At 35.9% G+C, this 576716-nt stretch overlaps 1 protein-coding gene and 1 long non-coding RNA gene across 14 annotated transcripts; one reads left to right on the top strand and one right to left on the bottom strand.

Moving 5' to 3' along the window:
- The first annotated feature begins 253300 nt into the window (after window positions 1-253300).
- ADGRL2 (adhesion G protein-coupled receptor L2) lies at window positions 253301-549633 on the top strand. Of its 13 annotated transcripts, none has more exons than XM_043460868.1 (22): window positions 349094-349205; window positions 351981-352111; window positions 383630-383802; window positions 464763-464976; window positions 493005-493114; window positions 499100-499900; window positions 506273-506566; window positions 507103-507206; window positions 508044-508229; window positions 511937-512120; window positions 523252-523377; window positions 523642-523847; window positions 524928-525101; window positions 526040-526249; window positions 527126-527346; window positions 528667-528733; window positions 537036-537127; window positions 538939-539107; window positions 541684-541812; window positions 542362-542458; window positions 544151-544279; window positions 547606-549633. In XM_043460868.1, exons 3-22 carry the CDS (start codon window positions 383730-383732, stop codon window positions 548358-548360), a joined length of 4341 nt encoding a protein of 1446 aa, XP_043316803.1. In that variant the 5' UTR covers window positions 349094-349205; window positions 351981-352111; window positions 383630-383729; the 3' UTR covers window positions 548361-549633. The 13 variants fall into 13 exon arrangements, with proteins under 13 accessions (XP_043316808.1, XP_043316810.1, XP_043316807.1 ...); XM_043460876.1 differs by lacking the exons at window positions 349094-349205; window positions 544151-544279 and adding exons at window positions 350224-350394; window positions 544517-544598 and having other exon boundaries at window positions 547606-547701; XM_043460865.1 differs by lacking the exon at window positions 349094-349205 and adding an exon at window positions 350259-350394.
- LOC122436783 lies at window positions 347456-349747 on the bottom strand. The gene is made up of 2 exons (XR_006268120.1): window positions 349638-349747; window positions 347456-348157 (listed from the first exon to the last, which is right to left on the bottom strand). It is a non-coding gene; the product is annotated as an uncharacterized LOC122436783 (long non-coding RNA).
- Window positions 549634-576716: the final 27083 nt, after the last annotated feature.

The raw sequence follows: 576716 nt of genomic DNA, 5'->3' as shown, positions 1-576716 counted from the left end.
CTATCCCTCGTGCTTTAGTTTTTTGCAAGACTTTTTTAAATAAGTATTTTATCATCTCTTTATCTATCTATCATCTTTCTAACAATTCATCTACCTATCTAAATATCCATACCTCTACCTATCTAGATATTTTCTAAAATAAGAGAAAGGAACTTTTCAGAAGCCTTACCCAAAAGTTTTCACACTAGTAAAAACAAATCAAAATTAAAGAAAATGAGTTTATTTTCCAGGTTTGAAACCAGGGACACCTTTACTCTTGCAATAGATTTCAGCTCAGCCTGATTTCTCCAAACTCTTTCTGAGTTTTCTCAATGTTGTTTTGATAATGAGACAAAGTGCATTGTTATGTTCTCCAACGTGGCAGAATGATATTGACACAAGGAGTTTTTTTCTTCTTTTTTTTTTTTTTAAATTTTGTTATTAGTTGGAGGCTAATTACTTCACAACATTTCAGTGGGTTTTGTCATACATTGATATGAATCAACCATAGATTTACACGTATTCCCCATCCCGATCCCCTCTCCCACCTCCCTCTCCACCCGATTCCTCTGGGTCTTCCCAGTGCACCAGGCCCGAGCACTTGTCTCATGCATCCAACCTGGGCTGGTGATCTGTTTCACCATAGATAGTATACATGCTGTTCTTTTGAAACATCCCACCCTCACCTTCTCCCACAGAGTTCAAAAGTCTGTTCTGTATTTCTGTGTCTCTTTTTCTGTCTTGCATATAGGGTTATCGTTACCATCTTTCTAAATCCATATATATGTGTTAGTATGCTGTAATGTTCTTTATCTTTCTGGCTTACTTCACTCTGTATAATGGGCTCCAGTTTCATCCATCTCATTAGGACTGATTCAAATGAATTCTTTTTAATGGCTGAGTAATATTCCATGGTGTATATGTACCACAGCTTCCTTATCCATTCATCTGCTGATGGGCATCTAGGTTGCTTCCATGTCCTGGCTATTATAAACAGTGCTGCGATGAACATTGGGGTGCACGTGTCTCTTTCAGATCTGGTTTCCTCGGTGTGTATGCCCAGAAGTGGGATTGCTGGGTCATATGGCAGTTCTATTTCCAGTTTTTTAAGGAATCTCCACACTGTTCTCCATAGTGGCTGTACTAGTTTGCATTCCCACCAACAGTGTAAGAGGGTTCCCTTTTCTCCACACCCTCTCCAGCATTTATTGCTTGTAGACTTTTGGATAGCAGCCATCCTGACTGGCGTGTAATGGCACCTCATTGTGGTTTTGATTTGCATTTCTCTGATAATGAGTGATGTTGAGCATCTTTTCGTGTGTTTGTTAGCCATCTGTATGTCTTCTTTGGAGAAATGTCTGTTTAGTTCTTTGGCCCATTTTTTGATTGAGTCATTTATTTTTCTGGAATTGAGTTGCAGGAGTTGCTTGTATATTTTTGAGATTAATCCTTTGTCTGTTTCTTCATTTGCTATTATTTTCTCCCAATCTGAGGGCTGTCTTTTCACCTTACTTATAGTTTCCTTTGTAGTGCAAAAGCTTTTAAGTTTCATTAGGTCCCATTTGTTTAGTTTTGCTTTTATTTCCAATATTCTGGGAGGTGGGTCATAGAGGATCTTGCTGTGATTTATGTCGGAGAGTGTTTTGCCTATGTTCTCCTCTAGGAGTTTTATAGTTTCTGGTCTTACATTTAGATCTTTAATCCATTTTGAGTTTATTTTTGTGTATGGTGTTAGAAGGTGTTCTAGTTTCATTCTTTTACAAGTGGTTGACCAGTTTTCCCAGCACCACTTGTTAAAGAGGTTGTCTTTTTTCCATTGAATATCCTTGCCTCCTTTGTCAAAGATAAGGTGTCCATAGGTTCGTGGATTTATCTCTGGGCTTTCTATTCTGTTCCATTGCTCTATATTTCTGTCTTTGTGCCAGTACCACAGTGTCTTGATGACTGTGGCTTTGTAGTAGAGTCTGACGTCAGGCAGGTTGATTCCTCCAGTTCCATTTTTTCTTATATTTTTTTTCCATTTATTTTTATTAGTTAGAGGCTAATTACTTTACAATATTGTAGTGGTTTTTGCCATACATTGACATGGACTCTGTGGGAGAAGGCGAGGGTGGGATGTTTCGAGAGAACACAAGGAGTTTTGATTTGAAAAGCTTCATGTGGCATAACTATACATTCCATGCAGGTCCCCATTGATGGGAAGTAAACTGTTTCTCTCCTTCAGTTGTCATGGTCAGGGGAAAGGCCAGATGGGTCTAATATCTGAAACTATAAAAGAATCTCTCCTAGGTCATTGGTGGGAAGTTCAATATTATTGCACCCCTAAAAGCAGCTGCTTCTCTTTGAACTCAGGGTTATGAAAAATGAACTACATTAAATGGTAAATCATTAAATATCAACTGAGTCCAAGCATGATGGTGTGTTTCCCTGCTTAAATCACCCACATCTGTCCTCTCACAAGCAAAGAGTTGCTCTTTACAATCACGCTGTGCAAATACTGACAGAAAGTCTGAAGCTGAAACCACACCAAAAACCTCAAATAGCATCTTTTGGGTTTTCAGTTGGTGAGTAAATGATCATCAGCAAATATTCAGCGGTGGAACTAAAGCACACCATTGCATTTAACCCAGCAATAAAATATTTAGGACTGTGTAATCCCTTGAGACCTTCATTTTTCCTCCTATTATGTGTTTATTCTTCAGGAAAATAAAAACAACTGTTTAAATTATGTCCACCTAATGCCTTAGATTTACTGCAAAGCCTACAATTTGCTGGTTTCCTTTCACTATTGATCCTCCTCTCACTTATGGGGCTGGGAACATCAAAACTAGAGATAAAGCTCACACTGATTCAAATCTAAAATTGTACAATAATGGATACCATAAAATAAGGCTTTAGAACCATTCAAAAAATTAGGCTCTTCCTCACCTACTTGAAGTAGGCAGCAGAAGAATCTCATATAGCACCTATAACTACAACGTCCCACGGCTGGCATGGCTTAGATTTATAATAATATATTCACAACCATAAGCAGTTACTGCAAGAAAATTATCTTTCTTTACCATTATGCTGCATGTGTTTTCATGGTGCTTTGCTGCACTGTGGGTATGTCCTGTCCACAAAAGTATTTGAGCTGTCATTCTGGGATCATAAGAGATGCTGATATTGTGGCAAAATACTGGAGGCAATCATAAACCATCTCAACTAATATATTTTTCCCCTCCCCAGATTATATAGTCCTGGAATAAAAGACAAATGAAAATCTAGGATTCACTTTTAGGTGTACAATTATTCGTCACTCTTTGGTGTAAAAAGACAGAGATTGCTCCTTTCAAAATTTGGAAAGAAAATATGAAGTTTAATTGCATAGATTATATTCTACCAATCATTTTTATGGCATGCTTATTTTGAAAATGTGTCTTGTTATGTCATTCACACACTTGTCTCAGCTGGAAACATTTTACTTTATATAGACAACTGAAAGAGGGTCCCTAAAATTTGGTTTGTATAGTAGTCCTACTAATAAACTTATTTTACTCAACAGATGAAAGGAAGAATGTTAATTTTTATTAATGGATATCATAAAATCATCTTTATATCAATCATAAAACAAATTTTGAGGACAAAAATTACTAATACTCAATTTATTATAAAAATACCTGGAAACCCTCTGGATATCCAGTGCTTAAGATTCAACACTTTCATTGCTATGGCCCAAGGTTCAATATTTGGTAGGGGAATAAGATCCTAAAAGCTGTGTGTCATGACCAAAAACAAAAAATCTGAATCCTTCAAAAGTTCAGAAGAACACACATTTGTATATTCATCCAACCTTTTTATAGGAATTGTATTAAAAGCCATATATATACATTTTATTATAAAAATAGATCTATTTTTCCATTGTTTTATTAAGTGCCACCTACATCCAGTAGGAATATCATGGAATATCTTATATGTGCAAAATTGTATTTTGTTTAGGAGAGAGAAAAATATATTCTTGCAAGAAATTTTATAAGGATCTGGAAGACCATCTTATTATGTGACCTTATGCCAATTATTTATCAACTCTATTCTACAATTTTCTCATTAGTATAATGGGAATAATACAGCCAATCTTGCATATGTGTGAGAATAAAATAAAATATATAAATTACTTAGCATAATACATGTGAGAATAAAATAAAACATAATATATAAAGTACTTATCATAATATCTGTCATATATTAAACTCTTAGAGTAAGTTAAATGTTGCTTTTGTTGCGAAACACATACTATGTGTTTCAAAGCTATACTATGCAGTTTATCATGTTTCCTACAACCTCTGCCCCTGTTCCCTGTTCTGCTATGCATTTACTAAAGGACTCCTTTCTATAGCTTTTCATTCCATGTATTTTATCCACTAGAAATCTTTCTGAGACCAAATAATAAGACCAAGTTGCAAATATATTAACAGAAAGCATATATGGCACGTGGTTACCTCTTCTGGGACATGAATAGACAGACAATGTCAGTGTCGTGTTTTAGGAGAAATATAACTGTGAACTGCTGGACATGATTTTGTAACACAAAAACAGAAGACAAAAATTTGGACAAAAATGAGCTTAATGCTGTGGAACATGGTTATCCCCATGCTGGCTGCTTTTAAGACTTTATTTGAGTCAAACCAAAGATGCTGGTAATCACTAAGTTGTGCTTGGACTCTTTTGTGAGCCCATGGACGGCAGCACACTAGCCTCCTTTGTCCTCACTGTCTTGGAATTTGCTCACATTCATGTCCATTGATCTGATGATGCTATCTAAGCCTCTCATCCTCTACTGCCCAGTTCTCTGGCTTCTCTGCCCATGGGATTTTCCAGGCAAGAATGCTGGAGTGGTTTGCATTTCCTTCTCCAGGGGGTCTTCCCAACCCAAGGGTCGAACCCATGTCTCCTGCATTGGCAGGTGGATTCTTTACCACTGAGTCACCAGGGAAACCCTCAGACTAACTATAGCTATATATTATTTAGCAGCTTTAGAGAGGGGATTGAGCAAGCAGACAGGATACTCTCTAGAACATAAAAGCAGAACATGTGCCTTTTATTCAACACTGTCTTGTCATTGTATTAAAATAAGTACATCCAGACAGCTCACATGTTCACTGGGCAGAAATAAGACTCTAGAACTTGAAAGGCTTTGCATAAACTTGAGAGGAAGAAACATGTCCATCATATGGTATTAGTAACTCAGATTCTGAATACTGAATAATCTAACACAATTACAAGCATCATTTGGCATGTAGGTCTGTGTTTTTGTTGATCAACTTCCTCTTATTTACTTATTCCCATAATAATGTTATACACTCATATGTATTGTATAAATAATAAAGATAGAAGTTTAAGTATTTCATGTTAAAATAGTACCTGAAATATAAAAAGAAACCATTTCATTAATTCTTAAACCACTTAATTTCATCTGCGACTATGTCATTCAATGAGTCATGTCATTACTGAAGCCAAGGCTAAATTGCTCTTTTTTTAAAAAAAATATAAAGCCAATCTTTAAAGAGCTGTACAAAAATGAAAGGACTGATTGATCTTACCTCACTGTCCTCCTGAAGAGACCTCTCTATCTACCAATGTCTCAGGCTCTCTTCATAGCCGTTCTTAACTGGAATAGTTGAAAAGTTTCCAAGAACAATACATTTTACTATTATATTGTACATTTCATTTCTTAAGGAAATTTCAATTTCTTTTCATTTTGCGGGGAAGATGAATTTTGTCACTGAACATTCCAGACCCACACTGCTTCCAAGGAGTCTGTTGTACACCATCATTTATGGAAGTCTCGCGCTCGGGTGAGTGTCAGAGAGCATCCCAAAAAAGGAGGAAGCATCACCTTGCAACTGCCATCTGTTGAGTATTTTCCCGACAACTGTATCTCTTGACCGTCACAAGTGTACAAATTCACGAGAGGCACAAAGGAAGTGCACAGCCATCAGACACGGAGGAAAATCCCATGTTTGTGTGTGAAACAACATTGCTTTTAATTGCACCATAATGATTTTCTAACAGACACAATGGTATGTAGTGTACTCTTAGAGCTGATTTAAAGCGCACAATAAACCACAGTGCAGCTGAAAAACCAATTGAGACTTCTTAGCGCCAGGAAGGTTTTTGTCCTAACATGAATACTTGAGAGCATTTTCACCAGCTACTCTGCCACAGTCCCCTTTGACCAAAAATAACTGCCTCTATGATTGTGCTGGGGCAGTTTTGAAAAGTAAATGAACATTTTTATTTCAAATAACGGTGTAGTTAAGCTTCGGTTTTAGTTTTAATCTTCATGATATACAATCTAAAATAAGACAAGTTTATCATCTTTATTTGTGATGGCCCAAATTCTCACTTTCCTGATTTTTTTAAAAAACCGCTTAGCATTTTTATTCTTCCCCTTTGCTGTAAAAGTCTGCACAATAGATGTCAGTTTTTACTTCTTACAAAATGTTCTCTGACATAACAGTTGAGATAGTATTGAGACATCGGGGCTGGCTGGTCAGACATTGAAATCCTTGGTTTCTTAATGGGGGCAATAAATAGAAACCACCCTAGAAGGTACCATTAACTGAAGACCCACCATAGGGGGTCCAACCTCAAAGGCGTGGACTTGAAAGATTGCAGTCAAAACGTCACTTTGTGTGAAAGTTTAAGACTCTATTTCTGGGAATTCAGTTGTCAAAATATGATGGATTAATAAGCAAAGACTTTCTAGATTCCCCCAGCTCCATTCCATTCCATAGCATAAAAGAATGAGAAAGAGAATGAAGGGAACTTCAAGTGATCTACATTTTTTCAGTTTCTATTGATTTCATCAACATCATTATAATAATATACATTCAGACTATCATATGCGTGCACCACACACACACGTCATTTTCTTCACCAATTTGCCAGATCTCACTTATTTGTATACAGTGTTATTCCTAGTTGTTAGTCCTACTCAAAAGTATGGCAGCAAGAACAGATATTGGGCCCAAATTAAAAAACAAAAGAAGTCTATGCAAAACTTGCATTAGGTATATTTGGGCTCATTCCCTGTTTTTTAAGGAGAAAAAAAAAAATAATCTGTGCCAAAATGAGCACTACATGCCTCTAAGTTATTTTTCAGGAAAAAAAATCTCAACCACCTACCCAGGACCACAGATGGCACAAAACTTTGGAACGTACACTTTTGAAACCTACTGTCTATGTTTGTGAACTACCCATGATCCTTTTCAAAAACAGCTTTTTAAATGGCGACCCACTCTTCTTGATAGTAAGATCTGTCTGTGAACCTGATTCTTGGTTCCGCTACTTCACAGTGAATAATTGTGAGAGATTATAGTTAAGCGTGCTTTTCACCTGGAGGCTGCTGCTTCTTTTCTTCCATTTTTTTTAAAAATCCAATAGATATTTGCACTCTTACAGTGTAAACATTCTCTTTTTGTTTTTTAAAGCATGTATGTATAGCTCAAGAGGTGCTAAGCAGCCATGCCTACTGTACACAATGCAGCAATTTGGGGAGGAAGAGGGTGCAGATACAGCCGAAGTCTCTTTTAGAAATATTCCTTATCCTTAAATCAGTAGTCTGGGAGATCTCAGCCTGTTGTCAGAGTTTGTTGCCAGTGCTAAGAAACATGACTCACTCCTGCTTCTCCAAATCAGTCTTGATAAACAGTGCCTGCACCCAAATGTCTTCTTCGTTCAGTTGTGCCCTGATCTATGCCTGAGGGACTCTTCAATCTCTTTCTTAAACACGGGCTTCCATACACCAAACAGTGCAGGCACTGCGGACTTTTTACTTGTCCACGTTAAATGAGAAATTGCACACAAATATAAGCAGAGCAAACCTGTCTTGAGTACCTCACATGTACCAGGCAATGTTTTGGGGGTGGAGAAAAAGAGGTGAAAAAAATATGAAGCCCATGACCTCATAGATTTTATACTTTAATGAGGGAGATAGATAACAAGCAAGTGAATAATATATAGTCAGGTAGTAAGGAGTACTGGAGCTAAATTACAGCCAAGTAAGGAAATGAATGGAGAGGAATGCAAGTGGGAAAAGGGAGGGTTTGCCGTCACTGGGTCTGGGAGAGGGGCTTTAAACCCTGTGGTTAGAGAAACCCTGCACCTCATGGTTGGATCTGAGTGGAGAGCTCTGCCAACGTCCCAGGGAATAGACTTCCAGTCAGCGGAGAGGCTGGCGTGAAGGCAGTGCAGTGGGAAGGGGCTTGGCTTGTTTCAGGAACTGGCTGCTTCTGAAGGCCTTTGTGGCATGTTGGTGTAGAGTTGCCAATTCTTCATTCTTGAAAAGCCTGTCTTGTTTTCTAAGATTATGGCTTTCCTCCTTCCTCCCACCCCCCACTGATGTTAACACGTTCTTTCTTTAAAGAAATGATGTCAGATTTCAATGTTAGCTGTTTTGTTTTTTTTTTTTTTTTAATAGCATAACTTGGCAATAGAAAATGTTGGCACCCTTATGTTCTCTTTTTTTCCCCCAAACTAATTCACGAAATACAAAACTGTTAAGCGCTGGCTTAAGAGGACACGGGCTGAAAGTGCCAAATCTCGCTGTGTCTGTGGAGAACTCCATCTTAACCCTCTCCTACGCATTTTTTATTTGACTAATTTTGGTACTTATGTCTCATTTCCCAGGTTTGTTCGAAAGGCCAAGAAGCACTGTGCTCCAAAAGTTCACATTTTATATGTTTGGTTGATTTTATTTTATTTTAACATGAAAAGGCAGTAGTAAAGTGTATCCCTGATCCTTGCATAAAGCAGCATGTCAGCAGAACAGGTACAGGAAATGGGGCCCTCCCAAGATCTTTTATAGTCTGACATCAAAATTAAATTGGGATGTGGAGAACATCTGTGTCTCTCCCTCTTTTCTGTCTGCCCCCACCCAGGATTTCCAAGGGATATCTGTGCTTGTTTTGTGTTTGTGTTTGGGGGGGGAAGATTTGGGAGTCTGGAGCCGCCTTTTTTTTCCCCCGCTCTCTTTAAGGAGAAAAGAGAAAACCAGATATTTTCAAGGGAATTGACTAGTAGTGGCCAGTATAACAAAGAAACCCCACTAAGCCTAACCACAACCTGACAGAATGAAAAGTGACTCCAGAGCTGCCACTCACCACAAATCCCCATGAAACATGCCAGGAAACCAGCTGAAAGCAGCGGAGAGACTGCTTCTCCAGGGCCACAAATGTGGCCCCCAGAGAGTCTTCTGGTCCTATTCAGATTCAAAGTTGCAAAGAGGGGGAGGGCTGGAAACTGGCGACTAAGAATTTACAGCCCTGTGATCACTTTCAGGGTTATGATGGAACTGATTTCAAATGCAAAACCGCATCCCATTGTAAACACAGAGGCAAACTGGAAGCCGAGAAGAAACAGGATTTCATTTGGTGATTTTCAATTTTAGGATTGAAATGAGGATGGAAAGCAAAACACTATTTATTTTTCCAGAACAGAGATTGCCAGTTCTTCTTCTTCTTTTCTTTTGTAGGATAAATGAATGTGGACTGATATATTATTTCTCTGGGCTTCAATGCTAATAAGGAATACTTCCCACAGAATCTGACAGAAAGGATGAATACCTTGCCCTGTTAATGGTTAATTTGCAGTGGCATGTGTATTTCTTGAATGTTCATGAAGTTTTCTAATTCATCAGCACACAATTGGGCTTTTTTTTCCTCCCTAAACACAGAATGAAATGCCGAGAGGGCAAGAGGTTCGGGAATTTTGTATTATTCCCTCAGCCAGTGTATTTACTACCCAAAAGTTATTGCTAATTTTTTTTTTCCTACCTCTGGAACAAAATTGTTCTTCAGCAAATAATTGAATACTGACCACACTCTAAAATGTTTATTGCTGTTGAATCTGTCGCAGATTGCATCAAGCCACAGAGATGCTAATCTATCTCATGTATTTGAAACTCCTCTGGGAAACATATATTTGGGCTTACTGCTGAGTGAACATGACTGTTAGGATTATAGAGACCATACAGGGTGAGGAAAAGCAGCATCGCTTTTCAGACTGGAAAGTAAACAATAGAGTGATTGTCGGCTTACACGATGGGGCCAGCAGCCCTACTGCTGAGGAGATGTATGTAAAAAACCCCCGATCAGCAAGCAGTCTTGATGTTTTCTTCTTGGAGTTGGATGTTGTCAAGGATTCAGATGAGCCACCCCAGTGAGTATGCAGGAAACAAAACAGGATATTCTTATTTGAGGACTGCTTTCTGTAATTATGTTGATTTTTTATGCAACACTTGAACTTTTAAAAACTCAAGGATGCATGAGAAGTACTCCGGAGGAGAATAAATGATTGCGATTTTGTCTTAAGTGAAATGTTAGTGTGTATTCTTAACAAAATTAACTTGTTTTTATTTGTGAGTAGGTCTAGGAATTAAGTATACTTAGACCTCAACTGTTTTGTCTCCTCACCTCTCCCTCCGCACCCTCCCCTCCCCACTCCATTTTCAAACAGGAAGTCAAGTTGTCTTTGGAACATCATATTTCCTGCTTGGAAAAGGCACTGGATTGTGTCATAGTCTGACAGGAAAGTTTCAAGAGTATCAGGAGTTTCCCTTGGAAGACTTGAGGGGGGAAATTTTACAGCAGCATCTATAAAATTCTTTCCTTTAAGCCGTCAAGAGCTGTTCCATTGTAGTGTATACAAAGCCTTCAGAATGGAAACAGCTAAACTAAAGTGTAAATACCCTAAGGAAAAATGTCTTTGGAAACATATACTGTGGGCTGGCTTGGCACATTGTACTTTCATCTGTCCTTCCTAGCTGAGGAGAGAACATCTGGCTCTGTGACTAGTTGGTTAATGCTATCATGCTACAGACATCCGCTTACTCCTTTCCCATCCAAATATCAGTTCTGTGTATTAGACAAGGGATGCAACATATTTGCATGCCAAGAAATTTGATTTGGCGACCATTATTTGCCTTTTAATTTACCTCACGCTTCTTTCCTTTAGTCAAAATACCATGCAATTTCTTATTTTTACTTGAATAATTCTCATAATTTTACAACACAATGAAAGGATTAGAGATTAGTGCAAGGTCAATATCTTCCATATCCTCTTTTTTTTCTTAAGATTCCAATCCACAAAAAGTCATAGACAACCTAATTCTTCTGGGACTAAAATCATCACAAGACTACCTTGCAAAAAAGCACCCGGGCTGGGCAATTATCTTCCAATGGCAGTGTGCCCTGAGTTTTAACCAGTGTAGTTCAATGGAGAAAATTAAATTTAAACTAACCGGCAACTATCATATTTTGTCAAGGGAGTACCCTGGGAATGCAGATCTCATTCTAGGGGTAAAGTTGTGAAGGGTAGAATTTAAAATGGTCCTTGGGGGTCAGTCTACCTGAATTTGAATTCAGATTCTACTAGTTGGCCAGAAAAATTTTTAACACATTTTTCCCTTGGTTACTCTTCCACGTTATGATCTTCTAACATAAGATCATAATTGTTCTAATTATTCATTGCTATGTAAAAAAGCACCCCAAAACTTAGTGGTTCAAAACAGCTACTTATTATTGTATCTCACTTTTCCACAAATGGGCCTGGGGTTTTCCCTCTGATGCAGTCAGATAGCGACTGGAGTCATTTGAAGGATTCAGGGACTGGCAATTCAACATGTTCCATTCCCATGCTGATTGCAGCCTGGGAGTTCTCATGGGGCTCAATTTACACCTGACCTCTCCTTGTGTCTCGAGCTTTGTCACAGCATGGAAGTCTTAGTCTGACTTCTTACATGGCAGAGCGGGGCTCCAAGAGAAAAAGGCAGAACTTGCCAGTTAACTTAAAAGCTAGGCTCAGACCCAGGCTCTTGTCTCTTCTGTCTCATTCTATTCATCAAGTAAGTTACTAAGGCCAGCTCCGATTCAAAGGGAGAGGAATGAAAGTCCACCTCTCAATTTGAGGAATAGTTAATAATTTGCTGCCATCTCCAAGCCCACTACAAACACAATATTGTGATATGTTTTCAGTAAAAGTTAGTTATTATTATTTTATAAGTTCTTACCCCCATTTTATTTTTTTTCCTTTGCATTTATCATTTGACCATCCTTGAAATTATGTTTGCATGCATGTGCTTATTTTCTCTCTCTCTCAACCAAATATAAACTTCACAACCATAGGGACTTCATGTTTGTTTCAGGCCCTAGAAAAATGTCTGGTATAATACAAAAGTACCATAAATATTTTTTCAGTGAAAGAATGAATAGGTGAATGAACCCCTGTTGAATATAGAACTGGAGGAAACAAACATTTCAGATATTTGGTTGTGAAAAATGGGAGTTCTGTTGAGGCTGGTGAAGGATCCTGAGCAGTTTGACATTCTGATTTATTTAAATATATTGCCAATTAGTATCAATATCACCTTTTATCTGTAACAGTTTTTAACTAAAACTATGGTAAAGAAGTACAAAATGCATAAACAAGGACAACTTTGCCTCGAGAATAGCTGTCCACAATTGGCACAATTAGAAAGCTGCGTTTTCCTACCCGTAGGTCTTAGAATCTGACAGCACTGGGTCTCAGTCCCCACTCTGCTGTTTGCCTGTTGCCTGACATGAAAAGCTTTTTTAACTTCTCTGAGTTGTAAAAATCTGTAAAATCAGTCAACAGGCATACCTCACGGGATTTCTGTGAAAATTATATAAAGCTGACAAAGTGTTTCAACAAAAAGCCTAGCTATAAACTGATAAAAAAAAACGGTAACAATTCCCCAAAATGATAAGGAAACCTTATTGACATGGATTTTATTATATTTTATATTAGAGTGGATAGATTTTTCTATTTTTATTTTTCAAAAATTCATGTTTCAAACACATTAAAAATATTAAAATAATATTAAGTTCACTTTCTACCAACTCAACATTCAATCTGTGAGCATATTGATCCATAAATTGACCTTTCTACTCCACCAGTATTTGATACAGAAATTGAAACAGAATATTGAATAAGTTTTAACAGCTATGCAACTATGTTAAAAATAAATGTTTACTTTTATCAAGAGAAATTGTGACATCAAAGGAAGTAAACATCATGTCCAAAGAACAACTTCCTAGAATTCAAGGGGAATTCCCCCAGCTCCAGCCCCCTTCTTCAGGATGTCCAAAAGTGAGTTACTTAGTCAACAGATGGTGATTGTTAAAGAATTCAGCAAATTCAAAACTCAGAACTTTGGGGAATTTTAAAGAAAAACCACACCTTGCTTTAGATAGCTCTCAATATTTCAGAATAAATTAATTGACCAAAATAAACTGATAAACATAAGAATGTATTCCTCAAAACACATATCTGTATATATAATCAATTCAAGATGGACAATTTACAGGTACACATATATATTTGTATAAATTCACAGTGGGTAAATAGGACAGAAATTTTGTCTGTTTTCTTGTTTTGGAGACGTTGTCAAATATTTCTTACATTGAAAGACTGCTCTAGGATGTGGAGGATGAAAGCTAGAGAAAAGAATGACACAATCGAGAATCGAGTCTTTAAAAGGAAAATATTCAGCACTAATGTTATAGACTGCTGGCAACTAAACAGTATGGCATATATTCTATTATCTAAGCATGAAAACACCAGAATGGGCACATGGCAGACACAGCTCAGGCCTCATCGTGAAAAATAAGTGTATTTGTGAAAGTCACACAGTATACCACAGTAAAACTAAATTGATTTTTGTTTGGGCTGGAGAGGACATATGAATACCAGACTTACTAACAGGTTTGATATCAGACAGTGGCAACCTTAAAATTACATATATTTAATGTACCAGACAAGTAATAGTATTTATACTAGTTTTCTTTCCTTCTTTCTTTTGAACTATGTTCCCTGCTTTTTTGTCAATTACCTTGTCAGAGCCCTGTTCCTAAGAGTATAGCCTCTTGTTCTGGGATCATCTCATGGTTCTCTGATCTCAGATGAACAAACCTAATCTGGTTAAGCATTAATCAGTGGCAAATGATTGGCTCTGTCAAGGACCAGCATGGGGAAAGCAGAAGCCAAATGAAATAAATACAAATTAAATTCTTCTGAGCATTTTCATCACTCCATATTTAGTTTCTTCATGATCCATATATTATGAAGATAAGCATGCCAGAGCTTATCTACTCTGTGGACTCCATTTAACATGAAAGGAGGAAACCCTTTGTGTTTCTTATCAGTATCTGATTGGATCAGATTATATAAGGCTTCATATAGACAGGTATTGACATTCATGCTACAGCTATTTTTATTATACAGATGTGCTGATAAAGTTTGTTTTTTTTTTCCTGCTTTCACACCTTACCCCTTCCAGGAATGTCTATAACTTTACTCTTTAGAATAGTAAATACAAACGGTAAGAATTCTACACAAAAGGTAATCATAAACATTTACCTGTTACTTCCATGTTTGTAGTAATGATAACTAATGCCTATAGACTGGATCATAATTTGTTCAATTTGTCTAACTAAACCAAAAGCCCTTTGCAGGAATGTCAATGTTCAGTCTATTATTTAACCTCATAAATGAAAATATCACGATGACTCACTTAAAAAGATTCATTGCAAGGGTTAAGAACAGATGAGATGGGTGTCTGCAGTCCCTGGAATCACAAATGTACAAACAAGAGAACTAATTTTTCTCTACTGTTTCTACAAAAAAAAGGAAAGCTTTTTTTCACACTAGGCAAACAGCAACTGGTTTAGTCTCATAAATTTACATATCATAAGTTATGTCAGTATTCAGGCAGATTAGATTAACAGGCCTTGTGTTAACATCCAAGGGGGAAAAAAGGGAAAATATACCCAAAGTTATCTGGTTAATTGGAGGAGGTGGGGAGAGATGAAGTTGCTTCCATTAAGTTCTTTTGGAACCATTGCAAGATCCACAAAATCTGTTTTTAGCTTGTCATTCATCCTATTGGATATGTGATGTGTTTTCAATTCAATGATAATTGCCCTTTCCATTTCTTTGATAACTGCCCTCTCTATTATCATTTATGGAGATTCAAATTATAAATCAAGAGAAGACAGTCAGAAAAATATTATGATTGTCCCTTCTGAGGCCACAGCAACTCAAGTAACAGTGCCAAAGTCTGGGAGCTTAAGCTATTTTCATTTGCACATTTCTGAACGTTTTATTTTAGGGACCAGTGGTTTTCCTAAAGAGGAGGCTGCACAACAATAATAGGACTGAATGATAATAGATAAGAAGAAGTAAGTTTAGCTTCAATTCAACAGTTACAAATTTGTATTTGAAAACAGAAACTTGTTCTCCTAATTTGAAAGCAAAGGTGAGGGGTCAGCCAGAAATATTTGCTATTTGTCGCTGGGTGTCCCCTTGAAGGGCTTCCCTTGTGGCTCAGCTGGTAAAGAATCTGCCTGCAATGCAGGAGACCTGGGTTCGATCCCTGGCTTGGGAAGATCCCCGGCGAAGGAAAAGGCTTCCCGCTCCAGTATTCTGGCTTGGAGAATTCCATGGACTGTTTAGTTCATGGGATCACAGAGAGTCAGACAAGAGGAACATGGCAAGCCCTGACCCCAGGAGCTAGCCTCTCCCCCTACTCTTGGCCTGTTTGTGAAAAGAAAACAAAACAAAACATTCTTTTCACTGAATATTCGCAAAGATCCACACAATGAAATAAGTGCAAAGACTTGAGTGAGTTTTTATCTAAGATGCCAGGAATCTAAGATCCCAAAACAAAAACAGGAAAAAAAAAAATACACCAAGAAATGGCTCTTTGAGGTGATAACTGTGGTGTGCTGGCACCAGCTTGTACCTGCTCAGGAGATCTTGTTATTAAATTTTCAGGAATTTGTCAAGCTGTTTCCCTAGAAAGCCACTGTTAATAATTAATTGTATAAATTTTGAATTAAATACATTACATTAAAAACAAAGGTAACAAATACACAGAACTCAGACTTCCTAATTATTGTAGTACACTGTATTATAATATTTTTTGTGTTCTTGAGGATAATTTGGTCCGTTGTCTCTGAATGTTAGACGTACCATATAATGATATGATATGGAGCATCTCTCCCCAACTCTGCTTCTGTAACTTCTGATTAGTAGCTGGAAATCAGCAATGGTGTTTATATCACTTTTATCAGAAAATGCTACAAATCACGAATATTCCCCAGAGGCCTGGTTCATAAACAGTTTGCAGCCCAGTTTGGACAATGATGCAGTTGTGAGGGAAGAAGAGCTTACCCCTGGAACTGGGGTGAGTTGGATTTCCTTTTGGCTCAGTCAATCAGTAGCTGTGATATTGGGCAGTTGACTTAAACTCTCTGTGCTTTCATTTAACACTTTCCTGCCTAATACCTTTCGATATCTTCCCATTACTCTTAGGATATAGTTCCAAATCTTTAGGGCCTTTTTTTCCATTTTCTCTGCCTTGAATTTCTTTACTCCTTGAATCCTGTAAGATTGCCCCCTGCCTGAGGGCGCTCAAATTTGGAGTGCCCTCCTTTTCCCTCTTTGTGCTAACTCCTGCCTGAGATTTAAGTCTTGGTTTAAATGTGCCTTTCTCAAGGTAGACTTCCCTGACAGCAACCCCTTGTACCTCCCATATAACAGTTTAGGACCCCTTACTATGGCCTCCCACTGAATCCCGTAACTTTCCTCCTGAGCACCTGTTAAAGTGTAACATTATTTTGCAAGTAGTCAATTTGCATCAAAATCCCTTTCACCTACCTTTCATGCTTGTTGCTCTCTCTCCCAAGTTTGACCTGATGCCTGTGGATGTCCTCTTAGCTAACCTAACCACTTAAGAGTTTCTATTTCAATAAGAATAACCTTCTTTTCAAAAATCACTTCTTCTACCTGAGAGGTGCCACAGGACAGTGGTTAGGGAAGAGGGCTCTGAGACTAAGCTCTCAAGAGTTGAGTCTTGACCCCGCTATCCATGCACTGTGCATCTTTACTAACCTCTCTCTAATTCCGTTCCCTAATTTATGAAGCAGGGTCAGTAACAAAATCTACTTCCTAGGGGTTGTTGTGAAAATGAAGTAACCTCTGCAAGTGCTTAGAACAGTATGGATCACAAAGGCATCAAAATTGAAGTGTTTGATATCATTCCTGCTTGCCTTAACTCTAGCTACACTTTCCCCTGATTATGTCATTTCCCTAGATGCCCATTTCTATGGAGACTCTTCTCTGTCTCTTTTGATAATTCTAGACAGTCCCACAGCTTTAACTCTCTCATCCATTTGAACAAGAACCAAACCCCTAGCTCTAGGATCTCCCCTAATTTTTCATGTAAGTATCTTCCAGCTACTTACTGTCATCTTTGTGAGACTTTTTCACACATCAAACACAATGCACCACACCCAAACTCATCATTACCCCATCAAACCCGTTCATTCTTTTGACATTTGTACGTCTGTTAATAGCATCCCAATTTCTTCAGAGAGGCTCCAACATTCTAATTTATCCAAGTCTCTTCCCTCTCTTTTACTGTACATCATAATAGTTGCCAATCTCTATTGATTGTCTCTGAAATACCTCTTGAATCTTTTTCTTCCTTTTAATTCCCACTGCTCCCATCTAGTCTAGGTTCTCATTAATCTCTTTCTTGTCTGGACTGTAACAACTGCCAGTCTTCACTGCTTTAGACTCAGTTTTAATATAACAAGAAGTGTTCTTGTAGAATTAGACACATTCATAACACAGGTTTCTCTCCTTCCCTCTCTCTTTCTCTCAGTTGTGTGATGCTATATATCTATCTGTCTTCTGTCCATGAAAGTGGAGACTATGACCAATTAGTTCACTTCTGGATCTTCAGTACCTAATAGTATGATAAATGATGATTCACTATTAAATTTAGTACTATTATTATTATTAAATATTATTAAGTATTTGCATGCAATATTATTAATACATTATTATTTAAAAGTATTGTTAAATGTTGCTTAAAATATTTCTTTGGTTAATTACTGAATAAATCCATTTTCTGTCCTTACTCTGATCAGATTTCTGGTTAATTCATGCCTCTTCTCATCAGCCCTTCCCAATTGATTGCCTCCTGCCTAATGTCCCCATCCTGGAATATGTGGCTTCAATTAAGAGGCCAGACTAAGCTCCATGAAAGCTCCATTCTGCTCAGAATATTCAAAGAGTTTCACTACTGTTGTTTTAATTAGGGAAACGGCAATATTAGTTGTGATTTCAAAAGCTTCCTTAGCCTGCATCATGCAGGACAGTAAATGGAATCACCAATCTCTCCTAATCAATTACACTTGCTTCTCAAACTGAAGGCTCAATTAGTTAGGCATTTCCCATTACAGTCCAGGCATGAGGACACCAGTCAGGGAAGAGATGAATATATTTAAATGACAAGAATATTGAAGCTGTATGGTTTCCTCTAAACTTTTCAAAATAAATTTTCCCTTTTTAGATGCAAAAAACAATGTAAGATGATTCTGGAATTTCCCTCTAATTTATTTAAATTCATTCACTTTAGTTTTTCTCTAGTTGAAATGTCAGTAGATGCACTTGTTCTCTAAACTGGATTCCTTTTATTCTTGAGTTTTTCTTTTTCATGTTGAATTATTCACTCTTTCTCAGTATGTATTCACACTTTTATTTTCTGCTTGATCATTAAAATGCTGCTTTTATATTACTTGTAACTTAATTTTTCTTGAGTCTTACAGGCTTTCACTGTAAACTACAGATTAAATAATACTTTATTGATTTTTAAAGTCTTGACCTTTCCTTTTTCAGTACTGATACTGTCATTAAGAGATGTGATCCCTTGGTCAGGAGGATCCCTTGAAGGAGGGCATGGCAACCCATTCCAGTATTCTTGCCTGGAGAACACCATGGACAGAGCAGCCTGGCAGGCTACAGTCCGTGGGGTCACACAGAGTTGGACATGACTGAACTGACTTAGCACACATGCACTCACTGTTACCCACCTTTTAGAGTTGGGCCCCAACAAGGACCTCCTGCCTGGTGTTGCTCCTGCAAATAGATGGAGATTGAGTTCAGCTCTGAAGCAAGGAAAGCTTTCAGTTCAGTTCAGTTCAGTCACACAGTCACATCCAACTCTTTGCGACCCCATGAACTGCAGCACACCAGGCCTCCCTGTCCATCACCAACTCCTGGAGTCTACCCAAACCCATGTCCATAGAATCGGTGATGCCATCCAGCCATCTCATCCTCTGTCGTCCCCTTCTCCTCCTGCCCCCAATCCCTCCTAGCATCAGGGTCTTTTCCAATGAGTCAACTCTTTGCATAGGTGGCCAAAGTATTGGAGTTTCAGCTTCAACATCAGTCCTTCCAATGAACACCCTGGACTGATCTCTTTTAGGATGAACTGATTGGATCTCCTTGCAGTCCAAGGGACTCTCAAACGTCTTTTCCAACACCACAGTTCAAAAGCATCAATTCTTCTGTGCTCAGCTTTCTTCACCGTCCAACTTTCACATCCATGCATGACTACTGAAAAAACCATAGCCTTGACTAGACGGACTTTTGTTGGCAAAGTAATGTCTCTGCTTTTTAATATGCTGTCTAGGTTGGTCATCACTTTCCTTCCAAGGAGTAAGCATCTTTTAATTTCATGGCTGCAGTCACCATCTGCAGTGATTTTGGAGCCCAAAAAAATAAAATCAGCCACTGTTTCCCCATCTATTTCCCGTGAAGTGATGGGATCAGATGCCAAGATCTTAGTTTTCTGAATGTTGATCTTTAAGCCAACTTTTCACTCTCCTCCTTCACTTTCATCAAGAGGCTTTTTAGTTCCTCTTCACTTTCTGCCATAAGGGTGGTGTCATCTGCATATCTGAGGTTATTGATATTTCTCTCAGCAATCTTGATTCCAGATTGTGCTTCTTCCAGCCCAGCATTTCTCATGATGTCCTCTGCATATAAGTTAAATAAGCAGGGTGACAATATACAGCTTTGATGTACTCCTTTTCCTATTTGGAACCAGTCTGTTGTTCCATGTCCGGTTCTAACTGTTGCTTCCTGACCTGCATACAGGTTTCTCAAGAGGCAGTTCAGGTGGTCTGGTATTCCCATCTCCTTCAGAATTTTCCACAGTTTATTGTGATCCACACAGTCAAACTCTTTGGCATAGTCAATAAAGCAGAAATAGATGTTTTTCTGGAACTCTCTGGCTTTTTCGATGATCCAGCAGATGTTGGCAAGATCTCTGGTTCCTCTGCCTTTTCTAAAACCAGCTTGAACATCTGGAATTTCACAGTTCTTGTATTGCTGAAGCCTGGCTTGGAGAATTTTGAGCATTACTTTACTAGCGTGTGAGATGAGTGCAATTGTGCAGTAGGTTAAGCATTCTTTGGCATTGCCTTTCTTTGGGATTGGAATGAAAACTGAGTATTTCCAGTCCTGTGGCCACTGTTGAGTTTTCCAAATGTGCTGGCATATTGAGGGCAGCACTGTAACAGCATCATATTTCAAGATTTGAAATAGCTCAACTGGAATTCCATCACCTCCGCTAGACTTGTTCGTAGTGATGCTTTGAAAGCTTTATCTTTGATCAAAAAATGGAGAGGCCCAAGCTGGATGCTCTGAATACACCTCTTCCCAACTGGCTGTGGGCAGAGCTCTTCTATAGGGCTCTGTCCTGGGGACGAGGCACAGCTTTGCCAGGAGGGGCAGGGCAGGTTGGGCTGTGCTACTCAGGCTTCACATGACAGTGCTGGGTGCAGCGTCTCTGCACATGCCCTGCCCCCACCGTGTTGAACTACCGAGTCCTGCCGGGCCTTTCTGCACATCGCCAGCTCAGCTGAGGTACTGGGCACTGAGGTTCTGCTCTGGGAACTCTAATCCAACATGTGAGGTTCACGGTCTCTGCACAAGGCCCCCTTCAGGCAAGTGAAATTAGACTAAGCCCAAAGAAGACGTTAGACTTTTATCTTATCAACTAGATTCCATATTATTTTTCCTGGGGACCCCAGTGGGCTTTGTGGTTGACAATACCACCTCTTCATAAGAAAGAGTTACTCAAATATCTAACTTGTTTATTTAGTTGCTATTATTTTGAACTTGGGAGTATTACCAGAGAAACTGACTTCAACATTTGAAGGTATTACTCTAAAACAACTCTCTTCAAAGAGGAGGGGAGTTTCTATTCATCAGTTTAAAAAAAGTAGTATTCAAAGGTGACTAGCAAGTCACATTCTGATAAACAAGGCATTCTCAAACCTTAGCAAAAATTACTTATTTGTATGAATATGTTTGACGGCTCTTGGTTAATGCTACCCTCATTAGGTTTATTCACAGAGTTAGTGTATGTTCTGTTTGTAAAAGATACATATAAGAATTGATTTCTCCATCTAATTTATCACCAATTTTATAACATCTAAATTACCATTTTGCTTGAAACTTTTACCATGTGCCTGAACTCTGAAGAAAATATTGAAAATTCCTCTAACCTTGCATTATCAAATATAAATGTCTGCCAAAAAATAGAGGTCTGGTTATCAGTTTAATAGCTATGCTCATTGCTACAAATATTAACAGTTACTCAATTACCTTTGTCCTCTTAAGATGGTATAGTTTGATGTGTGTGTGTGTGTGCTCAGTCATGTCCAATTTTTTTGCAACCCCATGGACTGTAGTCCATCAGGCTCCTCTCTCCATGGGATTTCCCAGGCAGGAATACTGGAGCAGGTTGCCATTTCCTCCCCCAGGGAAACTTCCCAACCCAGGGATTGAACGCACGTCTCCTGCATCTCCTGCATTGCAAGTGAGTTTTTTTACCACTAAACCAGCTTCCTTTTTATTACAGATGAAAATGTCCCTCTTTCACAAAATTTCACAAAATCAAATGTCCATCACATCTATGTTAATCTCATGTCTGTTAGTTATTTAGGAATTAAAGATATTGGCAAGAAAATCTCTTAAGCATTACAGAGGTGAGATGGGATTCCTCCTATCACATATCTGATACCTAGCTACATGTTGTATCAGGGGGTTAAAAAAATAATGTTGGGAGACCCATTTATAGCTAGAATTGCAGAAGTTGAGAAAAAAAGATAGTAGCTGCTAAAGAAAAAGATCCTATTACAAATTGAATAAAAAATAAAAGTTTCTTCCCTATCAGTGGTAAGCAGGTGCTTGCTTTGTTTTAGAAAATGTATAATGTTTTTTTTTGGACCTTTACACATAGGCAGCTGATACTTGAGTAAAATAGGTAAACCATCCCTTATGCTTTTGGAAAAGAATATTGACAAATGAAAAAGAGGCAGTGGTTCTCCCAGACCATGGAAGCAAACAAAAATTTGTATAATCAGTGTATTTCAAATATATGGTCAGTTCAGATCTAAGGGATATAATTACCTAAAGAAAGAAGAAGAAGGAAAATCCTCTGAATTATATTTTTTTAATTTTTTACACTAAAAATGTTACTTGAGTTCACAATAGTATTAACTTTATAAACTCCTCATGTTATGGTATATTCATCAAAGAGGAAGCCAGGCACTCTTCCGTCCTCTGGGGAAACACTTGCTTTCTGATTTGCCCTCACATCTGCATTTACCAGGGGGACAGATGCTTAGCTTCTAAGGGTCATAGTTTGGCCTTTTCCATCCTATCACCAGAGCAGAAAGAAACAGAGGTTCACAAGTAATGTGGCAGCTTTCCAATGGCTGACCTGTGTATTTACATGTCACATAAGCAGGTGGTATCAATGGGCTGTCTAATGACTAATAATATAGGAGTGCAATTGATCTTCTTATTGACCCATTTCCCCAGGTGGGTGACAACCTGCTCCTCTATCCTGGGTTCACATTGTATAGTTCCAGGAATCATTTTAGACCCTTTTCTATCTTCTCTGAACCTCTGAACTGATGTCTTTATAATCTGTCTTTATAATTTGAATCTGACTAAAACAATATTTAACACACATGTGAATCATCTTCAGTCCTATTGATATTCTTCTCATGCTGAATTTGAACTATGAATTTGTTTGTCTTCCTTCTAGGTCTAAACCTCCTAACTAGTTCTGAAGAGTATGGAGCTGACATAGATTTATAAGGTAAATGACTAACTTCAAAATAAGACATAATGGATCTAATTATAATATGAATTCCAGCCTTGTGTAAACGTATTGTCCTTTATTACTCTGTGGTGAGTTTCTGAGTTATGATACTGTGTAATCTTTTAGTAGAGGGTAGAATCATAATCCTGGGGGGTACTGAGGGAAGAATACAGTACATCTGTGAGTTCCCTCTCTTCAGAGTCAGACTTAACACTGGCTCCCTACCTCAATTTCATACAACAGTATCCTTGTGCTCTTCGGAGACTCTTGCCCTGGAGTATGCCAGGACATCACAAATCCCATAGTCAATTGGAGAACAATTAGATTTGTCATTTTCATAAATGAAGCTTGAAATTATTAGGATGCATTCCTCTCTAGAAGTAAGAAGAGGTACAAACATCTGATGAAGGCTGTTTCTACCATAAGAGGTGTCAAATGAGGATGTAAGGTATAAAGGGATTTATAGCAGATGGCCTCAGATTTCTGTTTCTCTGGATCACAACCATCATTTGCTTTCTTGCTTGTTGAATAATTGTATATTCCTAGAAGCTATCAATTCTATGCTAAGATAGACTGAAGAGGATCTTTGAATCACCTATAGCAAAATGACTAAAAACCTAGGCTTTAGATTCAGCCTAAATTCAAATAGTGGTTCTGCTATTTACTAGCTATGACACTGTGGTCTTCAATGTTCTCATCTACAAAGCAGGAGAAATAATAGTATTCACTCCCAAGAACTGTGACATAGTATAAACAAATGATTTGATGTAAAGCCTTAAAATATTTCCTGACACCTACAAAACACTAGATTTAAATACTTTTATTCTACCTCCTCATTTTACTTCAGTTTCTCAATTATCCTTTAGTCCAGAAATGCTGTGGTTATGGGAATTATTAAGGAAACCAAACTCCCAATTCTCTTCTAGCAGCCTCTCTCCTAAAGGAGATATAGTATACCTTTGGTGTAAATGCCAGGAAGGAGAATAATTGGCATTCCACTGCCCTTTGAATGGGTCCCTGGCCAGCCCTAGGTGGTGTAATGTGAAAGTGACCTGACAACAGGGTGCCTGCCAGCTCAGTGCAAGTGTAGTGAAAGGATCAATTAGAAGACTTGCCATTTCAGAAACATGCAAGCATCAGTTGGCATAGAGTGTCAGGATGCAGAATAAAAAGGAACCTACAGAACAAAAGCCTTTCGAGGGGATGGAGGCACCATTCTTCCAAATCACAAACTGATGATTATGATCACCATTAGAGCTTAATGAGCCTATATGTGGCTAATGACTTCATCTCTCCAGTAGATTTGCCAGTAGTCAGGGCTTCCACTCACATCCTTCCTTTTCTTCTAAGAAGCATAACACAGAGCTTGTTGGTCAGAACAAGTCATCGGGTTTCCCCCTCCTCCATTAGCAAAGGCAGTTTCTCAAACCTACCATTCCCCCTCTTTCCTTTCAGGACCGAAGGTAACAGTTTACAAAAAAGAAAACAACACCATTGCAGAGCTTGTGTGTGTGTGTGTGTGTGTATGTGCTTAGTCACTCAATCATGACTGATTTTTGTGACCCAATGAACTGTAGTCCGCCAAGATCCTCTGTCCATACGATTTCCCAAGTGAGAGTACTGGAGTGGGTTGTCATTTCCTATTCCAGGGGATCTTCCCAAGCAGGGATAGAACCCACATCTCTTGCTTATACAACCTTGGAAAACCTGGGTTCAATCTGAAAGTAGCCTTTAACTGCTGTCTGACCTAGTGTCTTCATTTCCAAAATGTACTTGATCAGTGTCCTATTTCCAATAATAACTTTAAAGATAAAAATTCATGAAATAGATCTTTTAACATACATGGGGCTTAGTTTATTTTATTTATTTGTTACTAATACATCATTGGTTATAGCTATATTTTTACTTTAATAACACAAATGCAGAAAATGGTATTATAAGTTTTAAGCAAGTTATCTGCTGAACCATTAAAGAGACGCTTAATTTTAATGAGAAGACTTAAACTAGAGTTAGATTTTTTTAAATTAACCACACTATTATAATACTTCCCAGGTGGTGCTAGCAGTATAAAACCCACCTCCCAATTCAGAAGACCTAAGAGACGTGGGTTCAATCCCTGAGTCAGCAGGATCCCTGGAGAAGGGAGTATCAACCCACTCCAGTATTTTTTTCCTGGAGAATCCCCATGGACAGAGGAGCCTGGTGGGCAACAGTCCATGAGTCACAAAGAGTCAGACACAACTGAAGCAGAAAACTCACCCATTATAATACTTAGTCAACAGTGACACTTAGGGTTAAAATCATTTAAAGAGGCAAACCAGACAAAGTTGAAATAATGATGTATCTTCTAAAGAATAGGTCTTAACAGTAGGTTATTCACTAGAAGGAAAAGTTTTTCATAAAAATAGATACTGGGGAATGCCCTTCCAGCTGCTAAGGGATGCTGCCCGATTCATGAATTGCCTAAGAATAAAGTTAATTAGCTCTTCAAATTTAAAAATAAATAAAATAGAAACAATTTACCATAATGATTCTTACTCAGATTTCACTGAATTTCTTTCATTTTCCTATTTTCAAAATACACCTAGTAAATATAGTAGATCTTAATATAAACCTGAATAGAATCGCATCAATATAGTATTGAAAATGAGACATGTATTAGTTGGAAGGGATAATGTTAGCTGTCAAGACAATTGCTTCAGTGTAATACTTCAGAAATTTAAAATTATTTTATGATAAATATTCCAGTATAATTTTTCTGGGGTCTCTATGCTGTAAGTAAACTTTGATTGCTATGGTAATATAAGAAACATGAATGGATAGTGTCTACAGATAATGTAACCAGCATTTCTGGGAAGTATCATTGTAAAAAATACATAGTTGTGACCCCATTTTTGAGTTCTAGTCCCAAATCTGCATCTGAATGTTCTGAGCGAGCTTGATCAATTAGCATATATCTGACTAAAAGTTTTTATCTATAATTTGAAGAAATAAATACAGACATTTCAAAATTAAAGTTCTAATTTTCAGCAAGAACTTCCAAGCAATGAAAATGTTTAGCAGATCTTAACATGCACCAAATCTACATTCTCCTGTCAATCTTTCTTTATACTTATCTGCCCACTCTTACCTCAGTGATCCCCTCATTTCAAGAATGGAAGGTTAGTTTAAAAAAGATCCTTTTCACATTCACTGAAAACTTCAAAATCACAATAAAGTATAAACTAAATTTACTTTTTAGTCTCACCAAGTAGATATTTGGCGAACTTCATAAAAAAATCTCCTATTTTTATTAGGAGTTTATAATATGTCTAAAATTATTCCACAAAAAAAGAAGTATAAAGAGAATTTAAAATGTGGCCCCTGCTCTGAAATTTATTTATAGAGGTAAAATCAACATTTGCAAAATAAATATTAACATCAGAAAAAAATACATGTATCTACTTATCTCAGTATTATAAATTATGAATTTTGTAGAATTCTGATGAAAGAGATGGGATCCAAGATAGGGGTTTAATAATGTTTAGAGTTTGGACATGTTGTGTTTCTCTGAGCTAAATAACCAGTGGTCCTATATTTATATTATCCAGGGTCTACGTAGTAAGCTATTTGACCACTAAGCGCAAAGCAAATGAGTAGTTGAAGGCACTGGTTAACTCACCATGAAAGCTGGTTAACTGCCAGCAAATAAACCTTTTACTCTTCTATGACCAGTGAAAGTGTAAATAGACCTATCATCAAATCACAGTCTCAGCTGGCATACAGCCTCTCCCCTCAGACTGCAGCATTGAAGATGCCGGGATGGATGGAAAGAATTCATCTCCCCCAGAGAGAAGCACAGCTATTGTTCTAAATTCAAGCCCTAAAGACCTAAATGTTGGTCTTGGGTATAAAGTTTACTAAGTAACCTTATATCATAAATAGAAATCCAAAGTCTCTGAGGTTTATCAGCTGCTTTTTTTGGGATTCTGACAAACCCTAATGGGAACTGAGAAAGAGAAAGCTAGTATCGTTGACCTTGGCAGAGAAAGATTTGAGAATGTGGAAGATGAGTCTGTTTCATTTCTAGTTCTATGAATTAACCCTTTACTATCTAAGCAAAAAATGAGAACATTCTCATACTAATAATCAGAAGTTTGGCTCATGAAAAAAAAAATTACAATTAGGTATTGTTCTTGAAGCTCAAAGTTGCATTGTATTGGGAAAGTAAAACATGAGTATACTGAAGACAATGACAATCATAGCTGCCATTTATGAGGGCTTGTTGTATGCCTGGAACGCTATGCTTTAATTTATGTATTTCCTTTAAGCCTCACAAAATTTGTATTAGAAAAATGTATTGACCCCAGTTTGAAAGTCAAATAAATGACTTTTTAAAATGTCAAAAATTTAATTTAACCAAATTTAACAAGCGGGAGGGCCAGGATTTGAACTTATGACTTTCTGAGGCCAAAGGCCATGCTCTTTCCATTATGTACACCACATCTCAGATAGTGCTGCCTCACTGTCTAATAATGCTTTTCTTATATACTCAGGTATACCAGGAAGACGACTGAGTTGACAGTTTTATTGCATGTATGTACATTAACATCAACCAATACTTATTATTTAGTCCCATGAAGTCAATGAGTGTTTTGGAGGCAGATGGACTACAGATTCAGAAAAATCAATGAATATTTGACTAAGCAAGTGAATTATGAAGAGTAAAGGCATTATATGTGCTTTTTCTTGGAAGTAAAGGAAAAGCTATAGTGTTAATAGAACAGATGCAATGCTAATAATTAGAGCCCACCCACCCCCAGAGTGGAAATCAGTCTTACTCTAAGATTCATTTCTCTTTCCATAAACTTATTTCCCAACAGAGTTTCTTAATTTTGACATTGAAAATACAGAATTTTGTCATTGCTCTTACTTTCGGATTCAAGGCCAGTTTACTTCCTAATCTCTTGTCATTTGTTATTCACTTTCATATAAGACTCACTTTACTTTGTTTTCACATCCTTCATATTCTTACATGCTCTCTTGGACTGGTCTCACTGTTTGGAAGATCTTCCATTGATCTTATCTTTTCTTCCTCCTGTCAATCAAATCTTAACTGCTTTTACTTTTGAGGATCTCTAGTTCTCATTTTGCCCAAAGCTTTCTCAGTTAACTAGATATAAAATATCTTTCAATGGAAATCATCTGCTCTCTATAGCTAAAAGCTTTACCAGTGGTAAAATGTATCCCTCTATATATAATAATAATTTCAATAGTTGGATTATACTTTTCATTGAACCACTTTTTCTGCTTAGAGTAGAAATGCTATTGTAGAAAAATTATAAATATCAAAATATACAAGGACTAAAAAGTAATTGTTTACGCCAACACCCTGAGAAAAGTATTGCTAACATTTTGTTATATTTCTTTTCATTCTTTTTTAAAGCACATTTACTTGTGTTATAATTTAATCTCTCCCTGCCTTACTATATTTTTTATCCTGCCTTATTTCTCCTAAAACTTTAAAAATTGGGTTCTTTAAAACCCTTTAAGAACTGGATTCACCCAGTTCCCTGGATTCCTAGGAGTCAAGTAGTCAGTAGGAAGGCCAACCATTAAGAGGTCTAGTGAAGCATTGACTCATAGAAGTCTAGAAGTATTCTTATTTCTGGGTTTCCAAAGATTTTACTCCAAAATGGTCTGATGTGCAACTCCTGGGTAATTCTCTTTGCCTCCATCTTGTGTTAATCTCCTATTAATTAAAACCACTCTTTCATTTCATAGAAGCTAGAAAAGTATACTATATTAGATTATATAAGACATGGCATTAAAAAATAATACGTCTTCTTGATTTATAAATTAAATTATGGATTTAAAAAACTATTTGTGTTCATATATTACTATAAATACTCTTTGTGGGTTTTCTTGCCTTTGTCAGTGCTATGCTGTGCTTGCTGCTGCTGCTAAGTCACTTCAGTCGTGTCCGACTCTGTGTGACCCCATAGACGGCAGCCCACCAGGCTCTGCCGTCCCTGGGATTCTCCAGGCAAGAACACTGGAGTGGGCTGCAATTTCCTTCTCCAATGCATGAAAGTGAAAAATGAATCTAGTCACGTCCAAATCTTTGTGACCACATTGACTGGAGACTGCCAGGCTCCACTGTCCATGGGGATTCTCCAGGCAAGAATACTGGAGTGGGTTGCTATGCCCTCCTCCAGGGGATCTTCCGAGGCCAGGGATTGAACCCAGGTCTCCTGCACTGCAGACAGATTCTTTACCATCTGAGCCACCAGGGCAACCCATGAATACTGGTGTGGGTAGCCTATCCCTTTTCCAGGGCATCTTCCCGACCCAGCGGTCTCCTGCATTGCAGGTGTATTCTTTACCAGCTGAGCTACCAGGGAAGCCCCCACCATTGTCAGGGCACACCTTAACTGTGTGGAAGGTGAAATGTTCTTGTTCACCCTGCCCTTTTTAGATATCAATATATTTTAGCCCCCCGGCTTATTTTATTAAGACTTCACCAGTTTTTATCTGGGAAACACACCTTGTCTGAAGCTTTAACTTTTTCCATGTGACTTAACCTGCCCAATTTTGGGTCGATTGTTTTTTATCATTTTGCCCATTAAGAAGGACTTTGCTCTTAGGTATTTGTTATGCGTCTCATTTCTTTCACCTATTAAGAATAATGTTTGATTACTTAATTCAGGTTTAGACATTTATCCAGTTTAAATTTGTTTGCTAACTAAACTTTTAAATACACTAACCATTTCCCCCAAAACTGTAAAGTGTGATCTCACAGGAGAAGCAGCTTCACAGTCTTACTGAATACCGCTTTCACAAGATTTACCTTACACAAAGTGTATCCCGAGCACTGGACACACAGCATGCCATCACTAGCTATTTGCAAATGAATAAATCGTATCTTTCAAAACATCAAAACCTATTCTCTAAGCAAACAGGACTACTGACTGACAAGGGCTAAAAGTTTTCATAACTTGGATAAGATGCAAAAACCTTTCCCTCTACAAAAATGTTTCCTTAAATGCTGTGAACCTCTTGCCTATGAGAATCGCATCTCTCAATTTTTTTTTTATATCACTTAAAAAAGACTATCCAAGTTAACCCCTGAGTCTAAAACTATTGGAAAACTGCTAAGTATACTCATGCATCTGTAGTGTAGATTTTACAGATAAAGATAAAGGAGCTAAAGTATCAGCACCATTGAGGATGAGTCTGAGAACTGAACAGCTGTGAATGTTGAGGTTCTCCAGCCAAAGAAGACTCAAGAGGACAATCTGAGATGTCAGGACAATCAAAAAATCACAATATTTCAAACTGCAGGCTCTCCGCATCAGGGCAGATACTGCCAGCTAGAGATCTGTGTTTTATTGACGTCTAAACTAATTCCTCTTGTTTTATGCTCCTGAGTTGACCATTTGCTTTGGGAGCCTCAGGGGATAAAGGGGAGAGAAACAAATTAAATCAAAACTACAAAGACTTGTTAAAACTACACAAGGTGTGTCCAGCTTTCTTATTGTTATCTGATACATTGGGAGAAAAGAAAAGTTATGGGAATTCCACGCTGACTTCATAATAACTCACAGCTGATTAAGTCAACCTTTGAAACAGGCAGTAAAAGCACAGAGCAAACCAAAGTTAAAATGCGAGAGCATAAACTAATCACTGTTTCACTTTTTGGAAATTGTGTTGGCCCCAGGATGAGAAGTAGATGGAAAAAAAAAAGTCCAAGAAAAACAAAGACATCTCTCTCTAAGCCAGTAAGTTTACTGATTAACGAAAAGCCAGACTTGGCTGTTAATGATCTGATGCAAAGTGATTATGAGCATATTCCTCCATAACGGCTGCCACTTAAAAGTTCCAAGGAGGAACTCAAATATGTTCCTAGAGAAAGAAGGAAATAGAAACATTTATAACTTTTGTACCACCCAACATACACAAAAACACACCCTCATCTAATCCCTGAGTATAAAACTTTACTTATGTAGCTGTAAATTGGGAGATCTCAGGTATAAAACTCTGTCTGATAAATATATAATGGTTTAGTGGACTACTGACTGTAGCAGACTTGGTTAGTTTTGCTTTGGCAGCCAACGAAACAGGATCATAGGGAATCCATACTCTAAAGCCAGAGAATAGCTCCCATTCATTTGTGGCATCATTAGCAATATCGTATACCCCTTAAGGACAAAACACATAAGTGTTCTTCTGTCACTTACAATTGTGTCAAGAAAAAAAAGCAAAATGAACTTGCAAAGTCACGCACCAGCTCAATTTTGGAAGGAAAAAAAATAAATCTTCCTTTGAAGGAAACGAAATCAATCCCCAGTTCAAATTAAATTTGGACTATTCTGTGAGGCTCCAATACACAGCTCCAATAACAATCAGTACTTACAGACTTAAGGTGCAGGCAAGTAATGTTTCATTTAAAAGAAATTGAATGAGGATTACTGACATAGAAAGTTTTGATGCTATTTTTTGTCATTAGTTAAAGTTAAATCATGCTATTATTGGCTCAGTCGTGAACATCTCAATCCTCACCTTTTTTTTTCTTTTTTATTTCAAATGCACTAGAAACCCTTTGTGTAGTTGGATTTGTGTCTTCATATTAAAACCCTGCTATGCAAATGTATCATAAGTGTAGCCTGAAGACTTCTGTCTCATACAAAATTTAGCTTAAATTCTACCGGCATGAAATACTTTGTTATGCACAAACCTTCTGTTTGGTTTGCTGACATTCTTCTTAGTCGGCTCTCATGGTGATTCATTATCTTGTGATATAGAAGTATCATCTTTGTATTGATTTTTATATCTTTAATAACCACTCCACAGAAGATGGCTCCACTGGTGTCATTGATCGCATCAAAAATTCAAGGCTTACAGAAATACTAGAGGGCTAATTGGTAGGAGAACTTTTCAGACTTAATCTTAATGCAGTCTTAATCTTCTGCATTAAACCTGCCTGAAGGTATCCTCTTGGAGTCTACAAGGGGAAGTTTAGTGCTTCATTGAAAAACCCCTGGTGAGAGCTTGCAACAACATTGCAATTAGTGGACTACAAACTCAAAAATGCCGCTTAACAAACATTCAGAAATTATGAACAATCCTTTCATCTGGAGCCTCCATCTCTAGAATGCTTCTTGCTTTCCCTTTCTCTCACCTCTGGCCCCACCAGAGCCAGATTTGCTTAATATTTTAGAACCAAACGTATGGTGTGGGGGGAAGGCCGCATAATTCTGAAGCATGTACCACCTGTGACTTGAAGATTTCCCAATTTAACAATAGAATTCTTCTGCAGAAACTCAGAGCAAACATCCTGTTTGTATAAATAACATTAAACTACAAATTTATGACTGCTGGTGTAGGGCTAGCAAGTCTAGAGGACCAGTACATGACCACATATACCACACTGTAACTTCCTTCCTCCCAGAACCCCATTCATGGAACATCCAGATCTGTTTTAAGTAATCAGAAACAGAACTGAAAGGGAGAAGCAGGTACTTTCTCCAAAGCTAAGTCATTTAATTATAAAGTTGAAACCTGGACTTATTATATCTTTTTCCAAAACTTTTTATCCATCTACTCTGTGCCAGTCACTGTATCAAAGCACAGATGAGTATAACTTGGTATCTTCCCTAGAAAACCTTACTTTCAGAAGCCTATGCATGGAAGGTGGAAAGTAGATAACTAACTAGAAGGCAGGATGTGCAAGGATGTGGGCTTTGTTTTTTCGTTTGTTTTTATTTTTTGGATGCAGCATCCAGTATTCTAGTTCTCTGAATAGGGATTGAACCTGTGCCCCCTGCAGTGGAAGCACAGAGTATGAAACACTGGATTGCCAAGGAAGTCCCAGGATATGGGCCTTGGAATTGGCCAAATCTGAATTCTATTCTACCTCCAACACTGTGCTTTGTGATACCTCCCTGAAAAATGGCAGTGGTTAAAAGTTTTTTCCTCACAATCATAATATGTGACAGTTCATGCAATGCTGAGTATCGGGCATGTTACTCATGCACCCATACATTCATTATAAAATGTGTGTTACCTATTAGAAGCTGATATAGGAGGAAGCCATGTGTCTTTTTCCCCTCCCTGTAAAATTTGAAAAATCCATTTAAGAGAACGTGGGCAAGATAGAATAATTTTTTTAAAAAATTTGTATTCTGTCTACAAACTTTTTTAAACAAAAAGTTAAGCATATGCTAGTTCAGCATTATAGATGTAGCATCAAAGACTAAAAGGAATTTTGAATTTTTAAGACACTTGGAACTAAAACGAAGACATTAGAAAGATTGGGAAGACAAAGGGGTGAATCAAAGATGAATGCCATAGAGAGATTTTATTAAGGTCATGGTGAGTATTTTGATGTTTATCCTTTAGGGACTTAAATCTTTAGATTCAAATAATATTTAAATTACCGGAAAATAGAGTTGAAAATTTCAGTTTCTCATTTAAAAAATGAGATGTAATAACCTCATAAATAAAGCAACAAATATGTAAGGGTCTAAGCAATTAAGTATCAATTCACTGTCAGAATTTATTGCTGAGATTATCTTGAAAGTGTTGTGTTTATAATATGTGTGGATTTAAAGTATTTTGCCTAGAATATGTGAAGAATATTCTAGAATAATTTACCTAGAATGCAAAGTCAAGTGGGCCTTAGGAAGCATCATTACAAACAAAGCTAGTGGAGGTGATGGAATTCCAGTCAAGCTATTTCAAATCCTGAAAGATGATGCTGTTACAGTGCTGCACTCAATATGCCAACACATTTGGAAAACTCAGCAGTGGCCACAGGACTGGGAAAGGTCAGTTTTCATTTCAACCCCAAAGAAAGGCAATGCCAAAGAATGCTCAAACTACCACACAATTGCACTCATCTCACACACTAGTAAAGTAATGCTCAAAATTCTCCAAGCCAGGCTTCAACAGTATGTGAACTGTGAACTTCCAAATGTTCAAGCTGGATTTAGAAAAGGCAGAGGAACCAGAGGTCAAATTGCCAACATCCATTGGATCATCAAAAAAGCAAAAGTGTTCCAGAAAAACATCTACTTCTGCTTTATTGACTATGCCAAAGCCTTTGACTGTGTGGACCACAACAAACTGTGGAAAAATCTTAAAGAGTTGGAAATATCAGATCACCTGACCTGCCTCTTGAGAAATCTGTATGCAGGTCAAGAACAACAGTTAGAACTGGACATGGAACAACAGCCTGGTTCCAAATTGGGAAAGGAGTATGGCAAGGCTGTATATTGTTACCCTGCTTTTTTAACTTATATGCAAAGTACAGCATGAGAAACACTGGACTGATGAAGCACAAGTTGGAATCAAGATTGCTGGGAGAAATATCAATAACCTCAGACATGCAGACGACACCACCCTTATAGAAAGTGAAGAGGAACTAAAAAGCCTCTTGATGAAAGCAATGGCAACCCACCCAGTACTCTTGCCTGGAAAATCCCATGGACAGAGGAGCCTGGTAGGCTGCTCTGACCCCATAGTCCATGGGGTCATGAAGAGTCAGACACAACTGAGCAACTTCACTTTCCCTTTTCACTTCCATGCATTGGAGAAGGAAATGGCAACCCATTCCAATGTTCTTGCCTGGAGAATCCCAGGGACAGTGAAGCCTGGTTGGCTGCCATCTATGGGGTCGCACAGGGTCGGACACGACTGAAGCGACTTAGCAGCAGCAGCTTGATGAAAGTGAAAGAGGAGAGTGAGAAAGTTGGGTTAAAACTCAACATTCAGAAAACTAAGATCATGGCATCTGGTCCCATCACTTCATGGCAAATAGATGGGGAAACTGGAAACAGTGACAGACTTTATTTTGGGGGGGCTCCAAAATCACTGCAGATAGTGATTGCAGCCATGAAATTAAAAGATGCTTACTCCTTGGGAGAAAAGTTATGACCTAGACAGCATATTAAAATCAGAGACATTACTTTGCCAACAAAGGTCCATCTATCAAGGCTATGGTTTTTCCAGTGGTCATGTGTGGATGTGAGAGTTGGACTGTGAAGAAAGCTGAGCACAGAAGAATTGATGCTTTTGAACTGTGGTGTTGGAGAAGACACTTGAGAGTCCCTTGGGCTACAAGGAGATCCAACCAGTCCATCCTAAAGGAGATCAGTCCTGGGTGTTCATTGGAAGGACTGATGTTGAAGCTGAAACTCCCAATACTTTGGCCATCTCATGCGAAGAGTTGACTCGTTGGAAAAGACCTGATGCTGGGAGGGATTGGGGACAGGAGGAGAAGGGGATGACAGAGGATGAGATGGCTGGATGGCATCACTGACTCAATGGACATGGGTTTGGGTAAACTGTGGGAGTTGGTGATGGACAGGGAGGCCTGGCGTGCTGCGGTCCATGGGGTCACAAAGAGTCAGACATGACTGAGCAACTGAACTTGACTGAACCTAGAATATGATATTTAAATAAATGGCAAATGCTTATATTATACAAATTATTTTTTTTATATTCTAGTCATTATTTTTGCTGCATATTTAGTTGCTTCACATAATTTAGTCATTTATCTGGCCCATAATTACCCATTTATTGATGAAATTCAGTTTGTGCTTTTATTGCATCCTCTTTCCGGACTGGTTACAGCTTTCAACTAAGACAGCAAAGCATTTTCAAGTGGCTTCATCACAGATGTTTTTATTCCATTGCCCTGTATCTGCATTATGAGTTGTCTTCCCACTAAATATCTGATTTTATATTTTCTCAAAGAACCCACCATCCCACTTTCTGGCCTCTTCCTTTTGCCTCTTATTTTCTTTCTCCTTTCTTCTTACCCTTTCTTTTTTTGCTATCTTTGGCCTTTTTTCTAAGTTTCTACTGCTTTTTCTCTATTTCACTTCCATGTCTCATCTCCTTTCCTGTCTTCCTCTTTCCCTAATTATGTTATTACCTAAACTAAAATACAACGCACAGAATTGTAACACTAATTCAAATTTTATATACCCTTTGGATATTTAAATAGCAATCCAAGGAGTCCCCCAATATAGTGCTACATTCATTTTCCATCTGTTACAAGAAAGCATTATGACATGAAAAGTAGCAAAAATCTTACCAAATTAAGAAGCCACGTAATACAGGAAGGATCGTTTTCCAAGTGTTAAGACTTTTTTTTTTCCTTAAGCTTTAACTTTCTTTTTTCTCCCTGCCATCTAACTGGAATTTCCCTGATTAAGGGCAAAAGGAGAAGGGGGTGACAGAGGATGAGAGTTGGATGACATCACTAACTCAATGGACATAAGTCTGAGCAAACCACAGGAGATAGTGAAGGACAGGGAAGCCTGGAATGCTGCAGTTCATGGTGTCGTGAAGTCAGACATTACACAGCAACTGAACAACAATAATATCTAACAGAAATTATTAAAGGTCTCTGTAGTCATCAATATAGAAAAAATACTTTTACTCAATAGTCAGTCAGTATGGAACATGAACATTAATTCCATTTTCTATTTTTAAAATGTTAAAATAATACTAAAAAAGAAAATAGATCTCTACTCTTAATACACTGGAAGAAAAGTTAAACATTCAATGCCAAGCAGCTATTGTTTATGAAAATGTTTCTTTTTAAAAATAGTATTATCTATTCTTTCAGGGAATGAAGTTTTAACTTACTAACATAACATATATGATAACTGACCAGTAACCAAAGGATTTTAGTAAAATTCCACTAAAAAATATATTTTAAAGTTTTCCCCTCTAAATTTCTATTTAATAAATATAAAAAGTACCAAATATCTGCAAAAGTGAAAGATAACAAAAAGTTCCAGCCAAATTAATTTTTTAATAATAGGTTAATATATAAAATGGCCCTGAGATGAAATCTGGAAGTTTTGACATTTTCAAAGTATTTCATTTTAGGGCTTTCTCTGATCATAGCTCACTTGGTATATTCTCCAAATGGAGGCCCACATCATTCCACAGTAGGACTCATCTTTGCAATTACTGGTCTCATTCTTGAAGCAAATCACACATGCCTTTTAATTTGCCACTACAAAATTTATGTAACTTCAAATTACAAATTGAAACCCAATGGATAAGACTGGCACCCTAACTTTCAGTCAAATAATGAGTCACCGCCATGCTTTAAGCAGCTATGATGCTTTTACTGGTATTATCTTGAATTCTTACAAAAGACCCATTACAAGAAAATAATAATATCAGATAAGTAAGCCAATGTTGCCCAAATGCACTAAGTTAATAGTTATTCAACACAGACTTTCTGTTCTGTTTGGCAAATAGCACCATTCTGTGAAATAAGTTTCCCAGTGGTTAGTAAGTGTTTTTGCTTCACATTGTTTTATTTATTGTACTATGAACATTTAATAACATGAGATCTAACTTTAAAATGTTTGTAAGTATACAATTCTATATAGTCAATTATAGGCATAGTGTTGAACAGTAGATTTCTAGAACTTCCTCATCTTGTATAAATGAAACTTAGCAGAATTGTACATTTAACATGTCTCCCCCCGCCACAGATTGGATATGCTTCTAGGGATTTGAAGAGTTACCCATTTTACTTTATACATGACAAGCAAAATGATCAGAAATAAGACTAGAAAATGTTGATCTCTTGATTCCTCTCAATTTGCCTCTGAATGTCATGCCTAACAAGGAGAAAGACAGGTCAGGACTGAGACAAGAAACTTCCATGGCCACTTCCTAGCAAAATTGCTGGTGTTTTCATCGCTTCAGGACCATCTATCTTGTAATGTCTGTTTCACATCCAGTTCAAAAGGGAAACAGCAGTACTTATGCAGATGTATGAGAGCATATGGTCAGGATTTAGATGAGTGAATACTTGCACCTGGAAATCAAATATCAGCCCAGCAGACCCCTCCTGCTTGCCCAGGGCAGCATCCACCTCCCCGGACATTGAGGGGGCTGCCAGATCAAACACAATCCAGATGTCTCTGCCTCCTCCTCTTCCCATACAACCTTCCATTGTTTTCTTTGTCCTTTGGGAATATTTTTGAGTATTTAAAGGAATAAAGGAGCGCTGAAAATCGAACAAAACATGCTTTTAAAGCAGAATAAACACAACACCCATTGAGAAGTTAAAGCTTTTTTGAAAAATGATTTTGTTTCAATCATTTAAAAAGTTTGATTTTCATTATCTTTTTCAAAAACATATCAAATTTTTCTCATAATCCTTGGTCAAAGGTTTAGAAGAGAGTCCCTCTTAATTTTCATATTGGCCAAGATGATTTTTGAGATAGTACCATATCAGATGTCAGAGTGTCAATAATGTCCCCAACACCTGCAGTGATTCTGACTTTTACATAGTGCTAACTGTCCATTTATTTCCATTTATTGCATTTTACAATGAAATCTAATGTTTTGCTTAGGGGGGTACCTCACTAGTAAAGGATCCTGTTTTATCTTTTCAAAACATTAGTTTTTTTTTAAGGTTTGTCATGTAACTTCTTTGTACTTTAGTATCTATATGTATACTTCAGAGAGATGAAAAGATAAAATGTTGTAAATGTGTTGAGAGCTTCTGATCACACTGAAGCAGTAATTAATCTTTCAAATCTCCCATATACAGATAGCTTCATAAAACATGCCAAAACAAGTATTGAGATCTGGGGGAGACATCTGCCCAGGAATGAAAGAATGAAATAAAATTTAAAAGTAGTGTGTAAATATGAATTCCTCAAAGCAGAAATGAATAGTTGGTAGCCCTACAAAAAAAGAAAAGAAAGAGGAAAAATGGGAGACAGGGGGAAGGAGAGAGAGGAAAAGATAGGGGAGGAAGGAGGAAAGGAAAGAAAGAGGGAAGGAAGGAAAGAAGGAAAGGTTAGCCTAATTATCTATGGTTGCCCTTCACAGTATGTTGACAAAATGCCCACTTAGAAGCAAACTTAAAGTAAAAAGAGATGGCAGCTTCTGGTGATTAATTATTTTCCTATGTGATCTACCAATGTGGCATTTGACTTAAAGATAACAGGTAGTCTGTCTAATTTTCACTCAATTATCTGTTTTAATGGAGAAGGCAATGGCAACCCTCTCCAGTACACTTGCCTGGAAAATCCCATAGACAGAGAAGCCTGGTAGGCTGCAGTCCATGGGGTCGCGAAGAGTCGGACACGACTGAGCGACTTCACTTTCACTTTTCACGCTCATGCATTGGAGAAGGAAACGGCAACCCACTCCAGTATTCTTGCCTGGAGAATCCCAGGGACAGAGGAGCCTCGTGGGCTGCTATCTATGGGGTCGCACAGGGTCAGACACGACTGAAGCGACTTAGCAGCAACAGCAGCATCTGTTATAAGAAATAGTACTTGCTCATATTAGCACCTTCCTCCTGTGTTATTGACCGTTTAAATATTTGACTTTTATGATTTTCTGGTTAGTTCAGATCTAAGAAAGTTTTCCATATTTTTAAAAAAAGCAGGCTGGTGTATTTATTTTGTGGAAAATCATTTATCAGTGGGAGGATAAAGAAAATTAACATAGAAAAATAATACAAGTTGTACAAACTTTATCTAAAAAATACTTATGTAATCACTGTCTTCAAATGTGTATGTAGCTGGGAAGAGTTGGTGTCAGGCAGACGTGACTGAATCTCACTCCCTTCATTATTAGCTACACTCTTCATCTCTCTGTAATCATTTATGTGCCATTTAAATCAAGCAGGAGAGCTTAGACAAATGGTTGGGTACTTGGTCAGCTTTTGTTACATGTAATTTCTCCTTACCATTTTTTTTCTCTTTAAAATATTTCTACTATTTGTTGTAAGTGATGGTTCCCCAAACTGAAAATTTTTGTTAGAAAGTTGTTCCAAAGGCAGCGCTGGAAACCCAAACTGCAGCTGTTGTCTGATTTCAAACTGAAGAGACACTCTTCTCTGCTCTCCCCAGCCCCCTGCCTCCCTGCTGATTGAACTCGAAAGGTGTTGGGCACAATTGAGTCTTGTTTTTATTTGTCATGGTTTCCCTTTTTTTGTGAAATAGTCACCTACATTTGTCAGTGAAATATGCAGACAGTAAATGAACCAGAAATGCAATAATCTCCTGTCCAGTCGGTCCTGAACTACTTAATTCATGACGTAGTGCTGAGGCTGAATCAGAAGACTGATGTGTGGGAAAACAGTTTAAATTCTTTACAGGAAAGTATTCTCAGTGTCATTATTTATTATTCATAAGAATGAAAATATCACCACTGTGTTTATTCAAGAAAGTTGTAAGGAAGATAGCTTTAAACCTGTTTCTCAGATTTGTCCGGATAATGTGGCAGAGAGGAAAAGTTTCTTTTGCCCTCTTTCCTTTCCCTTCCTTTTTTTTTCCCCAAAGCAAACCAAAATAAGCCCTATTAATGTTCCTATATCTGAAGGAAAAGAGTTGCTCATGCATACACTCATATTAGTAGTACGCCCCATTAGGAAATCTTGAAGTGATTGATATTTAAAGTGTTATCATCTCAGGTGGATTCTCCCATCAAGTACAGATTTAACAACAGTTGCACTTTTTCCTTCTTTCTCTCTCTTTTCTTTCTTTTTTTTCTGCACACAAAGACAAAATGTAAACCCAGAAGAATTCTGTTAGCTACTTTTTTTTTTTTTTCGGTCTATTCAGTGCCTTCCTCTTCACCTTCCTACCTCTCCTTGTTATGCAGCTCCAATCTGTACACACACTCCATTCTCCCCTACCCACCCCCATCTCTAGTGGTGTGAAAATAAAAAAGCATCTGAGTATCTGGGCAGCCTATCAGTTTGCTAAGGTTCATTTTAGCTAATCCAGACATCCCGCACAGCAGGGGGAAAACTGCTGTATCTAGTGAAACAAGAGCATGAATAATTAAAACTCTGTTATTAATGAACTTCCAGTCGTTATGTAAATGAAACTGATTTCAAGTCTAATTTGTCAGCCTGAATTCTTTCTCTGTTCTCCCTTTGTCTAGGACAAGAACTCATCATAATGGACTTGATAATAAAACACTAGTAGACATGCTGCGTGCAGTGCCCATCTGAGTTAGAGCTTTTAGTGTGGTTAATTGATACAGTTACTCCAGAACAAGTCTATAAGGCATTTTGTACGGCTCTAAGTTTTAAAAGCCGCTCTTTTCCCCTTTGACAGGGCTGCCTATTCTTCACACATATCTCATTATCATTTACCTTTACATGAGGGGTGGCATATAATTACTGCCTAGTAAATAGTTTCTTTTGCAATATCCATGATGTTCAAAGACAGCAGAGTTCAAAAAGGTCCAGGATAAGGAAAGCCTGTAGTCTTCTAAGAATGACGACTTTGACACTGGAGAGAGAAAAGAAAAGAAGAGAGAAAGGAACAGTTGACAAAGCACGAGACCACTAAGCACTGATCGCCCACTGTTCCACCATCAAGTGTCACTATGCTATTGCTGGCATTGTCCAATTGATACCCTGATGTCTGTGGTCACATATTTCAGCTACATTGTTTAGATCCACTGTATTGTTTGTGAAATCCTTCACTATTAAGGTGACAGCTTCAAATACTACAATCTGATTTCCTGGAGTTACAAATATTTTACACAACATAAAAGCAATAATTCTTTCAACAGAAAGCTTTTCGGCAGTGTCAACTTGTTGAGAGTTTACTGAGCTGAGATCTTTAGATTTGAATTTTGAGAAAGTCTCTTATTTTTAGAGAAATGTATACATTAGATATCAGAAGTTAACATTTTAAATGTTTGGCACATGATTTTATTTGTATAAGACATATATATAACAAAAATTGACTTAATTTTTTTTTATATCTGTTACATTAAAATTATTGTGTTCCATTTTTAGGAGAAAAAAAATGTTTTCCATTTGGAAAACTATTAAATATCCTAAGCTCCATATGCTAATAATGTGATTCTTGCTAATCTAGTAGATTTTTAATGGAGATATAGCTCACAGCAATATTAAGTACTAGAAAATCATTGCTAGTTCCCCTAAGTATGAGTGTACTAGTTATTAGAGGGTTTTAGATTTCTCTATCAGCGTTTGCAGTTCCTTTGTATATTGAAATTAGAGAAGGGTTGTAGGCATCCTTTAGCTCTGCTGCCTTTTGTTATTTTGTAACGTTGCTTTGTTTTTAGTACCAAAGAATAAATAGCATCCTAATCGCTTTTGTCCAAACAAAGCAAAATGTATATCTCAGCATCCATATGAATGATATAATCAATATTTCAGAGATCAGTCATTATAGACTCCTAACACACATTTTCAGTCACTTAAAATGTGCCAGACACTGGGATAAGAAATAGAAATAAAAATTTGAAAAGGAAGCAATCATTTTCAAAAAGGAGGTTAATAAAGGTCGATTAACCAATATTTATGACTTGATGTGAAAAGGTACTATAGATATAGGGTCTCTTGAGAGTCCCTTGGACTGCAAGGAGAGCAAACCAGTCAATACCAAAGGAAATCAACCCTGAATATTGGTTGGAAGGACTGATGCTAAAGTTAAAGCTCCATTACTTTGGCCACCTGATGCTAAGAGCTGATTCATTGGAAAAGACCCTGAAGCTAGGAAAGATTGAAGGCAAAAGAAGGCGGCGGCAGAGTATGAGACATTTAGATAGATAGCATCACTGACTCAATAGACATGGACTTGAACAAACTCTGGGAGATAGTAGAGGACAGGGAAGCCTGGTAGGCTGCAGTCCATGGGGTTGCAATCCAAAGATTCGGGACTGCAGCCTACCAGACTTCCCTGTCCTCTACTATCTCCTAGGTTGTTCAAGTTCATGTCTATAGAGTGTACAAAATGTGTAAAATGTCAGAGAAGCATTCAAAAATAATTTGCAGGAAGCCAAGAGACACAATGCTTCAGAGAATACCATCTTATGTACTTCATGCAATGGCAAAATGTTACCTAGACCACCCCACTGTCAGTGTTGTCAGGGCGAGGGTCTGGTTTTAATATGATTCATTTTCTCCAGGATGCACTATGTAACAACCTATGCCTCAATTTCCCAAGCAGGAAAAGGCATACTGCTATTCCAAAACATGTTTGATTTTCATGATGACAAAGTATAAGTTGAAAGTGTAGGTTAAATAAATTTAGTTCTCTGCAATTTCATAGGGATGTGACTGGACCCATGGCATCACAGCAGGGCCAGCACAATCTATGTATGATGGGGCCCAGCTTGACCCTGGTAAGGGACGGTACCATAAGTATCTGTCAGGCTTGCCTTGAGGAAGTTTCATCCCCATTATGTCTTTGCAAAACCTTGCTAAAATTACACTGGTCTCTCTCTCTCTCAAACTTGATAAATCTTGAATTCATTTAAAGCAATCTAAACCTAATAACTATTTACACTGGAAAGACAAAAGCAATCCAGCAAGATATGAGATGACGTACAATATATATCACACCTGCACACCTTGTCTACCTCCCTACTTTCTATTGATAATATGGCTCATGGGGCTAGCAGCTCTGTTCATTCTAATTCCTAGCCAACTCCAGAAGAAGTCATAAAAATACTTAATCTGAAATTAAAGTCAATTAAACTACATTGCTTCTTTGGAAAGTTAAAAGGAAAACACACATAAGTAATAGAAATCAATTATTGTATATTCCCAGGCCTGTTCTTATAAGCTGGAGAGGTAATCAATCACTCTAGAGATTTCTACAAGGTAATTACTGTTTATTCTTTAATGATAGTACCGTCTTCCTCTTTTTTCCTTCACATCAGCCCCTTGCAGCTGCCACCTCACGGAAAGCAAATAAGCAGCAGTTTTTAAAAAAAAAAAGACTGGAAGAAAGTCGTTGGTGTTCTGCATAATGTGGCCCTTCAGACTGCTGAACTGCATCTCTTTCTGTGACCTAAGACTACAATACTTTATGGTCCATGCTGTATATACACATCATAACTGATTTTCAGTAATAAATGTGGTCATGGCTTTGAGAGGGGGCACTGCAGCATAGGGAGAATTAATGGGAAATATCTTTCTCGTGGACATTTAGTCATTTAAAAGAATGAAGTTTAAAAATAATAAGCAGCTGAAAAAGAACATGGACCAATTAAGAATTTAAAACAACTAGTATCCAACCAAGTCTCTTTCTGCTCTTTAGAAAGAAGGGGAGAAAAATAGTAAAAATAAATACCACTACTATTATCGAGAGCCAAAAACATTAACCAAGAAATTGCACAGCGCTTCAGTCAGAGCTCAGCTAATGAATATATGTCACCTTAGCCGGTTTTAGCTGACTTTGAAATTAAAGTTCCAAACCCTGCATGCAGGGAAAGCTGGACTTGAGCAAAATGGACTTAATAAACTTCATTGTGTGCTCAGATCCCTAGTGAGATTTCCTGCCCATCCATGACCAATCGGTATTATTTTTTCAGTGACTGGTACTTTTGTGAGCAAGATTGGGGTTTCTGGGAGTGATTAGCACTTTTCACCATTGATTGACAGGTTCAAACAGAAATGAGACAATAGGAGGAGTCATTAGGAATTCAAATGTAAGGTTAGTGTTTGCAGGCGTTGCCATTGATTTTAATGGAAAGGAACTATATATAAGGAAAGGAACTAGTGTTTAAAATGCTAAATTATGAAGTAAAATTAATCTCTCCAACTTGAGCATTTTTTCAGAATTTAAATTAATCAAAAATAATAAGAGAATGAAATAGCAATAGTTTATCTTTCCTAGAAATTTCTCAAATTGGTCATGGATACATTTGGTTCCTTGCTTTAGATATTTAAGACTCAAACATTTAAAGTCTTAGAGAAATCCTTGGTAGTAAAGGTTTAGATTTGATTTTCTCATATATAAAAAATCTTGAAAAAAAAGAGACGTATTGTTTTTCTAAGGAAAGAAATATGATGAAGCTCTCCATTACATCTAGAGAAGATTCCTTAGGGAAATAATTATGGTGAGTGATTCTAGCATTGACCAGTAATTGATAATTGGCCACAAATAATTAGAGTAGAATATCTTTACTGGAGTAAATTATGCTAATAGTTCATCCTTGTCCCTAGGTGCTGAAGTTGGTTTCTTATAAGTAATTTTGTTTTAAATTCACATTATAAATTTAGAGTATTATACTTGAAAATTTAATCTTGTTTGGCATCAAAGTCAGAGCAGATAATACAGAATTAAACAAGCCTAATCAAAGAAGAAAAATAAAATGCATGCCATGATTTGTCATGATATTTTAATAAGTTGATTTCTTGTGGGAAAATAAGCTTTTTGTGACAACAATGCACACAAACTGTGTTTTTTTAAAAAGCAAACTCAAAGCAGAGCAAAATGCCTGATTGAAACCACCTCACACACTTGAATAGAAGCATTTTCTATACCTCATAAGTTGTTAATATTTAAAGGATGATAGCATAAATTCAATACCCTGTGCACAAAATAATCACCACGTCAGATTTTCATGCATATCCTGTGTCTAACTCAGCTTTCAAGCTGTATTTTTTTAATATGTTGTGACTAATTTATGCCAAGTTTTCATCAACCTAACATTTTTCATTTTTTCAATTGACGTACAAAGTTCTGTAATTTGTGTGCTCAGTATGTTAATATACTGAGATACTAAGGGAAAATCCAATGTATCACTATAACAAAAATAGACTGTCAGGGAGCCTCCATGGAAGTCAGAGGTCAAGAAGACAAGTACAATCCAGTGAGGAGCTAGTGTGAGGATTTGTGTGGGTCATTAATAATCCACGCTTCCATATCATGAGACAATTTCAGTCCTTCTTTTTTGACCAATTGACCCACCATCTGCTCCTCAATTTCCCTCCAAAATTTTAAGGCATGCTCTATGAGTGATTCTCACACTTTACAGCAAATTGGAATCACCTGGGGAAATTTTTAAAAATTCATGGTTTGGCTCCCACCCTACACATTCTGATTTCTTGGTAAAGGGTGCAACTCAGACATCAAAAGACTGTTCTAAGCTCTCCAGGAGATTCTAATGTGCAGCAAAAACTGGGAAACAGGACCGTATATGCTTTCTGCCTCCATTTTCTCTAACTTGATCTGAAAAAAACACCAGTATCTTCTCCCATAAATAGCTAAAAGAAATGTTTCTCTGTCTTGCAGTTGATCTCAGGCACAAGCCTCCTTGATCTGCTGTCTTTTTCTGAGAGGGATCACATCACCATACACAGTGCTTCTGCCAAACTCACTTACAGCCTCTCATCCACTCTCAACTTCTTTCTTATTTCCCTTTTATACTCTTTCATCCTCTAAATTACCACAGATCAACTGTTATCCTTCTCAGTTTTAGCTCTTATTCACTTTCCTATCTTTAGCTATCTTTGGTATCTCATTGCCAGTTTAAGCATGAAAAAGTTTCCTTTTCAGTGTTATCTATTTCTTTCCCTTTATCCAAAAACCTACAGGCAGCCTCTAGTCCTTTCTTCAATCTTCATCCAAGAGCTAAGGTAAGACTCTTAGCCATTTTTTATCTCATTATAGTGGACTTCTCTGTTTCAGACTCTAGTTTTCTACTGTGTCCTCCTAATAGACTCATTGCTTTCCTGTGCAAAATGCTACTGTCAGACTTGACATTTTGTCTTGTCATTTTACCTGTTCATTATGAATGTCTCAACAGTGTGTTTCTTAAATGTATCCTATCTAATTTACCTCCCTATTGACTTCTCCCAGGGTGTCTTTCAGTCCCCAACTAACCCCTGAATTATAGGTCTGGATGAGAATCTGCCTTGGGATCAACAGCAGTACTTAATGCTTTTGCACCAAAGGGACGCTATTTGGAGGGTTGTTCCACAGTGTGGATAACCAAGAGCCTCTCTAGATATCATGGAATTACTATAAGCCTTAGAAGCACATTTGTTCCTTATCCTTATTCTTTTTCACCAATTTATTTATTCAGACTCACACAGCTAACCCTGAGCCAGGATCACCATAGAGCCAGGAAAGAAAATATAGAACTAATAGTTACAAATATCTGTGTTTGTGCTCTATTCCTAGGCAAATTGCAGACTGACTGGAAAATTTTATACAATAAATAGATGTCCTTTTGCCTTCTACCTCACAGGCCTTTTGCTGCATAAACTGGGATTTGTAAAATCCATCATTATCCCTGTGTCTTTCAACCAGTGCTCCCACCCACCACTGCCCTTCTCATCAGATTCTACAATCAACTGCTCCTTGCTTTCCCTACTCCTTTTCTTGTCTCAATTACCCACTTTCAAGTTCTATATTCTTTTTACCAAGTCACCATCTTGTATTTTCTCAACTCTGTCTTGTAAATCTACTTCTTTCCATGACACTTTTCTATAATAGCTTTTCAAGTTAAGGCTTTTTTGTAAAGGAAAAGAAATAAACACAACCACCCCACACACACACATTTTTAAAATCCAATATATACCAGTGAAAGAAAACTAATTTCTTTCTTGATGCATTATATTTCTAAAGTATTTAATAAACATGTACCACATAATTATGTATGTCAGGTTCTGGATGTAAAAATAAAGTCATAATAACATGAGAAGAAATACTGCTTAAGAATCAAAAAGCAAGATTCGGTTGTCACAAGTTAAAATGTCACAAAGTGAGTTTTAATGAGTTTTAAAATGACTTATTTAATTAACTTAATTAATTGGTTAACATTAGATGAAGTCAGTAACACACAGTTACTTGTACATTTATAGAAAGAAAAGTGTTTTTTCAGCATTTGGACTTGAAACAGGACAAATTTGTTTCAAATCCTGAGTATGGTTTTGCTAGTTGTATATAACCCTCAGCATGTAACTCAGTCACTCACGGTCTGTTTCCTCACTGGTAACAAACAGGTGTACCCAATATCTTATTTGGAGGAAAATTTTAAGATCTAAAAGAGATGAGATCTGTTAAGCATATTGCAAGGCTGGGACATAGGAAGTACTGCATGAATGGCAGTTTGCACTAGTTCTATTGACATGTCTTAGTAAACCTGTAGGGCTTCCCTGGTAGCTCAACTAGTAAAGAATCTGCCTGCAATTCAAGAGACCCTGGTTCGATTCCTGGGTCGGGAAGATCCCCTGGAGAAGGGTTAGGCTACCCAATCCAGTATTCTTGGGCTTCCCTGGTGGCTCAGAGGGTAAAGAATCCACCTCAAAAGCAGGAGACCTGGGTTCTTTCCCTGGGTTGGGAAGATTCCCTGTAGAAAGGAAAGGCTACCCACTTCAGTACTCTTGCCTGGAGAATTCCATGGACAGAGGAGCCTGGTGGGCTATAGTCCATGGGGTCACAAAGAGTTGGACACAACCGAGCGACACAGCAGAGCACAGTAAGCCTATTACCAAGTGTATCGGTATTTTTCCTATAATTCTTGGGCAGCTCAGATACGATTCTTTTTTCAGATCACCCAAATCCATTCCCAGCATTTAACATATCAGTACAAACAGATTTTATACTTTCTTATCAATACATTAATTGTAGTCAGTATTATGTATACTTTGCCCGTTTTTCAGTTAAGAGAATGTTAAATGGAATTCACATTAAGATGCTCCATGTGCTTTTGAAATAGTGTATCTGTTATCAGCCTTTATAGCCACTAGATGTCAATACAATGTTTATCTGGAAGTTTTAATAAAGATTCATTAATATCCTATTTAATGATTAAATAATGTATTCCCTTTGCAAGGTATTTTAATATTAAAGGATTTCAGAGCATTTTACTGTAATACGCATGGAATTCACTCCCTTGAAAACTGAAGTGATTCAGCTCATCTAACTGTAAAGAGTTGTTGAATAGGAACAGAGATTTATTTAGTTATTTTTTCCATTTATTTTTATTAGTTGGAGGCTAATTACTTTACAATATTGTAGTGGTTTTTGCCATACGTTGACATGAATCAGCCATGGATTTACATGTATTCCCCATCCCGATCCCCCCTCCCACCTCCCTCACCACCTGATCCCTCTGGGTCTTCCCAGTGCACCAGGCCCAAGCACTTGTCTCATGCATCCAACCTGGGCTGGTAATCTGTTTCACCCTTGATAATATACATGTTTCGATGCTGTTCGCTCTAAACATCCCACCCTCGCCTTCTCCCACAGAGTCCAAAAGTCTGTTCTGTACATCTGTGTCTCTTTTTCTGTTTTGCATATAGGGTTATCGTTACCATCTTTCTAAATTCCATATATATGTGTTAGTATGCTGTAATGTTCTTTATCTTTCTGGCTTACTTCACTCTGTATAATGGGCTCCAATTTCATCCATCTCATTAGAACTGATTCAAATGAACTCTTTTTAATGGCTGAGTAATGTTCCATGGTGTATCTGTACCACAGCAGGAACAGAGATTTATGCCAAAATCAAATTATAATTGCTAAGAAAAGTTTATATAGGCATAATATAATTGCCTTAGTTGGATTTTCCCACATATTTAATTTGAGGAAACACAATTAGATCTTTATTATTCATAACTGAATGAAAACCTAAATTTTAAATATCATTCAATAAATGAAGTCTTTATTATTCATAACTTAATAAAACCAAATTTAAGATTGTAAGCATCTTTTTCATAGTTACACTAGGAATTCTGTGACAGTAAATATTGGAAGATCAAAGGTATTTCTGGAATGGTTTACTTTGGGATATTGGCTATCTTGTTATTGATTTGGCTAAATACAACAGAAATGTTTATCAAAACTCAGCTTTAGAAGGCTTGAGGATTTATTCTTCAATATTTAACCTCAAATTACAGTCAGTAATTTTTCCCTGAACATACTAAATAGCTTCATTTTTGAAGCCCATACTGATAGAAAGAAATGTACCTTTCCTTTGACATTAGAATAACATGACTGACATGTAAAATGGAGAGAAAAGAACTTTGAAGGAAACAAACAAACAAAAAAAAAAATCAAATAAATAAAAGAGAAAAGAAAAAGAGCCATATTATTTATATCTGAGGGAGGTACTACATATTTTTCCCAATTCAAACTTTACATGTTTTTTCTCTGAATACATGTCAAATAACTTATCTGTGCATTTTAGCCAAAAAGGTTAACAAGCAAACTTGGAAAAACCACTAGCCTAAAAAAAATCTTTAGTCTAAATATCTGTTATGTGTCCTGGTAGTATCCTACAATACTAACCCCCAATTCTAAACAAAATGGCCGTGAGGGTGGCTTCCCAGGTGGCGGTAGTGGTGAAGAACCCACCTACAAGTGCAGAGACCCAAGAGAGGTGGGCTCGATACCTGGACGGGGAAGAGCCCCTGGAATAGAAAATGGCCACCCACTCCATGTTCTTGCCTGGAGAATCTTATGGATAGAGGAGCCTGGCAGGCTACAGTCCATAGGGTCACAAAGAGTCAGACACAACTGAGGAATCAGACACAGCACAGTGAAATTTTAGGAAAGGAAATAAAATTTTAGGACAATATAAGTAAGCTTCTGGTTTTCTTTGCCTGCTTTCTCCAGCCACTCTTCAAGGTGGCAATATTTTATGTAAGATTATAATTTAGCATATTAAATACTTTAGGAAGAAAGAGTAAGTAAAAATATTTGGGGGAGTAGGAAAGAAACTGAGGGCAAGAAGTTCTATTTGAAGACCCACTTATTAATTTCCCAATTATTTTATGGAAACTTTCTTCAAAATTAAGACTCTAGAGACTGTTATGTGTCCTGGATGGATCACCATCCATCCAATGCAAACAAATCAGATGTGGGGGTGGGGATAGCAGTGATAGGACTGACAGAGAGAATGGGGGCATGCAAGAAAGATTTGTGCAGGTTCAGAGGTTGAATTGATTTATCTAATGCCCAAGTTTCAGTTAAGATCCAAAAAGTGCAAATAAAAAGTAATTATTACCTTACTTTCAAGAGAGGGACTAGCCCTGGGCATTCGAGGGTAGGTATCAGGTACCTGAGTCTATTGAACACATGGAATATGCCTAGTTGATCTGAGATATGCAGTAAGTGTATACCAGTTTTCAAAGACTTGATATGAAAAAAAGTATAAAATAACTTATTAATATTTTTGTTCATATGCATTGAAACAATAAAATGTTCAATTAATTTGGATGAATGAAATATATTATTAAAATTAATTTTGCTTCTTTCTTTTGACTTTTTAAATGTGACTGAAAGATGCTTTTATATTACATGTATGGATTGCATTATATTTCTATTGGACACACAGTAATGTAGTATTCAGGAGAGCCTTGTTTACAGATCTCAAAAATGATTTTGTGACCCTAATCCTATCACCCATTTCTAACTTAATATTGTAAAACAAGAGAGTGAAGAATGCTTTTAAAGGAAAAATATAGCCTTATCAAATGTAGCACTGTGGCATCTTCCTTCCATTCAACAAGGGATGTGCTTTCTCCCCACTTTAATCAAGCAAACAAGTTCAGAAGAGAATCCTTTTTTCAGATCGAGCTGCAGATCCAAAGGAGAGACTGACACCTCAGATTATATAGATGCCTACAGAAACCCTTAGGCAAATCTCTCCCCTGTTACATAGAGCTGAAGTTGGAAGAAAGCTTTTAGAAAAACCTAACCTGTGTTTCTTGCCAATAGAAGTCAGAGGTTGGAGTTGGTAAGGGGAAGAGAAGGGCAAGCAAAGAGGTAGAAGGAAGTGACCACTCACCCTCTCCCTATTGGAGGTTTTCTAATGTGAACAGGCTTAGCTGGAGAAAAGAAAGACTTTAATAGGATTTGAAATGAACATTTTGATTTGGATAGAACTGTACTGAAAGTGATACTTTTAATACATAAAAAAAGACCAGACAATATTAGAATATTTCCAAGTTCAGAGGCTTTAAAATATCTATAACGTTTATTGTTTGTCTCTTCCATTAGAATTTAAGCTCCAGGAAGTCAGATTTGTTTTGTCTATGTTGTTTTGTTTGCATTTGCATACTCTAAGTGGCCCAAGATAGTGCTTGGCACATAGTGGGTATAAAATAAAGGTTGGCTGAATGGATGAATAAATGAATCTGACATTGTAAGACTGAAAGCAGTAATTGGAGGGAAAGTGCTTCCTTTTGTATGTATGGAGTCTAGCATGTTCAACAAACTTAATTCTTCTGTTAGGAAAAGCAATGTCTATGTCATTTAATAAACATAAAGTGGCTGGTAGATAAGGTGAGGGATTGCTGGTCAGTTCAGCAAAAGCAGTCCATTTTAGAAATTATAGAGTATAGTCAAATCATTGTATGCTATTATACCATCAAGAACTCCTAAATTTTCCCATCCAATAGTCTCATATTAAGGCTTGTGGTACTTAAAATATTTCCAGCGTTTCAGAGTTATTGAACCTCTTTCCATTAGTAAGATCCACAGTAAAATTTCTTCCATAATTCATGGCCAATTACCTTTGTTTTCTCAATTACTGGTCATTTTGTTTGAGTTTTGAGTATTATGAGCACTTTTCATTATTTTATGTAGATTCAAGTAAAATTGACAAAGTCTGTAACTTTAACAGAAATATAAAGTCTAACCTTCTCCAGCAAAACACATTGTTAAATGGTTTGTGATCCCTGCACTGAGGACCCAGGGCCCGAGAGTCAACGTGATTAGTTATGTAGGTTTCTGTCAACAAGTCTTTGGTGTTCTACTTCTTTTCTGACATCAATATTTGTACTTCAAAGTCAACAAAGATATAATAAAATGTTAAATTTGCATTAACAGTTAAGAAAAAAATCTGTGGCTGAACGTTCTTGAAAAATGTATTCATGCATGCATGCATGCTAAGTTGCTTCAGTTGTATCCGGCTCTTTGCGACCCTATAGACTGTAGCACGCCAGGCTCCTGTCCATGGGATTCTCCAGGCAAGAACACTGGAATAGGTTGCCATTCCCTCCTCAAATATACTCACAGGCATAAAAATATATCCATAACATATTCATGATTACTGTATTTCAAAATATAAGATGGCACTAGTTCTTTCATCTGGGGATGGGAATTCAGCTGGATTGTGTGGATAAAAAGCCCTTCTCCTGAGCCCAGATTGACCCTCACGGCTTCCATTACTCTACCCCGTGTCCCTGCAGCTTTCTTTCTCTTTGCTGCCAAACATCTTCTTTCAAAGGTAACTGCTCACCTTTAAGCTAGATTCATGAGCTCTTTCTCAAAAAACTTTTATGGTGATCTAAACAGGAAGGAAATTCAAAAAAGAGGGGATATATGTATCTTTATAGTTGATTCACTTTGCTAGAGAGCTGAAACTCACACATTGTTGTAAAATAACTATTCTCCAATAAAAATAAATTAAAAAAAAAAGAATTTTGAACGTGCATGTTTTAGGATATTTTATGAAAAGGAGTTAGGAACCTCTATTTTTCTACTTCTTGAAATAAAAATGTGGCAAATTTTAATGTAATTTCCATTATTTAGTGGATGGTGAAAAAAGAATGTTGCAACCATTAATAATTTTATAAATGATTTCCTCTTCCTTAAGGAGAAAAACAACAATTTGAAGGGGTGATCTTTGAGAGGAAATGAGCAGAGAGGCATAAAAGACGAAGAAAGCAGTAGGGGTAAAGACTGGGACAAGTGGATCAATAGATAGAAAAGGAACAAAGTGTAAGGATATCAAATTGTTGTCAATTCAAGTGTCAACCTGAGTTAATAGTGGCTTCTTGGAGCAGGTTCTTTAGAAAAAGGCTACTACAACCTGTGTAGGAAAGAGTGTCATGATCATGGTGCAAGAATGGGGAAGTAAGATCACAAAACTGTATATTTCCATCTCTATTTTAGAAGGTGAATTTCTCTAACAAAAGAAAACAAAAAAGCAGTTGAGTGTTCAGAGGAAGAAAAGTCACCACCAATGTCAGAGAATTCTAGCTATGCCAGCATTGAGGAACTAGTTCTGAATTTATTTTTTAAACTGAGAAAAAAAATTCTTCCTACTAGACATTTAAATTTAAAACAAATATGTGGTTTGGAAAGAACATAAACCCAAAGAAGAAAAAGAAAAGGAGATGAATAAGATAATTTGACTATTTCATACTAATTCACATCTTTGAGGTCTTCATTATTATTCCTTAAACCACTGAGACAACTTGAATACATGATTGATGGGCTACTTTAAGTAAAAACAGAATTGTAGAGAGTACTTAATATTCTATAAATCTAGGTATTAGGCAAATTTTCTCCTAGTGCTCAGAAAGAAGAAAAAGATGAATTATCTTTACTATGGAAACAACAGCCTTCTTCCTTTCCAAAGTAAAAACCATCTACGATCTCTTCCCTCAAGCCAAGATCCTTCCTCCTTCTCTTGCACAAGTTTATTGAAAGAACAGTGTGCCCATTTACCTTCCATTTTTCTGTTTCCATTAACCTCTCAGCTTCTTACAATGGATGCCATTACATTCCGTTGAAATCTCACTAAGTTTCTACCTAAAGATTTGCTACATATCCAGTTTACAGCTCATGATTGCACACCTTTCACTGTATCTTCTTTTAGGTAACATTATGTTATTTTACAGTAAGAATCTTTGTGGATTTTTGGTAGTCATACTACATCTTTCTTAAGCTCCTCATCTGGTCCCTCCTATTCTGATAATATTTTCTTAGATTCTGTCCTCAGCTTTCTCATTCCAAATATTTGGCTTCAGATATGTTAATAACAACCATGGATTGCCATTACCATTTCCAACCATAGTTTTATATGATGCCCAAATCTATCTGCCTAGTCTAGAGAGCCTAAATGCTGGCCTGTGTTCTAGCTGCCGGTAGAAATACCCATGGTTGTCCTACACACACCTCAGTTCAACTTGCTTCAAATAAAATTGATTTACTCTGTTCATAGACCCACTTTCCCTTCTGTTCTCCAGACTGGTTGACAGTTCCTGGCAACTCTTGAACAAATACTCTATACCCACCATACATTTTGCTACAGTTTACATGTGTGTATCATACAAGGAGCACAACAACCCTCCAAGATGGATTATGATATCCATTTTAAAATGAGGAGTGGAGGTGTTAAAGAGGTTAAGTAACATGCCTAAAAGGACATTAGGCTAATACATTTAAAGCCAGGATTATTACTGATGTCTAAGTATTTTGAGAGGAAGTAACATTTTCATGTCAATCTGAGGGAAACATGTATAAGGAGAAGAGGGTTTATTATGTTTCTACAGAGGGAAGAACTGGAACAATGCATTGAAATTATGTGAATATAAAGTTTCTGTCAGTTTATTAAAAAATTCTTTAAAGGTGACATTATACAGCAAAGAAGTAAGTTTCCTAGCAAAGTAATGGCTTCAGACTCACAACTGCTATAGAAGTCTTTGGGTAGAGAAGAAATTTAGACTATACAAACTCCTAAACTTCACAACAGAATAATATTTCCTGGCACTGCCTCATTTGGATGATAGATTCAGTAGCCTGCTTACTAATCATATGAAAAACTGAAGTGTGTAAATATATTGCAGATTTGATAATCAACGCACCATGTATTAAATAGTGCAACATCAGGAAAACTTTGATAAAGTTATTTTAAATAGGAAAAAGAAGCATGTTTTCTGCATTTTAGTGGTTAGACTGCCTTAGGTCATGCCATGTGCTCTGTTTTGAAGGGCAGTTACCAGGTCTGTTGCAAACATTTCTAAATGATCTGTCACTAAATGTAGTTCTGGCTATAGCATCATTTGTGCAGTTTTAATAGGAAGAAGGGTGAAAATGTGATGGAAAAAAACTGACACTGTGTTGCAAAATTGAAGAGCACATATCTTGTATGTTTGGGTGTGATTTTTGCTTTTTTCCCATAGGTATAGTAATCTACGTTATATGCAGCTTGGGTTTTCATTTGTCTTTAATTTTTTTTAATCTAGTAGTTGTTGTCTATATCTCTGGTTTCATAAGAGGTCTGTGCTCAACACTTTGCATCATGTGGTTATTATTTCTTAAGAGGAGTGGTAAAGAAGTGCAATGAACAAGAGGAGTCATCATCTCTAACTAAAACCATAGTGGGGAAAATCTGAAAGGTATCAGACAAAAGATGCTGGAATTCATGCTTGGTTCCTGTGGCCAGAGAGGCTGGGCAATATTTCCAGGGTTCTAGCTGGTTCTGTGGAGGCCACTGGCAGGTGCCTACTACAAGACTCTGTTCATCCTCTGTAATAAGCACCTCGTCACTTTCAGCTTGGTGTCACCCAGCTGGCTAGAGCAAGACAACACCTCCAGCTTGAACTGGGCTCCATTCCATTTTCTTGGAGCTCGTGGAGACATGTGGTGCTTTTCTTTAAGTGCAGCTGGTGCTGGTGCTTTCATTGTAAATTTAAATCTCTGTTTAGAAAAAGGTGATAAAAACAGTTTGTTTCAAGTCCCTGGTGTTTAACCCTTAAGCAATTCCCAGCAAATACATTCAAGGCTCCTTCTAGTTTGATGTACTACAATTTGTAGTCTTATTAATAGAGGAAGTGTTCAGATTTTTCTTAATAATATGCACGCCAAACAAGTCTCTACATGGGCATCAGTGTTCCTCTGGGGTTCAAAGTTTGTGCTGATTGCTCTTAGCTTTTTTGGTGGCACTTGATCATTGCAAGCTATGAGAAAAATACTAGGATCTGCATGCATTTATCTGAGGATTTTTTTCCCTTGTTTCAATGGGACAAAAAATGGGATGTTTTTTAGATGCATTGTATTTCATTGCAGTTCTCCCTTAATAACATGAGTGTTATTACCTAAAACTGCACGGTGAATTACATGTAAGAGCTTAATGTATTCTGTTTTTCTATACAGTTTTTTTTTTTTGTTTGTTTGTTTGTTTATTTATTGGTTGCAGCATGCAGCATGTGGGATCTTAGTTCCCTGACCAGGGATCAAACTTGTGCCCCCTGCCTTGGAAGGTGGAGTCTTAACCACTAGACTGCCAGGGAAATCCCCTTCTATACAGTTTTTGCACCATCAGTATTTAACCTATTTCTTTAAAAATTATCTTGATATGTGTCGTGCTTTAAGGTAATTACATAAATAGCATTTTAATTTATTTTATAACCAAATTGTATGTATCTTGGCTTTTGCCCCCAAGATTAGAGTTTTTGACTAAAATATTTGCCTTTTTAAAAATTTCTTCTTCAGCCCCTTTATATACTCTCTAGGTATCAGATACCTAAGATTTGAAGACAAGGAATGTAATAGTGCAAATTAAAATTACTTCATGTTTTATAATACTCTATGCAACCTATTATATGTCTTTATTTATTCTCTCAACTTTAAGATTATTCTTTTAAAATTATCATTACATGTCATAGTTATATCTTAAATTGTTTGCAAACTATTTTCTGAACCTTGTCAAATTTTGTTCTCATGACGATTCTGAATTTTATAGGTAAGGAAACTGAAACCCAGAGAAGCTGAGTTATGGGCTGATGTCACCCAGCTGATGACAAAATAGGCAGATCCCAAGCCAAGTCCCTGGTATACAACACAAAGGCAGAAACCTGCTATCTGGTTCTAGACTGACCTACCTACCTTCCATCAGAATCTCTCACCTAGTAAACAACCAACAAGGGCAGTGAGGAGGCCTTAGGCATTAGTAAGGGCCTCAGACATTTATTAAGCATGGTACTTTGATCTTATAGCTAAACATTTCAGAGTCTAGTTTTATCATTTATAAAATAGACAAAATCATATTACACTTATGTGATTATTATGAAGACTAGAAAAGTGAAAGATCAGATATTTGGCACAGTAAATGTTAGTTATCTTCATTTCTCCTTTATATCAAAAATGTAGATGCTTAATCTAGTATTACCAGGCAAAACTGAAATATTCTTAGTTGGTCAGTTAGGAACTATTTGACAATTCACTCTGGAGTAGAGAAATATGTCAAATATAAGTTTTATTTCAGAACATACGAGGTAAACCTACCCTACCTCTATATAAAACAGTTGGGAAATATTTTATAAATAGCAGGAAGTATAGATAAACATATTGGGAAAAATCAGTACATATTTTTTTCAGCTTTATTTGTTTCTTGTTCTTCATCATCATCATCAAAAACCAAGAGTAATAGCTAGCATTCATTATTTAACTACTGATTGCCTTTTATATATTAATTCTATTCTCACAACAAAATTATCTGATGCATAGCTTTTATTAAACCCATTTTGCAGGTACAAAGAGGCTAGGTCAAGCAGTGCTGGAAGTTATGCTTGTCTGCCTGATAAAAGTGCCCACATCCAACCATCACAGTACACTGCCTTAAAATAAGTTAACGACTACTTATAATTTTATCAACATATCAATTATAGTAATGAGGAGATGCCCTAAACTTTTGTATTCCCATATTAGATCATATGCATATTTCAGCATTTATGTAATTTCTTTCCTTGCTAAAATCAATCATTATCAGTAAATCTACTCAAATAATGTTGACAATAGATACAAATCAGAAAAATTTATTTTGAACTTTGGGTAACACTCATAATATTTGTTCATTAAATATTTTTCAGTTATTTCTATCAGTGTCTAGTGACATTTATTTTAATCATATTACAAATAACTGTAGATATGGGAAAATTATTTGTGAAAATAATAGAGAAGCTAATTGCAGTTTTTGAAATAGGAAACCCAATAAACTGTCAACAGGGAAATAATTCAACAAAATTCAAGCCTTAGGAAACAAAACTTTCCTGTTCAAATGATCTCTGATGCAAAATCACATGGAAAGTATTTTTCCCACAAAGGTTATGCATGAATTCCATAAAGAGAGAGAAATGGATTAGAAGACAATATTCAACATCACTTTTAATGCTTTAGTCCTCCTTCTGAGGTTGTTTCCATGGTCTCCGGTAAGGTTGCAGGGAGGAGCTATGGCCTTAGCTCAGAAGCTCCTGGGCAAATGGGCAGTTGCCTGGGGCTCACCTGGCTTGGGCAGCCAACAGCCTTTGGCCTCTGTTTTGGAGGAGAACCAAGAGTTGTGTTTTGTTAATCTGGGTAACCTCATTTTCTTCTCATTTAACTAGTGGGAGTTAATTGAACTACCTGCTGAGATCTCTGGCACATAGCTAAATAAGGTGAAATGAGGTTACAGTGTTCCCTAACCCACTTTTGGCCCCATTTACAGTATGGTCTTGTTTTCAAGAGGGTCAGAAAATACTTTGAAAATGGCAGAGTACATCCAACTACTTTGTAGCTATCCCTATGCAGATTCCTTGGTTTCCTACTCCTATTTCTATCCTCCCTGAATAGTTAGCCCTTCCCTGCTTCTTCCCCTCTATCTCACCCAGATCCACTTCCCCCTTTTCAAGCCAATTACCAGCAAATCCTTAGAACCTTCCCACCCGGATCTATATATTCCATTGATGTTTCCAGACACATTGTGTCGGTGAGTTCTGTTTTCAACAGCTCTTTGTCTCCTAACAGACCTCACTAATCCCTGCTTCAGCATGAAAAGTCTGTAACTATACAAGGCTAAACATGGCCTTGAAAAAATAAAAGTCCAATATACCAGCTGCTTGTATTGTTTTAAAATATCAAAATGCAAAAAAAATAAATAAAATATCAAAATGCTTGCTATTTTAACACTGCTATGACTGCATTAAGCAATTATTTGGTCTTTAGTAGAAACACACTAATTATTTCTGACATAGAAAATAGAATACACTTTGTGGCCTCAAAAAAGTTTGAGTAAAGCATTGTATGTTTCTACATTGCTTTCCCCTGGAAAAGCGCTAGTGGAAGATTCATTTCAGTATCCTCTTTCAAAAATGCATATTATTAATTATCCTTCAATTAAAAATCAATAATTTTAAAATATGTTTATTATTTTTTACTACTCAAGTAAAATTGTGTGTATTAAAGAAAGTTTTTAAATTCAAAAATATAAAATTACTTTGTTTTACCTGAACTCACATATATAATTTATTATACAGAAATGATGCAAACAGCCATTTATACCTTGTTTTGTCTGTATGATTCTTAAGCCAAAACCAAAATATCTGAATTAGAGGTATGTACTGATTGCCTTAAGCATCATCTCTACTGTGAAATAATTCACTGAATATTTTTCTTTACTGTTAAGTTGTATTTCAATCACTACCAGTGCTTTGTGCTAGTGGAATAATAGTAAGTATAAAATTGATAAGATATACCACAGCAGTAATAAATCATTACTTTGTATTTATGAACACAACAGACCTTAGATAGGATTTTGTTTGTAGATATAAGTAATTCCTTCCTATAGGTTATCTTTTTAAGCCTTATACCTGTGTTATACACAATCTTACATTTTACATTAAGTACACAGAGACTTATTATACATCACTCTACTCTTATTTAAATTGGACACCATCTTCTCCTTGACTTCTCTTGCTTTCTCCAATATACTGATGTATGAATATACCTGAGCCTGGAGGATAATTTTTCTTATTTGGTTTTTCTTCAAATTTACTCTAGAAAGTTGACTACCATGTGACACCAAGAAGGGGAGCAAACTATAATCTCCAGAACAAGGACTTACCAATAAAACAATTCTTCATGAGCTGTTTTAGGAAACCTAAACCCAAACCTAACATGAACATCTTAGGATCATTTCTAAAAACTGTATCTGTCTTATGTAGCCTCTGGTGAAACCCTCTATTCAGACTTTTATGTTCAAGTTAGGAGTGATGAGTGCCTTTCATATCGAATCTTGTTTAACCCAGTTAAGAAAAGATACTTTGTTGTTATATCCTAACAGGATAGACGAATCAGTCAAGAATATGAAGCAGCCGTGGTGAATGCTCAAACATCTTTGTCCCTGTAGAAGCTTAGAAGTGTACTGACAAATTATAGAATATTCCTGGAGTAAATTTTTAAAAAGGAACAGAAAGGTACAAATTATTTTCTGATAATAAGCAACTACTCCAGGTTAATTTATCTGTTCAATGATATACTACATAGACCTCAAACTGGATGGGGATACATATTATTTTTCAGAAGAAAAAAAAAAAAGCAACATGTAAACAGAATCAAGAAACCAGACACAGGGAAGTCTTACCCATATCTCCACACATATCGTCAGCCAGAATGATTAGAGAATAAAAATAGGAGATATGTTGACCAGAGTGCTTTTTAGATTGGATGTGACTTGATGTTTGATTTTAAACAAGGTGTTTTCAACCATATTTCCTTTCATAAAGCTTTTAATAGACATATGGAAATGGAAGACACATGTTTAACAATTATAAAATAAGCTCATTTCAAACTCTCTGAAATAAGACTGAAATGTTCTCTAAATCAGGGTCTCTCTAATTTTCAAAAGACTAAATCAAATCCCCAAATGAAAGTAATTGTAATAGAGCTAACTAAGACAACTTTGTGGCTGTAATTGATCATTCTTAAAGGGTATACGTTTCCAAAGAGTATAGATTTTCATGTTTTAAATTGTGTAAGTCTTCAGCATGAAAAGACCAGCTCCCCTCACCAGATGCTTGTGTATACCTGCTGGGGGCTACTTTTATACACATATAAGGTAGGAGAATAAATCATCTATTGATTTGGTTTTTATAAATTTAACTTTAAGAAAAAAATTTGAAGATTAATCAAAATCACACAATGAAATAAAAAAATACCTCCATATTTTCTAATTAAACTTAATTATTTAAAAAGTACCTTCTTAAATCTTAATCTCTTTCCTAGTTCAAAAGGCTGATTGGACTATAGCAGAACAAAACAGATTGTGCGTGTCAACAGATCATTTTATTTGGGCTCCAGGTTTCTGAATGAACTTCCACACAGACTCTTGTAGACATCTGAACTCCATAAATCCACAGGTGTTTAAGAAGCCCTAAAGGCTGGGTCAGATACCAGTCATGTTCCACTATGACTTTACAAGGATTTTGTACTGTGTAAACAACACTTGCTAGGATTTGTCTTTACTGCTGAGTAAAACCAGTAGCAGGAAGAGCCACTTTTAGTTTTCTTCTCTAAAATATGATTCAGTTCAGTTTTGATTCAGTTACAAGTTGTGTATAGTAAGTTATCTTGTACACAGTGGAAGTGGGATTGTAGTTTTTTGCTTCATGAACAGGATGATGCGGCATAAAACGCAGCCTCGTAAAAGAAAAAAAAAGGCATTTTATAAAGGAAAATGTATTATTACAATAATTTTTCATCTTTCCATACACTGTATTAAAGCACAATTTTGAATGTCCAAATATTACTTGTTTCTCTTCAAAACCAGGTTTGCATATCTCACATACCCTCCCCCAATAAGGGAAATCTGTGTGAAATTAGTAGAAGCAAATGAAAGATTTTATCCATAAAATGTCTGGAAAATCTAGTTTTGTCTTCATTTTATTCCTTTTTCATTTTGTTTTAGTATTTGAGCCAGAATGCAGATTCAGAGGGCAATTCAGAAGAAAAACTAAAAAGCTTTATAGGATGATAAATATACCGTATGTCTTGAGAGCTATGACAAGCTATGATATTTAAATGTCCCTTGATAGAACATTGTTAGTTCAGCTAGATTGGGAAATTAAGTCTAAAGAAGAAAAGCAAGGAACTTTTTTTAAAGTACTTGAAGAATGAAAACAAGGTTACCCATCTGAGTGGTGTAAAGTAATTAGGAAGTGAGAAAAGAAATCAAAATCATAAGGATATTTTCAAGATCAGAAGAATTAGGAGAGAAAATGTAAAGGTCTATAAGGAAGATTGTCTGCCAAGGCAAAATTAGCTCAAATTAAAACCCTGGAATCCCCATTTTATTCCTGTTTTAAGATTTAAACTGATTTTAGGAATGTGTTTACGGTAAAAGCTATCTGTCACATACCAAAACGGTATACTTTGAAGTATATTTGGTAAAGAAGCAGAATAAAAAAATAAACAAGATGTTCCTTTATATCGTCTAAATGGTACTTCTGTGACTTGGTTTAAATACAATATTTCCTTTATTAAAAAACTGTTTCTAAGATACCTCAAAAACAATGAGCACATGTATCCTGGGGGAATAATAATTTCTTCAGTTCAGTTCAGTCACTCAGTCATGTCCAACTCTTTGTGACCCCATGGACTGCAGCACGGCAGGCCTCCCTGTCCATGACCAACTCCCAAGGTTTATTCAAACTCATGTCCATCTAGTCAGTGATGCTGTCCAACCATCTCATCCTCTGTCGTCCCCTTCTCCTCCCACCTTCAATCTTTCCCATCATCAGGGTGTTTTCAAATGAGTCAGTTCGCATCAGGTGGCCAAAGGATTGGAGTTTCAGCTTCAGCATCAGTCCTTCCAGTGAATATTCAGGACTGATTTCCTTTAGGATGGACTAGTTGGATCTCTTTGCAGTCCTAGGGACTCTCAAGAGTCTTCTCCAACACCACAGTTCAAAAGCATTAATTCTTTGGCACTCAGCTTTTCTTATAGTCCAACTCTCACATACATAAATGACTACTAGACTATCATCTAGCCTTGACTAGACAGACCTTTGCTGGCAATGTCTCTGCTTTTCAATACACTCTCTAGGTTGGACATAACTTTCCTTCCAGGGAGTAAGCATCTTTTAATTCCATGGCTGCAGTCACCACCTGCAGTGATTTTGGAGCCCCCCATAATAAAGTCTGTCACTGTTTCCACTGTTTCCCCATCTATTTGTCATGAAGTGATGGGACCAGATGCCATGATCTTAGTTTTCTGAATGTTGAGCTTTAAGCCAACTTTTCCACTCTCCTCTTTCACTTTCATCAAGGCTCTTTAGTTCTTCACTTTCTGCCATAAGGGTGGTGTCATCTGCATATCTGAGGTTACTGCTATTTCTCCCGGCAATCTTGATTCCAGCTTGTGCTTCATCCAGTCCAGTGTTTCTCGTGATGTATTCTGCATATAAGTTAAATAAGTAGGGAGACAATATTTAGCTTTGACAAACTTCTTTCCTCATTTGGAACCAAACTGTTGTTCCATGTCCAGTTCCAACTGTTGCTTCCTGACCTGCATACAGATTTCTCAAAAGGCAGGTCAGGTGTTCTGGTATTCTCATCTCTTTCAGAATTTGCCACAATTTTTTTGTGATTCACACAGTCAAAGGCTTTGGAATAGTCAATAAAGCAAAAATAGATGTTTTTCTGGAATTCTTATGCTTTTTCTATGAGCCAATGGATGTTGGCAATGTGATCTCTGGTTCCTCTGCCTTTTCTAAAACCAGTTTGAACATTTGGAAGTTCACAGTTCACGTACTGTTGAAGCCTGGCTTGGAGAATTTTGAGCATTACTTTACTAGTGTGTGAGATGAGTGCAACTGTGTGGTAGCTTGAGCATTCTTTGGCATTGCCTTTCTTTGGGGTTGAAATGAAAACTGACCTTTCCCAGTCCTGTGGCCACTGCTGAGTTTTCCAAATTTGCTGGTGAATTGAATGCAGCACTTTCACAGCATCATCTTTTAGGATTTGAAATAGTTCAACTGGAATTCCATCACCTCCACTAGCTTTGTTAATAGTGATGCTTCCTGAAACCCACTTGACTTCACATTCCAGGATATCAGGCTCTAGGTGAGTGATCACACTATCGTGACTATCTGAGTCATGAAGATCTTTTTGGTATAGTTCTTCTGTGTTTTGTTGTCACCTCTTATTATTTCCTTCTTCTGTTAGGTCTGTACCATTTCTGTCCTTTATTGTGACCATCTTTGCATGAAATGTTCCCTTGGTATCTCTAATTTTCTTGAAGAGATCTCTAGTCTTTCCCATTGTATTGTTTTCCTCTATTTCTTTGCACTGATCACTGATGAAGGCTTTCTTATCTCTCCTTGCTATTTTTTTGGAACTCTGCATTCAAATCATTATATTTTCCCTTTTCTCCTCTGCTTTTTGCTTCTCTTCTTTTCACAGCTATTTGTAAGGCCCCCTCAGACAGCCATTTTTCTTTTTTGGATTTCTTTTTCTTGGGGATGGTCTTGATCCCTGTCTCATGTTGAATATCATGAACCTGCATCCATAGTTCTTCAGGCAATCTATCAGACCTAGTCCCTTAAATCTATTTCTCACTTCCACTGTATAATCATAAGGGATTTGATTTAGGTCATACCTGAGTGGTCTAATGCTTTTCCCTACTTTCTTCAATTCAAGTCTGAATTTGGCAATGAGGAGTTCATGATCTGAGCCACAGTCAGCTCCTGGTCTTGTTTTTGCTGACTCTACAGAGCTTCTCCCTTTTTGGCTGCAAAGAATATAATCAAACTGATTTCGGTGTTGACCATCTGGTAATGTCCAAGTGTAGAGTCTTCTCTTGTGCTGGACAAGGGTGTTTGCTATAACCAGTGCGTTCTCTTGGCGAAACTCTATTAGCCTTTGCCCTGCTTCATTCTGTACTCCAAGGCCAAATTTGACTATTATTCCAGGAGTTTCTTGACTTCCTACTTTCGCATTCCAGTCCCCTATAATGAAAATATTTTTAAGGTGTTAGTTCTAGAAGGCCTTGTAGGTCATCATGGAGCTATTCAACTTCAGCTTCTTCAGCATTATTGGTCAGAGCATTGAACCTTGCTTCCATCACCAGTCACATCCACAACTGAGTGTTGTTTTTCTTTGGCTCCATCTCTTCTTTCTTTCTGGAGTTATTTGTCCACTGATCTCCAGTAGTATATTGGCCACCTACCTGTCTTTTTGCCTTTTCATACTGTTCAGGGGTTCTCAAGGCAAGAATACTGAAGTGGCTGGCCATTCCCTTCTCCAGTGGGCCATATTTTGTCAGAAATTTCCACCGTGACCCATACATCTTGGATGGCCCTACACGGCAGTGCTAGTAATTTCTTAGCACTGCTGTAAAGTACACACAAATATCAACAAATACCGAATAGCTGTGTAACCTTTCTACACTAGAAAGTTTGCTGAAGAACATGGCTCCTGACTCCGTAGAGAGTAAATAAGCATTTGGGAAAGAGAATACCAAACATACTCAAGTAAACATTGATTAGCAGTCCAGCCTGATTCACCTATCAATGAATCATGTATAAATGATGAATCAAGTGGACTGAAGATCAAAGACAATCAGCATGTAAAAGACAAAACTCGGAGTTAGCCTCCACAAGAGATTAGACATCAACAGAGCCAGCACCTCTGCCTTATGTACAACACTTTCCTCATGCTTTATGTGCATGTATAGCTCAATAATCTTTTTGATGCCTTCCACATACAAGTCACAGTGTTAGCTTTCTTGTGAAAGCATACCTAAATCTTTCCTTTAAACATCCTCAGCAGGAGGAGATTGTAATTTCTGAGAAGAGGTTGGTTTTGAAAACAGAAATAAGGTATTTGTAGTCGTGTTCAGTGTGTCAGATGAGTAAACAAGTCAGATAATGCACATGTGGTCAAAACCTGAATGTGTGCATCCTTCTCACTGGCCCTTCCACACTTTATTTACATCATTTGCCCATAAGGCTGATGTTGGAGATCAGGAACCAAGTTACTGTCATCTTTCTGTCTCAACTCCCAACACCTTACCCATTGGTTGAAAATATCTGACACTTTCGTGTAGTTCAAAAGTAGTCTCTGAAGGCAATCCAAAAGGAAATCATAAACATCAACATTTTTGTCAAAAGGTTAACTATTTGGGAGGAAAAAATACACACATTCTGAGATTTTAAAAGCTAAATCCAATTATTTATAGATTAATGATGAACATTTACTACAAATGGATAAAACCAGTAAAATGTATAGTGCTAATAAATAGAAGGGAATTACTGAAATGAATATCAAGTTACACATTTTTATTTCTGTTTTTCTCTCAGGAAAACATATAAGTTCTGGATTTATCTCTTGCCTCCAGAGTTAAAGATATTTCCCCCATGCCCTTTTTCTTTTGGACTGCACTTGGAGATTTATTTCTCATGCTTTGGATATATGAGGAGTTAGAAAACCTACCTCATGTTTGGTAGATTTCTAAATGACTGAATACTTTAATCTCTAATTCTAATCTTTAATCTCTAATTTTGTGCCTATTGATTGAACAGGGAAAAAGTTGCTTCAACAAAATGTGTACCTGTTCGACAGTGTTTGTGTGTATGTGTTTAGTCACTGAATTGTGTCCAATTTTTTGATCCTTAGGGCTGTAGCCTGCCAAACTCCTCTATCAGTGGGAATTTTCAGGAAAGAATACTGGAGTGGGTTGCAATTTCGTTCTCTAGGAGATCTTCCCGATCCAGGGATCAAACTCATATCTCCTATGTCCCCTGCATCTCTTGCATTGCAGGTAGATTCTTTACCCATTGAGCCCTCAGGGAAGACTTGACAGTGTCTAAGACCTTAGAAATGTAGCAGGAAGTGATGAGAGGACCAGATACAAATAACGGGCAGGCTAATTGCATGACTTTAAAAGAAAAGAAATATGAAAGGGACCTTGTCGTGCTTGAAGTTCAAGCAGTATAAATATATTTAAAGATACATTTTAAAATGGGCAATGTTGCTGAAGTATAAAAGAGCTAACGTTGTATATCCAATAATACTGTGAACCCACATAACCATTTCAAGTAAATACTCTAAAGTTACATTCAGATAACTTCTTACTTGAAAAATGGATAGGGTGAAGAGAGGATGTAGAAAAATGTACACATGTGTCAATCTAAAGTATGTTTTCCTCACAAACACTTAGAAGGTGCTGGTTTCTTAGTTACACATAGTAATATTTTTTAACTCAGTGAAATATTTTAATAAATAATATGCATTAATTATATTTTGTTTGTTTCTAATAGAAAATAAAACTACTGATCTTCAGTGATATTTTTTGCATCCTGCTTCTAATCTATTTTTATTGTCTTTATGTAACATATTTAAAACTCTTGTGACTCTGTATATTTGGTTTAAATTAATAAAAATGAAGGAAAAACAAATGGTAAATATTAACCATACAAACAATTTGTTTTTACATAACTGTCTTTGTAAAATGAAAAAAGAAGTGAACAGCACTTTAAATTCTATTAACTTTTTCAATATCAATTTTCAAGTAGATTTGTGTATGTTTCATAAGTTTAAAATTCAGTTAATATAAAGGAGTTTATTGTGATTATGATAGTCTATTGACCAAGGTAATATGGGAACAGGAAATGTAATAAAACCAAGTACTGAGATTATTGCTAGGTAAAAAAAAAAAAAAAATGGATTGTGAGAAATGTTTGGGCCTAGACATTCTGTGATACAAATGTGTTTCTAATCATTGAAAATCATCTCTGTGCAATTTTTAAATCTAGACTAAAAATGCTTCATTTCTAAACTTGGAAAAAATTGATTACATATGAATAAGATCATACTCAAAATTGGATATAATGTTTAATATTCTGAGTTCAGAAAGACGCTTTAAACAGTAAGACAGTTAGTACTGCCTTCCAGATACTGCTCTGATGTGGTGATGCAGGGTGGGCTACTGACGTTGATCGGAAATGTGCTGATGCAGAGATGGATGAATATACTTCCCTTCTGGATTTCTTCCTCATCCAGAAACAGAACAGAAAAGTCTTATGTTTCAGGAATAGAAGAATATGTGAGTAATACAAAATGACTTGAATTATGACCTCTTCTGACATCAACTATGTAACATATATTTTTTATCTAGAAAAAATACACAAGTGCATGCAAGTGTCGAGGGATAGACAAAAGCTGGGAAAAAAGAAATTACAAAATCCTTTTTTTAAAATATATAGTATCCTAGTAGTATTGAGAAATAATACCCTCATCCAAATGCTATACAGCTCTAACTATTACAAAAGGCAAAGCCTTTCAGTCTCAAGGAGATCTGTGAAATAAATATCAGAAGCAAACAAACAAAATCCTAAAAAACCAAATGTGATAGCATGATAGCTGAGTAGATACAATGCCAAGTTGCCCTGCAAGTCACAATTACAAGACAATGTATTACAGTAGACAAATGCTGAACTCCTAGTGAAAGAATATTTGTTATTCAGCAAACAGAGGCAAATGATTACAATAAATATTTTTCTCCATATATCATTGGCTACCTGCCTATCTTTAAGTTCAGGCCCTTGAAATTTATCTCATGAAATATTAAGATATACTTGCGCTGTCATATTTTTAGTTCTATTTCTCAAAAATGTTCTATTTGTATAATACATCAAAAAAAAACAGACAGAATGCCTGTATGTTTCTTCCCTTTGTTGGGATATGTGGAAGGAAGGGAGTGGAAGTTATTTTGAGCACAAGTTTGTCTCTGGTCAGCTGAAACACATCAGTGAAGTAATTTCTATTTAAGTTTTGGCTTTGCCACTGAGTTTGTAATAAGCCAGAACTATCAAAGCAGTAAACAGGACACAAATCCGTTATGGTTGGCAGGGAAAGTGCACAGAATCAGAATATTTACATTTGTAAGGTGAAGGGAGTGGCCAGTGGTCATTCATAGCACAAGCCAGCAGTCTCATAAGAAGATCAATAGATGTTATATACTTACTTAAAAATCCCATAACTATTTAAAACATGGGGGCAGCTGTGTTGTTCTCAATCTGATTCTTGACACAAATGAAAGAAGAGAAGTTGTTTAGTGAATAGGACAAGATCCAGGCACTTTCTGAAACAATTTTACGTTAACAACTCTGTTCACTTTTAAATGAGCTGAATACCAAGGGTGTCAAAATTCCCAAACTAGCATCTCTTTCATGTTTTGACAATGTTCACTGACCTAATAGCACCAAGTTTTGCAAACTCTCTTGCCTAAATGCCAATTCTGCATATTAAGTTAGCTCTGCCTTGCTAGGGGTGTCAGAATCTTACTGATTCTCACTCACTGAAGTGGAATACTTGCTGCTATCAATCAGCAACATCCTTAGCAATTTGTCTGTTCCATGTAAATTGAAGCAAGATATGGTGTCCCATTTTTAAAATTTCAACTGTACTCATCATTTTTAAAAGTATAATCAGAAGACTCCGAGTCCATTTTCTGAAGGTAAATAGCTATTTCTAAATGACTTTTCCCTGGGCACGATCAAACGCCCATGCTAAAACCAAATGATAAAGTAACTTTCCCAACATCTACAATGTGTTTCATGGAATAAATAATACAATCACACAATTTTGCTGGTGGAGAAAACCTTAAATATCACCTGTGGCATTCATTTCCTGCCACCACAGAGGAAACAGAAACACAGAGAAATTAAGTAATTTTTCTAAGAGTATGCAATATTTTGGTGGCAGGGTATGGGCTGGCACCCAGAAGTCTTGATTCTTAGTCCAAGATTAGATTCCTGTCAAAATGCCTGCAAATGTTACTCTAAAAAGGGTACATCAACACTTACATTTACACATAGTCTTTCTCTGTCTTGCTCTGTCTCTATCTCTGTCTCTCTTTACAGAGCTGCAGTTTTACTTTTTTCTTCACCTTGAGGGATTTAGAATCCACAATTCTTTTCTTGGAATACTTTGTTTTAATACATCACTTTTTTTTTTGCAACGTCTGTGCCCAAGGACATTAATAGCTAAAGTGCTCAGAGCTGACACATTCCATATAATGAAGCTGCTAACCTACATTTTTTACTCAACAAAATTAATTTGCCCATGTAAACCCTGGGTAGGTAAGTTTGCACCTAGAATGTACCAAGAACAACATATGTGACATAGATAGATAACGATTAACTCCTTTTAAAAGCTTTCAAATGTCTTAGAATGTCGGGAGTAAAGAATCTGAAAACTGCAGATCTTATTCAAATAAATCAGGAGAGAGCAGATGGTTGAAGAAGGCACACAAGCAAGAAGGAAATCTCCTGTTCTCCCTTTCTGATTGCTTTGCCCACAGAGGAATAACGATTCAAAGAAAATCAGTAATCATGGCGGATGTCATTAGCATATTCCCAATAAGGGAGCTTACATAAAATTCCCAGAGAAAATGAATGGCTGCTTGAAGATCAATGTGCAAAGAGTACATTTCCAGCTGCCTGTTTTCTCCCAAAATGTGAGCTATTTAAGACTCTTAAAAATTGAACTTTGTAAAAGATATAGGCAAATGCTGAAGGCTGTTTAAATTAATAATGATGATAACTATAAGCAAAATAAAGCAGATACATTTGCAAGTTTGTCAATGATTAGAATGCTTTAGCATCTCATGTTTCACATTTCTTAATTAAACTCCATTTGGGCTGTAACCAAGTCAAAAGACTTATTAAAATATTGAATACCCCTTTTCTTCTCACCCCTTTGTAATGGAGGATTAAGAAAGTTGTAAGAAGGCACCTTCATTGCTTTATCTTGAATCCATGTGGTAAAGTGTGTTTTTTTTCTTCGTAATTGATGAGTAGAAATCATTAAAATAACACATCTATTCTAAAGAAAAATGTGCATGAAGCATTTTTCATAGGGGAAAATTTCTAATTCAGGTAACTATGGATTTAATGTGCCCATTTTGAGAAAGTATTTTGGGAAATGTGCTTTTCGTTAAATGCTAAGCAAGAAAATAATATATGCTCACTGAAAATCATATGTCACACTTTTGATGAGTTTGTCATTGTATATGTTTCTCAGTGCTTCCTTGTACACTTTCTAGATTTCTAGTTATTGAGGGGATACAAAAATCCACTGGTTTTGTCAAGCTGAATATTTAATTTTCAAATATGAGAATAGAGAACTGAGAACTTCCTTCTTGTAGAAAGAACAGCAGTCCCCAAATATGCAAACACCTTTCTCAATAATAAATCTCCCTCATAAGTTAACCATGAGATACAATATTGGCAGTTTTCTTGTTAAGTAGAGAGGACCTAGGTAAAGTTATCACTGATTGAACCAGTAGGAGGCAGATGGTTAAATAACACAATGAGAAATGTCACAATAGTTTTATTATTGAAACCCAAACTTTCCATGGTGGTAGACAGATTGCCTTCATTTTTCATCCATAAAACAACCATCTTGAACATTTCATCAAAAAGAACTTTTCTTACACTGGCATTGCAACCAATAAAACCTTTTATGCATGGCAAGTTGGCAGAAACTATTAATAAAATGTCTGTCAACTACACATCTCGGTTTTTCTTTAGCAAAAAAAGAGGGGGGGTCATTAATTACAGTTTCTGTCACACACAAAAGGCACAATGATTATTCTGGTTTCTTAACAGCCTGAATTCACCTAATGACCACCTCTTCTGTTGAATTTGAAAAGGGATAGGTCCTTATCCATCTAAACAAAAAGCTACAGAGCAATCCGAACACATTGCCTGTGTCTGCCTGGGCAACAAATGTGTTATTTTAGGTTGACTCTGAAAGAGGATTATGAATATGGATAGAATGCAAATACTTCATCTATCTTAATCAGAATACAGGAATTCAAGCTGTTGAGGGGGAAAAAAAAAAAAAGACCTTAGAATTCCCATACAAGGAAAGAAATTTTATAGTGCTTATTGAATTTAGAAGACAGAGATTAGAAATGAACTTAATGGATCCGTTCATCAGAAGGCAAGAAACAGACTTAGCGACAAGTGTAGATCAATTACCCTGATGACAAATAAATATATGAACTTTCAGAGTGGGAAACAACTGTTTAACGCAATTAAAAAAGAAAGCATTTTTTTTCCCCTTTGGCCAATTTGCTTTGTCCTTGCCTTCTTACCTGATCAGTTTTTTTCTTCTATTAACTATTTTTAAAATCCTTTCTGCTCTCTTAATATGAGCTTTCCTCACACAAGTTTTGCAATGTTACACATGATAGGAAAAAAAAAGTACAACTACATTATTTTTTTTTTCATCAAACGTAAACAGAGTAAGAGGGGCAGGATTGACTTGTATAGGTTCCTTCTGAATTTGCAACAAGGTTTTAGCAACAACATTGTGTATAAAACTGCTGATTTTCCTTATTATTTCAATTTATCTTCTCAAAGTAAGTCAACAGCAAGGTCTAGGTAGCCAGGTGCCCTGGCCTGGATTCTCCATTTTTTTTTTTTTAATTTAATTTAATGGATGCATTAGCTCCAGGTAGTCAAGGGTTGAAGTGCAAGAGCATCCTTTGCTTTTTACTTTAAGAAACTTTTCAATTTAGAGTACTTCTTAATAAGAACACAAATAATCACTAGTCCGTCATGCTATAAGTTTTTAAATATATACTATAACTATTTCATAAAATTAATTCAAGGATTTCTTTATTCCGGATGGGAAATTTGAGGAGTAGCTCTCATCTTAAAGAGCAAAACAACTTTATAATCATTTATACACCCAAGAAAAGAAGAATAGCTTTAAGTGCAGGTTTATTACAAATTAATGTTGTGTTATATCTACATTCAAATTTAACTCCAGTTTTTATTTGGCTGTGTGACTTTAAGCAGGTTGCTTAATCTTTCTGTGCCTCACTTTCCTCATCTACAAAAGGATGGAAATACTAGTAGTTACTTCATATAAGAATTAAGTAATTTAAAGGATATTTAAAAATGCCTAAAACACTACTGGGGCACAGTAAGTGCTAGTAATGGTTTCCAATGATTATAAATGTGTCTATTTTTATTTGCTCTAAAGCCAAAAATAAAAAAAAACTGAGAGCTAAGCTTAACAATCCAAAGATTAATGCATACACTAAATCTGTACTCCTCCCTGACTACTGACAGAAAAGATGGGGTAAAAATTCTAGTAAGAGTGCTACAAAATGAAAGTAGGATCCACTCATTGTGAATGGGATACTGTGAAAGACTGAAGATAACAGAGGACAATAATATCGGTAGTGTTCAATATGTGTTGGTTTATTCTCAGCTAGGAAAAATGACTACAAAAATCTAGCCCGTATGAGAACTGATACTGTTTACAAAGTTAAATCCAAGATAAGAGGTTCCTGTGCTCTTTTTCACTCTGACACATGCCTATGCACATATTATGTATGTGTATATATGCCATCTTTATAATCTTTTTTTAAAGACTTCTACTGAATAGAACTTTTTATTACCACTGGTTAAAAATGTCATATCACAAGAATCTGGCAAGCATTCAGAACCATTTAATCTTTCATCGAGGTTTATTCAGAAGAGGTTTATATCTCTTTTGTGCATTGTGCATTGTCAAGTGCCCACCACAATTTGTCTCCCCCACACTGGACTGACAGATTGAGCGAATAAGCAAAGAGCCGGAACATTTGAGCATAATTGCAGTGTCAGCACTGTTAACTGTATTTATGAGAAGAGAGTTAACACTGTGACATTAATAATTTCATCAGATTACACATGTTTGCTTGACAAACAAGCAAGCTATTCTCTTTAAATTATCTGTGACTAGTGCTGTTTTCAGTTGGAGAACAGCCATGAATTCCAGTTTAAAAAGAAAAATAAACTCACCAAAACACTATTCAACTTATATTGCTATATTTTGGGGAAGGGAAAAAATTAAGTCTTTAAATATTTGCATTAAACCAGACTTTATAAATCCTGGTTTCCTGCCAATAAGAAAGAAAAAATGATTAGGAATGTACAATAAAAAGGAAAGGCCAGGAAGTATAATAATTGTGTCTAGCTGTACTGTAGTTCAAAAATAGCTTCAGGCAGAGACATGAAGTCTTTTAGTTTGCCTTGACTTTTTAAACCACTAGATGCTCACCTGCAGTGGTTTCTGTGATTTGTGGCAGCTTACCAAAGGCACAGGATAATAAAGACAGTTTGTTACCCTCTAATTTTGGAGGGGCATAACACATGAAGCTTGTGCAGCAATCTCTTACCTACATATTTCACTCCATAAGGGGAAACAATAAGAGAGAACATGACATGTATTAGAGAAGTAAATTACAATGTTATACTCTTTGGTCCAATAAACTATTGTGGGCTGTCATGGTCCTGACTACTGAAGTGTTGTTTTATGCTACAGCTTAATCAGCTGGGTCTAGGCTGTGCTTTCATATGCCAGGACCTGAGGCAGCATAAATGCGGTGATTCACACACATGATCACTGGAGCCTGTATGGTGAGGTCCACACAAACTGCCATGGAGGTTATTGGCCAGGGTGATAGATCTCCTTGCACTTAATTTAGAAGAGGCAATGGGACTTGAGCTTGATTGCTAAAATTATCGCAAAACATTGAGCCACTTGTTTGTCTTATTTAATAGGAGCATCTTGCTGTTGTTGATTCTAACAAAGGTAATGTTTCATCATTGAAGCCTTGAATCTATGCCCTTGTGAGACCCTCACTGACAGAAAGCATCTGTATTTATGAAGCTTATGCAAGGCAGCATAACCTCAGTGCAAAAAGTTAAAAAGAGATATATTGATTCCATCACTAGCAAACCCCAAAACAAAAACCTATCACTTCTGTAAATACATACAAAATATGTCAAAAGAAATATCTGACCTACATTTTCAGTATGCTTATGGCAGCAGGTATTGATAATACACCAAAACCAAATAGAATGATTGTAACAGATATATATATACATAGACATGCATATACACATAATCTGCAAGTATTACTTGCAGAGTAATTACTGTGCTCTCTTGAAAAATCTACTAGATCTGGTAAAAAAGAAAGAGTAATATATTCTTGTATGGAAAATAATCTCAACTCAATATCAGTAGCTTAGAAATCATATCACTAGAGTTTTATGCAGAATAGGGAAGAAAAAATGTTAATGAAACATAAAAGATAAAGCAAAGTTTCCCACTAGAGCAGCTATTATTTTTAAAAAATGCAAAATAGTGCTGAGGATGTGGAGAAGTTGGAATTCGTGCACATTTCTAGTGAGAATGTAAAATGGTACAGCCACCATGGAAACAGTGTGCATACGTGCGTGATAAGTCACTTTAGTCGTGTCCGACTCTTAGCGAGCCTATGGCCTGTAACCCGCCAGGTTCCTCTGTCCATGGGGATTCTCCAGGCAAGAATACTGGAGTGGGTTGTCATTCCCTTCTCCATGGGATCTTCCCAACCAGGGATTGAACCCATGTCTCTTACTTCTACCTGCACTGGCAAGCGGGTTCTTTACCATTAGCACCACCTGGGAAGGCTACATGGAAACAGTATAGTGGTTCTTAAAAAAGTAAACAGAGGATTATTATAGAAGCCAGTAGTTCCACTTCTTGGTATATGCCCAAAATAATTAAAAGCAGAGAAAGCTTTCAATTTGAACAGATATTTATATACCAATGTTTATAGTAGTATTATTCACAATAGCCAAAATGTAGAAACAGTCCAAATGTCCATCTGTGGATACATGGATGAATAAGATGTGGCATAACATGAAACAGAGGATTATTTAGCCTTCAAAAATAGTAAAATTCTGCCATATGCTACTACATAGATAAACCTTAAAGATACTATGCTAGTGAAATAAGGTATACCGAAAAACAAAAAAGACAGTTTTGTATGATTCCACTTATACAAGGTACCTGAAATAGTCAAATTCATAGAAACAGAAAGTAGAATAGTGGTTACTGGGGACTAGGGAAAGGCGTGAATGAAAAATTATTGTTTAATAGCTACAGAGCTTCGGTTTGGGATGATGAAAAAGTTCTGAAGGCTATTAGTGGTGAAAGTGAAAGTCAACCAGTCATGTCCGACTGTATAGTCCATGGAATTCTCCAGGCCAGAATACTGGGGTGAGTAGACATTCCCTTCTGCAGGGGATCTTCCCCAGAGATTAAACCCAGGTCTTCACGTTGCAGGCAGATTGTTTACCAGCTGAGTCATCAGGGAAGCCCAAGTTAGTGGTGATGGTTGTAAAACAACATGAATAGGACTTCCCTGGCAGTCCGGGGGTTAAGACTCCATGCTTCTCTGGTTGAGGAACTAAGATCCTGCATGCCATGCAGCCAAAACAAAAGAAAAAAGAAAAAAAAAATACAACATGAATGAATGAAAATGTCTAAAATGGTAAAATTTATGTTACAGTGTTTTGTTGTTGTTTAGCTGTTAAGTCATGTCTGATTCTTTGTGACCCCATGGACTGTAGTCTACCAGACCCCTCTCTTCATGGGATTTCCTGGACAAGAATACTGGAGTGGGTTGCATTTCTTTCTCCAGGGGATCTTCTGAACCTAGAGATCAAACACGTGACTCCTGTGTCTCCTGCATCTCCTGCTTTGGCAGGTGGATTCTTTACCAGGGAACCAACTGGAAAGCCCTGTTATATGTGTTTTACCACAACAAAAAAGCAAGTTTCTTAAGGAAAAAAAATAGGTCCCCTCACCCCCAGATAGATATATATATATATACATATTTGCTATGTAGGACGAATTACTTAATTATCAAAAGGGAACACATATAAAGTTAGAAACTTCAATTAGGATAAAATTTCGAGTTGTGGAAATCAAATTGGTGACAAGTTATTATGTGTTGGGTTCATATCCCTTTGTCCTAGACACTAGAGGTGCTCATTGGTATCCTTAAGATTACAGTTTTAGGGGAAAAATCCACTGATGCGATGTGGATTGCTTAAGGATAAATTTGATGCCTGTGTTAAACAAATACATGATTGAAAGTATTTTTATCTATGCAATTCACTCAATTCACTTTTCTATACAACCTAGCATTTTAACCCTCAAATTATAAGTAAATTTTTATAAGTTTTACTGAGGACATCTGAAGATTTATCTTGAAATAACCTCTCAATAACTTATTGGTACACTATTCTGCAATATTTCTGCTATGTGAATTTGCTAGATCTCTGGGGTAGCCCTTGTGTGTGCTGAGAGTTCAGTGCAAGTTATTTCTGCTCAGAGCTGCTGTAACTTGAAATCTTGTTTCAGTAATAGTTCACAACTGTTTTGTACTGTACACTTTATAATGTTTGTATTTTTGCTTCTTCGTCCAGGTACAGAGCCTTCCTTCCTCTCTATGTTAACGTCAGTCAAAACAATAGGACCCTAAAGCCTGGAATTGAGAAAATAACTGTTGTTTAGTTGATTAATTAATTATATATATGCATATGTATATATTATTATTATATATATGTACATGTTTAGTTTTGTCTGCTCTGGATCTTTGCTGCTGAGCTCAAGTTTTCTCTAGCCGCCGTGAGCAGAGGGCTGCTCTTTGTCGTGGTTCTCACTGCGGGGGCTTCTCACGGTGTGGAGCAAGGACTGTAGGTGCATGGGCTTCAGTAGTTGCCGCACTCAGCTCAGTATTTGTGACACACGGGCTTAGCTGCTCCATGGCTCGTGGGATCCTCCCATACCAGGGATTGAACCCACATCCCTTGCATTGGCAGGTAGATTCCCAACTGGAATCCTGGACCACTGGGGAAGTTCCGAGTAAACAAGTTTATAATTTTGTTTTGTGGCACTTTATGTCAGTTTTTTGTTCTTTAAAATGGGATGAATGTCATTATACCATTTTAATTAAATTCCTTTAGAAATCACCAAGCTATATATAAGATGGGCCTAAATATTCTGCAAAGATTATTAATTGTAGATCTGGTCCATTCGTTCTTCCTGGAGGAGTTTCTGATCTTATTCCGAGAAAGACAGACTGATGAGTATGCAGAATTAAAGGAATGCAGAGAACAAAAGGGCAGAGTAACCAAAACGGTGGCATTTTCTTCAAACACAGGTCAAGAGTAAACTTATTTTAATGTGAAACTCAAGAATATGATGAGACTAGAAAGAGTAGAACCTGGATTGGTAGTACCTTTCTAATTACCCCCAAAAAATCTACCTCATAAAATATTGAAAACCTGAAAGAAAGGAGTGGATTTACTGTGGTAAAAGGTTAATTTAAAATTCTTGAGGTCAATAAATTACCACTTAAGATGACATTGCCAAAACGTGTTCCAAAGTATACTTGTTCTAAATGGAAAAAAAAAAATTCCCACAGTCCAACTGGCTTGTACACAATATCTCTATTAGAGATGGACAATGAATATCAAAGGACCTTTTAAGTCTTGAAATAAAGATAGTTCAGTTTTATTTAACCCAGTGTTTCCCAAACTTGTTTGACCTTCAACCCTCCCTCTTTCCCTGACTCTCTTACATTCATCCATCTAACAAATGTCCATAGAGGGCCTACTCCAACTCAAGAACTATTCTAGGGTCTGGGGATATAGCAGTGAAAAAACAAAGACTTTGCTAGATAGACTATATAATTAGGAGACAGATAGTAAATAAATCAAGTGCTGCACATAACGTGCCAGCAATGGGGAAAAAAAAGCTTTTAAAAATAATGGTGGAAGGAAGAGTGGGCGGTTAGGGGTAAGATGACACTTGAGTCACAGGTAAGGTACATTGATTTGATCAATTGCTAGAGGACTAAAGGGACCCCAGGAGAGACCAACACTGTCTGATGAGGGAGCCCCTTAGCAGTCTCATTGTGACAGGAGACTTCTACATGGAGGCACTGGCATTAAACAATTCAAAGAAGGGACTGATTGTTCATCTTCTAAAAGCAAATGAAGTCTTTTGGGTCCCTAGGGTATGGTTCATTTACTAATTCATTTGCAAATGGTTTGTTCCTTGGCTTCTAATTAGTGACATTCTCCTTGTTGACCACAAATTATGAAAGTGTGTTACTCTCAAGTCCTCCATTGCACATTATGTGGCAGCCATTAATTTTGTTCCTCCGGAGGGAGGCAGCACGTGGAAGCTACTGGTCATTTACCATTTGTCATAACCAGAAACGTAGCCATCACATTGCTGAGCTGTGTTGAGTGGAACAATGACAGGAGACTGACATGTTTGCTGTCTGAGTTTATTCTTAATACCACAGGAAGGGGCTCCACTTACCATTTACCTGAATAACACTCCATCAAAAACTTCCCTGGTGGCTCAGATGGTAAAGAATCCACCAGCAACATAGGAGACCCAGATTCAGTCCCTGGGTCGGGAAGATCCCTGGTGAAGAGAATGGCTACCCACTTCAGGATTCTTGCCTGGAGAATCTCATATACAGAGGAGCCTGGCGGGCTACCATCCATGGGATCACAAAGAGGCAGACATGACCGAATGACTAAGCACACACAAATATAAGCTAATTTAGAAAGGTGGAAAGTTTACCTTATGCTGTCTGGGGACACAGCACATTTTCTATGTCTCTGGTAGAAATATTTCCTACTTTTAGAGCCAGCTACATGTTTGCGGAGTTCAGTACAAAATTAAAATATGGGGCCTGTTTTATCAAAAAAATGCTGTTAAAAGTTCTAAAATACACAGTTTTCTTTTCTTTTCCTCCAAAGTCTTTTTCTCTTGACTTGTGCTGTTGTTTATTTGCTACTTAATGTCATTTGTAAGTAGACTAAAATTTTAAATTATTAGCATGAATTTTATTATTCAATTTTGTATTAAACAATGCCCATTTTAAATGCAAATATAAGAGTGTTTAAGTCACAGGGAATTGCTGAAATTGCACAACTCATATTCCATAACTTAGAGATGTATTTGCATTTTATTCTTACCAGAACAGTGAAATTGCTACACGAAACTAACTTAAATATTTTCATTTCACCTCTCGATGCATGTATGTGCTATCATCACTCTCTACCTTACTGAAGGGTTAGGAAGGATTGAAAGGAAAAAGTCTATGTGTTGCCCTATATTTTAGTTCCTTCTATGTCTAATTATCACCACCACTTCATAACAGACATATCATGCTTACCTTGTACTCATTTTGAGACTCACTGAACTCCCACACATTATGGATCCACCACAATTTTGTGCTCATAAGGCATCACTGATGTTCTATGTGAACAAGGAGGCAAGAAACAATAGACATATACATTGAATGGATGTACATGTTTCATTGTCCCGTTAGACTTACTTATACAAATTCAAAGATAAAATTATTAAGAATTTCTTACATCAAACAAAAATGCTTCTGCACAGCAAAAGAAATAATTCACAGAATGAGGAGACAACTTGCAGAATGGGAAAAATATTTGCAAACCATATATCAGATAAGGGGCTAATATTGAAAATATATAAGGAATTCATATAACTCAATAGCAAATCATCATCAACATATGACTTAAAAAATGAGCTGAGGACCTGACCAGATAATATTCCAAAGAAGATATACAAATGGCCAACAGGTAGATGAAACTATGTTCAACATTACTAATGATCAGGAAAATGGAAATTAAAACCACAAGAGATGTTATCTCACAAATATTGGAATCAGTTCAGTTCAGTTGCTCAGTCATGTCCAACTCTTTGTGACTCCATAGACTGCAGCATGCCAGGCCTCCCTGTCCATCACCAACTCCAGGAGTTTACTCAAACTCATGTCTGTTGAGTCGGTGATGCCATCCAACCATCTCATCCTCTGTCATCCCCTTCTCCTCCTGCCTTCAGTCTTTCCCAGCATCAGGGTCTTTTCAAATGAGTCAGTTCTTTGCATCAGTTGGCCAAAGTATTAGAGTTTCAGCTTTAGCATCAGTCCTTCCAATGAATATTTAGGATTGATTTCCTTTAAGATGGACTGGTTGGAAACGTTGGAATGGCTACTGTCAAAAAGACAAGGGATAACAAGTTCTGGCAAGGATGTAAAGAAAAGAAATCCTTGTGCACTGTTGGTGAAAATGTAAATTGGTACAACCATTATAGAAAACAACAGTAGGTTCATTAAAAAATTAGAAATCATGGACAGATGAGCCTGGTGGGCTACCATCCACTGGGTCATAAAGAGTGGGACACAACTGAGCAACTAAGCACTAATGGCCATATGACTCAGCAATTTTACACCTGGGTTTATAGCCAGAAGTAAAGGAAACCACCATTTCAAAGTGATTTCTGCACCCCTCTATCCACTGCAGTATTATTCATAACAGCCAAGATATGGAAACAACCTAAACGTCCATGGATAAAGAGTAATAGAATGGTGTTGTTGTGTTGTTCAGTCGTCGTTCATGTCCAACCCTTCTTGATCCCATGAACTGCAGCACACAGGCTTCCCTGTCCCTCACCATCTCCTGGAACTTGCCCAAGTTCATGTCCTTTGAATCAGTGATACCATCCAACCATCTCATCCTCTGTTGCCCTCTTCTCCTTCTGCTATAAATAAAAGGAAACCCTGATATTTGTGACAACATAGATGAAACTTGAGGGTGTTATGCTAAGTGAAATTAAGTCAGGCAGAGAAAGGAATATACTACATGATCTAACCTATATGTTGAACTAAAAGGCCAAACTCATAATAATGAAGAGTAGAATAGTTGCTGCCAGGGGTTGGGGGTAGATGCAATGAGGAAGTGATGGTCAAAAGGTATAAGCTTCCACTTGTAAAATGAATAAGGTCTAGGTATCTAATATTCATCATGGTGACTACAGTTAATGACACTGTATATTTGAAAGTTGCTAAGAGAGTAGATCTTAAATTTTCTCACCACAAAAAAGTATAATTATGAGGTGATAGTTGTGTTAACTAACCTTATAGTGGTAATCATTTTACACTGTATATATGTATCAAAGCACCACATTGTACATCTTAAATTTATACAATGTTTTATGTCAATTATATCTCAAAAAATCTGGGAAAAATGAAATTTAAAGAAGGAGGCTAAAAAGAAAATCTCATTAATAGGAAACACATTCTGATAAATCAAATTGATTCCAATATTAATAGTCAGTTTAAATCATGGAATTGGTTAACAGCATCAAATTGGGATTAAAGAAAGGAATAAAAATCTATTCTTACAAGTTGTTTAAAAACAAGACATTCACTGGCTGATGCCATAGTCTAAAAATCTGATTATGCTGTACATAATAAAGCATACCCTATGAGAGAAAAAAAGGAATTCCGAGTCTATGCCAGTAGAACATTAAAGCAAGTGCCGGGCCCTACTGATCTGAGGCCTCTGTGCATGAGTTGTACACCCATGATGACTTTAAATAGAGCACACCAAGAAGCAAAGTGAAAAACACAAATGAGGGTATCGCCATCTCACAACAAATGCTGTTCCTTCATTTGTTCTCCAGATGTACCTCTGACATAACCTTTAGCATGTTAAATACTCACCAAGAATATATACTAAATATTAGTTTGAAAATAGCTTCAGGACTTAGTTTAAACAACTGAGCTTAAAACGTTCCCAGCCAATTTGTCATTTTCTTTAGGCTCAATGCTAGAAACTCTTGACCCACTAATGGAGCAGTTCATTCATCTTTTAATGTATGCAGTATCATAGCTCCTCTTCCTCCTTCTCATGCTTAAATCACATTTTGATTCAAGTCATTCTTTGTTGCCTTATTTCTTTCAACCACTGCCACATTCTTTGTGTATCAAATCCTTGTCTTTCAGAAAGATTAAAATCTAGAGTAATGGAGTACCCTGACTGCCAAAATCAATTGAAAACTAATGCACAAAAATGCACAAAGCCAACAAGTCTACTAGTAATTCTGACACCCCGTTAGCTGTATCTTAGGGTCCGGTTACCCCTACATAATTTCTTGTAGCCAATATAGTCCTTGTTCTGCTCAAGGTGTATTGTTTTCCTTTAGTGCAAAACCACTTAGGAAAAAAATTTTGGAAGTAACATGGCAAAAACGATGCTGCCTATAGCAGGACACACGCCAAAAAAGCTGCTTCCAGCACATTCCTTTTACCACCCTACCTATTTCATTGACTTTCTGCCCTATTCAGATACGTGCTTTGTAACTGATGTGGAATATGCAGCATTTTGACAGACAGATCATGTAAGTGTACTGTAAATCTGGTGCCTGCCTGCATTGTAGTAGAAATCGTATTACCAAATGCCTAACAAGAAGCATTATGATGCTGGAAAGTGTTAAAAAACATGAATGAAAAAAGACCCCTTTACACAGAGCCTGAAGAACTAGTTCAAGCAACAAAACCCTATTTTCCATCTTTTATGTAAAGCAAATGGATTAACGACTGGCACGAATCTGAACTGACACCCTGACTGGCTGTGCCAGGCAAGCTCTCTATTGAATTGTCTGCACCAGCCATTTCTTGTGTGCAAACAGGAGGAACTTGTTCAGGCAGCAGCCACTCTGAATGGTATGTGCGGATTTAGTGAAATACATGCTTAGGGCAGCTTTCTTAATCCTTGCAAGTCTGTCCAACAGAGGGAATTCCTGGGGAATAGATGAAGGAAGCCTGAGAGGCTTTCATTGCATACAGTCAAGTCCAGGGAAAAAAAAGTTTGTGGAGCTCTGTTCTATATTCACTTTCTTCTCACCCAACAAACATCACTGTTAGGAGAAAAAGTTCAATGAATGATGGTAGTAAACAGGCTAGTATTACCCACTGATTAAAGTGTCATGAGTCCTCTTTAGAAATCAAAGGAGTTATCCTGCTAATGAACTAAATCAGACTGAACTAATATTCATATTAATAATTATTACTTCCAGAGCTAGCTGTGTTAGGAGTTATAATGATCATGTGAGAACTGAATACAATATTTCTCAGGTGCATATCTTCCCATTTAAAGCAGATTCAACAGAAACATGCAAGTAACCTAGCAGCCCAATTTTGAAGACTGCAGTGAATTTTTTCAGAGTAAGGATGGTAGATTAGGTCCTAGGTGAGTAATGAAAAGAGGGGTGAAAACCAAAATTCCTTATTAGAACCAGAAGTGTTAACCTGACAAACGTACTCATTCAAACTCTTTAATACTATAAATGGAGTACATATGGTACTCATTTTCCCTTAAAATGAGCCATGATAAAACACAATTTTATATTCTCAAGGCTAGAACAAGAGAAGATATGCATTGGTGATAATATTGATTTTTTTAAAAAAATTGTACTGAAAGGCCATTATTAGACATAGGTTATAGTTACAGTGAAAACTGAGAGTTGCTTTTAATCCCCTGGGGGGAAAAGTTATGCTGGCTCCTTTCTGTCATTGTCAAGGTGTAGAAAGAATGAAAAATACTTTGGTGTATTTCATTATTAGTACACATGAACAGTTTGAACTCTCCATTATTGGATTGTCTTTTTTTCATAGTCAATGCCTTTTTCAGGCTCCTTTCAAAAAACTATTTGACAAGGAAAAAATAGCTTTCTTGGTTTGATATGTGAGTATATACAAGTTCACACAAGTTTTCAGAAGAAAGTAAATGAAGAGCATGCCCTGCAAGCTTAATCATATTAACTCTGAATAAAATCAAAGCTTCAAATTTTGACTGTATATTAGTGTTAAATGTGAATGGTATACAAAGACTGGAGATACTTCTTGATCTTGAACAAAAATATTCAATAAATAAAAATCTATCCCTACCCCTCAAGGTAAAATTTATATTGTATCTAAAACAATTTGAAACATCTCAGCTACAGCCAGATACTATCACTAGACCATTTTGAACATGGAATAAAACCATTCTGAAATAAGTAGTTATAGACAATCAAAATGCTACCACTACCTTGAGGATACTGTCTCTCTTTTCAACTAAGACCACAACAAAAGAAGATCACAGACTTTTTAATACACAGATGATTCAGAAGTTTTAAGATTGTTTCTTTAATATACCAGTTCTCTAAAATTATTGATGTTAATAATTATAGGTAGCTAGCATCTTTATTTTCTTTTAGGGAAAAGGAGGTGACCAAAGGGTTTTTTAAAAATTAATAATCTCACTTTTCCCACCAAAATTTAGTTATTTAAGCATGATTATACTTTCCATATGTTTCTTCTATGCTGCTTTGTATTGTAAGATAGGCAAGGTGAGCCAAAACAAAAACATACTTTATGTGAATATTTGACTTTAACACTATTTGGGCCAAATTAAAGAGAAAAAGATATCCTGGAAATGACTGTTTTTTGTTAAAATTATGAAGTGTCAGAATAGACCATAGCGAATCAAGCAATCGTATTTTTCTGATTATTTCAGAAAAGGATAGGGAGTTGGAAAAACTGCTTTTTAGATCTCCAAATTTCCTAATAGCTTTTTCCATTTTTTCATAGGTGAATACTATCTCTTTAATATGCAGGTGTTTGTTCATGATGTAAGCCTATGTGAACTTAGTGTGGATTTTGCTTCATCATGCTAAATGAGCAAACCAAGCGATTTTTAAAAACATCTACATTGTAATTCATGAGCCCATAGCTTGCTGTGTGTAGTCTTCAGTGCCTTATAGTGTGATGTTTCCACATCAATTAGAGATGAGAGAATGGGTTACTTGAAGAGTTTGTTTCCTAGTAATCAACTGTAAAGAGACCAAGGTCATGTAACAGATTTCTTCTTCTTTCTTTCTTAGCCAGGAGGACTATGTGAATGCAAATTGCTTTATTGGTGAAGGGAATTAAAATTATAAAAAGCCAGGCTGAAAGAAGTGCAAAATCAGGACTGTGTCAGAGCAGGGACAATATAATTGTGGTATGGATTCCCATATGGGACTAAATTATCTAGATTTTAGTAACATCAGCAGTTCTGTGTAGTTGCTGGAATGCAGCCAATGTGCCATATTTGCTTCATTTTTTACGATGGTTCTGATTCTACACAACTTTAAATATGTAGAAAGCTAAAATTGCTCTTGTATTTTGGTGGCACTCCTCAGATACATGTCTTCTCATGTCAGGAATTTTATTTGACTATTAAATAAGAAACACTAATGTGGCTTTATTTTTCTAAGTAAAATGCCATTTATTATCATTTCTGTCTAGGCTATAAAATCTTCCCACTAAGGAAAAAAATGTGAGTACATATCAAGGTTGTCTTCCTTTACAGTGTACCATTCGGTAATACTGTTTTGTAGCAACTCAATAAAGCTGATAGTTTTTCTGGGTTATTACCCACAGCCCCCTGCAGGACAAATTAGCATTCATGACCTGAATAATGCTTACTAGAAAGAGTTCAATGGAATTTACTTAATCAGAATCATTGCTTTCTCTTGGCTAATTTTTTTTTCTACATAGTCCCCAATGCCTACTAATAACACATATCTTTCAAGCCAGTGTTTAATACCTGATAGAGAAAAAAAAAATGAATCTTCAAGTTTTTAATGTCTCTGTGGTCTTGAACAAATATACTTTTATATATAATGAATGAAAATTAGGATGTCTATGTTCCTTAAGCTTTTCTAATTGTATTTATATGCTTTATCTTTTTTTAATGCTCATTGATTTTAAAAAGGAAAAGAGAGATTATTCATTTTTTAATTATTCCCCAGCAGTTTCTTAATTTGTTGAGGACAAACCTAAACAATTAGCCATGGTTTTGGAGTGGATGCTCTATAATATCTCTGCATTTCTGTACATCAGAAATTAGACAATTTTATAACAGACAATGGGTGCCCTTTTTGATAATTTGTTTTTGTTTGCTTTTGATGCTTTGTTTGATTATTTGAACCAAAATACCAAGCAATGTACTCATTAGGATATTAAAGAAATGAGGAGGAGAAAGTAACATTATTTAGTATGTACAAAACACTTTACCAAGCAAACTGTTTATTTTATTTCACTGATTCTTGAAATGGTGCAATGAGGGAGGTGCTAATGTCTCCATATTTACAGAAGAGGAAAATTAATAAAATTTAAAGTACTTACTCCAGTTTATATATCCACTAACCAAAATATAATACAAAGTCTGCCTGATAGAAAGCTTACACTTTTTTGTTTCTATGTAACGATTTTACATTTTTAGAAAGGCATGAAAAGGAAGTCCTAAACCAATTCCAATTATTGAATCTCTAATTTGGAAAAGACTTCTAACCTGGAAGAGGAAATGTTCCTAAAATGAAGTTGTTAATGAATGTCTCCAAGGAACCATTCAATAGATTATCAACCATCGTCTGATAGGAGAAGGAAATGGCAACCCACTCCAGCATTCTTGCCTGGGAAATCCCATGGACAGAGGAACCTGGTGGGCTACAGTCCATAGCGTTACAAAGAGTCAGACACAACTGAAATGACTAAGTATGCATAGTCTGATAAAAGTAGAGTAGCTCATAGCAATGAAATCTTTCTCTAAAAGGTGTTTTAGCCCATTTCTCTTCCTTCCTGTCATCTTTTGTAAATTCCCACAATCCAGCAGAGTAAAAGACAGGTGTGAACTGTTGGAACAAAGAGTTTTTGAATGGACCTTTAATGAAGGTTGGGAAGTAGTCCAGTCAAATGCAGCTAAAGGGCAAAGGTATACATAAGAGTTTACTTATTGTGTTTGCTTATTGTTTATTTATTGCATGTTTTTTGGAGGTGACTTGAGGGGAAGCTGATGGAGTTTATATAGGGTAGTTAGAAACCTCTTGGCTACTTCACTGATTAGATTCTATACTTACAATGTATTAAATTATTTTAATACAACTAAAAAAGGGGATTCACTCTTTCAGGCCCCTATGCATGCAGTGCTGAACTCAAATTCATACATAAATTAGGTTTTCTGGGGTGCAAAATGGTTATCTCATTTCTAAATCTAAATAAATCAAAATGTTTTTCCAACTTTGGGGGTTTCAGAAAACCCACACACATTTTTGCACAGATTTTCCTTCCAAACACTAGAATATTGCTAGGAAGATTCAATCCATATGTTTCAGATTTACTTAGAGTTGTATCAGAATCTTGTGTTACAATTGACATTTGATGTTCATGAAGTTTTCTGAACGCTTTTTATTTTCCTTTAACTCAAGAACAGAAAGTTGATTTGTCAAGCTTATATGTACCAAAACCCCAAAATATTAAATTTGGGTTGAAAACAACAAACTTAAAATTCTGCATCAGGCATAAAATTTAATAAAACATTTGTCTTGCCGTGTCTACAATGTTGTATACTTGAAGACATGCATATTCCTGGAAATATGGAATACATAGATATGGATTTTTTTTTATATTTACATGGTGAAGAGAAAATGGGACAATGAAAAGAAACAGTGTCAATTTTTTTAAATACTGGGGCTCCTTCCTGATTTAAATGTTAACAGTATATTGTTTATAATTCAATACAAAAGACATGTGAAGTGGCAGCCTATATTTAACTTTTTTCCATCCTTCAACAATCTCAGTTCAGTCTCTGATTGGCATTTGAGCTCTTCATCTCCTTCCAGCGTGCAGCAGATGATACATTTTCGGATCAGTGGTGTCCCTCCTCATCACAACCCAGACAGATAACACTAGGAAGGACAGCAGGAGTCAAGATAAATAATTTCAATTGCAGCATTAGTGTCTTAGGGGTGGAAGTATAAGGTGATATTCATTTGTTTCTGTTAGTGCTATCTTAAGGGGCTATAAAATGACTATTTCCCTTTATTAGTGGCTAATAATGTGGTTCTGCCCCTTCTTAGAACGTGACAATGGTGTCTTCCAACCAGAATCTGTTCCAAGAGAGGCGTTGCTTTTCCAAGGAGCCAAGAACCTTGGGGAGAAAAAAAGTATTTTCTGTTAGCACAAAATAACCAACAATCTTCTAGCATTTGTTTGTGGCAATGTCTGCAGACAGTGTAGGAGAGGGCCATTTACTTTGTTATGTGATTTTCGTGTTGCAGCCTCTTATGTAGTTTTCACTATTTTTACTTTCAAAGTCTCTTATTTAGAACAAAAATGATATGTAAAAAATAATATTCAATGTAGAAAAATAAGAAAATGTATGTAGCCAGGAGAAAATGAAAAATTCCTGAAACCTCCCTTTCCAAAGATAACTGTCATTTACATTTGTCATATATATGTCTCTCCACTGTATTTTCTATACATAAGCATGCATGTATTATATTTTTTACAAAAAAAGATGAGATCATACAGCACATACTACCTTATTCAGTGAAGAGCAGCAGAAGATTATGCTGGATTTTAAATGGCTGCGTGTCATTCCACTATTGGAATGAAATATTTTCTCATCCAAATACTAAAATATAACCTTTCAAATTTATAAATTCAGGATTTTAATTTTCAAGTTTTTCCAATATATTGACTACATAAACAATACTACAAATAATATCTTTTAAGCATTTTTCTTTGCTTCCTTAGGATAAGTGTCTAGAAATGAAATATTAGTCAAAATGTCTTTTCAGTCATATTAAAAAAACAGCATGCACTTTACTTTTTCTTTCAAAATGACAATGGATGCATGGCTCTGTCTCCATGACTTTAAAGAATCCTTGTCAGGACCAATCACCCACCTTTGTAAAAGGCCTGGTAGGTTGGGAATATATAGGATAGACCAAAAAGTTTGTTCAGGGTTTTTCATAAGATAAAACCCAAATGAACTTTAGGCCAACCCAATATAATGTGGTGGTAACCATGAAAGAAAAGTAAGCTGAAGTGTCCAAAGGGGTTAAAATGTATGTGTTTTTCCAGGATTTTTTCTTGATATTTAGATTCCTATATTTTCTTCCTGCATTGTCATTTTTCTGTACCATTTTCAAGACCCTTATCACCCCTCTAGAGTATCACCCCTCTAAAGACCTGAATTTTAAAGTCTATTTTAAGTCCACTCATGAGCCACATGTGTTTTCCCTGTGCATAGGTCATTTTTATAATAAACTCTAACCATTTGATAAAATTATATTAAAGTTAAAAATATGTAATGAATGAAAATTCTTATAAATTCAGCATTGATCAACTTCCATTTGGGGGCATAATTCTCCATTCTTGCTTGAGAGAAAAGACAAAATTGAGTGGGAATATACATGTATATATACCCTTCAGCAAAAGGCCCAGTTCTATACCAAATCATTCACTTTTTCACTGTGTGACTTTAAGCAAATGGCTCAAACTCTCTGGACTTGAGTGTCCTCTGTCAGACACTGATATTCATCCTTGTGCCATTATATAGAAGACAAAGGTGCAATGGATGCTTGATAAATAGTAAATTCTGTTGTCATTCAGTTGCTCAGTCATGTCCAACTCTTTGTGACCGCATGGACTCCAGCCCGCCAGGCTTCCTTATCCTTCACTATCTCTTGGAGTTTGCTCAAACTCATGTCCATTGAGTCAATGTTGCCATCCAAACATCTTGTCCTCTGTCATCCCCTTTCCCTCCTCCCCACAATCTTTCCTAGCATAAGGGTCTTTTCCAATGAGTCAACTCTTTATATCAGGTGGCCAAAGTATTGAAGCTTCAGCTTCAGCATCAGTCCTTCCAGTGAGTATTCAGGACTGATTTCCTTTAGGATGGACTGGTTGGATCTCCTTCCAGTCCAAGTGTTTCTCAAGAGTCTTCTCCAGCAAAACAGTTTGAAAGCATCAATTCTTAGGTGCTTAGACTTCTTTATGTTCAGCTCTCACATCCATACATGACTACTGGAAAAAACATAACTTTAACTATATGGACCTTTGCTGGTAAAATGATGTCTCTGCTTTTTAATTTGCTATCCAAGGTTGTCATAGCTTTTCTTCCAAGGAGCAGTCTTCTTTTAATTTCATGGCTGCAGTCACCATCTGCAGTGATTTCAGAGTCCAAGAAAATAAGGTCTGTCACTGTTTCCATTGTTTCCCCATTTGTCATGAAGTGATGGGACCAGATGCCATGATCTTTGTTTTTTGAATGTTGAGTTTTAAGCCAGTTTTTTCAGTCTCTTCTTTTAGCTTCATCAGGAGGCTCTTTAGTTCCTCTTCACTTTCTGCCATTAGGGTGGTATCATCTGCATATCTGAGGTTTTGATATTTCTCCCAGCAATCTTGATTCCAGCTTGTGATTCTATTTTAGACATATGTAGACAAGGAAGGTGCAAGGTACTGATTGAAGGCCATTCTAAACACCTTTAGCCCCTTTCAGCAAGATGTCATATCGATCAAGAATTGTGTTCTGCCACAAGTAACCAGAAAGAGTAATTTAATCAAATAAGGAAGCTTTTTTATTCCCACATAATTCCACACCCCGAGGTAGGCCTTGTTGGTGTTGATTAGTGGTTTAAGGATGTTAGAACCAAGCTCTTGTGATTAACCTAGCATTTTCCCTCCACCCATCAACATATGGCTGCCGTTGCTGCTTCAGCCGCATGTCCTCATTTCAGAAAAAAAGAAGGAGAAAGTGACAAGGAAGAGGTAAAGCACCCACATGAGAAATTCAGAATATACAGTGACCATCTCACTGGTCATTGCCACTCCTCACTGCAAATGAGGTTTGGAGAGCTGGCATTTGCTTTTCTAAGAACGCCAAAGTAATTGCCTGCCTGCCAAAGATGGCTTTCTCTTCTTACCATACCTCTTTCTCTTACGTGCTTCCTGTCTGAGACATAGTAGACTCAGTTGGTATGATTTGGATGGACAATGCTGCAAATGCCACCCCAAAATTCTTCCTCAACACCAGTTCCTATTAATGCCTAAAATTTCATGACCAGCAAGCTAAATTACCACCCATTTTATATTAAAATGCATTTAGCTTTGGAAAGAAAGCTAGCACATTGCTTCATTTCTGTTATCAACCTTAGGTAATCAATAAGTTAGTTGATTAGATCCCTTTAAAGAGGAAGTTAATTGAAAGTAGGTTTTCATCTAGGAAGGATGCAGAGCTGAATTCCAAGTAACAGACTCTAGCCAAGCAGGCACAGAAATGGGTGAGAGGAAATGAAGTGCAGAGGGTGACATGAAGGCACTGAGAGGGAACAGGAGCTATTATGAAATAGTAGGTAAGCACATCAAAAACAAATTCACCGTCTTCACAATTTGTCCTAGGAATAATTTGTTTGCTCTTTTCTCTTTAGAACTCAATACTAGTAAATATATCTAAAGTTCACACGTAGAACTTTATATTGATACACATCTCAACACATGAGACCACAAAAAAGAAAACTAGACCAACCTATGTCTGTTAGATCCTACTTCAGTTTTTCACATTAGGTGAAACCAGATGTGGCTACACTGAGGACGCACTATGCAGAGGAATGAGGTGTGTTCACTACCCAGGCTGCCACTCAAGTGGGAGTCTTCTGGCTTACTGTTCAAATCTTGGGAAAGAAGCATTCATCTGAACATTTTTTTAACACAACAGACACCTTGTTAAAAAAAAGAATCAAACTTCCCGGCTTCAAGTGTACAAAGACTATGCCCATGCTAAGTCTCTGCAGTCGTGTCTGATTCTTTGCAACTTCATGGACTGTAGCCCACCAGGCTCCTCTGTCCATGGGATTCTCCAGGCTAGAATAGTGGAGTGGGTTGCCATTTCTTCTCCAGGGGATCTTTCTGACACAGATATCTAACCCACATCTCTTGCGACATCCGCATTGGCAGGTGAGTTCTTTACCATTAGCTCCACCTGGGAAGCCCTATACTCTGAAAAAGGTATTTAACATCTCTGTGCCTCAGTTTATGCATCTGTAAAATGGTCATAATATTGTATTTATCTTTTCAGTTTACTAGGAAGATTAAGTGAGATAATATAATTTACGTACTAAGAACTATATCAAGATACAGAAATATTTGTTATATTAAACTGATAACATTCCCTTTTTTATATCTCAAATCTTTCATTAAATATTAATAATGATCTATATGCCTACAGTCTTTTACAGTTTCTAAGGTGTAGCCTTTTCTCTTTACTTGTTTCAGGGAAGTAGACCATGTTTATAATCCCCATTTTATAGATGAGTAAATGGAGTCAGAGTCATACCCAAGGTCACACAGATGGAGATAAAGCAGAAATTTCAACCCAGAAATTTGAAGACATGTTTAATGAACTTTCTATTAGGTCACTGATTTCTATTTAGAAGACAAAGATTTGTAATCATGGCAAAAGGAATATATCTCAGGATTGATTCCTTTTTCATGTATTCATGATCCCCAAAAGTTGTGTGTTCCTTTAAGCGTAGTCTGGTATACTTTCCTAGGAAGGAAGTATTTGACTTCCTGACTTCTATATAATTCCGTACTATCTCAGAAGGGCCACAAGCTATTCCACTAATATTGAATAACTCAGTAATTATACTTCCAGCAATATACCCAAGAAAAGAATGCTAAGCAGAGAGAGAAAAAAATGTATGGAGAAGGATTTTAACTTTAGAATTATATACAATAGCCAAACAAGCAAAAAAAATGACCTAATATTTTTGGGATGGGATCAGTTACATAAACTAAGATTCATCAACTCAAAGAGATAATGATAGTCATAATAACTACCAGATATTGCACATTCAGTATTAGCCCTGCATTTATTAGCTCCTTTCAAATAGTGTTTTTTTTTTAATTTCCTAAGAGTTGGGCATCATTGTCACCCCATTACGTAGCAATGACACAAAGCCAAGTTATATGGTTGGTATGACCATATGATTCATCCTTTAGCCATTCTTGTTTCTTTATTGCTAATGGAACCCTGATTTTGCTTGAGAAGAAAAGTAAACAACCCCAAGAGATGAATTGAGAATACTCTAAAATGATTAAAGTAGTCCCAATCTCCTTTGTAAATAGTTAAACTCAGGGATTGGGCAAGCAATATAATTCAGGTTAACAAGACTTAAGAATAAACTTGTGGGAGGGGTCTTCTTTAAATAGCTTGCTTCCTCCAACCTTTCTTTTTCTGCTCCCTTTCTTCATGCCTTTGAACATTTTTATGTAAGTAGACAATGCTTGGAGCTGAAGCAGCCATTTGGGGATCATAAATGGATAAGACTAAAATAATGAGAATGATGAGGCAAACAAGAAAAATAATCTAGGTCCCTGACATTTTCAGCAAACTGCCAAGCTACCCTGGTATTGCCTGCGTTTGAAGGCTTTTATTTGTTTGTTTTTTTTACAGAAACAAAACATATCCTTTTGGTGTAAACCACTGTTCATCTCTCAGTTTGGTACTGAAAGCAATTGTATTAGTTGGAATTAGATAAAGCTGTAGTGATTTAGAATTTCTCCAACCAAACTAAGACTTAAAAACATATAAAAGTCTCTTTCATTAAAGCCCATGATGTAGTCCGAGACAGATATGGCATTCCACAGAGTCCTCAGAGACCAAAACGTTTTCAGGTTTCCATTGCTCCAGAAGTGTGTTCCTATTGCTGGAATCAAGATGGCTGCTTGAACTCCAGCCTTCATATATGCATTCCAGATAGCAGAAAGGAGAAAGGGGTGAAGAAAAGAATATTCCTCCACCTTTTAAGTTCAGGCTAGTAGGTCTCATACACCATTTCACTCACATCACATTGGCTAGAACTGCTAGCTGCAAGAAGGCAAGGAAATGTCATTTTTATTCTCTGAGGTCATACGCTAAGCTGAAAATCAGCAATTCAATCAATTATGGAAAGTAAAGAACATAGAGGAAGACATATAAAGTAGATGAACCCACATCTGTCTCACTCCAAAGCCCTGCACTTACTGTTGTATTCCACTGTCTCTGGTAGCTAATTAGACTACATGATGATGGGAGTAATCTCTTATACTATTTTCTGTACTTTATTTTTAAACGTTCACAATTTAAATATAAAAAGGAGTTTTTACTATATTATGCAGAATAAAATTGTTTACAGATGAGTATGGGTAAAATTATGCTTTCAAAATATTTGAAGGACAGGATGCATTTGAATTTAGGAATGTAAATGAATCAGGGATTTGTTACTATATCTCTCTATTTTTAAAGGCTTTTTTAATAAGCAAGTAATAATTTTATAATACAATATCTTACACATATATAACCACGATTTTTGAACCACACAGAGAAGCTTTTAATGTATAGCCACTAGCAGAGTCTATAAGTAGTGGATTTTATGAAGAAGAAAAATGATAAATAGCATGTCATTTGATGCTTCATAATTTTTGGTTTGTAACTTTGTGGGTCACTGATTTCTCAAAGAGTTTTCATTCTTTCCGCACATTAGTTAGGTGATTGAGGAAGGTGTCAGGCTACTGAGACATGGGAAAAGATGATGTGGAGGAATTAAATTCTGCTTTTCTTTTGGCAGAGTATACAAAGCATGCAGCTTGATTTAGTAGTTCTTCCCCTGTGTGTTTGAACCTCTGTCTGCTGTGGGCAGTATTAAGAAGACATTATCCTTGGCATTTAAATGAGATTCATATTTTGTTTAAAATAAATTGTGTACTGATTTTATAAAATGAACGCTAAGAACTGGCGGAATGTTAAGGACCAAGAAACTTGAGAAAAGAATTGCTGGTTCATTGTGATTAAGTTGTATGTTGAGATAGGATTAGGAAGAAATGTTATTGGAGGAACATTATGAATATAAGATGTCAGTTCAAGAGAGCTCCATCACTGTTTACTGACAGCATTTGCAAATGTTGCTTTAGCGATAGGAGTGGTTAGTAGCACATGTCAAGGAGAAACAGAATCCCAGGATTGTCCCGTGATACATACCTTCAAAAATTTTAGGTGCATATAATTTGTTGTTGTTGTTGTTGTTTAGTCGCAAAGTCATGCCCAACTCTTTATGACCCCTTGGATTGTCACCTGCCAGGCTCTCTGTCTATGGAATTCTGTACTTACTGCTGTCTTTCCTGTGTACTTGCTTGCTGACTTTTTAAGGGGAAAAGGAACAAAATCTTGACATTTATACTGATTTAAACCAATGAACTAACCTAATAAAATTGATAAAATTTACATTTTATCTCTTAAAGGTAGAGAGCTATCTTTACCATATAAAAGAGTGATAAAGCTAACTCTTGTTTAGTTTATATCCATATTCTAGTCCAACAAAGTGAATATAACAAAGCTTATTCTTATTCAACAAGAAGTCTATGGTTCATTTCTAGTAATTTATTTACATTCAAAGGTTCAGTAGAAATTTCATCTCTGAATATGTTCTCAAGAAGATGTCCTACCTTCCTATTTCTTATGTCATTCAAGTACTGTAAATTGAAGTACAATAAAAGTTTGGCTTTTTAATAGCAACAGAAAAAATATGGAAAAAAATTAACCAAAAGGTTAGCAAACACCATATGAAGAATTTTGAAAATCTACTGAAGAACAGAAGTGACTAGATAAAGAGGCATACAATATTCTTGAATAAGAAGACATACATCATAAAGTTGTCCGTTATCCTAAGTTCATCTATAAAAACTGTGTGATCCTTTGTAAAATATCAATCCAAGTATATCTGGAAAGAGATAAGCTGATAACAATATTCATATGAGAAAACAATCAAGTAGAGCTATGGAAATCTTAAGAAGTGTTGAAACGAGACTTCTCTGCTGGCGTGGTGGGTAAGAATCTCCCACAGGCCATGCAGCAATTAAGGCCAGGAGCCACCACTACTGAGCCTGCACCCTAGAGCCCACAGGCCACAACAACCAAGCGCATGTTCTACATTTTCTGAAACCTGAGTGCCTAGAGCCTGTGCTCTGCAACTAGAGAAGTCACCACAATGAGAAACTCACACACCGCAGAGTAGCCTCTGCTTACCACAACTAAGGAAAACCCTCACAAAGCAGTGAAGACCTAGCACAGCCAAAAGAATAAATTAATTAAATAATAAAAAAGGGAAAGGAGAATGCAAATATTTTTAAAAAAATCATGAGGGGAAACTACCTTCCAGTTATTAAAACATCTTATAAATCATCAATAATTAAAAAACCTTATAATATTGGCATGCATGTATATATATACACAGACACAAACATGCACAAACAGGATCGTTTTAACAGTCCAGAAAGTACAAAAACATAGGGGAATTTAATATGTAAAGAGAGCATATCAAATAAGTAAAGAAGACATTAATTAGTTAATAAAGAATATTTCTTTATGTGGAAAAAAATTATTTGGATCCATAAAATATCCAAACTATATATTAAGATAAAAAGTTACCCAACAAAACATAGGTAAAGGAAATGTACAAAAATCACAAAGAAAAGCAAATATTTTTAAATAAATATCAAACTCACTCATAATTTGGGGAAATACAAATCAATATCACCTAGAGATTTTTGTTTTCATGTGTATGATTGGCAAAGACCCAAAATGTTGATAATACACTGTGTTGATGAAGGTGTGAAAAAACTGAATTTCTTCCACTTCAATGGAAGGCAATTTCGCAAAAGCTAAAGAAAAGAAAAGGAAAGAATACAAACATAAAAACCTTTTGAAATTGAAATTGCACTTCTATACATATACATGTGCAAAACCACACCTACGTATAATGCCATACTAGGAGCTTTGTGTGTGTTTATGTGTGTAAAAGCAAAAGACAGAAAATAACCTGAAAACATCTACATCAACAGAAAACAGTTAATAGATATAACAGAACAACCATACAATATAATATTTATGTAGGGGTAAAAAAGAATAAAGAAACTCTTCATATAAAAACATATAAAATATTTGTTATATATTTTAACTCAAAAAACAAAATATAAAACAGTTTGTAAAGCATGCCACCATTTATGTTTTTAAAAGGAAGGGATGGGATATACACATTTACATAGAATATTTTTGTATTTATACATGAGAAACTGACAGTGTTGTCTATCTCCATGGAGGAAAACTTGGTGACTAGGATACAGGAATGATAAAAACCTCTCACACATTTTTTATCTTTTAAATTATTTTTAATCTTTTAAAATATTATTATAAATATGTTTTATCTTTAAATATATATTTAAATATATGTATTATTACATTATTAATTAAATATATTATATCAATACATTCTATATTATAATTTAATATTTGTATATAAATATTTTATATTTTTAGAAAAATATATATTCTATAAACATGTAATTAATTAAATAGATTATTAAACAAACAATATGTTTATTTAAATATATTTTTAAAATTTATTTTATATTTAAATATATTTTAAAATAATATATATTTTATCTTTTGAAATATTTTGAGTGTATTAATAGTCAAAGAATAAATTAAAATGCAGCAAACTTTAATCACCTCAGTTTGTAGCAGTTGTATCCTGTAAGCATGACTGGTTTCAGACACCTATTTTCTATTCAAAGGGAGAGTGTTGAAGCCAGCTCCCTTTAAACAAGTAGGCTTGAAATCTAAGTACACGTCAGAGAGGCAGAGTGAATAAAAGCGTCCAAATAAGAACATAACATCCTCTGAGTGTGAGTGAAAGTCGCTCAGTTGTGTCCAAATCTTTGTGACCCCTTGGACTATAGCCTGCCGGGCTCCTCTGTCCATGGGATTTCCCAGGCAAGAACACTGGGGTGGGTTGTCATTCCCTTTTCCAGGGGATCTTCCTACCCCAGGGATCAAACCCAGGTCTCCTGCATTGCAGGCCATTTCTTTACCTTCTGAGCCACCAGGGAAGCCCATCAAAATGCCAAAATGGACATCCTGAATATACTTTCTGACACAGTTTGTAAAATATCTTCCCAACTCTGCATTCAGTGACATTGCTTTGGTAGCCTGTAATGGACTCTGGTGGGAGTATTTACCCCAAGGATATTAGCCAACACTATGAATCAGGATTTAATTAGAGTTGGTAAGAAGGAGAGCCAGTGGTTAGACATTCCCCAGCACAGCACTGGCTCAAATGATCTCGTAAACCATGATTTTCTTTGAAACCCTTAAATTACTTGACCTTTTTTCCCTGAAAGCTGGGTTAATATTAAATGACAGTAAAGCTAGTGAGAGATGCACAGTAAGAGAGGATAAACATAATGCAAATGGAGTGCTAACAATTAAAAATATGTCCTCATCTTGATGCACAATCAGTGGCACCTAATAAGGGGAATGAGAGCATGGAGACACCACTCACTGTATTTTCCCAGGTTAAATGTACAGAGAATTTTCTGTCTCATTTTTAGACAATTACACAAATACTAGATGAATAGAATTAAGCAGATTTGCAAGCTTATTTTGTTTCTTTGTATCATACAGTGCATCTCATTTAATATTTGCTTGTTTTATTAATAATTGAAAGCAATTTTGCAACATATAAGAATGCTTTTGACCCTATGGGAATTAATATCTACTGACAGTGATCCATAGATGATACAAGTTGTGATAATAAAAATCCTAGTCAGCTATTTTGCACTTTATGTACTGTAGATTGTTTCCTTACTAGTGTACCCCTCTTCATACAGAATTTGCATGACAAATACGTCTAGGTATTATAGCTTGATAAGCAGCAAACTTCTTATAAATACATGTATGACCTTAAATTTAACTTTATTTAATAAATATGATGAAAGAAAATAAAAACAGAATGTTATATGCATCTTCAAAGGAAAATTACTTTGAATGTGTTAAAAAAAAAGAGAGAATTGTAATTTTTGAAATCATAAGCCCAAATTAGGGCTCCCTTCTACAGAGTTTTTCCTCTAAAGTGAGTATATATTCAAGAAGACCTTTTTTCAGAAGTGTTTGTATTTATCCTGCTTCAGAAAACAGCTTCTGCTTATGTAAATACACTTTCCTTGTCATTACCTGTGTCAGTATTTCCCAAAGGGAAGTGTATTTCAAATATACAAACTCTCCGTATTCAGGAAATGGAAATTAAATCAGATATTTTTACGTATTTGTTTGTTATTAAAATTCTAGGTTAAGTTTGCCCAAGGACAGAGTTAATATAGGCGTACCTAACTGTACCATTCTAATGCACATATTTACTTCATTTGAAAGCGTTGTATTGATCATTTTGAGACACTTCTGGCTTCAACATTTCTCTGGCTATCAGGTTAATGGATATATTTTGACGGTATTGAAAATCAAAAGTCAATGACCTCTAAATCACCTCTAGCTATAAAATTACAAAAGCAAAAAATAAAATCAATATATGAAAATAAGAACATTTTATTCAATAAATCAAATTGAGCATTTAATTCAAACTGAGCGTGGGTGAGCATCACACACACACAAAGTTAACACAAACCTATCTCCTTTAGAAATTTCAGAACCAGTGCAGATTATTCATCAGCTATATGAATTTGAGCAAGTCAAATTAGCCTCCCTAAATTGTAGTTTCCTCAACTCAAAGTGATGTTAGTTGCATAAAATAAGCAATATGCATTGGGTGTCAAAATTAGTAATCCAATGAGTACTATAGGAGTTAGAAAGGGGGAAAATTAAATTTTTTGGAATAGAAAGCAACCCTTGTTTTATTGGTAATCTAAACACCTAGTATAGTACCTGGTAAAAAGTGAACACTCAGTCAACGTCTGTTGCAGAATTAGAGTGATCAGTAGTTCTTTGTTAGCTGTTATAGAAGGAAAACCTTATTAATAAAATAGAATTTTAACAACATCTTGAAGAATGGGCAGGATTTGTATTGATGAGGAGACTAGGAAAAGATATCATAAATGGGAAAAATAGCAGAAGCCAAACTCTGGAGAGGAAATGAGAAGAGTGTTTTAAGAGGACAATGAATAAGATTTCCAGACCAGAACTAAGAGCACATAAAACCAAAAGTAAAATCTAAATGTTACCAAGAAAGGTGAAAAGAGATTTATGAAGCGCCTTAAAATCCAAGTGGAGGAGTGTGGACTTTATTAGGTAAGTAAATGAGCAGTGGAGGAAAGACATGATGAAAAATGCTCTTTAAGGGAGTTAAGCTGTCAGTGAAGGGGGGGTAGATTCCAAGGAAGGAAGTTGGAGCTGCAGCCCCTCAAGGGGAGGTCGACATGCAGTAAAGCAGCGGGTGTAGAGGTGAGGGGCAGAGAAACAACAAGGGAGGAACAGATTAGGGAGAGATGCTCAAGTAAGAATCCAGAGCATTTAGTGACTCTTAATATGAAGCATGAAGACGAGGGGTCAGGAGAGTAGGATAAAGTTGGTGCTAATAGTGAATTTTCACAAGAATAAACCATGTTTCAGATGGGCCTTGTAGCATTCTTCTGAGAATAACTATATTGTTTGTTACATGAACTGCCAATATATACTGGGAAAAATTAAGTATGGATGGAATCCTTACTCTTTATCCAGTCTGTGCTAGGTGCTATAGGAAACAAGAGAGGAAATAAGTCAGTAACATAGATACCTTCAAGATACTGATTAAGATGAATATTGCGAATATTAAGAGCAGTGTGTATCAAGCACATAGAATGTCTCAAGGCACATTAAACAGACTGTCTTATTTAATCCTCACAATAAACTTATGAGGCAAGTACTATCATTTGTGTTCAATTTGCTTACATAGATATTTGAGCGCTATGGTGGTTAATTAACTGATTTCAGTATAACAAAGTGAGTGAACAGATTCAAGAATAAAGTCCCACCAGTCTGATCCCAAAGCATACAGTGTCACCACTAGTCTGTTATGACTAACATATATGAAGTCTTTAAATGATGACATAAGACTAAATGTTATCGAGGAACAACACCTGTGGTATCACAAATTTTGTTTTAGAGCAGGAAGAAGAGAAATAGGGTCTACTAGAGAAGTTGTATAAGCAACTACACAGAAAGGAATGGCATAATGTACCGAGCAACATTGGCTAGATCAGCCTGATGGCTGCATGAGAAGGAACATTGAGGGGGAAAGCGTTGAAGGCATAATCTGGGCCAGATGATGGCTACAGGGCTGAGTGCCTGGAACAGAGTTGAGACTAAATGCATACTGCAATCAATCCATTAATAAATATTTATTGATCACCAATCATTTTTCAGTAGTGGCAAACCCTGGAGTTCAGGATAAATGAATCATTCTCTCCCATTTATCAGGTGTCATCTTAGTTTTCATACCAGTACAGGCCTAGAATGCAATTCATCCAGGCAAACACCTCATTTTTTAAAATAAAAATGTATTGCAGTATAGTCAATTTACTATGTTGCCTTAGTTTCAGATATACATCAAAATGAATCAGTTATACTTATACATGTATCCACTCTTTTTTAGATTCTTTTCCTGTATAGGCCACTACAGAGTATTGAGTAGAGTTCCCTGAAGCACCTTATTCCAGTTCAGTTCAAGCTGATCTTTCTTCAGGAGGGCACAGACTCAAAAAATGTCTGTGATCTTCATTACACTCAGTTTCACCATTTTCCATCTTGTTACACTGGCACAAAACCCCTACAGGCTCTGTGTGACAGGAGGAGGGTAATATTTTAGTATACATAGTAGACTGGAGAGGAAAAAGAACAGAGTTTAGAAAGATACGTACCTAGCACTCTATGTGATACATACCTCCTATGCAATAAGTATTTGTTGAAAGAAGAAAGAAATTTTAAAGAAGATATTCTAGTATTTCAAGTTTGAGTCAAGAAGGATTTGTGTTAGTAGAAAAGGAGAATTACAAGTAAATCAAAAGACATTTCACAGGAAAATAATCAACATAATAAATTGAGTATGTGGGGAAGGAGAGAAAAAGTTATGGCCAATACCAAGTTTTTGAAGCTGTGCATTTGACAGAGGTAACTGAGAAATTCCAATAACTAGAAATTTTGTTACCATAGGAATTATCTTTCTGGTTCTCTGTTGTAATCCAGAAATTAGCAGCATACTAAAATAAATAGTAGGTATACAGTAAATAACTAGGGCATTGAGTAACATGTTCATTTTAAGAAGAAAACCAAACTCTCATATCCTGAAGCAATGAGTCTCAATTCAGAGTGATGATATTTACCTCTAAGGATCCATGGCTTAATGAACTATTCTGGAAGGGATTTTGTAATGTCCTTTAATAAGTTACAGTGAGAAATACACACACACTAACACAAATGCCTAGCGATATTCTTGATTTAAGGTTAGGGCTAGGCTCATGTCTACCATAGAAGATCTGGGTTTTATATTGGCTGGGTTCCTGAAATCACCTCCAAGATAGATTTATTTACCAGGAAGGGAATGGACCTCTCACCTGCATGGGCCTCATTATCAATTTTTCTTTAGTATCTTAAATTGTTAAAAGTTTCAGGCCCCACAAAACTTGGACCCACATCTGAACCACTAGCATACATTAGCTCCAGCTGGAACACACACAAAAAAAGAAATATTTGAATTTCTTATTGTCATTTCATCATGCCAGATAACTGAAGTTTGGATCCTAGACTTTGGGTTGAGTTAGAACTCCATTCCAATTATGCCATTTATAAGTTCCATGGCTTTGGTCCACTATTTTCAATTTCTTTATCTCAAAATGGGAATAATAATAACTATCCTTCAGAATTATTACACAGTTTAAATGTGCATGAGTTCAACAAATTCGAGTTTCATTATTATCACTAATTAGTCCAGTGATTCTGGACTAATCATTCATTTTTCCCATTTTGTATTTAAAATATACATAATTGATATTTTGTTATAAATATTCAGAAACCTGTTAAATAAGTTTATCATAACTTTTCCTTACTTTTCATGTTATCATGCTGAGAGAATTCCTGGATATGCTGATTTACAAGAGTTACGTAAAAAATTCAGAACATACATTTTCTTTTTAAAAATTTCTGCAATCTCAACATCCATTGAGTATAAGTCTAAAATTGAGCACTAAAACTTTATGAGTAATGCTTTTCCCTGTAGAGATTACCCTCTCACCAAATTATTCCAAGGAATTTTTTCAGGCTGAACAACAACAACAAAAAAAACCAAATTCAAAAAGTAACTTAGTGGCCATCCTTATTATTGTAAACCCCTAAAAAGGCCATGGAAATCAATAAATAAAAGCATAATTTGAAAAAAAAAAAAAAAGCATAATTTGTATTATAACAATCACCAAGTAGGGTGTGATTAGAATTTTAATTATTCTCATGATTATCTTTAAAAGAAAAGTGAACTCTTACTTTTTTTTTGAGGGGACAGGCTCTCCCACATACTTTTGCCCTTGAATCTGTCACCCTGAATTTATTCCCCGACTTCCCTACTCACTATATCCCTCCAGAATTGGACTAAATGAATTAGGCCAAAATTTTCCAGATTTTTAAAGTCTGAGAAGCCCTTTTTCTAGTAGTCATATATGTGCTTAAAAATTATAAAATACCAAAAGCAACTCTGAATTCCATAATGCTTTCAGATGAATTTTAGCTGAGTAATCTCAATAACAGCTATATACAGTGTAAGCATAGCAATGCAAATGTGTATAAGCTATATAGAATATTTTAATACAGAGATTGGTATACATTCTTCTGGGAGTAACTTCTTATCTGCTCCCTTCTGCAACCCTAATTTCGTCCTAGGAGTCTAAGCAACACCAACTGAGAATTATTGTTTCAGGCATTTCAGAGTCAGTTGGCAGAATATTGATGCTCATTCTGAGTCTTAATTCCTTTCCAATATAAGAGAAAATCATCACGTGAATTAAGAAAAGAAGGAATATATATGAGGCCACTTTCAGATTATGGGCTTTTCATGCAAAGCCTCACCATGAAAATCTTAAGAGATATCTCCTTTTACTGACTATGGTAAACCTAAATTCTAATTCTGGTTCTGCCATCCATTAAAATTGGGTGTCACCTAACCATAATGGGCTTCATTTACCTTGTCTGCCCATTAGAATTGTATTAGAAGATAATACTCTTTATCTGCAGCATGCTTTACCAGCATCAAAGCACTTTCACATATATTATCTCAGTTGATCTACACAACAACTTTTGAGCTAAGACAAATAATATTCCTACCATTCCCATTTTTCAGATAAGAGAATTGAGACTTATAGATTAAATACCTCATCAAGTTAGACTTAATTAGTGTTTGAGGCAGATGCCTAGGAAAGTCTTCTGATTCTTGAATTAGATTTCTGACTATACCCCACTGACTTTCTGCAAATCTAAGATTCTAAGACATGTCCCATCTTAGAGACATTTTACAAGGTTTATGCCTGAGATTCTTTGGTGTCTGATAAGGGCAGAAAAATACAACTATTTTTAAAAGTTTTTTCAAATGTTACAGAATCAAATGCAAGTTATTTTAAAAGATTTTTTACTAATTCAGATACTGGCTGAAAATTATGATTTTTAAAAATTTTGATGACAAAAGCATACATTTAAGAAGCTTTACATTTTCTCTCACCTTTCTTTCTTTAACATATTAATTGTGGGCTTGCTGATTCTATGTTTTTTGGCATTTATGAATGAATCTGTGATTTGAAAGGGCTGCTACTGAGTTGTTGCTGAGCACTTTAATACAAGTCTCCTCTAAGTGTATACAGTATAGAAAGTGTTCTTTTCTAAGGACTAAGATGCTAAGCTTCAAGGAAAGTTGAAGAGTTTTGTTTTCCAAGAGCTATCAAGTTTCTTTGAAAGAACTGAAAAGAATCAATAAAGGAAGATGTGAGAGTGATTTTAAAATATTTTAAATATCTCTTCGGTTTGCCAATCCTTTTCAAATTAAAGTTATCTTGTTAACCATTCCACAGTTGAATGCCTCTATCTTTAGAATTTTGCTCTAAAATGATATGACTCTTCTTTATGTGTGTGTGTTGAGTCTGTGTGTGAGTTCCTTTTTTTTTTTTTTTTGTCCTTTTCTTTTTCTTTCTTTCAGCTTTTTCTCTGAATGGCAAAGGTTTATCAGAGACTAAAAACTTCTTATATTTTCAGACAATTGAATTTGTAGTAAAAACAAAAAAAAAGATTTGATCTAGAAATAAAGATGAAGAGGACATAGAAATAAAGTAACATTGGAAGAATAAGGAGAGAAGAAACAGACAGGAGACTAAAAAGTACAGCAGGCCACATTTAAGCGATTTACTTGGGGTTATGTGTTTTTCAAAGCAACATATAGCAGAAATTTGGTGGAAGAAATTGTGTTGTGTTTACTTTAAGGCACTCAGAGCTGATAAACCGTCATTTAGTACAGGTAGGATACCCGATGGTGCACAGAACGCTGAATTAGATGTGGTTCCTGCAAAGTAGGTTTGAAATCTAAATATAAATTAGAGAGGCAGAGAATAAAACACCTAACATTCCACACATGTAAAAACTGTCATCGTGGGCTTTCTAAGTGTACTTTCAGGCATCATTTGCAAAATATTTCAACTGCACATATAAGCATTATAAATAGAGTCACATTTACCCAGATTTGATATATATACAGATGTAAAAATATGGCCCTCAGATGTGCAATTTAAGAGTGATACACTTAGCTGCTAAATACAGGCATCCACCTGAAAATTGCTATCTTTCTGCTCATCTCCCTTACAATTTAAGTTCTTTCTAATTCCTTTTGAAATTACAAGTTTGACTAAACATACAAACATTTGTTGTTTCTGACTAATGTGTGTCAAATATATATTTGGGTAAAATTCCCTCTAAATAATTTTAAATTTTGTGTTTCATCTCTGTAGTTTCTATTTTTTCACTTTATGAAAACATTTTTTTTAATTGGCAAAATGGAAAATTGAAGGGCTGTGGAGAAAAACAAACCAAACTCTTCATGTGAACAACTGTCTCACATTGATGTCTCAAAACAAGAAAGATTTCTGCTATTTATTTACCAGAGATGAGGACATATAATTTCATTGTGCATTGATTTTCTCTAAGAAGGGAGGAAGTGTGGTCTGCTAAAACAAAGCATTGAAACGGGGAATCAGCAGCCTCAGCTTCTATCCTCATCTGTATCTTTGGAATTTTCTTAGACTCTTAGAAACTCACTTGGTTACTGTGATTCAAGTTTTGTTTTTTTTTTTCTCATGGCTATTTTATTTTTATAATTGACACAATCAGACTTACAGATAAAAATTATTTCAGCTCTTTCATTAGGATATTTTAATTGGTTTGGTCTATAAAAACAACAGGGGTCTTCCCAGGTGGCTCAGCCGTAGAGACTGCCTGCCAATGCAGGAGCTGCCAGAGACACAGGTTGGATCCCTGGGTTGGAAAGATCTCCTGGAGAAGAAAATGACAACCCACTCCAGTATTCTTGCCAGGATCATCCCATGGATAAATGGTGGGCTCCATTCCATGGGATTACAAATAGACACGACTGAGCACACATGCACACATTAACACAATATATTAATAAAGCAGAAGCCAGTACAGTTGTACACCATTCAAGAATATAGTCATTCACCATGCATGTAGCCAAACATTTAGTGGGAGCCTACTGTATGCCAGGCAATGAGCTAGGCACTGCAGAAATATATTTGGTCCTTAAATCAAAATATACTGATAAAACTGTTGTTCTGTGAAAACATAAACTTCCCAGCAGGCCAATACTGAATGAATTAAGGATAATAATAATTTAAAAAAAAAAAAAGGTTGCTGTGCATTTAAAATACAAAAAATTCCTTTATTTTTGAAAAAAAAATACTGTTAAACACAAAAATTTCAAATCCCTTTAACTGTTTTTATTGCTTTCAAACTACTGTTTTTAAATTTGTGGAATATATCCCCATTCAATATATATAGCTGTACCTTAACACATATATTAGTTAGGACTCACAGTAGCACTATTACAAATTAAAATTATTTTAGCCCTGTTAAGAATGAACCTGCAATTCATTCTGTCCTCAAGTTTTTTATGCCAGTTCTGCCTTCTTGGTTACAGTGAAAGATTAAAAAACACATATAATGTCCTTTTCAAATTGTTGGTTTACATTCTTGCTGTTTCTTTTTTTCAATCTTTCAAAAATGTTTTTCAGGATTGGATACTTAACAAGAAATTTTGTGACTTGTACTATCTTTTATTTATATTTTTCTCTTCACATCTATATTAAATAGGAATCTAGTCAAGCTCCTAGAAATTCTGAAACAGAATCTCAAACAAGATATAAGTTTATTCTTTAACATAACAGTTTAGATGGACAGAACCATTGGTCTACAGCAGCTGCACAATGTCAGGGATGCAGGTTCCCTCTGTTTAATTGCTCTCCCATCCTCAACTGTGGCTTCCATCTCCTAATCCAATGTGGCTGTTCCAGCTTCAAGCATCATCTTTACTTTCATGCATGCATACTCAGTCACTCAGTCATGTCCGACTCTTTGCAACCCCATGGACTGTAGCCTGCCAGGCTACTCTCTTCATGGGATTTTACCTTCAGTTAGCAGGAATAGAGAAAGGGGTAAAGGAACCCATCCTTCTTTCTTTTGAGGCCATAATCTGAAATTTTTTGCACATAATTTCTGAAATGATTCAAAGCTTAACAGAAGACGTAATGAAGTACTGAGATTATTGCACTTATGCACAGAATCACTGTAAATTTAATAGTCACAAATGCAGCTTCATACCAGGATCCTGGGTTCTGTTGAGGCAGCATTATTTTAGGTGATTTTCTAAAATGGCATGCATACAACTCTTAGTAAAGTTTGGAAAAGACAACATAAAAGCCTCCCTCAATTTATATAATTTCTGCATTTTTGAAAAAAAATTGCTAAAACAGTGCAAAATAAACATAAAAAACTTAGTGTTGGATGTGAAATCAAATTAGGTCCTAGGCTTGGATAATTATAAGCAGGCTTTTCACCTGCAGAAATGTCTAGCAGGATGTTTAAAAGTCATGGGATATGGATCAATTAATATTGTGTGGGACTTTCTCTTACTTTATGGGACACTTACCATCCCTGGCACCATGAAATTCCTCCCTCTACTTACTATAACAACCAAAACAACTGCACAAATTTCCAAAATGTGCCCCCCACCCCAGGGACAATAAAATTAATATAGATAGCTCTAGAGCTACAAGGTATGTTGGCGCCTACTCTAATTTCCAATGTGTCACAGATAACAATTTAACCATATATTTTGCTATGGTGTAACGAAGGGTCATAAGATTTCTAACCATTAGTGTACACACACACATATACACACATATATATATACCATTGCCACCCATCACCCGGTGCTGCATGTCAAGGCTTCTTTTAGGAAAACACACCACTTACCAGTACCTAATCATGCAGTTGTGAGTTTAAACTGCTATATAAAGGAACCCTAACCTGGCCAGATGTTTACTTACTTTTTATGTAAATGTTTTTCTAGGCACTCCAGGACTGATATGCACAGAGTGATAATTTGGGGACCTTCTGTACACCTTTCATTTTACTCTACCATTCTCCAATATGTTTTCATTCCATGCATCTACTATAGCTGCTCTAGCTCTAACTATTCTATCTGTATTCCAACTCTGTAAAGATTTTTTTAAAGCTATAATCTCTCCTTTCCAAGGAAAATCTCAAAAGCTACACAGACAACTTTTGCTTGCATCTCTTTCTCCAGAAATTACTATTTTTATTTTTGAGATTCTAAACCTGGAGTTGGTAACTCCAAACATCTAGTAGACATTGTTATACCAGACAAATGGCATAGTAAAACGAACCACAAGCTAGAAATTCTAATTCTGACTATGCTGCTAACTAGCTGCTACATCCTAGGAAGATCATTTAACTTCTATGGTTCTCTTTCTCCATCTGTAAGAAAAGGGAAGTTCAATAGCTTATTTCAAATTTCCAAAATTCAGATTATACTATAGTGCCAGATCTTATGACTAGACTCAATCTTAAACCCTTTTACATTTTCCTAAAAAATTATTTTACCCAGTCTCTTCAGCCTAGTCATTATAAGTGATTGATTGTTATTTCTAGAAGTCCTTCCAGTGTTACAAAGTACATTAAAAATGCATAATTTAACGAATAAAATTTATTTTGTGTCTTTATAATAATTCTTTTAGACAAATATGTACTGAACACACATCAAATGTGAGACACTGAAATAGACACAAGATATAATTGTGAACAAGACAGGCACAATTTCTTCCCTTGTATAGATACAGAGACAGAAAGTAATTGTAGATTATAAAAAGTGCTATGAAAGAAAAGTATGAATGTCTGGAAAAGGGACTAATAGAGGTGACCAGCTTTAGATAGGGCTATCACAAAAGACCAAACAGACTTTTAAGAGAGAATGAACTGACTATGCAATGGAGGTGGGGGATGGGTGAGGGCGGGGGGCTTGGGAATTTGAGTGGAAAGTGTGACCAGGGTGGCTAGAGAATAGTGAGGGCTGAGAGATGAGGGAAAGGGAAAATGCCCCAAGAAGAGAGTGGGAAAATAAACAGGGATGAGATCATACAGATATTGATAGGCCCTGAGAATGAATTTGAATGTGCACCAGTTTATTTTCTAGGAAGGGTTAAAACACTGAAGGAGTTCAAACAGGGGAACTGCATAAATCAACTTTCAGTTTAATGTCATTTCTGCTTTTGGTGAAAGGAAATAAAAGAGAAATATGAGAAACCAGTAATCCAAGGAGAAACGATATCAAAGACAGAGGGGTGGCAATAGAGAGAGAAAAAAAATATTTACAAAGTACAATTTAAGAGGTTTAATTATACCTAATACCATAGAACCAAGAACCAGTCACATTTTGAGGTCCTACATTATGTCCTACATGGGAGTATAAAGATACATAGTTGTCCCTACCCACTGAGAACTTATAATTTATTAAAGGAGCAACTAATATATAAAAATATCAATAATCATATAGAACCTCCCCTGACACCTTATAAAAAGTCATTTAACAGGGAAAATATGTAGAAAATGAAGATAATACTTGTGCCTTATAAATACAATTGTTATGGCTTATTGTAATTATAGCCTGATTTTCCTGTGCCTGTAACCAGAATGTGAGTAAAGTTCAGAGAGGTACTTCATTCATTTCCACATATATATTTTTCTGTATTTAGGCCAGATCTTGGACATGGGGTGGATACCAGATTGAAGCAGGTGGTGGGAAGATTAGAAGAACACTCAAGTTAGATGTTACCAGTATACCAAGCTCTCACGTACATACCTGCCTACAGAGATCTGGAACTCTGGCTTCTCATGTAGCCACTCTTCTTAATTTAACTGTAGTTGATTTACAATATTGTATTAGTTTCAAATGTTCAGCTTCAGATTCCTTTCCATTATAAGTTCTTACAAAATATTGAATATAATTCCCTGTGCTTTATAGTAAATACTTGTTTATTTATCTTATTTAAATGATATATATCTGCTAATTTCATACTCCTAAGTTATCCCTCACATTCCCCTTTCCCCTTTGGTAACTATAAGTTTGTTTCATATGTCTGTGAATCTGTTTCTGTAAAAAAGCTGTTTGTATTATTTGTTTAGACTTCACATAAAAGTGATATCATATTATATTTGCCTTTCTCTGGCTTACTTCACTTAGTGTGAGAATATCTAGATCAATCCATATTACTGTGATGGCAATATTAATTATTTTCTATGAGTAATATTCTATTTTATATATATATATACATATATATATATATATTATATCTTCTTTATCCATTCATCCGTCGATGGACACCTAGGTTGCTCCCAAGGCTTGGTTATTATAAATAGTGCTTCTATGAATAATGGAGTGCATGTATTTCTTCAAATCTTTCCTGGATATATGTCCAGGAATGACATTACTGGATCATATGGTAACTCTATTATTAGTTTTTTAAGAAACCTCCATACTGTCTTCCATAGTGCCTTCAACAATTTACATTCCCACCAACAGTGTAGAAGCATTCCCTTTTCTCTACACTCTATTCAGTGTTTATTTGTAGATAGTTCACTGATGGCCATTCTGACTAGCATGAGATGATACTTCATTGTAGTTTTGATTTGAATTTCTCTAGTAATTAGTGAAATTTAATAGCTTTCCATGTGCCTGTTGGCCATCTATGTGTCTTCTTTGGAGAAATTTGTATTTAGACCTTCTGCCTATTTTTTGATTAGGTTGGTTTTTTGATATTGAGTGGTATGAGCTAATCCATATATTTTAGAAATCAAGCCCTTAATTAACTGAAGGGTGTAAATTTATCTCTGAGCATTCAATCCTGTTCCATTAATCTATATATCTGTTTTTGTGTCAATACCACACTGCTTTGATTACAGTAGCTTTGTAGTATTATCTAAAGTCTAAAAGATTATGCCTCCAGCTTTGTTATTTTTCCCTTTTCATGGTTCCCTATAAATTTTAAGATTATTTATTCTAACTCCTCACAGGTCTACTCTTGTAACTACTTTTGCCTATAAGAGAAAAACTCATAGATAACCAACATAGGCTATTTGCTTTCTAGAAATAATAAGAAACTGATTTAATTTCAAGTAACAAAAGAAGACCAATTGCAGCAAACAATCTCATTTAAAATGTACTATATTAGGAAAATCTTTTCAAAGCAATATCTTAGAATAAACTGACAGTAACTTGCCTCAGACTTAAAAGTCCTGGATGAAAAGCAGAATACTTTTGGTGCTTAAATTACACTTTGAGGCAAATTTTCAAAAAATATTGACACTGGAGAACTTCTTATGATAACCTCATGGCACAGCATTTGTACTCCATACCACAAGTCAAAAACTACCATCTTTCACATTCATAATAATAACCTCGGTTTTTGTGGATGGTAATGTGAATGGCTGTCTGAGTTTGCCAAGAACAACAGGGATAAGGAAAATTTAAAAAAGCTGGAGGCCTAATACTTATGACCATTCCCATTCCCATAATGCTTTTTTCAGGAGTAGGCAATGGTGATTCTGATATCCTGGACACAATTTAAACTGAGTAATAACACATTGCCTACTTAAATGCACCCTGTAGTTTCAATTAGCTGAGCATGCTTCTGAACATGATTTGGCTATTAGGCAAGGCATGTTAAAGCCAGCATGCATTGTTTCAGTGGTGAATAAAAGGGTATTCTCATCTAGAACCAACTGTGCAAGAGTAAGGATGTAATTGAAACATTTTTAATGTACAATATAGTGACAGTTATTAATACTGTATTTTGTAACTGAAAGTTGCTGGGAGAGTAAATCTGAAAAGTACCCAAGGAAAAAAAAAATTGTAACTGCTTGTGTGCCTGAGTGCATGCGTACTGAGTTGCTTCAGTCATGTCCGACTCTTTGTGATCCTATGGATGGTAGTCCACCAAGCTCCTCTGTCCATGAGATTCTCCAAGCAAGAATACTGGAGTGGATTGCTAAGCCCTCCCCCAGGGTGTTTTCCCTACCCACGGGTTGAACCCATATCTCTTGCCTATCTCCTGCATCAGCAGGTGGATTCTTTACGACTAACGCTACCTGGGAAGCCCACTGTAACTGCATATGTTGACAAATGTTAACTAAACTTGTTGTGATCATTTTGCAATTTACACAATAACAAGTCACACGTTATACATCTGAAATCAACATAATGTTGCTTGTCATTTATGCCTCAATAAAAAATAGAATATATGGACCCTAACTTTGCAAATGTTTTCTGAACACTAGGGTCAATAACACTTGTATAAAATTTCATGTGAAGTGAAGTGAAGTGGCTCAGTCGCGTCCAACTCTTTGAGACACCATGGACTGTAGCCTACCAGGCTCCTCCATCCATGGGATTTTCCAGACAAGAATACTGGAGTGGGTTGCTATTTCCTTCTCCAGGAGATCTTCCTGACCCAGGGATTGAATCCGGGTCTCCCGCATTGTAGGCAGATGCTTTAACGTCTGAGCCACCAGGGAAGATGGGCACAATAAAAGACAGAAACAGTATGGACCTAACAGAAGCAGAAAATATTAAGAAGTGGCAAGAATACACAAAAGAATTATAAAAACAAATCTTCATGACCCAGATAACCACAGTGGTGTGATCACTCTCCTAGAGCCAGACATCCTGGAATGTGAAGTCAAGTGGGCCTTAGGAAACATCATTACGAACAAAGCTAGTGGAGGTTATTCCAGTTGAGCTATTGCAAATCCTAAAAGATGATGCTGTGAAAAGTGCTGCACTCAATATGGCAGCAAATCTGGAAAACTCAGCAATGACCACAGGACTGGAAAAGCTCAGTTTTCATTCCAATCCCAAAGAAAGGCAATGCCAAAGAATGCTCAAACTACTGCACAGTTGCACTCATTTCACATGCTAGCAAAGTAATGCTCAAAATTCTCCAAGCCAGCCTTCAACAGTATGTGAACTGAGAACTTCCAGATATTCAGTGTGGACTTAGAAAGGCAGAGGAACCAGAGATCAAATTGTCAACATTCGTTAGATCATAGAAAAAGCAAAAGAATTCCAGAAAAACTTCTGCTTTGTTGACTATGCTCAAGCCTTTGACTGTGTGTATCACAACAAACTGTGAAAAATTCTTCAAGAGACTGGAATACCAGACCATCTTACCTGCCTTCTGTGAAACCTGTATCTAGGTCAAGAAGCAACAGTTAGAACTGGACATGGAACAACAGACTGGTTCTAAATTGGGAAAGAAGTATGTCAAGGCTGTATATTGTCACCCTGCTTATTTAACTTACAAGAAGAGTGCATCAAGTGAAATGCTGGGGTAGATGACGCACAAGCTGGAATCACGATTGCTGAGAGAAATACCAATAACCTCAGATATGCAGATGATGCCACCCTTGTGGGAGAAAGCAAAGAGGAACTAAAGAGCCTCTTGATAAAAATGAAAGAGGAGAGTGAAAAAGCTGGCTTAAAACTCAAATTTAAAAAAACTAAGATCATGGCATCCGGTCCCATCAGTACATGGCTAATGGGTGGGGAAACAGTGACAGACTTTATTTTCTTGGGCTGCAAGCTCACTATGGATGTTGACTGCAGCCATGAAGTCAAAAGACTCTTGCTCCTTGGAAGAAGAGCAATACAAACCTAGACAGCATATTAAGGAGTAGCGACGCTCCTTTGCCAGCGATGGCCTACATAGTCAATGCTACAGCTTTCCAGTGGCCATGTATGGACGTGAGTGACGTGAAAGTGAAAGTCGCTCAGTCATGTTCTGGCCCCATGTTCTCTGCGATCCCATGGACTATAGTCTCCAGGAATTCTCCAGGCCAGAATACTGAAGCGTGTAGCCTTTGCTTCTCCAGGGTGTCATCCCAGCCCAGAGATTGAACTCACGTCTCCCGCATTTTAGGCAGAATCCTTACCAGCTGAGGCACAATGGAAGTGAATTGGGCCATAAAGAAAGCTGAGCACCGAAGAACTGATCCTTTTGAACTGTGGTGTTAGAGAAGACTCTTGAGTCCCTTCGACTTCAAGGATATCAAACCAGTCAATTCTAAAGGAAATCAATTTGAATATTCATTGGAAGGACTGATGCTGAAGCTGAAGCTCCAATACTTTGGCCACCTGATGCAAAGAGCTGTCTCATTAGAAAATACCCTGATGCTGGAAGATTGAAGATGGGAGGAAAAGGGGATGACAGAGGACAAGATGGTTAGATGGCATCACTGGCTCAATGGACATGAGTTTGGGCAAACTCCTGGAGATAGTGAAGGACAGTGAACCCTGGCTTGCTGCAGTCCGTGGGGTTGCAAAGAGTCGAACACGACTGAGTGACTGAACAACATTTTCACTCCTAGGAGAAGCATAGCATCTGAGAATATAGTGTTCTACTATTTTGATTATCAATTCAATAAATAGAAGTTTGGTTTTATTGCCTAGTATGAATACCTAGTTAATAACCACATAATAACATTCCAAAGCTCAAAAAAATAAGGGATATTCATAACCCAGTAATGAATTAATCAGATTTTATAATAGATATGTCTCAGCAAATAATACTGATTAAAGAAATCCTATTCCTCTATTTCAACATTTCTTCCATTGTTCTACAAAAAACTGGTGTCCTTGGAGAGCTTAACAGAAGTTCATCAATAGTTTCTGTTATCTAACAAGTTTAGAATATACTGAGTTGAATAAAGTTAAAAACATTTTTTTTTTTCACAATGCCTTACTAATATGCTAATTCTTATTTTGAACTCCAAGAAAGAGGACACATATGTGGAACTATATTTTCCCAAGGCATGTGACTATAAGAACCCTGGAACATGTACTGTTATATGATATGTTTTTTCACTGGTTATTCTCTCTACTGGCCTTAAGGGTCTTGCTCTTTCACTTCCTTCAAGTCATTTGCCCAAATGGCACCTTCTCAGTGGGACCTACTGTCACTAAACTGTTTAAAATGTCAATCTCTACACTTATCCATTTGGCAATCCTGATTTACCGTATCTGTTTTATCTGTTATCCACTGCATTTATCATCTACATCATTAAGTAATTCATTCTGTTTATGTTCTGATTTCTTCCATTAGAAAGAGAGCTTCAAGAAGGCAGGAATTTTACTTTTCTTACTTTGTTGCATATCCACTTGTTAGAACAAGGCCTAGCATATATTATGTTTTCAATAAATATTTGTTGAATGAAGGAGAAAAGGGAATGGTTTTCAAATATTTTTAAACTAAAGATGTGTCATGTAAATAATATTTCCTTTTCTCTTGTTGTGGAACTTATGATGCATATTACAATCAGTTATGTCTTAGAATCTAGCAAATACTATCAGGGAACACTTGCATTTTTTTGCAACTCATTGCTGCCAGAGTTAATTTAGCATGTGTTAGGAAAGAAAGAATTTAATGTCATTCATGACTTTTCTTTCTCTAATTTTCATCACCCCCCTTCCTCCACCTGAAATTAATTTTTTGCCAAGTTGCCAAGCCCTGACAACTCTATTTCAATAATAACTTCCTTATTAATACCCTTGTCTCCTTTCCCACTAGGAAGAGCACATTTGGGGGGGGATAGCAGGCAATAATCCTGGGGAGGAGGCCAGAACTTATCACAGGTGGCCTTCAATGCAATTAGACTTTCTGTGGGAAGCAATTGTGAGCCCTGCATTGGTTTAAACAAGATTAGAATTTTTAGAAAGTTATCTCTGACAGTGATGTGTCAAATGGCCAGGACATCAGCGTGATCCTCATTTCTAATTCTACACTAACTCTTGATTTCCCTTCTTGTGATGCTCTTTCCATCAGTTTTTCATGAGTTCTCTCTTTGGTTACCTGCTCACATCTCAGACCTGCTAATTTTCCAAGAGTCTAGATATGCAATGTAACACAGGCTCAATGCTATCTGTGTCCCATCTCCTCTGAGATCTTGCAGCCTCCATGCATAGACTGATCAGAAGGAAAGGGTCAAAGGGAATGGGGGGTATGACATGTATTTCCTATTATAATCGCCAAAAATTCTCTATAATATAAATTAATGCTATTTTGCAAATGAAGGAACTTCAGTTCAAAAAAATTAAAGATTTGGGCATTCCCTGGCAGTCTAGTAGTTGGGAGTCAGTGCTTTCACTGCCCAGGCCCAGGTCCAATACCTCTTTGGGGAACTGAAGTCCCACAAGTCTTGTGGCACAGCCAAAGAAAAAAATAAGTAATTTTACTGAATTTCACATAGGTGGTGAGGTTCAAGCCTAAAGCATCCCAAAAGAATAAATGTATAATACTGACTGACTTCAAATGAACTCATCCTAAAGGGTACAATGTATATGTTACATGAATTATCGCATTTAAATTCCAAAAGCCTTAAGAGAAGCTGTATTTTTTATCCCCATTTTACAGATCAGGAGACTAAATTTAGAAAGATAGAGTAAATTGTCTAAACTTACACTGCTATGAAATGATGGTTCTAGGAGTAGAGCCCATTTTATCTAACTGAAGTAAGACACCCCAACCCCCATATCATCAATAAACTCCAGTGTTTTCCACCATGCCATCTTGCTTCCTATGGTGTGGACAAGGAAACATATTGGCCCTGCCCTGAGCATCACTACATGGTGGTCTGTAAGCCTTGGTATCAGTGAGCCCTCTGCTCCCCCTGCTGTGAACAAACCAGCAGTAGCCATCTATCTTGCCAGTGTTTGTAGGAAGGAAGGGACCACCCTGGACAGATCAGTGCCCTGAAAACTGAAAATCCCTTTTACCATGCCTTTTCCTATTTCACTTTAATAATTTACATCCCCTCCACCATTGCCTCTACCACCCTCCCCTACAATTGTTGGGTAAGACAAAGCTCTAAAGGATAAAATACAAAATTACAGTTAAATTTCAACTGTCAAAGCAAAAAAGTCCTATATAAATTTTAAACATTTACCCTTATTTTTCTACTCAGGACTGTGGGTTACATGGAAGCTTAGCAGCATTTCATTTGGAAACCCAGAGACTGGCTTCTCCTTTTTTCTTTCATATTCGTTTTTGGTTGGTTTTTTATAATTGAGGTTCAGGATATAGATATCTAAATTATTGATAGTTGTTGCATGCTTAGTATCTTTGTATCAAAGGAGTTACTACTCAAAACAGTCTATATAATACAAAGATTGGCACAAATAAAGACTTAGCAAATTTTAATTCCCATAGATGTGATGATAAGACACAATAAAAAAGAAAAGCCAGAAGCATCACAAATGTATTTACACTATGCTCAGATGTGAAGGAAATGGGGTTACTTTAAGATTCAGGCCTTACTCATAATCCCACACGCACCAGGTAGTTTAGAAAAAACATTTTAGTTAAATTCAAATTTTTGATTCACTCTTATTTGGTAATTCTTTCCATCTCTTTATGTAACCTATTTTCTGCCTAGATGAGTCAGGGAAATGCTTGTCAGAGTTCTGCCCTCTCCACCTGGATATACAAAGGATGGATGAGGTATCTGTAATCTTATGGGAGAATACTCTTTGAGTATACGAGGTGTCTTCTAAGCTCTTCTGGTTTGGCCTACTCCCAGAACTGGTAACATCCTAGGGTGACTTGTCCATACCCTGGGCAATCCAATGCCCCCATTGCTAGAAATTGTCTTTAATGATGATCACTCTTATTTACTAAACTCCGAGAGTGCTTTGGGGCACTTTATCATTGCTGATTGGAACCCTTCTCCACTTTTGATGATGAAGTGTAGTCCCTGCTATGTGACTGTGATCCCAATAGGACTTTAGTCTATACTGGATGACTCATTCCCTTTAGCAACCTCCTTCAGCCAAGTTGCTAGGCAGGTCCTTCAACTACTTTCAGTCAGCTTTTTCTGGTTCATTCCATAGGATGCTCAGAAACTTCTGGATAGCTACCATACCATACAGGAGCTGAGGGGGACTCTGAGGCACTTAATTCAGACCTTTGTGTGCAAAACCATATTAAGTCATTAAATTTAATTTGGTGTTACAGGCCACCCTGCCCCACACCCCCATTTAAGCAGAAGTTTGTGAGGTAACAGCTTCCAATATCCTTGTGGAGGGCAGAAATCACTCCTCAGTTATTCCCCCCAACCTTTCTATAAGATCTCTTCAGTTGTTCTCTCCCACTGAAAACCTTCCCACCCCCAGGGATTAGTGAAGAGAAGAAAAGCTGGAGTAGTGCTCACCTACCTTCCTATCTTTTTCTACCCAGGATCCAATAGGAACAGAGAAGCCAGGCATGTCCTGCCTTCTTCCTAACCTGTCCCATTCACCTCACATTTAAGACTCTCTAGTATTTTCTGGCCAGCTTCTTGATATGTTAAAGAAGAAATAAAGGAATTTAGAAAATCCTTTTCTTTCAAGCAACCAAAATTTCATGACTATTGTCTCAAAAGAGTAAGCTTATGAGATCCAAAACTGATCAATGGCTTCTTTGTTCCAACCCTGGGAATGCCCAGCACCTTCCCCGGGGCTACATGCTCAGGAAGTAGAAGGGGACTTGATTTGCAAGGGAATTCAATTTAAAGGAGAATATAAGTACTTTGATTTATTATTTCAAATGATTCAAATGTTATTTCAAATATGATTCCAAATAATTCTCATTATAACTCCCACTAAAATAACAACATTATGTTCTGACTATGTCAGATTCTACGCTCCAACATTATTTTATTTTTTTACTTAGCTCTTACAATAAACCTATTGTGAAAGACTGATTACACCTATTTTCAGAGAGGAAGACCAAGGCTCAGAATGGTTCACACAGTTGGTAGGGAGGTCTTAACTCTTATCTCCTGCAGTCTAGAATAGTGTTTCTCAGTATGACTACAAATCACAGTGAAAGTAAAAGAAAGAGTCTCTCAGTCATATTCGACTCTGCGATCCCAAGGACTGTAGCCTACCAGGTTCTTCTGTCCATGGGATTCTCCAGGCAAGAATATCAGAGTGGCTTGCCATTCCCTTCTCCAGGGGATCTTCCTGACCCAGGGACCAGGCCCAGGTCTCCTGCATTGCAGGCAGATTCTTTGCCATCTGAGCCTCCAGAGAAGCCCACAACTCCCAGATGAAATACAATTTATGTCACAATCCAAATATACGCATTAACAAAACAAGAGTTCCATATAACAATTTTAATTTCTACTCATTTTCTTATATTTTATGCAATATGTTCCCTTTTTTTTTTTTTTTTTAAATGCTGGCCACAACCAACTAAATAAACTTCACAACCTACTAAAGGGTCATAATTGACAGTTGAAAAATGCTGCTCCACCACCTATGGTATCACTACTACTGAATTACTTCAAACTATTTAGCCATTTGGGCTTCCCGGGTAGCTCAGTGGGTAAAGAATCTGCCTGTAATGCAGGAGACGCAGACTCAATCCTTGGTACAGGAAGATTCCCTGGAGGATGGCATGGCAACCCACTCTAACATTCTTGCCTGGAGAATTCCATGGACAGGGGAGCCTGGTAGGGGCTATAGTTCATGGGGTCACAAAGAGTCAGACACAGCTGAAGTGACTGAGCACATATGTAGCTATTTGGAAGTCAGACTAAGGTTATTTTTTGTGTACATGTTGTGACTGGGAGAGCTCAACTATGAAAGACTTGAAGCAAGTAAAATAGTAAAATGTCCATTTTTACTGTTGAGAATTAGCTGTAAAACTCCTTAGCAAGAGAAAATCCAAAAGCTGAATAAACAGAGATTTGTGGTTTAAACACTTACCATTGCACAAAGTCATCTTTTTAAATTAGGCCTTTCAGAACTTATATCTAGATATTTTCACCCTCCATTTTGATCTGCAGACTTAATTACATCTCAGGATTTTATTTTTTTCCCCAAGGATTTAGATTAAAATGCAGCATTGATTCCTTCAAAATTGTATTCCAAATCTGTAGTTTCAAAAGAGAAAGACTTCCCTGAGATCCAAACTCTTGGATGATAAAGGATTTGTCAGTGGACATTCTGCACTTAGAATATGCAAGATATACCTAGGGTTGATAACACCAATTAATAATTTTAGAATCAATGAGTGACATATCAGGAAACAGAAAGTAAAGAAAATGTTCAAAGATTGCAAGGTCATAAAACCTAGTAAAAGCCAACAAATGTCTGCTTTTTCAGCTCTAGAATCATTACAAGACTATGTGCTGGAGTACCTTGCTTTAGGCAAATTTCAAGCAAATTAAGAAATGGGCCTTCTCTTGTGTTTACTTTCTAGTTCTCACTAAATTATACCTCTGACCTCTGAAGCATTTGCAATATACCAGGATGTGGTTATAAATGAGATTACTATTACCAGGCAGATACTTTTGGTGTGCTGGAAGTACTAATCCATCAGGTACCTACTGAAGCCAAATGGATGACATTAGTACCTCTTAGTTGGGGTTAGGTTTTCAAGATGTACAACTGGATGCCAAACCAGATGCTTTTGAAAACAAGGGGAAAAGCTATTCAAAACATGGCAAAGAAAAGTGTACTTGAGTAAACGCTAGGAGACCTGATGGTTCTAATGCCACAACCAACCACCACCATAAATTAGTTTTAGAAGCCTTGCAAAGTTATTTAGCCTAGTTAAACTCAGAGATCTTACCTATAAATATCTCCTGTAGCTTATCATCTATCAATTGTTTCATAGCTACTAATATTATACCAAATATTCATTATTACCCTCAAATTGCATGAGATCAAAAATCACCTTTTAGAATCATTATTCTCAGCACTTCAGAGAATACTGTAACTTTTTTCTAGATTCTATTCCCACTTCGAAAAAGCTAGCAGTTGGGTTTTCAGGATAGGGTTAAAAAAAAAATGTATAAACAAGATTGTGGGAGGAGAAACTCATACAACCTGCAGGGGGCACTAAGGTACTTTTAGAGAAAGAATCAGATGAATGGGCACGAAAGGTACCTGTTACCCCAAATGTAAGGAGGCAAATGTGAAGAAAGGAATAGAGGTCTTCATTTATCATTCATCATATGATTCTGCTACTTGCTGCTTTCTCTCTCAAGTAGATAGCCTAGACAGCAATCAGTGATTATAAAAGATAAACTAGGATACGAGAGGGAAAAAAAATTCCAAAAAAGAAGCTTCTCTCTACAGATTTGATAAATGAACATTTGCCACCTAATAACTCCAGGATTTACTGTTTAGTCAGGATTAGGAAATCCAAGGAGAAATGTTCAGAGTTCATGACATTGATTATTGGCAGAACTGTGGTAAATTGCTGAAAGGAAGCTTAGTTATTCCTTTATAGGGTAGAGTCAAAAGGAGATCACAGATGGAAGACTCAAGTCAATGCCTTATTTTGCAGGAAGGAACAAATTGGACTAAGAATGATGTCCAGAATGCACTTACCTTTGTATAAACTCAACAGTTTGTAAAGCCCTTTTGTATAGATAGTATCTAATTTACTCCTCATGATGACCATTTTATATTTGAAGGCTTATGGAGGTTAAGTGGTTTGCCTAAAGTCACACAATAAATTTCAAGAGAGGAATTTTTAATGAAAATATTCATTTCTAGTAATTTTTAATAGGTCATTATGCTGCTCTACCTACCAAGTATGTTTGGAGGGACTTATTCATGATGAGAAAATTCTGTCCAAGAGAGGTCAGTTTATATTTTAAAGTGAAAATCAAATGGCAGATAGCCACAAAACAAAATAAGGAAAATTTCTCATCACATGCTTTGTAGTTCCAAGAAGCTAACTGAAGTTTCACAACATTGTCGAGCCAACACAAATGGCTAATCTTAACAGTACGCTGTATTGGCAGTCATGTCGTCTGCCTGATCAACAATGTGCCACGCTGCTTAAAATTTATCTCCTTACAACTCTCCTTGGTGAAAGTATCATCTCTAAGAGGTCTCTGTCAGAAAGTAAATAGAATTCTAGGAATAGAAGTTAATAGAAGTAGAACCATGTTTGCCTTCCTTCCACCTGGCCCTCCCTACCCGTTAACAAAATTCATTTAGTTCAAATGTTGATATTTCAAAGCCCCAAAGCCAAAGGAAATCTGGAGTCACAACAGGAAGAACAGGTTTGGGTGTGAACTCCAGCTGGAGGCCTCAGGTCTCAAGATGAGACACAGTGATGTCATGAGCTTGAGAAGGGTTTTGAATTCAGACACGGGTGGAAACCCAGCTCTGCCCCTTAGAAGTTCTTAGACTTATTGAGTCCTTTTTCATATTTGTCAAATACTGATAAAATACTGATCCTGAAAGTTGATGTAATGATCAGAAATAGTACATGCAAATGTATGATGCATAATAAATCCTCAGTAAATGGTAATTGGAATTTGGGATCTCTGATGGCTTGGTGGAAAATGTAGCACAGAGCAATGTTTAAAGCCCTGAAGAAGTTTGGCCTCTTTCCCAAGCCTGCCACAGCCAGCCCTGACCAGATCTTATTGTGGGTCTGCATATGCCAAGGCCAAGGACTCTGTCAGAAGACATCTTTTGTCTGAGTGTCACTTTAAGTTCCCAAGTGTAAGGATTTATTATACTTTGATTTGAACAAGTCCTCCAAGATCAAAGATGGATTCTGAATGTTAGTTGTCAAATGAACAAACGATTGTGGAAATATAAAAGCAAAGCAATTCATGTTGCCTTAGGAATAGCTCATTTGCAAAATCTAATATGCTATTACATTGACATATTTTCTCATTTCATCTATTAAATCCTCCATGTTAGTAAAACTAATTTGTCACAACCAAATACTACAATTATGTATATTTATGTTCACATTCTATGTGTATAGTCTGCCTATAGTGTCTAACAAAACCTCAGTCTGATTTGAAAAAATCAAGAAATGAAGGTCCAAATATGAATAACAGCCTCTGTATTTCAAATATCTTTGAGTGTGGCTATATTTTTTTTTAATCTTCTGAAATTCATACCTTTCTAAAACTTTAGTCCTTCTAACATGTCAGTGATTTAGAAGTTGTTCTTAAGGAAAAAAAACAACCTCAAATTGAAACACCTCTGGATATAACACCATGAATTGAAACACACACAAGTGAACAGTAGTGTGTAAGTAGGACTGCTCATGAGATACCGACCTAGAGGGGGATTCACTTTCCTGTTCCCTGATTTTTTGCTCTAATCTTCCATCCAGGACATGGCCTATTTTACTTGAATTTGCCTGCAGTTGGCCTGGGAAAAATGTTTATATAAAGACCGACCTCTCTTTTTTGTGGTATAGATGAATGCACTAGTTTAAACTCCTCTTTAATTGTTGACTAAGATCTTGAAGAGTTCTTCAGGCTCTACCAGGTCCTAGAAGAGTCTATTGAGAGTCTCAATCTTTTTCTTCCTGCTAAGTTCTTTTTTTCTGTTAGGCTGATAAACTCCTAAATTATTGAAAAGCAGTTCTTTGAGAGGGATTTAACATATTCTCATTGGGTTTCTAGATGTAGGGGAAATGTATTTGGGCCTAGGATTAATTGGTCTCTAGCACAATAAGACCTTGTTGACTTCTATTTCTAGTTCTAAAAAGGTTGCTGGAATGTGATAGAAACGCTGAGCTACTTTTCAGAGAATCCCGTTGCCATTCAGTACCCTGTTCCCTCTAATTCCCCTCCCAATACGGATATCTCTCTATAAATTTTAGTCTTTAAAATTAAGATTTCAGGTAATTTGATGTTCATTTTGTTGCTGTTGTTCAGTTGCTAAGTCATATCCAACTCTTTTGCAAACCCATGGACTGTAGCCCTCCAGGCTCCTCTGTCTATGGAATTTCCCAGGGAAGAACACTGGAATATGGAATAGGTTACCATTTCCTTTTCCAGGAGGTTTTCCCAACCCAGGAATTGAATCTGGATCTCCTGCGTTGCAGGCAAATTCTTTACCACTGAGTCACTGGGGAAACCCTCGATGTTCACCAGGTAAATGCTAGCTGCTGCTGCTGCTAAGTCACTTCAGTCGTGTCCGATTCTGTGCGACCCCATAGATGGCAGCCCACCAGGCTCCACAGTCCCTGCGATTCTCCAGGCAAGAACACTGGAGTGGGTTTCCATTTCCTTCTCCAATGCATGAAAGTGAAGTCACTCAGTCATGTCTGACTCTTAGCAACCCCATGGATGGCAGCCTACCAGGCTCCTCCGTCCATGGGATTTTCCAGGCAAGAGTACTGGAGTGGGGTGCCATTGCCTTCTCTGAAATGCTAGCTAGATAAGGTAAAAATGAAGAGAAGAAAAAGAGAAGGGAAAGGAAGGACAGGAAAGGGGAGGGAAGGGGAGAGGAGGGAGGAAGAGGAAAAGAAAGAAGAAACAAAGCCAAGTCAGGACACCACGCGGTCTGACGAAGGCGAAAGTCTGATCAGGCTCCTGAAAGGGTTTAAACTGTTAATTTTCACATATTGCTCAAGTAAGCAAAACTAAAGGCATTTAATTTTTCTAATAATCTCAGACATGGTTTCCTTGTAATGTACTACACAATCTGTATTGATTACTCTGTGAGGGAGATACGCATTTAATAAACATGTAGTCCAAAGTGAAGCGTAAAATCAAAATTTAAATTACTATATTTGAAAGCCCAGTGTATCAAAACAAAATGTCGACTGGGGAGGAAAAAAAAGACTTACATTTCAAATGTTTGTTGAGAAACTAATTCATAATAGGCATTAAGATGAACAGGGCAAAAACAGGCAGCAGAGGACCAGAGAAATAAATTCTATACTTTTTCAGACAGGATCAGGCATGTTCAGGGTGGTATGGCTGTAGACTGTACTTTTTCAAAACAAATTAGATGTAAGGATGTCTTCCATGAGATCATTTAGGGACAGGAAAAAAAAATAAAGCTTGGCTGTGAGTTATGAAAGAAGAATAAATTTTTATGCTTCTGGAAAAGAAATAAATTTTACAGTAGTACTTTAAAAAGTGTTGAATTCATAAAAATATTTAAATATTAATTCACTAAATATGTTATTTATATGCATGTGATAAAGATTAGATTTTAAGTTTTTAGCATTATTTACAAAGGGCATTATTTACACAGAAGAGCAAATTAATTTGCCAAATTTAAAAAACCAGTTTCTGAACTTTTAGTATCCCCCAAAGCGGTCTATGCAACTATGCAAAAATTTTACACATATTTAATGTTCTGCAGAAGAGGTCTGTAAGAAAGGAAATTATAAATGTGCAAAGTAGTAAATAGGAGGGGTGATTAAAAGGAAAAGCAAATTTATATTTGTAGTAGTAGAGGGGACTATTGTTTTTGATTTGTTATATGCTTTAATCTGGCATGCTATTTCACCCTTCATGACACACATCAATACCTTCTTTATGTCTGACTATTACCACTCATTTAAAAATCTATTTTACATGATTCTTTCAGCCAAAAATGGACCATAATGACACAGAATACAGCATGTGCTTCATAAATTCTGTAAGAATCAATACTTTGGCTGGAAATTTGTCAGTCTCTCAAAGTTGTGCATCATTAAACTTTACTGTTATTACAGTGGGCTCTTCTTCAAAGTTCAGTACCTGGCTCATACTGGAGAAACGCTTTTAGAGCCAGGAGAGGTTGAGAGAAGCAAAAGCTGCTTGCAGTGGGATATACACCTTCAGATGATGCTTAATTTGCAAAATGCAAATAGAACAAAAGCTATTTTGCTTAGGTATGGGTAGATAGTTTCTAAAAATCAGGTTACTTTTATCTAAAGGTCACATAGATGATATCCAAACAAGTTTGGAAAATATGAAAAATTCCCACCTACCGATCAGATTCCACCTTTCTTCTAATACTGACAATTATATCAGGCAGATTCAGACACAGATGACTCCTGAATTCCTCACTCATTTTACACTGCTCCCTGGATTAACTTGTAATGAGAACACTCTGATGCCTTTTGTTCTGCCCTCTGTGAGAGGCAGTTGCTGATTGCCATAATAACTAGTCTGTGTGGACACCTTTTCAGCCACACCTATAGGGATTCTAGCTGTAATCATGAACTTACCAAGGGCCTCATCAGCATCAAATGTTAACAGAGTTCCCTTTATGTACTGTCTCCTGCTTGAGTCTCTAGTCTCACCAGTCAAGACTGCACTATCCTTCTAAACAGAAAAACTATTTAAAGTGGCCAGAACAGACTGAGCTCTTGCTATTAGGTTCAAGACCTTGAATCTTGTCCAAGGTCTTGCCCTTTCTCATCTCAACTATTACTGTCTTTATGACCTCAGAATATTTGTCATCTTCTCTGGGAAGTCCTCCCTGATCACCTTAGATTGAGTAGTACTTCTGTATTTATTGAACACCCTTATATTGCCCTTCATTGTCTTTTTACTTAATGAAATTGCCTATCTATTGTCCAGTTTCTTGATAACAATGACAGTTTCAGTAAGGACTGTGTGGTAGTTAATCATACCTCCTTGCCTAACCCAAGGGCTGGAACATAGCAGGTGCTCAAAAAGCCATTAATGAATAAATGAATGAAATCTTCTATGTGCAAAGTAGAATGGTAAATTCTAAAAATCTCAGAGTTACTAATCTTAGCTCTTGTTCTTGATGGCTTACAATAATGTAAGTAAAACAGTGTAGACATGGTGTTTTGAATTTTTCTAAGAAGGAAAAGAACTGAGAAAAAAGCACTCACTAAGAAAACAAAAATTATTTTCATCAGTTACAGGAAAGTCTTACTTTCTTTGTGATAACACCCTCAGTTGATTATTTCTCAAATTAGTCATGTATAGACTACATGAAAAAGTAAAAAACAAATGACCTTTTAAATGAAGGAATTATTTGAAGTCGTATGTGTGTATGTAAGTTGCTCAGTCATGTCCAACTCTTTGTGACCACATGGACTGTAGTCCATTATTCTCCTCTGTCCATGGAGTTGTCCAGGCAAGAATATTGGAGTGGGTAGCCATTCCCTTCTCCAGGGGATCTTCCTGACCCAGGGATTGAACCCAGGTCTCCGGCACTGCAGGCAGATTCTTTATCATCTGAGCCACCAGGAAAGCCCCATATGAAGTCATAATACCTTTTAAATACAGTTTCACTTATTCCTATAACTGAAACGTCTCACCAACTGGTTTGTTGACAATGCCTTCAGGGTCACATTGCCACATTGAAGCGTTTGAAGTGCAAAGATTCCTTTATATTCATTCCTTTACCCAGCATTTCAGCTCCAGTATATTTCAAGTTTGGCCTGGGCTCTTAAAATTCATTCTTGGGTGGGGCTGGGGGTGGTGGGGAGGAAAAAGGCCGGATTCTCATTTCCTAAGCAAGTTAATACAATAAAGTACTTATAATAGTCCCTGGCACCCGGTTAACTACCAATTATGTTTGTTATTCTTATCTCATACCCCTGATATCTTCAAACTTCCCTTTCAAAAGCACTATATCTAAGCCTAAAAGCAAGTACAGATGGAGGAAAAAAGTGATATAATAAACCTTGCAGCAAATTCTGGAACTATTTCATACATTTAAAATCATAGTTCAGAGTTCAGCCATTTGAGTTGGCTGCTAAACAATAGACATTGTGCCTGGTCTGGGTAGGCGTAAGCAAGCTGGGATCTGACACAGGTGGGATCTTCACTTCACTGGCCGTCTGTTCCCTCTTACTTCCGTAATGTTCACCTCCAATTTTTCTATCAGCCTGCAGGAGATGTTGGGGGTTAGTCATCCTCCCACCACTTTCAGAGAGACAATGTAGCCTGATAGGCTTTAGAGTAAAAACTTCCTGCATTTGAAAACAGCCCTATCATTAGCAGCCCTGAAACTCCTTTTTTATTTGTGAGGATGGAATTAATAATAACCAGTCATAGTTTAAAATCTATTGAGGATAAGTGCTAATTAATATAAAATTAATGGCATAGGTATGCTCTGATCTTCAGGAGAGAAAAAACTCTTTTAAGTAGGTAACTGATTAATGTCAGTCATGAAGGATATAAATACTATGAAGAACTGGTATCATGTTCAGTTCGATAGCGCTCTTGTGTGTCAAAGTATGTGGCCTGTGCCCAACAGGCTATGGCCCATGTTTTTTTAAATGTGCCTACCTCACCATTTTGCATTTGTTTAGAATTCAACCTGTATTTTTTTAACAGAACGGAATTGACAAGAATCAGTAATGACAGTTAAATATCATGCTCTTAAAAGATCAGAACATTACTGCAGTTTTTAGACAGAAGAAATTAAGTACCAAGAAGAAGAGACACTTTTTTCTAATTTATACAAGGACACTTATGTGAGGCTTGCCCCTCCCTGTCTCTACAATGCCTGTAACTAACCAGGCTGAGCAAACAGTAGGATGTTAATAAATACTTGGTGAATGGCCAAGTGACACAACAAAATATTTCAAAGAGCATGGGTATTATGAAGGGTTGAAACAACAGAAGGCAATATTGTGAATGGTCAAGAACACAGACTCTAAAGTCAAAATCACCTGGACTCAAGATTTAATTCTATTGCTGTTGTGTATCTCGGATGAGTTATTTAATTTTTCTGTGCTTCATTTTCCTCATTTATAAAATGGAAAAATAGTAGCATCCATTTTACAGGGTTCCTGGGAGGATGAAGTGAGTTAGTACATATAAAACACTTAGTATCATGCCCTGTTCAACTGCAGTCTAGACAATCATATTCTATAGTAAGTGTCCGGTAGAATACTACAGTCTCTACTTTTTAATATATAAAAGTTTAATATAAAACTGTGCCTAATACACAGTTTTGTACATATTAGAAATTCAAGACATATTTTTGGACTGAACATAATTGATGAGAGTAAGAAAATTTTGAAAATAACTCCCAAACTTATAGACTCTTATTATTATTCAAATTAAGATGTGTTCAATAAATGTCTTGGAGATGAAGGTGATAATGGGGAAGAAGAAGGAGAAGGAAGAAGTGGGGGGGAAAGGAAGAGGAGGAGGTGCTTACAAGGATGAAAGCTTGGTCAATCAGGAGTCAAAGTCTTCACAGTGGCTTCCTGGTCTCCAAAGGATCTCCCCTACCACCCCAGTCCCAGCCACATTCTTCTCCAGCCCACCTCCCTCACCCCTTTGCTTCCTCTGTTCCAGCCACATTTATCTTTGTGATGTTTCTTGATCGTACTAGACACACTCCTATGTTATGGCTTTCATTGAATTTATTTTCTAAGCCTCAAATGCTTTACCTTCAGATATTTGCTGGGATATTTTCCTTAGTTTAAGTGTTTGCTCAAATGTCACTTTCTCCACAAAACTTAGCCTACCATTGTCCCCTATATAATACCACTTGCATCACACCTCCCCTCACCTGCCTCCATACATACTCTCAGTTTTTCTTACCCTGACACATATAATCTTCTAACATACTGTACAGTTTATTTATTATATTTGTTATTTACTGTCTCTCTCCTTTACCCAAGTGCCCTGACCCCCACAAGCATGTAAGTAAGTCTCAAGAGAGTGGAGGTTTCTGTTCATTTATTTTCATTAATATAGCTCAAGGACCTGAAATAGAACCTGAACTATAATAGGTACTAAATAAATATTAGTTGGAAGATTTCTCACTTTTTAATCCTTTCCTCTCTTGTCATTTATTTTTCTTTCTGTTTAAATCCAACGAAAAATGTTCAATTTGCATTGATATTACTTTAGTTATAGGATTTTCATGAAACAATTAACATTCTCTATCTTGGCCTAGTTCTAATATGAGCAAAGACCATATTGAGCTTAGAAAAGCAAGATTTTGCTTAGTTTTGTTTTGTTATGTTCAGCCAAAACTTTGTGCCTTTCTGGGCAAATTACAAAATACAGAAGCTTGCATTCCTTATATAAAAACACTCCTGATTCAAATCTTTCTTGAAGAGGCTAAAATATTTAAACATCATAATATTTTATGATTTTCTTATTTCATTTTGTATTGGGAAAAAAAAACACAATTTTATCATCAACCATCTTTTTAGGTTTACATCTCAATAGCATTAAGTACATTCACATTGTCGTGTGATCAATTTTCAGAACTCTGCATTTTGTAAAATGAAAATTCTGTACCCATCAAACAACAACCTTCCATGCCACCCCCCACTCCACCCACCTCTTAAAGCCCTTGGCAACCACTGTTCCACTTCTTTCTGTCTCTATAAATATCATAATTTTTAAGGTACATGAACAAGTGCACATATGGTTTTCTAAGGAATGTAATCAACATTCACAATCATTAATATGTATTTTTAGTTGTAAAAGATGATGCAATAAATAATAAATAGAAGGCAGAGGTAATACAAGTAGAAAGGGGAAACCAAATTGTGCAAAAAGAGGCCATTTAGGAAGGAAGTACAAAGATAAAATATACAGTAATTAAATTTTTTTTGAGACTCTTAGGTAGGTAAGAAACATAGTTTACTTATAAACAGTAGTAACGTTTTCTATATGCAAATTCTCAAGTATCTGTACTTGAGATACATGTATCTGTACATATATCTACTCCATCCACATATATTTTCATTTAAAGACTAGGAAATAGTTACACCCAGACTCTATATGTTAAATGTACTGACATGGTTAATGCATATATTTAATGCAACTAACAGATATCAAAAAATTAAGCTTTTTTTAATGCCAACTTTTATTTATATCCACATTTAAATTTTTATGTCCAATCAAATTTTTCTTATGTCCAATAAAATTTAAATAAATTTTGTTTCCACTTAGCCCTAAATATTAAATTATACATTGTCAGCTGTAAAATATAATTTATATAAAGACTTGTTTTATTTACTGATGTTTCTTAGTAGATATTTATATTATTTAAGATTTTAGTAAATTTAACCTTAATATTTTTGTAAACTACATGAATTCTTTCAGTTTTTTCAAAAATATTTGACCACATTCTGTGAATATTACTAAATTTTTGCATTTACTTTCTGTCTGGTAAAGTCTTTAGAGAATTGCTTTCCCTGTTTTGGGTTGATTGTTGTCTAATTTCTAAATCCAAGGTGTTAATGTCCAGAAACTTAAATAGTATAAGAGAAAAATTAATGTTTTCATTAATGATATTTATATCAGTCAATTCAGTTCAGTTCAGTTCAGTTGCTCAGTCGAGTCCGACTCTTTGCAACCCCATGAATCGCTGCAGGCCAGGCCTCCCTGTCCATCACCAACTCCCGGAGTTTACTCAAACCCATGTCCATCAAGTTGGTGATCATACAAATCTGAAATTCTGGAAGCATTTTATTCCTTCATTCATGCATTCATTCATTCACTCATTCACTCACTGCATGAATATTTTTCTTTCTTTCATAACAAAAGCAAAGCTTGACTTTTTGCCTTTGATTTGCCCAACTTATTGATAGGTGGATGCCACATTGTGCCTGGTAATGTGATACGTGGTGTTTGACTGTCAATATCTATAAACATTTCTCAATATGACCTGTGAATGTTAAACTATGTACAGTGTTTCCTGTAATTATCTCTTCAGAAATGTGACAGAGGAAATGGGCTCATGTCACCCATAGGATTTGAGAAACCTCTAATGAAAATCATTGTAACTTGGCTTCTATTATAAGACATTACACACCAATTATTTTTGTGCACTTAGAGTATTTTTGTGTTCTGCACAAATATTTTAGAACGATTTTTACTGCTCTTCCCTGACAAACTCCTTGCATTCAGGTCACTATAATTTCCATTTTTAAAGGGAAGTTTTTGATTACTTAGGGAATAGAATAAAATCATTTGGGATTCATTACCTGTCTCTCTCTCTTTTTTTAAAAACACTACCTAAAATGAAGAAGAAAGAGGAGATAAAGAAAAGAGATGCTGAAAGAATGGTCAATACACAATTGACTTGTTTTGTTTGTCTTATTAGTGGCATACATGGCACTGATCGTCCTTGTTTAGTCGCTATGTCTGACTCTTGCGACTTCATGGACTGTATCCCACCACGCTCCTCTGTCCATAGGATTTTCCAGGCAAGAATACTAGAGTGGGTTGCCATTTCCTTCTCCAGGGGATCTTCTGGACCCAGGTATCGAACCCGGGTCTCCTGCACTGGAGGCAGATTCTTAACCGACAGAGCGACCAGGGAAGCCCATGGTACTGATGGCATCGTTTTATACATACTTGGGTCGGTTACAATGCATACAGACTATAACAGAACTTTGCAGTTAACCCTCCTTTTTTTTAATGAGAAATCTACAACTTAAAGTGAAAATAAAATTCAAGTCTCTTAACTTGAAAGCTGATATTCCCATTATTTCATCTAGTAAATCTCCATCCTGCCTGTAAGAAGCTTAATCTCAAGAGAGAAACATCATATATAAGTACCAAATTTCCTCTTCCTGATGAAGTATTTGCATATGCAAAAATATGGCAGTTACACCCAAATATACAAAGAAAGTAGAGTTTAAGGTACGAGAAATAATATAGTTTTTCACCACCACCTAACATGACCATGTCTTGTCAGTAAGCAATATAAAAATAAGGGAAGCAATCACCCACACACTGTGTGTTCCCTAGACTCCTCTTATTCCAAGGATTGGCTTATATCAGTTTATTGATATTCATAAGATGTGATTAATTATTAACCCTTTCCATAAGAGTAAGACTTTTAGGAATGCAAAACCAAAATGTGCAGATATAGTTAATAGAATAAAATTCAAATTAAAGAATAATTGTCATAGAAATAGTTACCACTTTCTGAGTGCTTCTAATGCATGCTGCTTAATTGCTTCAGTCATGGCCAACTCTTTGCAACCCTATGGACTGTAGCCTTCCAGGCTCCTCTGTCCCTGGGATTCTCCAGGCAAGAATACTGGAGTGGGTTATCATGCCCTCCTCCAGGGGATCTTCCCAACCCAGGGATTGAAACTGCTTCTCCTGCAACTCCTGAATTGCCAGTGAATTCTTTACCACTGAGCCACTGGGGAATCCCTCTGAGTGGCTACTAGAAGCTAAACATTTTTGTTTTATTTTTATGACCTCACTTTAAAGAAAAAAGCCACCTATGAGGTAGGTCATGTAGATAGATCACTTCACAGATGAAGAAAGGGAGATTTAGAGATATTAAATAACTTCTCCATTGTATCAGAGCTAGTAAATGGCAAATACAGACACAATCCAGAAGTTTCTAGCTCCAAAGCAATGAACTTATCCACTGTACAGTTTTCATGTTACTGATGTTAAATCCTTTTCCAGGATTAATTTGGGAATGTGAGAAGGGCATTTGGTACATAAAGGGTAGGTTAACAGAATTCTAAGTCAATAATTATTTATATAATTCAATGTAACAAATTACTCCCCAAAACTCAGCAGTTTAAGGCAACACAAATTTTGCCTTACAGTTTAAGTGGTTCAGGAATTTGGGCACAGCTTAACTGGGTCCTCTGGATCAAGTCCTCACAAGCCAGCAGTCAAGGTGCCCACCAGAGCCACAGTCACCTCAAAGTGGGACCAGAAGAGGACCCACTTCCAAGCTCACTCCAATGGTTGTTGACGAGATTCAGTTCCTCACAGGTTATTGGACAAAAGGCCTCAGTTTCTCATCGGCTGTTGCCTAGAAACTTTGGCCCTGTGGGCCTCTCCACAAGGCATCCCAGACAATAGCAACTGGGCTTCTATCAGGATGAACAAGCAGGAAAGCAACAGAGAGAGTGGGCAGGGCAGAAACCAGAGTCTTTTGGTAACCTGACCTCAGAAGTGACACCCTATCTCATCTGCCATTCTTCATTTATAAGAAGCAAGTCACTAGGTTCATCCCATACTCCAGGGAGGGGATCCTATGTGAATACTAGGAGGAAGGGAATCACCAAGAGCCATCTTAGAGGGACCCATCACAGTCAAGAAAGTATTCTCAGAGGATACTGAGAATTAAAAGCTCAGTTGACCCTAGCCTACCTCTGGTTCTAGCCAAACCCATGAAGTATATGTCCTTCAGTAGTCTCCATTCTAATGCAGGCAGAGTTTAACATTATGCAGAGTGAAGCATGCCTGCAGCATGACCTGAGAAACAGTATAATTCTGCCTGGGAGTCGCTTAGATGAAAATCCATTGCTTTGCAGAATTACATTTTCATTTTCAAAATCAGAAAATAAAATGGTAGACCTAAGTAATCCTTTTTTGTGTAATGGAAAGAAGGCAGCTTCTGGAATGTTCTGAGCATATTTAAAGATGCATCTCAAAGATGCCAGCTCTTTGAACACAGACAACTTCCTTATTGATCAGAACCTCAGTTTCTTGACTGTGGTTCAAGGATGCACTAACTCTTACAGGGGAGCTGTGGAGATTAAATAAAATGACCTATAGGAGAGTATTTTGTTAACTGCAGAAAGCAACACACAAATATGAATTTTGTCAGTACTCCCTTTAGCCACAGAACAGGATAGATTGTTAAGAACAGCTCCTTTGCTTACTATTTAACTATCTTATTAGAGCAATAAATATCTTTGGATTATGGATAATAAGTGGAATGTGTTTTTATGGCATTCAGAGTACCATTAGTAGCCACATTTGCTGTTGATTTACAAAAGAGAGAGGTAAGAAAAATATTATTTCCAGGCAGTCTTGTTTCAAAGAGGCATCTGTGATTTCAGAACTTGCTTGCCTCGTCTACAATGAAAGGCTTAAGCTTCTGCAGTGTTGAAACCACCTGGCAATGTGAACTTCCTTCAGCCATTTTTCATTCCAGAGTCCTCAGTTGAAATGTTCCTGTTGTGGGTGTATTTGAATTGAGAGAAAGCATTTTCCCATTTCATGTGAGAAGAACTTGGAGTTTAGGCCCCCAGTGGACCAGAAGAAAACATTAGCCTTTCTTCTTTAGTGGCCCAGCTTGAAATCTCATCTAATGTTTTCCCATTAGAAATGAGATAGCGAGATATTTTCTGGGAAGTTATTTAGGTGTACTAAAAATAATCTATAGGATCTATTGATTAGAAGTAGATGACTCAAACTTGATTTATGTGCAATGAAGTACCTTGGAAGGTGATGTGATTGACAAGCAGTGCAGAATAGATTTGGGGCTGGAATAGTTAGGATATTGCAGCTCTTTATAAAGTACACAGCAGAGCTAATCTGTGGAAAACAAAATTTGAGAATGAAAAGTAAGGAATTTAGAGTACTGAAATACACATATTCCATGGTCATGGTAGCATATATAAGTTCAAACAAAACAAGAATTTTACATACAGAGAGTTATAGAAGAAAAGGAATTTCAGGGTATTTCCATGAACTTTGAAACTATTCCTATCCTCACAAATATTGTTGGTTGTCATAAAATAATCCTGATTACTTTTGCTCAATCACATAGTTTTAAAATAACTTACCAGCAGATAATAATGCTATTACCCATTTAACTGGAGTCAAACAAACAGAAAGCCCAAATCTGAATGGCTTGCCCATATTGTGCAATAATCTTGGAAGAGATTAGAAAAGGGCAAAATGATGGTCTAAGAGTTTCACAACTAGAGTAACAAAGATACAATACATACTAACAAAATCATCCAAACCCCAGCCAGTTATGAAAATGCAAGAGTCTATTGAAAATTTTATAAATTTGTTATGTCCTTTCACTCCACAGATTTACTAGAACTCAAGTCATCATTTAAGCAAATAATATGATATTAGGTATCTGAAAGTATATTTTGCCTGAGACAAATATTTTCTCATTTAAGTAGGAAATTGTGATATGACAGTATTTTATTTATTCTAAAAATAATTTGTCATACTTGTGTGAGGAAATTTCAAACTATTCATGATTTTGAAGCAAAGAATATATTCAGTTATACTAATAAATCATAAATTTAAAACAACTAAAGTTAAATTAAATTTCATTTGAGCTGCTCCACTTTATTCAAAAAATAGTTAAATAAATCTCATTGTGTCTGTATATGCAAAATATTTCAAAGGACAGACATTCTCTAGTAAATTTAAATTTATAATATTTAAAAACTACCCCAAAATTAATTGCTTTAAACATTATCAAGGTGGGAAGAAGAGTGTCAGGAGCTAAAAATAAGGATAATCAGTTGTAGAATTAGCTGTTTCATTTTTTTTTTAATCTGGTCATAAATTGTCTAGTTCTGTACTGTTGATATGTTAGCCACAAATTAAAATAAGTAAAATTAAAAATTCAGTACCTTAGTTGTACTAACTATATTTCAAGTGTTCCACAACCATATGTAGCCACACATAGCTGTGCTGTAGACAGCACTGGTATAATAGATTTCCCATCATCCCCCATGGCAGCCCACTCCAGTATTCTTGCCTGGAGAATCCCATAGACAGTGGAGCCTGGCGGGCTACAGTCTACGGGGTCACAAAGAGTCGGACACGACTGAGCGACTACACACACACACGCAAAGTTCGGCTGGACAGCACTGGATTCTATCTCCCATCTGCCATGTCCTCATGTATGGTCTTTGTCACCAGTATAATCAGAAAAATATATAGAGCAATTGATACACTGCCAAAAATGCTAACAATTAGATAGTAATTCTCTTTTTCTCTAAAAGTTAATGAACATAAAATATGTCATGGCCAAGGTGTTCCACTAAATTATGGAAGTTATAGCAAAATGAAAGTTGAATATACTTAGGATTACGTATCAGGTCCAATGAAGCACTAAAATACGCTTATCAAGTCTCCATTTGTCCTCTGTGTTTGGAAAGAAGTTAATGAAAAGAATATAGTTTTAAAAATGCTCTTCACTAAGCAAAACAATATTATGAAAGGAAGTTCTTAATGTGGGTAAAGATTAGAATGTCATTGAAACAAAATACTTAATAGAGTGGAATGGGCTTCACTCTGCTGGGAGAAAAAAAAATTTCTCTCCATATTCCAATTATTTGTTCTTGGGAGACTTAAACTGAATGTGTTTAAATGTGCAAAGCCATCAATAATAAGATAAGTCATAGTATTTTTTTTTTTTTTTTGGCATCTGAGAACTTGCTATCTGAGGATCTCAAAGTAATATATTGCTTTGCTGTAAACCACTAAAAAAAAAACAGTAAGCCTGCCCAGTTTCTTCACTGGCTGTGGTGTTGATGAAATACATAGACTTCACAAAGAAAATCAAGAATTCTGAAATCTTAAATTTAACCATTAAAATGATGACTTAAATAGAAGGTAGATTTTTCTCTAAGAAAAATAAAAGTTGTGTTTCCCACTGTTAACAAAGAGTAGTTGAAGCAATGGCTTTTCTCCCATGTAATATATTTCTAGAACCAGGGATCATTGTCCCTGAACTTTCTTGACCTTATCCTGTTCTCTTTTGCTAAAGTCATTAAAATGATTAGAACCTCAAGGAGGGTTACAATGTTATGTTCTTTTACTCTTTTTAACTTTCTCTGAACTGAATCAACCAGCTTTAAATCCTGCACACATCCTATTAATCCCATCTAGCTTTTCTGTCTGTCTGGATGAGTTTCTTCAAGAGATTCCCTGAATATGCGTTAAAAAACATAAATCACTGGATTAAACTTGTAGAGAATGATGAAAGCTAAATTCGTGTATATACATGTGGTGGGACAAATGGACCCTTTTATTATTTAACCTGAATGAAAGCAATAAATCTGAAACAGGTTTAACTGATGATATTGGTAATCCACAACAGATTCTGTAAGTGTTTTTGAATGAACGTTGGTTTTGTTCAATAATCCCTTGGATTAAAGAAGGGTTAGATAACTCAAACAGTCTGCAAAGAGTAGTATTATTTTGCTATTTATCTTTTACTTTTACCAAAAAATGATATTTATGGTTTAGGCTTCAGCAAATTAGACCAAAAATTGCATGCGTCATTTTGTTTTTTAAAATTTGTAGCTAGTGTTAGACAATATAGTTTTACTTATGTTTTGAGGTAGCATCCTGTTCTTCATTCTCTACTGTTTGCATGTAATATTATGCAGTAGTATATATGTATTTTATTTTCAGGTATCTTAATAATAGGTGTCTTCTCTTAATTGCTTTCTATACTGATCTACTACATTTACTTTAGGTATTCTAAAATATATAAACTCTAGGATGTGGGATAAAGCTTTTTGTATTTTTTTTCTTTTTTATTCTACTATGTATTCTTTTAGTTGTCCTAAAAAAGGAGGCTTGAACTCATTCTTAGGTGAATACTTGGAGTTAGTTCTCATAATAATTAAAAGTAAGTAGTTGTTAACCTTTACTTAGTAATTACTACATGCCAGAAAGTCTTCATTCATTATCTCATTGAATTCCTCACAACAGTTCTATAAGATTGGAGCAATTATATTCCCATTTTTACAGATGAGAAAAGTAAATAGCATAGTTAAGTAATCTCCCCAAGGTCACACATCTAGCAAGTGGTAGATGCAAGTTTAAATGCAAGCTATATGACATCAGATCCCACACTATCAGACACAAGATTAATTATTTATTGTTGCATAACAAACAACCCTAAAATTAGTGCCTTAAAACAGTAAGCATTATTTCACAGGTTCTGAGGATCAGGAATTCAAAAATCACTTATCCGGGTGATTCTGGATCCCTGACTCTTAGGAGGGTGTAGTCAGGATGTCAGCAAGAGCTGCAGTCATCTTGTTACTTAATTAGGGCTTGAGGGTCTGTTTCTAAGGTGGCTCACTCACATATGTGTTGGTCAGAGGCCTCAGGTCCTCTTCTGCTGTTGGCAAATGACTCAGTTCTTTGCCACTGGGACCTCTCTGAAGAGCTGCTTGAGTGTTTTCTTGATATAGTAGCTGGCTCTTCCAAAATTAAACCAAAATCACAATGTCTTTTGTGGCCTAGACTCAGAAGTCATACTCCATAATTTCTGCAATATCCTATTGGTTACACAAATCAGCCCTATTTTACACAGGATGGAACTACACAAGTAAGTGGATATCAGGAAACGGACCATCTTGGAGTTCGTCTATGGTATCTGCTAGAGTACACTACCTCCCAAGACAAGCTCTATATTCCCAGCATAGATTGTATTACTACAAAACTTAGGCATTCTAGCTTTTCATGTCTATACTTATAGATGCCTGTATTGAACAAAAGAACAGCACTGAAAGAGATATCTACTGCTACTGATTTAGATCTTTAATGACGAGGTTATTGTTTTATTGCTTAAGAATTACCAGAATAATATTCACATCATATTCAAAGTTGGAACAAACTTCATATCCAAAAGGAGATGCTGAACTGTTTTTAGTAATCCATCATTTTTCTCTCACCCAAATTACCATTATGCTGTAATCTAAATTACCAAAGGTTACGCATGCTACTTCTGTAAAGAGCCAAATAGTAAATACATTTTCAGCTTTGCAGGTCACACAGTCCCTGTTGCAACTATTCAGCTTTGCTGTTGGGGCATGAAAGCAGTCACAGACCATATTTAGGTTATTAGGCTTGTGTGTCTCACAATAAAACTTTATTTATAAAAACATATGGTAGATCAGATTTGGCCAATAGGGAATAGTTTGTCAATCCTTGGTAAAAATCATTCTTTATGTAGGCTTTTGAACAGTTATTAATTTCATGTAAGGTAATGAAAATTACTTCAAATTTTATGTGACAGAATCTTTTTAAGTGGTTTTGTCCTGCCCATAAAATATTGTACAATTTTGGGAAAGTTGGCAGAACTGTCAAGATAGAAAAGATGAACCTCAGTAAAAACAGAACATAATAGATAAGGCAAACAATCTACCCATCAAACCATTGTTCTAAAAATATCAAGTCATTCTAGAGTATGAACTGATTTAGTGGGGATGAAATTTAGATAATTCTTAATTCTGTTGATATCTATCTGATGAATATTTCATATTTTCAGCTGACCTTGAATTGTCTAGACTTTATGCACTGCGGCCAGCATAGAATAGGTACTCAATAAATATTTGTTGAATGAATTAAACATTTCACCTATTCTGTATCACACTTTTCTCACTGTTAGGCCTTCACTGCCTTTTCTTGTCTCTTCAATAAGTTTGTCAGAAAATATTGTGATATATGAAGTTCACCGTTAGTTTCGCTTTTAAGAAGTCATTCTAGAAAAAGCAAAAGGCATGTAAGAAATAGCTATTGAAAGATAATTGAAGATATAAAGATTTAAAAACAAATTGGAAGATTATAGAATAGAATGAACATTGACTTCAAATAGAGCAGAAAACAGGAGCAATGAAGCATCAGACAACGGAATAATTGGAGAGGAATTTATTGGCCTCTGACAAAGTTATTAAAGACCAGTTCAATTTAGTCTTTCTCACCTTCATTTCTATTATTTTTACTTTGAGGCCAGAAGTTATTTTTTTGAAACCTATATTATAATGTGGTTATAGCTGTATCTTAAAGATATCTACTGAAGTGTTTGTTCATTCATTCAAATATTTATTGAAGATTTACAATATGCCAAGCATTGTGCAAGTTTTTGTTTTTGAAAATAAAACACGGACCTTGCCCTTAATCTGCTTAGAGACTGACATTGTTGTTTAATTGCTAAGTCGTGTCCGACTCTTTTGCAACCCCGTGGACTGTAGCCTGCCAGACTTTTCTGTCTAATGATTCCCCAAGCAAGAACAGGCAAGAATACTGGAATGGGTTGCCATTTCCTTCTCCAGAGGATGTTTCAGACCCAGGGATCAAAACCGTGTCTCCTTCATCCCCTGCATTAGCAGGCGGATTCTTTACTACTAAGCCACCTGGGAAGCCCTTTTAGAGGCTGATGGGGGATACAAAAGAATAAAATAAAATAAACAGGCATGGTAAAAATGAACATGTCATAAGGTATAAGTTTCATATCCAACTTAACAAATTAAACATTAATCAGATGTAGTAAACTTTAATATTTGGTCCCAAAGATAAGACCTACTATGCATTTCAGCTATTTCTACTTTTCAAAACAAAAGCAACAACAAAATCATAAACACTAATACTGCTTTATAACTGTGTTCCAGAGAATGCAAATTATTTAATGGTGTTTTAAGGGAAAAGTTTCAAAGTCAAATTTTTTGTAAAATGCTGGATTCAAAAATAAACAGCTTTTTTTTTTCATTGCAGGACTTCTCAGTGCCTATAATATAGTAATAAACATTGCACCTCACCCAGAGAGCAAATACGGTTTAGTGTCTTGAAATGTATTTGATGAGGTATGCTCTTTTTTAAGGAAACAGGATATGAATATTTTTCAGAATGTAGTTTGTGAAACATTACCACATATAATTCTGTATGTTTTAGTCAAATCATATGAGTTATATTCTAGGAGAGCTAGTTCTTTAAGTGAAATATTAAATAACTTCTTTAAGCAACCATGTTTTTACAAAGCTCTCCAATTTTTCATTTTTCAAATCCAGAATTTGGTTGCTTTGCTCTTTTTAAAATAAGCATTTTCCCATGGTCCCATTAAAGACTATCAGGTTTTATTAATTCTCAGCTGATCATACAATAGTATTCCAGGGAGCCCAGCAAGGTAACAGAGGCATCTGTAGTCGCAGCCTGCAAGGCACAGCAAGAGGCTGACCGGAACATGCCAACTGATGGTAACACTCAGTGGTGTCCTGAACTTAAGCACCCTTTTTTCTTTTCATTCCTCCAACACCTCTCTTTCTATTTCTTCAAAACTCCTTTTTACCCTTTCCTACTCTGTTTATTTATTTATTTATTTGGCTTCCTGTCCCTTTTACCTACTTCCCTTTCCAATGACTTAGGTCTATCTATGATCAAAGACTTAAATTTAACCCTACTGGTGACCATCATAGCAAGAATATTTCAACAGTGTTTTATAATTCATGTCTGGTAATGGCAAAAGTGACGTAGCCAGCTCATTCATCATGATAGAAGAAATAACAAAACTGTCATCAGCAGCAGCACACTGACATTTCTTTTCCCAGTCTCCTCTTTATTGACTCTACTGGTATTGGCTCAATCTTGCACAAAGTAGTTTTGGAAGGTAAGACCACACCATCTTAGTGCATGTGTATGGAAGGGGAACCTCTTTTTAGGTGGAGTTTGATTTATATAGTACATGTGTGCTCAGTTGTTCAGTCGTGTCTGACTCTTTGTGATCCCATGGGCTGTAGCCCACAAGGCTCCTCTGTTTGTGGGATTTTCCAGGCAAGAATACTGGAATGGGTTGCCATTTCCTCCTCCAGAGGATCTGCCGGATCCGTATATTGAACCTGCATCTCCTGCTTCTTCTGCATTGACAGGTGGATTCTTTACCACTGAGCCACCTGGAAAGCCCCTTGATTTATATACTATTTGTCTACAAGTGAGGCACTGTATTACTTGAGTATTTCAAATTATAAGGTGCCCTCTCACATATGTATTTTAAACAATGAAGTAGGTTTGCAGCATACATAGAGCCTTAAAGAAATTCAAACAGCAGGTTTTTTTAAAATTAATTTATTTATTTTTAATTAAATTATAATTGTTTTACCGTATTGTTTTGGTTTCTACCAAACATCAATATGAATCAGCTATAGGTTAGTTTTTTAATTGTTAAGAATTCTTTTATTGAATTGGTGAAAATAGGAGACAAATTTAATGCAGACAATAATTATTTCTCAGGAGTCACACTTCATGATTGCAAGTGTTAGATAATGTTGTAAACAAGTTTTTATTCAGATTGCTTTCAAAAGCAGTACAGTAAGTTATTACAAAGTGGAGATCAAACAGATATCTGCAGAATGATTTTATTTTAAGTTATAAGCACTTTTAAAACAAGTCTATGGGAAGCCCTACAGGCTTAAATAGGAAAATCATCTAACATGCAGTGAATACTTACAGAAGCTGGGTAGAAGGAGGTATGAAAATGAAAATGGTTTAAGGAAAAGAAGGAAGGAAAATCAGAGACTGGTGACTTACCAAAGGAAGCACCTGCTTTTCCGGAAATTAAAATCACATATTAGGTGGCTCTGACTTAATTGCCAAATGGTGTGAAGCCCAGTCTCTAATGTAAAAGGGTCCCAAATTATAATTGGGCATCATGGATTAAAATTCAATACCTGAAAATTTCCTTAGAAATGAATAGGCAGCCAGGACAGACTGCAGAGCCCAGTACAATATGCTTCCCACAGCTGACACTGGCAGGTCACTTTATTTGGCACCAAATAAAGTTCCCAAGTGGTCTTTAAGGGCATTCAGCTGCTGAGTGCTTATTTCATTCATCCCTTATTGTGCTGCCAGTAGCAGATCCAAAGAAGTAGCATGAATCAGCTCTGTGGATGGAATTTTCTCAGGCTGAGTGATGGAGATGCAACAGAACTTACCACTTTAGTGGGACCTGCTAGCAGCAATAACCTGAATGGTAATGACTCTCATACAACATCATTCAACAGGAAATTTGGGGATAAGTTGGATAAAAAATGAACACTAGGATACTTCCAAAACAGCATTTTCTGAGAAAAAATATTTTAAATGGAAAACATTACAAATTTTTTTCATTACCATATAACTCAGAAAATTGTGAAACAAGGTGTAGTCCCACTTTGTGTGTACCTCCAGGCAAAAAGTAGAGGCTGACCCTTAAATTCCCTACATTAAGGATAAAACCACTGTGTTATATTTAGTTCCCTTTAGTTACTTCTTTCTAAGGTACCTAGAGGAATAAAAGTCAATTCATTCAATATCTTTAGTTTTATATGTGCTAATTTCAGAGCATGTATTTAATATTGGAATGTGTTTCTTTGTTTTTGTCAATTTTAGTAAAATTTTCTAATCATAAAATAATATTTTGTGTCATCCCCCATGCTGGCTTAAGAACTGCAGGAGCTAGAGCAATTCTACTGAGGTCATGAACCTGTCTGATGAACTACAGATGAATGTAAAATATTCTTCCAAGCTTAACAGGCTTTATTAATGTGCAGTTCCAGTACACATTTTTTATTTAAATTCAAGGAAAGGTTAAAAGGCAGTAGTTTTTATTATTGTTTCGCCTTTGGTTTAGGACAAATTCTGCATGTATCTACAACAGAAACAGTCTGCTAATTATTTCATATAAATCACTGTTAGCAGCAGTATTTAATAGTGCTACTATCTCTGAATAGTGAAGAGTCTTACATTTCCATTAGAATTAGAATGGAGGGCTAATTATTTTAGTTAAATCTAAATTTGATCTAAACGGGAAGCATATTTGGCACTCAGTATAGAAACCCATGGCTGTTATAAAAAGACTGCCTGTGAATGCAGAAACTAGAATAATATATATGGATTTTTTTGTTTTCCAATTTTAGGAGAACTTGGTATAGTTACAGTGGGATCATTAACATAAGTATAGTAATATAATATAATTAATATAAGCTTTCCATTCTCCTGTTTATGGCCAAATTTTGCAGTATAAAATGAGCTTACTTGCCCAAATAAATTTGGACAAGTATCTAAATGCTTCTCTAAATTGAATATCTTTTAACTTATTACAGAAAATTCTGAATTTACACTAAAGTAAATAATAGTATAACAAAACCTAACGTACCTGCTATCCAAATTCAATGATCATTGACCCATTATCTATCTAGTTTCATCTATACCTGAACACCTTCCCTCATCACACTTTTTATCTTGAGCAGACTAAATGTAGAAGAAAATAGTATGAGATTTTTAAATTGAAAGAATTTCTTTTTAAAACTGATGCCTTCTCAAGGTCAAACATTTTACTTCAGAGGAATTTTTTTCCCACTTTACTCAGGAAAAGAGTGGTATAGTATACCCACAACATGAAATGATGGACGAGGTGGACATTTAGTAAAACCATACCTAACACTTCAATGATCTGGGTTTTCACTTTCTATAAATTTTCTAGGGAAGCAATATAGTGCTCTGGTTTGCCAGTGTAATCTCTTCATGCACGTGTGATCAGTCACTCAGTCGTGTGCTGACTCTGTGACCCCATGGACTATAGCTCTCCAGGCTCCTCTGTCCATGGAATTTTCTGAGCAAGAATACTGGATTGGGTTGTCATTTCCTACTCTAGGGGATCTTCCCGACCCAGGGATCAAACCCAAATCTCCTGTATCCCCTGCATCAGCAGGCAAGTTCTTTACCACTGAGCCACCTGGTAAGCCCAGAGTAATCTCTAGTCTTACACATCTATCATTCCTCTAAAATTCTCAGCCTTTCTTTCTCTCTCTCTTATTTTTGCCTGTCTATAAATAATAGGTAATAATAGTTCCCACATCATAGCTTGTAACATTTAATGACAGCCTCCAAGGACAAGTGTCAGTTAAATGAAACATATAATTAAAATTTGTGCTATTCTAAAATTGGGTTACTTGGCAATATGCCAATCAGAGACTAACCCCATTCAGTTGACAGGCATGTAGTGATCATCTGAGTTACAGAGTGTATAGCAGATTCAATTGAGGCCAATCTTTGCTGGGTGCCAAAAATATGATGAAATGCTTAGTTTGGTATACCCACTAAGTGTATGTTTTTATGTGACAGCTGAATTGGTGTTCTACACCTTGGGACTCTGGCAGCTAGTCTTCTTGTTCTTGATTAATTCAGCAATTTGGTTAATGCTATATAACTTTACAAAAGAATTAATTTAAGTATAAATAAATATACACATACAGGGCTTCTCTGGTGGCTCAGATGATCAAGAATCCGCCTGAAATGCAGAAGAAGCAGATTCAGTCCCTAGGTTGGGAAGATCCCCTGGAGAAGGGAATGGCTACCCACTCCAAACATCCTTGCCTGGAGAATTCCATAGACAGAGGAGCCTGGTGGGCTACAGTCCATGGGATCACAAAGAGTCGGACATGACTGATCAACTAACACTTCCACTTTCCATATATATATGTGTGTGTGTGTGTATATATATATATATACACATACAAGTACATGCAATTGTCATTATTTTGTAATAAGTGTGATATTATAAAATTATTTCATCATCAGTACTTTCTCACTAAGAAATAGGAAGGCATGATCTCAGTCTCAGTCCCAGTCTTCTATATACACATCAGCTTTTCGTATCCCATGCTTTTCATTTCAGACATGGTTATTATTTCCCTACAAGGAATGTCTCTGAAGTATCCTAGTGTGCAAAAGCTCTTGAGAGTCATTTGGCATTTACTCAAGAGCAAGATCTCTGTCTGTTGCATTGTGCCTGTTAATTCTACTCTTTTATTTATTTATTTATTTTTTTAATTCTACTCTTTTAAGTCCAACCTTCTACTGATTTCTGTAACTTTGGATCTGCGATTTCTGTCCTGCACTATTGCCAAAAGAAGATATAATCTCTGTTGAGTTGGAAAAATCATGATCTTTTCATCTGTAGTCCTCAGCTATTAACACTCTGGATGAATCTGTGCCAGGCCCTAAGTTCTCTTGGCCCCACTAACCATTGAAATTCAGTCCCTTCTACTCTTGAACTCCCTGGTCTTCAATCTGGATGTTCCACGTGGTCCTCCAACAAGGGTTCCCTCAGCCCATACCTGTCTCTAGAACAATATAATTTTTTAGCAGGTCTTCTCTCTGCTCTCGCCAGGTTCCTTGGAGATATCCTGGCTGGCAGACACATCAACCAGACTTCGCTCTGATTTGTAGTGGGGTCTTGAACCTCAATGATGTCTCTCGCCTGTGCTAATTCTAAAACCCGTGCCTCTACGAATTAGTGGTCAGACTAAGGCAACTTCACTTCCCAAACCAGGTGTCACTTGCAAGATTATCCTGTTAGGAAATTAGCCTGTTCTCTATGCTCATTTACCCAGTTTCCTGTCTCAAATCTTTTCCTTCTCGCATAACCTCAAGGCACAGGGGAAAAAAATGAAGTTGCTACTATTCAACCAGAAACACCTTCATTTTTAAATTGTTTTAAAATTATTTAGATGTTCAGTCTTTCCTGTCTCACTGTGTGTGGGTTTCACTCTAGCCAAGGCACTATAGAAAGATTTGGATGTATATTTTCTTTGATTTTCCTTTTGAATAAATCCAGATTACAAAAATCAGTAAGAAAAGGCACAAGCCATTAGGAAAGCATTTAGGGTAGATTAATCGCTTATCGTTTTCACTCTCTCTTCAAAACATATTGAACCACTTGTTTTACATGAATTCCAAAGGTTGGCACTAGCTTTCACTTCAGGAAATAAATGACATAGGGTATTATATTTTAAGGACCATTAAAACCTTGAAATTGCACAGTGACTTTAAAAACAACAAGTTATTTAGCCTGGATAGCTTTGTAATGGTTATACAATGGGGAAATTCATTGTTAAATGACCCTCCCACTCTTCACATATAATGCTTGGCAGGAAGAGGAAGGAGAAATCAGACCAGCATCCGGGCACTCAGGATATAATGTAAATGATGTAGGAACATTAGGGGTCTGTGTGCCAAGTGGATTGCAGAGAATGCACCAAATCTTCCCTGGAATCTTGTGCTAGTTGACTCACAGCTGGTGATTAGAAAGTATTTTGCCTATACTAACGAGGTTAGTTCATTCCTGCTGTCAGAATTCCAAACTTCTATATTCTATGACAAAGTTGCTCTTGTCTGTATGTTAATATGTTTGCCATAAACAACAGAAGGTAGCTGTAATATTTTAATGAAACTATTCTAATATGAATGATTTGAGGATTGTGTTAAGTGGCACTTGAATCTGATGCTTCTGTTGTCTAATTTATAATCTTTCTAACCTTTCCTTTTACACCTTCATTAGAACATCTAGGAAGGTAATGAAACCTAGCTATCAGACCAGAGGCAGGACATAACAAGTTTAAAATAACAAGAATGATAACAGGAAGAATTATTCTAAGCAAAATTACAATCCAGCAACAACAATAAACAACAACAACAAAAAAAGCCCCACCTGTTTTTATGATGAAAAAACCAAACAGATTTGAGTCTAAAAAGAAGCAATAATTGCTTAACTAACCAAAGTGACACAGTTCATTATTTTTCTATTGCACATTTATGTAGTTTTCCCCTCTGAAGCACACACATAATTTGGACTTTTTTTTTAATATGATTTACATCTGGCACTTGAGGAGAGATGTTTTAGGAAACCATAAATTGTTATTCCTTGTAAAAGCAATGTCCTTTTTTGTTATTGCCAAGACTGCTTTTCCCTAAGCACTCATTGCCTGCTCAAGACAGTGAAGCTACTAATGAGCAAACCACGGCAAGTGCCTCAGTCAAATGTTTTCCTTTGTTTATATTCATGGAGTTCATCCTGCAATGGGAAAAATCCCTTAGTATCAGTGAGTCTAAAAGTGCTCAAATTCTGCCAAGAGGAAAGTTATAAAGCTTTGTGTACCCATGGTTTAAATTAACCTAAAGCAATGCAAAAGTAACTCATCTCAAAGAACATCAACCACATTGCTTCTATTGTCTTCATTTATAAAATGCATTCCATTTACATAAGTCCCATTTCCAGTTATAAAGGTCACTGATTGGCAATACTCAAAGATGAGCATTTAAATGACAAACTCTGACACAGGCACTTGCCACTTATTAAAGGTATATGATGTTTTCAGCCCACTTGAGATTTTCATAGTAGTTCCGGTTACTAGCAATCAGTTTTCGAAAACACTCTATGCCCAATAATAATGTGCTCCTTCAGATGAATTTTTTTTAAAGACGGCATTAATTCAGGACATAGATTAAAAAAAAAGTTTGATGATAAAAGAGTACAAACCTACCCACACATTTTGGTTTCATGTCATATAAACAGCATATGAACTCTCCCTTCTGTTTTATATTTTTCCTTCTGAAGGATGTTCAAAATATGCTATTTTAAATATAATAATCCATAAATAAAATACAGTGTTTGCCAAAATTATTTTTTCACATGTATTTATGGCCTTTAGATGCTGTTCTGGATGCTTATTTTCTCCTGAGATACAATTTAAAAGCTTTCAAAAATGTATTTTTAAAAATTTCTATGAAATATGTAGAGTTTTTGTGTGTGTGTGATTTGTGTTTCTTTATGGCCAAATTGCTCTGTTGTTATAAATACTATATGTAAAATTACCAAATTGCCTGGAATTCCACTTTTACAGGGGATACTGCATCATTAAACACTGAAAGAATATAATATAACTGTTCAAAGTACTTAAAATATTTTGTAACCATAAATTATTATCCAAAAATATTTTTCAAGTAGATAAAAAGAGTTGTCAATTCTGCACAGTGAATGCCTCATAAGGGGCTCATTTGTGGTTGAAAACTGAATAAAAGCAGTAAATTAAGACCAGACTTAACCATAGAGAAGCTGTAATCCACTGCAGATTTCCTTGGTGAATGAAGTATTGTTATGTGGATTTATCCTCCTTGCTTGTACAGTTAACCAGTCACATCTGTGGCCAAAGTGTTGTCTATGCTCAAAGACAACGTGGGTTCACTAACCCCAAGGAAGTCAGCCCATGCTGGTTTACATTTTATTGATAAGTGCAAAGCAAACTTCACAACTCTTTCACGGGGGCTGCCTGTGAAAGGGCAGAAAGGATGTTGAAGCCGAACTATTTTTTTTAGGATGGAGATGAGTAGCACAAAATGAGGGGGCACTTGAGAATCTGCCAGTGATACTGGGTGTTCACTTCTCTAGCACACATGATGTTAGCAGAGAAGGCTGTGAGGAAGCCAAGAGAAAAGTGGGTGTGAAAAAAGGATAGGAGCATCTAGGGTTTCTAAATGCAGTCAGAGCTGAGAACGGGCAGGAACATGGTATACATGAGAGGAGCATCACTCATCATAAATATTCAATTTCAAGAATTTAAATAGTTTCCAGACATAGAAGCCCTTGATGGTTATTTTATCCAGCATTGTTGGTTTTCTTCTGTTGTTTGTCAGCAGCTACCATAATTAATGGATAAGACCCTGTAAATCTTGACAATGAGTCAGGTTAATCTTAAGTCTGTGTTTTTCTCTTTGTGATTACATGCCAATAAAATAACTCATTTACCTTTTTGTAAATTAAACTAAAGGAAGGCAAATCAGTCATATCTCTGCTATTCCTTTCTTTAGAGCCCAATGATTCCAAAGGACATTAAGTTTGATTTCTCAGATGAAGATTTGTGGCTGCCCCTCATGCTTTACAAAATATTACCAAGTCGGAGCCGAAAAGAAAACTGTAAGTGAACATTATTTCAAAACAGTTATTTTTCATTGTTTGGGAAAGTTTTCTCAGATTTCTCTGTGATTCACTCTAATTTGTTCACTTTGTCAGAGATGTAGGAAAAGAAGAAAGAGAGAACATACAAGTGAAAAATACCCTTTTATTAGATGCAGAGTTGCTACTTTAAAATTTTAAGAGTCCAATACCTTTCTAAAATAGTATTTTATAAATAAGGTCAAATTTGCAAGAAATAAGTTCATTATTGAACATGAGCAGGCACCTGTATCTTACTGTTACAGTAAAATGTGTGTAAAATATGAACGTACTACCCTGGTCCAGGGCTTGAATCTTTCAGATTAAGAAATTTTTCAAAATTGGAATATTGTTCCTCTGTGAAAGGGAAAATATTTAGGCTAATGAGACCTTCAACAGATTCAGCAGCTCCATTAAGGAATAAATAGGTTATCTGCTTAACGAAAGCTCATCTGGGACTTGAAGTAACATGGATCTCCTTACACTCAGAGAGAGCTCCCAGAAAACATCAGCTCTTGAAAATTTGTGGAGATTTGATTTGTTTCCTGAAGAATAAATTTATAATTTACCATCTTCACTTAATTAAGGAAAACCATGACTTGATTATGCCTACTATATCTTTACAAAGGTGTCTATTTCTGAGGAAAGCGTAATCTTAAAATCTTTAACATTACAGAGTATATGTATATGTTCCATCAATACTTTTGGCGTTTTAAAAGCTTTCCTGCTATTTAGTAAAAAGTGGAAGTGTGCTATTTGTCTGTAGGTTTAGTTTAAATTGACTACAAATATTGTACAAGTTCCTGAACCTAAAGACAATATTTTTTTCTACCAAATACAACTATTTAACTCATTCTCCCAACCCCGCTACAAACATGTATATCCCTTGGAAGTTGAGGGGAGAAAACTTCAGGAGAAACTCCTTAGCAATAACATAACTCTCTGGTGCTTTGGAGTTATAAGTATTTTCTAAAATGGTTGCTGATTGATCAAAATGATGATTTATTGTTATACTTCTCCACGGCTTCTGTGTGCTGCAACAATTTAATAAAGAAATAGGACTTCCCCTTAAAAGAAAGTGTTCATTAGCGTTTATAATTCCGTGTTGTGTGGCATGTTAAGTGTTGTGAAAAGGTTATGGATCTACTCACTGTAGCATCAAAAGTATAAAGGTGATAGGTGAGAGTCTTTGTTGCAAGTGCTGAGAAATAATCATTTAAAGGTCAGTTGCACTCAAAAAAAGAACACTTGTTTAATAAGTAACTCATTTTGGGATATGCTGCACTTTTAAAGGTTACAGAGTAGACCAATTTGCCAGTGATGTCAGCAAGAAGTACTATTAAAAGTCATTGGTCCTAGTAAAACTATCCTTCTTAAAATTCAGATTGCATGCTTTCTCACATAGCGCAGCGCACATCAAAACGTGCCCAGATCATTTATAGCATGGTTAAGTACTCAGCTCCTCCTAAAAGCAACAGTGGAGCTTTAGGGAGGAAAACATTAGTACACACACGCATGCCATCCCACATCTGATTCATTCTTTAAGTTTTATTAATTTCTAAGAACATGTCCATATGTCATGGGTTACAAGATTTCTCACTGGATCATATCCCAAAACTGTGTTTCTAGAAACTCTTACAGAAATGAAATAACTATTGATTCAGCTATATAAATGAAACACTATTTATTTCTATCCTTTTCTATTCCAAGAGCAATTTCCCTCCACGACTTTTCCCTCCAAAAGCAAAAAAAAAAAAAAAAAAAAAAAAATTCAGTTTAGCAATAAAATAGAATATTAACCTGCTATGTGAACAAAAGAGAAATAACAACAATAATAATATGGGCAAATTTTTTTTTAATACAAAAGGGCTTTTTTTAAGACCTGAATATAGGTAGTGGTTTATTAAATATAATTTTTACTATGAAAAATGTTGCCCATAGGGAACTGATACACAGCAAATAGAAGCTATTTTGTTGTTTAGCATTTTTGAAGCAGTGTTTTAAGCTAGCGGTAATTTTCTCTAGAAGATAAGATTTTGACCTGAGATGCGTATTTGAAAAAAAAAGGTTCGAGAAAAATCTCTGCAGAAAGCAATCCCTCTAAACACTTGATTGCTTAAGATTTAAGTTGACTTCTTTTCTCTTTACATAGGTCGCTAGGCTTCCCAGCTGTGACATTTAGTTTGTGGTAAATAGTGACTTCTTTGATTTTTATAAGGAGATGATTTTTAACATAACCCTAATAAGAAATTTAATTATAGTTTAAAACAATTCATTTTATTGCAAACTTCTTAAATTTGTTATTTAGATTACAGGAGTAAGAAACCGTGTAACTCTTATTCTATTGTAAAGTAAGAATTGTCCTCATGTACGTAAGACATTTGCAATTAGAAGAAAATACAACACTTTTTATTTCAAGCAACTAAGCTAAGAATCAAGTTATTCTCTTAATTTGCCTTGCTTTTCATTTGAAAAGACAAAATCTATTTCCTGGGCAATTTTGCAGAGCAAAGATATTAATACTTTAGGGTTTAATTGTATCCTGTGTTTAAATACACTGTGGGTGAAACCCCAGACCTCTGCTTAATTGCTGTGAGAAAATAGCCTGATTTCTCTGAGATTAGGCACACGCTTATGTATACTTTGACCCAAGAGTGCCTCCTTCAGAATTAATCTTCTAAGGTAGAGGGGTTTGCTTTTATACGTGCTGCACAGCCATTCGTGACAAACAGGGCCTAATAAACTAACTGCACCCTTCAGACCTCGCTTTTGCTGTCAACGTTTTTCTTCATCTATTCATTTCACACATCTCTTGTGCAGTGGCTTATTAGCAAACCCTGGGCAGGAGGAATAATTTTAATGGTGTTTTTTAATTAGAGGACTTTAAAATTTAAATACTTCAAAAATAAAACAAAAAAACTTTGTTTTTCTAATGAAGCATAAAGTGTTCTAAAATAACTCCATTTAAGTAAATACTGTAGCCCTGTGAAAAGACAAACAATTCATATTTACTTAAAATTTTGTTCTGCAGCTGCATTTTGTTGAATTTGTCTAATGTATGAAAGCACTTTTTCTTTCCCATCAGCTACATCAGAATTGTTTTTGTAAGATGTAACAGAATGTTCTGGCTTTTAAATATTTATATTAATCAAAGTTAGAGCTGTTTATATTTTTTGGCAATAGGGCTTTTCTTTAAAAGTGATGCACTTCCATCTAACTAAACAAAAGTGTTGAAATGGCCTGTCATGTAAACTTCAACATAGTACAGTTGGTAATAGAAATTTTGAAGACAGGAAGAGGGGAGCTAGTCTCTAGGTTTCAGGTTAAACATAGATGAATAAAATGTGCAACACTGGTCATTTCCAAGATTTTCCTCAGGAAACGTCATTCATTGCCACTTATAAACTATGGAGTTACCTGGTTGAAATGTTTGCGTTCAAGTTTCTTGTGTGGTTTCTTGGGGCATTGGTAAGTCAAGCCTGAAAGCTGGGTGAAAAATGACAAATCACTGTAGCTGGAAGCTTACTACATCATTCAATTCATAAAAACTCCTTTACATTTGATATATTTCTGAACTATTTTTAGTGATGACAACACTACCTTCATATTATATATCTACAGTCTTCTATATTTATGAACAAAAACAGCTCAAACTAAAGCATTTTGAAGTCAGACCTCCAGCTATCCTTGCCATCAGCTTTGGTTGACTAATACAGACTCTCATAAAGGAAGTGGAGCCTCTATCTATTAAAGACATTTAAATAGCAACCTAGGGAATTCCCAGGCAGTCCAGTGGTTAAGACTCAGCATTTTCACTGCCATGGGTTCTGGGTTCAATCTCTGGTCAGAGAACTAAGATCCCACAAGCCACATGGTGTGGCCAAACAAAGAAAAGAAAGAGAAAGCCAATACTTGATACAGTTCAATAGTTAACACACTTCTTTTGTAGTTTAGATAATCCCAAATACTCTGGAAGCTTGGTAAAACACAACTTTAAATAGATTGGTCCACTGGGGATTGTGTTGTTGTTGTTGTTTTCATTTGGTAGTTCAAATTGCATTGATTAGCCTCTGTAGAAAATAGTTCTAAACAGGATGAGCGGGACCTAAGCTTTCAGTCCCTAACATGTAAGATATAAATGCTTATGCTTTCAGCTAATGGTAAGCACCTACCATACAAACAGGAAGTATTATTATGCATTTCAGGCAGAAGGGCTAACAGTCCTCCTGTTCAAACTTTTGGCCCTTCCAGATTCCCTGATCCTGCATTATTTTGTTTAACTTGATGTAAGTCTTGACCAGTAGCTGACTCTGAGAAAACATTTCCTGACATCATTTTCAGAGGTGATGTGAGATTATCATGCTTGCCTTTTCATTTTAGGTTGAGAATGAAAAATCTAATGGTGGTTCCTGGCTAATACTTCATGCATGGTCTTTTAATTACTAAGTCAGACTAATTTATTCCTTTGACCTTTAGCATTCCAAATTCATTTTCAAACATTGGCTAAAATAATCAATGCACACACACATATACATTCACAAGCACACGAACACATTTAGAGGGGCAGATAGGTGCTGTAGTAGAACAGGAAAGAAGTAGACTCTTTTTAATTACCTCATTCATAATATAAAGTGGTGAGGGAAGAGCAAGAAAGGTCAGGGTATAATAAATATAAAATTTAAATCTCTAAACTAATTTACTTTTTCTGTTGTACCAGCTAAAGCCAATGAAAATAGACGTGTATTCCATTATGTCACCCTATTATGGATTATTATTAATGTCTTGTTTCCAGTTTTATGTAATTTTGGTATAATCCAAATCTATGCCTTAGCCTGGGTAAGGGGTTTTGCTTGATGTAATTGGTGTTGTGTAGTCCAAAGCACAGAAAGAGGAAGACATATCTATAATCTTTACTCATTTCCAAACAGGGGGATGATCGGACCAATTCTTCTATTGTGTACCCTCCCTCTTCATGCAGAGTTTCCTTTGAAGTCAGAGGGAGTTAGAGGAGCTGAGGCTGAGAATGTAGCTGGAGGAAAAGAGTGAATATTTATCAGGTCAGATTCTCATAACCAGGCTTTATGCCACATTAACCATTGAGTTTCCTATAATGAAGTGTCTCTTATTATCGTTTTTACCTTCAGAATTATTCTAAGATCTAATACGATTTCTAATAATATGCTGGGGATTTTTTTCAAACATATTTATTTGAACTTCCTAAGGCTACATCTACAGCCTAACCTCCCAAAAATATAGAGAAATAGTATTTTTAGAAAAGCTGAAAACTCAGCATTACTTCTGCTTATTTGAATGTCTGGGTGAAATCGGAAGCACTGCCAGTTAAACTGACCTCCGGGGTGGCTACAACGCAGACAAGTTAAAAAGGCGCTGGGAGCTGGCTCCTTGTAACGCAATTTTCGTCTGTTCTTCCAGTCATTCACTTTCAAGGAGAGACAAAATGTAGGCTTGCATTTAGGTTTCCTAGCTAAATTTCAGGCTTGCTATTGCCACTTGGCCATTTATTTCTTTGCCCCATTTGTTACAAATCACTGGTGTAATGCATGGGAAGTAAAGTTATATAGATTCATGCAATGATGGACTGAAGGTATGTGGACAGCCATTTGATTTAGGTGAACAAACAGTTGTCCAAAGACTTCCTTCAGTTTTCAAATTTCCAACAAGAGCAAAGGATTAAAAGCAGGAACTAGAACAGGTCAACTTGTGAGGCTGAGAAGCTATCTAAGAGCAAGCCAATGTCTTCATTTAGTTATACATATACACATGTGATAATAATTGTCACATGGCCTAGCATAGCATTCTCTTTACAAATGTGTATATATTTTTTATTTTTATATAAATATATATATATAAATATTTTAAGAATACAATGCTAAGCCACGTGATAATTATTACACATACAAAAACAAATCACATGACCCTTGAAAAATTCAAATTTGTGTGAGGGAGATAGACATGTTAATAAACAATCACAAAACAAATATATGACAAGCATCATAACACAGGCGTAGATGAGGAAAAGAAGGAAGTTATTAATTCTTCCTGGAATGTGGAAAGAAGTGCTGGGTTGGTCAATAACAGTTTCACAGAGAAGTTGATAAATAAGCTGTAAAGCATAAGTATAAGCAGATATGTTCGAGCAGAAGAGGAGAAGAGGCAATCCAAAGCAGAAGAAATAGCATGGATTCAAACCAGAGCAAGTCTTATTCATGGAATAAGTAGCTGAGTCTGACTGTAGTACATGGTGTGCAGGTTGTCCATAAGGGGAAGAGTCTACTAGAATTCACTTCCAAATTGCCGGCCCATAAACAAAGCCTTGAATGTTATGCTAGGTAGTCAAGACTTCATCGAGGCAAAAGTGGAAAGTCACCAAAGTGTTTAAGCAAGGTAGTAACATGATCAGAATGTTTTAAAAAGTAGTTAAGGGACTTCCCTGGTGGCTCAGTGGTAAGGAATCTGCCTGCCAATGCAGTAGATATGGATTTGATCTCTGATCTGGGAAGATCCAATATGCTGCTGAGCAACTAAGCCTGTGTGCCACATGTATTCAGCCTGTGCTCTAGAGCCCTCGAGCCACAACTACTGAACCCACATGCCCTAGAGAACTGCCACTAGAGAAGAGCCCCTGCTTGCTGCAGCTAGAGAAAAGCCCACTCAGCAATGAAGACCCAGCTCAGCCAAAAATCAATCAAAAAAATTATTTAAAAAAAAAAATAGTTGACATCAGCAGAGAGGAAGGTTTGGAGAGTAACAAAACAAGAATAGGATAATGGTCATCAGTTATAGCAAAGTTGAGAATTGAAAATGCATAACAGCCTTTGCCATAGTAATAAATTGAGGAGAGATTTTAGGATTTAATTTTTTTTTTAATTGCAGACCTTAGTCTATTCAACTTTTCATGTGCATACTATTAAGTCTGGGTCAGAGTGATACAGGTGGATAAAAGATTTTTCCAATATAGTTAACAGTAGAAGATGGTATCTTAAGTTAGAATTCCTAGAAGTAGAGCCCAGGATTGAAATTCTTCTGAAAACGATTTATTAAGGGAATGCTCTTAGGAAAAAGAGGAGGGGAAAGCATAATAGGCAAAAGAAGATAGCCAAGAAGGACATAGCCTTGGATGGAAACTAGCTTTAGTTTAGTCTGGTGCCTTGACGAACTTGAACATAAATTGTACCACAGGGTTAACACCTCTTATTCCCAGGGAGAGTAATTTTCAGCTGAGTTGGCACTACTCAACAGAGGGCAAATCTTTGGGAAGGAAGGGTGCAGCCATGAGCTCTGACCAGCCAAACACTCACAGCGGCCGGTGGGTAGGAATAATGTCAGCAGCACAGCAGTCCACCCCTGCACCCACTTGCTTCTTTCGTAGGTTTTCTCTTCCCAGGCACAGCTGCTTCAGCATTCTGGTTAGCACAGGATTTAGTACAGTGCAGTGTTTTCCAGACTAATGTGTAAGAGAATGGACAGCAGAACAAGCTACAGCTTCTCCTGCTGCAGTTTGTCCCAAGGCCATAACATAGTCACCGTCTCCCTCCTTCATCGCCCTTCTGGATGCTTCTCCTTGTGGCCTAATACTTCTGCAAGTCTAAGTAGATTACTGGGGGGGCAATGCGGGGGTAAATCAAATTAGCCTCTCTAAGGTGTCAAATACCTGGTTACCATGCCCTAATCAGGGTATGGTTGCTGTACTTGCCTGATACAGATAAACAAGGCATGATAATTCCAAAATATACCCCAAAGATCATCTGAATGGCAAACATATTGCTCCCTGTCTCTGACATGTGGCATTATTGCTCCCCCCTCGTTGATAATAAAGTCAGTTTTCCTACCAACATAGTAAATTTTTTGTGCCAGCTAGTCTACTGGCGGGCTTCCTGAGTGGCGTAGTGGTAAGTAAAGAATTCACCTGCCAATGCAGGAGACACAGGTTCAGTCCCTGGGCTGGAAAGATCCCCATGTCCCTGGAGAAGGAAATGGCAACCCACTCCAGTGTTCTTGTCTGGGAAATCCCATAGACAGAGGAGCCTGCAAAGCTACAGTCCATGTGGTCACAAGAGTTGGACATGACTTAGTGACTCAACAACAGCAAGTCTACTGATACAAGGAGTCCCAAGGTAATGTGACAACAGCTTTAAGTTTACTGAGACTCTTGAAGTTTCCCCTGGTGGGTTCTCTTCATTGGACCTAGGATCTCTAAACTCACAAAACCTGAAGTTACAAGGATGGATCACTCAAAGTGACAGTAAAGTCTGTCTTATGTTCACCAATTGATGCCTAGACTCATGTATTCTACCTAATCGGGACAGAGCACCATACATCCATGGTTACAATGAATACAATGCCTTGAACAAATGGTACCCATCCTCACAGATCATCATCTCCAAGCTGGTGCCTTAGTTGCGTCAGAGTGTAGTAGGACCAGTGAAAGCTATGGTAATATGCCCACTGACTTATTTTCTTTGCCATAAAGTAAGTGCCTTGGTCCAGTTAACATGATGTAATTCATAGAGTGCACAAGTACGATGCTCTGCAGAATATCCAGATAGACTCTGTCCCTTCAGACTATATTTCGCCTGAGTTGGAGAATTAACATAACACTGAGTAAAGAATATGACTGCTGTTGTTCATCCATATGAATGTAAATTGCTTCCAATCCTCCGTGTCAATGGGTATTGAAAATAATATATTTTCCAGAATAATAACCAAAATTTTGTATTCAGGTAATTTGCCCTAGTGCATCTATTACACACAGCTTAGCCACAGCTATTGAAACTACACCTTGGTTAAACTAAGAGTAGTCCATTGTCATCCATCCTAACCATCTATTAGTTTATGTATCATCTAGACTGGTGAATTACATGGGGATATGATGGATCTGAAAAGAGAGCAGGAGATTTAAGATTTCCAGTCAGTTATCCAACCTCAATATTTGCTTATATTTTGATTATGTATTAAACAATACATTTGTTGGCTGCCCATCTGTCTTGCCTTTATACAAGGTAGACATTGCCATAGATACTTAAGAACAGCCTCTATCCCACCTGCAAGAGAGCCATTCCAATTTGACTTCCCTTTATGGTGATTGCACCCACTTTGCTTCTGACAATTAAATGCTGCCCTGTATCCTCTGCTAATCTGGAATTCAACCATCTCCATTGCTAGAGTGGACCACAGTCCTATAACAGGGTCTCCTACTATCCCTGGCCTAAGAAGAACTCTGCTTCTGCACTGTTGCAATCCTCCTTATCAACACATTCTTCATTATGTTGATAAACAAAATGTTCTTCCAGCCCCGCTGAGGTACATAGATGAAAATGGGTCCTTCAGTGTTACTTAATCAACCCATTTTTGTGTTCCCATTTTCTATCTGTTTTTTCCCTTCCTCCACAGTCTATTGCTAGAGTGTTGGAATTTCTACTTAATTTCATGCGGGCCATCACTTTTTCTGAGCAATCAGATCTGTCCCAGCCTCATATTAGACCTTTTACCCAGGGCCTTGCTCAATGTTCAATTCTGTCACAACAGAGCAATCCCATGTTGGCAAGCAGTCCATATAGCTTAACATTCTGCCACCTTGATCCAGGATACTCTAGGTTCACTCTCAGGCATACTCTTTGGCGTGCATATCAGCCAGCACCTGGCACTCAGTATATAAACTCACCTCCTCTCTGGAAAGGCCGTTAATTTCCTAGTTAGGATATGACAACATGCAGTCCAAATTATCAGTCTGATGTCTGTAACGGAAAGTACAGACCCGAGAACTGTCTTGAAATGAACCTGCCTCATTTGAGGCTTCTTTATAGTTTTCAAGAATGAGGTTTTCTTCTTCATTAAGCGAGATGGGCCTTACTAGCCACTGCTGCAAGCCAAAAGTATTTGAGAGAATGTACAGATTTAACGTTCTCAACTATACAGATATGCCTAATCTCAGACCTCAGGATCCTCCTCCTTTTCTTTCAGGGCCCTGACTTTGGCCTAACAGACTTGCCTAGGCTGAGAATTTAGCTTTCTTTAATGTTCTGCCACTTTTACAATTATGATGTGAGAGTGATCTTCAAATCTGTTTGCCCTCTAGCTACGAGATATGAGTGTCTCTTTAAATGCTGCTAATTTTCTGACTCCCACAGTTTTCTTTGAATTCTGAATAATAGATCTGAGCCCGTGTGGCAGATAGGCTCTTAGAAGGCTCCCAGTGAGCCATGCCTCCTAGCATTTACACCATGGTATCATCCACTTTCTTGAGTATGAGACTGCCTTTGGACTTGCTTTTAACCAGCAGAATATAGCAAAAAGTGATGAGATGTCATTCTGTGATTAGGCTACATAAGGTTTTTATTCCATTCTTGATAGCAGAATCCCTCTCTTTCTGGCTTTGATTAATTAATCTGCCATTTTGGAGAGGCCCATGTGGCAAGGAACTGAGGATGGCCTGAAGCAAGTTGGTCACAAGGAACTGAAGCCTATCAAAAATCACATGAGCTTGAAAGTGGTTACTTTCCTAGTCAGACCTTCACGTGAGACCCCAGCCCTGGATGACACCCTGATTACAGTATTTTATTGATCCTACAGCAGAGGACCCAGTAGGGCATCCCTGAACTTCTAAGTTATAGCAAAAGGGAGATAATAAATATGTGTTGTTTGGACTGCTAAATTTGTGATCATTTGTTACACAGCAGTAGTAGCTAATAGAGCATTCTTTTTCTCCCTTCAGTGATCAATGATACTTAATAACAGTCACCCAAATCCATAGTTCTTATAGTTCCAATTTCCCCATTTCTCCCAAAGCTAGAGATATTGCACTAGCTATGGCATTGCATTCTACCAGTATGTCAACCCATTTTACCACTGAGGCTGAAATTTTTAGCCTAGAGTTGGCAAACATTTTCTGGACTGGACCTAAGAGAAAGTATTTAAGGCTTTTCAGGTCATGTAGTATCTGTCTCAAATGTTCAGTTTTGTCTCACAATGCATAAATGAATGTGCTCCAGTAAAAATTTATTTACAAAAAGCAAAGAACTAATTTTGGCCCACAGGTCAGTTTGCTGACCTCTGATACTAACAATCACACTGCTACAGAATGCCAGGTCTGGCAACATGCCAGTAGGCTACCTACCACCAGTGACACAAGGGCCATATTGCTAGCTAATTCCAGCATCTCATCTTAGACTCTGCTCCCCAGGACCACTTCCAGAATCACCCATCTTGGTCTGAGTTTCCTAAAAACAGAACCTAAGAAAAAGATTCTTACAGACTTGATTTATTGAAGGAGTTCTCTTAGGAGAAGTGGAAGGGAAGAGACTGAAGAGGGCAAGGGAAGAAGTTAAGCAAAGCTGTGTGTTCAGCTGAAAACTATGAGAGCCTTGTCCCAAGGGAAACTCTGTAGCACCAGAGTTCAATACACTCTTGGAACAAGGGGCCTGGAAGCACAACCTTTTATTCTGCTTTTGTATCTGTTAACCACTGGCTGTTGACCGCCCCAGTGGGAATATTCCAAGGAAAGCAACTTCTTTTCTCAGAAGACAGGTCAGCTGTGAGCTGTGAGTGACCATCCCTCACAGAAACTGGGGAAGGGATACCTACCTACTCCATCCTTAGGACAGCCCTCCTTTCACCCCAATTAAATTTTATCAGTAGCCTGGAAGTATTTTCATTGATTTCTAAGAAGTGGAAATGGGGCAATTAAAATACAAAGAATGTTAATGATGTCTGTGTCCTTGTTGTTGTTTAGTCAATAAGTCAGTGTCTGACTCTTTTGTGACCCCCTGAACTATAGCCCGCCAGGCTCCTCCATCCATAGAATTCTCCAGGCAAGAATACCAGAGTAAATTAGCATTTTCTTCTCCAGGGGATCTTCCCAACCCAGGGTTTGAACCCACATCTCCTGTGAATTCTCGACCACTAAGCCACCCGGAAGTCCATTAATGCTGTCTAAAGGATGCAAAATAAATTCTGCTAATTTTTGTTGTATACTGTACAGGTGTTGTTATCACTTTCTTTAGCCCATTTGTCATAACTAGAACTAACAGAGTCAAAGTGGGTGAAATTGAAGGACAGTTTGGGGAGCATCAAGGGAAACATTGGCAGTACCGAGATGCAAAACAAGTAGGTTGGTGGCTCAGACAGTAAAGAATCTGCCTGCAATTCAGGGGACCCGGGTTAGATCCCTGGGTCAGGAAATCCCCCAGCGAAGGGAAAGGCAATTCACTCCAGTATTATTGCCTAGAGAATTCCATGAACAGTGGAGCTTGACGGCATATTAGTCCATGGGCTGGCAAAGAGTCAGACATGACTGAGCAACTAAGTTCTCATATCATCTGGTGTGCATTATTCCATAGTATAATAGCAGTCACCACAGAGCCCAACTCCTTCAGTCTCTCCTGATCTATCTCATATTAACTGTGTCAACTTGAGCAGGTCACCTAAAATTTTGTGGTTTATTTTCCTATCTGTGAAATGGAACTAATACTACCATTTAACTCATAAGGTCATCGTGGGCGGGAAAACTAAGTCAATAAAGTGAAGTACTCACTACAGTACTTGGTACATAAAATACACTTAGTAAATGGTATCTTTATTAATATTACTGTTGCTGTTACACTTATCCACTGTCACATTTAAATGTACATTTTTTAATATGCACCTAATTGCATTGTGTGTTATGAACTCTATTTCTTCTTAGTCCTGTACCTTAGAATGCTAGAATATAGAATTAGGTTAGTCTGCTCTCAAGCAAAAATCCATATCTCCTTCCTTGACCTCAAAGGAAATTTTGCAAAGAGCCATATTCTTGAGCTTCTTCTGTAGAGAATGAGTTGGAAGTGTATCTATAAGTATAGAAGCAAAACCATGAATTTTTTTTCTTTGTCCACATCTGAGATAATTATCTTTCAGTAACGAAATTTCAAGAATCTTCAATCTTTGGTAAGGTAAAATTATGCCTTAATTTTGTGAATGTTCTTGGCTTGGCCAACTATGAATAAGAACTTTTAGAGAGTTTGAGAGTATTTCCATACATAGATTTGCAACTATGTATACAGAAACATTTAAAGAATATTGCTTGTTGTATATTTATCCATAATTCTTCAGGACATTACAAGTTTCCAAGTTTTAGATATATAAAAATACCTTTGAATTCATAATAATGCTCATAGAGTAAGAATTTGTACCTGGACCCACATGAAATATATCTGATCCCCTTAGTCCATTTCTTCTCTTCATCTTTATGACTCACTGCTCAATAAACAAGGAAATAGGAACTAAGCAACTAGGGAGATTTGGAAGAAAGAGCACAATTATTTGACAAGTGAAACATCTGGAAAGGGATCATGGCCTCATTATCTTTCAAAAATAGTTAATGAAACTCTTCTTTAGTTCACAGAAGAATTGTAAGTGGAAGTGCTTCATCAAACATTAACTAAGAAAATGTACACCACTGCTTTGGATAAGTCAAGTTGTCATTCTGCTCCATAAATATTTATCCTGCAGATGGTTTTTAAACCTACTAATTTCAATTTTATAAGAAAAAGTTAAGTTGGTATATTTATTTTAGATTATATTACAGAGCTTTTCAACAGTTGGGATCTTTTAAAAACATGTATTCAATTCCTTTTGCTATTTAAAATCAGTGGCTTGAATTGAACAAATCACAAAGTAGTAGAAATCTTCACAGTTACCAGGCAAAAGATTGGTCTTACCTATTATGTCCTTTCCTAAGCAATGTAAAAATCTGTTTTAAAAAATTGGAAATCTTTTGAAATCCTGCTCTTCAGAAAGAAAATATTTAAAATCATAAGTCATTGAACAACAAACAACTTTTAGAAGATAAATTGGAGAACTAAATTATTTTCAACCCAAATGTGATTATGCATTTCTGGTTTTAAAACTCACTGTAAAAAATAACAAAACAAAACAAAAAAATCAACTCATTCTTTCAACAGGACTTAAGTAGAATATAGTAAGGAATGACTGGTGTCATGTGAACCAGCAGACACATTAAATATATACACACTGCACTGTGTCTATTTGATTCAATCACCAAACACTTTTTGAGCACTAACTAAATGCCAAGGACAGTGACAGGTGCTAAGAATGCAAAAATGAAATGGTGGTTACTGCCTTCAGGGAACTCATAGTCTAATGCAAGGGACAGCCACTTCAACAGTTATCTATAATCCAGGATGACAAGTACTGTGCTTGCAGCAACAGCTACATATTATGGGAGCAGGGGAAAAAAAAAAGTGACTGCCCAAATGTGGTTTAAAAATTAGAAATGCAGTAAGAACTTTTTAAGAACTAAGGATCACAAAGAATCAGTCAGTTTATGAAAGAAGATTAGCAACAGCTTCTGTGGGAGCAAATATTGAGGAAAATTCTTAACTATAACCTCCCAGGAAAATTGGGAGTAAGAGCATTTAGACAGCCACACAGTTTCAAGCAATATGCCTTTTTTAACATCTCAAGGATGTTTTGACATGGCCTAAGTTGTGTTTCTAATGACAGACCTCAGTTTGTGCAGTGGTACCCCTGTAGCTGCTATGAGTGTGGTAAATTTCACAAAAGTTGTTAACAATTACAAAAGATCATCATTTCAACATGGCAGTCAACCACACGCTAAAACTAAATTTGCATTGTGGTATATTCAGTTCAGGGACAAATGTGGTCACAATCAATTAATATCTAAGAAAATTATGGTGTGACAAAAATATGAAGTGAAGTGCTCAGCTCTTCATTCAGTTAATAAAACTCGTTGAGTCGGCAAAATATAATTACATGAACCTGAGATATGAATATATTGCTTTGGCATTTGCTTTCATATCTCTTTAGGCCATTAAATATATTGCCAACCACAGTTCTTTATCTGAGTTTTCATCTTCTCCCCCGTTTTGCTTCCAGAATACATAGTTTTAATTCTTTCTGGACAGTTTTCTGAGTAAGGCGGTAAAAGTGTATCAAGCAACAAAAACTTCTGACTTGACGATTTTTTCCCTGAAAAATTTCACATACATTTGCTTTTATTGGGGGGTAAGAGGTAGAGTTAACTCTCTGCCTCAGTTTGTAATTTGCCTTTTAGATGGTGAGCAGACACTACTATGCAAAACTGTTGTTATTTAAATTCTTCTGTCTGTCCCCAACTTGTCTGGTTTTGGTCAGTAAGATAGTTTTGTCTTAACCTTCTGAATATTTGAGTAACATGATTAATGTTTTAAAGCACTCTAAGAAATGAAGATTTAAATTCAGTTCCTGCTCTATGAATTTAATATAATGAAAAGACACCTTCCAAACAAAGAAAAGATGGAAAGATATCCTTTCCTAGAAATGTAAATGACAATAGTGAGAACCAGTTGTCTCTTTTCTGATCCTTTGTCTTTGACATCTGTCATTTTGGGGAGAGGGTTATGTGGGTGTTGGCTGGTATTACAGTAGTAGTTGAAAAGTTCTCTTCCTCCTGTGGTACTAATGCTCTATTCTTGTTAGTAACTTCCTATCTTATATTCTGAATTCCAGATATTTTTCTCTCTAGTTCACAGATAAGAATTATATTTGCAGGCATTTTGTACATTTAAATTAAAGTTTGAAAAACAATAGCAATAACAATAATTAAAAGATGTGAATTTATTTACTGTTTCACCCTTTTCAAAGCATTTGTACAAATATTATCTCATTTGATCCTTACAAAAACCATGTGGATAGGTAGGCAGGTATTATTGTTTTCATTTTACATATGAGAAACTTAACTACTTTGATTGGGCTCCCCCGGAAGCTCACTCTAAGACAAGGATTCAAGTGCAACTAAGTTATTTGGGAGTTGATCCCAGGAAACACTGTTGGAGAGTGAAGAATGAGATAGCAAATGGAAGAAAGCCAATAAAAAGTGCATTTTCAAAACAGTTTCCAATTTGGCAAGAGGATCTCAGTCCTGTTGGGGAACTCTGAAAGATGGTGTAGAACACAACGGAGTATTAGCCCAACTAAGGGGCAAAACTGGAATGTTTATCTACCAACTCCCCATCCATCTTTGGTTAAAGTTGGCCTCTAGAGATAACAACTTTAGGGTATTTCCACCTTACTTTATCTGTAAACTGAACATATTCTCAGAGCCAGAATAAAAGTTCTTAATCCCAGTGTCACAAGTGTTCACTCTCAGCAGTGTTCAGGGTGCAGAGGTGAACGCTGAGGGAACATGGGTGGGGCAGGACAGCGCAGCAAAGTTAGAAATTTATTAATCCAATGCTATTCAGTTACTCTAAGGAAGTCCAGAAAGAGAACTGGGCCCTTTGATTGTTCTATAGATTTGCCTGATACAGTAAAATTGATGGCATTACTTCTGCTCAAAGTTTAGGTTAGCAAGGAGAGAAGAAGGGAGAGATGGTTCTCAACAGCAGCTGAAAAGATTTATTCACCCTATACATATATATATATATAATTAAATTATGCAAATCCTGAAGCTTTTATAGAATGCAAAGAGATATCAACACATGATCCTCTACCTAGCAAACGCACTAATACCCTGCCAAAATACATTGCCAAGGTTTTCAGTCCAATTGGGACCATTTTGCCAAGGACACTGGAATAAATTTTACCACTTACAAGTGTCATAATACATTTAGAGGACATGTATATTGCAGAAAGTTATGACACACAAGTGGTTAAGTAAACATTATGTAGAAAAGTCACAGCCAATGTGTATGTGTCACCGCTTGACAGCCTCTTCACATCAGTGTCACTCACTTACCAGTAGTAGGTTTTCACAATTGTGAAATATTTGCATACAGATGTGAAGGTATTCTTTTGACTTACTCAATAAATGAGAATGGGGCTTTATGCACCCCTGAGTTTTCAATTAATGTTGTTGACAGAATGAATGGCTATTTATGCCAACCAGCCTTTCATGTTCATTCATGGTACACAATACCTAAATCTTAAAGATCTCATCTAAATGGCTCCCCTCTTAGGAGGCTGCTTATGGATTCCATTGTATATATCGAGTAAGCATAAGGTTCAATGATTCTATCTAATCAGCGGAGTGGACCTTACATTTTAGCAAAGCCTGCTGAAACCTTTGTTCTACAATGGGGTATTATCCTAGAACTTCTACAATAAGTCAAATGTCTGATTGGACAAAAGTCTTAGGCCCCAAATGCTTGAACTTAACTTTCCCAAGTATACCCCATCCTTACCACATCCCAACACTCGAACACCTGGGGGGAAAGACACCTACACAGGAAAATCGTTTCCTCTGTGTAGTAAATCCTTAGTACACTTATCCATCTGACTGTGTGAACAGGGACCTAGCACATAGTTGGAGCCCAATAAATGACTTTAATCAGAAAGCAAGTTGCAAAATTATCAGCCTTGACTATTCTGTGTTGTAACATTTCTGTAGCATGGGATAGTTTCTGAAAGGTAAAAGGTAAAAGTGATACGCACCATCCCCAACCCTCACCCATAATCTCTTCAAATAGGGAGACGAATGTGCAAATATTGTCTTAGAAAGATGTTCATACTAGGTGCGTGAAACTTCATATTTATACTTAGATTAGAAACGGACAATTTCACCAAATTTAGTCATTATTCATATTAGTTAAAATCAAAACAGTAATTCTTTTTTCTATCAAGATTGTTTTTAAAAAAAACTTTCACAAATACATTAACTGTTTTTAGTTTCCAATTAGCTCTATGAAATGACTGAGGATTACTGTCTCCATTTTACAGATGAGAAAACTGAATGATAAAGCTTAAGTAATGTCCTTAAAGTTGTACATCAGTGAAAGAAAAAACAGCATTCCATTCAGGTGACATCAGAGGCTAGGATACTGGTGCAAATTTATGAAATGTGCTCTAAAATAATACATTTTAAAAGTTCAGACTACATTTCCCAAGTTTTGTGATTCCATACAATACATGCAGGCGTGTTTGTTTACTTCTGCAAAGCAAATTAAATGTGTAGTCCATGCATTATTAATGTCTATTATTTTAATTCCTAAGAAATATGTGTATCAAATTGCCTTCACAAGAGAAATATTAAAACAACTTGTATTTACATGCCATTTTAGCTTACATGTCAGTGTTTGTTTTACCACTAACTTTAGGACAGTGATATAATGTGACACTATTTTCAAACTCTGACATGCTGGTGACTGTTCCGGAGCAGAGATCAGTGCTTGTACACCAGAGATTTCCAGTCTGGGATGGGAATGTACCAAGACTAGAGGCTTCTCATTAAAGTTCATGGGTAAACAAGCAAAGAAGTCAGACCAAATGGTCACCAAAGACCTGTGTTAGAAACTAACCCCAGAGGATCTTTTTAGGATTTTTACAGCATTTACCCACCATTTCTAAAAAACTCTCAGTGGTTCTAACCCATCTCTAGCTTATTATTCTTTTCAAGAGTAGCTCATTTCCTCTTGAAATCTTTCTCGTTCTCTGTGGCCAGCACAAGTAGAAAGGGGCAGACATGCCTAGCATAGACCCCAGGCTTCTTAGAGCTAATTTAGGGCAAAGGCAGAGTGATGCCCTAGGCAAATATTTACAGGGCTCTCAGGAACTCCACCAGCGGTGGAAATCACTGCCTGATTTGCAGTTATATGCTATGACTTCCAGAATTTTGAATCTGAAAGATAATTTAAAGATTATTTAATACAATATAGTCATTGAATAGAGTAGGAAACAGTCTCTTAGAATCTGAATGATTTGCCTGAGTCAATTGCAAAGCTAGAGATAAAACCACTCAGAGTAGAATAAAATATATCTCTTTGTTTAGAAACATGAAATATAATCAAGATAGACTAGTGGTGAGCCTGGCAAACCAACTTTACAGCACAAGATCTCAAAGTAAATCTTGATTTACTTAGAAGCCTTGAGACAGAAAACAAGTCAGGTTGGCCTCCCTGCTTAAATAATGAGGTTAATATTTATTTCTAAAAAGGCTTCGATCTGTCATCTAAAGCCTTAAATCATATCCATCCAATGCCGTGCTTAAGCATTACAGTAATGAAAAGGAACAGCCAGCCTGAAACGCAGGGGCTGCTGATAGATGCTAAAATAATGAGTATGCTTCCACCTTGTGCGTAGGTGATCATTGGTGAGAGAAGGGCATGACTAGCAACTGCTTTTTCCTTGGTGTGGTGTAGAGTTGAGCAGGATGATTTATAAACCTCAGCACATTGAAGACCAAAAAAATAAATCATTAAGTAGCATGGCTCATGATTCAACCTGCTTTTTTTCCTCCCTCCTAACATGGGTAATAAATTGTGTGGGCTTCAATAATTTATAGGAGATGTTGTTATAATATGAGAATATTAACTTTAGTGAGTCTTTTAATTTGCTTGTGATGTCAACAGTGTGCTAAAGTGTTCCTTCTACAGGACAGCAATACCGCTGGAGCACAATTGTGTTTTGACACTTCACTCAGAGGCTCCTGGGGACTAGATGAGACAGTTCACTTTAGCACTGAGCTTATCAATTTGGTGCATGTCCCTCAGGAGTTACACGCCACAGAGAGAATTAAACAGAACAGTTGGAAAGCACTTAGAAGCATATTAACACATTCACATACAACCCCTTTTCCCCATGTCCTTGTGGGAAGCATAACCTGACAAAGTCCATTTTATTTCTGTCCAGGACAACTTCTCAGGTTTTTCTAGGGGGGAAAAAAATAGATGAAAGAGGAAATTTAAAAGTTAACAGAATATAACACCAGGAAAGCTACCTAGATATTCTAGATTTATTTGGGAAAGTGGCCGATCTCTTCCCAGTTAATAACATCCTTCGCAGATTCCCTCAGATGTTCCCCCATCATTCCACAAATGTGTGTGACAACAGTGACCCTCTCATATTTTAGAAATTGTTCCTCATTGTCCTGCCTATGTTTCCACTCTAGAAGGAAAAAGCCATAGAACACTTAGTGAATATCAGAGCCATTTATAATTACATGGAGGTAAAATAAAAGAAGGACAGAAAAGCGAAGAGGAACAGATGAAGAGGTGATACTATGAGAAAAGACAGTGCCTGGGTGACAGGACTCCAGAGAATTAGAGCATCAGAAAGACATCTTTCCTAAATTTTAACTTTAATCTAGAATCCTCATGTATCTATAAGACCTGCCTTTTTCATGTATTTCAAACCAATATCTCTCAATATGCAGTTTTTTAATTCTTAAATTAAAAAGACAGTAAATTTGAGAGATAAAAAATGAAATGCCCAACACAGACAAACCAGCAGAATGAGACAGTGCAATAGTGGTAAAATGAAGAAGGCTGATATTACTAGATTAGCACATGATTGAAGGAATAGAAAATAGAAAAATAAACAGATTAAAAGACTTAACCCTAGGTCTACCTTGCTCTTTTATCTTTCAAATGGCTATTCTTACTTTGAATTTTCATTAAAATAATTTTCCTATGACCTGTAATATCAATGTCTCTCTCCAAACTTCACCTGAATTTAGGGTTCTCATAACCCAAACACACAGGATACCATGTATGGCTGACATACTAAGAAAAACTTTAAAATTGCAAGTCTTTTTAATTCTTTTCTTGTATTTCACAATCCCATTCACTAATCAACCTCCAACATTCTGAGTAATGCTCACATGTGGACTATTACATGATAATTTGTGCTATCAGAGAATGGGAAAGAGGCTCAGGAAGAAAGGACAACTGGGAAAAATTTTTGTTTTTATCAACATTTGACTACTAGTCTGTAGTCCACTACTACTAACATTGTTTTTTTTTTTATCCCCAACAAAAGAAAAGAAAAAGAAAAAGGCAATAGCTATCAAAGGGTATTTCTATTCCTCCCCTTCTCTTAAATGCAGTCTGACTTATTTATTTAAGTCTAAATAAAGTTAGTTACTTGGTAGATTTATGGCTCGTCTTTTTAGTGGTCAATCTTACACAGAACCCAGTGTCTGAAACAGAATGTGGAGGAACTACTTTGGTTGAAATGGTGAGAGGAGAGCTGGAACACCCTGTGCTCAGCTTCCCATGTAGGACTTTCTGTGAACTACGGGAGTTCGGTGACATACAGCTTAAAAACTCTTGGGTTAGGGCAAAACATAAAGGGAAGCACAAGTTGCATTCTAACAGAAATAAATAAAGAGTTACAGTCAGAGCAAACTGTCAGAACAACAGGTGACAGTGCCAACTACAAGCAACCATCTCACATTGTTGATTTTTCCTGAGTGAGTATGAAGAACTGCAAAGCAATCAATCCCAGGATGAAGGGGTTTGGGGATGAAAATTTTTCATTAAAACTCTGGGACAGTCCTGGACAAATCAGGATAGTCAGTCAACCTATTGATGTGACAAGTCAAATTACATCTTTCAGTGCTGAGAGAGTGATGATGGCAACATCTTCAGGTAGAGAAAATTGCTTATTAGGAGTCAGCTGGGCCATGTGTGGTTGGCATTGGAGAGCTCTAGATTCTTTGATAGAGGAAGGTTCGATAAACAATGAAAAAGTACCCTTTTTATAAACCACAACACAGAGGGCAGGTGTACAAATGCACACCACATACTCTGAAAATCTATGGCTGATTCATATCAATGTATGACAAAACCCACTGAAATGTTGTGAAGTAATTAGCCTCCAACTAATAAAAAAATTAAAAAAAAAAAAAGACAATGTATTAATTTTTATCACCAATTGGTTCTTCCTTAGAGAAGATAACAAAGCACTTGCATGTAATATCATTTCAGCCTCCAAGACAGGAAAATTTACAGATGAAACTGAGCTTCAGGTTTTTTCAGTCCAAATTTAGTCCCCAGTGTCCCACTGACTGTGTATCCCTTGTGTATATCACTTCCCAGGTGGTGCTAGTGGTAAAGAATCCACCTGCCAATGCAGGAGACACAAGAGATGCAACTTCAATCCCTGGGTTGGGAAGAGTCCATGAAGAATGATGGCAACCCACTCTGGTATTCTTGCCTGGAAAATTCCATGGACGGAGGAGCCTAGCAGGCTATAGTCCATGGGATTACAAAGAGTTAGACACATCTGAGTGACTGAACACACAGCATACATGATTTAGAGTCATAGAGGTGGGCAGCATAGGGGTAGCAATTCCCTCAGATGCTGCCATGCCTGCCATCCAAGGTCAACACAAAGAACCCATCCCCCAGGCTGCAAATCCTCATGTATCAACCCTGTCCATGGAGATCGGGCCCTGCTTAATTACAAGGCTGAATTCTAAATGTGCTTGGTGTTTGTCAAGTCAGGAAGACAGAAAACTATCCTGTCTGTGATTTATGTGTGCCCAATGACAAATTATATTATTCAAGTGAGAAGAGCAGATGGCCCCTAAACAAGACAGTTATGGCCCACAATTATAATAATTATAGTACCCAGTGGATCTCCAGGATATCAAGAGAGCAAGGAATCTAACAGTCACCCCACAGACACTGAAAGGAAAAGGAGTAAACTAAGGCCCAAGTAATAAAACAAGTTGAGACTCTTCGTCATCAAGATGAAAAAGACTGATTTGCTCACTGTGAAAAGACAGCACCAAACGGATAGTGTGTGGTGTATAGACCACGGCACCATGGCCGCATGGCCCCGGGCATGACTTGGAGTTTCTCTAGCTGCTTCTGTGAACATCAACATTGTGAGCAAGGACACTGCATTAATTTGGGTTATCTTGGGAGAAACCTAACTTCTCAAGGGCTGATTTACATCAACCATTTTTGTCCCTTATTTCCATTGCCGATAGCCTGGTTCTATTGTCTGTGACGATTAGATTCTGCAGTCTTGAAAACAGACATGCAAATGACCAAAATGCTTTCCATGTGAGACCTTATACATATTTGAATAGCATCAACTCTAGGCTATTAAATGGAATTAAATGAAATAGGCTAAATCTGAAGACTGAAATTTTAAAATTTCTGCAAGAGGCTCCTCTTCTCCCAACTCCTTTATTAATAGCCAATTGTAAATGACTTTCACAAATGGAAACACCATTTGTCACCTTTTTTTTAACAAGAGCTATACTGTACTGTCTCAACGCCCCCCACTCAATTTAAGCTTCAAGATTTATAGCTTGTCATGAGCTCCTCTATCTTTTTGTTCCTTCTTTGTACCTCTCCACATGCTCAAGCAGCTTTTTTTAGAATAAAGTGAAGATAGTTTGTACTGAACTCAAACTGAGCATTCTGAGACTTAACTTCAAACATTTGCATTGTACCCTATTCCCTTAATTCTGTTTTCTCCCACATATAGTATTACTCCTCTCCAGTTTCAGGATCATCCATATTCTATATGAGCCTACTCCTTCTTTCAAAATTCTTACCCTATGCATCCCTAGTTTGGTTTTTTGCTATTTTGAAATCTTTCTGTATAATCTTGATTGGCTGGTAAAGATTTATTTGTCACATAGGAACCAATTACACTCAGAATTCTAAATGATTCCATTTTATTTGGTCTTTCTGTAAGGTGTGACCAAATTCTGTTCATCAGCAAATTGCTGTGGCATTATTTTATTTGTACAGAGATTATAGACACCTGATATAACTTTCATAAAAGTCAATGAATACAGTAGACTACCAAGAAATGACCCCTGCATTAGCATACACAAGCACACACACATGTGCACATACATGCACAGGCTTCAGATTAGCTTATATCAATTCAAGATCTGTCTTGTTTTGCTAGTTTATTTATACCAGGAACACAAGAATTTGGCTATAAACTCAATTTTTTTTTCTCTCATCCTATGTCTTTATTTTCCTTCCTTCTTTTGTTTTCTTTCTTTCTTTTTTCCTTCTTTCCTTCCTCCCTCCCTCTCTCCTTCCCTCCATCTCTTCCTTCCTTCCCCCTTTCTTTTCTTTCTTCCTGTCTTCTAACACATACATCTTAACACAGCCATGCAAACACACATGCAAATGAATGTCTGAAGAAAAACAATTTGGTGTGGCTGCAGAGGGGAGAGGGTATGTGTGTGGTTTTGTGTGTATAATCTGTCTTTCATCTATTTGCTTATTCATCTATGGCTTTCATATAAATACTTGACCTCTATAATCATGTAAGCAGAAAATCTCAAAGCAAACTCTTGTCCATTTTGATGAATCAGACTTCTTAAACAATGAAATGCCTCTCAATTATCTAACTTTGACTTAATACCCAAAAGCAATCCTTTCATAAAGTGAATCATTTTGATGAACTTATAAAACACAAAATTACTTCAGAAACTTCATCTTTTAAGTCTTTAAGCTGAGCTTTTCTTTTAATTCTGGTTGAATTACCCTGGAGCCAATCCCAGGAGTATATTGATATCTTTCTCTGAGTGACTATGATTGTTAGTATATATACATGAACAAGGAATTCATATTTACACTGATGTAAGTTTCCCCAAATACAGCTTTGGATATCAAAATGTAGGTTATAATCTAGTTAAGCGTTAGTAGCTCAGTCGTGTCCAACTCTTTACGACCCAATGGACAGTAGCCCCCCAAGTGCCTCTGTCCATAAGTCTCCAGGCAAGAATACTGGGAGTGGGTCGCCATGCCCTCCTCCAGGGAACCTTCCCCACCCAGGGATTGAACCTGGGTCTCTTGCATTCCAGGCAGATTCATTACTGTCTGAGCCACAAGGGAAGTCCATAATCTAGTTAAACTGAAACTATTTTAACTGGAGAATTCCCCTGAGGTCCTGTGGTTAGGACTCTGCACTTTCACTGCCAACGGCCCGGGTTTAATCCCTGGTTGGGGAACTATGATCCCTCAAGTTGCATCATGACATGTATATATATACGTATTAGGCATGTATTTCCTTCCAGACAATTCATTAAACTCTCAAAACTAACCAGTGAGTGAGATGTGATACATGTGATCCCTGTCATCTTGGAGTTTATAATCTAGTGGTAAATGAGCAATTAAATACATGACCAAGAGTGATAAAGGAAGTTACAATGAGGGCATCTAATCAGGTCCTTTTAGACTAGTAGGTGGCTCAGGAAACACTCTCCAGAGTAAATGTCATCTAAACTGAGGACTGAAGGATGAATGGCAAAACTGATATCAAAGAATTCTGAGTTGGAAAAAAGCACATGTGAAGTTCAAGGGGTAAAAAAGAGCATTCTCCCTTTGTTATTTTTCTTCTTTGCAAAGATTCATGTGTCCCTTGTGTTAGTCAAGCATTTAGCAGTGTAGTTGTATGTATTTTGGAATGTTTATATTTTAGGAATCTCTCCCAAAATGTATTTGCCTAACTCTCTAACATGATTTGAGTTTTAGTTGACTAAAGAAAATGAAAGTAGGAAAATAGTCATCTCTCTTTGGCTGTAACTGAGTTGAGAAAATTTTGCTAATTCAAATGTTTTAGTTGCAGTATTATGGAAAAGAGTAGAGACAAATCCATTAAAGCAGCTTTTCTTTTCCTTTCTTTTAGTCCCTTGAGTTTATTCTCAAGGGCATTCTCAAGGCCATAAACTCATGAACCTTACTAAAGTGAAACACCTTCCTAATATTTCTCCTAGGGCCAAGAAAAGGAAGCATTGAGCATGTGTGAGCATTAGGCTGATCTTTAAAAGGATGTAGTAAGTGGGTTTCACTGTACTGGCAACTCTCATGGGTTCATTTTTTCTGCTACACTGGGTAGCACGTTCATATCTGATTTTCAGCGCATGATTGCTCCTACTTATCTCGCAGTATTCCTGCTTCAGGAGGGTTCAGCTATTCAGTCCATCCTCCTTTCTCTGGGAGAAGGGTGGGTCAGAAGGTAGAAGCAGATGGGGCGTTGTTTCCCTGGTTGCTTCACAACCTAGTTGCTGGTGCTTACCATGCATGAGGTGCATGGGAAGGGAAGGTTAGACTCTTGCCCTAGAATTAGCTTTAGAGGATAATGACAGCACGGGTATTTTCTCTGTCAGTTTCCTAGCCACATCTCTTATGCTTTTCTAAAGCCTTTTTCAAAGTTTGTTAATAAATGTCACAGAGGAAAAAGAGCCCCGTGCTCAAATAAGTTTGGAAAATACTGGGTAAAACAAGATTAACAAGGTACTTTGGGGTGTGTGTATTTGTGTGTTCCCTTAAATGCCTCTCGGAGCCTTTAATATGCTCATGTGCATTGTGAGTATTCAGTCCTTACCAATTCCATTTAGCCACTAAATATGTTTTTCTTCATAGCATCTCACAGGGCCAGTATTCCAAGAAAGAACATAACTCTGCAACTTCTCTCCATTGCCTGTTTAAGACTAAGGACTCCTCTGCTGACTTCCTCTCCATGTACCTAATTCCCCATCCTTCTCCCCAAGTTCCTGTTACTCCTGTTCTATTCCTTTCACCATTTTTCCTTCCCCTCCCTTTATTCTCTTTTCAGAATTTAAGATGGCTGTTGAGTTACTGCAGTAATGCCTCATTGGTCTCAGGTTCTGGTCAAGGCGTTGGGAAAAGGTTGCCTAAGACCCCTGTGCTTGAGAGATTTACATAGGCTAGGGGGTGGGGAACAAGTATTAGACAGGTAAATATATACACAAGTGAATTATATTTACTAATTCTGTTTTATATATCATTTTATTCATTTATTTATTTTTTGGCAGTTCTGGGTCTTTGTTGCTGCTTGGGCTTTTCTTTAGCTGCGGCGAGTGGGGGCTACTCTTCGTTTGAGTGCATGGGTTTCTCATTGCATCAGCTTCTCTTGTTGCAGGGCCCTGACTCTAGAGCATATAGGCTTCAGTTGGTGTGGCGCTTGGGTTTAGTCGCTCCTCAGCATTAGGAATCTTCCTGGACAAGGAATTGAACATGTGTACTCTGAGTTGACAGGTGGATTCTTTACCACTGAGCCACCAGGGAAGCTCTACATCTTCTAATTCTTGCAAACCAAACCAAAGCTCATTTGGTATGTACACGGCATTTTTTTTTTTTTGTAAATAAGTTACTATAACAAGCTTGGGGATGAATGAAGGCAAACTACTGCCTCTACAACTCTGCCGTTAAGGTTATAAATGGAAGCAAGTCTCAAAACAGATTCTACCACACATAAAGGCTTTACTCAGTAAAATTTATTAGCAAACAGGCATATCACAATTAATAACATCTGTCCTGGGGTTTGTGGGATGCCACCTCTCTGTTCTTGCATGTATTCCCACCGACTTCCTACATGATGTTTTCCTCAAGATGGATTTGACACTATTCCAGAGTGAGGATTCTGATGCCCTCACTGTCAGCAACAGGCAATCAGATGTCTTCTAAATAGATGGCTAGACCTGGAAGATTTCAAAATCAAGTGTTGTATTCTGATCCTAGAAAGTGTTTCTAGTTTTCTAAACATTATTCATGCCAGACTGGGGGATACAGCCAAAATATTTTTGACATATTCATCTTTAATTTTACCATCAAGAATCCATTTCTAGCATCCATTCTGCTAATTAACAAGGTGCTAATTTCACCAATAAAAATCCACTTTTGACACTCACAATGATAATTAGCACAACATCTTTATCAGAGATAAAGATAGCTGAAGTGCTTGCAGTAGCCCCCTCTGGAGTGTGCCCTTTCTGTTCAGCTAACAGCCTCCCACCCTCCTCTGGGAGACTGAATTCTTGATTGCAATGCTATCTGCACCTGGGGTGCAACTTCAACTAACTTATCCTTGAATCTCAAGATCTATTCTAATATATTTTATGTAAATTACAGTGTGGCTTCTCTAAGTCTTACAAAGAAAACAAACAGGTTAGTGACTTGGAATTTATTTGAGAAGGTCTCTGGGAGGAAGACAGGTGATACCTAAAGATATTCAAACTAATATCAGAGTGAAAAGAGCAGCTAGACTTAAGAACTTATTGGGACAGTGTATTCTAGGCAGAGGTAAAGGGAAGTGGCAGAGGTTCTCATATACAGTAAACTTACACGTTCAAGGAGCCAATGCAAATCCAGAGTGGCTAGTGTAGAGACACCACCCGGAATGAGAGGATATGAGGTCAGAGGGACAAAGAGAAACTCGATTGCAAAGGCCTTAACCGAGTTTGGATTTTATTCCAAATGAAATGGGAATTCTTTGCAGAGTTTTAAGTAGGAGAGTGACATGGGATTTACATTTTAAAAGAGGTCTCTGCTGAGTGAGAGGAATGGATTACAGGGGTGCAAGAGAAGAATCCGTGAGACCACTTAGGAGGCTATTGCAGTTTATAAGAGATTATAGGGAGTCTAATTTAAGGTGATATTAGGGAAGATAGAGGGAAGAAGAGGAGAAAAATGGAAATTTTTATGCTAAATTTGGACATAAAACCAAATTGGACTTATTGGTGAATAAGAATTAGGAAGCAGGGTGAGAGTAAAAGGAATCAAATCCTTAGTTTGGGGTCTTGTGCAACTAGGGTGTTTGTGGTACCACTTATTAAAATAGGGAAGACCAAGGGGGAAATGGGATCTTTGAGGGAGTGTGTGGGAAGTGGAATCAATAGCATAGAATGAGATCCTCAACGTGTAGATCAGGATCTACCTGTAAGGTCACACTTTTTAAAACCAGTGATTCTCTAATCAGTTTCTTCCACTGAGCCTAGCACATTTTTTTAAGAGTTTGTGTAAATTGCTAAATGCATACTAAAGCCACCAGCAGCATTATGCTATCTACTCCTTTCAATGATCTTACAATAGAAAATCCTATCCTTCTTATCTTAAGAATCTAAAAGCTTTGTGAAAATAAAATGTAGTTCTGTTTCATATAAAGACTAGAAACCCCACTGTAGCAGGCATAGTTTACAAGGCAATTATTGAAGAACTGAATATATCACGGCCTTCAGATTCAGAAGATACAAAATCAAAGTGTGGCTATGCTCCTGACTGACACTACGATGTTGGACAATCTGGAAGCCTCAGTTCTCTCATTTGTAAAAGTGAATACTGAATACAGTATATGAGAAAAAATAAGCTTAGTAAAACTACTGTATGATGTTTGCCATACTGTATGGTTTGCTGTTATTTTATTATTATTTTTTAAAAAAGACATTTCAGGGCTTTCCTGGTAGTCCAGTGTTTAAGAATCTGCCTGTCAATGCAGGGGACATGGGTTCAATCCCTGTTCCAGAAAGATCTCCCATGCCGCAGAGCAACTAAGTCCATGAGCCATAACTACTGAGTCCTTGCTCTAGAGCCCATGTATTGCAAGTACTGAACCCACTCACCACAGCTACTGAATCCTGAGTGCCTAGAGCCAGTGCTCTGCAATGAGAGGCCAAGACAATAAGCCAGCGCACCACAATGAAGCATAGTCCCCACTCGCCACAACGAGAGAAAGCTTATGTGCAGCAATGAAGATCCCAGGGTAGCCAAAAATAAAAAATAAACAAATCTTGAAAAAACATTTCAAATAACACAGGCCTCATTTGTGAATGGAATAAATGTGAAGCCTACTCATTGAGCCTAATGCATGCAAGACCTTCATTTGACAAGCCTTTGATATGTAAAATGTACCAATTTTAACAAAAATATATTCTCCTGAGCCTCCAAGAAGTGAGCCTAGGTAACAAATGGCATTATCTCTTAGCTTAAAATCATTTAGTCCAGTGCTATACAAAGATTCGCTGCAGCAAAATCACCTGGGGAACTTTCACCAACACTTGCCTTAAACTTGCAAAATCTGAATCCCTGTGAATGGGGCCCAGAAATCAATAATTATCAAGTATTTCCTGGGTGATGCTGCTGGCTTCCCATACACTGGCTTCCCACAGACTAACTCTTAGGAATGCCGTGTATAGGTGAGGAAACTAAAATACAGAGAAGTAAAGTGACTGACCCTAGACTGTGAGTCTTCTTTTCCAATCGAGATCAACAAGCCTTCTTCCTTTGTAGCTCATGGGTATCATCCAGGGCCTGGGTCTTGCTGATCCTTCTAAATAAGAAATCTTTGAGTGGTAACAATAGTAAAAGCCAAGCCTCTTTGATGCCAAAAATAGTACATGGATCTATGTGTTAAATTCAACCACAAAAATAAACAAACTAGTACTCATGAGACGAAAACTTAAAGTGAATAAGAATGGGCTCGAGCGAAGATCAACAGACCTAACAAAAATTAGACAGAGAGCTTACATTTATACATATACTTGGCATCTCCCCTATATTTGAGTGGAGGTTCTTTGGCAATAGTTTGCTGTGGAATCCTACAGATATTTTAGAACTATTTTCGGACAGATGAGATGAGGATTATGTACCAAAAAAAGTGAGGGCCTTGGAGACAGATCTATATAATCTTGAAAATGTTTCTCAACCTCTAAGCCTTAAGTTTTCCAATACAAACTAAAAGTGATTTTACCCACTCTGCAATGTTTGTGAGTAGGGCATACAAAAATATATGTAAATTGCCCAGCACATATTAGCACTCATTAAAAAACAGGACCCGCTTGTGACCCAGTGGTTAGACTCTGCACTTCCAATGTAGGGGGTGCATGTTCGATCGCTGGTGTGGGAACTATTAATAAGATCCTGCAGGTCTTTCAGTGAGGCCAAAAAAATAATAATAATAATTATCCTTGTGGTTGTCGTATTATTCAGCTGTGTGTATCATGTGATGTTCTGTCAGTGCTAAGTGATGAAGACATGGTCCCAGTCCTCAAGAAACTTATCTAGGTAGAGGAGACAGGGGAGCACATTACTATAGTAATACCATTTTAGAAGTATGGATTCTGGAAGCAGTTTGAATCCAGCTCTGTCACTTACTGACTGTGCAATCTTGGGCAAGTTACTTAACCTAATATGAAATTTCCTTATATGTAGATCTGAGATCATTATACTTGCCTCCTAAGGTGTTTGTGATAGTTATAAAGACATTATGCAAGAAAATAAAAAATAAAAAAATTTTTTTAAAAAAATTTAAAAAAAAAAGACATTATGCATGAAAATACATAGCACAGAGTCGGAAATATAATTAAGTGCTCAATAAATCCAGTTATTATTGCTGTCAACTTGTTATGCTAGAAGTGGACAGTGGGTGGATGGCAGTACCAAGGAAGGTACAAGACCAAGCTCCAAGGTGGGAATGGTTTCTGTATATGAAAACCTGTGATGAAACCAAGGCCAGAACTGAATCTTGAAGGTCATGTGAAAATAACCCAGAAAAGAGAAAGGTATGGAATACTGAGCAGATGGTGACGTTAGTAGTAAGGTAGGATGTAGTCAGGGAGCTACAAATAATTCCGCCTGGATGCAATGAGAAGCACAGAGCAGACAGACGCATGAAAGAGGCTGGAGAGATGGACAAAAATAGTGAAGTAAGGGCCTCCTCTAGGGTTGAGGAGTTTAGACTCCATCCTGTAGAAAACTCAGAACCTTTCAGAGGCTTTAAGCAGAGAAATGATATGACCAGATTTGTAGTCTTAAAAGATAAAAATAAACAATATAATCTAGGAATAAAAAAAGCTAGGAGTGGGAAGGGGTTAGCACTTATAAATGTGAGCAATGTCTATGAACATTTTCTGAGCTAAATGACTTTTAAAACAATTTCCATTGCTGATTTAAGATACTTTGCACAGATGTGAAAGCATGTTTTTTTTTTCTTGATGGAATCTCATTTCTGCTCTAAATTCTTTATATCCTTTTATTTGCCCTCATTTGTGTTTACACCACCTGTCAATTTAGAATAATCTGTGATTTTAATGTGTTTTCTCCCTCTTTCAGATCATTATTAAATGCACTAAATAAAACCAGACCCATCACTGCCTCTGGCACTTCCCTCCCTGAACACTTCCACCTAGTTCAATATGCTGATTGTTATTGGCATAATACCTCTAAACTCCTTGAAACTTACTTAGTACACTCTAGTCCATATCTGTGAACAAGATAAATAGACAAATATTTTCTTTTTAAGTAGGTAAGATGGGGCCCCCTAGCTTCTACTTGTGAACTTTGGCCTTCTTGATTTAATCCCAAACAAGGGCATATATACGGGGTCTAAAAAGGATGTTACTTGATGAGGTACATGTAAATCAATGAGTTTCTTGCTCAGTGTGCTTTTCAATACAAAAGTACTAGTGGTTAGACCTAATCAATCTCTTCATTCCATAGTATAGTGATTGGAGTGAGTGTGTGTGTGTGTGTGTGTGTATGTGTGTGTGTGTGTGTGTGTGTGAGTGTGAGTATGATGGGGCTTCTGAAGCCAGGTTTCATGGCATCAAAATCTCTTCTTTACAGAGAGTCCAGATCTCTTCCCAGTAGTCCGGAGATTTTTCATGTAAATCTGGGAATGTATAAATTAGTCACAGATGCCTTGCTAAATATTCAGGTCACCCCTGCCTCTGCATTTCTCGACTCCACCTCCAGTTCTACTCCTACATTCCAGTTCTTCAGGAACTCAAGCTAGATTCCTGGGCACACTCGAATGGCATATGTAAGAAAAGAGGAGAGGCTGTTCCCATTGCAGAAGGCAACTCTAAAAACAGATACCAGTAAATCCAACAACAGTAAATATAAACATAAAGTCTTATCTTGGTTGCTAGGTTTTGCCTTTCCATTCGTTCCTTCAACAGATATGTTTTGAGGCCCCATCTAAGTGTTTGGTTCTATAGAGATTGCAAAAAAAATTGAAAAATCATGATTCAAACATAAAAAATAAATGGGCCCTCTCTTTAGGAAGCTAAAACCCAGTTGGAACAAATGACTCAGGGGAAGTAACCCAGAGATTGTTTCCTTGAACTTGAATTTTTTTTCCATATCCAAAATGGCAGCTCAAACAGTGGTTCTATTACAAACATGGCTTCACCTGATTAAGTTGGGAGTAGACAGCTTCAGATTGCACTTACAGATCATCTCACCATACCCATGCCTAATCTCACTTCGTACCCTATCTCACACTTCCCCAGTTCCACACAATGTGTGTGTGTGTGTGTGTGTTAGTGGCTCAGTCGTGTCCAACTGTTTGTGACCCCTTGGACTGGAGCCCGCCAGGCTCTTCTGTCCATGGAATTCTCCAGGCAAGAATACTGGAGTGGGTTGCCATTCCCTTCTCCAGGGGATCTTCCCAACCCAGGGATCAAACTCAGGTGTCTATCATTGCAGGCAGATTCTTTACCTTCTGAACCACGGTGGCCTGGGCGGGGGGAGGGAGGCTACCATCCAATGTCAAGGCCTAAAACAGATGTGGCATTATTTGCTGGTGCATGCCTGCAGAGACAACCCTAGATGCATTTGGAGCCTGGGCCTCTCACCCAGTACAGGCAGGCCTACTTCAAAACACCAAATATAGCGAAGCCACACTATTGACAACTTCTACGGCTCTCTGATAGAAACAGTTGGAACTGAGTTTTAATGAAGTCTAGAAAGGAGGAATAGGCAAGATGCTCCCCTGCCCTCTCCTTTCCATCAGACAACAAACACAAGACCTAGAGAAGCTGCCTCAATTGCCCTAAACAAGAGTGAGGTACAATTATCTGAGTTCATCTACTGTATTTGGAATTTTGTAGAGTCTGGCTGTTTCTGGTTACTGGTTACCTATTTGGGCTCAATTTCTCAATTCAGGTGCTGTGTCTTCAGGTTCTGCTCTGTGTGGATAGAGTTTTCAGAGAAATTATTCTTTTCTAGTTGTTCACTCTGTTAGACTAATTTTCCTTAAGTGATCTATTTTATAAAGCCACTAATTCTGAGTCCTCAGCACTGTGTGCTCGTCACTTTCTGTCCGAGGCCATGTACTCAATAGTATCCACTGTAAGTTTACAGAATGCTTAGGCACTATCTTCTGTGGACAAGTTCATTGAATATCAGTCTATGTGACTATTGGAAAATTAGCAGGCAACACCAATCACAGGTATGCTCGACTTGGGTTCAGTTTAGTTAAGTCGCTCAGTCGTGTCTGACTCTTTGACACCCCATGGACTGCAGCACAACTGGCCTCCCTGTCCATCACCAAAGCCCGGAGTTTACTCAAACTCATGTCCATCAGGTCATGATGCTGTCCAACCATCTCATCCTTTGTCCTCCCCTTCTACTCCCACCTTCAATCATTCTCAGCATCAGGGTTTTTTCAAATGAGTCAGTTCTTCGCATTAGGTGGCCAAAGTATTGGAGTTTCAGCTTCAGCATCAGTCCTTCCAATGAATATTCAGGACTGATTTCCTTTAGGATGGACTAGTTGGATCTCCTTGCAGTCCAAGGGACTCTCAAGAGTCTTCTCCAACACCACAGTTCAAAAGCATCAATTTTTCGGTGCTCAGCTTTAAAGTCCAACTCTTTAAAGTCCAACTCTCAAATCCATACATGACTACTGGGAAAACCATAGCCTTGACTAGATGGCCCTTTGTTGACAAAGTAATGTCTCTGCTTTTTAATATGCTGTCTAGGTTGGTGATAACTTTTCTTCCAAGGAGCAAGTGTCTTTTAATTTCATGGCTGCAGTCACCATCTGCAGTGATTTTGGAGCCACCAAAAAATAGTGTCTGTCACAGTTTCCACTGTTTCCCCATCTATTTGCCATGAAGTGGTGGGACTGGATGCTATGATCTTACTTTCCTGAATGGTGAACTTTATGCCAACTTTTTCCACTCTCCTCTTTCACTTTCATCAAGAGACTCTTCAGTTCTTCTCTTTTTGCCATAAGGGTGGTGTCATCTGCATATCTGAGGTTATTGATATTTCTCCTGGAAATCTTGATTCCAGCTTGTGCTTCCTCCAGCCCAGAGTTTTTCTTGATGTACTCTACATATAAGTTAAATAAGCAGGGTGACAATATACAGTCTTAATGTACTCTTTTCCCTATTTGGAACCAGTCCATGTCCAGTTCTAACTGTTGCTTCCTGACCTGCACACAGATTTCTCAGAAGGCAGGTCAGGTGGTCTGGCATTCCCAACTCTTTAAGAATTTTCCAGTGTTTGTGTGGTCCACACAGTCAAAGGATTTGGCATAGTCAATAAACAGAAGTAGATGTTTTTCTGGAACTCTCTCGCTTTTTCAATGATCCAACAGATGTTCACAATTTCATCTCTGGTTCCTCTGCCTTTTCTAAAACCAGCTTGAACATCTGGAAGTTCACCGTTCACGTATTGCTGAAGCCTGGCTTGGAGAATTTTGAGCATTACTTGGAGAATTTTGAGCATGTGAGATGAATGCAATTGTGTGGTAGTTTGAACATTCTTTGGCATTGCCTTTCTTTGGAATTGGAATGAAAACTGATCTTTTCCAGTCTTGTGACCACTGCTGAGTTTTCCAAATTTGCTGGCATATTGAGTGCAGCACTTTCAGCTCATCATCTTTTAGGATTTGAAATAGCTCAACTGGAATTCCATCACCTCCACTAGCTTTGTTTGTAGTGATGCTTCCTAAGGCCCACTTGACTTCACATTCCAGGATGTCTGGCTCTAGGTGAGTGATCACACCACAGTGATTATCTGGGTCATGAAGATCTTTTTTGTATAGTTATTCTGTGTATTCTTGCCACCTCTTCTTAATATCTTCTTCTTCTGTTAGGCACATACCATTTCTGTCCTTTATTGAGCCCATCTTTGCATGAAATGTTCCCTTGGTATCTCTAATTTTCTTGAAGAGATCTCTAATCTTTCCCATTCTATTGTTTTCCTCTATTTCTTTGCATTGATCACTGAAGAAGGCTTTCTTATCTCTCTTTGCTATTCTTTGGAACTCTGCATTCAAATGGGTATATCTTTTCTCTTCTCTTTTGCCTTTCGCTTTTCTTCTATTCACAGCTATTGATAAGGCCTCCTCAGACAACCATTTGGCCTTTTTGCATTTCTTTTCCTTGGGGATGGTCTTGATCCCTGCCTCCTCTACAATGTCACCCACCTCTGTCCATAGTTCTTCAGGCTCTCTGTCTATCAGATCTAATCCCCTGAATCTGTTTGTCACTTCCACTGTATAATCATAAGGGATTTGATTTCGGTCATACCTGAATGAGCTAGTGGTTCTCCCTACTTTCTTCAATTTAAGTCTGAATTTGACAATAAGGAGTTCATGATCTGAACCACAGTCAGTTCCTGGTCTTGTTTTTGCTGACCGTATAGAGCTTCTCCATCTTTAGCTGCAAAGAATATAATCAGTCTGATTTCGGTGTTGACCATCTGGTGATGTTCAAGTGTAGAGTCTTCTCTTGTGTTGTTGGAAGAGGGTGTTTGCTATGACCAATGAGTTTTCTTGGCAAAACTCTATTAGCCTTTGCCCTGCTTCATTCTATACTCCAAGGCCAAATTTGCCACTTGGGTTATCTATTCCAAATATATCAAATGCCATCAGAGCAACTTATCTTTCCTGGCTGTTGGTAAGAGTCCTAGTTTTTCATTTTCTTTCTTTCTTTTTTTTTTTTTTTTTTTTTGAGTACTTTATCTCCATCTGGGGTCTGAACAACCATGGACTTACAATTATGTCATTGATGTGGGACACACAATCCACACCAAAGACCTTTCCCTTTTCAAGAAAAAAAAAAACTTGGCTTCTTGGTTGTACAAGGATGGTAGCTGAGCTCAGATGCTTTGTCAATGTTTCTTTAAGTGATATTTTTCATTACAAGCCCCATTCCTATAGCACAGTCTAAAAAATTCTCCATGGAGTTGCCTCCACAAACAAACACACTTCAGTAAGTAGCCCTTTGCCAGGGTCATTGGAACTAAAATGAGCAACAAAATAATTCTACCTCTTATTTCTGATAGTGACCTAATGTTGCTCTTGAAATGTGGAAGGAGTGACACCCCAGGGTATAACCTTAGTTGGTTATGGAACTCCCCCTTGGTTATAGTCCTCTTTTATTTGCAATTGCTGATTTTTTACAGCTGCTTAACAAAAAGCCTTATTGTTAAAAGCCATGTTGATTGTTTTCACTTTCAGTTATACTGAATATACCTTTGTTTTTGCAGCACAAGGAAGGGGAGAGTAAAACAGTATTAAATATTAAGTGATTTAATATATAAGTGATTTATTTTTATCTTTGGTAGTTTGCATTATGGCACTCAACACACAGACATGCGGCTATGTCAAAGCAACCAGAAACAAAACTTAAGTAGTGAAGCTTTACTACAAAACTCAGTTCTTAGTCACCATATAATAGTTCCGTGGATTCCCTGGCCCTGAATCCCTTGCCATCACTCATAATACACTGTTCCCAGTCCACTCAGAGGCTACTGTCTAAACAAGATTGACTATCACAAGGGGAAGAACAGAAAGTTTCCCATGTAATGTCACCAATTTTTTTTTTTTTTCATTCTGAGAATCCTTCCCCAGGCACCAGCACAGCTTTAAAGGCAGAAAGGTGACCATATTTTTATGACAAGTTTTTTTTTTTTCCCCCCCCTTGGTCTGAGGTTGGAGCACAAGAACAAAATAGCTCTTTTTGTTCATTGTACCAAGAAATTCCCTCCTGGATCTATCAAGTGTGACTGCTCACCTAGCAAATAGCTTGGACATATCCAGACATAAACACCATATGAATAAAACATTTTGCAATTGTTGGATATAGTTATGTTTTTACAAAGGCAAGGTGTTCTGCTCTATGCTATCTGCAGAAGTTCACAGTAATCATTCTTGACTGTGACACTTTATCTTACTAACTGAATAAAAATACTTTTAATTATCTCAGCTAACTCTGTTTATTGTGACAGTATATGCATCATTAATTTGGAGAATTTTCTTTTAGCAGTTACTGTAACATAGTGGCATGCCTGAGTTCTGAATTCGTTTTCTAAAAAGGTTGAACATTTGGTTTCCATACGTCAACTTAGACATTTATTTATATATTTTCTTTTCTGTTAACTTTAAATGAAGATCTTTAAAATGAAGATTAGGGAGGAAGGATTATTACTTAGCTATATCTTGATGTTTTACTGAAAGTTCCACAAAATAAGCAATTCTGTTCAAGCTCTCTTTTCTATTTTTGCTGTACCATGTCTAAAGAGACTATAATACCCAAAATAAAATTATCTAGACCACACGGTGATGTGTAGACTGAGATCAGCACCTTGATTTGCTTCAGCTAGGGCTGAAGAAACAGCTCTAGCACGTCACCATTTATGAGTGGACCACTGAAGCCCAACAAAGTTGTGTGTGTTTGTATGTGTGTGTGTGTGTATGTGTGTTTTAATGTCTGCCTTCAAACCACCTGCAGTGTCTTTAATACCTCATTGCCCTGGGCACTGACCCATTGGAGATTTCCCTATTCACCAACAATCTAAAGCAATTTGCACTTATTGACACCATAGCAACTAATTGGTCTTCACGACCTGCAAACTTTCGGGAAGGTCAATTTAAACCACCTTTGTTGTGTCAGGGATCAATGTAAAATTCCTCAAATCAGATGCACTTTTGCTCTCTAATCCCAGTGGAAAGTTGTCTGAAGCTTTCTTAGTTGCCTCAGTGAGAAAGCATTAGACTTATCAGGTCTGAGGATTAAAGACTGATAGAACACCATTTTGTGATCTCTATGAAAAGATTAAATAAAATATACCAATATATCTTATAGAAAGATCATTAAATTATATAAAATTCCTTCTGTAAATCAGGTCTGGTACTAGGTGAGGGATGAGTGTGTATGTTATACTGTGTTTGTTTTTTTGCATTTAATCATCACCATATCAGATTAAACCACAGAAAAAGTGTATGAAGTAGTTAAGGGAGCTAATTTTAGAGTCAGACTTTATAGATTCAACTCCCTGATCCTCACTTACCAGGAGTAAGACCTTAAGCAAATTACATAACTTCTCTGTGTCTTAACATTTGTCTGAAAAAAAGGATCTTTTTTGGAGATTTAATAAATCAGTATGTATAAATGGGATTCCCTGGTCTCTCAGATGGTAAAGAATCTGCCTGTAGTGCAGGAGATGTGGGTTTAATCCCTGGGTCAGGAAGATCCCCTGGAGAAGGGAATGGCTACTCATTGCAGTATCCTTGCCTGGAGAATCCCCATAGACAGAGGAGCCTGGTGGGCTACAGTCCATGAAGTGGCAAAGAGTTGGATACGAACAAAACCAGTGGTGGTGACGGAATTCCAGTTGAGCTATTTCAAATCCTAAAAGATGATGCTGTGAAAGTGCTGCACACAATATGCCAGCAAATTTGAAAAACTCAGTAGGACTAGAAAAGATCAGTTTTCATTCCAATCCCAATGAAAGGCAGTGCCAAAAAATGCTCAAACTACCACACAGTTGCATTCATCTCACACGCTAGTAAAGTAATGCTCAAGATTCTTCAAGTCAGGCTTCAGCAATACGTGAACAGTGGACTTCCAGAAGTTCAAGCTGGTTTTAGAAAAGGCAGAGGAACCAGAGATGAAATTGTGAACATCTGTTGGATCATCGAAAAAGAGAGTTCCAGAAAAACATCTATTTCTGTTTTATTGACTATGAGAAAGCCTTTGGCTGTGTGGATCACAATAAACTGTGGGAAATTCTGAACGAGATGGGAATACCAGACCGCCTGACCTGCCTCTTGAGAAACCTGTAGGCAGGTCAGGAAGCAACAGTTAGAACTGGACATGGAATAATGACTGGTTCCAAATAGGAAAAGGAGTACATTAAGGCTGTATATTGTCACCCTGCTTATTTAACTTCTGTGCAAGTACATCATGAAAAACTCTGGGCTGGAGGAAGCACAAGCTGGAATCAAGATTTCCAGGAGAAATATCAATAACCTCAGATATGCAGATGACACCACCCTTATAGCAGAAAGCAAAGAAGAACTAAACAGCCTTTTGATGAAAGTTAAAGAGGAGAGTGAAAAAGTTGACTTAAAGCTCAACATTCAGAAAACTAACATCATGGCATCCAGTCCCATCACTTAATGGCAAATAGATGGGGAAACAGTGGAAACAGTGGCTGATTTTATTTTTGGGGGCTCCAAAATCACTGCAGATGGTGAATGCCACTATGAAATTAAAAGACACTTACTCCTTGGAAGGAAAGTTATGACCAACCTAGACAGCATATTAAAAAGCAGAGACATTACTTTGCCAACCAAGGTCCATCTAGTCAAGGCTATGGTTTTTCCAGTAGTCATGTATGGATGTGAGAGTTGGACTATAAAGAAATCTAAGCATCGAAGAATTGATGCTTTTGAACTGTGGTGTTGGAAAAGACTCTTGAGAGTCCCTTGGACTGCAAAGATATCCAACCAGTCCATCCTAAGGGAGATCAGTCCTGGGTGTTCATTGGAAGGACTGATGTTGAAACTGAAACTCCAATACTTTGGCCACCTGATGTGAAGAGCTGACTCATTTGAAAAGGCCCTGATGCTGGGAAAGATTGAGGGCAGGAGGAGAAGGGGACAACAGAGGATGAGATGGTTGGATGGCATCACTGACTCAATGGACATGGGTTTGGGTAGACTCTGGCAGTTGGTGATGGACAGGGAAGTCTGGTGTGCTGTGGTTCATGGGGTCACAAAGAGTTGGACATGACTGAGCAACTGAACTGAACTGATACCCTTACCGCTGTCCTATATTCGAGGGTTCAAAGGCTAAGATCTGAAAGAGGTAGTACCAGCTACTGAAACTAGAAATGTTTTGCACTGGGCAAGTAATTCCCAACAAGTTGTTTAAGCACTATTTTAGTGGTACAGTAAATAATTTCAAATGGTACATGGACAGTATTTTATACCAACATTATGTGCTTTCATGGGAAATTGAAAAATGTAAAATGTATAACTACAATATAAAGTACATAATTTCATGGATACTACTGCTTAGGTTGAAGTCAAGTAAGAGTCAATTAAGAGAAAAATATCATGTAAATTTTAGTATGAGAAATACACATTTTGGCCCAAAAATTTAAGTAATTTGTACATGTGTGTCTAACATTTGGGAATATTCTACTATAATATACTTCCTCCCTAGACTATTTTCCCCTGAAACAATAGCTTCCTGAATACAAGTTAAGTACTGCTATACAAATGAAGTACCTATGCTCCATCTCTACTTACTGAGTATAACCAATTAATGAAACTGAATTGTATGCCTATGATATACCCAGAAACCTGCTTTATATTAGTGTGAGACAAGAACTGTGTCTTTGAGGTAGGAATAATTTTATTGATGAGAAAATTCCAAAAGATGTGAATGAGAACTCAAAACTATATGACTTTACAAGCAGATATTCATATATATAAGTTCAGGGTAAGAAGAAAGTACGGTGAACTGAGGTAATTGGAAAAGTCTTCACGTGTACATGGAAACAGAATAAAGTTTATATCGGCTTTACAATCTGTGAATAGGAAGGGAAAAGCCCACTACATGTTTGGAAGTACTGAGATGTTCATCAAAATCAACAGTGGAAGTCTGAAAAAATTAAAATATCAAGGTTGTACTCCAAACTTTTACATCAGAATCTCCAAAGATGTAGGGCAGGGCACTGAGTGTTTTACACTACGCCCTGGAGATTTTTTTGTATACATAGATAGCTGGGTCCTTTGTGGATATCTCTGCTTTCTGAAGCCTAAACAGCTTTCCTTGTTTTTGCCACCTAGTTGAGTAGCTACTACCTGACAAGGCCTGAGGAGGGAGGGGGACATTGGGATTTGGAATAAAGTCCATACTTCTTAGCCTTTGACTGTGTGGATCACAACCAACTGTGGAAAATTCCAAAAGAGATAGGAATACCAGACCACCTGACCTGCCTCCTGAGAAATCTCTATGCAGGTCAAGAAGCAACGTTAAAACCGAACATGGAACAAAAGACTGGTTCCAAACTGGGAAAGGAGTACGTCAAGGCTGTATATTGTCGCCCTGCTTATTTAACTTATATGCAGAGTACATCATGTGAAATGCCAAGCTGGATGAAACACAAGCTGGAATCAAGATTGTCAGGAGAAATATCAATAACCTCAGATACGCAGATGACACCACTTTTATGGCGGAAAGCAAAGAGGAACTAAAGAGCCTATTGATCAAAGTGAAAGAGGAGAGTGAAAAGCTGGCTTAAAACTCAACATTCACCCTAACTCCAAAACCTGACAAAGATGCCACAAAAAAAGAAAACTACAGGCCAATATCACTGATGAACATAGATGCAAAAATCCTTAACAAAATTCTAGCAAACAGAATCCAACAACATATTAAAAAAATCATACACCACGACCAAGTGGGCTTTATCCCAGGAATGCAAGGATTCTTTAATATCCACAAATCAATCAATGTAATACACCACATTAACAAATTGAAAGATAAAAACCATATGATTATCTCAATAGATGCAGAGAAAGCCTTTGACAAAATTCAACACTCATTTATGATTAAAACTCTCCAAAAAGCAGGAATAGAAGGAACATACCTCAACATAATAAAAGCTATATATGACAAACCCACAGCAAGCATCACCCTCAATGGTGAAAAATTGAAAGCATTTCCCCTGAAATCAGGAACAAGACAAGGGTGCCCACTCTCACCACTACTATTCAACATAGTGTTGGAAGTTTTGGCCACAGCAATCAGAGCAGAAAAAGAAGTAAAAGGAATCCAGATAGGAAAAGAAGAAGTGAAACTCTCACTGTTTGCAGATGACATGATCCTCTACATAGAAAACCCTAAAGACTCTACCAGAAAATTACTAGAGCTAATCAATGATATAGTAAAAGTTGCAGGATATAAAATTAACACACAGAAATTCCCTTGCATTCCTATATACTAACAATGAAAAAACAAAAGAGAAATTAAGGAAACAATACCATTCACCATTGCAACAAAAAGAATAAAATACTTAGGAGATACTACCTAAAGAAACAAAAGACCTATACATAGAAAAACTAAAAAGACTGATGAAAGAAATCAAGAGAGGACACAAACAGATGGAGAAACATACCGTGTTCATGGATTGGAAGAACAATATTGTCAAAATGGCTATTCTACCCAAAGCAATCTATAGATTCAATGCAATCCCTTTATCAAGCTACCAACGGTAAAATTGTTTTCACAGAACTAGACCAAAGAATTTCACAATTTGTATTGAAATACAAAAAACCTCGAATAGCCAAAGTAATCTTGAAAAAGAAGAATGGAACTGGAGGAATCAACCTGCCTGACTTCAGACTCTACTACAAAGCCACAGTCATCAAGACAGTGTGGTACCGGCACAAAGACAGAAATATAGACCAATGGAACAGAATAGAAAGCCCAGAGATAAATCCACGAACCTATGGACACCTTATCTTTGACAAAGGAGGCAAGGATATACAATGGAAAAAAAGACAACCTCTTTAACAAGTGGTGCTGGGAAAACTGGTCAACCACTTGTAAAAGAATGAAACTAGAACACTTTCTAACACCATACACAAAAATAAACTCAAAATGGATTAAAGATCTAAATGTAAGACCAGAAACTATAAAACTCCTAGAGGAGAACATAGGCAAAACACTCTCCGACATAAATCACAGCAAGATCCTCTATGACCCACCTCCCAGAATATTAGAAAATAAAAGCAAAACTAAACAAATGGGACCTAATGAAACTTAAAAAGCTTTTGCACAACAAAGGAAACTATAAGCAAGGTGAAAAGACAGCCGTCAGATTGGGAGAAAATAATAGCAAATGAAGCAACAGACAAAGGATTAATCTCAAAAATATACAAGCAACTCCTGCAGCTCAATTCCAGAAAAATAAATGACCCAATCAAAAAATGGGCCAAAGAACTAAACAGACATTTCTCCAAAGAAGACATACAGATGGCTAACAAACACATGAAAAGATGCTCAACATCACTCATTATCAGAGAAATGCAAATCAAAACCACAATGAGGTACCATTACACGCCAGTCAGGATGGCTGCTATCCAAAAGTCTACAAAGCAATAAATGCTGGAGAGGGTGTGGAGAAAAGGGAACCCTCTTACACTGTTGGTGGGAATGCAAACTAGTACAGCCGCTATGGAGAAAGTGTGGAGATTCCTTAAAAAAACTGGAAATAGAACTGCCATATGACCCAGCAATACTTCTGTGGGCATACACACTGAGGAAACCAGATCTGAAAGAGACACGTGCACCCCAATGTTCATCGCAGCACTGTTTATAATAGCAGGAATGGAGCACCTAGATGCCCATCAGCAGATGATGGATAAGGAAGCTGTGTGTATCATATCACTATGGAATTACTCAGCCGTTCAAAAGAATTCATTTGAACCAGTCCTAATGAGATGGATGAAACTGGAGCCCCTTATACAGAGTGAAGTAAGCCAGAAAAATAAAGAACATTACAGCATACTAACACATATATAGGGAATTTAGAAAGATGGTAACGATAACCCTATATGCAAAACAGAAAAAGAGACACAGAAATACAGAACAGACTTTTGAACTCTGTGGGAGAAGGTGAGGGTGGGATGTTTCAAAAGAACAGCATGTATACTATCTATGGTGAAACAGATCACCAGCCCAGGTGGGATGCACGAGACAAGTGCTCCAGCCTGGTGCACTGGGAAGACCCAGAGGAATCGGGTGGAGAGGGAGATGGGAGGGGGGATCGGGATGGGGAATAAGTGTAAATCTATGGCTGATTCATATCAATGTATGACAAAACCCACTGAAATGTTGTGAAGCAATTAGCCTCCAACTAATAAAAAAATTAAAAAAAAATAAAAATAAAAAAATAAAAATTAAAAAAACAACAACAACAACAAAAAAAAACTCAACATTCAGAAAACTAAGATCATGGCATCCGGTCCCATCTCTTCAAGGCAAATAGGAGGGGAAACAATGGAAACAATGACAGACTGTATTTTCTTGGGCTACAAAATCGCTGCAGATGGTGACTGCCGCCATGAAATTAAAAGATGCTTGCTCCTTGGAAGAAAAGCTATGGCCAACCTAGAAAGCATATTAAAAAGCAGAGAGACATTACTTTGCCAACAAAGGTCCATCTAGTCAAAGCTACAGTTTTTCCAGTGGTCATGTATGGGTGTGAGAGTTGGACTATAAAGAAAGCTGGGTGCCCAAGAATTGATGCCTTTGAACTGTGGTGTTGGAGAAGACTCTTGAGAGTCCCTTGGACTGCAAGGAGATCAAACCAGTCTATCCTAAAGGAAATCAGACCTGAATATTCATTGAAAGGACTGATGTTGAAGCTCCAATACTTTGGCCACCTGATGTGAAGAACTGACTCATTTGAAAAGACCCTTATTCTGGGAAAGATAGAAGGCAGAAGAAGGGGACAACAGAGGATGAGATGGTTGGGTGGCATCATCAACTCAATGGATGTGAGTCTGAGCAAGCTCCAGGAGTTGGTGTTGTACAGTGAAGCCCGGTGGCTGCAGTCCATGGGGTCACAGAGTTGGACATGACTGAGCAATTGCACTGAACTGAACCATATTTCTTGCTCTTTGTCTATTTCTTGTAGACTTTTCAGTGTGCTCTGATTTGTGTGGTAAGCAGAATTCCAAGATGATCCTAAGATCTCCATGCCCTGATTCTATGAACTCTCTCTGCCCTTGAGTGTGCATAGGATGCTGAAAAGCAACTAGCAAATAGAATATATAAACTTGATAGCATGCCACTCCTACCTAAGATGTTGTTTTAGCAGACTAGAAAAAGATTTTCCTGCTAACCTCAAAGAAGCAGTCGTGGCATAAACTCCCTTTGAAAAAAAGCCATGTGACAGGGAACTGTAGGTGGCATCTAAGGCCTGAGAGTACCACACTAACAGCTAGTGACAGATGGTGATAAACTTGTGAGACACTAAGAAGGGGACCCCAGTAAGCTGTACCTGGGCTCTTAATCAACAGATCATCTACAGACTTGGGAGATAATAGGTGTCCGTGTTGTTTTAAGCCTCAAAGTTTATTGGCACTTGTTATGCAGCAATAGGAAGTTAACCATCTGAATTTAGCCTAAACAAGTGGAGGGACAGAATGACACTGGTATCTGGATCAAAACCACAGCTTGACTCCCTCACTTTTTCCTCTGTAACTAGTTATAGTTCACTGTATATTTACATTTTTTTCTCTGGTGACAAGAATGAGTGGTTCTACTGTAAGTCAAAAGCCTCTCCCTCTTCAATTATTATTTTCAATCTCATCCCACCCCGATATGCAAATAACTCTTTAAAAAGTTGTTGCTCAGTTGCTCAGTCATGTCTGACCTTTTGCGACCCCATGGACTGCAACACACGAGGCTTCTACTTAAAAAAGTAGGGGGACACAAATTTAGATGAAAAAATGTAATGATAGTTTTTTCTTCTAATTATAAAACTAATAATGTGTTCATTGCAAGAAGTAAACAACAACAGGAGAGGAGTCATCTAAAACAACAGCATGAAAAATGAACATTGACCCTTATATATGTATATATATATGTGTGTGTATATATATATCTATATAGATATATAGATACTAACAATATGGCACCATGTTTATTTTAGAACCAGCAATTTTTTTTTTTTGGTTGTGCTGCACAGCATGTGGGATCTCAGTCCCCTGACCAAGGATTGAAACCATGCGCACTGCAGTAGTAGCATGGAGTCTTAACCACTGGACCACCAGGGAAGTCCCAGAACCAGCATTTCTGAATTAACAATGTACCAAGCATTTTTTCCAAAGTTATTTAATGGTATTTGATATCATTTTTAGTTTTATAATGTGCATGCTAAGTTGCTTCAGTCATGTTGGACTATTTTCAGTGCTATGGACTGTAGACCCCTAGGCTCTTTTGTCCATGGGATTCTCTAGGCAAGAATATTAGAGCAAGTTGCCATGTCTTCCTCTAGGGGATCTTCCCGACCCAGGGATCAAGTCTGTGTCTCTCATGTCTCCTGCATTGGTAGGCAGGTGCTTTTATATAATATTCCATTCTATATATTTCAGTTATTTAATCAATCTGGATGAGCTAGAATTTGAAGGGATTTACAAATTTTTCCAACAAGTTAGGCTTTGGAACACTTTTAATGGGCATCAGTTTTACTCTAAACCAGAGCTGTCAAACTTTAGAGTATCACCTGGTGATCAGGTTAAAATGGAGATTCTAATTCAAAATCACAGTCAGGTCTCTGGGATAAAGCCAAAATTCTTATTTCTACCAAGCTTGTAGCTAACACCGATGCTCCTGTTCCTTGGACCACATTTTGAGAAGCAAGGGACTATATAAGAGACAGATTAGATTCAACAAAGGCGTTGGGAATTAAAGACCTGACCCAGGATAGATGCAGAGGCAGTGGACACTAGAGGAAGTTGACAGATATTTCAAAAGAACAAACAGTAAAACATCATGACGAATTGAATCTAGAGCGTAAGTGTGGTAGAAGAATGAAACTCATTTGTTTCCTAAAAACTTCAAAATTAGTAATGTTACTGACAGAAATGAAGTCAATTTCCAAAGATTCTGATGAGGTTGTTCAGCTATTTTGATTTTAATGTAAGACTACTAGGTTATTGTTGTGGGTTGTCTTGTGTCCTTTAAAAAGATATGTTGAGGTTCTAATCCCAGGTACCTGTGAAAGAGATCTCTCTAATTTGGAAATAGGGTCTTTGCAGATTAATGAAGTTGAGAGGAAGTCATACTGAATTAAGGCCTAAATTCAGTGACTGCCACCTTTCTAAGGAGAGGAAACCGAAGACATGGAGATAAACACATGGAGAAGGAAATGGCAAGCCACTCCAGTATTCTTGCCTGGGAAATCCTATGGGCAGAAGGGCCTGACAGACTACAGTCCATGGGGTCACAAAAGAGTTAGAAATGCCTTAGCAACTAAATAACAACAAACACAGGGAAGTAGACCATGTGATGACAGAATCAAAGACTGCAGTTGACAAAGCTGCAAGTCAAGGAACACAGAGGATTGCCAGCAGCAACCAGACTCTAGGAAGAGGCAAAGAAAGATCATTTCTCAGAGACTTCAGAGTAAAGCCCTGCTGGCACCTTGGTTTCAGATTTTTCACATACAAACCATGAGAGAATAAATTTCTGTTGTTTTAAGCACATGATCACACAATTTGTGACATTTATAGGCGACTCTGGGAAACTAGTACTATTACTTAATTGTTCAAGTTGTAAAAACAAATAAATGTATGAGATTGAAGAACATATATGCCAAAGACAGAGATGCCAGTTTTGGAAACTTTAGAGACTGTAGTTCAAGTTTAAATAGTTCAAGTTGCTGAGAAAATAAGAATATGGAGAAGAGTTGGCAGTATAGTCTTGAGAAATCACTCATAGTTGAGGAAACTGAGCAAGGAAGTATGGTAACCCCAAAAAGTCGTTGAAGGCCTCTAAGCCCCACAGCCCAATTCTGTGTAAAAGAAAAGGCTGAATTCGACAATCTTGAGTTCTTTTGTAGCTCTATTATTTCATAACCATCATTAAGCTACTTCTTTGGCTAGATGCTGGGAAGCTAAGAAGCAATAAGAGGAAAGTGCAGAGCATTTTGGTGATAATGATAACAATAGGAATACTTCGAATTATGTCTTTCTGGGGAGTTCAAAACATTTTTAACTATATGTACTATTAATCCTAGCACCTTCACTATGAAACAGAACAAGCATTATCATCATTTAAAGAATAAAGAAATTGAGACACGGGAGAGTTAAATGGAAAAGATTCTTCAGTTTAATATATTGCCTGAATGAGGCAGAATGCTTATCAGGAGAAAAACTAATGACAATATAAAGAGCATAGAAATACTGGTGGGAGACCCATCACATTCTTACAGTCTCCTTTCTTTCCTCCCTCCTTTTTTCCCTCCTCCCTCTCTTTCCTCCTCCCTCCCTCTGTCCTCTAAATTACTTTGCCCCTATTTGTAAAAATACATTTTGGTTACAGAATATTTGATACGCAACAAAACAGAAATAATTGACATGTTGGGTGATGAGGAAAATAGGTATTCTTCTTCCTTGTTATTTCAAGTGTTTTCCTTCTTAGGGCTAATGAATAAAGAATAGCTATGTTAGATACTCTGTCATTTCTGTAAAGCTGTCAGTTTTCTCCAGTCTTTAAGGACTGGGACAGCCATCAGCGGTACTTTACTTACAGAAAGAAACTACAGAGCTGCCAATTTTATGTTGTGAGAGTTGGGCCTCATTTTGTCCTTTAGAAAAAGCCAACTCTTAAGCAGTCTTACCCCTTCCCAATGCACTTCAACAAAGTATTACAATTGTACCTTTTTTTTAATGTTATAGTTACATTCTTTGGGGTGCTATTACCTCAAAAGTTGGAAAACAGCAACCAATATAGTCTGTATTAAAACACAGAATTCTCCAACAACCAAAACTTCCAATTGGCAGTAATCATCTTAAGAGCAAATCATACATGAAAATACTGGCACGCTTTGCATGAATTGAGTCATAGACTATGTATATTAATAGTTAAAAGTTCTTTGCTTAAAAAGCTGTCAGAGAGGAATTTTCATTCTTTCATTTGCCTTTGAAGAGTGAATAGCCTGCAGCAATCTCAGCTATATTTTTTCCACTATGATACAATAACAATCCCAAGTGACACACCCCCTGAAAGACTAGAAATTGGGTTAGACTACAGGAATTTGATACCCAAAACACAGTAGCTTAAACATTGTCACAAAGCACCGTCCGTGATGAGGGTGGTTTTCTCGTAGAATTTTCTAGTGATATTTCCCTAGAAGTGTTCCATTTTTGCCACCACTTGACTGGTAAGTACCAAAGATCAACTAACACCACCAAAGACCCGTAGCCTTGCTACCAGTCTGTAAACGATTGCTTTTATGACCTGCTATACTCTCATATGGGCTTCCCGGGTGGCTCAGTAGTAAGGAATCCACCTGCCAATGCAGGAGATGCAAGTTCGATCCCTGGGTCAGGAAGATCCCCTGGAGAAGGAAATGGCAACCCACTCCAGTATTCTTGCCTGGGAAATCCCCTGGACAGAGGAGCGTGGCGGGCTACAGTGCATGGGGTCGCAAAGAGTCGGACATGACTGAGCCACTGAGCACTCACTCACTCATACTTTCATATAAGCTGTAAAGTAGGACAAATGTTATCATTTAAAACATGTAAATACTGACACATGGAAAATTTAGTTAAAAATATCTTCAACTGTAACAGAGTGAACTGGTCAGGGGAGTGGACCTGTGAGACATTCCGATTGGAGGGCCTATGAAGGGACGTTCTACTTCAGTCCTTTGACCAGTGCACCAAAGCAGGCATTTAATAAATATTTGCTGAGGTGCCAATGGAAGCATTTGTACCTGTACTTTACCAGTAGGAAGAGAAAATTGGCAGTTAGACAGTTTAATGAAGCTTTAACAACTCGTGAATACCAAAATGGCAAAAAGTTTCAGTGGGTGGGGAAGTAAAGGAAGCTGAATTAAAAGATGGGGGGAGGGAGGAGCCCTGCTCTATCTGCTTTGATATTCTACTCATTACAGTGATGTCAAACCAGATACATATCCCACATCAAAGGGTTTTTGTAGCACCCTTAATAATTATCAGTGAATGTCAGTTATTAAGCTTATTACTATTATTATTAGTCTAGAAATGGGTAATAGGTTCAGAGGCCATGAAAACAATCCAAATATCCATAGCAAATGTGACTATAAAGTCACATGACCATTTAAAAACAAAAACATACTTGAATGTGAATCAAATTCATCTAACCAGCTTAGTGGCTTTCTATTCTCCTATAATCTGAACTCTAGATAGACACTTTGTAAAAATTTCCCTACTCCAATAACAGTTGTCTAGCATCCCCTTCTAAGTACACCCAAGAGGAACAAGCCTTTAATTGAGCTGGGTTTCCTAGCCATTGAACTGGGTACAGAGGTAGATTGTGCTATATTCAGATGCTGTAAGTAATATTGTTGTTCAGTCACTCAGTCATGTCCAACTCTTTGCAACCCCATGGACTGCAGCATGCTAGGGTTCCCTGTCCTTCACCATTTCCCAGAGTTTGCTCAAACTCATGTCCACGGAGTCGGTGATGCCATCTAACCATCTCATCCTCTGTAATATTAATAAATTATTATTATAACTAACTGAAAGTTTACTATGTGTCAAATGACCCAATAAACTATTTTCATTATCTTATGTAATGTCACAACAACCTACTGGAATGTACTATTATTACTTTCATTTTCCATATGAGGAATCTGAGAATCAGAAAGGTTTAATACCTTTTCCTGTGATCATTGTGGAACTGTCTTATTCTGAGTAACAGCAAACTCTGAGAAGAGCAAACTTGAAATGGTAAGACAGCGACACTGAACCAGATCAGAACTGTAAGATGAGCTAGATCTAACTAAGGCACAGAGCCTTGGGAGATCCCCTGAAGCTCCAGATTTTCACAAGCTCCCAAGCCTCCAACTCCAATCTCTCAGTCTCGGTGAACCACAAGACTCCTTAGTCCTGGCTCTGGCCCACAGCTGTGATCTGATCCTTGAAAAGCTTGAAGCCATCTTTGGCTAGTTGATGAGACTCACCATCAGTAATTTGTATCTTATTGGCTTCTTCGCAAGTCAGGGCAATCATTTAACGATCATGCTATTTGGAGTAATAACAGTATTTTTGGAGTTTTTCTTTCAATGTTGCCTTGAAGTCCTGCATCAAATTTTTTAAATAGCTTAAACTTTCAAAGTCAAATTGTACTTTTAGAACCACCAAATTATGGAGGTCTAAGTCTGATAAGAAAGTTAGAGACCCAGCTGGATAAATGTTGAATAATACCAGTCATTAAATGTGACTGTAAAGTAAGATTTATTCTGAGGGCAGTTCCAAAGCAGAGTTTTGAAGATGCTGGGAGTAAGGACATCATCATTGCACTTCCCATGTGGCCTTCCAGAGCTACCATTTGAATGTGTAAGTCCCAATGGGTGTGTTAAACAATCAGACAATTTTCACATGAACTTCTCTCACCAGGTTAGGACACTTAGCTAAATGTCCCCTCTTGATGAATTGTGATTGAAATAAATCAACATTTATTGAATGGCTACTGAGTGATAATAAGCCAGATATTCAGTGTGTTATCACATTTTTTTCTCACAACAAGTCTGAGAAGTTAGGTTCATTATCCCATTTTACAGAAAGGAAATTGAAATTCATAAGCAAGGCCTCTGCCACCTATTTATAGTATTAGTATTTAAAACCAGTTCATGCTTGGGTGAATGTTTAGTTTCCACCACTCACAACTGCTTCAGCCCTGTCCTTTTCAAGCTTCTCTCTAGGAAGAATATTTGCAGATAACACAGTACTTCCTCACTTGTAAATCAATCAAACAGCAAACATATGCCACAACTTCTTCTCAAGAAGAAAATGAATTTTTTTTAGGCTCAAAAACTAAAGTTGCTTTACTTCACAAATATTTATGACTTGTATCAATATTAGATATCTTTACTTCTCTAAGAAATAACAAGAAATGATGTGGTTTATTTTAGATAACTTTTAAGATTGTTTAAAAGCTCTTACATTGAGTATAGTACCTAAATCACAGATTGTATATTATTCCCAGGTCTCATTAGAGTTTTCAAGGAGAAAGTCATCCTTTTATCAACCAGCTAGTAGAGTATCTGCCAGTAGAATTTATGGTGCAAGAGTGACCATTACCTCCTACTTTTTTAAAGCACATTTTCTCTTAGAGACCTTGACAGTTTAGACATAGGGCAAAAGCTTCATTTACTGACTTGTAGTTGAAGAAGATGAAAAGGGTATTTTGAAAAGAAATATTAATAAAAAAATAAAGGTTGACTCATATAAGCCTTCAAGGAAGAAGATAAGAATACCATGCAAATGCCAGTTATATATTTTCCTTGGTATTAAATATTATATCATATTAAATGCCTGAAGGTATTAACAAAAACATCCTTATATCATAAAATGAGATCTTACACTGAGGCAGTATTCTCAAACTGATGGTTACAATTCTCAAGTACACTGTTAAATCAATTTAGTGAGTCATGAATAGCATTTTTTTTAAGGAATAGAATACAATAGATTGTATAAGAAAATATTAGAATAGAACACTATGTATCAGTCTGCATAGTGGTAAAGTGCAGTTTTGTGTTATGAGTGTAAGCCCAATATTCACTGCTGCTTCTCCATCAAATAGAACAGAGAATACAGGTTGGCACGTAATTGGCAAGATAGATATTTGTTGTCAAATGAATAAAGTTGTGTATGTGTGTAAGTATGTATATTTTCATTCATATTTTATATTAGATCAAAATGTAAAATGTACTTAATATGGACTTCCCTGCAATGCAAGAGACATGGGTTTGATCCCTGGTTCAGGAAGATCCCCTGGAGAAATACTCCAGTATTCATGCCTGGGAAATCCCATAGACATAGGAGCCTGGCAGGCAATGGTGCGTGGGGTCACAAAAAGTCAGACTTAGCAACTAAGCAACAACAGCAACTTCTTTATATAGGACAGGATAAAAAATTTGGAAAATTTTGTGTGTGTACATACATGCATATGCATACATATATACACACGCACCTGGAGAAGGCAATGGCACCTCACTCCAGTACTCGTGCCTGGAAAATCCCATGGATGGAGGAGCCTGGTAGGCTGCAGTCCATGGGGTCACTAAGAGTCAGACACGACTGAGTGACTTCACTTTCGCTTTTCACTTTCATGCATTGGAGAAGGAAATGGCAACCCACTCCAGTGTTCTTGCCTGGAGAATCCCAGGGATGGGGGAGCCTGGTGGGCTGCCGTCTATGGGGTCGCACAGAGTCAGACACGACTGAAGTGACTTAGCAGCAGCATACACATGCACATGTATTATAATATTTAATAATTATACATACAATGTAATGTCTTAGGCAAGATTTCCCGGAAGTAGATCCCAAGTGCAAATGATATATTGAGAGTGTTTTTAGGAGACACATAGAAAAGGAAGTGAGCAGAATAAGACAGTGCAGAGAAAGCAAGGCAAAGCTGTAATTCCAGAAGTCTAAATTCCCCTCTTTCTCCAGGAAGGCAGCTCGAATAAGGACAATCCCCCTCCAGAGAAGAGGACAGTGGCAAGGCAGACTAAAAGCTGATGTTCATTCATTTATTCAAGACATACATATTGAGCACCCACTCCATGTCAAGAATACTGTTGAACCCTGGAATTTCACCTTAGCTCATAGAAATTATAGTTTAGTAGGGCAAAGCCCAATTGCAATTTTTAAAAATATAGAGTACATATGATAGAATAATTTGTAATAGGCAAGGGAGCCAGTTCCACCACAAATCAGATTACTTGGATGATCCTTACTTTCTTTCACTTCTTAGTTTTCCTACATTTTTCTAAATCTTCACAATAAAACCAGAATATGCATTTAAAATGAGGTGACATAAATGTGAAGGCATATATTGGGCTTGATTGGCAGCCTAGAGAAATTTTTGAATTTCTTTTGAATTTCTTTTTTACAATATATAAAGTGTATTACAACTTTAAAGTTTGCAATTGTAAGAATAATTATAAGAAATGGCAAAGAAAAGAAGTCAACTATGCCATTGATGTGGAAAAAAAGGCTGTATTTCTAAAGAAAAGAGTTTAGCAGAATCTTCACAAAGTTAACCAAGCAAAACAATTTCTAATCAACTGTTTGATTTTACATATTCTCCTAATTTTAGATGATTTTTTTGATGTTTGGATGATTAAAATAATAAGCTATGCAACCTAATTTTGATTTGAAAACATACATTAATATTGAATAACTGAAAAAATTCCACTTATTCTCATTTTTGTACTATTTTCACCTCATTATTGTTTTATTTAGTAGTGCATCAGGAATCTCTACCTAGTCAATCTGCATCCAAAATATTGACTTTATTATGTTATTCACCTGCTCCAACACCATCATTATTTGTGACTCATTTACAGTCTAGAACCAACCTATCATTCCAATCCTATCTCCTACTATTTATCATGTACTGGATTTAAACTCTGCCTGGTTCCCTAGGGCATTAAATGAACTCTCCCAAGAGGTAAGGCCATCTGCCCTTCATTTGAATGCCCTGCACTCCCACGTCTGCTCCCAGGTTCTGGATCTAGTTCTGACCCAAATCAGAAAGCATACATTGTGAAAATAGTAGATTTATGATTCTCTAATTCACTTCAGAGAATTGAGGATTAATGACTTTTTTTTCCTGCCTAGTTCTTACCTTGCAGTTTATATTAATACTTCTCAACATATCACCCAGATCTTATTAAAACTCATATTCTGATTGGTGGGTAGGTATGGAGCCTTCAGTTCTGCATTTCTGAGTTATCGGTAATATCAGAGATGCTACTCTGGGGACCACACTTTGAAGAGCAACATCTGGTTCTCAAAGTTGTCTGTATCTTGGAATCACTTTATTTGAATGGGGGAAAACCTCATCATTGAGAGTTTTTAAACTCTCTTCCCCACCCAATTAATTCTAATCTACAACAAGTTTGAGAAATAGTGGTCTAAGATATACTCGAGTTCTGTCATTATGCCCTTGATAGTTCTGTTTTACCTGGAATCCGGTCTCAATAATCTACAAAGTGTGATTACTGTCATTCTAATTTTCTCCCTCCCAACTCCCACCCCTGAATCAGACACTGGAGTTCCTTCTCTGAATGACTGGGAAATGGCTCTTTCCCAAAATAGCTGAAGACCAGCTAAATTTTGAGAAATTTCCTTGATGCTGATTGTAGGGCTTGCTAGCCTAGACGTTTAAATCTAGGCTCTAAGACTGTTCACTCTGAGATATCCTATCACAGAAAGTTTCTCCTGTCCATCAAATATTTCTTACCTGGTATTCTGTAATGCCCAATAGCCACATGAGAAACATTTGAATACATACATTTTTTAAAAGAATAATTTGTTCATTTATTCAATTACATTCTTATCAAGCACCTCTTATGTGTCAGGCTGTATTCTAGGATCTAGGGATACAGTATTAAACAAAACAGACCAAGAAAAGCTCATGGCCTCTTGACACCTACATCCTAATAGGGCTTCCCTGGTGGCTCAGATGGTAAAGAGTCTGCCTGTGATGTAGGAGACCCAGGTTCAATCCTTGGGGCAGGAAGATCCCCTGAAGAAAAGAATGGATACCCAATCCAGTATTCTTGCCTGGAGAATTCTATGGACAGAGGAGCCTGGCAGACTACAGACTTTTGAAGGGCTTCTGCCAGTTCTTCTGCAATCTCCTCTGGCCATACTTCATTCCACCCAGCCCCATATGCCAACAGAGCACACTCTGGTAACTCCCCCTCAGGTGGAAGGTGATCTTCAAGCCTGTGGTGCCGATCACAAGTACATTTTTTCTTGCGGTCAATGGAACAATAAGAGAGACAGATGGCAAGCAAATAAATACTTAAACTAAGTTCAAGTAGTGGTGAAAATTATGAAGAAGTATAATCAGAATAAAAGGATAAATAACAACAGAATCTGCTATCCCACATAGGACAGTCTAAGGAGGGTCTCCTGTGTAGGAAACATTTGAGAAAGAGGCTAAGGAGGAAGCCAAACACATAGCTGAGAGGAAGAAGACTCCAGGCAGAGAGAAGGAACAAGGGCAAAGGCCACTAGTGGGCGATTTGGAGTGTTTATGGTGGAGTAAGGTGGCCACTGTGGGTGGAACTGAGTATGCAAGAGATATGTGTTAGGAGGACAGGTGGGCAGGGACCGAGATTAGCGACAACCAGGTCAGACATAGGCAGGACTTTCATTCTAAGTGAAATGGAAATCTTTGGAGGAATCTGAGCAGAGGCTTTTAAAAAGAGTGACTTGGATATAATAGATTTTTTATATCAAAATCTATTTGATAATATTTGCCTAATGTTTAAGGCTGCTAACCTGCCTGAGAATATTTTAAGATCTACTGCAGAGGAGTGTTTATTAGTCTATATCATCGTCTACTCTTTCCTCATTGTTTAATAGTTAGACAATTGTTCTTCAACTCTGCAGTCCCAATATGCAGAGAGAAACAGAGAACTTTTATTTGGGCTACATCTTTGTAAGATCCTCTTTTGGCTTTTTAAATATGGATGCAAGTGAAGTAATCTCTCCTTTAGATGGAGCATTCAATTACCTCACACATCCTATCTGAATGCCTAACACATGTATCAAACATTACAGTCAGAACAGAACCACTGATTTTCTCTGTCAAATTTATACCTTCCATTTCAGTAAATAGCACCATCATCAAAACTGATTTGCCATCTTAGATTCCTTTTCATCCTCACATCTAATCCATCATTAATACTTCTTGGTTCTATCTCCAAAATGTTTCATGAACCAATCAGTTTCACCACCTCCACTACACTTTTAATCCCCACCACTATTTGCAGAGGTGAGGGGAGTCAAGGGCTCAGTTTTTGACATCTTAGGTTTGAGAGGTCAATTAGACCCCCAAAAGACAATGAAGTTGGTAGTAAGATAAATGAGAGAGAAAGTCTGGGCTACAAATATACATTTGAAAGATTTATGGGTGGATCATCTAAGAGGTATCTAAAGATAAAGAAAAATGTTCCAGAACTGAGCCCAGGAGCACTCTAAGAGTGGATACTGAGTAGGAGTCTCAAAGACGTAGTAGGAGAACCAATAAAAGCTTCAGGAAGCCAAGTCAAGAAAGTGTTTCAAAAAGAAGTGATCAGTTTTGTCAAACATTGCTTATGGACTAAGATGAAGACTAGTAATCAAGCATTAAACTTAATTGACTATGATCTTTTGCCTGGACTGCTGAAATAGTCTTTATCTTCATCTTCCTGCCTCTTGTCTCGCCTTTTTGTTATGCAATTGTCCACAAAAAACAAAACAAACAGAAAGCCAAAAGTAGCAACAACCAAAACAAAAAAATCCACACAGCTCTCTTTCTAAAACTTAATTATATCAGATCATTTTCCCACTTTAAGCCCTCCAGTGGCTACTTACTGCAAATGGACCTAAAATGAGCAAAGTTACACATGATCTGGCGTCCACCAACCTCCCTGAACTCATCTCTTCCATGTTTTCCCTAATATGTTTCAAGCAAGTTAGCTTTGAGTTCTATTCCATGGAAGATAGATATTGTTTATACCCTGCAAGTATCCTCCCTGCCCCTAGAGAGTTTTCAGTATACTGACCTTTTCCTATCTTTAGCATTAAGGTTTCTCTTATTTGCCTGAGGATTTTCTTGAATTTTTCAGGAAATTGCTTGACCTGCACGGAGAAGCCTGGTGGGATACAGTCCATAGGGTCACAAAGAGTCTGAAACAACTGAGGTGACTTAGCACGCCCTCCACAGATACAACCTGAAAGAGCAGGAGGGTTAACACTGAGGGTAATACTCAGCCAGTGAGATATGGGAGAAGGCAGATACATGGCCCAGGCTCCCAGCACTCTTGTTAGGAAGACTGTCAGGTGAGATCCTTATAGTCCTTCTCAGGGGCTCCACCCCAGAAGAAATAAGTCCCTGTTATCTATAGTAGCAGCCCTCTCAACACCGAGGTTTTTCTTGATTTTTCTCTTTCCTTGTCCACTTTCTCCATTTTCTCTCTGATGCTTCCTGAGATAACCTCCCAAATAAACTACATGTACCTTGTCTTTGCTAGGTGGTGCATTAGTAAAAATCTGCCTGCCAATGCAGGAAACACAAGAGACAAGGGTTTGATCCCTGGGTCCGGAAGATCCCCTGGAGAGGAAATGGCAACCCACTCCAGTATTCTTGCCTGGAAAATTCCATGGACAGAGGAGCCTGGGAGGCTACAGTCCATGAGTCACAAAGAGCTGAACATAACTGAGCACATGCACACACAATTACCTTGCCCTTATCTCAGGGTCTATCATGAAATACCCAACTTAAGACACATAACAAGCCATTTCCAATCCTTGAACTTTTCTAAATGTTCTGCCTGCAACTGAGAAACTTCTTGGCTCAACCCTTTGTATGGCATCCTTCTTATGTGTGGGCTTCAGCCAGAATACTTCATCCTCACAGAACCTTCCTGGTCCTCTGGGTTCAAGTAGCTTCCACCAATCACTCCATCACTGTTGTATCTTCTTCATAGTGCTAATTGGTGCTAAAAGTTACCTTATTTATCATTTCATAAGTTTATTGGTTGTCTCACTTCTTCCCCCATCCTGGTCAGCATTCAAACCCCACACATATTCATGAGACACAAGACTGTAAAAATTTCTCATTCATGGGACACAACTTATGAGAATTCCTTTAAAGCACAAAATCTCTCTACCTACTTGCTCAGCCCTTAAAATAGTTCCTAGGCTAGAGAACACAGTCAGTATATGTAGACTGGCTGACTCAAGGCCCTGCCTCTCATCCTGGAGTATAGGTACTCCTGCTCAGTATTATACCAGGTAATTTGCATTTGTATACCCAATAAGCACCAAATTTCACACATCTTTCACGAAAGTAAAATTGATCAGAGAAAAATTGTATGTGTGTGTGTGTGTGTCTAGGAAAGTATTAAGTCATTTACTTCTCAGTAATTAAAATTTTTATTTTTATATTTAAACAAACAGATATCTTATGGAGTAACATGGGAGATTCTCACGGGCTTTCCTGATAAAATAAGTGTTCAGTGTCCCTTGCTTTAGGGGTACTTTGATGGGAAAGTCTGAAAGCCTTCCTCTAAGGGACCCATACTCTAATTGGAAAAAGGGAGGAAACTCTAATGGGAATGGATGCTACACAAGCTGTCCTTATTTTTTTCTTCTAAGCTTTTTCCTTGTTCTCAAGAGCCTTAAAACCATTACCCATACTTCCCCACTTTCTGGCCCAGTTTTCCCCAAACTGAGTTCCCTAGAACCATTAATTTATGTTCTTTAGAGATTAAAGAATCTATGCTCAAATAAAACTGAAAAACACCAGATTATGCCTCCTTAGAACCTGCAATATGTAAATGTGCATTTTCTTAGGTCAAAGAGAGGGTCTACGTGTTTAGCTATGCCCCCCCAAAAAAAACTTATTTGACCCTGAAATCCTCTGGGGAGTTTTTAAAAACAGATTGGGGAACACTATGCTGACTGACCCAAGAGGAAAAGGCTGGTAGTCCAAAACCCGAGCACATTCCAAGTCAAGCATCATGGTAAGTGCTTTTCATAGGGATTTGTATACCTATATGGTAAAGGAGTGATTATTTCCCATAACCCTTAAAAAACCCTTCAAGGTAGGAATTATAATTTTCAATTTTTGAAGAGAAATTAAGAAGTAAAATAATTTGACCTCGGTTCCACAGCTAGTGAGTAGTGGAGAAAGAATTTGAAACCAAATTGATCTGGTTCCAAAGACCCTTTCTTCTACTTAGCATTGTTGAAAAAGAAAAAAAGAAAAAACTGGAAAAAGCTTCTACTGATGCTGAAATATAGAATTTCCAGATGTACTCCTCAAAAATAGGGGACTTGGCAAAGGAGATTGGGAATAAAGATTTAATATTTTAAAATTATTGGTTATTTCAGCTGGTATTTTATATTTATTGGCTGTGAAATGTTGATTTATTTTCTATTCCTAGAAACAATTATTTTTAAACAATTGCTTGGAATTTCGATTAAAACACAAAAATTTCAGTTTGAATTCATTCTATATAGTCATTCCACACACAATTCAACACATTGAAAACTGAACAGTATAACTAATGAATGTCTAGTTTGTGGGCCTGAGGAAGCATCTTATAAAAGGTACCACAATTGTCTACATAACAGTGTTATGTATTTTTTAATACAAATATTTATAAAGTCTAAATAATTTTTTAAACCCTTACATGTTCTCTCTTTTCTTATTTTACCAGAGATGTAAAATACAGGACTGCATCGCTCTAGCTATCGAACATGTGGCAATCTTACTAGAAAAACCAATTGGAAAATATGCATATTTTTTAAAAGATAAACCACAGTTTTCTGATGGTAAAAAAAGCTAAGTGACATCACTTAACCAGGCCAAGGTCCTGTTTCCTAGTCTTTGACTTTTTCTTCCATGTTTTGCACCAGGAGACCTTGAGGCAGATATACACCCCACTTCACAAACCCCCTCCCATCAGTGTTAATAGCAGCAGGTCAGTTTGATGATGTAACAAATTATTGAGATGGTGATACTATATTGTTAAAGTAAATAATAAATTCTCTCACTCACTGAGCATCTCTTTACCTAGTGTTCCACAGTTGACTGTTTTCTGGCATCCTTTAGGGAAGCAGATAGTTTGGCTGCATTCTTTCTTTCAAAAGAAACTCTCACGGAACTTTCTGAAAAATAAACTGAGTGAAACCGTGAAGATCTGGCTCTATCCCTCTAAGTGATTTTAGGCAAGTTATTTAACCTCTCATGCTCTCAATTTCCTTATTTGTAAAATGAGCCTGTTGAAATAACTAAAATTGTATCTAAGCATCTACAAATTCCAAAATTCTATGATCAGTGTTCCAAAGTGTGCTACATCATCTCTGTTATCAGCCCTACATCTTATCTTCCTCTTTGTTTTTAATTTATGCAAATGCTGAAATAAGAGTACTGAAGAATAGTAGAGTTCAATTCAATAAGAACTTATTGTGCACTTTTATCAATTTGGCAGCAGTTGTCAAACATTTTGGAGAAGGCAATGGCACCCCACTCCAGTGCTCTTGCCTGGAAAATCCCATGGATGGAGGAGCCTGGTGGGCTGCAGTCCATGGGGTTGCAAAGAGTCAGACATGACTGAGTGACTTCACTTTCGCTTTTCACTTTCATGCATTGGAGAAAGAAATGGCAGCCCACTCCAATGTTCTTGCCTGGAGAATCCCAGGGATGGGGGAGCCTGGTGGGCTGCCGTCTATGGGGTCACACAGAGTCGGACACGACTGAAGTGACTTAGCAGCAGCAGCAGTCAAACATTTTATCATATTTATGTTTACCCAAGACCTCGGTAAGAAGTTACCACTCTTCCCACACATTCAGAGTTTCCACACAACTTTTATGGGGCAAACTGGGATATAACCCAGATCTCCTAGTCCGTAATGCACTTTCCACTAAACTGCAATTGAATGTCCTTTAGTTGTTCAATTAAACAAAATATAGTAAATTTTCTTTGCAAAGCCATTTTCCTCTTGTTGCTATCAGAGCTTCAGCTGGTATTACTAAAGTTTAAAAATCATAAAAAGCACATTTAAGAACCATCCACTTGGCTTGTTCTCCTCTCCTTTCCAATGTTCAGGCTCTTCTAGTTGAAAATTTAAAAAGAAGATATAAAATAGGCCCTTCTAACCAGAACCAAAGTAGGATATGACCCAGGTAAAGTCAATCCTTTGTCCTTTTGAACTAGGTAAAGTCAGCCAGTTGTCCCTGCCCTAAGCTTTTATCCCATAAAAAGTATTCATATAGAGTACTTCTTTACATTTGCATAGCAAAGACCTTTAGCAAGATGCATGGACTTCCCAAGACTAGGCTCAGAATTGTGGAAAACATACTAGAGTTAAAATCAGAAGGTCAAAGATGGCAGTATATTTGAAACACAACTAAGCAAAGTGATCTTGAGTAAATTCTTCACTCTTAAGAAGAAAGGAGCAGCTTGTGCTTAAAACATTTTGAGCACCTAATAGTTCTCACATCCAATGATTCACTTTAGATTTTCAGAATACCTTTCAATCAGATATTAATACATGTGCAGTACATCCTTTATCCTTTTAAATATCTTAGTGCATCGCAATGAAAAAAAATCTAACATGACAGTTCTAAAATCTTTCATCTTCTACCTCCCGATTTCAGACCTAGAGGTCATCACTTTATCCATTTTAAGTATGTTTTCCAGAATTTTTCTATGCATCTCCATACATATGGGGACATATATGAATACATAATAAAGGAGATAGATGTAATTTTTTTAAACCTCACATCACATATTAACTCTCTTTCTTTATCAGTACACATTGATTGTTTTCATTTTCTACAGCTACTACCTAGTATGTCATGATACAAATATACTCTATTCTGTGAAACTATTCTTTCTTTGCTGGACTTTTAGACTGCTTTACCCATCATGCTATAATAAAGCATGATGCATTGAACAACCTTACATATTGCTTTTGGTCATATGTATGATTTCTCATTGATTAGACATTGAGTTTTAATATACCACTGGCACATTTTTCCAACGCCACTATACCAACTCATCCTTCCTACCAGCAGAACCTGAGAAAACCCCACACCTCACCAATATTTGATGTTACCGAACAACTTCAATCTAAGGGGTGAAAATGTTATCCTTGATTTTACTCATTCTTTCCTGTGCTAGACCTTCTCATCACAGTTTCTTGTCTCTATCCCTCCTAATACCCTAATGATGGTTTGGCCAGTGCCCTTCCTTTTCAGTAAATGTTACATTAGAAAAGAATCTATGTCACTTGCCTTAGTACAAAAGTAAGTCAATTAGCTGCTATTATAGTGGATATTTGCACTTCAAGCCACATCTCTAATTGCAGAATAAAAGGCTGAAGAGCAATTTAAAGAATTATATAGGAGGAGAATTATATCTTGGACTAGGAACATTTCACAGATCCAGAAATCACGCCATGAAAGATTTGGCCATGATCCACTAGGAAAGACTTATTGAAGTGTGGACAATCATGATTTTCTGATTAGAAAACACTTGTTTATGCTGACTGCTACTCAGATCATCTCAACATCAGAGAATTTAAGTAGCAAATATGCTAAACCCTTTTGAAAAGTAGTATGATATGGTTGTTGAGGAAAGGTGAGATACTAGAAATGTGCAACAAAATTCATTTATATTAACAGGAACCCCATAGCAGCGTGGTTGCATATTTAAAAATCAGAAATATTTCCTCCAAGCTTATGAAAGGAGACATACATTTCAGACATTCAGCAGGTCCTTTCTTGGATTGATAGAACAGTTCTGTTCTTTTTTTTTTTTTTCCAGTTAGTAAATATTCTTCCTCTGAGGAAGATCTTTGAGTCTAGGAATCAGTTTGATGAAAAGCCTGACTCCAACCACTCTGGATCTCAATTTTCTTATCTCCTAACTGAAGATAAAATGCTATATCAGTCTCAGAAGGTGGCATGAGATTAAGATGCTGTACTATACGTGAAAGTAATTTCATCAGTTCTAAAATGGATCTGTAATTATTATTAAGTAAATAATAAAACAACACTTTTGAATACCCACACATATCTGAGACTCATACTCACAAAGATCTTCTGAGATACATATTATTCCCAAGAGAAAGTAGAAGCTCAGAGAAATTGAGTATCATGCTCAAAGTAAACTTAGCACCAGCAGTTAAATGCAGACAAAATCTTTTGGAGTCTAAAATTCAGATTCTTTCCAGCACAGAATCTACTCTCTTCACTTTACAGTATACAACACCTAGCAGTGAATATACATATATGAAAGTTTACATTGTGTTTAAATGCAGAATTCTGAGTATCATGAGATTTCACTGTATTTAAATATCCAAGTATCTAAACCATAATATCAGTCACAGCAATATCAGTCATAAATGCTTTAAAGTTGAAGGTTCACTCCCAATAAGACAACACCTATTCCTGGGTAACATACTGAAATCTGGACACACAAAAATGGATGGTGGGACTGACAAAGCAACTAGGAAGTTGCTATTACATGCAGCTTCCCCAGGCTGGTGCCAGTATACATTCTGGGGAGATGTGATAACAGCACATTTTACATCCTCATGTGTTGAAACCAATAAATCTTACTCCTTCCAGGAGCACAGCCCTGCTTTGGGTTAAAATTGAAGCAATTGATCTGCAGTTCAGCTCTGACTTAACTCTCTGCCTTTTTTCTTTTTATGCAACCTCTACCTATTTAGATGTCGGTCACTGGGTGGCAAAATGCAAAGGAAACCAAATGTTGAGATGATAGGAGCAGTCGATAAGCCAGTATTTTTGGAATTTCTGCTGCTAAATAGAGGCTGAAAGGGAGAGATTTTACAGCAAATATTTGTTATATCCTAGAGCCAGCAGTGAGATAAGAAACAAGGGGCTGCTAATTTAGAGCCAAACTAAAAACTACCTTTATATCAAGAATGACTGGTTCATACCAACTCAAGGGATGACAGTCACAGACCAACACATCTGACTCCTCTGTTGTATAGATCATGAAACTGAAATCCATTCAAGAGACACAGCTGGGATTCAAACTCAAAACTCTGGTGCTCAGTTCAGGGACCTCTGCCCAGTATGCCCCTGGGGAAGAGGAATTCCTGATTTTCTTACCTGGAAATATTTCAGACAAGACCTTTAAAGGTATAATTTAAATAATGAATGCCAGCAGGTTTCAGAGAGAAAATACGCTGTGCACTCACAGGGATTCTGACTCATCCCACTGGACAAGTGTCTGCCTGCACAACCCCTTGGACACTTGGAACCAGAATGCTGTGCTATATTGCAGGGTTTGCGCCAACCAAGTATCCCAGTTCAGGCATCGGCACGATGCCAGCAGTGCGAAAGGCAAGCTGGGAGATGACTTTTATTGACATCAGGCCGGTAGCAATTCCAACCTACATCACAAAATAAAGGAAGTTGATTTGGGAATTTTCCCACATTTTCCAGACTCTTCTTCCCCCTTTCAGAAAGCCCTGCCTCTCATTACCCAAGCACCCTCAGGCTTCCGACATCCTGGCCAAAGGCATTCTGCCACTTACCTAATCTCCTCTTCCAGACCCAACCTAACCCTAAAGTGCGCCAGAATTCCCTTCTTCCTTCTTACTGTACAGGAAATCTCAAATAAGATATTATTTGACTGAAAGAATTTGTAACAAGGCTATTTGAGAAAGCTATCATTTTGTTCCTGTTACCCCAAAGATTTGTATTTTGAAACTTCTGTTGACTTATCCTAAAGGAATCTTATTATGTGAAAAAAAGTGTTTTTGAATTGAGGACCTAAGACTTCCTTGGACGCTCCCTACTCTCAGTACTAGCCATGACCATAAGATACACTAACATTTAATTTCCATTCTATTCTCCCAGGGCATCTTCTTTCTTTTAGTCCACTAACAGAGACTTTGTTTTTAAAGAGTTCCATTAGAAAATTAATAGAGAATTTCTGATCCTGTTTAAAGAATGGGTTAGTCTATCCTACTGAACCATTTCTGGGTCTGGACTTTGGTGTTAAACACAAGTCTATATTATAAATAATGAAGACCTTCCCACAAACCTTGGAGAGAGGTTTTTTCATGATCTCCATTTTAGGGAAAATGGGCTTAGAACACAACTTGCCTAAGGTCATGGTAAGGAGTAGCTTGTGAGTCAAACACAAATTCTTTGGATTCCAGAGCGAGCATTCCCAGGCTCTGCACCATAATGAGAAAAGTTCTAATTCCCAGTCAGAAGGCCCAACTCTAAGTCATAGCTCTACACTAAAAGATGATGAGCACAGTTCCCTTAACCTTTCTGAAACTCCTTCCTCCACTGTAAAATAGGGAGATAATAATATTTATTGTGCCAGGAATGTGAAAAGGGATATATAAAATGGTACCAAATTTATATGGCTATTTCTCACATAAATATGGTGCCTATTTTTTTAATCACCTGTTTCCAAGGGATTTCATTTCTATGCATATGTGAATTCTACAAAAGATGGACTTGTAACATAGGTGACAGTAAGCTGTCTTGTTCTTCACTCTGGCTCCACATAAATACTTGCTAAATAAATGAATGATTGATCTTTATAAAACAAAAGAGGAGCACGACAGGTAAAGAAAGAGGGCTTCATTATTTGAAAAACTGTCACTGGTATGAAGAAATATGGTTGACTTTTCCATATGATTATCAAAACCTAAGTAGATAATAATAAGATGTATTCTGATATCCTATCAAAATGAATGAAATCTTGTGTTAGTTTTTAACAAATCAAGTGAGTTTTTAAAGTTTGACTTGTTGCCCTCTTCTGACCTCTATTTAGCCCCATTTAGGCTTGCTAAAGCTACCTTAATCCTACTTGAACTTCTGTACCCTATTTCCCGTGATTTGCAAGTCTTTAAAAATATGGCTGTGAGGAGAGTGTGTGTGTTTGTTTAGTCCAGTTCCTTTCCCCACCCCCCCTCCATCTTCTATTTTTGGCTTTCACCCTTCCCTCTTGTACCTGGCAAGTTTCCCAAGAAGTGCTTCAGTTGCAAAGAAGGAAAATACTGACAGTGCATAATTTAAATGAGAGAGATGTGCCATGCCACATTTTCATTAAAATTACAGAAAAATCCAAGCTGTGTGGAGTTTAAGGGAGATCAGAATAGAGTCCAAAGTGCTATCATTACATTTTGTAGTGTTTTTTTAGCTCAATAAAGCAGCTGTCCTATATTTGCAAAATAGCTTGGAAATTGTTGGTCGTGGAAAAGGAAAGATGCACACTGGGTTCTTTTTTCTTTCTTCAATTCAGTTCTCTACTAGCTACAAAAATGAGGAGAAAAAAAAAGTGTACAATTCCTATAATCTCTACTAACATCTAAACATGAAACCAAGAATATGTTGAAAAGAGCTTCAAATAGTGAATTGGGACAAAGACTTGCTAATAGATTCACAGATTGTTACCCACAAATTAAATATTCTTCCTGCAAATAAGTTTAATAAAATAATGGCACTTGTTTATAATGGTGTTTAAGTAAGCAAAATTTTCTGTAAACTTACATGAAGTGACCAAATAAAGATGTGATTCTGTAAAAGAAGATCTGAAGCAAATATAGAGGATATGTAACACCAAAGCAATACTATGTGTGTGTGTGAAAGTCACTCACATTTTGTCGTGTCCAACTCCTTGCGACCCCATGGCCTACAGCGCACCAGGCTCCCCGGTCCGTGGGATTCTCCAGGTAAGAATCCTGGAGTGGGTAGCCATTCCATTCTCTCAGGGATCTTCCTGATCCAGAGATCAAACCCAGGTCTCTTGCTCTGCAGGCAGATTCTTTATCGTCTGAGCCACCAGGGAAAACAATACTAATTTTCCACTTAATTGTAAGTTTCCACCACTCTTGAGCTCGCTCATCCTTTAGAACTGGAGGTCTGTTATATTTTGGCATCAGTTTGTCATGTTTTGACATGTTTGAATAACAGAATACTCCTACCATCAAACAGGAGATTTTCATCTCAGTGGTTAATAACTTTCCTATTCATGGCTAACACAATTTTCTTATAGTATCTTAGGATCTATGTCCAAGGATCAGACATCTCAATTAACAAAAAGATTATCTTTTCTATTTGAGAATCCAACAGAAAAAAAAAAGTTGTGTTTAGTAATCTTAGAAAAAAACACTTATTTCACTCATTCTGCAAATAAACTAAATTTCTAGTTTTCTAGCTGAAAATATATAATTAAATAGTTCTGAACATAATATCCTTATAAATGTGAATTCATCTTCAGCTTTCTTAACAAATGAGATTCTCATCCTAACATATACCTAGAACTTCCATTCTGCCGTATCACCCTATAGATAATATATTTCTATTTTTTCTCTTTAATATTATATTTAGTTACACAAAAAGCATATGTATAATATGAACACATCACCATAAAAAGAATAAGCAACAGAGAGAACATAATTTGTTACTCTAGTGGACATCCATAGTTTAGTTTTTCCAGTTTTGAATTTTTGTCTATTTAATCATAGTTCCCATCCAGCTCTTTCTCACTTATTAAATTATTGTAACTTGTTTTAATAAAGTGAATCACCAGATCATTTGTCGTAAATAGATCCCCTCAGTTTGGATTTTATTAATTTCATTCCCTTGATGTTATCCAACATATTCCTCTGGTCTCTGTAATTCCTGTAAATTAGTACTTGGTCTACAGACTGCTTCAGATTCAGTGTCATTCAATGAAATATTTATACATATAAGTTGTTGTTTAGTAGCTAAGTCTTGTCCAACTCTTTTGTGGCCTCATGGACTGTAGCCTGTCAGGCTCCTCTGTCCATGGGATTTCCCAGGCAAGAATACTGGAATGAATTGCCATTTCCTTCTTCAGGAGATCTTCCTGACCCTGACCCTGACCCTTCCTGACCCTCACCTCCTGCTTGAGACCCACGCCTCCTGCTTAACAGGTGGATTCTTTACAATTGAGCCATCAGGGAAGCCCCTTCATATACACTTATAAGTATGTTGAAAGTACTTCATACATCATGGGTATTCGTCATAAGATATTGTCTCTATAGAAACTTATATTTTACCTTAACGACATGTTTTCGAGATCCCTTTCCTCCTCAGTACTTGTAGGTTTATCTGAATTCTTTATTTCATAAAATAATATGTGTCATAGTTTGTATTATCTTCCCTTTTCTTATGGACTTTTAGGTTATTTTCACCTTTATTAACAATGTTACATTGAACAACCTTATATGTAGACTTTAATGCACACATGTGACAACTTACAGGACAGTGAAATCTTTAGTCCCTTTCCTCCTGTGCACAATGTTAAGAGATCTGAAAGGAGGAGATTTTCATTCATAGGAAAAGAAGCAATGGAAGGTCACTTTGTTCAGTACAAATGCACTTAGGTTCCTTCTCAACACTGCAGAAGGAAATATCTAAAGATATTTCAGTGGTTTCCAAGATAGGGTACCTGCCTATCAGAGGGTGCTCAGAAGCATCCATGGAGGCATAGGAAAAAACTAGAATCTCTATTTCTATTTATTATTTTCTATGTGTATATTTAATAATGTACAAATTTGTGTGAAATTTATAAACACACACACACATATATATACTTTTATATGTAAAATGAGAATGTGCTCAAAATGTTTAATCAAAAAGGATGTCTTAAGAATAAATGTTTACATGCTGTTGTTTATTTGTTAAATGGAGCTGAGTTCCTCCAAAACTGGTTCCCCACTCTGTATCTCCATCTAAATGATTTGTCATCACTTCAAACTCAATCTGTGAAAAATGCAGTCATCATTTTTTTTTCCTTCAAGGTCCAGCTTCTTTCCCTGGTTTCTGTGTTTCTGTTAATGGCATCAGCAGCTTTTTCCCAGTCACCCAGCCTCGAAACCCTGAGTCATCTTTTGTTTGCTCCACCTTCCATCTCTGTGTCTGCAATAGCTTTAACATTTATGTTTCCTCCTTTCCATCTCCACTGCCAACACTTTTCTTTGGGACCATTTAATGACTATCAAAATAAGTTTAAGTAGTCTACAATTCTCTCTTTATAAGCTGGTATATCCTAAAAGCTGAAACCTTCTAAATCACATTTCTGATATACCACAAGCCTATTGCAACCCCACATGTAATTAAAAATTGTCAATTGAGAAACACCAAAACTATTCCTAAGTACGCAATTCAAGGACATTCATATGCCTTGGCTTCAAACTCTTCATCTCCTTTTCCAGGCTAAGATTTATTCAGTTATACCCTTACTCTGTGCCTGATACTTATTTAACATAAGTTTTATATGACATAGGAAACTTCATAAGGAAATGAAGATCCAAAGAAAGAAACCTGAGTAAATTTTTTCTAAGTTTGGTGAAGAGTGGTCATCTAAAAATATGAGTTTAATGGGACTGAGGTAAGTGTAGTAAACTAGGGGAAGCCTAGCAAGTCTTAAACGTAGAGTTCTTGGTGTCCCGTTTTCTTCTGAGATAAGGATGCTCCTTTTCTCGAGGCCTAAGGAGGGCACCTCTCACATGAAGGTTTTATGACCTATTCAAAAATACAGGGATGAGGGGAGGATTCTGACCTCCTTGCTTCTGCCATTTTTTCAAGCTCCTGTGACTTCAGACATTCACTACCCCAAGGTGCCACATTTTGGGGTAGCATGTCCTAAACTCCATCACAGACATATTGTGAGTGTTATCTCATTTAATTCTTATCATATTACATGGGATGGATGGCTAAACTTCTAATAATGAGATGAATTCCAGAACAAGAATGTCTGGATTCCAATCCCCTTCTTATTAACTATGTGACAAGTGACCTGCTAGACAGGTTTGTCACCCTGTCTCCTCTCAGTCTCCTCATCTGCAGAATTGTGACAGGGACTGTATCTTTCTCACAGGGTTGCTGTGAAGACTGTGTTCACACCCTTCAAATACTTAGAAACATGCTTGGCACGGAGTAAGTGCTCAGTAAGTGTCATCATATTCCTTTACTTAGTAGCAATAGTATAATATATACAGCTCCATTTTTCAGAAGAGGACGCTAAGGCTCTAAAGGTTAAATCAGTTCCCCCTGTTCATTCAACTAGTGATCGTCAGAATGGGAACTCAAACCCACATCTGTCTGACTCCAAAACCCCTGTCTTCACATAGTGCTTTATTTCCTCCAGTTTCTAGTCTCCCCTCTCCTACTTCCTATACATCTGCACCTGAAGCTCCAGTCCAGTCAGTTAGTCACACGTCTCAAAGATGCTTTGTTTTTTTTTTTTTCCTTTCTTTTGTCTTATCTTATTTTGCCTTTCCTCCTGATACATCCCCATTAAAATGCATTTCATTCCTCTCCTTCCTCTTCAGTGATGATCTCAGCCTCTTAAGATCTTATCCATTCTTGTGAAAGGCCACCTTTTTCTGTGATACCACGGTTGAAGCAACTGTGATCTGTCTGAGTTGAATGTCCTTATATGTTATGAAGGTTATTATAGTTATCCTTTTAGTACAGATATTTGTGGACATACAGTAGAAACTAGGCTTTTATGTTTGAAAGTCCTCCAGAGACCATCTCGCCTAATGACTGTTTTCAGAGCTCCAGGGTCAAAGGAGGCAGCGGTCTAGGATGCCAGGGCAGCTGGGAAAGGCTGAGTGGGTGGACTGGTTCCCTCTTTACACACACCCACACCTCTTTAAACAGAGTATCACCTTTTTATTTGTTTCACATATTGGGGTAAATGTCTAAAAACATCCTTTAATAAGTTATTGTCTTCTGTCGCCCACTGTATCCCCAACACTGTGGGAGGAGAGAATCTAATGGTGTGTCTTCTGCAGCAGCTAGCTTAGGGCCTCAGGAGAGTGCTTCATTCAAGGCAGGTCACAGAGGGAAGACTTCCCATTAACATATCCTATCTCAAATATTTAACCTTTGGACGGTATGGGAGGTAGGCACTCTCTCCATTTTAAAGATACTTGAGTGGAGACCTACCTTGCTGAAGTTAAGAAATCAGCCCCAGCTTCACAGCCAGTGAGTGACAGGAGCAGAGTTCAAACTTAGATCTCCTTGGTTCCAGTTCTGAATTTGGATGGATCAAAATGCAAATCCCTCTCTCTCACTAATTAGCTCTGTGACCTTGACAAGATATTTCATCTTTCTGAATCTTACCTTTATAATGGACATAGCCACATCTCCAAACTGTGTTCCTAGGATTCAATTTTGTTTGCCAGAATTTGGCATACAGACAGAAATTCTGTCTTTCAACCAAAGTGAGCTGATGTTCTTTTGACTACACTATATCCCACAACATTTTCTGAGGAAACTCCAGTTATATTAACCTGCAAATCTTCTTTAGCAATAGGTAGTAAAGAGTAGCATTCTGAGACATTTGCCACATAACCTGTGTGATTTTAAAATGTTCACAGAGCCATGCACTTTTTATCAGGAAAAAAGAGAAATTTAAGGCTCCAACATAAACCATAAAGAAGGCCATGTGCCAAAGAATTGATGCTTTTGAACTGTGGTGTTGGAAAAGACTCGAGAGTCCCTAGGACTGCAAGGAGATCAAACCATTCAATCCCAAAGGAAATCAACCCTGAATATTTATTGGAAGGACTGATGCTGAAGCTGAAGCTCCAATACTTTGGCCACCTGATACAAAGAGCTGACTCATTGGAAAAGACCCTGGTGCTGGGAAGGATTGAAGGCAGGAGGAGAAAGGGATGACAGAGCATGAGATGGTTGGATGGCATCAGCTACTCAATGGACCTGAGTTTGAGCAAACTCCAGGAGATGAAGGACAGGGAAACCTGGTGTGCTGCAGTCCATAGAGTCACAAAGAGTCAGACACGACTGAGCAACTGCACTGAAATGAACATGAAACTTGCCCTATTGAACACCTACTAGTTACATTTTTGAGAAGGTAGTGATAAATATTTGCTGCATCTTTCCCCAGAAGAGCATACCAATGACGAAAGAAGTAAACCTTGAACTCAGAAGGGAAGTATTCTGTAAACAGTTGAGTATAATGTTTCTTTCCTACCTAGGTTTACTATTTCTAAAATCTGGAGTCCATTCTTATTCAAGAACATAGACAAAATAATTCACTCCTTTTATCAACCTATTTGGAGTAACTTCATTTAGAAAATCAGTTACCATAAGATGTGCAACATCTATGATACTAGAACATTGCCATGCGTGGAAGGGCTCTCAATAACTATCATGATTGCCAAGTGACTTGTAGATGGTTGTTACATATCACCACTACCTTCTTCATTACATTTTCTATCAGTGCATCTGACTGGTTTACATTCTAATCAAATTCTCATAACTGAATTTAACAGAATGTATCAAAATTATTTCTAAATTACTTTCTTTTTCTGGCATTAATTTATGTAGTGAGCCATGAATCAATGTTTATTGGAAAAGCAGAGTTTCACATACAATGAAATGGTGTTGGTGTGTGGGAAAGCACACTTCTGCAAAGAAAACCATTATTTCAATACACAAGTATTTTCAGAATCTATTACTCTACAAATGCCTAAGGTGATCACTACCAATGATTTTCAGATTGATTTTTGCCCTTCTGACAGTCTATTACCAATACCACATGGCCATATTTTCTTCCTCCCACATAGAGATTCTAGTAATGAATTAAATATATTCTAAGAATTTGTATTTATTTTCTCTCCTAACTATGGTCATTTTAGAGTTGCAGTGTGAAGGGGGACAGATGACAGAAGTACACTTCCTAAGTTTACAGTTGTTTGATGGGTTCAATTTGTTTTCTCATTCTGCAAAGTAATAACATGCTATCTTTCGTATATTAGGTCTACCATCAGCTGTTTGTTTTTCCAACTGTTAATAAGTTGTATTGAGTAATCCACACTCTTTTTGCGACCCAAGAGAATTCCTTGAAATTAGAGGTACGATCTGGGACTCTGGGGCAGTTTTTCTCTGTATTAAGCTAATAAAGCCTGCACCCTTACCCTTACTAGTGCTGTCTTCTCACCAACTGAGCTAATACCTCTCAAAGTTAAGGAGGTGATTTGCACAGAGCCACATCCACACTCAATTTCCAAACCAGTTCTTCCTGTGTCACCATGGAGATGTATCCTATGGTGAAAATTTATAGAACTTTTAGTACTTATAAGCTTCTTTTCCCAACTCTTAGTGGAAAAGGGATCTTTGAAAAAAGAAAAACATATTTCTTATTCCATTTCCTGAGGTTTGTCATCAATATTAATGCTTGGTAAATATATATATATATATATATATATACACATATATATAGAATATCTACTTTGGGTCAGACACTGTGAAGTTTAATGATAGATAAAACAAAGTTGTGTCTCTCAAGACATGAAGTCTAGTAGAGAACACACATAAACAAATACAATTGAGTATATAGGGAAGTTCAGAGTAAAGTTATAGGATTCTGGAAAGAATTTTCAAAAATGTTAGCAAATCATCAACGTTTGAAAGTTTTCCAGTCAGAAAGATTCATTTTTCTTTTGTTTTACTTAAGTGTATTTTCCTTTGTTCTGTTTCAAACACTATGTTTAGTTCTGTATGTTCTAAAGACTCTTAATGCCCTTTCTTTCACATTTTTTGTTGCTACATAGATTTTGAAAATACAATATTTAAGCTTAAATATTTTAAGTATTTCCATATGTCCTCCCTAGGAAATTATAACTGACTTTTCTAGTCTGTCTTAGCTCCTTTAAAATTGTCTAATTATGCCTAAATAGTCATAGGTTGAGCATACATCTCAGTATGGCTGGGATAGTCCCAGTTTATTCCAATTGCCTGGCATAATTAAAAATAGCATCCTGTTTTACTTGAAAAGTGCCGAGCTTTAATAATAAATTACATGGTCACCCTAGATAATCACCATATACTGGTCTAGTAGATTAAAAACAACAGGATAACGCCTCCCTACCCATCCCCACTCCCCATTGCATATCTTCTCATCATCTGTTTATAATGAATACCTATATGAATAGCTAACAGATAAGCATTACTTAAATGTGATAAAATATAGGAGGAAAAAAGGAATGCAGTCTGTTAAACATTCTTCAAGTATGGATGGCAAAATCACCTCCATGTCATTTAGTAATCATTTAGTAATCATACACTGGTCTGAGTCTTCATAACTAACAGTCTTCATTCACTGTATTTGGTCATTTTGTTAGGTTAGGCCTGATTGATTGCAAGAGGACATGAGCAGGTGGTAACATTTGGTTGTTAAACACTCCATTTGTGGGCTTTAGGCATTTGCTGGCTATACTATTAAAAGTCAAGTTTAGAAGCATGATGATGGAAGAGAAAATGTTTTTTAAGAATTGACTCATTATTCTCATGGTACTTTCTGTATATGACTTACAGATATTTTTAAGTATGGCAGATAAATTTGATGGATAAATGCTGTTTAATATGGTTTTGCTTTTTGAAGGGGGAAAGAAGAATGTCCACCTTTGATTGAAGTTATCATATATTCACAAAGCTGAAAGGATCATTGGCAAACTCTATACCCTGCCTTAAGCATGATGCAGGTTATAATATATCTCAGTTGCCAAAGGGGAATATTGTATTGTTAAGAATCTTTTTTTCCTTTTTACTTATTTACTTTTATTTCTAAATTCTCCATGTTTAGGAAATCTTTGTAGTCTCCACAGTGCTCACCATGATGACTTATAATTAACACTCAAGGAAATATTTATCAAGTGAACAAATGAAAGGATGACTGTTCTTCATATTTTGACATGTATTTTATAAAATATATGACATACTAAGGAATGTAGTAAGGTAACACCCCAGATTTATAATTAAACTATTGTTCTCACATTCTTATAGCTTAAGAATATATTAAGATCAGCATATATGTGTGTACCCCTTCAGAAAAGCAATAAAAAAAAACTTCCAAGCAGAGAAACCCATAATTCCACTCCAATTTCACTAACATAATGTTGATGTGCTTTTTTCTGAAATAATCAGTGCCCATTTTTTAAAAAACAGCATGTAGTGATTAGAATATGCATTCCATGAATGGTACCAAACCTTTTTGTGAATCAAATTCTTTCAGTTCTCAAGAGCTTCACTAACCAGGCATAGATTCAAGAAATTCTCAGTGATTGCCTTGCTTACTAGAGAGTGATTGAAAAAGAATATACACTAAGTCTTCAAAATCTGAAAAGCTTTCTGAGGGCACAAATAATTGAGACAATTTAAGAAAGTACTTTATTTTAGCCTATGAATGATATTATTTCATTATCATTTTATCTCTATCTTTCTACTGTCTTGGGGTATCTATAAATATTCTGTCTCTGCCTAAATTAATTTGATTTGTCTGATATTTATTTGGGTAGAATTTCAGACTGGAACTGATACAATAAGTATGGTGTTTAGGTCATATTCATTTGTTTTGTATAAATTTGTTTAGTCACTCTGATGTACAAGGTACTCAGCTTGATGCTGAGAATATAATAAAAAATGAATCTGACATTGTACCTCCCAGAAGGATATCACAGTCAGAGAGGGGAGGAATGTAAAGAAATAATTAAAATAAATACTGTGTGGCTCAGACAATAAGAAAGGGTAATTAAGGCTCAGTGATGACACAGAGAAGAAAGTGATTCACAATGACTATATATGGGATTGTAAGAAAAATCTTCAGAGATAGATGGACAAACTGAATCTTCAATAACAAGTAGATTTTACTAAGTAAACACAGTTCATTGTTCATGAAGACCATTCTGGGTCAAAGGACATGCAAAGATGCATTATATGAAAACCGTAAGTACCTGGATATCACAAGGGAAAAGTCTAACTATATAAGTACTATTTTTTGAAAACTTGATACTTATGTGTTTTCTATGTAGATGATGAAACATTTGATTTTTTAATAATTCTCTGTAAATAAATTAATATCTAAACTGAGATGCACTTCATTTCTTATTAAGCAATATAAACAATGCATTCTCAGGAAGGCATTACTGATCCCACCTCCAATTTTAAAATGTCATTTTTCATACATTTGTGTTTGTCATTGAAATGAGTTAGCCAGAGTCAACATCGGTCCTTTCACTTCTATGGGTCCTAGTCTAGAAACAGAGGTTGATATTTCCTTTGAGAAGTATATTAAATAAACATCACAATGTCTATGTATGAGAAACTCTAGATGTTATAAATCATAAATCTCTGAATGAGACACCATATCTAGAAACCCCCAATATTAACAACAATGCAGGTAGTCCTCTACATGGAGATGTTAAGGTACCTTCCTTTTCTAGGATACTAACTCTTTCCTTTATGAACCTGCAGAGAATCCGGTTTATGTCAGGAACCTCCAGGACACCACTGTGATCCTCTTGAGTGGTTCTATGTAACTCTCCTTATGACACATAATAACGTCAGCTGAACTGAAAGAAAAGAATTCCTGTGAATAATGACCTCACCTGTTAACTCATGCTTTTCTTTCCAGCTAGAAAATAAAATTTCCTTCCTAAAGCTGAATGACAGCTGAGTAAGGCAAGGTTGTGAAAAAAAATCCTTAAACAAACAAATAAGCAACACAACCCAGTAATGCTCCTGCCTTGCCAAAATGTAATGTGTCTTTTTAAATCAATTTATTTTGAAATGAAACTCTTAAGGAAAGAAAATGCTACTGCATGTCACAACACCTAATAAAGTGCATTTATTTCCAGCAGAAACAACAGGATGACTCCATGTGGCACTGAGTTTACCAAAAAAGACCAAATGGCTAAAATGATGCAATACCACAAAGAGACATTTGTAAAGTTTGTCAACTCCAGTGAAATGGTTTCTATGGACTCTGCACTTTTCCATGCCCCCTGCATCTCCTCACTCTTATATAAATAAATAAATAAATCTGCCAAAATGATGAAACCTTAATATAACCTTTTTGGCAAGAGAGAAAAACACATTGATTGGTGACTGCTGAAGGACATCATTAAACTCTCAATGTTTGATTTCATTTCTTCTTCTTTTATTTTATTTATTTATTTATTGTTTAGTCACCCACAGGCATCTCTGTAGTGACTGACCCTGCTAGTTCAACTATTAAAGAATTTCTGTCTCTAAGGAGGTCTGATGTAAACATGATAATCTGTTTGGCGGCTCCTATGATGGCCCATGAATAATACATATGATAAGCTGGTTGGAGTTGAAGCAGTTCACTATTTGTGACCAAAAGGAATATTTGGAAGCTGTTGGAAAGTTTCACCATGCTTAAGCCCAGAAGCATTGAATCCATTTTTGGTTCAAAATAACCCACAAGGGCTGTGGCTAGCTCTTGGCTTTATAGTCAACCACCCTCTAACATCTCATTAAACTGGACCTATTACTAGGGATTGTATTTGAATGCTCCTCTAATTGTGGCAGAAAGCAAGTCTCTGCTTATAGAAAGTGCATACTGAATCCTTGGAAAGAGAAGAAAATGTTTATGAGGTAAGATTTGGAAAGAGAAGTCTAAAAACCAAAGTGAAAGAGCTAAAAAGTAGTCACATTATTATATTTGATAGTGTAAAATGCAGTTACCTACCTGGCTTTTATGATATTACAAAGAAATGATTGGATATGTTTTGCATTTAACTACCTGTTCAAACCAAGAACAAAAGAAAGGATTGCACTATAATCACAACACTGACAACTCAAAAGAGGCAAAACCTGTCCCTGGTTGGGTGGATATTGTTGGGTGGATAAAATCAGAGAGGAATTATTTAACGTGACCTTTCCCACACAATAAGAGAACAATTGTTGTTATAATACAGGTTTGTTTTTAAAGCCCAGTAATTAAAAAACTGCTTATAGCACTTTTTTTTTTTCCTGGAAATCTTTTTTTCCTCTCCCTTCGTGCATTGGCTTTGGCCATTAATCCTCTAATTATGTTCCTGCATATATTTAAATTTTGATCTCCTGTAGAAGGAACCATAAAATGAGCATTTTATATAAAGATGAATTTATATTGCGATGTAACAGCTGCTATTGACTAAACAACTTTCCTGGGACTGCCTTTCGTCTGTCAACAAGTTCTCCTCATCATCTCTGAAATGCCTTGTACTTTTTACACTGTTGCCAATTTTCTTTATTTCAATGAAAAAATAATAATAATAAATGCAATTCTAGATACTAGCAACATTTAGAAATTTAATGTGTATTTTTGCATTTCTAGTATACCTTAAAGTAAGCATGATTTTGAGGTTGTATACGAGTATGTATGGGTTTTGTAAAAATTCAGCATTCTACAAAAAGCGCTGTCAAAATACAGGGGCATAATTAATGTAAAATTATAAGTTAATGTCCAAGACACATCTACTTTAAAAATATTATTAATTATAAATTTGCATCTGCTGCATATTTATAAGGTCTACTCTATATTATTTATGAACCTCCTTTGTAAGATTTAGGTAACTTAATTTAGATATAATGTCTAACTATCAGTAAGTCATTATTGAAAAAAAGCATTTGATTTTTAAATTTTTGAAACATATTTAAATCTCCAACAATTTCTGAAAAAAATCAACATCTAAATACTTATAATATTCAGTGAGAAAATTACAGTAGTGCCTAATTCATCAGCTTTATTCATCAACTTAAGTGTTCCACATAAGCAAGTTTTCCTGACAACAGTGGCTTGCCCTCTCCTGTATTTTATGAAAATCAAATGAGATAAAGTATAGAAAAGTGCTTTATAAACTTAAAAACACACTATACTGGATGCTATTATTTTTATTATGATATAAGCTCTCTTTTAGATAATTTATTCCTAAAAATCTTTCCAAAATATATACTCTTTCACCATCCTTAAGCAGCATGTCTGGAATATAGTATTACTTGTATTTTTAAAACTGAAATTTATAATTATCAATATTAAATATAGGATTCCAAAATTTTACAAAGGTACCCTCTGCAACACCTTGCCCCTGGTAATGGCTCCCCATAGGTGATGCTCTGTGGTGCTCTGCCTTCTTCCTTTGTTGGCCTTTTTCATCCCTTCTTTATGCTCTTCCTTTTTTTTTTTTTTCCTAGTTTACTACTTGAGTTCGTTGTGCTTTGGGAAAGGAAATAAATAAATCCACTGGAACTGTATGTAAACAGTAAATAGGTCTGAATGAGGATCCAATAAGTTCTTGTATTTGTTTGTGTTTGTTTTGTTTGTGTCAGTTGCTCAGTCATGTCTGACTCTGCAACCCCATGGACTGCAGCCCGCCAGGCTCCTCTGTCCACAGGATTTTCCAGGCAAGAATACTGGAGCGGGTTGCCATTTCCTTCTCCAGGGGATCTTCCCAACCCAGGGATCGAACCCAGGTCTCCCACATGGCAGGCAGGCTCTTTACCATCTGAGCCACTATGGATCCTAAGTTCTTGTATATAAGTCATAAATGTAAATTCACCGAGCAAGTATTGAGTGGCCTGTGTGCTTCAGGCACATAATTAGATAGACATAGCCCTTGTCTTCATGAAGCTTACTGTCTACCTAGAGAGACAAACACAAAACAAAAAAAAGTACCCCAATACTTAGATAGAAGAAGTGCTGTGAAGAAGATATTCAGAATGCTATAAACTCATTTACAAGATGGCACCTAAGCTAATCTGGGAGGCTTCTGATTTACAGTGAAGGCTAGTAGTAGAGGGGTAGAATTAAGGGGGCCAGATAGAGAAAACAGCATATAAATAAAGTGCATAGTTTGGAGAAAATTTATTTCTAGAATCTTCTAATTTGATGAGATGACTAATTTAAAAGTTCTTGTAATAAAAGGGTAGTTTAAGTTTACTACACAGACTTCCCTGGTGGCTCAGTGGTAAAGAATTCACCAGCCAAGCAGGAAAAGCGGGTTCAGTCCTTGGGTAGGGAAGATCCCCTGGAGAAGGAAAGGGCAACCCACTCCACTATTCTTGCCTGGGAAATCCCATGGACAGAGGAGCCTGGCAGGCTATACAGTCCATGGGGTCACGAAGAGTTAGGCACAACTTAGCGACTAAATGACAGTTTACTACATAATTTTTCTTAAGGAATTTTAAAAACTTAGCAATCCTATAGTTCAAGCTCCTGGTTGACAAGAGCGGGGGGGGGGGGCAGGTAGGGTGTGAGGGAGGGATGGACTAGGAGTTTGGGGTTAGTAGATGCAAACTATTACATATAGGATGGATAAACGATGAAGTCCTACTGTATAGCACAGGGAACTATATTCAATATCCTGGGATGAACCATAATAGAAAGAATGTATAAGTATATATATATATGTGTGTGTGTGTGTATATGTATATAACTGAATCACTTTGCTGTACAACAGAAATTAATACATTGTAAATCAACTAATAGTTCAATTAAAAAAAATTTTTTTTTAATCCTATAGCTTAACCTATTTTTACCTGCTTCTCCTTCTAGAACTTGGGGGAACTTTTCTCTAAAGTCTCAGAGCATTTGTTATTTAATTGTACAGTGTGATTCTTCGGTAACCAGGCCACTGATGCTGCCTTACCTTGAGGATGAATTCCAATTCCAGACTAGACTCGGCTCTCAAGCTGACTGCAGAACTCCCACTGATGGCAGTGAGGGCTGTGCTTGTATATCTAGGAAAGTCCACTGCCTTTGTGTCAGTGTCAGACTCCTCTGGCACAGAGCCTGGAAGCCTGAGTGTAGCTGTGAGTCTCTAAGGAAACAGAGCTCTCAGCAGCGCCCCACGAGCTGTCGTGTGAATGGAAGCAGAGAAAGTAGATGAAAGGGAAGGGCATGGCATCAGGACCAGCACACTTTATCCTGCCAATCCCACAGTAGAAGGAGGGGTGGGAGCAACTGCAGTTCTTTTTTTTTTCCTATTTCATAATATCATCAACTTTATAGTCACAGATTGATTTTTAATAATTACTGTAACTCATAGCATATACAAGACCTGGGCATGAGTATAAATGGAGACCCAAACTTGAGAAAAACCCTACCCTCTTCCACCTTTTACTCTATTCTGTATCACAAGGGACCTACCAAACATCTGCCTAGCACCCATCTCCCAATGCGCCCCCGACCCAGACAGGCACACCCTTACGAGGTCTGACCCAGGAAGAGGCCCAAGTTGGCCTTGGAAATGGGCTTCAGGTCACTAGACAGGGAATTTCTGGAAACATCTGTTCTTAACCATTCACCAAACTGTCCTGACTTAGATAATGGGGAAATTCATAACGGTTTGCAAAAGAAGTTGCCTGGGTTTTTAAGGATGAGAGGACTGTGCGTTTTTTAAAGCTTGTTTTAAAATCAGTACTTCTCAAACGATGTGCATTAGAATCATCTGAGGATCTTGCTAGAATGCAGATTCTGAGTCTGTAAGTCTGGGATGGGGCTCTGGATCCTGCATTTCTAACAAGATCCCAGGTGATGCTTGTCTGTAGACTATACTTTGAGTATCAGGGTCGATGTGAATATGACTGGGTTCAGTTGTGGATGGTACTGTTTGTGTGTATCCATGCTGTTACCCCGGGGCAGGGAATATGAACAGTGTGTGTAAAAAGAAAAATCATGTGGCAGTATACATTAAACATGCATCGTTTTTAGATGTATCATTATTTACAATTCTCTCTCAGATGATGCCCCAGATAACAGCCTTTCACATCTATTCTTCCTCCATATAATTTGTTCTCAGTGATGTTACCATGCCTTATCTTTAAACTGGGCTCTCAAGTGTTGCTTTAACAGCCTTCTAAAACCCTACAGACTTCCAAGATGCACAGTAGAACCAATGGAAGACTAAATGTCTCCTGGTATAGAAAAGAAATTTTTGTTAGATTTAAACAGCTGCCATCTCCGAAATTTTTCTCTCTAAACCATCTTCTGCTTTCAACAAGCCTTTATATGTTGCTTTCTTGGATACATGCTGCCCTTGGTATCCTTCTAACTATTCATGTTAACTATATCCTGTGGTATGGAATTAATACATATTTAATAATATCTTTATTAGCTAGAAAAGCACTTGGTTTAGAGAAATTTTACTCTGGCATGTTCTCTGCCATAATAAATATTTTTCCTTGTGTTGAACAAAATTCAACTATGTGAAGAAGGACAATGATGCTGCAGGCTGCACTGCTAAAAACAGTTTTGAAAGCTGTCATAAAAGTTATCGCTTGTCATTTTACCTAGATGAAATGCAATCCAAAGCATATGTGTTTTCAAAAGCAACTTAATCTCAATTATCGAGATCCCTGGACATGTAAAAACAAAGACAATATAAAATTTTAGCATTAAACAAAGATTACATAATGGAAAATTGACTAGTGTTTTAGGGATAAATGTATTTCAAGATTATGTTATTCTATATTTTTTAAAGTAGAATGTGAAATAGTCTACTGGGTATTGGACTAAAGCTCCCCCTGAGAATTTATAGATTATTAACTGAAATGGCAGTTTTCTTGTTAGTCATGATCAAAGTGATGTGGGAATGCCTAAAAACATGTGAAAGTTGATTACACATTTTATTGCTGGCACCACATTGACTGGCCACCCATATGATGGAGCAATTGTAACTATGGACTAGTTCCAACTAGCCTCAGGGAGAGAGCACACGGAGTTGAGACCTTTAGAAAGCACTTATTTGCTTGCCTCATTTAGTCAAGTGACTTTTGTAATTTTCCAGCTTTTAGACTTATTTATTTCATATAATGAGAAAGAAAAGTGTCTTATTTCTGACATTTCTACAAAGAATATCCACCATTTAAAATTTCATTTCAAGATACAGATCCCCACCTTTTTCAAAGCACCTATCTATTTTATTTTTCAATGAGACAGAAGACATACTTAAACAGAAGAATTCTAATTGATCTTAAAGTAACAATATTTGTCTAGTCATACTGACCTCTCAATATCCTATCCATTTTTCATGACCCAAAAAAACCCTTCTCTTCCTGGAAGTTTCTATTTCTCTAGTCAGAATTACTCTTTCCTTCTTCTGTACTCTGACAACAGAATTTATGAACATCTAACTATATGTATTATGTATAATCTTTGTGGATATGTGTACTATGAGAAGGTGAGTTCTTAGGGAACAAAAATCATTATTATTCATTTAATTTATTTAAATTTAAAATTTATTTAAATTTATTTTCTTTTTTTTTCTTCTTCTAAATCTACTATTGCTTTTTTTTTTTTTTTTTTTTGGCTGTTCTATGCAATGCCATAGTTCTCTGACCAGGGATCGAACACTTAACCCCTGTAGTGGAAGCATAAAGTCTTAACAACTGGACCACCAGGGAAGTCCAACTACTGTTACTTTTAAAGTCTAACCCAGTGCTTTTTAATAACAGGGATGTAGTGTATAGCATTTGAATTGAAACTTTATAATTGTCAAAGACTGTGGATGAATGCATGCACTGTGGGGTGAGCCACTTTATTCATTAAAGTTACCAAGTCATCATATTAAGAAATGACTCATGGTAAATGATTTTTATAAATTATTAAGGCCTGACAACATTTCAGAATTTAACATTTGAATATAATTTAGATGAAATAAAATCACATATTAAAATAAATTTTCTATCTTGTGGAACTTTATTTCTGTATTTTTAAAATACAGAAATTTAAAAAATTTTAATGGTGTTTTTCTTACTTTTAAATTTCATGCAGCATTTACCTTTCTTGCCTTGAAAATAAATAAAACTTTGTATGTTCGTGCTAAGTTGCTTCAGTCATGTCCAACTCTTTGTGACTCTGTGGACTGTAGCCTGCCAGGCTCCTCTGTCCAAGGAATTCTCCAGACAACAGTACTGGAGTGGGTTGCCATGCCCTTCTCCAAGGGATATTCCTGACCAAGGGATCGACTGTGTGTTTCCCGCAGCTCCTGCATTGCAGGCAGATTCTTTACCACTGAGCCACCATGGAAGCCCCATGCATACTTAATAAACAGATAGGTCACAAAATTTGTATTTCTGGTATATCAAGATATATTTGTACTATAGTGTATTAGCCAAACCAATACATAATAAAGAATACACCTAGTTACTATTTCTCTATCCTGTTTGCTATTATAGGAAACTAAGTAAGACAGGCCAATAAAAAACTAGAGCCAACATTAAACAATGGTTATCCTCTGGCTCATCTCAACTCTTATTTTTTTTGTTTTTGCAATAAAATATATAGGTTTATATGTTTTCATTTCTGCTTTCCTTTTTCCTTTAATCAGTAACCTTGGCATCTTTTCCTGTTTCCCTATTTTTTTTTTTTTTCTGTTTCCCTATTTTAAGATGGTTAGCAAGTCCATAGGCATCAGAGGAAATATACTCCCTGGGGCATCAGAACTCAAGAAATGGTATAATGATAACCTACCCCTCCAATCCAGGGAACTATTTTACAGTGGCATTGAGAGACTTTCAGATGGAAAAATATTAATTAGCCATTGAAATTCAGGAACTGAATTCAGCAAAACTTGGGTTTACCAACTGGTTCTATCACTTACTAGTTGAATGACCTGGGGAAAGTTACCTCATTCTTTTAGATTTTTTAGATTCCCTATTCTGAAGCAATTGAAATGATAATATGGTCTACCTTCTGGGTGGTTGAAGAAGTCTGATAGATGTAAAGTGTTTACCGCTGTGGCTGGCATATAGTCCATCCAGAAACCAAGATTGTGTGGTGTGGTGCATCTCATTTTAAGAGCCAGACCCTGCCATCCATCAGCTAGTCAGGCACTTGATCTCAGAAGCCTGTGTGTCTCTTCACCAGTTGTTTCTGTTTTTGTTTACTCTCTGGCAAAAGGGAACACCAGATTGTAGCAATTAGGAGTGAAAGTGGAGAACCCTTAAAGTCAGAGAAAAAAAATCAAAGACTTAGTCACTAAATCTTCCAGAAGGAAGGAGGAAAAAGAGCATAATGGACTGAATTTTGAATGTACTTTCTTAAAAGGAATTTTTGTGGTAGGGGACAATGGAAAGATACCAAGTTATAATATAAACCCAAGGGCAGGCCCCATGGAAATCAAAGAAAGTGACTACAGGCACACGGTAGAATAAGGGAATGTTTGAAAAGAGAGGGCTATGTATTTACCATTTTGCTTGATCTGCATATCAAAAGCAACCTCCAACTGTATATAGAAGATCCTAGCAGGAAAATGTTTCATATGAAAAATAAAAAATAAAGTAAAAAAGGAAGAAAGAAGAAAGTGCTGGAAGCCATGTCATTTTTTTTTTTTTTGTTCCTATTCTTTTTTTCACAGAATTCAGGCCAGGTACAGTAGCTCATGCAAATGAATGCCTTCCCAAATCAGCACAAAAGCAAAAGAAGATACTGGGAAATAGAACAATCCACCAATACTAAAATGAGATGATTTAACAGAGAAGTAGAATTGTCTGAGGAAAATTAAATACTTTCAACACCTAATAACTCAACATTAAAAAAAAAAGCACAACTTTTTTCCATCCAAACTTTTTACTTAATAAAACTCACTCTGATTGCAGAGAAAAAAGAAACTTTAGCTCAGCTAAATTTAGAAATATTTTTCTTTGGTAATATATCTCCTGAAGTATTTTGAATCAGTAATATTGAAAAATTGAAAGTCAAATGTCCAATAAATGGAAATCAAGTGATCACCTATTTGAAAATCTACATTACTCTATCTCATGTATTAGGCCTCATTTATAGCAGACTGCTTCAGGGCAAAAATTTTTCCTTAGCAAACAGATGTCAGTCTTTTTTATCTAATGTTAACAGTTATTAGAAGTTTTCTGTTTTTGTGGTTGTTTAGCAGCCAAAAAAAAAAAAAAAAAACCTATTGTCTAGGCATTTAACCAGAACCTATAAACAGTTAAATGAAAAAAAAAAAAAAAGACTTCATTCAAAATGAAAATCTTACATTTGTCATAACACTCAATCAAGCTTATGATTTACTTTGATTCAAAAATCTGTATTAGGGTTTTAACAGAACAAGTTTATTAACGCTACCTGAAGATTATGGCAATTTGTGGATAACACAATAACTATTTAGAAAACTCTAATAAAAATTTCCAGTCCTGGCTCAATTATATTCTTATTATGACAGAGGACAATTTTCTTCCCCTTTCTGAGCTGTAAATAAAATTAGGGTAAAATATCTATTGTTTATGTCAAATTGTTATTGTGATTTGAATAAATTAACATATACAAATGACTCAGGGCAGTTCCTGATATATTTGGAGTGCAAGAAAATGTTAGTATCATTTCCCAGTAGGAGTATCACCATTTAAACAACTATTCAGGTTGTCTCTCTCACACATTGTATTAGTTTTCAAGTCCTGTCATTTCTACTTCCTAAATATCTCTCAACTACTTTTTAAAATCTTCTCTTGCACTTCCCAAATAAAGCCTCTCATTTCCTTATTCTTTGACCAAAATAATGCCAAGTAATTCAATCTTACAGATTCGATTACTGCCAACCCATTCTTTATGCTGAATTATCTTTCTAGAGAATAAACATAATCATAATATCATTTTCCTTGAAACTCCTCATGACTTCCTGATGCCCATAAAACAGAATTTAATCACCCTAGAGTGATATAGAAGAGCCTTATCATCAGGTAGTTCAACATCATCTTCTATTTTTATCATATATGCTATGTAATAGACACACTATACCATCCTTTTCCCAGGACTTCTGTCTTTGCACTTGCTATTCCCTTTGCCTATGATCTATTTCCCACCCTCTGCCAGTGAACAACTATTCATCTTAAAGACACAGCTGAAATGTCACCTCCCACATGTCGCCTTCTCTGAGCACATAGGAAGAATTTATCATTCCTCTAGGACTTATATCATTCCTGCAGGACTTATTTCCATTATACCACACCATATTTTATTAATTACTTGTTGACATGTCTGTTTCTGCACAAGACTATGAGCTCCTCTGTATAGCACAGAACCAAGAATATTGTCAGTAGTATTTGATAAATATTTACTGAATTAATGATTGAGGACAACAACAACAAATCAATAATGTTACAATGGGTCTGCTCATGAATTAAAAGGCCAAATTTGCAGCTGGCCTTTTATTTTTCACTGACTATTTGTAACCTCTGTCCACACAGGGGAGCAAAAGAGATGAAATTGAGATCATTATTTAGGAAAGTCTAAGAAAAAAAAAATCCAGTAATAATAACCCTTTTGAGTCAATTATATTGATACCAGAGGCCAATGTATCTTTGGCCTAAATTATCAAGTTTAAATGTCTCAGTTTACTCTGCTTATTTAGACACAGTATGAAAACAGGTATTTTTGTTATCAGAAAATACAAATTTTAGATCATCTATTCTTCCCCTTAGCATGCAAGCAGAAAGGAGAGCAGGAGATGCATTCAGCAGCAAACTGACTTTTGCAAAAGGCTTCATCACTGATGCTCAGAGAGTTCTCATCAACACACTCTTCATCTTGGTTCCCCCTTCACAAAAATGTACTAGCTTCTATATTCAGGATGCTGTGGATTTAATGAGAAGATTCAGTGATGATCCTATTTTTTTTTTATCAGAAAAATAAGAGAGAAAAGTAAAATATCTTGGTGTACAATGTAGGAGTCTAGTTTCAGTAATTAACTTCATTTAGTGCCTAGTATAGTGCTGCTGACAGTGAATAAATGTTCCTTGCTGGTGATGAAATACTAAATATAAGAACCTGTGTTTCTAGTTCTGCACTGTCATAAAGCTGCTCTTATTTGGCATTTATTAGGTACCCACAGAGTACGAGGCGTAAACATGACAAGTAGAAAACACACGGTCCCTGACCTCTAAACTACAATAGACAGGTGTACAGGAAAGTAGGCGGGCCTCAAAATTGTTTCCAAATGGCTGTTTGTAGGAGGATTCAGAGACTAAGAAAACTGAAGGGTGGCAGGATGGGATGGACAGGAGTGTTAGGAAATGGGAGGTATAAGGAGTTAGTGTTTTCATAAAAGGAATAGGGTTGGTGGTCAGGCCAATTTCCAAAAACTGAGCAGTGAATATGAGAGATCCATTGGTGATAATGAAGAATCCACAGGAATAAAGGGGGAAGAGTATTTTTCTATGACCTCTCCATGTCCTCTTTTCTAGCAGAGGCACTTCCTCTGGCTTCTCTGATGGACAATAAGTGAAAAATCATGATTATTTTAAAGTAAGACACTCACAAGTTAAATGAATGGTTTAGATATTTACTGGCCTCAGCTTCCTCATCTGTAAAATGGAACAATAACACTTCAAAGACGTGATCTAAGAAGATGAAGCATGTAAATGGCCCACAGTGGTACCTTGCATACAGTTTAGGAAGCTCACCCAGAGCCCCTGAATCTTTGTCTGCTTTTCCAATCTCTGAAGTCCCATGTTTCCTACTTTTTTGTGCTTTCTCTTTCTTCTCTTTGTCAAAAGGAGTAAGATATTTTCTAGAAAAAGAATATGAAGTTTAGATGAGCAAAATTAATTGGTAAATATGTACACAGGATTCATGTTAATACTAAGGTTCCATTTCTAACTGAATTGGGGGCCAGTGAGATTTCAACTTAGCATTTTTTTTCTTTTTTTTTTTTTAAGCAGTCATTAGATAGAGACCAAAAAAATCACAGTGGGAGCCTTGTAAAATGGTTCTTGGGGCCCTCAAGGGCATTTCTCTCAGTCTTTTCATCAACAGAGCTGGTCTGTATTGTAAGTCTTATTTATAAGGAGGCTTTCAGGCAATTTCACACTGCTTTTCTCTGATGCAGCCCCCAAAAAATATGTAAACCCAAGGGATTAGTAGTGACTTAAAGGGAAAATAGTATAAAGTTACACCATGAACCGAGGCAGTGCAGCTGCCTTGATGCGCTGTTCCCTTGGGCTCCTATAGTGAATGAAACTTATCTAAGTGGCCCAGTCCACTCCCTCACTGCCAGATCCTCAGTCCTTTGTAACAACGGGTAGGAGAATTGCTCAATCTCAGGGGGCAGCAGAGTCTGTAATGACCTGCATTGTAGAAACACACAGGAGTTCACTATCTAGGAATGAAAACTTAAATCTCCTTTTATATTTCTTTGTTGACAGTTGCAAAACAGGGCTGTGTAAATAAACAAAATGTTTATTCTGGCAGTGTTGCTTTCACAGGAGGTTCAGATACATTTATTGAGGAGGGCAGCAGCCTGAAATGAAAATGAAATGGGAATATTATCTGAGGGCCATGTAGAAGTCTTGAAAAAGACTGAATATTCCCCAAATGCAACCGTCATGAGGCTGGCATACTTACATTGATGATCTCATCAAACCAATAATTAATAAGCATGAATTAAGCTAATGAAATCAGCTAGGCTAATGAAAGGCAGCCTCCTACTTAGCATTGCTATTTTCTTCATTATTTAATCTCTAACAGAAACTGAATTTGCTGTTTGAGATCTAATTGAGCCTATTTGACTTCGAAACATTTTTTTAATTGTTCCAAAGAGCCTTTAAGAAGGTGTAATTTTGAAAACATTAGAATCTATACGACACATACAACACTGGGAACATAGATCAAATCAGAGCAACTGTCGGCATTTTCTTCTCCTTTGATAAGACTTAAATTGCAAGCAAAGGAAATGATGAAGAGGGATTTTTTCCAAGGCTGAGATTTTTTAAAAAGCAAAGATTTTCCACCCCCAAATGGCTGCTTCTTTAATTTTTTGACACACTTAATTTAGTAAATAATTAAACTGTAACACATCTTTCTCTTGAAGGGTAAGCACTATAAGCAGGATCTGGAAAAGTTAATGGGGATCAAAATTGAGCCCTTTGGCCTGTAGAACAAAGCTGTGAAGGCTTTATCTGAAAGTGTACTGGGGAAGATCACCTTCTCTGATGAGCATGCGTGAACTGCCACTGTGTCTTAAATCTGCAAGAAAAGGGTAGATGTGAGTCTCTTGCGATTTGATTTTGATTTGGCTTCTTTCCAAAGAAAGCTTGAAAATCTGCAAAAGGAATCAAGGGCAAAGGAAGTATGTGCTTCCCTTTCTTTTTTCCACTTAGCAGCATATGAAGAAGGGGAGTCCCTTGCAAACGGGATCTGTTTGTCACTTCAGTGACTGCATTTGTTCTCCTGCCTTCCGTTTGAAGGCAAGTGCCAAAAAAGAGACAGGAAGTATGCATTTGTGAGTAATGGGTTAAACCCAGCAGGATGTGTGGATAAAATTACAGTGTATTTCCTATTTGATAATACTGGATCTATTTTGAGATTACTTATCAGTTGGTTATTGTGCTAATAATTGCCATTAAAATTAATAGTACATTTTGGGAATTAGGCAAAGAGCTAGCAAGTTTGCTTTTACACAGAGCTTTCCAAAAGCAATCTGGGTAACTTGTTTCTGGAATGCAGCTGTGTAAGTTTTCATTAACATCTTGCAGGTGGAGCCTAATTTTAGTTCAGCCTTGAGAAGGGGGAATTGTTCTCCTCATGATATGCACAGCACCACAACAGCAACAAGGCAGGTGGGGCTTTGCCAGGCACTTGTTTACTCTCCTGCTTTTAAAAAACAGATGATTCATATCGTTAATCATATAGTTTCTATTTGATTTTAACATGTCTTTAACAGAATAGTCTGGAGTACATTTGACCTACAGTTACTCAAATGTGAAACAAAAGCAACGAAATGGAAAATGATAAGAAAATGAGCAATGAATCCTAAATATAGTGGAGGAGAAGCCAGTGAATGAAGTGATGTAAAATTTAGAATACATCTGTTTGGCTACAAAAGCATTTTAGAAAGCAACCTTCCAGATTCTAGTTTGGCAATTTGAAGTTGGCTCAGTTAGAAAGTTCAATATATATATATGTATATACACACACATTTTTTTTTCTGCCATTGCAAGGAAGAAACTATTAGAGGAAGGAAGCAGTTGCTGGGAAGAGAAGAGTGCAGGGGTCAGAAAGGACAACTGAGATGCAGATTGTTTTCTCTTACAAGTCCTTCCCTTGCCTTTGAATCTCTGGGAGTGACTGGTAATCAGCTTAAATTTTAGGTCCTAGGAGAAAACATTTTAAAGAATCAGAGAGTGATTAATGACAATAATTTCTCATTTAATTTGTTTCGGAAATATCTCAAGCTTTATGTAGAGCTTCCAGGACAGAATTCCCATACCTTTGGTATGTTTAATGTTGTTTCAGCACAGTGAGCCTACTGTGTGTGTCTCTCTGGATGCGAGGACAGTGTGATATGGCTTTAGTACTTCTGCGTGTCATCTGGTTTAAACAGGTGCCTTTGAATACCTCTACCCTGTGGGGTGTGCATGAAAATTTCATTACCTCCACAGAGAGGGGACAGCTCCCTGTGCATATTTGTTCCTTTCAATTCAGTCTCTTGGAATGGATGGAATTTGTGATAATGCTGTATAGAAGTCTATTGTTCTGAACCTTCAAATAAACTTTTTCTTGAAAGCCCTCTTCTGGACCTTGAAGGTCATCACTCAAGGGCTCACCCTCTGTGAAAATTCCTAACCTGGAAAACAGGTCTGTCCATGAATGTACTTCAGGGTATTCATGAACAAACTTTCTTGTTTTGTTTGTTTGTTGCTTTATGTGAATGTATACTTTTTCTCATGAGAGAGTCCATAGCTTTCCTTGAATTCCTAAAAGGACTTAAAGTGAAAATGTTAGTCACTCAGTTGTGTCCAACTCATTGTGACCCCATGGACTGTAGCCCACCAGGCTCCTCTGTCCATGGAATTCTCCAGGCAACAATACTGGAGTGGGTTGCCATTCCCTTCTCCAAGAGATCTTCCTGACCCAGGGTTTGAACCCGGGTCTCCTGAATTGCAGGAGATTCTTTACCATCTGAGTCATCAGGAAGGATGTATAACCTTCATAAATCGTAACAACTATTGCCTTATACAGAATGTTCTCAAATATTTCCTTTAATGAAAAGGAAATACAATTGTTTACTTTGGCTAGTAATGATAACTAAAATATATTTTGTCAGTTTCCTTCATATAGTGAATCTTAGTCTGATTTAGGACTAAGTTTAGATTATAAGTAAGCCTTCTTACTTTTCCTGAGATATAATAGTTCATTCCCTATCTCTAAGCTGTAACTATGCCAAATGAGCATCTAAGAAGATATTAATTTTTTAAGATTTGTTTCTTTATTCAACATAGATTTGTTAAGTGCTACTATACTGAAGGTACTTCCAGATTTCAGAAATACATAGCACGGTCTCTTTCTTTAAAAAGGCCCAGACCTATGGCAATGACAGTCAACTAGGAAAAGACTCTCAACCAATTGATCTGTTTGCAAAAGGGGAAGATATTACATGAGGCCTTGAGATTTTCAAAACATACTGCACATTCTCATTTTGAAATACAAATGCAAAGATTAAAAACAAATAACTGAACCCTTGGATAATATGACAAGCACCATACCTCACCCAATCCTGTTGTTTTGCCACTCCGCTCTACCCACCCCAGATGTGTCTGGAGAAGGGGCCTTGTGGGTGACAAATACAGTTAGAACTTAGAAATGACTCCCATGAGTGGAATGAGAGTAAAGGTCATCAAAAGCCAAGAAGGAACAAGTTTGTTTGAAGCTTAGACTAAGCAAGTATTTTTGACCGATTTGATCTTACACATTCCCTAAAGCTCCATCAGACTGTGATTTTGCAACTCTCTTAAGGGTAGTCCTACTGGAGTTTTTACAAAACACAATGCCCTTTTGTTTTCCCAATAAGTCCAATCTTTAGATGAGATCTATCTCTTTTAGATACCTGAAACTCAGACTTTGTTGCTGTTTTTTACATCCCCCAACATCTGAGGCTCTTCTAATACTGTCCCAGGTTTTTCTTTGACTCCCACTTATTCACAAAAATAAGAGGACAAAGAGGCTTCCCCAATGGTTCAGTGGGTAAAGAATTCACCTGCAACTCAGGAGACACAGATGACGCAGGTTCAATCCCTGGATCAGGAAGATCCCCTGGAGGAGGAAATGACAACCCACTCTAGTATTCTTGCCTGGAAGATTCCATGGACAGAAGAGCCTAGCAGGCTATATAGTTCATGGAGTGACAAAAAGTCAGACATGACTTAACCTATGACACACAGGATATATACATATATATAAACAACAACACATACATATACAGTAAAATACATACATACATATACAAAAATAAAAGAACAAAGAAAAAAGGAAATGAGTTGATATTGACCAAATGGAGTAGTATTTCCAATTCTCTCTCATAGTGACCCATGCTACCAATAGCAGACGCCATAGATTTGATCTTTCCAATATTCAGTTTGCTTTTAACCTCATTCACAGTGTAACATTTAGTACCCAACTTCTATTCATCATGAAATCCAGGACTGTCTTCGAGAGGACGAAATGGAGTGGAGCCCTATTTCCAGAAAGGATATAAAAGGTTTTATTGGCTATCTATAGAGAAAGCTCAGTTTTTGAATATTCCTAGTTGAAAATCACAGAATTGGCAACCTGCTTTATTCATTTCTAGGTTGTTTCATTTCTTTGTAAAATTTTCCTACATTTCTCTCTAGGCAGACCTTTACTTTCATGCTGAGATTCTTTAAGTCATAGAGTAAAAAGTCACTTACAAGAAACATGTGATTCATTTCACTCTTACTGGTAGGTACATTCAAAATTCTGCTTCGAGAGGTTTTTTTCCTCCATTTTTAATCTAAACCTTATTGGGCTGCCTGCAGTGGATGCCTCAACCACAGCTGCTGAAATGAACTCTTTATAGAAGCACTTAAAGAAGACCTGGCTGTTCTGGTGTTGCTTCTGAAGAAGTTCCAATCAGCAGCAGGGTAAAATTTATGGGAGGCTTATGAGATTTTTGGTTTCTTAAAAGAGCACACATGCCACAGAGAATCTGAATACACTCTATGAAAATTGCACAGACCTCTCAATCAGCACAAGGGCATGCACAGAAAATCTGAGCAATAACTGTGTGTCAGGACCACACTAAAACCACCTCAGACAAATAAGATAAATCCTGTTTGATGTAAAAGTTAAAGAAAGAGATTCTGCAATTCTGCTGGGGAGCCCTACCATCATCTAATTGTTATTTTTAGTTTTAGGATCAGTCTTTAGTATGTATTAGTATCAACTCTGCTTGTTTTTTAACTTCAAATTGGGTATGGAGAAACAAAACGTTGGCCAAAATCTGTGTAAGTACAGGAGAATCTCCACTTTTTAGAGAAGAAATAATAATTTAAAAATAGCATTTTGATAGCTCATATCAATATGTTTGGGTTATGTCTACTCTTAATTTTGTTTTAGGCTTTTGGTTATCTAGAGTCATTTAGGCTAAGGCAAAATGGTATATATACATGTATATATTATATATAATCAAATTAGATAAAGCATTTTAAAAGTGCTTATATCTATACTACTGCCAAAGGAAGAGCCAGTGCTCAAACAACTTGAGTCAGGTGGGATCACAGAGGTACCAACCAACCTTCACTTAGAATAAATAATATTGGACTGATTCATTTGATGTTATGCTATGCTATGTTCTTTTTCAGATTTCGATAAAAATAAAGATGGGGAAGAGTAAGTGAGACAAAATCAGCTTGTTAAAAAACAAGAATTGGTGGCATTAATAATAATATAAATGATATTTCAATTGCTATTTTACATTTAGAACATTTAGCTTCTTCAGTCGTGTCTGCCTCTTTGTGATCCCAGGACTGTAGCCTGCCAGGCTCCTCTGTCCATGGGATTCTCCAGGCAACAATACTGGAGTGGGTTGCCATTCCCTTCTCCAGGGGATCTTCCCCCCAAAATATGTTAATGGCTTGATCACTTTTGACGGCTCTATCAGAGTTGAGAAAATGAATTCACTTGGAATTTCCATTTCAATCTTGCCAGCAAATATTGCAACACTTGGAAACTATTCGCCAGTCCTACAACTTAACTCACATCCCTCATCTTCATCAGCCCAAGTTGATGTTCAATTGCTATATAGCACATTCTAATTCTCAAAGTATTTATCTACAAGATGACTTGATCTTTCTAATAATCTTTCTGAGGAAGATAGAGCAGGTTTTATCAAGTCATTTTGTAGAATAGAAAGTTAAAATAAGGGATTGTAGAGTGGTAACAGGGATTTTTCCCCCAGTATAATATTTAATAATATATTAGATTACTTGTCAATACTTTAAAATTTGGAGATTCCAACATTAAAAAAAAAAACTGGATATCCGATTTATATACATAAGTTGAAATTTCTGGTACCACTGGATAACACTAGGCCCCATTCCCATAGCAACACAGTACCTCCTATTGCCTTATTCCCAGTCTCCTCACTCATTAATCTTGACTTGCTTGGCCTTTTTAGGCATTTGATTCCTTTACCATTGGTGTAAAAGGATTCTCATAAGACCAGGCTTTGAGGTTGTAACAGAAGCAAGCCTTAAATGGAGTTCTGCCCTATGCTTTTATCATAAAATATTCACACCAGAATATGTGGCTAGCATGTCCATCTCTTCTCCCCTCCAAGAACATTTTGCTCCAATGAACTTCTCACAGTTGCCCAAGAGGGCACCTGTCCCCCAGTCCACAGGGTATTGGTGCTGTTCCTGGTGCTTTTCATATTGTCCACTTGCCACTCTCACTTTTCTTTACTAAACTTTAATCCCAGTGCTCCATTCAAAGGTCCCCTGCTCTCTACAGCCATCTCAGAGCCCATCTGAAGCTTCCCACCCCTACAAAGGCCATCATTTAGTTACTCAGTCATTCATTTAATAGATGTCAGATGACTGAATTGAAGGGAGGAATGAGTTGTCCTATGCTAACACGTGAGTCTCCACTTGACTTACTCTTCTCTCCAGGTCTGTGCTGGGATGAAAAAACATTACAGCTTCCTTTTCTGTTTAAACTATGGATCAGATCACTTAATGAATAAAATTTGGGGGAGAACGGCATTGAGCCAAATCTGTCAGAGGCAACGTGGGCAAACTTTGGGCAACTTCTCTGAGGTAATCCAACCAAAAGCTTGCTGATTTAGGACTTTTAACGTATTTACTTATCAAAAATTCTCCTTGCCTGAGCAGAAAAACTCATGTTTCTTTAGCATTTTAGTAAACAGGGAAACATTAATTCAAAGTCTAGAGAAGGCAATACTCTGCTTTCCCCCAGCAGGAGACAAATTGGTGCCTGGCAGGGAAAACTATGTGTCGAAAAATGATGCAGAAAAGATAAAGACTAGCCCTAGTTATTGATTGATTCCACAAATGTTCTTTAAACCTACTGTGTTATGACACCAAGCTAGGCCCAGGAGATAAGTAGATATGCAAATAAAGAGGTGCAGTGGCTATTACAGGCATATTCTTGCAGGCATATATAAGCGTCTGTGCAGACTATAGGGTGTACAGGGGAGTCAGCTGTCACCTCTATCCAAAGAAATCAATGAAAGTTCCATAAATAAGTTGACCTTTCAGCTGAGTTCTAATGGATACAAGTATATTTTGTATTCAATTTGAGTGGGATATTAAGGACTACTTAGCTTGACAAAATAAATTTAAAAGGTGAATTTCTCCTTCATGAGGGTATAGATTATATGAAAAACACTTCCTATAGTGTGTGCATAAAGAAAGCATACAATAGATGCAAAATAAATTAATAGAGATATAGAGTCTGCAGATTCTACCTGAATTTCAATCCTGGCTCAATTATTTGTTTAACAGTGTGACCCTGGACAAGTTGCTTAAGTACTCTGTGTCTCAATTTCTCCTCTGTAAAAGGGTGATGATGATAATATCTACTTCATAGAGTTGTGCTGGTAATAAATTAGACAATGTGTTGTCTTAATAATAGCAGTGCATTAATGCAAAGTTAGATAATTAAAACAAAAAAGAAATCTCATACCTAATATGCTCTGCATCATTTATGTTTCAGTTTTGCATTTATTCTTACTCATCTTAGATAATGAAACCAGACTAGATCCCATAATTGCCCTTCTTCAACTAACTGTTCAGTATTCGGTTTCTTAAATTTTTCAGTGAGGTTCATCTTTCAGACATAATGCATTAGCATAATACTACTCTGCTGATGCTTCCAATACTGCATATTACCAAAGAGAACATTCCCAGCAACAAAGTTTTCACTTTCAGTTATTAAAATTGTGAATCTTAAATTTTCTGTTACATATACACAAATATGCATATCTCTTAATAATATAAGCTAATTTTACCCATCAAAATGTATTTTTATTAACAGATGTTCATTTTATTAAAATATTTTAGAAATGTTGAGATTATATCACAATGTTCTCTGGAAAAATATTGTCTCAAAACGTCTTTTACGTCTGCTAGTTTTTTTATTATTCCTATGAAATTCATATAAAATTGATATGTTAGTCTTTTCTAGGTAGAATGAAATAATCTTTTCAAAAATATTTCACACTTAGGGGGCTCAACATTCTCTTGATAACATACTTTCCATTCTTCTACACTTATCTATTAGAAATAACCTTAAGACTTTCTATGTAATAAAAATCTATTCTATAAAAGAACTAACATACTCTTGAAAATATGCTATAATAAAAGTACAATTAGGAAAAAGTCATATTAATAGAAAATTATAAGACAACAAGGGTTTTAGTATTTTCTAATACCCACTCAAACTGAAATAATAAAAGTGCTCAAAAAAAAAAAAACAGAAGCTATTTCCTCTTCTAAAGATACTTTTCATTTACAAAATTGAGATCATTCACTGTATTTCGATCTTGGAGAAAAGGACCTTATTCTATATTATCATTCCAGTGTCACCACTTGGGTTAGCACACTCCTGAAGCAGCTATGTTTCGAGATTTCAATGTGAGCTGTTTCAGAATTCTTCCCTGGCTGTAGTCCTGTGTTATTCTCTGGGCTTTCTGCCATGTTCTTGGGCAACACCTCACACCACCACACTTTTCATATCTCTTCCCTTCTTTCCATGTCCAAGTCTTGTTTCCCAGACTGACAAGTTGTTTATAATTCATTATGGAGAAATTTAGCTCTGTCTATCCAGTGCTGTCTGTCGGGCTATGCCTCAAAAGACTTGACGTCCTCCACCAGAGTGCCTTGTCCAGATTTGCCTACTTGTTTTCCTTAACAAAAGAATCATTCGTGTGTGATATAAGTATTTCTCCTCCTGAGAAGGCAAAAAATAGTGGTCTTTTTTCTTTCTTATAAAACAGGTTTGTGGAGCTTTTTTTCCTCTCCAGTATGTAGATTTTCTTCAACAAATACTTTTGAAGTGTGTCTTAAGTGTAAGACTGTGCAGAACAATTCAGTCTTCACTTACTTTTAATAAGTGCCATTACAGGAAGTGAATCCCAGGAAGGTGAAGATGATAGCTACATAAATATGTCCTACTGTCTTCAGGAAAGAAAGAACTTCAGATGTATCCATAGAACCTTTGCCAGTTATTTTTATGTGGACACTGACCTAATTTTATTACGAAAGAAAGATTCTGTGAACTGCCAACCAGTGAGTTTGAATCCCTAGCAAAATTTAGACAGGAATATCAAAGTAAAAGTGAGCATTTTAAGAAGATGGTAATGACTATTAAGAACCAATACGGATTCACTGAGAAAACAACAATTCCAAGCAAACTGATTTACTTTTATATTCAAAAGAGAGTTTAAATTTGGTAAGTCTTTCAATCAAAATACTCAGACATTCTTAGAAGATAAATTAGAGCTAGTTTATAATATGGTTAGGAAATTTTTTTAAATGGCAGAATTACCTCTTTGAGTATCTAAGTATGAACTTTGGAGTAACATAGTTTTGGGGGTTCAAATTGAAGCCCTGCAAATTATCAGCTATGCAAATTTGCAAAAGTTGCATAAACTCCTGAACCTTAAGCCCTTCAACTGTAGTGAGGGTTTAAAACTATGTCACAAAAACATCATGCTTCTTAAATGCAAAATGTACGTGAAGGGCTTTTTTACCTATTTTAAATAAGTACTCAATAAAAATGACAGGTGCAGTACTTTATCCTCATTAGCAAAGGCTGATTGATAATCTTCAACCTGAAGAGAGATTTCTGAGAGGTGTATTAGCACTTTCTTCCATACTTATTTGAAAGAAATGAAAATAATTACATTGGCAGTCTCCTTGCTATTCCTGTGGGCTCTTTTGGGAAAATGACCAGGTCTTTCTTGCTTTTGGTATCATCACTGCCAGACTCATCATAGCCATTCAGATGCCTTTTAAAGAATGGCACAAAATGAAATATGAAATTCAAGACTCTGGTTAGCAAAATCAAGATTCAAAACTGCCACAAATAATTAGAACAATGGGCCAATAAGCTCTAGTATGAATGGATAGAAAGTCAGTGATTTCCGTCCAAATCATCAGTTGCAACAAGAAGTTGCAAGAGATTTGATTAGACAGAATTTGATATAAAAAAGATTTGAAATTTTAGTTTTATAGAAGCTTAACAACTAAAAATATGATAATGATACTAACCCTTCCTCAGAGTACGTTTCCTGCCTTCGTAAAATTCTAAATTGTTATAAACATAGTCCAGAATAAGGCAGGCATCAGCACCCATTTACTTTGCATAATTAGACCACATCTCAAGCAATGCATTCAGTTCTGATGCCACATTTAGAACAGACATGGACAAACTGGAATCCATCCAATATGGTGAGAGGCCTTAAAAAGCCACCTCATATTAGAATGATTAAAGGAATGTTCACTTTGAAAAAAGAGTAGACTTAGGAGAAAATGATAGCCATTTTTCAAATATTTGTACAACTTTCATGTGGAATAGGGATTAAATTTATCCTCAAAACCTCATGAAGCTTCAGAAAAAATTCATACCAAAGAATAGACAATTTAGGAAAATATTTGTCAAAAATAAGGAAGCTCTCTGTTTAAAGTAAGGGTGAATTGTCTTAGACTTAATGTATTCTCTTCAAAGTTCTTTAATTTCAATTTATTTAGCAAATGATTACCACTCACATTTATGTGCAAATCTGTATGAAGTCTGTTTAGAAAGAAAGTCTTCAAGATTTTGCAGGTTACTTGATTTATATCATTTACAATGTTCACATCACAGTTAAAATGTACAGCTAAACATTTATTTAGCAAAAATTTATTGAATATCACCACACATCAATTTTATGCTAGATGGTGGGCAAGTTGAAGAAAAAGCAATATTATATAGAAATTCCCGCTTTGGGTAGGATATTGGAGCAAACTTTGATATTTGAAAATAAATCAATCCCCCCCAAAAAAAACAATTTGCTTGATTTAAATGTCACTGAGGAACTGAGAGGCCTGAGAAAATTAATATCCCACCACTTCCAGAGTACGTTGATAAAGTGGGTAGAAACTGTATGTCAAAGACATACCATTTATACATATTGAGACCCATATTTTCTAGACTTTGTTCTGATCATGTTACACTTAAAATTTTGGCATGTTTTTAAATGCTTATTATTTCCATACCTGAATTTCATTTATGCATATGCCTATAAAGAAATATGTAGCCAATCAACTTTTTAAAAATACCACCATCAATTAAAACAACATTGAATGCCAACTAGTCTAATACACAATAAAGAATAAAAGCTTCCCTTTTCCTAAAGATGTTTACAAAGTATTTCTCCTACTATCTTTTTCTTTTAAGAAGTAAAAGAAACAACTATTTGATTTGCTATCAGAAAATTTAAGAGCAAAATGGACAGCATATATAGTGATGTTCATTTTAATTATTGGAGGAATTCCAATTTTCTTTGTCTTTTGTTTTGCAAGTGCTTGTTTTTAAAAAGGTTAAAATATAGTAGTAATTCTCTATGCTTAAAGAGGCTATATTCTTAAGGAATGAATATAAAAAAAAATCTAGTTTTGCTAAATGGTTAGTAGAAGAGGATAGTTTCTAAAGAGGAAACAAACAGAAAGCAGTAGAACTGCCTAGTCCTGCTCAGAGCAATCCAATCCTGAGTCAGCAAATAGGTATTTGCCAGTAGCAATGAGCATTGTGTACTACAATGACGGTGCTGCTTAACCCGATACTGTTCCCACACCTCTGTTAGTCGGGTCTGGTGCGTGGGTAACTCATGAAGTCACTGGGTACTTGAGCGAAATATTGAAAGCAATGAAGGTTATGAGGGTTTAGAGACAGGTGGAACTGGCTACATGCTCAAGCCACGCCCACTCTTAAAGTGTAATTGGCAATGAAATTCATGCCAATAGGACACCTGTCTGCATAGGAAATTCGTGACAAGACAGAAGGGAAGACTTCGGATCACAGCGATAGTTTTGTGACTGTGATCTCCCCACAGTCTCTTCAGGAAAGATACTCTTTTCTCACTTGTATGCCAATTGGAATTTGAAGGGAGCTTGTTAACTGATGCTCTATGTGGACCCAGAAGTACTACAGATAAGGTAAGGGCAATTATGTCTCTTGTGATCACTAGAGATTATAAGGAGAGTTCCAACTCAATCTTCCCTTTCAAATGTAGATTATTTGAGACCATCTTCTTGGCAGTGCATTTCAGGATCTTGAACTCAAAGGATAGAATTGTTTGGTGCCTGCTCTGAAAAGAGACATTTGGCCCCTGTAATAGTGTGTGCTGTTTCTGGCTAATAGGATATAGAGAAATGGGGAGATGGTGAGCTGAGGTTGAGTGCTAAGTCTTGATCTCAGAAGAATGTGTCAAAGCAGATCATCTTTCAGGGCTCTATATGAAGATGATTTTCATAGCCACCTGTACTCACTGATTTAAATTTATGAAAAGAGAATCATGACAATATCATAATTGCTCTAAGGATATATTTTCAAAGAAATTGTCACAGAAACAGTTCCTTCAGAGGAACCGAGAAACCAAAGGGAGATGGCTTTATTGTGGAAGAGCCAAGGAAAGCCTTCTTCCCTAGAAGGTAATGTTTACGGAGCTCTTTAGCAAATAGTGGTCTCCATTGCAATACTTCTCTGTTTGATGAAGATTCAAAAAGTCTTAATCAAATCTAGCAGTTATTGCTGCTTCTTTCTCTCCTAATCTCCCTGATCCTGAATTATGAGATCCTTATCCATTAAAATAAAACAGCATTTGTTAAAGCCTTTTCAAAATTAAGAACAAAACCATCAAAATAATTGTTTGCTAATATCAAATAAACATTTTTTTTAATTTGATGAATTGTTTGTAAGTGCTAATCAAGTGGGTGGAGTCATAAGAGGGGAGGAAACAAGCTAAAACAATAAATGCAATTTGTTTGCATTATTATTTGAGATAATTACAAAGCAGACATTCAAAAGCTATTTTTTAATCTTTATACAAGAAGGGGGGAAATAGGGAGGAAAGGAAAAGCAAAAGAACATGCAGCCATTGTCAGCTGCAATTTAAAACATTACCAAATTCACAATTGTCAAATATTAGCATTACCGAGAATGCCAGGGACAGAAGTGTCACATTGAATGGAGAGTGATAACTTCATAGGAAGGCAAAGCTGAGGATATGACCAGTTTGCAGTCACAGAGAAATCAGCTTTAATTAATCTGAGTGCCAGTTCTGTGTATAATTACACAGCATGAGAGTTTGCATGCAAATGCGGAAATGCTGATTGTTCAAATACTTGCACTTGCTCATTAATACATTGGGACTAAGCGGGGCTGGCAAGCAGACAGGGTGCAGCGCACACGGTGCCTGCAGGCTAATTTGTATTACACTGTAGTTAGCAAACAGATTTCAGATGTTTCTCCTTTCTTTAAATCATAAGCACAAAAATATGTGCATCATTTTTATCTGTGACATACCTTGTTTTCCTCTTGATTAAAATAAAAGTGTTTTGGGCTTTAAAAAAACTGTTGAGGGTGCACGACACATGGCAATAGCATGAATTCGACGTCAGTAACATTTATACCAGTTTTTTTTCCATTTATTTTTATTAGTTGGAGGCTAATTACTTTACAATATTGTAGTGGTTTTTGTCATACATTGACATGAATCGGCCATGGATTTACATGTATTCCCCATCCCGATCCCCCCTCCCACCTCCCTCTCTACCCCATCCCTCTGGGTCTTCCCAGTGCACCAGGCCTGAGCACTTGTCTCATGCATCCAACCTGGGCTGGTGATCTGTTTCACCCTAGATAATATACATGTTTCTATGCTGTTCTCTCGAAACATCCCACCCTCGCCTTCTCCCACAGAGTCCAAAAGTCTGTACATTTATACCAGTTATAGGGTATTTCTATTTGACGTTTTATGCAGTTATCCAAAATGCCGTTTTTCATAATTGGCGAGACTATACTCTGCCACCGCTGCTGCTAAATCATGTCAGTTGTGTCCAACTCTGTGTGACCCTGTGTGACTCTGATGGCAGCCCGCCAGGCTCCCGTCCCTGGGATTCTCCAGGCAAGAATACTGGAGTGGACTGCCATTTCCTTCTCCAGAGACTATACTCAGAAAAGGTAAATTATATATCAATTCCAAAGAGGAATAAAGCAATGGACACAGTTGAATTACCTATTTGTTTATCAAATCTAGTATCTTGTGTCTAGCATCATTGATCAGAGGTTTCAGGAGAAGAATTGATTAATTTGAAAAAGCACCTGATCCTAAAATGTACTGACATGAGATTTTCCATTCCGACCCCTGAACCTCTTAGCAGAGATCAGTTTCAACCAAGTTCCCAGCTTCTTTGACAATACCCTAGGGAAAACATCTTCCTTAATCACAACCAGAAGAAAATATCTGATACTTTCTTCAGAAAACGGTACAAAAATATAAGGAATTTACCAAGTCCCCCAAATTTGCTACTGCTACCAATGCTACTAGTTCCTTGCCAATGTATTTGATACATTTTTATACATTTCAATTCTACAAATATTTATCAAGCTCCTATTTTTGTTAGATACTGCAAAGCACAGGATATACTATGGTAAGCAAGATAGACAACAGACCCTGCATTTGCCATCTCCTTTCTCAGGAGTTGCATGAAGGAACCTAATTCAGTTTCTCTGGGAAATACATGCTATTAGCAATGATCATCTTGTAAAAACCCACATTGTAGAAACTTGAATCTGTGGCCTTCCACACACGCAGTTCTTCTACCTTATTTGGGAGACTAATTCCTTCTCTGACGTCTCTTCAACCCCATTCTTGTGTAAGATGAAAGGAGCTGCTTCTAGCCCCAGGTCTGAATGGAAGCTATAAAGGATATGTGAAACAGTCTATCAAGCAAGCTCCAAAGTTTTATAAGAACAGATTGAAGAGGAAGACTGTCAATACTCTTCTCTAAAAGCCTATAACCTGTACTTTCCCAAAAAGGAAATCTGGACACATCTTATAGAAGATATAGGACAGACACTTCACACCATTTGTCTGAACAACAGTGTTTTCAATCAGTTCAGGAACAAGGACTAGAAAGAATGAGCTTTCCATCCTAAAATGTCTGTTCAAATATTCTACTGCCAAAGGCTTCCTACAGGTATGGGATATGTCTATGTACAAACAGGAAAGTGACGGTGAAAACACTCATACATACCACCTAGTCTCCCACTTCATTCTCGGAATGGTCATAACCCTCTCACCCTACATATGAAAAATATGCAAGAAGGAAGGAGAAAATCCAGATGGTGAAAAGAACTTAAGGGTATCTTCCTGACGTAAGAACCCAGTAACGTGGAAAGACTGGTTTCCACAAGCTATGAATTCCAAGTAGCCTGAGCTCAAACAATTTTTCCTTTTGGTTCAGTCATAATTGGACACCCATGATCAGAAGACACAAACAAAAATGAAACAAAAATAAATTCCCCAAATATGTATGTATTAAGAAAATTCCACTTGCCTGGTATCAAAATACTTTTAAAACATTTTATATGCAGATATACTAGTGACTTTACCAGGAGAGCAAAAAGTCAGAAGAATTTACCTATAGGAAGCAACTTCCAGTGTGAGGTTGTGGTGACATATATGAAATGACGCATATTCAGAGATGATGCAAATAATGTCATGAAACAATTACAGGTAGGGAGCAAAGAGAAGTGTCTAGAGAAGAAATAAGAGGATTTCATCTGGAGAGAGAGAGTGTTCAGGAAACATGAGGAAACTCTAGCCACAGACTTGAAGAAAGCCTGTAACCCAGTGTAGAAGCCCAACACACCATGCTGATTCAGAATAGACAGGTGTGCTAATTGTTGCAGAGTGAAACTCATAGGCTGACACGCAGCTAATGATTCAGCAGTAGTTAGGTCAACAAGAACCATCTCCACAGATTTGTGGGTGCTGGGTGCATATTTCAAGGGAATGAGAAGAATGAAAGTGAGAATAATTGGAAATAGGAAATGTGTGGAATCTCTATTCATAAAGTGAAGGGGAGGGGATGTCCCTGGCGGTCCACTGGTTAAGAATCTGCCTTCCAATGCAGGGGACTCGGGTTTGATCCCTGGTCAGGGAACTAATATCCCACATGCCTTAGGGCAACTATGCTCTCTGCTCTCACACCACAAAATACTGAGCCTGAATGCCACAACTAAGACCCAACACAGCCAAACAATTTCTTTCTTTCTTTTTTTTTTTTTTTAAGTGAAGGGGAAGAAGTGAAGCAACAGTGGAGACTTAACCATGTGTTTGTAGGAGAGAAAATAACTAGTGTAACAGGAGCAGTCAGGGTTAAAGGGGAAGTGTGTCATTAATGGAGCAGGAGTTGGGGAGAGTACAGGTAGCTGTGCTAGCTTTAGAGATTTTAAAACATATTACTCAAAGAAAGAAGAGGAAAAGACAGTGGTGACAGAGAAAATCTGAGGGAGAAGTGAGGAAAGTCATGAGAATATGTGTCGAAAGCCCGTGATGTAGGGAGGATGTTGGTGAAACCATTCCCTGAGAGACTATAGGAAAGGGTGGTCATGACATGGACTAGAAATTACTTTCTTTTACTAAACAAAGGTAGAGCAAATATAATTTACAATTTTAGATAGATAAATGAGGGACAATGGAGAAACAGAAAATTGTCACTATAAAAAATTCACTTAGACATTAACTGGTGCCAAGGTAAAGTGAGCAATGGGACTCAACTCATAATTATGAAACAGTCTGTAAGTTTGCATTCTTCAATATCAGTACACCTGAAGTAGTTCTTTATGGTTTAGCATCCTGGCATTCTCCACTGAGAAAGAAACTGTGGGGAGATAATCAATGCACAGAAGAGCTTCAGTTCAGTTCAGTCGCTCAGTCATGTCTGACTCTTTGCAACCACATGGACTGCAGCACACCAGGGCTCCCTGTCCATCACCAACTCCTGGAGTTTACTCAAATTCATGTCCATTGAGTGGGTGATGCCATCCAACCATCTCATCCTCTGTTGTCCCCTTCTCCTCCAGCCTTCAATCTTTCCCAGCATCAGGGACTTTTCAAATGAATCAGTTCTTCACATCAGGTGGGCACAGTATTGAAGCTTCAGCTTCAGCATCAGTCCTTCCAATGCATATTCAGGTCTGATTTTCTTTAAGATATACTGGTTGGATCTCCTTGCAGTTCAAGGGGCTCTCAAGAGTCTTCTCCAACATCACAGTTCAAAAGCATCAATTCATCAGTGCTCAGCTTTCTTATTAGTCCAACTCTCACATCCATACATGATTACTGGAAAAAACATAGCTTAGACTAGATGGACCTTTGTCGGCAAAGTCATGTCTCTGCTTTTTAATATGCTGTATAGGTTGGTCGTAACTTTTCTTCCAAGGAGTAGGTGTCTTTTAATTTCATGACTGCAGTCATCATCTGCAGTGATTTTGGAGCCCAAAAAAATAGTGCCTGTCACTGTTTCCATTGTTTCCCCATCTATTTGCCATGAAGTGATGGGACCAGATGACACAATCTTAGTTTTCTGAATGTTGAGTTTTAAGTCAACATTTTCATCTCCTCTTTCACTTTCATCAAGAGGCTCTTTACTTCTTCACTTTCTGCCATAAGGGTGGTGGCATCTGCATATCTGAGGTCATTGATATTTCTCCTGGCAATCTTGATTCCAGCTGTGCTTCATCCAGCCCAGCATTTCTCATGATATACTATGCATATTAGTTAAATAAGCAGAGTGACAATATACAGCCTTGCTGTACTCCTTTCCTGATTTGGAAGCAGTCTGTTGTTCCATGTCCAGTTCTAACTGTTGCTTCCTGCCCTGCACACAGATTTCTCAAGAGGCAGGTCAGGTGGTCTGGTATTCATCTCTTTCAGAATTTTCCATAATTGTTGTGATCCACACAGTCAAAGGCTTTGGCATAGTCAATAAAGCAGAAGTAGATGTTTTTTTGGAACTCTCTTGCTTTTTCAATGATCCAACAGATGTTGGCAATATGATCTCTGGCTCCTCTGCCTTTTTCAAAACCAGCTTGGACATCTGGAAGTTCATGGTTCACATACTGTTGAAGCCTGGCTTGGAGAGTCTTGAGCATTACTTTGCTAGTGTGTGAGATGAGTGCAATTGTGCAATAGTTTGAGCATTCTTTGGCATTGCCTTTCTTTGGGATTGGAATGAAAACTGATCTTTTCCAGTCCTGTGGCCACTGCTGAGTTTTCCACATTTGCTGGCATACTGAGTGCAGCACTTTCACAGCATCATCTTTCAGGCTTTGAAATAGCTCAACTGGAATTCCATCACCTCCACTAGCTTTGTTCGTAGTGATGCTTCCTAAGGCCCACTTGACTTCACATTCCAGGATGTCTGGCTCTAGGTGAGTGATCACACCATCGTGATTATCTGGGTCGTGGAGATCTTTTTTGTACAGTTCTTCTGTGTATTCTTGCCACCTCTTCTTAATATCTTCTTCTTCTGTTAGGTCCATACCATTTCTGTCCTTTATTGTGCCCATCTTTACATGAAATGTTCTCTTGGTATCTCTAATTTTCTTGAAGAGATCTCTAGTCTTTCCCATTCTATTGTTTTCCTTTATTTCTTTGCACTGTTGGCTGAGGAAGGCTTTCTTATCTCTCCTTGCTATTCTTTGGAACTCTTCATTCAAATGGGTATATATTTCTTTTTCTCCTTTGCCTTTCACTTCTCTTCTTTTCTCAGCTATTTGTAAGGCCTCCTCAGACAACCATTTTGCCTTTTTGCATTTCTTTTTCTTGTGGATGGTCTTGATCCCTGACTCCTTTAAAATGTCACAAACCTCTGTCAATAGTTCTTCAGGCACTCTTTATCAGATCTAATCCCTTGACTCTATTTCTCATTTCCACTGTATAATCATAAGGGATTTGATTTATGTCATACCTGAATGGTCTAGTGATTTTCCCTACCTTCTTCAATTTAAGTCTGAATTTGGCAATAAGCCTTTAGGTAAAACCATCCCTGTAGGTTCCTCCTTCCTCTGCTCACCTGTGGCCATACTGGTGACAGAAAATGTTATTTATTCAACAGAGGAGAAAGCTGTATAGAGCTGCCTAGGTTTCTTTGTCATAGTACTTTCCCCTACATAACCCAGATTCCTGTTGGCTCATAATCCTGGTTTAGGCACCAAAAGCAAGGCAGCATTTCCTGAAAACCAATGTTAAGTACAATACCCGTGTATCACTTGGCAAAGAAAGAGAAGGTCCCAAAGGCCTAAATCTTTGCATATTATGTCTGAAATTACAATTAGCACTTTACAACAGATGTATTCGTGGATTTACCTGGCTATTTCAGCTTTCCTGCTGAAAGACAGGTGGACTTCAGTCACTATGTGGCTGCCAGTGGACACAGGGCAAGCCCTGGAAGCCACAGGTCTGGGTGTGGTATAACAGGGACATTGTGCGTTCTGAGATTCCTAAAGAGATCAGTGATTGTAGTATATGGATGTCAGAACCCCCAAAGACCAGGTAACACTCAGTAGGCAAAGGACAACACAAAGATTGTCAAAACACTTCCAGTCTGCCACTTGCTCCCAGTTGCTTCTCTAATGTCCTTTTTGCTTGGGCCTCTTTCCCTGCTTTTTGCTTATCCTCCTCACAAACTTTTCCAGGTCCCAAATCTAAAGATCCTGTTGACCAAGTAAAAGAGTTTGTAGCATGTAAAAATAGGAAACATAGAAGGTTTTTAAACAAAGCAATAATATTCAAGGCAACTCAAAATCAAAGATTTCTTGAGGGTCTACTTTATGTCAATCACTTCAGTATCCATAGGGGATTTGAGGATAAAAATGTGAAGTGCTTTGGATTCCATGGTGGCTCAACTGGTAAATAATCTACCTGCAATGCAGGAGATCTAGGTTTGATCCCTGGATCAGGAAGATCCCCTGGTAAAGGGAACGACAACCCACTCTAATACTCTTGCCTATAGAATCCCATGGACAGAGGAGCCTGGTGGGCTACAGTCCATAGGGTCTCAAAGAATTGGACATGACTGAGTGACTAAGCATGTATGAATGTGCAATGCTTTATTTATGGAGGTCATCTTTAAGTAGGAACACAAACCTGTTAGCCTAGAATACTTGATGATATAGAGGCACCAATACAAGAGATATTTCTTCTGTAGGAAAAGAAAGCAAAGCAAGTGGTTGAAGCCAATGAATTTAGCTGTGGAAATGCACATAAACATGAGCAAATTCTGTTTTAAAGAGATTTTTCTGGCAGCAACATATAAACTGGATGCAGAAAAGCCTAAAGAACATTTAGGAGACTGTTGAGATAGTGTATAGACGAGAGAGGATGGAGAAGCAGATAAAGAAGGCAGAGATATCTCAGAGGAAGTACTGGCAGGGATTCTCAATTATTGTGGAAAATGGAAAATTCTTGTATTTGACTTTGAGATTTCAAAACTTGGTGATGATGTTTTAAAAATAGGAAGCATTAGGAGGAAATGAAATTTGAGAAGGAAGACATTGAATTCAATCTGGACCTAATAAGCTTTTTGAGATCCCAGAGCCTATCATTGTAGAAAAGAGAAGCGTGTAGGCAGAAATCTGTATCCAGCACTCTGAGATGACAGGTCTCAGAGAAATGTGTGAGGGTCATTTATAGGAAAGGCCCAAAGAGTATATGAAATTGTCAAGGAAGAGAAAATAAGAAGAGAGGAGGGCTGAGGAACAAACTTTTAAATCACATATATGAAGAGTGTGAAAAGGAAGGAGACAATATTTGTAGTCACACAGTTAAGAAACTGGGAATGTCCACAAAGAGAAAGGGTGGAGAGGTCTGGAAAAAGGGCTGGTCAGGAGACAAGGAGGAGACACAGACAAGGAAGATGAATTATGAGAATGCTGGATGTCACAATTAATTAGTCATTGATGACCTTCAGGAGAGAGGTTTCATTAGAATGATGGGAAAAGAAATCATGTTACTAGGTGATAAGTTTTTATCAAATATCTCCAGTGTATTTGAATATTGGAACTAAAGCAACACATTAAGCTTTCTAGGAGTTTACCCTTAGATTAGAAAAAGAGATGATAAGGAAGAATGACTACTTCAAGAGTGAAACAAGTGGTACCAGTTCAACCTGGTTTGCTGCATCATTTTACCGAACCAGAGACCTGTTGTAATTCTGGTTTCTCTCAAGCTCTTACTTCATGTTGTCAAGTGAAGGTGGGTGGCAGTTAATGGGAAAAAGTTAATGATGTTCAAAGATGACTAAGCCTGTAAAAGACAATTGGGCTCTTCCTACAATTCATGATTAGGAATTAAAAGAATTTCCCCCAAGAAAGTCATCTCCACTCCACCCACTATCCCTGGCCTATTTCATCTTTTGACCAGTTTTCCCTCATGGTCATGTGTGAAAATGTCCTATCTTACATGGCAAGCCCATTTGAAACAATCCTGATAACCCTTCCTTCATGTAAGATATGTTCTTCAGCTACTGGTGATTTCTAAAGGCTACAGAATTCTCAGAAGAGCTTTGTTATTCTTGTAGCAAATTCAGTAAAGTCAGTCTCCCTATCTAATTACGCTTAGCATAAGAAATAGGCTAATCTAGAAAAACCCAAATGAATGTACATTTTTCCTTGGCTTTTGTTTTGATGTATCCACATGTTGTAGTGTTCCATGTCTGGACCCAAAGAAATCTGATAATAAGTAGTGCCATACTACCACTGAGTAGAAAATTATTTTTTGCCCTAATTGATTGCTTTTTTAAAATAAGTCCCACACAAATCCTCCCCAACTACATGTTGATGCCTAAGTTGCATATGAGGTGCAGTATCTAGATTGTTAGCAGAAAATATAATTGTATGTTTACCTAACAGGTAATCTCTGTGTTACCAAAGAGTTATGTCTGAGGAATATGAATTATGTGTATACTGTATTAACATTATATATATATTTATATGATATATATATATATTATTTGTATACTGTATTAACTGTAGCATTAAATTGTACATGGTTTGTGTTCTTCTTTTAAAAATGCAAGTAGATACTTGATGTGTCTAGGATTTTTCCATATTTGTTTTTAGTTGGAAGAATATCTCTGCCTCTTTTATAATTCTGCAGAATTTTTATTCATTGAAGTATGTATCTGTATATATAAATGCACATGCGCACATGCTCACACTTCACTCTCTCTCTCTCTTCTTCTCTCACTCTCTCAAACACTCAGGGAGACACCTTCATAAACTTGCCCTGCATGGTTGTTGGTTTATCTGTCAAAGAAATTCATTACTAAGAGAATGCCTTGCTTTATGTGCTTACTAAATTTTTAAAAAATGTTTTTCATTATATTTATGCAAACGTAACTTGGCTAGTTCATAATTTACCAAATGCAAGCATTTGTCAAGGTTATTTCCAATCACTCAGAAAAATGTGCCTTTGTGTATTTTGATTATTTAAAGCAATTTTGTTTCCATTATGCGTATGTGCAGCCAGAACAGCATGACTGTCTTGACTGAGGAAGTGGGAATGCTCTTAATTTTCATATGTGCATCTGCAGAAGAGCTTTTGATTGTTTAACCACTGCACAGATAGTGATGTGGCCATAAATGTTTTTGCACACATTTATTTTTCTTGGCACCTCAGAAGAGAAGGGTAATATAAAAAATTACATATGCTGCTATTTGCATTTAAAAGTATATATACTCAACTGTAAGCTGAGGAAATGTTTAATATTTTGAAGCATGGAAATTAGGACACACTCAGAAATCTCTGTCTTGTGATCACATCTTATTTATATATTAACAAAACATCTGGATTTTTTTCCCTTTGGGCTGTGGGCTGAATTTTTTCCCTTGTGCAAACTTAATACCAAACTCTGAAGTTATCAGGGATCAAATAGTGTCATTCAAATTTGCTTACCTTGCCTTGAAGCAAACCAACTTATTTGCTCATTAGATGAGTCTACTACTTTTGGAGGAGGCAGGAAAGGGAAATAAGAGCAATTCAAGGCATTAAAGACCACTCTCCTGAATATGGGGTCACCATATAACTGTGGAACCAAGTTTCATTTAGTTTTTATGGGCTACTAGATTTCATTTAATCTAAAATGCTATCAATAATAAGATGTATCAACATTTTCTATCCTACAAAGAAAATGCAAAACTCTGCCAATGAAACTATGATGTTTCATTATTTAAACAGTCTATCCCAATGTCAAGCAATGTTAAAATAAGGGAGAAATTGCAATTTACAGTGAATAAAGTAGTGTACATAGAATAATTATAAAGGTTTAGCTCTTGGAGATAGTATGTTAACTACATCAACACAACTCAAAAGTGCTCTTTTCCTGGCAAAAGAAGATTTATTATCTCTTTCATTCAGTTAGACTAAAAAAAATGTACTATGTATTTCAAACTGTTTCTACATTTTCTCATTCATGGAGTTGTCAAGAGGGTATTCTCTCCTTTAAGACACTGACTTTATTATTTTTAGTTTTATTAGAGTATAATTGTCAAAACTGCAAAATATTTAAAGTGTGCAATGTGATGACTTGATACACATATACATTGTGAAACGATTCCTCTCATCAAATCAATACACTGTCACCTCACATATGTACATTTCTTTGTTTGTTTGTTTCGGTGAGGGCAGAGTTGACTTTGTGTTGAAAGAAACAAAACAGTGGTACAAAAAATAAAAAGACTGTTTTAGAATTTTAGGCTTTAGAAAATTTTTTTAAAAACTTCTGACTTGATTCTTGTTTCTGTGAGACTTTAGGTTATAAATTAATCTAGCTGAGATTGCTTCCCAGTTACTCTGTCCCCTCAAGGCTGTTTTCTACCCATCTAAACTCCCCTATATACTGCTCCAGGACCAGCAAGCATTCGAACTTTTGTTACAGGAAACTGAAACAGTGGTGGGTCCTAAATATTCCTTAAAACACTATGATAAAGCAATATAAGTGAAGTCACTCAGTCATGTCAGACTCTTTGCGACCCATGGACTGGAGCCTACCAGACTCCTCCATCCATGGAATTTTCCAGGCAAGAATACTGGAGTGGGTTGCCATTTCCTTCTCCAGGGGATCTTCCCAAACCAGGGATCAAACCTGGGTCTCCCGCATTGCAGGCAGACGCTTTACCTTCTGAGCCACCTGACAAGCTAAAACGCAATATAAGAAACATCCAATCATTACTTGTAAAAAAATCTTCAGAAGATATTAAAACTATCTTGTCCCAAACACACTGTTGTAAAATCCATAATGTGATAATCAACCAAGTAAATTCTTGGGTTTCACTGTCACAGAATGGGCTTTAGGAGAAATGACCTATTTCTCTGTCTACTTCCTTACCACCAACACCTAACCCAGTGCCTGGCAAGTAGTATTTTCCCAATAGATGTTTCTTGAGTGACTTAATTAAGTGATTAATTATGAACAAAATGTCCCTTTCCTTACCTCACTTGTGGAGATAGGCAGTATGAGGCAAGAAATAATGGTAGGGGGAAAATTTTAATGGATTCCTACATATTGAATATAAAGATAGTTTCTATTGTAGGGTAGGATGCTTCTGGCAGTATGGGCACTATTCAGTTATTCATCACCAACCCATCTAGTAAATAAACATGTACAAAACAGCCATTGAATACCAGGGATTCTGGATACAAAGCTGAGTGGTGTTACCCTCTAGAGCAGTGGTTCTTAAACTATTTTGTCTCAGGACTCTGTTCTACTTTCAAATATTATTGAAGATTCCCCAAAGTGTTTGTTTATGTTAATTATATCTCTCAATATTTATCACATTAGAATTAAAATGCAAAAATGTTAAATATTTATTCAACTAAAAATAGTGGTAATCCCTAGAGATTTAAAGCTTAAGGGAGCAGATAGATAAATGAAAATGAATTTTCTGCAGTTTGTAATAAGTATAGTGATAGAGGAAAGCATAGAATCTTTTAGGAATATTTCCCAAAAGAGGATAAATGTGAGTGGGACCCCAAAGGACACCTAGTGTTTGTTGTTTAGTTGCTAAGTCGTGTCTGACTTTTTTCCACCCCATGGGCTGTCCATGGGATTTTCCAGGCAAGAATACTGGGGTGGGTTGCCATTTCCTTCTCCAGGATATATTCCCAACCCAGGAATCAAACCTGTGGCTCCTGCTACATCTCTAGCATTGCAGGTAGTTCTTTACTCCTGAGCCACTGAGGAAGCCCCAAGGACACCTAAGTGTCAGCTAAATAAAGAATGAAGCCTTTAGCTGATAGAATCCGGTGCCTTGGAATATTATTTCTGTTTTCATTTTATTAATGGTCTTTCTAAAGTCTAAAATGATCTCAAGCATATGGTTTTTATATGGCAATTGGATTCCAAGAAGCATGTATGTCCAGTCAAGTAAGGTCATTAATAAGCTATTATTACTAAGGTTGAGTTACCATGGGAATTTGAAAGAAAGAACCTGGATAGTAGTATGATATTCTGTGTTGGATTGCACAGACATTTTTATGTGGTGAGCCAGATGTCATCTATTTTATGTGCCTTTGGGCTCTGTGTCCCAATAGAAATAAATTTAAATCGGTCCTCATCAATGTGACCTGACTAGATATCACTAATCATTTTAACTAACACTAAAGAATGTAAAATAACTGACATGGATTGAATTCCTAATATGTGACTTTGTGGACTTATAGACATTATTTCATTTAATTATCAAACAATTTGACGGATATTTATAGTATACCAATTTTTAAGACCAGGAGACAGAGGTTCAGAGAAATTAAGTAATATGCCAAAGGCCACAAAGTACAGAACTGACTTCCGAACCAGATGTAATTAACTGAAAAACCTCTGCTCTTTCTCATACTGGGATACATGTAACCTGGAAGCAGACAGAGGTGGATCAGAAGGAAGATAAGCCCCAGAGCACATACTGCACATTGCCCTAAAGCACAGGTTTACCTTGGTTGAGGATTCTTAAGATATTTAAAAATTCAAAACAAAAACAAACATATAATGAAATAAAAGGGAAGCTACTTGAATTTTTAAGAATCAAATGTAGACTTTAAAGGAATTTCCTCTTAGGAGGGGAGAATCTGGGATTTTCCCAGATTGTCCAAGAGTCAGAGTTCTTACTCCTCTGCCTTGAGGGGACTTTTAAGATCCATTCTGAAACATTCATTCTTATCACAAACAGAAGAATGTTTTTTCCAGTAACCAGACCAAAACACTGTCCAGGTAATGTTCAAAGCAGTCTCAGTCCAAACATGCTAGTAAAGTGCTCATATTTCCTGAGCTATGAGTACAAGTCAAATTTCTAAACATCTTCCATATATATGACATCAGTGAGTACCAGAAAAAAGATAAAGTTAGAAGGAGAGAAGCAATTAACTTTACTAAACAACTACTAATGGAAGATGATAATGATGATTATGAGAATGAGTATGATGAAAAGAATATTTTTTACATATCTACCACGTGCTAAGCACTATGCTAGAATTCATCTTAACTAAACTGTGCAACAATCTTATACAGAGATCTTATTATCCCCATTTGTGTATGTACCCAGACATAATACTATTGCATTCATGTTATCCCAACAAGTCTACAAGTTATTATTATTATCCATATGCTGCCGACAACAAAATTGGTCTCAGAGTGAATAAGTAATTGCCCAAGTTTACATAGTAGGTAAATGATGGAAATATGCGCAGACCCCATGGGCTTGTCTCCAAAGCCTTAGATTTTTTTCATGCCAGGCTGCCTTGATATTAGGTAGAAGACATTATATGGTTTTTGTCTATACTTGGATACCTTTGGGAGAAAAAGGGATACTATTATCAATTGTGCTAAAGCAAGAGACATAAATTGAGATTATCCCCAGACAACAAGAAATAAAAGGTTACCTTATTATTAAAGATTGGGGCTATCTGGTATCAAACTTTCCTAAGAATAAATGCATTTAAATATTTTTGCTTAAAAATATTTACTAATCATTTTACCTTATGCAATTTTTATATTTTACAGAAAAAACAACTTTTTTGTATATTTAATACTTGAGAAATAATTTTTGCTTAGAAAATGTACAAGGAGAGAGTCGAGTACAAATATGCATCTTTTAAATACATTTTTATACACAATGAAACAGTCAGGCATAAAACTCTAAAGGGGATAAAGAAGATTTAGAAAACTTGGATTCGGTATTAGACGTTAATGAATGTGGCACTTGCTGTGTTCTGGATGGTATAACTTACTGACTGAGGGGAGAAAATTCTGAGAAGTGTGTTGCGTACTTGAATATTTTCCTATTTCATAAATAATCCTGTAGCAATAACTTGAGATGGTTTTATATAATTGTGGCAGGTAGCTACTCCACCTTGATCCAAGTACAGGTTTGGGCATGTTTTTTGTTTTTTTTTTCTTTTATAGTTGCTTCTACTCCAATGTATCATAGGTGCAAGTCTTAATTTCTTTCCAGTAAAAGAAGAATAGCTTATAATTTCTTTTGTTTCTTTTTCTTTGATCCAAGGGTTCTCCCCTCCCAGTTTTTAACCTGCTTTGTTCAGTCTTTTATATTCTGCTCTCATTTTTTTTTTCCTCCTCAGTAGATTTACATAAAGTTAAGTGACTTAAGATGTTTGTAGTATTATTTTGGGGTTTTTCTGCTTCTTGCTTTGGCTACTCCTGATCATATCCAGATTTATTTTCTAAAGGAAGCTATTCTAGTAAAATATTTCTTTTTTGTTAGTAAAATAAGAACTATCAACTTTCTACCAAACAGGCCACTCAAAAGTACAGATTTGTTCACAAATAGATGAATTTTTCTTTTTTTTAATTCTAAAAGCATATAGTACATATATTCTTGAATGATAAAATATGCACTAGCAGTGAACAAACATTTTATCCAGACATTAAGTCTAAACAAGAGAAAAAGCAACAGCTCAAAAGTACATTTTACCACTATGAGATTTTGCTCCCTCTGTGTGTATATTTTGTACATTTTTGTGCTTAAAGTCCCCTTTTAGTCTTTTAAATCATCCTCATGAATCTTTTCAGTTGGCTGGACATAAGAAAAGAAGACTTTTCTCTTGAATGAATATGAGTTATTACGTTAAGTGCTGAGTAAGAGTGTGCTGAGCACTTAATGCAATATGACATGCATGGTACTCCCCACAAGTTTCCCTTCAAAAGGATGAGACAGAGACAAATATAGATCTGCTTACATGTCAAATTGCCAAGTGCTGGGGGAAATATCTGTTATCCCCTCTGCTTTCTCTTTCATTGTCTCTTTATGAAACAGAGGGCCCAGAACATAATGAGGAACAGAAGTCAAAAGAAGCAGAGTTCTTGGGTCCACTGTACACATTAGTATCACAGTTAACAGCTGAGGTTCTGAGGCCAAATAGATCAAGGAGGCTTGGCAGTTCTAAAGCTAAGGGTGTGTTTCTTCACTTCACTTATGGCAACCAGTGCCAGCACATCCAAAGCCCCAAAGCCTCATAATTGCTCAAGGTACTGAAATAAATAATATCACTCACATGGTAAAGAAAAAGCAGGGGAGGCACTCCATGTCAAGATGTGGCTGCTGGTACCCCAGTCAACAGGCCCCCTACCAGCCTAGTCCCCACCTGCAGTGGCCACTATCTGACCTGGAAGCACTGTGCCCTGGACACACTCCAGGGCTGACATTACAGTGAGCCCTGAAGATGTTTCGAGTTGCTCCTGGTTTTCAGGGTCTATTCTGTTACATTCCCTGATAGCTCAGTTGGTCAAGAATTCGCCTGCAATGCAGGAGACCCTGGTTGGACTCCTGGGTCTGAAAGATCCCCTGGAGAAGGGATAGACTACCCACTCCAGTATTCTTGGGCTTCCCTTGTGGCTCAGCTGGTAAAGAATCCGTCTGCAATGCAGGAGACCTGGGTTTGGTCCCTGGGCTGGGAAGATCCCCTGGAAAAGAGAACCACTACCCACTCCAGTATTCTGACCTGGAGAATTCCAGGGACTGTATAGCCCATGGGGTCATGCCTTTCACTTTCATATGAAAAGGGATGAGAGAAGAAAGAAGAAAGATGTTAATGATAAGAAGGGAAGAAAGACAGGCATATACGCTATTGTCTCTTATACCAATGAACTTTACTCCTCATCTCTAACATAATTTGTCAGATCTTAAAAGTTTATTTCTGGCCCTAAACAGTAGCCTTAAACAGAGTAGCTTTAAATAGTTTGTATTTCTGAATATGGCAAGCAGTTGGTAAAGGGAAGACCAAGATTCCTAGAAAAAGAAAAATCTCTGTTGGGTCAGTTCTGCTATAGACTTTGCATAACCCTTAACCATTTCCTTGATTTATTTATTTCCTTAGGTTATTTGACAACTCCATCTTGTTATCTGTAAAAATGGTTGCAATAGTACCTACTCCACAGGATTATGAGTGCTGAATGAGTCCCGGTACCCAAAGCATCTAACACAGGGTCTAAGTGTGACTTAGACTCAGCACAGGGTCTGAGTGTGTGACTATTGTTGTTGTCATTGAAAATACAATTATGTTCCTAGAAACTGCATTTGGTTACTAGGATAATTGTAGAGGGCCCTTGCTGAGGAATAACAAATTGAGGAACAACAGCCTGAGCAATCTTTCTCTACCCTAGATGATCAGCGTTTTTTTGAGAAAAATCTCTTAGAGGGAAATTAAAGCAGTATAACCAACTGTGATTTGTCTGGGTCAGACTAAAAGGTGCATGCTATCATTACCAGCAACAGAATCAGAATCTAAGATTAAACCAGGTTAAAAATCATCAAAAGGGCGCACATAAGAATAAAATCACAAAAAGTCAATGTAGGGTGTGGGAGTGGGCAAAATGAGTGAAGGGGGTCAAAAGGGACAAACCCCAGTTATGAAATAAATGTTATGGAAACATAATGGACAGCATGGTGACTATGGTTAATAATACTTTAAAGTTGCTAAGAGTGAATCTTAAAACTTCTCATCTCAAGAAACAAAATGCCATAACTATGTATGGTGACGAACTATGATTATTTCATGCTATATACAAATGTAAAATCACTATGTTGTGTACTTGAAACTATTTTAATGTTATATTTCAATTATATCTCAATAAAAGTGTCAATGTCTGTCCCCAAAAGTATGTACAAAAGGTAAATTACATTTTTCTGTTGGTGGTGGTCATTGTCATAGACTGAAGGGAAGGTGAATATTTGGGGTTTTTCTTTTTTTTTTAATGTTATCAAATTTTAAATACATTTATTATTTTGTAAGATGCAAGTACATTCTTGTTCTTTATTTTATTAAACAAGTAAACTTTTGGGGGGAAGGAGACTATTTGAAGTTGTTAAGAATGCTAGACATAGATTCAAATCTAACTCTACTACACAGCATTTAATCATCAGAAAAACAGTGCTAAATGTTTTTGATTCTCTGCCTTCTCATCTATAAAATGGGGGAGATATTAGACCTATTTCATGGGATTGTTCTGAAGCTTATATGGGATAAGACATTTAAACAATCAGTGCAAACTTGAGTAACACTCAATATTGTTATTAGTGCATGTGAGGTTTTTGCCTCTATTTGGCATTGGTTGGTCACATTGTCTCCACTTTTCTTCTGCCTGTTTCTCTTAAGTCATCAGGACTTCACGAAACAAAGGCTTAGAACATTTGCTTCTAGAACACTTGAATGCATTTGAGAGCTCCATGAGAATGAAGTATTCGGAACCATTAGTCATGAATCAGTCATATATGATTCTCTGCATTGGTCCACAGGAATCTAAGACTAGACTTTCCTTCTTTGGAGAGAAGCACTGCGTGGCTCCCAAAAGTCCAACTACACATCAAAAGTCATGCATCACGTTTTGACATTTCACTATCAAAATTCATCTATCAGTGAGACTCAGTTAGTGTAACTATTCTTGTTTGATTTGGCAATGAGCTAAAATGTCAATAGGCTTCCTATTCTGACTAAAATTATAAAATATACCAAAGGGAATATTGCATGTGTATTAGTCATCCCAAAATAAAGATGAGCATACTTTCCTGAAAAGTTCAGCTATACTAAGGGAATAATGGATCACCAGAATACTTTAAATGTGAAATGCATACTTTGTTCACATTCTTGCTTCACTTGGAGAATTGTGTCATTGTTGCCAAAGTCTTGTGTTTCCTTTAGCTTATGCCTGGATTATCCATTGACACTAATGGTAATTTCACCTTCAAGTGCAAGACAGTATAGGAAACTAAAATGACAATAGCAGAAGGTAAAGAATACATTTTATACATTGTGCTACATAATATTTTTCTTGACTGTTTCTGTTATAGTCATTGACTATTGCTAAGAAATATCCATTAGGAAACCCAAAACATTGTCTCTAGAGGTTAGTCTTTTGAAAACACACTTTTACCCATACTTGTCATCACAAATTATATAACAGAATAATTGTAGATCAATCTATATATTTAAAATTTTATGGTTAGTTAATTACAAAAGCATATCCATTTGGCACCGCCATTAGTCTATAAAGTATGTGTGCTTCTTTTTTCCAATCTGAAGGAATGCCATTTTCAGAGGGGAAAAAAAAAAAAAAACTGTCCATAGTTTAAGGAATATAATGCAAAAATTGCCACTTACTGACATTTAACATGTGATGAACTCTTTGTAGTCCATGTTAATATGTTAGCAATAACCTGTAGACCTATATAGCATTTAAAAAGAAAACCGGTGTGAAAGAAGAAATACACAGCCCATTTTTATGAGTGACCAAATATCAAAAATGTATTAAAGTGGTTTACAGACTATCCTGTTCATTATTTTGCTGACTTAGAAACCTTGAAGTGTATTGTATCCATTTCATTATCTGCAGAAGTATGAACCATAATGGAATTTACATAAAAATCCTGCTAGAGAGTGAGGACTTTACTGCATAGTCAGCACTGCCTCCTAATCCAATCTTCCCCAATGTAGTCAGTATGGTAGTTGTCAAACTCCAACAGCAGGGTCTCTTTTATAAAGAAAAGTATGAATTTGAGCTGTAAAATGAGTACAAATATTTTTCTATTACTCTGGATGCTTCCTCTTGCTGAGTTTACATGAGAAGTCTAGCAGGAGGTGTTATTAAATAGCCTAAGAAATTAGCCCCAAAATAATTATCATGGTTTAGCTATGTTAAAAGACACAGAGGCTTAATGAAAAGAGCATTTAAATTTCTGTGATTGAATATCTGTTGGACACCTCTGTAGTTATTAACCCTTGTGGGCAGGATTCCAGATTTTTTATTATTTTTAATTGAATTGTTTTTGGAAAACAGCAGATTAAAAACAGTTTTCTTCCCTATAATAGTCAGAGATCCCAGGGCAAACTGTGTAATAATTGGTTCTTTAAAAGTTTGTTTTAAACCTTGCTGCTTGGCAAGGAGTATACCCTTGTTCAACATAAATTGGTTTTTCATATAGTAGATTTATAAAAACGCTAAATAGGAAAGACCGTCTCCAGTCATGTAGTCTACCACTATGTAGTTCCTTTACAATCATCATCTTCCAACACCATGACTTCCTTTGCGTTCAGCAGTAAATTTGCCATGAGTTAAAGCTTCCTATGGACTCTTAAAAAGGATATTCCGAGAGTTACTGTTTTTGTTATTGTTGCTTTTAATTTTCCCCTATACATAGCCAGAGTTTTGGCTTTCTTAATTTTGCTTCTTTTCCTATGGTCTTTCTACCATTCCCAGTAACTTATCTGTCTTCATAGTATTTGCTATTTTAAAATAATTCTTGGCTCTTATCATGTCAAATCTTAAAAGTTACTTAGTTGCTTTCATCTTTCTTTGCAAGCCCCCTCCCTACCTCACCTCCCCAGTCACTTCATCATTTTTTTTTATTTTTCTCTTAACTTTCTCCAATCTTCCACCTATTTCTGGAATTGAGTTTATCCTAACTGAATGCACTTTTCCAGGTGCATCATATATCATTCCCAAGTCTGGGATGTGATGGTTCTTTGTATAAAGCCCAAATGCTAGGGGAGTCTGTCTTTTTTTTTCCCTGATCACTGTCAGCATGTTGACTCAGAGTGTTTTTTGAACATCTCCCACTGATTCCTGAGGGAGCCCTTCTGAAATCAGCTATCTTCTATCTGGTTAGTCTAGTTAAGGAATGTGATAGGAGAGAAAACATGATTTTGTGGATTGAGTTAGAAAACATGTCCAGTTACTGCCCCCTCCCCCAATTCTCTGTTGTTTTTAGAAACACATCTATTTTCTTCACATTTTCATTTTTGTTAATTATATTTTACTATGAAAATGGAATGGAAGCATATGGAAACAAATTGCTGCCAAGGCTATTGGAGTGAAAGTGGAGAGCTCAACTCCACTTAGGGCAGAATGATTCTCATAGCTGCAACGTAGATGTTTAAAAAAAAAATGCAAAGGCTTGCACTAAAATTAAAGGATTCTTTCTTTAATGTTAACATGCTGGGTCTTTACATTTTCTTCACCTATTCATTCCAATTATCTTAACTACCTTTTCTGGTTGTCAAAGCAGTTCATGGGAGGCATAAAATTGGAGGTGAAAAACAAGAGAAAAATATAAAATTAAATGTGATATACCAAAACTTTAGTAACATTTAAGTTATACAGTTTTTTTTTTCCCTCATAAGGAATACTACTCAATAATATACACTTATTAGGTGGAAGTAGGCTACACCAAATTCAACCACAAGCCACTTCAAGCTATATAAGAAAAGGTCATAAAACATCTATACATCAATAAAGCAAATCTGGAGAATATATGAGCAGAAAAATATGGGATTGTCCTCCCTAAGTTTGATGTATTAATCTAAATATAGATCATATTCATAGATTCAAAGTGGCTATCAATTATAAGGACTAGCTCCCACTGATTTGATTATAGCTTTTTGGAAAATAAACATCAAATTTGCACACACAATTTCTTTTTGCTAAAGGACTCATCTCTTACTTCTCCTGCATTGGCAAGTGGGTCCTTACACTAGCACCACCTGGGAAGCCCGCACAGCACACAACGCAACATATACATTTATCTGCATTAGTACACATCACTCTCATCTTCAAATTACAATCAAAGTTTGACTCAAAATCTTTTTATTTTTTAGTAGCCTAGGAGTCACTATTGAGCCTTTGTAGTGGCACTGAAGAAGCAACCACACTGCTCTTGAGTTAATTCAGCTTGGATTTTTTTGTCTCAGTCAATACTCCTATAGTTACATATTTAAACAGCACAGACACAAATTATTAATATATTTAGCAAAAAGAAATATTATTGGCTTTTGTAACTTAAAAATCTGCAGATAGTCTTCAGGCACTGTTGGCTCATTGACTCAAAAAAAAACATTACCGTGACCTGGTTTCTCTCAATAAGTAGGTACATTCTCTTCCATGCAGTCACCACACTGAGCAGCGTTATCTCATGTGGAAATCACAGTAGTTCCAATCTCATGGGGTCCCTTTTATTCCAAGAGAGCCTGAGAGCTTCTCTCCCTCAACCCTTGCAAAGTCCTGGGCCTGTCTCTCACTAACTTGACTGTGTCCTTCCCTGGACTCATCACCTTGACCCATCTCATGGGATTTGCTGAGCTGCCTGCCTAAACCCCACAGCAGTAGTCAAGAGAACTTCCTGTGAGGATGGAAATGTTGTATAATCTGCACTGACCCATATGGTAACCACTAGTCATGTGTAGCTACTAATCACTTGAAATATGCCTGATGCAACTGAGGAACTAAATTTTAAGTAATGTATATTTAAAATTAAATAGTCACTATTATATTGAATAGCACAACTCTAGAATTCAGTGTGAGGGTCAAACCTATTTAGATCACATGGACTGAGGAGTGGTTCCCCAAATAAAAGGGTTTTGAGGAGGCAGTAGGTTCTAGTTTACCAGAGATGAGAAATACAAGTGCCAGGGATAAAAACAACAGATGTTCACTGTGACTACCCTAAAACTTGAATTTTTATTAACATTTTTTGGGCTGATAGTTTAAATTCACATTATACGGTTTATGTCATATTACCTATCATTTTTCTATTCTATTATTTTGTTTCCTTAATTAAAATGCATATAGTAGAACTTTGGACACATAACTATTTAGGCTCAAATGAGAACATATTTCTAACTGCTGTTAGGAATCCACCTTTAATTAAATTATCTTTTATGTACACTGTAACTTATCTTTTCAAAAGACATTTTGTTTTATTTTAATTTATTATTTTGGCCATGCCTCACAGCTTGTGGGACCTTAGTTCTCCAACCAGGGTTCAAACCCTGCCTCTTGGCAGTGAGGGAGAGGTGTCCTAACTACTGGACTGTGGGGGAATTCCCTAAAGGACATTTTAAACTATACATGTGGATCCCAATTTAAGTTAAAATTCATGTGGCATCTTCAGCACAAATAACTCAAGTGAAGTGACAAAAATATTAATCATCTTATAAGCATTGTTAACGTCAAGCAGGCACAGTGACAACTGTAATACAATGTACTCCTTTGCCTGAAGTATCAAAATGTTCTTTTTGACACTAACATATCTATTGATTCAACTTAGTTTCCAAGACACACAAGTTCCTTCCCTCATTGAGTTTATAATTCTCAATATTAAATATGTGAAAATGTAAAACATTATACACCTTAAGTTTGGAGCAAAAGATATCAAGCTAATACAGGTTTGTCATGGAAAATTTAGAAATATAAAAACACAATAAGAGGAAAAAGAAAAATTATCTATAATTCCATCATACAGAGGTAACTACCATTAATGTTTTAATATATATTTCTTTCAACTTAATGTGTATGATTGCTTCATGCAATTTTTCTTAAGACAATGTTACTACTGTAGTTAATCCTTTACAGTTTAATGTGTATTTAAATCATTTTGAAAAGTATAATTTCTGCCAAGTAGGCAGAAATCTTTGCCTGTTTTGTTCACTGCTGAATTTTAGCAACTCGAATAGTGTATCTGACATCTAGAATACATTCAATAAATATTTTTGAATGAATGAGTATTGATATACTTCCTATTATAATTCTAGCAACCAAGTAGGAGATGGACCATTTCCCATACCCTCATAAACTCTGGGAACTTATTTTTCAGTTTTGTAGACAGAAGATGGCATCTCATTACTGCTTTTGTTCTAACTTCTTTATTTCTATCAGACATATAAATTGCATCAAATCATGCTTACTTAGGCAAAAACATATTCTATAGAGTAAGAAACGTGTAGCCTAATTTTGGCTGAATGTCTCAAAATCTTCAAGTTTTGACCAAGCAAAATCTTGTTGGGAGATTATGTGTTTAGAAATCTTATTCCAGTCTTCTAAGAAACCATATGCCTTAGAGTAGTTACTAAGCATATCTCATATTATAACATATAACAAGCACCTAAGTGCAGGTATTGCGCTTTAATACATCACCAGACCGAGAAAATAAAAAAAGAGAAATGCTATGACTCCACCTCATATTTGGCTCTCCCCCTAACTTTTGCAGAACTTTATCTCTTCTCTGGGACCTAAATTTAACTCATAGCCCAATAATTAAGCACAGTAGAAGGTCATTTTGAAAACAAAAGACAGCTCAAAGAAATCAACGTTATGCACTCCAGTCAAACCTCATGTGGAACCATAACAGGTCATGCAGAACAAGATTCACTGGAATTGTGTTTCTCTGAGCTCCTGCGTTTCTCCTGCTCTCACCTCTTTCCTCTCTTTCTCTTGTCCTTTAGTGTCTCTCCGTCTTAAATCTCTCTCCCTCTCTCTGTCAGCCACGTGACTTCCTCTGCTTTACCACACACACATGCCCAAACATGGCTCTGCAAAGACTTTACATTTTCCTATTCCAGCTCTTAATGAACTGTACTCCAGTTCCACATTCTCTAGAGAGAGAATCACATCCACCCATTTCATCTCTCTTCTCTCTGCCCCCAGTCCAACCTGCTGTGATGACAAGGAAGGACCCACGTAGTTCAAATATGGGACCTACTAGCCACTATAGATGTGGGACTATTTTTCAAAGAAAAGGATTAGGATTGGTAAACATCCTAAAAGGCATATGTCACATTGTGTCTACTCTCATTAGATGTCAGGGTGCAAATATACATAAAAAGTGGCCCCTATTATGTAATAATTTGCTAAGCTGACCATGCAGTCTAATACAATCTTCCAATCATCACCAATTTAAAAATCATTTTTGATACTCAGAAGTGTTTCTAATCTAGTTTTAATTCTATGACTAAACTTCTCTCTGTTTTTCAACTTAAGTGTTTTGCCATTTGTCCATGTCAGAGATCTTGAGTCCACAAAAGAAAAATTTTTAAAGTTTTTTTTGTTGTTGTTGTTGTTGTTGTTCTACTGAGTATAATTTCCCATTTGTAGTTATTTTTAACTGAGGTGCTAAATCTAGCAATTTTAGTACTAAGCCACAGTACTGTTTCTCTCAAAAGTATCTGACTTTGCAAAAACTAAATAAATAAACAGAACTACCTCTTGCAATGTCACATTTCAAACCTTTGGGAGACAATCCATTATTAACTGTGCTCTCTATACTAAGCAAGATGATTCATCTGCACTAGTGATTTAATGATGTGTGTATTTCTTCCCTATTTTCATTTTCTTAGCATTCTGTAAATTTTATACTGTTCCCTTACATTCTATTGTAATTTAAATCTACAATGGAATAAACTAAATCATATTCTCCTTATTTAAGTAATTTCTGACAGTTAATCTTCCTAGTCCTAACTAGAGTTAATTTGAGGATTAAGAAAATAAATTAGATTTAAATTATACCTATAAAAAGTAAACTATTTAAATGAAGACATCTCCATCATTAATATCGATCACTCTGGCCAAACACTCTAGATCATATAATGTATGATAAATGGCTAAATTTGCGCAATTGGCGATGTTGCAGTATCATTGCTTCCCCTATTCAGATGTGTCCTCAAATTGTGGCAATATGCGTGAAATGACAGCCTTCCTTAATGACTGATGGGGATAGTTCCATCATGGTTCTGGCCACTGTGATGAGCATCAATCACAGAGACAGCCAAAGATGTCAAATCTGCTGAGATGCTCTTTAATCCTGTGATCCTAGAAAGTCACAACTGTCAGCACAGATCCAAGCAATTGTCTAGCTTGGTGGTCCCTAAACCTTTTCCAGTTAGAAGAGTCGTGATTCCACTTTTAGTTTTGTTTGAGAAAAAAAAAAGCACACAATAGCCAAAATGTGGAACATCTTTTGAGACATTCTAAACTATCTTAACCAACCCTCTGGTTGCTGCTACAGAAGCAGCACTCTGAGCTGTATTTAAGAAAAAAAATTTGTAATTGAAATTTTTATTTACTAATTTAGTACAATACTATATTAAAACTAATCTAATAACACACTCAAAAATAACTGCAAAACATGTTATTTATTTGGTCAACAGATAGCTCTTATCTTGCTTCAAAAAAGATGACAACCACTGGTCTGAAAGTTTTACTCTTTATAAAACTCACTCTTACCTTAATCACTCAGACAATGAAGGAAAAAGTTTTGTTTTGTTGTTTTATTCTCTACTCAACATTATTGATTGACTAGATTCTCTATTTCACCTAATGTATAATCCATCGGGGTCACAAAGAGTCAGACATGACTGAGTGACTAACACTTTCACTTTTCACCTTTTTCATACAAACAAGACCTGTGATGTTATAGAAAATTATGTCTAAGTTATCACAGTTACCTTCCCACAATTCAGGTAGGGTAAAATTATGGTATATTTCCCTGAGGTGTGGTAAAATAGCTTATTTATTACTACTTCCTCAGCATCTCACTCACAGATGGTTAGATTTTGGAAGATATTAACTAGGCTTATGTAGGCAAGAACAACAATTTGACTTCAGGAAGCCATTATCTGAGCTAGCCTCCCTCTTGCTAGGGCCCAAGGATATGATTTATAGAAATGAACCAGTGTATTATGTTTAATATATTTTTAGAACATTTGTACAAACACTATATCAAAATTTCCTGTTTAAATGTTTGTATGTTATTTGAGTTCATTAGAAAAACTTCCCAAATATTAATTCCATTAGGCCCTTCACATTCCTACAGTGGCTTCCTAATCTATTAATTTTATAGTTCTCTTTACCAAATCAGAACTCTTACTTCCTTAAAAATTTTATTCAAAAAACAAACAAAAAAAAAAATTGTATTCAAAACTTATTTCCTCCAAGAACTTTCCACCATAAACTCCATTTGATTTTGCATTTCCTCCAGGAGCTTTGTAAGTAAGATTTCAAATGTTCTATTATTGTTTTCTTTTTGGTACAACATGTACAAAAATGGGGTCACAGATAGTCAGACACTACTGAGCGACTGAAGTGAATTGAACAATACAAACATGCTTATATATTCAGTTTGAACTTCTTCATGCTTTGTGATATATTAATCTGTGTGTGTGTATAATTACTGTTACTTCCTTATTTCAAAGATGTGTGTGTGCTTGCTCCTCTCTCTGGATCTTGATAATGCTTCGCATGAGCCTGAGGCATCATGGCTTATGTGTTTTTGCTTTTTGTTTTCACTTCACCAGGCAGGGTTCAGTACCATTTATTAGTGTTGACTAAGCAACTATGTAATATATTTTTTCTAATGAATAGTGATGACAGACTTTGCACTTTGCTTACTCAGTATTTCACATGTTCAGTTCAGTTCAGTTCAGACGCTCAGTCATGTCCGACTCTGTGACCCCATGGACTGCAGAACGACAGGCCTCCCTGTCCATCACCAACTCCCAGAGTTTGCTCAAACTCGTCCATTGAGTCAGTGATGCCATCCAGCCGTCTCATCCTCTGTCATCCCCTTCGCCTCTTGCCTTCAATCTTTCCCAGCATCAGGGTCTTTTTTGCCCAAAACTTTCCTCGCATCAGGTGGCCAAAATATTGGAGCTTCAGCTTCAACATCCTTCCAATGAACACCCAGGACTGATTTCCTTTAGGATGGACTGGTTGGATCTCCTTGCCGTCCAAGGGACTCTCAAGAGTCTTCTCCAACACCACAGCTCAAAAGCATCAATTTGTCCCTGCTCAGCTTTCGTTATAGTCCAAATATCACATCCATACATAACTACTGGAAAAACCATAGCCTTGATTAGAAGGACCTTTGTTGGCAAAGTAATGTCTCTGCTTTTAAATATGCTCTCTATGTTGGTCATAACTTTTTTTCCAAGGAGTAAGCCTCTTTTAATTTCATGGCTGCAGTCAACATCTGCAGTAATTTTGGAGCCCCAAAAAATAAAGTCTCTCACTGTTTTTTCATCTATTTGCCATGAAGTGATGGGACCAGATTTCATGATCTTAGTTTTCTGAATGTTGAGTTTTAAGCCAGCTTTTTCACTCTCCTCTTTCACTTTCATCAAGAAGCGCTTTACTTCTTCACTTTCTTCCATAAGGGTGGTGTCATCTGCATATCTGAGGTTAGTGATATTTCTCCCAGCAATCTTGATTCCAGTTTGTGCTTCAGCCAGCCCAGCGTTTCTCATGATGTATTCTGTATATAAGTTAAATAAGCAGGGTGACAATATACAGCCTTGTTGTTATCCTTTCCCAATTTGGAACCAGTTTGTTGTTCCATGTCCAGTAATAAATGCTGCTTCCTGCCCTGCATAAAGATTTCTCATGAGGCAGGTCAGGTGGTTGGGTATTCCCATCTTTTTTCAGAATTTTCCAGTTTGTGGTGATCCACACAGTCAAAGGCTTTGGCATAGTCAATAAAGCAGAAATAGAACTGTTTTTCTGGAATTCTCTTGCTTTTTCAATAATCCAACGGATGTTGGCAATTTGATCTCTGGTTCCTCGGCCTTTTCTAAAACCAGCTTGAACATCTGGAAGTTCATGGTTCACATGCTATTGAAGCCTGGCTTGGAGAATCTTGAGCATTACTTTGCTAGTGTGTGAGATGAGTGCAATTGTGCAGTAGTTTGAGCATTCTTTGGCATTGCCTTTCTTTGGGATTGGAATGAAAACTGACCTTTTCCAGTCCTGTGGCCACTGCTGAGTTTTCCACATTTGCTGGCATATTGAGTGCAGCACTTTGACAGCATCATCTTTTAGGATATGAAATAGCTCAACTGGAATTCCGTCACCTCCACTAGCTTTGTTTGTAGTGATGCTTCCTAAGGCCCATTTGACTTCACATTCCAGCATGTCTGGCTATAGGTGAGTGTGAGTGGTCACACCATCATGACTATCTGGCTCATGAAGATCTTTTTTGTATAGTTCTTCTGTGTATTCTTGCCACCTCTTCTTAATATCTTCTGCTTCTGTTAGTTCCGTATTGTTTCTGTCCTTTATTGTGCCCATCTTTGAATTAAATATTCCTTTAGTATCTCTATGGGGCTTCCCTGGTGGCTTAGAGGTTAAAGTGTCTGCCCACAATGCAGGAGACCTGGGTTCGATCCCTAGGTGGGGAAGATCCCCTGGAGAAGGAAATGGCAACCCATTCCAGTATTCTTGCCTGGAGAATCCCATGAATTGAGGAGCCTGGTGAGCTATAGTCCACGGGTCACAAAGAGTCGGACACGACTGAGCAAATTCGCTTTCACTTTCTTTTAGTATTTCTAATTTTCTTGAAGAGATCTCTAGTCTTTCCCATTCTTTTTTTTTTTCCCTCTATTTCTTTGCCATGATCACTGAGGAAGGCTTTCTTACCTCTCCTTGCTAGTCTTTGGAACTCTGCATTCAGATGGATAAATCTTTCCTTTTCTCCTTGCTTTTTGCTTCTCTTCTTCTCACAGCTATTTGTAAGGCCTTCTCAGACAGCCATTTTGCTTTTTTGCATTTCTTTTTCTTAGGGATGTTCTTGATCCACATCTCCTGAACAATGTCATGAATCTCCATCCATAGTTCATCAGGCACTCTGTCTATCAGATCTAATCCCTTGAATCTATTTCTCACTTCCACTGTATAATCATAAGGGATTTGATTTAGGTCATACCTGAATGGTCTAGTGGTTTTCCCCACTTTATTCAATGTCAGTCTGAATTTGGCAATGAGGAGCTCATGACCTGAAAACCACCGTGAGTTCCTGGTCTAGTTTTTGCTGACTATATAGAGCTTCTCCACCTTTGGTTGCAAAGAATAAAATCAATCTGATTTCAGTGTTGACCACCTGGTGATGTCCATGTAGAGTCTTCTCTTGTGTTGTTGTAAGAGGGTGTTTGCTATGACCAGTGCGTTCTCTTGGAAAAACTCTATTAAAAATTACTTATCGATCATCTCCTGGGGTGCCTGGCACTGTGCTAAGTATTTGGGATAAGAAAGACACTCTGGCCTGTAGAATTTGTGGTTCAGATCAAGACAACACTCAAAGCAGTTGAATCTTGATACTATCAAGCACCCTTTCAGGTTCACATATTAGTCATAAAGACTATAGTATCACTCATGCCTATTTCCCTTGCTTTTCTCTGTAACCTATTTATTGCTGTTAGCATAATAAAGGAACATGTAGATTATAGTAACTGTCAGAAATCCATATATTTTCAAAGGGAACTAGTTGTAGGTCATATATTTGTTGTCCTGACCTTGGAGCAGGTTAGAGAAGACACAGAGGAAAAGAATGTTACCTGCTGCCAACTGTTGTTAAGACAGAACAATGGGAGATCCACCTCCCCGAGCACTAGTTGATGTATTGCCCAAAAATCTCAAGTAATGTCAGTCATAAGAAATACATCAGATAATACTTAAACAATAAAAAAAATTTGAAATTATACTTATCAAGGAAAAGCTTGAGAGAACTATATGATTCCTTAACTCTGTTATTCTTGCTTTCTACCTTAGAGTTTGCCAATATCATTGCTAATATTTACTGCTGATTATTTATGTGTATTATTTAAATGCCAGCATAGACTTACAGATGTGCTGTTTTTAATGACAAACATAATAAGTGAGATGGTGATTAAAAATATAAGTTTAGTACCTTCATTAAAATTCCAAAGCTTTTTATAAAAGCAATAAAACAATGAACTAAAATAACAGATAACACATAGAAGTTTAAAAAGATAACACATAGAAATTGAGGATTTTTAGAAGCTCATAAATTAAAAGATAAAATGCTTCATTCTAATGAAGGCTAACTTTTAGAATTTGCTCATGGAATATGATCAAATAGGCAACTTAATATACAAGTAAAGTGTCTCTTAAGTTGAAATGGGGTAGAATATCAAGTATATATCTTAAGAATTTTTTACTTTATTACTAAGTACTAAAAAAATTACTAATTTTTTACTTTATTAGCTAAAATTTTCAATTAACCAGATTTTTTATATTTAACTTACAAAAGGAAAAGGTAGATTACAAGAAAGCAAGCTTCTACTATGGATTTTTTTTTTTTTTTTGCCACACTATGTGGTTTGTGGAATCTTACTTCCCTGACCAGGGATTGAACCTGGGACAACTGGACCGCCAGGGAATTCTGTGTATTTTTATTTTAAAGAAATTTCTAGTACTCTTTGATCTAAATCCTTTATACCTTCTCAGTTCAGTTCAGTTGCTCAATCATGTCGAGCTCTTGCGACTCCATGAACTGCAGCACACCAGGCCTCCCTGTCCATCACCAACTCCTGGAGTTTACTCAGACTCATGTCCATTGAGTCAGTGATGCCATCCAGCATCTCATCCTCTGTCGCCCCCTTCTCCTCCTGCCTTCAGTCTTTTCCAGCATCAGGGTCTTTTCCAATGAGTCAGTTCTTCGCATCAGGTGGCCAAAGTATTGCAGTTTCAGCTTCAGCCTCAGTCCTTCTAATGAATATTCAGGACTGATTTCCTTTAGGATGGACTGGTTGGATCTCCTTGCAGTCCAAGGGACTCTCAAGAGTCTTCTCCAACACCACAGTTCAAAAGCATCAGTTCTTCAGCGCTCAGCTTTCTTAATAGTCCAACTCTCACATCCATACATGACTACTGATTTCACAATAACCATAATATTCATTATGGTGGTCTGAGATATTAAAGAATTTTGGTTTTCAGGTACTTAAATATATTCACTATATTGCACTTAATTTAGCTACAAAATCAACAGAATTTCAGGAAGGTGACACTCCTGGTGTACTGAGCAGGAGACAAAGTGAATTCCCTTCACATTGTAAGACCAAGGCAAACACAGGGTTCATGACCACACTGTAAGCAGTCAGATTCCAGGCATAAACTGCCAGATTCCTAAAAAAGAAAAAAGCTAAAGAAAATAGGCTAATCTTTCATTTTATGTGTTAGTTTACTAGTGTGGCCATAGCCAAATACCACAGACTGGGTGGCTTAAATAGCAGAAATTTTTTCCTCATAGTTTTGGAGGCTGGAAGTCCAAGATCAAGGTATTCAGTCAGTTCAGTCAGTTCGGTCGCTCAGTCGTGTCTGACTCTTTGCAACCTCATGAATCGCAGCCAGGTCTCCCTGTCCAACACCAACTCCCGGAATTTACTCAAACTCATGTCCATCGAGTCGGTGATGCCATCCACCCATCATCCTCTGTCATACCCTTCTCCTCCTTCCCACAATCCCTCCTAGCATCAGGGTCTTTTCCAATGAGTCAGCCCTTCACATCAGGTGGCCAAAGTATTGGAGTTTCAGCTTCAGCATCAGTCCTTCCAATGAACACCCAGCACTGACCTCCTTTCAGATGGACTGGTTGGATCTCCTTGCAGTCCAAGGGACTCTCAAGAGTCTTCTCCAACACCACAGTTCAAAAGCATCAATTCTTTGGTGCTCAGCTTTCTTCACAGTCCAACTCTCACATCCATACATGACCACTGGAAAAACCATAACCTTGACTAGACGGACCTTTGTTGGCAAAGTAATGTCTCTGCTTTTTAATATGCTATCTAGGTTGGTCATAACTTTCCTTTCAAGGAGTAAGCGTCTTTTAATTTCATGGCTGCAATCACCATATGCAGTGATTTTGGAGCCTAAAAAAGTAAAATCTGACACTGCTTCCACTGTTTCCCCATCTATTTCCCATGAAATGATGGGACCAGATGCCATGATCTTAGTTTTCTGAATGTTAAGCTTTAAGCCAACTTTTTCACTCTCGTCTTTCACTTTCATCATGAGGCTTTTTAGTTCCTCTTCACTTTCTGCTATAAGGGTGGTGTCATCTGCATATCTGAGGTTATTGATATTTCTCCTGGAAATCTTGATTCCAGCTTGTGCTTCCTCCAGCCCAGAGTTTTTCATGATGTACTTGCACAGAAGTTAAATAAGCAGGGTGACAATATACAGCCTTGATGTACTCCTTTTCCTATTTGGAACCAGTCTGTTTTTCCATGTCCAGTTCTAACTGTTGCTTCCTGTCTTGCACACAGGTTTCTCAAGAGGCAGGTCAGGCGGTCTGGTATTCCCATCTCTTTCAGAATTTTCCACAGTTTATTGTGATCCACACAGTCGAAGGCTTTGGTGTAGTCAATAAAGCAGAAATAGATGTTTTTCTGTTATTAGCATAATCAAGGTATCAGCAGGTTTAGCTTCCTCTGAGGGCTCTCCTTGACTAGCAGATGGCCAGGTTTTCACTGTGTCTCCCACAGTGTGTCATTTTCTCTGTGCTTGTGCATGCCTGGTGTTTCTCTCTGTGTTCAAATTACCTCTTCTTATAAAACCACAAGTCAGACTCAATTGGGGCTCACACTTATGGCCTCACTTTAATTTAATTAATTTTTTGAAGGTCCTATTTCCAAGTATAGTCAGATTCTGAGGTTTTGAGGGTTAGGGCTTAAACGTGAATGTTGATAGTGAAGTGTTAGTTGCTCAGTCATGTCCAACTCTTTGCAGCCCCAAGGACAGTAGCCCGCCAAGCTTCTTTGTCTATGGAATTCTCCAGACAAGAATACTGGAGTGGGTTGCTATTCCCTTCTCCAGGGGATATTCCAAACTCGGGGATTGAACCTGGATCTCCTGCATTGCAGACAGATTCTTTATTATCTGGGCAACCAGGGAAGCTCATTAACGTTGAGGGGGTAACAGTTCGGCTACCAGCATGTTTTGTAGTAAGTTGAAAACTATCCCCCAAAAGATATATCCACTTGGAATCTCTGAACATGAACTTTTGTAAAATAAGGATCTTTATATATACAAATAAGGAAAAGATCCCTAGATGAATTAGATCATCATGAATTAGAGTGGGCACTAAATCTAATGATGAGTGTCCCTCTAAGTAACAGAAAAAGAGAAGACATTCAGAGACACAGAGGGGAAGGTGGCTGAAAGACAGAGCAGAGACTGAAATGCTGTGTCTGCAAGTCAAGGAACACCAAAGATTGGCAGCACCTAGGGAAGCTAGGAGAGAAACTTAGAGGAGAGAAGCATGGAGCAGATTTTCTCCGAGTCTCTAGAAGAAACCAACGCTACTGACAGCTTGATTTTTGACTTCTTGCCTCCAGAATTGTGAAGGAACAAACTTCTGTTGTTTTAAGCCACCCATTTGTGATTATTTGTTGAGGCAGCCTCAAGAAATGAATATAGAAGTTCATACAGGGAAATAAGAAACATAGCTACCATGCACTGATGAATTCCAGGTGCAAGGTAGTACACTAAGTGTTATTATCTCAGAAATCTTCTAGGCATCCATGTAAGATAGGTACCATTTGACACATTTTGCTCTGAAAAATTGAGGTCTAAAGGGGTCTAACTAAACTTCCTTGATAGGCACATATAGTAAATGTCAAAGTCAGGATTCAAACTATCACTTTGACTCCCTTTTGTAATCATTCCATTATGCTGCTTGGAACTAGTAGATAAGAGTATCTAGAAGCAATAATGAATTAGAGATTTTGTGCTGAACGTGCTCAGTTCATTGAGCTTAGGCAGTGATTCATGGAGGCACTTACAGAGAAGAATAAGAGGCAGATAGAAGAGGTATTTGCCCTTGATATTAATAGGGAATGTCTTGCCCCAACTTCATCCCATCACCGAGGCTGAGGGATAAGATCATCCTTCTCTTCTATCCTGTATCAGCTGGGTTCCTATGATTTATTTCTTCCAAGGCTCTTCTAAGCCCAATCTCTCCTACACTAATTTGTCTTCAATTCAGCTCTCTGTTGACTCAGACTGTGAAGAATCCACCTGCAATGCTGGAGACCTGGGTTCGATCCCTGAGTTGGGAAGATCCCCTGGAGAAGGGAACAGATACCCACTCCAGTACTCTGGCCTGGAGAATTCCATGGACAGAGGAGCCTGGCAGACTACAGTCCATGAGGTCACAAAGAGTAGGACACAACTGAGCGACTTTCACTTTACTCTCTGTACCTAGAAACTGCAATCTGATTCCTGGTTGCTTCTTTACTGTTCTGGACTGTGAGCATCATAAACAGAGTAAGTGGTTACTGAGGGCAAGTAGATCAGGAATAGAGAGACACCGGTGGAGTTTTGTGTGAGCATTGCGCTAAGTCGCTTCAGTCGTGTCCAACTCTTTGTGACCCTATGGATTGTAGCCCATCAGACTCCTCTGTCCATGGGGTTCTTCAGGGAAAAATACTGGAGTGGGTTGCTATGCCCTCCTCTAGGGGATCTTCCTGACCCAGGGATCGAACTTTCGTCTCTTAAGTCTCATGCATCAGCAGGCAGGTTCTTTACCACTGGTGCCACCTGGAAAGCCCCTATGTAAGCATTCTTGCCACTTATAAGGTTTTCCTCTTCCCCATTAGTTGACCTAGAAAGACTTCTTCAATCTCAACTTCTCACCAGGTTCCAGTTGATAACTTTTGCTGTGTTGATGGAGCCCAGATTTTCTAATATATAACTCTAAACCATGAAAGAAGAAATGTTTCTGTAGCTTAAATATTTTCATGTATTTATGTATTTCAAGCTCAGAAAGTACATTTATTTTTTAATCTCCTCAGGAGCCTACAATACTGTCAGCATGATCTGAGTTGACAAGTAGAAGTTCACTAAACACCGAGAGGTAGCAGCCATGGAACTTCTAGAGCCATCCTGGCAAGTAGAACCTTTAGAATCTGGCCTTTAAAATGAAAGCAATATATATCTGTATTTACTTATAGTTATATAAATACCCATTCCTGGGTTTTTATATGAAGAACATAAAAACACTAATTAGAAAAGATACATGCCCCTCTCTGCTTATTGCAGCATTACGTATATAGCGAAGTAACAAACTAAGTGCCCATTAATAGATGAGTGGATAAAGAAGATGTGGGATATATATTCAATGGAATATTATTCAACCAGTAAAAAAAAAATGAAATCTTACCTTTTGCCACATTTGGATGCATCTAGACGGTCTTATTGCTAAGTAAAATAAGATAGAGGAAAACAAATACTGTGTGATTTCACTTATGCTTGGAACCTGAAAAAACAAAACAAACATAACAAAACAGAAATAGAGTTATAGACATAGAGAATAACTAGGTAGTTGCCAGAGGGGAAGGACATGGGGAGAGGAAAGAAAAAACTGAGGACAGTTAAGAGATACAGACTTCCAGTTGCAAAACAATGAGTCACAGTATGAAATGAACAATTTGGGTAATATAGTCAATAACTATGTAATAACTTTATATAGTGGTGTGGGAGGGGTGGGGAGGGGCAATCAGATGGTACAAACTTCCAGTTATAAGATAAATAAGTACTGGGAATATAACATATGGGCTTCCCTGGTGGCTCAAACTAGGAATATAGCATATAACATGATAAATATAATTAACACAGCTGTATGTTATATATGAAAACAGAGTAAATTCTGAGCTTCTCATCACAAGAATAAAAGTTTTTCTCTTTCTTTAATTTTATATCTATATGAAGTGATTGATATTCACTAAACTTACTGTGATAATCATTTCATGATGCATGTTAGTCAAATCATTATGCTGGATATATTAAACTTATACAGTGATACATGTCAATTATATCTGAATAAAACTGTAGAGAAATAAAAGTTAAATGATGTTTATCTTTATATACAGTTGCAAAACTAGAAGATGTCCAAATTCCACAACCCCATAAAATACTATTGTTGAAATTATCAAACTATCTTTTGAAACACTGGCTGTAACTAAAGACTTGAGAACAAACTGAATCCCAGGTTAGAATTCAACATTTGAAACACAGAAGCTCTTCAGTCTCACTCTGATTCCCCATCAGTAGGGACAGCCCAACACAGGGAAGGTTAATCAAACAGCGGAGGGGAAAAAGAAACCTTTCTACAAAAATTCAATGGTAGCTCCACCATTTTAGAAACCTAGAGCTGAAATTGATTACACTCATGGTGTCCATTGTCAGGATCTTACAGAAAACATAGCCAAGGTAGGCACAAGGCAGTTAGGGCGAGCCTCAGAAGAGACCCTACCAAGGGCAGTGGGATACTCTTCTTTCTATTACTCAGCTGGCAGTTTGGCCTCTCCTCATTCCATACAGTAAAACTAAACTGTGCCATGGTTTTCCTACCCGTCTTCCTGATGTAGGCTGTGTTTCTGACCTCATTTTCTTTGTGTTGTCCTGGCCTCTCTTTACACCCTGAACTCTGTGCTGTTTACCTGGGATTCTTAACCTAGTGACCTAAGTGATCATTTCTCTAGATTCTATCTTCTAAACAATTAACCTGGTTGTAGGGCTCCAACTGGCAAGACTTTGGCTGCTTCTGCTGTCACTCATTCTACCAGCTGCTTCTCTATTCCTTCTGCCCCAGACACCAGCGGCCTAGTGCCCTCCTGATAATACTGGTGTTTTGCTTTTGGAATGATCAGGCCAAGAGAAAGAGCTTCACAAAAAGACCTTTTGTGCCGGAAACTGTAGACAAGGCAATCTATTCAGCATGAACCAATCCAGCGAAGCAAGCCTGGCAGACAGAAAATGAAACAAAACCACAACATCACACAACAAGTTGAATTAATTAACTCAGTTATACTAGGGCAACCTTAGCTGTTGAGAGTGCAGACTCTCCAGTAAAAGTGCAGGGTGTACATCCATCCCTGGCTTCTCCAAATTGCTGTAAGACCTTCGGCAAATTGTTTAACTCAGTTTCCTTGTCTGTAAAATGGGGATAGATGTGTTGGGAGGGAAACGTGAAGTTATTCATGTAACCATCTACAATAATGCTGGCACATAAATGCTCAGTAGATTATTAATGGTTTGATAGAATCCATCAACCCATTGCCTCCAACTTAGATACAAAACCATCAGCTCACTCAAAAAATGCCCTGACCTGAAGCAATGAGAAGGAACCAGGGTAAAGTTTTATTACCTGTTTATAGTAAGACATACTGTGAACTAATCTCTTCTCCAGCCCAGACCTACCCCATAGTAGGCAGATTAAAGTATAAAATGAATCTAACCTGTAAAAGCTGATTGATAACTAATGAGTGATAAACAAAGCAGGTAAAGAGAGCAGAGATATTAGCCTCATCAGAAGTCCTAGAAATATCAGGCTTAGATTCACTCTACTCAACATACCAAGCAAATCTCAACCAGGTTACCATGTTTCTCAACAAGGGGACTCTTAGGGTGAAGTCACTTTAAAGAAAAGAGTGTAGTCAATGCATTTTTCTTCCAAATAATTCTCTGACAAAATTCTTTTTTTTTTCTCATCTACTAAGCCAGGGTTTATTAAATGCCTACTGAGTATTTAGCACTATTGGCTGCACATCCACTTTGTTTATTTGAATCAAGACAAAGCACAAGGAGTTTCTGATATCTTTGAATGGGATTTCTTGTCTATTTAGCAGCCATGTCTGAAGCAACAAGTTGTTTTGTTGAGGCCTGAGTAGTAGCCAGTAACACAGTGTAACTTAAAACCAACTTTTTGTTGTCATTTTTCTGAGGCCAAGTCAAACTCTAGGTTTGATAATATTTCTGTTACAACTTGAATATCTTCTGGCCTGAATGACTGCACTGAATAATCCTAACAACGTTGAGATAGGCACATGGTTTTTCAGACACAGAAAGTGTCCAGACAAACAGAGAGACAAGCCTCAAAGTTTTTGAGCCCCCATAGAGCTTACTCTCTGTACTACACAGACTTACCACTTGGAGCTCCAGCCATTTCAACTCCACATTGAGAAGTTGAAAGTTTCACCATCTGATAGGCATTCTCCCCTTCCTAGATGAAATATCCAGAGAATCAGCTGTGATGAACAGAAGTAGGGGGCTTTTGAGAGGAGAAAGGCATGCAACACAGCAAAAGGGATGAAAGGGGTTCAGATCTCAAAGAAAGTAATAGAGAAGGAGGGTCAAAACCTACAAGTTGAATGTAGAAAAGCAGAGTGATGGTTTTACAGAACAGAGTGGAAAAAGACACAGTTAAAGGTGTTCATTACCACAAAAAGAAAGGTGTCATATGGAAAAACATGTATTATAAGGCAGAGTGTTATGTTTTCAGTACACTGATAGTCTCACATCCTTTTGTGTATTAAACAACAGAGGTTAATTTGAGGCAAAGATGGGACAAGAGAATCCTAAGTGACAGGTTCTAGAATAAGGGTAAAGAAATTAGAGAGAAGTTGAAGAATGAAGTCAAAATAGACACAAGAAATAGGCTTCCCAGGTGGTGCTAGTGCTAAAAAACCTGCCTGCCTAAGCAGGAGACTCAAGTGACATGGGTTCAATCCCTCAATCGGAAGATCTCCTGGAAGAGGACATGGCAATCCACTCCAGTATTCTTGCCTGGAGAATCCCGTGGACAGAGGAGCCTGGTGGACTATGGTCCATAGGGTCGGATCCGACTGAAGCAACTTAGCACAGTGATAAAGAAAGGTATACATTATGGGGGGAAAAAGCATACAGAAAGTAACCTTATGATTTCCTTTGAATTTAGACTCATGTTACCTTTGAAAGACAGGCATTTTGTACAGTATATTTTAGCATTTTGAGTTCTAAGCATTGGGGCACTTAGTTTAGGGAGATGTAGTTTTACATTTCAAGATTTGTATCCTGAAATCAACTTTAACGTAATAATGATTATACTCATCATATTCAGAACATAATAATTAGATTTTTTCAATTAAATATCATTAAGTACTACCTTTACTTCTTACATGACTTGTAATCTTTTGCACTCGAAATTTAAACATACATGTGAATTTCACACAAACCTATCCACTTTTTCTCTAAAAGCTAACACATTAATAGCCCCTGACTGAATTCCCCTTAGAAGCTATATTTTTCTAAGAGAAATCAACTGAAGACAACTTTAAAATATTTTGAACCAAGAGGACTGCAATATTCAATCAAGTTAATGTTATCAGTGTGGTGATTATTTGAATATCTTTGATGTCAGGGCCATGCCTCAGAATTTCAAAATTCACTTCACTTTGAAATCAAAGTATACATGCTCTCTTCCTACTGTAATATAAAATATATATATTAAAATTTTATCAAAAAATTGGACACACAAAAAGAAAGTGCAAACTTTGCCAAGGATTTTGATAAAAATTTAATTTGTTTTCAAATATCTTATTATCTATGAAATATATAAAACATAAGCTAACTGAATGTGGTATGTATTTTCTATTTGTATGACAAAAGACTGAAATTTCACTCCCATGGGTTTACATTAGCATGTGCATTTTTTAAAGACAGATATGTGTATAATAATGGAAAAATAATTGGGCCAGGATTTGGGAAGCCTATGTTTAAGCCTCAATCCTGCCCATCTTTGTCTCCTAGCTGTGCTACTTGCATCATTTATTTTTTCCCTTTAAAGCTGGTTATAATATGTTCCCTACTTAATTCATTAAACATTAATAAGGTGGTTTCAAACCAAATCTATAAAATCATATGAATCATAATTAGTTATATAAATGCAGTTTTCTTAGGAGTTATAAACAGCTTTCTCATTTAAAGGTTTGTTATCCACCATATGACTCTCTCTCCTCTTGTTGCCAAACACTTATACTTTCTTCTACTAGTGGAAAAAGTAGAAGAGGGAAAAAAAGAGATGAAAACATTTCAGTTCCATCCCTTTATTATCATACTTTAACCACCCTAGCTGAAGATTTTGAGAGAGATGATATTGAATTCAACACTTAAAATCAAATGTTTGATGTCTTGTTTGTAGCTTTTGACTTTGAATGGCTTCAAGTGAAGAGTTAAAAATGGAAGCAAAGAATGCAACAAAAAATAACATTTCATAAATGAACGTTCCAGAAAGAGGATATTTTGCTTTTAGAATCATTTTTATTATTCTAGTCCTAGCATAGCAGGGGATCAGGGATATTTATGGTATGAATGAATAAATGAACAAATGTCTTTATGTTTACAAAAAAGAAAAAAATATTTCATTCTTCATATACTTAATTATTTGCCATGGAGTCACTCTTACCGTGAGTTTTTTCTGTCCCCAATTAATTGCTTTTCCCAGGATTTCTGATTTGTTGCCATTTTGTCAAATGTAGGACCTATAGTCATCTCTTAAATTGCTTGGCAAGTTCAGTAGCAACACTTATCTCTTCTACTTAATCTAGACGTGGGATTTCCAGAAGCATCTTAAAGACAAACTGGGCTTAGAAAAGTTTTTTTAAAAACCACTGGCCTTGCAAAAGAGTGATGTAAGAGGTAAGGAAGTCAAGAGACAAAATTGAACAAATGGGTTTGGGGAGAAAGCCAGCCTTTTGCAAAATAAAAGGAAACACAAAAATTGAAGTACTTTTGACCAGCCTAATGAAGGGTTTTGAAATTGAGGGTCCTTAGAAGAAACCTGGAATTAGAACAAGTTAAAGAAGTAAAGAATGTAGGAAATGAATGGAGAGGGCTTGTTTGTCTAGAGTTGGTGCCTTAATAGGAAAAAGGCAGGCCAGTAGCAGCGGCTGCAGCTGATAAATTGGCATGTTTGAGAATGGGGGCAGGAAAGCACAGTGCTAATGACAGTTAGAGATTTTTTTTTAAAGAGCACATGAACTAATCCAAAGGAGTTACTTAAAATTACAGTTCACCTTTCTCTCTCTCTCTTTCTCAGAATTCTTTAAAGAGAAAAGGGAGAGGGAAAATAAAGGGGTAATTTATAGGATGTACCTTAGAAATGATTATTACAAGAATAAAAAAGAGAACTACTGGCAAATGAAAGTGCATTAGAAACACAGCAATTAAAAGGTTCTATAAGAAAAAGAAAAAAATCAGAGCTAACAGTCTTCTATTAACCCATTGTGACTTAGAACTCACATTTCACTTTTTTCTATTACAAAGATCCCTGTTACCATGTGTAATACCACATGCAATTTTTGTTGTTGTAGCCATGTTTATGTAGTAATAAGTAGACTTTAATCTGTTTTTGTATATTCCTCTAGCTCATCACTTTTAATTTTAGGTGATGAACCATAGCTACTCTGTTAGCAACTGGGATCTATTTTGGTGATATAACAGTTATCAATAAGTGACAAGGAGAAACGGTGAAATGTATCACAACATTGAAGGAAAGGAAAGGACAAAGACAGATGGAACTGGTGCTGAAGTGGACTTGTTCTGGGAAAACTGAGATAGTATGTAAATGTTGGAAAGCAGAAAGTTAGAGATTGCAAGGAGTGTGAAGAATCAGTTCTTAAGGAAATTAACGTAAATTCCTGATGGATGTTTAAGCATTCTATGAACACATGAAAGCGCATGTGTTTCTAAATGTTAAATTAAGATTTCATGCTTAAATTAAGATTTGAGCATTAAATGCTCAAAATTTCATGAGGAATCAATATCCATTAAACTACCCAGCATGTTTAGCAATGTTCAAAACACTCCTCACATTGTCTCATTTAAAATATTTCTAAATTGTATAAAGTAGGAACTAACAAAATCTCCACTTTATAAATGAGAAACTGATGAATAGAGTTGCGAAGCAGCTTGCCCGAGTCACACAGGTAAAGTGGCAGAAATTTCAAATACAGTTTAAGTCTGGTTTTAAACACAGGCTGACTCCTGAGGCAGGCCCTGGTAACCACTATACCCTCTGTGGCCAGGAGAACCGTAAAGATAACATATTACTCTTGTAAGTGAAATGTTTACCAAGAAGCCAGCAATAGTATTTAAGGATTTCATTGGAAAGACAGCACATGCTGAGGAGCTAAGAAAGATTTTAGTGCTCTCTACTCCAAGGCTGAAGATGGTCTCTCCTGGCCTTATTGAAGTGAACCAAATGCCCCTCAAAGATAATGTCTCTAAGTGCCTAAACGATGGCAAGGCAGTGTCTGAGGCATTGGTATAAACAGAGCAGAATTGAAAAATAGAACAATCAGATGTCCCTGTTTAGGTTCCTCTTTCTTCTGTTGTATATACATTCCCCTGGTTCCAGCTCAAATTATATCACATGAAATAATGTTTGAAGATTATTTGTGTGCCACTTGAGGGATGGTAATGTTTCATAAATGTTTTAATATTATCCCCAATAACCCTTGCACCTCATTTTTTTTCAGGGACAGTGTAGGAATTAATTTGAGAGCAAACGAAAGTCCTTCAGTACCTTAATCATTAAACATTGAGTTGATAACAGAAAAAGCCAGAGATGGTTGACTGCAAGTAACCCTGTCAGTTCAAAGGGGAAACATCTCAGAAGATAACCACAAAAGCCTTTTGTCTTGATAACTAGATGCAGCATTCCCTTTGGCTTATGAAAGACCCATTGTGAGGATGAGACTTCATAATATTAAGAATAAAAGTAGTTTAACTTTTCCAACAATGTAAAATTTACAAAGTGCATAGGCAGATACAGTTTCTCTTGATCTAACTCTGAGAAGTAGATACTATGTATCTTTGGGAAAAATCACTTGTTTTTCCTTGAGTTTCAGCTTCCTCAATTGTGAGACAGAAAATACAGCGATTCTCCTTAAGCGAGTTACTTAACCTCTCTGTTCCCTTAGTTTGTAAGATGAGAGAAACAATAGTATTAGGTTGAAATTCAACAGTGTTTCACCTACAGAAATGTCAGTTTCATCTGGTTTATGCTAATGGTTACAGTACTGTTGTAAAGATTAAATGTATAGATACAATTAAAATGAGCCCAGCTCTTAGTACACACTCAGTATTAGTTGTGTGAATATGATCTCAGTTCACCCTCATAATAGCCCTGTGAAAGATAATAGGGTTCCCACTTTTGAATATAAACTCATGTAAAAATACTTAAATAGTATTTATGGATTTATAATGAAAGAAAATGTAGCTTTGTCCTGTGGTTTCTAGGCTGCTCAATATTTATATATTGTATTAGCCAGTTTACAAGGTCTTTGAGCTGCCTCTCCCTCCCATTCAAATTTACTATTCATAGGGAGATGGGCTAGTTTCATACTTGGGGTTTTAATAAATCCTCATGTGACTTTGTTTACCTTATAAAATGGCTTGAGGCCAAAAGAATTCCTATATTCATAAGTTTGGAGAAGGATATAAAAGCATGCCAATATATCAGGGGAGGTTTTTCAATGGATTTAGTAATGCTTGGTTAAAAAGAAATAAAATAAAATACAACTTATTATATAATATTATAATGCACAGGGATAAATAAATTGAGTTCAGAGTTATTTGTTGGTATATTCTGATTATTTTGTGAAAAGGTTTTCATTTTGATTTTGGTTTTTAAAATGCCAGTTGTATGCTCCTTGCCAGTGGACATTGTGCCTTTGCAAATATATGTGTGTATTAAAATTGGTGTGTATTAAAAAGGAATAATTTATTAAATTAAAAGTATGGGATGCTAAATATTATGAAGGCAAAATCAGTAAAAGAAACAAATATTTTTAAAACAATTTAACCTATATTTTATAAGACACCTTTGAGAATGTACTAGGCAAATGATATGCATATTATGGTAAAGTATATTCTACTGTGATAAATGTACTATATAAAAGTTAAGATATTATTATAGTTAACAAATCTTATTATTGGATTATCTTACCAATAATTTAAATAGTATAGAAGTTATTTTTGGCTACTCTTCAAGAATAAGTAAACCAATTCTAACTTGTACTTTGAATATTATTTATTTAAGAAAAAATGTACAAGAATTTTTTCCTGTAAAATATTTTTGGACATATGTGAAATCTAAATCACTAAGATATAGTCATATTTTGTGAACATAATCAAAAAATAAAGATCAAAAGAAAAACATACTGTAGCTTTTTCTCCCACCATTTCTTTTTTCTCAGATTTAATCATTTGAGAGGATTACTGTAATTTTTGAAAGGATTGAAAGGAACTGAACAGTAATCTTAGTGAAAAGGAATTTTAATAATTGAGGATACAACATATCCTATTTGACTGAAAAATACTGTTTTCATTTAGTAATATACTTGTGTGTGTGGTGAAAGAGAAAGTGTGTATGTAAAATTACATAGGATGAATAAATTTTTTATATAGATTTTCTGTTTGTTTTAATTCTAAGATCTTATTATTTTTTCACTTTATTTCTTAACTGGAGTATAATTGCTTTACAGTGTTAGTTTCTGCTGTACAACAGCATGAATCAGCTATGCTGCTAAGTCACTTCAGTTGTGTCCGATTCTGTGCGACCCCATAGACGGCAGCCCACCAGGCTCCCCCGTCCCTGGGATTCTCCAGGCAAGAACACTGGAGTGGGTTGCCATTTCCTTCTCCAATGCATGAAAGCGAAAAGTGAAAGTGAAGTCAGTCAGTTGTGTCCAACTCGTCGCGACCCCATGGACTGTGGCCTACCAGGCTCCTCCGTCCATGGGATTTTCCAGGCAAGAGTACTGGAGTGGGGTGCCCTTGCCTTCTCCCAATACATATACACATATCCCCTCCCTCTGAAGCCTCCCTCCCACCCCTACCATCCCACCGCTCCAGATCATCAGAGAGCACAGAGCGGAGCTCCCTGTGCTTACAGCAGTTTCCCATTAGCTATCTATTTAACACATGGTGATGTACATGTTTCAACGTTGCTCTCAATTTCTCCCACTCTCTCCTTCCCCCACTGTGTCCACAAGTCCTTTCTCTATGTCTGTGTCTCTATTACTGCTCTGCAAATATGTTCATCAGTGCCATTTTGGAATCTTATTTCTAAGTGGTGACTTTAGACACTAGCTAACATCATCTTCATTTTACCAAGAAGACAGGATAAGAAAGTAGGAGTGATTTGCCCAAAGTTACACAAGAATTAGGAAGGGTTTAATCCAGGACTCAAATTCCCTTGTCCAGTGCTCTTCCTTCACTTATGGATACTACTGACTTCTGATTACTAATCTATCTTAGAATTCAACCATTACATATCCTTACTTTCTTTCCTCTTAGTTGATAATAAAAATTCCTAAACTTATAATGATATTATTAGAGTAGACATATACCTATTGAGCTAAGAAATAAAATGCAAATTTTTACTTGTGACCAATAGAAGACTTTTGGGTCATATCCACAATCTAAAGGATTAAAATAGGGTCTCTATTTGTAACAATTAGTGAAATATATTTATCTGGAAAGTGGCTAATGAACAATAGGAAGATTTGTAGATTTTGTCTGTCTTGGTTGCTTCAATTTCCATTCCTTCTTGTTCAAGGACAATGAACTCAAATAAGCAGACTGAATAGTTTTTAAGAATTATGAAGATATTGTAACTCATTTAGAAAACCTAAGCAATATAAGAAAGTTTCTTTTCCATTTTTTGGGGCTGTGCAGCTTGTGGGATCTTAGTTCCCTGACCCTTGACAGTGAAGTGCAAATCCTAACCACTCGACCACCAGGGAATTCCCAGAAAGTTTCTTTTTCAATTTAAAAATCCACATGAACTGCTTTCCCAACTAAGCCTTTCTTTTCCTTCTACTTTCCCAATCTGCCATCTTGTCTGATGTTTTTACAAAATGATTTAAGTGCAGCTAAGAATTCACTTTTCATCCTGTTCATGGGGTTCTCAAGGAAAGAATACTGAAGTGGTTTGCCATTCCCTTCTCCAGCGGACCACATTTTGTCAGACTCTCCACCATGACGTATCCTTCTTGGGTGGCCCTACACCCAAGTTTGGGTGTAGTTTCATTGAGTTAGACAAGACTGTGGTCTATGTGATCAGATTGGTTAGCTTTCTGTGATTGTGGTTTTCAGTCTGTCTCCCCTCTGATGGAGAAGGATAAGAGGCTTATGGAAACTTCCTGATGGGAGAGACTGACTGAGGGGGAAACTGGGTCTTGTTCTGATGGGCGGGGCCATGCTCTGTAAATCTTTAATCCAATTTTCTGTTGAAGGGTAGGACTCTGTTCCTTCCCTGTTATTTGACCTGAGGCCAAACTATGGTGGAGGTAATGAAGACAATGGCGACCTCCTTCAAAAGGTCCCCTGCACTGCACACACTGCCACACTCAGTGCCCCCAACCCTGCAGCAGGCCACCGCTGATGGAGCAGCAGCCTCCACCAGAGACTCCTGGACACTCACAGACAAGTCTGGGTCAGTCTCTTGTGGGGTCACTGCTTCTTTCTCCTGGGTCCTGGTGCACACAAGGTTCTTTGTGCCCTCCAAGAGTCTGTTTCCACAGTCCTATGTAAGTTCTGGTGGCTCTATGGTGGGGTTAATGGTGATCTCCTCCAAGAGGGCTTATGCAATACCCAGAGCCCCTGCCCCTGCAGTGGTCTACTGCTGACCCGCACCTCCTCAGGAGACACCCAAACACAGGTCTGTCTCGGTCTCTGTGGGGTCTCTGGGTCCTGGTGCACACAAGGTATGTCTGAGTCCTCTGAGCATCTCTGGAGTGTATGGGGTCTGATTCTAAACACGATTTTGCCCCTCCTACTGTCTTCTTGGGCTTCTCCTTTGCCCTTAGATGTAGTTCAGACAACTGCACAATTGCACTCATTTCACATGCAGGCAAAGTAATGCTCAAAATTCTCCAAGCCAGGCTTCAACAGTATGTGAACCATGAAATTCCAGGTGTTCAAGCTGGATTTAGAAAAGAAAGAGGAACAAGAGATCAAATTGCCAACATCTGTTGGATCATAGAAAAAGCAAGAGAGTTCCAGAAAAACATCTACTTTTGCCTTATTGACTATGCCAAAACCTTTGACTGTGTGGATCACCATAAACTGTGGAAAATTCTTCAAGAGATGGGAATAACAGGCCACCTGACCTGTCTCCTGAGAAATCTGTATGCAGGTCAAGAAGCAACAGTTAGGACTGGACATGGAACAACAGACTGGTTCCAAATCAAGAAAGGAGTATATCAAGGTTGTATATTGTCACCATGCTTATTTAACTTATATGCAGAGTACATTATGAGAAATGCTGGGCTGGAGGAAGCACAAGCTGGAATCAAGATTGCTGGAAGAAGTATCAATAACCTGAGCTACGCAGATGACACCACCCTTACAGCAGAAAGTGAAGAAGAACTAAAGAACCTCTTGATGAAAGTGAAAGAGGAGAGTGAAAAAGCTGACTTAAAACTCAACATTCAGTAAACTAAGATCATGGCATCAGGTCCCATCACTTCATGGCAAATAGATGGGGAAACAATGGAAACAGTGGCACACTTTATTTTGGGGGCTCCAAAATCACTGCAGATGGTGACTGCAGCCATGAAATTAAAAGATGCTTGCTCCTTGGAAGAAAAATTATGACCAGCCTAGATAGCATATTAAAAAGCAGAGACATTATTTTTACCAACAAAGGTCTGTCTAGTCAAAGCTATGGTTTTTCCAGTGGTCATGTATGGATGTGAAATTTGGACTATAAAGAAAGCAGAGTGCTAAAGAATTGATGCTTTTGAACTGTGGTGTTGGAGAAGACTCTTGAGAGTCTCTTGGCCTGTAAGGAGATCCAACCAGTCCACCTAAAAGGAAATCAGCCCTGAGTATTCATTGGAAGGACTAATGCTGAAGCCAAAACTCCAATACTTTGGCCATCTGAAGAACTGACTCATTGGAAAAAACCCTGATGCTGGGAAAGATTGAAGGCAGGGGGAGAAGGACAACAGAGGATAAATTGATTGGATGGCATCACCGAATCACTAGACATGAGTTTGAGTAGGTTCTGGGGGTTGGTGATGGACAGGGAAGCTGGCGTGCTGCAGTCCATGGGGTCGCAAAGAGTCGGACGTGACTGAGCGATTCTACTGAACTGAACTGAACTGAAGAATTCACTATTAATTTGACCCAAACATAAAAGCAGCAGGCAAAGATGAGAATAATTTATTTCTCATCCTGAGAAAGATAATCTCATTGGATAAAATGACAACCTGATGACAAAAAAGCTAACCATCTGTCTAAGACAACCACCTGCCATTACCTCCACTCACTCATACTCTATTTTCTCATCTTTATTTTTCTTAGCATTTATAATAACCAGCATACCACATATGTTGGCATGTTAGCTTGGTGTCTTTTTTCCCCTCACTAGATAGTAAGTTCCATGAGAACAGAAAGTTTGATAGATTTTTGTTTTATAATCTGCCTGGTACATATAGATATTTCATAAATATTTGAGTGAATAAAATAGAAATTTTTTGTTTGTGGAATATAATTTGTAGTTAACTGAATAAAACTAACAATATTTGTTAAAGAGATTTTTTAAATCTCTGTAGTAACCATGGTAATGTTTCAATTATGATTGAGCTTCATTTTTTTTAGGATCATAGTTCTGAATATCATTTATTATTATGTAGTATAACATATAGAATTGCATAGGAATTACAGTAAATCCATATTGACTTCATGAATGACCCTGGTTTGAGTAAATCTTCAGTTTGGGTGTGATTTCTTATAATTGGCCAATTTTCCTGAAGAGCAAGTGAGTAAAATATGTTGATTAATTGAGATCTGCAGTTAATTGGGTTTTTACTAAAATTTGTTATACTGGCACAGAACGGGCACTTAATAAATATTTGCCAAATATGTAAAATCTAGTTAGTTAAAGTAGGCTTATTATTTTGTTTTTAGTGTCTCAAATAAAAAGAAAAAATTTCAGTTAAATATGTAATATGCAATAGCATTAGGATCTACACAGCAGACAAGTAAGCATAATGAACGTATTTGAAGTTCTCATTCCCTTCTTTTCACCTTCCATTCCCCTCCCCTTTTATTTTCTGTCCTTCCCTTTCTTTCAAGAACAATTTAGTCCTAAATTTATTGAAAGTGAAAGTGTTAGTCACTCAGTCATTTCTGACTCTTTGCAACCCCGCACACGGGTACCCGGTAAGATTCCTCTCCATGGAATTCTCCAGGCAAGAATACTGGAGTGGGTTGCCATTCCCTTCTCCAGAGGATCTTCTCAACCCAAGGATCAACCCCTGGTCTCCTGCATTGCAGGCAGATTCTTTATCGTCTGAGCCTCCAGGGAGGCTAAATTTATTACATGGGGACAAATCAGATAAGCTAAGGATTGTGGAGGAGAGCCCCGAAGCCTAAAGAGCAGTGGGGTGGCTCAAAACGGGTGAGAAGGGCATGGCAGGGCGGGGCGGGGGCGGGGATGTGAATAGGGTTTTCTTTGTTGGTGAAAGTAGTTACAAATATGAAAAGAGAGAAGATATACTGGGTCCTGTGTCATTGGTTTGGAAATGGAGAACTCAGTGTGAGCTCCTGAAATTTTGCATAGGGAGATAAATAGAGATGTTAATGTGTGTACATATTTGTAGAGATAGATATATAAATAGATGAATTTTTTCATACATATATTTCCATGTCTCCTGATCCTGATAACAATGACACACCAAAACAATGGGCACACCTTGCTCCTGAATCTTGGTTTCTAATATTACTCTAATTAAAAAGATAAAAACAAGAAGAAAAAAAAGAACTCTATGGAGACATAGCTGATTCCTGAGTTGGGGCATAAAAAATACAAAAATGAGCCAAGAATATATTATTAAGCCAAAAGTATGGAAGTTACTTATACAAAAAAAGAAATCAGATTAAAGGTTATCATAATGACTGTATCTGAAACTATTTGAAGATCAAAATGAATAATTGTAACAGCAGATTGTATCTCTTTGGATAAAATGGATATCCATGGGTTCATATTGATATAAATAAATAATTTAAGGTTAATATAATTACTTAAAAGCAGACAAAACAGCAATTTTACAATTATCCCCTTAACCATAAGATCAATATTAACATAACAAGTAATTTGCCAACTTGATAGGATACTACTGGGATATTGGATTTGTTGTCTTTTAGTTGCTAAGTCATGCCCAACTCTTTGTAACTTCATGGACTGCAGCACGCCAGGCTTCCCCATCCCTCACCATCTCCTGGAGTTTGCCCAAGTTCATGTCCGTTGAATTGGTGATGCTATCCAACCATCTCATCCTCTGCCGTCCTCTTCTCCTTTTGCCTTCAGTCTTTCCCAGCATCAGGGTCTTCTCCAATGAATCAGCTCTTTGCATCAGGTAGCCAAAGTATTGGAACTTCAGCTTCACCATCAGTCCTTCCTATGAGTATTGAGGGTTGATTTTCTTTAGGATTGACTGGTTTGATCTCCTTGCTCGCGAGTCTTCTTCAGCACTGCAGTGAAAAAGCATCAATTCTTCCAGGCTCGGCCTTCTTTATGGTCCAACTCTCACATCTGTACATGACTACTGGAAAAACCATACTTTGGACTATATGGACCTTTGTCAGCAAAGTGATGTCTCTACTTTTTAATACACTGTCTAGGTTTGTCATAGCTTTTCTTCCAAGAGGCAAGCATCTTCTAATTTCATGGCTGCAGTCACCAGCCAATTGTAATAATATAATTATTAAAAAAGGGAATAAAGAACAATTTTACAATGATCCCCTTAATCATAGGTTCAACATTAACATAACAAGTATTGTGCAAACTGATAGGATACTACTGGGATATTGGCTACTTTTCTTTAAAGTAATATAGAAAAGTGCATAATTTCAAAAACTATGATATTATAATATCAAATTTGTCAATTGACAATTTAATATTGGCAAACTTAAATTTAATAGTATTAAATATTTAGATTAGAATATTTCCCTCGTGTAATAGAATAAAATGAAATGTTTTACTTGTGTTTAATCTCTAGTTTAGTTTATCAATCAAGTAATAATTGTTACCATATCTGGCACACTTAAACTATCTGGAAGATTGTCATTATTATTCCTATTACTAGCAAGAAGTTGTTTAACTTTCCCCAAATGTCAAAATGTTTAATGGAGACTGCCTTTAGAAAGCTTTCCCTTTTGGGGGGACTACTCTTTATTCTGTGATGTAAGGGGTTGGAATATGACTAGAGAAGTAAAAAGTATGTGGGCCCCATGTTATTTGAGACTTGATGCCATTTTATTCAAAAGATTTTGCCCCATGTCTAAAAGGCTGCCAGCCTGAGGGAGTGACTTTTTGTCAGGCATGGTGGTATGCTGACAGAAGCCAAGAAATAATAACAAGCCTTCTTGGACTTCATGGACTCTTTCTTAGTTTGCGAGAAAATTAACTTTTCACAAATATTTTGATTTGAAGAAATTTATGGTATTCATTTAAGAAAACACTCAGAATTCCATGTTGCTAGGACAAGTTAGACTAAAGTCAACAACATAGTGTAGTGGGTTCAAAACATGAATCTGCTCTTTAGTTATAGAAACTTAGACAAATTATTTAACCTCTTTATACCTCATTTTCTTTATATGTAAAATAAGAATACTAACGCCCAAGTGGATTATTATGAACATTAAATGAGATAACACAGGTTATCTCATTACTTAAAGTAGTACCTGGAATATAGCAAACACTCACTAATTCTATCCATTATCATAATTATTGGAGATCAGGGAACAAAGACAAAGGTAACATGCAAAAACAGAAGCTACATTAAGAAATCAGTGATTTCTTGGAACTTCTCTGGTGATCCAGTGGCTACAACTCTGTACTCCTAATGCAGGGGACCCAGACTCAATCCCTGGTCAGGGATCTAAATTCCATATGCTGCAACCAAGACCTGGCACAATCAAATAAAAAAATCAATCCCTCAATGATTTTTTGAACACATTTTGATCAATCACTGTCTGAACAAATATATTTATTGTTACATACCTGACTTTGTATGACAGCATGCAAGTACTTTTTCCAATTTGTAAAACTAGAAATGTTAATATCAGTACTCCTCACAGATTTTATTATAAAACTTAGCAAGTTGCCTGGCACTGTAAATAAGCACTCAAAAAAATTAGTTGTGCTGCTATTACTAATTATTATTATTATCATTATGACATAATAAGATCAGAGTTTGAGAGATATATGTGAGGGCAGAACATGAAAGGAACAGAAGAGCTAATACTTCAAGTTTTTTAAAGAATAAATAGCTTTTTTTTTTTTTCCAGATGGAGAGGAGAGGAAGAACATTCAGGGATTCCTTATGTGTTTTTACCTAAATTTGATTTGTTTTCAAAATGTCAGTGGGCCTACAGTTATTCCATTGAGAAAATGCTTTTGAATTGACCATGTCCACAGAAATTAATCAATCAACAGGTAATTGAGCATCAGATCTGTGAAATATGCAGATAAAGTGTAAGACAGACTTCCAGCTGGTTTTCCTATATCCACATTCTCGCTTCGTTAGCATACTTTTCATGAGGTTGACATACTAATCTTCCTGAATACACTTTTCATCATGCTATCGCTGTTAGGAAGCATGGAGTCATTCTCAAATGCCTTCTGTATGCAGCACAAATGACTCTGTCTGGCTTCAAGGACCCTCTACAGCTTTGCACTTCAGGATCTAGCACCAGCACAAATACCATCTGGCAATTTGTTAGAAATAGATAATCTCATGCCTCAATTTAGACCTACCAAAATTAAAATCTGCAGTTTAACCAAGATCCCCAGGTATGCAAATTAGGATTTGAGACGCACTTCTCTGTAAAACCTATTAATCTAAAAAGAACAAAATCACTTACCCATAATATAACCGATGGTCCCATAAAGAAGAATTAAATCCTTTCTATAATCTCTGCCTTCAACACAATTTTTTTTTTGGTAAATTAATTAATCAATTAATTTTGACTGTGCTGGGTCTTCATTTCTGCATGGTCTTTTCTCTAGTTGTGGTACTCAGGCTTCTCATCCTGGTGGTTTTTCTTGTGGAGAACAGGTGCTAGATCATGCTGGCTTCAGTAATTTTGGCTCCTGGGCTCCAGAGCACAGGCTCAGTAGCTGTGACCTATGGGCTTAGTTGCTCTGCAGCATGTGGGATTTTCCCAGATCACAGATCGAACCCCTGTCTCCAGCACTGGCAAGTGGATTCCTATACACTGATCTACCAGGGAAGCCCCAAAGCAATTTTTTTTGTTCATGTTCTTAACTCCACTAGAAATACTTTATTTCCCTCCCACCTACTATTTGAATCCCATCTATTCCTGAAGGCCCAGTGAAAAAGTCTCATATCTTCTGGCAAACTGAAACCATTTTAAGCTACACTAACCTTCCTGAATACTTCTTGCATTTAAGTCAACACCATTTATTCCCTCTTACTATTCATATAATATTCATTGAATAATCATTTTCTGAATGTTTATTGTTGTTTACCAGGCACTTTTGCACTGGCCAGAATGCAAACAAAGATTTAGACTTTCCCTGCCCTCATTAAGCTCACAATCAGAACAATAATGATTCAGTAGAAATACCTTAAACTCCACAGGCAAGAAGTAGCAGCTGGCAGATGTAGGGGTACAGGACCATACATGATTGTTTTTTTTCTTGGTTAAATTATCTTAAATGAAGGTAGTAATGTTGAAATATATTAAAAGCTTTTGTGTCATGAAATAGATGAACATCTTAACTGACAAAGACAAAACAGACACTGTGCTTTGTTTCATGTTAAATGAATAACCCTATAGATTATTATAAGGTTTCTTAGGCCAGTCATGTGTTTTTCTTCATTCATTCAACAAATCCCAGAATTTATTTGTCCTTTTGTGGCTCCTTAAGTTTCAGGCATGGTAGTCACTAAATAAATACTTGTTGATTGAAGACAGTCTTTGATCTTAAGTTGGGGACAAGGTTTACACACATGGAACAACCATTGCTCAAATGCAGCCCCTTCCTCCTACTGCCACTCCTAACATTAGGAAATGTTCATGAATTTGCAATGACATTTTAGTTTACTACTAGTGTCTTTAGGATGGAAACATCCCTCCAGAGTGCCATGGAAATTTCTGTTTCTCCGTAACTTATGCTTGTGTTCACCAGAGACTTGTTGGAGCACAGCCAACCAAATGGGATTGGTTAGTAAAAGCGTTTGTGGGTGGGCATTTCGGAAACAAGTTTCAAGACCATTTGCCAGCAAAATCTCAGTAGGTGGAATTTTAAACAACATAATGTAAAATTTGATTTACAGAGGCCTAGAGGGGCAGAGGAGATAAAAGACATGATGAAGTTTATAGTATCCATATTCTTTGAGAGTGAAAATACAAGTTAGCATTTTTTGGTGTTGCAAAACATCTCATCAGCTCTTTAGGAAGACACATGCTTCTGGAAGACAGCCGTTCTTCAATAGATCTCAAGCTCCAAGCCCTAGAGTACATAAAGTTTAAATACTATGCAAGGTCTTTCTGAGCCCCTTGGTTTTTTTCAATGTGATTCAAAAGGATGATCACACAAGGAAATTTCAAAATCAAATTAAGTAAAAAGACTATTTCCAACTAACATAAACCAGAACTATGTAGAACCTAGTATTACACAGAAATAAAACTATTACACACATTATTTTGACTCAGGAGCCATCAATTTCCTTATATTTATAACTTTCAAGTTGGTTTCAGCTTTCCTTTATATTATTCAACAATTTTACTAAAGATGAGCATCCCCACATGGTGTGCAATTTTCTTTTTAACTTTTAAATTCTCTGGGTATGGAAGAAAAGCTGTGGACCCTTAATTGAACAATTATTATTTTCTTAGTATATATAGAGTTTGAGGATAATGCCGAATCTTCCTTTCATCAAGGAAATAAGCCTGACACTAGCAGTGGTATACACGTTGTCTGGCAACACCCCATCTTCAGGTGGAAGAGCCAAGTTAAGACTGAAAAGGGAACTCATTCTTCACCTCTAGTCACTTCTTGGTATCTACTGAGGTTCTTGAAGAAATGCCAATTAGGGCCAATTTGTATGTCTCCTTGGAGGTTTTAGATAACTCTTCAGTATGAACCATTTGTTTATCTCATTTAGACCATTTCTCCAAAGCAAGATTTGCAAACTTGCTGTTGAATTTGCTGTTTGCAGACCATAGCTAGGTTTCCATATGGATATAAAGCACTGGTACTTGGAAAATTCATTAAGAAGTGACTCATTTGAACTCCCAGATCTAAATTTCTGGAGTGGTTCTACCACATTTTTAAAATGCTGTTCCAGAACTCAATCAACAGAAAATAAAGAATTCATATGCAAACAGTACATGAAATATTCTTAAACAAGGCATTTGCTGCTTCACAGCTTGTGCCATTGTTTAAGTAATTCTAATTGTTTTTCAGTTTTTCTTTATAAAGAGCTGGAAACTGCTTTTCTGAACTTGTATCATTAGTCTTAGTTTTCAGACCCTCACTGTCCCCTTTATATAAAACTTCCAAGTATCTGAGGATAGGGTCCATGCTTGCCTTCTGTTTAGATGTCTCTTTTCAATTAAACATCTATTCCTGTACCTATTCCTAAGGTTATATAGCTTCCGAACTTCATCTTTAATGAGAAATTAGCTTTTCAATGACTACATTTCGAACATAAGCAGCCAATAATCAACACAAAGTTCAAAATATAGACTTGTATTTTACAGAATATTTTTATGTATAAGGTTTGTTTGAACCCCATATTTAGTGGGCTGTAATACATTAGGTGCAGTCTACTGAAATGTTAGACCGGTAGACCCAGGAACTGGTAGACCCAGGAACTGAAAACATATTTTTCGGTTGTCTCAATTAATGAAATTTTTACTAGATACTACTAAGTGGTGATTGAAAAAATCATGTTGAAATATTACTGTCAGCTACTGGTGTAAAATTTCTCACCAGAGAACTATCACAACTTCAGAATAGAATGTTTGTTGTCTAAATACAAATTTTAGCAGCCACTAAAATTGTTAGGAAGACCTTAGATCCCTTTGCTCCTTAATTATGTTTTAAAACAATTTTTATTACACAGTATAAAATCAAAATAGTTACTATTTGCAAAATTCCCCTTATTTATACATGTTATTTATTTAGCTATTTATAAAAACATAAGTTAACACTCTAAATTTGACCTGAAGATAGTTTGAGTTCCTTATCTCCCCACAAAATTTTCTCTAGTCTTTTGCAAAATGCTAAAGTGATTTGTTCAACAATGTAGATGGTTAATAATCACCCAGGTGACAACGGCAATTCAATGCATCATGCTTTCACTTCTCATTAAAATTGCTCTATCACTGAAGCTTAACCAAATTTTCTTCATGCTTGGCCTTCCATTTGAGTCTGATACCCTACAGTTTTCTTCCAATATCAAATTTTGCTTTGTCTTGAATTATTTTCTTTCCTCCTTAACCTACTTTCAAGAAATAGAAAAAGGCTCTTTGATGTGCCAATTCAAAGTGTGTTCAGATAAAAGGTAAATAATTCAATAGCCTTTTGAGGAGGGTTGACATTTGAATGTTGGAGGTTGTTTCCTTTACTCATCGGCTCTCCTATTGAGGTCAGGTGACCCATGTTAGTGACTTGCTGGAGTGAGTTTTGAATTTGTGAAAAACTTCTAACGAAGAATAGTGACAGAAATAGCAAAGAAAAAATCAATGAAATAGGAAAGTCCAAGTTTATGTTCTTATCAAGTATTCTACTTGTCCAATAGTTACCAACCTCTCTGAAAATATTTATATGTGTGGGTGGAGGCAAGTTGCCCATTAAATTGTAGGAAGTGTTATCAGATTTATCAGCACTTGGTTGTAAATTTGACTACACAGTTTTGGCTCATAGAGAAATGAGGAGGAAATATCTGATTAAAGTGTGCATTGCTGCTGAGGCAACTGAATGTTGCCATAGCAATTGAGATGAAATGTGCAAGAAGTGAGATAATTAAATCTAACCCCTTTAGTAGTTTTGACAGTCAATGCACTGCCAATAGGAAAAGTTATCTACAGTATTAAGATAAAACACATTCCTCATAGAAAGTCTCCTGACTAGTATTTTGTTGTTCCCTTCCTAAATACATTGCTTTAGGTATCTAATTTGAATGTTCCCTTGTAATAATCAAATACAGTTTTGACCTTGGTCTGCAGTTACCTAGAATTTCTGCTGGTTTATTGTATCATGGGAGCAGACATCTATAAAAAAAATATCCATTTTTTCCCTCTAGTTCCTAAAAAAACTATACTAAAGCCAAAGCTGTCATATTTGAGCTTGAAATTCAATAATATCTAGAACGTGCTGCCCTCTTCAGGAACTGATGCTTAAAAATACTTTGAATTTTTTTAGCAGTTTAGTAATTATAAATATAAGCTATAACATCAAAAATTGTACTAATGATTCTTTAGAAATAAGCACTACACAAAATAAAGTATTTCTCAGTCTAAAATTTTCCATAAAAATCTTTCATTGAAATCAATAAATACAAAAGATTGAAATAAAATATTGACATTTATGATTAATATGAAAAGCAGTTTTCTTAAACTATGGTCATGGGAGAACTTCTCAATCACTCCAGAATGTCAGATATCCATAATTACAAGCCATATGTTTCATTAATATTAAAAATATCTAAAAAAAAAAGTGAAAAACTAAGTAGGACACCTTTCAAATCTTAATTTTATATTCCAGCAAAAAGTCATTAATTTTGTCAATATTTATCACTTGAAATTTTCACTAGTTTCATTTACTGAAACATCATCTTTCCTGCAAATAATGATTTCAAGCTACACTAACACATTACAATTTTTATTCAGGATTATTTTATTCAAAATAACATTGAAGGATCTGAAATGTCATTATCCAAATAGTCAAATAAATCCCTTTTCTGCATATGTTATCTAAAAATTTCTTAAGCTATCACCTAGTTTTGGCAGAGGGAGATGGACTGTGTATTTTTCTCTAGATTAAGTTTATGATACATAAAAGAGAAAATGACCAATACATAATGACTTTATATATCAGGATATGAGAAAAGCATATTTTTTTACAGGTGATATGTTCCTTCATCTTAGAACTATTGACATTGAGAAAGATTATTTTATGCTAATTATTAAATGTGAAAGTCACTGTTAATTTAAAAAATTTAAAGGACACAATAAATTCAAGAACACACATGCTTTTTCATAATACAAATTTATTGTAATTCTTTACCAAGCGATGCAATTAAAACCTGTTTTAATCAACAGAAAACAATAAGAAAATATATATCTTTTTATTATCACTTATTTAGTGTGTAAAAATAGGAGCATGGACTCCTAATTTTGTTTTTCAGTTTCTGTATCAGATTTTCAGTTCAAGATTCCACCAAGGAAATATATTTACATATAAATAGATCTAACAGTCATTAATGCTGACTTCAAGAATGTAAAATGTTCCTCAGTTTTTCCTTAAAGAGTTTTAAGTATGGCTGTCCCATCTGTTTCAATGAAAAATTCAATCGAGCTAAAGGGGAGAAAAAACAACAACAAAAAAACCCACTCTTGACAATATTCTCTTAATCCAAGAATATTTGTTTGGGAAAAATAAAATGTTTTATTCCTGATTTTGAAAGAAGTTATCACAACAATTGCTTGATCCAAAGGGGCTTCCCAGGTGGCACAGTGGTAAGGAATTCACCTGCCAAGGCATGAGACATAAGAAACGTAGGTTCGATCCCTCAAGAGATGCAGGTTCAATCCCTTGGCCAGGAAGATCCCCTGGAGTAGGAAACAGCAACCTGCTCCAGTATCCTTGCTTCAAAATTCCATGGACAGAAGAGCCTGGCGGGCTACAGTCAGTGGGGTCACAAAGAGGTGGACGCAACTGAGCAACTGAGCAGGCCATTCTGTCCAAAGGCATGTGATAACATGTTTAAAAATTCTCAGAACTCTGAATTGTGTTCTCTGCAATAGATTTACTTCATTTTATTTTGCTGCAGCTGCATTACATTTGGCAGTTAGGATCCCTGTGGATGGAGGTATAATAAATAATAATATTTTCTTTGCTTTTCAGGCTATTTATGGCACAATGATAAATTTCATCTTTTCCAGAATGGTAAGTAAAGAGCTCTTTCTATATTTGATAGCACTGAACACAAACAAGAAAAAGTGAATTGCTACAATAAAAGTGGAGTATCATTTGCTAAATGTATTGAATTATCTGATAATTATAAGGTAGCATATACTCTTCAAATAAATGGATACCACATTCAAATTCTATATGCATTCCAAAATACCCACCAAATATGCTACAGGGCTCTTCAGAGGGAATATAAGGTTTTTGTTTTCTCTGTTGGATTGCATTTGAACATAGTATATTCCATAGTTTGTTTTCTGGGGTAATTTATTTTAAAATATACACAGATATAGAAATAAATGTGGCTTACATTCTATGAGAAGAAAGATACATATTGAGAGTGGGTGAGCAAGAGTCCTTTGGAGTTTTTACTGTTACATAAAAACTGATTGTAATTTATGTTTGACCAGGGCTTTGTAGCATCTGTGAATTTAAAAATGTTTGTTTTCTAAGAGCATATATCATAACTTCTCTTAGGCAAGCTAGCTACTATATGATTTTGTTTAAATACATAGTTTTGTTGTCTTTCTCTTTTTATGACTTAAAATGGTAATATTTAGTTTTAGTCTTAATCATAACCTCTTTACAATCTAGATAACAATAAAAACCAATCTTATCAAAAGGGAAAGGTCAATGTAAAATGGTGTTTCTTAGTAAGCTATTTCTGTCTCCTATAAAGTTCTTCCCCCAGTGGTTCTTGCATATTACCTATAAAAAGAAGGAATTTCTCACTGTAGAAAAAAACACCTTGAAATAAACTAGTCATCAAAAAGTGCTATGTTAAGTGAAAAAGCAGAGCACATTATAAATACATTATATATTGTGCTTGTGTATTGAGTGAAGAGAGAATTGGGATCATACTATAGGCTTAGAAAAAGGACACAAAGGCACACAGACAGTGGGAATATGGGTAGCTTAGTAGTCTTCATCTCTTCTTTATTTTCTGAGTTTCCTATAATAAATAGATATTATTCTTATCAGAATAAGAGCATTATTTGAATAGCAGACTGTTCAAAATAGTATACTATTATTAATTAAATGTATATACATAAAGTTGAGGAAACACCTCTGCATCAATTTCATAGCCAAAATTATCTTAAACAATTAAAAAAGAAAGACAAAAACCTTCCATCTAATCCCATAAGGAAGTAAAAATATAAAGTGAAGATTAACTGGGTAAAAGTGTACAATAAAACAATTAAATATTTAAAATAAGGTTGAAGCTATTACATTTATTAATTTTACTTTAATACAGAAATACTCCTAGAATTCAGGCATATGAATGAAAAGAATAGCCATTTTTAAACTGAAATAAAAAGATCTGCAGATTCACGTTAGTTTTTAGCATATAAGAATATTGTGTTTTATGAACATTTTTCAGAAGAAGAAAAGGTTATGGTACGAAAAGACCAAAACATGAAGGTACAACTTTTAAAATAGACTCATACGTTAAATCAGTAGATCGTACTGGTTAATATTAGCAGAAAACTTTGATATAAAATCTACAGTGTGATTTATCCATCTACAACCAATTGTCCTTGCACGTAAGTAAGGTTCAAGATTAAAACAAAATAAAGGATGTTAGCAAAAAGTGTTGCTTTTAACCTTAATGTTAATAAACCATATGTTAATAGTAAACATAATAAATAATGCAACTAATCAAGTATTTTTGAGGTTAAAGATTTCTTCTCAAAGGTATTTTATTATCCATTGTAAAGTCAGCATTAAAATATCTATTGTAGTTATTTCTCACAACTTATCTGGAAATAGGCCAATAATTTCAGAAGACAGTTGAGGGAGGGAGAGGTACTCCAGAAAGGATCGAGTAGAGTTCACATTAACACGTCCCAGGTCTTCACCTTCATCCTACTTGCTTTCATGTTACATAAAATTACGACAGAACTAGTTCTCTGATTGCCTGGCTCACAAATTGGAAGGCACACTATCAAAGCTGGGAGGGACCAGAGAAGAACTTTCACATCTATTCACCACCAGTAAGAATTGAGGAATCAAAGATTAGTTGTATAATATTGAGTGAGATATACCATAAACTTGGGTTTAAAACTCCCGATCTGTTAAATCAAAAAGTCATACTGGAAGATTTTTAATAAAATCTAAATCCTTTTCCAGGCCTGGAATTTTGCAACAAAGTGGTATATCCTTAAACTTACTATACAGAACATGAGATAATATAGGGAGATTTTGAAGTTGTTACAAAGAAAAAGGTTTTAATGATTAAAAGGGTAAATTTCATTCATCTGCAAAATTCACTTATATTGATCTCAATTATATTCTGTGAGGGATTAAATATTTTGATGATATTCTTCCCATAATACCATTTTTAAGATGTATCTAAAATTTTAACCTGAATTTTCTCACTTTTCTTTGAATTATAGTATGTGAGAGAAAATCTAACATCAGCTTCTTCTAAAGAATGGGGGGCCAAATTCATATCTATTTGCATATGGAAATGTAGATTTCTATAGGTTTATGCTGCCAGAATGCTAATCTGAAATACTGGTGCTAAGCCCCTTCAGTTGTGTTTGACTCTGTGTGACCCCATGGACTATATAGCCCACTAGCTCCTCTGTCCATGGGATTCTCCAGGCAAGAATACTGGAGTGGGTTGCCATTTCCTTCTCCAGGGCAATCTTCTCAACCCAGGGATCGAACCCACGTCTCATGTCTCCTGCACTGGGAGGCAGCTTCTTTACCACTAGTGCCACCTGGGAATCCCTGAAATACTGGGGAAATCAAAATTTTTAATTTATAATTTTATCTTTTTAATCCACTCTGTAACATCTTTCGGAGAAGGCAATGGCACCCCACTCCAATACTCTTGCCTGGAAAATCTCATGGACAGGGAGCCTGGTAGGCTGCAGTCCATGAGGTCGCTAAGAGTCAGACATGACTGAGCAACTTCACTTTCGCTTTTCACTTTCATGCGCTGGAGAAGGAAATGGCAACCCACTCCAGTGTTCTTGCCTGGAGAATCCCAGGGATGGGGGAGCCTGGTGGGCTGCCGTCTATGGGGTCGCACAGAGTCGGACACGACTGAAGTGACTTAGCAGTGGCAGTAACATCTTTAGCACAACTAACATAATATGACATTTTAGAAAGATAATAAACAAAATCAACCTCTTGCCCATAATCAAGAGCAGAGTCAATGCGACAAACTATTAAATAAATACATCTGCTTATTCAAACTATTTCTAAGTGTGCAACTTTAAACAAACAGTCAAAGTTCTGAATTACTATATGAAATGACTTGAAATGTAAACATATATTTTGTTGACATATATCTGTTAAAACTGAACTTTAAAACAGAATAACTCTTCAATGTTATTAAAAATTTTTAATAGGTTAGAGATAAATGCCAACTATTTATATAAAGCAAATTTATCAGTGTAATTAATCTGTATTTCAAAAAAATAGATCTCTCTCATTCTCAATGAAAAAAGATTGAATGCATATTTCTGTGAATAGTCACAGCATCTAATCTTCAATCAATAATAAAACATACTATATTTCTAAGGACATTAGTAAAAATTCATAACTTTATTTTATTAATGATAAAAGTTCCATATTGGATTTAACTATAGCCAGTGGTCATTTTGCTATTTATTTTTTTAAAATTCCACAACAGTTTCCAAAATATCTAATGGCAATTTTTAGGTCAGATTGATACTTATATTAAAGCATTGTTAATTGACCAACAGGTTGATTACTTTTAACATTTTGAAAGAAGAAAGATGAAAACAGGCCTCTCCTTTTCTTTCAATTAAAATTGCATGCAATTATTCCTGAAGATTATAGATCTCTTTTGGGATTTCCGGTTTCAAACAACTTTTTGGTTCATTTCACAGGAATAATATTCATCTTAATTAGGAAAAACAATTGATGGGCTTTTTACAAGAGGGAGTTCACTCTGTGCCACTGATTACTACCACTAGATTATCCTGTTTAAGGGGAAAAAAAGCCCTTCTTTTAAGCTGCTAGTTGAATATGTTATCTATTAGTAACCATTGTCTTTGAAGACAGAATGTTTTTCTTGATGAATGGTTAATCCATTTTGCTTTAACCACCAAATTTTCCTAATCACTATTCCAAATTGACTTCTAAAATTTTTTCAAATATGTAAATATACCAATCAAATATATAAACCAAAATTATTAAATAAATAAAAACTCATGTGTGGTACATTACTGAATTGTTTTACACAGGTTATAAGGTTAAAACAATTGCTTCGCTTAAAAATTATTTTTTGATATTTAGTAACTAAAAAAATAAAATTTCAAATACATAATGAGAAGTAAAACAAACACTTGAGAAGTAATCACGAATGCTTGAGTACCCTGTGAACTTTCAAGCTCTTGACTTCTTTTCTACAATTATTTAATGTCAATTCAAGGTTAAACATTGTTTGAAATTTTCTCTGTCCCTTGTTTCTCCTTGCAATTTTGTCTCATGTATTTGCATCCCTAAACATACCATTGTTTGGTTTACATGTTTGCAATAATATGTAAATGAAAGTGACTTTTCCATTCAAAAGCAAGTCTTGAGATTCAACCATTTATTGCATATAAGTATAATTCATTAGTTTAGACTGTTGTATAGTATCCACTCTATGATATAATTTATTTGTCCTTTTTAATGCTGATGAATCGTGGGGTTGCTTCAGTTCTTGGCTTTTGCTTTTTACTATCATACATAGTGCCACTATGAACATTCTTCAGCATGCATAGATGGATAGGTACAAAATTTTCTCTAGGTCAAGTAGTTCACAATCTGGAGTGATTTTGCCCCAAGGGAATATTTGGCAATGTGTGGGAACATTCTGGCTTATCATAACTTGAGGTATGGGCTGCCTAGGTGACTAAGTGGTAAAGAATCCACCTGAAATGCAGGAGACATGGGTTTGATCCCTGGTCCAGGAAGATCCTCTGGAGAAAGAAATGGCAAACCACCCCAGTATTCTTGCCTGAGATTTGGAAAACCCTGCAGTGGCCACAGGATTAGGAAAGGTCCATTTTCATTCCAATCCCAAAGGAGGACAATGCCAAAGAATGTTCAAACTATCATACAATTGTGCTCATTTCACATTCTAGTAAGTTTATGCTCAAAATCTTCAAGATCGTTTTCAGCAGTACATAAACCAAGAAGTTCCAGATGTATAAGCTGGGTTTCGAAGAGGCAGAGGAACCAGAGGTCTAATTGCCAACATTTATTGGATCATGAAGAAAGAAAAGGAATTCCAGACAAGGATCTACTTCTGCTTCATTGAATACATGAAAGCCTTTGATGGTGTGGATCATAACAAACTGTGGGAAATTCTTAATGAGATAGGAGTACCAGATCATCTTACCTATCTCCTGAGAAACCCGTATGCAGATCAAGAGCAATAGTTAGAACTAGACATGGAACAACTGACTGGTTCCAAACTGGGAAAGGAGTATGACAAGGCTGTATACTTTCATCCTGCTTATTGAACTTATATGCAGAGTACATCATGTGAAATGCTGAGCTGGATGAATCATAAGCTGGAATCAAGATTGTTAAGAGAAATATCAACAACCTCAGATATGGAGATGATACCACTCTAATGACAGAAAGTGAAGAAGAGGAAATAAAGAGCTTCTTGTTGCGAGTGAAAGAGGAAAGTGAACAAGCTGGCTTGAAACTCAACATTCAAACTAAGATCATGGCATCTGGTCCCATCGTTTCATGGCAATTAGAAGGGGAAATAGTGGAAGTAGTGACAGATTTTATTTTCTTGGGCTCCAAGATTACTGTGAACAGTGACTGGAGCCATGAAATTAAAAGACACTTGCTCTTAGAAAGAAAAACTGTGACAAACCTAGACAGCGCGCTAAAAAGCAGAGACAGCACTTCGCAAACCAAGTTCCATATAGTCAAAGCTGTGGTTTCCCAGTGGTCATGTATGGATGTGAGAGTTGGACCATGAAGAAGGCTGAGCGTGGAAGAATTGATGCTTTTGAACTGTGGTGCTGGGAAAGACTCTTAAGAGTCCCTTGGACAGCAAGGAGTTCAAACCAGTCAATCCTAAAGGAAATCAACCCTGAATACCTATTGGAAGGATTAATGCTGAAGCTGAAGCTCCCATACTTGGGCCACCTGATGAGAAGAGCCAACTCGTTGGAAAAGACCCTGATACTGGGAAAGATTGAGGGCAGGAGGAGAAGGGAGAAACAGAGGTGAGATGGTTGGATAGCATCATCGACTCAATGGATATGAGTTTGAGCAAACTCTGGGAGATAGTGGAGTGCAGAGGAGCCAGGTGTGCTACAGTCCACAGGGTCACAAAGAGTCAGACAACTTAGTGACTGAACAGCTTAGGGAATACTACTGTTTTTTAGTAGGTAGAGACCAAGGATGCTCTAAATATCCTATAAGGTGCAAGATAGCCCCCACAACAAAGAATTATCTGAACTAAAATGCCAGTAGTACAAGACTGAGAAACTTTGCTCTAGAATATATTCTTGAAAATGAAATTGCTGAGTCACAGAGTATGGAAAATTTCATATTTATTAGATAATTGCTAACTGTTGTTCAAAGTATCAATTTTATACTCCTACCAAGAGTATAAAGATCAATGTTCCAAAAGATCTGCCTTTTAAAACTTAATATAGTCAGATACTTAAACATTTTTAAAGATTTTTGCGAAGGAAAAATAAAAAATTCTCACACTTTCAATTCCTGGAGAAGGAAATGGCAATCCACTCCAGTATTCTTGCCTGGAGAATCCCATGGACAGAGGAGTCTGGCAGGGTACAGTCCATGGGGTCACAAGAGTTGGATATGACTTAGCAACTAAACCACCACTACCATTTTCAATTCCTTGATTACTCTGAACATTTCAACATTAAACTGTAGGTTTTTTATAGTTATCCTTTATCAAGTTAAGAAATTTTATTCTTAATTTCCTTTTTTTAAAATCTTTAAGGATGTTTAATTTTATCAAGTGTTATTTCTGAAATTAATTTAGAGGAAAATATGAGTTTTATTACAAAGGGTTCCTGAGACCTGAAATATCTCTCACCCTAAGGTTGCTTGCTGAGTGAGGTGAACATGAATTTCATTTGTCATGTCCTTGCTGGCACAAGGGAAAAGTGACAAAGCCCAGAATTCAGTGCTGGAATGCAAGATAGATAGATATGTCCTCATCAGTAACCTATCTACAAATAAAACCATCCCATGGAGGGCTGCAAGGAAAACTGCAAGTCTTAAATGCATTAAAAAAAAAAAAATTCTCCTTTGAAAATTTATAATCAGAAACCAACATTACTGTGTTTCCAGTAAGAATTTTCCTTTGAAAATTTATAATCAGAAACCAACATTACTGTGTTTCCAGTAAGAATTTTATAAGCTCAATGGTCTAAAGACTCAAAGATAAGAAATTAAGTTTAAACTTGTCCCTAGTTATGCCTTTTGCGCCCATCAGAATCAAAAGAAAATCAGCTCTGGAGAGCCTAATTTTACTCTATGCTGCTGAGAATTTTTACAGAAAAAAAATTCCTTAAGTACAAACCCACAATTAGAAATCACAAAGACACTGTAAAACAAAAAACACAACAACAACAAAAAAACAAAGCCAAAATCAAAAGCAGTGAAAGATAAACGGGAATCAAAAAAAAAAAAGCAGAATCAGACCCACAAAGACTTCAAGTATTGAAATTGCCATTTTCATTCTTTCTTGTCCTGTTCTCTTTTATTCCCATTCCTGTTGCCCATAAAACTACCTCCAAAAATCAAATTTTTTTAGAATTCAATCTCCTCAAAATAACATGTACACCCTCCTATAATGTTGGAAATTAATAATATCATTAAGTTTAACTTGTTAAGCTAACCTAGTTATACTGAGATGGAATTTGGTCTTGACACTCATGTTTCAAACTATAAGAACTGCAGTGAACAAATAAATAAGTAAATAAGAGTAGAAATAAGAATATTTTAGTTAAATGAACAAGTATCATTGTAAATACTGTAGTAGGTTAAAATAATATATTGCTGGCTACAATATAGAAATTTTTTCAGTCTTTGGTTTTTTAAATGATTTCCTTAGCTAAATACTCAAACTGATAGATATATTATAAACTTTTATTTGTGCAGCATATATCCACAACACCATGAGGCTAGTAGAATCCTAGCTCCCTGATGAGGGATTCAACCAGGGCCTTTCGCAGTGAAAGCACTGATTCCCAAGTACTGGCCCACCAAAGAACTCCCAAATATAGTGTTTATTTTTCAACAACTTTCAAATATCTTTACATTTGTGTTCTGAAAATTTTTAAAAAGGATTTGTTTCCTCACTTAACCTTGCACTGCTGATTGGTCTCACACTGGGCACTTGGCCAAAGCTGAGCCAATCATTGGCTGTCCTTGTAATTTTATGAACTGGAATCACAGAACAGACTCCTAGGCAAAGAGAATATATCACTTGATGAATCCCAGGGAAGACTGATTCTGCACCTTAATTCTGTTATTAAACTTTCTAGGGATCTATGAACCAGTAAATTACCTTTGCTGAAGCTTGAGTTGTTTCTGTAACTTGCAACCAAAACAGCCCTAATACCCTTATATAAAGAAAATTAAATTCTGAGATGGTTTTCCTGCATGCTGATAGTCATAGGAGGCAATGATTTAATAATACTTTTAATACCTTTTTCACCATAAGTGAAGGGAATTGGGAAGAGTTCCTGAGTGAGTTTTTTTGAAGCCCTACCTGGATCAGAACATACCTCTCCCCTCTGATTTATTCCATCACAGGTCAAAGTAAAGATAACCTAAGATTATTTCTTATGACAAGGTTTAGGGACCACTACTATATAGACAAACTTCTGGAATCTAGAGGGCTTCCATCAAGAAGTCATTTCTGGTTGTAATATTACTTTCCAGTTACTTTCTACCTGAGATTTTACATGGCCTGAATGGAAGAGGAAAGGACTGAAATTTAAGGGATGGGTGTAACAGTTACTGAGCATTTTATGCTATGTTAAAGACCTGGCTGGTGCATTTTATTTTCAGTTGTTAAGGGCTGCAATGTGTCCCCCCAAAATTCATGTGTTGAAGTTCAAACTCCCTGGAATTCAAAACATGAATATATTTGCATTTAGTCTTTAAAGAAGTTATTAAGGTTAAATGAGATCATTGGGGGTAAGCCCTAAACCAATAAGACTGCTGTCCTTTTAAGAAGAGATTAAGTTCCAGACACACAGAGGAGGATGCCATGAAGACACAGAGAGAAGATGGCCATCTACAAACCCGGGAGAGCTCTCAGGAGAAATAACCCTGTCTCTCAAATCTACCCATAAAATTTCTTTCAAATGTCTGCTCTACTCTTTGTTTTCATTATCACCACCTTGATTTAGACTGTGTTTTTCTTATTTGAAATATTCCAATAACTATCAGTTCCTCATCTTCATCTTTTAATTCAAACATTCATAGTCATGTTAGCAAAGCCACTAGATTGTGAAATTGTTGAGAATGAAGTCTACTCTGTACTCTTTTCTTATCCACTATATATAATCTATGGTTCCTAAACCCGGCTGTGCATCAGAACTTGGGTGGCATTTTTTTAATAGTCTGGGACTATATAGTCAGACTATATCTGTTGAATCAGAATCTAAAGGCTTGTGGGCTAGAAATTGGTATTTTTAATGTATTCCTAAGTTGATCATTTAACTAATCAGCAATTATTACTTTTATTCACCCTTTTTACTAACAGTCATATAACAGCTTTCTCAAAACTTTCTACCTTGACCTTTTTCCTATATTTCTCACTGTGCCTTCCTTTATCAAGATGTTTTTTGAATAATAAATCTACTTACACTTTTTTTAAAGTAAAATGGTTATTCTTTTAAACTGACAATGCATTTCAAGAATTTTCTTGTTGAAGGCCTATATCTATCGTATGTCATGTCCATAGCCTGGGAAGCTACAAAAAAGTGAGGAAAATACTTTAATATGAATAACAATAAAAATAAATGAAGCCTATCCAATCTGTTTACTGTGAAACTGATTAAGTAGGTCTTAACACTAGGATGTTTGCTTCAACACTGCCTCCAACTATATGAAAAGAACTGACAGAAACACTGACTTCTCTTGTAGTTATTTTGTGCCTGGCCCTGTTCATGTTGATACAAATTGCGTGGTAAAAACACAGAGGAAAAGCCGGTTTAGAGTTCACCCTGGAGAAGGAGGAAATGTCTCAAATCTTTTCTAGTCCTCCATCTGTGCTCCGTTGCTTCAGTTGTGTCTGACTCTGCAACCCCAGGGACTGCAGCCCACCAGCTTTCTCTTCCAGGAGATTCTCCAGGCAACAATACTGAAGTGGGTTGCCCTGTCTGCCTCCTGGGGATTTTCCTGAGTCAGGGATGGAACCTGCGTCTCTTACATTGGCATTGTTCTTTTACCACTAGTGCCACCTGGGAAGCCCCAGTCCTCCATATTGTAAGCTTAATTTATACACCTATCATACGGAAGGGCTCTGCAAGTGGTGTGCTAGTTGTAAAGAACTAGTCAGTGAAGGAAACCCAAGAGATGCCGGTTTGATTCCTGGGTGGGGAAGATCCTGTAGAGAAGGAAATGGTAACCTACTCCAGTATTCTTGTCTGGAGAATTCCATGGACAGAGGATCCTGGCAGTCCATAGGATCACACAAAATCTGAAGTGACTTAGCTCATAGCACATATCATATGGAAAAACTTGACAACTTTGTACTCTGAGTAGAAAAATCTACTGTTTTTCTTACTTAAATAAAAAGAACAGCTTCAAGACCTAGAGAAGTGGCTCTTTCTATCTACTCACAGACAGAAAACATGAATCTAGAAAAAGATAACAAATGATGGCAATACTTAGAGACAATCTCTGCTATTAGTCTATACTTAAAATCAAAGGCACTCTTTCTAACCATTCTTAGACAACAAAAGAAAAACTTGCTGAATATATCAGCCAAACTGATTAATTCTACTGATATTTGTTTTGTGTCTATTATATCAACCATCATGTAAGTAGATTAAAACAGACATGATTCCAGACTTTGTGAAGTTTTCAGTTAATAGAAGTCCTGGTTTAAAAGAAAAAAAAAAAAAGAGGGATACTTACAGGAGCCTGGAATGGAGTCAGTGAGGTAAAGTGTATGAGAAGAGATCATGCCCAAACCAAACTTTCTAGAGGGACCACTTATTTTATGTTCAGATGTCAACAGCGAGGAGTACCTTGGAACTTGAACAAACAAATGATACTGACCTCTTTCAGTAGAGTCTCTGCAACCTGTGTATACTTTGCAAAAAGTCTGGTACAAAAAATAATACTATCCATGGTCTACTTTTCCTGTTCTAAATGTATAATTCATGTACTCATTACACAAATATTTTATTAAAAGTACCTATAAAATAAGACCTTTGAAGCAGAATTAAAGACCCCAGTATGAAATGATATATTAACCAACTACCTAGTCCTTGACTTATTTTTTCCTGGCTTATGTGTCTAATTCTACACATGAACATCACCGGATGGTCAGTACCAAAATCAGATTGATTATACTCTTTGCAGTCAAAGATGGAGAAGCTCTATACAGTCAGAAAGAATAAGACGGAGCTGACTGTGGCTCAGATCATGAACTCCTTATTACTAAATTCTGACTTAAATTGAAGAAAGTAGGGAAAACAATTAGACCAACAGGTATGACCTAAATCTAATCCCTTATAATTATACAGTGGAAGTGAGAAATAGGTTCAAGGGGTTAGATCTGATAGACAGAGTGCCTGAAAAACTATGGATGGAGGTTCGTGACATTGTACAGCAAAAAAGGGATCAAGACCATCCCCCCCCCCAAAAAAAAAAGGCAATATGGTTGTCTGAGGAGGCCTTACAAATAGCTGAGAAAAGAAGAGAAGCTAAAGGCAAAGGAGAAAAGGAAAGATACGCCCATTTGAATGCAGAGTTCCAAAGAATAGCTAGGAAAGATAAAAAAGCCTTCCTCAGTGATCAATGCAAAGAAATAGAGGAAAACAATAGAATGGGAAAGACAAGAGATTTCTTCAAGAAAATTAGAGATGCCAAGGGAACAATTCATGCAAAGAAGAGTACAATAAAGGACAGAAATGGTATGGACCTAACAGAAGCAGAAGATATTAAAAAGAGGTGACAAGTATACACAGAAGAACTATACAAAAAAAGATCTTCATGACCCAGATAACCACAATGGTGTGATCGCTGGACTAGAGCCAGACGTCCTAGAATGAGAAGACAAGTGGGCCTTAGGAAGCATTACTACGAACAAAGCAAAGCTAGTGGAGGTGATGGAATTCAAGTTGAGCTATTTCAAATCCTAAAAGATGATGTTGTAAAGGTGCTGCACTCAAAGAGCCAGCAAATCTGGAAAACTCAGCAGTGGCCACAGGGCTGGAAAAGGTCAGTTTTCATTCCAATTCCTAAGAAAGGCAATGTCAAAGAATGTTCAAACTACAGCACATTTGCACTCATCTTACACACTAGCGAAATAATGCTCAAAATTCTCCAAGCCAGGCTTCAGCAGTACATGAACCATGAAATTCCAGATGTTCAAGCTGGTTTTAGAAAAGGCAGAGGAACCAGAGATCACATTGCTAAAATCCGCTGGATCATCGAAAAAGCCAGAGAGTTCCAGAAAAACGTCTACTTCTGCTTTATTGACTACACCAAAGCCTTTGACTGTGTGAATCACAAAAAACTGGAAAATTCTTCAATAGATGGTAATACCAGACCACCTGACCTGTCTCCTGAGAAATCTATATGCAGGTCAAGAAGCAACAGTTAGAACTGGACATGGAACAACAGACTGGTTCCAAATCGGGAAAGGAGTATATCAAGGCTATATATTGCCACCCTGCTTATTTCACTTATATGCAGAGTAGATCATGTGCAATGCCGAGCTGGATAAAGCACAAGCTGGAATCAAGATTGCCGGGAGAAATATCAATAACCTCAGATACGCAGATGACACTGCCCTTATTGCATAAAGCAAAGAAGAACTAAGGAGGCTCTTGATGAAAGTGAAAGAGGAGAGTGAAAAGTTGGCTTAAAACAACATTCAGAAAACTAAGATCATGGCATCTGGTCCCATCACTTCATGGCAAATAGATGGGGAAACAATGGAAACAGTGAGAGACTGGCTCCAAAGTCACTACAAATGGTGATGACTGCCACCATGAAATTAAAAGATGCTTGCTCCTTGGAAGAAAAGTTATGACCAACCTAGATAGCATATTAAAAAGCAGAGACATTACTTTACCAACAAAGGTCTGTCTAGTCAAAGCTATGGTTTTTCCAGTCGTCACGTATGGATGTGAGAGTTGGACTGTAAAGAAAGCTGAGTGCCGAAGAATTGATGCTTTTGAACTGTGGTGTTGGAGAAGACTTTTGAGAATCTCTTGGACTGCAGAGAGATCCAAGCAGTCCATCCTAAAGGAAATTAGTCCTGAGTATTCATTGGAAGGACTGGTGCTGAAGTTGAAACTCCAATACTTTGGTCACCTGATGCAAAGAACTGACTCATTGGAAAAGACCGTGATGCTGGGAAAGATTGAGGGCAGGAGAAGGGGACTATAGAGAATGAGATGGTTGGATGGCATCACCGACGCAATGGACATGAATTTGAGTAGGCTCTGGGAATTGGTGATGGACAGGAAAGCCTGCGGTGCTGCAGTCCATGGGGTCGCAAAGAGCTGGACACAACTGAGTGACTGAACTGAACTATGTGTCTATCCATATAGTAACTATCCATATAGTAACTATGTAACTATCCATGAAGGATCATGGATCCTTCAGATTATAATCTTAACCACACAGAACAATAACATTTTAGTCCTTTCAGACTTGGGTTAGCATCTGCACAGAAAGGAAAATCAGTATTTTCTCTATCAAGCTACATCTTTGAAAAATTCTGACTAAAAGAGGTTCTGTTTTTATTTTGAAATAGGCCTCATTATATCTTGCAGCTTCTTAATTTCATCTCTTTGGGCCATTCAGCATAAAGTTAAACCTTCTTTCAATACTTTTTTAATTAAAAAATATAGGTGATATTTTTATAAAATTAGGATAGGTTTAGTAAAGAAGATCTGGAAAATTGAAAGGAGAAATTAGCTATCTTTCCAGTACTGAAAACAATCACATTTGAAATTTTGATATATCTATTTCTAGTTTTTCTATACTGTAAATAGTTTTGTTTCTCTGTTATTTCACATAATTTTATCATATGTGAACATATACACACATAATTTATTTTAGTTTCCATATATTGGAAGGAACCTGTTATAGAGGGTAAGTGGGCAATACTGGATATAGACTTGGGTGCAAATTGAAGCATTATCATTCACTAGCGTTGATGGCCTTGGATATGTTACTCAATCTCTCTTAGTTTCTGTTTTCTAATCTATAACCAGAACCCATTATTCGGGTTGTAGGCAGCATTAATTAATATTAAACGATTAGCTACATGCCTAGTGAATAAAAAATGATGAATAATGATGCAAATTATTATTATTTTCTTTACAGTATTCTGATGTCGCTATCAAGTATAACAACTTTCAATATAAAAGTTCCTCAGTTCTTCCAACCTTTTTCCTATGCAAGTGAAAGTCGCTCAGTTGTGTCAGACTCTTGGTGACCCCATGGACTATGCAGTCTGTGGAATTCTTCAGGCCAGAATATTGGAGCAGGTAGCCTATCCCTTCTACAGGGGATCTTCCTGACCCAGCAACTGAACCTGGGTCTCCTGCATTGCAGGCAGATTCTTTACCAACTGAGCTATCAGGGAAGACCCTTCACCACACAGACTGCTAGAAGTCTTCCCATCTTTTCATTCATATCTTCCTTAAAATCTTGCTTTCAGAATTGAGCATGGTAATCTGAACAGCTTGAAATTAGTCAGATTATGTCCTCCATTATACTATGCAGATCATAAATTAATGCAGCCAAAATTCATTCTTTTTCTTCTCTCTTTATTCTTCTTCCTTTCCTCCTTTTCCTCTCCCTCCTCCTGGTCCTTCTTGTAATCATATTATACCATTGATTCACTGCCAAAAAAGTTCCTCTGTTTTCCCCTGAGTACTAAATCACATATCCCTCAGATCAAATTTAGGTGGTTGGTGTTTTGGTCCCAAGGCAGGACTTCACAATTATTCCAACCAAGTTGCATATTGTTAGATTTTGTTTATCTTCTAGTTGTTAAGAACTTCCTTAATCTTCTAATCCAGTGTATTTATTCACCTTCCTTATCTCATGAAACTGATTTTTGATAGAAATGTCTTAAGAGTTTTACCTCAGTCATTGATAAATATGTTCTCATCAGACAAGACCAGAGACAAAGGCCAGTGGTATATCTCTGGCCTCCTCTAGAGTGACATAGATTCATTAAAATTGCATTGGGTGCAATCACGCAGCCAGATATGAAAACACATAATATTACCAGATATCTAGTACATTGATATGCTAGTCTATTAACTTTATAGAACAGAACATATAAAATTGGGCTGAATAGCTTATTCTTGCTGAATTTACACTTTTTCCTAATAACCACATTTTTAAAATGCTCACAAAATTGTCTAAGTATGATCTAGGCAATTCTCCCCCATGCAACATCAGTTGCATGGATCTAAAGTTGGCAGACTCTGCCATTTTTTAACATAAAGTATTCTTCTTATCCCCTCTACTGTATTTTCTCAAAGGTAATTAACTAAATACTCCATCTCATTTAGAAGTCTCTGGTAATACTTCACAGAGGCCAAGAGGCATATGATTAGCTAGACTAGTCAAGGTCTCCCAGTAGAGCATACAAGTGAGGTACTTAAACCCTAGTCTTAACTATTGATATTTTGCCTCAAATCCTAGCTCAATACTTCTCTAGTTGTATGGTGTTGGACAGATTATTCAACCTGATATAATGCATGCTTTATAGAGTTGCTATGATGATTAAGTGAGTGAATGTATGTAAATACTGAGTGCATGATACCTATTAAGCACTCAATAAATGTTGCCTGTGTTATAATCCCTTTACTTATTGTGCTTTTCCAGTTTTAGCCAGTGTCTAGTGGTCTGATTTTATTCATTCAAAAAATATTTATTGAATAGGGCTTGGTTCATACAAGGCCTGGATATACTGTACTGAACAAATCAAAGTCCTTGCACTCATAGAGCTTACATCCTAATACAGGACACAGTAGCAGCTGAAATGTGTAAAATAATGGCAGCCAGTGATTAGAGGAAAGAAAAATTTAAGGGTTAGAAAATGTCAGAGAGAATTATTTTAGGAAGCGTGGTCTGGGTCCTCTCTGAAGAGGTGACATACAAGCAGAGATATGAATGAACCAGCAGGGAAGAAACAGAAAGGAGTAAAGACATTTTGCTTTCTCTAGTTCATGAATGATTTTTGCTTTTTCAACTTTAGAAAATAGGCCTGCTCCTGTATGAATTTTATACCTCATTTCATGCTAAGGAGATCATTTTTGGTTCCCTTTAGCCTTTTTCACAAGCCCCAGCTTATTTTGTGCTTTAGTCTTGCTGATGTTATTTTTATGGGTCTATGCTACCTCCCAATATCTGTGCTTGATTTCATGTCCCTTTTCACCACCTTTTGCACACGCTGTTTGAAATTCAAGAGCCTGACAGTAGGTCCCTGTGCAGCACACTGGTTTCTCTAGTTTCCTCCCCATTTTCTTGCTCATTAGAATCACTTGTATTTGTATACGCAGAACACTGCTTACATCAAACTCCAAGAGCGCATGGCTGCTTTTTCCCAAGGTCCCAATCTTTTCCATTTTACCTGCTGGTTTCTGTCAGAATTGGGTCCAGAGTAGAGTTACCCTTACTACTTACTCTGCCTCCTGGGAAATGAAATTATCAGCAAGGCTGGTCAAGAAAGTGTCAGTGTTTTACTTTCAGAGAAATGAAGGTTTCTATAGACACTTTGAGACTAATATCCCTAACACTAAGATGTGTTGCTGCCCTGATACTTTTCTGGTCTGTACTAGAAAAGCATCCTTCTGGCTGAGAAGTCTGTAACACAGTCATGTAATGCTATCTCTTCTCTGTGTCTCTCATTTTATGTTTGTCTAGATTTTTCTCCAGTGTTCCTCTACCCACTTGAATTTACATATAGGTTCCTTGCTTCTAACCAGCAAAGATTATTCACCTACATTTTAAACAGCATGATCTAATTTAAAATAAACGGGATTAAAGATTAAATTGTTTATATCCCCAACCTTTGTAGCATCAGGGACCAATTTCATGGAAAGGAATTTTTCCAGAACTGGGCGTGGGGAGGATAATTCAAGAGCATTGCATTTATTGTACACTTTATTTCTAATGTATTGTATTGGGGAGGATAATTCAAGAGCATTACATTTATTGTACACTTTATTTCTAATCTGTTGCTGCCACTGATCTCATGGAAGGTGCCGGTATGAGGCCTGGAGGCCTGGGTACCCCTGGTTTATATGACCAAACTTTATACCCAGGAAACCAGGAAGTTTTCATACTGTGTTGTATTAACAAGCAGAGTGAAATCCTAGAAAACTTTGGAATAAAAAGTAGATTCTATCCTAACAAAGCCATATACTAGGTTGCAGATTCATCACATGTCAGAATCAAGGGCCATTGACTTAAAGATGAAAGATCTAGACCCTCTGCTTTTATTGATGATGAACAAATTGGGGCATAAAAAGTTAGTTGACTTTTCCAGTCTCACTGCTAGTTAGGGATAGTTACTGTGAGAAAAGGTGATTTCTTCAAGTCAGTAAATTTCACCCCTACTATGTTAGCTTCCATTTATAGCCCAGAGGCTTATTCCCCTTCTGTGAAATCCAAATAATAATATCTGCCACTCTTTCTACCTCACACCTTGTTGTGAGAAGGGAAGGAGATAATAGGTGTGCAATAATAGTGGCTGTATAAGTTGGTATTATGATGATAATGATTTTAATGATTTAATCTGTAGGTTTCTCTGTGTTCTTTTGTTTTTTTTTTTTCCTTTCTTATGATTTGCGTTTTTAAATTTAAATCTGTGGTGAAGTGTGCTTACTTTGTTAAAGATTCACACCAAATTGTAGGCTGCATCCCACAGAAGAAAGAGCCTAAGTTTTGGCATCCCTGAGACCAAGATGGTAATCTTTATTTCCTTATTCAAGGGATACATGACAATGCAACCTTTTAACTTCTTTAATTTTAGTTTTCTCATTTGTTAAAGGCTAAACATTCCTATCTTTTATTGTTCTGAAAATTGATACAAAAAGCCTCAATATCACTGGTAATTTTTATTTTATTTTTTCTGTGTGGTTTTTCTCCTTATTCCTCAGATTTTGAGCTTCTTGATGGCACACACAACTTATTTATCCTTGTATTCCTAGTGTTTGGCACTCAGGAGCTACACAGTATGTTTGTTAAATGAATTATTTACCAAGGTGAACAACACAGAGTGGGTCTGAGGGTAGCAGCATTTTGTAAGTCAGTGTTTTTCCAACTCTAAACAGCACAACATTGTGTTTTGTAAAGGTACTTCAGGAGCTGCTAAAATTAGTAATGAGGGCATAACTGAGAGTGAACTGTTGGCCTTTATCTTGCTTTAATCAGAACAGAAATATTTGTTTCTTATTAATATATTGGGCTGCGATGTAAGATTATTTTCAGAGGAAAGGTTTTTCAGCTAAAAGAAATTGAAGCAAGGCTTTAGAGTCTTAAAAATCACATCTCCTAATACTTCTTTTACCATTAGGCACCTTAGGCAAGTTAACCTTTCTTCGTCACAATTTCCTCATTTATCATAGGACTTACAGCATTTCAGGCTGGTTATAGATGGGCAGGAAGATATCACATGCATAACAGCTATTTCCCAATGTATTCAGCCAAGAATACCAAAGTAAGGAATTCCCCTGCATCCCAGTGATTATCATTCCATGAGCTCACTGCCTGGGTCCAGGTTCAATCCCTAGTGGGAGAACTAAGATCCCACGAGCCTCACGGTGCAGCCAAAAACAAAACAAAACAAAACAAACCAAAGTGGTTCTACGCGGTTCCAGGTGGCCGCCTGTATCAGGAGCAGGTGCATGTAGGCACTGCGTTCCTGGGCTTGGCTTCTCTCTTCTTTGGCTTCCCTATGAACCACACCACTGCCAAGGACACTGTTGCCAGGGTTGAAAACCACAGTTTGCTAAAACTCAAACTGGCCACTCTAGAAGAATTTATACTCATGGCCTGGGTACTTCTATGTGCGAAAATGCTTTTAAACATCAGACTCCCCCAGTTCTAGAACCAAATTAGCACAAGCAAGAAAACCTCCTGTAGGCAGAATGGGGAGGAATTGGCAAAGTCAGGACCAGGTGTCCTTGAATAGTATATCTGCCTCCAGCTTCAGGGTTCACATCTCCCTGGAAGTTTACTTGGAAAATTAAATAAAGTAGGGGTAAAACTATAATATTTAGTAATGTGTAAATGTTTGGGCTTGGGCACCTGTAGATCAGAACAGATGCTGGCCATAAACTACCAACAAGCCTTGCCAAGTCTTGCCAGCTGAATGAGAAACCTAAAATGAAGCAATATTAAAATGTCTTCATGATATCTGACACAAAGATGGTTCTTGATTAATGTTCATCTCCTATCCTGCTCGCCTTGTCTCTGGAACAAAATCCAGTAAAATAAGACAAAATGGTATATCCAAGAAGACATATCCCCAAATAACCCAAGAAGTCTAGCTTATTATCTTAGTAATACAATATATTAATAAGGGGATAATTTCTAACACTGAAATTCACTCTGTGGTATACAGTAAAATAGGTATATTTTAAAATTAATTGTAAACTATTCTCTGAATCAGAACCCACCTGTTAAATAGTAGTATATCTTAGTTATACCCAGTGGAGACATTGTCTCTCTTCTGAGTTTATCACTTTCCCTGCTAGGAAGAGTTAATTCATTTAATTTAGTTATATTCTATCAGTTGCTTTAAGGCAATGTTTCCCAGGGTTGGCAGTGGAAGTGGGGAACACCTTACCAAAGCCACTTGAATCTTTTTCTTCACTCCCTCAAGTCCTTCCAAGATTTTGGTGCCTTTCTTCCTATTAAGAATCTGCCAGAATAAGCCTTTGAAAGTATGTATACAATACACTAGGTAACTTGGCTCAGGAAAAAGCAAAACTAACTTTTGCACAGTGGAGGTGGGGGGTGGAGGTGTCTTACTGTTAGAACAAAGAGGAAAGAAAGAAGACATCTGTGGAGCGGATGAACTGTATCAATTCAACAGTGGAGAAGACAGGGTGGAGGAGGCATGGACCAGAAGTAGAGAAGAGATGGAAGGACAAGTAATTGACCAACTTCACCATTTAGTCAGGATTCTCTCTAGTCTCCTCAGGTGAAGCATTTGCTTAGCATTGGGAATATTACAGCAGCTCTTCTCTTTATGGGACTGCTAAAAAGACTAAACACAAATTTAAGCGGTGGAGGTGCTGTCATGTCCAACTCTGCAACCTCACGGATTGTAGCCCACCAAGCTCCTCTGTCTATGGAATTTTTCAGGCAAAAATACGGGAGTAGGTTGCCATTTCCTACACCAGGGGATCTTGCCAACCCAGGGATCAAACCCATGTCTCTGCATCTCCTGCATTAGCAAGTGGCTTCTTTACCGCTGTGCCACTTGGAAAGCCCAAATCTAAGGTTATCATACATAAAGGCATATGTTGCCTGTATTGACTTTTCCTGCTCTTTTACTTTCCAATCCTTATTTTCTCTTTGCCTTACCATTCTTAGTTACTTTTTATTTTAATGGAGGTATGAAAGTGAAAAGTGAAAGTAACTCAGTTGTGTCTGACTCTTTGTGATCTCCTGGGCTATAGAGTCCATGGAATTCTCCCAGCCAGAACACGAGTGGGTAGCCTTTCCTTTCTCCAGGGGATCTTCCCAACTCAGGGATCGGACCCAGGTCTCCCGCATTACGGGTGGTTCTTTACCAGCTGAGCCACAAGGGAAGCCCTAATGGAGGTATAGTTGATGTAAATATTATATATGTTTCATGTGTATAACATACTGATTCACAATTTTTAAAGGTTATATTCCATATGTAGTTCTAAAATATTTTTTTATATTCTGTGTTGTACAGTGTATCCTCATGGCTTATTTATACATAGTAGTTTGTATCTCTTAATCCCTTACCCCCATCTTGTCTCTCCCTTCTTCCCTCTCCTCATTGATAACTACTAGTTTGTTCTTTATGTGTAAGTCTTTTTCTTTTTTGTATATTGAGTTAATATAAGTGAGTAACTTGTTTTATTTTTCAGATTCCACATATATGTGGTATAATACAGTATTTGTCTTTCTCTGCCTGACTTGTTTCACTTTAGCATAATAACCTCCAAGTCCATCCATACTGTTACAAATGGCAAAATTTTATTCCTTTTTATGCCTGAAGAGTATTCTATTGTATATATGTACCACATCTTCTTTATTAATTCAGCTGTTGATGGACACTTAGGTTGCTTCCATATCGTGGCCTTAGTTATAGTTATTATTTGCCTGTAAATCCTTGTAAATTATTTTTGGACTATGAAGGGTTATAAGTCAACAAATATGAATTAGGATGTTTATAAGACAACTATCTTTAATTGTATTTAACTCTTACAAAGTATAAGTTTAACCAGATTATCTTCTTATGGATTTAAGGGAAAACAAACCATTTATACTAATAACAAAAAAAGAATGAAACTCATAAGCTATGAACATAACTAACAGCAAGTAGACTCTTCAAAAACAAAATAAACCAAAGTACCAGCAAGAACACTGACATACATATCATAATAAATTTTTATGTAGTCAATATAAAGCTGTATATCTCAAAATATACTTCTAAAATTCTTTGCTTTAATATAACCCATGTGGAAAAATATGTAAGAATGTTCATAATTGCTCCTCATCAGTTCACACAATTTTAGGCATTTATGTAGCAGCATTTTGAATAATTGTCAACTGTCTTATTGTATGGATTATACCAAAATAATAGCAAATATTTAAGGACTTACTATGTGCCAGGTACTGCCTGTATCAATACATATAACACAACAACACTACATGTAATTATTATTGCATAACAAAGTACATGTAATTATTATTCCCATTGTGTAAATAAGGAAAGAAAATAAAGATGAGCTTCTATAACTTATGCAAGCATGCACAGATTGAAAGTGGTGGAGCTGGGATCTGAACCCAGGTGGCCTGGTTCAAATTCTAAACTTTTAAGTTACTTTGCTTTTGTGAAAACAAACAAACAAACAAACATTTTTTAAAAGAGCATCTTAAAATTAGCAATAAGACAATGAGCACAAAAGTCTTTTCAGAGTGGATACATTACTTGGGATTTTTAACTGATACAAAGGATATTATGCAAATAATATTATTTATAGGAATTTTTAAATACAAGCATGTTTAATACAAGTGATTTTCACTTTGTGGAATAATTTGTTATGATCACATTTTCTAGTTTGCATACTTATATAAAATAGAGTTATATTCCATGGGAAAATGTTTTGACCTATAATCATAATTTGTAAATAGAAATACAAAATAAAATAAATAAATTAGGAATAATGATAATACAAACTATACTAAAAATAAGAAATATACATTTGCAATAGTTAAAAAAAAAAAGAGAGATCCTAACTCAGGTTCAAAAAATAATCTCAATTCTAAATAAATAGTCCCCTTTGAAAAGTATAACTTTAAGGAAGAATATTTTTTTTAATATATCCGAGACCATCAATTACTTTTAATAATTTTTAGTAAAAGCTTAGCTTGTTTGCTTTAGAACATTTTGTACTTAATGGTTTCTGCTAAATTAGCATGTCTTAATTATTTGTTTAACTAGCAAGTCTTCTGAACTATATGTATTAGTCCTTAAAAGGGTGTTTATTTTCATTTATTTAGTTGAAAAAGACTGGTTCCTTTCATATTTTCTCCCTTGGTGAACTATACTTATGGGATATTAGGTAATACAGAAGAATCAAAACCATCATTTGGTAATGCCAAGGTATCGTCTAATGTAGGGAAATTAGACTGATCTCAGAAAGAAAATAAAATGCAAGAGTAAACATCAGTGGAAGAGTTGTGAAAAGTGGTTTCAAGTGATGAGTAAAAGAGAAAATTATTACATGTAAGCATAAGTAGGGAGGATTAAGCCAATTAGTAAGAATAAGGAGGGCACTATAACTTTATTATTGAGCTACGTAGTAAGTGCACAGATGAGTTAGTGTACATGCAAAGCCTAACAAAAATGGACTATGACTACAATTCAATACATTTCCTCATATTTTAAAATGCATATTAACAGTATATGCATATCACACATTTGTTCACATATAAATTACTGGTCACCAGCTCAAAAGTTAAAATATTTAACATGAGTTAGTAAAAAAAAGTTAGTAAGTGAAGGGCAGTTGGGTGAAATATATAGTCCTCTTCATGTATCATTCCATTTCCCACTTTATAGAGATAATAGGTGAAGATACATTTCACTTTTTTTGAATGCCACTGTTAAAGGAGAACATAAAACAAAAAGAAAATCACAAATTGGTTGACTCATGGCACAAGATACTGCCTTGGTTCTAAGAAGGTAATAAGGAATGGTGGAGAGTGTGGTGAGTCCAAGAGTGAACCTTTTCTTTGAAAGAGAAAGCCTCTCTTGCCGAGGGTTACTATGAGGTATTTTACATCAAGAGGAGAGTAAAAAAGCTGGCTTAAAACTCAACATTCAAAAAACTAAGATCATGGCATCTGGCCCCATCACTTCATGGTAAACAGATGGAAAAACAATGAAAACAGTGAAAGACTTAATTCTCTTAGGCTCCAAAATCACAGTGGATGGTGACTGCAGCCATGAAATTAAAAGACACTTGCTCCTTGCAAGGAAAGCTATGACAAACCTCGACAGCATATGAGAAAGCAGAGATATTACTTTGCTGACAAAGGTCTGTCTAGTCAAAGCTATGGTTTTTCCAGTAGTCATGTACAGACGTGAGAGTTGGACCATAAAGAAGGCTGAACACCAAAGAATTGATGCTTTCAAACTGTGGTGTTGGAGAAGACTCTTGAGAATCCCTTGGACTGCAAGGAGATCAAACCAGTCCATCCTAAAGGAAATCAACCCTGAATACTCATTGGAAGGACTGATGCTGAAGCTGAAGCTCCAATACTTTGGCCACCTGATGGGAAGAGCCAACTCATTGGAAAAGACCCTGATGCTGGGAAAGATTGAAGGCAGGAGGAGAAGGGGATGACAGAGGAGGAGATGGCTGGATGGCATCACCAACTGAATGGACCTGAGCTTGAGCAAACTCCAGGAGATGGTGAAGGACTGGGAAACCTGGTGTGCTGCAGTCCATGGAGTCACAAAGAGTTGACACAATTGAGTGACTGAACAACAATTCTATGTTAAAAGTTGCTGGACCTACACCTGCTCCCCTCAGGCCCTTCCCAACCACCCTCCCCCAGCCCACACAAGCTGGAAATCCAACTTTAACTGAAACCTTTCAATTTTTAAAAGTTGACAAAGAGTAGATTAAAAATAAAACACTGTGTGGCCCAACCCCTATGGGGCTAATAAATTACTTTTGTTGGTTAGATTTTACATAAAATCTATTATATAAATAGATTTATTTAAAAGATTTTATATAATATATGACTTCTATTATGTGCTGTGCTAAGAGGTGGGCATATAAACTTTAGTGAGATTTTAAGGAGCTTACTATTTGGTAGGGGAAGAATAAATTAATAAATACAGTGATGTGTGTAATAAGTGCTATGATAATCAATGGTCAATTGATAGTCCTTCAACACTGAAAAATTCTATGTCATCAAAGAAAGATAAAATAATATTCAATATGATTTTCTTAGAAAAGTACTCTCCTAATATATTTTGGAAAGATTAAAAAATAAAATGGAATGTAAACAAAAAGAAACAATATTTAAAGTATCAGCAGGAAGTCAGAACATCTTCCTTGAAATTTTTGATTAATTAATATACTCTAAGATAATAATATCGCTGGTGATTTGGAAGGAAAAAATTGATAAAAATTCTTTTTGGCTCTTGAATGTAGCGTTCCAGTCTCTGCTTAGTGAATCATAAGTGAACTAAAATGGAAGTATGGTACCTTTTACCATAATGTAGAAGATGTCAGGGATTTTGCTTTTAAATAAGACCGAAGTGCCAGGGTACAAAATATAACCCTTGAAAAGTTCCATGTAAGCCCGTTGATTCAAATTTCTGAGGTTCCCTAGAAACATCTTTATCTTATATAGGTTGTTGAGACAGAAGCATTTGAAGGAAGTAGTGTTCTAGGTAAAATGGAAAAATCAACTTTTCAACTTCTCTGAATTTAAAAACTCAAATGCAATAATTAATTTTCTGTCTTCCTTGATATACTTCCTACCTCCCCAATACACCCAGACACAAACACACACAAAGATAATTAATAGTGCTAGAAACTCCTTGAACATTTAGTCTATATTTGTGTTTCTCTTTACTTAAAAGCACATATACACACAAACATTATTATCAAATTAATTCTTGGAAAACATTTAAATTTCATTTTAATCACTAATTTGTATAGATATTAAAATATTTATATATGATCTATAAAAATATTTCAATAAATTGTCTAAACAAATTTGTTAAGGTTTATGTGCATATTGTTTATATGTACACTTGTGATAAGTACATTTGTACAAGATTTCTAGGTTGTTTGACTTACAGTATCTATATCAGCAAAGCAGTGCTTTACTGTTTGTACAACAAGCAGCTGCCTTATTGAACTAAATATTATAACAGTTTTTATGATTATAGGATTCTAACTGATTTATTTCATAAATGCCTTCCGACAACCAAGAGCTCCTGCTCTTTATTAAACAGTAAAGACACTATTCTTAAAATATCGAGAGTTGGAGAAATGATTAAAAAAAACAAAAACTGCTTCGATTGGTGCATACACTTCTAAGCAGTATGATATTACTTTCTGAATCCTACAACTTGGAGGTATTTGGGGGAATGTTTACATTTTCTAGATACAAGAACATGGGTAGGGAGGAAGGTGCTTCTAGAGAAGTTCAGAAAGCAGTTTTACGCATCTAATGAACATTTAAGACTACTGTCTCCCCAAGAGTTCATGGTGCTACTTTGGTATATCAGGGACTTTAAAAGTTGTATGAGAGTGCTGAGGGATTCTTTCCTCCTTACTAAGGTTTGAGTATTGTGAGTAATGGGTATACCGTGGGTTTCCCTGATAGCTCAGTTGGTAAAGAATTCATCTGCACTGCAGGAGACACCGGTTCAATTCCTGGGTTGGAAAGATCCCCTGAAGTGATAGGCTACGCACTCCAGTATTCTGGCCTAGAGAATTCTATGGGTACACGATGGTATGGTGATATATATGGATTGGACAAGTGGGAGAATCCGGAGAAGACCAAGGCTTTAAATTTTACTACATGTCATGAGCACAGATTGAGACATTCATTTGGGTAAAGTTAGTACCTTCCTGGTAAATTAAAGTTATAAGAAATTTGTTGAAAACATGGGTCACAAAATTAAAATAAAACCCAAATGAACCCACCAAAACCTAACAGAGAGGAGAACAGTGCTGCAAAGAATAAACTGGATGAAGTTTCCAATAAAAAGTTGACTTAGATAAAAACAACATATATATATGACAGAAAAATTGTTCTGTTGTGTGCAGGAGATAAGCAAGTGAAACTTATTTTCTGACATGTTTAAAAATAAAACTGAAGATAACTTGTGGCAAATTTATTCCATAACTTCACTAAAGTTGGGGGAAAATCCAATGGTTTCATTATAAATAAAAATGCATATTCAAAGGAAAAAAAAAAGAATAAGATCTATTTGAGAGAAAATGTTGTGAAGTACCAGTCTGAAGAAATAGTATATAGTTAAAATTCCTGAATGCCATGCATATTAAACATATTATTTAAATCTTTATGTCCTAATTAGTTTTGTGTATTTGCTTATACATTTTTATGTATATTCTTATTTATTTTCCATGTGTATTTGCCCTTTGTTTCCACAGATGATATATTTCTCTGGGGAGGGAGTATGTTTACTACTTTCTAGTAGCACCTAGAGCACTAAATGGAGGAAGAGGAAAGCAGATTTTCTTAGTGTTGAATAAATGCTTTTATTATCCTTATATTTTGAAAAATATGTCAGCCTAATATCTCAGTAAAAACACAAAATTAAAAATGAATATAGAAAATAACATGCATGTTTCTCTGACATTAAATCACCCTTTTGTACCAAATGTAGCACAAATGGCCCTTTAAGGGTGGGGCAGGGGGTGTCCTGTGCAAATAGTGGGTGATCAAAGAACACATGGGTAGCTCCACTAAGTGACACTGGTGATGTCAAGGACAATGTATTCTGAATTCTATTTTGTATTTCTTCTGTGATGTTGTGCCAGAACACAAATATATAGACACAGATATATACATATATGCGCTCATATATATATATATTTTACAGAATTTAAATAATTCACTCAAATAAATTATTTAAATGATTTAAAAATTCTTTTGTCAAACAGATTAATGGAACCTTCTTATTCAAAAGATAAATCATTTTATATGAAGTGGCAAAGACTTCAAGGGCTAATAAAGGTTTTATGAGAGATAAACTTTTAATGAATTAATATTCTTGCATGTACTTATTTTCTATAAACATAAATATACACACAAATGCTCACAATGATATATGAACCTTTTTGACTGATTTTTAAGGAAACAGTATCCACAGTGTTAAAAATAATGTATTTTTATAGATTTGATTTTTAGAAGCTGATGGCTTATAATTCACAAAACAAAGTAGGAGATTTAAATAACAGTGCTATACATGTTATTATTTGTGTAATGAGATAAAATAAACCTCTTTCTATTTGTAACCAAATGAATCCAGTAATCATTTGTCTTGAGCAATTTTGTATATGCCATTTTCTAGGGCTTGAAATGTGTTTGGCACTCAAGTCTTTTTGCTGTGTAGGTCTTAATCAGAAAGATATTTTGCTCTAGAAAATTATGGTGAACCAGTATTTGTATAACAAGACCTTAAGACCCTGGGAAAATTTTTAAGGATTTTTATGAATCTCAGTACACATTCTTCAGCTAAATTTTGGCATAGTTTCAATTGAGACTCCAGTGAAATTCAATTGGTTTATTTTATAATTAAAAACAAGGAAATCATAGTAACAAAAATATATAATGTACAGCACTCGTGTTTATAATAGGAACATCCATAAAGAAAGAAACATGTTCTAACTTCTCTCATTATTCCAAAGGGAATTGCATCTTTAATCACACAAAGCACAACTGCTTTCTAATTTTGTTTAAAGTGTTTCAGTACTTACAAAAACCAGATCAGGTTATTGTAAATCTAGAGCAAATTAGAATCACTGGCCTCTGCTCAGCTCTATGTAAGGGTTCTATGTAAATCATAAATTTAATGGCATACTAAGACACACATCTGTTTCAGTTTTGTAGAAGTTAATAATCTAACTACAGAGTATTTAAACACTTCTTTCATTAACTGGAAAATTGAGGCAAAGATAGACTTCCCTCAGTGATAAGGTGTAACAAGTTATTTCCAAATTTTGATAAGATATAAATTTACCTAAACAGTTAAAGAGTAGTCTAAAGATTGAATTTAGTATCTATTTTGACATCACATGATTTCCTCCTGTATAGAAATATTCAATATAAACAAACTGGTCAGCATTATCATCTCAAATCTACATCTGCATAAATTTTTTTGATTTATATAAATCATATTTAAAATAATTTTGTAATAGGGCACCAGAGAGAAAGTAAATATTGAGCAATTATATGAAATGTCAAAATTCATTTTAAAAAATATTTTTCAGATTCCTTATTTGATTATCCATAAGTTTATTTTAAAATGATAAATGATACTCTTCTGGGGATCTGTATTATTTAAAAATAGTTTACATTCTTTGATTTCTGGAATATTTACATTTTATAGCTGGAAGTCTTTTCTCTGATTTTATTTTAACAAATTCAATTATTTTCTCTGATTTTAACTATAAATATTTTTCATGTTATTTCCATGACGTCTTCCTTGAGACATGCCACTTCATATATAGCAGTAACAGCATATTTGCATGAATGATTGTGTTTCAATTATCATTACATAATAAACAGGAAATTAGCTTTTCTTGCAGTGTATTCCACATTGTCTGAACAATGAAATATATGTGGTTTGAATTTGAGTCATTAAATTCAGGTAGTAAAGACACAGTACTAATTAAATTGGTGTCATAAATTACATTTCCATAATGAGGGGGAACACTCTTTTAATGCACTAATACTCCTCTTAAGTTATATTGTAGACATGTGATTTTTGGTAACCAGTACAGTTGGATAAGAGATGTGTTCAGTACAGCACAGCCCTATCACTGAATCAAAATCATTCAAAGAACATATTATCCACCTGATAGTTTGACAACTTTTTAATGTAGAACAGCTGGAGAGGTTATTTATATATTTTTATTGTTTCACCTAGACCAAAATTTCTTCATTAAATATCACGCAACAAAACCTTATCATTACCAAATCATTTCAGTACTTCTTTGAGATGCAGACTACATTTTAATGTGATTCTAAATTTGGATACTGATTTAAAAAAAAAGATTTTTTTCTAATGCACTTTACTTATGCCTATTACATCATTGTTTCGTCTAGGACCTAAGTGATGGATTTCATAGTGACTTTAAGAATGCATTGTAAAGAGTTACAATAAGTTGAAAACCTAATTATAAAGATTTAAATTATTCTTGAAAATAGAGATGGCAACATTGTATTATCTTATCAAGAAACTATGATGAGAACTTGGTTGAGAAGAAAAGCCTTTGCAAATAGCTGTTCTAGTTTCCTTATGCTCAAACTTATTTTCATTAAAATATATACAACAAATAGGGACTTCTCTGGTGGTCCAGTGGCTAAGACTCTGAGCTCTCAGTGTAGGGGGCCCGAGTTCCATCCCTGGTCAGGGAGGTAGATCCCACATGCTACAACTAAGACCCAGAGCAGCCAAATAAATAAATAAAATTTAAAAAATACATATATATATACAACAAATAAAGGTCTTTTTAAAATAAAAAAGATAAGTTGAGTTAAAAAAAAACCACCATATTGATTAGAGAACCAAATAATGAACAATGTTAGTAACAGTTAATATGTATGATCAGAAAAATAAAAAATTCCAGGTCAAACATTTCCTGTTACATAATTGTAGATGATCAAATATTTTCAAAGCTGAAACAAAACAATTTTGTGTTTAAAAAATACTAAAATGACATATTTCAATTATTATTTTATGCTGTATCATTAAGATAACTTTAATGTGTTCTAATATGAAATATTATGTTTTATATAATTATATTTTTGACTCACTTTCTGAAATGCAAAGAGGACATTTGTGAGTTTGTTTCCTGACTCTTATAAGCATTTTGCAAGTTTTGCCATACTAAAATACAATGAACTATGACATGAATAATCAAAGTCATATTCTCAGAGGCACTAAAAATTCAATTTAGACTTCTGTGAATTGCTATTTGGTTATCTTTGAGGGTTTAGATTCAATCAAAGTGGAGTTGCCTCTACTATTAACCACTGCCTTGCTATTGTTTTCATCTGATGCATACTGCTTTACTAAGAACTGCCCACTTTATATTTATACGCTTTATATTTAAAACAAAGAGTTGTGATTTTAGGTTACTTTTAGTTTTAGAATTTTTCAATAAATTTAAAGAAGTTTCATCTGTGTTGTTGACAGAGGTTTGAATATATAGAGAAGGGATGAGAATTTATGATAAAAAATATTATAAGAAGTCATAGGCAGCTTTCTATAAAGAGAGTGTTCTTATACTCACACTTCCTGGTTTGACAGACACATTTATAGAAGATCTATAGGATATGATTGTAGAAAATCCTCAAGGTGTGGAGATTACCCAACAGTTATGAGAATAATCTATGGAAAGAAAGATTAACTTGGTGAGTTTTGTAAAACTCAGTGGAGCAATGATTATGAGGGGTATCTTTTTTAACTTGCTTACTTTTGAGTATTAGAATGGTAAAAAAAAAGGTATAATCTTTTATACACAGTTAGACATATATAAATATTTTAGGTGCACAGAAAGAGTCAAGCTACCAGTTATTTTGGTAGATATTTCAAGATGGGGTTTCCCTGGTGGCTCAGTGGTAAAGAATCTGCCTGCCAATGCAAGAGACATGGGTTCGATACTTGGGTCAGGAAGACCCCCTGGAAAAGGAAACGGTAACTGACTCCAGGATTCTTGCCTGGGAAATCTCATGAACAAAAAAACTTGGAGGGCTACAGTTAATGGGGTAGCAAAGAGTCAGACACCACTTAGCAAGGAAGCAACAACAACAATTACAAAATGATATATATTTAATAATGTGTGTGATTATATACTTCTAAATAATATCATTAAGCACAGTACACCAGAATCACATTTATAATACCGATGAAACTATCATTAGTTTTGGAGACTGCATCTCTACATTTTGGATAGGGTTCGTCCTTCTTGGACCAAGATTTACTCGGCCTGGAGAGAACTGGGAGAAGAGTTAAAAGCTTATTGGCTTTGGCAAGTACTTTCATGTGTTTCTGCTTTCATGGAAAATGAGTTTTGATTTCTTTTCAGCCTATATGCATGGCAAAGGTAAGATGAAAAACAAAGCTAGGAACTTTGAACGAGCTCTAGTTTAGTTCGGGTATTTATATATTGCTTTGATTTGCTCTAGAGCTTTAAAAGATTTCTTTTCTAGAGTAGGGAAAACTAGTTTCAGCACTAAGCATTATTGAGCAGTGACAATGAAGAAAAGGGAACACAGTCTAGGATGAAATCTAGCTAATTTTATTTCTATTTCTGTGTTAGAAACTAGACCAGTTTCACCTGTTTTTTGCTTAATTTTAGAACTCTCACAGAGCTCTCTCATCACAGGCAAAAATAATGAATACAATCTAGTCTCATTGGTCTCTACAGAGTGTAGCTCAAACTTCACTAAGTTTTGGCCCACTATCAAGATCTGGATCTTCTCCCTGTTCCACCCCAGTCTTCCTCTGTGTCCCCTTTTAGAATTGGCTTACCTATATCCAATTTTGTTGGAGTTGGGCATTGAACAGGTTACTCCTAGTGTTATGCTGGCTTAGACTAACCACAATATTTTGCAACCCTGCCCATTTTCATACTTTTTCAGATTCTTTAAATTGGTACCTATACTATTGGTATTCACACTTGTATTTTGACATGTACCTCATCACTTTGCTCTAAAGAAAGATGCCTGGATGGTAAATAGCTTTAAAAGTTAGCGTAATTTCTGTATCAGAAATATGTGAATCCATTGAATAAAATAATCTTTAGTTTCTTAAAGATGTTTAAATTAAAAACACGAGTTTCTACAGTTGGAAAAAACATGTATGGTTAAAATGTTTGAAGCCCATCAATCTCTCAAACCACATAAACTAATGAGTTCCTTCTGTTTTCTTTGAATGAAATCACCATGAGTGGTTAGATGTTGATTTAACATAAAACAAATGGAAGTGGGTGTTTCCTTTGTCCTTTGTAGAATTTATTTTTAAAAACAATTAGCAAGTATTATGAATAAGTCAATGATTTTGCCATTACTTAAAGAATAATATAGATTGAATAGTTAAATTGATTGGATTGCAGGGAATGCATAACATACTCCAACTCTCCTTAGCTTGCTAACATCTGCAGACATTATTAAGCTTCTCATTTCATTTTTTTTCTTACCACAACACCTGTATTGTTATAAATTATGTTTTGAATTGTCATGAAGTGTCAGGCAAATTATGTTGTCTGGATATGTGTGTGTGTCATTTAAGTGTTCCTTTGTAACGCAGGTTTGTGGCTAACAGCTTAATCTTGAATATATCAATGCAATTAAAAAGCTCTGTTTCAATCCTTTGTGAATACAGAGAAGGATGAAGCATTATTATGTGTGAAGTGTAAGGAAAGAATTAAAAATTCCTTAATATTTAAAACATTACCTCCTAGAGAATGAATACATTTAGATATAATTTAAAAAACACCAAGCTTATTATATTCTTAGGAAAAAAAGCACTGAACCCTTTGAACTCTATAAAATACATATCCTATTGAATTAAAATTAAAAACCTGTATGAGGCATTTTCCACTCCCTATAGTTTTAACCCACTTCTGACAATGTCTTCCCCCTCCCATGCATCCTCCTTTTTTTATAGTCTCTTCAGGAACAGTGGAGAGTGACTCACTTATGTCCTGAACATCAAAGTACGTCAGACCTAAGAAATGTAGACAGTGAGTTCTTCCTGAGATTCTTTCTGAGAGAGTTAAATAAATAAGTAAATGGGCAAACATATGGGCAGCTTAAATCAGGCAAAATTTTCTACTGATTACTTACTAAACTTACTAAATAAAAACTTCAGTCCAAGTTTTGCCTCCCCAAAGAAAATAGGATTAGACTGATCTACGCACTCACTGGGAATCACGCCTGGATAAATGAAAAATCTTCAAAGATGAACAAAAGAAAGGGCTAAAATTTTTCAGTAAATGCAAATCTTTTATCTGTTTGAAATATTTTGGTTTATAATCGTGAATAAAATAATTTTAAGTTCCAAAGGAGACCATAATATAAATGACCTCTGAGGTCTGAGAGTTCTGTAACTTTACCTTCTTTTTGACTAAATTCTGACAGATGTAAAAACGAAATAAGGTTTCACACTAGTTCTGCATAACTGTGTTTTGTTCCTAGCCTTGTTTATATCCTGCATCAATAATATTTGAATTATGTTATGCAAATGGAAGTGTTTATGTAGTTTAAAGCACCAGTGCTCAAAGTGGCTCCTCTTATCTTTAATATTGGTGAGAATATTAAAACATCAATACATTGAGTAGAAAAAAAATTGAACATCAAGGATTCTTGTTTGAATCTGCGAAAATTAAAATGGAATCAACCAAGGCGGCATGTTTCAGTTATTTTACACATATGTACTTTTAACTTGATTTTTTACAAGTTGAGAGAAAACTTGACCAATAGTTGTACTTACTTTAGTACAACAAACATCTGGCTTTGTGACAAAATATAGGTATTTAGAGTCTTCATGTCTTTCGAAAAATCTGCTGTTGACATTTTAATAACACTGTTATTTGAAATGATTTCTGAAGTATGATGACTGGAGCATACCCACAGCAACAAACAGTATGTATTGTTTCTGAAAGCAAAGAATCTCAAGTTTCATTCTATTTTCTAGAGGTTTTTAAATCTTAGAATATCAGTTTTTCCTGAAAACCAATGCAAACATGCTTCTTTAATTGATGTCTGCATTCATTAGCATAAACAGTGATTTCGAAATACATCTGAAAATGTAGTCACTTTCAGTTCAGAAATTTTGTAATTAAAAAAAAAATCCAGGCTTGTTTTTATTCGTATGCAAAGGACACAACTAGATTTCAAACATTTTTCAAGCACGATTTTCTCCGTCGTGGTCTCTTCTCTTCAGGTTGGGTCCATCGTAGGCGCTGCCTGGCTGTTTGCTGACACTACCAACAGAGAGGTGCAAGGAAGTGTGGTCAGAGGACAAGAGCAAACGCAGTTTCAATGTAAGGAAATGAGGGAAACAGACCTAAATAGCGCGATGAGTGCACTTGCGAGAAAAGAGCCTTGTAGTCTCCTTTCCTTCCTTTGCTTATCCTGGTGGGTTTAATCAAAAACAAACAAAACGCTCTTGTGAAATATAGTCAACAAAGTCAAAGTTTGGCTAGCTCTCTGTAACTACAAAGAAAAAGTCATCTCAATTAAAAAAAAAAATGTAACTTTCATTAACAAGCCCGCCGGAAATCTCAGGTATCAAAGACGCATTAACCCTGGAGCGTCCCCCGCGCGCCGCAGCCGGACGGAGGCAGGCGAGGCGAACAGACGTTCTTTCTCCTCCGAACAGTCACACAAAAGGAGGGCCGCGGAAACTAAAAGTTTCGGGGCCTCCAGCTCGCTGCGCGGAGAAAAGAGAAAACCTGGAGACGGGGTGGGTAAAAGACGCATCCTGGGCGCCTCTCAGAAGTGCAGGCAAGAAAAGAGCTCCCGAGCCTGGAGGGAAGAGGGGAGGGGACCCCCGAGCTGCAGGCCAGCCCCCGGCGCCCCGCCCGGAGGCCGGAGCTTCGCGGTCTCTCAAATACCTTTCACCCCGTTCCAGAAATAAAATAAATGTTTTTAAAGTGCGTGTGTGTAGACAGGATGGACAGCGCGCGCCGGAGGAGCGCGCGGAGGATCGAGCGCGCAGTGAGTGGAGTTTGGGGAGGTGGGGGATCGGCAGGGAATGGGTGTGTGGATGCGGAGGGGCGGGGGGGGGGGGGGGACTGAATGCGGAGCCCCGGGACCGAGGGGAGGGCGAGTCGACGGGGAGGGGAAAGGAGGGGCGCTAGCCACCACTGGCCGCCTCCGGGGCGCGTTCCGCGTCCGTGCGCGCGCGTCCCTCGCCGCCGCCGCCGCCGCCCGGAGAGCCCTGCGGCCGCCGGGCCGGCGGAGCCGGGGCCGGCCAGTTTTCGGGCGGCTGCTGGGCCACCGCCGCCGCCACCCGAACCTCTCGAGCCCGTAAGTGTCCCCTTTCGCTCCCCTCCCCCGTGCTCGGGTGCACCATCGCCGCAGCTGCTCAAATGGAGTGGAAAATGGCTATTGGCCGGCAATGAGTTATAGATTATCTGCTCCACGTTTTGTACTTAGCAGCCTGTAATCTTCTTTTGAGTTTGCCTGAGCCCTTTGCTGGAAAAATCAGGAGGGAGAGATTTATCCTTTGTCGCTGTACACGCTAATATGTTTATATGATTAGCCGAACTCGCGGGGGTGGGGAGGTGGGGGTTTGGGGCGGAGGAGGAGGAGGCTGGAGGTGACTCCAGTTCAGACCTCGCGGAGAGTCTGTGTCAGGACTTCGTGCTCCCCCGTCTCGCTCCCTCTCGCTCCCTCTCACTCTCTCTCCCCTCACACACACACACACGCAGAGGTACCGGAGCGAAATCGGGAGCTTACCGGAGAATTCCTCGGGATCGTCGGAGTCTGGGGGCGGGGGGGGGGGGAACCTCTCCTCCGTTGCTGGCGTGACTCGTCCCTACACCTCCCCGCTTCCCCAAGCCCCAGTCCTCGCCTTCAGCCAGTCTTGGGGGGGCAGCGGTCACCGTTCCACCTCGGCCCAGGGACCCGCAATGTGAGGAGGGGCCGCTGCCGTCTCCCTCCCCAGGCCGCAGGGTCGGCTCGAGGGATGCCAGCCCGGCCGGCGCGGACGGCGGGCTGAGTGGCTTCGCCTGAGGAACTGAGTTGGCCTCGCGCCGCCGGCGTCTGCTCGCCCCTCCCGCGTCTGCCGCTCGGAGGGGACACTCAAGTCTGCGCACCTCTGTCGGGCTCTTTCCTCCGTCACCCCTCTCCCTCCGCTTCCCGAATTTCTGATCTTTCTGAAGGAGCGTGCGGTCTGGGGGCGCGCGCGCGCGTGTGCCAAAGACGCCTCTCGTGGAGCGGTGTGTGGGAAACTGCAGGAAAATGTTGACCTAACCCCAGGAGCCGCCCGGCGCTGGCTGCTCGGCTGGAGGAGGAGGCGGCGGCGGCGGCCAAGCAGGAGGACGAGCCGAGCCGCGGCGCTGTGTCCGGCCGGCGAGTCGCGGCGCTGCCTCCCGCGCGGACTCGGCGGCCGGCCTCGGCCCTCGCCGGCCCGGGTGGCCGCAGCCCTCTGCGCCTCTCCCCGCGCGGCCCCTGCGCCAGACGGCCCGCCCCCGGGGCGCGCTCGCAGACCGAGGTAAGAGCCGCGGGAGCGAACAATGTGCCTCTGTGCCGGGCTTCGGAGACCTGTTTGCTTTGCGCCTTCCGCACGGGGGTGGATGCTGGAGGTGTAGGGAGCCGAAGGTGAGTTGGGGCTGCGCTGTTAAAGTTCGGCGGGGCCAAGAGGGAGAACGGCGCGGGCTCGGGCCACTCGCCCCCGCCCCCACCTCCCCCTCCTCGGAAATCGAGCCGCAGAACTCCCCTTCCTGCCCAGCCTGCCGCCGCTTCGCCCTGCCAGTGTCGTGAAGTCCTCTTGGTTACAGCCTAGTTGCAGGGGGCCCCGGGGGGGACAGGGGAGTGTTTTTTGATTTACTGAGAGTCTGGGTCAGAAGGTGCCGTTCGCTCTTTCACAGCCTGTCTGGGGAGGCAGAAAGTGGGGCGCGCCCCCCGCCGGAGGCCCGGCGGGGAGCTCGCCCCTGTCCCCCCCGCCCCTCCTACTTGCAGATCCGTCCGGGGTTGTGAGTGGAGCCGGGAGGCCGAGCGCTGGGAGCGAGTTCGGGGCAAGTGGGCGGGGGATGAGGGGCCGATGGGCTGAGTTGTGGTGGGTGGTTGTTGCTTTTTGTCGGTGGTTAGGTGGTGTGGAGAGGCGAGGATGACAGCAAAGCGCCGCCAGATGTGGCCAGGCCGGCAAGGGGGCTGGCAACGATTAAGGGCGGCGGGGCCGGGCGGGCGGCGGGGCCGAGCACCCGGCGGGCCCCAGAGAGGCCAAGTGCCTCCCGCACCCGCAGTGAGAGGGCAGCAGCGGGCTGCGCTGGGCCTGCGGCCGAAGTTACGGGGTGTGGGCTTCTGGGCTTGGCGCAGGGGCTGCGAACTTCTGGAAGCCTGGTTTGTGGGACCAGGGTGCCGGGTGGGGAGCTGAGGGGGAAAAGGCGTGGGAGGGCCGCGAGGCAAGGGAGGACCCCCCCTCCCCAACTCTTAGCGCGCTTAAACGAGCGTGGGCTCTTGGCTTGGCTGGGGCCACCCGGCTCTCCTGCGGACGGGCGAGGGCGAGGGGAGCGACAGAAGCGCCTCAGCAGTGGGGAGGCACTCCTGCAAGACTCCTTCGCTAGGGATCTAGAAAGTTTGTTCCTTTCGCCAAACTACGGGGCTTGGGTTAGGAGAAATCGTTGGAAGCTTTATTTTGTGCCAAAGCGGCAATGACCGGCTGCTAAGGCACGGTTTTCTTTATCCCTAAATATTGTTTTAATCCCCTCCTCAGTCTGTCCTCTGAAAGCATAGTTGGAGGGACAAGCCCTGCGGTGTCCATCTCCTTTCCCCACCTTCTACGGACTCCTCCCCCTAACCCATCCTTTCCCCCTTCGCTGGCCCCCTCATTCCGTTCTTCCCGATGCAAACTGTTTTGTCTCAGATTCAGACCGAGGAAATGTTTTCCTCCTGTTTCTTGAAAGGTGTCAGGCTGCTTAGCAGCTTCTCCAAGCAGCCTGGGAGCGTCTGAGCCGCAGCCACCAACCATATGGTTCCCGTTACAAAGGCCAGGTTCTTAGGCACTCTCCTCTGCGCCCCGCCCCCAATTCTTAAATTTTCTTCTGCATTCTTTACACGATGTGTACTTCTCTCTTTCAGAGGCGTACATTAACGGACACGGTTGGTCCATTCATTTTCCTTGGCAATGTTTGTGTCTGGAACGGGCCCCACCGAGTTTGCTCTTTGCTCAACTCAAGAGTTACACACTGAGGAAAAGTCACATCCGTTTGGTAAATAATTGCCTGTTGGGATGTCTTTTATTAAATCAAGTTTGATCTTGGGCAGACCTTAAAAGATGGGCACCAAGGAGGCAATCTGCCTCCATGACAGAAAAATAGAATGGTTTGTGTGGTGTCTTTGGCAACATTCCCAGTTGTGATGGGACTCTTGACCTAGGTAAAGGGTAACTTTGTAACTTAAATTTAGTATCTTTGTAATACTTGAGAAACCCTTTATAAGAAAATATACTTCTGTTCAGGTGTGTTGTGGAACTTTTTGTAGTCCCTCGCCTCCACCCTCCGGTACGTTTATGCACGATAGAATGCTGCAGAACAAATGTTCTGTTGTTTAGTTTCTTCAGACATTCCGATTCTCTCCTTTTGTTGCTTGCTTCTAAAAGAGGTGCCATTTCACATCATTCTGCACAAATTGTTTGAATTAATGCAAGTGTGAATTCTTACCGTTTGAAGGGGACTATTAGCATATCAAAGGTTTCTTAGCTTCAGCTCAATTGAGAAAACTTCAGCCTGTCTTCCATTTGCTTCCAAGTGGAGGCCCAAAGGGCAATGAGAATTGTAAAGGGTAAAAATAGGGAGGTGGATTCAGGCTGTGTTTCTGAACTTTTACTGTTTTGTAATTATGTGAGCTAAAAACATTGTCTGTTGCTGTGGAGCCCTTGCAAATGGAAAGACAATTATTTTCTATTGATAAATGGTTTGTTCCTAGAAAAAGAGTGACCTTTTATTTTATGAGAGTCACTGTTGCCTGTCTTTTGGGGTCCCTTCAGTGGAAGAGAGAGTGAGAAAGCTTTTCCTGTTAACTTAATACTTTTCTAAGGTCTGCACTTTGTTATATTAGTAAAATGGCTGAGAAAGTCTTTTAATTAATGTATAAAGCGATAGAATCTTGTGATGAAAGGACACTCATTTGTATACTCAGGAAACTTTAATACACTTGCTAAATTTATAGGTTAAAAAAAGTCCGTGGAGAGGTTTGAGTATTAAAAACAACATAAACTTGGTTAATGCAACTTATGTTGCAAGTATAAGTTTGAAAAAGATTTCGAAGTGATACTCAGATTTTTCATGAATTGTATATGGAGATAATTGCTTAAATATTGATTTGTTTTGTCTCAAATTTTTGTATTTTATTGAATAATAAGCTCTGGAATCAGCTTAGAGATTTTTCTTCATATGTGTATAGAATATACTAATGGCTTTTTTTGCCCTTGCAGAGAAATATGTTCTCTGAATTTCTTTAAACAACTCAATATCTGTGAATAAAGAAATAAATAACAGGTACTTAGGTCATTTGGGTTATTTTATGGCAAGCAGATGGGCCAAGGGAGAACTATTATCTTCAACTTCTGGGGAAATATTGGTTTTATTTATTTAGCTTTAGATTTTCTAAAACCTCATTTTAGGATGAAAATGAATCTCAGGGATGGTTTGGAGATTTGTAAGCACATATCTCTTATAGTTCTACCTTTGATGGTTGGTTGATTTTTGAACATGAACTGATACCCCTTCATTAGAGGGGGCTTTTCTTTTTTTTTTTTTTTTAAAAAAAGGACGCATTCAGAAGTCCTTGTTTTCCTTTTAAAAGTGAAAATTAATAAAAAAGTTTCGGAGAGAAAAATAACCATTAATCACCTAATACTGTAAGTCTTCAGTGAAATAGGATGATAGTTTTTTTTTTCAGATTAAGATGAAAACTTTTTTAGTGGCATTCAAATTGTATATTATTACCCTGAAATCATTTTATGATAGTTTATTTATCTGATCTCTTCAGTTGTCTGAGAAGTACTTTCCAGGTAAAAAAGCCCACATTGATGTAATTGCTATTATTGCACTTAAGTTGCTGTTAACTAGCCTGCTTTGAATGCAGAGTGCTATAAAGAAAACACATTATCCTTTAAAGCTATTAGTGATAATCTAAAAATTGTCTTGAAAACATTGCTCTTCATTTTATATGAAGGTGAACCTGAATTCAGCAAATCTCTAAAGGTGTAAAATGCAGTGAAAAGATTTTTCAACATTTAGATGACAAAATTGGACTACTTAGAGAAAAATTAATGTGTTGTAGAAGCACTTCAGCTGCCATTTTCAATCACTGAGTTACTATGTGTTGGCAACAGAAAACAAATTTAGAAATGCAGATAGCTCTGGGAGCAGGTAGTTGGGAAAATCAGAATATTGAATCATGTGGGGTAGAACAAACCAATTACTTGAGGTTTGGACTTGAAGATTTCCAATAAATACAATTTTTCCAGGCTTTTGATTCTCTGCTTTATTAATGGACTAATATCAAAAACAGACAAGAAAACTTCCAGATGTTATAAAAACTAGTATACATATACAGATCTCACATGGAGTACTCTAAGTCTTAATTTAAGGCAAACAGTTGGGGTTTTTATTGCTACAGTTTTCACAATGAGCAGAAACGTTAACACCAAGCTTCTGGGCGTTTCCTTTCTTAGAATTAGCAAGAGGATCGCTTTAAAAGCCAGGTTTACTTAGGGTTAGAACTTTTGTTTGATCATTATTTGAGCTTTGTGTGTTTTATTAAAATTTTTAAAATAATATTTTGTCTTAAGTAATATAGGAATATGTGAGTTAAGACAAATGTTGGAAAGGTCAGAAGATCACTAGAAGCACACCATAATGATAAAATGTTATTGCTCTATTTTCTATCAAAATGTTTATTTGACCTAACTTTTGTGAATAAATACTCAATAACACTGAGTTTACTGACAAGTGTAGTATGAAATGAAGAGAGTTTTACAGTCATTTTTTCAAGGAATGAGCCGAACCCTACCTGGTAGAAATCTGTTCTCATGTTAATGAGAATCCATACCACTCGCACAGATTAACTGCACATAGATTAGTTTTGGAAATTTGAAGAATTTAGTGTCCTATAGGATTGCTATTTAAAAACAATAACTTTAGCTACTAGACCTGGAAAGGACTTAAAATCCTGTTTTGGTCGTATCAGTTACTAAGGTAATTTGTTTAAGTATTAGTTCACATTACCTTAACAGATAGAGGTTTTGTAACTATTTACAAGAAAGATGAAAGCATTTCTATTTTAAAGATAGACTAAAATCGTAGCTTCATTAAATCCTCTCTTATATAACACTAAATAGTCTGTAGCCCCACCCAAATATTCATCTCTTCAATAATTCTTGATTGAAGGTTGAAAGATTGAAAAGTATTTGATCATGTGGATTACTATAATTAGATTTAATGTTATCAGAAAAATTGAAACTGTTATTAAAATCTTTTTGCTACCTAAGATTGGTGAAGTAGTGGTGGTTATTATTTTTTAATGCTTTCAGAAAAAAGGTAAGGACATTTATTAATTTAGAGATAGTTACTACTTACTAGAATTATGGAATTAGAATATTAAAGTAATATCATTTTTCTTGACCTGATGTGATAACTTTTAAAGGAGTAACTACAACTAGGATCTGATTCCTAAATTTTATTCAAGACTTCAATGTTGTATGTTAAGTTTAATATATAGGTTTTGTGAAATATATGTTATGAATTATGAGGGCTTCCCTGATGGTTCAGATGGTAAAGAATCCACCTGCAGTGCAGGAAACCTGAGTTCCATCCCTGGGTTGGGAAGATCCCCTGGAGAAGGGAATAGCTTACCCACTCCAGTATTCTTGCTTGGAGAATTCCTTGGACAGGGAAGCCTGCTGGGTTACAGTTGATGGGGCGCCCATGGGGTCACAGGGTCAGACACAAATGAGCAACTGAGTAGGCATGCATGCATAAATTATGAAAATCCATTAAATGCTGTTTTGATGTAAGTAGGTATTTTTTAAGTGGATCCTGGTGTAATGTAAGAAAAAGTCCTAAATGACAAAAATTATTAAAAATTTTTTTAGGGTCATTTATCTGATGTATTAAATGTGGGCAATAATTTACACTTTCCAATAGATTCTTACCAACAGTTTTTTAAAAGCTATTTTTACCAGAAAAATTCTCGGATTTTGTAAATAAAAATTATCTTCCAAAAAAGGTAGAGCAAATGAAGAAACCGCTTAACATCTGCAAGTAAAGTGCAGCTTATAGCAAAATGCTATTGATTGCTTTGGAAGCACAGAGCAAGTTTAAATACAGTTTGTTTAATTACAACAAAAATGCAGTTTTATAAAGTAATATAGTTTGTCTTTGTAAAGGATTTTATGCATTGTGTGGTGGTAAGTAAAATCCCATCACAGTTGTATAAATTTGTTCAATTACCAGACGGCTAAAAGAAGAAAAAAAATCAATTTACTTTGAAAAGCAACAGAAATTAGATTACCTTGGTTAGTAGGAACTTGCCAGCACTGTCTAAATTGCTTAATGATATCAAAAGTTACCATGTTTCACAGTGTAAGAATATTGGCGCCTGTTTATATACACATACATCTTGTTTACTTGGGGACTTTCGTTATGGGAACATTTTTTCTGTTTGCTTTCCTTTATTTATTTATTTTTTTAAAATGGAAGCTATTCCATGACATTGTTGCTTTTCTGGATTTCTAGAATTTGTAATCCATTGATATTTCAACTCAATGTAGTGAAAAATCAGATGTAATTTTATGAATCAAAAGACACTTATCCATCAGTAGTAATAGCTAGGTTATTATCAGCCAAAGAAACACATAATTGAAATATTTAGTGACTCCAGAATTCCACTGAACTCTAAATCTTAAATTCTTGTAGCAGTAAAATGGCATGGGATTCATCCGAGCAGATAGCTAGGCACCTGTTTTATTACCACCTGGATTCATTGTGGCACCCAGATTTACTGAAGTGCAAGGACAGGCACAACTGCTCTTCACAGCCACCCGGTTGTTTTTAGGTCATGAAGTCAACTTCCTGGAATTTCTGGGGAAACCAGTTGAAAAGGGAGGACAAATGTCACTTTAAATAGAGATGTTTAAATCAGATTTCTGCCTGAGGGTAAAATTTAGGACTGTTTTAGCCCGGATGTAATGTCTCCCTCTACAGAGCACAGCATTAATCACGACCTGACAAGAAAACGTATGCTGAGCAAAACGGGCCCCTGTTGGACTTGCCATTGATTTTTTCCCAATCTGTGAGGAGTCCATTGTAAACATTAAAATTCACACCCAGAGATTACACCTTAATCTTTGAATTTCAATATTTCAAAATGAGTTCCTTAAGAAGCCTCCTTAAAGCTGAAAATTCTTTGGGAGACTTTTTAAAGGATAGTTTCAGTACTTTAATAAACATAGAAATACAAGATTAAAAAGCAGGCAGGTTAAACAGAAGTTAACTTCCTGAAATAATAACCAGATCTTAATTCTATTTTAAGATGCATGAAGTAACTGAATTTTTTTTCATCAGGTAGCTGTGAAAAGAAACAGGGATAAAAACAGTTTTTAAATTTGAGAGAGAGAAGTTGAAAAAATGGTTAACTTAAGACTCTGATCAGTTCAGTCACATATTACTTTGTTAGAACAAAACCAGATACAACCCTGTATCTTTTTCTGGATGAATAACAAAAACTTTAGCCATTGTAGTAGCAAAGAATAATGCATTGTGAGATATATAATAAAAGAGGAAGGATTTAATTTTGTTCTTTTAGTTACTAGATAATACTCTAACTCTTTTCTTGGTCAAATGTGTACAAACATGTAGGTACATAAACATACATTTTCCGTTTTGTTCCTTTGTATACATCAGTATTAATCGCCAGTTACTGGCTAAAAATTAACACAGAGGCAAGTTTAAAATGTAAAATGATTAAGATATCTGTTTTTAAACTGACTTTGAAAATGATATGACTTACTTGATCTCTGTTTTGTTCTCAAAGGTATTTCCTGCCTTTAGACCATTAAATTCTTGTGCTATGCACACTTTGCCTCATTTTGTAGGTGATTTTGCATCAGTCCACACCCTAAACAGATTATTGCACTGGATTTAGGTGACAGAATAATCTAACCCCAATTACTGTCAAAGATGGCTCTTGGCTGTCGGGGGCGGTCTACGTGACCTTGCATTTGACTCATGCTTTCTCTAGTAGAGGATAGTAAGTAGGGTCTATCTGTAGAGAGAGGAAAAAGAGAATTCTTTCTAGTTAGTTTATAAAGTGAGCTTTAATCATTTATTCTTAAAATTAAATACTGTGACATCATTTCTTCACATAATGGGTAAGTTTACAAGATTTTCAATAAGGTCTTTAGTTGATAGATTATTTCTGTTTTATGTAGATTATATTTACTTAGTTGTCAACTACAAGTTACTACATTAAAAAAAAATCATGTTGAAAACTATTTTTCCTGTGTCTTTACTTCGAAGCAAGGATTTCTTCTTGGAATTTTATTTCTTTATTCCACTGGTAGCTTCCTTGCAGAAATTTTATTCCTGTGCTTTAAAAGTCTAACATTTTTTACTGTTTAGTATTGTTGTTATTGATTAGGTATTACAGAACGCATTTTTTACATAGCATTTTCTTCACTCATCTTAACCTCAGGATGCTTACGGTGTATTTTAAATCTTAAAATTCTTGACTTTTCTATGGTTTAAAATGTTCAAGGCAGCTTGGGAATTGTTAATTTTGATGAGGTAAGCTTTTGTACTTATATCCCAGTGATTGCACATATTTTCATGGAAATTGATAAAGTAGTGTATTGAATGAAGCATTGATCCATTTTATATATCTTGTTCCATTTTGAAAAAGATGGGCGTAATCCTAAAACACTTGATTTTGCTTCATATGCATCAGCAAATAAAAATTATACTAAATTTACAATATCCTTGATATTTTCACCTTCACTAAGGACACAGTTGTTTTTGTCCTTTTCCAAGTTCTGCTGCTTGTGTGAAAGATTTTTACTGCTTAGGTGCTTTTTCTTGACAGTGCTCTCGATGAGCTTTATTATGGGGACGGCCCCTCCCTTTGTTTTGGAACCCACTTTTTATATTGCCTTTGATTTTAAACTAGGTCTGCAGTCTGAATATTTAAAAATATAAGTGAAACAAAATTTTATTTCTTCCTCTTAAGCAAAAATCTCACTAAAAATTCTGCTTATTATAAGTTGCTTTTCCTATTAACCTTATTTTCTTTTTTAATTGGAAAAAAGAAATATAATTGATATCTGTATATTTCTGTATGTTTTAGCATGAAAATTAGCATATCTTTCATCATATTATGTTTAATAATCTTAGTTTAAAAAAATCACTTTTGATAAGCTTTTGTCAATTCATTTATAGGTAAGTCAAACAATTTGCATCAAATTTACAATCACTGCTTATACCTTATAAAGGTGTGGTATGCCAAAAATCTTAAAGGAGAGAGGAATCAAAAAGAAACATTTTTTTCACAATACCTTGCCCCAAGACTTTGAAATGGTTTTTAACTTGGCTTTTTTTTTTTCTTCATTGACGAGGATCCATCTTATCTCTGTATACCTGGGCAAAGGAACATGGCAGAAAAGGAGAATGTGTAAACAGAAATCTAAAACAGATTCTAAAAAAGATATTATGGAGAGATAAAGAACATTTTTGGAAAGCAATTGAATTTCTTTATTTGTACTGAATTAATGAAAATACATTTAGTTTTCAAAAGTAAATATTCTCTGGGTTAAATTTACGAGTTATTCTAAATAAAAAGAAAATGTATTTGTTAACTGTAGTCATTTAAATATGATTTTTTATCTTTGACTGTGAATCAGTCCTAAGAAGCCACTTTTGATTGCTTTCTTTGCATTCAGTAGGTGCACCAGGTAGGTCTTGAGCAGCTTTGGTTTGGGTGAATTGCCAGTTTCACACTGGTGCTGTAAGCAAGGTAATGCTTTCTCTTCCTTGAAATACACTGTGAGAGTACCTCTGGGTGAAATGTGAAAAGTTTGTGTATCCTGCCGGCCCTAACTATGTTCTTAACCAAGTTGATGGGCAAGAATGATCATACTGAACCACAGATTTTCAGGAGCAGTTATTTATCAAGTAATGGGTAAGGAGGAGGAACAATGCTAGATAATAGTATTTTTATACAATTATGTCCTGCATCTTTACCACACAATTGCCTGTATGTTTCAAATATTTTTGCTAACCTTTGTTATTACCTGTAGAGGGAGCTTGCATATGAGATAAAATAATCAAGGCAGTATAAATTGATCATTTCCCTTTTATTAACATTATTTTTGTTTGAGAAAAATTGTTCTAAGGAAAATAAAGCATTTTGAGATTAGCCAAATTCTAGTGAAATTTACAGTAATAAATGCCAGGTTTTTATAATTTTCTGTATTTACAGATTACAGATACACTTTTTACTTTTTCTTAATTAGTAAAATTTCCTAGAAAGATAATGAAGATAGTGAATCATGTTCATCTTGAGATTCTGCTTCTTTGAAATGATTGACCAAAGTTCTGGGAGGATGGCTGCAGACATCTTCTGCTTTAATACCTAATTGTTAAAAGAGATTCAAAAATTTTAGATAATTTTCCAGATTATGCAAAATATAAAACAATCAGTTAATGATAAGGAGTAAATTACATTCCTCTATATTAGTAGATCAGATTAGATTTGTTGCATGTGTTGTTTTCTAAAACCAAAATGATGACCTGGATTAGTGATTTTTACTTGCAAAGATGGACTGATTTGTGCACTGACACTTAAAACGGGTAAACTACTAATAAGGACCTTTTATTAAGTAGGTTAGAAAACTGCTGTCTAGCTTGGTAAAATATAAATGCAGATATGAAAGACTGCTTAATTAGAAACAGGATGTTGTTTGTGAACCCCGTGTCAACTAAATTTCTAAAAAATTATTAACCAGATACTCAGAAATACTAGAGAGTTTTGCAAGCAGGTGTTTTGATAATCTAAATGGAAAGCCTGTAGGAGCATTTGGATCAAATTTTTAGTGAGCAGATTTTTCAAATTACCTGCATATATTTAATTGTGCCAGGAAATTTAAGGATAGGATATCATGTTAAATTCTACTAAAAATGAATCACTTTAATTTTACATTTTGGTATGGTAGAATTATTAGAATTTGCTTGTTAGGAGGAGGAAAGGTTATCTACTTAAGAATACTTGAAAAGAGATATAATAGTTCATTTTTTCCTTAGTTTACCAAGGGATGAGATGAGAAAAATATTTATTTCGTGTTTTAAGAGACTGTTTCTGGATGAAATTTACTGTTGTGGGTTTATTATATTATTAGCTAATCTTTACTAATGTGAAAAGTTGAGTTATTCACTATTATACTGAATGCCTCTCTAAGTATGAAAACTGTTGTCTAATAAGGAGATTTATGGTAGTGGCATGGGCTTTTGTATAAGTATTACCTTCTCAGCATGGTCATGTATTATCTTAACAAGTCTGTGCTACATTGATGCAGAACATATCAGGGTAAGAATATTAGCAACAGCAATTATGTTTCAATAGGATTACATGCTATGTTTTACAAAAATATCCACACGGTCCTTTCCATAAAATTATGAATAGATATCCTGTACTGCCAACTTTGCTTCATCGCCTTGAATAATATACAAAGAGATTTCTTATCATACCATATCATAGTTGGTGCTAAATATGATAGGCACTGGAATATAGAATCTGATATTATAGTTCATTACTCTTTTCCCTTAAATGCCACACCTCCCTTCACAGTGAGCTAAGGGTTACTAGAGAAAATTCATTCCAGGAAAATTATTACGTGAGGAACAGTAACTGTCACAGAGTACATAACTTCTGTGAGGTTATTGAAAGGCACAGCTAGGGTAAGTTCTACCCGTTTTGTCTTTAATCTAAAGGTAGACTACTGAGCGACTTTTAAAATAATGAAATTTGAATTAATTGTGAAGAAAGTGTGCTAGTGAAAAGTTAAATTATTGCTGTAGAAAGATTATTGTTATTTTATTATATTGAGGATGTTTATGATGAGAAAATTAATTGGCAGCTGCTTTTCCATTTAAAATAACCCTGGCATTCTTGGTAAATAACCAAAGAAATTTATATTAAGCATTCAGGAATGAACAATAAAAAAGAATATGATTTATGATAAGACATCATGTCATTTGTATTAATGTTGAATATAAATTGTTTCTGCATCTATATGAGCAGATTGCTTTTTTAAATAAGATACGAGTAGACTACAATATAAAGAAAAATTCTCCAGATAATAGTAATAGTGTTATGAATGTATATTTGAAATAATAAAAATAGAAATTCTGATTTAAAAAAAAGACGATATATTTTATACTGTTTGAACTGAGAGTTAAATATTTTAACGTTTAACATCTTAAACACATTAACAAAGCTATATCTAAGTAATAAAAGTCAAAGTAAACTCTAAATAATATTTATTCAAAATTTTATATATACCTATTTGAAGAATCTGGAAATGCAAAACTGTGAGCTGCATGTTTTAATAACTATTGCAGAAAATAATTTTAAAATATATTTTAAATTGCCTTATTACAAGAATTTAAAAACTATAGCTTTCATTTTAATTGTAAAAATGAACAGTGTCTTTTTGCCTTTACGTTTCAAAGGCATTTCTGATTGTCTATTTGGTAGATTAATTCAAATTGAAATCTAACAGATGTTTAAAAAGTTCATTATGTACACTTTTTATGGTATGATTTTGTGACATCCTAATATTGCTAATTCAAAGGTCTATTAAAGAGTGAAAATGTTTAAGACCTTAGAATATAAAATTTCTATTCATTTTAATAAACAAGTTATAAGATATTAGGTATTTTTAATAAAAAGTATGCTATTTTTATCAACAAAGATATTACAAATTACTAATAATTTAGATTTAATTGTATTACCTTATAAATGTCTAACACCTAAGCAAATACTTGAAATTAAAAAATACTGATGGTTTTTACTTATGGACAATTTTGTCTCTTAAATTTGGTTTTCATATTTCAATGTAAATGTGATCATTAATCATATGAATGATTTATATTTGTTTTAATAGATACCTTTTTTTAAAAAGATATCTTCTGTCTTAAAAGGTATCTATTGTCATTTAATGAAATCAATTAGAAGAAGGAAAAGAAAACCCATTGAATCATTGAATTTTTGTGTAATTAAAAAAAAAACTTTTTTATTTAATGCTCTTTTAACCAGTTTATGGATTCAAGAGGCATTTTGTTTTGACCAAATGTAAGTCAAAGCAGAAAGGTAGTTATTATTACTCATTTGAGTGGCCCTAAGTAAAAAGTTGATTTAGGTTGGGAAAAGGCTTAGCCCTGCATTTTACTATTTGTTAGAGCATCATAACAAATGTTTTGTTATCTCTTAGAGTAATTAATTAATCAGGCCCACAATACCTGGTATAAAAATAAATACTGGATCCTTGAAATTAACTTGAATTACACTTCAAAAAAGTCTTTGTTTTAACTCTTTGCTATGTGGGATTCGCTTAACAGCTGCAGCACACTAATATATTTAAAAACACAGTTCTCAAAGCACTTTTCTGTCTTTATAATCTATATAGGAATTTATGGTTGAATAGTGCTTATAAAATATTTTGTAGAATTGTGGTGATGTAGAATTATAATAAACTTGATGGTCAATCATAACTTTTATGCTTGGCTGTTTTAATAATGTAGGTGCTCTCCCTCTGCCCGGCGTCTCCCATTTTTTTTTTTTTTATTTTTAAATTTTTTTTGTGTTGTGTTACTAATATATTAAGTACTTAAGTTCTTTAGACATTTCAGCCTGGAAACCTATAATTGATTTCATTAAATGAGAATAGATATCTTTTAAGACAGTTATTATTCAGTTAATAGTATTATATAATTAAAAAACACAGGAACAAATTTTTAGTATCTTCAAATTCACATTTTCTAGAGTTGAATTTTTAAAAAACATTTAGAATTTATTTTTAACAGTATAAGAATATCCTTTAAAGAAATTAGAGAATAAGAATTAGAGCTCTTTAGAACAGTACTAAATTGAAAACTCTGTACTACAACTATTGCTTAAGTATTTTAAGAATATTGAGAATCATACACTAATAGCTTCATTCTCTATATTGCCTGTTAATTCTGTGAAAACCAAGAAGAGCCTATCAAGAGGGTTGCAATTAGCTCACCAAGTGTTAAGTTTTAATTGGAAATAAGCTAAAATATAGTTTTAATTTGTTAGCTTACTTTATTAAAGCTGATTTTGCCTGTTTTTTAAAGAGTAAGTTATCACAGATCTTATTTATATTTATAAAATTGATGATAATGTCAGGTATTTTTTGCATTCTTCTTAAGAATGTCATTTTGATATTTTGTGTATTGTTTTTGTATTTTTGGCATTCCCTCTGATTGTTTTCTTCAGGCATTGTTTTAATAATTTGATGTCATTCATTTCTGAATTTATGGCTGAGGGTCTTATTTCTCCTTTAAAAAAATTAAATCATGTTTTTCATTTGACTTCCCAAGGAAGCTGCTGTTTGAACTCCTAAAGAGAGCTAAGATAAAAATTTAGTGATTAGTAATCAATGTTTTTTGTTTTATTTAATGTGAAATAGTTTTTGTTTTATTTAATATGAAATCTCATTATTTGTTGGTGGCCTTCAAAGTGTTTCCATATGACAATATATGTTGAGTCCTCATAATTTGTTATACTTTGATGCTTGTCATTCAACTCTTGTAAAACATTCTTTTAATGTTAGTTCTGACAATTCATTGTAACATAGGAGGGATCTTTTTATACTTTGCATACTTTTATTCAATCTACAAAATAAAAACTCTGTTTCATATATTTTTTTCTCAAAGAAAATAAGTTTTTCATTGAAGCATCGTAAACGACTGTTTGAGGAATGCATATGTACTGCCATCCTATAATTAAATTTGTGTTATGAATAAAATTATTTAAAAGAAAAAAAAGTAGTTTGTGTATAAAAAGGATTGATATGGGCAGCTACATGGCACAGTTGGTGCCTTTGATTGGCCTGCCGTCCTACTTTATTCAGATTTGTTTTAGCCAAAATATGGTAAGGAAAGTATATGTATTATATCTTTGCCAGGATTTAACATTGTCTTAATCTTATTTTTTGGCTGAAAATTAGGCTGTATTATCTAAACTTATAAATTATTGTATTATGCATAAGACAAGTTTCTGCTGATTTTCTCTTTATCTTTTCTCTTAGAATTTATCACTTTGCTAAACTTTGTGGCACTTTTACTGTTTTAACTTGTTGACATTAATTTTTATTTATTGCATGAAAGAGATCTAAAAAGAGTAGAAAGTTTATGCAGCCCTGTATAAGGATAGGCTTTTAGATAGGGAGCTATAACAGGATCAATAATTAGAAAGTCAAACTAAAACTATTAGAAAGAATTCCAGGAAACAGTATGTAGTTTTAGCTACATAGTTAACTTTTTCATTAACACTGCTAATGAATATTAACTTTTGGACAGTATCAACTAGACCATTCAGAATTTTTAAAGCTCCACTTGTCTGTTTGAACATTCATTCCTTAATTACCAAATTGACTTTTTAATGCTGTACTCTTAAAGCTTTAATATTTTACATCATTGTAACATACAATCAAAAATTGATGAAATTTGTTTGACATCTAGGTTAAAATTGTTTGAAATCACCTATTATGATGGTATAGAAACTGCTGATTTTTTTGCCTCTATTGCAACAATTATGAATAGATTGAAAATTATTTTTACAAACGATTCAGTGGAAATTAGAAGCTCCCTATCTTCAGTAGTGAAATTCCTTTATATGTACTTTGAATTTTATTGATTCTATGCAAGCACAACGGGTGAAGAAGTTGAATAATAATAAATCTAGAACAGCAGAGTTTTTGATTTAATGTGTGTATAATATATTAAATTGTAAAAAATTGAAAATTGTTCTAGTGTGTGTGTGTGTGTGTACCTGTTTGCGACATAATAATCATAAACTTATCTTTGTCTTTCACCATATGATACAAATACCTAATGGTGTATTTGGTTGTTTAGCTGAAAGGCCAATGTTTCCATTTTTGGAATTAGCTTATATTCCAGATGGTTAATCTAATTAAAACTCCTTACACAAACTTTTAATGTAAAGGGACATTTGTAGGGTACAAATAAGATCATAAAGTTAAACTTGAAAGAAGTAAATCTTAGTTTCGAGGTCAACCTTGTCACCATTCTCTGTTGTGCAATTTATAGGTTTCTCAAAGTCAGAAGATGTCACTAATCCAGCGCGATCCATCTTTGGACATTATCCTACAACTTACTCCCAATTTTGATAAGTTAAATTGTATTATGATACACAGTAGTGGCCAATTTTTACTATAATAAATAATTTTTGAGAGTTTAATTAAAATGAAAGTCATACCTAAATTGTCCATTGAAAAATAGGATGTTTCATATACAGGTATGTTCTCAAAGTACAGTTTCTCTTCTGAATTTCACAGTAACCTTTCCTGGCAGTGTTGTGTATGTCTAAATGACAGTTAAGGACTTGGATTTACTTTAATAATTCACAGTATTTATAATGCTTTGGATTTTACTTTCAGGGTGTTATTTTTGGTTTCCTACAATTGCCACAGAGGTTATTATGGCAGCACATGTGGTTTTAAAAATGTGACTGTACTTACAGTAGTGAATTTGTCACAATTGCCAGACCAGAAGTATACACTGACTTTCATTGGTCTTAAAGTCTACATTTAAAAATATTGTTTGTGTTTTACTATTTACAAGCGCAGTTTTATCTATTAGCACATTTCATCTAGTTATCCATTAACTTCAAAGCTTTAATTCTTTTCATATTAAACCAACAGCCATTTATTGAGGCCCTGCCTGAAGAAATGTACTGTATGAGGACTGTGCTCGCTAGGTGCTTAAAATCTCATCAGAGAAACAGATATTTCCACAAATAATTATAATATAATTATACTGTAATATTCCAACCTGAAGTGTAGAGGAAGGGTTGTGGAAATACAGGGTAGCAGGAGTGAATTTAAAGTGAATAAATGGAAAAAAAGAGAATCCATTTAAACAGATCTGAAGACAGAGGAGGGTTTTAGCAGGAGGTTTTAGCGGAGGAGGAGAAGTCAGAGACAAAGATCAGGGGGAAAAAAAGGCAGATGGTACCTTAAGTTACCTTAAGGAGATATGGAAGATATGGATTGCCCAGGAAATAGAGGAAGATGACACTGGGATCTTAGGGGCATGTTTAAAAAGAGTCTTATATGCTAAGGTTAGACATTATCATGAAGGCCATAAAAAGCTGTTAATATTTTCAATTAAGGAAGTGTTATATTTAATTGCTGTCATCATGGTGTGACTAATGAACTAGAGTACAGACATACTGGAGTAAACAGAAACCTAGTTAGAAGGTGTAGATGACAGTCCAGATAAGAGGCAATGGCAATAGACAGACTGGAAAAGTTTTGTAAGTGATGGGATAGAATTTGGCCACTGGTTGAATTCAGGGTAGAGGTAGAGCTAGGAATCAAAACCTAGGTTCTGCACGAGTCATTCATTCCCGCCATTAGCCTATTGAGAGCAAGGGAGGATGAACGAGCCCATTTTCCTGACCCTATTTTGAGGTGTGTGTATTATGCCTAAAGAATATCAGCTGTGCAAAAATTGCTTCAAGTTGATATGTATATTTTTAATGTGACGTGAAAAATTATTATTTTGCTTCCTTTAGATGTCTCTAAAAATATTCTTGAGTATATACCTGCATATCTGTAAGAGATTAGATGTCTCTAAAAATATTCTTGAGTATATACCTGCATGTCTTTAAGAGATATTTATGTTTTTTTCAAGTGCTGATTAAAGGGAGAACTTATTATGTGGATTTGAAACTACTGGTTTAGGTTTTTGGTTAATTTGTGTTTCATTTAGTTTTGTAGTTTCCTTCAGATTTTTTAAAAATTATTTTTTGTTTTATATTGGAGTATAGTTGATTTACAATGTCATGTTAGTTTAGGTGTATATTTGTGTTTTTATGAGGTGCTTTCAAAATAGTCAAGATTATAAAATTCAGCAATTATAATTTGGTTAGGGAGAAATCTTTAATAGTGAAAGAGCTCTTTTGTCATGATTAGACTTGTCGAGATACTCTTTGTTTCATTGCATTTTAGTAATATTCTTAGTAGCTCCTTAACCAGCTAATTCGATATTCTTAGGTTTCCTTAGCTATCACCCTGCCCTTTTTTTTTTTAATTCATTGCAGTTTATCTGTATTTTAGTTTTCTGTTTCTCTAAATCATGAACTTAGATATTTATTCTGTTGGTACATAGGAAATTTCCCAGCTACGTCTTATTCATTATAAGAAGAATGAAATCATTTCCTCAGTAGCTTTTCCGTTATTTAGACCCAACAGTAACATTGAGGTTTTATAGCTGATCCTTTGTATCTTGTTAATTATGGGTGACGAGGCTGAACAACAACCAGAAGCGCCTATCAGCCCCAATCATTAGCAATTAACTTGGAGTAGCCTTCAATATATTTTTGAATAAACATTTATCATGGATGATAATGAAGATCACAATAAATTGCACTAGAACTTAACTAGCTTCTGAGTCCTCTTAGATATAGGAATTATAAGGATAATAATAAGTGTAATAAGTATAGGCTTGGTCTTTTGACATCTATTTTCATTCTTTAAATTTTATTTTTTCTCTCACTTTTCTTTGGCATGTTCCCTCTTATTCCTTTTCTTAAATCTGCCCAGAGGTTTTGAATATTTTTTATTATTGGTATTCTATTATTCTTGCTATCTTCCTGAATCTGGTATATCACTGACTGACCTGACTTTTATCAAAATTGATGTTCTCATTCTGAAAACAGGTAGTATTGATGTATACCCATCCGTCCACCTGTGAATATAAATTGTCTTTCTCATTTTACTCTTACAGTAAAGATGCCTGATTGAATTACCATATGAAAACCATCCCAAGTAGGGTTTTTTTTGGTACTTCTTCTTCCTGACCTGCAATCATAGCTTCAAAATCCCTGCCCCCAAATCATCCTAAAGATTAGGTTCCTCCCATGTATTCACAGTTTTAAAAGGAAGTCAGTGGAGGGTATTTGTCAGAATTGTATCCTGGTATGAAGGCTGGCTTCCCACTCTTTTTCAACTGCTGGATCAGTTATGCTGAAAACAGATTCACATTAAGGTAATCAACCTGAAATAAAGGGAGGTTAACTAAATGTGGTTATTGATACTGTGTTGTGAATTTTAAGATAAAATAGAAATGTTTTCAAAGACATCTTTAAAAATTTTTTTTTTAAAGATTTTTAATGGTCGTAAGATATGTAAGAAATTTTAACAAAATATTCTAACAAATCCATGGTGTAACCATCTACTCACTTAGCAACCTGTGAACAATAGCATTTAATATTTTATATAATCTTTTAGCAGAGGTGGCCCAAATTTTGGCATCAGATATTTTCTAGTATTCAAAGAGTAATTCTTCCACAATTTCTTCAGTGGGTAACTAGATATCACAGGTGGACTATCTTTACCTTTAATTTGAAATGATAGTTTTTTAGGGGGTGGTGGTGGTTGTCTGCTTTCCAGAATGTTTTCTAGTGACTAATACTAAAATCTGATTAAAATCTCATTGTGTTCTGGTATTCACAGCAGAAAACTACTCTAAATTGCATTATATGAAACTGAATAATAACTATGGTTTGATTCAAAATGTTAATAAATTTGTAAATTGTAGTTGTAGGGTTTCAAGATTTTAAGTTAGTGAAATGCCAGAATGTTTTTATATTTAGTGTGGTTAGTATTATGTGAGAAGCTCATCTTCCCAAATTAGGACAGACATATATATTGTACCATTTACAGAGTCTTAATTATTAAAACTTGTTAAATTTCATATTTGATATTCAGACATCTTTCTGCAAACAAGCTGCTTAGATTTATTGTCAACGTTGTTTGACTTGTATATTAGTCAATTTAATTGCAAATGCTGGTCTGAGGAAGGGTGGAAAGTTAGGATTTAGAAGTAGCCATGGTTTTTCAACAGCTGCAGTAAATCAAAAATACTCGAAAGAAATCTGCAGGGCCGACCCGTGTGCATTATAGGCAATGTCAGATACCTTAATTGCAAACTAAGGCTGAAGTTTAATTCCCAGTGTGAAATTTACTGTTTTTTCATACAGAGGTGAGATATAAGCCCAAGATTGGTGTTGAATTAGAATGCTAATATCAGTCCTGTAGCTTTGGAGCAGAAAAGAGGTGTGGGTTTTAATTTTTTCATTCTTTGTTCTGAATGGTGATCACGTATATTATTGTACCTTTATATTGATCTTTATTTTAAAAAATAAACTTGTAAGAGAATTTCACCTTGGAAACAGTGTTTTCTCAAATTCAAAACATTGCTGGGAGAATTTGTAGATGTGGAAGCCCATTTTGTCAAAAATTTTTGCAAGAGAAAATGATCTTGCCTGTTTTTAACGTACTTTGAAAATAAATGTCAGATTTGTTTATTTACCTTGTCCTGTTTTATTTAAAAGCATATTTCTCAGATATACTTAATATAGTTTTATGTAATTGCACATTTCGTAGTACTTTTTAAAGTTTTAAGTTGTTTTCAGTATTTTAATTACTGAATTTTCAAATACAGATGGCCCTTGATTTACAATGATTTGACTTAAGATTTTTCGACTTTACCATGGTGTGAAAGTGGTATGTGTTCACCAGAAGCCCTGCTTCAGATTTTGAATTGTGACTTTTTTCTGGCTAGCTGTACGCCCTACAATATTCTCTTGCTGCTGGGCCACGGCAGCAATCTGCAGCTCTTAACCACAATGACAAATACCTGTTCCTGTGCAGTCATTCCGTTTTCCATTTTCAGTACAGTATTTAATAAATTATATGAGATATTTGACATTTTATTATGAAATAGGCTTTGTGTTACATGATTTTGCCCAGTTGTGGGCTACTGTGAGTGTTCTGAGCACATTTTAGATAAGCTAGGTTTTTGTGTGTTAGTCGCTCAGTCGTGTAGCCTGCCAGGCACCTCTGTCCATGGGATTTCCTAGGCAAGACTATTGGACTCTGTCCTTGGAATTCTTCAAACAAGAATACTCAAGTGGGTAGCCATTCCCTTCTCCAGAGGATCTTCCCAATCCAGGCATTGAACCCTGGGTCTTCTGCACTGCAGATTCTTGACCATGCGAGCCACTAAGGAAGCTAGTTTAGACTAGGCTGATATATGATGCTCGGTAGGTTAGATGCATTAAATGTATTTTTGACTTAGATATTTTCAACTCATGTGTGTTTATAGGGATTTAATTAACCCCAGCATAAGTTGAAGGAAATCTGTATTTTAAAGAAGAACTTCATCATGGGATTGTTCTACTTGAGTTTGCTTGGGCCTAAGTTGTAGGTTTAGTTTTCCCACTAATAGTGGACCTTTTTGCTTCCTCACTCTTACAGTGAGGAGGCTTGGTGGTTTTTAAAACTTCCTTGAGGGAGTTTATTTGACTTCTATAAATGATAACATAAACTTATTTTATGCCAAACAGTGATAAATTCAACTTCTGAAAAAAAGCTATTTTTATTTTTTTGTGTCTTAAATTGGCAGTTCTTCAATATTTAATTAACGTATTTAAAAAAATGCTTAAAATTCCCTATTTTAGGAGATCTCTAAATTTGTTTCTCATTTAAAAATGTTGTTTCAACTTTATACTTCAGTTTCTGAGTTCATTTATTTTTCTTTATCTTCCTCAAATTGATTCTTGAACATTCAGTTTACTCATTCACCCCTTCCTTCCTCTCTCCTTTCTATTTACCTAATTTCTTTCCTTCTTTTCTGTTGAAAATATTTATTATATGCTATTTGCCAGGCATTACTCAGGCGTACCTGAACTGAGATTATAGATGTGAAAGCCATGTGTTCTATTTTCATTTAACGCACAATTTTGAAAATACTTCAGAAGCTTGTGATAGTGGTAGGCATATTGTATTTTGTACACAAATGGCCATATTCCTCTGGTGTGTGACATGGAGGCTGAGGGAAGGACAGAGGAAGATAGCTAAGTGATCGGCCTAAAATGAGTCTTGGAAGAGGAAGAGCAGTTGGCAGAAGGGATTCTAGGCAGAGGGAATATGCTAAGAGAGGTGCAGAGGAGAGGATAAGCCTCCCATGCTCCAAAAATTACTTTATTTGTTAAAGAGGAAGAGTGGGAAATAAAGGATGTTCATTCTTAGGTTTAGTTGTTAGCCTAAAAAGACATCCATTAAAAATTATAGTAATTAACATCCATTAAAAGTTATAATAATCTTCCACATCATTGTATTGTACGGTACCAGATTCAATGCCTTGAACAGAGTATGTATCCTGGACATTTTTCTTTTTATTTGGTTTGGTTTGAAGAGACTTACATTGAAGAAAAATAAATATTGAAAATTTTTACAAAAGAGGTTTTAATGATAGTTTAAAAGCTTAATTGAACAGGAGTTATAAGCTAACCCAATCACTGTTATACAAATGGTACACATAGTGATTGTAGGAATTTTAAGAAAGAGGGTTTTTTTTTTTTTTTCAGTTGGACGGGATCTTGTTGGCTTTATGGCATAGGTGGAAGTCTGTAAAGAATTTCCTTAGGTGGAAAGGAGGGGAATGTCTTCTATATGGGTGAAAATAAATCTTGAATAGAATTTGAAGGGCATGCTCAAAATCAAATAAGTTCGACAGAAATAAAGGGTTGAATTATTTTTGAAGTTAGATCTCTTTGGGCTCTATTCCTGTTTTTTACTTTTTGCCAATTTTTAAAAAAACATTTTCCTTTTACCACTGCCCCTCCAGTCCCTCTATTGTTAAAACAGAGATACCAGGTTTGTTGTGATAAATTACAGTGAGATAATAATATATGTACTTAAGAGAAAATTTGCAAATCAGCACTTCTGAGATCTGCCTTTGTTAAGTCACAACCCCAAGTATTTTTGTCTTATGTATAAAGTGATTTCTAGGATTAGTTCCAGTTTTACACATTTTTATGGTTTAGAGTGAAATTAGGAAGATTAATCTAATGGAAGTTGGCAAGCTGGTTGGAGGGCCAGAAATTAGCCAAGAAAGAAGTTAAGGGCAGAGGGAATGAAAGGAATGAAAGGGGATTAAGATATCTCAGGGAAAAGAATCAATAAAATTGTGAGTGAATGAGTACTACCTGAAAATGAAGTAACTTTCATCTTCACAGCACTGTATTTTATCCTAACTTACAATGAATTCTTCAGAGGATTTTTTTGATTTTAAAAACTTTTAGAGACTGAGCTAATTTTGTGTGTGTATGTATCTGTGCATGTACTGGTACACTTAGTAAGCTTAGGTCAAAGGAAATCTGTTACTCCATAGTGCATGTGATTTTTTTTTTTTTTTTAATTTTACCATTTCACATTAATGTGTTTCTTTGTAAAGCATAAATGTATAATTCATGCTAAATCAGTATATTGGTCTAGAAGGATTTTTAGGAGACTAATAATGGTGTAGAGTCTTCTTTAATACGTGTGACTATATAAAACATTACTAATGTTAACAGATGTTGCACTTTAATCCCCTAGAATGATTGTTTGGTACCAGCAGGAGATTTATTAAGCCTGAATTGTGTGAAATTGTGTGTGCATAAGCCGCTACTTAGATTGTAAAAATGCTATTGAAAACTGTTAAAAAGTTTTAGCTATAATTGGCAGAGAAGTATTAGCTGTGCTAAAAGAAGTATGATATATGGTTGACCCATGAGCCTTAACCTTTTTATCATTTATCTTCTTGTATTAATGTCACTAAATTATTAATTCATGAGTCAGGGTGGGAAGTGTGAAGGCACCATTTAAATGTGTGGCAAATTTATCCTTATCGCTAGAGACATGAAAAAAAGTCATTTTGTGTTATCTGTAAAATGGAAAGGACATTTTGAAATTTCATTTACAGTAATCCACTTCACTTCCAGTAAAACACCTAGATTATTACTACCATAATATAATGTTCTTATTAAAAATTTGTAACCTTCTCCACTCTTTTGTCTTATATATAATATTGATAGAAAAGTTTAGCCTTCATGTATTTTAAATGTGATACCTATTAATTGTAGCTTAGAAATATTATTCTTTTTTTTTTTAGAAATATTATTCTTATGGTATGTTACAGTGTACCTATTCAATTTCAAGAAATATTAGATTGCAGAAAATAAAAGTATTTACTATAATAGTAGCAGTTAAATATTGACTGGAAAGAGACTAGATACAGGGAATTGGAAAATTCTAAAAATACTTTTGTTCTAAAAGAAATGTATGTATGTATTGTGACATCATAATTTTTTGGAGTAAGATTGGTGATTTTGGTTTTGTAGAATTTTTAGCTTTACAGCAGAAATTGAAGAAACTAGAATTTAGTAGTTACCTTTTGAATACAGTATGGGACTGAGATCTATCCAGTATTTCATATGACTGAATAACAGTGCTGACAGAAATTTCACAAGTTTGAAGCCACTTTTACTGACAGCTATTTGAAACCATCATACTAGTGGTAGAATACCTCAAGGGTCCTTGTCTAAACCTCGTTATTTTTCAGCCTCCCATTACTTACTGTTTTGATTGGTTTTACCTTCTCCCCTGCCAAAGTAGTGAGATATAGGTTGCTGTGGTAATGCCTTTCATTTTCCTTTCTGGAGTTTCTCCCCAGTCACTGTATGCTGTCCTTCCGGCTCTGTCACACACACATGGAAACACTGATTTGTTTTGGTCAGGATAATGCCGCTTTATTTTGTTTTTCGTGTTCCAACATGGTTAATTTATCTTTATATTAACATTTAAATCTTTCTTAAAATGATAGGCTGAAGTCAGTTTGAATATTTTGGTAGACATTGATATTGATCAGTTCATTATTTGACTGAACTGCATTCAGTTATCCCCGTCTTGTATGGGAGCAAGAGTTGGTAAACTGGCTGGCAATTTTTATAGTAAAGTTTATTGGCACTCAGCCATGCCCATTCATTACACATTGTCTATGGCAGGTTTTGTGCTATGGAAGCAGAATTATATAGTTGTGACGGAGATGCTGTGGTCCTTAAAGCCTAAAATATTTACTTATCTGTTCCTCTACAGAAAAACTTTTCCTGATCTCTACTTTATAATATCAGTCTATATAATTTCTTGCTTCTAATCTTTCTGAGCATAATGGGATATTATTGATAATTTTTAGATTAAGAGATTTGAAGAATTACTGGTTATCTTTGGTAATTATTAAGCACAGTGTTTGCTTTATATGTGGAGGAGTGACCGGAAGTATATTTTTCTCAAATATCAGTATTCTGATTAGGAAGATTTATAAAAAAATTGCTGAAATGCTGCGAAAGTACATGTTTTACCAAATAAGAGTCTTGACAGGTAATTCAAGCTTCTAGTCAGTTTTTCTCAGCCTTTTATAAGCAATATTTCTTTCTATTAAACACTGTTTTATTCCCACTTTAATGTTACCTGAAATTTTAATAGAGATTATAAAATTATATTTTAAAGTTGAAAATCCCTCTTCTAAAAACCACATACCTCCCTCACTCCATGAGTTTAGTAATTAAGAAGCACTGAAACATAAAGTTGTATTTTAATTTTATAATGAACTAGTTTTTGTTTTTATTTTTTTTAAATATTCAACATTTGTTCAAAATAAGTTAGTCCATGCTGTTTCTTAATCGTGTCTATAAATATTTTTCTTGCCTTCCCCTACAAGTCTTTGAATGGTCTTTAGAGATCAGACCTGTCGGCCACGTAGAATCTCAGTCTAACACTGGAAGTAAGAGTCTGTTCTGTTCATTCACTTAAGCTACAGCTTTATTTCTAATGTTGTTAATGAAGTTAGTTTTCAAAAGTAAGTGATGTATTCTTTTTTTCTACCGCTCAATAAAATACTGTTATTTTGAGTGTTGCTTGTGCACACAGAACATAGAGTATGGAATGCAGGGTTTCAGAACAATGACCTTGGTTAAGGCACAGGAACTTGCCTCTTTTGGAAGAAGTCCCTTCCGTCATCTTGCTGTTGATCATGTGTAGTTTTCCCACAAAGGCGATGATATTGGTTGACCCAAGTATGCAAGGTACACAAGGCTTTCAAGGGAAACACAAGTTCAAAAATTTTATCTCTTCTCTTTCATAACTTTAGTATAAAGTATCTTTATTACCATTAAATTTTGGGGAGTTTAGCAGTTATTAATGCATATTTGGGGTCTTAATCATTTTCTAATGCATTTAATTATCCTTGGAAGACTAAACTTTTTGAAAGTGGCAATCATATCTTCATCTGTTTTATGATCCCTTTAGAACCTAACACAGGACCAGTACATAAATATAATAATGAATAGGTAATACTCATTTCAGTATCAAAAATATCTAGAATGTAATCACTAGATAATCATTGGCTTAAACTGACATACATGCAATTTTATTGTTAACATTATTTTATTTTAGAATTGCAAGTTGAGATGACACTATATATACTGACATAGCTTGCAGCTGAGTTTTATCATTTATTGATTACAAAAGGCAATGTGCTATATACTTCACAAAATTTTCTTCAGCTTCTCATCACGTATTCTCTATAGTTAATTTTTCATTTTTAAGTTCATTTGACATACTTTACTCAGATTACCTCATTACATTTAAGAAACCCCTGATGGTGATATTGATGATCTAATATATGGCAGATCCTGGGTCATTATTATTTCATTTAGTGGTTATATATATAGACCAAGAGGGAATCTGAATATTGATTCAGAGAATGGCTAGTAACAATGATTAATGAACAAAGGATCCAGTGTAGTTAGCTGAGTATAAGATTGCATCTCATGAGCAACATTGAATTTTTTATTTTCTGTTTGCATGAACAGTGATGAGACCATAATATCATAGATGCTAACATTAAAACGTTCTTTCCATGACTATTATGATTCATTGTTAATTCTATTTGATGAAATACTTAGGTTTGTAATTTGACTTGTAACCAACTTCTCAGGTATTTTGGTTCATAAGACTCATCTGTCCAGAATAATTTGTTAATTTATAATATATATTGTGAGTACTTTAATTAGCACTAAAAATGAATAAAATTAAGATGGCTCACTGGAAATACTAAAAATTAACATTTAGCTATCATTACCTGAGGGATGTTAGTTTTACTTATGTAAACATTTTGAAAATCAACTCATTATTCTTTTGGTATTTCTTCACTTTCATAATCCCAAAATGACTTTGTTCTATTTCTATTTTTGATTCCAAAGGGAAAGATAATGAAACACACAAAGTGAGTAGGTTTATCTGAACTACTTAATTAGTGACAATAGTGGTTGTAGACCATGGTCTTATATCCCAGTCCCGTTACTATTTACTGTCCTTGAACAGGTTAAGTATTCTCATTTTAAGGGAAATTGGGGATGATAATTTGTATTTCCTCAGGATGTTGTGGAGATTTCATGAAATAATATAAGTAAACTAATCTGTGTAGTCTAACTATCATTTTGGAGGAACCTACCTATGTGCCAGGCAATTGTAGCATTTTATTTAGAAAAGGTTATTTTTGAGCTAAAATGTAATCTCGCTGAGGGTTAGGAGTTTTGTCTCTTTTGTTTCTCAGCACTTACCATGTCATATATCTTGTTAATGTTTGCTGAATGAATAGTTTAGCACCTAAGGAAGAATGTCCTTGTAATTAGCCTTGATTGGAATTCAGGCTCTGCTACCTGCTAGCTGAGTGACTTCCAGTAATGGAATTTCTTTTCTGAGCCTCAGAATTCTGACTCTGACCTTTAAATATTGACCTTTATATAGGGGTTAGTGATATGTGTCTGATACAGTATTTCTTTTGCATATGAGCATAGTAGGTGCTCACAGAATATTTCTGTCCATAGTACCTGTAATTTATATTCAATTCATAAAAGTTGCATGAAATTCCTAGATAATTAGAAAGTTAAGAAATAAAATGTCAATTTTGGAGAGGACTGCTGTTTAAAGATAGCTTTCCCTTTCCCCCAGATTGGGGAAAACACTAAATTCTACATTGTAGGTATACTGCAATTTAACAATAAATACAAAATATTTTAAACAAATGGACTTATGCTTTTTTTGTTGCTGTTGTTAGGGGAAGCCATCAACTTTCTTGTTATATAAGGTAATATTTTGAACGGGGCTTGTAGTGTCATTTTTTTCACTCTTCTTTTGAAACTTCATTTGCAACTTTATGTTCAGTCATAAAATGTCCCCTGCATTGGTTTGAAAATGACAGCCATTTGTTTTTATTATTTCAAATGGAAGCATTTTAATGAAGAGAATGGCAGACTGCCCTGGTCTGTGCCTCCAAGTGTCCTCAGGTACAAGCCTCTTGTGCCTGTTGAGCATGACTCCTGGATATTATAGCAGATAGCAGGTGTAATTTACTGGAGCGTTCCTGAACTCTTTTCTGCTGCTCCTCTGATAGGAGAATCTATGTCTTCACAATGGAGAAGACTCAATAAAGACCAAAAATGAATGTTAAGGGGACTTTAAAATAAATAGTTTAATGAAAGTACTGTATATTTGATACCTGCAGAAATGAATCAGAGAAAGATAGTGGCAACTAGTGGTTGGCCACATGGTTTTAAAATGCCTGTTAGCATTTCCAGCCCAGCCCTATCCTTGTGAAGGGAAAGAAAATAAACTCAAATGGAAAATAACATCAAATGTCTGGAGTTAAAAAAAGGCTTTCTGATTAGTGATAACAGGGGTTTACTTCGACAGCTTACTGAAAGAAAACTCCCAAGGGTGTCCATGTTTTCTCCTCTATTCAAAAGAAGGGGAATTTCTGTAATTTATTTTTCATTTTCTAAATCTTTTCAGTGGGGGCAGAATGGGGTTGATATCATCCTGTTGTTTTGGTAACTATAGTTTTGATAAAACATAGAAGAGCAGCTTTTATTTGCTAGTAAATTCTGTCCCATAATGATTATAATTTTATAGCACAAATTAGATCAGAAAGACTGATTTTGTGCAGAAATCTTTAGCTCTCATTTAGAGTTGACATACATTTAGTGCTTAGAATTTCATGCTTACCCAAAGCATTAATGTTTCATTTTACACAGCATTAGTACATGATATCAAGGATGGGTAACTTTGTTAGGTCTCCCGCTTAGATGGCTTTCTTTTTCCTGTTCTCATGCTTTTGGTTGTTTGGGATTAATACCCAGTGTTCACAATAGTTCAGTGTCCATGAGAACTATTGTCCAAAGATAAAGCTTTAGATACGAATCTTTATAGTGGCTCTGCACTTAATAGGATATCAACCTCAGTTAACCATATTTAGAAAAATTTAAATTATCTTTTTTTTTTTTCTCATTGATTTGAAGCATGCTATATCCTGCTTCCGTCATTGAGCTTTTCAACAAATGGATTTTATTTGTTCTATTTTTGCTAAATAGATGTCAACATATATAAAGTTAAGTATGATTTTTTAGTAATGTAACATAAATACAGAGATACTAAAATTGATTAATAGTATTTCTTAAATTTGCTGACAATTTAAGGCATGAGATGTTTAATGCAGCTAATAAATATAAGCAGGTTACTATCTGAATGGCTATGGGTAACTGTACTTTGTATGTAGTGTATAAAACATTGAGGACTGTTGGGTTGTAAACAGTTCTGAGGCATGCTCCTGGAAGTTGTTGAGCTTTGAAAGGTTTAGTAGTAATGATGCATTAATTGACTTTTTACCTGGTAGAGTAATAGGATACTTCCTTATAAAAAAAATCTTGACAGAGGTTGGTAGACAGTGTCATGTATTTATAGAAACAAGGTTAGGACGAAATTGTTTGAATCTGAATTTGAAAGGATAAGGATAAGAGTCATTTATAATTTAAGTAGAAATGCTCTGTTTCAGTTTTTATTAAGAAATGTACTGTTGCTTAGCATTATGAGGGGTTTCATCTGTGCGTTATGCCATCATAGTCCTATTTTTTCCCTGAAGTTCTTGGGAAGGGTAAGAAATATTGTTTTTTAGTATGAGGAATCCCTTAATCTTTTCTGTTTGTTCAAAGAAAGTGTAATAGCCTTTTCCTGGTTTTGTTCCTTTTTTTTTGTTTTGCGTTGTGAGACACTTACTGAGCTGCCTTTTGCAGGTAATTATAGAGTTTGAAGGACAAGTCTGTTGGCTCCATCTACGCCAGTGAGAATCTTGTGGCTCCAGTTTGATTTAGGAGCAGTGTTTTCTTGGGACTAATTTCACTATGTTTGATTATTTGACAAACATTATATGACTAGTGTTTGATTATTTATTCATTCTGTCCTTAGCCAATTATGGTCTGCTAAGTATTTCAATTTTCATTGACATTTTTAAATGGAAGGTTGTTTTTCATTTGAATCACAGCAGTAAAATCTTTTGATTGTTTTCAAAATTGCATTTAAAGCTTGAACTTTTGAAAATAATTTTATTTGATGTGAAAGTGATTGGCTGTACGCAGTAGAATGAGAATAATCAATTTGATATTCTTTTACTCATTGAACAGACAGATGGACGGACCTAAGCTTTATTTGTGTGGGAAAAAAAAGCCATGAATTTATTACATTTTGGAATCTCTTTCGGTTAGAAACAGTCATTTATACTAAGTCTTATAATTGACTAAAGTGTATTTTTAAAATTGTGTTTCACATTTAAACCTCAGGAATACATTGAAGTTTTAGCACAGTTAAATCAGTTCATGAAATGTTCTATCCTGGCCAGAGACCGCAAAAGAGGTCTGGGTTGTGTGGTTTCCTCCTCCTTTTCCCTTAACTAACAGAGGTTTTCCTATCTTGGCAGCTGTTTCCTACAAAGCAGTCATCAGTCCCTGATTTCTTCTTTCTATTTCTTCCCACAAACAAGGACTCTTTCAAATAGCCAGTGACCAAAGACAGACTGATCTTGAGTTGCTTGAAGAAAGTGGAAATGTGTTCAAGAGTTGTGCACGTAGGCAAGCCGCCCATATGCATTAGTTCATTGAGATAAAAGTACCTATTACAACCAAAATCTGGAGAGTCAGGATTCTTTGCTTGAACTGGGAGCATTCCAAAGGCTGACTTAATTACTGCAAGTAACATTAATGCACCTCTTCCACATATTAAAATTATTCTAATTGCTTGATACAATGACTGACCAGTCTGTGGGATTTAAGAAACTGTTCGTGATTGGGCTTTTAAATGTGACAGGCCATGAAATTATCCGACTTCTGTCTGTGCTTTATATAAAATATAGCTTGTAGTTTTAAGGCAGGCACTTTGTACAGCAGTTGTAAATGAAACATTTACTTTTGGTTTTGTCTTTTGAATAGTCTTTGGGAGCTCAGAGTGAAAAATGAATAGAGAACCAGCCAGTTTTGCAGGGTTGTATTCCATGTGTTCTCTGTGAGATTAATTTTTGATGTATCTTTTTTCTTTGTGTATTTTTGGCATATTGAGGAGGAAGTTTGCTTTTCCTTTTGTTATTGTTTTATTTCTGAGAAAATCTGAGGTGTTCTTAGAACTAGATAAGCCAGTTCTGATTCCTCTCATTAGGATGCCTAATTTTGTCTTCATGGGTTTTAGAGAGAGCTGAAAAAACTAGGTTGGTTATGGATCATGGAAGTGTATATAGGGAAGCAGCTTTATCGCAAACTATAGGCATGATAAAATAAACTCATTATAGACTGTCTTGCTAATTCCTTTTGTAGTTCTATGAATCTTAATATATAAACACTAGATAATAGCTTCAGATTAATTTTTTATGTTCTTTCTGGTATGTTTGTTGGCAAAGCAAGATAGTGACTTTATAGCTTGATCAGTGTTCCAAACCATTTAGAATCTGACTCTTTTTCCATAGAAGTTACATTGTAGGGAACTGATAGTAGAATATAGTGAGCTGCTATAATAGAATCACATATGCTGCATTAAGGGGTTTCCCAGGTAGCTCAGCTGGTAAAGAATCTCCCTGCAATTCAGGAGACCCTGGTTCGATTCCTTGGTGGGGAACTTCCCTTGGAGAAGGGATAGGCTACCCACTCCAGTATTCTTGGGCTTCCCTGATGGCTCAGATGGTAAAGAATCCACCTGTAATGCGGGAGACCTGGGTTAGATCCCTGGGTTGGAAAGATACCCTGGAGGAGGACATGGCAGCCTACTGAGTATTCTTGCCTGGAGAATCCCCATGGCCAGAGAAGCCTGGCGGGCTGCAGTCCTTGGGATTGCAAAGAGTCGGACACAACTGAGCGACTTAAGCATAGCAGCATGATGCATTAAGCACGTAGCAAATTCAGAATACCTTAACTGCTGTGAAATGAAAAGCTCAACATTATCTAGGGGAAATTTGGTTTTTTAAATTTTCTTTATGCTTTAGAGATGGCATCTAAATTATGTAAGAGTTCATTTTGAGTTATAGACACAACCTCATAATGTGGGTAGGTATACCCATTACTGCTTCACTTTAAAAAACTATTTGCAAAAGGTTAAGGAGAGCTTGGGAAAACTTTACAGGAAGAATTTGTAATTTCTTTCTGCTCAGATGCTAGATGAGGAGGCAGGCTATGTTTGGGAAGTGCCTTCATAGTGTGTATATTGTAAGGCTGGTACTTACTCTGACTCCTCATGCTATGCTAGAAAGGAGTAAAACACTGCTGTAGAACCTAGCAAATGATCTGGTTTCATGTGATCCTGGGAACGTAGAAATGCTGATTAAATCACACCTGAGTTTTTGTATCCTCTTCATTTGAAGAACTGGGCACTTAAAGGCTAGTCAGAATTAGACTTGGCTCTTCGTTTTAGTAATGGTGATGCAAACTTGGAGATATATAACCATTATGGTCTAGGTTTTTTTTGGGTCCAGTGGATGGGTTAAACTATTCAAGGACATGGGTTTGACCTTACTAAGTTTTGCTGTAAGAATAACTGATATATGAAAATCTAAAACTTTAAATATTTAAGAGACAGTCAATCACATTATTAAATGATTCCTATGAATAACTAGCAGTCAGATAAATAACAGTTTGCAGTATAGTGTTCAGAATGCCATAATTACATAAGCTACAACAGTATATTAAAAATTGTACACCATTGAGTAGAAAAATAAACTGTTTCATTATATCTGTAGTCTACTTTACTAGATAATAGGATAAAATAGTAGATAATACTGCTGTTACCATCACTAGAAGCAAAGTATATGTATTAATGAAATTTTGTTGGAGGTATTGTATTAATATATTAAAGCTGGTAAAATGACTACTGTGTGGCATTGAAAGACAGTTATTTATTCTGGAATAACTTTAATCTTTCCAAGAAAAATTCATCTTTGGAAATTTATTTAACTACTATGTGCATTCATATGCTCTGATTACCTTTAATTTGGGGGGCTTTGCTTGTTTTCAGAATGCAAGGCTCAGATATCTAGTGTATAGGAGTAGTTTCCTGTTGAATATAGAATCAAAATATATGACTTTTTTTTATACTTCTGAGAAGGAGGGAAGAAAGGTTGGAAAGAGGGGAGTTGTTGCTATTGTTTTTTCATTTTTTGTGACATTGCAGGACCATAGAGTAAATGATGGATTTGTTTGTTTTTCAGATATGAGGATCAATGATGCAGACTGCTGGGTTCGATGAAGCTGGGCATTTATAACTAGATTCATTAAGGAATACAAAGAAAATATTTAAAGGGATCAATAATGGTGTCTTCTGGTTGCAGAATGCGAAGTCTGTGGTTTATCATTGTAATCAGCTTCTTACCGAATACAGAAGGTAAGATACAGTTTAAATTTTTACTTTTTAAGTTCAGGAGAACTTAAAATATTCAATCTTTTTTTTTAATATATATATAGGAGTGACTAGAATGAATATTTTTTATTATTTTAGAATTAAGCATTAAATAAATTTCCTGAATATCATATTCTTTTTCTGATGATTGAGTTTTTTTTTACATAGCTGTATATTATAGAAAGTGCTAGAAGTCTAAATTTACATTTTGCATATATTTATAAATATAATCATCATAAATAATGCTGAGAGAACTAACCGAAAGCTTTGCTTTGGTATATATTTTGCATTTATTGACTAAATTTTTCCAGTAAAATTGAAAATATTTCATGATAACTCTTTCATTTCATCTTTAGTTTTGTCTGCTTCTTAAGTGTGTGGTCATTGTTCTAAAACTTAAAAATATATTTTTTTTAAATTTTCTGGAAAAAGTTGTTTTTTTATTAATGTTTCCTTTCTCATGTTATCTTTTTGAAGACAGACCTGATTTTTGAAGAAAAGAATACACTTAGAGTGTTAATGAACTAGTTGAAACCATAATTACTATATGGATTTTCTGGTATCCATTATTTTTTTAGTCTTACATATTATTTCCATGTGAAAATAACACTCTTTCAGGTGCTTTTTTACAGAGTAGGTCAGAAGTTAATGTGGCACTAAAATATGTTAATTTTATGGCTAGTTGGTAGTGGTAGTCATTGTATTCAGTATGTAAAATCTGTGAAAGAAATCTACAGTCTCTGAGAAATGCATGTAAAATGTAATGGATTTTTTTGTCACAGTTAAGTATTCTTGATGAAAATGTCTTAGAATTTTAAAATTGGCTTTATATGTACTTTTAAATGGTCCCATCCCATTTATACCTATTAATAAAATAATAGGTGGGAAAAAAAGAGGCATACTTTCAACTAATAGATTGTAGATTATCATTCCAGTGTCTTTGTAATAAGCTTCAAAACATTAGCTTTTTCTGTTCTAGCCCCTACTTTCAGTATATTGATATAACTTAATAATATAATTTAGATAAATAACAAGTTGAGAAAAATTTTAAAATAAGAACTTCTGTGTTCAGGAAGTAAATAATGCTCATCTGGGTTTAAGTCACACATGAAAGTTGCAAATAGGTTAGTATTTTATTTTCAGAAGATATTGCTCTTTACATCAGAATTGAAAGATACATGAAATCTAACATTAAAATGTAGTGTCTGAATGAATAGTACTGTAATTATAAACAACGAGCAGAAACTGAGTTGATAATATCAATCTCTGGCTTGAAATTATGAAAATCTTGTGTGTCGTGTATAATTTTACATCTGTATTTTGGGGGGGAGGAGAAGAACTAACTGAATTCCTGCTGTTATGTTTGAATGTTTTTATACATTTAAAAAGATTCCAGGTGTGGATCAATGGCTCATTAGTCCACATAATAAAAAAATTTCCGATCGAGATGAGACCACTTTACTGACACAGTTGCTTAACTCAGCAGGGGGCTAGCAAACTAGCAACTTTTTTAGGAGATACTGCGGTTTCATTTTTAGTGTCACCTGTTAGGTCAGGATTCATATCTGCTGTTAAGAGAATTTCATTTTTTGGTGCATGAGGCCAGGGTATGTTACTTTTGAAGCAGTTCCCTCCTACAGGTGAAAAGAACCTGGGAGGAGCCACACTGCTCGCTGTGAGTACACACAGCTACTGCGCACCGCACTGTTAACAACGCTGTTCCCGTGTCACATGGTTTTGTCTTAGAAAAAGTTTTATGTGACGTGATAGACCTTTATTGCCAGCCAGCAGATAATGCTCTGTGAACACCTATAGAGAAAACCTATCAAAGTTAGGTATGAGAGCACAGGAAAGAAGATATAAAGTAACCTTTTAGCTGTTGAGTTTCTTTGGGTCCCTTACCTGATTGTTACCTTTTTAGATCTTACAGAGATGAGCACTTTTTGTGTCAGCTCCTGAATCTTTGCTGATAAACTCAGATAAGGCTTTTTAGGTGGTTTCTTCCCTCCTTCCTCATTTATCGCGTGACTAAATTGAGCCAGTTGTTTAGGGTTCAGACCTGGGCAAGTCACGGTCCCTTCTCTTGAGGAGCTTGTGGTCTTGTGCGGAGGTCTAAACCTCAAATAACTACTGGCGGTCTGCAGCAGGCAGAAAAGTGCTTGCCGAGGGACCCATGATAGCCTTTCCAGTATTTAGCCTGCTTTTGCCAATCTTCTGATTTTTCGGTAGAAACCAGACATTAGATTTTTAAGTAGTAGCAACTAATTTAGACTTAAAAAAAAAAAAATGTCTGTGTTTTGTGTTCAGCCAGGGACCGTGACTTCCTTTTCAAGGCTTTTTTCTCTTCTGTTTACAGAAGTGTTTTACCTTAGTATATGATTTTAAAGACTTAACATACTTTTAGATTTGTTTTACATGTCTATATATGAAAGGTAAATTTCCACATATGCAAGAAGGAATTACATATTTGTTCTCAGTCCAGGCATATATTACAGTTGTGTCATGTTTTGTGTGCATGTTAAAGAGCAAATCACTAAGCTTATTTTTGTGTTTTTACCATGGAAAAAGCTAATTATATAAAGGTTTAATTGCTAGAATTAGCTTATCTTATGTTGCTATCTGTCTCCATTTTTTTTTATCAGCTAGTGTTTAATAGAGTAAAGTTTCATCCATTAAAATTTACTGATTTTTGCAAAGTAGGAACAATATTTCATTGTTTATCCTTGCAGGTCTTTCCTGTGTATTTTTGAAAGTTGTGTTTAAAATTTTCAAGAAAAATGATTATAAAAAACCAGAAAATACTCTGTAAGTTTTTTTTTAGAATTTATTTTACTCCCGGAGAACTAACCTCAAGCCTTTCAAAAGTCAGTTTTTATAAGACTAGTAACCCCCTGTGGAATCATGTATCAGTAAGTAGGAAAGTAAATTGAATTTTTGTGTCCTAGAGAATTAAATTATGCTATATAATGGAGCCCCTAGCAAGTATAAGTCAAGAATATATGAAGGCTTGCCAAAGTGACAAGTTACAAATAATAGCAGTTCTTCAGCAAAATAGGCAATATGGATATCAGGTTGAGTTCTTTACGCAGTGAGTATGTAATTAGATTTCATTAGTTGAAATTTCAGTTAATTAACTCAGATTATATTGTTGCTTATTTCAAAGAAACTATTATGCCAGGTATAAACTAAATGCCAGATATGCCAGATACAGCTTCAGATATTTATATACATACACACACACACACACACACACACACACAGAGTAAGAAAATTTAAGAACATAGCTGTAGAAATAGTATCCTAGCAGCTTTTATATTTTAAATTTTCTAAGAACATTTTACAGTGACTTTTGTGTCAAGGATGTCTCAGTAAAAAATGTTGGCTGTAGAATCTAGGTAGGTGGCAGGAAAAAAGTTGATCTAGGGGTCACATATGAATTTTAAAAGGCCCATAAATATTTTTTCAGACCTCTATTTATTTATTCCTTTTAATCTTTCATTCTTTTATTGGTACATACTTATAATGAGCTGTTCAGAATTTATATTTACACACACACACAAAGTCACCTTCACAAGTGCAAGGATCTTTTTTGTTGTTCATCGACATGCAAGTGACTAGAACAATGCCTGACTTATGGTAAGCAGTTACTCTATATCCATCACATGAATAGCATAAATCTTTAAAGAGGGTCATGGTCTCAATAAGTTGAAAGCTTTAAACAGTTGTAATAACAGAGTGATAAGTGCCATGATGGTGATATTTCAGAAGCATTGGGATAAAGGGTAGTTGAGTGGGTATGTGTCTGGAAATGCTTCTAGCCTGAAGTGATGTTGATTCTTGAGCTGAATCTCAGTATGAGCTGAACAAGCTTGGTAAAGACAATCGTGAGCATGGTAGTAGAGAAAAAACCAGCATAGAGAATAGCATGGATGTGGGATAAAGTATTGCAGTGGTTCTTAAACTTGAGGAGCAGATGAATCACCTAGAAGTTCTTGGGTGGAGCCCACATATTTGCATTTCTGACAAATTTCTGGGATGAGGCTGATGTTGCTCAGCATCACACTTAAGAACCACTGTGATATTATATATGTGTGGGTGGTTGAGGTAAGCTATATGGCAACATGGGTGTGGATATAAACTAACTTTAAAAGGTTTTTTTCAGAAAAAGTTATGATTTAATTCACTGTGATTCAGAAGTGGTAACCAGTTATGTATACATTTTCATATGATTCTTTATCCTTCTGATCAGGCTCCTTGGGCATAATTTTAGGCTTCAAAAGGGGATTTTATTTTATTTTTTCTCTTTTTAAACATTGTACTGAGAAAGAAAACAAGTGGAAAATTGACTCCAGATTGAAAAAAACAATACATTTTCTGTTAAGGGTGAATGTTATATTTTCAACACTCGTAACCCCTTGCTTCAGTTTGTCTCTTCTCATTGTTATAATATTTTTCTTTTTTGTTGTTGTTGGGCTTCACTACATGGCCTTGCCATGATAACATTGAATTGACCTACTGTAGGGACTTTAGATTTCCCAGTCTAGCAAAATTGAATACTTTTGTTCATTTCAGAACATGTGATTAGTTTAAAGCTAGGAGGTAAATTTTCAGCAAGGTTCATGGGGATTTCGCTGTACGACTCCTATTAAACTTAATGGGAGTTATAACTCCCATTAAATAGGAACTGTACCATATATCTGTGTTCACTGCATGGCAAATATAACTTTATTTTTTTAATTTGCAAATTAAGTAAATTAACACTGATTTGAAACAAAGCATTTTTAAAAATGATTTTATTTATATTTTTAGTGCAGATGAATGTGATTTTATTTCTCAAGAAAGTATCTAACTATATTGCTCTTAGTGAGTAAAGTCATTCAGTCGTGTCCGACTCTTTGTGACCCCACGGACTGTAGCCTACCAGGCTCCTCTGTCCATGGGTTTTTCCAGGCAAGAATATTGGAGTGGGTTGCCATTTCCTATTGCTCTTAGGACACTTTAAATATTCTTTATTGTGTTATATGTGTGCAGGGTTAATTTATTTGCAGCAGCTTTCTTCTACATAAGTAGTGATATAATTCTGTATCAAAAATATAAATATTAATGCCGCTTACATATTATATGAAGTTGCTTCTGATCTTTTAAAAACCAAATGCTGCAGAGTACTCCTACTAGGATTTTACCAGTTCTGATTATGACTCAAAATTTAAAAAAAAAAAAAAAAGATTAATCTATTTGTTGGAAACAGTAGCATCTTTAAAAAAAATTAATTTGGAATATACTTTGGTGATTTTAGATACCAATATTCAGTGTCCAAATGTGCATATTTAATATACATGGAGATTAAGTTCTAGTGCTTGGTTGTTGATTTTTTTCTTCTCACTTTTGCTTCTCTCTTTCCACTCTAAAATTAATCCTCTCTTGCTTCTTTTTCCAGTATTTGGAAAAGGTTAATTTGTCCATAATCTCTGTTGATTCTCTAATAAGTCTATTGCTGGTGGAAAAATGTTATAAATCAGTGTGTTACATACCACAGCCACGCAACATACCTCTATAACACTCTATTGCTTGGCTGTTTAATTTTGTAAACTTTTGTGTTCTGACTGGAATGACTGCATCAAAGATTTATTTGTTTAATTTATTTAATAAATCTTTAAATTTATTTACTAAATCTTTTATTTAATAAATCTATTATGAAGTAATTTGCTAAAGTAAAGTGGTCATAAATTTGTCCATCCAAAAGTGAATTTTTGAAATATTGATTTTATATTCACATTAGACATTTATCACAGTTATTGTAATAGTTTGAAATAATCAATAGTGTATTAAAGGTGGCTTAATTAAAAGCATAGGAGGCATATAAAGCACCTTAATTTTGCTGAATGGTAATTTGTGTTCATTACTCTGAAGTAATTTCAGTTTTGATGAATCTCTTACCTCATTTTTGGAATTAATACACCTTTTCACTTTTTTTATGTACTGTGGTATTAGAGAATAAGATAATATAAATGATTGAGCACATATGAGTATTAATGTAGAGCTGCTGTTTCTCTAAGAACTATTTATCTGACACGTTACTAAGGGAGTGTCTTACTGAAACATATGCTTGGTACCCTATGGTACTCTTTATTTTCTTTTCACCTCCTACAATGACAGAGAATGACATATGACAGCCGTGCAGTCTACATTTAGTAGACATCAATGTGGATTAGTGAATATCTCATGACATCTTTCAACCCTTTTCTTGAACTCCTTTGTCAACTTGAGAGAAGTGATTCCAGGAGAATACCTAGCCTTGGCCCTGAGATCTTTCGGCGAAAATGTAAGGCTAAGAAGGGAATTCCATATCAGAGTTTCAGAGCTTTAGGAATCAAAACAACATTTATAATCCTTCCTTAGCAGCATGGGACTCTCCTGAATTTGACTTTTATGTTCACCATTATTCTTGCTTTGAGGGTTTATTTTTCTTAAAATTTTCCCCTTCTCTGGAATACATTCTCATGAGAAAGGATAGAAAATAAGAAAGTTAAGAATTTAAAACTGTTCATAATTCTAGGACCTAAATATACCTAACCACCAAACAGTTCCCTTTGTTTCCCCCAACACAAATGGTAAAACAAAATTACAATGTATAAAACAAAATTAGGTTCTTCCTTTCCATATACTGATTTTCTACTTTATTATCATAACTTGTATTACCTTGTCATCATATATTTAGATAAAAGGTTTTAACAGCTGCTTTGTAATTTGTCATGTATATGTCAAAACTGATTTAATACTCCCTCTCTATCTGTTGGCCATTTGAATGAAATTCTTTTAAGTAAATTAAATATCTATATAAATCTTTTACATCATATTTGCCCATTTTCTGGGAGTGAATTTCTAGAACTCTGATTATTATATCAGGCATGTGTACATATTCCAAACTAGTTTTTGGAAAGGTTATACCCATGTTCACTTTGATTATTAATCTGTGAAATATCAGTTTATGTGCTTTACTGGAATTGATTTCACATTTTTAAAAGAATTAACACTTAGTCATGTAAAAAAAAAAAGAGATATTGTAAACTAAATTTGCAATTTGAGAGATAATTGTGAGGACAAAAACATTTTATGTTTTTTTCCATTATATATGGATTTACTTATTGACTGGTTATAATTTTGAGGTGAATTTTTTGTTCACTACCTTTGCCAATTTTTCTGTTTATGTTCTTATAGCTATTCATATTTTTTAAACTCTTTGATGATATCATTTTGTCATTTTTATTATAAAAATTGTATTTGCCTTTTAATTCATATTGCTTAATTTTAAAAGAAAATTTCAAATAGAATTTTATAAAATAACACTAGCCACAGATTTAACAGTTATCAATATTTTACTTGATTTGCTTTATTTACCCCCTTTTCCCCTTTTCTAACTTTTTGATGTTTAGCTCTTTTCTTTTGTGAAGTCTTCCATTATTTTTCCACTTAAGAATCTTGAGATTAAATGTTTATTCACTTACATTTCCCTGTGTTTCTTAAATGGTTTTATTTAAAATTTTAATCATTAGGAAATAACTTTGTTATAAGGTGAGAGTTAAGGTTTCAGTTAATTTTAAAGGGAATAGACTAATATTAAATCATTTGAAATGAATCAGATATTAACTAACAAAGTAGAAGAATTTGGGACATACCCAAATTAAAAAATGGTAATGGAAAGTAGTTTTTAAAAAAGGAGGGGAAAAAAACATAAATTTATATTTACACAGATTGAACTATGGATGAAAATGTTACTGTTCTGATTCTAATAATAATGCTACTGAAATGATTTGTTTTTGCATTTAGTCTATTTAATAGTTTGTTTTTAAGGGATTTTTGCTGTTAAATTGAGAGAAAGAGAGAGAGACTGGCAAGCAAAAAAATAGGACATTCATAATTAAAATACCTTTTGAAATACCTTGTTGTGATATTCTTTATTTTGAGAATTTTAGAATATCAAGAAACACAACAATTTCATGAAAACAATAGAGGGATTCAGATAAAGTAGAGTTTTGTTTTGCATATAAGGACTTAATCAAAAAAGATTAAGTAAAATTCTCTTTTATTTTGCTGGCTATTTATAGAGTATTTCTTACATTGCTTTTATACGGGTCTCTCTGTCTAGTGTGTGTGTGTGTATGTGTGTGTCTGTTTGTATTAATCATTAGTTCTCTGTCCACTTACTGATTTTTCTTTTTCTCTTTGTAGTACTAAAATCTAAACCAGGCATACATATGTCTGATATTAAATTTAGGTTTTGATTAGAATCAAAATAATACGTTAGTAAGAGTATCTGGGATTTACTAACTTAGTCAAACACAGTAAAAAGGGTTGATGGGCGTTGCTGTTGGTCGCGGGGAGAGAGCTCTCTGCTGGATTTAGGCGACCTGCTTCTGCGTGACAGAATGCCGTGGTGCGGTGACCGATGGTGGCGGACTGATTCAAAAGTCGTGAGTAAAGAGAAGGAGGCAGGTGGTGCAGGTTAAGTGCATTCTGTTGTTTAAGAAAGTGCTTTTTCTGATTTTCTTTTTTGACTGTTTGTAGTGAAAGTGCGAGTCACTCAATTGTGTCTGACTCTTTGCAACCCCATGGGCTATACAGTCCATGGAATTCTCTAGGCTAGAATACTGGAGTGGGTAGCCTTTCCCTTCTTAAGGGGATCTTCCCAACAGGGATCAAACCCAGGTCTCCCTAGCAGAAAGAAGGGAAATGGGATCCAGTGCTAGGACAGGAAGACTTATCTAGGAAAGGAGAATGTGTATTTTGATACAGGGAGAGGAAGGTTCAGGAAGGGCTGTGTACAGGAGAAGAAATGTAAGGGAGGTCTTGCTGGATGTTTTTAATGTTCTTTATCTATACCAGTGCCCCTCAAAATTTAAATCTACATATAATTCACTTTGTTGTTTAGTTGCTCAGTTGTGTCTGACTCTTTATGTGTGGTGTCTTAGTTGCTCAGTTGTGTCCGACTCTTTACCACCCATGGGCCATAGCCTGCCAGGCTCCTCTGTCCGTGGGGATTCTCCAGGCAAGAATAATGGAGTGGGTTGCCATGCCCTCCTCCAGGGGATCTTCCCAACCCAGGGGTTAAACCCAAGTTTCCCACATTGCAGGCTGATTCTTTACCATTGAGCTGGCAGGAAATTCCTTAATTCACTTGGAGAAACTGTTAATATGTAGATTCCGACTCAGGAATCTGGAATAGTCCTTGAGAATCTACATTTCTAATAACCTCCCAGGTGATGCTGAGGCTGCTGATCTGTGAGAGGACATCTGGATCAATGAGTTTTAGGTATTAAAATAGTCTAGAGAATCAGCTTTTGCATTACAGTGATTTCTACCTTTGCAAACTGAAGTTTGTGTCTTACCTTACTTAACAGCACAGTTGAAATATAAAAATATCATCACTTTCAGTTTTAGAATTCATTTTATTTAAAAAAGGAACTAAGCTACCTTGGAACTTTCCACTGAATTCTGCATTTTGTTACACTTTTAGTCCTATTTTATATGCTTTCTACTGACCTTTTAGCTGATGATTTGTATTGAAAAATCCCTGAGTAACAATGCAGTCTGACCCTTTCTCCCTCATATTTTCCTCTTCCCCATTGATTTGGCCTACTTTCATTCTGTTACATGGAAACATCATTTTAATAGCATTTTACTATAACTGTTATTACTTAAAGTAACATTATAAAGTCATGTATTACTAATTCATTTAGGAAAAGTTTATATTTTATTAACTTTTCAAAGTCAGTGTGTTTCAAAAACTAAGAATTGTCATTTTCACTTCAATATTATTATTACCTTGACATGTTAACACCATAAAAGAGTAAGGATGTAAACCTATTGAAAAGAGTATTGAATGTAAACCTGTTATCAAAAACAACTCTGCTTAAGATCATCTAATGATTTTTCCATTTTGTAGTATTATGTATAATCAAAGCTATTATTTCTTTATTATTAGTATTGGAAGTAATTTTATTCTCTTTTCCTGTCAGAGATAAAGTTACGCATATAATTTATTTTGACTTTATGATAATACAGATCACAGATTACATTTGTTTATTCAGGAAGTTCATTAGGTTCATTAGCATTCTAAAGCCAGAGAAAAGTACATAGCAAATTTTAAACAGAGAATTCTATATAGGATTTTAGAGATCAAAATAGTTTTACAAAATTTTTTGGTGGAATTGAGGAATTTTAGACTTAAAATCACAACTTGGAGATTAGTTACTAGTGTAAAAGTTTTCAGTTTGCTAATGAAGAAGCAGTCCTGTCAAGATTGTTCTTTTGCCAAGCTCTAGTTCCTGCCAGTCCATTTTTCTTTTTGTGGAACTTAATATTTACCATCAGATCATTGGTGTATTTTTTTTTAACTCATGAGGTTGTCATTCAAAATATTTCAGGAATACTTAAAAGTATATTGCCTAACATTGTTTAACTTGATGATGATAAAAAAAAATCTCTTCAGAACTCTTCAAATTGTTATTGTTTCACATTAAAACCTGTGCTGATTGACTTTATTTTGAAATATAAATAACTATTACAGAAGGACCAATCTTGCTAACTCTCTGCAACTTTCAGATAATCTTCAGACGTTATACAACCACAGGCATACCTATCTTATAAAAATATCATTATTTCTCTTTAAAAGTACAAACGATTATTGAGAATGATTAACCTACCCAGAACTCTGAAAAACTGAAAAATCACAGTAATAATTTAAACTTTCACTGTATTTATCACTTGACACTGATTAGCAGTCATTAGGAAAGCTGAGGCATGCCTTTGCAGCCCCTCCTTCAGGTATGGGTTTTTGTCCTTATCTTTTCCCTTTTGTTTCTTTAGGACGGGAAGCTCATTTAATCCTTAGCTTTGTTTTAGAGTTTAGGCAAATAGAGACTATCCCTGTTAGCTTTCAAAAGCTCTTACTTTTGTTGCAATAATGGCACTCAGTGTAGATTCTGTGATCCTGCTTTATTTACCAGAAAGCTTACCTTTGAGAGCTGCCACATCATTCTTTCAATTGTGTTGTTAATTGACTGATAGCAAAGATTGAGTGGAAAACCTTTAGTGACAAAAGATTGGATATAGGTGTGACTGTAGTCTAAAGGCTGGTGAATCTTTGCTTCTTGATCCCATTTCTATTTGTTCTAAAATACCAAATACAGACTAAAAGAACAAAGTACATTTAAAAACATTCAGAAATGTTAAGCAACAATAAAACTCCATAACCATTTAAATGGCAGCAGCTGACTATTTGAATTAACTTTGTGTTTGGCTTAATTTGGGGCCATAATTATTCCTAACTTACACGTGAGTAGATTTCAATTATAATATCCTGTAGGGATTTGTAGCTAAGGCAACTAAAAGAATCATTTTACATAAAGTACTTTTGTTCAACTGATTAGGCAAGTTAAAATGTAAGGATGTAAAATTGAAACCCTTCTGACAAGGTCCAAACAAATGTTTCTAGTAATTTTGTTAAAAAAAAAATTAACTAATTTTAAATAATATTTTGGTCTTTTGGGAAGATAGACTTCATTGTAAAACAGACATAGACCCTGATGTGTCTTAAGATTACATGTTTCATGAAGTAGTGAAGAATTAAAGATTTGGACAGATACGTCATTGGAAGTATTCCTAAGTAATGTTTATTTGCTTTATAATCCTTGACAATGTAGTTCGAGAGTTTGAAATACATAGATTTAGAAGAAAAATACAAATAAATAACTTAAATGACCAGTACCTCTTCTGTATCTTGGAATGCATTTCAAGATGCATTTCAGATCAGAGACTCATTTATAAATTTGAAATGCTATATACAAGAAGTGCAAGGATTCAGGGATGGTTGACATTATGCTGCAGTCATAGATACAACCCATATTTAACTTCTCTTTTTTAAATACTTTCCCTACTTCAGAGCTCACAGTAATTTTGAACACTTTTTCCAGACTGAAACCGCTTTACGACTGTTAATGCTAGATGCTACTTTGGTTCCTTACTAATCTATGTTATAGAGCAAAGTGTTAAGAAAGTGTTTGTTGGCATCAATAAGACAATTTTGAAGCTTAACAATTAACATTTCATTAGTCTCAGCTGTTTAATGTTAGTCTAGCATAGTGAAGCTTGGAGAAGGAAATGGCAACCCACTCCAGTATTCTTGCCTGGAAAATCTCGTGGACGGAGGAGCCTGGTAGGCTGTAGTCAGTCAGTCCATGGGGTCGCAAAGAGGAGAGTGAAGAGAGTTTAGAACCAGCAGCTCTGTTCTCATTCTGTCTTCTCAGGTTCTCTGTGTCATCTGTCCTCCAACCCCTCAGCTCCTCTTTATCCTATCTCTCCTCCCCTTCTTTACCCTTTCTTTCAGTTTATGGCACCCACTGCAGTAAAAAATATAAATAAATAAATCATTGTCAGTGTATCTTAATGTATATAGTGTGATACTTTTCAGCTGCCAAAACCGTTAAAGTACACGTTTCTACTGTATATAGAGTATACTCACTTGTTTTTCCAAATTAACAAGAAAAAGCAAAGGAAAGAGAGGGAGAGGCACAGAGACAACTTGCAAATGCTAAATAAAAAAGAAAGAGATTTAAATCTAGGCAGGTTTATTTTCCATGTACTTTTATGCGACCATATTTTGAAGAACTATTGATACTATATATAGGCAATTAAGTTAAACGTTCTATTCTTATACCTTCATATTTACATAAGAAATATATGAACTGTGCTTATGAAGTACTATTGTCCTGGAGAGTTCCATGGACAGAGCAGCCTGGCCCAGTACAGTTCATGGGGTTGCAGGTTCGGACACAACTGAGCAACTAACACTTTCAGTTTTTGAACATCTATGTTAGTCATTGTCTTTGCATGCTTTATGTGTGTTATTCAATTGTCAATTCTATGACCAGTTTTTCACGGAGTTAAAATCTAAAAAGTGTAGTATATAATTCTGACTTTGACTTCAGAGTGCAGTTTTCCTCCTGTAGCTTCAGCCAATCTATATTACTAATAATTCCTTAAAAACAATGCCAAGATATTCCACCCTCCTACCTATTCAGTTCTCATTTGTTCTTTAGGATACTTTTGGAAGCTAGTGCTTTTAAAAGGAGACTTTCTCTCATTTAAACAGGAATTCTCTGAATTTATATAGCAGCACAGTTCAGTAGAGTGAGTCACTTGTTATAAGTCATTTTTGAATCCCTGAATGATTAATATGAATAATGTGACTGGAAAGATACATTTTTATTTTATTTAAATGTTTCTTAATTTAAAATAGCCCCAGGTGACTAGTGGCTACTATACTGCACAGAACAGTTTATAGTTCTTTTCTTTGTTCACATATGGTTTTTTTTTTTGTGGGGGAGGGGTCGTTTCTTACATCTTTTTATGTTTTGGAGAATTCCTTGAAGTCAGGGACAATGTTTTACCTACTTATTATTTGTTTTCCATAGTGGAAAAATATTTCAACTAGTTGGGAAGTAGTCAGGGAGTGTTAGTACCAAAGCAGTATTTAAAAAACATACTTCATGCATGGTATAGCAGTTTTACTATTTATCACTGAAGCCAATGTGGTGAGTTTGTGAATATGGGAAAGAATTATGTAGCTGTACCCATAGTATGTGGCTTGCAAGAATGCAGTTTTTGGGATTAACAGCTGAGTATAAGTATACTTTAAGAATGAATAGTAGCAAACCCTTGTTGCTCACAGAAACCTCAGTTCTTAGATGATTTTGATACTTCTTAAATTATCTGGATAGTAATAACTTTCATCTAAGTCAGCTCATGGTGGCCTCTCTTCTTTAAATGGAGCTTCCCTCTCAAAATCCAGGGATTCCTGGATAGCTCAGATGGCAAAGAGTTTGCCTGCAATGTTGGAGATGTGGGTTTGATCCCTGGGTCAGGAAGATCCCATGGAGAGGGAAATGGCAGCCCACTCCAGTATTCTTGCCTAGCAAATCCCATGGATGGTAGAGCCTGGTAGGCTACATACCATGGGGTTGCAGAGTCGGACATGACTGAACGACTTCACTTTCACTTTTCAAAATCCAGTGATGAATCCAGCTAATATTGCCATTTGCTTTCTATGGTTTGAGAGCTTTCAGTTCAGTTCAGTCTCTCAGTCATGTCCAACTCTTTGCGACCACATGGATTGCAGCACACCAGGCCTCCGTGTCCGTCGCCAACTCTCAGAGTTTACTCTACTCATGTCCATTGAGTTGGAGATGCCATCCAACCATCTCATCCTCTGTCGTCCCCTTCTCTTCCCACATTCAGTCTTTCCCAGCATCAGGGTCTTTTCAAATGAGTCAGTTCTTCACATCAAGTGGCCAGAGTATTGGAATTTCAGCTTCAGCATCAGTCCTTCCAATGAACACCCAGGACTGATCTCCTTTAGGATGGACTGGTTGGATCTCCTTGCAACTCTTGCAAGGAAGTCTCAAGAGTCTTCTCTAATATCACAGTTCAAAAACATCAGTTCTTCATCACTCAGCTTTCTTTATAGTCCAACTCTCACATCCATACATGACTACTGGAAAAACCATAGCCTTGACTAGACGGACCTTTGTTGGCAAACTAATGTCTCTGCTTCTTAATATGCTGTCTAGGTTGGTCATAGCTTTTCTTCCAAGGAGCAAGCATCTTTTAATTTCATGGCTGCAGGCACCATCAGCAGTGATTTTGGAGCCCCCCAAAATAAAGTCTGTCACTGTTTCCATTGTTTCCCCATCTATTTGCCATGAAGTGATGGGCCCAGATGCCATGATCTTAGTTTTCTGAATGATGAGTTTTAAGCCAGCTTTTTCACTCTCCTCTTTCACTTTCATTAAGAGGTTCTTTAGTTCTTCACTTTCTGCCATAAGGGTGGTGTCATCTGCATATCTCAGGTTATTGATATTTCTCCCAGCAATCTTGATTCCAACTTGTGCTTCCTCTAGCCCAGTGTTTCTCATGATGTACTCTGCATATAAGTTAAATAAGCAGGGTGACAATATACAGCCAATTCCAGTATGTCTGGCTCTAGGTGAGTGATCACACCATCTTGATTATCTGGGTCATGAAGATCTTTTTTGTATAGTTCTGCTGTGTATTCTTGCCACCTCTTCTTAATATCTTCTGCTTCTGTTAGGTCCATACCATTTCTGTCCCTTATTGAGCCCATCTTTGCATGAAATGTTCCCTTGGTGGCCCTGATGGCTCACTGGTAAAGAACCCACCTGCCAATTCAGGAGACTTGGTTTTGATCCCTGGGTCAGGAAGATCCCCTGGAGAAGGAAATGGCAACTCACTCCAGTATTCTTGCCTGGAAACTTGCATGGACAGAGGAGCCTGGAGGACTGCAATCCATAGGGTGCCAAAATAATTGGACATGACTTAGCAGCTTAACAACAACAACAATTGTGAAGGCATCAGTTAAAAAGTGATGAGTAATGAATGTCTCTCATCATTTAGAACATTCTGGTGAATTTGGCTTGTGCATTTCTTCTTCCAGTAACCAAATAGATATCTGGTTTAACATGCTGTCTCTCTGTCTGTCTCTAACATAGGGGGAAAATAAAAGACAAAATCTTTGTTTAGTAGAAATTGCAGTAAACACACAGAGTACTGAAAGTGTTTTCTATACTCATTAATTTTGGAAAAGAAAGCATTTGGCTTAGACTTGGGAGTTATAAAACACTGAAGTTATACTAAATGGTGTAGCTGTAAATACTTTGTAATTAAAAGATTTGCTCAGAAAACTTAAGGAATTCTCATTGATATTTTCAGCATTCATTTCTGGTTTCAGAAATGTTAGTTTCTGAGGGTCACATCTAGTATTTGATTATCACCTCTTGTTTTATAACAGTAATGATGTCTCTTGAATTGAAACATTATTTTATCAAGTTCATTCCTGACTGATTTATATTTATATTAGTAAGTCACTCCATTCTTAGGATGTAAGTTCAAAATAAAAACAAAACAAAAAAAAAAGAATTTTGTTGCCATTTCAAGGGTAGATGTAATAGGAGAGTTCCAGGAATGATTTTGCTGTACAATGGCTTCGTTACTGGGACAGATGGTTAATCATCCGAGTGATAACCTGGAAGGAAAGTTATAGATTGTTAAGGGGAGAGATACTTATGTGTATAACCTAGTATATATGTAGGAGAAAAAAACAAACCACAAAACAATAGTACTTCATAAGCACAGTTCATATATTTCTTATTTAAATATGAAGGTAATTAAAATATAACATTTAACTTAATTGCCTGTGTATAGTATCAATAGTTTGTCAAAATATGGTCATATGAAAGCATCTGGAAAATAAACTTGCCTAGAGTTAAGTTAAATTTCTCTTTCTTTTTCATTTAGCATTTGCAGGTTTAGTCTGCTGTCTCTGTCTCTCTCCCTCTCTTTCTTTTGCTTTCTCTGTCAATTTAGAGAAAAAGTTAGTAAACTCTAATAGTAGAAACGTGTACTTTTATGATTTTGGCAGCTGAAAAGTATCACACTATATACATTAAGATACACTGATGCAGTGAATTTTTGTTTTTTTTAACCACTTCATTAAATTATTTTTCTTAACGGTACATAAGAAAACTTACTGGTTTTTGTTCTGCAGAAAGATCTGTTACTTACTTCAGTTTTTCTGTTGGTGGAGTTGAAAAAAGTGCCCAACTGTCAGTCCATTCCAAATGTGAGGAAGGCAGATGTAGCTGGTCCAGAGGAAAGAGGGTCTAGTTGGTGCATAAAAAATTCATGTCAGCATTTCGACACTGCATTCTTTTGGGGTATCTGTTATCACTGAATAGGAAACTTTCAAATTGACAGGCAGACAGAATGTTGTGCTGAATGTGTAAATTGGAATTATCACATATAGCAGTTCCCTTCACCAGGTGCTGACTTGGAGCTCAGTTCTGCACTCATGTTGAAGGAGTGCCAGGAATAGTTTTATTTGCTAATTATCCCTCATCTCTTCCAATGTCTCATGTTTTTGGTAAACAGCTTGCCCAGGTGTTTTAGGAATGCCTAGCAGGACAATGCAAGGCTGCAGGTGCTTATGTGGCAAGGAGATGCCTTACAGAACACTGAAAACAACTATATCCATGTCTGTGAGGAAGATTATTGCTGTCCAGGGTTTTTCTCCCCAAAGCAATGAAAACAATACTTGTCAGCATTTTGTTGGCCTGGAGATACTGGTGAGGGCAAAAAACTGGGGGTGGTGTTTTAGGTTAGAACATTTAATGAGGCTTTGTGTTTGAGTCTCTGAAAATAACTAAACAGTGAAATTTTCCAAGATTGTAAAAAATGAAATAAAATCAAGTGTTAAAGGAGTATTAAAAATATTTTTGTTTCTTCAGGTGTTTTGATCTCACTGGAAGATTTACTATTACATGATATAATACTTGTTTTATTTTATTTATTTAGGAAACATCTTGTATAGTATAGTACTCTAATGTTGAAAGCAAAATAGAGAATTTTTCATGTTCTATGAATTTATATCACAAGCTATTGCTAAGTACTGTTCAAATTAATTTGTGCTTGAAGCATTTACAATAGTGTTACTTTCCTTGAAATTTAATAACTTGGATCACAAAATTATTCTTAAATTAGTTCTGTTAATTGTGTTTTTGATTGTCATAAATAATTTTCTAAAAAGAGTTTATGATCTATCTATCCTTTGGGCATTGGATTTTCTTAATACATATTCCATTGTAGATTGCTTTTTCATTTTCTTTTTTGCTAATTATTTTTCCATTATGGTAAGATAATGAAGTACTAAGTACTCAAAATGTGAAGATTTTTATGAAATTTCATCTAGTTTGCCTAGAACTGTGAAAGTTTATCATGGTTTTTCAACAGCCAGTAACATTTCAGTGATACTGCTGAACAGTTCACAGGATTTATCCTGTCAGCTTTGATTTAGGATTAGATATTATTGTCTTTTGTATTGACTTGGTCTCTGTTTTTCCTCTCACTGACATATCCCATAGTGAAATTACGTTTATACCAGAGTTTCCCATAGAAGTAAGAAAGGGTATATATTCAAAGGCAGAAAATTTTGGTATAAAATTAATTTGTTCAAATTCTGACTTTTACTAGCTATGTGAATTTGTGTGAATTATTTCACTTGAGTTTACATTTTCATTAATTATAAAATTAGAGAAATACCTGCTTTTTATGACTGTTGACACTTACAAAAGTGATGTTTAAAAATCATGTATTCATTAGTAATTATTGAACACCTGCCATATGCCAGGACTGTACTGTGTGTGAGGCATGGCTCTTGCCTTTAATAAACCTTACAAAAAACTGTGGTACCTTATGATACCTACAGGGGAACTAGAGAGAACTAAAGGTTTTCTGGCAGAGACACTTGAACACATAAGAACTGACCTGCTGAAGAATGAAGCATTCTGGGACAGGGACTAGCGTGTGTAAAAACATTGCACTGAAAAATGTGAATTGCAAGTGGTTCAATGTGTTTCCAAGGTGAGAGGTGATAGGAGATAGCATTGGATGAAAACTATGGGATATGGGTCAGATCATGTGAAAGAGTTAGGATTTTATCAGATAGGTAACATAATTTCAAAGGTGTTTTTCTCATATCAGTTCAGTCGCTTAGTCGTGTCCGACTCTTTGCAACCCCATGAACTGCAGCACGCCAGGCCTCTCTGTCCATCACAAACTCCCGGAGTTTACTCAAACTCATGTCCACCGAGTCGGTGATGCCATCCAGCCATCTCATCTTCTGTGGTCCCCTTCTCCTGCCCCCAATCCCTCCCAGCATCAGGATCTTTTCCAGTGAGTCAACTCTTTGCATGAGGTGGCCAAAGTATTGGAGTTTCAGCTTCAGCATCAGTCCTACCAATGAACACCCAGGCCTGATCTCCTTTAGGATGGACGAGGTGGATCTCCTTGCAATCCAAGGGACTCTCTCAAGGCTTCTCCAACACCACAGTTCAAAAGCATCCTGTGGTCTGTCCATTTGTATCTGTTTTCTTATGATCATTTAGGTGACAGTGATCTAGGTGAGAAAGAATGAGATAGTGGCAAAATTTCCAGTGGAATTAGATAAAAAGGAATGAATTGATGAAATTTCAGAAGGAGAATTGATGAGATTTGGTAAATCACTGATGAGAAAAAGAGTTATCTCTTCAAGGTTGCTGGTAGTAAAGAATGGAGAATAATGGGTGTGTGGGAATAAAATAAACTGGACTGAATTCAGGGAGACTGCCTGGCTGACTCGCCCTGTGGGATTTAGAAGATGAAAGAAAACTGGTCATCGTATCTAGCACAGATCCAAGATGTGGTGTAGCAGGAGTTTGTGGGACTCTGCTCATTTGCAGTAGGTTTCCTTTGTATCTGCCTGCTCTTCACCTAACTACCCCTGGGATTTCTTTCCCTCTGCTCTTTCTTTTCCTTATCTTTTTTCTGTTTGCCTTACTCATAGTTTCTGTTCTCTCACATTTTATCATAGGGTGGTATCTTGTATAATCCATTCAGCCTTGATCCATCATGCATCTTCAGCTTTTCCATTAATCCTGAAATTGCCTCTTGTTTCCCAATTCGATTCTTGAAAGAGAGGGAAACTGATTGGCCTCATTCCTGTCTATTCATGGAGCTGTATCATACACTGTTCTTGGGCTCATGACTAGCTGCCCTTGGTTGAAGACCCACATCTTGATCAATCGTGTCAGGTTGTTGGCATGATCTCATAGTTGGGTTGATTTGCCTTCTCACCAGTGCCTATGCACCAGACAGTTTTCAGTTAGAGCAAACTCAGTGCTCACAGAAACAGCTATTTATATTAAGGAAAGGTGAGTGCTAAATGTGGGGAGTCTAGTTGCATCCAGAATTCATCAAGATAGGAAATATATAAAGAGAAATAGATTTGATGGACAATTTTTATAGTCAGTTTAATGAATTACCACCAGTAAAAATGTAACTAATAATAGTGGGCTCAGACCTTGACAAAGTTATCAGTGGGGCATAAATACAGAATTTAAAAAATATAAGAATCAGAAATTTACAACTAACCTTTCATATGGTCTTATGAGTCAGTTCTTCACATCAGCTTTGGCCACCTGATGCCAAGAACTGACTCATTAGAAAAGAACTTGATACTGGGAAAGTGTGGAGGCAGGAAGAGAAGGGGATGACAGAGGATGAGATGTTTAGATGGCATCATGGACTCAATGGACATAAATTTGAGCAAGCTCGGAAATGGTGAAGGAGAGGGAAGCCTGGCCTGCTGCAGTCTATGGGGTCACAAAGAGTTGGACATGACTGAGCGACTGATCAACAGTGGTATTGATAATGGGCTTCCCTGGTGGCCCAGTGGTAAAGAATCCACCTATGATGCAGAAGATGTAGGTTTGGTCTCTGGATTGGGAAGATCCTCTGGAGAAGGAAATGGCAGCCCACTCCAGTATTTTAGCCTTGGAAATCGCATGGGCTGACGGGCCTGGTGCGCTATAGTCCATGGGGTCACAAAGAGTTGGACACAACTTAGCTACTAAACACTCGTGTGGTTTTAATATTCCATAAGCCTATTATATGAAGCTTGCTTTAATTAAAAAATAATAAACATGGATAATCCAAGTCTATGCCCAACTAGTAATGCTGAGGAAGCTGAAGTTGAATGGTTCTATGAAGACCTACAAGACCTTCTAGAACTAACACCCAAAAAAGATGTTCTTTTCATTATACGGGACTGGAATGCAAAAGTAGGAAGTCAAGAAACACCTGGATAGCAGGCAAATTTGGCCTTGGAGTACAGAATGAAGCAGGGCAAAGGCTAATAGATTTCTTCTAAGAGAACCCACTGGTCATAGCAAACACCCTCTTCCAACAACACAAGAGAAGACTCTACACATGGACATCGCCAGATGGTCAACATTGAAATCAGATTGATAATATTTTTTGCAGCCAATGAAGGAAAAGCTCTATATAGTCAGCAAAAACAAGACTGGGATCTGACTGTGGCTCAGATCATGAACTCCTTATTGCCAAATTCAGACTGACATTGAATAAAGTGGGGAATACCACTAGACCATTCAGGTATGACCTAAATCAAATCCTTCATGACTGTACAGTGGAAGTGAGAAATAGATTTAAGAGACTAGTTCTGATAGAGTGCCTGATGAACTATGGACGGAGGTTCCTGGCATTATACAGGAGACAGGAATCAAGACTATCCCCAAGAAAAAGAAATACAAAAAAGCAAAATCGCCCTCTGAGGAGGCCTTAAAAATAGCTGTGAAAAAAAGAGAAGCAAAATGCAAAGGAGAAAAGGAAAGACACACCCATTTGAATGCAGAGTTCCAAAGAATAGCAAGGAGAGATAAGAAAGCCTTCCTCAATGATCAATGCAAAGAAATAGAGGAAAACAATAGAATGGGAAAGAGGAGATCTCTTCAAGAAAATTAGAGATACCAAGGGAACATTTCATGCAATGATGGGCTCAATAAAGGACAGAAATGGTAGGGACCTAACAGAAGCGAAGATATTAAGAAGAGGTGGCAAAAATACACAGAACTACACAAAAAAGATCTTCATGACCCAGATAATCACGATGGTGTGATCACTCACCTAGAGCCAGACATCCTGGAATGTGAAGTCAAGTGGGCCGTAGGAAGCATCACTACGAACAAAGCTAGTGGAGGTGATGGAATTCCAGTTGAGCTATTTCAAATCCTGAAAGATGATGCTGTGAAAGTGCTGCACTCAATAAGTCAGCCAATTTGGAAAACTCAGCAGTGGCCACAGGACTGGAAAAGGTCAGTTTTTCTTCCAATCCCAAAGAAAGGCAATGCCAAAGAATGCTCGAAATACCGCACAATTGCACTCATGTCACATGCTAGTAAAGTAATGCTCAAAATTCTCCAAGCCAGGCTTCAGCAATACGTGAACCGTGAACTTCCAGATGTTTAAGCTGGTTTTAGAAAAGGCAGAGGAACCAGAGATCAAAGTGCCAACCTCCACTGGATTATCGAAAAAGCAAGAGAGTTCCAGAAAAACATCTATTTCTGCTTTATTGACTATGCCAAAGTCTCTGACTGTGAGGATCACAATAAACTATGGAAATTCTGAAAGAGATGGGCATACCAGACCACCTGACCTGCCTCTTCAGAAACCTGCATGCATGTCAGGAAGCAAGGGTTAGAACTTGACATGGAAGAACAGACTGGTTCCAAATCGAGAGAGGAGTACATCAAGACTGTTTATTATCACCCTGCTTATTTAACTTATATGCAGAGTACATCATGAGAAATGCTGGGGTGGAGGAAGCACAAGCTGGAATCAAAATTGCCGGGAGAAGTATCAATAACCTCAGATATGCAGATGACACCACCTTTATTGCAGAAAGTGAAGAAAAACTAAAGAGCCTCTTGTTGAAAGTGAAAGAGGAGAGTGAAAAAGCTGGCTTAAAACTCAGCATTCAGAAAACTAAGATCATGGCATCTGGTCCCATCACTTCATGGCAAATAGATGGGGAAACAGTGAAAACAGTGGCTGACTTTATTTTTCTGGGCTCCAAAATCAGTGCAGATGGTGATTGCAGCCATGAAATTAGAAGACACTTACTCCTTGGAAGGAAAGTTATGACCAACCTAGATAGCATATTAAAAAGCAGAGACATTACTTTGTTAATAGAGTCCGTCTAGTCAAGGCTATGGTTTTTCCAGTAGTCATGTATGGATGTGAGAGTTGGACTCTAAAGAAACTGAGTGTGGACGAATTGATGCTTTTGAACTGTGGTGTTGGAGAAGACTGAGAGTTCCTTCAGCTGCAAGGAGATCCAACCAGTCCATCCTAAGGGAGATAAGTCCTGGGTGTATTTTGGAAGGACTTATGCTGAAGCTGAAACTCCAATACTTTGGCGACCTGATGTGAAGCACTGACTCATTTGAAAAAACCCTGATGCTGGGAAATATTGAAGACAGGAGGAGAAGGGGACGACAGAGGATGAGATGGTTGGATGGCATCACCGACTCAATGGACATGGGTTTGGGTGCACTCTGGGAGTTGGTGATTGACAGGGAGGCCTGGCGTGCTGTGGTTCATGGGGTCGCAAAGAGTTGGACAGAACTGAGCAACTGAACTGAACTGAAGACATGGATAAAGTTTGGAAAACTATTATTATAGGTATACAGACAAATAGTATTGAAAATCTCTCCTTAATTTGTTATTTGTAATTTAAAACTAAAAGAAACGGCTGCCCTTTGTTGGACATGTACTAGGTATCAAGGATTATGCTAGGTATTTTCTCATCATTGTCCTGGGGAATACTTCCAGCAGCTGTGTGGAGTTTGTATTATTTTCTCAATTTTGTACCTGAGGAAACTTATGTGTATTAAATCAAAAGCATTAAATCAGTAATGAAGGCAGAGGTGAGATTCATTCATCCCAATGACTGATAGAACATTCTTAATACCCTTTAATTTGTGTAATAATTTAAATCCACTTCTTGTTTAGTCGCTGTGTCATGTCCGACTCTTGCAACCCCATGGACTTCAGCCCATCAGGCTCCTCTGTGCATGGAATATCCCAGGCAAGAATATTCTAGTGGGTTGCCATTTTCTCCTCCAGGGAATAAACTGCACTTTTGGAATGTTTCTAGATGTATGTAGCATGGTGCCTACAATTTAGCCATCCATAATTTAAGCAGTGCATATGTATAAAAAGGAAATGACTTTTAAAAAGGTTCATAAATGAACACACACTATTCACACTCAGGCTATGTGTGTTTTGATGCCTGACAGTCTATTGAGAACGTGGAAGATGTAGGCATTCACCATATGCTTTTTGTCTCTGGTGCCAGACATCTTACTGAGCTCTATTTTTTCACTGAGTTGACTGCATGTTTAGGCATTATGTCAATAGAAAAGCCTCTATCAGCCCACAGATGGTTCCTTCTGATGGCAACTTTCTTAACTCAAATTCACCATCCATTGACAGCTTTTGCACTGTGCTTTTGTTCCTAATCAATAAACAGAAACTGAAAGATTATATTTGATTTGAATATACTGCTATTTTTTAATTTTAATTTTTGCCCTCTGGATATATGAGCATATTTAAATAGTTACTGAATAAAGAAATAAAAATTTAAAAACCCATTTTGTGACATATTTAGAGAGAATATCAATGGCCAGATATGCCATTGGTATAACCATCTATGGACCCCTTAGGAGGACCTTTCTTATCTTTATACAGCAATCAGTCTTTTCCAGTCTCACTGCTGTTGTCCAAATCTTTACTGTTGCATTGGTATTTTGAGACTGATCGTTGATAATGCATTGGAATGGTAAAATTAATGGTTAGTTTGGAATAGGGAAATAAGGAAATGTAATGATCATGATGTTTATGGTTAGACTTAGGGAGATGAAACTGGAAATCAGGGAGGATGGAAGTTGAATATTCTAATACTCTCGTTTTCTGAGGAATAAGCTGTTATACTAGTCACTGAAACTTATTATTCTACTGGGATTATATAATGTTGGTTTAAATGAGGCTGCATATAGGAATTTTGAAATTCTATATATGACATGTCAGAATGGAGAAAACCAGACCTAATTATATTTCAGTTCAGTTCAGCTCAGTCACTCACTCGTGTCTGACTCATTGCAACCCCATGTACTGCAGCGCGCCGGGCCTACCTGTTCATCACCAACTCCCAGAGTTTACTCAAACTCATGTCCATTGAGTCAGTGATGACATCCAACCATCTCATCCTCTGTCATCCCCCTCTCTTCCCTCCCTCAATCTTTCCCAGCATCATGGTCTTGTCAAATGAGTCCTTTTTTCGCATTAGGTGGCCAAAGTATTGGTGTTTCAGCTTCAGCATCAGTTCTTCCAAGGAATATTCAGGACTGATTTCCATTAGGATGGACTGGTTGAATCTCCTTGCAGTCCAAGGGACTCTCAAGAGTCTTTTCCAACACCACAGTTCAGAAGCATCAATTCTTCGGTGCTGTTTTCTTTATATCCCAACTCTCACATCTATACATGACTACTGGAAAAACCATAGCTTTGACTAGACCTACCTTTCTTAGGACATATAAGAAATACCATTGAGGTAATAGTACTACTACTCCTTGACTTGATTTATTCATAAAGTCATTTGTTATTTCTTTTAGCAAATGCTACATTTATTGAGTTCTTACTATGTGCAGCATACTTTTGTAGTTGGTGTGAGGAACTGAAGCTAAGCATCATTTTTCCTGTTTTTATAAATGTCCTCTTAGGGCAAGAACAGATATATTATAAAAATATTTAGAGATAAAACTTAAGGCTATATATTCCTTAATCTTATCTTTGCTGCCTTTCAAAGCATAGTGCATCCTCATGCCTTTTGAGATTCAGCTTCAGTAGATTGATTCAAGACCAGTATTTGACTTACTGTTCTATTTCTGAAAATTGTCAGAATTGGGGATGATTACTTACATCAGGGCCAGTGAAATTTTAGTACCTTTAAAAATGATAGCAAGTGTACAAAGATCTGGAAAAAAAAATCATTTACAAAATTTAACAACAACAAAAAAGAAAGAAACTGTAGACACTTTTAACATTTTTCCCCGAATAAGAGTGGTTACTCTTTAATTGGATATGACTTATTTTCAGTCTGCTATGGAATTTTTATTTTAATATGCCATACAGTTTATAGTCACATATTCATGCCATTGTTTATTTTCTACATGTTAGAATATATTTTTGATATACACCTCTATGAAATTAATTGTCTAGGGTTTATTAATTATGTTTTAACATTCACATTTTGAAAGTTAGTAAGAACAGAGATGAGTTACCAATAGAACTGTAAATAATGGACATAGTTTAAGAAAATAAAATACAGTGACTTAGTTTTAGGATATTTTAATAATTCAAACAAAATTATTAACATTTGCCCCTTTAATTCTGACAATATTGTGTATAACAGTTCTTTTATTTTTATGAAAAGGTACTGTGTTTAAATCATTTGTGTCCATTGAACAGTATTATTTTTGTTTCTGTTGTATAGAATTTTTGAAATATTTCGTCTTTCTACTCTTACATGATTAGAAATTCTCTTATTAGTAAAAGTGATAACATAAACAACACTTAATAGTATTTAATTAATCCTCACTTTTTTGGTAGTTGTTTTTTGGTCTGTAATACTGTGAGAAGCTTTTGAAAATATAAAAGTACCTTAATGGCTATATTAAATTCTAAGAAATTCAAACATAGAAACCAATAAAGAAAAAATAAAAAGGATTTGAAATCTTGACATCCAAAAGCTACTATTTTCTTGGAATATCTCTTACTGATTTTTTTTTATAAAATAAGAAAAAGACTTTGTTTTCTCCATTTTAAAGAGCAAATGATACGCCATTACTCTGAATTCTTTCTCTAAGTGTACATTAAAGTGTTAAATGTGCAATATCTCTGGCACGTTTTACAATCATATATTGTATGGCTTCAGTCACTAGAATCTTTGTGTTATATGAAAAAATGTTCTGTGGTAACATGACACAAAATCACTGCAGATGGTGATTGCAGCCATGAAATTAAAAGACGCTTACTCCTTGGAAGGAAAGTTTTGACCAACCTAGACAGCATATTAAAAAGCAGAGACATTACTTTGCCAACAAAGGTCCGTCTAGTCAAGGCTATGGTTTTTCCCGTGGTCATGTATGGATGTGAGAGTTGGACTGTAAAGAAAGCTGAGCGCCAAAAAATTGATGCTTTTGAACTATGGTGTTGGAGAAGACTCTTGAGAGTCCCTTGGACTGCAAAGAGATCCAACCAGTCCATCCTAATGGAAATCAGTCCTGAGTGTTCATTGGAAGGACTGATGCTGAAGCTCCAATACTTTGGCCACCTCATGCGAAGAGCTGACTCATTGGAAAAGACCCTGATGCTGGGAGGGATTGGGGGCAGGAGGAGGAGGGGACGACAGAGGATGAGATGGTTGGATGGCATCACCAACTCGATGGGCATGAGTTTGAGTAAACTCCGGGAGTTGGTGATGGGACAGGGAGGCCTGGCGTGCTGCAGTTCATGGGGTCGCAAAGAGTCGGACACGACTGAGCGACTGAGCTGAACTGAACATGACACAAGAGATAGTTTGTGTCCGTCATCAAAAATGATTTCTAGGAATCCAAGATTTTTGATCTTGAATCAGGGTCTGTTAGTTAATTTCCCTAGTTCAGTTTCCTTATCTTAATAAACTGGGAAATTGTCAGAAGGAAGGAGCTGAATATCTATGTGTATCTAAACTATGAAATAAAGGTGCTTACTTGGAACAAAGTATATTTTTGTAACTTAAAACGTCTGCTTGCCTTTGGTGTACTTTTTATTCTTTTTTTTAAATTTTGTCTTAACAGTACTGCTTTCAACATGTGATTGTTAAATGCATGATTGTTTTCCAGTTGAAACCAATTTCCAGTTGCCTTCATTAATTTTAGAACATATGCACATTTCACTGACATTTTAATTGGATGATAAAGTATCAAAGTATATAACCATAGCTAATTTTGCAAAGAATTTAATGTTTTCAATAATATTCAATCAGTTAAGAAACTAATCTGCCACTTGATAAGAGATGTCAGAATGTCATGACACGTTCCACATGTTTGACTAAAGGTGGTGCTATGCAGTGTTATACCCAGAAAAATTTACATTTTATTAATTCTGCCAATATTTTAAACTGTCTTTTAGCATTTTATATTTTTTAATCAAATAAATGAATATTTTGTTTACATCTTAAACATTTTCTATCATGAGTTATTTTGTTATAAAAGAATTCAGACTTAGTGTTGTTGCCCTATATCAGTCTTATGTCATAGAGTATAGCAGGGAGTAATTTATAGAAGAAATTTTATGTTTAAGCTGTAATTTCATTTCACATGGCTAAAGTTAAAACTTTTGTCATAGAGTATAGGAGGAAGTAATTTATAGAAATAATTTATTTTTAAGCTGGAATTTTATTTCACATGCTAAAGTTAAAACTAGCAAAGTTTGTACATTAAGAGAAAAGAAAATTAATTATGCGTATTTATCGTATTATATTAAATACCAAGAAATTTAAATTTTAAAAGGAAACAAAAATGGATGAGAAAAAAAACTTTTTAAAGTTTGAAAAGTAAGTATTTAAAAAAGAAATATATTAGTCATGATATTTTCACATTATACCTACTGGTAAATTTGCCAGAAAAAAAATCAACTGACGAATAATGAGCTAATTAATACCTTTTAGTAACTTTTATTTCCTTTTTAATTTGCTGTCACTAATTTTTGAGCTATCTTTTATACTCTTTGTCTTCCTGTAGACTTCACTATTCTTATCTGACAGTTACTAGATAACTACTCTTTTCATGTACAAAATAGATCTTGATTCAAAGCTAGTTTTTTGAGTGTTTATTGTAGCTTCCTGAGGGGAGGGACCATACCTTCTGGTAGTTTGTATTCCTAGAACTAAGTAAAATGTAAGACACAGGAAATATTTTTAAATGAATAAATATTTGATGAATGGATAGATTAATGAATAAATGAATTTTCCAGTGGATGACTATATTAATAGAACATGAGTAAGCCCTTTTTACAAAATTGGATTTGTTTTTTATAAACTCTGTAGAAAGAAGAGAAATATTAAATTTTTTATAACACTTTTTATTTTTGACCAACCAGGTTCACCTATTTCTTCTTACTTCTCTTGATGTCTTCAATGCAAGCAGAACTGTGTATACATAGTTGTTGTTCAGTCGCTCAGTTGTGTCTGTCTCTTTGCGACCCCTTGGACTGCAGCACGCCAGGCTTCCCTGTCCATCACCAACTCTCAGAGCCTACTCAAACTCATGTCCATCATATTGGTGATGCCATCCAGCCATCTCATCCTCTGTTGTCCCCTTCTCCTCCTGCCTTCAATCTTTCCCAACATCAGGTCTTTTCTAATGAGTCAGTTCTTCACGTCAGGTGGCCCAAGTATTGGCACTTTAGCAACAGTCTTTTCAATGAATATTCAGGGTTGATTTCCTTTAGGATGGACTGATTGGATCTCCTTGCAGTCCAAGGGACTCTCGAGAGTCTTTTCCACACCACAGCTCAAAAGCATCAATTCTTCGGTGCTCAGCTTTGGTTTTTTTTTTTTTCCATTTATTTTTATTAGTTGGAGGCTAATTACTTTACAGTATTATAGTGGTTTTTGTCATACATTGACATGAATCAGCCATGGATTTACATGTATTCCCCATCCTGATCCCGCCTCCCACCTTCCTCTCTACCCGATTCCTCTGGGTCTTCCCAGTGTACCAGGCCCAAGCACTTGTCTCATGCATCCCACCTGGGCTGGTGATCTGTTTCACCCTAGATAATATACATGTTTCGATGCTGTTCTCTTGAAACATCCCACCCTCACCTTCTCCCACAGAGTCCAAAAGTCTGTTCTGTACATCTGTGTCTCTTTTTCTGTTTTGCATATAGGGTTATCATTACCATCTTTCTGAATTCCATATATATGCGTTAGTATACTGTATTGATTGGTCTTTATCTTTCTGGCTTACTTCACTCTGTATAATGGGCTCCAGTTTCATCCATCTCATTAGAACTAATTCAAATGAATTCTTTTTAATGGCTGAGTAATATTCCATGGTGTATATGTACCACAGCTTCCTTATCCATTCATCTGCTGATGGGCATCTAGGTTGCTTCCATGTCCTGGCTATTATAAACAGTGCTGCAATGAACATTGGGGTGCACGTGTCTCTTTCAGATCTGGTTTCCTCAGTATGTATGCCCAGAATAGGGATTGCTGGGTCATATGGCAGTTCTATTTCCAGTTTTTTAAGAAATCTCCACACTGTTCTCCATAGTGGCTGTACTAGTTTGCATTCCCACCAACAGTGTAAGAGGGTTCCCTTTTCTCCACACCCTCTCCAGCATTTATTGCTTGTAGACATTTGGATAGCAGCCATCCTGACTGGCGTATAATGGTACCTCATTGTGGTTTTGATTTGCATTTCTCTGATAATGAGCGATGTTGAGCATCTTTTCATGTGTTTGTTAGCCATCTGTATGTCTTCTTTGGAGAAATGTCTGTTTAGTTCTTTGGCCCATTTTTTGATTGAGTCATTTATTTTTCTGGAATTGAGCTGCAGGAGTTGCTTGTATATTTTTGAGATTAATCCTTTGTCTGTTTCTTCATTTGCTATTATTTTCTCCCAATCTGAGGGCTGTCTTTTCACCTTACTTATAGTTTCCTTTGTTGTGCAAAAGCTTTTAAGTTTCATTAGGTCCCATTTGTTTATTTTTGCTTTCATTTCCAATATTCTGGGAGGTGGGTCATAGAGGATCCTGCTGTGATTTATGTCGGAGAGTGTTTTGCCTATGTTCTTCTCTAGGAATTTTATAGTTTCTGGTCTTACATTTAGATCTTTAATCCATTTTGAGTTTATTTTTGTGTATGGTGTTAGAAAGTGTTCTAGTTTCATTCTTTTACACATGGTTGACCAGTTTTCCCAGCACCACTTGTTAAAAAAGAATAAAATACTTAGGAGTATATCTACCTAAAGAAACAAAAGACCTATACATAGAAAACTGTAAAACACTGATGAAAGAAATCAAAGAGGACACAAACAGATGGAGAAACATACCGTGTTCATGGATTGGAAGAATCAATATTGTCAAAATGGCTATACTACCCAAAGCAATCTATAGATTCAATGCAATCCCTATCAAGCTACCAACAGTATTTTTCACAGAACTAGAACAAATAATTTCACAATTTGTATGGAAATACAAAAAACCTCGAATAGCCAAAGTAATCTTGAGAAAGAAGAATGGAACTGGAGGAATCAACCTGCCTGACGTCAGACTATACTACAAAGCCACAGTCATCAAGACAGTATGATACTGGCACAAAGACAGAAATATAGATCAATGGAACAGAATAGAAAGCCCAGAGATAAATCCACGAACCTATGGACACCTTATCTTTGACAAAGGAGGCAAGGATGTACAATGGGAAAAAGACAACCTCTTTAACAAGTGGTGCTGGAAAAACTGGTCTACCATGTGTAAAAGAATCAGCTTTCTGTAAGGTCCAACTCTCACATCCATACATGACTATTGGAAAAACCATAGCTTTGACTAGACGGACCTTTGTAGACAAAGTAATGCCTCTGCTTTTTAATACAGTGTTGAGCTTTGTCATAGCTTTTCTTCTAAGGAGTAAAGAAAGAAAGAAAGAAAAGTCCCTTGGTCCTGTCTGACTCTTTGGGAAACCATGGACTGTAGCTCGACTAGGCTCCTCTGTCCATGGGGATTTTCCAGGCAAGAATAGTGGAGTGGGTTGCCATTTCCTCCTCCAGGGGAATCTTCGGGACCCAGAGATTGAATCCAGGTCTCCTGCATTGCAGGCAGACACTTTACCATTAAACCACCTGGAAGATTTCCAAGGAGCAAGTGTCTTAATTTCATGGCTGCAGTCACTGTCCCTATGATTTTGGATCTCAAGAAAATGAAGTCTGTCACTGTTTCCATTGTTTCCCCATCTATTTGCCATGAAGTGATGAGACCAGATGCCATGATCTTAGTTTTCTAAATATTGGGTTTTAGGCAAGCTTTTCCACTCTTCTCTTTCACCTTCGTCAAGAGGTTCTTTATTTCCTCTTCACTTTCTGCCATAAGTGTGGTGTCATCTGCATATCTGAGGTTATTGATATTTCTCTGGGCAGTCTTGATCCCAGCTTCTGATTCATCCAGCCTGGCATTTTGCATGATTTTGGTGTGTGGCATTTTACATGATTCATCCAGCACAGCACCCTGCTTAAAGTTAAATAAGCAGGGTGACAATATACAGCCTTGATGTACTCCTTTCCTAATATTGAACCAGTCACTTGTTTCATGTTTGGTTCTAACTGTTCTTGATCAGCATACAGGTTTCTCTGGAGGCAGGTAAGGTGTTCTGTTATCCCCATCTCTTTAAGAACTTTACACAGTGTGTTGTGATCCATACAGTCAAAGACTTTAGCATAGTCGATGAAGCAGAAGTAGATGTTTTTCTGGAATTTTCTTGCTTTTTCTATGATGCAATGGAAATTGGCCAGAGGAAATGCTAAATAGATATTTGTTGGAGAAGTGAATATACAAATGATCCTTTTTATATTGATAATTATTGTAAAGAAATTACTAGACCTTGTTTAGAAAATAAAAAAAAAAGTGCCCATGAAACCAAATAACATAAAAACCATGCCTGTTTCTAAACACTTAAGTCACAAAGTAAAATGTGCAAACACTGGAAGGCTGGCAATATGACTTTTAATGTCGTACTTTCTCATATTGAGAATAGGTTTTACAAAGTCTGGGGTTTCTTCATTTTATGGAGGGTCTAGCAGTGAATTTAGATGATTTACTTATGATCCACAGGTAGTGCTAGCTGGTGTCAGAACATGAATTTGGGATTAACATACACACACTACTACATATAAAATAGATAACCAACAACTCCCTACTGTGTAGCACCCAGCAGTATACCTAGTGTTTTGTAATAATCTATGCAACTAAGCTCGCATTCATAAGGAAAAAGAATCTGAAAGTATGTGTGCCCTCCCTTCCCCAATCCTGCAGTTTGAGGAGTGTGACATTTTGCTGTAAACACCAGTGACTCTCTCCTGTGATGATTTTCAGGTTGCTGTGAATGGGTTGTAAGTGAGTAGATGAAGAGATGGCAAGATGAGGAGGGATGCCTCAGTCCTTTGCTGTTATTTAAATTTGATTTAGTGTAAAGTGAGATTTAATTGTTTATATTAGGACTAATTAAGGGGGGAAACCCCAGGAAACCAGATATCATATGTTGAGAGCCTACAAGAGGATAAAGGAGCATGTTTTCCCATACCAAAAGATTGGTAGTTGAGTTATATACATTAGTTGCAAAAAAAATAATGAAGTTGTCTGAAAAGATTAGAAGTCAATACATATAACCCAAACTTATTGAATTACATGTCACAAGTGTTAAATCACCTCTAGACTCTTGTAGTTCCTTAGTACCAAGAATTAAATTTATCTGGATAGCAGCAGATACTTTGTTTTTCAATGATTTTAAGTATTTATAAGAACAACCTAAAAATAATTACGATTTTCTGATAGTAGCAGTCTATTGTGGAGGAAGAGCTAAAAATGCTGGAATTCAATTTTTCTGTATCATGTTACTAAAACTATGAAAACCATGTTACATTTTCATCCTTTCAGATCTTTTAATATTATATTTTGCTATACACTTATTTATAATACATAGGGATCAACAGTAATATGACAACAATCATAAGCTTCCTAAATAGTAAGTTATTGAATATATTTCATGGCTTAATTTCATATATCTTTCTAACAAGAAGGTGTGAGCCCAAGAACTCTCAAGCATGAAGGCTTTGTTGTATGCAAAATTAATTGCTAAGTAATGTGTTTGAAGGCAGCATATCATTTGGCAATTGTGTACATATTTAGTGAGGACCTGCTTCTGATTCAGAGGAAATTGAACATGACTCCTATAACACTGATAAAGGGCATAAAATAATTTTTCTTTTTCCTCCAAATAGCGGTCATTGACATATGTACGATATTGCACCAGGGAATGCATAGACAAATGAATTGACCTGTAGCTTATTTATTAAGGGTAAACTTTTAAAAAATAAAGTTGTATGATTATTACACTGTTCCTGCTTAATTTGACACTTAGCTTTATTTACATCTTTGTTAACAGAGAATTTTAAATTACTATAAATGTATATGGAAGTAGAAAAATGAGAATTGTGCATTTCCTTGGATTTGATTGTCTATTTTACTTTATTTCTAAAACACGTGAGAGCTCCCACATACTTCACAGGTGGCTGATTCTCCATATGGTAGCATCTCTACCCCCTTTCTCTGTTCACCGTTCATTCTAAACAAATGTGTTTAAGAGAGACTTTAAGTTCACTAAAGTGCTCTCTCTTTCAATTTCCTATATTTCTGAAACTATAACCTTGAATTAATGGTTTTCTAAAATTTAATGTAATTTTAAATTAAAAAAGCAGTTGTGACAGTTGCCAGATTTTTTTTCCTTCCTTGCCATCGTTCAGTTCTGATGATTTACTAGCTAAAATGTTGAAATATTGAGAATTGATGAGAGTCGTGTATGATTCATTGTTGTTACAGTCGCTAAGCTGGATTCAGCTCTTTGTGACCTCCTGGAATGTAGCTCTCCAGGCTTCTCTGTCCTCCACTATCTCCCAGAGTTTGCTCAGGTTCATGTCCATTGAGTCTGTGATGCTATCTAACCGTTTCATCCTCTGCCATCCCTTCTCCTCCTGCCTTCTATCTTTCCCAGCATCAGTGTCTTTTCCAATGAATCAGCTCTTTGCATCAGTAAAAGTATTGGAGCTTCAGCTTCAGCATTAGTCTTTCCAATGAATATTCACAGTTGATTTTCTTTAGGATTGACTGGTTTGATCTCCTTGCAGTTCAAGGAACTCTCAAGAGTCTTTCCTTCATACTTTTCCTTCCTATATGAAGAGATCACTTTGCTCTGAGCACAATTGTTTAAAAGCTACTTGTTCTAGGAATTAATCTCTGATTCTTCCTGATTTCTTATATTTTTCTCAAATGTGAGATTAGTAGTTTTTGCTACTAATCTTGAGCTAATGATTCATTTCTCCTGAGAGATACGCACGGATGTGAGGAAGACTTTGTATTATTTAAGTAACCTTTGTTACGTGCCCCACAGACAGTACTGAGAAAAGAATTCCCAGAGTGACAATACATTACCCTAAGGGAAGGGGAGAGAGGGCTTACTTACATTATCACTCACCATGAAATCTTGATTATGTTAAGGGACCCTGAAAATTTTGTTTTAATGGACATTTGAAATAATTTTATTTAAAATGTTCTACATAGATTGTAGAATTTCAAGTGAAAATGGTATTTGTTTAAAGTTAAAAAGATGAAAAGGACATCAATTTTGGAAGAAACAAGGAAAATTTATTGGGTGTTATTTGTTTATTGATGATACTTTTGTCAAGAGTCAAAGTATGGATCTCTTTTTCTACAAAATGTGGATTAGGGAAAAGGGGATTAAAATGTTTCAGTAACTTACTGTCCAAGAGCATACAGTTATTAAATTAGAACAGTCATGATTCAGATCTACACTTATTTTTTTGCAGAGTCCATGTGCTTACTAAGTCATGCTAAGCTTAGAGGAATAGGAAAGAAATGTTGACATTGCATATATTTGCCTTCTTTCTAGAGAAGAACATGGAATATACTAGACTTTCTCTTTTGCTTGAAAGTCGTTCCTCAGCTTGTCACATTATTGAGTATTTTCTCATTCTTCAGGACTTGGCTCTAATTAATGTCAACCCTGAGAGAGGCTTTTCATAGTCATTTTATGGGAAGCACCTTCCAAGTTACATCATCCTATTTATTTTCTTTCTTAATAGTTCTAGTATCTATAAATACTTTATTTGTGTGTTTTGTTTCCTCAAGTTCTGTTTTACAGATTAGTACTTGACATACATTGGCCTAATTAATAGCTGTTGGTTTGGTGAATGAATACAACTCTTTATGTATTTGGCTTCCTTGTAAATATCTAGAAATAAACTTAACAAGTACTATTTCCTCAAAAGTCTTCTTAAAGAAATAATTAGAACTGCACTTAGGTTTTTTTTAAATTTACAGTTGTTACAGTGGCAGTCAAAAGTTATTTTAAAGAAATAATGTTATATATAAATTTCCATGAAAATCATTGGAAATTCTTAATTGAAACTGGTTTACTGATACTAATCATTTCTGTAATTCTTACATTTCATTTCCCACACAATACCCACTTTTGCAAGCGTATCTTAATGATTGAGTTATTAAGTAGATTGTACCTTACACAAAAACATGGTAATCTGTCACTGATTTGGAGGATTTATATGATTTTAGTTTTTGCATGAAATAGGTCCTGAGGACTGTATAGCATGCATTGGAATAGTACATGTCTTAACATTAACCAAGGGTGAAGTTAAAGTACAGAATTGTTAGTGGCAACAGAATGCTTTCATTGCTAGAATACAAAATGCTGTCTGTGTTTATAAATAAATTATACAAAGTTATTTAAGAACTGCATTATGCTTCTAGATAGAAGAATTTAAGATCTATTTTATATAAAATAGTGATTTCTTTTTAAGCTTTGAGAAGCAGAAAAAAATTCCACTAATTTAAGTAGTTTTTCTTAAGTAAATTTAAGTGGGAACTTTCTCCCTTTTAGACTCTCTACCTATTGTTAGAAAGGATAGATGAGAGAAAATAAACCTAGTAAAATATTTCTAGTGATCTAATAGTAGCCAGTTGATTCTGCTTTAAAAATTACAGTATTTAATGTCAGAATTCTAATGTGTCTTGGTCATAAATAACTATTTTTATTAGTGTTTGATGATTACTAAAAGCACAATGTTTTAAAATGTCTACTTTCTAAAAATAGCAAAAAATAGCCTGGATGTAATAGTGTTTTGTTTTAATAGTGAACAGGGTAGCATTGTTGCTGAGCCCTTGGGGAGAGGGGAACTCTGTTTTGGGTGTCTAAAAACAAACCAAACTTCTTCCCTGGAGGTTCTGACTTCCCTTCTCTGTGCATGAGGGCCAGTGCCATGTGTCCCTTTTTAGGTCTGCATTAAAAAGTCAGAGGCAGAGGCAGTTATATTCATGCATAAGAGAGAGAGAAAAAATCTACATTTGAAAGTAACTAGTTTGTAAAAAATAACTATTTATATACAGATTAATTTTTATCCACAGACACTTTTTAAAAGTGTATGATTATACTCTGCTTTTCCTTATTTGGAATTGCTAATACTAAGTTCAAATGAAATACAGTTATAAAGTTCAAATATTTAGTTAAAAAGTAAAGAATAAGCAATGTTTTTTTAAATTTTTAATCCATATGATATTTGTACTTCATTTGAGTGAGTGTCAGGTATTAATTTATTCATCTATAAAGAACCAAGATTCTATTTCATTTACTGTTTTATTTAGAGTTATCTCTCTATGTTTTGTGACTACCCTACCTTCTAGATTTATTGTGAGATGGAGGCTTTAGTGGTTTTTAAAATTTTGGAGCTTGGAGACTTTGTAGAGAACCTGGTGAAAGCTGGGCAGTTCAGTTCAGTTCAGTCGTGTCTGACTCTTTGTGACCCCATGAACCGCAGCACGCCAGGCCTCCCTGTCCATCACCAACTCCTGGAGTCCACCCAAACCCATGTCCATTGTGTCGGTGATGCCATCCAACCATCTCATCCTCTGTCATCTCCTTTTCCTCCTGCTCTCAATCTTTCCCAGCATCAGGTTCTTTTCAAACGAGTCAGTGCTTCGCATCAGGTGGCCAAAATATTAGAGTTTCAGCTTCAACATCAGTCCTTCCAATGAACACCCAGGCCTGATCTCCTTTAGGATGGACTGGTTGGATCATCTTGCAGTCCAAGGGACTCTCAAGAGTCTTCTCCAACACCACAGTTCAAAAGTATCAATTCTTCTGTGCTCAGCTATCTTTCTAGTCCAACTCTCCCATTCATACATGACGACTGGAAAAACCATAGCCTTGACTAGACGGACCTTTGTTGGCAAAGTAATGTCTCTGCTTATTAATATGCTGTCTAGGTTGGTCATAACTTTCCTTCCAAGGAGCAAGCGTTTTTTAATTTCATGGCTGCAGTCACCATCTGCAGTGATCTTGGAGCCCAGAAAAATAAAGTCAGCCATTGTTTCCACTGTTTCCCCGTCTATTTGCCATGAAGTGATGGGATTGGATGCCATGATCTTAGTTTTCTGAATGTTGAGCTTTAAGCCAACTTTTTCACTGTCCTCTGTCACTTTCATCAAGAGGCTCTTTAGTTCTTCACTTTCTGCCTTAAGGTCAACAAAAGTCTGAAATGCAGTACTTGCATGCAATCTCAAAAACGACAGAATGATCTCTGTTCGTTTCCAAGGCAAACCATTCAATATCACAGTAATCCAAGTCTGTGCCCCGACCAGTAACGCTGAAGAAGCTGAAGTTGAATGGTTCTATAAGGCCTACAAGAACTAACTTCTAGAACTTCTAGAACTAACACCCAAAAAGATGTCCTCTTCATTATAGGGGACTGGAATGCAGGAATGTAGATTGATTATATTCTTTTCAGCCAAAAAGTAAAACCTCTATACAGTCAGCAAAAACAAGACCAGGAGCTGACTGTGGCTCAGATCATGAACTCCTAATTGCCAGATTTAGACTGAAATTGAAGAAAGTGGAGAAAACCACTAGACCATTCAGGTATGACCTAAATCAAATCCCTTATGACTATACAGTGGAAGTGAGAAATAGATTTAAGGGACTAGATCTGATAGAGTGCTCGATGAACTATGGAAGGAGGTTTGCGACATTGTACGGGGGACAGGAATCAAGACCATCCCCAAGAAAAAGAAATGCAAAAAAGCAAAATGGCTGTCTGAGGAGGCCTTACAAATAGCTGTTAAAAGAAGAAAAGTGAAAAGCAAAGGAGAAAAGGAAGAGATACCCGTTTGAATGCAGAATTCCAAAGAATAGCAAGGAGAGATAAGAAAGCCTTCTTCAGGATCAATGCAAGGAAAAGCTGGGCAACAAATCCCAGATAAATGTGAAGGTTTACATAGACACAAAGTGTATTTGTGAAATCTACTTAATAGTAAAGTTCAGCTTTGGATAGGAGTGTGAGTATGTGTGTGTTATAAAAATTACCAACTTCTTTGTTTTACTCTTTAAGGGTTCCCTTGGTAATATTCATCTCTGCCACTGCTATATCCAAGAAACTGGTGATTTTCTTTTTCACAATTTAATTTTTTTATTTTAGTAAACATTTATGTGGAAATAATTTCAGGTATACAGAAAAGTTGCAGAATAGTACAAATATTTCCCTTATAGTCTTAACCAAGACTTCCCAATTGTCAACATTTTACTACATTTGTTTTTCTCATTCTCTTAGAATTGTACTGTTCTTATGTTGGAGAACATCCTTGTTTTTAGAGAACGCACAAAATTATTTAGAGTTAAAGGGTATCACGTCTGCAACTTACTCTCAACTGTTGCATAAAAAATAAGAGAATAGCATAATTAAGTTTTTAAAAAGGATAATGAGAAGTCAGAAGTCAGAAAATGCTAAAATGAAATTCCATATCTCAATATTTATAACCTAGGAAAAGTCACTCTCTGAGGTTCAATTTCTGCATCTGCAAAATCAGAATAATAATATCTACCATGGGGGATTAATGAAACATTAAATATAAGGTATTCTTAAAGCACCTACCCTAGCATAAAGAAAATGTTTAGTGTGAGCCCCTTTTATTGCCGTAGATATCATAAGCAAATATGAACTTATTCTTCCTTAAAAAATATTTGAAACTGGTGATGTTGAAGAGAAACCAGACTAGTTTTAATCTGCACTTAGTTAATATGTGGGGGAGACATGCATTAATATAAAAAATGATAAATGGGGTTAGTTTTACAGTTATGTTTCTTGATGCAGTGGTCACGCACTTCTCTCCTTGTCCCCTACTTCCTTCATTTATTCTCCACAGTTTGGTAAACGTGAACTCTGTGAAAAGTAAATTGGGTCCTTTTGTTTCTCTATTAAGAAGGCTTTGGTGGCCTCAATTAGTATAAACCCCTCAGTAATCTAATTTAGGATTCTCTCTCCAACTGGCATGGGGCCAGTATTCAGTAGGGTTCCTTGACTTCAGGCATGCTAGACTTCTTATAGTTTCTGTAAACACTTGAGAGAGCTTTTACACTGTAGTTTATTTACTCTGAATCATTTGCCTTTCCCTTGCTCACAACTGCTTTTTCTTTTTTCTTCTTCTATTTTAAAATTTAAATGTTCTTATTTCAGAGAAATTACCTGCCCAATTAAAACCCTTGAGATGTTTGAGTTACAATACTTTAAAATATGACATAAAGATATACAGATCAGTTTTTTTTTTAATGGAGACTAATCTTGCTGTTTCTTAACAAAATCCAATTACGATTGGCTACTCCTATTATTAATATTAGATATCTATGTATAGTGACTCTACCATGTCCAAATTGGACAAGTAGGAAATATATATTTTCCTTTATGAAATGATAGCAAAAAATATTTGTGATGTTCATTATGAGATTTGTATGAAATTAATGATGGCTTGTGCCAGACAATTATTCAGAGTTAATTTCATACATATTGGTGTGTGTATCTCCACATAAAACTTTTTATCCACAGTTATGAGAATTTTTATAAGAAGAGAATAAAATGAAGTTAATTTATTAAAAATACATTTTGGTAACCTAACAGTTGTTTCAAACTGCAGGCTTGTACAAAGACTTATATTTACTCCTAATTATCTAAATTGGAATACTTGGATTCCTTAGATCTTTTTTAGCAGACCTACTTAATCCAAAAACAAGGAATAACTAGTGTTGCTTTTCCATTTGTACTTGAAATGTTCTAAGAGAAATACTGAATACTCCTATTTATCCTTTCTTGAAACATTTTGATATATGAACAAATGATTTTATAAAATAACATTTCTAATTGTAAGAATCAGTTTTCTAGTAAAAGAAAGGTGCAAATGGGTTTTTCTTAGTCATTTCAAATAATAGTTTTGTATTTTAGAAAGTACCATAATGATAATCTAATTTTAGCTTATTTGAAAATTACAGACTGTGAGGTTATTTTCAAGATACAAGAATATAAACTGCATTTTAAGTTGCCAGAACTAGTTCCATGAAGACATTTTTGCATTTATATGCAGACAAAGAATGTTACTAAATGATCAAGGTTTGGATTTTTATTGCTGTTTTTGTTGTTCTTGTTGTGGTGGTTTAGTTGCTAAATCATGTTGGACTCTTGAGACCCCATGGACTGTAGCCCACCAGACTGCTCTGTCTGTGGGATTTCTCAGGCAGAAATACTGGAGTGGATTGCCCTTTCTTTGTTAGCAGAGATAAAACAACCGAAACATACTTAAGTTTGGGAGAGGTGTTGCTTTTCCTTTTTCTACTCATGAAAATTTGTATGTTTGTATTGGTTGGCATTTATGTGAAACTACCTTTCAAAAAACTTTGTAACCCCTTAACTAGTTAGAGCATTAGTAAATGATACTCTTCTTAACCTTTATAGAAGTCATTATTTTTATTGTCTGATCCGGTGAATGATAAATAAATAACAAATGAGTATGTTGTTGATGGAGATTGAAAAATAAATAAAACTGTACTTTTCAAGTTACATTCAATAGATCTTACTTTATTTCCTATTAACTTTAAATATTAATATGTCCCTGGACACTGATACCCAGAGAAGTTAGAATTGTTTAGAGATGTAGCATCTATTTTTAAGATTAGAATGTAGATTGGTTTGTTTCCTTCCTATCTGTTTTGTAACTTCAGAGGAAATGCAGGTGGCCACAGTAGTAAAGAAGAACTTAAGTTAGATCACACCCTGCTGAATTTTAGCTTTTCATGGATATGGAGACAATGTTTTCTAAAAGGCTGGTTTAGTCTGAAAATTTTCAAATAGTAGAATCACCTCCTCTCCCTGAAAAGATTTTTATCAACTTATAAAATATGTTAGTTTAGTCTTCAGTATTTTTATTTTGAAAATGCTTGTGATGCTGATGATTTGAATATTTTCTGTAATCTTTTCTATTGACATATTCCTCTCACAAAGACTTTATTCATTCTGACTGAGTTTTGTGTTTTAGTCTGGTTCTTGCAATACTCATGTCAGGTTAGGTAGAAGGAGGTATATGTCTCTGGAAATAATATTAAATATTAAGTATTTTTATTTCTGGAAAATTGCCAACAGAAGATGCAAAGACATTTTTCTATGTATATCTACATAGATATATTTTGTACAATGTAGGGCTAGTATACAGCTAATATAATAATTACTTTCCCATTGTGATGGTTTGAAAATATTTTAGCATTCATTAGTGTAAAGGAATGCTGACAAGTCTATGGTGTGCAAAAATAAATAAAATAAGAATATAAGGAACATTTATAGTTTCTTGCTAGATCATTTGTCAGCTTTATTAGCTTGAATGCTCAAGTTTTCAGAGAACATGCAGGGTTAAAATAAGCAAATCTGTGGTGTGAAACCAGTATGTGGAGTGTGGATTAAAATAAGAACAAACTAAGTACTATATTTATTCTGTATTACTGCATCTTGTAGAGAAAATGATCAAGTTAAAGCTCAAGTTTATTTTTAATTCAGGGTCTTGACTGAAAAGTAGAGGCATTTTCAGCCACCTACCTATTTCAAAGGTGGGATGGATAGACACCTGCTGTTAACATGCTTTAAGGAAAATGAAGGGATGTAAATGAGTTTTGGTGATTTGCCTGCCTCTGAATATAAATGAAGCTGAAAATCTGTCTTGTGTTCTTAATAGTGAACTACTAGAGTGTTCAAACCTTTGTGCAAAAAGTGAAGGCTGTTTTAAGGGATTACTATTAGCGTATTTTAATTATTTATTATATGAATACTTTTTAACACTAGATGATTAAATATAATTCCATTAAAATAAATACTTACATAATCATTAATATTTCTCTATAATTAATAGTGGCAAAAATGCTTTGACACATACTGATTGAAATGTAGAAAAACCTATTTTATTTGAAAATTATAAATAATAGATAAATTAATAATAAATAATAATATAATAAAAATAAAAATAAAAAAATAATAGTTATGACTAAATTTTAGAAAGAAAATGGAGTAGCCTTTAAGTAGAAAGTCAACTTAGCTAAAGTAGTAAAAGCATTTTTAGAATTCAGATGCCTTCCACATGACCTGATACTGGTGAAACTTGGCAAGTGTAATTAGATAGCAGGAAGCTGGAAATTTTAAAAATATAGATTGTATATTCTATGAATGGTATTGTAATCTCTGAGTAGAGAATGAGGGAACTAGAGATAGTAACATGATTCTTAGTGCCCCCCTCAAAATGGCAATATCTAATTCTCAACAGTGTTCACATCCAAAATGCCAGTGTCGCTAAATAGAACTTCAGTTTTGTTTTAGTTATCCTTCAATAAAGTTTACTATGGGCTCACCTTCCTTGTAATGGTTGTATGTCAAGATAAGAATAACATTAAAACTCTGTAATTTTAAATATGACTAGAAAGATAAGATAGTGAAAATTATATTTGAATGCTTATTTAATTCCAAAGTTCTGTTATTCGATGTTTGAATTATTTAATCTTAAGAATGTTTAAAGAGTTTCCTAGATATTTTCCTATTCATAAACTTTCAAAACCACAAAGTCATGATTTATCTTGTAATGATGACTGTTCCAACATGCCTTCTTTGTTTTCATCTGTGGCATTGAAAACTGGCCATTCCACCCTTTCTGCATGCCTCTGTTTGGAAACAACTTAATTGTATGATATTGTCATAAAGTAGCTTAAGCCCTTCTGAAGATCATAGGTCAAGCTGAAAATTAAAGGTGAGGTTTGCTTTATAGTGTCAATTAGATCTGAAGTTTCTCATTGTGAAACAACAGAGAAGCAACATCTTAGAATTAATTAATGTGCTTTGTCGCTCAGTCATGTTCAACTTTTTGAGACCCCATGCACTGTAGCTCTCCAGGCTCTTCTGTCCATGGGGATTCTCCAGACAAGAATACTGGAGTGGGTTGCCATGCCTTCCTCCAGGGGATCTTCCCAACCCAGGTCTCTCATACTGCAGGTGGAGTCTTTACAGTCTGAGCCACCGGGGAAGCCCTAGTATTTATTAATATGTGGTTGTAAATACCATTTTATGATTAAATCTGTCTTTTATACTATGTCATGTAGATGTAAAGGAAAGAAAGATTTAACGGAAAAGTCATTTGCTAGTTAGTTTTAAAGGAAAAATGTTTAAAGTACTGAGAGAAAACTTTCAGTCTTGATTTGATCAAGCTACCAAAAGAAAAATGCTTGCTTGCCTGTGTTCTAAACTCTTAATTCTATGGGCTGCACACACTTTCTTCTACAAATCTCTGCAGCAAGTGACCTTGTCAAATAGAAGTGGGGACTAATGGGAGGCAGCCTAGGAAAGGTGGCTCATTTACAAGCAGCTGTTTGCTATTGTCAGAACAAAGGCAAATCAGAGTTTCATTAAGGGAATATGACGGGCAGAGTGAACAACTGTCCAACTGCCAGCCCACTTCCCTAATAATACTTATCTTTTGCTGTTTGGTTGAAAAATTGACTGACTAGAGTTGGTATTTCTCAGGATGTGGGGCAAAATTGTATAAAAAAAATACATTTTTATCATTAAAATAACAGAATTATTAAGTAAAATTAAGTGAAAATGAAAGTTGCTCAGTCGTGTCCGACTCTTTTCGACCCCATGACTGTATAGTCCATGGAATTCTCCAGGCCAGAATATCCCTTCTCCAGGGCATCTTCCCAACCCAGGGATCGAACCCAGGTGTCCCCTATTGCAGGCGGTTTCTTTACCCACTGAGCCACAGGGGAAGCCCAAGTAAAATTAAAACACCCAGCTTTTGAATTACCAAAACATTGTGAATAACACTACTTCCTATAGACTTTTAATTATACTATTCATTGTTAGGTAGTATTTGTACCATATTTTGATTAGATTATTGATGTACTTTGGGAAATTTGGAATAACGGTTAAATCTTCTTCTTTAAAATAGTAATTGAGTGCAGTACTCTCTTTACATGTTCACATGGAAAAAGACTTGCATTTTATTTTCAGCTTGATATATAATCTGCCCTTTTGTTATTGTTTTTGGAGGGGGACTTAGGGTTTACTATGTGACTTATGTGCTGATGTGAAATGAAGAACATTGCCCTTATCTGGCATCTGCGTTTCTTAAATATTGCTTTTAAAATGTTCCAGAGAGGTACATTTTCTTCCAACCAGCCTCTTTATTGCACAGTTAATAATATGTCCTTCACTTGAACTTTTTCCACCATAAATCAATTATTCATTTGCTGTAGTAGTTCAACTTTTTAAAGTGCATAAAGGAGAATACTATATATCAAGTGCTTGTGGAATAAATCCTTATTCATTTGAGTAAGAATCTAGACCTTGAGAATTTTCACATTTTTATGTCTTCGAGGAATGGTTACGGTACTTCACAAAGTTGACATTTCTAAAAAAAATTAGCATATTTGAGCTAATTGTTAGAATGTTGAGAAAAGCCTAACTATCAAAATGCTTTCCACATGTGACTATATAACTGCAATCACAAATATGAAAAGTTTTTAGTGCTTGCTTAAAGTGGACTTCAAATTGATTTTATCATATGCTTTGAATATGTTCCTGAAGTATTTTTTGATGCAGATACTTGTATATTGAGCTCTTGTCTCATTTACTTCTATTAGAACATTGTATGTAGTCTACTGTGAAATATTTAAAAATCCCAACCTGTTTTTAAGGCTGTACTTATATATATTATTTTCTTATAAAGCTCTTAATAATACTAAAGTGGGCAATATGTGATCTTTTACACTCATTCAAAGTGCTCTAAATTACTTTTTCCATTGCTTAGGCCATTTCACATCATGAGAGAAATCCCTGATTTATTCTTAACAGAGCTTTTTATGTAATAATAACAAGTAGAGTTACTTTACTGTCAATAAATTCTTGTTTACCTTGAGTGACTAAGTTAAAGTTTATAGAAGTTTAAAAGGAACTTTGGAGATAATTTAATCTAGCCCCTTCAATTCTGGCTTGAAGAATGGTCATGACTTGATGTTTATTCAGGTTAACATAGTAAGTTAGTGGCAGAATCGAGATAACTCAAACTGAGAGAAAAGTTGTTAAAAATTCTTGACTTTCACTGTTACTTCCTGCCCTTGGTTTAAACAGCTAATCTACTTTTCACTGATTGATAAATTCTCAGCTATAGTTTCCAAGCTACGGACAAGTGGGATATGGATTACCACAATCAGTCTCTTATGTAGTAGAGTCAAAAGTGGAATTGATTCTTTTCCTGAGACAGGATTCTCTGGGTGCTCATCTTAACCACTCCTGTTCTACACCTCATCCTATAATGTTGAGTCTTAATTCCTATTTCTGTCTCCCTAGTCATCACGCTTTATAATAATTTTTTGAATGCCAGTGAAGCACTGAAAAATTGATGCTTTTGAACTGTGATGTTGGAGAAGACTCTTGAGAGTCCCTTGGACTGCAAGGAGATCCAACCAGTCCCTCCGAAAGGAGGTCAGTCCTGGGTGTTCATTGGAAGGACTGATGCTGAAGCTGAAACTCCAATACTTTGGCCACCTCATGTGAAGAGTTGACTCATTGGAAAAGACCCTGATGCTGAGAGGGATTGGGGGCAGGAGGAGAAGGGGACGACAGAGGATGAGATGGCTGGATGGCATCACCAAGGCAATGGGCATGAGTTTGAGTAAACTCCGGGAGTTGGTGATGGACAGGGAGGCCTGGCGTGCTGTGGTTCATGGAGTCGCAGAGTCGGACACAACTGAGTGACTGGACTAGCTGACTGACTGACTGAAGTAACAATGTTTTGTTAAGATAGGTATTCTCACTTTAGGATGACATAAAATGGTATGGTTCTCAGCATTCACTTACAAACTAAAAAATGTTTGCTTTTATCTCTGCATCAAAATGGCTTGCTGCAATTGACATGACTCAGATGACATGCCATAGTGCTTGAGAGCATAGGGGCCAGAGTGGTTGAGTATGAATCTCAACCTGTTCAGTCTTTAATAGGAGCGTTCAACTGTTGGTGACTTTAGCCAGTTAAACTCTTTTGCATTGTTTTACTTATCTTTAAAATGAGGATATAATAGTATTTCTAGGAGGACCTTGCCCTTAGAGGTTGTTGTGTATAGCTGACTTTTCTGCTTAGTATTAATCAAAACTCTTTAAAGTTTTTGCCAGGTGTTAATCATGAGTCAGGCTTGACAAAGGTAGTTTAATTGTGTTTGAAAGAAAAAAATAATCCTGTAAATCATGTTTATAAATTTAAAAACAGACTAGGAATATTTATTCCATTTGTTTACTGTATTAAAATACTGTGTAATTTCAATGAATAGGTATTTATAGTTCCTGGTTCTAAAATTGTACTATAATTTGGAGGGGAATTTTATTCTCCTTTGGTAAGCATCAAGGGATTCAGGGAAGCCATAGTTTTCCATGTGAGTAAATCTTGTCTGTTCAAAGCCCATCCTTATACTTGCAGGAAAACTAGAAGACTATCATGGTGGCCTTCTTTGCCCTTCTTCCGTAACATAACCTAGGATGATGGTTTCTCACTAGGTACACAGTTTAAGCACTTGCTATAGGTTCCATATTGCACATACATAGAAATTACTTTAATAACTACTAACAGTATAGGTCAGAAATCTATTATTTGATTTGACATTCTTAAAATAATTTATTTGTAAATAAACATTTATCTCTTTTCCCAACTCAGTGAATACTGACAGCTTACACTTTTGGAAAATATTTCAAAATAGATGAAAATTTAACAATCTATAAAATTGAAGTTACTGTGTATATGTTTTTAAAATTATACATTTATAAGATATTAATGTTTGGGACATAGCCTATCTATATGTATGAATAAATTTGAAGACATCATGAGAAGAATTGATAGGAAGTTTGAATTCTAGTTGTTTGCTTTGTTTGCTAACATACTTCTTGACTTAGTGCAAAAGCTAGATTTTAGAAAATTTATACTTTTAAAAAAGCATGTGTTTAAAGATTATTCTTTTGTTTGAAAGTTGTAAATAATAAATGAAGAATGCTTTTTTATATGGCACTGAATCAATCTGATTCATTTTTCTTTTTCTGAATTTCTGTCATTTAATGGTCTCCTTCTTGGAGCAAAGGAGGACATTTACTCATTAGTTTGTCCAAATAATGCAACCGCACTACAGATGGTCATTTTCCAACTTGAATGTCTTCACAAACGGAATTAAAATAGTATCATACCAGAGAGAAATGTTATAATGTGTCCCTTTTAAATTAAGAGGTCATTGTTTTCAACTATTTTGTAATTATAACATAGCTCAATGTCACGTAAAAGACTAAGAGCTAGAGTAAATGACATCATGGGAAACTTGAAATACAGGCCTGTGTGGTTATTGTCTTATTCTTGAACACACTAGAAATTATGATTTTCTTAAAAGGATACACATCATATACTGTGTATTTTGGTTCTACTGGATTCTAGTACAATTAGTTCATATCAAAAATTTGCAGTTTTAAAGCTTAATTCTGAAAGAAGGAACCTCTCCCTGAAACCATTTAATTAAGTCAAATCAATGAAATCACATATAATAAATAACTTATCTGCCTCTTCCTTCCTTTTACACACACCTCAATCCTCTTAAGACGAAATCTGTACCTCTGATTGTCTTTGAGACTTGAATTATCCCCAGTGTAGTACCAAACTGAAGATAGCATTGTAGGGTTAGAAATTCAACATAGAGATGAATAGATTTGGAGTCAGTATGATTAGGAAATGCCTGGAGAAAATGAACTATTCTTAAAACACAGAGTCATTATTGAAACAACTTGGGAGAATTAAGGATACTTAGGAGTAAATGTTTGAAAAACTAGAATCATTACAGTTGCAGGTAAATCTTTTGCTTTGACTTTTCTCTGCCACTAAATGGCCACTAAATGTGTATCTGAGGGCAAGAGACTTAGAACTGGGCTATCATTTCTTCATCTAGAACATTAGCCAATTGGATTAGACAAATCTTAAGGCCATTTTTTAAGCTTTGTAACTAATTGATGGGAGATGAATTGCTCAATTCAGAATGAAATTTTTGAAATGCATTTGACAAGTGAGCCAGTTATATCTGTAATGAAATGTAAATTTCTTACAAAGACTGTTCTTCATACCTCTAGTAAAAAAAAATCAAGTGTTACAGAAAGTAAAATACAGAACAAATAAATTTGATTTTGGGCTCTAATTACTAAAACTGAACAAAACAAGTCCTTTAAATATGTTTAGATTTGGTCTCATCTGAGCAGTGGTAATAATAATACTTTGAGTTCTTCACTGTGTCTGAAGAGATATCCTGATGTTTCTCCCTTTTCCAAGAGTGACTATATGTATATTCTTGTAAGTGCCCTTTTTGGAATGCTTTCTAGCATTTTCCTTGAGCCTCAGATGATGTTGGAGAATTTATTTCTCAAGTAGTTGCATGTTCTTTGTCTCCAGAAAAGTAAAAGAGATGAAACAACCTAATCTGATTCTTACAGAGATGCATGATTAAGTCAGCCTACATTCTTAATAGAGGTTTCTCTGGAAAGTTTAAAATCTCTTAGTCCTGCCTCTTCAAATTCTGCCGTTAATTACAAGAGCATCTCTCAGTCTTTAACATTGTGGTGGTGTTACTTACCCACCGGGAACCAACCTCTTTTCTTTCTATATTTGTGTGAAATATACTCATACTGCATATTATGGATACATAGGTTTATATGCTACTGTGAAACTATATATCATTATGAAGTGGTATGGGGATTAATGGATCCAGGCCACAAAATGATGTGGTAGAACTTTGGGTGGGGAGGGTAAGGCCTTAATTCCTGTGTGCTTTGCTTAAATAATAACCCCATGTTAACATATATATTTCTTTCTCAGATTACTTCTGTTATTTTCAAGTGTTACAAATAGCACTTAGTAATAAGCAAGTGAGCCAGCCATCTTTGAAATTGTTTTTCCTCCTAGTTGTCCATCCTCCTTTGTTATCTGTTTTGCTCATCCTTCAGGATTAAGCTGAAATCTCTCCAACATAACATATTCTTTCCCAGTTCCAGTTCTTATGAATCTACCTTTATCCCAGTTTTTACACCACACAGTTTGTGCCCCCTAATTATTTACTTACATATATTTCCTTGGATGGAGTTGTTTATGCAGACGCAAGAGATTGTTTTCATCTTGCCCTAAAGCTGCCTTGGAATATGCTAAAGCACCAAGTGGTGGTTGGTGAATATTGATTGATTCATCAGTTTGTTCTTTCTTCTCTTTATCCATTTTCTTTCATTGAGGGTGAAAATTGCCTGGTGAGCTACACCGCCGTTTTTCTGGGTCCACCATTTCAACTGATCTCCCTGATTTTCTGCTATGCCAACATAGATGTACTATGGAAACCTTTAGATTTATATACAATTAATTTGCACAGTTTATTTTCTGATTTTAGGTATCTAGGGAGAATTGGGAAGATAAGAGAAATGATGGTTCATGACATTTGAGCTAGCTAGACATGGGAAAGCTGGTTAAACATCCAAACATCAGGTTGGTGCTCAATAGTCAGAGGTGGTTTTTCCACATAATCCTTGTGGCTTGCAAGGTTTACGGATTTCTGTTATCACTAAGAGACACTGCTTTCTAGCAAACTTAAGCAAGGACTTTGTTATCCAAATATACCTTATAATTACTACATAGATTCTAAGCTCTTTTGGTATTCATCAGGGTAAAAGTCATTTTTTTCTCAAAAATTGCAGTTAAAAAGAAAAACAAAAACCCTTTTTTATTTTGCAGTTAAAAAAAATAAAGTCATGCTTTCTGAAAAGTATGTCGAAACAGCCAGAGCTGTTTATGTGGATAATGACCTATCAAATGTGAAAGCACTTTGAAAACTTAGAAACATTGTAAATATACAAGTTAACTTTCTGGTTAGAGGATAACCCTGAGGGAAACATTAAATGCCATTTGTGTTCATGACGTCTTTTAAACTGAAGGCAGTTCTCCTAAGATGCTTTACTAGCCCCTTTCAGCTAATTCCAGGAGATAATTTAGACCTTACATATCCTTTGAATGTAATGAACCAGTTTCTCTCCAATGTAGCTAGAAGAGCAGAGTTAGAAAAATAGACCTTCGATCATTTTATGTAGAGCTTTATTCTTTTGTGGAATTCTTGAGAAAAGCTAAATAAATAAATAACCATCTGATTTAACTTTCATTTATATAAAACTTTATTTCTCCACAAATATGTTTTTGTGAGCTTTCCCCTTCTACATTATTATTTGACCCAAATGGTTAGTGGTTAAGATGTATTGACTATACAATGTAGTCCAAATCTGGTTGGCCTGGGGTAGTTTTCAAAGTTTAAAATGTTGTAGCCATGTTTTATTGACGGCGTTTTTTCTACTTAATTATGTCTTTTGTTGGCAGCTCAAACTGTCTCTATTTACTTTTATTTAGAATGCAGCTGGCAACAGCAGTTGGTTGTGAAACCAAAGCACATAATTAACTTCCCCAGTTAAGGTATGGTGTGTTTCATTGGCGAGTAAGGCTTTTATGGGGCATGCTGCTTCAGCTTGAGAAGTTATGCGGTTTATTTTCAGCATAATGAATTTTATTAGAAGAGAAATTAAGCAGAGAATTTTTAAAAAGGTATAACCTGAGTACTAAAGTATACTACAAAAGTACTTTAATTTTGTTTTTAAGTTAACAACTCAATCAAGAAAATCAGATACCAGTATTCAAATATCAGATTAACTGTATTTGAGCCAGTAGGAACATTTGGGGACATGTTCTTTTCACATCTATTTGCATTATTAATTAAGGTTTGACTAAATTGCTTTGATGGCAGTTTTCGAAGAAACAAATACCCCCCTTCCTCTGTTTTCAAGGATACTTTGTAGTTACTAATTGTAAAAGAAAATAAATAAGTCCATCTAATTGAAACAAGATAAGAAATGGAGAAAAATATTTTAAGTAATAAATTTCATCATATAGGATTAATATATCCTGGCAACTTACTGGTTTTCTACTGATATTTGTACGAAACTTTTAATAAATTTCATAGTATAAGATTAATATGTCCTGGCAACTTACTGGTTTTCTGCTGACACATGTACCGAACTCTGATCCTAGATCTTCATTTTCCAGGTGTCAGACACTTTAGTTTCATTATTTTTCCATTTCTAATACTCTACCTGAATTTCCATAATTATTACACTTTTTCCCATCAGTTTAAACTACTTACTTTCTTTGCTTAGCTGCTTATTCCAGACAGTTTTCTTTGTTTTTTAAAAACTTAGGTACATGGTATCTTTGAGGTTAAAAATTATAACCACAGTAGTAGTTACAAGTACAAAGATTAAGAGAAAAAGTCTTTAGTTGCTATTTTTTTGTACTCATAAGTGTTTCTCTCTGGTTTCAAATGAAACGATTTTCTCCATTGCTTATGCGAATTAAGCAACCCTGTGTTTGTGAATGATTTGTTAAAGAATCCTGACACCTTTTTCTTTTTGGCACTATACTTTGAGAGAATATAGTTTCCTAGAAGCTACTGCAGAATTTTCTTTAAAGTTTTAGCAAACATTCTGACCTGTTCTTCCAAATTGTACAATTTACTTGCCTGATATTTTAATTTTAAATGGAAAATGGAAAAATTGTTAATATTGTTGAAAGCTAAAATTTAATTAAATGCTTTCTTAGTGAACAGTTTTTGACCAGAGCTAAACATTACATATGCATTCTTTCATATAATACTGTGTAGTCAGTGTTATTATCTTTATTGCTAGTTAAGTGTGACAAGCTCTAGAGAAACATGGTTTGTGTGTGAGCCAATGTTGAGTTTAAATAAATAAAAAAGAATGTGTACATTGAATTTTGGAAGTTGTCCTGCTGATGAGGAAGATAATTTTCATTTCAGTGTAGACTGATAGCATTGAGAAGTACACAGGTGATTTTACTTTTATATCATTTAATGGTTGAAGTGAATAGAGAAAGCTTCAAAATTGAGTGATCTAATTGAGCATTCCAGAATACATAGCAATTTGAATTCAAGAAATACATTTGAAAGCACTTGAGAATTATATTAGAAAACAGATGGTTTTAATAAAATACAGTTAAGGAAATCAAAATAATTAATAGAAAGCAATAAGCAGCATATAGAATTAGAGGCATAAAACTGCCCATTTACATCAGGATTTTATTTTATAATAGTTACTAAAAATGACTGATATATGAAAATAGATGTAAGGAAGAGAAAGTTAAGTAACCCATTTGATCTGATAATACATATTTGGCACTATTTTTCTGTTTTATTTATAATATTTGGTTTATAAATATTAATGTTTAATGTAAATATTTGTCTTATTAAATGTAATATTTGATCTTTATTTTCAAAGGGATTAAAAAATTTATGTTTACCTCTAAGACATTAATGATTGCTGGTTCACAAACAGATCTTGTGACAATAAATCAATTAGTACAAACTTTCTACACACACAGCTACTAAAACATGGCATGGAGACATGTTATTGTTATCTAAAGCTTGATAGAATATACTGCTGCTTACTAGTTAATTACTGTCTCTATATAGAAAAGGAAAGGCCTTGAATTCAGCGTTTGTATGGCCGCCTGGCCCTGTTCAGTCAAGCTCAATACATGTTACATGATTGCCTGAGAGGAATAGAAAAGCTACTTTCTCAGTCTCTGACCAGAATGTATGATAAGGATTGGTGTCAAAGGGGGCAAGATGGGGATCGCAGCAATTATGGTAGAGGCAAAGTAGTTTCCTTGACAACCAGATTGAGGATTCATTGTGATTTATTATTTACTATTTCAAAACCTCATTCTCTGATTTAGTTAAGCATTGGAATTTCCATAAATTCTGCCCCCTGCCCCCCTAATTTGAATACCTATTACTGTTGTAAAAGTGTACACTGAAACAGTCCCAAACTGATGTTACTTGAAGACAGGGACAAATTAAGCATGCCCTGTTGGTTTGTGAATTTCTAGGCAGGTCACTTAGATAGCAGTTACCTAAAACTAAAAGGATCTTATGTTGGATGATATTTGTTAATCAACACTAATTAAAACTTAATATTTAACAATGCCCCGGGGATCTTCAAAGAAGCATGTTTGCAACAAGTAAATTTTATCTTTTTTTGTTGAAAGCAGTTTAAAATAGTTTGTACATAATTTGTACTTCATGTATCATTTTAGATGTAAAATATACATGTTATTTCTTTGCAGTTACTTGCAAAATTACATACCTTTTATATTGCCCAAACTATAGACTTTTAAATCTGGTAGTAATCAGATAATTTTTTGCCAGAAAGCGAAAGTTCAGATTCTTAGAGCAAGTTAAGCATCAGCTTTTGTATTTCCTTTGTCTTCTCTTCCTATGTATTCCTCAGATATTCACTGCCTTTGCTGATGAAGCTCTAAGTTGACTAGTTATTCTGCATTATTAATAATCAATGTGATAAGTTTTTAAATGTGTTCTTATTTAAACAACAAAACCTGCCAAGTAAGAATAATTTTAAACCTTTATTGAATTCCTATTCAAAATGAAATATTTGTATGTATTCTTTTTAATTAAAATGACATCTGCTTAGCTCATTTACATTCTTTCTGTCAGAATTTCTGCCTGAGGATTCTATATATAATTAATGTAAGAAAAACAAGACAGTAATCCCTTGATAGAAAACTGGTAATGGATTAAAAGACCATAGCTCTGAAATTCCAGGAATGTGACATCCTTTCTCAGAAAGATGCACTTAGTCCTGAAGTCTAGAGATGTTGAAAAGTGCCCCCTAGTGTAATTAACCAAAGATAGATATTCGGATCATATGTTTTATATGTTTAATAGGGATTATTAAATGTATATTCAAATAGATATTAAATGTGATGTGAGGAGGATCATTATTTTATCTAGAATAAAACTTTGAGTGTCCATTGGAAGTTTTAGATTTCTTACCAAACCAATTGGTAAAACACAAAGTGCATATTGAGAATGTACAGAATAGTTGCCTAGGCAGTGTGACCAGTGTCTTAGAATATTGCGTCTAACATTAGTTCAGGAGTTTCTGTGAATTCACATAATGATCCTGGGATCTTATTTCTTTATTTAAGGATTTAGACTAGATTGGTGCTTTTAGAATTGTAAAATACCACCGCCACCCATTAACAGTTGTGAAGATAGTAATTAATGGGTTATGACCAGCACTTAAAATAGCAAATGGACAACGTTATAATGAGTCCATTTTTGAAATTTGTATTAATTATGTGTGAATCCAATAAGTATGTTGTTTCGATATATAGTATCATCTGTGTGGGTATAGTTTATGTGTGAGTGTGTGTAAAGAAATAACTGGACGGATAATCCTAAAAGGCTCTCCCAGTTCCAACATCCCCAAATGAAATTTTGGATGTTTAAATTTTTCTTAGATTGAAATTTTTTAAAAAATGGAACTTATTACTTGCAGATACTTTTAGTAATAAAAAGACAAATAAGGAAGATGCAACAATTGATATTCTAAGATAGTACCTATAAAAATATAATTATTCCTAATCACTAAATGTGATAATTTAGGTCTTTCTAAAATCTCTGAGAGCATACAGAGCAAGTGATTATTTCAGATAGTCAAGTTCAGAAAATACCCTGTGATGTTAGAGTATGTCATTGAAAGATGAGTACCATTTTACTTACTTGGGGTAGAGAATTGAAAGGGGTCTAGACACTTTGAATGTGACTAGAAAGTCAAGAGGTCTTGCATGCCATACTTGGGCTTTTGGAGTTTATCAAAAAGACCTGGGAGCACTGTCAAATCTATTAAACCTGCTGGAATTAGATTGGCTTTTAGAAGGATAAAGGTAGCAGAGTGGTTGTTGAACTGAAGTAGAGAATGACCCAAAGCACAGAGATGATGAGTTATGAGAGAATTTCAGAAGAGCCATTCATGAAATGATGAGGGTGGGACTGTAAACAGTGAGTCAAAAAGACCTCTTGATAAATAGTGAAATAAAAATCAGTTTTAGTCTTTATACACACACACTAATTGAATTTGAGTTTCTTAGTACACTGAGTTTTATTTTAGTATTTTAGAAATACCAAAAAGTATTTGATAACTTTTCAAAATAACCAAGCAAACATGTGAAATGTTGAATCACTGAAATGAGGCTAGCTTTCTTGATTAAACAAAAACTATAGTGAGAAGAAATGTTTTGATGGGACACTTTCAACTATGCATTCCATATATTGTATTTTTTTTTTAATGAATGTTCTTACAATTAAAAATAGTAATAGGTTAATAAGTGACCTTGATGTGGTCTTTATGTCATTTCACTTATGAGCAGAGCCTTACCTGTTTCTTGATACTGGCAATTTTAAAACATTATCTTTCCTAAGGAACCTTCCTGGACACTCTCCTGTTGACATAGTTTTCTATCATCTACCTTTCTCTCACTGTATGAGGTGCCCTGTGTCATACTTTTAAGACTGAACTGCTTAAAGGTAGAAACTGAAAAATTTATTTTAAGTATATTGTGTCTTGCTTATTTAGCACATGGTGTTTACTCATAAATGTTTCAGTGATGCCCATGACCAGAAAACCAAAATATACAGTAAGAACAGGGCTATTCATAGAAAATGGAATTTAAAAGGTTAAAAATGGAATTATTGCAAGAAATTAAAATTTTATCTAATAGCATTTAGACATATGATAGGTTATATTGGCATGTTAATGTATATTTATTAAGTACTCACCTTATGGAGTGCTGTCATTATGTTGTGAACAGAATAGAATCTATACCGTCACACAGACTTTTCCATCTTTAGTCTTGAAAGTATATGAATTCAAATTATAGTATGATGGATGCTGGGAAGATATCATGAAGAAATTCCTAATTATACCTGAAAAGGTAGTGATTGTTGTTCAGTTGCTCCGTCATATCTGACTGCGACCCCCATGAACTGCAGCACACCAGGTTTCCCTGTCCTTCACCATCTCCAGGAGTTTGCTCAAACTCATGTCCATTGAGTCAGTGATGCTATCCAACCATCTCATCCTCTGTTGTCCCCTTCTCCTGCCCTCAGTCTTTCCTAGAATTAGAGTCTTCTCTGGTGAGTCTGCTCTTTGAATCAGGTAGCCAAAATACTGGAGTCACAGCTTTTGCATCAGTCTTTCCAATGAATATTCAGGGTTGACTTGCTTTAGGATTGACAGGTTTGATCTCCTTGCTGTCTATGTGACTGTTAAGATCCTTCTCCAGAAACACAGTTCAAAACCATCTGTTTGGCAGGAAGTGATGGGACTGGATGCCATGATCTTTGTTTTTTGAATGTTGAGTTTTAAGCCAGCTTTTTCACTCTCCTCTTTCATGTTCGTCAAGAGCCTCTTTAATTCCTCTTCCTTTTCTGTCATAAGGGTGGTGTCATCTGCATATCTGAGGTTATTGATGTTTCTCTCCGCAATCTTGATTCTAGCTTGTAATTCATTCAGCCTGGCATTTTGCATGATGTACTTTGCATATAAGTTAAATAAACAGGGAAACAATATAAAGCCTTGATGTACTCCTCGCAATTGTGAACCAGTCTGTTGTTTTGTGTCTGGTTCTAATTGTTGCTTTTTTGTCTGCATACAGGTTTCACAGTAGGCAGGTAAGGTGGTCTGGTATTCCCATTGCTTTAAGAAATTTCCACAGTTTGTTGTGATCTACACAGTCAAAAGTTTTAGCACAGTCAATGACGCTAAAGTAGATGTTTTTCTGGAGTTCTCTTGCTTTTTGTATGATCCAGCAGATGTTGGCAGTTTGATCTCTGGTTCTTCTGCCTTTCCTTAATCCAGCTTCAGCATTGGTTCTTGGTTCACATACTGGTAAAACCTCCTAGGTTGAAGGATTTTTAGCATTACTTTGCTAGCATATAAAAATAAGTACAATTGTCGGTAGTTTGAGCATTCTTTGGCATTGCCTTTCTTTGGGATTGGAATGAATATTGACCTTTTCCAGGTCTGTGGCCACTGCTGAGTTTTCCAGATTTGCTGGCATATTGGGTGCAGCACTTTCACAACATCACCTTTTGGGATTTAAAATAGCTCAGCTGGAGTTCCATCATGTCCACTAGTGTTGCTTCCTAAGGCGCACTGACTTCACACTCCAGGATGTCCGGCATAGGTAAAAAGGTAGTGGAGTTGCTGTTAGTTACGTAATTTCTGTTATTGAAGTTACTGGCATTAAATTTTTGACATCATGGTATCTCTCATTCTTGTAGATCATATAACGTTTAACACATATCAAATGTGAAAAAAGTGAATGGTAAGAATATTTGGCAACAGTGGATAATGTGTGATTATTTTGGTTTTGATGAAATTGTTAGTAAAATATAGGAGATTAAGATAAAGGGGTCTAGGAAAGATGACAGCCCTACCTAAAAATATAAGCAATAGTTTTCCAGCTCCGGGAATCACAGTCTGTGTGAGCTGTATCGCCTAGGGAAACAACCTTTAGTTCCCCATGTAGAACGATCTCTTTCTTTACAGTTTCCAGAGGGCATACCCATACAAATTTCCAATAGACACATTACAAAAAGGATGTGTGGGCAAGCGTGTTTCTCAGACATAATGAAATTAAATTTTATTAAGAGGTTAGTTTATTCAACAAGCTGACTGCGCTGGACACTGAAAGCAAAGGTGAACAAGGCAATAGAGCAGAATATAGAACCTTTTTAGTCTATTTCTTTTTAATCCTGCAGAGGTTTATTTTTTAAGTGTTTGATCATTTAGTTTGAATAATAAAAGATATTGGCATCATCTGAATGCTCAGAAAAAAATTATAATAATGTTACATGTAATGAAGTTTTCATCATTAAAATCTTTGTTGCTAACCTTTGAATGACTTTGAAATTTTGCTTATCAGATTCCCAAATAAAGTTTTGGCTTGTGTTATCACACAAAAATGTTACTAGGTAAGGAAATCACATATTCAAACATATAGTTTACAAAACAAGCTTAATGTAGCCTCTGGAGAGTCCATGAAAAATTTATTATGTTTCATTTTAATGTGCATCTGATGGGTGTATTTTAAACACCTAGGAAAAGTTTTGAGGGACTTCTTAGAATTGCAGTGATGTCCACGGTAAAATCAGCTGGCCAGGTGCTGATGAGAAGTGGCCTTGAAGCACAAAAATAACTACTTCTTTACAACATACCATGGTCTCATTAGAGGAGCAATACAGCCAGTCCTCACATTCCTTCTGTAGTAAATTGACCGTGGATAAATAACCCAAAACCTCCATTTTCTGAGCTGTAAAATTAATGCCACATGTGTCTGAGTGCTTACTATTATTAATAATATAACCAGACACTCTGATAGATGCTTGGGATAAAAACAGGAATAAGTATCCATTTCTGTCTTCAAGGAATTTTTAGTTTTAAAAGGAGAGATGTAAATAGATAAGTGTAAAGCCTTGTGATAGTGCAGAGCGTGTCCATTGATGTATTGTCAACGTTATGACATGGTTTAGGGAGTGAGGTGGGATAGCTTAAGTGTATGGTCAGAGAAAACTCATCCTATTTCTAATCTTAAAAAAGGATGAGTAAGAATTCGCTAAAAGCCAGAATTCTGTGGATTCAGCCAAGTCATACTGATAATTAGCTGAGATAACGTATGCTGTGTCTAGAATATTTTAAATCTTTGTGTGTCATAATCCCTTTTCCTTACCTATCTGCTAGTGTTCTATGCTTGCACGTGCATGTGTGCACGCACGCACGCACACACACGGCAAATGAACTTTCTGCCCTTAAAGAAAGTATATGAGAGACAGGTGGAAACAACGGGGACTACCTTATTTCTCATTACCTGTAATTATAATTTCATAATCTTCAAATTATCTACATATAATGAGTTATTCAGTTTTATCTGGTTTACAATTTAACCAATTAGGCTGTTTCCTTAGTTTACTGGAGATGAAGCTGAGAGCTTATACCAGGTATCAAGTGCACCACTTTTTAAGGAAAGTATGTTTACTGAACTGAGTATTTTATATTTGTCAAACGCTCTTTTGAATACTTTACATATAGTTACTTATTTAATCCTCACAAAACCCTATGAGACGTAGGAACTATTTTTTGTTGTTATTCAGTCACTTAGTCATGTCGGCTCTTTGCGACCCCATGGACTGCAGCATGCCAGGCTCCCCTGTACTTCATTGTCTTCTGGAATTTGCTCAAACTCATGTCCATTGAGTCAGTGATGTCATCCAGTCATCTCATCCTCTCTCGCCCGCTTCTTCTTCTGTCCTCAGTTTTTCCTAGAATCGGGGTCTTTTCCAGTAAGTTGGCTCTTCGCATAAGGTGGCCAAAGTATTGGAGCTTCAGCTTCAGCATCAGTCCTTCCAGTGAATAATCAGGTTGGTTTCCTTTAGGAATTATTATCCCAATTTTGTAGAGAAGGAAACCCAAAGTACAAATTTTTACCTCTGAGCAATATCACACATCTAGTAAACAGGAGCTAGGTTCAAATCTAGATGTTTTGTGCTAAACAGTGTACATCCACATAATCAAATATAGTTAAAAAGTTCCTAGAAATCTTCTTGTTGTGGAATATTAATACTTTTAAGATATAGGTGGAGCCAACAACTAGGCTTTAAAACGTATAGGAAGAAAGCAGTTAGTCAGCTTATGTGATATAAGTGGATCCTTTTCTACAAGTGATTGTGATTGACAAGCTTATAGAATACTGTTGCAGAGCAGAGCAGACACGGGATGTCAGAAGTCCACATCACCAGGGAGATGGAGAGAGCCTCTCACTAAGGGCAGGAGTGGTTCTTTGTCTCTGCATTCTTGCAGCATCCTGAGGAATCTGGATGTGCTGCCTCTTATTGTTTGCCTTTTCAGGAGGACTCAGAGTAGAAGAATGTACATGCAGGGCACCGTGATAACCAGTGAACCTTCCTGTAGTGTTCTTTTCCTTTGTGAATACCTTACCTCTCTTTGAAAAAGCTATAAACATTTGTTAACATGACTTGGAGAGTCTTGTGCACATAATTTTTGTAAGTGCAAAAATATTCTGTCTCTGAATCAGGTCTGATTTTTGTTTCATGATAATTTTTTGCTGTGTCTTCTGCTAGGGAGAGCTTTAAAAGAAGGGAGATTTTGAGCCCTTAAATAAGAGAGAAGCCTGGAAAATTAACATACATGCAGTAGAGAATCTGTACACAGAAACTTAAAAAAGCAGTCATACACAAACTATGTTTTTAGATTATGAATAAATTATTGAGTCAGTTCCATATGCAAGTTGGTTAACTGTACATTTTAATAAATTGTATGAAAAAATAACTTACTGGATTTTCTTACATAACACCTTGGTGCCACAGGTATCATTTTCTTCTAAAAATAGATCCCTCACTCACTTTTCCGCATGTAAGGGTTAACATGAACAGCAACAAAGTGGCATCCAGGGGATGTACTGGGAAGAAGCCTAGATTGGGTTGGGGAAATTTGAAACAAACAAGAGGGTCATTATGAGTTGGAAGGGGTGGGGAGTAGGAAAAACTCATGTAATCTATAGGAGACAGGCCTTGCTTTAGCAAAATACTTCTTTCCTTATTGAATCGATATGTTTGGGCACAGACCACCCAAGAAAAATCTATATCGGATGCAATGAGGGAATTAGGATGTAAGGAGCAGGGGCATATCCAGTCTTTGGAAAAACCACCTAGTCTGTGTAGGCATCTGATATACAAAGTCTGGTAGCTAAGAACAAGAAAGGTCTCGGAAACACTTTGATTCTCAGGGTGAGAGATGGTATATTTTCAGATCATTCCCCAGAAGGGGAACAGGATTTTCATTATCCTACTCAGCACAGTGCCATTTTGTTCATCCATTCACTTTAACCCAAGTTCTGCTTCTTGGCACTTCTGATTTGTTGGTCAGTTTTCATCACCTCCTTGACAGCTGAGCCCAGTTGGTCTTAAATAGTTGGTCACTCTTACCCCAAAAAAGGATGTCTGCTTCCTGGGTTTCTTTTTGTTCCTACATATTTATGTGTATATTATTTTGCATAATTCTCTGAGAACACATTCCCAAATCAGTAAATATTGTTTATTAAATTATTATTTGTAGTATTTATTTGTAGTATTATTATCACTTATGAATTATAAAATTGTCTATGAGGATTGCATCATTCTATTTTATCAGTGTACTTTTGAGCCATTTTACTATTTTGATTCCTTAGTTTGCCTAACTTTTCATTGCTACGAGCATCTTTTTATCCAAATCAGGGTCAAATTTTGGGTTCTTTTCAGAACAATTTTTGTGAAAGAAATTCCATGAGACTGGTTTCAGAAAGATTGTATCAGTTTGTAATCTCAGAAATACATGAGGCTATATGTTTTACAATACTCAAACAAATAGACCTTTGGTAATTTGTTAGAAGATTTCATCAGATTTTAATTTTTTGCCTTCTTGTTCTTACCAATTAAATTGAGCATTGTATATGTTTATTTGTTACTTATGTTTATTTCATTTTCCTTTGTTTTCCTTTACCTGCTTTTAAACTGATTCTCATGATTTGTAAGCACTTCTTATATAAAGTATTTAAACCTTGTGGTATTTGTTTAGACAGTTTATCTTGGGAGTTAATTTTCTAAAACATGCCTGTTGTCATTATAAATCAGATTCACCTAATCTTGCTCTCATTTTCTGATAAGAAGTGCTTGTTTCTAAGACCTTTATCAAGCCTTTCTTCTTTTTCTTTTTTTAATAGTAAGGGAGCTTTTTTTATCTGGCAATATTCAGCTTCATAAGGGTGAAATTTAAAAGTATTCAAAGTTTTAAAGGGAAATAAACATTTAAACTACCAGGGAAGGGACATTAGAATAATACACTGAGTCACAGCAATATGGGCTGAAACAGGATTCCTAAGAGCCTTTTCTCCCTACAATTCCTTTTAATTCATTAAAATGTCTGAATACAGAAGTTGGAACTGCTATATTGCCCCTGTGCTATTGGTTCATATAGGACACAAGTATGAAAGATGACACCAGGCTGTGTTATGTAAGGGCAGGGTTGGATCTGCTATGGTGCTTTTTCTTATTCTCTTTATGTTCAGTTTGGCAGTTAAATACAAGGTAGGATATAATTTTAACTGCAGAAAAGTAGTAGCGTTTTGTTTTTTAAGGCAGCATTTTCACTGTACGATGTCACTGTACGATTTCTTGTTCTCTTTATGATGTCAGATTAAATTTATTCTTCCCATCCCCTCGTCCCTTCCTGACTGCTCTGGTAACACAGATTTGAGAATAGTTTGAGTGTGTTCGTTAAAACCTCATCTTTCCGTTAAAAATTGAACAGACCTCAACATCACAATGTAAATAGTAACACCGAAACCAACCGCGCAATCAAAATCATTATATTGTCAATTAAGGAATTATATGATAACCTTCATACTTTTATTTGGGGAGTGGTTTCTGTTTTCACTAAGAGTAGCACAGTAGAATACTTGTGTAAGTTGTCTCTTTGTCAGGGATAAATTGTATCGCTAATGGGCTTTGTGTGGTTTGTGGAAGTGGAGTTGACTCCAGCTTGAGAATTTCATTTTTCTTTTTCTTTTTTTTTGCTTTTGAGAATTGTTAGTTTCTGTGGCTTATATCAGAAGAATAGTCTGGTGGAGAAATTAGAATATGCTGACAACACAAATACACGTGAATGAATGACTGAGCAATAAATGTGTTTAGGCGGAGGTGCGAAAGATGTTAGTAAAAGATAACTTCAGAAATGCTGATTCCCATTTGGAGGTGGTTTTGATTATTTGAGTTTGCATTTTCAAGTGAAGTTCACAAAATGGGCTGAGGACTGGATTTGGTTTCATTCATTTTACAGCTTTAACTGGTCCAGGAGCATTGAAGAATATAACGGCACACTATTATGGTGTTCACTGGATTAACTTCTTAAAAAGTTTTTGTTTTATATATCTTATATAAACTTGGTTAGTTATTCCAGTTGCTCTTCATATCTTTTATAAGTTTAACTTTACAACTTGTTCATGAGATACAATATAGCCTTTGTTTATTAAGGGAGAGTTACATGTTAGTAGTAACTGTCTAGTTTGGGGTTTAAGAAGTTCCATATATGTCCTGTAACTTATTTATGTATTTATTTTTAAAGACCTGGAAGTTGGGTTTGTTTTTTTTTTTTGGCTGCACTGGGTCTTCATTGCTGTGTTCGAGCTTTCTCTAATTGCATCGAGCAAGGGCTACTCTTCCTTGTTTTTCAAGGGCTGCTCATTGTGGCTGTTTCCCTTGTTGGCAAAGAACAGGCTCTAGCGCTTCAGTAGTTGTGGCACATAGCCCCAGTAGCTTTGGAGCATGGGCTTCATTGCCTCTTGGCATTTTGGCATTTGAGATCTTCTCAGGCCCACTCAGCAGTAGAGACTCTGCCTGCAATGCAGGAGACAAAGATGACGTGGGTTCGATCCCTGGGTCAAGAAGATCCCCTGCAGGAGGGCATGGCAACCCACTCCAATGTTCTTGTCTGGAGAATCCCATGGACAGAGAAGCCTGGCAGGCTACAGTCCATAGGGTCATATAGAGAGTTGGACACGGCTGAAGTGACTGAGCACACACAGCAAACCTGAGATGCAGCCTGTGTCCCCTGCATTGGCAGGGGGATGCTTAACCACTGTACCACCAGGGAAGTCCTGAAATATAATTCGTAATAAAATTTTAAGCATTGTTTTGGGGAAAGGGGAGGAAATGAAATAAATCAACTTTGACCCCATGAGGTTTCTTTCTTTCTTTCTTTCTTTCTTTTTTGAGATGGGAAAGGAAGGACATCAGTAGAATTTCTTTTTCTAGAACCCTATTGGAAAATGCCTTCCCTCCTCTAGCAGAAAAGCTTTTCTGTCATCTTCAATAGTATGAGTGTGTTCAGTTAAATAGATTTTTCTTTTAAAAAGCCCTGACTTCCTAAAGTCTTTGAGGTTTTAGGGAAAGAGTCTTTTATGGCATGTTGGAAGAAAGACAAGGAATTTCTCTTTCTTCAGTGAGGAAAAGGTTAAATGCTTGACACTTTTTTTTTTAATGATCAAAGTGTTAGTGTGGCTAACAATTTGTGAAAAAGTCAAGATAAGAGTTGAGACTAGTTTCAGTCTGTGTTATCTTTCCTACCTGAAGTGAGAAATAAATACCTCATAGGAATGTTTGTGGAGATACAATGCCTTTCCCTTCTAGAATACTTGTTTGAGTCAGCAGTAGTGAATGTGATTACCTTTGAATCCCTGTTTGAGAAAGAGATGAGTGGGTGGTTTCAGTACAGTTTCAGTGTAGTTAACTAGAATTGGTATTAATTGCCCCCGTTATAGATGCCTTTAGTGAGGAAGCCAGGTGTAACCCTGGTAACTTCTTCACACCTTTAGAGTTTATTGTTACCAAATAAAAGTTAGTTGACATGAAAGTCTTACATACATTGTTGTCCTTCTTGTGTTTCAACTAAAGTGTACCTTTTCAAAAATGAAATTATGGTTAATAGGGTTTTTTTTTGGTGTGGGGCTTTTAAATATTGTTCATGTTTAAATAGAAGATATTAAAAAGATTTAAAATCTGAATTTTGATTTTCTAATATGGGAGAACTTCCTGGGGAATACTTTAAATGAGGTCTTCACCCCTTGGTATTTGTATTCATCAGACTAATACAGTGACAGGAAAGGAATAGAGTCCTTTAGCTGGTTGGCTTGGGGTGAGTCACTGGATGAAGGAACAAGACTCATATTTTTGCTTTGTTTAAGTGCTTTTAAGAATGTATATTCTGAAGTTGGGTGGGGTGAGGCAAGTTAATGGAATTTCTGATAATAGGAAGGGTAACAAAAAATAATAAAACTGTTAGAAAACAGTAAATAATCAATGTGGAAGTAGAAATAAGTTGTATCTAAAGAGATGATGAAATTGTTATTTTCTTACTTTCTGTAATTATTCTCTAGTTTTTTTGCTGTTGTTGTCAATGAATAATTCATACAGAATTACTTACAAATTTTGATTTGGTAGTTCTAGTCATTCGACTTGAGAAATTGCATTTCTTATAGTAACTTTTTAATGTTAAACTGGTTTTAACTAGTAGTTATAAAAATAATAAATATGAAGAGTGTTTACTGAGGGAAGGAAAGGGGGAGTGGTAAAGTTGCTCTTCTGGTTTCTTTGATGAGTTTACATGACCAGTGACCACAACTCCTGGGTGATTTTGAACTCTAGCAGGTGGTCAGTCATGTAAGGGTGCATTTCATAGTTGAGTCCCATAATTTGGTGACTCTGGTGAGGATGTCACCTTAGTTACATTTATTTATATATATATATATATATATATTTCCTGACATCTGGATTTTTAAATAAAACATTTTCTGATAATGTACTTAGCTTAAACTTCCAAACTAGGAACTTAATATATAAAAAGACACAATTGTGGTTTGTGTGTTTTCTCCCCCTCTATAAAACATCTTCATTTTATATTCTTGGTTATATTTGACATATTAAACTGTACAAGAAATTAAAGTATGTTTAATTTCTTTAAATTATGAATAAAATAATGCATAAAATTAAGCAAAAGTTGAATATTGTGTGCCATGCAATATGTCAGAAAGTAAGGATAAAAAAATAAATAGGCTTCACTTTTTTCTCTTCATCAGCTCAGAGTTCAGTAGGAGAGGAATAAAAGTAAATAACATGTTGACTGCTCTGATAGTGGAGCTCATAGTTTTTCATTCCCTCATTGCACTCCTACACCTATTTATTTGTTCAACATGTCTTTATTTTACATCCACTATAAAGAGACCACTGTAAACTGACTCTTTTTTAGGCTTGGCATTGTAATGGCGAACCAAATATATAAGATAACTCCTCAAGGAGAACTCACCTCTCTGTGGAAGCTGTCCAGACACAGGGATCATTGTCATTTATTTCAGTGTTGTATCCCAAGTGTTTGTAGGAGTGCTTAGGCACAGACTAGGTGTTCATAAATGTTTATTGGAAGAAAGAAAACAGATGACCCAACCTGGGCTCAGGTTCTTCTTTGCCTATTGTTTGGGAATCCTTGAACTGGATTTTGGAGAATAATTGTTTCTTAAGAGAAAAATGACTAGAACATCCTGTGCAGAGGGCTTAGGCCCTAGGTGGTAAGGATAATATTGAGGCTTAATACAATATTCACTAGCATTTCAAAGTAGATCAGAATGAAAGTATTGTATGTTTATGAACTTTCCAGAAGTTGTAGCTATCAGTGTATGCTGAGACTATTAAAAGCATCTATCTGTAGCATATCTTATTCTTTAGACATAAGGGATTTTTCTTTTAAAGTTCAGTATTAAACTGATAGTATTTTATAACTTTTAAATTGCTATGTATTAGTGGCACTTGTGAATTATTAATCAATGTTGGATAATTTGCAAGTTTTTAAGTGGGAGAGATCAATTTCTTTCTAATAAGGAATTTAATGTTCAAATGTTTTGAAAGACTTATAATGCATACTTTCTCCTTAAAATATTGAAAGCCTTTTCTGGAGTAGGCTTATTTGAACCAAGAAGCTGATAGCATCTGACAGTATATTTTTACCTTTTGAGTGTCCAGAGTGTCCAGAATTTTGTTATTTTAGCACATCACACAGATGAAGTTTTTTTTTGCTGTTTATGTGATTGGAGTTAATTACGCACTATTTTTTATCATATATTTATTAGAAATGTTTGTGTATTCCTATGTAAATCTTAGTGTTTTGTGTATAAATTGATCTTACTTGAAACTATAAACATTCATCTTAAAAAAAATCCTTGTTCAAAGTACCTCATAATTTAAAATATATCCAAAATAAAAACAATTGTAAACCAGAACAACACAGGAAGTAAGTATATAACTCATATATAGTGAGTTGACTATTTTGTGGTTGAGTGAGTGAAAGTTGCTCAGTCATGTCTTGACTCTTTGCGACCCACTGAACTGTAGCTCACCAGGCTTATCTATCCATGGGATTTCCCATCAAAGAATACTGGAGTGGAGGGAATTTTCCCCACCCAGAAATTGAACTCAGGTCTCCTGCATTGCAGGGAAGTTCTTTCTGTCTCAGCCACCCGCGAAGCCCAGTTTTGTGGTTACATAACCTTAAATATTTCGAACACTTTGTTTTGCAAGAAATTTAAATATTTGTAAGGATTATTGTTTCATGCTAACTAAGTTTATTAACACACAAATTGCAACATTTACAAGGCCAGGATGCTGGAAAATGATATTGCATTACTTTATCTTCTCTATTCTTGGCATGAACACAAGTTCAGAGGTGAGGTGAAAGTAGTTTTTGTTATTGTTTTATTTCTACATACGTCATGGTTTAGACTCCTCACATAATAGTAACAGGTTAAAGAATTATATGTTAATGAACACAAAAATTAGTTATTTTAGGGTTTGATTGATAAAAGTTATTTCTTAAATTGAACTAACAGAGCAAAACAATAGAGTGACATTATGCAAACTTACAGGGAATGAGTTTTTAACATACTGCTTTTAGTATACAAAGATTCAGTTCAGTTCAATTTAGTCACTCAGTCATGTCCGACTCTGTGACCCCATGGACTGCAGCATGCCAGGTTTCCCTATCCATCACCAACTCCCGAAGCCTGCTCAAACTCATGTCCATTGAGTCGGTGATGCCATCTAACCTTCTCATCCTCTGTTGTTCCATTCTCCTCCTGCCTTCAACTTTCCCAGCATCAGGGTCTTTTCTAGTGAGTCAGTTCTTTGCATTAGGGGACCAAATTATTGGAGCTTCAGCATCAGTCTTTCCAATGAATATCCAGGACTGATCCCTTTAGGATTGACTGGTTGGATCTCCTTGCTATCCAAGGGAATCTCGAGAGTCTTCTCCAACACCACAGTTCAAAAGCATCAATTCTTTGGTGCTCAGCTTTCTTTATAGTCCAGCTCTCACATGCATACATGACCCCTGGAAAAACCATAGCTTTGACTAGATGGACCTTTGTTGGTAACGGAATGTCTCTGCTTTTTAATATGCTGTCTAGGTTGGTCAAATCTTTTCTTCCCAGGAGCAAGTGTCTTTTAATTTCATGGCTGCTGTCACCACCTGCAGTGCTTTTGGAGCCCAAAAAGATAAACTTGGTCACTCTTTCCATTGTTTCCCCATCTATTTGGCATGAAGTAATGGGACCTTATGCCATGATCTTAATTTTCTGAATGTTGAGTTTTAAGCCAGCTTTTTCACTCTCCTCTTTCATTTTCATCAAAAGGCTCTTCAGTTCTTCGATTTCTGCCATAAGGGTGGTGTCATCTGCATATCTGAGGTTATTGATATTTCTCCCAGCAATCTTGATTCCAGCTTGTGCTTCATCCAGCCCGGCATTTGGCATGATGTACTCTGCATATAAGTAAATAAGCAGGGTGACAATATATAGCCTTGACATACTCCTTTCCTGATTGGGAGGGAACAAGTCTGTTGTTCCATGTTCAGTTCTAACTGTTACTTCTGACTTGCATACAGATTTCTCAAGAGGCAGGTTAGGTGGTCTGGTATTCCCATCTCTTTAAGAATTTTCTGCAGTTTGTTGTGATCCACACAAAGGCTCTGGAGTAGTCAATAAAGCAGAAGTAGATGTTTTTCTGGAACTCTCTTGCTTTTTCTATGGTCCAATGGATGTTGGCAATTTGAAAGATTTTCATACAATGGCAAGTTTTATTACAAATCCTTGATTTTTAAAATTTACTTATAATAATCTCATTACTATGCAGTGATAAATGAAAAAGTTGAAGAAAGTAAAATAATTTACTTTTTAGGTTTACTTTCAACTTTCTCTTTTCATCAAATTAAAATGAAATGGAAATAAGTTTTCTGGAAGCTTCTAAACTAGAGTTCAGCCTGATAGAAATCATGCACCTTCTTCATCAATTATTTTTCTTGTTTCCGTTTTAGGAATGAAACTCAACATATATAAACAGGTATAAATCAATGATTTCATATGGCAATACTGGTAATAGACTGTGGTCCACGTTAATGTCTGTGGGGCTTGAAGTCACAGCCTCAGTCCCATAGAGGACCCTGATAATCAAATAAGTGGTGCTTATGGGGAATGATTGAAGGTGGGCGAAGGGGATAACAGAGGATAAGATAGTTGGATGGCATCACCAACTCAATGGACATGAGTTTGGGTAAACTTGGTGATGGACAGGGATGCCTGGTGTGCTACAGTCCATGGGGTCGCAAAGAGTCGGACACGACTGAGTTACTGAACTGAACTGAATGGGGACCCTAGCTGCCATGAGCAGGAGCATCCATGACAGGGTTTAGTTCAAAGTAAAACCAGAAAAGTTGAAGTTTTTGTTTTATAGCTTAATAAGAAGTCTTTTGAAGAAATGTATGATTTTACAGAAATGTCCAAAGACCAGACTGATGGAGACAATGTTAGAAAAGCAAAATGTTCCTAATCAAGAGCTTGAAGTCCAAGCTTATCACAACATACTATTTATTGCCAGAGTAGCATATTTTTCTTGCAAAATGCTCATAAATGATGTGAAATCCAATGTTAGAATTCCAATTCTGGTCTTACGAATTCCCATCTCATAGCAGTACATCTGTTTATTAGGAGTTATCCCCTGAATGTGAATGATTTCAGTCCTAAGTCACTGCACCTGTTGCCAGGAGATATTTATTCCAATCACTGGCCTAAAGCACAGAGAGTTATCGCTTGACATTTTATAGCTTGGGGGTGGGTGGGGGGACTGTCTTTCCAAAATCATTTGTTTATAGTAGAAAAAATGGAGCAAAACAGTTTATTTTACTCCAAGCACCACTATTTGCCACGGTTTACATTTGCACAGCACAGAGCAGCAATATTGATTTTTTGTTCACAGGGCCTCCCATAAGTTTTTTCTTCAACTGTCAGAATTGTAAGATGGATTGGATTATATTTTGTTTGTTGGGATGCTTACATTTTTCTTTGTTGAGATAGAAATAGATTGAAATACAACTTAGAATAAATGTCATAGTGTGATTAAAGAGCTTTAATTTAGACATTTCTTTATGCTGCTGATGTTGATTAAGCAAATTCGTTGACTACTTGACCATCAGAGAACTATTTCCTTTCTTGCCCTTCTTGCCCTGGACTAGAGGCACCCAGCCCATCCTAACTATGTTCTTTCCAATGGTGGTCCCCACACCTGCTGCTAATTGCCATTATCATTTGGACGCTCATTAAAATTACATTGAAGAACATGAATTTGGGAGCTGAAGTACTGGGGTTTCAAACCTTGACTTCATTCTTACTGATGTATATGATTTTGGAAAACATGATTTTTCGGTGCCATGATTTCCTCCTTTGTAAAATAGTAATAATAATAATACCTATCTCATTTGGTTGTTTTGAGGATTTGTAGTCAGTGAATATTTGTTAAGTCCTTAAAGGGACTTCGATTGATGATGGGATGAAGAGAGTAGCAGTTCCTCTTCCTGCAAACAGTTATAAAACTGAACAGAATTGTCAACAACCGCATTTTAGGGCTTTAGAAATTAACCAGAGCCAAATAAGAAATCAGGAAGGATTTCTTTATGAAAAGCTGATGGAACTTGCATTACACACAGTTGAAGTTTAAAGCCTTCTAACCTTGGGCTGTCCTTACACTCCTTCCCCCTCCCACCCCCTGCCACATTCTTTGGCTACTTCATTGTGGTTAGTTTCATCAGAGCAAGGCAGGGGTCTTGAAAATCTGTGACTGAACTGCCCGGAAGAGTTGGCTTGATTTAGAGTAGAGGGTGGAAACCCATGCCTAGGAGTAAAAGTAGTAACCACTGTGGAAAACAGATGGGGAAACCCCCTAGTTTTGCTAACCTGAGGTTGGGGTCCCCGTTGGGAAAACTGAGGGTCAGTCTGGAGCATAACCAGGAAACCTTGGAAATGAAGGAGCCAAACATTTTCTGTGCATTCTTGACTGACTGGAAAGCTATACACATAGCAGAGGAGATGTGAGGGGATACTGCAGAAAGGAAAGAACCATGGCTGACTTGAAAACTGCTTGAGCTTTGAACACTGTCCCTAGCACACAAATCAATCAGCAGAGGGTGGCGACCTTATTACAGGTTCATCAATTTTGTGTGGAAGTCTTTGCTCAATCATTGGCCGATGCAGGAACAGAACTAAGCTATGCAGGAACAGGTGTAATCCGTAAGAACTCAGGCTAGAAAATAAACATAAGAGGTAAAATAACAGTGACAACAACAATGAGCATAGACATAGCGCTTTCCGGCTACAGGAGCAGTGTGCGTGCATGTGTGCCCAGTCACTTCAGTCATGTCCAGCTCTTTGCTACTTTATGGACTGTAGCCCACCATGGGATTCTCCAGGCAAGAAAAGTAGAGTGGGTTACCATGCCCTCCTCCAGGATATCTTCCAGCCCAGGGATTGAAGAGGATCGAATCCGTGTTTCCTGCGTTGGCAGGTGGATTCTTTACTGCTGAGTCACCCGGAAGGCAGGAGAAGACAGCAGATTAAATTCAGTCAGAACGCTAAAAGGAAAATAACATTAACAACATCAGTTCTCAGGGGAAAGAAATTTAAGAGTTGCTAACAGTATATTATTTAAAATGTTTAGTTTTCAAAAAACCCAACAAAATTTACAAGACAGGAGAAAAAGTGGATAAAAGCATTCAATAGAAACTACTACCTCTGATGTGGGCCCACACATTAGATTTAGAAGATAAACATTTCATGGTGGCTATTATGAATATTTTCACAGATCAAAGGAAAACTATATTAGAGAATTAAGAGGAAATATGATGATGACCTAACAAATATGTAATAAAGAAAGCCTATTTTTAAAAAGCCTTGGAGAAATTCTTAGCACATCTTAGTTACTATATCAGTGTGTTGCAAATAAATACGTTTTTGCCAAATACAGATATCCTATCTTCATCTGAACCCAGAGATTCTGATTCAGTAGGACTGGATTAGGGCTCAAAGATCTGTCTTTAAAAAAAAAAAAAACTTTCCAGATGACTCTGATGCAAATTCATATTTGAGAGTCAGTCATATACTCCTAGCCAGTTATTTTAAAAATTGTTCTGAAAAATGCACAATATCGAAAAGTAAAAGAAAATATTAGTGGCTCAGTCACGTCTAGCTCTTTGCGACTCCATGGACGGTGGCCTGCCAGGCTCCTCTGTCTATGGAATTCTGCAAGAATACTGGAGTAGATAGCCATTCCAATCTCCAAGGGGACTTTACCAACTCAGGGATCAAACCCAGGTCTTCTGCATTGCAGGCAGATTCTTTACCATCTGAGGCAGCAGGGAGGCTCCAAAACAATTCTGAACTCAAAAGGAAGAAGGTGCAATTAAGATAAGGTGGTTATAACTCTGGTGATTTCTTCTTTTGACTCGCTAAGCCTTTAGAGGGTGAAAGTCACTCAGCTGTGTGCAATTCTTTGCAACCCCATGGACTATACAGTCCATGGAATTCTCCAGGCCAGAATACTGGAATGGGTAGCCTTTTCCTTCTCCAGGGGATTTTCCCAACTCAGGGATTGAACCCAGGTCTCCCACATTGCAGGCAGATTCTTTACCAGCTGAGCCACAAGAATACTGGAATACTCCAAGAATACTGAAGTGGGTAGCCTATTCCTTCTCCAAGAGATCTACCTGACCCAGGAATCAAACCAGGGTCTCCTGCATTGTAGGCAGATTCTTTACCAACTGAGCTATGAGGGAAGCGCCCCATATTAATGTGATATAAATAGCAATGTAGAATACATGTTTTTAGGAGTAAGTTTTGTTCTGCCTTTTCACAAGCTTTACTTAGTGAAAATACTGAATTTAAAAAATTAATATTAATTGCAATAGTTTTATTTAAGACTTTCCAAACTTCTTTGAAGTTCTTTGCTGGTAGAAAGAGTTTTAACTTTTAAGCCATACCCCTTGAAGTTTATAGGAAAATAGGGAGGAAAAGACTAAAGAAAGAGTAACAATTTACATTTTCTTAAAAAATATATGCTTTCTGCCATCCTCTGCCACCATGGAGCCTGTGAAAAAGCATGTGGCGAAGCAGGAAGCAGGTCTTGAAGTTTATTCTTGACTGTACCCATCTTACAGAAGATGGATGCATGGATGCTGCCACTGTTGAGCAATGTCTTCAGGAGAGAATCAAAGTGAATGGAAAAGCTGGGAATCTTGGTGGAGGTATTATAACAATAGAAAAAAGAAAAGCAAGTTCACTGTAACTTCCAAGGTGCCTTTTTACAAAATGTATCTGAAATATCTCACCAAAAATATTTGAGGTATTTGGTTATGCATAGTTGCTAACAACAAAGTTATGAATTGCATTACTTTTAGATTAATTAAGATGAAGAAGAGGAGGAAGATGAGAAGTAAAACTCAATTATCTGGAATATTTTTATGAGTTTCTGAATAAAATTTAGGAGCCACCCCCCAAAAGTTTATGTACGTTTTTCTTTTGATTTCATAATTGGGCATGTTTATTTTCTCTCTTCCAATAAATCTTTGACTGGAATAGTTAGTCAGGAAAGATGTCTGCTTGTGGTTTGTGTGTGTTTGTATGTGTTAGTTGCACGTTCATGTCTGACTCTTTGTGACTCCATGGACTGGGGCCAGCCAGGCTCCTGTGTCCATGGAATTCTCCAGACAAGAATACTGGAGTGGGTTACCATTTCCTTCTCCAGGGGATCTTCCCGACCCACGGATTGAACCTGTGTCTTCCCACATTGCAGGCAGATTCTTTACCATTTGAGCTATCTTGGCTAATTCATCTCAGGTGCTTTTGAGAATTTTCGTGGCAGTACATACAGTCTACATTATTTGCCATCGTCCATCCATGCTAACATTCTCATATATGTTTATGAGGAACAAATTTATTCATTAGCATGTATACTTGATTAAAAGGTGTTTGCTTGTTTTGAATCATAGATTGGTGAAATTTGATAGGACTTTGAAATGACTTTCATTCTTCAGAAAAATAAAACCCAGAAGAAAAAATGACTCAGCCAGGTTCACAAGGCTGACCCAGACACTGGTTCCAGTAGTCATGTATGAATATGAGAGTTGGACCATAAAGAAAGCTGAGCACCAAAGAATTGATGCTTTTGAACTGTGATGTTGGAGAGGACTCTTGACAGTCCCTTGGACTGCAAGGAGATCCAACCAGTCCATCCTAAAGGAAATCAGTCCTGAATATTCACTGGAAGGACTGATGTTGAAGCTGAAACTCTTAATACTTTGGCCACCTGATGCAAAGAACTGACTCATTTAAAAAGACTCTGATGCTGGGAAAGACTGAAGACGGGAGGAGAAGGGGCGATAGAGGAGGAGAAGGTTGGATGCCATCACCGATTCGATGGGCATGAGTTTGAGCAGGCTTCTGGTGTTGGTGATGGACAAGGGGAAGCCTGGCGTGCTGTAGTCAGTGGTATCGCAGAGTCAGATGCACCTGAGTGACTGAACTGAACTGAGCTCTTTATACATGTCTGCACTTGAACAGTGTAGATTTTGCTCTCTTGATAAGTTTGTGGCACACATCACTGCATTTCCATAAATACAGTTTCCATCATTGTCTATATGTTGTGTGAACCTTTAAAATAATTGTTTCCTGTCAATTCACTAACATTTTTGATGAATTTCAGATAGTATGAAAAATTATAAAATAAATCTTGTTTATATTATTGACATGGAGGTCTTGGAAAGTCCCAGAATCCCTTTCCATTCATGGCTGTTACTAAGAGCATGGGCTCTGGAATCTGAGAACCTCGCCTGTGTTAAAATCTAACTCACAGTAAATCCTTGAAAGCTTGAATGACCTGTTTGATGCCTTAGTGTCATACTCTGTAAATTGGTATTATTACAGTAACTACTCCATTTCTTTTACTGTTGTAATTGTTGATGATGTTGGTGAGCATAAAAAAGGGTGATCCATAAAAAGCATTTAGGGCAGTATCTAAACATTGTAATTGCTATATAAATGTTAGCCACTAAATATATTTCTTCAGATTTGTTTTTTTATGAATATAAATGTTTATCCATAGGATTTAAATAAAGTTAAATAAGATAATGTTCATATATCTTCCTTTTGAGAAACACTAATGAACCCCAGTAGTACCTAGAAAATAATAAATTGACAGAATTTAAATATTTTTCTTGTTTTGAGGATACACATAATTTTATTGATTATAGTTTATTTTTTCTCAATGCACACTCTGTTTTCACTGCCAAAGAAAATAGATTACACACTGTAATTTAGAATATAGTGAAAGTGAAAGTGAAGTCGCTCAGTCGTGTCCGCCTCTTTGCGTGTGGACTGTAGCCTACTAGGCTCCTCTGTCCATGGGATTCTCCAGGCAAGAATACTGGAGTGGGTCGCCACTTCCTTCTCCAGGGGATCTTCCCGACCCAGAGATCGAACCTGTGTCTCCCGCATTGTAGGCAGACACTAACCTCTGAGCCACCAGGGAAGCCCAATAGAAAATAGAAAACACATTGTAATTTATATTGTTTTAGACAAATACTAGTTGTTAAGTTTAGCAATTTCTTTTGACAGAATTTATTGGAATTATGTATCATGTACCAATCTAGGCACTGGAATTATAACTATCATCACAGTCTAGCAGGAAAGACATACATTAAAAATGAACGTAATAACAGCACCATGTGGTAATAAGTATTTAATACTATGAATAAAAAGTGTTTAATACTAAAATGTTAATAACATGTTATGTTAATACTATTTTAATAACAAGTAACTAGATAATAAGTATTTAATATGATGTCTTAAATCATTGTTCACCTGTTTTTGAGCCAGATTTTTGGAAAGAGAACACTTTCAATTTAAGACAATGAACGTTGTAGTGTTAAATAAATCAACATTCATCATGAAGAATTCATTCCGTTCTATACAGTGAAAGTATAAGTACCGTTATCTTTTTTTCAGAAGACTCTGTATTGGAAATCTACATTAGTAAATTGTTTACATCTTTCTATTTTTTTCCTTTCTTTTTCGTACTTTACTTTTGTGGATGACTAATATTAACTTAAAAATCTTTTATCTGAACTAACTGCCAGACTTCTGCAATTTTCAAATATCTTTCAAAAGCAGAAGAAAATTCACTTAGAATCATGACTGTAATCCTGGAAACTATCTTCAATAAAAATTAAAGCTGAACTTAAAAACCATAGTGTTTCAGAATGAGTTCTATATTTTTGACAATACTACAACTTATGAATTTTGACTCTAAGCCAGAATAACATGTTCTTATAATAACATGTTCTCATTTGTAATATTCTCTAATATGATCTACAAGGAATTACAATTGCAGATCATCTCTGCTTTTAAAATATGCTCTGCTCCAAAATTTCATATGATGTCACTTGCTTGAATTTTCACACAGCTTATTTTGTCACATAAATAAGTGTCAGCTTCTGTCAGCTTCTTCATAGTATTTAATACTGTGTTGTTCATTGTCTTAAATCATAAGTGTTCGCTTTCCTAAATTTTTGCTCTCTCATTTGTTTTTGAGCAAGACTTTAGGAAAGAGAACACGATTTAAGGCGATGAATATTATAGTATTAAATAAATCAATTAAATATAATTAGTTTAAGATGCACTGTTTATATAAGCACCACAGTATCAGCAAATGAAAGAAAGTAATAACATATGGAAGCATTTATTTATGAACTTGGGAAAAAGCTGAAAGGTTGGCCTCTTTACTGTTTGTCTTGATGTTGCCCTTCTTCCTTTCTGTTTTCCTTGTTCCTTGATAGTGTGCTTCTCTTTTGGAAATCTCGTAAGACCATAAATCTTCTTAGTAAAAACCTACCAAGGCTGGTGTTTGCCTCAATCCTCTGAAGACTTTTGTGCTCTAAACTGTGTCCTTTTTGTGTCTCTCTATTTCAGTTACATTTTGTTTTCTCAGTGGAACTGAGAACTCAGCCACGTTTTAGAATTGCTCATTTTCTAAATGATACCAACGTGTGAACCAGTAATCCTTTTGCAGTATTATTTGCATCTTAGAAAGAAGATGCATGTTTATCCAGGACACTTTTAGTTTTGTTCATTTAGTGAGAGGCATTGTGCAATAGTTAAAACGAACAGATTTTTGCATTGAATTGACCTGGGCAGAACCTAGTTTTTCAGCTTGGAAGTTTATGTCTTGGAACAGTTTACTTCTTAATATCATTTTTAATTTTTTTTCCAGTAAAAAGGGATGTGAGGGAAAGCTTATGTGATGCAAAATAATTTATAGAGATTAAAAAAATACTAAAATTAATGCTCATCTTTTGTAACAGGAATGCTATAGATGGCAACAAGTTAGAGAACTGAAATAAGAAATTGGGTCAATGTAGAAGTTTCGAAGAGTTGACTCATTGGAAAAGACCCTGATGCTGGGAGGGATTGAGGGAAGGAGGAGAAGGGGACGACAGAGGATGAGATGGCTGGATGGCATCACCGACTCGATGGGCATGAGTTTGAGTAAACTCTGAGAGTTTGTGATGGACAGGGAGGCCTGGCGTGCTGCAATTCATGGGGTTGCAAAGAGTCGGACATGACTGAGCGACTGAAGTGAACTGAGAAGTTTTTGATGTGGTCGGTATCCCATAGGTAGCAACCAGCACACATAGATGTGCTGTGTCCACACATAGTGCTTCTTGGCTGCTCTTGGCTTTCTTGGCTTTTACCTTTGTTCTCTGTTCTATTATTACTTTAGAGGACCCCTGGTTGAAAATTTTAAAACCTAAAATTCTAATTTTTTAATCAATTCTAAATTGTTTTTTTATCACATTCATGAACAGTGATTATCTACATTCAGCCTGTTACACCATACATAAGTTCATGTAGCACTTTCAATTAAGTGCTTTTCTGCATATATCTTGTTTTTGAGTCACACAGGTAGGAAAAGTAACATCATAGGTGTTACATGTCATTTTTTAAATGACAAAACTGAATCTCAGAAGTTTTGCCTCTTTGGGAATTTTCAACTTTTGGGACTAGATTGGAGCAGTGCTAGGTCCTGTGAATACCCATCTGCTCAGTCATTTTACTTATGTCTCAATCCTTTCACTTATGTCAGTTTTCAGTCAAGGCTTTACAAATTGAAACAAGTTTTTATGCCATAAGGGGATTCCCAGGTGGTGCTAGTGATAAAAATTCTGCCTGGTAATGCCAGAGTCGCAAGAGGTGCAGGTTCGATCCCTGAGTCAGGAAGATCCTCTGGAGTAGGAAATGGCAACCCACTTCTTGCCTGGAAAGTTCCATGAGCAGAGGAGCCTGGCGGGCTACAGTCCATGGTGTTGCAAAGAGTCAGCCCTGACTGAGCAACTGAGTACAGCACACACACATTGTTCCATAAGGGTGACACTGTCACAAAATGTACGATGGCGTGATCACTCACCTGGAGCAGACATCCTGGAATGTGAAGTCAAGTGGGCCTTAGAAAGCATCACTATGAACAAAGCTAGATGATGGAATTCCAGTTGAGCTAATTCAAATCCTAAAAGATGATGCTGTGAAAGTACTATACTCAGTATGTCAGCAAATTTGGAAAACTCAGCAGTGGCCACAGGACTGGAAAAGGTCAGTTTTCATTCCAATCCCAAAGAAAGGCAATGCCAAAGAATGCTCAAACTACCGCACAGTTGCTAAACTGCAAAATTCTGAAAGAGATGGGAATACCAGACCACCTGACCAGCCTCTTGAGAAACCTGTATGCAGGTCAGGATGCAACAGTAGAACTGGACATGGAACAACAGACTGGTTCCAAATCGGAAAAGGAGTACATCAAGGCTGTATATTGTCACCCTCCTTATTTAACTTATATGCAGAGTACATCATTCTGGAGAAACGCTGGACTGGAGGAAGCACAAGTTGGAGTCAAGATTTCCGGGAGAAATATCAATAACGTCAGATATGCAGATGACACCACCCTTATGGCAGAAAGTAAAGAAGAACAAAAGAGCCTCTTGATGAAAGTGAAAGAGGAGACTGAAAAAATTGGCTTAAAACTCAGCATTCAAAAAACAAAGATCATCGCATCCAGTCCCATCACTTCATGGCAAATATGGGGAAACAGTGGCTGACTTTATTTTTCTGGGCTCCAAAATCACTGCAGATGGTGATTGCAGCCATGAAATTAAAAGACGCTTACTCCTTGGAAGGAAACTTATGACCAACCTGGACAGCACATTAAAAAGCAGAGACATTACTTTGTCGACAGATGTCCGTCTAGTCAAGGCGGACTTTTTGGTTTTTCCAGTAGTCATGTATGGATGTGAGAGTTGGACTATAAAGAAAGCTGAGTGCCGAAGAATTGATGCTTTTGAACTGTGATGTTGGAGAAGACTCTTGAAAGTCCCTTGGACTACAAGGAGATCCAACTAGTCCATCTTAAAGGAGATCAGTCCTGGGTGTTCATTGGAAGGACTGATGTTGAAACTGAAACACCAATATTTCGGGCAGCTGATGTGACGAGCTGACTCATTTGAGAAGACCCTGATGTTGGGAAAGATTGAAGGCAGGAAGAGAAGGGGATGACAGAGGATGAGACGGTTGGATGGCATCACCTAGTCAATGGACATGAGTTTGGGTTAACTCCGGGAGCTGGTGATGGACAGGGAGGCCTGGCGCAAAGAGTCGGACACGACTGAGTGACTGAACTGAACTGAAGACAAATGTATTTTAAGATAATTCAACATAGCACAGTTAATATGTCTACATTAAGCGACATAATATACACCATTGTCCTGTGTAATGGCTTTGATTTCATTTATAAATGTAAGTATTCCTTTATTAAATGTTGCATTCTATATTTGTTAATCTTGTCATTCTTTTTAAATCGATTGATCAAATGTGTTGTTTTTCTTTGGATATACTCAAAAAGAGCCACATAGTTTCTGATTGTGTCTAGGCTATACAGAAAATACTTTATTAAAGTAATTTGCAATTCTTATAAAGATGAGTACTCCAGGTAAAGATATATTTTAAAAATCTAGTAATAAATTGCTGATTCATAGTAAAGATCCTGGCAATTAATTAATAAATGTATGAATGGACGGTTTGAAAACATACTTTGGTACCTCTCGGATATAGATGTGACTAATATTACTTGAAAATGATTTACTAAAGTAATATACTTCAAAAAAAATAAAGTAATATACTTCATACATGAGTTCATTTTAATTTTCTTTTTCTTTTTTAAGGTTTCAGCAGAGCAGCTTTACCGTTTGGGCTAGTTCGTCGAGAATTATCCTGTGAAGGTTATTCTATAGATCTGCGATGTCCAGGCAGTGATGTTATCATGATTGAGAGTGCTAATTATGGTCGGACAGACGACAAGATTTGTGATGCTGACCCATTTCAGATGGAGAATACAGACTGCTACCTCCCAGATGCCTTCAAAATTATGACTCAAAGGTAAACGTTCATGTGTTAATACCTAATTTTAGCTACAACATCCAAATTAGTGAAAGTGTTATCATAATTCCGTACTGGATGGATACAGTCCATATCTCAGCCTATTCATTAAACCAAGTTAGGGTTTTCCCTACTAATGTTGATTTCTACTTTATATAGATTGACATATTTATACATTGACATAGATAATGACATAGACTGAATTATTATACATTTTTTATATATCATACAATTATGAGTAATCAAAATATAGTCTTGTTTTTTAAGACTTCAAAATTTTGAAATATTTTATAATATCAAGAATGTTTCAGTGTCTGGGTCTTTGGCAGTAATTGCTCCTTAATATTTTTAATGAGTAGACTTCATTTTTCAGCAAAAATTAGCAGAATGTACACAGAATTATCATATTCCTTCTGCACACATGTGCAACTTCCCTAACCATTAACATCCTGACATCCCTTACCACAGTGTTAAATTTGTTGTAATAGATGAGCTCACATAGACACATCATTATCACCCAAAATCCTCAGTATGCATTAGGGTTCACTCTTGCTGTTGTACATTCTGTGGGTTTTGAAAAATTTATAATGACCCTTATCTACCACTGCAGTATCATACAGAACATTTTGATCTAAAAATCCTCTGTGTCCCACCTACTGATTGCTCCCTCCATCTGACCCCTAGCAACCACTGATCTTACTATTTTCTTACAGTTTTGCCTCCTCTAGAATGTCATATAGTTGGGATCATGCAGTATGTAACCTTTTCAGATTGGTTTCTTTCACATAGTAATATGTACTTGTTTCCTCTATGTCTTTTCATGGCTTAATAGCTCATTTTTTTAAAGTGTTAAATAATATTCCATAGTCTGGATGTACTGCAGTTTATCCATTCACCTACTGAAGGACTTGTTGATTGCTTCCAAGTCTTGGCAATTATGAATAAAGTTTCTGTGAATATCTGTTCAGGTTTTTGTGTGGGCATAAGTTTTCAGTTCATTTGGGCAAGTTCCACGAAGCATGACTTGTTGGATCTTATGGTAGGAGTGTATTTAGTTTTGTAAGAAACTGTCAAAATGTCTTTCAAAGTCACTGTACCATTTTTCATTCTCATTGACAATGAATGAAGGGTGCTCCATACCTTCAACAACAGTTATTGTTGTTAATGTTTTGCATGCTGTGAGTGCATCCGAGGTGGCTCAGCAGTAAAGACTCCACCTGCCAATGCAGGAGACACAGGAGACATAGGTTCTATGCCTGGGTCAGGAAGATAATCTGGAGGAGGAAATGGGAAGTCACTCTTAGTATTCTTGCTTGATAGTCCATGGACCGATGAGCCTGGCAGGCTGTAGTCCATGGGGTCACAAAGAGTCAGACACAACTGAAGCCACTTAGCCACATGCATGCAATGACATATCATGTTTAACATCTCTTAATATACTTACTTGCCATTTATTTATGTTTATTAGTGAGGTGTCTGTTCTGGTCCTTTCCCCCTTTTAATTGTGTTGCTTTCTTATTGTTTAGCTTTAAGAGATTTTTTATTTTTACTTTTAATTTTTTTTGGCTGTGCTGCAAGGCCTGCAGGATCACAGTTCCCCAACCAGGGATCGAATCCATACATTCTGCTATGGAAGCATGGAGTGCCAACCCCTGGACCAGCAGAGAATTCCCTCTAAGAGTTTTTTTATAAATATATTTTGGATAAGAATCCTTTATTCCATATGTCTTTTGCAAATATTTCCTCTCAATCTATGACATGTATTAATGCTCAGTTTTAAAAAAGCAAACAAGATAACAACACATTATGAAAGCTAAGAAAACTCAGTAGTGCTCATTCTCTCTCTTTCTTGATTGATAGATAGATAGATAGATAGGAAATGGTGATAGTTTAGTCATCAAGTCTTATCTGGCTCTTTGTGACTCCTTGGACTGCTAGGCCCCTCTATCCCAGGCAAGAATACAGGTGTGGGTAGCCATTTCCTTCTCCAGGGGATCTTCCTGACCCATGGATTGAACCTGGGTCTTGTATGTTGCAGGTGGATTCTATACTGACTGGGCCACCAGGAAAGCCAAGAGAGAAAATAGATAGAGAGAGAGAATGGAAAGAAGGAAGGAAGGTAGATGGAAAGAAAGAAGGAAAGAAGACAGAAAGATATTTGGGTAATATACAACGGTTAATTTTGTGTTTTAAGATTGATGTACTGGAAAGTGTTATAAACTATAAAACATGAATGGTATCTCTTAACTGGACAGTTGCATTCCTACAAGTAAATAGGATATGAAAAACTGCTGCCAATGTTTATGGACTTTCTCTGCCATAACACAGATTACCTAATTCTTGGCATCTTTTTTTGTTTTGTTAAGCTTATTACTCATGGCATCTTAATTAGAGTTTTCTTATATGTAAGATATTAAAAAAAGATTTAGTTATGACTGATCTAAGACAGTAATATCCAGCAGTTCCTGTTATTTAGAACATAAAAACTCTGACGCAAAACAAGTTTGACAGAATTTGTTATACATTATTGATTTTGGATTTTTTAAGAAAAAATACTAGGAAAACCCATTATCTTTCTGTTCAAAGCCTTTACTCTCTCCTCCTGACTCTTTTCCTCCACTGAAAACAATCTTTTGTCCAGTAGCTTATATGCTAATCTACCTTAAAAGTAGAACAGTAGATTTTTGGGGTCTGAGCAGTGTAGGCACAATGAAAACATCCAAATGTGATAACAGCAATGAAGGAAATAATGGAAAAACTATTTTAAAAAAATCCAGTCCCTAAGAATATGGGTACAAATTGCTGTAAAATCTCTAATTTCATACAGAATACATATTAACATATTTTTATTGATAACACATTATAGTAAGTAGGTTTTTTGTTAATGTTGATACTGATCAAGATATTTTTAATAAATAAGATAATATATAATACTTTTGAAAGATTTCCATCAAAGTGGTTTTATGTTTAGTTTGTAAAGGGTAGTTATTTAAAAAAGGTAAAATCTTATTTGCACAAATGACACTGGATAAATGTTGCTTTTTTTTTTTTTTTGCAGAAAAGTCCTTTATAGACTATGTTAGATTTGAAATCTAGCTTGTGAAACAAATTGCAAAACATAATTTACCTTCTTTAAAAGAACGAATTCTGTGCTCCAATAAGATAGTAGTAGAACAATTTGCACATAGTATTTCAAAAATTGGGAATCGCCTATATTAGGTGGACATTTACATGTTGATCCTACTGTTCAGTGGTAGTGATATGAGATGAACATCTAAAATTAGGCCAGAGAGAAATAGGAAATGAGAAATGATTATGTATAATTACCTGTTTTTATTAGACTGACAGGCAAAAAGCAGTGGGAGTTAGTACAAAGAGAATCTGAAAGACCTGGCCCTGAGGAATTGCACATTGTAGGTAACTTTTGTTTATGAGTTTATTCATTTAAATACATGGTTGAGTATCTAGCACAACACATAAGCCTTATCCTACTTCTTAATATAAATATAATGACATGTTATAGTAAATGTACAAAATAAGATAGCAAGTAATTTTCATTGTTTTAGTCTTCGTTAATGGTTGAGCGTTTTTCTTTAGTTGTGGCAAGCAGGAGCTACTCTTTAGTTGCAGTGCATGGGCCTCTCACTTCAGTGGCTTCTCTTGTTGCAGAGAACAGGCTCTAGAACATGGGCTCAGTAGTTGTGGCATATGGATTTAGTTGTCCTATGGCCTGTGGAATCTCCCTGGAACAGAGATCGAACCCATGTCTCCTGCATTGGCAGGCAAATTGTTTACCACTAAGCCACCAGGAAAACCCTTGATGACACAGTTTAAAGGAACTTAAGTTTGTGCATATTTAAATCCTGTGAAAGCATACTGCTGTTCCCTTGTTATGAAAATTTCTAATCAATTTATGGTGTGTTAATGAAAATAAAGAGTTCTAACACTGCCTGTAGAAACTCTATTTTTAAATTGTTTTATTATATTAGTGGCTTTATAATTATGTAATCAACACAGTGACGATTTAAATGTTAACTTTTTATTGACAAGGAATACAGTGTTGTTTTAAATAATGAGTTTCACAGTGGTAATTTATCAGTACTCCATTCTGTGTATGTTAGATTAAAAACCCTAAAGGAAGTCTACCATATCTGACTGTTACATAGTTTCAAATAACTGTAAGAAAAATAGGTAGACAATATTTTTGCAACTGAATTATTACAGAATAATTATTGACTATGTAGAATACTTGTCCCTTTTTAAAGATATCCTTTCAGTATTTACAAATAAAGTAAGAGCTTTTTCACCAAATCCTAATAATTTGGCAAAACTTTTCCATTTATAATCATCAAAAGATATGTTAATAATTTTAAAAATCAGACTTTTTTTCTTTAATGTAGGAAATTCCTTTTTGGAAAGATTAAATAAAAGCACTGGATTTTTTTCTGTTGTATTTGAAACTCCCCACTTTTTGTGTATAGTAATAGATAACACAGAAATTTCAATACCATGAAAATATGTTTATATTTTACTTCAAGGCTTTCCTACCTCCCTTCCTCATTGTTATCACTTCACCAGTTAAGAGTCAACTAAATAAATACACTTGTAATTCTTTGTGGTAAAAGTATTAATAATTGTTATTTATTCTCCATTTTATATTTCCTGCTTATTTAAAACTATGCAACCAAGGCTTTTTTTGTAACTGATTCTATTATCTTTTAAATGTATTGAATGGCTCATCCTGAAAAGTAAGAAATGAAACTCTTTCCTAAATGATATATTTTTAATACTCTATAAAATAATTACCATTAGAAATAATTTTTAGCACTCTTTAAAGATAATTGTTGTAAGTTCACTTAAATATGAAATAGTTTCAACACTTTGAATTCATTAAGGCAAATTAAAAAAAACCCTCTTACTACTCATCAAATACTCTCAAGTATTTGATGAATAAGTAAATTAGAATTTTGCTAAAAATAGTGTTTGTAGCATTGGGTAAAATCTAGTTAAAGTGATGTGCTAAATTTGTTTCTAAGTTACTCTTCTGTTTTTGTTTATAACTGTCTCTGTCCATTTCTTCACTCTAAGCATTTGCCAGTTCTCTTCCAGGTCGTCTATTGCCTTAGTTTATGGTTTGCAGTTGCCCTTAACGTTTGTTATAACACTGTGGTCAAGAGATCTGAAAGTGAGAAAGCATGTAAATGTTTACTGCATTTTTAAAAAATAATAAATGTTAGGTTAATGGGCATAGGTAGGTTCAGTTTTTCCGAGTCTGAACTCATACTATCAGATGTACATCAGTGTACCTTTCTCATTGCAAAGAGGTTCTAAAAGTAATCTGTACTGCCCTCAAGAAGATGGTAAAAATATTCCTCAGTTTTTCCCTATGGTGGGAAAGGTATATTTTGGGTAGTTGATTCCAAGATAAGCCCTTTTGTTTGTGTGGAAATAGCCCAAGGAAAGTAAAATAGTGCCCTAGGTTTAGGGAACTAGCCTTATTCTTTTTAAGATTTTACCCAATTTTTTTTAAGCCCACTTACGGATACCGACTGGATAGAACCTCATAGAACTACAATAGGTTTCTTATTAAATAAAATTGATTATATTTTTGGTTGTTAAACTACCAATTTAAATTTCTCTAAGTTGGGAAACATGGTGGAATATAAATAAGTAGTTAAGTGATCCATCCATAAATAAGTAGTTAAGTGCCAGATACAGATCTGGCACTCAAAAGAGTGTTGAAAGAAAAACACACAGATGAAGCAACATAAATGTAAGGTTGGTAGTTTTAGGTGAATAGATGACATTACAGAGGTTATATGCAGTTGGTATGTGCAAAAGCTCTAGAGAACCCCTGCACGTAAGTGGAAAAGGTAAAGGTACCATCTAGGAAATCAGAATGAGAAGAGGAGGGTAATGTCTCATAAGGTAGCACTAAAGTATAAGAAAGATTCATTTTTTCCCTTATTGATGCTGAAGAATTTTATTCTACTTAGTTTAAATAAAAGAACATATTAGGATTTTTAGGATAGGAAAGTTTCAGGATGGAAATCAACAAAGCAGCATTCAGCCTTGCATAGAACAGAAGAGTTAGGTACTACTCTACAGTCACAGACATCCAGGAAAGGAATAAACACTAGATTAATGAAGTAGGAGTACAGTTCAGAGATTTTTAACTTAAGGGGAAAAAGTCTAGCTTTTTGAACATGGGAGCAATTTAATAAATTAAGTAAGAGACAAAACTGATTTCAGAGCCTCGATCTTGTCTAAAAAGTTTGGGATGATGAAAGTAAGCTTGATGAGTAGAGACCAAGTTAATGTATTCCCATCCGGTACCCCATTCAATAACTTCTGTATTCTTGAATTTTCTTCTTCTAAACTTTCCAATGCCCCCAGCCTATTATCTTCAAATATGTTAATTACATTTTTAACATTGTTAATCCAATAGCAGTTCAAGCGGTGATGATTTCTTGTGTGCCTGAGCATATGATAAAAGGTGTCATTTTATATATATGTGCATTTCTTTTTTGTTTTCTGTTCCATAATTCTTTATGTTACAGTAGGTCATAGAATGAGACTGAAAAAAATGCACACATTGACTTTTTCACCTCTCTTCTTGCTATGAAGCAGGACACACAACTAGGGACCCTTTTTATGAAGGAAAAAACGTAGGCCATTGCTTCTATTTTAAGAGAGTTATTGAATAACAGATTGTTGGAACTGCTGAGAAATTTGGGACTCATCATACTGTAGTTCTCTCATTTCAGTCTGAAAGTCAACTGTCATTGCAGTGAAAGCACTCATTCACATTTGTAGCACATATATTCTCCTCACTTATTTTTAAAATATCTTTGGGAAGAAATGGGCAATATGATACCCTCTTTTTACTTTGTGAACCTTGGAAAAGGTTGAACTATTGGTCTCAGAGGCTGAAACCTCAAAGTATCTATACCTGGAACCTTGTTAACATCTTAGTTGCATGAAAATTGATTTTTAAATAATATTTAATAATCATTTTAAAATTATCTAGGTTTTGTATATATCCTTCTATTATTTTCAAGTATACTAACAGATACTAACTGTGTATAAAATATTTAAAGAAAGGAGATACTTAAATGCATGCACAGATCCCCACAAAACCCTCGTATGACATCTGATGGATGTTAGAAGATTCTCAGAAGTTAAGCAAGAAAATTCGTTAAATTCCAGTTGCAATTCTACAAGTGTTCTCTGGCTAACTTCATGATTATAGATTTCAGTGTAGGCATGCTCTCCTTGACATAAAACCCTTTCCACTTTTATACTGATGGTTCAGTCTTTATAAAGAAATGTTATGTCCAAGGCAGAGGTATATGAAGGAGGTTTTATTTAATTCTTTGTTCCCTGATCTCTTTATAGGTATCAATAAACTTAAAACCTGTCTAATACATTTATATCCCTTTCATATTAATTTTTAGTGGGAAAAATTAGCTAAATCTGCCTTATCTGATTTGATGTTTTATAATATTTTAGGGGTTGGCATATTTTATTTTTGTATTATTATCCATACTTGCTAGTCAGGGGTACCCTTCTCTTGCTTAATATATTTATTCAGTGCACCTATTCATTCTCATAGGGTTTAAGCCTGCATTTTTGAGACACTGCAGTCTTAGCTTTATGCTGTTTATCCCAAGTGTTTTTATCTGTCTGTGGTGTCAGGTTTATCAACCATTTGTCCATTAAGATAAAATGCATCTGGGGAAAAATAAATAAATCAAATACTACTAACTCATCATCTATGTGATGTATTTAGGTTATTTTCTGTTGAGTGATGGATTTGTGCTAATTCTTTCTCTCTTGGCTTAATTTGTTTTAAGACAACTAACTGGAATTACAGGCACCTCTCTTTGTCCAAGGATTGGGAGGTTACAGTACAAACTCTTGAACCTTAGTAGAGTAAATAACCATTAAAGCTGTTATTGATAACATTAATTGGACACATACTTTGCATGTCACTTACTGATGGGCATTTAAACCAAAGTACTCATTATAGAAAGGAAAGACTATTGGCAATAATAAACTTGAACCATATTAAACATTCACATTTAGTGTGCAAAAAAGACTAGTAAAACGGCTTAGAAGACAAATCATCTAAATATCCCTTATGACCTTGCTTATAAAATGTAGGAGAAAGGAACAATGTCACATCCAAGATTCTGCCCTGCAGAGTCCTCTGTTTCTTCTTTTAAGGTGAAAATTGTAAAATAATTCTATTGGATAATGTAGACTGAGAGTAAAAGTGTGAACTTCTGGTTTTATTGGTACTATTTCCCTGCAGCTCTCAAATGGTAAAGAATCTGCCTGCGATGCAGGAGACCAGGGTTTGATCCCTGGGTTGGGAAGTTCTTCTGGGGAAGGGAATGACAATCCACTCCAGTATTCTTGTCTGGAGAATCCCATAGACATAGAAGCCTAGCAGGCTACAGTCCATGGGTTCTCAAAGAGTCAGACATAACTAGTGACTAACAGACACACACAATATATGGATTTTACTCTACGTATTGTTGGTCAAGAAAGCCAGAATCATTTTCTCTGCAGACACTACATTACTGATCTTCAGAATTTCCTAAGGATTATTCAGTGAAATTAAGAGCCTTAAATAATACCATAAGAATTTGAGTTTGATTTGATTTTTGGACAGATACTGGTCAGATGAAAGATAGGGATGAGTTTTTAAAAGTAAAGACATATCTCATTTAAACTCTGGTGTTTTTATTTTTGAAACTAAAGTGGAGAGGTGAATAAATAAAAGTAAATGTGAACATCCATTTGATGTAGATTTTATTTATAGTAATCTTTTCATAATCTTAGTTATTATTTATTCTAGCTTTCTCATTTGAAAGATTAGTTTATGGATGAGATGATAGTGGCATTTCAGTAGTACATGTATTATCATGTATCTTGTAGATTTTTACTCTTTTAGAGCATTCTCTCATACACTAAACATTGGTTTCTATTTAAAAAGTAAATTTAAACAAATTAATTTATTAATTGACAGAAACCAAGTGTAATTCAGCATTATGTTGCTAAAATGTTCTGGCCAATGAAATGTTAAGTAACTAGATGAACACATAGTAAATCTGCTTACATAAGACTTATTTTCAAATACCCATTGAGTAGTTTGTAAAAGTATGATTTCTTTTTATTGTGTATCTGATTTCTGAACTCATACGTCTAATATCAGTGTATAAATACGGATTATAAAAATCCATAAAAGAATATAACATAAAAACAGTTTAGTTTGAGCAAATAAAAATTGATATTTAATCACAGTTATAAAGAAAATACCACTCCAGTACTCTTGCCTGGAAAATCCCATGGACAGAGGAGCCTGGTAGGCTGCAGTCCATGGGGTTGCTAAAGAGTCAGATATGACTGAGTGACTTCACTTTCACTTTTCAATTTCTTCTCCTATGAAAAACTAATAGATAAATGCTACTGAACTGTGATATATTGCATATTTTCTACCAGTATAAGAAATGAAATATTATGATTGAAAGTTTACTTAAGAATTTGGAATTGTTTATTTTATATAATTCACATTGGCATTTTTATTACCAGTTAATAAATTTATATATTCATTGAAGCTATGGAATAGTTCCACTGTATGAAAGTATGCTGTTTATTATTTTATACATTTAATTATGTCATAATAAGAAAACATAATTTTGAGTAAAGTTGAGAATTTTCCATTTTTATAATTTCTTTTTACTTTACTGAAGTTTCTAATTAAGTTAAAAAAGTTGCCTATATGTTATTTGGTAGAGAAATATTTTTATTTGTTTGTTTACCATAAATTCTTGTTTTATTTTCTTACTAGCAGTTTAACTGCTTGACTTTGCCACATCAAAAACATAGCAATTGTGAGTTGTTATCATTCAGTTGTTCAGTTGTTTAAAAACAGCTAAACTATCCTTTATTATGGCCCCATTAATTTTCCATATGTTATATAATGAGATTGCACACCTATACTATATTAATAATAACAGGAAACACCAGAACGGATATTTACTTTGTATATTTCCTAAGGAAATTTATTGTGGGTAATTAGATTTCTAATTGCATTTTACTAATATTTACGTCTTACATATTTTAGAGTCTTAAATCCTTTTTACTATTTTCTTCAGATATCTTTTTAGCAGTGTAGTTAGGATTTTTAGTGCTGTTTTTTATTTCACAATTAAGATGAGAACTAGTATCTCTCAGATATTTCTAGATAAAATCTAGTTTTTAAGAAATACAAAGAAGTGAGCAATTCTGTAATCTTAATATCTATTTCCTCTAAACCAGTCAAGTGTATGGTGTAGCTAATGTGTGTTGCAATTCTCTCAATATTTTTTGGTATAAAGACATGGTTTTCAGAAGAAAGACATGGTTTTCTTCAATAAAAGACATGGTTTTCAACCAGTAAAGGCATGGTTTCAGAATGCCCCTTGGCCTTGAAGAGAATGTCTGAAATGAGTGTCCCTCTATATAAGTTGTCGATTTCAAGACACCTGTCTGTTTTTCAGACTTCTTAATGAAGTCATCTGTAATTTGTGAAAATAGTACTGTTTCTAAAGGTAGATTTTCCATTAATCTCTTAATGAATCTTAAATGTCAGAGCACTTTATTTTCACAGGCCTCTTCCATGACATTCTTAGGGTCCCAAGCAACATGCTCACAGGGTCACATTTTTGAAAATTTTGCTGAAGTATGGTATTTAAACACAATCTTTTAAGGTTTGGGTTTCATCCTCTGACTTCTCTGTTGTAATTCTTCTCGTTTATGGTTGCTTAGGGGTACCCAAGGGTATCTGGGGATCCTGTTAAGTGTAGGTTCCATTGGTGATAAATTAGTTTGAGTTTAATGGGGGTATTTTTATGTTGTTTTCTGGACACTTCTGTGCTCATGTTCAGTTGTTCAGTCATGTCTGACTCTCTGTGAACCCATGGACTGTAGCCTGCCAGGCTCCTCTGTCCATGGGATTTTATGGGCAAGAATACTAGAGTTGGTTGCCATTTCCACCTCCAGGTATCTTCCCAACCCTTGTGTACAGTTTAGTTTTTACTAGCTATTCTGGTGAAGAACTGGCCTCTAGAAATACTCCTGTTACTCATTATACTGTCTACTGATTGTGACATAAATTTTAAAGATCGGATCAGTTCAGTTCGGTCACTCAGCGTGTCCGACTCTTTGTGACCCCTTGGACTGTAGCACGCCAGGCTTCCCTGTCCATCACCGACACCCAGACCCTACTCAAACTCATGTCCATCGTGTTGGTGATGCCATCCAACCATCTCATCCCCTTCTTCTGCCTTCAGTCTTTCCCAGCATCAGGGTCTTTCCCAATGAGTCAGTTCTTTGCATCAGGTGGCCAAAGTTTTGAAGTTTCACCTTCTGCATCAGTCCTTCCAAAGAATATTCAGGACTGATTTTCTTTAGGATTGACTGGTTGGATCTCATTGCAGTCCAAAGGACTCACAAGAGTGTTCTTCAACACCACAGTTCGAAAGCATCAGTTTTTCAGCGCTCAGCTTTCTTTATAGTCAACTCTCACATCCATACATGACTACTGGAAAAACCATAGCTTTGACTAGACGGACCTTTGTCAGTAAAGTAATGTCTTTTCTTCCAGGGAGCAAGCATCTTTTAATTTCATGGCTGCAGTCACTATCTGCAGTGATTTTGGAGCCCAAAAAGATAAAGTCTGTCACTGTTTCCGTTGTTTCCCCATTTATTTGCCATGAAGTAATGGGACTGGATGCCATGATCTTAGTTTTCTGAATGTTGAGTTTTAAGTCAACTTTTTCACTCTCCTCTTTCACTTTCATCAAGAGGCTCTTTGGTTCTTCTTCGCCAAAGGTGGAAGGTCAGATATCATATTACAATTTGAATGTGTCCTGTGGAACCTATAATATATGTCAGGTGGTAGAGGAATAGTGTTTAAAATGTATGAAATCAAAAGCTACACTATAAAATTCTTTTAGTCATTAAATGTGTAAAACGGCAGGCGGGAGATTTGGTTCTTATTGATAACTAATCAAAACTGAAGTTCTTTCCCATATATTCTTGGTGAATTATATACAGAACATAGAGAACAGATCAAAGGTAGTATGTGTAATTATAAATGCACCATACTGTTCTCCTTTTTTAATGAGTATCATATAAAACAAAATCTGTCAGAATACTTGTGTTTGTGGAGCACAGACTATAGCATTTCAACAAATATGAGCACATTGTAGGTGTTTACCTAGTGTATACAAACCATTAATATTAAAAAATAAATTTTGATCAGCTGTTTAGGTGGAAAAGCAAAATTATAGAAAGTAATACTATGAAATTGTGAAGAGACATTCCTGAGATACTTGGTGAAAAAAATATTAAGGAAAGTATAGTAAATGAATGGAAAGCAATTAAATTATTAAAATGTTATTTTAGTTTTTTGTGGTTTGTTACTGTGATACTTGTAGGCTTTTAAAAATTAGTGATGTTTGTTGTGCTTACCCTTTTTTTCCTAAATAATTATTCACTTTGGTACTGTATTTTCTACTTGTAATTTTTTTCTTAAAGTGGTAACCCTGTTTTATAAGCTGTAGACCTTATATAACTTGAATCCACTCCTACTATTTTTATTTATAATGTATTACTAGAAATTGGCACACTTTTCCACTATACAGTCTTAGGTTGATGTGTGCATTTCAGGATATTTATTTCTTTTTAATTGTATTTCATTTTGTCTCCTTTATATTCCAAAGATTTAGGGTTTGAAAGAAGAAAATTGATAAGTTAAAATTTTAACAAAGCAGTTTATTAATTTAATTAAGTAGATAACAAAATATTTATTCATTCAGTAAAAGGGCTGAGATAGGAAAACATTAACATTTTTACATTTTTTGTTAAATAAATGCTTGGTTTGAAGCATTTCTATTATAAACTAAGGGAGTTTTAAGCTATATGAGGTTTAAACAAGTACTCAAGAAATTATACCAATGGGCTTTGTTTTTATATTTTCTTTCCACTGTCCCAGTTTTCCAGGTTTGGAAATTTGCTTCACCCCCACTTCCCACTCCTGTTAAGACCTTTTTGTAACAGAAAACATTTTTCTTAAATTATGATGATTTCATAGTAACCATTAAATGATTAATAATGATTTCAGTGGATTTCTATAACATCATCAAAAATCCTTTTATAAATCAAAGGTTTCTTTTTAGTTTTACTCTCAGAACTTTTCAAAACAATACAGCAAGAGGATGGAAAAGAATGAATTCTAAATTTTCTAGCACATTTAAAAATTTTCTCATTTTATTCCACACATTAAATTATCTTATGACACAGTCCTAAGATGTTATCATTGTTAATTAATGGAATTCTGTGTATATAATCTGAAAGACTGTTTATAAGTAACTTTTGAAGTCTAGCTGTGCGTTATTGTGTGGGTGAGTCTATACCCTTTAAAACTGTATAATCAGGTATGTTGGGTCAACATATGGATTATGGTTGTTGCAAGTATATCATCTGATGCATTGGTTTAGAACCTTTGTATGTGAATTTCTGTTTCTTTCAACCCTTGACAAGTAGACCTTTATTAAGCTGTGATGATTACTGAATATGAAATGTAACCAAGATTATTTTTATTCAAATATAATTTAAATATTCATCAAAGAGAAGTTATGCTTGAGACTGACAGAGACTATTAACATCAAAAAATATAATTAACTGCATTGGGTATCATGAAGCAGAGTTAGCCAAATAGCCGAGAGGTCTAATTGCTCTAGAGTTTGAGAAGCAATGGTTTTATTTTATGCTGTAGCTGTGGAATTAATAGTAATGTGGTTTCCTATGTGGGCCAATTAAAAACTGCCTGTTAAGGTTCATTGCTCCATAGGAAACCCATTGAATATCGCTTAGTAAACAGGATTGACATATCAGTGTGTACAAGAAGATAAAGTACAATAAAAACCACGAAAATGAGAAGTGGTAGTAAAAGAACTGTTTTTGCAAACAGTCCATTAAACTCTTTACAATTATAGCATCGCAATGGATGTTATGGTATGCCCTCCAGATTCCCGCTTCAGAGCAGGCCATTTTCCCCCTCAGCTGCCAAGGGAGCTGCCTGCGGAAGGGCTCAAAGTGAGTCCCTGCCCAGGAACTGCTATGGGCTAAAGGGATCATAAATCCTTTTCCCTAGAGGAAGTCCACTGAATGCCAGGGTGCAGAAGGTTGGCCGCCTCATGTTTGCTGCATTTTAAGACATTTCTGAAGCGCTCTCCCAACCTCGAAGCTCCCTCCCCCAGGAATTTGCTAGGCCTTTATTTGCAGCCAAATTGTACTTCTCAGACTACCTAATCCTGCTTCACTTAAGGCTTCACTGACAGTTCTAAGGGCATTATAAGAGTCTCAGAGGCTGTGGCTCAAATTCTGCTTCCCGTGTCACCCAACCTAAGGAAGGTAGTAATATTAATTATAAAAACAAGTCCTATCAGCGATATTGGTTACAGGTATTAAAGAAGTCTGACAATTAAAAACTAAAATAGTTTAAAGCACATTTTAAAAATGCCCAGTTCAGGTCTAAAACATGGCCTTTTACATTCTAAAGTTTATCTTTTGTCATGTTGTGCTTTTTCTTTAATAAAGATAATATTCTGACCTGTGTGATGCTATTCTGCCTTTTAGTTGAATGCAAAAGGAAAGCATTACTGATTGAACCCAGAAGATTTTTTCTTGTCCATGATGTAGAGATGTAAAAGTGGGCAGACATTCTAATGGCATCTTGACATTAATGAGGGTGCTGAAATGGAAGAGCTAAAGGGTCAAAGATAAGAGCAGTAGCAAGATCTTCCAGTGTTTCTATTTCATAATAATGACATCAAATATATTTAATAAACTATTATTTCTAACAAAATATGTAATGTTATGTGTGATTGTACTATTTTAAGTATTAGACTACTTTTTGTAAATAAAAATAGTTCTAAAACTCTGGCTATAAAATGTGCAACTTCAGATATATTTAGCTGTATTTTTTTTTAGCTGTGTTTTTTGTAAGACGTTAAAATCTTAAAATAGCAGTAGATTTTAATGTGTACAATATAGTTAGGTAGACATTATATCTTTAATCTGCAGTGATAAAAGTGTTTTCCTGGTCATTCATTTTTGAATATGCTTACCCTGTTTATATCTGTGGCCTAAGAGGGCATGTTAGCTTTCAGAAGAGCAGTGTTGCTATTTCACAGCATACAGCCCTGTACTCCCAAGCTTCTACATGGTGCTAGTGGTATTTAAAACTCTTGAGTCTAACATTTTATAGGTCATGATGAACTGAGCTTTCACGATGAACTGAGCTTTTAGATAAGTTACTGATATGGAGCTAATTTAGGTTAGGAATGTTAACGGAATGGAAGCCTTCTGCCTTCAACGGTTAGAAACTTATGCAAACCACATAAATCAGTTTTACATGGTTATAGAACTGTGCTTCACTTCTGAAAATTATCTTTCATTCATTGATTTATGCTTCCAAATAATTACTGAGTTGTGTGGTGGGCAAACTAATGTGTCAAAAACACTCTGAGATATTTGCGAACAATTGGTAAGAATATATATTTTTAAGTGTACACACTGGTGTTTATGAAGTCAATACATTCTAGAATAAAGCACAGTGCTACCCATGTGGTTCAAAGATGCTTAAGGCAGATGCTCCCCTTTCCAAGATAATATAATCTGTAAAGAAGATGAGATACATACAGAAATAACTCTGATACCAGATCTCTCAGATAGCACAGTAGATTTCTAAAAACTGATAAAGGAAAGTGATGTGCAATGTAGTGAGGTAGGAAAACGTTGAGGGAGTATTGAGTAGGTCTATTAAAGGAGTTACACAACTTCTGTCCTCACTTTTTAAAACTTTCTAGACCACACTGCATCTTATTAACGTTTTCCTTCCTTTGAGGTATTGTGAATTCTCTTCTTGCACTTAGACTACAGAGGAAAGGATTTTTCAAAGATGGGGTTCTTTATATACTTCTCAAAATTAAGGAATAGTCACATAAAATATTATATTTGAAATTTTAAACTCTGAAATATAGAAAATAGCACTAGTGTTTTTTAAGCCCTTCATATTGACTCTGAGAACAACAAAGTTTCACTTACAGAGAATGGTAAAACATAATTTCATATCCATATGTTTATTTTCTGCTGCTTAGATATTGTTTGGATGTGGTATAATAAGTGTATAACTGTGCTTTCAAAATTCTGTAACTAGGGTATAGCAGCAGATAATGTCTTGTCTCACTGTTTCTAGTACCGGAACCACCAGTGGATATAAAATTATCTTTTCCTTCCTTCCATCCTTTCTTCCTTTCTATCACTTTAGGTATCTATCAATCATTTATCTATCTGATTTTAGATAATTTTTTGCCTTTGTGACTGAGATGTAACAGAGGGTCCTTGCCTTGATCTGTGCTTTTTTAAAAAACGAGCACTTTTGGTAATACACTGTAGACTGAATGCCTATGGGTAGGTGTTCAGTTATCGAGAATGCCATCAGCAATGCCTTGTTGCTTTCTTATCAGCTACTTCCTGCTGTCAGCTTGGCACTTATTTCAATAGAAAAGGATTTGCATCAAATGTAATGCCTTATTATATACAGCTAACATGGGGTTTTTAATTGTGCAAACACAGGAGACTCCTGCAGTGATAGTCAATTTGATAAAAGGATTAGATTATGAATATTTTGTCATGATTAAAGATTAGTTCTGATTTATCAGAAGTAAGCCAGTGAAATTTGCCGTATATTTATCAGTTAGGTGAGACTCCATTAATTTTGAGAGTGTATGAACCACAGAGTATCCGCCTCTTTATAATTCTCTGATGAATTTGATTATTTATATTCAGATTATGGGTATTAAGGATTGTTTTTAGCCTTCTGCACCTGCTCTACTGCTAAGAGTACCCCATGAGTCTGTGGTTCCAGGCTTTTGTTTTTATTGTTTTTCATTTCTTGTCTTACAGAACACTTAGGTAAACATCTCTACAAAATTTCTGCCGTTTTTATTACAGTAAATGACATTAGTATGTACCAACAGGAGACTTTCAGTTGTTCCTTCAATTAAAAAACCCTCGGTAAAACATAGAGGAATGAGAATTCCAATTTAGGAAGTAGTTATTGAGTGAGCACTGTTTGCCCTAAATAGGACTAGGCATTCCAAGGAATTTAAAAGAAGCCTAACAACATCTAACTAACTGAGGAGATAAGACTAGGGTCCTAGAAACAGCTGAAGGCATTCATGGTATGAGAACTGATACAATGAAGTGCCTGACACTCTTTGGGGGTGTTTGAAAAATAATATAAACAAAAACATAAGCAATTTACAGCTCAATTTTAAACATGGAAAATACTGGTGAATTAAATAACAATTTTATGCAAAATATAGACTAGAGCCACAAAGCAGAATATGATTAATTGCCAAATTAATTATATAGACAGTTGCTGCCATAGGGAAAGGAGAGAAAGATCACTTCAGGTTCAAGTAAATGGGGAAGAATTGAATACTGTTTGGCCAGAATAGTTTACGTGCTAGCCTTCTCTAATCCTCTTCGTTAGCAGATGCTTCTTGCAAATGTGCGTTTCTTCTTTGGCTTGCATTAAGGGCATCACTGTGATTTGGAATATAGGAGTTGTTCAGACTATCAGTGTGGTGTCCTCAGTTCAAAAAATGCTCTACCCTCAGAGAAAAGATTCTTCAAATGGTTCTTCCATAAGGAAAAAATAGCTCAGGAAGTGTATAGACAGTGTTTTCTGTGAGAATTCAGTTCACATGCATCTTTTTAAATTAGAAAGAATAACACAAGGATAACAAGATTATGGTTTTTATGAGGCACAAAGTTAGACCACATAATTAATAAAAAAAAGATTCATGACTTGCAGAATAATTGCATAGCATTTTGTTTTCTGAGAGTTTTCCCTTTGTTGACCATTAACGCTATGTATTTCCCTGTTCTCCAGCATTAATGTATCCGTTCAGTTCATATTATTAAGATATTGCTCACTTTTGCTTTTGCATCCCCTTTTTGCACAAAACATTTCTATATACTTGTTTATAAACTTTATAAGTTGCATGAGGAAAATAAACTACTGTAAAATAAAAGTAATAAAAACAGTGCATTTAACTGAAAAACAAGTTTGATGAGGAAAGAATGTACTAAAAGTTGTGAAAAATTTCTTACTGAAAGAATTCATTTGGGGTAAAGAACAGCAGTGCTTTCTTGCCTCTTGATTTTAAAAAAATGAGCACGTATAGAATGTAGTCATTTTAATAAAAAAACGAAAAAATTTTCTTGAGTCAATTTTAAATACTTTAATAAAAATTTGATTTAACTTTTGCATAGATAGTAGATTTTTAAAAGCCATGCCACCAAAAGTCTTATGAATTTGTTTCTGTGCTTTCATTTTGATTACATAGGAAGTTCTGTGAACATTAGCTGCTGTGCTGTAATCAAAGTGAGGTCTGTAAAAGAAGAAATTTATTAGCTGTCAATTAGACTAGAGATGAATTTCTTTTATATGCAGAGATTTATAATACTGACTAAATGACATCTCATGAAACATCTTAGGAGGCAGAAAAAAATATTTATGGCATAATTTTCCTGTTTGTCAAAATCACATCTAAACCAAGGGTGTTATCTTTAAGGTGAATTTAAAATAGCAACAACAAAAATCTAGTTTACTCAGTTTTGCCCTCTAAAACTCCTTTTAGTTGCATGTTCTTTTGCATTATTTCAAACTCTAATCCTCTGAGCGGGCAATTAACAGACCAGAAAAGCCATTTGTGGAAAAGAAGAGCCATAAGGGTGAAAATATTTCTTCACGGAATGATCTTTAAGAAGTAAATAATTACAAAAGGCAAAGATTTTGGATGACCAATCTAAATCTGAGGATAATTAGAAGGAATAGAGTATAAAAATCAAAATGCTTGAAATGTACAACAATTCTCATATCATAACAAGACTAATTAAATATTTAGAAACCAAAAATCCCCTCACAATTTGAGGAAAAATAAACCATGACAAAAGGGTCTGTAACTTTGCAGATAATTAGCAAGGGTTATAGAAAGGAAAAACATCATAGATTGGCTCCAAGTCTCTGCAAGGTCATGTCTTATTATGCTGTGTCTTTTACATGGTCTGGTAACAAGTTTCTTGCTAATTTAATCTAACTAGGTCATCCCATAGTGATTTCCCATTTCCCTTGTTAAAAAAATGTGATCGTTTCTGCAAGTACAAACTATAGTAGGTTAACGTTTTTATGAATAATTGCTCTTAATTGATACAGGTCACAATAATTTTTTTGAATTATTAAAAGCAGAGGTCTTGAAAAATTGGACTCAGAGGCAGTATTTTTAAAGTACTTCAAATATTTATAGTTTTTATCCTCACTTAAATTATCTTGTTCTTTTCATTAAGAAGTTAGACCTGATGACCCTGTGAATGAACCAGTCTCAGCGGCATGCTTTGTAAATAAATATTTCTTATTTTGCTATTAAAAGCAAGTGCATTTTTGTTGAATGTGCATTTCTACAAACAAGAGATTTTGTACTGGATTAATAAGACTCTGAGTCCAGCCTAATTTGCATTAAACTGACCCCAAGGCCCAGTAAAAACTAAGGAATTTCAAAGGTTCCTAAAACATAGAGAGTTGTTTTTAGAAAATCAGCATTGCCATTTCAAAAACCTTATTTTAGTAATTAATGTGGAATTTTTGAGGGGTTGTTTTTGAGGTTCTGAGATGCAAATTTAACTATAGATATTAAAGTATGCATACTTTGTGGTTTTAATTCCTAATACAGAATGACTATGGAAGGTATCAGTTTCATGTTATCCCTGTTTTCAACACAGTAAAAACTAGAATGACAACCTTCTGGGTATAAGCCTACAAAGGATTTTATATCAAGCTTTTGTTGATTTTCTGTAGGTTACCTGATACTTATTTTTTTTCATTTTCTATTATTACATATTTGTTACTTATGATAAACTTTTTCAGTCAAATAGGTTTATATTTAAAATTGATAGGCCAGAAAAATATTTTGTAGTTTTGCATATAGTTGTTTAAATAATAAATTGACTTTTTCTATACTTTTTTCCAAATATATTTGCAAAGATTAAAATACAGTCATAATTTTAAAAAAAATTAAGACTATATTTCAAATTTTTGAAAATACCAGTATATAGGAAACTGAATGGAATAAAATTATATTACTTTTCCAAATTGTGTATCCATGCTTGTATCAGTATTCAAATATATTTTCCTAGAGATGAGGGTAGCAACTTCATTTCAATAATTCAGTTTCATTTCAAGGATTTTAGAACACTTTAGAAGGCACAATATATAATTCTCTGAGTGTAACATCCTAACATGCCTAAAGAATTAAATACTATATGATGGATAGAAATCTTCTACAATACACAAATTATTAAATAAATTATGAGAACATAGTTATGTGACAAATGGGAACATTACTTTAGAAGACCTCTTTTTTATCATATTAATTACACATCATTTAGCTTCCTAATGTTATGTTTATGTAGCAATTAGTTAGGCTCACAAATCATCATTAATAAATATTTAAAGAAAGCAGGACCCACTTTCCTTAGCTGTTCAGAATGGAAGTTCAGGTGATAAAAGAGCATTTCATTATAGTTTTTAAAAAGGCTTGATTTAACATTCAGCTCAGTTTCCCTCTTTTATCTGTGGGGATCATTGTAATCTTCTATTCTGGATCATAACTTCTTTTTATCCCCTCAGTTTATTTGATTGCTTTGTTTGAGCAAATTTATTTGGGAACTTAACTATTCGTGTTTTAATGTAATCTACTATGTGTTTAAAAAAATATACTGTAAGTATGGACTCAGAAAGACAGGGTCCTAGTGCCTAGAGTACTGCATTCCTTGATCATTTGGAATTGTCAGTGCATGAAAAAGTTATTTGGAAGATAAAGGGTACTTTTTCCTCCACCCTTTAAATTAGATCTGTCTCCTTAGTTTTATTGGCTTCGTGATACAAAACTCTATCCAAATTGACAGAATTCTCTGAGAATCAGGTACAGCTGATTGAAGCAAAATTAGATGTTTGATGCTTATTTTCTAATAACTGTGTTTATTTACAAGTAGCAATAATCAGATTAACCATTCATCATTATTCATTCAAAAGTCACTACTGAATTGTTATTATATACCAGGCATATACTCACCTCCAATAAACATGTATAGCTTGACAGTGACCTTCTTTCTTTATTTTCATTTTATTTTTTTGTCCTCTCTAGTAACATTTGTAAACTTTAAAAATGTGTGTGCTTGAAGATAATAAAGTTTACTTATTGACATGTGATAACTTTTTGGTAATTGAGACTCAAGAATGAGCATCATTTCTAGTCTGTTAATTAGGGAATGGGTTTGTAGTATCAACTGTAGGCGTTATATCCAGTTAGAAAAGTGCAGATTCCCCATTTGGATGAAACTCTTCCAAAGTACCCCTGTGAATATGGTGTTTACATTTGGCTCTTTGGAAAGGAATATCATCACATGTGGCCCTTGTACCTTTAAAGTATTTATTTCATCTCCAGAAGGTATCTCAAGAAAGAAACAGACTTGTTATTACTTGTATTTTATAATTGAATTTAAAAAATAACAGATGCCACTAAGAGATTGAAATTATTGGAGCAATCTACACTGCACATACATTCTCAACAAAGAATTGGTCTAATTCTAGAGGGTGACTCCAGATTTCAGCAAACACTAATTTTTAGTTTCTGTCATGATACACTGAACTTTTCTGTTGAATGCTGGAGTATTTGTTCAAGTCAGTAGATTTTGCATTTTTAATCTTCCTTAGAACTGTGGTGAATAATAGCCCCTGGCAGGAGATAATGAAATTTTCTTAATTTATATTTTCAAGCAGAAGCTTCAATGGAAAATGGCATCCTATGGCCTGGAGACATAGCTCTAGAGCATGTTTCAGGGGAGATGCAATAATAATGCAGTGCCGTCAAAATGGGAGTGATGGGACAGTGAAGAAGTAATTTAAGGAAGAAAAGAGAATGTACCAAAGCTTTATTGTAGCATATCTAATGATCTGGGGAAGATTCCCAATGGTTTTTGGAGCATGCCTGGAGAGACTAATGTTATCTTGCCAAAACAGAAGCCCCTGCTTAATCAGCAGAACAAGACTATTGATTAAAACACCTCTCACAATAGATTACATATGGAATCTCATCTCCATACTTTGCACTTGGTAAAGTGTAATAATGAGCAGAAGATAATGAAAAGAAGAGTAAAAGCAATTTGTTGGGCATTGTACAATTCAAAATTAGAGTTGGAAAGAAAACAAATTTGCTGACTACTTCAGCCTGTTTTTAAAGCCATACACAGGAAATCATGGGAGATACAGGGAATGCTTTGGAAGAACAAAAAATGCTCTGCACCTTTAAGGTTTGCAAATCTATATCCAGTTTATATAAAGGAGTACTTACTCTTATTATTGATATTTTTGTTGTTATTGGTATTTCATATTTGTTGAGGGATTCTGCCAAGGGTTTGCTTACATTATCCTATTTAACCTTAATGACAAACTTCTAAAGGAGGTATTATGGTTTACAGATAAGAAAGCTAGGGTTGAAAGGTTTAATACATTGCTTGTGGATTCACAGTTAAGTAAGCAGCAGGGCTGGAACTAAAACCTCAATTCTGTTTTATTCTAAAGCCTCTGCTTTTAAGCACTAATCTCCCCAATTAGCAAATAATTTTGCTTCTGAACAGAGTCAAATGATACGGTATGCTGATGATTTTTATATACTTTATTCTCAGATTATAATAAGTAATGTGTGCACTGTTCCTTCTTTCATTTACAGTTTTAAAAGATTAAGGAAAGCAACATATTAATAGTTTGCATTATTGATGTTTCATTAGAGATGAAGCACTACTGTCTGCAAAATAAAAAGATGATGTTTCTTCAAAATACCACTGTTAATCTGTGCTGATAATTTCTAAGTAATTTCCATATACTAGTATGTAAATTAATTATAATACATATTTATAAAAGACATTTTTATCAATTACACATTTTTCTTGGCAACATTTATCTTAATTTCAAAAAAAATACTATGGATATCTTAGAATTTAATTTTGAAACCTAAGGTCATTGACTACCTCTAAAAAATAAAATAGACATAATACTTTGAACTTCTTACCATCTGCTAATTGTGATGGTTAAAAGATACTCTAGATAGTCCTGAAAGTATTTTTCTCTTACATACTGTGCACAAACCTAGACAATATCACTGACTTTAAATATCATACTCTAAATTTTGCTAATAAGCAGGTATATTGGTACTCCATTGTACATGGAAAGTAATTTCTAATAGACCATTAATCTCCAATATTTTTTGTTTTATTTTCTTCAGCTTTTGAGATGTACATTTAGCTTTATTTTTGAATATAATTTTTCCCATTATGAGTAGAAAGACAGGAATGAGTTGCTAAATAATTTTTTTTTTTTAATTCAGATGTTTTTGCTCCATTTAAAGCAGCTCTATGGCCTTTAAAGCAGGATTTTGGATTTTCTGTGTGTGGTGGGTGATGGGTTTTATGATTAAAATGTAAATTTTATGAATATTAGTATCAGAAATAATTATATTCTGGTATCTCAATTGATCATGTTACCAAGTGTTTATTATTAGATTTATTTTACTTACATATGGAATTCTAAGGATGAGTGTTAAACATTATATATTTTAGGTTTGAAAATTAGAGAAAGAAATATTTAATATGATAGCCAGAAAGTTGTAACCTAAAATAATGTATAGCAATAATACATAGGTGTTTTTCTAATGACGCTTCTAAACCAGTGATGTGAAATAACGTGTAGCCATTGACCTCTACATGCCAACTTTTGGAAATTTTTGGAAATGTCGTTAGAACATTAAACATGACTATATGCTTAGAATTTGAGATTCAGTACATATGTAGTTTTACATTTACTTATTCGATGATGTTAAATCTTATATCCAAGAAATTGCTTAAAGGTAAATTTTTGTAAGGACTGCTTTTATGTCCCTTGAGTTCTTTTTAAAAACAATAAATAGTATGTTTTCCCATAGTTGAGCAACTTTATTAAAATGTATTTGAATACATAAAACAAAGGTTAAATATAGAAAAATGTGCAGTGGTTTCATTGGGTTTTGATTTGATTTCTGTTACTTTTAATGACACCTTGTGTTTAGGAAACATAACATATTTTTACAGATTACCAACAATTTTATTTCCAAGTGTAGTTAGTATTAGATACTTTAATTAGCTAGGAAAAGATTACACTTTCCCTCTGTTGTTGAAAGTGGGCTCAACATGTGATATATACATGTACTTAGAATTTGTACTTACTGAGACTTCTCAGGTTAGGAATCAAGGGATCCTTGATTATTATGATTAAAATTAGCAATGGAAGATATGTTAACATTGTAAACTGTACCGTGTACTTGCTGCATAAATCATATTCATCACTAAAGGCTTTTCTATGTCACTTGTATTTTATTGAGCAAAAACATGTGTTCCCATCTATAACCTAGTCTTTATTAATATACTTAAACCTGCCTCTAACCCAGTGGTCCCCATAAATCAGATTCATCAGTGGAGCTAGCTAAAGCAGATTACTGGGTCCTAGCCTCCAGAGTTTCGGAGGCTGTTAGTCTTTGGTGGGACCTGAGAATGAATTTCTAACAAGATCCCAGTTGATGCTGCTTGTCTGACAACCGCATTTTGAGAACCAGTGCTTTAACTATCCTAACTCATTGAGTATCCTTACATCTAATAAAATAAGTTCAGTGATTCAGAAGCTGAAGTGTTTCTTTATGAGAACAGTAATTCCATTTCCTTCAAGTCATAATTAAAGGCCACCTATTTAAAAAACCCAATTTATCCTCTTCTGCCTTGTTCTTATTCATACTGAATTTTTATGTTTCACATTTAAGAAAAGTATAAATTTTTAACAGAATGAGTCCCCATATATTACTAAATATACTGATACTTTCATTGTTCATATAGCCATACCTTTATGATAAATCTTTTTCTATGGAGGAAGAGAGAAGAATTCAAGCCTGGAAATGTTCTTAGGGCTGAGAATGCAAACAGCTGAATGCCTTTCCTTTCTGGGCTTAGTTAGACTTTTTATTTTCATTAGAATGAAAACTTGAAGCTGAGCAGTTGGTGGGAATTTACTTTTCCTCTGTGGCTAACTAATTGCTTTATTTTTCCCTGTCTTCTTAAATAATAGCAGTTTGTAGTTTTACAGTCTTACTAACAGCGTAATGGTGAAGGAATTTTTGGATTTTTCTTAGTACTAACAGCTCACAAAGGGTGTTTCCTTTTTCCTTGTTTCCTTACACTTTCTGTATTTGGAAACTTAAGACTACTTGCTTCATTCATTCATGAAAGAATATACATAGTCTGTATTTTTATTTCCATCATTTGGTCCTCTAAGATTTTAGGTTTTCTTTTCCATCAATCAAGATACTGATATGCAAATCTGATATTCTGCACCTTTTTGTGTTCCTCTTCTTGCTGACCCTTTACTGTTTTAGTACCCATATTCCTTTTTTTTTTCCCCTCAAGATTATTTTCTTGCACTTCTGATATGTAGAACAAACCTTTTTGACATCTTAGGAGGCTGTGAATTCTAGAAATCTATATAACTGTATTTGTAGGAACTCCATTAAGTTTCTTAACCTTTTCAATTTTACTTAAACACTTAGCCCTAAAGTTAGTACTTTTTGCTGTCTTGTGCAATGTGATTATTAAGCGAAATAAAAATTATGTGATTGATGTAAATTATTATAATTGTGACATTAATTTGAACTTGTAATTGTGGTTAATTGACTAATGCAAAGTTATTCAGAAAAAGTAAATATGAGCAATTATTTTTCATTTTATGGTGTTTATCTTCTTTTAAACAAATTAATGGAAGCAAGACTACTTATCTCTTATACACTTCCTGCAAACATACTGTTATTTTATCAGGTTTCTATCATGAATATATTTTGAATAAATATTAAGACAATTTTTATAAATATTAAAACATGGCAGAGCTTTGTTGAGTGGCTATAAAATGTATATAGATGGGGTATATGAAAGGGGTATCTAACCCCAGGAGTTTAGATTTCTTTGTTTTTGAGAAGTTTGAGGGTGAGATAAAGGGAGGATCTTTGTTGGTATGAATAATTACAAGCAAGGAAATTAAAGATTTTAATTTTTGATGGGGACTAGGTTAGTGGTTGAGAATTCCTGAGATCAAGAAAGTTTAAAAGAAGTGATGAACTCTTATGAAATTAAGAAGAAAATGAACCAGTTGAAATAATAGACATTGATATGTTGTGAAATCTTAAATCCATTTGTGATTTAAAATTTTAGGATATCAAAATTTTCCATGAGTCACATTAAGTCATTTACACTAAATGGAGAAGCACTGGCAAATTTCTTTAAATGACTGAACGATACTGAATAAAGGGATTTGTGCTTAATATTTGTATAAGCAATTTTAGTTATAATTTACTTAATAGTTGAAGCATCCACTTGAAATTCATTTTATAATACCTTGACCTATAAAATTTGCATAATTGATCCTATAGAAGTTTTCAGGTCTTACTGCTCTGCAGGGAAAATCAACCTGGTTTTTTGTTTTTGTGTTTGTTTTTTAACTTTCAAGCTTAAGTGGCTCTAAGGTGCACGACTTACATACCTACTCCTCTCTGACACAGTTCTCCTTCCCCTTACTTGAATTAGTTGTGCTAAAAACCAGGCTACGTTTTCATTCTTTATTTGCCGTTCTGTAGTCTAGTAATGCACTATGGAATGTCTCACACTCAAATTATTAAGTAAATTTTGTTAAAATGTTATTGTTCTGCTTGCTTTGTCTTCCTACTTTATATATTAACAGAAAACATGGTAAGACCCCTGCAAACATTCCATTGGGTTGAAATCAAGTAAAATTTAAGAGAAATTAAATTAAAATTAAATTGAAAAGTTAAAAGAAATAGTTCTTGCCTTTATATAGCTTATAACAAGATCATTGGGACAAATTCATAGAACTTAAATAAATAATCATCTTGCCTAGAATTCTAACTTAATTCTAATAGTCTCAATGACAATGAATCATTGACAATACAAAATAAGAAAATACTTCCAATAGGAATAAATAGGGCATTCCAGGCCTCATGGTAATGACACTTTTTTTAATGTTGTATTACAGGGAGTACTAATTTAGAAAAAGTGACTATATAATCATATGTTGAAAATAAAAGTATATTGATCTGTGAAAATAGTGAGTGTAACGTAATGCTTAGACACTCAGTATGTACCAGGCACTATGCTAAATGCTTTCAATGCATTCTATCGTATAGGTAGGCCAAAAGCATGGAAGGTGTAATCTATTGGCTTGATATCTGGTTAGAGTGTATAAGTATCTATAATAGAACACAACACAAAAACCTGATTTAGAGAATAAACTTAAAAACCTGGCTCTTCCTTTGTTTTAATATGTCTTCAAAATTTATTTCCATGCTGTTCAATTTATGACTCCATGTTTTGTTCAGTTCCATTCATCTAGTTCAATATCGTTTTTAAGTGCAATTTTAATTCTTAAATATAGTAGGAAACCGAGTAAGTTTTATTTTCAGTACATGTTGAACATGTGAAAAACTTCAATTAAAATGTATACTAAAATAACAAAACTATCAGTGATTTTCTTTTTACTTGCAGTTAAAATTCATTGTGACCCATGATAGAGAGGTATGACAACATAGATAAAATAGGACTTTTTGTAACTCTTTACAATAAGCTATTAGCAGTTGAATTTTTTAAATTTATGGTACTGGTTGCTTAAAGACAATATGGATCAGCTCTCTATTATATTTTTTAGTAAGAATAAATAAATACATTGTTGTTACACAAGTTTGATTTGTTTTGTTTTCCAGGTGCAACAATCGAACACAGTGTATAGTAGTTACTGGGTCAGATGTATTTCCTGATCCATGTCCCGGAACATACAAATATCTTGAGGTCCAGTATGAATGTGTCCCTTACAGTAAGTATGAAGTTTGTATTTTTCACTTTCTACAGCATTTCTCGTTGATGCTGAAAGAGGACCCATGTGAAAGAAGCATATGTTTATGGCCTACAAAACTATTATGCATGCAGAGCACTAACAGACTTGGGCCTCCAATTAGCTTCATGAAGTGTGGAAGGAAGCCATAGTGTGAAGCTGGCCAAGTGTCTGTCTGTGTTCTTAAGTGTTTGGCTTTTAAGGCTAGTGTTTTTCCAGAAAACAAACTTGAATTAGCTATTCAATAGGGCTGATAGAAATCTGTACTTTTGCCCAACACCAGTTGCTGACAAATTGGTTTGGCTCACAGTTTTCTAAAGAAGGAATTGACTTCAGTTTTCATAGTAAGCTACTTGAATGGCTACCTGCTGTTGTGGTAACTTTAATGCCTGGTAAAAGCTTCCACTGCAGTTAACTGAGGCAAGTGCTTTCCTTTTTGTCCCTTGTTCTTAAGGGAGCAGTCCTTTACCAGATTCAGTGATAAAATCTTAACACTAAATAAAATAGATACAAGTATGTAACACGTATTTTTAATTTCTCAACATCCATTTTTAGTAATATCCTTTAGCAGGATATTTAAAATTTAATTGGAAACTTATAAGTAGGCTTCAGCTAATAGTGTAATTTTGTGTAGTTTTCCTCCTAACCTCAGAATTCATACTTATAAATTGTATTCTGCATTTTCAGTAGAAAAAATCACTTTAGACAATTAAAAAGTTTAAGTACATTGCCTAATTTTTATCAGCTAATTTGTTTGGTATTGTTCTTATCACCTTTACTTTTTAAATTAAAAAAATAATACGTGTCATGTCATCTTAATTCATAGGCATTTGAGTTAAGAATTCTTTAGCAGAAATTTTATTGATTTGCTTTAGGAGGACTTCCCTCCTTAAAAAAAAGATGGACTCAAAACTAATAGTGAAATTGCTTTTTCCAGAACCTTAAAAACCAGATCACTAGTTCTGATAGATTCGTATGCTTAAACTCTAAATATTTCTGAAAACAAAGGGCCAATTTTAAATAGCTATACTATGTCCAATATGGTAGTGATACATTCTTACACATCTCTCTTCTCTGCCTGCAGTTTTGATAAATTGCCTTTGTGTGGGGAATCAGTTAAAGGCCAAACACAGATTATCTTTTCTTTTCATTCCTGCTCTGTGTTCCTGTGTTACCGTGAAATGGATGCTTTTTATGTTTTCAGTATTTTCTATACCGTTTGTAGGATTGGAAGCCTACTGAGTGCACTCATCTTTATATCGTTTCTCCTGCGTGTAGTGTTGGTGGCTCACATAATCATTCTCCTGTGCCACTAGAGGAACATTGTATTCTTTGGAGCTAACCAAAATTTTGTTCTGTAAAGTCACTTTCGCGTGAATTTAGCATGGTCTCTGTCCTCAAGTTAGAAAAGGAATACAGCATCCATTCCCACACAGTGGAATCAGTCAGAGCTGCCAAGAATTGTCTCTCTGGAGCCAGTTCCTGTAACCTAGTCTGTAGATCAAAAACAGTGTTAAGAAAATATTATTTTCAGACTTTTAAGGTTATTTCTTGTGCTTTTTAAGAAAGAAAAGTGTGGATATCTTCTGGAACATCTAACTTTCAAAATTTTACTTTTTCAGTTCTCCAGAAGTGTTGTACATTGTGCACCAAACTTGCAAATAGCTATTTTCAAGAGAAGTATTTGTTCTTTTAGTGTTTGTTCTTTAAAAAAAACAAAGACAGTAATCAATTTGCTGTTACCTTTCTAGATACTTGCACGAAGCAGTCTGTGACTTTGTAGAAACTACTCCTTGCTAAAGAATAGAAGTAATTATACTTCCTGTATACCGTACAGTGGCGACACACTCTAAATTCCAGGACTTTCACTGCCAGTGATATTTTTAGATAGTTTTGATCTTATTTTGGGTCTTTGTATCTCCTCAATCTCTTTTCCCCATTTTCCTCTCCTTTTTTCCCTCATGTTTCTGTCTGTTATAATCATCTCTCATACTTACTTTTCTTTTAATCTCCTAACTTTCACTTTTCCCTTGTTTTAATAGTGTTTTATTATGTTGTAATGTTTGCATACTCCTTTTACCCTTTGCTTAATTGATAAAAACTGTCACCATCAAATAGCATTTATTATGTGTCTGTTATCACCTGGCTTTATGCCACTGTCTGTCCTGAGCAAATGCCTCAGGAACATATCCATCCCAAACTATTGTCTCTTAGTTTAAAAACAAAAATTCAGAAACTTTCCATGATCTCTGAAAATTTCATAATAAATTTATGCAACAGAGTCCATTATACATGCTATAGTTTGTTTTACTTTTATGTTTATAGACAGACACATGTATTATATTTGGTTAGTAATTGAATGAATATGGGTTTAAAACAAGTCATAAGGATCCTATAGGATAAAGAGGAATAGTCAAATCAGAATTTCCATGTCCTATAGGCACGATTTGGTTTTGATTTTTGAACTCTCTTATTTCAAATTATCATTAAGTTTTTAAAATTATACCATAAATTTAGCCATAAGTTTCATTTGATGAGTAAAAAACCTTTTACTATTGATTGTGTCATTGTTAATGAATAAACATAAGATTATTCAGAGTGAAATAGTGTGTCACTTCAGATACAGAGTATGTAGGTTTTGTTTGGGTCAATTTCTTGTCTTCAAAACTATGTCCTCCACTGATGTTAGTGAGTCATGTGTTTTATGTTTGTTCTGTAGCATAGTAAATGTATTGTCATGAATTAATTCATACAGCCTCTTAAGACAAGTTACAATATATATTTGTGATAAAAATACTAATTTCATTAATTTTATTGTATTTTTATGAGTTGATGAAATTTTGACTAATTTGACAGAGCTATATATCCTTTAGGTTGTCATAAAAATCATAATGTGAGGTCTTTTGTTTTAAATATCCATATTTTATGCACTTTATCAATCATCAAAAGTTTTAATTTATTTTTACTTTTACATTTAGATATTACTTCTCAGTTTTCATTAAAATTGTAGATTATATATAATATATATCCATTTTATTTTTTATATAAATGATACCAATTAAATCATAAATGAAGTCTTACCTGTTTAATATTTTGCATAGTAACTGCACTGTCGATTTAGTGTATCAAGTAATAAAACTAACAGCCATTTTCAATAGTGGAAAACAAAATATACTTTCTACATCCTTTATTGAACTTGTTTTAATTTCTGTTTTAAATGCATAACATATTTTAAAATTTATTATTTCCATTCTTTGCATTTAATTGATTTATTTGAGTAAAATCATCCTTTCCTAAAACGAAAGAATATAGCTGTCTATAGAGTTAGTCTGAGCAGACTCACCACTAATGATTTCTTTTATCCTTATTTTCCCACCACGCCCTTCCATTATTGATTCTGAGCAGGTATAATATTGCTCTTCACTGAGCAGTAATTTTAGAACTAGTGGTTAATAAAGAAAAGAATTGTTCCATGTCAGTAACACTGAATTTCATTTTTACTGGATGTAGTCAGATTTACTCATTAATAGAGCAAGTATGTTTCCTGAAAGTGGTTAAATAGATCAAGTTGGATTGGGGCAGGGTCTCTTAATGTGAAAGGTTTCCTATGACAAAGTTCATTTTTCCCTAAGGTATTTCAGGAGGTCAGTATTTAATCTTGATGAATTATTGCAATTTAAGAAAAATTAATCAAGCTAAGGCATCTTAATGAAATGTGCAACTACAGTATCTTTGAGTAATCCGTTTGGAGATATAGTATTGGCACACCCTAATGCATTTTGTTAAGGGAAGAGGGGGAATCACAGACATTAATCTGATCACTTTATGAAATTCAGGCAACATACTTCAAAGCCTACATACAATCTAAAATAATATTTTATAGTTCATAATGATTTGAATACTGTTTACCACCAAGGATATTCTATAGCACACTTCCTAACTGCATAATCTATTTCTTTAAGTATCTTGAAGGGAGGATTTTTTCTCCTGTAACTCTACTAATCAGGTTTGTTTTATGAAAGCATTTACCTTTCATGGGGTCTGTGGAAATCAAGGTATTTGCTTTGAATGCTCAGTATGATTGTTGCATGCTAGCTTGCTTTTGTGTAAATTAATGATGGTAGACAATGTCATAATGAGCTAACCATAATTCTTTCTTCCTTTTTCTCCTTGCCTACTGTGCTTGCTTTTTCCTTGTATGTATTTTGCTTACTTTTTTTAAAAATAGATTTTGTATTACAAGTTTGGGAAATGTGTTATAGAGAATTTAATGAGAACTTTATAATATAAAGTAAATATATGTGTAAATAAGTAAAGTTACTAATTATAGTGGGGGGGGAGTATATTATCTTATCCCATCCTTCAATATAACTATTGGGATAAAGGGGGAGGCTTATATATTCCTGAAAAGGAGGCTAATTTTTTATAGTTAAGATGGTTTTTTCTAGAAGCAGAAAATTTAATAGAAAAAATTGAAACATACTGAGCTGCATAATTATATATTTCTTCTTACATACGTACCTTTGAAAAATGTAAAAATATCAGTATTCATTACATTTGACCTGAGCTTCAAAATTGAATTGCCATTTTATAAACATATATCCTTATTGTTATGTTTACCTAATTTTAGTCAGCTTAATAATGAGTTCACATGATAAAATAAATGGAAATAATACACCTATGCATGCAGTTGTGTCTGTAGTATACCTATTTAAAGTAAAAGTTATTTAGTAAGAATGCTGAGTGACTTTGGAAAGGCAAGAGTCTGTATACCACACATTAGGGAAGAGTTTCATTATTTATTCAGGTACACTAAGTGAAACAACATGCCAACATATTTGTATTGCCTCCTTAATCTACTAAAATGATTGATCCATGTTCTTTTATGTAACTTTAGTATCTTTCTCCTGCTAGGTTTTCCTGTTGTGTGTTTCTCTTTATCCAAAGTAGTACAGCTCTTATTCTTCCTATATTTAGCATCTATTACGAATTCAGTCTTAGACTAATAGTCAATTTATTTTAATCTTTTTTCTTTTTTCCTTGCACTTTTTTTTTCTTCCAATGCTTAAAATAGAAGTGGAGCAAAAAGGTAAATAACGTATACAGTTTGAACCCCAGCTCCTTGTTATGTGCCTTATGGATGTTACCTCCTCCCATCCCTTCCCCCACAATATTCCTGACATTAAAATACAATCAGCAGGATCTCATAAATGCACCTCATAAAGAAGTCGACTGTTTACATTGAAATTATATGACTGCTAAATCTGGTGATGGGGTAAAATTTCTGAATTCGGCGAGGGGAAGCTGTCCTTTCTCTGTTTCGTTTCACCCTTTATCTCTTTTTCTGACACCCTTGGATATTTTATTATTAAAGTGTCATCTTGCCTGGCTTCCAGAACCCTCTCCATAGCATGCCATGGTTACAGGGTCTCCTGGTCGTTTCATCACTGCTTTCCTTGTATTTACTTTTCTCTGCTTCTAATTGCATTTTCTGAATATTTATGTTCCTTCAACTGAAGTACTTTTGTTTTCAGTCTAACTTCCGTAGAAGTTCTAAATAAGCCTTCACACTGGACTTCTTGTTTTATTTGCTTTATTTTAGTGTTTTGCTTTTGGGCTAAGGGAGGGAGAGTACTAAGTTTGGTCTAAAAGTACTTTGTTCACTTTTATGCACAAAGTTTTAAAGCATAAAAGAACTGTAAGATAAAACACATAGCAAAAGTATAAATTGTTAGGTCAATTATGAATGATCTTAAACTTTGGTTTGTATTTGTGAAAATAAATGTGTGCATTGGTTATAGCAACTTGAGGAAAGAAAGGTAGTATTTGTTTTAAGTATAAATTTTGATAAAATTAAATGTTAATAAGGTGAATTTTTCTTTTTTGATCTATAATCACTGAAACTTATGCTTGCTTGTATAATCTTTTAACTTTGCTTAATTCTTGTTTTTTCTCTGTGAATGTTAGTTTTTGTGTGCCCTGGGACCCTGAAAGCAATTGTGGACTCACCATGTATATATGAAGCTGAACAAAAGGCAGGTGCTTGGTGCAAGGACCCTCTTCAGGCTGCAGATAAAATTTATTTCATGCCCTGGACTCCCTATCGTACTGATACTTTAATAGAATATGCATCTTTAGAAGATTTCCAAAACAGTCGCCAAACGACAACCTATAAACTTCCAAATCGAGTAGATGGTACTGGATTTGTGGTATATGATGGTGCTGTCTTCTTTAACAAAGAAAGAACAAGGAATATTGTGAAATTTGACTTGAGGACTAGAATTAAGAGTGGAGAGGCCATAATTAACTATGCTAACTATCATGATACTTCACCATATAGATGGGGAGGAAAAACTGATATTGACCTAGCAGTTGATGAAAATGGCTTATGGGTCATTTATGCCACTGAGCAGAACAATGGAATGATAGTTATTAGCCAACTGAATCCATACACTCTTCGATTTGAAGCAACGTGGGAGACTGTGTATGACAAACGAGCTGCCTCAAATGCTTTTATGATCTGTGGAGTCCTTTATGTGGTCAGGTCAGTTTATCAAGACAATGAGAGTGAAACAGGCAAGAATGCAATTGATTATATTTACAATACCCGATTAAACCGAGGAGAATATGTAGATGTTCCCTTCCCCAACCAGTACCAGTATATTGCTGCAGTGGATTACAATCCAAGAGATAACCAACTCTATGTGTGGAACAATAACTTCATTTTACGATATTCTCTGGAGTTTGGTCCACCTGATCCTGCCCAAGGTAAGAATTTTACTTACTAATGCTTATATCTTTTTTAAACAGTTTATTTTTAAGACTTAAGTTATCCCTCTTCATGGTCTTCCCCTTCTTATAGTTAAAGGGCAAGTGATAATATTGTGGAATTTCAAATTGTCATATGTGTGTACATTTTAGCCTTATTTTAGTCCATTTTCTTTTTCTGAATTTAAGTGTTGGTTTCAAAAAATTGTAGCATCCTTCATCAGTTTAGATTTCCACTGCTAAAAATGTATTGCCAACTACAAACCTGTTAGCTTTGTGTGTTTTTTTCTACCTGACTTCTGAATTGATTATAATCTGTGTGCAGACCTCTTAACTTCTTGGCGCCAGTGGTTAAAGGAAATGTGTGTTAGGAAGTCCCAGGAGAATTGCTAGGCTTGATGTACAGTGCCAGGCATAAGCGTTCTAAAGTTTTGGTGTCTGCTGTCTGTAGATCATCATGTAAAATTACATGTTTTTATTTTCCAATAAATTTGTGATGGTATTAGGTCAATATTTCTGGACTTTAACTGTTACACATGGACTAAGCACTAGATGATCCCAAGTATTGCTTTCTGAAGACAGTTCTGCTAGCATTTTTAAAATTTGTGTTCTCTTTAGGTATCTTTATAAAGGATCATTACTTTATAAATCTTTGGAAATGTATTTTAGTTTGTCAGGTTACTTCAGTTCCTGCAGTAAAGTTTTGAGGGTAAATTAAGTTTTGAATTTTCATTAAAATAAGATTACCTCATACTCGTGATAAAAGAATGATCTCTTAATATATTATTATGGAGTTTGCCTAATTATAAATCTCTTCTAGTTGAACAATAATATTTGTGTTTAAAAGATCTGAATTATTTTTTCAATTTTCTGAGTTAATTGAAATTTTCACATTATTGAGTTACTTCAGAATTGTAGGAACCAGAATGTTCTTTGGACTAAGTAAATCAATCTCTTCAACAAGGTGGAACAGGAATTAATATCTTTTTCCTCTGTTAAAGCAGTATACAACCACATGCTTACACATAGCTACATATGCTTATACATATTTTAAGGAATAATGTAACTTATTAAGTCAGTTAATAAGTAAGTGACTTAGTAAGTCACTAAATCCTAAATATTGTCATAGGGTTAGGACCTCAAAAGCATGAGCCTTTCTAGTTGAACTTCTAATTTGATTATAGAATATGAAGTATGTGAATTTTCTTCATACCACAAGAGCAATAATGACTTGCCTTAGTGCTGTGCTGTGCTGTGCTCAGTCGCTCAGTCTTGTTCGACTCCTTGTGACCCCATGGACTGTAGCCCGCCAGGCTCCTCTGTCCACGGCGACTCTCCAGGCAAGAATACTGGAGTGGTTGCCATGCCCTTTTCCAGGGAATCTTCTTAACCCAGGGATCACACCCTGGTCTCCCGCACCGCGGGCAAACTCTTTATCACCTGAGCCACCAGCGCAAGCCCTCTTTTTCTTTAATTCATGTATATCTAGAATTTGTTGGCTTAAAATTGTAGTAGTGTACCATTGATAAACTTTCAACAATGAAATCTTCCATTAGGCCATGAAAATCTTTATTGATATTATCTAAGTATCATTTATTTTTAAATTCAGACATATCTTTTTCTCTTGAGGCCAGCAATTTGGGATAATTCTTGCATCTCAGTTGTTTTCCTAAAAGTTAGTACCATGCTTCGCTCTTATCCTGTAGTTTTGTAAAAGGCAAAGTTCAGTAATTGACCAAACTTGACATTGTAAAAGGGTCTTCTCTGGTGGCTGAGTTGGTAAAGAGTTTGCCTGCAATGCAGGAGTCCTGGGTTCAATCCCTGGGTCTGGAAGATCCCCTTGAGAAGGAAATGGCAACCCACTCCAGTATTCTTGTCTGGAGAATATGTATTATATCTTTTTTTGTAACCTGTATTACCCTCACAGTTGTTAAATGTTTCTTGGGTAGCAGTAAATCTCTTTCCCTCCATTAGGAAAAAAAAGTAAAAAAAAATTTAAATGCCGATTATAATTAAATAACTCCTAAAGTTGAGAACAGGTTGATTCAGCTCAACAAGGAATCATTGCCCACCTCCTTGTCACAGAGCACTTCATGGAATACAAGATGAGTAATAATGTCACTTTCCACATGTGGCATATGTTCTAGTAAATAATTTGACACATTTCAGATGAGAGAATCTTTGATAATTTGGGTGCTTTTTGGAAAAAGCAGTTACTAGCTTTGAAAATGAGAAACTTTGCCATATGTGGTAGCTTTATTCCTACAGCAGTTTTGTGTTATCCAAAGTAGCCTTTCTTATATATTCTCAGAAGGTGAAAGTCCATACTGACTTCTTATTAAAACCTTAGTGGTAAAGATTTTTATCTGACCTAAATTTTTCTTGCTGATGTTTGAAGCATATTCTCTTATTTGCTTGCTCTTTATAACTTATCTTCAAATGCTTTTAGAGAGACTCCTGCCTCGCTTGTCCAAGATGTGTGCTGATATTTAACTGCATGTAAATGGGGCCTTGCAGAGCTATTCTGGCCCATACATTTAGGTCAAACCATAAGCCACTGACAGCAAGTCTGTGTACTGGCTTTGCTATCATCTATGTAGCCAAGATATATATTGTGTTGTAAAATGGATCATTTTAATTATGGACTGTTTCACACTGTATTAGCTGCAGTATTTTTCCCCCATATATAAATCCATGCCTTCCATTCCTAACAGCACAAGTATATTATTACTTTGCCTTCATAATGCTTTCAAATACACCTTCCTTCTTTCTTTAAATTTTTAGCTTTCTGTGATCTCTACTTAGTTAATTTGCTCCGTTATCCTAAACTAGCTCTGTTTTTTCTCTTTTGCTCTCTTCCTCTGTAATGCTGGCTTGGGGGGGGGGGGGGAAGCCATTTCAGTCATATATTAACTCTTTTCTATGTCTTAATCTGAATTGATTTATACTTACTTAATCTGTCTGCAGTTTTGGTATCCCAAACATTATTGAAAAATATTGCCTTAAGTTCTGACGGTTTCTGAATATCTGACTTAGAGTAATAATGAAGCATGGCAAACAACATGAGGGAAATTTTTTTAAGAAAGCCAGTTATATTTATTATTTAAGAAGTGCTTAACATAGAATACTTATTTCTTAAAATATCTTCCCGCTGATAATGAATGGTAATTAAAAGATGATTGGTGTTTTTAGATATTGAATAAGGGTAAATTTAATAAATCTGTTGCAGTTTTTGCCTTACTAGACTATATTCTCACTCTAGCTAGTGTTCATTCAGTGAATAATGGATGAATTTGGGGACTTGGAAGAGGGAAATAACTACCCTCTCATTTATCATAAATACATATTATCCTTAAAATGTTTTCACATAGGAAAAAGCTGATAATAATTAGCAAGTTCTCAATAAATACTGGCATAGTAAATTGAACCAGTCTGACTGTGTGTGTTGAGGTTTTCATGGGTACCTAATAATATATAGCTTATTAGCATTAATGTTAATTAGTTAATTAATTAGTGTTGCTAGGTCTCCGTACTTAAATGATATATGGTAGGTAGAATGCTAAGTCATTTAATCTGTGTGTTGATATGGCACCTGATAACTCTGGGAAGGCTGTATACAGTAGGTTTTAGATTTACAATATAATTCTATTGTGAGTTGCCATGTTTCCTGCTACCATTTATAGGAAGTTCTTGAGTTTTGAGTCTTCTGCCACAAACATTTCATTGTGAAACTTTTTATTATTACTGTTTTAGTACCTTATATTCCCACATTTTTTCTTCTTTTAGAGATTTACACAGAGCACAGTGTCAGTTAAATGCTCCAAAATAAGGACATATTGCTTGTGGGGTGCCGTACTTTCTCAGAGTCTATGAAAATCTTTTGTCTAGAAAAGTAAGATCATAACATTTAAGAGCATTATGGACAAATAACCTTGAACAAACTGCTTAACCTCCTTCATGACTTAGTTTTCTGTTCTGTAAAAGAAAGATAATCATAGTGCCCACTTCATGGGATTGTGCTAAGGATTAAATAAGATGATCTGATGATCCATGAGTGATGATTAGCACAGCATCTGGTACATAAATGCTGAATAAATGTAAGCTTTTATCATCATGGGGTGCCCTGTTGTGACCTGTCTTCATCTAAGGAAAGAAACATTAATTTTTATAAATACCTCCTCATCTCTAGCTTCCGTATTAGAAAATTGCTTTTCTTGAAGTTCTTAAACCTTGTCCTTGCACAGTTTTGTAGTTGTCCTCCTAAAGGGTTTAATTTTGCCACTTAAAGTTGATGTTCATGTTTATTTTCATGATACCCCAATATTTCATTGATTAACTAGTGAAGAATGTGTTGCTTAAAGAAGTTTAACTTCTTTTAATGAACAAAAGGTAAAAGATATGAAAACGTATCATCAGTGGCACATGGAAATGGGCTACAGAATATTTCAGGAAGTTTTGTGCATTTAATAGAGGTCATTTTATTGCCTACCTTCACTCATTTATTTGAATCTTTACTGATGCTTAGCTAATAGATCACTAATTGTATATTGTTAATACATATTTCAGTCATTAAATATGTACTAATTAGTACAGTGTCAAGGAATACATCAGAGGGGGTAGCACTAAACCATTCTGCTCTGTCCTTTTCTCTTTGCTCTGATTTCCCACCCCCTTTAAGATTTGATTCAGCAACATTCATTTAACACTTCTTCAAAAGATTGTGATGCTTTTGACAAATGTTAATTGAGAAAGCACTGGAAGCTTGGCTGCATTGTAATCAAAAGAAAATTACGAGGTTTAACAAGATGTCAGGCAAGTGCTTTACAGAAAAAAGATAAACAGGTTTGAATAGGTTACTGCAACAGCTGGCTAGGCATGATGCTTGACTAATGTACACAGGATTCTCTCATATGATCAGTAACCAATGCCCTGGATATAAACCAGTTGGTTAAGAAGTTTCTCTAGTGATAGAATGAAAAGAGAGTGTCAAAAGTGTATCTTGCATTTATTGGTAACAAGAAGTTTGTCACTACTAAAGATCTAGAAGTAGGTGTACACTGCTTTTTCTGATAAGCTTAGCATACTCTGTCATAGAGTCAGAATTATACAAATTATCTAGGGACCAGAGCTTAAAATACTAATTATGTCAGTGATATATGGACATGTTTTCAAAGAAGTTTTAATGTTCTAGTCTGGTTCTTACGTGTAGCAAAACCATAAAATAACTTAATGTTTTATAAGATTATCATTAAAAATAGTTATTTTTAAATTGCTCTACTTGATTTAAAGTCTCAAAATTATGAAGTTTTAAGATTCAATAATCTAAATGTTGATAAAACTTTAGTGTGATCACTAATAGATTTTAAATGATGCCATTAAAATTTTACTGACAGAATTGTTTTGTTTTTTGAACTAAGTGGTCATTAATGAAGGAAAACATTAAACTCCATTATTATTTTAACCTAATGGATTTAACAGTTTAAAAATAATGTTGGAAGTCCAGAATAACCTTAATTTTTTTTTTCTTTTTAAATTTCTGCTTTTAAGTGAGTTAACTGTAGATCCTTTTAAACTCTCCGTTAATATGTAGAGTTGGTTTTGAATTAGGCATAATTTGGTCCAACTTGTTATCTTGATGTGATTACATATAACCTGTGATCAGAACTAGTTTCTTTTCATACCTATGTTTTCAAAAGTAAAGATGTCAAAGCCTCAGATGTTTCCTTACAAAAACAGAACAAGCATGCCAAGTTTATCTTCTGTTTGGATCTAATCAGCCATGCTCAAAAATCTCTCAAGCAAGAATGGCTGCTGGGTGGAAAGATGTCACAGGATTTGTTTCCCCATAAGATGTAGAGTGGGTGACTTGAAATTCTCTATTGTCCTAATTATATGTAATGGTCAGACTTTTGTTGATACTTTGAATTTTATTGTTTCAGAGTATGAATTTATATAAGAAATGGCTTTTTCTAAATTATGTATCTGATATGACACCATATTTGATATGTAGATTGAAACTCTATATTAAACTATCCTTCATTTCCTGTTAGATGATATATGTTGAAATTGTACACAAACTGTATTATCAAATATTTCATTGAGAAGTAAGCCTAAAACACAGTCAGAGAGCAAAATCTAGGGTAAAACCCAAACTGCCAGTCGCATAGCCAACAATATGAATAAGCTGGAATAAATGAAGAGATTCATTCTTCTTCCTACCCTGTGGATATTCTCAGTGATCCCCATTTTGTTGGATTGGGATGGTTGTGTATTTTGTGTGTGTACGTGTGTGTGTGTTTGTGTGCACGTGCACATGTTCACATATGAATGTGATGTGTGTTTGAGATTAACATACTCATCTCTTTTCCATAGTGCCTACCACAGCTGTGACAATAACTTCTTCAGCTGAGATGTTCAAAACCACAGTATCAACCACAAGCACTACTTCACAGAAAGGCCCCATGAGCACAACTGTAGCTGGATCGCAGGAAGGAAGCAAGGGGACAAAAGCACCTCCAGCAGTTTCTACAACCAAAATTCCTCCTGTAACAAATATTTTTCCCCTGCCAGAGAGATTCTGCGAAGCATTAGACGCGAGGGGGATAAGGTGGCCTCAGACACAAAGGGGAATGATGGTTGAACGACCATGTCCCAAGGGAACGAGAGGTATTTCCTGTCAAATATTGATACTATGTATACTATTAAAACTTTAAGTAGGTTCTGAATTACACTGAAGTGATTTTATTTGAGGAAAGAGATATTTACAATAGCTAACTTAATTGTTATTTTGTTACTTTGGTAATATAGCACATGTAGACAACTTAAAGGTTTTGAAACTATAAGTCTTTTAAGACCAGGCTTTGAATTCCCGCTCCTCCTTCAAGTCCTAGGTCAACCCTGAGATTTAGGCCCATGGATTCTCTAGTGAGACTGCCTTACAGCTGCGTTTCTCATTACAAAGTATCATTTTGGATAAGTCCCAAGAAAAAGGGCTTTTTGTTTGTTTGCTGTAAATGTCTACTATTTCTGTGCCGACTTTATATTTACTGTTTATATTCTGCTTTTTGTCAGTTATTGTCAACTACTTCCATTAGCGTTTATTCAAAATTTAACACACGGAGTAGGATCATCATAGTGGATTTCCCGAATGCATGCAGGAAAAATGGTTTCAATTTCACTGTTGTTTTCTGCATCTGTTGTAGGAACTGCCTCATATCTCTGCGTGCTTTCCACTGGAACATGGAACCCTAAGGGCCCCGATCTTAGCAACTGTACCTCACACTGGGTAAATCAGCTGGCTCAGAAGGTTGGTTGGAACCTTTTAATATGATACACATTGGTGATTAAGGGCTTTAACTTCTAACATAAATAATTTAGCTTTGTATGTTTAGACCAGCTTCGTTGCTCTTTGTTCTGTATAAAAGTAAAAAATTATGCATAGTTTTGTCTGTAAACTATTTATTCAAAGTTACATATGTTTTAGGGCTTGCTGTTTTCTATGTGAAGCTTTTTAATGAATACATACTTGCCTAATTTCATTCATATTTAGTTTGTTCTGTTTCTTTTGATGTTCATAAGACAAATAGTGCACTGGCCTAATAAATCAAATATCATTAAGTTTGCAACTGAATCCACAGAATGCAAGCAGATGTTCATATCACAGCTGATTATGACAGAATAAGTAAAAATGACTTTAAAGGCATTAGTAACTTTTATACAGTGCAATGTAGTGACATTTTAGTTTTACCACCTACCTTTCTGAAAGGTAAGCAGTAGATAATAACCCTCAGTGTTATACTGATTACATTCTGACTTAAATTTCTGGATCATTGGAATAAATTAATAAGATTTTTAAGCAACAGTTTAAAATGGTTGCAGTGAAATGAGAGAGTTGTCTCAAAATTTTTTTAAAGGACTTTTTTTCTCTTTTGTTTCCTTTAAATGCCTGCCTAAGAATTTCTTTTTGAGGATCTAAGAACCTTTAATCATCTGAAATAAAGAGAAAGTTATTGGTCTCAGTTAGTTGCAGATTTTGACATATTTGTGAATATTTTTCTCACCACAACAAAGATCCTTGGGAAAAGAACAAGAAGCCACAAACAACAAGAAATCTTTACTGAGATAATATAAACTCTCATTTCAGATCAGAAGTGGAGAAAATGCTGCCAGCCTTGCCAATGAACTGGCTAAGCATACCAAAGGTCCAGTGTTTGCTGGTGATGTGAGTTCTTCAGTGAGACTGATGGAGCAATTGGTGGACATTCTTGATGCACAGCTGCAGGAGCTGAAACCAAGTGAGAAGGATTCAGCTGGACGGAGTTATAACAAGGTAGGCAGAAACTTCTGTTATTTTCAATTAGATGTTTTGTATGTCTGTTCTGGATTCTTCAGCAGTTGACTGCCTGACTTTTGGTCCCCATGACATACAGATAGAAACAAAACTTCTAATTTGGTTCACATCTCAAGAAATAATTGTAGTTGCGAAAGGAGCAACGTGCCCTCACCTCACTGCCCCCCAGATGATGCTAATTACCTGAGGGAAATTTAGTTGGTAGTAAACTTCATCTACCTAGTTGTTGTCAGTACTCACTTTGGAAGGCATTATCTGCAATTGGAGATACTGTGTTAAACAACTCATACAGGCAACTCTTGTGATTATAACAAAATTGTGATGCATTTAGGAGTGTTAGATACTAAACAGTTGTTTTCAATATTAGGTTTGGGGAGAAGGACAAGTTTTTTTTGGTAGAAATATAGTGTGTTAGTGCTACTAACTTTTCTTTCCTTGACAAAAATTTGATAGTTACTTTAGCCATATTATTAAGTATTTATATGAAATTCATATGAATCTGAAACCTGTGGCTAAAATGGCTCTATAGGTTTTTTCTTGCTTTTTATCACATATTTTGTCTCTAGTTTTATCAAGATACTTTGCATTATTATATTTAGTAAAATAAAGTTAAAAGCTGTGAATACACAGTCTTGGCAGTCAGTATTAGACTCGCAGAAATCCAGAGGACTATAGTACATGATAAACTTGAGCTCAGGACCACCAATTTAATTTTTGTAGGATTTCTTCTTCTTTCCCCGTATGCAACAGATAAAAGTCTAACCTCTGATTTTCTTTTCTTTTACTAAAAAGCTCCAAAAACGAGAGAAGACATGCAGGGCTTACCTTAAGGTATCTCTCCTGTGCTGTCACCCTGCTTTCTCCCTCCTTCAGCTTCCTGCTACGCTTTATCTTCTTGCTGCATGAACCAATGTATTTCAGTCTTTGATAATTATATAATGTGCCCCATATCAGCTGTACAAATGTTTCTTTTCCCAGGTATATTACTCTCAGAATAAGCAAATAGCTTATTTTTATATTTTTTGCTGTTTTTGCATTCATCCAAACATACAGGAATTTAAATGAAATATCCTCTGAATTGGAAAGTAATCATAAAGTCTTGTTATGCCCTGTTGTCATCTCTGTGGATTAAAAACAACTTCAGTAAAACAGCTATGATATATTCTTGGCAGTTTATCATATCAAAGACTGTATAGTCATAATGTATGTGCATGAAAAAGTCACTGCTTTCTTATCTCTGTGGTGTACTCTTAAATAAAATAGGTTTTGTTTTGAAAATTTTAGGTGTCATTACTAGAATCAGGTTGATATTGGGAGGGGTTACTAGGAATGAAATATAAGTAATGTGACCGTACTGTACATATATATGTTTCTGTGAAGGATAATAGGCCACTGTTTGCCTCAGAATCTTTTTCTACTGAAGCCAGTTTTCCTCGCTGGTATATGCAAGTGAAATAGGAGACATGGTGAGGCTAACCATAGAATTATGCTAAGCTAACTGTCTGATAGGCCAAAATAATAATACTACATTACATTATGTTTTACTCTGTGAAGTTTAGAAGTTCCTTTTGCTGGATATAGTTACTTTCTAACTTTACTCATCTAGGGACCATATTCCTAGTCAATCAAACTTTGAAGAACAAGTTTATATACGTATGAAAACACAACAAAAGAACTTTGTAAATTTTGTAGAATAGAGATTAGTCAGAAGTTATGACTTCATCAATTTTGGTTGGCAAGATCTGGAGAAATAACAACATTTCACTAGCTAGTAATAGACATTGTTGGATCTGAGAACTTTAAAAGAAAAAGCAGTGGGAAAGTATTTTTTTAGGTAGTAATATTTTGAAAGTCCCTTATTAGCCTGTTTAATGGGGTCAAAGAAATACATGCTGAAATTTATAGAATTTGTCATACTGAAATTTTCAGCTCACCTTTATGGTATTAGTTAATGTGTGAAATGTAATAATTGGTATGTTGCCCAGGATGTATATCTCAGTGGGAGTAGAACAGCTTTCTTTCTTTGGCAGGGAGACTACATCAGGAATATGATTAGCGTAATGATCGTTTTGATGCCACTAGAAAAATACAAATGATAATAAATAAGGAGCGATTCAAATTAATGAAAGCATGCCATCAGCGAGTTATGTCTATAGCTAGTAAATTTCAGCATGACCTTAATTTCCGACCAGTGTCGTTTTCAGTATGTCTCAAATGAGCTTCTCTGTTCAGATAAGACTAATAAAACACCTTAAATTACAAATTAGAAGCTGACTTACACTATGCAAATGAAACAAATTCCTGTTTTGTGACGAAGGATTCATTTGTAGCTTAGATTAGAGGCTCCAGTCTGTATTTCTTGGTAACTAATGAATCTGGCCTCAGCAGACCACTTTCTGTTCCACTCCAGTTAATGGATGCAGCAGTATCAGTGTGAGCATTTTGACTATTTTATCTCCCAGTAGAGAGAGAGAAAAGCCTTTGACTCCACTTGGAAGTATCTTCTACCTGCCAGGAAGGTTTTGGTGACTCACATGGCAGACAAAACAAGGATATTAAGATGGATTAAGCTAATTAATCTCACTCTGACAGTAGCCTCAAACAAATTTTCTACCTGCTTATTTCAATACAATACCTCAAACAGGCCGTTTTTGTAGTGTTTGTACAATGTATGTTCTTTTTTCTTAATGATTGCCAGTAGATCAGAGCAATTTATATTTGGGCTTAATGATGCACTATGACTAGGTACATGGGAGAAAGAGTAAATAAAAATAAACTTAGTGATTTCAGCTATTAAGCTATAGTCAGTGTACAGCTGCAGTAAGTATCAGTGCAAAAGCCAACTTTCAATTGCATAACTGACTGGACTACATTTTTATTTAATGTTGTTTTGCATGGTAATACACTAAACCTACATATATGAATATTTAAAACATGTATATTTATAAAGACGCCTTTTCTGTTTTTATTAAATTATTAGTCTGGCTTTAAATATTTTGACTGTTTTCCTGATCCCCTTAAAAACAGATCATTGTTTACACATGATGGTATACTGTCTAGTGTTTTTAGCTAGCCAGGGAATTGGAAGAGTGGAAATATTCACAAATAATTTGTAAACTGTGAAATCATCTTGGTTTTTTCCTAGTGATAATAGTAGACAATGTTATAAGGCACAATTTTGGATACTATTTTAGTTCAGGTTTCCAAAACCAACATGATTTTATTTTCTAGCAAATATATTAGGCTACCCTAGAGATACCAATGTTTTCTATTTAGAACATTTACGTCTTGAGATTATATGTAGGAGTGACCATGCATGTATGTGTAATACCTCAGATTAAGAGCTGACACTGGTTTTCTTTCTTTTCAATGATTGAGATATGATTAGATAAACAGAAACGAGATGTCTCTTTATATACTTAGTCTTTATAATTAAATAGTAGTCTACTAATCTTCAGTTAGTTCTATTTTGAAAGGGTCAGACATCAAGTTGGCCAGATAATGTGTTGTCCAGGTATTCTTCCATAAGAGTAAATCATCATATTTTTATCTTGATGTAATAAAGTATGTATAATATGATAAATATTACAAGATAGATAAATATTACAATTTCACTAGTCAGTGATTGAAAATCACCTTGGTACTAGAAGCAGTCAATACTAATGATGGTCTTCTAATGGATTTAGGCAATTGTTGATACAGTGGACAATCTTCTGAGACCTGAAGCTTTGGAATCATGGAAACATATGAATTCTTCTGAACAAGCACATACTGCAACGATGTTGCTGGATACATTGGAAGAAGGAGCGTTTGTCCTGGCTGACAATCTTGTAGAACCAACCAGGGTATCAATGCCCACAGAAAATATTGGTGAGTGAATCTATTGTTGAGTTTAATTTTTATTTAGAAGATAGATGTTTAAGAGAATTATGATTCCAATATGAATCTTTTGAGTTATTTCCAAGTGCTAAGCTTTTCTTTTGTCAAGTTATGTTTGTCCTTTAATAAGAAATGTAACTGATAACATTCATAAAATTAATGCAAAAGCCAAAATCTATTCTATGTCTTATCAAAGTTGGTTTGATGTACTTTTTTCCAACTAAAAAATCATTAAAGGAAAGAAGTGTTTAGAGTACTTAAATGCCAGAATATGGATTGCTTAAGTAGTGAAAATGCTTGCTATGGAACTAGGGCAAATGCTTTTCCATTTATATGATATGTTCCTAATGAATTTAAATTACTTTCTGGAATGTGTTCTCCCAGTCAAATATTTTAGGCACACAGATATGTGAGCCAAATGTTTATATTAAACACAACTGCTTTCAGGTGAAAATGTGGTCAGTGATGTACATCCCCCATAGAGCAGAATATTCATGCTTTATAGATTGCAAAATAGCTGCAGATAGTTTTGGAGGATCATTTAGAATTTAAATGCTGGCAGTGAGAGGCAAGAATTCACTTTTGATGATATTTGAAAGAAGTACCGTTAAGTTCAGTGAAATTATACTAATAAATTAGTATAATTCTATACTGATTATACTATAATATATAATGTATATATACTAAATATATAATGGTATACTATAACTTGTCAGTCAGTATAGGCTTGACTGATTTAGAATTGTTATTCAGTGGGTTTGAGCTCAGATGAAGTTTATAGTATCCCTTAGTAAAGTAAAGAAATTTCCAAAGCATAAATGTGAAAAAAACCAAAAGGGAACACAAACTACTCTGTCATTGAAAGAATGTATTGGAGCAGCAGATATTGAATGAAGTTCTGCTATCTAGGATGCCATATCTTATTGTCTTATTGTGCCTACTGAAACATGGGACTTTATATTTAAAAATGCAGAAAAGCAAGTTGTGTGGGAGAAGTAGACATAAATCTAATTATGATACCTGGATTTAGAGACAAAATTTTAAATAACTGAGTTTTTAGAAAGAGGGTATTATTAAAATCATATTTTTATTTACTTAATGAGGTTTGAAGTGATAAATAACTTCATTTTAAGTCAAAATAATTTGACTTACTTTGGGAGAGCAGTCACAAGGAAAGTGATAGTCTACCATTGTTTAGTAGAAATAGAAAATAAAAGTTCTCTTTTCTGTCTAGAGCTGTCATTATTTCTGAGTTTATTTAGTAGTCTAATGAATTTTCTAAGATACACATTAAATAATTCTCAGATGTTTTTAGGGATGTGCCTATAAGATAAAGGAGTGTAGACTTGATTATCTCAGAAGACAAATCATAAAAAGTATTTGAAGTGTTGTGTTGTGACCTCCATTTATTTTTTAAACCTTTTGAAGACTATTTTAAAATCAACCCCCCCCCCCAAAAAAAAACCCTAAAATTTCCCACTTTAAGCTCCTTCCAAGAGTGCAAGAAATTTTGCTAGGCCAGGTTGACATTGTCTGCTCCCATCAGCTTCACATATGTAGAACACACATATTGTTATATGTCTGAGACATTTTTATCTCATTTTGAGAATGGTCAGGAATTTTTTTCCCCTAATAGTTGTGTTTTTCGGAGTTCTACATGATTATCCTTTGCACTGGTTTTTAATTGTTTTTTAATTAAAGAAAGAACATTATGCATAGATTTCTCATAGTGTATATAGTACATGTTTTACTGACTTCTGAAAAATAATGCCCTGAGAGGGAATTTTAAGGGAAAATCAGTTCAGTTCAGTCGCACAGTCGTGTCTGACTCTTTGCGACCCCAGGAACTGCAGCAAGCCAGGCCTCCCTGTCCACCATCAAGTCCCATAGTCTACCCAAACCCATGCCCACTGAGTTCGTGATGCCATCCAAACATCTCATCCTCTGTCGTCCCCTTTCCTCCTGCCCTCAATCTTTCCCAGCATCAGGGTCTTTTCAAATGAGTCAGCTCTTTGCATCAGGTGGCCGAAATATTGGAGTTTCAGCTTTAGCATCAGTCCTTCCAATGCACACCCAGGATTGATCTCCTTTAGGATGGACTGGTAGGATCTCCTTGCAGTCCAAGGGACTCTCAAGAGTCTTCTCCAACATCACAGTTCAAAATCATCAATTCTTTGGCGCTCAGCTTACTTAATAGTCTAACTCTCACATCCATACATGACTACTGGAAAAACCATAGCCATGACCAGATGGACCTTTGTTGACAAAGTAATGTCTCTGCTTTTTAATATGCTGTCTCGGTTGGTCTTAACTTTATTTCCAAGGAGTAATCGTCTTTTAATTTCATGGCTGCAATCACCATCTGCAGTGAATTTGGAGCCCCCCAAAATAAGTCAGCCACTGTTTCCACCGTTTCCCCATCTATTTGCCTTGAAGTGATGGGACCAGATGCCATGATCTTAGTTTTCTGAAAGTTGAGCTTTAAGCCAACTTTTTCACTCTCCTCTTTCACTTTCATCCAGAGGCTCTTTAGTTCTTCTTCACTTTCGGCCATAAGGGTGGTGTCATCTGCATATCTGAGGTTATTGATACTTCTCCTGGCAATCTTGATTCCAGTTTGTGTTTCCTCTAGCCCAGTGTTTCTCATGAGGTACTCTGCATAGAAGTTAAATAAGCAGGGTCGACAATATACAGCATTGACGTACTCCTTTTCAGGTTTGGAACCAGTCTATTGTTCCATGTCCAGTTCTAACTGTTGCTTCCTGACCTGCATACAGGTTTCTCAAGAAGCAGGTCAGGTGGTCTGGAATTCCCATCTCTTTGAGAATTTTCCACAGTTTATTGTGATCCACATGGTCAAAGGCTTTGGCATAGTCAATAAAGCAGAAATAGATGTTTTTCTGGAACTCTCTTGTTTTTTCAATGATTCAGCGGATGTTGGCAATTTGATCTCTGGTTCTTCTGTCTTTTCTAAAACCAGCTTGAACATCTGGAAGTTCACAGTTCACGTATTGCTGAAGCTTGGCTTGGAGAATTTTGAGCATTACTTTACTAGTGTGTGAGATGAGTGCAATTGTGCAGTAGTTTGAGCATTCTTTGGCATTGCCTTTCTTTGGGATTGGAATGAAAACTGACCTTTTCCAGTCCTGTGGCCACTGCTGAGTTTTCCAGATTTGCTGGCATATTAAGTGCAGCACTTTCACAGCATCATCTTTTAGGATATGAAATAGCTCAATTGGAATTCCGTCACCTCCACTAGCTTTCTTCGTAGTGATGCTTCCTAAGGCCCACTTGACTTCACATTCTAGGATGTCTGGCTTTAGCTAGGTGACTGATCACACCATTGTGATTATCTGGGTCGTGAAGATCTTTTTTGTACAGTTCTTCTGTGTATTCTTGCCACCTCTTCTGCTTCTGTTAGTTCCATACCATTTCTGTCCTTTATTGAGCCCATCTTTGCATGAAATGTTCCCTTGGTATCTCTGATTTTCTTGAAGAGATCTCTAGTCCTTCCCATTCTATTGTTTTCCTCTATTTCTTTGCATTGATCGCTGAGGAAGGCTTTCTTATCTCTCCTTGCTATTCTTTGGAACTCTGTATTCAAATGGGTATATCTTTCCTTTTCTCCTTTGCTTTTCACTTGTCTTTTTTTCACAGCTATTTGTAAGGCCTCCTCAGACAGCCATTTTGCTTTGTTGCATTTCTTTTTCTTGGGGATTGTCTTGATTCCTGTCTCCTGTACAGTGTCATGAACCTCTGTCCATAGTTCATCAGGCACTCTGTCTATCAGATCTAGTTCCTTAAATCTATTTCTCACTTCCACTGTATAGTCACAGGGGATTTGATTTAGGTGAAATTGATGCATGTATGTGTATGGTTGTGACTCTTCACAACCATTCTCTGTTCACCCAAAACCATCACATTTTTAATCAGCTATACCTCAATACAAAAAAATAACGTCCTTATCTTAATGTATTCATGTATTGATTACCCAAGAATTAATGCTATGAAGATCATTTTACATATTCCAATATATTCCTATATCTTTTATTTCACAGTTTTGTGAAAAATATCATCCATAATTTATTTAATGACATTCAAGATTCAACTTTTTCCTAGGACTTGTTCTCTTTTTAGACATGAGGACTAAAATATCCCATTATCCTTTTATGTCTTCATTCTATGTTCTTATCTAAATTTAGAGTATGGCTACAGTATCTTTGTTTATTAAGACAATTTGATTCTCCTCACTGGTTTCTCCTTGAATCCCTATTTTCACTTGATTATATGATTTACTCTTATATGTGACCTCATAAGATTATATGTTATAATTATATCTGAGTATAGCTTATTAAAATCAACTTTGAGGTATACTTTACATACAATAAAAGCAACTGTTTTAAGTGTACTTTTTGATGAGTGTTGACAAATGTACACTCGTTTAACCAACTGCTTGGTCAAGGTTTCAGCCACCTCAGAAGGGTCCTTTACAGTAAATCTCTGATAGGTTTTTCGTATTCCCAGTCCCAAGCAACCACTGGTCTGTTTTGTGTCACTATAATTTTGTTTCTTCTAGACCTTCAGTTGATGAATCATAAACTGTATGTTCTTTTTGATCTTGCTTCTTTTACACAGTATAGTGTTATTGAGATTAATCTGTTTTGGTGCCAGCATCAGTAATTAAATCATTCTTATTGCTGAATTTCCATTATAAGGACACATTTTTGTATCTACTCACTTGGTTGGTCATACATTTAGTTTGTTCCCAGTTTTTGATTATTACTAGTCAAGTTGTTATTTTCCCAAGTTGTTGTACCCTTTTATATTCCTAACAACATTTAGGAACCCTTTTATATTCCTTAACAACAAGTTTAGTTGCTTCACATACTCACTAGCATTTACAATTGTCTTTTCAAATGCCTTTTTCTTTTGTCATTTTGGTGGTTTGTAATGGAATCTCATTTTGGTTTCACTTTTCGTTTGTATGGTTGCTAAGTTACATTTTGCTGAAAACTGTTCCAACTTTTCATGTGGTTTTTGGCTATTCGTACATCTTTATATAAAGTATCTGCTTATATATTTTGCCCATTTTAGTTGAGTTATTTGTCTTATTATTGGATTATAGAAAGTGAAAGTGAAAGAAAGTGAAGTCGCTCAGTCGTGTCCGACTCTTTGCGATCCCATGCAGTATAGTGTACCAGGATCCTCCATCCATGGGATTTTACTGGATGGAAGAGTACTGGAGTGGGTTGCCATTTCCTTCCCCAGGGGATCTTCCCAGCCCAGGGATTGAACCCAGGTCTCTCGCATTGTAGGTAGACGCTTACTGTCAGGATTGTTTATATACTTCTGATACGAATCTTTTGTCAATCTGTGCATATTCTGAATGATTTCCCTTAGTATATGACTTTCCTTTCTATTTTCTTAATGATATCCTGAGAGAAGGAAAAGTTTTAATTTTGATAAAAAGTCCTCATTACCCAGCTTCAACAACGTCTAGGTAATCTGCTTTCACTTATTCCTCTCACCATTGTATTATTAAAGCAAACCCTAACATTACATTATTACTATAAATTATTTAATATGTATCTTAGACTTTAAGAAAAAAAATACAAGCCATTGCCATACTCTAAAAAATTTAAAAAAATAGGTTCAAATGATAAAAAGGAGATTTCAATTATTTAATTTTTGGAAATTTGTTAGTACCTAGTTTGTTTAACCAGTACACAACCAAGTTCGTATACATCTGACTGATGCATTGCTCCTACAGGAGAGAACAAAATTTTCCTTCTGCCTTCTAGGTTTTTGGCTGGTCCAATAACCTCCGATTTAAATTCCATTCCACCTGTCCTCCCCCCACCCCCAGTGATTTTCTGTTGCATCTATGAAAAGAAACACATAATATTTGATTGTCTTTCTTCATGCTCTTAAGATTGATTAGGTGGTTTAGTTATTATCAGCCTAATCCAGCATTATAAAATTCCCTATAGTTTATTTTACCAATGTGCTTAGCAGCCAACTTGATTGTATATATCAATTTAAACTTAGTTATATTGTGGTAACAAAAACCCCAGAATCACAGCAGCTCTAAACAATAAAGTTTATAACTCCTTAACTCCGTATCACCTGAGCCTCGACTTTGCTCTTCTCCGTACCATCTACTCCATGTTGTTTTTACCCCGGGACTCAAGCTAGTGGAACTTGGTACAATGCTGGTCGGCTGCCAGAGGTCCTAGTTTTTTCTATACACTCTTTTACTTTTCTTCCCCTTCCCACTCACTGCAGTCACTACTCAGAAATGAATTTGACAAACATAAGGACAGATAATTATATTAAAATCCCATCCACGGCACTGGCTATGAGTGAGGCTCCAGGTGGTTCTTCTATGGATCAAGTGTACTCACTTCCAGGAAATATGTTGAACAAAGCATGTATTATTTCAAGTATACAAGAGTATAGAGAAAATCATAAACATCTGTGTACCAGTCACCCACTGAGCCACATTGTAGCATTTCACCATATTTACTTCAAGTTTGGAGGAAAGAAATAGGTATATATAATCTAGAAATCCTCTGGGCCCCTCCTTCCTGATCTGATTAAGAAGGGGGTAGCCATCATTCTTACTTTATTAAGCATTAGTAAGTTTCTATTTATTTACTTTTGCTCTACAGGTATGTGCATTTAGCAATTACTTTTCATATTTTAGGGCTTCCCTGATAGCTCTGTTGGTAAAGAATCCACCTGTAATGCAGGAAACCCTGGTTTAATTCCTGGGTTGGGAAGATCCCCAGGAGAAGGGAAAGGCTACCGGCTCCAGTATTCTGGCCTGGAGAAGGCCAGGGGGTCGCAAAGAGTCAGACACAACTGAGTGACTTTCACTTCACTTTCATATTTTAACATTAATGATTTCACACTATAAATATAACTGTACATTTTTCATATTTATGCTCATTGATATGTGCATCTCTTGTTCATTCATTTGTCCTAAGAATGCACAGCCATTTAATTATGCCTGTGATAGATATTTTAGTAGCTTATGCTTTCTTGATGATACTAGAAAAGCTGAGAGGAAAGTTTTTTTATGTCTCTTACTCATACTTTATACCTTTCTAGATACATATGAGCGTACACACATGCACACGCACACACACACAAACCTGGAAATAGTTCTGGAATGATAGAGCATACCCATGTTTAACTTTACTAAATACTGCCAAATTGCTTTCTACTGCTTTACCAATTTTACACTCTCACCAGTAATATCACTGTTCCCCATCACTCTCTTTGCCAAAGTTCTATTATTGATAAAAATTTTGTCATTCTAATAGACCTGAATTGATCACGTATTTTAATTTGCAGTTCCCTGATTACTTAATGTGAGATACTTAATTCATTGGGTATTTTAATTTTCTCTCCTGTGAATATGTTGTCCACATTTTTTCCTGTTTATCTCTTTCTCTGTAGGTAATGCATTCTGGAACAGTCTGGAAACTAATTCTTTGAAGATTACATAGTTTGCAAATGTTTATTCTGCCCGTGTCTTCTCTTTTTTGCTTTCTGTATTAATATTTTGTTTTACAGAATAATAAAATCAAATTATGAGTCTCTTCTTTTAAGATTGATACTTTTGAAATCTTGCTTTAAAATAGTATTTTTTTTTTCTTTTGGTCCCCTGACCAAGAAATGTTTCTCTGCTTTGTAGTGATAAAGATTTTATACTTTATTTAGAAATGAAAAAGCTTTGCCTTTTTGCATTTATGTTTTTAATCCAACCTGACGTTTATTTTATTTATGATACTAGTGAGGGAACTAATTTTATTTTTTTCCATATGGATAATCAGTTGTTTCAGCACTTCCAAAACATAATCCATTCCTTTCCCCAATTGGTTTGTCAAGATATCTCTGTCATATATCAAGTTTCTGTACATGTTGGGAGTGTCTGTTTTACATTGTTGCTGTTGTGTGTGTTTGTTTTTTTTTTTTAGTTATATTAATATCTGGTGAGTTCTTTCAACCCTGCTCCTTAAGGAATCGAATTCCTCTTAGCTGCTTTTTGGCATATCTCTTCCATGTGCGTTTTAAAATCAGCCTGTCAGGTTCCACATACTCAAAAAATTTTTGTTGGAGTTTTTTATTAGAGTTATACTAAGTTTGTAGATAGGCTTTGAAAGAAGTGTCACAGATTTATCTGTGAGTTCTCCCAGATTGGAGCAGGATAGAATTCTCTATCTGTTGTTAGGTTTCCTAGAAAAGTTATATATTTCTCCCAATAATGTCTTATACTTTTTAAATTACAGGCTTATTTTAGGAAATAAGCTTATTTCTATTTTCCTAGGCTTATTGCTAGGAAATGTACACTATTTCTATTGTAAATAATATTTTAAAAAATTATATATTCTGATTGTTTATTAGTATACAGTTGATTTTGCTTATTGCAGCTTGATAAATTATGTTCCTTCTGATAGTATAGTCTTCCTCACATCATTATGTAGTTGACTATATTTTCTATAAATGATTAACAAATTGCTTTTTCCTCCTAGTCTTTGTACCTTTTTGTTATTCTTGAATTACTATCTTAGCTAGGTCTTTTAGTACAGTGCTAAGTAAAAGTTGTGATAGGGATCATCCTGACTTTTAAAAATATGCTTCTAGTTTTTCATCATTTTTTTTCTATAGGTTTGGATACTAACCCTTAACTGATAATTAAGCCTTTATCTGGGCAAGGAATTTTTGTTTTATCCTTCTTGTTTTATAAAGATTTTTTATACTACACGAATGTTGAAATTTGTTGAATTCTTTTGCTTAATATTTTCTTGTTTCTTAATTTGGCTAAATACGTTAATGTGTTTTCTAATGCATTAATTTATGTATGCCTTTTTCAGTTAAACTCAATTTGTTTAAGATATACTTAACATATATATAGTTAAATGTTTTACATACCTTAAATAAGTGAGAATATTCTGTAATTTTTCTTTTTACTGTTTTAGGCATCAAGATTATATATATATCTTACGAAATGAGTGGAAAAACATTTTTTTAATACTTACTGGATCAGTTTGTTAAAGATTCAGTATATATTTAACCATGAGTTCATTTTCTTAAGTGATCATAAACTGTTGAATTTTTATTTTAGTCAGTTTTGTTTCTAGGAAATTTTCCCTTTATCTTTATTTGTAGTATAAAGTTGATTATTGCATCTCTGCTAAGATCTATATTAATGGTCCTGTTTTTGAAAATTCAAACAAATTATTTTTACTATCAACATTATTTTAAGTTAAATGAAATTAACTCTTTGTTCATATATATTTGAAATATTTCATGAACGCTTAAAAGATTTCCCTCTACTCTGTCTTCTGTCTTGTTTTAAGAATAATTAATAATTGAGAACCCCTTTCAGTGTGAAGAAGAAGGAAGTATATTTTAGATGTATATTTTTGTCATTCATTGTGTCTCCTTCAAAGCATTAGCCACGCATGGAAGTGATCATCTATATACTCACCTGCTTAATCTTTCTAAGCAAAGTATCTCAACCAGCTTCTGCAGCAGGTAGAATTCTAAGAGTTACAGGTCTGTCATTATAAACTTAATATTTCAGGTGCTTGACATGTGGCCTCATAGCTTATAAAAATCTCTGTAATTTTATGATTTCATATTTATAGTTGAATCTGTAAGTATTTTACAAAAGAAAGTTGAGAAAGATTTTTAAAAAATAGCATCCAAGAGTTACTCTATAATGGTATGAGTTCGTTTTCCTAAAAGGCAGTGAGTGAATTCATCACACTTTGTGTGTATGTGCATGTACATGTGTATGCACATACAAACACATGTATACGTGTTTATCTAAGTACAGAAATAGCTATTCAAGGATATATGCCATCAGAGAGGGAAAAATTTAGAGAAAAGTATGTGGACTGTATTTATTGAATTATGTGTTACTTTTAAAAATTCAAATATCTGAAATGAAAATTTTTCCATCCAGTTCCTCTCATTTCATCAAAATGGCACATTCTGATTACTAATATGAAATAGTTTACTCTAGTAGAAACAATAATATTTTTCATTCTTTTTAATAAATGTATGCTGATATAAAATATTATAACCTTTATTGGAATGATAGTAGACAACATTTATGTTGAGAATATTACTATTGTATTTTTTAAGCAGAGTTGAGCAGTATTTTTTAAACAGTCTTGCTGATCATATAAATATTCTTAATGTTTCTTTATTGACTTGACTTGATTTCCTAACATGTTTCCTAATGTTCCTACCTCATTAGAAATTTTGAACTTTGGATCCTACGGCAAATGGTTTGCAAACTTTTTGTGTAGAAATCCAAGTAGTACACATTTTAAGCTTTGCAGGCCATGTGGCCTAAGCTGCAAATACTTAACTGCTATAGACAATATGTTAATAGATAATTGAGTCCCAGTAAAACATTATTTACCAAAACAAGTGGCAGACCAGATTGCCTGACTTGAGTATGTAAAAATGGATCACTACTAGTGAGAATTAATGGGAAGTATGAACATAATGCCAGACGTAGACATTTTCTCATAAATAATGCTATGCTGGGCAACTACTTTTAGAAATTATAGAAAACTTATTACTGCAAAACTGACCTATGTAATCTTATGTATTAAAATACATTATGTAGCAATACATAGAAATAGATATCTACATGTAGTAGAGGTATTCAAATTTTATACTTCGTATTGTGTTTTACCATTACCAAATAATGGTCACTGAAAATTACTTTAACATAGAGTCAAAAAATAATTTTGAGATATTTTTGTTTAACATGATTTCAGTGAAACTTTGATAGTTGTGTGCTATAAATCAGACACTTCATATTCATAGGCCAAAAGAGTAGAATTAGTTGACAAAAGATATATAAAACTCTAAAGAAAATTTTTAAAATGATTACACCTAAATTTTTAAAGTAGTAAAGTTTAAGACCTCTCAGAATAATTTAGTTGTTTGTTCATAATTTTGTTGTAATTGAACACTAAAGTTTTTAGAATAGTAAACAAGGAGAATAGTGGTTTCTGTGCAATTTGCCTTTTTGTCGGTGAATATAAAGAATCCCCCTTTGTTCTCCTCCTTTATCTTTTACCTTATCCAGTTCTGGAAGTTGCAGTACTCAGTACAGAAGGACAGGTCCAAGACTTTAAATTTCCTCTGGGCATCAAAGGAGCAGGCAGCTCAATCCAACTCTCTGCAAATACGGTCAAACAGAACAGCAGGAATGGTAAGATGGAGCAAAGTCTTTTAAAAATTGATAGGTTTTTTGTTCAGTTAAACCTGTTAATTCTAAAATCCTGAGTATTTGACTCCTAATATAACAAATAAGGCTTAACATTTAAAAGCAGATTTAAAATAACACCTACTCTTTCCCAGTAAACTTAATCTGAATAAAGATTTCATAAGGATTTCATTTTGTTACTTTACTGTGTCTTATCTTATTCATAAGCATATTTTCTGTAAAGACATATGACTGTTTTTACCTTCCTAGGTCTTGCAAAGTTGGTGTTCATCATTTACCGGAGTCTGGGACAGTTCCTTAGTACCGAAAATGCAACCATAAAACTGGGTGCTGACTTTATTGGTCGAAATAGCACCATTGCAGTGAATTCCCACGTCATTTCAGTTTCAATCAATAAAGAATCCAGCCGAGTATACTTGACAGATCCTGTGCTTTTTACCTTACCACACATTGATGTAAGTTATGTATGCTAATGAAGTAGTGGAAGGTTATAAAACCAGTGAGGACGGAAAGGAAAACTGACATGTCGTGGATTGAGAGAAGGGGAATGGAGAAGTGGCAGAGAGGAAATAAGACTTCCTATTTGAATTTCAAATGTTGGACTAGGTCAGAGACACAAGTTTATTTAAGTCTGTGAACATAAAATTAAATGAGCCTGGTTCAGTGATTATTAGAATTTAAGTGTATTCTTAATGAAAGCTAATTCAGTAATCAACAGGAAAATGTAAATGCCTGTAATTTGTTTTAGAATGAAAATTAACTCTTACCTTACCAGCATGATAACAGAGTACTAGGACTCTGCCTTTTTCATGTGGCAGATCGTTTTGGTTTGTTTTACTGATTATATTAACACACATTATCAAGCAGTGTTTTTTTAACAATATAGAATTGAAGAGATGTGATTCCTCTGCTATACCTTAGGACGCAAGTTAGTAGTTAAATAATTGCACTGTGTTGGAAGATTGTCTGCAGAATTTGGCTGTAGTTATAGTAGAGTGAATAAGTGGGCACAGATAGCCATGTAAATCTCCAGAATTGGCAAAGAACAATACATTTGTGTGGCTGTTTTCTTCTCATGTTTTCTGTAGTTTGCTTCACTCTCTTTAGAGCCTTGATGTACTAACTATAGAATTTGAATCATCTCTATTGTGTCCCTTACAACAAAAATGGGCCCAAAACAAGTTGGATTTTTAAACACTTGGTCCATATAGAATTTATCAGAGCAAATTTTGTCAGAAAAGAAAAAATGAATCTGATATACCATCAGTATGTAAAATCAGAAGATGGAAATTGTAATTGTGTAAAATGGGTCTTTGGTAATTTAGAGTACACTTTAGAGTGTTTCGGACTATAAAGCCCCTTTTAAGTTAGATATCTGCCTTGTATAACATAGTCTACAATTTTGCTGATGAAAAACTTTATAGTCCGAAACATGCAAAAGTTTAATCTAAATTACCTTTTACACATATTAAACAATTGCTATTGCCATCTTAGAGTATAAAATCCTAATTTTATCTTGTCATTTTATTTCCCAGCCTGACAATTATTTCAATGCAAACTGCTCCTTCTGGAACTACTCAGAGAGAACTATGATGGGATATTGGTCTACCCAGGGCTGCAAGCTGGTTGACACTAATAAAACTCGTACGACGTGTGCATGCAGCCACCTAACCAATTTTGCAATTCTCATGGCCCATAGGGAAATTGCAGTAAGTATTTGCACTTCTAATTAGTAGCAGAGAAAAACCTCAGAGATTCAAAACAGCTTGTGTAATTGTCCCTTCTTTGGGTGCTTATCGTAACTAAAAAGCAAACAAAGTAATGTGGATTTCTAATTGTTTCTACACTGTCCATGTATTTTAGGCAGTTTCGACACTATATTTATTGTTACTTCTCAAAATCATGTACTTCATAGACTTGTTGTTCTAAGTTTTTCCCCTGTGGTCAGGTGTTAAGCAGAGGCGTCAGGGATTTAAAAAGCTAACAGCAACAATAGATTATATAAAAGAGACAGAGGGTTTAAATATTAACATGCCCTCCCCATCTTAAATGTTTGAATCTCATTTCAAAACTTTTCGGTAAGTTCCCAAGCACTTTGCACACTCTATAAGACTGCAGATTATGAAAGATCAGAAAGACTTCTGGGATATTTTAGAATTCATTTCTTCTTCTGATTAAGAGAACAATACCCAGAAGATAAAAATATTTTAAGAACCACAGCATGAAAACTCTCAGATCTACTATGTACTTAACTCTTAGTATATAAAATCTCAGGGAGAAAATTAAAATTTAAAATATGACTTATTTGTTAGTCTGGAAATTCATTAAAATGCCAATTATTTTTAAATAAGTAGTCTTTATTATAAAATGTTTTCTGTGTTTATGTAAGTAATAATTTCAGTCATTTTTTAAGTAGAATCTTCTACTTTCATAGATCATTCTTTGAATATAAAATTCAATAAGATAGTACTGAACTGTTACATGATTGAAAAAAAATTTGTTTTAGCATTGAGCCCCATTTGAACACACATGAATATTCAGAGTTTAGTATTGAAAGACAAACTCTCACATGTGTAACTCATATTATATTTATTTAATGTAACATAGGAATACTAAAGTCCTTCATATTTATTTTTTTTATTTTCAGTACAAAGATGGAGTTCATGAATTACTCCTTACAGTCATCACCTGGGTGGGAATCGTCATTTCCCTTGTTTGTCTGGCTATCTGCATCTTCACTTTCTGCTTTTTCCGTGGTCTGCAGAGTGACCGTAATACTATTCACAAGAACCTTTGTATCAACCTTTTTATTGCTGAATTTATTTTCCTAATAGGCATTGATAAGACAAAATACATGGTAAGTACCCCTTCCATTTGTTGACCTTGTATCTCTGAAAATTATTATTATAACAAGTTTTCCACATGCGCTGCTGTTAATATTTGACCTTATAACTTAATATAGTTGACATGGCAATATTAAAGGATAATTTATAATAAAAGACAACCCAATCATTAAGTAATATTGTGGGTTAATTCATTTCTTATATTAAGGTACTGTTGCATTTTTCTGGGTTTTAATAAAACACGTAATTTGAGTAGAAGAATGCTGGGGACACTAAAATGAAAAGATAATATTAAATTTTTCATTTTGTTTACCTAGTCATTCTGACCAGTGATCATTTCCTCATAATCTGAGCAATTTATTCTTTATCATGAGGTCTCAATGTAAGAAAGATAACTTAGTTAATGCTTTACACTATAGAATGAATTGGAGAATGCTCCACGTATGACAGGAAAATGATGTTAACTAGTTAGAGCTAGTATATTTACCATTAAAGCAGAATTTTTAAGATTCTCTAATAGAAAAAAGTAGAACTTATGTTTTTGGGAGCAATTTTTCTAAAGATTTTTAAAACAAATTATCTACAAATAGAATATTCAGATTTAAAATACGTAATTCTAGAAAAGAAATGTTCTCTTATTTGCATTTAGTTTTACTAAAAATATAAATGTCTTATAGTGATGATATTTTTAGCACATCTAGCATTACACTTCATAAGCATTGAGTCATATTTAGCAGTATTTTCACTTATTAAAATAAAAGATTTTTAAGAAGCAGTCATTTAAATAATGATGTATCTTAAAGACACTATCAGTGAATACTGTATAGTTTTGAAGTGGTCTGTTTATATTGACGTGTTCCCTTTTGGGTTTTTGCTTCTTTCCTTTATAGATTGCATGCCCAATATTTGCAGGACTGTTACACTTTTTCTTTTTGGCTGCTTTTGCTTGGATGTGTCTAGAGGGTGTTCAGCTCTATCTAATGTTGGTTGAAGTCTTTGAAAGTGAATATTCAAGAAAGAAATACTACTATGTTGCCGGTTACTTGTTTCCTGCCACAGTGGTTGGGGTTTCAGCTGCTATTGACTATAAGAGCTATGGAACAGAAAAAGCGTAAGTAATTGCAAGTGACCTGAGTGTTTTTCAAGTGAATAATTTTTTTTTAAAGCCTGTTAGCTGTCAGTGAGGGTCCCTGACAGACTAAAATAGCATCTGAAAGCTTTATTGGTAAGAGAATGGGCATGCCGTGCACAAATTACAATCAAGTCTTTTGTAATTTTCTAGGTTCAGAGGATTTGTACTCTGGTGAGGCAGATTCTAAATTATGGACTTTCTTTTTAACACAAAAGATTGACCTGAAACAAATTGAAAAAGTAAATAACTTTTTAGCCTTAGAAAGATATTAAGCAAGAAATTCTTCTGAACTTAAAGCATCTGACAGGTTTAACTACTCAGTTTTTAAGCTAATGCTTCATTAGCTCTCTTTGTGCAGCCGACCCTCTAGCTAACTCTTGTTTTGAATTGTGACAGTACCACACTCCATCCCATATGTTTTACTTTGATAATATTTTATCAGGCAGTTTGAAAGGATTAAAATAAGTGACTGTCGTTCATTTATAAAAAAAAAATACAGATATTTATGGAAAGTGACAGAAGGTAGATATAGCCATGTTTCTAAAGATTTTGTTTGCTAGAGGCATGAATTTGCCTTCCAATTCTGTTTATTTTTTCCTTTGATAAAATTAGTTATATAAAGATTCTTTGGACTAAAGAAAGCTTTTTGACTACACAGATGATGAAAGACAAAAGAAATTCGTTGGGGATTCAATGTTGTATGAAGAATGAACTACTAAGTAAAATCTGTCTTAATAAGTTTATGCATCATTTACTCTAATAATGTATGAATTCTATGCTTGGATTTTTTTTTTCCCTAGTATCCATCCATTCCCAATTGAGGTGTTATATTTGTGATATACTGTTTTACAACAGACATTACATCTGAACACTTATTTTTTTCTTATCCTTTGTGTTCCAGATGGGTGAAACATTTTAGCTCAGATGTAGATCCGAAAGGCAAATTTTGAAGATAAGAACTTTAGAACAATGAGACAATTTGGAATGCTGAGTTTTAAGTTTTTCTTAGTAAACTGAGAGGTTTTAATTTTTCAGGATTGGGGTGGGAGGTTATTGTTTTCCCAATACAGTTATGTATGTCTTTATCAAATTTAAAACCTGAAATGAAGAACAATAGTTTGAGGTAAATAATTACTACTCTTTAAGTCAGAGCCAACTCAATTATTAAAATTGTTCTTGTCCATGATAAATCAATTTTCAGAGGCAACTGTAAAGATAGTTTTGCTTGTTAGATTTTTAAAATTCTGTCTTACTTGTGATGTTGAGGATCCACTTAATGTTCTTTTCTTTTCCTAATAGTTGCTGGCTTCATGTTGATAACTATTTTATATGGAGTTTCATTGGACCTGTTACCTTCATTATTCTGGTAAGCAGACTCTGCTTTTCTTTCCTTTTTATTTTTGCCGTTTTAGCTGTACAATGGAAGTAAGGATAATTTGTTTTACTGTTTATCTGTCTATACATGCAAAGATTTTATTAACATGTCTAGCTTACAAAAGAAAATAATGTATATTTTACCTATGATATAGTTATTGAGAGTTTATATACATGCTAATTAGTACTATTTCTGAAAACCCTCTTTCTTTTAAGAAGTACTTTTTTCCTCATTTGTAATTTAGTTTGCAGAAATGTGATGTCATAATCTAATATATGTATATATGTAAATGTATATATAAAAGCCATGTTAAGATTGTATGATTTGAAAGTAGTTTGAGAATTAGAAAGGAATAATATGTGTAGCATATTCTGTTTTTGACTAGTGAAGATTTTAACTAAGAGGTTTAGTTTAGGTAGTTATGTCTTCATAATCTATAGTATTAGCTCTGCACCAAGCCTGTATAGCATTTATGAATTAAATAAATGTTTTATAGAAGTAAAAGAAAATTAGGTTAATGTTTATTATCATAATTTCTACTTAGTAATTTAGTCCTTTTAAATAAATTCCAAACCCAGATTCTTTCTAAGGGACAAAACAGTTATTTTTTTTTAAGCTTACAGTAATAAAATAATACTAAATGAATTTTAAATTCATTAGAAATAAAATTATTTTTCTAAGACTTAAAATACAAAATGCACATATTGGTTTCCAAGAAATTTTGTTTTAAAATGAACTTAATACAACTTAAGTAAAAGACATTAAGGTTTTTTTACTTAAATTATCGCCAATCAAATATTTGAAATACAGTTGAAATTTTTATAAAAGCTAAAATATTTGGATTTCAGTATTTAAAAGCTATTCACTCAGTTTTAACATCATGCTGTTATAAATAATGGTTTCTGACTATTTTAAGATTGAAAATGAAGCATAATCAACTTTATATATCACCTATGTCTTTTTATTTCTATCAAGGTTGTTTTTTCTATAGAAAAGTGACACAGTAAGCTTATTAAGATATTTCCTATGGTTAGTAGTATTATAATTATAGTTACTAGTATTTTAATAAAATTAAGAAAAAATTTTAGTAGTTCAAGGACACTTAAAACTATCTCAAGTGTATATACTTTTGTCATTAAAATACAGTTACTTATAAAAGTAAAATGAAAATTTGAGATGAATGCCTGTAGTAAGCACGCCAGTAAAACACTCCCAAGTGTTCCTTGGAAAGTTGATTTCTCATCAGAGTTATTCAATCCAGATGATCCAGTGTTTGTTCTTGGTTTACTTAAATTAACACAGCCTGAGCCTATCTTGATTTAAATGATAAACAGCTGAGTTGAAGAGGTATGGTCCTCAAAGACACAGGCTTCTTTTTTCCCTAAGCTGTTGGCCAAACATTGATACCTTGAAAATTGTAAAGACCATTGTAGGGATATTTGATCTATACATCTGTCCTACTGCAGTTTTTCTTTATTTTTCTTTTTTTTATATCAGAAGATAAATACTGACTTTAGAATATTAAAAAACCTTTCACATGGCAAAAGGAGTTAACGTTCATTTATCCTCAGCTTCCAGCAAGAAAAGAAGTAAAGGATGTTTTATTATGTTGCCCATTTATAGTGAGAGCCTACTATTATTTTATAGCCTTGTCATTATTATCTTCTACCAAATCATTTATATTGAGATGTGAAGGGCTTTGGGGAACAGTGTTCTCAACTTAAAAAACAAAACAAAACAGCAGGTAGCAATCACAGTACAGATCCTTGGAGTAATTCTCCTTCAATTGCTTTGCCCTCTAATCGTCCCAACATAGAAAGACAAAGAATTGTATTGAAGTGTAAAACATTATCTCAAATGTAACCTAAAGTGAGATATATGATTTTTCAGCACATGCTTGTTTAGTATTAATGTGTGTGTGTATATATGTGTGTATACATATATACACACATATATATCTCCTTATGGTGATATAGGTCATTTAAAAATCAGTGCAGACACACTGTAGCAAATTACACAAAATAAATTATATTGTATACTACCCTTTTAAGGAGTAACAAAAATTACATATTGATATTCCTAGAAAGCATAGTTTTGTATTTCCAGCTTTCTGAATTGAAATCATGTAACTTTAGTAGTATTAAATAAGTGTACATTTTTAATCATTTTCAATGAAGGAAAAAAAAAACGTGTTATAGGAGATAAAACTTCCTACTTCTGTATTTCTATAGGATGTCTTGCCTACAGGCACTAGAGTTATTATATCTATGAGAAAAGTGCTTGTAAGTAATGAGCAGTGGGAAACCATTAGTATGCCTGAAATAGTTTAATGAAAGCTTGGATCATGACACGTCAGGAGCTGTTCTTATCATTTGGACAGCTCCATCTGCATCATTAATAATTAATTCAGTTCAGTAAGAGTTCAGCTCACACACTCATTTAGAAGTCTTCCTCTGAGAACACCTCCCTGGCTGCTAGTCCCAGGGAGAAATAGGTTTCTGCTTGGCTAACAGCAAAGATCTGGAGATACAAGTGCAGTTTTAGAGTTGCATTTGCTAGGTAGCAAAAGCTCTAGGGAGGACAAAAAGGGTCAGAACATGTGCAGTTCAGTTAGGTTACTTCAGAGTGGTGTTTCTGTTCTTCTGTCTTATCATATCCATGTCAGCACTGCAAGCTGTGGAATGAATTTTAAGCTGCTAAGCTCAGACGGATATGATTCAGTTGAGCAGGTGGATGGCTTTAAAACAAACCGTGCACTTCTGTAATCTATGGTACCTTTTCCTTTCTGTAAACTTCTTTGTATTTTCATGATCATCAATGTGAGTGAGAATTAGCTAAGCCATATCATCAAGTAGTGATGAATTTTATCAGCAAATTACACTGGCAGAGTGTTTTAGCAGTAATTTATGAAATTATTTTGGGGGGATAAGGAGGAGAGTATTATTTATTATTAGAAGAGAAAATGCCCTGTTTAGCAATTTAACACTTTTTAGCTGAAATTCTTTTCAATTTGCTTTCACTCTTTCACATAGAATTCCATTAAGAGATACCTATCTATTTACCTGTGTACACACATAGAGAGAGAGAGCAGAATTAAAATCTGATTAATTCCTGGATGAGTTGCTTCATCTCCAAACTTAATCTTCATTATGGACATTTAGGCTGGTGAATTAACATAAAACATGTAGCACAACTCTTTTACCTTGTACTTACTAGAGGCTTCTACATGAATGATTAGCGACATATATACCAGCTGTAGACAAATCTTTATGTACATAGCTGTAACTCCATCTTTTTCGTTTCTCACTGATGCATAACACCTTTCAACTTATCCCAAAATACTGTGTTTAGACTTAGTAGCATTTATGTTGGAAAGAAAAAGAACATGAGGTAAAAAAATGGTTTCATTGGACTTGAAGTGATAACAATAGTGGTTGGATGGTGAAGACAATTCTTCTCATCCTTTTTGCCTGCCTTCCAGTGGAAATAGGGAGAAATCCTCATTGATGGTTGTGATTTCATTTGTTAAATGCATAAGAAAGGCAGGAAAATCAATCAGAAAGAAAAAAGCAAGGAGAAAGAAATCACATACTCTAAACAGAAAAATAAAAAGCACAAAGGTATATGGCTGGAAATAGCCATTTATGTCATAGGGAAAATGCTAAGACGAAAACACTCAGTATGTCATTTGAAACTAAGGTTGTCAGTCTTCAGGTGACTGTTTTGAACAACAGATTTTGTCAGAGATGTTTCTTTTTGCCCCTCTGTTTCTTGTTTTGATTCACATAATTATGTTTTAAAAGAACAAGAGTAGAAAAGAAAAAAAAACTATTGAAATGTCTTATTATACAAAATTATGACTTATTTGAATGCATTGCCTCTTGAGAAAGATCATAAGAACAATTTTTATCAATGACACTAAAAATTAGCATTTGCAGTTTTAGACACTGGAGAAAATATGAGAACTTTAAATCAAAATTTTAAAAATTTGTTTATACTTCAGTAAATATTTTGTTTAATTTCAGAAAATATTTCACTCATGTATTTTGGTGATAATGTATTAAAATGTTCAATTCTTAGATAGTAGAGTTTTTTTTTTCAGAAATAATATATATTAGTGATTTTTAATGTGGCATTGAAGAAAAATACTTCACACTTAGCATTTTTGCTTTTATGATTCACAATAAGTCTTGCATGTCTTTTTCCATAATTTGTCTTAAAATAATGATATTATATCCTGTTAAAGATACCATTGCCTCATTAATTGTGTATCGTCATAATTCAGAGATTAAATTAGTGTCAGATTTAATATTAACTAAATTTCTTAGCAACCTGACTACTAGTGCCTTGGCTAAATTTTTATTTTCAGTTTCTGTAAATTAGAGAATTCACAGGCACTTGTGAAAGAATCTGATACAAGAATTCTACTGTGGTTTTATGATTATTTCTCTAGGATTTTAGATTTTCTTTTTTAAATAGACTCACTTTAGGAACACCTTTTGGAAGCAATTTTAAATAAGTTAGAAACAACAGTTTTTTTTTTTCCCACTAGGATTTTATTGGTTTGTGTGATATTTATCTGTGTGTGCATATAACTAGCACAATCAGGTTTAAGAAAACAGAACTATTCAATGTACAGTTTGGCTAGTAGGAATAGTGTGTGGGCATTTTAGTCATTTGCTGATTACGGATGGTAGTGTTTTGCAAAGGGAATGGAGAATTGGTTATTATGGCAAGTCCATCAAATGGGAATCATTTGAGAAGCACACCTTCTTATGTCATTCATACAGGATTTTATGTATTAATTTTATATATTAATTAATACTATATCAATTCATTTATCATCTCCTATTGATTTGTAATTAGATTACTCTTTAGAGAAGTGGAACCTTTTAAAAATTTACAAAACTCTTTGTATAGTATATCCTTTTTTTGCTGGAGATTCCTAATTTTCTGAACCAGAATAAACTGGCCTATTTTATTGACAAGATTGGGCCATGGAGCTAGAAGACAGTATATTGAATCTCTGTTTCAATATTAATACAGCATTGACACTGTATTAATAGCAGCTACCTAGTCTTTGGCAATATACTCAACATCACGAATTTGTAAAATAATCAATTCAGTGGGTTTCCCAGGTGGCACTAGAGGTAAAGAACCCACCTGCCAGTGCAGGAGACCTAAGAGATGCAGGTTCAATCTTTGGGTCGGCCTGGAGGAGGGCATGGCAATCCACTCCAGTATTCTTGCCTGGAGAATCCCATAGACAGAGGAGCCTGGTGGGCTGCAGTCCATGGGGTCTCACAGAGGTGGACACAACTGAAACGACTTAGCACGCATGCACTTCTGGAATAGGATTATAGGTTTTTGGTGCTGTTTCTTTTTCCCTGTAATTTTCTGTATTGTCTGAACTTTATGTCTTGTGCATGTTTGCGGCTAGGAAGAAACACTGAACATATATACATTAAGAAACCCTCAGTAGGGGAAGGGGAAAAGAAGGGGAGATGTTTTTCAAGGAGTAAATGAAATATGTTTTCTGTGGCAGTTCCAAATTGGTTAGTTCTATCCTAACAGGAAAAAAAATGTCTTTGCATCATATTTAAGCTCTATTTTTACATAGATACACTTCATTTTTATTTCAATTTTATTAGAAAATGAGCTAGTTCTCAAATAACTGATTTTTTTTTTGCTTGGTTTTTCTTCATTGAAAAATATGTTTGAATGGATTCACCCCCACAATTTCACATTTTCTACTCGTTTTCTTTTTATGGCATAATACTCTATACATCCATATTTTTTCACATTCACATTCTTTTCTTTCCTTGTATTAGTAGTTTTGACGTTACAGTGGATAATATCTTTTCTCTTTTTTTTCCATTTATTTTTATTAGTTGGAGGCTAATTACTTTACAGTATTGTAGTGGTTTTTGTCATACATTGACATGAATCAGCCATGGATTTACATGTGTTCCCCATCCCGTTCCCCCTTCCCACCTCCCTCTCTACCCGATCCCTCTGGGTCTTCTCAGTGCACCAGGCCCGAGCACTTGTCTCATGCATCCCACCTGGGCTGGTGATCTGTTTCACCCTAGATAATATACATGTTTCGACGCTGTTCTCTCAAAACAATATATTTTCTTTCCTTAAATATACTACTATTTTATTCCTGAGGGGATAATTAATATGCTTAGAAAATAATTAGCTCCAAACTGTGGCCCTTTGTGCTTTGGAAAATTATTTAAGAAAAAGTGTTAGAGTGGAGGGGCAACCCTAAGTCTGGAAGTTTGTAATAAATAAATGGTTTCATCAGGATGTTCAAAAAGAAGGGTCAAAACGTTTAAATGATTTTGACTTTGAAGCTGTTAAGGCAGCCATTCTTACCTAAGAGTTGTAATCAATTTGTTTCTTTAAATGGGTTTTGGTTTGTTTGTTTTTAGGATATGTAGAGTACTTGTTTTTAATCATTCCTAAATTGCCCTGGTTAAGGCTTACTGTTACATAAAATAAAAAATAAAAACATTGCTGATTTTGCCTTTACAAAAATTATAGAGATAACTGTACCATGATTCTTTAAAAACCAAATTAAATATTTATTGTACTATCAGAAAAATCTCCCTAATTTCTCAAAGGCAATAAATTGTGTCTTACCCACAATACAATAAGCACATTCTTATGTAGAGCAGTAAGGTCAATAAATATTAGTTGAATGAAATGCATGATACTGTAATATCCCTGAAAATGTAAGCCTTTATTTATATATGACTAACTGGACTTTATAACCTCCAGAATACAAAGCTAGAATTTTTTTTTACAAAATTATTTACTTTTTCTCTAGGCCAATATTTTAAGAAATTAATTTTTAAGTGCTTTTTTAAGTAAAGAGCTTCTTTTGTCTTCAAGTAATTAACATCAAACAATGGAATGCTATCTGCCAGCACTTGCAGATTATTCCCATTAACCTCATTTTAGTCCTTAAGAGGAAATTCTACATCTAAGAGAAATAACAAGGTGCAGTAGACAAAAGGACTGATATATGGCTTAGATTAAAGCTTTTGCTCTGTTCCTAAATTCATTAGAAAGGACTTGAAAATTTTCTTTATTGCCTTACATCATTTTTCCTAATTATAAAATCAGAAGTAGTGATGTATGAGTAAAATAGTGTTATCATTTTATCAGATGGTTTTGTGACTCAGTAAAAACTATGTTACTGTGACAAAGTTATGTGGATTATTTACCACTAAGGAATTGCTTTTGTCTTTACATATTTCTAAATATACCATTTGTGCTTGCACTTAATCACAGTGCTCACAAAATAACTTCATTTTGTCTTTTTAAAAGTAGTATTCTGAAGTAAATAAAATGTGGAAAAAAAAAACCCCAATAGCAATTTAGCATAGTTTTATTTTTGGAGCATAAAAATGGAACTGCCTTTACTCCATGCAGCATTCTGCCAGGCTTCCATAGAAGCAAATGGAAATTACATATCCCTAACTCTTCTCAGTCAAAACACACCCCTTTTTCTTCTGAAGTTCATTCAAGTTGATTCCCCAGACTGTTCTTCCATGTCAGGTTCCATCTTCCCCAGTTAGTAATCATTGCATAACTGAGTGTTTGGAGGGACTCAAAACAGACTTTCTTCAGAATTTACCTACTTCCATTCAATGTAGAGACATCAGGAAAAAAGAAATGATGTCCTTTAACACTTAAATAGCAAATAAATTTATATTTTTTAAAAGTTATATCTTAGTTTATATAACCAGGGACCACATTTCATAAGTTATCTCATTTGATCCTTAAACATTACCTTACAAAAGGATTGTTCAAATCTTATTTTCCTCATTTTATCAGCCAAAATCAAGAACTGACTCTCAACTAAGTTTTAGGGTCCCAAATTCAGAGATATTTCCATTATAAACTGCATAATGTAAATGCCCCTTCTAAAGAACTCACTTCATATTTTCATTAGATGGTGTTTAGCCCTGGAGTACCTCTAACTAAAGACACTAGGCTTTCTAATTTATTTAATCATCACCACATGATACTTATTTAATGAGGTTGCAATTTCATGTCAAATGATCTATTAAAAAAATCAGTCATACATGGCCAGAAAATTTTTCATGTAGACTCAACTTGATCACTGCATAAGTAATGATAAGTAAACTAAAATTGAGTCAGTGTCTACCATATACTCATGTTATTGATATTTAACTGCATTAACCCATTAAGTATATTGTAATAATGTATTTAACTTTTTCTCATAGTTATCTAATTCTTTCTTTATTTGTCGTAACAGCTAAATATTATCTTTCTGGTGATCACATTATGCAAAATGGTGAAGCACTCGAACACATTAAAACCAGATTCTAGCAGGTTGGAAAACATTAAGTAAGTATTTTGTATTTTAATTTTAGTGCTTGACATACTAAGTGAAAGATATTCTCCACAGTGAATACATGAATACCATCTTTCAACTGTAGAAATTATTCAGAATGAAATTTTACTGATCAAGTTTGAATCTCACTGTTACCATGTCACAGACAATGGTCAGAAATTAGATAATTTCTGTCATGATCTAGAGCCAAAAAAATGTTTTAGTGCCTTCATGGAAATTCCATAAACTAGCAATCTCATTTAAATTTAAAATGCAGTTCAAAATGATGTTCCTGTTTGCATGACTGATATGATTATATTAAGTTTGTTTTGTTAAATGACTTTTTGATTTAAGGATTCTGAGCAGTTTCTACTTCTAATCCTGTTTTCCTAAGAGAATTTGCTCCATTACTATTGTTAACTTGGAGATTATCTGTTGTTTTCATGATAATTAAATAAATGTTTACTTTAATTCAGGGTTGAAAAAACGGAAATATCAATGGAAAAAGTGCTATCCAATTACAAAAAATCGATAGCTGTTGAAAAAAATTGATAGAGTTTTCAGTTATTTTTTAAAATATGAGTTAATTTAAAATCTGAGAAGATATTGTTCAAGTTGGTTATAATGGGGTATAGAAAATATTTTAAATGTTAAAAATGGCAGATTTTATAGTAAAGGTAATTTTTTTAAAATTAGGTGTTTTAGATAGGTTAGTGCCAGCTTCATTGCATGTTGCATGGTAAGAGAGAGAGCTAATCTTTAGCATCTCTCTCTTTTCTTCCTTTTCCTCTTTCTGTCTTCTCATCTACACCAGTAATTACCGTGTTTGTGATGGCTACTATAATACGGACTTACCTGGGTAAGGTAGAATGCTACATTAACAAATTTATGGCATGATTTATATTTTTACAAATCCGTCAATATCATGAATTGCCCTTAACTTTTAAATTATTTTGGAATATCTTATTTGCTAGAGTATTTTAAACTATAATATGCCTTTATTTTTTTAATTGCTTGCCTCTGCATTTTGACTTTCTTAATTTTGACTAATTTTATAAAATATATAAATGCTTTCTTATTACTTTCTATTTTAATTCTGTCTAATAATTTTGTTTCTCTTTTCTGCTTATAATGCTTTCTAGCTATGAAGATAATAAGCCATTTATCAAGTAAGATCATTAGTTAGACATGGAATGCACTGACTTTAAATCCTTTCATTCCGTCCTATTTTCTACAGTTCTTTTTTCCTTAAGCTATTCATGATGAAATCTCTCCAAAATTATTTTATTTTGAAGTTGTTCTCATGTTTTTGTCCCATTTCAGCTAGGCTTCTTCATGCTTTAGTTATAAAACCTTAGGTTCACCTAAGATTAGTTTCCTAGAATCTGAAGTTCAGGTGTTAAGTGATTATCTGCCATTTAACCTTTCTGTATGTGTCACATTATTCAGTGTCATGAGTGCACCACAGGACTGAAAATATAGGAGTAAGCTAATTAAGGACTCCTTAATTCCTTTTACCACAATGCACATAAAAGACAATAGAGTCATGGGGGTTAATTTACACCTTGTATTTTAATATAGTTTTCATACTTATTTATTCTGAATAAGAAAAGGTCATACCTGCTGTTGCTGTTTTCACTGGAGACTGCAGTACTAAATGCTATTGTTCTTTCTTTAATCAGTGAAAGGTTAAAGCCAAAATGCTGTTGAATTTGAATATGAACATAGAGAAAGTCAACTGCTACTAATGATATGCTAATATTTAAGTGTGATATGTGTTGTTCTCTCATTGAATCTGTTAATAAAATTCACTTTATTTTTTCAGGTCTTGGGTGCTTGGCGCGTTCGCTCTTCTATGTCTTCTTGGCCTAACCTGGTCATTTGGGTTGCTTTTTATTAATGAGGAGACTATTGTGATGGCATATCTCTTCACCATCTTTAATGCTTTCCAGGGAGTGTTCATTTTCATCTTTCACTGTGCTCTCCAAAAGAAAGTAAGTGAAAACTTGTTCTTTGATTTGAAAATAATACATTTAATAGAGATTTTAAGTTACCACTGGCATATTATTAATAGCATCATATTTTACTCATAAATTAATTGTAATGCAAGTCAGGAGGTTCAGGCTTCACATATAAGATATGTCAACACCAGTCATCTCTTGAATCTCAATTTGGCAATATTATAAACTAGATACTTGTAAGATTTTTTCTTTGAAGTCTACAAAAATGCTTTGTGCAGAGGGTATACAAGATAAAAAAAAATTTAAATAATCTTGTTCTTTCTCAGTATAAGGAATACAGTAGTTCAAAACAAAAATTGAGTATAAGGTTAAACGGCATCAATTTTAAAAGCATAAGATATATAAGTATGAATATTAATGTTGCCTTTTGAGTAATTTTGAAAGAATTTAAAACCCAATAATTTCATATTTCCCATCTTATTATTTTGTCCTGATTTAATGTTAAGTGGAGTCAGCAAAAATGATTCAAAAATTAAAGTTGCAGATGAAAAATTTTAATCTATTGTAAGATGTAAACCTAAGAGAATAAACTAGCTGCCATTTAAGTTTAAAATTTCCATGCCTTTCACTAGGTATCATCCTTTCCCTGTCTGCATACCTAATGTAGTCTTTTTATTCTGTTATTACTAGTTGGTCACTAAATTGAACAGAGAAATAGAATTGTGAAAGTGAAAACTATTAAGTTTTCAGTCCTGACAAGATGATAGTGTTGTTACTTCCATCAGCTCGGAATAAGCTATAATTTTGAGATAATGACAGTGGAATGTGCAATACTGACAGATAATGTACATTCATAGCAATATAGGCATTAGGCAAAACCAACACCAGAGGGTATTATTTGGATAAAATACCATTGTGATTGCCATTGTCTTGGTTATATAGCATTTCAGAGCAGTTAATAGCCATTAAATGTGCAAAAATTTTTTTGGTGTATCATGTCTTATTTAATAACACTGAACTTTAACTTCCTAAATATTATACAGGTATGACCTTGTAATTACTTTGGCTTTTAAATATTTTCTACGTAGATGAGCAGGTTATATACATGCAGATGATCATCATAACTTCTGTCAGATGTTTTTGATAAAGCATAAACTTAGCAGAAAAAGAATGACATCATCATTATTTCCTCATAGGGTTTGTGTATTAATTTTGCAGAGATATTGCTGTGCTTGTTAATTAACAATTATCTCTTTTAAGTTATTGTGTTTCACTTCATTTGAACAAGTTCTACTTAGTCTTGGATACATCATACTGGATATTGCCATGATGAGTTGTTAGAACATAATATAAGATGATTTAGTTAAAATCATGGTTCTAACTGCTTGAGTGAGTATATTTAGACAAAGAAAATACTTTGAAAGTTCAACCACTTTGTTATTTGTTCTAATAGCTATAATTAAATAAAGCTAAAAGAATGAAAATGAAAGTGCACTTAGATTTTAAAGGTCATTAGTGACTTTAATTCTCTAGTTTCCCAAGGAATAAGTGTCAAGAGTTTTGGTCTTTGCAGTGACAATGGTCATAGAACTATGATCTGCAGGGAGGAGGTGTGGAAGGTTGTCAGGGGGCTTTGAATGTGTTTTGAAACCTACTAGAAAAAAATAATTTCATGTGCAGCCTTTCATCCTTCCTCCTTATAATTTCAAAGTCTGGCTGTTAGCTACATGAAGCATATTTGTATGCCAAGATATAGCTTCACAGAATCCAGAAATATCCCCCACTCCTCCCAATTCTTGACCACCTAAGTGGGGCCCTATTATTTAGCATTGCTTGGACTCCACTTTTTAAACTGTAGTCTTTCATTTAGGCCTAAGAACTTTTCTATCTATTCATATATCCAAGCTTCAGGGGAAAAGGGAAATTACATGGGTAACTCATTAATGTGAATGGAAATTGCATAAATAGTTCCCTTATGTGCTAATGAAGTGAATAAGCATCTCAGACTCTCTACACTAAGTGTTAGAGCTAGACACATCAGAAAATGAAGAAAACATTCCATCCTAATTAATGGCATATGTATCAAAGGACATTATTTCCCCTTTATTCTTGTGCCAGTGCAGTCTTTCATTATAAAGAAGTTACCCACAACACTGCAATCCAGTAAAAGAAGTTTATGTGTTGACCTACCTAAGAGGACATAAAGCATATGAAACTTAAATGACTGAGTTACAAGTGGTTAAATGTAATTAAGCAAGGAAAATACTAAGTTTTTATCCTATTTTCTTGGCATGAGATAGAAAATTGGGTTGACTAAGGCTATTGCTAGAATAAGGCTTTTAAAATATTACCATTGTATTAATTACATTCGTACAATAATAACAGGGTAGAAAGCATATTTCTACATGTTATATCACACTTTAAAATCCGACTGAACTGTCTAGTGGACAGAGGTGTTTTTCCGATTACCAATTCAATTGAATTTGATTTTGTAATCTCCATGGAAAAGGGTTAGTGGAACTTTTCATCTGCTCTGCTCATTTAATTAGAGAGCAAGAGGAGCAAGTATGTTTATATTAACCCCTTGGTCTCGTGGTTATTCCATGCAGGTACGAAAAGAATACGGCAAGTGCTTCAGACATTCATACTGCTGCGGTGGCCTCCCGACTGAGAGTCCCCACAGCTCGGTGAAGGCGTCCACCACCAGAACCAGTGCTCGCTATTCCTCTGGCACACAGGTAACAAAGACTCTGACAGCATCTTTAATTAACCTTCTCTATAGAATGCCTTCTGAGACATGTTCTGTTCAGATGCACTAATTGTCTTCTCAGTATAATATCTAGGTAGCAAATACTTGCCCTCTTAGTTTTTTGGTTTTAATATCTTCTTAAGTATTTCTGCAAGATGTTTCTTTAGGTATAAACATCCTTTTTCGAGAGCTATACTTCTTTAAGAAGTATGTCATAATAGTTTGGTATCCTAAACTCACATAATATAGGACTCAGGGAGCATTCAATAAACATTTGTTAGTCAACCATCATCTCCACTTTAAAAAAAGATGATAATTGAACATTTCTTTAAGATTAGAAGATTAAATACTCCTTAATAAAGAAGCAACACAGCAGTATAGACTTCCTAAGTTTAAGAACAGAATCAATACACTTTTTTTTTTAAAGTCAAAAGATCATCCTACACAGATTGTTTAAGGTAAATTTTTGTGTTTCTTTACTGTAAGGTAAGCTTGGGAAAGCTAACATAACATGTGTCTTGCTATTTTATGTTAATAGAGTCGTATAAGAAGGATGTGGAATGACACTGTGAGAAAACAATCTGAATCTTCTTTTATCTCAGGTGACATCAATAGCACTTCAACACTTAATCAAGGTCAGTTACTAGGAAAATTTGAGTTTACTATATAAATTTTGCGCCTTTTGCCAATTTACAGTATTTCTAGAGGAAACACTGACTTTTTCTCTCAAATGAGTTTATATCATAAGCTCTTTCTTAAACCTGTTGAGTCATCTTTTATCCTTTATTAAAGTACATATAAATTCTTTTTATTCAATAATGTAATGCAAAAAGTATAATTTCAAACTCCACATTAATAGAGTAAGGCTGGAAAACGTAATTTCTGAGAACATACTTTGCCACAGATTAAAATATGTTCCTAGGGATACAAATTATTCCTTTCTAAATGTACATTTATGAAAATTTTCTTTTTAAAAAATTAATATAATTAGAATAACTACTGCTCACATTAAACAGTGCCAGTTTTGTAGTAAAAAATCTTATTTGTAAAATTCTTCTGTTTTTATATTTCTTTCAAAAAGTAAATGTTAAAAACATTTATAGTAACTCTTCATAAATAATTAAAATATGTGAGAACTTACAAAGTAACTTTTACATTTGAATTGTTATTTTTAATGTGTCTACAATTATACTCATCACATAATCAGTATAATTCTAACTTAAATTAATATGGCAAATAAAATAACTTAGCAAGATAAGGACAAGTGCATCTACACACACATATTGCTGAGTACAAGCTTAGTAAATTTCAATTTATTATGAAAAAAATCATATATTATTTTATATGTTCTTAGAAAGGTAATTTATCAAGTAATTTCAGTTTTGATGTACTGTTATAATGTAATATATTTTATCACAATGGAATATTAAAGACGTTTTTCATTGTTGGCATTGTTCTGATGAGATTCTGTTTTAAAATGAAAAAAGCATATGTATGGCATCAAAACCAACTTGAATTTTAAAATATTTTTAGCCAAATTACATTAGCTATGCAAAACATATGTTTGATAAGTATTGAAAGGTTTGTAATTTGTCAATTAGAATGAGTGAAATGTGTGTTTATCCCACTGCTCTGATGTTTTACCTAATTCTGTTAAGATGACTGTCAAAAAGGAAATGAATTATTCAATGATTCATTTTTGAAACCTGGCAAATAAGATCATAGAAGGAAAAGTCTTGCTACATGGAATTGGTGAATGGTCTAATAATTCATTATACGCAGTCTCTCTTTTTCCCCTCAGCATGTGTGCTCTTGCATTTACTAAGAGAAGCTTGGTGCAATGCGTCATACTTTTTACGTGTTTGTGAAAGTTGTTTTTCCTCCTGCTTGTATCAAAGTTGGTATTAACACAGATGTTTTCATGAGGGATAATCCCACACCTGTAAATCCTGAAAGTTTGAGATTCCCTCTTTTGGGCTTCAGTGGTTAGGTTTTTAATATTAAGCAGTAACATCTCGAAACATAATGTTGATCTCTGTGCATTTAATTGCCATTTTTGTTTAACAGTGATTTTGTATAAATTAGTAAATGTCATCCTCAGCAGGTGTTTACTTGGGGGACTTAGAAAGCACCTGTGAATTATTGAAATTTAACTTTCCTCTCCCCTTTCTCCTTCAAATTAGTAGTTCAAATACAGTCAGAGAATTTCAGCAGATTTTCCTTTGCCAACTTATCCACTACCCTTGTTGAATACAAAAAGTACTTTACTGCAACTGTAACACTAAAACAAGAGAACTGATGTATCTTTTTCTGTTTCTTTGCTTTAGGAATGACTGGCAATTACCTACTAACAAACCCTCTTCTCCGGCCCCACGGCACTAACAACCCCTATAACACATTGCTCGCTGAAACAGTTGTGTGTAATGCCCCTTCAGCTCCCGTGTTTAACTCACCAGGTGTGCTTATACTTACGAATACAACTACCTTTCTTTGCTGCCAAACAGAGCTCTGATCTTTACCCTTTTTCTAGAATACTCAAGTTGCCATATATTTGTTATTATATCCTTAATTTCTCAGTTAAAAAGAATTATGGTATTGCCCATGCCAGGCTTCTAAAACTGCACTATATTATAGTATAGTAAAAATTCAGTCGTGATAGTATTTACAAATAATTATCCATGTTTTTGACACAGGTGGCATAAATCTTAATATATTATTACAGGACTGACATCACATGGTCCGAGAGCCCATCTTCAAGATTTATATCATTTAGAGGTATCCTATCTATGTAATATACTGTTCAGTTGACTCTAAAGCTTGCTGACAGAGTTTGTTTCTGGCATGACTTAGCTAAATAAAGATAATTTGGATGCCTAGGTATAGAAAACTGCATCCAGCATTGTCAATCTAACCACACTATAGTATAGTGCAGCTTTATGGTAGTTTTTCTTTTTGTCTTAAAAAACTTTGAGGATAAAGTTAGTATTAGTTAGTTTCTATCTGTAGTTATTTTGGGGGGAGGAGGAGAGATTGTCACTAACCCATCCTGTATTTTATTATGTTTTCTAATAGCTTATTTACTGTAAAAATATATTTAATATTAACAGAATTTGCAAGATTTTGGTGAAAGTTATTACATAATTACTATTAGCATATAATCTTTATTTGTAATTGATATTTGCCACTAAATTAAACACAGAACTTCGTTTCCATTTTTTTCTTGAAATTCTTTTTTAACGTAACTGCAGCTTCTCTTTTCATTCTCTTGTTTTTCTTACTTTCCTTATGCTTTCCTCTAGCAACCTACAGAGAGACAAGTATGGGAGTAAAACTTAACTTTGCCTATCAAATGTAAATTTTTTCAGCATGATTTTTAACCGGCACAATTAAAACATAAGTAGCAGTCATGAAGTAGACTCAGCGGGCAAGTGGTTCACAATTTGCAACTCACATGTTTCCAAATTCAAACAGTACATTTACATGTACTGCCTTTTGTCAGTAATAGAGGTCTGTAGCAAATGCTGTTCATACTTAAGTACATGCAATGCTGAAATAATTTGCTTCTTAAAGCCTGAGGTACTGTCAACCCGAATGCTGAATAATTGACTTATCATTTCTGCATTCCCACAGTAATCTTGCTACAGGCTGTGGAAAGTCTTCCAGTGAATTACCTGAACTTGGGCAGAAAAAGTTGCCTCTTCAAAACCAGCCAAAGATGTGCTTAGATCTGCAGTATATCATAGAAAACACCTTTTGGATTATCCAGTATATATTCTTATATTTATTAAACAACAACACAAAGAAAGAAAAATGACAAGATCATACCTCTATGGAGGAAACAAATGCTAGCAACCGATCCCCGAGTCACTGTAATTTAAAACATCAAGTGTTTCCTAGTAATAGATCTTCTAAAATTTGTGGCACATATATGAATTTATAAAGCTAGTGAATCATGTCAACCAGGCTGAAGGAAGCCTTGCAAAGAACTATCGTTACTTCATTTTGTTATATGTGCCACGGAGCATAATACGAACCGAATTGTCAATTTTTCAAATGTAGAAGTTGGATCAGAATTTTTAAAATAGCGTGAATCAACAATATGATCCTTCCTATTTTCTTATTTTCTGCTAATGATAATTAATTGAGCAATTATGAGTTATTTATTGGTGTGACATTAAGTTTTCTAGGATAATCTGCAGCTTTATAAGTGGAGTGAGCACTAAAAAGGGAAATTTCCTATTTTTTCCAAGAATTAATTTTTTTTCCTAAACTCCTCCAAGCCTTGCATACAATGCAGCAGCCTCACAGTGGTCAGTTTCATTTCAATAACATCATTTCATTCTTTTTTTTTCCAGACCTATCTGTAGACAAGTGATTTTTTTCTCTAGGATTTTGAGAATGAATAACCTAACTTTCCATGGTACAGACCATTTAATTTTCTCTAAAACTTTTTTTTTTCATCTGCCTGAGAAGCACTGTGATGTCTTAGTTTACATGTTTATGTGTCTGTAGAAAAATACAAAGAGAGCATGTTACCATATTTTTTTTCCTCCTAAACCTCTTTTCATATCTTCAGCAGATGTATCCAATCTTTCATTCCTTTAGAGATAAAAATGTATTAGCCAAGGCTGACACCCTTTTCCCATTCCACAGTTAATACTTATCCTTGGTTTAATTTCTGTGACCCATATTTAAGAAATCTCCTAACATTTCTACGTTTAACCTCCATGCCCATGGTGTCTGTGGGCCAGTCTCGTATAGTAGACTCTGCTGGTTCATTAGAAGCTGTCACTGTGACTGATGCAAACTGCAGGGCTGCAGGCAAACTTTGACCATTAGAAGCCTGGGGCCATTGCTATTAGAGTGTTAGTACCAAAACAAAAGTTCAAAATCATAAGAAATATTCAATGAAAAAGCAAAAGGCTGCTATTGCTGGTAATCTAATTTGTTGAACCCTTGCTCTGACTAAGTTGCTGAGAAGCTTAGAAATTCTTCATCATGTTACAATAAATCATTTTACTTTTTTTTATATATCAGCTACTCTTAGGCCAGATAGCCTGAGCAGACAGACATGATGTGAGTTGTCCAAAGTGAGTCATTCCACCTGCTGTCTATCGTGTGGTTGGATGGTGCTTGTGGGCCCCTGGTCCAGTCAGTGTGAGAGATGGCTATCTTTGTTAAACATGAATTCTTTGTGTCTGTCCATTTCTTCATTTTTTTTTTTTTTACTTCATCTCCAGAAAAAGGAAATGTTAGAATGTTGTTTAAAGAGTTGCTTGCCAGTTTTGTGGGTTTATGTTGTACATTTGCCTTCAGTTTTTGTATGTGACTTATTCCCTTTTAATTTAGTGTTGTTTAGGACAAATTCTGTTAATTTTATTTTTACAAACCATAGTCTCGTACTTTAAAATGTAAATGTCACTAATGAATTGCTTTGCATTAACTATGCAAGGGCATGGAGTGAAGTCTTCTTTGTAAGAGTGTCAGAGATTTGACCAAAAATCAATTGATAAATACCGTCTCCTCAAAATTGATAAATCAACATTCTGTATGCCCTCTTCCCTCCCCAGAAAACAGTATTATTTTTTCACACTAGTTCCTGTTATCTAAGGGGTTGCAACTGTTTACAGTTGGGAACGCGGGAAAGCCTGACACTTTCCAAGTGTTAGCTTTCGAATACAACTTTGTCCTGAACGACATTAAAAAGTTTTGTTCTAAAGAAGTAACGAGCCTCTCATCAGGAACAGAGGCAGTAATGGGACCCCTCCCTTTTCTGTTTCAGGACATTCACTGAACAATGCCAGGGATACAAGTGCCATGGATACTCTACCGCTAAATGGTAATTTTAACAACAGCTACTCACTGCGCAAGGGGGACTATAACGACGGCGTGCAGGTTGTGGACTGTGGACTAAGTCTGAATGACGCCGCTTTTGAGAAGATGATCATTTCAGAATTAGTGCACAACAACCTGCGGGGCGGCAGCAAGGCTCACAACCTCGAGCTCACGCTGCCAGTCAAGCCTGTGATCGGAGGGAGCAGCAGCGAAGACGACGCTATCGTGGCAGACGCCTCGTCTCTAATGCACGGTGACAATCCTGGGCTGGAGCTCCATCACAAAGAGCTCGAGGCCCCGCTCATCCCTCAGAGGACTCACTCCCTTCTGTACCAGCCCCAGAAGAAAGCAAAGCCCGAGGGGACTGACAGCTACGTGTCCCAGCTGACAGCCGAGGCCGAGGACCACCTCCAGTCCCCCAACAGAGACTCTCTGTACACAAGCATGCCCAACCTCAGAGACTCTCCCTATCAGGAGAGCAGCCCCGACATGGAACAAGACCTGTCTCCGGCCCGGAGGAGTGAGAACGAGGACATCTACTATAAGAGCATGCCAAACCTTGGAGCTGGCCACCAGCTTCACATGTGCTACCAGATCAGCAGGGGCAATAGCGATGGGTACATAATCCCCATTAACAAAGAAGGGTGTATTCCAGAAGGAGACGTCAGAGAAGGACAAATGCAGCTGGTGACAAGTCTCTAATAGTGCCACTAAGGAATTCCAGAGGCCACACGCAAGTAGTGAATGCAGACAGACTCCATTGGCCCTATGCAGCTCCCTGAAACTCTGCTTGAAGAGATGGCCCTGTTGACCTGTGGTTCTCCAGTGTAAAAAAAAGATGACTGAACCTTGCAGTTCTGTGAATTTTTATAAAACATAAAAAAACTTTGTATATACAGAGTATACTAAAATGAATTATTTGTTACAAAGAAAAGAGATGCCAACCAGGTATTTTAAGATTCTGCTGCTGTTTAGAGAAATTGTGAAACAAACAAATCAGAACTTTCCAGCCATTTTACTGCAGCAGTTTGTGAACTAAATTTGTAAATATGGCTGCACCATTTTTGTAGGCCTGCATTGTATTATATACAAGACGTAGGCTTTAAAATCCTGTGGGACAAATTTACTGTACCTTACTGTTCCTGACAAGACTTGGAAAAGCAGGAGAGATATTCTGCAGCAGTTTGCAGTTGACTGCAAACCTTTTACATTAAGGCAAAGATTGAAAACATGTTTAACCACTAGCAATCAAGCCACAGGCCTTATTTCATATGTTTCCTCAACTGTACAATGAACTCTTCAAAAATGGCTAAAGAAATTATATTTTGTTCTATTGCTAGGGTAAAATAAATACATTTGTGTCCAACTGAAATAGAATTGTCATTAAAAATAATTTTAAAGAGTTTGAAGAAAATATTGTGAAAAGCTCTTGGTTGCACATATGTTATGAAATGTTTTTTCTTACACTTTGTCATGGTAAGTTCTACCCATTTTCACTTATTTTCCACTGTATACAGTGTTCTGCTTTGACATGTTAGTCCTTATTCTTACATTTAAATTTCTTATTGCCAAAAGAGCGTGTTTTATGGGGGGAAAACTCTTTGAAGCCAGTTACGCCATGCCTTGCACAAATGTGGTGAAATCTAGAAAAGGTTGTGTCACCCTGTTTGTTCTTGAACGGGGGGCAGCGAGGGCACTGGGCACTTCTCACAAACTTTCTAGTGAACAAAAGGTGCCTATTCTTTTTTAAAAAATGAAATAAAACATAAATATTACTCTTCCATATTCCTTCTGCCTATATTTAGTAATTAATTTATTTTATGATAAAGTTCTAATGAAATGTAAATTGTTTCAGCCAAATTCTGCCTTTCTTTTCATCCCTTTGTGTAAACCTGTTAATAATGAGCCCATCACTAATACCCAGTGTAAAGTTTAACACGGTTTGACAGTAAATAAATGTGAATTTTTTCAAGTAGTTAACGTGCACTTTTATGTATGACATATAATTGGCTTTAATGCATGGCCACTTTGCCACCCAGCTCCCCTTGGGTACACTAGGTCCTTTCACAGTATAACCCACGAATATGCAAAAGAATACACTCAGCTGCCTGATGGTTCTATATGCTGAAAAGAATATATTTGTATTCTAATTGCCAATTACCAGTGCACAAAATCTGGCAGATAGGTTTCAGTAGGGAAGTATACTGAAAGTACTTGTGTTTGTTGCATTGCAACAAGCCAAAACAAATAAAAATGAAAAAAAGGAGATGCATTGGAAATTCTCCAAATCTAAAAAAAACTTTTCATCAGTATTGAGAAGAAAATTCTAAAACATACTTTTAGAGTTTGAAGATTATAAGTATTCCTATAGGCAGCTATGGATGACGATGTTTTTTATCATGGGAAGGTTCAAAAATCATATAATTGAATCTCAACAAATAGATTTTTCCTGTCTACATCATCCGCATTTATACCAAATTCTTCTAAAGCTTATTGGTTCTCTCAAGTGCTTCCGCCAAGTTAGAAATCACTTTATTTCATGTGGACACACTTAGTCATGCCTATTTAAAAAGAGTAATAAGAAAAATATTTTAAAGCATACTTATCTAAATGTGAATGTAGTAAGGTAGATACTATGTAATAAAATACTATCAACATTTAGTAGGGTCACAATGGAGGATTGTATTCACATATGGTTAATTCCTAACAAGTTGGAAATTGACCATAAAAATTATGTTAATATTCAAACAGATTTAACTGTTCTCTGAGAAGGGTATTCATATTTCCTTGGGTAAAATTCTGCAGGAATTTATAAACCTTTATCTGCTATAAGAGGACATTATATAATCAAGCATTTTAATTTTCTGTTTTGTTATATATTATCCTGTGCAAGTGTGAAATTTTACAATGTAATATTATCTGTACTTCCTAGTATACAGGCCAGCTATGGTTAGATTGGCTCAGTGATGAGTTGCCAAAAAAAAAAAAAAGGCAGCACTGATTTTTCAATTTATAGTATTTCTCTTGAGGCTGTTCTAAAACTGGTATGATGTGAACTAGTGCAGAAGCACTTGGTACTTAACTGGTTAATGTTCTCTTCAGCATAGATAATTTATAAGTCTTCATAATAGAGAATACAATTTGGAAGCTATCATTTATCTTTGCTGCTGAAACAATCTCTTTAAAATGAATTTTCTTTTAAAAATATATAAATGTTGCCTTAAATTCTATCCAGGATTCTCCCTAATACAGATTAATTTCTTAGGTTTAAAATTATTAATCTATTGACTGATGTATTATCAACCCAGTAGTTTCTTTGGGTCTGTCCATACTTCACCTGGATATACAATTTCCACATTCTTAATTGTTTCTCTTTGTGGTAGTAAAAACCGTGAATATTTATAAAGTCACATTATTACACCTTATCTCAGGGACAGTTACTCAACTGGCCTATTAATAAATAATAAGGAATGATTTTTATTTATTTTAGATTTGGCTTGATAAATGTTAGTCCAGATTGATCACTTTTATTTTAAAATACCGGCTTGTGTTTGTTCTCTTCACCAGTAGAAAAAAATTATTACTTATACATTTGTATATATTCATCTTATAGGCTTTCAAAATTATTTATGTGGAAGATAATCCCTTAGAATCCATAAATTAGTTAAATATGTCAGCAGCTCAACTCATCCACATTCATTTGAGCCTAATTATATATATTAACCAGAAAAACAACAGCGACAATTATTTGACAGAAAGTCACTGTCACTATACTTCCCTCTGGAAGAAGCATCAGACACAAATTCATTGCCCAATATTAAGAGAAAAATTTGTGTGCTCTTGTCATATGGGTGTATTCAGGATGCTTGCTTTATGTATGTATTTAAATGATAAATGAGAAAATGTAATTTTCCATCAATTTAATTTTGAACCTCAGGCTTAAGGCTGACCTTTAAGATGTTCTCGTGGGATAGAGTGTTTTGTAAAAAACTTCAACTTAGTAAAATCTTTATTGCAGTTATACCCTTCTAAGTAGAAAAACTTAAAAGAATGCATACAAGTTGAATTTCTGAAATGAAACAGCTCTTCATATTTTATTGATAATGAAATTTTCTTTAAAGGCAATAATCCCTGCAGTGTTTTAAAAATAAAACTTAGTACCAAGATTTCACATGGTTCTGTGTTCCACATATTTCTCTTTCCATGAAATTGTTGTGTTAAATCTCAAACATTATGGAAGGTTGAATGTAGATGAACATTGCTTCACTGTGTAATACAATTAGTATGCTTTTTGGTGAAAATCACATGCTTCCTGCTAGTGAGTATCAAGTTGATTATGAATAGTCCTTCGATAGCATGTGTTGGCAGCCTGGAACATTAGTGCTCAAGGGTGAGTGAATACTAGTGGGTTTGGAGGTTAACTTATGACCGTACTAATTATCATTTGAAAGGTATAAAATGCAAATTTTCTGTCATGTCACTCTGAGTCTTTCTCCAAATGATTGTAGAGACACATTATGTTACCTAAATGCACCAAACAGAAAAACTTGAATGTTTAAAGATACCACATTTTAACCACCATGTATTTTACGCACTTTACTAGTACTTTGTTCCAAAAGGTATGGGGACTAATGGAAATTTCTGGACATTATCCAACTTCATTTCAAGGCGCTATGGGCACTGAGCTTTCAAGGCCACATATCTCTATCAGAGGGCATTAATAAGAAGCTGTAAGTGCACCATGTAATTAGACTAATTAAATATACTGTTAAGTGTTTTTCAAATATTGGCAATAGACCACCCCTCATCTCTTAATAAGGCTTTTTTTGAGTCTCTCTCTCTCTCCTGGTGGTGGTACTGTTTACTGAGTGTGAAGTTTCTCAGAAAGAAGCCTTTCAGATGTCAGTTTGACTTCTAAAACCTATTGTTTTAACTTGTATATTTTTTCTGAATTCACGCATTGTGAAATGCTGTTAGGTGTGCTAGCACTTAACATTATAAATCACTGTATGAAATAAGAAACAACAAAACAGGTAACCCAATATAACAGAGCTAACCAAACCCTTTACCATGGAAAAAAAAAATTGCCCCATGAATCTTTCACACGTTTTTCTACTACGTGTTTATTAAAGCTCTTAGAAATGTTTAAAAGGCATAGTTAATCTTAAGTAAACCAATGTTGGGTGAGAATAAGAGACTAGTGATGAATGATCAATTTTTGAATGGTTTTCTGAATATATTTTTCATAAGCATTTTTTAATTGTATGTCAGAACTAAGCTTTTAAAAAGCGTTTTGGCAGTCAGAGCAACATGGCTTTTTTGTTTGATTTTATTAGGCAAAAAATGACTAATCTTTTGATCTTTTCTTAGAAAGCTGACAGCTACTATATAGAATACCCAGGAACAATGATAGGTATCAGAGGTATTGATTAGATGAAAGACTCATTTATGTTTCTCTCCTGAAATATCAATCTTAATAAATAGACGGCTTTTCGCCAAAACATAGCAGTAGTACATAGTAAAGCCTTTTAACACTGTAATAAAGAAGCTACAAAATTGCTGCCTAATTTTTAAAGATATCTCAGACTAAATGATTTTGTCCCATTTAATACTTTTCATAATATTGCAACAAAATTAAAAGTACTAGCACCTACCATTTAATAAATGCTTCATACATGCCATACTCTGAACTAAATACTTAAAATACTAAATACTTTATTGCACTTAATCCTCTTAAAAATCCTCTGAGAAGGGTGCTCATTATCCACTTTTGCAAAAGAAGAAAAATAATTTGCTCAAGACCTCTCAGCTGGTGATGGCCAACCTGCGCTAGCATCTGTTTGGCTCCAGAGTTTGTGTTTAACCAACACGTACCACCTCCGGTTTCACGCAGGGTCCCAAGCATATCTCATACCTCATGGACTGTTTCTCTGCTGGTAGTTAGAGAAGTTTGTTTGTTTTGAATCCATAGAGTTATAAAAGAAAATGCAGTTTAAAAAAAAAGTTTAAATAGGTCAAAGAGTTTCAGAGGAAGATACCCCAGCTAAAAGATAGTTTTACCTCAGATTTTAGAAGAGGGGCTGTTAGCTGGGTGGTAGTCAGATGTAAAGTTTATTAGTTACTGATTTGCTCCCTCTGGAACTAACTTAAAAGACAGTCATAAAGCATTTGTAGTAGGAAAAAAAAATCACAAGATTTTGAGTCAGGTAATCCTTACTTGATCAATAATATAATACTGGTTGACCCAGTCAATCTGATCAACAATCACAAAAAATGAGAGAATTTATTCATGTACATGCTTTTTATTTTCTTTCAAAACTGAGCCATAACTATAATGGAAAAGGCATATGAAAAATCACAATATTTGATTTCTCTTCAGTTCTTTTAAAAATTAATAGTTGTGTTAAATAGTGTGTCTGTTTGAGAGAAACAGGGTGAATATATGTGCATTTCAAACAGACATTTCAAATTCATAGTCTAATTTTGTCTTTAAAATTTGGCCAGAGACCTTTCCTGTGAACAATGAAGAGCTTGGACTAAAATAGTACTTTTTTTTCCCCCCCAAAATAGTGTTCTGCAGAGCCTTGGAATTAAGTGTGTTGAGCTCAGGACAAGCAGATTAGGGATTCTTTGAGTTAAGCTGTTGCCTGTCTTTTACAGACAGGCATTATACTGAGCTTTATGATTTATTGCATTTGTTCTCACAGCTGTGGAGGGTAAGTGTTTTTACAAGTGAGGAAGCTGAGCCCCTACGTACGTCACCTTCACCAACTGCACAGCTGTGGGTGAGAATTGGATCTTACCTGGCTGCCCAAGCCAGACTCCTGGATTCTGCCTCCGGGGAGCGCCTGGCCCACCCAAGTTCCCTGGGGCTCTCCCACAGTCAGGGCCACAGAGCCGTGTGTTCTCACTTTCTAGGGAGCTGCTCATTACCTAGCTGGCTCTGGGTGATGGTGATGAGGGAGACAGCCCAGGGACAGGAGACCTTGTGCGCTGGGTTCCTGCCCCCTTGCCCCCGGCCGCTGCAGCTGAGGATTGTCTGTCTGCACAGCCTTGCTGGGCCTCACTTCTGTCCCCCTTCATTTCTTTCTCTCCTCTGATTCTTTCCTCTTCAAGTTTGTTGTTTTTAATTTTCCCTTGCTTTTTTGTGTGTGTTATTTACTTGATTTTAAAACATTTTATCTATCTACTTTTATATAACATCATTTCATAGATTTTAGCCTTTTTTCTTCCTAGAATGTATTTTAGTCTGGATTTCCTCTTTCATCACATTGTCTTCTGATTCTTTTAAAAATCTGGCTTTAAAAAAAAATACCATATGTTTTATATTATTTTTTAGTCTTAGCCATTACTCTTTATTGGAATATAAGGTTTCTTACATTCAGATTTCTCCTCAATTTTACTTTCCAGTTTCCTTCTAGTTTTCCTCTTAACACTTCACATTCTTTAAAAATTTTGAAAATCCCTATTTCTTTTTAATTTTTCTTTCTTTCCTTTTTTCTTTTTTAATAGTTAGCAAGAGTTATAACCACAAAGATAGTAGCATTGAAAAAGTCTCCAGTATTTCAGTCTTACTTGTTATCCTTATATATTTATCCCAATTTTAGTGTTCATTTTATATGGTAAGATATTCATATAAATAATGAAGTAGAGGTATTAACGGTTATGGAAACTTTGGATTCACATAGACATAGGTTTAAGCCTTTGCTCTCTCTTGGGCAGGTTACTTAACCTCTCTCAAATTGTTTCCTCCTCCGTAAAATTGGAATCAGCCTACCTTGCCAAGGGTTGCTGTGCGGATTAGAAGTAATGTATGTAAAGTGCCTTAGCACAGCTCCTGGCACGTGATAGGCACTCAATAGATAGTAGCTTTTTTTTTTTTTTTCTTTCAGAAGATACTGTGAGTAGCATAAACATCCCATGACTTTGAGTTTTGTAAAAGTAATCAGTCATCAGGACTTCAGATGGATTGTCATTATCTGCCTGAAGCCATGTGGACAGGCTATATCAGCAACACTCTTATGAACAATGCAGGTACAGCCACCAGGCTGCCTGCTCTAGGGGATGAATGACTGTAGGGAGCACCCAGGGGCTGCAGGGATCCAGGCTGATGAGAGCCAAGGGAATGAGTCTCCTGGAATATTATTATATTTTAGTTAATTAAAAAATATTTGTCTTACGCAAAGAAGTTTATCATTCAGTTTTTCTACTTCTCCACTTTCTCTTTTGCCTTGTCATTCTTTCTTACAAAGTAATAGACAAGTCTCTTGCTGCTTTTCCTTAATAAATACTGATTAAGTATTTATTGCATGTTCATGCATAAAAGTAAGTGGTGGAACACAGAAGTGAAGGATGTCCCTGCCCTTAAATTAATGATGTTGATAATAGTATATATTGATCTGTACCTATTTGCAAAGTTCTGAACTTAAACCCTTCGTGAATATTATTTCATGTAAAATTATAATTTTTATAATAATTCCATGATGCAAAATCTATTATTGTCTACATTTTATAAGTGAGGAAAGTGAGGCTTAGTGTAATGAAGTAACATCCTTGAAAATTAAAGGGATATTTAAAAGGATAATTACAATAAGATAAAGATATAACTATTGTGTACTCAGAAAAGCTTTGTTGAAGAGATAGTACTGGAGTTGTGTTTAGAAGGATAACTAAAGTTTTCTGAGTGAACATAGTAGAAAGCGTTCTAGATGGATGGAAATTATGTGAAAGGCAAACAGGTTTGAAAAGGCAGGAGATGATTTGAGTGAGAAGTTCAGTGAGGCTGGAAAAGTATAATGTTGTGTACCAAAAGTCTGGGATGATAAAGGCCAGATTTCGAGGGGCCTGGAATACCCTGTGGGTGCTGAACCTGATATCTGCTATTTTATGCCCATGTTGAAAGAGGGAAAGGGAATTAGTATTAGGGTACAGTGAGTTCTGTTATGTGCTTTATTTATATTATTTCATGCCTTATTTATTATACAGTATTTCACTTAATTTTCACAATCATACAAGGAAGTAGTCCATTGTTACCATCATCATCTTTACTTAAAATATACAAATTACAATGGTAGTTCTTACCAAATTTTCACAAAATGAGCACACCAATGTAATTAATACCCAGATGAGAAGACAGTATGGAAGAGCAGAAGCTGCCTTGTTTCCTCTTCCAGGCATTAAACCCCCAAGAGTAACGCTACCTGACTTCTCACACCATCGATTAACCTGGACAGTTTTTAAAAGTTATAAAGTGGAATATTGCAATATATAATATTTTATGTGGTTTCCTTTGTTCAACGCAATGCTTGTGAAGTACATTCATGCAGCTGTAGTCCATTCGTTTTCATTGCTGAATAATGCCTTGATGACTGTATCTTATATTATTCATCCAGCTTAAGAGTAGTTATTTTTATCTGTCTTTCACAAATGATAAAACTTGAGAAGTTAATTAAGGAGTTTTAAATCACAAAGCTAGAGAGTGCCAGAACTAAGAATTGGATCCAGTATCATCTTATTCTAAAGTCCAAAAGGCAATATAATATGGAATTTGAAACATCCAATCTCTAGGTGACAATAATTGATTGATTAAATTACACAATAATTTATCATTTTCCAGGTGCTTTTCTAGCTGCTGAGGGCATAGTTAAGGAACAGAGCAGACTCCATCCTAATAAACTTTTAGACCAGAAGATAACATTAGCTACCAAAATGTACTATGAAGAAGAATAACACATGTAGGATGCTGAGTGTATGTATAGCAGTCCCTGTTTTAAACATTTTGCCTGTATTACTTCATGCAATTTCAAAACACATTCAAGAAATAGGTACCATAGGTGTTCTCATAACCCTAATTTTACAGATGAGGATACTGAGGCATGGGCTTCCCAGTGGCTCAGTAGTAAAGAGTCCTCCTGTCAATACAGAAGACATGGGTTCCATCCCTGGGTCGGGAAAATCCCCTGGAGAAGGGCATGGCGACCCATTCCAGTATTCTTGTCTGGGAAATCCCATGGACAAAGAACCCTGGTAGGCTATAGTCCATGGGGTCACAAAAGGGTCAGACACGACTTGGCAACTAAACAACAGCAATACTGAAGCATGGAGAACTCAAGTACCCTGTCTATACCCCACAGTTAATAAACAGAGGAGGCCAGGTTCAAATCCAGACAGTTTGGCTCCAGAGCTTGTGCACATAGCACAGTCATCTGAAGGGTGAATGGCAGAGAACTCTATAACAAGAAGGCAGAGAGAGGGAGGGTGCTGGGAAAGCCTCCCTGTGAAGGCCCTCCCAATATGAAGACCTGGCTGGTGAGAAAGTATTTGGTTGAAGATCTTGAGAGAGACGATCTCACACATAAGGAGCAGAAGGTCAAAAGGTTCTGAATGAGGGATTAGCTTGGCGTGTTTAAGTTCAAAAAGGAGGAGAATGAAGGGAACTGAGGTCCTGGCCAATTCCAGACTGGGAACTATAGAGACGTGGGTTGAAATATCACCTTCACATTTTTCTAGGTGTTGTTTTTCTATGTTGCTATTTCCTAATCAACTGCTTTGGCCTCTTCTGAAGAATAAATGTAGTGATCTGTCATATAAAAACTTAGAAGTCTGATAAGACTAACACTAAGTAGTTAGTGTTCAAAACTTTGTTTTTTCTTGTCCTTGCTCTCCCATGGACAACAAGAACAGCCATTTCTACGCCTACAGTGGTGTGCAATCAGGAACTGCTGGACGTGTCAATAGCTTGTGAAAGAATGAGACTGACTCATATTTTCTAGGAATGTCCTGCCTGCTCTTTGTCGTTACTGGTTGCAAAGCACCAACTGGGGTTTGCATCATCACAAAGGGCATCTCAGTTCAGAATCCTTTCCACGTTCAGGTAGCAGATGTGAGAAGGGTCAGAAAGAAAGGAGAGGAGGACAGAAAGAGCAGGAGGCCCAGTGAATCTTTACCAGGACAGGTCTGAAGCCCCAAATTGCTAGGAGTCTGTCTGGGTGTGTTTCAAAGGAGAATACTGACTCTTTGGGAGTTCTTACTTTTGAGACAGGATGCACTGTTTCAAGGTGAGACAATGTTATGTGCTGCTCGTTGGGTGAACCTGTTCTAATTATATGCCTCCTTGATTGTTGTTTGGCAGGTTGATTAGAATCATATTCAAGACATTTGTAGATCATAGTTCCTGGACACTTCTATAAGTTAGCAAATCAACTGTGATTTATCTCTGGAATTATTGGTTAGGGATGGCTTCTTTTTTTCAATGCATGTTCTCTCTAGCTTATAATTTTAATTAGTGCTTGCTCCCAGTTCACACTGAGAATAGGGATGATTGTCAATCTGGCACTGAAGTACAGCCTGAGCTTGTAATGCAACTTTGACTTTTGCATTCAGATTCCTTAATCAATGTGGGATGTAAAATAAGGGAAACTGCTGAATTAAAGTCCCAGTGCAATAGGAAACTGACTAGCCCTTCTATTTAGGAGGTGAACTAGATTCCTGATAGGCAAAGCTGAATTTTCCAATCCAGGTATCCTTATCAACCAGGCCCAGTTCTGGGTAGATCTTCCTCTCCCTGCAGTCTGACCCAGCTGCACGTGACTAGACCCCCAGAAGGCTCAGGGCCACTGGGGGACTCTGCTGTCAGCCGTGGCTGTTGCTTGCAGCTTCTGAAGAAAGTGAATCGTGGCCATCACTGGGGCAGCTTTTGCTGCATAGATTGCTTCCTTATCTTTCCACCTGCCACACAGAGACATCACATGTTCTCCCTTTTTTCTTCTACACTGGGGGAAGCAAGCAGAGCCTTCCTTGGCATTTCTCTTATCTTTTGTGGCAAATGTCTGGGTAAGAGGGAAGTACAATTTCTTCCTGAAAATGTAAAATAACTACAGAAAACCTCCTTTGAATTTCCGATTATCCTTTCTTCCCAAGATAATACCATATTGTTTCTTGAAAGACCTAGTATCTTGAACAAGATAATTATATTCTTCCCAATATTCAAGTAGAATTTTCCCTCTGTGAAATACAAGAGAGCTACCTATTTCAGAAAGATTTAAGTTCAAATTTAATCACTCTGTCTCTTAACTTCAAGTGAAATTTAATTATCATCGCCTCAACATACATCGACTAATATACAAACGGTGCCAATGAAAGCAGAAAAGTGAGAATGTATGCTGAAGAAAAATAAAACAGCTGAGAGGAGTTTGATGGAAGTTTGAAAGCTTCAAGAATGCAATCTGTTTCATTGAGTTCAAGCTCTTTTCTTCCTGAAAATGCAATTGGTATTAAAATATAATATTGCTTGGCAGTGCAAGTATGAATATTTAACGGTAACAAGTTGATGCAGTGTAAATGTTCCTCGACCCAGCTTTAACAGAATTTTGTAAGGAAGACTTTCATGAAATGAAAGGCGGTGTTTGAAATGACATAGAATATCCTTGAGGATTTTAAACACCCACTGAATCTTAGAGAAGGCTGTTTTATCATAGAGTTGAGCTTTTAATTATCAGAAAACCAGTGTATACTTTTCCCTAAACAAACTGTCCAGGTAAGGAAAGATTTTTTTTCTGACTAAAATGAATGCTTTGATATTTGTTATATTAGTCAAGCCTCTCCAGAGAAATAGAACCAATAGGATGTGTGTATAATATACATAGGAAGAGATTTATTTTTAGGGATTAGCTCATATGACTGTGGAGGCTGGAAAATCCAAAATCAACAGGGTGGGCAGGCAACCAGGAGACCCAGGGAAAAGCTGATGCTGCACTTTAAGTCAGAAGGTCATCAGGCTCAAAAATTCCCTCTTGCTCCAGAGAGGTCCATTTTTGCTCTGTTTGCACCTTCAGCTGAGGTATATAGAGCCCACTTCCCTTACTTCTCAGTGACAACAAAATAAAATTTGAGGGTTGACATTCAAAGGTCTCATGATCTGACCCCACTCGCCCCAGACAAACTGTTGACGTGAGCTCCATGCCTGCCTCCACTAGTTTCTAATTAAGTTACTGTGTCTCATCCCTAGCCCAGAATGCTGCCTCACCCTAAATCCTGCCCACCATCCTACTTCAGAAGGTTCTCCGACTTCCAGACACAATGATCTACACTTTAACGAACCCTCCAACCTACTATTATCTGTGCCAGGAATTTTGTTTCAGTGTAAGTGAAAATTAAACACTTTAATATCTGTATTTCTTATTTGTGATTTTTAACTCCAATAGATCATGATTTCCATTAGAGCAAGTAGCTTGCCTACCTTTCCTCCCTGGTATCCCAGTTTCTAGCAGAGTTTTTGATGCAAACTGAACACGCATTAAATATTTGTATATAAGGAACATGCGTGCTTAGTCACTCAGTCATTTCCAACTCTTTGCAACCCTTTGGATTGTAGCCTGCCAGGATCCTCTGTCCATGGGATTTTTTTTCAGACAAGAATACTGGAGTGGGTTGCTATTTCCTCCTCTAAGGGATCTTCCCAACCCAGGGATTGAACTGTGTTTCCTGTGTCTGCTGAATTGCAGGCAGATACTATACCAGTTGAGCAATTGAGGAAGCCCCATATATGGAACATATATATTAATAAACTTTGGTTTCTGGCAGTGGAGGTCTAGATATCCTGAGTGGTTCTCTCACTGAACATAGTTCAAAACACTAAACAAAATATTTTAAAATGCATGAATGAGCTAGCCAGAAAGTAAAGCAAAAAACTAAGAGAAAGAATCTTTTTTTATTAGAGATTATAGAGATAAACTAATGCAAGCTGAATGCTTAAAACAAGTGCTAGTACTGAACCTGGGCCATTCAGTTGTCATGGTACACTGAGGACAGGCATCAGAGGCAATGCCCAGGGACCTCTCCTTAGAACGCATGCCAGAACGTATGCCTGCAAGTTTGCTCTTATGTAGGTTTGCACCTCAGGCTTTTATTGGGAAATCTCAAGTCTGAAATTATTTTAGAATGGGCGTGAGTATATAAAACAATAATGAAAAGTTCATACTCCTTAAATATGCATCCCTAAACCATTCAGAACACCAAGGGGCTTATTGTCTACTGTTCAGGCCTTGCTTTTGGATGCAGCTTGAGAACTAAAGGCACAATTGTTTCTCTTTCCAAATCCATCAGAGAAAGCAAAAAGAATATTAAAATGGCCAGTACATTGCATTCTGGGAGGTACAGTGCATATGTCCATAAGTCATGCACTTTTTATAGCCAGAGTCAGGAAGAACCATATCAGTACATCCTGGAAGCAGTTATTTTTCATGAATCCCACTGGCTCCCTAGGTGGCGGGAGAGGTAAGAGACATGGGTTCCATCCGTCGATCAGGAAGATCTCCTGGAGGAGGGCATGGCAACTCACTCCAATATTCTTGCCTGGAGAATCCTATGGACAGAGAAGCCTGGTGGGCTACAGTCCATGGGGTCACAGAGTTGAACACAACTGAAGTGACTTAGCATGCATGCACCATGCTGAAACAACAAAGATCCTGGTATTGCCTGATCTTGCCTCAGTCAGGAGAGTTGTTTCTCAAGAATACATGTAATCATTGGGATTTGGGCTAGGAATTAGTTGTATCAACCTGCCCACCAATTGAGAAGCTCAAGAAATAGCTTCTAGAAAGGCAAATGATCATGGTTGGCAGTCATACATGCCAGTGAGTATATGAGAAGAATAATGTGGCACTATGATAAAATGTTAGAGCAGAGGGGGAAAAAAAATCAGGCTTCTCTCTTATTTTTAGGTTTAAAAAAAATAATTTATTTTGGCTGTACTGGGTCTTTGTTGCTGCTCAGGCTTTTCTCTAGTTGTGGCAAGTGGGGGCTACTCTCCAGTTGTGGTACACGGGCTTCTCATTGCAATGGCTACTCTTGCAGAGCATGGGCTCTAGGGTGCACAAGCTTAAGTAGCTGTGGCATGTGGGCTCAATAATTGTGGCTCCCTGGCTCCAGAGCACAGGCTAACAGTTATAGCCCATGAGTTAGTTGCTCCATTGCATGTGGGATCTTCCCGATCCAGGGATAGAACCCATGTCTCCTGCATTGACAGATGGATTCTTTGCCACTGAGCTACCAGGGAAGCCCCTTATTTTCAGTTTTGGAAGATGAGGAAAGTTCTCGAGATGGATGGGAGTGATGATTGTTCAACAATGTGAATCTACTTAATGGCACTGAACTGTATACTTCAAATGGTGAAAATGATAAAATTTTTGTCATGTATATTTTACCATAATTTTCAAAAGTTCTCTGGACTATTGTTCCATGTTCAGTTCCCCATTTATTATAAAATATCAATTATTTAATTAAACATTTACCTAACCTATCTACAAATGATATAAAATAGACTCAGAGACCAATTGAAAGAGTTTTTCCTAAAGCAGATTCTTGGTCTATATAGTACTTTAATGTGTAAAAAAAATATCAAAAAACTGTAGGAAATATCTTTACCTTTGGGGGAAAAATGGATAGCATCTCATATGGGGTGACATGCACACACAAAAAAACAAAAGCCTGAACATAAAAGAGTTAAGTATAAAAATTAATATTTTAAAAGTATAAAAATGTAGATAAAGAGGTTCAGATATAGAAAGATCTTATAAGAGTTTGGGGAAATAGCATATAGCCAAGATGGCATCAGTCAGGCTCTCTTGCCCCATGTTTTCACACCCTCTTACCTCATGTTCTGTAAACAATGACTTTGCATGGTTATGTAGCAGCTGAGATCACTTATTGCTGAGAAAAGAAAGATGCAAAAAGCAAAGGAGAAAAGAAAAGATATACCCATTTGAATTCAGAGTTCCAAAGAATAGCAAGGAGAGATAAGAAAGCCTTCCTCAGTGATCAATGCAAAGAAATAGAGGAGAACAATAGAATGGGAAAGACTAGAGAGCTCTTCAAGAAAATTAGAGATAATAAGGGAACATATCATGCCAAGATGGGCACAATAAAGGATAGTAACCTGTTAGGTATGGACCTAACAGAAGCAGAAGATATTAAGAAGAGATGGCAAGAAGACACAGAAGAACTATACCAAAAAGATCTTCATGGCCCATATAACCAGGATGATGTGATCACTCACCTAGAGCCAGACATCCTGGAATGTGAAGTAAAATGGGCCTTAGGAATCATCGCTATGAACAAAGGTAGTGGAGGTAATGAAATTCCAGTTGAGCTGTTTCAAATAGTAAAAGATGATGCTGTGAAAGTGCTGCACTCAATATGCCAGCAAATTTGGAAAACTCAGCAGTGGCCACAGGATTGGAAAAGGTCAGTATTCATTCCAATCCCAAGGAAAGGCAATCCCAAAGAATGCTCAAACTACCGCACAATTGCACTCATCTCACACACTAGCAAAGTAATGCTCAAAATTCTCCAAGCCATCCTTCAACAGTATGTGAACCGTGAACTTCCAGATGTTCAAGCTGGATTTAGAAAAGAAAGAGGAACCAGAGATCAAATTGCCAACATCTGTCGGATCATCGAAAAATCAAGGAAGTTCCAGAAAAACATCTATTTCTGCTTTATTGACTATGCCAAAGCCTTTTACTGTGTGTATCACAACAAACTATGGAAAATTCTTAAGAGATGGGAATACCAGACCACCTGACCTGCCTCCGGAGAAATCTATATGCAGGTCAAGAAGCAACAGTTAGAAGTGGACATGGAACAACAGACTTGTTCCAAATCGGGAAAGGAATATGTCAAGGCTGTATATTGTCACCCTCCTTATTTAGTTTATCTGCAGAGTACATCATGAGAAATCCTGAGCTGTATGAAGCACAAGCTGGAATCAATATTGCCAGGAGAAATATCAATAACCTGAGATATGCAGATGACACCACCCTTATGGCAGAAAGCAAAGAAGAACTAAAGAGCCTTTTGATGAAAGTGAAAGAGGAGACTGAAAAAGTTGACCTAAAACTCAACATTCAGAAAACTAAGTTCATGGCATCTGGTCCCATCACTTCATGACAGATGGGGAAACAATGGAAACAGTGATAGACTTTATTTTGGGGGGCTCCAAAATCACTGCAGATGGTGACTGCAGCCATGAAATTTAAAGACGCTTGCTCCTTGGAAGGAAAGTTATGACCAACCTAGACAGCATATTACAAAGCAGAGACATTATTTTGCCAACAAAGGTCCATCTAGTCAAAGCTGTGGTTTTTCCAGTAGTCATGTATGGATGTGAGAGTTGGCCCATAAAGAAGGTTGAGTGCTGAAGAATTTATGCTTTTGAATTGTGGTGTTGGAGAAGACTCTTGAGAGTCCCTTGGACTGCAAGGAGATCCAACCAGTCCATATAAAGGAAATCAGTCCTGAATATTCATTGAAAGGACTGATGTTGAAGCTGAAACTCCAATACTTTGGCCACCTGATGCGAAGAACTGACTCATTGGAAAAGATCCTGATGCTGGGAAACATTGAAGGCGGGAGGAGAAGGGGAGGACAGAGGATGAGATGGTTGGGTGGCATCACTGACTCAATGGACATGAATATGAGTAAGCTCTGGGAGTTGGTGATGGACAGGGAAGCCTGGTGTGCCACAGTTCATGGGGTTGCAAAGAGTCTGACACGACTGGGCAGCTAAACTGAACTGAACTGAGATCACATACAGCACCGCACTGGCGCATCACGTTGTCCACGCTTGGCCATGGGCCACTTCTGTTCTATAAAGGTATATAAGCCCCTCCCGAGAAGCCCCTCCACCCACCATTAAAGGATAAACAAGCCTGCAGTTCTTCCAGCTTCTCCACTCATGCCTTGCCTACCCTGGGTTCCGTGAACAAGGTGAACAGTGAGACAATTGGTGTAGTCGGAAGGATACTAAGCAGGCAGGGGAGCCTGAGGCTCCAATGGAAGGAGGAAGCCAGTGGCCACCACACAGTATGTGGTACCCAGTGGCCCGGGTCCTCTCTGCGTGGCCCCCAGTTGAAGACTTGGAGGCAGTGGACGGGTCACTGGATAGCATTGAAAAGCCATTATAGGCAGTGAGTTCCAGTTTGGCCAACAAGGCAGCACGGATTGCCACTGGCACCATGGGGTGGATCTTCTTGATTGTCTTGAAGGCGAATATGGATTGTGCCTTCTTGATGCTATGCACGTGTGTAAACCACAGAAACGAGAAGAAGAGCTCGTGTATACACACGCTGGAGCAAGAGATGCATGGCTTTGATGAACCCAGTGCCTTGGACTACGAGGTAATGAGGGACGATGATGAACATTATTACCAGGGAGAACTGGTCAGTTCCGAAATCATAGCAAAATATCTAAAAAACCTGACTTACTCTTCTTCCTAGGTTATCAATAGTGAAGCACGAATTCTTCATACTGTTTTGGCCTTCACAAATTTATATGGGAAATTTCTGGGAAAGTTCATAAAGAGACACAGAGATAATTCAGTTCAGTTCAGTCCAGTTGCTCAGTCGGGTCTGACTCTTTGTGACCCCATGAACCCCAGCACACCAGGCCTCCCTGTGCATCACCAACTCCTGGAGTCCACCCAAACCCATATCCATTGAGTCGTTGATGCCATCCAACCATCTCATCCTCTGTCGTCCCCTTCTCCTCCTGCCCTCAATCTTTCCCAGCATCAGGGTCTTTTCAAATGAGTCAGCTCTTCACATCAGGTGGCCAAAGTATTGGAGTTTCAGCTTCAACATCAGTCCTTCCAATGAACTCCCAGGACTGATCTTCTTTAGGATGAACTGGTTGGATCTCCTTGCAGTCCAAGGGACTCTCAAGAGTCTTCTCCAACACCACAGTTCAAAAGCATCAATTCTTTTGTGCTTAGCTTTCTTTGTAGTTCAACTCTCACATCCATACATGACCACTGGAAAAACCATAGCCTTGACTAGACAGACCTTTGTTGACAAAATAATGTCTCTGCTTTTTAATATGCTGTCTAGGTTGGTCATAACTTTCCTTCCAAGTAGTAAGTGTCTTTTAATTTCAAGGCTGCAATCATCATCTGTAGTGATTTTGAAGCCCAGAAAAATAAAGTCAGCCACTGTTTCCACTGTTTCCCCATCTATTTGCCATGAAGTGATGGGACTAGATTCCATGATCTTAGTTTTCTGAATGTTGAGCTTTAAGCCAACTTTTTCACTCTCTGGTTTCATTTTCATCCCAAAGAAGCTTCTATTTAACCTAGAAGAAGAGGTGCTTGAAATAGTAAAAGTAGAATTATTATTTTATCAAAGGGCATTAATTGATTTCACTTCTCCAAAAGAAAAACAGCAAGTAGATCTTGCAGGATAATTTCTATTACAGTGAAGGCATTTTGGATATTCTGAGACACCAATTTCGCAGTAGGTTATGAAAGATGATTCAGAAGTGTTTTTGGGTGATATTTAAAAACAGAAGAGATTTTCTTCTATCTCAGGTGCTTATGCTTTAGGTTAGAAGCTCTACTGAAAATCTTCTCAATGACTCTTGGTTGAAATTCCAAATCCAGACTTTATGCAGTACAGCTGTAAAAAGCATGTTTTAAATAGATCTTACTGCTTGATGAAACCAGCTTTCATGCTCTATGCTGAAATAGTCCGGTAATGTTATGGAGTCCACTTACACATGGGACTTGATTTGTTACAAGATCAAGCAAATGGAGCAAGTTATTCTCTCCACCAAAAGAACTCTTTGGGTTATGAAAATTAAGTTTTCTCTCAGGGTTCTTATGTATGCTCATATAAAGTAGATTAAATGAAATAACAATGTGACAATGCCTAACCCAGGGCCTGATCATGGGGGACATCTCAGCAAATCATTATATTAGCAGAAAATATAGTTGAGAATTGGGAAATATATACTCTTACATTCAAATATTCATTGGGCTTACATAGCACTGTGTGTGAGTCCTCAGTTGTACAGTCATGTCCCACTCTTTGTGACCCTAGGGACTGTAGCCCTCCAGGCTCCTCTGTCCATAGGATTTCCCAGCAAGAATACTGAGTGGGTTGCCATTTCCTCCGCCAAGGGATCTTCCCAGCCCAGGGATCGAACCCCCATCTCCTGTGTCTGCATTGGCATCCAGATTCTTTACCACTCTGCCACCTGGGAAGCCCCCACATTAGTACTGCAAATAAAAATATTTACAGCTTTAATGCAGATAATGCTAATTATGTGCCAGACACTTATTTACTCCTTCAGTATTGCTGTAAGGGAAGTGCCATTATGATCCAGTACAAAGATGTAGAAACTAAGGCACAGAAAGATTATAAGCAATGTGGAATGTGAATAGAGGAGGGGGATGATTCTGTTGGAAAACATTCTGAAGGCAAATTGCGGGGGATTTAGGACGCGGTAAGAAGTTTGTACTTTATTCTAGGAAGGACTGTGTGTGTTTCTGAGGTGAGGAATGACCAACCACAGGTGTTCATAGGGCCTTCTGTGTAGTTCTTATTCCAGTAGTAAAAGGTGGCAGAGGAGAGAACTGCAGTCTTGAAAGGTTAAAGTGGTTTAGATATTGGGTGAGAGACAGATGAGTGGGAATGAGGAGGAAAGATTCACAGGATTGGATTGCTAATTGTTTGTCTTGGAGAAGCAAAGGGAAATTGAGGCTAAGTTTCTCTTCATTAATATAATTTTTTTAAAGTAGAAATTTTCATGAATAGTATCCACACATACTTGACCATAATTTCTGAAGTGAATTGGTTATACGCATCATTAACTTTTGTAATTTTAATGTTTGTTCAGATTTTAAGATCTTGTCAAAAACCCAGGTCTCTTCGAACATAAAAAATAAAGTCAAGCATATTCTTGAATTTGTGACTAAATGACAAAGATTCAAATAGACTCGGGCAATTAATCAAATACAGTAGCTCAATAAATGATCCTCAAATGAATGAGTTAAGCAGGTAAGCTGTCTCTCCCAGACTATTGTGAATTTCTCTAAAGTTGAGGACTTCCTGGCAAAATTTTTAGCTTAATCAGAAGTTCAAACAACAAAAACATTAGTCTTAGCGTGTGTAATGTACTCATTACTGTCAAGAAATTTGAAGAAGAGAAGAAATTGGAGAATCAGTACTTCTAATTATGCACTCAAGGAAACAGCACCATACAAATAAGTAGTGTGAGCAAAGCAATAAAACTCTCAACTTCTTTCATTCATTCTGGTTATTCTTGGCACCCTCATCCATTCTTCTCTCTCCTCTCATACTAATCTTCTTACCACTCAATTCAGGTTTTCACCCTTCCTTCAGTTCCTGCTCTCCTTCATTCTGGAGACACCTCAATTTTCTTCTAATTGCACACCTTTTTTTGCCTTTCCCTCCCTGTGTCTAGAGTATTTCCCCTGCTTGATCTGCCAAACACCTTCCCTTACAGTCTTCAAAGATCTCTTTCATTTTCCTTCCTCCTTCTAGCCCATCACAACAACTAACTTGTGTGTGATATTGAATCTCTCTTTTATCCTATTGTGCCACTCACTCCACAAAAACCACAACTGCTGAACTCAAAACATTATGTAATATTTATTTAGAATAGGTTTGCTTTTGCTCTAATATCACCTAGGTTGGATAATTCTATTTTGACTACATTAATATCATGTGGTCTGAAATGCAGGCGTGGAGACAGCAGGAATCGATTCTATTTAATTTGCTTAGAAAAGCATATGCACAGAACAATGGGACTAAATGCACTATTAATAAATGCTGCAGTGGATGGACTTGGAGGCAATGGTGCTTAGTGAAATGTCAGACAGAGAAAGGCAAATATAGTATGCTATAACTTATCCATGGAATATGGAAAATGAAACAAACTAGTGAATGTAACCAAAGAGAAGCAGACTCCCAGATATAGAGAACAAACTAGTGGTTCCCATTGCCGGGAGAGAAGGGTGAGGCAAGATAGGAGTGAGGATTAAAAGTAACAAACTACTACATATATATGTGTGTGTTAGTTACTCAGTCACACCTGACCCTTTTCAATCCCACAGGCTATAGCCTGCTAGCCTCCTCTGTCCATGGAATTCTCTAGGCAAGGATACTGGAGTGGGTTGCCATTTCCTTCTCCAGACATTAGATATATTTAAGTACTGCAGTGAATACCATTTGTAACACTAAGAATCAGATGAAGACTGTGTGCTGAACAGCCATGTTCTGACTGTGCATATTTGTGTTTCATGGTGTAAGGTTTGGACCAATGGCATAATGATTCTCTTGAATTCAAGGAATGGGGGGCAAAAAAAGGAAAAAAAAAAAAGATGAAAATCATGTGTATTTTATGAAACTGCTCACGGTAAGTCAGTCTGGTTTCTATCCCGATGGAAATGTATTAGTTCCCCTACACCGTAGCTTCAGTTCAGTTCAGTCAACTCAGTTGTGTCTGACTTTTTGTGACCCCATGGACTGCAGCACACCAGGCTTCCCTGTCTGTCACCAACTCCCAGAGCTTACTCAAACTCATGTCCATCGAGTCAGTGATGCCATCCAACCATCTCATCCTCTGTCACCCCTTCTACTCCTGCCTTCAATCTTCCCCAGCATCAGGATCTTTTCCAGTGAGTTAGTTCTTCACATCAGGTGGCCAAAATACACCCTGGCTTGGACTGCTGCTATTATTTCTTCTCATTCCTTCTCCCCTCTGCTTCATTAGCTAATCATAGAGCAGGAGTTGTTCCACCTGCATGCACTGTTTCTTCTCACTCTGCAAGTAAAACTAACACTCACTGCTTAATCACTTTTCTCTCAACAGGTAAGGATAATAAAACAGTGGGGAAAATGACAAAATTTAGTGCGCCATTTTCTGTGTTAGGAGTCCTGTACTAACTTTTTCTCTGACATTCAATCACTTATGGTAGCACAGCGAGAAACTCACGCAGGTGGGACCTCAGCATCCTCAGTCTTGAAATAGGAATCGGCAGGATCTTCCAGTTCAAATGCTGCACTTGCAGCGCCTGCAGAACTGACGGCGAGATGGCAGTAGCGGTCCAACCGGAACTCCTCGGACCATCTCTTCTGGAGGACTTCCATCGTCCACCCTGCAATCCAGGCAAATACTGTGAAATGGAGATCTGGAAGGGACACTTGTCAATGGCAGCTACTTCAGGGTCTTGTGTATAGTTTAAGGAACCAAGGCCCATGAGGAGATGTGACTTGCCCAAGTGACTTTGGAAACTGAGTAAAAATGGGAATTGAGTAACTGACTTCTGTGCTAGATTGCTGGGTTAAGTAGTGTCAGTGAACTCCAATAAACATTTCAGGTTTTGATTTTGTTTTATCCCTATAAACACTTTTTTGCCACATAAAATGTTGACAACCAGTAGCTACTTTATATGTGCAAATTAGAATAGATTAGACATTACCAGTGTTTTTGAATATGAAATTCTCTTCTCTTCCTAAGACTACTGAATACTACTCTTTCCAGCCTTCTTGCAGTTGAGTGCAACAAAAAGTCCTGTGTGTCTCTTCTGATGTCAGGCAGTGAACCTGTGCGTGGTTTTTCTATCATACACACTCTCTCTCCCCTCACTGTCTATGGGGGAGGCAGTGAGTTGAGGTAGACTGAAGCAACTGGGATTCTTAGTCACCACGTGGATTATTAGCTACTCTAGAGAATAGTCTGAAGATGAAAAGAGCTGTTTTAAGGAACTGAGATTTTAGGATGGTATGTTCCTGCAACCCACCCACAGTATTCTTGCTTGGGAAATCCCACGGACAGAGAAGCCTGGCAGGATACAGTCCATGGGGTCGCAAAGAGGCACATATGACTGACAGACTCACACACACACACACATTTTGTATATAATGTCCTTAGCACACGGCCTGGCACAAACTAACTGATAGTTGGAGGTAAAAAAAAATGTGGTAATAATATAGCTTGCTAAAAATGTGTAAGACTTATGCATACTTATCATCCATCATCCTTTTATTAGATTGCTGAGCAGTAGAAAGGGTAGCTCTCATTCTTATTTTACTTTTGGGGAAATAGAGACAACAGGCAGGATTGGATGGTAGAGCTGGGAGACCCAAGAGCAGAAGCCAAATTTCCCAAGACCAATATGTCCAGTTCTCTTTATTTTATACTACCTTCATTCTTAAGTCATCATGATTTTTTCTAGTATTAACATTTTAGTTGAGAACTGAAAGAGTGAGGCAAGTGACAGAAGGCTAGCACGACTATTACCTTAGCATTTCATCTTTTACCTGACTTTTGGTAGCCATCATGAGCTGAACATTCCCAAAAAGAAAGAATTCCTTTATTCCTTTAATAACTGAAGAACAGGTGAACCATAGATTTATATCTGATATATAAGGCTGAAGCATTTGGAGAGATTAAAACAATAAATAGTGTAGAAGAGTAAAATTCAGATTTATTTTTTATTCACTTTTTCATGAAAAAAACTAAAGAAATCAAGAACTATTGTTTTAAACAAGTAAACAGATGGAAATCTTGGTTATCTGGCAAAATAGGTAATGAGATGTCTGGCACTGTGGACATTTCTAAATAAAAATTTTCATAAAATATAAGTTTTGGTTATAAAATATTCAAAATATAAGCAAAAAGAAAAGAAATTGACTCACAATCTCAATAGTGAGAATTAATTTTATCTATCTCAAAATCAATTTTCTTTTTCACTCTCCCTCACTTCCTCCTTCTCTTTTCCTCTCTTCTTCTTCTCCTCAAGCTCTCCCTCCATCCTTGCTTCTTTCCCTTTTTTTCTCTTTACCATACAAACTATTTTGTTTCTGAAAGTGAAAATCACTGTAGCCTGCCAGGTTCCTCCATCCATGGAATTTTACAGGTAAGAATACTGGAGTGGGTTGCTGTTTTCTTCTCCAGGGGATCTTCCCAACCCAGGGATCGAACCTGGGTATCCCACACTGCAGGCAGACTCTTTACCATCTGAGCTACCAGGGAAGCCCCCGTAACTGGCGTTTTATGTTAAACATTATAGTCTCAAATAAAATTTGGAGTTCCAAGGAAAATTTAATTCCTACAAATTTCTATTGCCTTGGCAATTTTATCTAGTCTTTCTCAGAATATTTCCAATTGGAGGATTCCACTTGACAGTTGTACAACCTACTCACAGGGCTTATTTTCCCAAAGGCAATGTAGTCTGATATCCTAAGGACTCAGCTGAGATTCAGTGAGAATCATAAGTTCACCTGACGCCCCCTTCCCATGTGCACTGTGCAGTGACACGCGGAGGTGCTGGCCCTCGTCACACATCATTAGGCATTGCCCTGGGAATTTGCATTCTTCATGATGAAATGTTGAGTTGCCCAATCACAGTGTTGTAAGTTGCAGATGTATCCTTTTTGAAATTTCAGAGATTTCAAGAATGCTCCTTGGAATGAAGCTGTACCATTTGGAATGAAGGAGGTTAAGCAGAGATATGGATGAACTTAGAGGCTGTCATACAGAGTGAAGTAAGTCAGAAAGAGAAAAACGTGTTAATGCATATATGTGAAATCTAGAAAAATGGTACAGATGAACCTATTTGCAAAGCAGAAACAGAGACACAGAAGTAGAGAACAAACGTATGAACACCAAGCAGGGAAGAGGGGATCGGATGAATTGGGAGATTGGGACTGAAAAATATATACAGTGTTGGTGGGGGGAGCGGGGGGCGGCAGGAGCGGGGGTGGTCAGTCACTCAGTCGTTCCAACTCTTAGGGACCCCACGGACTATAGCCCACCAGGCTCCTCTGTCTATGGGATTTCCCAGGCAAGAATATTGGAGTGGGCAGCCATTCTCTTCGCCAGGGGATCTTCTTGACCTAGGGATTGAATCCGGTCTCCTGCATTGCTGGAGAAGGAAATGGCAACCCACTCTGATATTCTTGCCTGGAGAATTCCATGGACAGAGGAGCCTGGTGGGCTATAGTCCATGGGGTCACAAAGAATTGGACATGACTGAGCAACTAACACACACTCCTGCATTGCAGGCAGATTATTTACCATCTAAGCCACCAGGGAAGCCCCATTTATACAGTACTATGTACAAAATGGATAGCTAATGAGAACCTTCTCCAGAGGATCTTCCTGATCCAAGGATCGAACCCAGGTCTCCTGCATTGCAGCTAGATGCTTTACTATTTGAGCCACCAGGGAAGTCCCCCCTAAAAATCAACTATAACCCAATAAATATTTTTAAAAAAAGAATCCTAGTAAAATTGACAGATTTGCCAATAAAAAAATCACACCCTTAGAAGACTTGGTTAGTAAGAGCCATCAGCCCTGCCTAATGGAAATCATTCAGGAAAAATCTTTTTTAAAAAGGCTTCTAGAATAAATTTGGAATAACACTTATTTTCATAGCCCATACCATTCAGTTCATGGTCTATGCAGACAAGCAGCATCAGGAGAAAACAGCTCTTCCATTGAAAAGGTACAGAGGTGCAATTTATGACACCTTTGCAAACACATTGGGGACTGGGACATCATTTCACTTTCAGCCATTCGTGTGCAGGAAAAGCAAGGGAAAAGTATTAATGTGATACATCATTGCCTTTGGAAATTGGGAGAATAATTAAGTTCCTCCCTGGCTCCCATTAACACAGTTTGCCATTTGCTATAACCACCCAGTCCCTACCCACACCTTGGCATGATTACTTTATGAAAGAAACAATGAGAAACCCTAAAACTTGAGACAAAAATTCTATAAAATGTGACCTTGGAGTGTCATTAGCAGCCCAGCAACATTTTTGGTGGCCCCCACTGGATACCATTTTATAGTTTCAAACTACAAATGTGAATTGGGATTGGATTTTGTATAGTCAATTCAGTATATCAATCAGTCACATTGTTCAAAAAAAGCAATTTCATTAAGCAATTTTGTCATTCAGTCAAAAGGATCAAACTAGTTGTGATATAACCATGATCATGATTGTATTTCATGAGGAATTTTGAAGCAGAAGAGACAGTGTGGACTGGGCAAAGAGTGAGATCTGAGTAGTATTTGGGCTTAAATACTGATCATAGTTTGGACTTAAATCACTGACCATAGTCCTTAAATGATGATCATAGTTCAGGGAGGAGAAGTAACAGTGGATTGTGGAGGGCAGAGAAAAAGGTCAAATGAAAAAACAAGAGGGAACAGGACATTTGTTAGTTTATTCAGTTCAGCAGCTATTTGTAGAATGAGGTGTACCTACGTGCCCCACATTCTGCTGAAGAGTCAGGACAGACATGGTTTCCTTTATAGTGGAGTTTTCAGGTAACCTTGACAAAGTCATGCTGACTGCAGAGTAGAATGAGATGATGGTAGAAGAATGCAATGAAGGTCAGGTCCTCTTGTATTTCATCCCCCCTTCCACAGTCACACAAGGCATGCCTAAATGGTTTATAAAAGCCTGTTAGTGTTAACCTGGGGTCAGACCTACCTTGCCCAGGTTCAGTGATGTGAGTATGTAGACAGAAAGGCTTAGGATGGAATATATAATGTCATGATATTATGTGAATTGGTTATCTTAAGAGCAGATAGGCCCTACTTCGGTAGGCAATGGTAAGTGAAGGTGAAGGAAAGAAGGGGATGTTTTTGGACCTAGGTACAAGGCCCTGTGCCGGATCTCATTCTGAAAGCAATCTTAATATTAACGTGATTACAACAAAACAATTATTTCCATTATGTAGATGAAGAAACTGAACCTTACAGATATTCAGTGGTTTCTCCAAGAACATACAGCTAACAAAAAGGGGAGTCAAATTTATAACTCACATGCAGTTAATTCCTCTGCTCATTGTCTCACCTGCTATTGCTTTTCTGTTATATTGCTACTGAGAAAATGAGGGTGTTAGGATCAGAAGCCATTTTAAGAATAAATATAATGAATGTAGCAATAGATTTTGAATCCTATTCTCTGTTCTCAGATATAAACTTTTGTTGTGAGAGATCTGGGTTAATAATAATAGGTATGTAGGAGGAAATAAAAAGAAAAATTAAGGAAAGACAACCCTAAGGATAGTAATAATTAAATTTTAACAAGAAAGGTCTATGTAGACAGAAACCAATTACATTTAGCAAAATATACTTGGGCCTTTTGAAATGATTTCAAAGTATTGCTTTGGATCTGAACACAAACCTAGTGGAGGCTACTGCCTGTGAGTCTCCTTACCCTGGCAAAAGCCATTTATGGCAGACGGAATAATAGCTCAAAATACGCCTATGTCCTAATCCCTAAAACCTAAGTTAATTTGTTAACTTCCATGGCAAAGGAGACTTTGCAGACATGGTTAAGGTAAGGCTCAACTGGTAAAGAATCTGCCTGCAATGCAGGAAACTCGGGTTCGATCCCTGGGTCAGGAAAATCCCCTGGAGAAGGAAATGAAATTCACTCCAGTATTCTTGCCTAGAGAATTCCATGGACAGAGGAGCCTTTGGCAGGGTAGAGTCTATGGGGTCACAAAGAGTTGGACTCAGCTGAGCATTTACAATTTTATTAGAGATACAAAAGGATACAAATTAGAACTGCTAAAGGGAAAGACCTGCCTTTTGAGAAACCTGTATGCAGGTCAGGAAGCAACAGTCAGAAGTGGATATGGAACAACAGACCGATTCCAAATAAGAAAAGGAGTACGTCAAGGCTGTATATTGTCACCCTTCCTATTTAACTTCTATGCAGAGTACATCATGAGAAACGCTGGGCTGGAGGAAGCACAAGCTGGAATCAAGATTGGTGGGAGAAATATCAATAACCTCAGATATGCAGATGACACCACCCTTATGGCAGAAAATGGAGAACTAAAAAGCCTCTTGATGAAAGTAAAAGAGAAGACTGAAAAAGTTGACCTAAAACTCAACATTCAAAAAACTAAGATCATGGCATCCAGTCCCATCACTTCATGGAAAATAGATGGGAAACAGTGGAAACGGGGGCTGACTTTATTTTGGGGGTGCTCCAAAATCACTGCAGATGGTGACTGCAGCCATGAAATTAAAAGATGCTCACTCCTTGGAAGGAAAATTATGACCAACCTAGATAGCATATTAAAAAGCAGAGACATTACTTTGCCAACAAAGTTCCGTCTAGTCAAGGCTATGGTTTTTCCAGTGGTCATATATGGATGTGAGAGTTGGATTATAAAGAAAGTTGAGTGCCAAAGAATTGATGCTTTTGAACTGTGGTGTTGGAGAAGACT

Source organism: Cervus canadensis, chromosome 2, assembly GCF_019320065.1.
Source record: "Cervus canadensis isolate Bull #8, Minnesota chromosome 2, ASM1932006v1, whole genome shotgun sequence".
In the NCBI taxonomy this organism is placed as follows: domain Eukaryota; kingdom Metazoa; phylum Chordata; class Mammalia; order Artiodactyla; family Cervidae; genus Cervus; species Cervus canadensis.
Note: the sequence above shows the minus strand (reverse complement) of the source record. Positions and strands in the feature narration are given on the sequence as shown.

Bases quoted from the DNA above. Each gene is read 5' to 3' on its own strand.
- ADGRL2 (XM_043460869.1), top strand. From the start codon at position 383,730: ATGGTGTCTTCTGGTTGCAGAATGCGAAGTCTGTGGTTTATCATTGTA. The intron at 506,567-507,102 runs GTATTTCCTGTC...CATCTGTTGTAG, and splicing joins ATGTCCCAAGGGAACGAGAG to GAACTGCCTCATATCTCTGC. The intron at 541,813-542,361 runs GTAACAAAGACT...TTATGTTAATAG, and splicing joins GCTATTCCTCTGGCACACAG to AGTCGTATAAGAAGGATGTG.